This window comes from Oryzias latipes, chromosome 6, assembly GCF_002234675.1.
Source record: "Oryzias latipes chromosome 6, ASM223467v1".
NCBI lineage: Eukaryota > Metazoa > Chordata > Actinopteri > Beloniformes > Adrianichthyidae > Oryzias > Oryzias latipes.
In genome coordinates, this window is record NC_019864.2 from 20,550,770 (window position 1) to 21,127,485 (window position 576,716).

The window sequence follows — 576,716 nt, forward strand, 5'->3', positions numbered from 1 at the left end:
ATATTTTGGTATTTTTGTCAATAAAGTACGGAACCTTTATAGTGCAAATTGCACAATTTAGGTGCCAAATAAAAAAGGATTAGCCAATCATGAATTTTGTCTATTAATAATGGTTGTCATTAAAGAAAGGATATTTTATAAAGTGATGCTATGGAGAGTAAACGACAGCTTTCCTAAAACAGAATGTACATGCATTTGAGTTTTAATTTTTTACTTATAAGCGTATATTCAATATATGAATAAACTTAAAATCTTAAAGCAGAAATAAGTTTGAAAAGCGCTACGTTCAGTAAAAATCTTTAATATTTTCAGAATTTGAAACTGACATCATCTTCACGCGACAGTTCCTGCAAGCGCGTGACTCGTTTGGTGCTTTTGTGGAACCTCGGTATTCAAAAGACGCATTGTCAAATAAATACATTTTCATTCAAATGTAGACAAATTGCGTGATACACATCTGTGTACAAGGTCAAGTCTGTGTTATCGTTCATATTTGTATGCTTATATTAAAGCAATAAGCAGTCAGCAGAGTCCAAACTCATTTTCCCCTCGCCCTTTATCTACACTTTATTAGGGCAATCATCAGTAGGCGCGGCAAGGCTATCTAAAATAATTAATATTAATAGAAATAAGGACCAGGATTGGCCACATTAAATAAGTGGACGCGAAACGCAACCCGCGAGTACAGGGTTCACCTTTTTTTTTAGATTGCGATGTCCTCTTTTCCGATAAACCCTTAAACGCACCATCACAGTTGGTTTGTTTTCACCAACTTTCGTTCTCTTCTCTGTGAAAACTATGAATCTTATTCGCCTTACTTCTTGTCTGTCATCCCTGCTTTGCGTCATCTCAGCTTCCCCGCCGAATTTCGTCCTCCTGTTCGCAGATGATTTGGGTTTCGGTGACCTGGGCTGTTTTGGACATCCAAGTTCCCTCACTCCGAACCTGGACCGGCTGGCAGCAGGTGGACTCCGCTTCACGGATTTTTACTGCACCAGCCCAGTGTGCAGCCCGTCCAGGTAGAACCCCCCAACACATTTTAACGCACCTGTTTACATATCATACATACGTATAATCATACATATAATACCTGCTTGCGTGATTTTGCGGCTCTTCAGGGCGTCGCTGCTGACAGGTCGCTATCAGACACGCTCAGGTGTCTACCCAGGTGTGCTGTACCCAGGCTCCATCGGAGGTCTGCCTCTGAATGAGACCACCATAGCTGAGGTGTTGAAGCCTCTGGGCTATGCTACCGCCGCCATGGGGAAGTGGCATTTGGGACTCGGAGCCAACGGGACATTTCTTCCAACCAGACAGGGATTCGACCAGTACCTGGGGATCCCATACTCTCATGACATGGTCAGTCAGTGTGTAACTAACCTTAACCAATATGTTTTTATATACAACCAGGAAAGGTTAGAAAATGAATGTAGTACTAATTGACTTTAAAACATTCCATTTTCATCATGTTTTATGCGTGTATATATATATTTATAATTGAAAAACAATGAAAATACACTGATTGATGAAGGAATATTGCCTTGATTATTTTTTTTTATTAGAACATTAAGTCCATTACTGATGTTTAGAACAATTGGTACTTCAAAAACAGTAATTACATCAATACAGCTCAAAGATACACGTTGATGAGAGAACATTTAACACGTTCTTGTAACATTTTTCTAATAATGGAGAACATATATAAAGAAAATTAGGCGTATTTCTGACTATTTCTTTGTTCAAATCTTTGTGAATCAGGAGCAAACGAAAGACTGCTCTTTGAAAAAGGCAGAAAATACGCCGGGCGGGCCACAAGCTCCCTGATCCGCTCCATTCTGATGCATCCACTTGCAAACAAATAGATGTTTGTCTTTGTTTTCCTCGTCTGGATCAAAACTGTACAGCTGGATGGCTCCAATATTGCTCACCATTTTTGTTGCAGCAGTATTATCAGATTGGTTGGTGTGTGTGTGAGGGACTGTAAGGTTCAGGAGAGAGCGTACACTCGAGGTTTAAGAAGGTGGGGCCCACAACTCAGAGGCTGATTTCTAATGAACTCCTGCCGCTCTGCAGAAACCTAGGAAACGACACAAATTATTTCTAATTTAGGCTAAAAATAGCACAATCATGTTTAATATACCACTGGGAACTCTTTGAATATAGATCAAAAGTTAGTTAGTTAGTTAGCTTAGTACAGTAACTAAGGAAATGTAACCTCTGTTTGTGACACACTCGCGGTCCTGAGTTTGTTCCTGTCTAAATCTGCTCTCCTCTTCAGGGGCCCTGCCACAACCTGACTTGTTTCCCACCAGACGTCAAGTGTTTTGGATTCTGTGACCTCGGAACAGTGACCGTCCCACTAATGCACAACGAGGTCATTAAACAGCAACCTGTCGATTTCCTGGATCTGGAAAGAGCTTACAGCGACTTTGCTACCAATTTCATAGCCTCATCAGCAAGTAAAAAACAGCCTTTCTTCCTCTACTACCCTTCCCATGTAAGACTCTGCACTTCCAATGGTTTTAAGAAGTAGTCAGTGTATGGGGGCATGTAAAACAGTTATTGCACCCTTTGTTTTTGCAGCACACCCACTACCCACAGTATGCAGGTCCTGGGGCGGCCGGTCACTCTTTAAGGGGACCATTTGGAGATGCTCTGATGGAGATGGACAACACAATAGGAAACCTGATGGCAACCCTGGAACAGACCGGAGTTATCAACAACACGCTTGTCTTCTTTACGTCCGACAACGGGTTGGTTTCCAGTTCTAATTTGATTTGAAAGTGTCTGTGAGTGCAACGGGCTGAAAGGTAGTGTAGTGGTTAGCACTTTTGGCTCACAGTGAGAAGGCCCTGGTTTGAATCCCAGCTGGATCTCTCTGTGTGGAGGTTCCATGTTCTCCCCATGCATTTCTCTGGGCACCTCGGCTTCCCCCCCACAGTCAAGAAATATGCATCGTATGTCAAGTGGTGACTCTAAATTGTCCCTTGGTGTGACTATGAGTGAGTGTGTGTGTCTTTGTGTGGCCCTGCGAATCATCACCCAGGGGGAACCCAGCCTTCGCCACATAGTGTCTGTGAAAGTCTCCTGCATCCTCGGATGCATGTTTGTAAAATGGGTGAATAGATGTGACGGAAACCTTTTAGAAGGAGAAGAACTTACAGAGCAAAGCTGCCTGTACCCAGCATCACAAGAAAAGCCGTAAAATTATGTTGTAACTGTTTCCTTTTGCCCATAGGATTTCCCCACTGCATAAATCCAATAAATAAAGTATGGCAGGGTCATTCATTTTTTTTAATTTACATCCAGGCTTTTCAAGAGTGGTAGCTTTTACATCAAGGACAGAACATGTTTAATTTCATTCCTATTTTTGTTTGGGGCTACCTTGCCTAAAAGGACTTCAGCTTTCAAATTCAAATCATGTTGGAGTATTTTTCCATGTTTTTTTTCTTTTCTTTTTTTCAGGCCTGAACTGATGCGCAGAGCCCGTGGAGGTAGCGCCGGCCTCCTGAAATGTGGTAAAGGTACCACGTATGAAGGGGGCATGAGAGAGCCAGGCATTGCATACTGGCCAGGAACCATCAAACCAGGTGAGAAAAACAGGAATATCAAACATAAAAGAGGGAATATATAGTTTCTTCAAAATTAAATGATATTTTCTTGTTTCTTAAGTGTTCAAAGCTTTGAGACATAGTTTAAATAAAACTTTAAAAGGAATTTAAATTATGGAAATTTTTCTGGAGCATAATTAAAAATAAAAGTCAATTCTAGAAATGCTTTTTCATTTTCAAAATGAAGCTGCATTTGTTGACTCAAAATTTTAAAAAAAAGCAATCCGCCAAACCGCTTTTTCTTTTTCTTCTTCAACATCGCTTATTCTGTCACTTAATTAAAAAGATTAAGAAAATGGTATTTGACATTTCATTTTCAAAACGTTTTCTAGTAAATTTGTAGCAAAATTCAATTAGAAATATATAATTTGATCATTAAAATGGATTAAAAGAAATGCGTTTTCATTTTCACAATGTAACTGCATCAAATGACTCAAAAATAACATTAAATGTCAAGAAAATTTTCATTTTCTTCTTTAACATCACTCATTCTGTGACATAATTAAAGTGAAAATGCATAGAGGGGATTGCATTTTCATTTTTTTTCATATTCACTCTGCAAAAAGTGTAGCAAAATTCAATACTAGTCAGCATTTCCAGGGGGAGGCGAGGCGATAACGTCAATGCTCACTGTTCTGCGCTCTTTGCCCTCCCGGCAGTGTTGCCAGATTGGGCGGTTTTGGTTCTAAATTTGCGGGTAAACACAACTACCCCTGGCTGCAGCCTGCAGAATGGGTCATCATAGTGGAATGCTTTGATTGCAGAGGAATGTGAACACGCTGTGGAATGTTAGCCCCGCCCATGCTGAGGCCGTCTTCTTCTTTGGTGGTTTTACAAGTTTCCATGTGCAATATTGCCACCTACGGGTTTTTAAGGAGTTTTTCCTTAGTGTGAAGGGGGGGTCTAAGGGCAGGAATATCAGTTTAGCTTAGTCTTTTTTGTTAAAGTTTAGTATTATCCTAATGCATTCTTTGTATTCATGATCCCTTTTTCATTGTATGTGCTAAAATAAAATAAAAATATTTAATTGAATTAGGGAATTTCTACCATGATTCCTGCCTTCTTATGCCTTTTACAAGTTTCCATGTGCATGTATTAGGGAATTAATAAATTCTGTCTGGCCTCACAGACTCAAAAAAATAACTCATTGGATGAACTCAATTTAATTGTTTTGTCAGGATTTACATCCAATAAATATGAGTAACCCCACCTCAAAGAAAATTCTTCCATGTAATGAAATATAATCAAGTTAGTCGAACTAAATTTTATCAAGAAAGGCAAAGGAAAAAAAAACAAGCAACAGCGGTCTACTGCTAGATCCGAACTCAGAACCTCTGAGTTGTTAACCCGCTATCTAAGCCACTGAGCTATCACTCCAATGATGAAGCAAGGCTGCCGGTATAAATAAATAGATTCCATATTTCTATAAATGAGGCTCTTCGTGTATCGTCTTATTGGGAGAAGCCGAGTTGAAACGATTTCATGCCACAGTTTCGTTTTTTACGTGGAAAAAACGAACTAAAGTTTTCACTTTTGAAAAGTCGAAGGATTTGAAGGACTAATAGTCATACCAGGCATTACATTAGATGAAGGAGTTGAACATTTTAATAGTTCAATGGTTAAAATAGGTGAAAAATTGTAGCCGTGAGACCGCAAAAAGAATAAAGAGAAACAGGAAAACAGCATTCAACAGCATGCCCCTTACTTGAACTCAATTATTTTGGATTACTGGAGTTATAGGAGAAACTATTTATACATTTTGTGTTAGGTCAATTAAATGTAGATACATTCTTTTAAAATAAATATTTTTAAATAAAACAAACAGAATTTTATTGTGTTACATGAAAGAGGGGCTTGAATCATTTTTTTGAGTGATACATAAAAAACATTGCACCATTCAAATTTTCCTCCCTCTGTTCTCTTTCTTCCTCAAACAATTCACAATGTCACAAAATGTGCTCCACTGATTCTTCCCCTTTCCTGCAATCACAACTGCTGTGACAAAGGTGAATCAAATGCACGGGCTCAGCGTGGGCGGGGTTAACATTCCACAGCAGACGGGCTCAGCATGGGCGGGGTTAACATTCCACAGCGTGTTCACATTCCTCTGCAATCAAAGCATTCCACTATGATGACCCATTCTGCAGGCTGCAGCCAGGGCTTACTCGGTAAACATGGCTTTAGGGGAGTATGTGGCTGTTGGAAAACTGCGAAGCTTCTATGTACTGGAGCTCCGTGAACGCACCAGGCTGAGTGTGGGAGGAGCTACCAGCTAATGTTTTAGCCAGATCGCTACATGGAGCTGTGTCTGTGTCACTCACTGACAATCCATGGAAGACACAGAGATTATTGAGAGGTTAGGTTTATTTATTTTAAAGAGTTCTACATGGTAATGATGTTTCCGTGTTCGAGTTCATCCCAGAGATTCTCCCAGACAGAGTCTCTGCTTCAGCTTCCAGGGATGACGGCCACTGCAGGCTGCGGTTTCCATCTCTCTCTCTGACCGAGTCCGAAAGCTTGCTGTCCGGCATTATTAACCCGAGAGGGAAAAAATAAAACCAGATTTATAATTATTGTGTCGATGAAAATAAAAAAATATATATCATAAGATTCAGGAGAAGGGTTTAGGATCAGGCTAATATGTGTCAACAACAACATTTAGCTTTGGATGCATTTAAACTCCGTACTGCGGGAAATGTGACTTGGCTGTAAATGTGTGGGAAAAACTCCAGCCTTTATTTTGTCTGGACACGATTGGAAACACAAATTCACATGACTGCATGGTCTCTAAGGACTACCCGAAGCAGCACTTCCGCCTTCAAAAGCCGCCTCAAAGCTACTCCTCTGCTCAGAGACTCGGTTCTCCCAGGAGACACAGTCAGACGGACTGAGGTCTGAAGCGTCCTCCGGAGTTTTGTACGTTACGACACAGAGTGAACACTGACGTCACCCCCCCCCGGAAATGACCGGTATTGAGTTTTGCTACACTTTTTGCAGAGTGAATGTGAAAACGAAAATGCAATACCCTGTTTGCATTTTCACTTTAATTATGTCACAGAATGAGTGATGTTAAAGAAGAAAATGAAAAATATTATAAGGGAGTGACATTTAATTTTATTTTTGAGTCATTTGATGCAGTTACATTGTGAAAATGAAAAAGCATTTCTGTTAATCCATTTTAATGATCAAATTAGATATTTCTAATTGAATTTTGCTTCAAATTTACTAGAGAACGTTTTGAAAATGAAATGTCAAATACCATTTTCTTTATCTTTTTAATTAAGTGACAGAATAAGCAATGTTTAAGAAGAAAAAGAAAAAGCGGTTTGGCGGATGGCTTTTTCTTTTTAATTTTGAGTCAACAAATGCAGCTTCATTTTGAAAATGAAAAAGCATTTCTGGTATTGACTTCTTTTTTTAATTATGTTCCAGAAAAACTTCCATATTAAATGAGTCTGTAAACATCTAAATTACAAAAGACATCTTTTCTTAAGGATTATTTTTTAATATTGGTGTCTTGTGATGTTGTTTATTCCTGTTTTCATAAACGCCTCTTTAAAGGTGTGACTCATGAAATGGCCAGCACTCTGGACATTCTTCCCACGTTTGCAGCCCTGGCCGGAGCCAAGCTTCCACCTGTGATGCTGGATGGTGTTGACATGATGGACATCCTGTTCAACCAAGGAAAGGTAGCAGCAATGTGGGTCTTTGTCCTTCAGTACACACTTAAAAAATTGTATTCATCTTTTAATTATTGTTTTTCAGAGTAAAAGGGAGGCAATGATGTTCTACCCTGTGGATCCTACTGAGCAGTATGGACTTTTTGCTATCCGATTTGGAAAGTACAAGGCTCACTTCTACACACAAGGTAGGAGGCTTCACTTATTACTTATAAGGCCCTTTCTTAGTCAGATCTGACTTGTCGCTTTATTTTTAACCAGGTGCTACCCACAGCAGCTCAACCCCAGACCCAGACTGCCCAGCGATTGCCACCTTAAAGCCTCATGACCCTCCTCTTATTTTCGACCTGGAGGACGACCCCTCTGAGAATTACCCGCTCTCGCTGAAGGACCATCCGCATGTCCAAGCCGTGCTGGAGGAGATCATGAAAGTGAAGGCAGACTTTGAAGCCACTATGGTGTTTGGTCAGAGCCAGGTATCGAAGGGAACAGATCCGGCCCTGGAGCCGTGCTGCAACCCTGAGTGCAGCCCCCAACCCAGCTGCTGCCACTGCTAAAGGGACAGTTGGTGAAACTCTGAATGCGCTGCTGAACTCACCTTTTAAATATCTTTATATGGTAATGCAACCTTGAAACCAGTACCGCTTCATTTTTAACAATTAATTCTTCTTTATGCTGAAAGAAAAATAGCAGACAATCATTTTCCTCGGTAAGGATTTTCTCCTAAGAAAAATTTAATGTTGATTGCACTCTGAACTACTTTTTTTTATTACAAATGTACTGTATGTTTTATAACTTTTATGACTTGAAAACAATGATCTAAACTTGTACTGTGACTTGCACTTCAAAAAGGAATAATACATTAATGTGTAAATATGTTTCAACAAGCAGAAAAATAAAGACGACACCAAATGTTTCGGACATCAAGCATATATTTTATTCTTAAGACCAAACCCATGACAAGGCAGAGTGTTTTTTTCTCCTTTTTTTTTCTTTAGATTTTTTTCCCTTGAATTTTACAAGTCCTTGTTTTTAAAGATACAAGAGAGTATATTTTGCTTCTGTCACATACTTTTTTGCTCTAGGTATACAGTGAGTCCTGCTGACCTAACAAAGTGGAAAGTTGCTTTAGCTGTATTCTTCAGTGGCTATATGGAACTAATCTTTGTCAAATGGTTGTTGTTGTTTTTTTTCCGTCGTGGAAACGAGGGAATTTAACCTGGCTGTAGTGAGATAGAAAAAACATGGAAGCAAGTAGATGCTTTTTTGAGACGGGTCTCGCTGCTTTAGCTGGGTGATTGCTATAATCTGCGCAGCAATAATAGTTTTCCAGTGGCAGATGACTCAGTCACTATCAGTTCTAACAGCAGATTGGTTAGTAGCCTGGTAACATACTGTCACACTTCACAAATGAGTCCTGAATGTGCAGCAGAAGTTGTGTGGAGAGTTGGCAGGGACCAAAGTGTCAAACTGAGAGAATACATTGAGTTGAAACACAAGACACTGAAAGAAAATTATTGCAGAGCACATATACTTATGCATTTTTTAAAATTCTTTAGGGGAGTTTGTCTGGTTCTGATCTCTTTTATTTCTTTTAATAAATGTACATATTAATTTCATCAACATACTTAACAGAAATGACACAGCACTATTTTAGATTTTCTATTTTATATACATAATCTAAGTGACAGCGATACACATGTAGATAATACCCTGGCTCCTGTCATATTAGCCTTGAGTGGGCTTTGCACCATGTAGTCCTGCATATGTGTTTGATGTAGAGGAGAACCATTAAAAGCAGAACAAGATGCCAAACTGTTCCTGAAGGAATGACAGGGATTGTTGCAGGGAGGTAAAGCTGACACGTTTCTTCCCAAAATGATTGCAACAAATTCTATTTTAGAATGTGCCAGGCTGTAAGCTGTAGTGTTTATAGTATACGTTTGTGTCATTTGTGGTTGATGTTTTAACCATTAGTGACCTAAACAAGGACTCAAGCTGCCATTTATTATGTCCCGTTTGCTTAAAAAAGACGAGCGCAGATCCAACCGTTTACACAATGAGAAACCCCTTCTTTTTCCCCTGTTAATCCACTAACAAGATTAAGCAGGTGCTGTGCTGTGTCATCGACATGCAGCCACTGGCTGATCTAGTCATTCCTTATTCTCTTATTGAAAAGTCAAAGGAAGACGGAGACTAGCACATCACCAAAACTAAATAAACCCCAAGCTAAACAATCAGAGTTGTGAGAATATGGCTTGTCAGAGGGCCTAAGCCTTCATTGAACTAAAAGTCACATCTCTCCTAGTTAAGCATACAGTGACCAATGAGGGGAAAGTTTATGAATTAAACAGAAGGATAAGATTGCAGTCATGTCGTTCGATAACAGTCACTGGGTCTAATCCAAGCATCTGCAAAGCTAATAACATTCAAAGTTCACCCTAACCCACTAACCTCACACCTTCCTAAGTTAGCCTTTTTTGGCCACATCAAAACCGATTAGCCTCACCTCTTCTAAAACTGCTCTGGATGAATGAGGCTACTATCTATACAAGTATTTACAACACACAAAGCTCGAAGGGACAACAGGGGCTAAGCTTGAATCAAGTCTCTCTAGTTAACATCAATGTCACTGTCAGTAGAAAGCGAATTTGCTGTTCATCAGTACTAAAGAAAACCATATTTACAATAAACTGAAATGCCAACCTCTGGATTCTAGATCTGCTTGCCGTTCATTTGGTGTTTGTTTGTTTTTTTTGTGCGTGTCTGTGTGTGGTAAACCTACTTGCCATGCATTAAAAAGTGATACAGCCATAGTAGGTCTCTTGTTTTCATTTCAAAAGAGAAACTTTTTTTAAATAAACAGGTGCTCAGCATCGTTGTTTTATATAATAGAAAAGGTAAAAGTAACAGACCACCCCTCCTTCAGGAAACAAAAACAAAAAATTCAGTCATGTTACAAGCATACTGTAGAAATGAGGATCCCCGATTCAGTATGATGAGGAAGAGTATTTTACAATACAATGACAAAGAAAATCCGCTAACTATGCCCTCTGATGGCAACTTGATGAAAGTACACAAGCTGTAGAGGAAAAAGGTTGTCATGGCAACTGGTCTTACTCCAGGTAGATGTCCTCTGTGGGGCAGGCATACTCCAGATGTTCTTGGTAGTACTCCTGGAAGGCTCGACTACGGGAAATACAGACATATGGAATCTAATGATTATCCTGAGAGTTGCAATCAGATCAATAACAAATGTTGGATTACAAACAGTTGTGTAGGTCCAAAGAAGTTGGAAAAATGTAGTAATGTAGACCATGAAAAAGAGGCTGGCAGATCCAGCAAACACTTTCTGCATGCTCTCAATCTATCCAGAGAGTCAACCATGTTGAATTATGTAAACCAAGTAAGGCTTAGTATCACATGGTTATAGTGGAGGTTTACATCTCCACATATGAGCTAAGACTAAGAGCTGAATCACAGCAATTTAAATCCAGACTTCAGCCTAAAACAGTAAACTTAGAAGATCCATACAATTTCAAGAGATCATGAAACTCAGGGGAGAAAATACTTTTTGTCTTGTTTGTCTTGTTGACTATGAAACGTTCAAAGGTTAAAGCCATATTTACCCGTATGGGTGCATATGACTAAAGGGAGGGCAAGTGTGTCTTGCAGTTCCCTTGTGGCTTGTGTGACCACCTTTAGGGACGTCATGAAAGAGGAATGTACCATTGCCGTGTGTGTGGTAAGTGTATTGGGAAGTCTTTTGAGTATTTGAGTATTCCGACAAACTGCTGATGCTGTCACACGGCACCCTTACGCCGTACTCTAGTTGTTAGTAAGGTGCGCACACTGGATCCTTACTAACAACATGCAATTGCTGCACGCACGGATGTGCAGGTGATACATAAGTGCCTGTAGGACCCCCGCAAAAAATACGATCTGATTGCCTAATTTTCTCATTTCCAACAGTCAGACTGCAACGCACTTATCCCTTGAACAGCACTAACAGGCCCCTTGTGCAGTGCACAGATTGAAAAAATGGGCCGTTGAAAAAATGAAAAGTTTGCACGCCTGCGTCTCACCCTTACTTATTACCCTTATGTGTTTTTTCATTTTATATTTAAGTGTATGCAGCGTCATGCCCATAAAAAAGAAGGACACAACCATTTTCCCATCATCTTAAAATTTCGTGCCCTGTACTGGTTTGCCCATTTCCCCCCACAGACAGCCGTATTCTACTCGTAAGGGCAGTTATAACTGAGTCGTAAGCAACACTGCTTGCAAAGCCTAAAGCCCAATTTATTCATATTTCGAAAGTTAATTCACATATGACAAGAGTACCAAAAAAAGTATGTTTAGAAACTTTGAAAACATTTGGTAGCTATTTAGCTTGAAGTACGGTAAATCGTGGTTATTTAGACATACCCAACACTCTCAGCTACAGGTCGCATTGATTCCTGGGATACAAACACATGGCAAGCAAATCTGTTCAGCATTGGATGTTTTGTGATGAAACCAAAGTAGCTGCAGAGAGAACAAAACAAGGTAGCAATCAGCATTTTGTCCCAGTGGTAACAGGGGCCTAGACGATGCTTAAGTTAGTTTACCAGTTGTTCCTTGGATGGCATCCGCAGAACGAGATATTCTTCATCTGGAAGAAGTGACTACATCTGTCATACTGAAGATGAAGACAGAAAAAAAAGATTTAATCAGAAACAAATCCACAATTTTTCATCATAAAATAATTCCACTGTTTATACCCCTTCAAGGGTGTCGTAGTCATCCTCCAGACTCATGATTAATTTAACTCCTTGTAAACTGATCTCCAGTTCACACAAAGAGGGGGGTCGCACGTGGACCGTCTGCTTTCTCGACATTGCAATCTGGCAGAAAGAGAAAGCCTTCGTGTCAAATCCAACAACCATGACTAAATTGTGATTTGGGTTAATTATGCTTTGACATTTGTTTTTACTCATTTACTTTTTGCATTGCAGCACAGAGAATGCCATTGCCTTGGTGATGAGGAACCTCGACAGACCCCAAAAATTGAACATTGAAAGTTTCAATCCATGCTGGATTCCTCTTCGTCCCTTCAAGTCATAAAAAAGATTTTTATTTTTTTGTTTTAAAACATTTCATTTAGCATCACTAAATAAAAAGAGTGGATGCATCTCGCCTTACCCAGCAACTCCTTAGACTGGCCTATAACCTCATGGGCATAGAAAGCAGGAAAGATCCCCCTCTCCCCTGTCCGCATGTTATAGCCTCTGTACCAGTAGTCATCCTCCTCTTCCTCCACATACAAAGGATCGTCCACATCCAGCTCAAGCTCATCAGCATGTCTGGGAATGAACCTGCAGAGATCAGAAGGGAGGTTAAAAAAGACAAAGAATGAATAACTTTTTGAGAGCGGATTGATTTTTGTATTTGTGGACTGGATTTTCTTTTTTTCAGCATGTAAGCAACTTTTTCAGGTTTTTATGGAAACTGGAAGGTAAACATGATGGGTGGTGGAGGAGAACAAAGAGGTCTGCAGCTGATGTGCAAAATTGGCATGCAGTGGAGGCTCATTATAGTTTTGTCTCCGTGTGATTGTGTGCACACACACACACAGAAATACAGGGACACAGGTGGTGCCTGATCTGATTATTGTAAGCCACCCTGCAGCTCTGAAGTCCAGCTGTAGCCAAGACATCTGCCTTCCTCCATGACTTAATTAGCTTGGCACCATTGTTGCAAGATCCCATGAGGAAATAGAAAAAAATAATCTTTCTTTGTCCGCACAACAATTGTTTGTCCAGAGTGAATATGGCACTGCTGGAGTGCATGCAAAACTTCCATAAGTAATAAAATAAGTACATTTAACCCAGTTATTCAATTTTTGTTGCAACCGATGCAGTTTTATGGTTGCAAATGACCTTTGAAACATTACCTGTATACTGCCCTGTGTGTCTGGTCCCTTTCTTCTCCATTGATGGTACACGAGAAAAGGCCAAATGATTCTGTGCCTACATAGGATACGGAAAGGATTTAGGTAATCATAACTTATTTTAATTCACATAAATTAGGAAAAAAGAGCTCAGGTTCAAAAAAACATCATCACTTTTGACAAAACAATAAACAGCTGTTTGCAAATGTTCACCTATTTTCTCATCTATTTGTACTTGTGTTTTTTGCCACACGCTTTGACGTGAAACATTAATTATACAAATCTTTGACGGCAAAGTCAAAATAAGAACTGGTGAAAATAACATGTAAATTAAAGTCTCTATAATGAGCTTTTAATCATGCAAATATCTCTTCCTCCTTTAGAGATTTAAATCTTGATGCAAAACATTGATTGATGGTGTACTGGAGGACCACTTCCATTATTCATTAGTGAGGGGGAAGCCCAGCTAAATTTAAATGTTAATGTATCATGAGTGATTTGGGAATTCCTAATGTAGCGTTACTATTATAGTGATACTGAAAATATCTTTCTTGTACAGGTTTTAATGACAAATAAGCAACACATTTCTTTCATTTCTATTTTAAAAATTTCATTTCAAACACGGATAACTTAATGTTTCAACTGCAAATGACTCCATGTGCATCTTACTGGAAGATCGGGAGGTGCTGTTGACAAACACATTCAGAAACTTTTTTGAAAAAGGAAGGTCAGCCTCTGGAGATGAATCTTCAGAAGAGCTGAGAAGTTCTGGCCTCTCAATCTCCTCATCACCCTGATCATAACCCACTTCCACAGGCCTCAAGGGCTCCTCTTCACACAGAGTCGAAAGCTCGCTATCGTCACTCAGAATGGAGGTGCACCTAAAAAGAAAAGACATGAATGTAAATCAACAGAAATCTTGAAAGCATTGCAGTTTTTTTCTAAGATTTTAATCAATTTTTGGGGCATACCTTCTGAGGCTAACCAGTTCCAGTGTGGTGTTCTCATCCACCACTAACGTGTACTTCATGGAGTCATAAGCCAGTCCATCAGCCTCAGTTGGCTGCCTTAAAGCCTGTTCTTTTTCACACAGTGGGAGATCTTGGTCTGGTGAGGGACGGTCTTGTACGCTGGAATCAATGGGTGGTGAGCTATCAAGCTCTAAATCACTGCCATCAAAGGATTTCTTTCGTATGCCTTCCAGGAAAGGGTAAGGGTCCCCATTGTCTTCTTCGTCATCATTGTCCGTGGAGTAGGTGAGGGTGAAGCAGCGGTTAGTCTGGGCAGTGGGTATATCAAGCGTCAGGCTGTTTTTGACCTCCGTAATGCGTTCAAGAGAAGCTGATGAGCGACTCGTTGGCCTGGGCTCTGTTTCCCTTCCTTCATCCTTGTCGCTTACCACACTCTCACTGAGGCTAGGTGAGTCCAAATCCCCTCTTCTCTCTAGGATCATCAGGTCATTGTTGGGCTCTTCATCGTCTTCCTTTCTCGCAGCGTTCTTAGACAGTTTCACTAAAGAGTTCTTGTCAAAGTCTTTAGTGGGATACAAGGAGCAGAAATTGGAAGAACTGTTTGAAGAACTGTCTAAATTCAGGGGAGTTATGGTATCCCCAGTGGGGTTACTGATATACAGATGGGAACTCATAGCTCCTCTTTGCTTTAGTGCAGCTACATTACTACTCTTCTCTGCAGAATCCAGGGTTCCCTCTCCACCTCCTATGTCCTGCTCCTGGTCTTCATCATTGAAACTATCTCTCTCCCCAATATCTGAGGATGGTGAGATGGTGTCTGACACAGATGCCTTCCTCTTGAAGCACTGCTCCGGGCAGCTGATTGGGTAGGAACCTTCTGAGATCATCCTGTTGACTAAGTTGCTGAGAAGCCAGGGAGAATCGGAGTTTTCACTCAGCTCATCTTCGCTTTCTGATTCTGAGTCACCTTCACTTGTATCATATTCGTCTGAGCTTGGCATTAGTCTTGGACCCACTGGTAGGTAGAAGGAGCGTTTAAAACTTTCCAGGCTGTGGTCTGGTTCTATCTCAAGAACCATGGGCTTGGATTGACCGCCTTCACAGCATGAGGTCGGAGGAAGAGTCTCATCTGGGTCAGCCTGGTGCTCAAAAGACACCTCATCATCTACACTCTGCAGGCCCATTAGAGCCTGACCGTCATCGTAGGACTCAGGAGGTAGGATGGGTGAGTCAATAGGGGAGAGTGTAGCAATAGTGGGTGAAGGCAGTGGAGAAGGTGAGGGCAGACATGAGCCTTCTTTGATTGGGTCAGGCTGACCCAAAAGCAGAGTGGCTTTCAGTCCAACAATTCCACTGTCCTGCTCTAACTCTGTATCTGGGTCAAGTTCTTGGTCTGATGTGGGTGAGCTGGCCTCCTCAATGGAGTTGGTGAGATGAGATGAACGTCCACTGCTGCTTTCATCGCTTGTCAGGTCAAGCTCTGTTTCTGAAATGGAGGAAATCATGTTGGAAACCACAGGGCCACCACAAGAAAATGCAGCCTCCAGCTCCCCTTCAAGGTCAGAGTCAGAGCCCGGAGAACTGAGGTCCTTGTCTTGGTCTGAAGTTATGTAACCTCTCTGGTTCATATCTGCAATCCCTGGGTCTGAAGATGGAGAAGTGGAATCGGTAGCTCCTACAGCTACAGTAGAACCAGCTGGAACGTCTGCACTGTTGGACTCACTGTGAGCCTCTGAGTGGTAATCGGAGAAAGAAACTGCCTCGGGGGGCTCAATGGAGGGGAACTCAACATATGATGACTGCTTCTCCATGCACACAAACTCCACTTCAAAGTCCTTCTCTAGTTCTTCATCAGACAAGGGCGTATCAGCACCATCATTAGCTCCCATGGGTGCTGTAGAGGACAAACAGCGACTGGTGCCATCTGGATCCAGATCATTCTCCGGTTCGATGCCTGACTCACTGACGATCGTGTACGTGTCTGTAGTGCGCCGGTTGGAGTGTTTGTGATTGTGGTAGCTGTTCAAGTCGTGGTCCACTTCTGTGTCTGAGCACTGTGAGTGCTCGTCTACAGAGGGAACTCTCCCTGTTTGGTTTAAACAGTCCACCTTTGGTTCGGTGGGATCGGTAGAGCAATGATGGGACTTGTGCTGACCAAAAGAGCCTGTGCAGATGAAGAGCGCAGAGAAGAAAAAAAAAGGGATTAAAAGTCAAAGCACAACCTGAGTTTTAGAAATATCAAAATAGATGATTACTAGAATGCAAATGAATAAAGGAGAGAGACCAAATGACAAGGCAACAACAAAGCAGCAGTTCTTTAATGAATGAATAAAAAAGGAAACAGAATGTAAAAGAAACAAGGTCAGTGGACTTTCTTTAAAGTCATGTGTTTTTGAACCCCAAAGGATCAAATAAAAGCATTCACGTCTGTAATATTCTCAATGAACTTCTCAGTGAAGTCTACTTCACATCATTCACAACATGATTTCAGTGGGATGATCTGTAAGTTTGCTATTCGGCCTTCTTGTTACCGTATTCCAGCCTCTCTCGCCTGTTGCCCTCCATGTCGCAGAGGAGGGGCCTATGTGGTGACTGGGGGTTCCCGCCCTCCCTTGCCTGTGTCGGAGGTGTACCTTTGCTCTGTGACCGGGGAGCTTGGGTGATTGGAGAGGCCGGGCACTGGCCTGTCACATGACTACCATCCTCCAGACACGAGTGGGTTGGAGACAGACGGCCTGAAGACATTTTTTCAATTGTTTAAGTGTTTGAAAATGTGTTAGTTATAAGTATTTTTACTATCAGGCTTCAAGTTTTTAATTGCTTTCTGACAGAGATAAATGAATCCAGAGTTTTTTATGGAAACACTCCTCACCTTGTGAAGTTGGGTTGCATAAAGAGTCCTGCCAGCTTCCTTTCTTTGGAGACAGGCTGCTGTTGTTGTTCAGCGAATCCTAAACAGAGCAGAGAGCAAAACCGTGTAAGGCCTCATTTGGGTCTTTAACAGGGGAAGATGTACACATCTGGATTTGCTGTTGTTATGTACCTGTGACACCGCTGTGGTGAGATTCAGTGTGGTGGGTCTGCTCTTTAGAGTGCCCAGAATAGGAGATGGAGGAGGTGATACAGAGGGAGACGGCGGTGCATCAGGGTCTACCTCTTCATCATCGTCCTCCTCATCTTCCTCTTCATCATCAATCATCTCAAACTCCTGGAAGTCGTCTTGAAAAGAGCAGACTGGGTGGTGGAGGTCATTCTTCTCCAAAATAAGGGAATCCTATCAACAGAAGAGAAAAAATATATAAAAATGTTGAAAAATTGAATTATGAGTCAGATTCAAAACCGGGCCTAACAATTCAGCACACACAAAGAATAATTGTCTTGAAACTTGCATTTAAGTTCAAACCATAATATTCCTATTTATTATTTACAAAAATGAGTCAAATCAGTAAAATAAACAAAATTTACAATGGAGTTCAGAAACTCTTCTTAAAATTAAGAAACGAATGTCTCAATTGGGAATAATGTCAGGTAGAGTTTTTTCAAAGTCATACTCTTAAAACAAAGAAAGAAAATATGTTCCGGTACAATATTGGGATATGTATCGGGATATGTATCGTATCACCAGACTCTTGCCAATACACACCCCTAGTCTAGAGGAACACCAAGGAGGAGGTTAATGGATCCAGTGAACATGAACATGAAGGTAGTTTGTGTTAGAGGAGAAAATGCAGAAGACAGGGTCAGATAAAGAAAGCTGATTCGCTGGGGTGACCCCTAAAGGGAAAAGCCGAAAGGAAAAGAAGAAGAAGAAAATTTTGCTTTTTCATAACAGGAAGTGTTTAAGAAAGATTACAAAGCCTATTCAAACCGAGAGAGGGAAAAATGAGAGAACAGAGAGGTACAAAGCCGGTGGGGGGTACTGAAACAAGAGTGGATCAATCAGACACATCTCAGGTTTCAGTCTGTTTACTGGAAAGAGAGGCACTAAATGGGCCAGATTTTATAGACCACGCCTATTGACCTGCTAAGTTTGAAGCAAGCCTATCAAAAAACCACATGCTTTGATTAAGAAAAATACATTTAAAAAAATTGGATAAAAACTCAGTAGAATACTGGTTCAATATCATCATTAGATACTTTCGTACTAAACAGTCTTCTTCAGCACTGAAGATGAAGTATTTTTATGAAATTTGAAATATTTAGATCAGATATTACATTTGTAAAGTGACTCCAAAGTCTAAAAATAAAAAAACAAAATACCTTGCTTGGAACAATAGAGCACATTTGTATTTTGCAGTTGCATGACAAACCCATTTGAAAGAATTGCTCAGCCATGCTCTTTTTGTCCTTCCCCCAAAACACAGAATGAGCAACCTGAAAGGCTGTAAAACTGTCACACAGTACCAACCAATATGACATCTTTTAGTATAAGTGGAGAAAAAGGAGCACTTGTCAAGTGTTCTGTTAAGTATTCCTTTAAAACTAAGGGGGAATTGTGGTAAGAACTGTTTTAACTGCAGTGTACTTTCTTTCTTGGATGTTTCATCCCTGCTTTGAGTTTGACAAAATAGTTCTAGCCATTGATTTGTCTGCTTCTGTTCTAACAGCACAGCAGTTTCTGTGCCTCTCAGTGCAGTCTGTTTTAATGGAGGAATCCAAGCTCGCCCATCCACCATGCACATTCTGCTGACGCCTGCAGCCCCCACCTAATGCTACAGCAACTGAAATCAACACTCTATCTATTCCTCTGGGACTACACATGAATATGCGCATTTTTGTCTTAGTAGCTTCACTGTTTTTGCTGTTTAGATATGATGTCCTGCATTGCTAAACCAACTTCCAAAGCAGACATGTGTCATTTCTATGCACATCTTCATGAATGCAATAATCCATCATTTGGGGAAAATGAATAAATTGCATTGATCCAAGACTTGGTCATGAAAGGCCTCATCTTTCAAGTGAACATTGTCTGCACTGTCAAGAAATTGTCTTGCAAGGCCACCTGACAGACAGTTGAGCAGGTTTATTGAAGAAAAAATAAACTATAAATAAGAGTCTTGTGTCGGCAAGAATCAATCCCTGTGGTTTACAGTTCCCAAGGACATCCCAGCCACCCCCATTACTGCCCCTTCTGAGGGTCAGACAATTTCCACTCCTGCAGAGAGAGTCTAACCCTTGCATGTGTTCATAAGGAGGAAACAGTTTTTTCTGGAAATCAGATTATATTAACATTAAAAATTCTTGCATGGGTGTTTGGTTAAATTATTTTTCTAAAAAAGTAAACTAGACATTGGTATCTTTAAGCACACATTGACTACAGATTTGTAGCTTTCAAACAAAGCAAGCAAATGGAAAACAGTGGGGTTTTATTCTACATGACATGCATTACTTAGCTACATCATTTCTGGGCAAAAAACTGCAGAGGACTTTTATAAAAAGCTGTAATGACAATGGATTTTTGGGTCAGAATGCTGGGCCATTTAACCAGCTGAGCAGACCATGTGACAAGTAAATAAGAACAACTAAAGCCAGGTACCACAATCAAGCTTAAACCACAATTTGAAAAAAAAATACATTTGAATTTCAGAAAAGGAAAAATGTATTCTGAATTATGTTTTTAGCTTTTGAGTTTTGCGAAAATGTTAAAGCTCAGTAAAAGCTTTCTGACTATAAAAGCCGTACAAAAACTGCAGATATTTTCAACACTGTTGATTTAACTCCTAATTACACATAAGAAACAGGTTCCATTATGAAAATCTGAAAATATAAATGTTATTTTGTTGTATTGATGTATTGATGCATCATGTTACAAATAAAGAGGTGGATCACAGCTGTGATACCGACAGCACTGCTTTATCAACTTCTAAATTATGCATGTATTCGTGGCATTTGGTAAGAGCTATGCAGAGATAGAGAGGCTGTTAGAAACATGGGAAAGAAGCAACATGTCCATAATCAGGCAACAAAGCAGTAGGATGTCTATCTGGGACCATGCAGAAAAAGATAATTGCATATTATGATTTATAGAAGTGTTAGGATAAAAGAAAAACAATTGAAAAGGTTAAAACAAGAGGTAAACATATAATACAAACTATTGCAATTCTAAGATTTATTTTGCAATATTGGAATTTGAAAAGATGACGCCTTTTTTAAACAAGTAAGACTCATGGTTATACATATTCATTTAATTGTATTTATGATAAAATACAGAAAGAGACAGGCTTTCATAGAAATTGGGTGTGTGGTAAAAACATCAATGCTGAAAAATAAAAAAGCCTTTGTCTTATTTATCAATTAACAAGTGGGAAAATGTCTATCATGCCTATCTCAGAAGTTTTTTGTTTGCTGGTCTGGAGCGTTCAGATTTGTGCTGACACAATCCAGAAGTTTCTTCTTTGCATTTCAGTTCTGCCACCTCCAGCTCTGTCTTGTTCTCAGAGCCACTGTTCCTAAACCAAGATGGCTGCTCTCACCACAGTCTTTTAACACTTCTTCCAGTCTTGTTGGCACTCTTGACACACATCACATCTGAAACCTTCCTCCACTTGTTTCAGTCTGCTTGCACTCACTTTTTCACCTATTTACACACTCTCACACTAGGTTTTTGACCTTAAACACTTTGTAAGTCCTCCACCTTCACCTCTGCTCCCTATAACCTTTCCGTTCCACCTGAGTACCTTTTTACACACATTTACACACAGACACTCAGTCTATTGGATGACCTTCATGTTTCTCCTTTCCAGAGCTAACCTCCACCTCTCTAGATTTTCCTCCAACTGATGCCTGCTCTCATGATACATCACAATATCATCTGCAAATATCCTAGTCAAAAGAGGTTCCTAACTAACCTCCTCTGTCAGTCTGGCCATCACCACATGGAAACACAGAGGAGCTGAAAGATTGTCCTTGATGTAATCGCACTTCCACCTAAAACTTCTCTGTAAAGCTACATTCACCCCATCCCCAGCAATGCGCATTCAAGCGACCACTCCCTTCTACACTCTCGTGTTCACACTTCGCTGTGTAGGTTTCTTCGACCATTATTGGGATGTATCTACAAAACACTCGTCCATTGAACCCACGATGAAAGTTAAGCCAGGTTGAACTTTGCCACATCAGGGACTGAGGTTTGGTTGTGACGTATGGATGTGACATCAGTACATCAAGTCAGTCATTTATCGGGATAGAGCTGTGAAAGAAAAAGCCTGAAGCAAGATTCGTGACACTTGTACCGCTTCAAGATTTTGCACCTCTTCCGACCTGGGGTAGCAGACATGCGCTAGTATCTGGTAGTGATAGTCCAATGTGAACACCATACTCTAACCGCGAATTTAAGAATTCTAGAACACCCATTGAATACCAGGTGAGAATGTAGCATTATAGCTATTGCACATCACACCACTTTTTACAGCTCTTATACATGTCTTGCACAACTCCAATGTACTTCTCTACCACTCCAGACTTCCTCATACTCTCTCTGTATCCTGTCACAGACTTTAAATCTACAAAGGCAATACAAAGATAAATTGACCTTCTGGCCTTCTTTGGACTGTTCCAGTAGCATTCTGAAAGCAAATTTTGCATCTGTTCTTCTCTTTCTTTGCATAAAATCTGTTTGTTGCTCATACATGTCTATGATCTCAAACTAGCTCACACTCTTCTTTCCCATAATTCATTGTGTGAACTTCATTCCTGTGTAGTTTCCACAACTCTGCATCTATGCCTTATTTTTAAAAATGGGCACCATTTCACATTCCTATCATCTCCAATGCATCCCCTCACTCTCCAAGATTTTTTTTCTTCCCAATTAGAAAATCTGTTTTGTCATGTCATCTGAGAGAAGCTGCTGATCTCCCAAACTTTTAACTCCTCCCTACAAGCCACTCATCACTCTTCATTTTACAACTTCCAACACTTGGTTCTCTGCTTTAGCCTTGTCTTCTTCATCTTCCTCACTACCAGAGTCATCCTACACAGTGCTGTCTTCGGCTGCTTGTCTACACTGTCCTCAGCCATAACTTTTCAGTTGTAGATCTTTCTCAGATTTCAACATCTTCACAAGATCCATTTCTGTGCTCCGCCCTCTGCTCTTACATGCCTTTTCTGGAAAATTGTGTTTAACACTGACATTTCCATTCCTTTAGCCATTGTTATCTGTTCTTCTGTATTTCTGTCCTGACCACCAAACCTTCTCATAATTTCCTCACAATCTCTGGTTCCCTGCATGTCCATTAAATCTTCTACGATCACCACTTTCTCCTCTCTAGGGATACCCTGCATCCTTTAGCTTATTGGTCAAAAGCAAGGATGTAAAGATTTTGCAAGTGTATAGCTTGACCTATTTTCTTCTAATTTTATTAGAATTCCTTAAATTCTAGGACCTAACAATGATAAGATTTTTTTTTTTTTGTCCTAATATACAAACTCATAAAAAATTAGAAAAGATTTAATAAAACGTTCCACACAAATGTGCTGTCAAACCTAAAAGAAGGACAGACTGGGCAATTAATAAATGTCATTTACCTAATAAAGAATTACCTGCTTCATCACAGGACATGCACATCATACATATGTGAGCAGAACTGATTAAGCCCAAAACCACACTAAAGCATTATGAATTCCTCAGCCGGGGTTGGAGCATAATCTTTCTATTCGGCAAAGCTCTCCCTGAGCATCAAAGACCCATCTGTGTCTGAATTATCCTGACATGATAACGTCCTCATCGTCCTCATCAGCAGAGTGTTGTGGAAGCAGGAAATGCTTCTTCTGCTGATGATGACGAGCTGACAAAGCGTCACATGCTTTGCAGATGCAGTCAACATCAAAGGCCATGTCAAGAGTCCTGTGCACAAATTTCTCCGACTCGCCTTTCTTCTCCTATTATTTAAACACACACACACTTAAAGGGCAACTAGGTGTGTGTCCTTTCCAGCCAGTGTCAGCAAGATTACTTCCTCTGGGCTATGAAGTAACATAACACGGACAGACATGGTCTATTTGGTGCTTTCATATTTGTGATATGAGCGGTCAAAGCTTTTGCTTGTGCGTGTGTTTTTTAAAGAGGGTTGCAAGAATGTAGGTGTAAATGACACGCATGACATAAGAAAAAACACCAGCTTTCTCTGTCACTCCATCACTGTTGAGGTCTTCCTTCACAGTCCTTCTGCCACTTCTTACATAGAAGGATCAGTTACAGACAGGCTTTGCTAGCTCTCCGTAATGCATTTTCTACATAGATTACAGCAGAGGGCACAAAATATTCTGCCCAGATTTAAACCGAGGGCTTAACTCTTCAGACCCAACCACTGCTGGGGTAAATCCTTATTCTCTGTCAGGTGACAGAGACTGAAGAGGGAGTGTGAACTCCGTCTCTAAGCAACACTCTGAATGGGGAGGGTTTGGCAACACACTGGGGAGGGAGAGATGTCTCTGCATAGCAGCAAACTGTGCTGGGTCACCCACCCTCTGCTGCAGCCATGGCTCCACGCCACCAGCAGAAAACATTTACTCCAATGGTAAAGACAGAGAGGGGGATGTGAAATTAAAATGTAGTAATTCTTTGACAAAAAATATCAGTATGTTCTGAACTCAAATACTTCACAGACTCAGACCATCCTGTGGTCAAAGATGCGTGAACAGAAGCTTGAAAGCAGCAGCTTGTAGTTGAAACCTTTCACTGTTCAGAATAGGTTAATTCATTATGCCTCTTTGTAATAATATTAAACTCACAAAGCTACTTTTTTAGACTTTCCCCTAATGTGTTAAACTTCTAATTCATTTTAGTTACAATTATTAACTCTGTTTATGTTGTTTAACTGATTTCTTAGAGTTTTTAGGTTGGTAAATAAATCTCTATGTATGATCTGTGTAGGGCTCAAAGTGAGTCAAATGTGATGGACTAATGTTCAATAACATCATCAGTACAGCTTATGAAGGAATGTATTAATATTTCAAACTTGGAAAAGACTTCCAACTTGACTGCAAAATGAAAATTTGTTAGCTATTTTTCTTTTAGTGCATCAAAATATAAAACTGCTCTCAATTTTCTGAGCTAAAGCAAACTGTATTTCTGTTTTAGTGCAAATATATTCAGGATGCAACGATTCACCTTTCCCATGATTTGGTTGACACCTCTATTTTTGATTCATGCTTTTGTTTGGGGTCAATAAATGATTTTTGTATCACAAAATATCAACAAAAAAGCAAAATAAATATGAGAAAAATCTATTTTTTAAGTGGCTAATAAGCAAGTAACAATGAAGAAAAAAACTTTCAGTTGGCTCATCCTAAACCTGATGTAGTGTAATAAAACTATAAATCATAAATCTTAAATTTAGCCCAACACACGTGTTTGACACTTTCAACCTTCAACAAGACGCGTGGATGCAACGATGAAGTAACATACGGTTCAGTTTTAAACTGAGGATTGTGGAATTCCCAACATATAAGAGAACATTTTTAGGCATGTGAATCTCTCATTTTAAGTCAGAAAATGTATTGAATATTGTTCTGAGCAGTGGTCTATCTTTATTGATAGTTAAATGAAGTGAAATTGTTACTAAAAATCAGCTATATCTGCTTACATGCTAAGTGCTGTTTTCTCTCGTGTATAAATGAAAGCATGAATGTAATGTAATTCTTCTTTTGACCTAAATTCAAATGTTGTTTTTGATATTAAAGATAGCCATATTATATTATTTATTTTGCTGATTGAATGAAACAAAAAAGTTAATGTGAACGAAGATCTTACAAAACAGTTTATGGAAACTATTTAGATTGTCTCACTGTGTGTAATTAGGCTGCGATAATGTCATTTTTAAAACTGTTGATTCAAGCTCTGCTTTGAAAATGTTTGATATCAAACTGATTTCAAACCAATATGGAGTGTCTCCATATCTGTGACACAAAAACAAGCACAATGTGTCTAAAATATCAACAAATGGGATAAAAAAACAAAACAGATTTACCTTTTCATATGGATCCGAGTCATAGTTGAGTCCAATCCCACAATCATCTGTGATTTCAGAGAGATCTTCATCATCAAACTCCTCCAGGCTGATGTCATGAGCTGGCCTGGAAGAAGGAAATAGTGATTACTGCTTTGAAAGCCAACACTGATGTTTGCAAAATGTCTTTATATTTATTGGTTATTGTCACGGAAAGAAATTCCCATTTGATTTATTCCCACACACTCAGCTCTGTGACGGGGAAACCTGCTCTTACTCACACACTGTCAGGCTCTGTCTGAGTCTCATTTTATTAAACTCAAGCAGCCAAACAATATTTTCTTCCTTCATTCAGAAGTTCTGAAAAATTGTGGTGCATGAAATGAGGTAATATGTAAAGCATGAAAACAACGTGTTCGGTTGACTGGATCTTACACCATACTCTATGTATGTTGAAAAATAAATGACTTGAAAGTTTTCAGCAGCTCTTCACATCAGACAGCCACACACATGTCAGGTTGTGTTGATTAGGATCTATTCCATCTTTGCTTTGATATTCATCAGGATCCCAAGTCTGCAGCAGCTGGCTCTGGAACTGCTGTAGGAAATGCTGCATTGCAGCTTTCCCAAAAGTTCAGAATAGGATGCTCCACATTTAAGGTGTGGATTTTTCCTTGCATCACTAAGTCATACAGGCGTTCCTGTTTAAAGAGCAAATGAAGACATGCTGACTCATGTGGGGGTCAATGAAGGTCACAAACGAGATCATCAATGAGGTGGATGATCTTTCTAATGTGAACTGACAGAGACTGAAAAAAAAGATCTACTTCAGATTATAGTTACCAATGGAATCGATAAAACACATAATGAAGATTTTTGAAGAAAACAAAGAAATTCGAGTTAATATGACACATTATACATTTCTTATGAAAATGCATCTGCAAGGATATAATTTTTGTATGGAATTAATGAATAAAAGACATTTGTATAAGTTTTTTTGTAAACCAATAGAAATTAGGGGTCTAATGATTAATCAAATTAATCGATCGATCGATTTATTTTCCTGCAGTCCAACCTGATTGACATCATCACAATATTATAATTGATTATCTTGCAAGAAATACAAAGAATTTGGAAAACTTCACCTGCAGGTGTTTATCTGTGAGTAATACTGGTTGAAGTTTTGGCATCCTGGGTCGATTTTAGGTTAGGGAATCTTACCAAATCGGATTGTTCAAAATGAATCGATATCTACTATGAATCGTATCGGCAACAACAAATTATGATGTGAATCGCATTATCGATAAAAAGAACCGTTCTAATGAAAATAAGGTATTTCTTGCGCATTTATTTAGTGTGTAAAATGGCTATAAAGCTGTGAAAGCTAGAAACAAAAGAGCAGTAGTACAGTATCCCTCCACCAACCACAAGATTAGTCTTTATTGTGACCTGTCATTCTATAGCTGTTTCTTTACGAAGCCCATCGAGACGACTGTTGTTGTCAATTTGGGCTATACAAATAAAATTGAATTGAATTGAAATTTCTACTGTTTTTGTAGATGTTATTAATATATCCTGGATTATCTAATCCACAGGCCAACCATACAGTGAGTACAACCTTTAATCTACCAGGTCATGCATGCAGTGCCAGTTACTTTTTTCTCTCTATTTGCTTATGTGAGATTAGTTGAGGCAAAGTCCACAGAATTTCATTTTGACTGTTACCACGTTCATGTCACAGGGCCGTCTGGATCAGCTTCCAACTTTTATAATCATCTAAACTGTAGTATGCATGTCAGAAAGCTTTAAAAAAAAAAAAAAAAAAGCACAACAAGGGAAAGGCTGCAGAGTTAATCTGACCTTTACAGGCAGCCGTTTAACAATAACTCAACAACAACACTCCACCTCCTCTGCAGACCCTCTGCTTTTCTAATTATCTTGCGGAGCTGAAGAGCAACAAAGAACAAAGAAATTTATCCTTTTCAGTCATGTTTCATAGTGTTTACTCATTGATGTCATCTAAACAAAAGCACATAAAATGCTTGTAATACATCAAATCCTGAACAGGTCAGAATTTATCAATCAGTGTAATATTACATTCATCAAGTTTTGCATAAGATGTTAGTTCATTTTTTCCACAAAAAGCTGAAATCATTTTTATTTTGTAAGTTAACATTTTTTAAATGTGATTAATAATTAAATATGAAGTTATCGTTTTTTTTATACATAATAAATCAAAAACAACTTCAGGTTTTATTTTTTTCTATCTTTGTTTCGGTCTTTCATCTTTCACAAGCAGGAAAGAAGATCAAGAGCCCATTAAATTATTGACATTACTGTCAATAACCTAACTCATACCAGCTTTTTGAGTTTTTATTTACAACTGATGCAGAATTTTGATTATAAATACATTTACTTGACTAATACCACATTAGCAAACTGGATTTCAATGTTATGTTGTGTAAACCTGGGGATCCTTTGACTGGAGTAACTTTGGAATTCTTAAATCTTTGGTAGAAGCATTCATGTGAATAATCAATACTCAAAGAGTACTAGAACTAAATAATAATGTAGCAGTTAATTGTAATTGATTCAAATGTTTCTTTTTCTTCCCATTTTCTAGGGATGTATGTTGCAGCTAATTCGAACAGGGCATGAGTAGGTGCCTTTTTAAGAGCAATTTATGTGATAATTGTGTCAAGTCAGTACGGATGGAGATGCATTCCAGGATTCTGTCTCCAGCTCAAAACATGTAAGCAGTGTAATCCCTGAACTACAACTCCATTTCACCAAGACATAGGCCCAAAGTAATCTAGAATAATTATCCGTACAGATGGGTAATTTTTTTTTTTACAAGGATAAAACCTTAAAAGTAATGTATTTTTACTCTTTCTGCACATGTGCCCCTACTCCCTAAAAATGTACCCCAAAAAAAATCAAAGCTCAAGGTAAAAACATTTGATCAAAGCGACTCATCTATGGGGAAAAGTCTTCCTCCTTAGTAGTTAAAACCAGCTTTTACAGAAAGTGACGTCTGGGATTTTGCTTCATAGTTACAAAAACTTGTCTATTGAATCTGCTCTGTTCTTTCAAGAAATCCCCACATGCAGATAAGTGAGGGGTGGAAGGGGGTTGGATTAGAATCCAAAACAATATGTCTTGTTGACAAAACAAAAATAACTTGGCAACTGTAATGTTCATCATAGAAATAAACATATTTCAGGCTACTGCTTTCAAGTTGTATTTGTCTTTTTATTGTTTTTCCCATTTTACAAAAAAAGTTTGTGTTTTTTTTTCTCGGTTTTTGCCATGAAAACCTGAATGTTTTTATATTCTGCTTACACTTGCATTTAGTGCATTGCTGCAGCAACAACGAATGCAATCATCTCTCTGGGCACATTTTGAAGAACCTTGTTGTGCCAAATAGGGCACTTTTATAAGCACATGACAAACAACAAAAAGTCCTAAGGAAGTGTCTGCTAAAAGACGTGTCTCAAACATACCAGTGGAAAGGAGAATAAATTCATAAGCATATTTGAAAGTAGGATTCACTCAAGCAGCACATTTGGGTTTTTTTCTTTGTGAAAACAGCAGACATGGATATATAAGGGAGAAAATGCAAAACTAAGATCACTATGTTGCAGCTTTAAAATGATACATGATGCATTCAATGCCTATTAATGTAATAAGAAAAAATGCTCATCCTAAAGCAATCTAAGATAAATATAACATCTTTGTAGAAACTATAAAAGGAAAGAAATACATATATTTAGCAGCACTGTCCCCTTTCCAAAACAATATTCAGTTTATTCATGCGGTATATAGATAGTTCTATCATGTCATTTTAACTAGACTGTTTCTTATTGTTTTATTGCTTGTTTTTTTTAAGCAATCTTACTTCTGTTTGGTTTGAATGCAATAAACTCTACCACATAAGACTCCAGATTTATTTTGTTTTCTGTTCATCCATGATGTGATAAAAGATTTTTACATACAATTTAAAACAAAAGTAAGAATCTGAGCAAAGAACAGAAGAGCAACAAACCCAGAAAGTAAGTGGGCACTAACTCAAAAACAGAAAATCCTAAACATAGGAAACAAGTCAGCTTGCATACTTTGAAAGTATAAATTCAGAAAATATTGATTGAATAATATTTTCTTGTTTGCTTTTAAAGCGGGGCTGCTCATTCCTGGTCCTCGATATCCACCACCCTGCCTGTTTTCCAGCTCTCCCTATACTGCTTACTGCTGATTAACTGGACCAGATGTCTCCACATCTGAATATGGAGACATCTGATTGAGCTAATCAGCAGCTAGCAGGACTTGAAGATCTGGAAAACAGTCAGGATGGTGGATATCGAGGTCCAGGAATGAGCAGCCCTGTTTTAAAGCCTCTGCATCTTTTAAGCTACGTAAACATTTCTTTATAGACTTGAAACTGGAGCAATTGAGACGTATATTTGAGTTAAAGAATCATAATAAAGCTTCAAAAATATTGGATGTGGATTGAAGCTGCAATAAAAATGTACTCTTTGCTCTCTAATTCATTGAATCAATTTAGTTACTCTACCCTTTACCCCTTTTGTCTTTTTCCCATCAGGGGTCGCCACGGCGACTCAACCCTGTCTTCTGCCTCCTCTCCCCTAACACCGACTACCTTCATGTTTTTGTTCACTGTATCGAAAGAAAAATAAATACTTGGGTAACATTTTGTAAAAGCTTCAGTAAGTAGACGCATGGTTTTCATAAGGATGCATTTTAGCGATGAGAATCCACTTCACTGTGATATCATCTTTAGAAGACATTTAATGCTTTTTGTACTGACTCATTAACCGGATCATATCCCCAGACTTTTGAAACTCCTTCCATCTCCAGGAAAGCTCAGGCATATACTGTAAACAGATGAGTCATGCTTTCGGGCTCATAGCCCCCCACTCTTGTCTGTGATGATCCTGCCACGTTTGATCTACAGGGGGCTGTGAGGCACGAATCTGTTGCAGATGATTTCATCTAGATTCATCTGGATTTGGATTAATGAAGTCATGAGGTAAAACCCCAGAGCTGCAGTTGAACTGAAACCTCTCGGAGTTGTTGATCAAACCAAATGCGTTGAAATGTTTCTTTCCAATAAGGCCAACATTTGATAGAAAAACATCTACAGCTACAGAGACAAACAACCAGAAAGAGAGAAAAATGACTAAAAACTGGAGAGCTAAGGCAGCAGAAATGAATCTGTATTGACTTAAGCCTCTTACCCCCTACCATACCCACCACCACTCCCATCCCCCTTTCTGCTTTCTCCAACTGACTTCAAAGTGTTGGGAGGCAAAAGTAGAACACTGATGTTTAAGCCTGCAATGATGGGAGGATCAGACAGTCGCATTAAGCAAAATCAGTTTCTTTTAAATGTCCTGTTAAAAGGTTTTAACTATGACACATGTAAAAATGCAGGTGCTTGTTGTGCAGAAAAGGGGTTCAATCCATCTGCAAGTCCACACCAAAGTGTAAGTGAGATATTCAGTTTGTGTGACAGAACAGTGTTGTGTTACTAAGGGTTCGGAACAGGCATGAGTAGTAAATGCAGGGTGTGTTGTTTATGGTTCCGCTGGGGTGGGATCAAATCCAATCACTTTGGAGAGAATCCAACGTGATAGTAATGAAATTTGTATTTTTAGCCCTATTTATCTATGCAGAGTCTATATGGAGTCCAAAATAAGCCAAAAACTTTTCTTCACACAAAAACGTGAACAAATCTAAACGAAGAAAAAATGGTGTCTTGGCACTGGTGACTTTTGACATAATTATAAAAAGAAAAAGACCTCCAAAACAATAGGATTCAAGCACAAATACTGACCTGGCCCTCATAAAATAAGATTCATTCCTTCTGCATTTGGAGTGCACTTATACTTATTACCAAAAGGATTTCAATTTTATTTTGGAAACGGTTGATGTTTTCTGTTTTTTTCCCTAAAAGTTCACTGCCACATTTGCAATGTTCTTGGAGTGGAGTTGGAGTTGGACTGGAGCGAGAATAGCCTTTAAAGAGTTCTTTATATTTTCATATTAAGGAATGGACAGCATGAAATGAAAAGTGACCCAATTTGATGTAAATGTTTTGCAGTAGGGCGAAATTTTCAATATAGATATTTTGGAATGCTTTCATTTCTACCACCTAATGGGTTAACAACAGTTCTGTGTCAACAATAGTCTGATGAAGAAGCCATGACATAATGGATTGATGCTCCTAATCATATTTTCTTCACCCATAATTTGGATTTTGTGGTGTTTCATAGGATGTTGGTGACTGAAAATAAATTAGAAAGACTTGAAGAGCATTAGAAACAACAACAACAAAATTACATTTTGGCCACAAAAAAAGCATGAGACTGATCCACAATGTTTTTAAAACACAAAGAAACTTGGCTTGTGGTTTCTTGTTGGAAATATAATCTGCTGTTGGCGAGTGGAGGGTCTTAGTTATGAGGTCACTGGCTTAAAAAAAATCAAATCAATCCCTAATGAACCATCTATGAGACTGTTGACCTCACATCCAAACTGGGCATAGCAAATCCAGATCAAGCACTGGGATAATGCTACCATGGCTGTTTCTGGACCATGAGCAGCACACATGCCGACATTCAGTCCATTCGTTTGTGAAATGCAAAAGAAAATTACAATTACCTTTTTCCTGATGGCTGTTTACTTTTCTTTGTGCAGCATCCTTTCCATACGTTGAAGTATTTAAAGATGGCACAGCCATAAAACTGCCACTATCATAGTTTAATGTGGCTGGAAACAAAGTTGAAGTTTCTCAACACAGCAAAAGCTGTTTCAAGTCATCTGCTATTTTGCGTCTGGTTACGGACAGATCTAAATGTTTGGCTTAAAAAAGGTCAGAGTTCTTCCTAGGGGCTTCACGAACATCAGTGGGACTTCCTGCATCTTTGTTCGGTACTCTTTCTTGGGTTGGACTCATCAGGGCGTGGGCCTCGCACAGAGAATGCGCAAAGGGGAGAATGTCGCGAGCTTTCAAAATATCTGTCATAGAAAATGGGCTGCTTGTTTTTCCTTGTAACAGTTTACGGAGGAGGTGACTTTAAAAAAAAAGAAGAAAACTAAGAAAAGATCGTGATTGATGCGCTGATCTGCACCCTGATGCGCGCAGTCAGGCACCCACAGGCCTGTGGTGATCCCAAATACCCAGGCTGGGAGCGCGCGTTTGTTTTTCATGTTGCGCATCGCGCCCGTGCGGATTCACTTATATTCTGAGCATCTTTTCCCGCTCTATTAGTGATTTTTTTAAAGGCCAGCTCTTACCTGCATCCCGGAGGAGAGAGGGAATGAAAAGTGGACAGCGAAAACATCTCAGCTCTGTCCGCCATCTTCTACCACCAATGACTCAAAGCGACTGCAGAAAATCAGGATGGAGCGCAGTCCATTAACAATCACAAGGCCAGAGAATGGACGGCGGTTTGTCTGCTCTGCAGCCCCCGCAAATGCCTGCCTGGGCGCAAGCCTTCAATCAGACGCGGCTGCTCAACACCCCAACGCATCTGCAGTCAACCATCCGCACGAACAGGCTGCGGGGATGAAGCAGGGGCTGCAGAGCCGGCGGCGGGAAGATAAAAAAAAAAAGCCGCGTTCCTAATGTAAGTCCACGCGAGGCATGAAGGTTTCCTGCCCACAGTCCGCGCGATTCGCCCGTTGAATGTCCGTGATGCTGGCTGGTGGTAACACAACAGCAGCGGGCCAGCAGTGCGGAGACAGGGAGAGGCGAAGAGGAGGAGGGGGTTGGGGGGAGCGACGTAACGTCAGTGTCGTTGCTGTGTGAGCAATCAGTGCTGAGAGGATGCAGGCAGAAACACTGGCGTAGATCCCCACAACATGCAGCACATGTCCTTGAGAGGAGGACGACCAGCGCAGGGATTGATTGAGCCAGTATAACGATGGCATTCAAATGTGTCTCTTAACGAAAAGAATAAAGATATTTAATTCTAGAAGTCGATGTAATTTTTGATGGTTTACCCTAAACATTGTGGGCTGCTTGGTAGAATGGAAACGAAGCAATGAGGGACGCAGAGTGTCGCTGTTCACCACCTGTGGTACTGAAACTGAGCGAGATCTTGAAATGCTGTTCAACAGCCGTACCACACGGGGTCACTATAAGGAGACAACTATGAATACTTATCTCTGTATAATAGGGGTGTTACGAATAATTTTAAAGATTCAATTCATATCATAATTTCTAGCTCCCGATACAATTCATTGAAAATATTGTTTTATTTTCAACAATCCGATTTGTTCCAATTGACTGGCCTAAAATAAATCCAGGACATCTTTAGACAAAAATGTAACCAGTGTGACTCAGACATAAACACCTGGATACTGAACAGTGCAGGGGAAGTTTTCCAGATTCCTTGTATTTTAATCAAGGAATCTGGGAATCAAGTTTGAATTAAATGTGTACAAACAAACAAGTAAACAAGAATGAATGGCAAATCTATTCACATTTTAGTTTGCTAAAGTTCCACCCACTGTTGTTTTTCCACATCAACACAATAAAAACGAAACATTATAAGAAGATTCTACCACACTGTTTTGTCGCATGTATTTGCTAAATTCAGTGTTTCCACACATTGGACTGCAATGGTTACTTGATCAGTTTTCCTTGCCATCCTGTGTGTTGCCCAGTGATGGTTGTTTTTACATTATAGTGAAATAGGCCTACCATACCTCAACCCAAATGGTATTTTCCTATATTGAATGTAATCGATGTATTCATTTTGAAAGATTTTATAATGATAAAGGTTGATTTGATCAACAACTTGCCTCATAAAGAATGATCTGGTTGGATTGTAGGAATATAAATTGGTTAACTAAATTGAGTAATTTTTATACCCCTACAATATAACCATTCATGTCATACTTGATATTTGCATTTCCGAGATCCCTATCTCTTTAGCGTCATACAAACTTTCCTTAAGAAAACCATTCCGTAGAAAATGATCCATGTTTTCAGCTCTGTGATGGATTCCATTGGAGGCAGTAGAAGGGCTTTTGCTGCCCATTTCAAAACAGTTGCTTCCATGAAATCTCAAAAACACTTTAAGCACAGTTGGTGTTTACTTAACTCACCCTTGTTTTCAATTTTTGCACTGCCATTATCTTTTTTAAAATTGTTTTAACTAAGTTCTAACCAGGCTACATATACACAGGCACTTGAGACAATAGAAATTATTTATTTCAATCTAATGAAAGTAGTTACAGTCTACATTCTGGACAGTTTGGTTTCATATGCAAAAAACATAAAGAGTGGGATGTAAAAATCCCACCTCATTATTAGACATCGTTCTTGCTTCAATGAAGTTTTAGAGACTTTAAATTGTTTGTCAAGTTTAAAGATATAAGGTTGAGGAAAGGCTAGATACAACAGTATGAGCCAATGCAAGTGTTTATTTTGATGATCATTGCAACAGCAGGAGACTATGTTACATTAATGCTTATTAGACCCTCCTTTCTTCAATGGGGATAGGACCCAGAGTGACATCGCCTTCCCATTCCAGAACTGAGAAAGGAAGAATGAAAATATGTCAAAGCAGGCATCACCAGTTGTCGGAAAGACTTTTATGCACATGCGAGCTATGAATAACATAAATTGTTTGTCTGTTCATCAAAAAATATATTTATAAAAATGTCAGCAGAATACCTTCAGTTTTGGCCGCTTCACGTGTTTTCCTTGAAGGATCTGAAGGTTTTCCAGTTCCATGACCGCCTCCACTAAGTGTTGAAGTGCCATGTGAAACTACTGCATTGGTATGAACCTCAAATCCACCAGACTCACAAGAGGCACAAATTGGGTCTGCTCCACTGACCTCCTTCCACCTAGGAAAGGAGTTTTTCAAGATTAATGTGACATGTGGTTTCAGTTCTATTTCGTAATTTTTTTTTTGCAGATGTTCAGGCTCACCCTTGGATGTAAGAACAAGCTCTATGTTCGGCGTCAAGGGGATAAGCAGCAGATGTTGCCTTCAAGTGGCAGGTGATGTAGATCTATTTTTTTTAACAGAAGGGTTTAGTTTATTATCACATACAAACATAGACGCTTGTAATAGTGAAGACTCATTGTCTCCATCTGTGATGCATACCATTCCACTGTCAGCACCCTGGAACCTGAAGGCTTCCAGCTGGAAGTCAAGCTTGTTTTCAGCTGGTCGAGACACGAACTTTGAGTCAGAGCCTGTGATTCTGCCGTCAAGCAGACATCTGGACACAAAAAAGCAAACGAAATGATCACAAAGAAAACAACAAATTCTATAAATTGTGCTTGCTGTCTGGAATAAAGTGCATTAAACTATCAAACCACCTTACCCATAGTTGTCAATGAAGGCATAACTGGGGCTTGAGTTTGCATCAGGTGAAAGAGTAGCAACACATCTGTCCACGTAAACACGCAGAGGCACGTGGAAGTACTGCTTGACGGTAGCCTCTATGTGGATCAAGTCTCCAAGGAAATACTGGTAGCTTGGCCTCTCAAATTGGAAGTCGTCTGTCCAATATAGACAGTTTCAAACATTTTTACATGTTTGTGTTTTGTATATCTTGTATGGAATGATTCTTTTGCATGGCACCTCATTTAAAGACAAAATGCTTGGATGGTTCTTGGGAAAACCTACCTGTCGTGAGTTTCAAAGTGAAATACAAGAATTCTTCTGCCATCTTTGCTGCAGAGAATGGAACCCAGAGAGGATCGAGAGCCAGACTGCTCACATTGTGCTTTCTAAACAGTGAGACATACCACTGAGACACATTTCATTCAAAAACGAAATTCAAAAGTAATGTTAGGAAAAAATTGTTCCAAATTCAAAACAAGCACAATATCGTTACACAAATAACTACTAAATAAATGGAAACAATAACTAGGCATAAATATTGTTGTTTCCACATTGCTATTTGTATTAGCGAGGTAAATTTGTCATGAAACCTTGGGTAGTGACATTCCACGATAACAACAGCTTGGCTCGTCCTCACCACAGGGGCACTGCCCAGGGGTTTGGGGTTATAATTCAGAGTGAAGGTGTAGACCAGGGAGTCCTCTGTCATCTGGAAAACACATTGCGCAGCCATTCAGAGTCAGAGACAGGAATAGTTTACACTATTTCCATTTCCAAATCTGTTGGGTTTTTTTCAGTTACTGGCATTGTGCAACAATGTTCTTACTGTTAACACGCTCCCACAGTTCTGCAGTGGAGATTCAAAAATGAGCACTTGAGCCGCAGGATCCTCAGCTGAAGGAGGACACGTTCCCAGAGTGAGGTCAGCTGGGTCAATGAACTGGCCGATCCCAAACAAATCCTTTTTGGCTTCCACATGAGCTAAATCTTCTCTGCATTCAACAGCAACAGTTGCAGCTGGAACAGGATATCTCTGCTCAAATGGCACTACAGGTTTGGCTTCAGGCTGAGGGTCAGCAGGGTATTTCCAGGTGAGCTCTTTTTCATGCAACTGCTTTTGCTGGGTGGGATCTTGAGGCGTTTTACTCCCTGTTGGAGGGTATGAAGGTTTACCATAGTTATGCTGAGCATCACAAAAGCCGTCAAGCAGGGCCAGCACCACAAGGCAAACCGCAGTGAACTTCATCATTGTGGCTACACAAGCACGAGTGATTCAAAGAGCTCACTAGGTGCTGTAGGAACTCCTGAAATCACTGCAGGCTTTTATAATTCTGTGAACCCATTTTCTTCTGCCACATTCCCACCCCTTCCAGTGGTCACTCCCCTTTCATAGAAATAGACATCCCAAGTGACTATTGCCAAAATACTGAGAATAGTTGTAGCTCATTGGAGTTACTTAATCCTTGTAGTGCAAACTAAAAAAAAAACATTGCTTTTTTCTACTAATTTAAAAGATTATTTTGTTCATGTACATTTTCTCTTACACTAATGTCCACAGATGCACAAATAATTAACAAAGCAGAGGTCATAAAGGGTCATGGTGACCCAAGGTTAAGTTAGGTTGCCCTATAAATGACAGGTCAAACTGTTTTGCTAAAGTACATATTGTGAAGCTCTCTAAATCAATATGGCACCACAAAACAGTGTCGGTGTCATTTTCACCTGGGAAATGTTAAAGTGCCCTGCAAAATTCAATGCACTGGTTTAAGAAAGTTTCCAATCAATATGAGTACTCGCTTATGTCACTAGTGCAGAAATCTTTTGAGAGATAAATCAATAAAGGCAAAAGAAAAAAGCTTTTATTTGTAAGCACAATAGCCTTAAACATTTATGTTATGTTATATGTTAGCGTTGCGTTACGTATGTGCAAGATGCTGAGCCCAACATGCTTCTGGTTGTTGCAGGTTGGCACCATGTACCATAGAGCCATATCTGTGTGCTCAGTGAAGCACAGATTTTGATCAAGGCAAAAAAGCTTTATACAGCCTTACGACATTTACCAGTTATATAGATAAACACACAACTTGTTGTATTAACATCTCATTTGTATGTACAGTACAGACCAAAGGTGTGGACACACCTTCCCATTCATTTGAATGAGTCCTGTATGTGCTTTTCTGTATTTGCCCAGGGTGAGGAACAAAGAGCAGATGTGAGACTACTTGTATCTATTTGTCAAGAATGAAAACCATGTTTACACATATGGTAAATGGAAAATGCCGAATTCTTGTTTAGCGCTTTTCTACCTTCCTCGAAGACCCAAAGCGCACAAACCCATTCAGCCATTCACACACACACATTCAAGTTAGCGTTCAGCCTCTTGCCCAAGATCACTTCGACACATGGGCGGGCAAGGCGGGAATTGAATTGTTCCAATCTGAGGTCGACTGCCCTACCACTGCAACACGGGCACCCCATTAAGACAGAGATGCTGAGAAGTTCAAATCACGTTTTAAACTTTACCTATAATTTCAAGATAAGTCTCAAATCTTAAAACTTAAATTTAAAAATAATGTTTAGTTATAACAAGTTGTTATTACCTTCTTTTAAATATTTTCTGGAGACACAGCAACAGACAGTTGGTGTTTCTGCATTCTCAATGCAGAATTATGGTAAGAGAGCTTTTACTTTTAGATTTCAGAACAATGCCTGGAACTAAAAATTAAATAAGCATAAAACTGTGAAAATTGTTTACAATTTCCAAACCTCAAGTATTAGGTCATAAAGTCAAGTCTCAGTTCTCAGGATGTGAAACTAAGGTGCAACTCAAGTTAGAGTTTCAAGTCCACGTTCCCATCGCAACATAAAGATGCACAGAGATGTCCGTGGTATTTGACACTGTAAATGATCAATGTTGTTGTTGTGTTGTTAGACTAGTGGCTTTATGTTCTGGTTATTTTTGTAAGGTGTTGCTAAACCATTACATGAAAACAAGCTGGTGTTCAATTGGAAATGATAGCAGTGGAAAATGCTTGAAAAAACAGGTATTCTGGAGGAGTTGGCTTGGGAGAAAAGGTCAGGTTTTTGCAACATTATTAAGGCAGATGTCCCTATGACCCAAACTCCGGACATGTGCAAGAAAGTGGAAGTAAGGATAGATAGAATGTTTGACCCATACAAACATGAGAATGAAATTCACCAGATGGATGTGACTGTAACCTGAAGTACTATAGGTCAAAACAGCTGCATTAATTGCGTAGAGGTCAAAGGTTTTTCAGCCCAAAACGGCAGAAGATGTATGTAATCATAAGGAGAAATATACAGATAAACCTTCTGATTTTGATATAACAATATTCAAATTTACTTGCTTTATTTTTGTTGTTGTTGTTGGAAGGAAGTCTTTTTACACATATTTTTCATGCCAAAAAGCAGTATTTACCAGATTTCATTTTGTTCCATATTTTACTGACTGCACTGTTTAAAATGTTGTGTTCTTCTTGTTTCAGTCAAAAAATCTTGAATGGAAATTTTGCGATATTTTATATTAAAAAATATTCCACCAAACCCAAAAAAGAAAAACTCAGTTTTAAAGAAATTTTGAAGTACAACATGAACGTTTACCTTGTGAACTCGCTCATCTAAAGCCAGATGACCAAATTAATTTTCAATGTCTTTTAGTTATTTAATAGCAGATGTGTTTGTTTAATGTGTAACCATAAATCAACACTGGTAGGTTATGTAATCCCTGTGAAGGTTTTTCTTTTGAAACTGTTCAAACATGACACAATGTATTCAGTTGGAATATTAACTAATGGCTTTTACTCTGAGTAGTAAAAAAGAAACAGTATAAGTGATAATTTATTTACATTATAAAATACCTTTGCTATTATTGAACCAGATTATGCCCTGATACATATTTTATGCAACATTAGTTTAAATGGACCTTGTTTGCAGCATGGCATCTATTCTGGATGTTAAAACAAGCCAACCAGGAAGAGGTCTACCTGACTGACAGCTCTGGGCAACAAATTGGATGTGAGCAATCAGGTCACGTTGACCTATGTCTTATAAAGGTCTGCACATTCCCCACACCGTTTTCACAGCATTTTGTGTAATCTAGGACTCACTCTATGCTGTATGGCCATGACGATGAGGCTCATACACTTCTGTCTTTTGGCAGTCACTCTGCATAATCTGGCAGATGGTCAGGGTGACAAGGTAGGTCAGCCGCCTCATTATCCCCAATATCCTCAGCAGCCTCAACATCCTCAACAGCCTCAGCAGCCTCAGTATCCTTCAAAGCCTCAGCAGCCTCAGTATCCTCAGAATCCTCAGCAGCCTCAGTATCCTTCAAAACCTCAGCAGCCTCATCAGCCTCAGAATCCTCAGCAGCCTCAGTACCCTTCAAAACCTCAGAATCCTCAGCAGCCTCAGTATCCTCAGAATCCTCAACAGCCTCAGTATCCTTCAAAACCTCAGCAGCCTCATCAGCCTCAGAATCCTCAGCAGCCTCAGTACCCTTCAAAACCTCAGAATCCTCAGCAGCCTCAGTATCCTTCAAAGCCTCAGCAGCCTCATCAGCCTCAGAATCCTCAGCAGCCTCAGTATCCTTCAAAACCTCAGAATCCTCAGCAGCCTCAGTATCCTCAGCAGCCTCAGTATCCTTCAAAACCTCAGCAGCCTCAGAATCCTCAGCAGCCTCAGTATCCTTCAAAACCTCAGCAGCCTCAGTATCCTCAGAATCCTAAGCAGCCTCAGTATCCTTCAAAACATCAGAATGATCAACAGCCTCAGTATCCTCAGAATCCCAAGCAGCCTCAGCAGCCTCAGAATCCTCAGCAGCCTCAGTATCCGTCAAAATCTCAAAATCCGCAGACTCCACCATCAACATTTCACTCTTGTGAAGTAGACGAGTACTATAAGATACCATGTGGCTCCTCAAACATCACTGCCTCGGAGTGTGATGCAATAAACTGCTGCTATGATGGACACACTTGCTACTATGGCAAATACGGTAAGTGCTCTGCTTTTTTACTTAAGATCAATTTTTGAAATAAGGCAGTGGCACAAAAAAGTAAATGGCCAAAATTGTCATGTGTTGTTCTCAGTGACTCTTCAGTGCACCAAGGATGGCCAGTTTATCATAGTTATTGCCAAAGATGCCACACTGCCGCATATTGACTTGGAGTCAGTCAGTTTCCTTGGATCAGGGGCCGAATGCCATCCTGCTGGGGCTTCTTCAGCTTTTGCCATTTATCAATTTCCAGTCACCTCTTGTGGCACTATCATGAGGGTAAGATTTGGAAAAATGTGTATGTTTTTTTACACACACACACACACACACACATACATGATTTCTATATTTTCTATAGGATGAGCCTGGTGTCCTTGTCTATGAGAACCGGATGTCCTCCTTTTATGAAGTTGCTATTGGACCTCGTGGAGCCATTACCAGGGACAGTCACTTTGAGTATGTGTTTTGATACAACAAAGCTAAATAGTAGCGCCATTTAGTTTTTTGCTACACCTGAATAACCGAAGACATTGTAGGTTTGAAACAAAACAGAACAAAGAACGAACAAACTGCAGATAAAATAAAATAATGAAAAGCAAATCAAAATTATTCTGATTTTAGTTGTTTTGCCCTGTTTTTAGGCTGTCTGTTCAGTGCAGATATATTGGTACTTCCGTTGAGGCCTTGGTCACTGAGGTGGATTTGGTTCCTCCACCGGGCCCAGTTGCAGCTCCTGGAATCTTGCGTGTGGAACTTCGACTTGGCAATGGACAATGTCAAGTCAAGGGTTGTTATGAGGGTAAGTTTGAAGAAGACGTTAATTACTGCTGGTTTTCATTTAAATAATGGTTTTACTAAATTCTCTCTTCTTTTGTTGTTGCTTTTGCAGAGGATGTGGCCTATACCTCATATTATAATGATGCTGACTACCCTGTCACTAAGGTTCTCAGGGACAACGTCTACGTTGAGGTCCGAATGCTGGAGAGGACTGATCCTAACCTTGTCCTAACTCTTGGGAGATGTTGGGCAACAACTAGCTCCTTCAGCAACAGTGTTCCTCAGTGGGATTTGCTAATTAATGGGTAATAACCAATTTTTGGTTATGCTTTTAAGTGGGCATAAGTTATGATTAATACCATTCTAAACACCCTCTACAACTTTCACAGCTGTCCAAACATCGACGATCGGTATCTAACAACGTTAGTTCCAGTGGATCCCTCATCTGGACTTCCGTTCCCAACTCATTACAGACGTTTTATTTTCAAGATGTTCACTTTTGTTGGAAATGGTCCCACTTCTCCATCTGACCCTAGCAAGAAGGCACCCTCAGATGCACCAAACCTACCTTTGAAAGAACATGTATGGAGTCTATTTTTCTGAGACAAAAAACAAACTTTGTTTTTACTATTTTGTTATAAACAGACATCTCTAACAAAATTCTATTTCTCCCAGGTGTACATTCACTGTGATGTTTCTGTGTGTCAGCCTACTCTTTCAAACAACTGTGAGCCTTTGTGCCCTTTAAGAAAGGGTAAGTCGCAAAATGGTCACAGAAATCATCAGTGCCATGATGACTGCTTTATCTTATTTAAATATCTCCAACTGTTAATATGTTTTGTCATGCCTTTGTACTGAGTGTAACTAATAATTGGCTTTTTTTTAACAGCAAGAGATGTCTCTGGATCAACAAGGAAAGCCTATAGAGAAGAGACAGTTGTTGTTAGCAGTGATGAGATTGTCTTCACTGCTGCAAGTCCTTAAAAAAAAGGGAATTGATCATCAGCTTGCTATGGTAAATGAGCTAAAAAACAAATTTAAAATAAATCTTTTAATAGTGAACTTTGTTGTCCTGGGGTTATTTTTTTTATAAATAACTATTATTGTTATCATTGTAATAATAAAACATAGGCCGAGCAGTAACAGATATGACACAAGCATTTTAATTTGGTAAGTCAGAAAAGTGTCAGTTGTTAAACTTCTATAGTGTAAACTCACTCTGCAGTGTTGCAAACAATTGGTTCAATAATTTATTAAAGTTGTGTTCAAATCAACAGACCGAAGTGAAACTTAAGAGTTTAAAAAAAAAACTACTGCCCATCAGTTGATGTCTGTAGATAAGTACAGAAATGCACAAGTATCCACTTGAATCACTGATCCTAAGATCACACAAAGTCCAAATCCAAGAAAACACAATTTGAACCGTGTGTTAAGCACAGCTGTCAGAGCCATGCCATACTGATACCCTCTACACACAAACAGCTCACTGCCCAGATGTAACAAACCTTTAATGCTGATTGATGCTAAACCCAATGAACCTGTGCCCACTGCAGGGGGGTATTCCAGAAAGCATGTTTAAACTACCCTGACTTTAAGCCTGAACTCTGGCTGAAATCCACCTGAACTCTGGGTATGTGGGTTCCAAAAGACCGGATATGAGTTAGCGTAATAACGCTCGAGTTGGTAACCCTAAGTTAATGTGCGTTCACGGCAAGTAAAGACATTCTCAATGGATTGCCGTTTTCCGGAGTCACCATGGAAATGCGTGGAGAGAAAAAAAGAGAGCGCTATACTTTAGTGAGACGGAGTCGGAGATTTTACTGATAACGTATGAAGATTATAAGACCATCAAAAAAGTAACACGGCTCATCAGCCAAAGAAAGTACAAAGAAAAAGAACAAAGTAAACGCACTAGTTTCTGATCTTATTTCCATTTTCCTTGTGACGCATATATAAAACTTATCCAATTTTGTAAACTTAAATGAATTACTTCTATTGGTAACAAGTAATTGTGTTAAGTTTATTCAACATAATTTCGTACATGTATAAAACTCAGTAATTCTTTATACAACTCAAATGTACATGTTTGTCTAAAATTAATTTTACTGATTTATGCTGCTTTTTTCTGCAACAGACAAAAACTTAAAACATAAATTTAAATTTTTATTTAGATAACCAGTATGTCACATTTAACAGTTTTTAAATTATTTCTTTTTTTACACCACATTTTTGGTCTAGGGGTACTTTGAGGAGCATAACATAAAAGTAATGTTTTGGCCACCAATTTTAAATGAACAAAGACACCAAAATGAATGTCTCCATACAAATATAAACACATTTATTTACAAATAAATGAACAATAACTAAAAGTGAAGCAAAAAGGCTTCAGGGTGAACCAAGGCCAAAGTAATAAACAAAACCCCACCTAACTGAAATGTGAAATCTTAACTGTAAATGAAAGAAAAGGGAAATCAATGACAAAACACTAACCTCCCAAGACTAATCATAAACAGGAAAAAAACATATGCAAAAGAAAATGGCAGTTCACCCCAACAGTTTCACTTAAAACATGACTAGCCTGAACAAAACTAGAAATAACTACAAAGTACCACTAAGTGCGACACACAAAACAGTCAGAGAAGAGTGTCACGCTGCAGTGGAGACATGTTGCAGCAAGGCTCCCTTCTTAAAGGCTGGAGGTCCACATGGAGCTTTTGAAGGCTGTCTCCATAGCTGTGTCCGAATTACCGCCCTAACCCCTAACTACTAAAACCCTATATAGTGCGGCACTATATAGTTCTCTATATAGTTCTCTGAATTTTCAAAGCAATTCGGACACCCGTGCTCACTAGTTTTCTCTTTCGGGTGTTTTCAAATGGCGCTTGGCACGAAAACAAAGTGGCGCATTACCGCCATCACCTGGTCTGGAGGGGAACTACTTCTATTTAACGCCGAGAATGACACCCATTTGTCAAAGTAAAAATATAATAAAAATGAACATTTTATGAAGACTATTTATGAATCTGCTGTGTTCTGATCATGGAAAACGTGGCTGATTTGTAAATAATAAGATTACAAACACATTGGTGTAGATTTTATGTATTTGTTGATAAATAAACCCTAAAGTCATTAGTCCATGGCAATATTTATTTTTGTGCCGCTGAACGATTTACGGGCTCTTGCGAGGCATATATAAAGCTATTTTCAGTAAGCTACCTTACTGAAAATAGCTTTATATATGAATCTGTCCGTGTTCCTGGCTGTAATTCAACTGTTTTTCATGGGATCAAACCAAAAACGAGCAGATTTGCAGCATCACAGAGCGGCAAGGAGAAGCAGACGTCTCAGAAGATTTCCTCTGGATGCCCCTGACCAGACATGAACAACCTGTGAGTTACACTTAAAGTTTTTTTATTAGTTCAATTTAAGCATTTGTTACTAATTGTGCTCAAGGTTACACAGTCTGCTGGGTAAGACTTTTTAACATTATTTTTCAACACTGGGCTATGAACTGTATAGTCTAACTACATGAAACACTTGTGAGATCAAAGTTTAGTATTTTTTATTCAGAGTCAAACCATATCACTTGTTTTAAACAAAAATACTTTAATTTTTAAATATTTATATAAAAATCCAAAAACCCAGCCAAGAAAAAACCCACGAGATTTTCCAGCATTTATAAATTCGTCATAAACTAAAATTTAAGACATCAGAATAAAATGAAACATTCAAAAAAATCAGATTTAATTTTCTCAATGAAATAATTATTTTTCTATTTTACAGGGTCTTCCACGTCTCTACTGCTTTGCCAACATAAAGGTGTCTGTCGTGGCCCTTCACGCTGACGGTCAGTCCGACACAAGACCAGACCCGCAGATCGGTTGACCCGCAGGACCATTGAGCAGGTGGAGCAGCTTCGGGTTCCTCACACTCTGGGGGGGGGGGCACAGGAGACTGAGGTCCTGGTGTTTTTTTTTCTGGCTGGCGTGTGGCACATCTTACGGTGTGGTAACCAGGGCCCTTTACATGCCACGGTCCACTGTGAGCGACGTTGTCCACAGGACGGCAGACCGGATCCTCCAGCTGATGAGCAGGGTCACCCAGCATCCAGTGGGAATGAACTGCCATTAGTCACCTCTGGTTTTTTAGCAGCTCGCTTGGTCTTCCACCTTCCAAAAGGTCGTAGGGAGCATTGATGGCTGCCACATAAGAATAAAGGCCCTAAAAGAAAATGCAGCTTGTTATTTTAACAGGAAGCTTTTTTCTCCATTCAACTGCAGGCTGTACGTGACTAATGCCAAATTTAGAGATATTTTTGTTGGGAATCAAGGATCAGTCCACAGTTCACAGGTTCTACGTAAAAGCCCAATTTATGTAAATAAAACATTACCCACCTGAAGGATCCTTTTGGGTGATGGTGGGTATCCCTGCAATGCTCATCCCATCACGCTGCTGACACCCTACAGGGAACCCATGAGGAATGCGGTTCAGGCCCGTTACAACCAGCACCACGCCAAGGCATGCTCTGTGGTGGAGAGAGCATTTGGCATTATGAAGATGAGGAGGAGAGCAATATTTCTGGGGGCACTGGAAGTAAAACCAACCTTTGCAATGAAAATCATTGCCTGCAGTTCAGTTCTGCACAATCTGTGCATCAGCGAAGGGGACTGCTGGGAGCCACAGATGTTGAGCCACACCAGGAACCAGTAGGACGGGTAAAGTGGCGTCCGTCTGCGAGGACAAATCTCTGCTTTCCTTTCAGCTCCAACTGTGACACACATGACTCTAGAAGACCAGGATTATTGTTAAGATGTATAAGAATAAATGTTAACATATAAAACGAAAATGTAAATATGTACATTTTATATTTATATGAAAATTCTTTTGAGATTGTTAAAAATGGCTCAGATTTAAATAATACATGTAAATAATTCATTTTTGTTACTGCATTTATTAAACAAATTGCAAAAACAACGACGACGTTACATTTTGTGAACAATATTTTAAACTCAGGTAAGCTTAACAGACTCTCCTGTCACTCTTTGTCCCTTCGTGCTCTTTCCTCCTCTCCTCTTTCAACAACAACCTTTACCCCAACATGACAACGATTACAGTTTAATGATAAATGAATACAAATCTGATCAAGTGTCTCTTACTCCCATCCGGCACGAGCTTGCCTGATAAACAAACAGGCTATCTTTCTCCATCCACAGATGGATCAGATTTTCCTTATCCTCGTCAGTCCCTACATATATAAACACATTTAAAAAATGTGTTAATAACTTATTACTACGGTTAGAACTCACTCATTTTTTTATGTAATATCAACAGCGTTTGTTTTTAGCATTCGGCGCTAATTTGCGCGAGCGTTAGCTTTAGCATTACCGAAATTGATGAGCTTCCAAACAATGTAGATAGTCGATTGAGGAATATAACATATTAAACACATCATCTTACGTATTTACAAATATATTTTACAACAGATACTTGATAGTTTTAAATATACTTACTAGGCCTGCACAATATACCGCAAATTTATTGTTATCGCAATATCCAGCTCTGCAATATGCATATCGCAAAAGACGGCGAATATCACAATAAATCGCAAACTCAAAATGTGTTAAAACAATCTTCTAGCAGCTTGAAGCATTAAACGAATAAAATAAATCCCTTTATGCTTTGACCAATCAGATGGAGGCCTTTTATGTTAGATGTTTGTCCCCCGTGTCGACGAGGGTCATTTGGAGTATAATTTTTAAACTGTTGCAATGAAATGGGAATGATGTTTTTGTTTATTTTTCTATTTGTTTATTTACTGCAAATTATATCGTTATCGCAATATTGATCACTAATATCGCAAGTTTTCCTCATATCGTGCAGCCCTAGTTCATACTAGGTCACGTTTAAGTTGTGGGCCTCTATCTTTTTTCTTCATTGTTCATTTATGTTTTGGCCACAGCTATAGGTCTTAACTTTTTCTCCTTTTTGAAAAAGACTTGGATTTTAAGTTATGCTGACTTATTTAATAACACTTGCAGTAAAATGGAAATGTAGGAGACACCAACCTATTTTATTCCTGGGCATCTATATACATTTTTTGTAATCATTCATCATAGTTTTGGCAAGTTCTATGGTAAATATATTTTCTTCTTTTTGAATAAAACTTGCACGTTAATTTAAGTTGTGTTGAATTATTTGAATAAAACTCACACTGAAACCAAAATGTATTGGTATTTTTGCTTTTCTATTTTTCCATTTATCGCAAGTCATACCGCAGTTTCAAACACTGATATCGCATATCGCAGATTTTTCTAAAATCGTGCAGGCCTAATACTTACATTTTTAAGTCCTCTTTCTCGCGCAACCGTCCGCCATCTTCGAATAATTCAAGCGCAGTGTATTGTGGGTCACACGCAATGCATTCTGGTATGAACGCAGTGCATTCTGGGCAATATTCGCCGATCGAGTGAGCATCGATCCACACTGGTTTTTCGTAGAGAATTCTGGGAAATTTCTAGTGCACATGATTTTTGAACTGTAGATTCGGACAGCACTACAAAATAGCAACCGCACTATATAGTGCACTATATAGGGGTTAGGGCGGTAATTCGGACACAGCCCATCAGTCCAATTCTCAGCACCACACCTGAAAATAATCAGACACAGACACACACACGCACAAAGATGCACAAAAACACAGAGGTCCCACTCTGATAGAAAATAAAATACACAAAACACAGAACAAACAGAATGAACAAAACCAAATACGGCCACAGCCGTTACACTTTGTTTAAAATAAAGACTCATAAACCAATTCTCACCTGGTTTATTGCAAACTGATCACCATATACCATAAAGTCCCTGATTTAACCTGTCTTGTGTCTTCAATGGGAGTGAGACAGTGGTGACCCTACTTGGGGCAGTCATTACAGATCATAGATCGACGGACGGACGAATAGGTGGATGTTTTTTTCTTCAATTCTGGTGCCTTAACAATCACGTAGTGTGATTCATTGATTCTCAGGGGATGTCCTTTTCAAAAGAAGCCACTTCATGCTTCCAGTTCACCTTAAATTGGTGAAATAAATAAATAAATAAAACAAATCAAGACCAAAAATAGTTGAACTCTTAAAACAATAGTTTTCTGTGCATCTCTCAAAAGACCTTAATTTCTTAAAGCACAACAGATAGTTTTAGCAGTCTATCCTGCAGCTAGGTGTGTAAGTGAATGTGTTTGTGTGGTGACCTGTTCAGGGTGTACCCCACCTTTGCCAAACAGTGGCTGAGCTGGCTCCAGCAGCCCCATGACCTCAAAAGGGATTCAGCAGGTTCTAAGGTGGAGAATTTCTTTAGGGAAATGCATATATTAAGAGAAGTAATTAATTTACTTTTTCTTTGCACAATTTTTATCACTACACATATTAATAGCTTTCAGATATTGAGTTATGTTTTATTTCTCCTTTTTTTTAAATAGTTTGAATATTTTAAATGTGAATATTTTATATACCTCTAAACAGTATGTGCATTTGCATTCAGGAAGGGAATATGATGTTTCATCAAGACCTTCTCCCGTCATATCCACTCACCCCCTTCCTAAGTTTTAACTACCTACACATTGAACAAGTGGGGCCCTCTGGTGGTATGGGCAATTCAGTATACAGTTTACAAACAGGATGTGTCCACACAAACATTATATGTACATCCGTGGTCCACTAACATAGTGGTACACAACATATTCACTAAAATATGCATTCGGCTGAATATGTTTACTAGAGAATTATGCTCACCTCTGAACAAAACAAATCAGCAGAACCCCAATTAATGTAAAAATATCTGTCCAACTAAAAAGCTTCTCAATTTCTCTGCTACCAAACAGGACAAAAATCAAAAAATGTTTTATACAGTTTATATGTAGCACAATAAACATTATGTAAAGAAAAAAACAGAAAAGCAAACACTTTGCCTAGCCTATTTAATATGTAAATTACATAGATAAATAGAACAACAACACAGAATCCCAGGGGATGGCATTCGCATTATAAAACATACATCACAATAAAAAAAAATTCAAGAACAGACAACTTTAATATTTTATTCATACAGGTAAGTTTTTTGTTTACAGTGATTTGTGAATGCCAAATATAATAAGAAAAATAAATTAACATTTCATGTTCAAGTCTGTGTTCTTTTCATAGAAGGCAAAGATGTGTTCATATTATATGCTAAAAGCGGAGCTAATTTAGCAAATTATTAAATCCACATGTCTGTATGTCCATCCCTTTTGCTTTTTATTTCATTTTTAAAGACCCACTTCAATGTGTTTTTGGTGATTTTATATGTCCTAGTAGCAATTTTCTCATGATGGAGGACAGACATTTGCATTTATTCCAAGTCAGGGAGACTACTATTTTTTAATAAATGCATTCTGTTGAAACAGGGTACCGAGTAAAACTGAAACAGGATTTTCTAAATTCCCTTCATATTACAACTGAGTGACGAAACTGCTCGTCAACCTTCACCAACCAATGAGATTGTCATGTCAAACAGCGCCGTGAATTCTGATTGGACCAACCCCTTCGGATTAACCCGAGCTGTTTGCGGCTGCGCGTTAGAGCGAATTGCAGTAATTTCAATATTTTAATCATTGTTGGACGCCCGCCTCCCATGCGTTTCTTATGGACCACCTATGATCGGCTCTTCCGCCTAAGCAGCATTGTCAGCGGTCTGCGTCTGTCAGCGAACTCACCCGGCGACGGCAGACCGACATTTTCCACTGCGGTTCATTTCGCCCGGAAACTCACGATGCATTCAACGCAAAATGCAGCCCACCGCAGCAACGGAAACTCGGACGGAGCAGAGAAGACTGGGCCGGAGCCCCCTGCTGGGAACACCCCCACGCTCCTTGTGGGGAACACTGGTTCCCCAGCGGGAGCGAGGCGGTTTGGAAACGTGCTCGACGTTAATGACAGAAACATTCGGACTCCCAGCCCTCTGTTCGGAGCCAATTGTGATGACGACTCCGAGGCAGAGTCTTTCCGGGATGGGAGAAGCGATGAGGTCGACCGGGAAACTAAGAGCAGGGCTTTCATTTGGTGCCGGGACTTTTTATCTGGATCGTGGAGGACCATCCACGAGACAGACTTTCACATCAGCATCGTCAGGTACTTTAACGCTCGCGACTCAAATGTCTGCCATTTCTGAATAAAGGACATAAAAAATGTTTTCTCTGACAGACAGTATTACTTTTCTTTGACTGTGCTGTTGTTTGTGTCTTCTTGAGCGCACGAGCTCTAAGTTAATTGTCACAGAAACGGTCCACACTTTGTAATACGTTTTATGTCCCACTCCGATTTTCTATTGTAATGCGTTCACACTGGTCTCTTAATTATGAGTATGTAGTTTAAAATGTGTTGTTTTCCAATTATCCATCTGTTGACGTGCTCTCCCGCTAAACGAAAACGGACCAGGGGGTGCAACGGAATTATGGAGCGGAACAGGGAGCTTGTGGCTTGCCGTAGTAACTTCTACGTCACATCTACAAGCTTTTTCTTCTGAGGTGTTTTCGTTAGCCCCTGATTCACAAACAATTTAACACAAATGCTTCTCTTAATCTTATATTTCTTCATTTATGTCCTCTATCATGAAAACTGTCTCAAGGATGTGTTAAAAACAGATTGTCATCAGAGTGGGTCTTTAAAGAACTTTGAAAGTGTGAAATCTTTTATATTTTGTTTGATGCTGGCTTTATATTCATTCATTGGCTGTAAAAAATGAAAATAATGGGGGAAAATGTGTTAAATTCAAACCACTGTTTGTGACTTTAAATATTTTATTGATGATAATTCCATTTGTGTTTAACATTGTCCCTTTGTGTTTGTGAACATTTTCTACCTTTTTTCTCTTCTTTTTTTCAGCGGGGGACTGAGTAATCAGTTGTACCTTTGTAGTTTGCCTGATCACATTCCCTGTGTGGGAGAAGAACCTCGCCAGGTGCTCCTCAGAATCTACGGTGCCATCTTGCAGGTTGGTTTTATCTGGTTTGGGTCGAGAAGTTTTGTAATTGAAAATGAATGATTTACTGTGTAGATGAATAATTAGAAAAAGCTCTTTTTGGCAAAGACTTGTGACACTGTTGTGTGCTCTCCCATTGTGTGTTGTTGGAACACAGGGTGTGGACTCTTTGGTTTTAGAAAGTGTGATGTTTGCCATCCTGGCAGAAAGAACGTTGGGCCCAAAACTGTATGGCATCTTTCCTGAAGGGCGTTTGGAACAATATCTTCCGGTACGACATGAACTTCCTGATCTCATTTTCTGTTCCCCATTAAAACATACTAGTTGTGTCTGAATTCCTTTACACTATATAGTGCGTTTGCCATTTTTGTAGGGCTGTAGGAATCGATGCAAACTGGTTTTTTGAAGCCTCTGTGAAAAGCCAGTTTGCATCGAACTTCATTAGATTGGCGAATATTGACCAAAACGCATTGTTTCAACAATTTTGCATGTGAAAAGAAATTGTATTTTTATTTATTTTTTCTAAACCATCCACATTTTCACCCCCTGAACACTGTGGATTCACAATTACTTTTTATAAAATTTTCATATTTATAGGTTTACTTTGTGAAATCTGTTATGTCTTTTTTTTTTTTTTTTTAAAGGAAGAAGTGGTGAACATGGTGTCCAAATTGTTTTTAGAATCTAGGGGACTAGAAAGTGTCGCACTTTCTGTTTTTTTAGTAATAGGAGAGTAAGGAGGGAATTCGGGCCTAGCCGTTGTGTTTGAATTTAAGAGGATTGATGACACAATGTCTATGCTGGAATCCGGATCTACAGGAAGTAGCTGACATTGAGATTTTTTTGTTTCCTCTCCAGAATACCCGTATGCTCACAGATCAGTTGGCAGATCCAGCCATCTCAGCAGAAATTGCCATCAAAATGGCCCGCTTCCATAAAATGGTCATGCCCTTTAACAAAGAGCCCAAGTGGTTGTTTGGGAGCCTCAATAAGTAAAAACCCAAATATATCTTTTAGTTTGACATGGACTCTTGTAATGTTTTAATTTCAAAATAAAATGTGTTTTCTTTGTTTTTAGATACATGGATCAAGTAATGAACATCAATTTTGTGCGTGAAGCACATTTGAAAAAATATAAGAAGCTGATGAAGTTGGACCTGCCTGCAGAGCTGGAGAACCTCCGGTAGGTTCCAGCTGCAGGACAACATTTCCTACTTTGTGTTGTGTTTTATGTAACACCCTTGCATTTCACGTTGTAGATCTGAGGAAAGAAATTGGATGAGTCAGCTGCATTATTTTTAACCCGTAAAGTAAAGCCTCTCTCTTCCTAAATTCTTGGCTTGGTCTCAAACGTTGACATAAGATTTTTGGATTGTGTAAACTGCGGGTGAACTTGTCTGTTGTTTTTTTAGAAACACCATCACTCGTTGCCAATAAGAGATTTAAGTAGTCATTACATTGTGGAATTGAATTGTAGCTTATGTTTTACTAATTGGATTAGGAACAAAGAAGTGCTGACAAGTCAGACATGCACCTGAGGGCATTTTCACTGGTGTGACACCCAACACTGAAAGTAACTGAAGAACCTATAATGAAACACTTTTTTATTAATTATTACTTTTATTTGAGCTTTATTTAGCTTCTAAACTAACAAGAAAATTGACCTGGAGTTAAAATGTGCTGTATAATACTTTGTCAAGTTACCAAAAAGGTTTATGAAATACCTTTTTGTTTGGCGATAATTTTTACATCTGATTCTAAAGTTTAATGTTTTGGGTTTCAAACAACTTTTGCTCTAGGATTTCAATAAATACCAAGGCAGCAATTTAATTTTTTTCATATTGCAAATAATAATCTTATCACTAATTTTAGTCAGTCCTCTAAAAATGTTGGTATTTTTGTCATTTTTACAACCTCAGCTGCTTTTTTTTATTTTTATTTTTTTGAAAAAATGTTGCTGTTTGTATTTGTATTTTTACGATGCTTCATTTTTGCTGAATATTTTCACAAAAAAGCAGCACTGAACCATTTGGAAAAATAATAGCCCTTTTTGTAGTTATGGGAATGTTCTATAAGGAGTAAAAAAAAAAAACATTTCCTTTTTTTTTACTCGACATTGTAAAAAGCGTTCGATATCCATTCTGATGTTACTCACTAAAAGCTACTCTTTCCCCTTCAAACCTCTACAAAGGTCAAATTTAACACAATTTAAAAACAACTAAAGAAAATTGACGGATTAAGGACGTCAAACCTGTCTTTAGGGAAATCTTTCAGCTTCTGTTATAGTTCCCATACAATCAAATACGCATTTGACATGTAAACAGACTCATCCACAGCTTTCTGAGTTCATTTAAATAATGACTGTAATTGTAAATTCTAATTAGGCTGACTGGACAGCAACATGTGTCCCCTTTGTCATCTTATGTTTCTAGTGTCTTTTATTTCCTTTTTTCTTTTTTGTCTTTCCGGTACATGAGCTGCTAAAGAGGAATCTTGGTCAAAAAGTCTTCCAAAACCACCCCAGCAGCTTAGAACAGACTTCAGAGCTAGGAAATAACCTTTGTCGCAGTTCCTCCGTGACTTTAGTGATGAAGCCTGCCCAAAACATTGACTTTTGAAGCCAATATGTCTTGCACCATTCTTGCACAGCTGGAATCCCCTGTTATCAGACGGTCAAGAGTCCAAACCCGGATCTGAAGAGAACAATGATTTTTAAAACGAAAGTCATTCGTCTTTATCAGCATTTTGGAATCTGACTGAACAACCGTGTGGTTTTTTTTTTCTTTGATTTTGTCTTCCCATCACATTTAGGAATTTCGGCTAAAACTAGTCTTAACATGAGAGAAATGTGAAGCGCTGTTCTTTTGAAATGCTCTTACCCATATTCACTAGATTATTGCACAAAGCAGCTTTTATCCACTTCAACTCAAAGCAAGACATCTATTAGATGAAAGGGTTGATACATGTTTAAGCTTTGAGTTAAGATATCCATAATGACTAATGAATAACTGAACGCATTTGGCTGATGAAGCAATAATGCTGACTATCTGATGTTTGATGAGGGCTCTTATCTTTGTGCTGCTGTTGTTTTTCTTGTAGTAATAAAAATCAAATTGTAGAGCGCAAGGTCTCTAGAGCTCTAATGCCTCAGTCACACGTGTGGGGGAGCGGCTGCCTCTTAACAGGAGTGCAGGCGGGCCTTGAGGCTCATACGGCCACCTCACAGGATGTCATGAAATTAGTGCATGTGGGTAATTGTGTGGCGTGGTATTTGTAAGGACAATGTAAGTCAAAATAGACGTAGAAACACGAGTAACGACGCGTGAACGCAAGAACCCCCAAACGTGCATATCCGCGTGTTTACATAGACTTCTCCGTGTTAGTGGTCACTTGGACGTGTATTGCTGAGGGCGGCGTGAACGTAGCTTCAAAGGAATTTTTAGTGTTTCGATTAGCCAGCCTTATGACAATGCATCAGTGAAGATGTAGATGAAAATATTCTGTAGAATATCTTGTTCTTTGAGTCGTTTATAGGTCAGTTGTACATTTTCTGGTTACATAAGTGAACTCATATTCATGTTTTCTGCACAACAGTAAACTGCTGGCAGCAACTCCGTCACCAGTGGTGTTTTGCCATAATGATGTCCAAGAAGGTAAATATTTTAGCGTTTTTCTTGTTCCTGCTCTGATCTAAACATTCTTTGACTTATTTGACTGATTATCACATGTTTTCTTTTTTTAAAATCACTTATTTGTAGGGAGAACTTTATGTTCAGTCTAACTCATTCAAACACAGCTCGTTGCATGCATGCATCCAGTCACTCTTGCGTACAGGTTTTCCCAGGTTTAGTTACTTTAATGAAAAGGTCATATGTGTTTTGCACAGGACAGAGACTGAAGTGTGGTTGTGGGGATGGATGTAAAAAGTCAATTGTGCATCTGAAAATAAAACGCCTGTGCCGTCTTCTGCTGCTTTGACTGTCTTGTACTTTGAGATGAACAGACTACTTGATGCATTTTAAGCTTTTTGATGTAACAAAACATAAAAGATTATTCAAAGGCAATAAACATGATAATATGTCAAATGGCAAACAAGACTTTGAACTGTTTTCTATATAGGCTTCTTGTCTTTTCACAATAAAAGGTTTTGGTCATTTCTAACATTTCAAGTTAGAAAAGTTTAATGAACCGTCTCTAACTACATTTAAATGCAGTCTAGCAGAAGAACATTGGCATTAATAGTTGTTTCCCTCTATATTTTCAACATAACTTAAATGTGTCTTTCTAGAAAAAAAGTCTTCTTTTTGAGTCATTGTTGTTTTTAGTTGATAAACTTTACTAAAGGTGTTCAAAAAGCTCAAGATGAAGACGAGCTAAGATTTTCATCATGACTTTTTTTGATGTGTCAGGAAACGTCCTTGACCTAAAGGACAAAGACGGCAACTCAACCGACAGACTCATGCTGATAGACTTTGAATACAGCAGTTACAACTACAGGTAACGTGTTAGTTGTTTATTGAAGATTACTGTTAATCGCAAACAGGAAATACGTGTCCTGTAAGTCTTTGCAGGGTTTCACATTTCTTCATCATAACGTCATGTCATTGCAACAATGGCTTTTGTTTTGCAGGGGTTTCGACTTTGGAAACCATTTCTGCGAGTGGATGTATGACTACACATACGACGAGTGGCCCTTTTTCAAAGCGACGCCAAAGAACTATCCATCAAGAGAGCAGCAGGTCGGTTCCAACATTTTTGAATTAAGTACCATGATTTGTCCACAAATCTGAAACAATTGTGTCAAAAACTAAGTGATAATTTTAAAAACATTAACTTCACAATGCTGTTCATCTTTTTGTTTTATCACGTCTATCATTAATAAATGCATGAGGATACTCGTGATGTTTTAATTTATACTTTTTAGGGATATTTTTTATCTTTACTATGTTATTAAATGGAAGGAGAAAGACTTAAAGATTGAGGTAACCCTTGTGCTATCCTAGGCACTTTAACATTGGGAGTTGGGTCATCTAGACCCACTAGACAGTGCTCTGAACCTTTTTTCTTCAATGATTTGTGATCTTCACTGGTGTCCATGGATTACATGAAATCTTTCCACCTTTATCCACCTTTGTCACGGTAGGGAGAACAGGTAAATGTAAGGGTGGGGTCATTAAGATAGCACAAGGGTTAAAAACATTCTACCAAGGTTTACAGGAGGTTTCGTGATATTTACCACCATCTAGTGGTGAGATGTGTTATTAAATGTTTTTGCAAAACCGATGGGACATCAATCTGCACACATTTTTATTAAAATGATCATATCACCAGCAGCTGAAACTTCTGCTACATTTATGATCCAGTTTTCATTTTTATCTCAGCTTCTTTTTATCAGAAGTTATCTGGGCGAATATGAGAACCACTGTGACGTTGGCGTGGACCCAACACAGATTGAAGAAGACATGATCATCGAAGCAAACAGGTACATTGTGTTGACGTTTTACGGGAGCTTTGCTTATTTGATACTGAAATGATTACTGGATTGGTCCGATTGGATTTCATATTATCGTTGTATTTTAGGTATGCATTAGCATCACACTTCCTGTGGGGGCTGTGGTCTATCATTCAGGCGAAGTTATCCAAAATTGAGTTTGGATATATGGTGAGTTTGTATTTTTTTCCAGTAGTGAAATAAAGAAAAACGTTTAATTTCAGTTTATGAGACTTCAATCTTTCATTTCATGTAGAACCCAGTGTTTATTCTTTCAGGTGGGCTTTGTCAAGTGAATTTCTGGTTAAATAAACACTAAATTGTGAATGGTTACAAACCTTTTTTTTTTACTTAACTTTACTTTTACAGAATGTCTCAGTGCAGTATATTTCATGGAAATACTTACATTTGGTGTGGCTTGTATATGACAAATTCCCTTTATTTCTACTGAATCTCCAGTTGAGTTTTGTTACCATGACTTCTCGGTTGGCTAACTCTCTCCTCTTTGCAGGATTACGCCCAGGTCCGCTTCGATGCCTACTTCAAGCAAAAAAAGCTTTTCTCCTGAACGCTGCGGCATTGATCTGCTCCATGTTTGTTTTCAAACTTTTATGGGCCTTTGCAGGAATGTCAACAATTCCCAAAATCCTATGATATTAATAGAAGTGAATCTCCACAAAGAGAGAACTCTCATTTCCATGTGGTTTATGATAAGGAGAGACGTTCTGCTGCTATGGAGAGCAGGAAGACTGTTATCATTTTTTATTTGCTATTTTCTTCTGTTGGTCAGTTTGTTTTTGCAACTTTGAATTTCCTTGGACCAGTTTATGTTTATGTATTTTCTGCTTGTGAATTTGATTTTGATCTGGATCACTGATTTTAATTTAAGGTGACATCACAATTTAAGCACTCTACCTTTTAGTCACTGGCAAAAAAAAAGCTAGGTTATTCCTAGAAATTGACTAGTGTGCACTTCTGCTGCACGAACTGACTGTTCCTTTTTTTGTCTTCAACTGTCTATACTTTATTTAAAAAGCAGTTTATGTTTTAATCCTAAAGTTATTTTTCTTCTTTTTATGTCAGTATTTAGTTTTGTTAGGTTTTCTCTGCTAGCAAAACTAGGATGTATTTTTCAGATATCAGGTTTTGTTCGATGTCTGCGAGCTCATGTTTTTTTAAACTTTAATTAATGAATGTACAAAGTACACACCTGTGCGTATCCACTCCATTTTCTTACATTAGAAACAAGCGATTTTATGTGCAGCTGTTTTTGAATCCGTCCTTTTCCAGTTAAATATGGCTATATTTGCACTTATAAATAAAGCCACTAAACTGACTGTTGTCTTTCAATTTAACTGTTCACCTTTCTGCACATTCCTCCAGGGGTGGCCACAGCTAATCAGCTTTGGCAAAGATTTTTACACTGGATGCCCTTCCTGACACAACCCTATACTTTATCCCGGCTGGGGACCAGCACAGGGAGACCCCCGCTTGTGGCTACATAGTTGAGCAGCAGCGTGAATGGTCTTGCCATTTTATTTTAATACAAAGGAAAACGGGCAACGCAAGACGAAGGAAATATGAAGTGTAGGAAAATACATACGACATGCACATAATGTTTAACAGTTCTAAGATTAATTGAGCAACATGCCAATTAGTTATAATAGGACTGGCTACTGGGGCAGGGGTTATAGGCAGTATAAAAAAGATTTTTTTAAATACTGGACCTGATATTGGAACACAGTCAAGTCACCTTTTATGCCTTATATCTTTAAAATTTGTTCCTGCTTCAATGAAGAGAACAATGCAATATAAAAGTTAATTAAAAGGACAGATTTATGATCATAAATCATTAAACAACTGTTGCATAATGATTTATGATCATAAATCATTATGCAACTGTTGCATAATTTGCAATAATATTCTTTATAGTTTAATGTATTTATGTTTGGAAATTTTCATTATAGATAAATTATATTGAATGATTTCCTTTTATTTTTGAAACGCAAAATAAAATTGAAAGTGATAAAAATGCTTGAAAAAAGGAGTGGGAGGAGGATAAATCTTATTAAGTTACACCCCTAGTCTTGCTATTGTTTATACATACATTTTTACACAATTAACATAATTTGCATAAACTCCAAAAAGAAAAGAAAAAGTTTCAACATTCCAAAAGTCTCTAAGTCATGAATGTCCGTATATTGTCCCATTTTCTAATTATACGAATCTTAAAGTTTTCCATTTGTTTTTTTTTCCCCCTTGCAATGTGTTACATTTTTACCCACTTTGATACTTTCCTCCATGTTATTCCACAACCTCACCCCCCGAATAAAAATGGACAGACTTTCTTGGGTTGTTCTTACACAAGGTTCCGTTCAGAACGCTGGTAGAATATGTAGAAAACCTCTGATAGATTTAGTAAATGAAAGGGTGGAGAATCTTATTACCAAAAATAAGCATCAACATCCACTCTAAAGGTTGGATACCTGAAGCTGTGTTACAGGAAGTACGGGAAAAGCCCTTCCATCACGGCATTGGCAAGTATTGTTACATTTGCTCTATTCCTATGGCCCTACATGACACCCATAGATGATTTCCAGGGGTAATGCTACATCATCACAGTTCTTCAAAAAAGGAATTCTTTCAACTAATTAAGACTGATTCAATTGTTTCCTCATTTGGTCAAGATTCAAAAATTGTAATTATGGTCAAAATAATTCTGAATATCACATGTAGTCTTATGACTTTAACTGACCTTTAAGAATTGTGTATTTTATTGTACTGAGTCAGTAAAATTTTGGGGTATTTTTCACTCATATTTTATTTTGCTAATCAACCAGGGACAGAACTAAGAACCATCAGATTTACTGTATATCGGAGAGGAAATTTCAGCTCAATACTTTTGTATTTGTATCCCATCCCCTTGGGCTTAATTTCAAAGACGAAGAATTTGGAATAAGAGGAAGGGGTGAAATGGTATTCATCCAGAATTTTCTAAATAGTGTTAAGCATAATACATTTGTGAAGGTTAGCAATAAAAAAACACATTTTATTATAGATTTTTAGTTTAATAAAAACTGCAAATTGCATTTTCCATATTGTCCCAACTCTTTTTGATTGGGGTTACATATACTTTGCTTTACTTTGGCTTTCATGCTGCAGGGTAATCTGAGTGCCCTGTGATGACGTCTGTGGAAGAGCGAGGGCCATGTTTGATCCCAGAAGACTAACAGTTGTCCCACCTCCAGGAGCCAAGAATAGAGCAGCCAGAAAGGTCTGCACTGCTCAAAGATCGAAGGGTGATGAAAAGGAGTTTTCGCTAAAGGATTTTGGAGGTTTTTTTTTTTCCAAATTGTTTTTATTTTAGTTTGACTGAGCAGCATGTAGGAGCAAAGGATAAAGTTTATGGACTAAAGTGACATGTCTGGCTGGGTCTGTGTATCCTTAAATGGAAATGTACATTTAAGAGCATTTTTCATGTCTAAGTGTAAAATCTGATCAAATTGTTACCAGATAGCAGTAAAATGGATGTTCTTAGAAAGTATTTGATCATATTTATTGGGTGGATCATGACGTGGTTGAAAGGCCTGTTTAGACAACTTTTGGGTGCTTTACCTGCACTAGACAACAGCCTAGCATCCACAAGTCTCACAGGTAGAGGGCCTCGTCAATGCGCCTCAGTGGAGTGGAAAACCAACGAGGCACTCCGCACATATCACCTGGGAGATGCAAATGAAACAAAGGTTACAGTTCAAACAAGCACACATACTTTCTATGTAAGTATAAAAGAAAATCTCTAAACTGATTAAATAAATTATTAATGGACAGAGAAAAAAAATGTTCAATAATTAATTTTGAAGGTGGACCTTCAAAGACTTTCAGAGTCCAGCGAGTACTTTCGAGCCGTGTCCCAGTCTAGAATGAAGGAGACTACAGAGCGACTCATTCACCTGGAGCATGTGCCCTCCTCTGTTTTTCACAATTTCCTTGAATTTACTTTTAATGGCAACTTCAAAGTTTCTCATGAAGAACTAGGACCAAACATCCAGGTATAAATACTCAAAAAGGAAATCTCTAGACTACCTTTTTCTCCATATATGTCACAGATGCATTTTTTTATACAAACGCCACCCTCAGCTTTTCTGTTTGTTTTGTTTTAATCCCCCTTATCCCAAGGTAAGCTGCTACCTTCTAGCTGAGGCCTTCCTGTCAAAGTGTCTGTCAGTCCTAGCAGAAGAACTCAGCTCGTCTGACTGCTTGTCGTACCTGAGTCTTGCTCAGGAGACTTGTTGTGCTGAGCTGAGGATGACAGTCCTCACGGTCCTAAGTAGAAACTTGCTGGAGGTGCCACATGTTATCAGGTATTGACAGTTTCATTCCAGCTGTTTTCCTAAATATTGAGTTTTTATCACCACACTTGTTTCGTGCTGCAGATTTTTGAATCATGAGGACAAGAGAGATGTCATCAACCTGAGGACTTGCGGAGAGCCACATCTGTGCAACCTCCGGAAAGAGAACCTGACTTCTTGGAGCGACCCAGAGACGGAAAGCGCTCGATGCATCTTTAGCCTGAAAGGGCCAGAGAGCAGGAAGGACTGGCAGAGAGTTACAGAGCTTCCTTTTAAGGCTGATAAGTGGTGTTTTACCACAGTGGTGCTTTTTAACTACCTATTTCTAATAGGAGGCCACAGGCAACAGAAAAAGAGAGACTGGGAGTTCACTAAAGTTTCTTTTAGATACAATCCTTTAAATCATTCATGGATGTTCATATCACCCATGATAAAGGTACAACTGTCATTTAAAAACAACCTGCCTTGCCTTTGTATTTTTGATGCAAAAAATCACTTTCAAAGGTCCTTTTTGTTTAGCACAGAAGACATTTCAGCGCGGTTGACTGTGAAGGCTGTATTTACGCGGTGGGAGGCTGGTACCTGGACTCTCTGGTAACCCCAGACTCAAGCACAGCGCTTTACACAGCTGTAGAGTGCTATGATCCTTGGCAGGACTCCTGGCGGTTTGTGTCTTTGTTGTTAAAGACTCACTCTGATCATTCAAAGCGTTCCCAGTGGTCTTTTAATTATGACAATGCTGTTTTTAACCCAAATTTTTAAAACGGTGTGGTTTTCTGGGACATGGTTTCAGTAGAGCAGCAGGAGTTCATTGGAAATTTGCCTCAGAGTTGTGGGTGGGTACCATCTCTTTGTTACAAACTAAGTTACAAACCCCTCACAACCCTAACATTTTTGGTGCAACAAAAATGGAGAGCAGTATTGGAGCTATCCAGCTGGACAGTTTTGAGCCAGATGCCAGCTCAGACGAGGAAAACAAAGACGTACATGGATCTAGACATCTACAAGCCGTTGCATCACAATAGAGCAGAGAAAGGAGTGTTTGGCTTGGCGTAGTATGGTCCTACATTGCACCTACAAGCTTTTTTCAGTAGCAGTGTTTTTTCTGCTCCTGATTTGAATAAAGAAATACCTCAGAAACACAATTTTAAGCTTAATTTTCTTAATACCAAAAACATGATTCTCATTGGAGTGGGTCTTTAAGACATTACAATACGCTTCATTTGAATATTGCTTTTTGTTTCTTCAGAAAATCATCTCCAATATGATCTCTGCTTTAGGTTTGTTTCTTCATTGCCATTTACGGACTTCCGGTTCACCGTTTCCTTGTCCCACGATGTTCCCCTTGCTACCAGCCTCAAGCATTGCATCTATGTACTGGGCAGCATTCAGAGAACTGGAGAGAAATTGTTCCTTCAGTACAACACCAAGCAAGGTGCAAAAACTCAGAGGAATATTACAGATGAGGAGGATAAATTTTCAGATGTCTGCCTTGCACGGGATGCCATCCTTAACTCCTGTTATTAATTTAAGCATCTTAGAACAGCTTAATTGTTTTTCAAAATCAAATAATTTTCTACATGTTTTGTTTGATTTATTCATATTTTCTCTTTTTATTTCTGTAAACTCTTCTGAATACACTTGACTACATAGGCCTGGTATTTCAAAACTTTGGTTTCAAATCAAAGTTATCTGGATTACCATTATGACACATTTTAAAAGTGATGAGAATTATGTTTTAGTAAGGTTTTCTAAATTCACATATTTCCTATCTTTATCGGAAAAAAAAAAACATCAAAAGGAGAAGCAGACACAGGATCAGCCTCACATCCTGCTCTAAGCTGGGATCAGAAAAACCCTCATTTTCAAGATCAAAACTGATCTTCAATTCAAAATTGTGAAATGTCCAACAGAGGCTGTTGGCTTGGATACGGATTAAAAGCAGGATTGGCACCAAATCGGAATCCAAATCCCCAGGAACAAATTTGGTTTGAAATACCCAACCCAATCCTGGAAGTTTAATCTTATAGGGACATGTTCTAAATACCGGACCATGAAGTTTCTCTCTGTCTTAAAAGGATAACGGAAAAAACGTTTTTTTTTCCTTTACGTTTCCACTTTTAGATTTATGGTGTGAGCTTCTTCCCACCCTTACCAGAGCAGATGCAGAACTATCCACGCTTTACTTTCTTGGTGCTACTGACAAGTTGGTGGTGGTTGGCGGGAATAACTCTGGCAATTTGGTGACATCTTTTTGTGTGGAGTCTAAGAAGTGGGGACAGGTACCACAAACACCAAGGAAACCATTCCAAATGTCTTCGTTTTAAGAGTATTTGTGAGTTTTTACCTTGCTTTTGCTTTTTTCTCCAGATCCGCAGAGCAGACAAAGTGACGTATGCTGGCCAGGGAACACTCATAAACGATCAGCTACTTATGCCGAGTACGGAGCACAACACTGTAATTCAGATGGATCTCCAAACTCTCACCATCACACCTCTTCCACCTCTGCCTGTCTCCACTTGCTATGATGCTTCCTTTCACCTTTACTACCGGTACTGATGATACAGAACCATGTCTTATGCAGCAAAATATGTTTAGAATGAAGTTTCCACTTTGTTTTTCATCTTTTGGTGTGCTGCAAAAACAATTCATTTTAGATCTCAGAACATTTTTATAGGATCTTATACCATGGTCCGGGTGAATACTCGATTCTGATTGGCTCCTGGGTGGGCATTAAAACCTGATAACCACACTGTGAAAAAAGAAGTTCCGGTCACCTAGCTTAAATGTTTTGTATCACTTCGCCAGCTTCTTTAAAACAACCTTTTGCTTCATCACTTGGAAAAAAACAAGCTGTAAGAGATGAACTTTCTCTCTGAACTAATGCTTTATTCAACCCATCGGAAAGATCAGCATATATATATCGCTGAATCTTGGTGCGGCACGACGATGTGCCACATCACGTAACAAATAGTCTGCTTTTTGTGAGAAAAGCGATCCAAACTGGAAAAAAAACAAGAACAAAGGACTAAAAACTGGTTAATATGTATTGCTTTTGTAAGTGACCGTGGTATAAGCGGGTTAATGGCCTTCCAAGTGTGCGTTCTTACTTTTTAGCGCACTTCGCGGAAGCAACCGTCCTAAGCTTCGCGTCCGACGGTTCAGGCTTCCACGGCGTGCGTTAAAAAGTTATTACGCACACTTCGTCGGCCATTAACCCTTACTTAAAGATGTAAATTGGGGGGAAAAAGCAAGTGTAATGTTATGCCAACTAGCATGGTATGCAGACAGAGGACAATATATTCTGCATTTATAATGTAGATTGAAGGGTTTAAATGATGTAGAAGTCTGCAAAGGTGACATAGATCAATTATTAACAAATTACAGAAAAATGTTAGCAATGATTCTTCATATCACTAGTTTAAAAATGATGCTTTTTTCTTTTTTCTATGTGCTTGTGGGCATATATATACTTTAGTTCATATTTGGTTGAATTCTATTGGCTATTACAAGCTGTATTGTGCAAATGTGTTCATAGCAGTCACAGTCGTCTTGTAAAGTTGTGTCTCTGTATCCTCCATGCCCTTCCTGTTACACAGAAGCATGAACAGACTAACAAACATTACCTACAATCAGCACCAATGCAGTCATCAAAAGAAACCAGTCTACCCAGGAAAAATGTACAAGTTAACAATTAAAATTAGTTTCATCATTCAAAACACAATTTTTACATAGTTCAAACTCAGGACACCTTACACCGGACTTTTGAGTAGTTGTTGGCCACTAACGAAGCCCTTTTGTTAATATAATCAAATAAAGTCCTATATCACAACTATATGTACTATTTATTTATTTATTTGTTTGTTTGTTTGTTTATTCCTTTATTTATTGCATTTGATCCAGCTTCTGTTTGTGTCCAAATACCAGTCCTCAGTGCTCTCTGTCCAATCAGATTGGGTCAGCAAAATGTTTGATATGCTTAAGGGAATATGAACACTGATATATTGCTTGAATATTATTATGATATTCGTCACAAAATGCATGTTTGTTGTTTCAATATTTACCCATCTATACATGCTAAATGGCCGGTATGGACTGGGGAGGGTGCCGGTGATTTTAGTGGGTGAAATGTCACACGGCGCTTAGTTTCATCTTGACACAGTGCAGCAACAGACTCTGGAATATGGCAGAGACGTCAGCACCAGAGGACAAGCCATGAGTGTGGTTGTGTGTGTGTGTGTGTGTGTGCGTGTGTGGGTGTGTGTGTGTGGTGTCTGGTTACAAAGCAATGGTACGCTATGAGAGAGCAACAGGGGAGAGTGAGAGCAGTTTTGAGGAAGGGGTGGGGGTTAGAAAACCAAGGCGACTGAGGCCACACTATCTACCTGAGGAAGGCTTCCTGAAGGGCACAGGTGTCAGAACAGAGGAATTTAACTTTTTCTCATACAGACCAAAGTCCCAGCCTTCCTTTAAGTTTGTTACCACAGACAAAAGTTAAGTAAGTACTCTTCTTATTAGTCCTACCTGGATGTATATTTCTGTTATTGATGGTTCCTTTGCCAAAATGTTTAAAGTAACAAACAATTTAGAGTAAAGTTAATATTAAGTTGTGAATATTGAAATGGTTTATTTGTTTCCTGTATTTTTTAAATTCACTGACATTGTGAGGATTTACAGTAAAAGCCAAAAAATTGCCAGAAAACCCTTCAATTCAGCACCTGCTGAACTGCTGTACTCAGTGTTCTGAAACATCAGGAGCTTTTCTCTTCCTGAGTTGCTGCAGGTCTATGTTTATATTTTCATGCCCTTCTGAGATCAGTGCACATGCTCAGCCGGCTACCACTATATCTGGTCGTTGAACTTTGTCCCAGTTGGTGACCGTCGAGTCTTGTGACATGGAAAAATTAAGGCTGTCACTCAACCCCTACACGGAAGTACGCTTATTGAAGATTTTAGGTCATTGGAATTATTGAGACAACTCTTTTCATCTTTTTCTTGTGTCTTTTTTAAATGCTCACCTGTAAATCCTATTTTGTAGTCTTTAGCTTTTTCTAGTGTGAGCAAATAATACACGAGTAGACACTTACAATGGAGCATCCATCTAGGTTAAATAGAGAGACAGCATGTTTTATAAATAAATGACTACGAATGTGACTGATGACCTTTTCTGAACTATGTTTTTATGAAAAGAATTACAATAACATATGTAATGTAATCACTAAACCTTATATATATAATTTATTATGTCTAAACTTGAAATGTATCAAAATTTTAACAGAACATTTTTGAAAATAGTTTTTAAGAATTAGATTTTGCACCAAACTATCAACCGTGTTGATTAAAGAGCTCATGAAATGATGATCTTGAAATGTATTTTATATTCTAACTTTAGTTATCATAAAAGTTGAATGGTGTTTGGCACCAAATTCACTTTTGTTCTATAGTGTTGTATTGACATTTCATGATCATCCAAAAACCTGTTGCGTGCTTGTGTCCATGCCGTGTACTTGCAGAAATGGCGGAGGCTCATCAGGCCGTGGGCTTTCAGTTCACTGTGCGCCCGGATGGCGTGGAGCTTAAACTGAGTCAAGAGGTCATTAAAAACATCTACCTGTCAGGATTGACCGTGTGGAAGAAAAAAGCTATTCAGTTTAAGGTACCAAATCCAATTTACCTCTCTGTGAAAACATGTATTTAGACATTATTTACAGAAGCTCTTAAAATGCTGTGTCATGGTTTAAGCTGTTAGTTCACTGAGAACTCTTGTTTCAAGTTTTAACATGATAGTTTTCGTTCACAGAACAGTGTTCTGACTGGAGTTTACCCTGCCAGTCCATCCAGTTGGCTGATAGTTGTGATCGCCATGATGAGTTCCTTGTACACTAACACTGACCTATCTCTGGGTATGATTGACGCCATCAAGGAGAACCTGCCGCACAGGTTAGTAACTCACAGCTTCCCTGGTCGCTCACGATTCATACTTGTTTCTGAAGAGTTCACTCAATCTTCCAGAGACTACCTACAAACTCAGCAACTCAAAATCAAGCTTATGCATCAATTTATTTTCCCGTTTGAACTAATTCTGTCAGATTGCTGTTGTCTAAACAGAGGCTACATGTCAGCGCAGACCAGAGCAGTGCTGAGCGCCATCCTGTTTGGCACCGGCCTGTGGCTGTTCCTCATCTACCTGCTACGCTACACTCTCAAAGCTCTGCTGTCCTACCACGGATGGATATTTGAGTCCCATGGAAAAATGAGTTCATCAACCAAACTGTGGCTGGTATGTGTTCCTGTCATGTGCTCCAACATGTTTTCCTGAAGTTATTCATCCAATTGAAATTGCTTGGCTGTGATTCTGCTGTATTTATAGATTTCAGGTCCTATATATAAGACATAAAGGAACAATTGCTATTTATTTTTGTGGTTGTTTGTCAACAGTACCTGGTAAAGATGTTTTCTGGACGAAGGCCCCTGCTTTACAGTTTCCAAGCTTCGTTACCGAGGCTTCCTGTGCCCCGCGTGGATGATACCATTCGGAGGGTATGCAAATATTGACCTTTGGTTGAACAAAATGACCGCTTCATGTGTAAAATACAGTGTGTGACATGGACACAGCTTTCATGAATGTAAAAGTCTTAATGCATTGATTAGACCATCAGCAACCTGCAGACAGCTCTGTTAAAGTCTCTATAGCACCAACCTAAACTAGTTTTCCTGGAGTTCATTCTGGATTTGTGTTAGTGTCCTTATTCCTCCTTACAGAGCTCTTTTATCATTAAATCTGAGAACATACTTTTATCCACAGTATCTTGAGTCAGTGCGCCCCCTGCTGGACAAAGAGCAGTACAGCCAAATGGAAACTTTGGCCAATGACTTCAAAGAAAGCAAAGCCAGTCAGCTGCAGCGATACCTGATTCTTAAATCCTGGTGGGCAACAAATTATGTGAGTAACATTTGGAGTTAACTGAATATAGAGAGGATACCCCACAAAGTTAAATGTTGCATACTTGTTGGAAAAACAATTTCATTGGATTTTGTTTACTTGTCAAGGTGAGCGACTGGTGGGAGGAGTTCATATATCTCAGAGGCAGGGGCCCAATCATGGTCAACAGTAATTTTTACATCATGGTGAGTTTGTTTATTTGTTTATTTGTTTATTTATTTGGAGCCCCATTAGCTTCCACAAAGTGGTCGCTAGTCTTCCTGGGGTCCATACACAAAAAATACATACATTTTACCAATTTCACAAAAACCAAAACTGATTTCAGAAAATACAGTGACTAATTCATCATATTTACCTTAAAAGCTTCACATGTTAAAATAAGTTAAAACAATTTCATTTTTATACCAGCATATCAAAACACATAGCAACATAACCTCAACAATAATACATAGCATATCATTCAAATTGTTAGTTATTGTAAGTGGTCCATGTATCTTAGTTTTAAAATCTTTTTGAAATGATATTTGTTACTAATAAGCCTTGTCCTTACAGACACTTGATTCCATGCAACAGAAGATCTAAACAGCACTGTTCTTCTCATATAGTTAGATCTTGAAAAAGGAACAATCAAATCACCAGAGCTGACCTGACGAGTTTGATATTGGTGCCCACTGTATAAAACTTTGTTTACCAAATATTGTGGACATTTTTTAAAAATGACATTGTGCATTAAGCATTGAATACTGAGTTGTACTTTGTCTTTTACCATCAACCAACCTAAAATGGTATGCATCTCGTTCACATTGGTCCAAAAAGAGCAACCAAGAGCCACCCTGGCAGCTCGATTTTGGGCAAGTTGTAATTTTTTTAGATGCCCCTGTGTCGCACTAGACCAAATGACTGGGCAATACTCCAGATGTGACAAAACCAAAGACTGTACAACTGTCCTCATGACTGAAGGTGGACAATATTGCGCACACCTCCGAGCCAGGGCGATTCCTCTGCCCATCTTGGATACTATGTGATTAATCTGATCTGTCCAAGAGAGCTGATCATCTAATTTGATGCCCAGAAGCTTGGTTTTAGTCACTTGTTCAACTAAACTATTGTCAATCCTCAAATTCAGGTAACATGGTGCATTCAATAAATATTTTGTACCGAAAACGATGCATTTTGTTTTAGATGTATTAAGAACCAATTTATTCAACTTAACCCAATTGGTGACTAAATTAAGTTGATTCTGTAGGGCTGTATTGAGCTCTGGCACAGTAGTAGATGCACAGAATAAAGTTGCATCATCTGCATATAATACCACTTCTGCATTTCTAATCTCCTGGGACATATCATTTACAAACACTGAAAATAAAAGTGGACCCAAACAACTACCTTGTGGAACCCCACATGACATAAACTTTGTTTCAGACAAGCTGCCATTGAAGAGGACTTTCTGTGTTCTGCCATTAAGATAATTTCTTATCAGTGAAAGAGCCAATTGTGAAAATCCATAACATTTGAGCTTTGCCAACAGAATATCATGGTCGATTACATCAAAAGCAGCTGTGAAATCTAAAAGTACCGCACCCACATATTTTTTATCATCCAAATGTGTTAACCAGTGGTCTACCATATGTACTAATGCCGTATTGGTTGAATGACCTGGTCTGTAGGCATGCTGTGCACTAGTAAACAGATCATTTGAGATAAAGTAATGTAGCATTTGATTAAATATCAACCTTTCAAAAATTTTACTCAAAACAGGGAGAACATGAACTGGTCTGCAGTTTGAAGCAGTAAACTCTGACTTTTCATCCTTAATTAGAGGTATAATTTTTGATTGTTTCCATTGGTCAGGAAACACACCACTGATCAGTGCTCTATTAAAAATATGACATATTGGTTTGTCCAAAACATTTGCAACTATTTTAAGGATTCTACCATCAATGTAATCAATACCTGGTGTTTTATCGTCAGGTAATGAGAGAAGCAAATCTTGAACATTATTCTCACTAACAGTGTCGAACACCAAGGAACAAGCTTTATTTTCCATTATCAATTGAATATTTTGACAAGGAGAGCTTATATCCTGCGCTACCATAGAGGATCTCAGCTTTTCAACTTTGTTAATAAAAAAGTCATTCAAATGATTGGCAATATCAAATGGTTTACTGACACTAATGCCACCAATTTCCATATTCAAATTAAAAGTCTTTGTTTTTTTGCACATCAGTTCTTGTAACACTTTCCACAATCTTTTACTGTCATTCATGGAACCACAAATTTTTTGTCCAAAATATTCTTTTTTTTTCAAAAAGTTTAATTTTGCAACTTTATTCCTTAATATGCGATAGTTTGTATAATCCTCTACATGTTTAGAGTTGGAAGCCACCTTTTTTGCGTTGTCTCTCCGCTTCATGAGTGATAATAATTCCTCATCTAACCATGGAGCACTATTACTTTTTACCGTTCTTTTACGAAGTGGAGCATGTTTCTCAACAATCTTTCCAAACGTTGCCATAAAAATGTTCAAAGAAGCATTTACATCAATTTCCTGCACAACTGTAGACCAATTCGAACTTTTGATATCATCAATAAATAGATTGGGATTAAAATGTTTATAGGATCTGCGATACATGATTCTTCCACCGGATTTAGGCATTTTTGTTTGCTTTGTAATGGCTATCAAATTATGATCAGAACACCCTACTCCAATAGAAACTGCCTGGGAGCATAAATCAGGAACGTTAGTGTAAATGTGATCTATACAGGTTGATTTAGATGAATTATCCATAGCAATTACATCATGGTGAGTTTAACTACAACTATGTCAACTTATTACCAGAGGAATAAAGGAATATATTTTAACATTTAAGAAATAAAAACATCCTTTTTTATCAATAGATACAAGCTCTCCGTTAAAACCTTACATTTTTACTCTGACTGTGCACAAATAATGAAAGAGTTGTTTATCTTATGGATTGTGTTCCGCTGCCTGTTTCAGGTGATCTGACTGTTATTTTTTATTTTTATGAAGGATCTCCTGTATATAACTCCAACACACCGACAGGCTGCACGAGCTGGGAACATTGTCCATGCTATGCTGCAGTACAGGCGCAAACTGGAGCGGGGAGAGCATGCTCCGGTAATCTAATATCCCTAAAGGCTTCTTTTTAGGAAACTATCCCACCCAGAATTCATCTGTGATCATTCCTTTGCTGTTTTCCTGTAAGCTCAGGGCTTTAGGCACAGTTCCCATGTGTTCCACTCAGATGGAGAGGATGTTTAACACCACCCGCATCCCTGGAATTGAGACAGGTGAGTCCCTCTTTGAGTCAACATGAACTAAAACATGATGCACAGACTTATCTTAACTGTCAGAGACATGCTAAGTAAGCATTTAACAAATATTCCAAAAATTATCAAATAAAAATTAACCAATAATGCACAAAAATTGTTTCTAATAGAAATCCTCTTATTCAAATATATTTTCAAGCTTTAATATAAAACTAATATTACCATTTGAACACAGTGGAAGTCTAACAGTTTTAAGAGCATTAAATGTAAAGAAGGAGCTTTTGTGTTATCCTGATGGTGTTAGGAGCGGCTGGCTGGAAATAGAAAACCCAGGAGAAGGAAGGACTCAAAACAGATCCAGAGAAGTTCAAAAGATTTAATAACAAATGCATCACCTTCTGTACTGAAAACAGAAAAGACGTCGCCTTAAAAAGTGGAGTTCTGGGCAGCTGTGTGTCTCAAGGTGAACGTAGGGGGGCAGGACATCCAAGAGAAGTCACAGCCAACTTGCACAGAAATAAATCAGATGTGAAACACACGCACACACCAATCAAAACCCTCACTTCTGTGTAGTGCCTCAGTGTTGGTGGTTAAATGGGACCTTGATGGTAATGCCTCAACATTTAAGTCATGAAAGCAGGGGTTAGTGCAGAATTGCACTGTGAACATGTGTGTTTTCTGTACAGGTCAAAATGGTTTGATTCTTGAATGACAGGGTCTAGTCAAATATGACCTCATATAAAGTTAATGTTATTAAAAACAACTCGATTGTTGGATAAAGCACCTACATTTATTAAATTAAATGGCTGTGGTTAAGGATTTTTGATTTGGAATTTAAACAACCTGAGATCAGCCAAGCCTTTGTGTTCTGTTGACTGATTTGGTGCTATTGCTAGTCCCATCCGGGATGTTACTCGTCATCTTTGTTGCTATAAACCTTTCTTTTATTTTCCTGTTCATTGTTTGCAGATGTTGTGCAGCACTTGTCGGACCGAAAACATCTGATCGTCTATCACAAAGGGCGCTTCTTTCAAGTGTGGCTGTACACGGGGGGGCGCCATCTCTTACCCAGTGAATTGGAAATGCAGTTTCAAAGAATCCTAAATGACACAACAGAACCCCAACCAGGGGAACTGAAACTAGCTGCTCTGACAGCAGGGAACAGGCACGTTCAAGCACACACAGGTGCAGGACACATGCAAAAAACCAACGATTAAGCCCAGATTCTTTTTTCCCAATCTCTAGAGTTCCATGGGCCCAGGCTAGAATCAAACATTTCAGTCATGGAGTGAACAAAACATCTCTGGATGCCATTGAATCCGCTGCTTTCTTCTTGACACTGGACGATGAGTCACAGGGTTATGATGGTGTGAAGAAAAACTCACTAGATAGTTATGCCAAGTCCCTGCTGCATGGGAAATGCTATGACAGGTGAGAAAAGATGTCAAGGCTCAGCCTAAGGTTACTGCCTTATCAAATATTTTTCTGAGAATCACTGTTCTGTCTTTTGTCTCAGGTGGTTTGACAAGTCCTTCACCCTGATTTCGTATCCGAACGGAAAAATGGGTGTGAATGTGGAGCATTCTTGGGCTGATGCACCAATAGTAGGACACATGTGGGAGGTCTAGACATGTCTTAACATACATTTTTAAAGCATAAATAGAATGTTTGTGAATTTTTCTATTAATGATTTCCTGTCTGTTTTCCAGTATGTTCTTGCAACAGACTGCTTCCACTTGTGCTACTCAGAGGAGGGTCATTGCAAAGGGGATGCAAACCGGGGCCTGCCTTTCCCTACTCGACTGCAATGGCAGATTTCAAAGGAGGTAACCGCAAGATTTCCAACAACTTCTGTTTTATTAGATCTGAGGGATTTACCTTGACTTTGTTATTTCTGTTTGTGCCTCATTTAGTGCCAAGATGTCATTGAAGCATCATACCTTTCAGCCAAAAAGATAGCTGATGATGTGGACTTCCATGGCCATTTGTTCACCGAGTTTGGAAAAGGCTTGATTAAGAAGTGCAGAACAAGCCCTGACGCCTTCATTCAGCTGGCTCTGCAGCTGGCACAGTTCAGGGTTGGTCTGCACTCAGACACTGACATTTTTATTTAGACATTGTTTCTTGTGTTTTTCCAAACCTCACGAAAACGTCATGCATGCAGGATCAAGGTGTGTTCTGCCTGACGTACGAGTCTTCCATGACTCGTATGTTCAGAGACGGACGGACGGAGACGGTCCGTTCCTGCACCTCTGAGGCTGTTGCTTTTGTCAGAGCTATGGAGGATGTCAGTGCAACGGTAAGCAGAACACACAAACCAAAAGCCATGACATACATCAGAGCACAAAACAACAAAATATGACGTCCGTTCTAAGCACATCGTGGTTTCACTCGTGGAGTGAAAAGGTGAGTGCATCCTGCTCTTGATATGGCAACACAGTGACACTGTTAGAGGTCAAACTGAGCTGTGACTTGGTCACTAATGCTGAGATGTGCCATATCTCAGTGCCCTGGACTCCGAACTCTCTAATTTTCTAGTAGTGGTTAGGCTGACAGGTCATGATGCTTTTTTTCATGCCGTTAAACAAAGTTTGTTTGAGAAAGGGGGGGTTGAATAATCCAAACTGTTTGTCTGCTGTGTCCTCAATCAGAACGCCCAAAGACTTTCTTTATTCCAAAAAGCAGCAGAAAAGCATCAAAACATGTATCGCCTGGCAATGACTGGCTCTGGAATCGATCGTCATCTCTTCTGCCTTTACATAGTGTCCAAATACCTCGGTGCTGACTCTCCTTTTCTTAACAAGGTTAGCATAGTAATTCTTTCTCTTTTTTTTCATTCTCTTGATGATAAACGTATGCTGTTTCTACTCATGTCCTCGATTGTCTGCCAGGTCCTGTCAGAGCCGTGGAGGTTGTCCACCAGCCAGACTCCTCAGCAACAGCTCAACTTGGTTGACATCAACAAGTTTCCTAAATATGTGGGTGCTGGTGGTGGATTTGGCCCAGTGAGTTGATTCATCTCTGTGGTGAATATGTCAAAAATAAGACAGCAGTTTCTAACATCTCTCATGCCTTCCTAGGTGGCAGATGACGGCTACGGTGTGTCTTATATCATTGTTGGGGAAAACCTCATCACATTCCACATCTCCAGCAAGTTCTCCAGCCCGAACACTGTGAGAATACAAACATTCTGCAAGTTAAAAGTCAAAACTACTTCTAAGTTTTTTCTTCTCTTTGTGACCTACAGGACTCTTACAGGTTCGGCCAGAACATTCAGAGAGCCATGATCGATATCCAAACGCTTTTTACGCTTGAACACGACAAGAAGACACCAGATTGTTTGCAGCTGCAAAATGGGAAAAAGCACATCTGACACGCTGGGAGGAAAGGTCAAAGCCACCAACAGTTGCCAGTGATGTGTTGCACTTGACATTCTCCTGCTGCTCTGCAGAGTCAGGTGATTTCCAAAACAGCCACGCAAAAGGAAACGTTACTGTAACGCTAATTTATTTGAAATTTGTTGTATTTTAGACACATTTTATCTAATGCTTTGGAAACTTGTTTCAATTTTGTCTTGTATTTTCTTATACTGTATATAAAATGAATGTGGATTCAGCTAAAAGGTCTAAACTGTGAACATTGTTGGTTTTGCATGTGAAACTTCTGAGCTCGCTAAAATTGCATTTTTGTTGAGTAACATAAAAATGGCATTCTTTCTAGGCTGGATTTATTGCTCACAATAAAGAAAATCTTTTGATTGTTTTGTTTTTTTAAATGTTAAGAAATACCTAAATGAAACAGAATGAAAACTCAGATAAGTCATGTCATATAAGAGAAGTTTATTTTAAGAGGTGCAATGGAAATGACATTTCTCATTTACAGATTTTTCAGCTGGAGGATAAAAAAAATCTCTCTAGCCTTTATAAGCTGGGAGCTTCATGGATTTTATTTTCAACAGTTGTGCGGCAACATTAGAAATCAGCAAATAAAACCAGACTGCTTATCCCGAACATTAGCTACATCCTTTAAAGAAGATGAATCTCATCTTCATTCTGTGGCCTCATACATTGGGAATGCGGGTAGTGTAGGATTTGTCTGTTGTGCCTAAAACAGATTTCCATTTCTGTGACCATATTAGAAATGAGAGTTTGCATGTAGACGATCCACTGCAGCTCTAAAACAGGGAAAAGAACCCATCTGTAAATGTAGTATTTATTCGTTTACGCGGGGATGATACAAAATGTCAACATAATATAAAAAGACAAACCAAAAAAAAGCCATTCTGGTCACACTATGTCTTTCAAGGCATCACTTACAGCAATGAACTAAAACTAGGCTTTCAACTGTACAAAGTGTGAGGACGACAAACAAAAACGCGTATACACTGCGTGTTTGTTTGACCAAAGCAACTTTAAGAGACGAACAAGAAAGACCTCCTAAGATTCAAAATGAATCAACAGTATCAGATTTTTGTCTTCATCATGGTTCTCTAAACAGAAGCTGCCTGTCAGTCAAGCACACTTAATTAAACAGAACAGACATAAAAGGCCAAATGGATTCTGGCATAATGTAGTTCCTGCCAATTACTGATGGGGGCGCTGCAGGCCGGGTCCACTGAGGGTGTAGCCTGCGCCAGAGCCACTGTGGGGCGCTGTTTCCACGCTGATTCAGCCCAACCCAGTCTTTGTTGAGTACTGACTATTTTGTAAATATATTTCAACACTAGAAGGATTTTGTAGTTGGGTCTAAAATCCGTCAACCAAGCTTTGGGGTTCGGGTCTGTGATGCAGCCCAGCCGGGATTAGGATGTTGCACCAGGAGTCGGGTTGACATTCTGCGTGGCCGCTTGCGGCGCCACTTCTATGATTCGGGGCTTGTCAATGATGCGAGCGGTGCGGTTTCCTTTCTCTACGATCCCGATGATCCACGCTTGGTGTCCCTCTCCGTATTTGGGGGATTTAATCTCAGCGCAGAAGCGGGCGGCCTGCTCCCGGGGCAGACAGATCAGCAAGCCTCCTGCACGGAAACATTTTTTTAAATAACTTTCCAGTTTTCTCTTTTAGAAAACATTTGTCATTACTTTTTAACCAATCCCAAAACATATTGTGACTCCCTTTACTTTTCAACATAAAAATAAAGATACAGCATGATGTTCTTTAATAGTTCTTTCTGTGTGCTCCTAAAAACTAGACATGGGTCCTCCAGGCCAGATTTATAAAAGGTCAATTGTTTTTTCTATGACAAAATAGTATCAGTTGAGCAGCACTTCTGAGTTCTGCTGCAACAAAAAACTGTTAGGACATTATGAGCCCCTTTTAATGCAGGAAAAATGTCGAGTCTGGTATTCTACAAATTAAACCTACATCCTAAAATGTCAAACTTTCATAAGCAAAATGTTATTAAAAAAAAAGGGGGGGATTTCTTTACATAAAAACAGATAAAAACGTGCTAAAAGGCAAAAAAAAAAACCAGGTCTGTGGTTAAAATCAACATCATTCTCTGCCAACTCTGTGGAGCTTAAACTAAAAGGACATCCGCTTGTGCAAAGATAGAACCAGGTGACCACACACCTGATGTTTCGGGGCAGGTGCCATGCATGAGTCCAAACATGTTCCCGCAGGCCTTGGAGACAGCAGCCATCTTGGCGAGAACTGGGAGGTTGTGGATGACAAAAGAGACCTCGCTGCGCTGTTGTCGTGCCAACGTCTGAGCGTGTCCCAGGATGCCAAAGCCTGTGATGTCGGTGGCTGCATGGGCGTTGAAGGTGTGCATAAGGCCAGCAGCTGCGAAGGGAAAGAAAATGTGTTTGCTTTTTTTTTTCCTACTGTGATCAGAGAACAATAAAATAAACCCTTGAAAAAAATCTCCTAAAGATTGTTTTTTGTGTTTTTAACTTGCACTTGTGGCCTTTTTCTGATGAGAGGTCATCTATAAAGAAAATTAGTCTTAAAATTGCCTTACCGAGTATTTCTTTATCAAAATGTTAGGATTCAGGAGCAGTTAAAAAAAATGCTGTTAGAAAATTGTGACGTAGAAAATACGCTGGGTGTGTCACAAGCCTCCTGCTATACTCTGCAGCAGGTAGGGGAAGGGGGGCGGGGTTGCTCAGCTTCAATAGTCCAATAGTCACTCAGAGGTGAATTTCTAATGAACTATTGTTGCCCTGCAGAAACTATGTCTCAGAAAACAACACAGGTTTTTGGGGATTTTGATGAAAAATGGCACAATAATAATTAAAAGACCACTAGGAGCGCTTTTAAAATAGTTGAAAAGATGATCAGAGTGGGACTTAATAGTTTTTATATTTAGTAAATGTTAAATCAACAGCTAAACCTATAAACAACCAAAAAATGTTGGTTTTCCTTCTTTTAGAAAATGCAAAAAAGTAATAAAAAGTAAGTAGCGATTATAATGGCAAGTAGATATCATCATTTTCTTTTATAACATTTCTGATCAGTTTATAAATCAATATCTCAAATAGATTTGATATATCTATGTATCTGTATTGCCTTTTTTTTCTCTGTTTTTTATCAATTGCTTAAAAGTCAGTCAATCAATCAAAATATGTGGGCCGCAGTGCAGTCCTGTTACTGCAGGGGCTGCTGTGGTTCAAAATGGAACTCCTGAACAATTGATCCAGTAGTGGTTGAAAACCAAATTTATGTAACATCCCTGATTTCTTTTTTTTTTTTACCTGTTCTGTTAAGCCGAGCCATGTTCATCATGGCTTCATGGTAGGCTAACTCCACATCTTCCTGGGTTACCACCAGCTTGATCTTGTTCCATTTTTCAGGCTAGGAGAAAAGAATTCTATCAATCTTTATTGACAACCTCAGAAACAATTATTCTTACCTGAGCATTATAATGGGACACGTACAATGTCTAACCACTGGTGCACCGCGACAGCCACTTGTGTTCCAAGCGGTTTGGTTAACACCAAAACATCTCCTGGCACTGCATTATCTGGCCTAAAAAAAGGACAGGTCTCCATTATGGTTTTACCCTTAACCAGAAAAAACACAACACTAGGAAGCAAAAGCCTTTTTTTACATGATAAACTCGTTGGGCTGACAGACTGTTGTTGCTACTCCTCCCATCACGACCCAGGGATTGAGAACGGTTTGACCTCCTGTTACAGATGTGCCCGCCTCCTCTGACGCGTCCTTAAATCCTTGAATGATCAGTGGGATGACTTTGTCTCTTTCCTAAAAACACAAAGAGTTGTGAACAAAGATCCAGAGAATAATATATGTTATTTGTACTTGAAAGGACTGTATTGCTAAATCTCAATAGATCATGATCCAATCACTTGAATACAGCAGGCTTGGTCCTCTGCCCTGCCCACATCAAACTGCTGTTGCTGCTCTCACTGAAGGCAGGTGAGCAGAACCTGCAGCACCCTTTTAGCCAGAATATGTGCCCAAGCTTTTCAGAAAAATGCGCAAAACCTTTGAGGTACAGACTTAGATTTTAGCCATTCAGCAGGTCAGATGGGTGTAATCGAAGAAAAACTTTAGTGACGCCACACAACCGACAAGTGCAGAGGAAAAAAGTGTATTTAGAGGATTTTTTGATACAAAAAGCATGACGTGATAAAAAAAGTCCAAGTCTTTATACTGAAACGGCCACCAAGGTTTAAAAAAACAACAACATAACAAGCTCATACTTTAGAGGTGCTTACATCAGCTTTGCTTTTTTCCTGAGACAGCACCTCTCAGTGTTCCATAAATCACAAATAATGTTCAATTATGATGAATGAGGGTCACAATTCAGGTTTCATTTTCAAAATGTTGTCAACTTTCTCTATACTAACGTTTTCGTGTGATTATTGCAACTTATTTAGTTTGTTTGTTTTTTGCTTGCATTTCTGACATCACTAGCACAGAAAATTGTTTGTTTTACTGTCTTCAGATTGGACTATGTGTTCCTGAGCATTAAACTGTTTATGAATGGTTTATTTACAAGATATGAACACTTGTTAAAGAGTAAATATTAGTAGCAGATGGTGAACAAACACCATCCCAAAAAGAAAAGTTAACCTCTGTTTCTCAGAAACATGATCTACAGGAAGTCTCTTACTTTCTCCGACATTTTGTTGCTGACTCCCAGAAGCATCAGCATGTTATCACATTCTGTTACTCCCATGGCGTAAAGGTCACTTAGAACATTGGCACAAGCAATTCTTCCCTAAAAAATAAAATAAAAAAGGGACAAATGAAAGTACAAGAGCGTTTTGAGACAACAAAACCAAAGGGTAGCCAGTCAATCATTCCAGATACAGGTGAGGTCCATACCATCATGTAGGGGTCATCTACAATAGGATAGATGTAATCTGTTGTTTGGACAAGGGAAAGACCACCATGTCTGAGAGGAATCACACATGTGTCCATTCCTATGCCTACAACACAGAGAAAGGGGTTGTTGTCAGACAACAAACACAATAGTTGTGCACTTTCTGACTGAATGTCCTTAAAGCATGAATGTCTTTGGATCCGATTTAGCAAGATACTCTTTTACAACTTATTAATAAGTATGAAAAAGTCTTAAATCAAATTTAAGAGTAGAAGATTTTACCTAATCGAGGCATAACTGCCCCCAGGAACTGTTCATCCTCTTGATAATGGTTTTCCTGTAAGCTTTCTAGCAACTTCTGTAACACATCTTGGGGGACCTGTAGTCATTAAAAAAAAACAATGCACCCAAATTACAATATATCTTCTATTTAAATCCTTCTTTTATCCAAAGTAGATTATAATGTAAACATATTACCTTACAGCCTGTGCCTTTGAGCTCGGTGAAGCGTGTAAGCCTGAAGTTTTTGTCCAGCTCATAGCTTTCGGGGTTAAAAGATTCCCTCACGGACATGTCTGAATAAATTCTGGCTCCTCGCCACTAAAACCACATCAGTCACCAGGGTGAACACACGTATGTAGAGACAGGACTGAGGGTCAAAAGACAAGAAACTACAAGCTGATGGATCACACTGTAGTGCCAACACATTCACCCAAAAAAAACCTTCAAACTGCATTCTTCATCGATTTCTGAAAAGATTTAGTATTATGTAAACACATATGTCATAACATATGTTTGTACCAGGAAACAGTCATATTTAGGTTTTAGTCATTTTCCTTCAAAAAAAAAAAAGAAAATTACAAAAACAACAATTATTGTTAATTTGATCTTTGAATATCATTTGAGCAAAAGTCAAAAAATGAAATGTTTACTGTATGCCTTTAAGCTTTGATATAAAGATCTAGTAAGTTATTTCAGATTAAATAAAATAAGTAGAACTTCTATTTATGTCATGTCATTTCAGTTCCTAATCTCCCCCTTATTCCTTTTACAGCAATTAATTTGTGGCCAAATATATTTATATGTTTTAACAATTAGTAGTTAAGTCAGACATCACTTCTTACAAGTCTGAAATTGTATGTAAATTACAAAGAAACCCCCAAAACAATGACATGTAAGGACTGTCATACATGAAAGATCAATTAGTCAAATCACCAACTATTGTGAACATTATAGAAATGCAGACATCATTGCAACATATATCCAGTCCATCTGTCATGTATGACAAGTTGACAGGCCTACTGGCAATATGATAGCTTTCAACGATTTTAGGAAGTGACCTTTGCAACCCAAAATGTAGAATTTAATTCAGTAAATATTTAGTACAGTACAAGAGCAACTAACAGGATTCCATTTTGAGATTATGGAATTAATCTGACTAAATACATTTTTTTTTTAATTCTATCCTAAAACTATTTTAGTTTAGTTTTGGAAAAGTATTTGTTCATTATATAGATTGGACTGAACACTGGTGGGAAGTTATTGTCAAATTATTCATTAGAAAAGGAGCTATTGGCTCTAGAAAAATACAAACAGTTGCTTAAATCATTTCATAGTTTTGATTAATCGATTTTTCAATCCAGCTTTCAACAGTATTTTGGTTATAACATTTTACGACACTTTTTGTTTGCCACTGAAATACTAACCTGTCCTCCTCGTGCGCAAATGTTAACCACTATATGAAAGTCGAAAATCATTATTATTTATTTTTTTGCTTGGGTTTGCCCACCGCTACATGTTTACAACATAGTTGAGTACAGTAAGATGCTTCATGATGTGAGTGAGTTCCAGGTAGTGTTCAAGACACAACATCATGATGATCATCTCATTCATTCAACCCCTTCAGCGGCGGAAAACTAAGCTTCACCCTAAATGTACATGGTCTGCATAATACATAACACGATGTTTGTCAGCTTTTGAGGTCGTGAACCGACAGCGATAGCTGCAGCTTTTTGTTTATGTTTGAGCAGAGGCAGTTAGTGTTTTCGTGAGGCTAATGTAATGCTAGCAAACGCCGACCCATGCATGCAGCGATGACCAAAAGCTGTTCGTTTATTGCAACAACGACCAACTGCCGATCCAGAGAGCGACCTGAATGCATCTGAAGACACAGTGTCCTCACACTGATGCTTAAAACGGGACGCGGCTTTGTAAATCACAGCCCCATCCCCTTCACATGTAAGTTTAAAAAAAGTTGCTATAGTGTTGAGCGCCGAACAAAAATGTCGGCGGCGGAAAAAATTAACCCCTTCCTGTCCCTCGCCATGCGATGAGTGCAAGATCCGAGTTAGTATCAACAGAAAAACGTTCTGTGTGCCATTTGCTTAAAATCTGTATTGATATAGTACAATATGGGTGTTTAGAATTCGCCTGCATGCAATTCTAAGACCAAAGTGTAATCATATTCGTGCAACATTTCCCCTTTAATTGCTATGAGCAGTTTATCCTTACCAGCTTCGGGTTAGCGGTGGATCCCGACACAAGAGCGGGGACGACACCAAATGCATTCGGGCTAAATTTAGATGTCCTCAAAGAAAGCCTGATTTAAATTGATCAGTGTTTTGCGTGTATGTTAATTATGGCCGTTTTAAAATATGTTTGAAATTGTTATTGTAATGACATTTCTTGTTTGTAATCGTTTATGGCCCATTTTCATGATACTAAATTAATATTTGTTTCAGATCTGAAGAGGAAGATAAGCAGGTAGCAAAGGGTCCTGTGCTTTCACAGTGGCGCCTTCCACATCCCCTTTAAGGAGCTAAAAAGTCTGGCAACAAATTTTATACAACGGAGTGTACCTTTAATTGAATGGTTTCCCTCCTTTTTCACTTGTCTGTCTACAAACGATTCAGAGGGTTGTCTTTCTTGTTGGATGTAACATACTTGTATTACATTAAGAAATAATAACCATATAAACTAATTATTAATCTGTTAGTTTTTCATCAATTCTGTGGTCGTATAATTGCACCAATAGGCTTCCCTCACAGAAATACAGCTATAATTGTTCACAGTCTGAATCTTTGTTTCATAAAAATATGTTGTTGTCATTGTGTTGAATTGCTACAAATCTTTTTTATTGTTATTATTATTTATTTATTTTGGATATTTGGAGATAGTTGCCGCCTATTAATAAGCTTTATACACAACTTGCACACAAGCCTTTAGTACATGTGTAGTCCATTTTATCAAATTTATTTAGGTGTAAGTTATACTCAAACAAACAACATATTTGATATACTTAAAGTCTATACACCATGTCCATGTAGCGTAGAATTATATTATTACGCTCCACTGTGCAATTTGTAACATATTTTCTGTGCAATACTCAACAGGAACCACACCGTATCATATTGATATTATATTATTAATTTGTGTCTCACTCTAAAGGGCTGGCCCAGAGAACTTAATTTCGTTTTATCATGTGAAAAAATGACAATAAAGTTTCCTGAGTCCTGAATACTTCTTCAGACTAAAATGGGACATTTTATGTTTAAAGTTTGTAAATAGTATATAAAAAGCAAACTTCTAGTATACTGCCTCACTTAGTATAGACTAAGTATACTTGTACTACACATAAATAGACCACTTTTTACTAAGGGAGACTATAATCAGATACCTCTAAAACCTTCAATCAATGGTACAAACAACACCCCCTTATGCATACCCTGATCAGAATCAGAAATACTTTATTGATCTCACACGTGGGAAATTTGTTCGTTACCATAACAACTGACAGGGGGAAAAAATACTAAGAATAATATAAAATAAAAATAAAAAACAAGAACAAGGAAAATGTGGTATAATTTAAATGATGATTTAAATACTGATAATCCTGTCAACCTGTCATAAAATGAAACAAAAAAAGTTTGCCAAAAATATTTTCAGTGTAAAATGTGGCACTAATTTGGATCTTGCAGTGCACATTACCTAAATCCCCATGGTTCAATTAGTGGGCTATTAAAAGCTTTAAAGACCGCAAATGCTGTACAGTGGATAATATGACAAGAATAGAGACATAACAGGTTTCTTGATTTATTTTTAATTCTGTTTTTTCTGTTGCATTCACTGGACATTGATGTTTACAACTGAAGAAAGAGTCAATATTTTGTTTGCTAGAGGAATAATGGCTGCATTAAAGCGGATGTTAAACAGTTGGTAACTCAACCAGTCACATGGACTGCTGTCTGTTCCACATCTACAGTCTTGTTATGATCAGCCTGTGAAAGAAAGAAAAGTGTCACAGCGTGCTTTTGACAGACAGAACTCATGCAAAGTTGCCTGAGCTCCGGAGCTGCTTTAGAGTCTTACATTTTCATGGGTAAAAGGTGACCGCGAGAGAACCGTGCACGGTTTGAAGATTAGTAGCTGACATTTTGGTAAGCTGCATGAAAAAGTCAAATGTCATCATGACAGCATGACAAATATCTGTGAGCCAAGGAGTGAGCTGGCAACACCATTCGGTGTGTTTAGTGGCCGAGAAGCCAAGAAAGGTGAGGCTATTGAGTGTCCAGACGGCGGCCGATGGAAAGATGGTGCAAGGTGATGCACTGGTGTGAGGTGAAAAGGAAAGGTGAAAAATTTCAAAGCAAACAATCTGGAAAGGGTGAGTCACTTTCATTGCTTTATACATGGGAGTACTTCAAATGAGGTTAATACTTGTGGATGGTCCATTGCAGTTTTCCTCTGTTTCTGCTGCATCTGAAGATAATGAAAATAGCACTTAGGAGAAAAATTAGTCAGTATTTACCAAATAAATTGCACATAGCTCAATAAAGGAATAAATACTAAATTTAAATCGTTAACGAAAGGTATACAAAATAGTAGCAGACCTCTTTTTAGCCTCCTTCTGGCAAGTTTAATCTGGTCTTGAAGAATCTGCACCCAATCCCGAGGTCCAGGCAGCTTCTCTATTTTGTGTTCAGCGCAGTATTTCTCTGTAAAGACTAAAACGTGATAAACGTTTCTTTAGAAACAGAGTGTACTTTGTCATAGAAACCAGTCAAAGAAGAAGACAAACCTCTGAGAGGTTTTGGATCCACCACTTTCTTACCTTTAATGGCACCAACAATGTTCTGGTCCAAGCCTTTTCGGTTATCGTTGAGCCCTCTCTTCCTTTTACCATTTGGCAACGAGTTAGCCAAAGTAACATCATTAAAGAAGGCGCAGACCTACAATAAAACCAAATTTACTGACCATTCTGTTTGACTTCTATTTTGTTAAAGATCCACTCCAAGGAAAATTGTGTTTCTTGTGGGATTTTTCTCCTGACGTCGGACATAAAAGAAAATTAAGCTAAAAATTTGCATTCTCAGCATTTCTTTATTCAAATATGAATAAGGAGTAGAACATATTTGCCATTCTGGGCGGGCCACAAGCTTTTGAGCAGCGGAGATGGGAAGTGGGGCGGGGTTTCTCACAGCCACAACTCAGAAGCACATTTTTAATGAACTACTGCCGCTCTGCAAAAATAATTTCCACGAAAACAACGCAGGTATTTTGCATTAAGGCTAAAAACTGCATAATCATAATTAAAAGACCATTGAGAATGCTTTTAAACAGCTCAAAAGATGATCAAAGTGAGCCTTTCAACAGAAAATTGCCAGATATTTTGGGATCAAAAAATGGAAATAGTCATTTAAAAAATAGAAACTAAAAATAACACAAAAAAAAGAGGGCTCCAAATTAGCTGAATGCATACCAGTTTGCGAAATAGGAGACTGCCAGAGCGGGTGTAGTTGACCAAGATGGAATCTAGCTGAGCTTTAGATATAAACACGTCGTATTCCTCTGCAAGACGGACCTCACTCTGTGATGGAATACAGAACAAAACAATTAGTCGTTCCAAAAATTAAACAGAAATGAACAACTGAAATTCAGAACTGGGTTTAAGAACTGAAGTCAAAAAGGTTGAGACTTCATTGTACAACAATACATTAAGGTCATTTTACATGGCTCAATAAAGATAAAGTTTACACCAGGTGTAACTCAGAAAGAAGCCAGTCTCATGACATTTTGCTTGGAGTCTGTTTAGTCTTTACAGAAATTTTAGATCTTGTGTGTCTTGTAAAAAGTTCTAAAAAAAGCAACTTTCTTATTCTGTTCAACAATTTATATCAATTACTTTACATTTTTGTTTTTTGATAAATTTAGCAAAACATTAAACTTAAATCAACAAACTAAACAAAGTCTAAACTTTCTAAGAAATTTTGCAACAAACTTTACAGAGAAACAAATTAAGGTTTTACCTCTGATGCTTGAGTTTCTTTTGGTTGGCTTAAGGTAGGATTATGAATTTTGCTCACTATTCCTGAATCATTCTGTTGTGACTGTGCCGAAATATCAGGGGAAATGGGATGCATGTTCAGCACTGACGAGTCCAGTTTCTCACATTTTTCCCTCTTTGCAGATTCTGCTGGTGGTGCAGCTTGATGCGCTGAACTTTCCACAGGAGAAAGAACAACTTTTTTACTGCTGGAGACAGTAAGAGGCGCCACCCTGTAGTAAGACTTTCTTTTTCTGTGAAGACTGCGCGGAGTGGAGCCCAGGCTAAAGCGAGGTTGGCATACTGGTGTTGCTTGTTGATGCTTTCCAAAGGATGCTAAATAAATGAAAGACAAAAACCTGTTATGCCTTCTTTATGTTTATCCCAGTGCAATTTGGCCACATTTTCTGACCTTTCTGAGTCTGCATCAGCCTCCTCATGGCACGCAATTCCTGCAATATAGCCTCTAGAGTGCCTGTACAGTTACACATACAGCACGAGCTTTCTTGGACTGCAGGTTGCGCCACATCTGGAAATGCAGAGGTGCTTTAATGAGTGATACGATCCATGCAAACATTGGCAAAGTGGACTTTCTGACTGGAAAAAAATGGTTGAATTGCTGTCTTTGATTTACTAAATGTAAAAAAAACCCTACTTTAATGTCAATTTTAATAGATTTTTCACAGATTGTTTATTGTTTTACCATTTTGTTCATTGGTTTTGCTCACATCCTTGGTTTTGTTGAAAATCCTGAGGGATCTGGAGCGAGTGCTGTACTGGCCATAGTTTGGACCATTGGGGACAGGTATAGATGGGGATGGCACAGAAAGCTCTGAGTGTCCGGTTGACAGCCAGCTGTTGCCTTGATGGTCATCTGGTACCACAGACAGGAATGGAGGCTGGTGAATCCAACTCAGATGCTTATCCTGGGAATCATTTGTTGTGCCGTCACAATCTGCAACAACACGCTGATACACTCGGCCAGTCTTGTCCCTCAGAAGCCTCATCATTCCTGTGATTTGCCTCTTGATCTCAACACCTTCATCTTCCAGCCAAACTGCATTGAGGAAAAATGGGTGTGGGCGCAGGTATAGAAATGGTAAAGTGACAAATCAATGCTCAATCTGACACATACCATCAGACACAACTGCATCTTTAGTTTTGCCATCCTTGCTGCTGGAATTCAGTGAAGAATCATGGTCTGCAAGTAAAACAAAAGGTTGTTGCTGTAAACTTGTGTAAAAAAGCCGCAATGACTGTCAACAAAAGCAGACACCCCCACCCCCCTTCCCATCTCATGCAGAAACCACCACCTGTAGGTTGTATGAAGTAGTTTTCGAGAGAGGCTGCAGCTTTAAAAAAGGTGAACATCCTGCGCTCCTGTTCTGGATGTGCAACAGATCAGAACATCCTTCATTGTCACGATCCACATAGAAGCTGGGGATGACGATTTGAACCCTCCAAACCCAGACATGCCGTGGCCGCCGCTTTTGTTTACGCGCACAGCAGCAGACACACAGCCAGCCAGCCAGACACGCGTCTCCTGCATCCATTCAGCAGCTTACCTTCATCTGCGACCAGTTTGAAGCTTTGCGACTTCCTCCTTCTCCTTCTTTCTCCAAATTCCATCTTTTTCCCGCAGGTCGAGCTGAAATACGCCGTTCAGAACGACCAGCCAGGGACCGAAACCCTGAGTGGAATCACCGTCTGTCCGTTTGCCTTATTAAACAGTTAAATTTCCTCCCAGTCAGCGCGTCCGATCCTTTCACCAGCAGATTCCCAGCCCGAAAAACAGAAGAATATTGTTGAGTGGATCCATTTCCCCCGATATTACTACCCCGACCCTCCCTCTGGTCATGTAAATGAATTGATGATTTTAATATAAGAATTGGTTATATCCCTTTGCGCCACCTGATGGCATGTTTCATTAAAAAGGTCGGCACATATTTGCCAGTCACTTCAGACAAAAGCCAGCGTTTAAATAAAGGCGGTCTAAACCCAAATCGTTGTTTTTCATTTCTCTTCCCCAATTAAATATCCTCTATTTGGTTTAACGGCAATGATAAAAAAAAGACAACTGAAAGCCGGACATTCGACAGCTGGAGCAGAAAACTCAAAAATATAGATAAACGTAATAAATAATGCCAAACAATAAAAGCACTTTGGGTGACCCGAGTTGTAAAGTGCTATAAGTAAAGCTTGATTTGATTAGAAAAATGAAACTTTTGAAAAAGTGAATGAATGAATACACTTACTCTGTTTTAAAGCAGCTGACATACCACAGGATTTCAATTTGACAAAAAAAAAACCTTTTAGAAAAGTAGCTCAAATAATAAAGAGATTTCTTTGGCTTTGGTTCGCAGTATAGTTTTCTGAATTCATCATTTAGAACTTAAAATTATTTGTTTTAATTTGGGCTTTCAGGCTTTTTGAGTTATTGTAAATGGGATGTTCATATCAGCCAACACTTCTTTTTACCTTATGGACAAATGATGGACACAATGAAACAAATAGAAGCAGCAAAAACCCACGTGACTTACTAGCCGATCTAGCAGGGTCTGCAACACAATATCAAAGCAGGAATGGACAAGAACGACCACCATTAAACGAGATAGATTGTGTATAAAGTTTGACAAAAATAAACAGTTTTATTAATTCGGATTGCACGATTTCTAAGTTACTTTCAATCAAGTTACTTCAACACAGATGAAGTAAAATTGCCCCCCCCCGGTCTCCAAAAGATGAACTAAACTGGCTTAACATTTAAATAAATGAGATTGACTAAAAAATAGTTCTAAATAGTTGCCATTATCTTACGGAACCCGTAACGTTTCGCCAATTTTTGTGACAAAGTTTAACACAAACAAGCTGTGGTTTGCTAGGACAAAAACGGAATTTTGTTAAGGAATAATTTAAAAGTTCTCTCTCTCAAAGCTTTCTAGCTTTGTGGTTGTTGTTTTCATATCCTTGCTTCATGTTGCTTTTTTTTCATAATAAATGTGTTTTTTTTAAATGATGGTTTCAAACCTTTCCATTTTTTAGCTGGAATGTTTAAATTAAAACTTTGAAAATAAAACAGATGAAAAAAATAAAACTAACATGATTTCTTGAATTTTTCTGCAATCCTCAATGCAATAGAACAACTTACTGAAAAACAACTTTATCATTCATTTACGTCTGTCAGTCTTTTCAAAGCCGTTTTATTTTGAAAGGTTAACCCGGCAGTAAAACGCACAACTTTTAAAATGAAAGTTCAGTCTTTCAATATTTTCCGGTCCATTCGGCTTCACAACAACTCTGTATCGTGGACACTTTGGATATATTCACCATTAATTTCCTCATATTAGCTTTGTAAAAATGGATATACTTAAAGCTGAAATAGCAAGAAAAAGAAAGCTCCTCGAAGAGAATCAGCTTGTTGATGTAAGTGTCTAAAAATTCCACACTTACTTAACTAAATTAGCACTTCGTTCGTAGCTAGCTAGCTCAGCTGAGCTGGCTTGATCATCGATAGACAGTCTTTTAACAACGTTAAGCTCTTTTTAAAAAACATATAAAGTAGTAATATTACAAATCCCATGCACTTTAGTATGTCTGTAGCCATGCCTTTAAATAAATAAACAGATAATCTAGTTTCGTAACGTTTCTTTTGGTGTAGCTAGTTCTGTTCTGAGTCTGAGAGGACTGGTACCTTTTTTTTAAACCAACATTAGCTCATATTCATTCGGTACTTTACTATGTACTTTACTTGTTTGACCTAAGCGTTATCAACGATCATGAACGGCATCTTGAATGTGTAAAAAGTAGAACAAAATAATAGTAAAATTGAAAAATTTACGTCAACTGTTAGCTTAGCGCCCATGGCGTAAAACAATTGCGCATGCGTACAAAACATTATAGCATTTTTACACTTCCTAAATGTACATAATATCCATAAAATATATCAGAATACATGTGGAAAAATAAACTGCATTTTAACAGAATTTCTAACTTTATATGAATTAAAATATATGGGTAATGTATATGTATATGAACGTATAAAATGTAATTATAATTTTAATTCTTAAACCGTTTTTTTTAAGTTACTGAAGATACAATTCTGCTAGATATAGGCATAAAATAGGCATTATAATACTAAATTTATGTTTATTTTGTTTTTCGATTATCTGTTCTTTTGCATTTTTTTCCTTCAGGTTGCAATTACTAATTGTTTTTTTTTTTTAATTCAGTGTATTTTACGTTATCTTGTGTTTTATTTAAACATTTAATATATATATATATATATATATATATATATATATATATATATATATATATATATATATATATATATATATAATTCCTTTTTTTCTTTTAAAATATTGAGCCAATAGCTAACAACTGTAAGGTTACTAAGATTGCAATGAGTATTCTTAAATCTTTTAGATCTTTTTTTTATTGGGTGATATTCAAACAAATGAATGTATCTTTTGCTAATTAATAAAGTTGCTGAAAAATGCTCTACATAAGTAAAAACAGTCTCCCTCAAAAATGTAGTTTGATCCAAATAACACAACCATCTGTTATTTTATATTATGGGATGTTTCAACGATTTTTAAACGTAGCCATCTTTTCTTGATAATGCAGACAAGGCAGAATTATATATAGTACTACTGCTGTGGTCTTCATGTATTACTACATATATTACTTTTCCAACGTTAAGTATTTGCCTTCATTTAAAATAATTGTTTTTGTCATTGCAGGATTCCAAGAAATTCTTTAAAAGGGCAGAACTTGCACAGAAAGAGCAGGAGGACTACTACAGAAGATGTGGATTGAAGGTTGATGTTCTGTCACTCTTGCTAACACATATACCAACTTTTAACACTCTAAGAGACATTTTAATCACTTTAATTTTATGCATGGTGTGACTGTGATTCAATGAAGTTCGTAAACTTTTGCCAGAAAACAAAATATGGCCTAGTTTTGATATTCGACTTTATGTAAGTGACTGTGTGTATTGTGCTGTTTTTCTGCAACTTGCCTCTGCTGCCTGCATCTGTAGGTGCAGAGAGAGACTCCTGAGAGACAGGTATGGGAATGCAAGGTTGCAAAAAGGATGCATGATAAAAGGATCTAACATGCTGTGTACCTAAAGCTTCCTCTTCCTTGGCCACAATTCTGACATTTATCTTCTGAGTCAAGATGAACATAGAAACACCTCGGTGGAGCCAATTTGATCTTTATTGGTTTATCTATGTAAATGTAAATTCTAAAACCCCTTATGTGTATTTTCCTATTAGAAACTTAAGAAAATCATCAGATGAGGTTGTTCTGACATGTTTTGCATTCTCATAGTGGTGTAGCAATACTAGCAGGTTGAAAAGGCTTATTTTGGGCACTAAAGGAAGCTAAAGAAAAAGTCACTATCAACTTGTTTTTGACCCCTTGTGCATTTTAGGAGGTGAAGACAGCATTGAAGATATATCCCTTTCTACTTTCATGTAACCACAAAAATCACAATGCAGGAGGTGTCAGTGCAGCTGATTTAGAGATCAGTTAAGTTCAAGCACAAATCTCATGGTTTTCCAGGTGTGAACTGCTGAGGCTTGTTACATTTGTCAAACAGTTGCTGTTATCGGAGAACTTAGTTGTTTGGTCAGGCAAACAACTTTTTTATTTCCGTTTGAATTCAGTTTATAAAATGTCTACTAAACAACTGACGTCTCAATTCGAAGGTCTAACGCAAAGAGTCACAAGTCACTGATTACTTATTACAAAGATTCTAGAACCTCATCAATCAATCAATCACTTTATTTAGATAGGACTTTTTACCAACAGGCTGTCGAACACAAGGTGCTTGACATGAAAGACGTATATAAACGTCAGTTAGAACAATAAAAGCCACAACACGCATAAGACTAAAAGCAACAACAATAAAAGAACAGATAAAAGGAGGAATTGATGTGGCTAAAATTTGAGGAGGCACTGTATAGACTAAAAGATAGACGAGGTAAAAACATACAAATGATACACCAGAAAAGCCATAAATACATAAAAGCGCAAATAATATGTTGATTTATATGAGTTATTTAAAAGCTAAGAGAGGTCTTTAATGACATTTAAAAATCTTCACATAAGCAGAAACTCTCAGACACTCGGGTAAGTTATTCTACAAATGAGGACCACGGTACTGAAAGGAGCCCTCGCCGTGAATCCTGCTTCTCATAGTGAGCAGAACCTGAGGATTTGAGAACTCTGGAGGGTTTGTAAGGACTGAGGAGATCTGATATTAAGGACGGTCCCAGTCCACTAAGACATTTAAATACTAGGAGGAGAATCTTAAAATCAATCCTGAGGCTGACAAAGTACAGCCAGTGCAGAGACTATAAAGACAGGAGTGATGTGTGCTCTCATGCTTGTATTGGTTAAAACACGTGCAGCTGAGACGAACTGTAATGTGTTGATAGACTGTGTTGGAAGACAAGATAAAAGAGCATTACAATAGTTCAGTCTAAACATGATAAAAGCATGGATTCAAATCTCTGCGCTGATCCTTTGTAGAAAAGTTCTCACTCAGATAATAATTTTTTAAATGAAAAAAACAATCTTAGTTGTGTTTTGAAGTTAAGATCCACATCAAAGAAAACTCCAAGGTTTTTTGCCATGTTACTTAAAGCTACATTTATAATACAACTCACACCAGATCATTGCAATAAGGCCAGACTGTCTTGACTGTATAAATGAAGCTGTTCGTTCAAATTTTGGCACATCCCGTCAGGGATCGCCACAGCGAATCAGCTTTCACTGATTCACAGAGGTTTGGCAGAAAGTTTTTACAGCGGATACTCTTCCTGACAAAACCCTGTGTTTTCAAGGCCCAGGGAGACTCAGATGGGTAGCAGTGCGATGGCTGTTGCCTAAGGACTCACAAAACCAGCAGATCATTTTATTTAGTGTCATTCTTACTGAGCAAACGATGAGTAAATGTGGAGAGGAAACTCCATCTAAAGGGTTGAATACTAAAAACTGTTTTACTTATATGGATGTGAAAGCTAGGTTCTCTTTCCAAATGAGGCTACTGAAAGAAGTGAATGTAAATGATCAGATGGACATTGGATTTCAGGGCCAGCTGCAGTTGATGTTAAATGGATCACAGAGATGAGAACACTGTTATGAAAGACAAAAAGGTTTTCTTTGCCGTCTTTATTTTGTATAATATATAATATGCAGGACCACAAGGTCAATCAAGCTCCGAATGTCTGGCTGATAACAAGAAATATTTACGACTGTTTCTCATTCAGTTCTCTAACAAACATCACATTTATTGTTGATGCGTTTGTTCGTAAAAAGAAAATGAAAGGAACTTCTTTTTTTATTTTTTAATATGCTCAGTAAATTTACTTTTGTCGAAGGTTGTTTTTGTTTTTTGGAAATTTGTAAAAATGTTGTCTTAATTCAAATAACTACCGTAGTGTTTAGGTATGAGGTGCAAATCAGAAGATCTTCTGACATTTTTCCAATGTTCACAGTGCTCCATGCTTAATTATCCTTTGACATAGCATTGTTCCTTTGGTTTACATTGGAAACTATAAAATGAGGTAATTTTGTGGGAAAATGAAATGTTAAAAGCAGCTCAACAAGGAAAGGAAGTCACACATGCTGTGGATGTCAGCATGACATTGAGCTAAAAAAGAATTATTTTGGACTGTTTATAGTTGTTTTTTTTTAAATAAAGCTTTGCTTTTTGTTTTTGCAAATGATCTGTGACACATTCTTCTATATTTAAATTAAACACAAGTATTTTTGTTTCATTAGATAGCTTTTTTGTAAATAAGATCATTTTTTTTTCTCCAAGTTTGTTCAGCGCTTGAAACGCTTCAGTTCTGAAGCTGTGTGGGTGTCTGTTTGTCATTTCTTTTTCTTCTTTGTTTTTTGTTATCTGTTGTTTGTTTGAAGGCTTTTTGTTTCGGTTGCATATTTGTCTGTGACCGTGCTTCTGAAACAACAGTCTAATTGGTCCCTGTGCATGTTTTCATGAAAGCATGATCTGGTATGATTGTCATTGCAAATTGTCACTCACATGTTTGCTTTTATGAAGCTTTAAAATTTGTTGAAACTATTATAATAACACTTATTTAGAGATGCATAAGTATTAATTCTAACTCCTGTACTGTTAAGTTTTTTTTTTAATTGAAATTTGCTAAAAAGGTTACGATGTGAACACGTGTTATGAAACTTGACTCAAGACTTTATTAAGCTCTGTAAAAGTTAAGGTCTTCTTGTTATTAAACTCTTTTAATTTAAGTATTATTTTACAAAATAATACAAACAGTAAGACTAAATTAAAATTGTTTGGGAAGTGATACCAGTTGGTTAAATTTTCCAGATTTAGTTCATCTTAAGTTAGTTGAAAGCCTGAACATCTTGGATTGATTCATTTAATGGCTTTATCTGCAGTCTCATTTCATTCATATATTTCCTTGAAAACCTCAGTTTTGCTTCATGGCTGTATTTGCAGTGACACTGTTTTGAGCTGATTAACATGTCAGTTTTTTTCCTATGCATCTTTATTAATACCGGTCTGTTCTTTCAACGTTGTTCTGAAGATTGATCATAAGGAGGACGACGAGCCGTCCAGCTCATCGAACCCAGTTTTAGAATTAGAACTAACAGAGGAGAAGCTCCCGATGACGCTGTCACGACAGGAGGTGAGGCCACGCATGACAGCTGCCCCTTTTGTCTTCAAGGATGCTTTCTTTGAGCGTTTTACATGCTGTATGTTCTACTTTCTCATATTTATCCAGGTTATTCGGCGACTTCGAGAACGAGGGGAACCAATCCGATTGTTTGGAGAGTCGGATTATGATGCCTTCCAGAGACTCAGGAAAATTGAAATTCTTACCCCAGAAGTGAACAAGGTGAAGGAGAAGATCTTAAAGAAGCTTGTTGTAATTCTGATGATTTAGAAAGGCTGAAAACAATCGTCTGACTTAGAAGGTCTGACACTTTTCTTTATGTTGACTTCTCTCTTTGGCCATAGGGTCTGCGAAACGACTTAAAAGCAGCCATGGACAAGATCGACCAGCAGTACTTAAATGAGATAGTAGGAGGAACAGAGGCAGGGGAGGTGGACACGCAACACGACCTGAAGGTACACGAAGAGAACACCACTATAGAGGAGCTGGAGGTACAGTGCACAGGCAAATGCACCAGGACACACAAGTCACTAAATACCGTATTATCTGGAGTATAAGTCGCTGTTTATTTATACAGTTTGGCCAGAGGTGTGACTTATGCTCAGGGACTAATATGGGATTCCCCCCCCCCCCAAAAAAAAATTCCCACTAACAACTGGTTGCCCTTTAGCGGTTGTTTCCCAACAACAACTGCTAGAGGGCGCTGTAGGTGAGTGTATCAGTATTTGCCACACACAGCAACACTGAGGAAGTGCCATCCAAAACATACAGAGTCTGATTCTCATTTCCATCAAGGCATTATTATTTTATTAATTGTTCCCTCCTTGGACTAATGCGGGACATCAAGTCATCAAACTGGGTTACAGAGAGACGGAAGTACAGCTGAAAGCGCTGTCATTCAGACGCAGGTCCTGCAGCATAGAAGGCAACGATCAGCCTAACAAAAAAAATGACTGAAAGATGTCAGGAACCCAGACACGGAGACATGGTTACTGATACTTTTGTAGAGCTCTTCAAAATAAATTAACCTGATCTCCCAACGTCATCCGTGTCTTCCATGTGTTGTAAATGAGATATACAGTCAATGTAGCAGATTTGTTTGGTGGTGGATTTGTTCCAAAGCTACAGCTTAGATTCCAGAGCGAATTGTAAATATTTAATTCTTCTTAATTATGCATTTTTTGGCTCTTGCAACTTACACTCCAGAAAATACGGTAGCTTTGTCACTTTTTGTGGTATTTAAATGGAAGTGAAGGTTGCTTCTGTTGTTGACTTGGCCATATCAGAGCATTATTGTGTGATTTCTAATGTCACCAGTCAAATCCAGCAGGAAGCCTCAGTGAGAACTGTGAGGAAACGGTATTTAACTCCTGAAGTGGCTGCAAGTTTTATTGATATTTTTAAGCAAACTCCTGCTCAGATTTTACCTGCACCCTGTGATTTTATTGTTGATCCTTTTTATAACAGACTTCCGTCTTCCATAGATGCAGTGGATTAAGAACCACTCCTAAAATCCCATGGAAGACTGATGACATTAAGGGTTCGAAGCCGAATAGCAGGAGGGCAGAGAGGAGATACAGGAAGACGAAATTAATAATTCATAAAGACATTTTAAAAGAACAACTCAAAATTTACAATAACTCCGTTAAACGAGCCAGAACCTCCTATTTTTCAAAAATCATTTCAGAAATAAAAACAACCCCAAATATCTTTTAAAAACAATTGATATTTTAATAAACAAAGACTTTAACAAGTCCTCCATGCCATCATCTAATGCTGCATGTGAGGACTTTGCAGACCACTTCATGGGTAAAATCAATGCTATAAGATCAAACATTTCATCCATGCAATACACTGATCTTAACAGATCACCAGCATTGTTTTTACCAGAAGAAACACTGGGGAATTTTGTCCTGGTTGATGCAGAGATGCTTGGTCGAGTTGTATCCCAAGTAAACATTACAACCTGCCTTTTAGATCCCATTCCCACTTCACTTTTTAAAACATTTAATGGATTCTTTGAGTCAGAGCTTTTAAACATAGTAAACTGCTCTCTTCAGACGGGGGTCTCTGCCTGTAAGATGGCAGTGGTGAGGCCCCTTCTGAAAAAGAGTCAATTAGACCCGAAAACTCTGGATAACTATAGACCCGTATCCAACTTACCATTTTTAAGTAAAATTATAGAAAAAAGTGTCGCTACTCAACTGTGTGAGTTTTTAATTACCCAAAAACTTTTAGAGACATATCAGTCTGTTTTTAGGATAAACCATAGTACAGAGATGGCTCTTTTAAAGATCGTTAATGATCTTAGAATAACTTAGGATTCTAGTGGGCCTCTCTGGAAATGTTCTTTAGTGGTTTTACTCTTACCTTACAGATCGACACTTTTATGTAAGTATGGATACGTGCTCTTCAGGAATCCATGAAATTAGTTGTGGGGTTCCCCAAGGGTCGATTTTAGGTCCAATACTGTTTAATTTATATATGTTGCCTCTTGGGGAGGTCATCAGGGGACATGGCAGCTATGCTGATGATACACAGCTTTACCTCGCCGTGTCTCCTGATGACCTTGAACCTGTTAACACTCTTTTAAACTGTATTTTAGATATAAAGTCATGGATGGCAGAAAACGTCTTACAGCTCAACCAGGACAAAACTGAAGTTTTAATCATCCTCGGTTCTGAAGACAAGAGAGAGATGATTTTACCACATCTTCATAATTTTAAACCTTCTCAATGTGTGAGAAACCTGGGCGTACTTTTTGACTCTGAGCTAACATTTATCCCACACATTAAAAATGTCGTTAAGACAGAATTTTACCTTCTTAAAAACATTGCCAGAGTCCGCCCGTTCCTCTCTCTAGCCAGCACAGAGTTGCTGAAGCATGCTTTTATTTTCAGTCGGTAAGATTATTGTAATGCCCTGCTCTCTGGTTTACCCAAAAAGTCTATTTCAAATCTACAGCCATTGCAGAACTCAGCGGCACGAGTTCTGACGAGGACCAGAGGGCGGGAACACATTACACCAGTTTTAAAATGGCTGCATTGGCTCCCTGTGCATTTCAGGATTGATTTTAAAATTCTTTTAATGGTTTATAAATGTTTTTATGGTCTTGGGCCTTCTTATTTAAATGATATTATTTTGAAGCATGAGCCCTCGTGGACCCTGAGGTCCTCCTGCTGGCCTCTTAGTTGTTCCTAAGGTGAGGACCAAAACTTATGGTGAGGCTTTGTTCTGCCATTACGGTCCTCGCCTGTGGAACAGCCTTCCGGAGAACCTCAGGGCCGCAGAGACTGTAGAGGTTTTTAAAAAGAGGCTCAAGACTCACCTTTTTAATTTAGCTTTTATTTGATTGTAACTGCTAATTTATTCTATTAGTTTTAGTATAGGTTATTTTATGTATTTAATTTCATTTTATGCATCTTATTCTCAATTTTATTTTTATAAACATCTTATGTCTTTAATTTTAGTATCTTATCATGATTTTAGCCCCAGTGTTTCTTGTGGGGATCTTTTCCTCCAGGGCTTGCTGGCTTGGTCGGTGGTTGTTGCCGCGGTTGTCGCCCTTGCTGGGGCAGCTGGAGTTTAACTTTGCAGCCTCACGGCTGTGAAGTGGACCCCGATGCTGTTCCAGTCTGGGGGGGCGCTGTGGCGATGCTCCCATGGCCAAGCTGGCTCCTGGTATGAAAGGATTCCCAAATACTGTTTCCTCACAGCAGAGCCATGCCTTACTTGTTTATTTCTTTATTTATTGTTTATTTATTTATTTATTTATTTTTACAGTTACAGAGTCATTATTCATTGTACGTGGGGGTCATGGGTCATAAGTTTTAACAGAGGGGAGTGGGAAGGGTGAAGGGTGGGTAGGGTTTTTACTGTAATATTGTGTTTTCTCTTGAGTTTGATTTTTTTTAAGTTTGATATCATAATTACTGTTTAGGTTCTTGGAAAAACCCTGGGAACAGGGGATGACAGTGGAGACCAGGATGTTATCCACAAGGTTTTAAGGGTAAGGCAAAGCAATGCATGTCCACCTTTCTATGTAGAGGGAGCTGTTGGATAAAATGTCTTCAGTATTTCCCCGGCTGATGTTTGTGTTATTGATTTATTAAAGTTTTTATCGAAATGGCTAATTTTCCTATTTAACAGGAATGATAGAGTTTCAAAACCCATATGTTTAAAAGTAGGATGTTTTGTTGTCCACAAATACTTAAGTAAACTATTTTAGCCTGTATTTCCCCTCGCTGCATTGCAGTTTCTTCTTGGCGTTTGGGCTAAAGATCTGAACAGTCGGGAAGATCTGGTCAAGCGCAGCGTTCAGGGCAAGCTGGCCAGTGCCACACACTCACAGACGGAGTCTTATCTCAGGCCTTTGTTCCGGAAGCTCAGAAAGAAGGTAACTGTTTTGACAGCAGAACCGTCTGCAATGCAAGCTCAGAAGTTTGGATTTAATTTTAGGAAAAATCCTTTCATTTCTTTCAGAATTTACCTGCTGACATCAAAGAGTCAATCACAGACATCATAAAATTTATGTTGGAAAGGGAATATGTGAAGGTATGCGAGCTTTTTTTATCCACTTCCTCTTTTAAATGTTTACTACAAATAACTGTTAACAAATCTGTTCCAGGCAAATGATGCATATCTTCAGATGGCTATCGGGAATGCTCCATGGCCCATTGGTGTAACAATGGTTGGTATCCACGCTCGTACTGGACGAGAAAAGATCTTTTCCAAACACGTGGCCCACGTTCTCAACGATGAGACGCAGAGGAAATACATTCAGGTGAGATCCAAGGTTAAAATCTGCAGTCTGACTTTGGAAAACACTGTTTTATTGTCACCGCAACTGTTAGAAGTACTGGATTTTATATTTTGGGTCATTTTGAAGTATGTTTACATTTAACATTCAGGACAAAACAAAACAAAAAACAATTCTGCTAACTCTTTTTGTAGAAATGAAATTATAGATTACACATAATGTTCGTTTAAAGCAAAAATGACTCAGGTGTTTTTGATTTGGGCTAAAAACAGCTTAATCATAATTAGAAGTCCACTGAGAATGCCTTTAAAATGAGCTCCTTGACACTTCGTTTTGGGGAAAATATCTCAAGATCTCAAAGATCCCATGTCGATTTTTTTTTCCTCTTCCTTTGTATTTATTCTGCGGGGTTTCTTTGAGTCAAAATATTAACTAATGAAAATGTTTTCCTCTTTAGTCAGATTCCAATTTTGCTTTTTGTCAGTATTTAATAAAGGAAAGTTATTAATTAATGAGATTTCAGACAGTAGTTTGTCAATTACTGTATGTTTGTCTAAAAATAGATACGTTTTGTCTCTTTTTGTCTGTCTTTTAGCTTAAAGGAAAAAAAAAGTTCTTGTTGTTATTTTTCTTCCTTAACGTTTGATTTTCATAACGTTCCTATGACTGTTCTTTAATCCCTGCTGTAAAGACCTACTTGGGACAAATCTAAAACATGATTTTTGCATGCCTCATGTTTAACCAGACTGTCATGTCCTAAACTGGATTCAACAAAGTCCCTTTTAATGTTGAAATGAAAATGTTATTCCTAACTGGAGGATGTCTTCTTTCTCCACAGGGGCTCAAGAGGCTAATGACCATCTGCCAGAAACACTTTACAACAGATCCATCAAAGTGTGTGGAGTACAACGCTCTGTAGCTTTTGACTTTTCCTTCTGGAAGATAAAGCTGTTGTGTTTATGGTAGTTTTCTATTAGCTGCGCGCTCAACATTTCCAGGAAATACTTTAACTTTTCTGCAGGAACAATGACCATGTACATGTTCTTTTCTTAGTGTAGTGTTGTGGGAAAATACTAGGGTTAAGTATTGGTGAACCTCAGTGTCTCAGGATCAAATCTTTCGCACACAAAGTTTAGAACTCACATTTAATAAACATCCCAAGCTCCTCATTGTATTCATGTTGTTTGATTTTTCAAATATGAAGTGCAGGCAGCATTGTTTTTGATGCCCAAAGGACCTTTTTTTTTAAACCACACTTACTACTTTTTCCTCTTATTTGAATAGATAATAACAGGATTATATCTTATTTGGCTTTTCGATGACTTGTTTTTCTGCTGTAAAGGAGGAAAAAAAGATTTACAACTGAAGTATTTCACAAAATGGCTAACTTCACTTCCCACAGATATATTTCTGTTTTTGTCTTTCACCACATAATTGAACCAGTTAGTGTGTTGCGTCAGCATTGCAGAAAATACTTGTTTTACTGTAGCATCTGTTAGGACTTAAATTGCTTGTATAATTACAAAAGTCAATGTTTCCCTTCTGAGATAATTGTGTTCTATAATTGCCAAGATTTTCACTCGTGTCTTCTGCAAACGGACTGCTGAACGGATCTATTTTTAGTCACCATAGACCGTGCTTTGTCATTTTATGAAGATGGCTGCAGAGACTATGAAGGCCTCTCACCCCTGCATGGTTCAGTAAAGGACTATTTTTGCACTGCTACCTTCATATTCATGAGTAACGCATTAACCAGATGAAATAAATAATTCAAATTCCTTTTTTTAAGCACAGCTAGATGGCAATCCAAAGAATTAATAAAGCCGGAACAACCACTGAATAGGTAGAGAAGGGCTTTAATAGTTTTGTTAAGAGAATAGCATCCCGTCTCATACTCTGACCTTATTACTCTGAGTAACCATGGTGATCTGATCTTCTCCTTGTGGTGATAGTATGTTCTTGTCTGCCTGAGACCACGTCACCACGGTTTCAGTCTGTCGGCTCTGAACACGTCAGTATTCACAGGCTCATCTGTGCAGGTTGGAAGTGCAAACACCATAAACCAGAGCTGGGCTTTTAAACTTGCACTTTCAGAGAGCACATTCCAAACATAGATCATTAATTCCTAATAGTTACAGTGGAAGAATCAGCACTTATTAATATACAAGTGATCTCATACTATGCATTTTGTTGTTTTTTTAAATATTTTTATTCATCCAGAGAGGCTTTCTCCCGTCTGTCCTTGAGTTAGAGCAGGCCAAATAGTTTGGCTTTTATCCAGCCTAATCTGATGCGTCATTGTCAGCAATGATATTTGCCAAGGCCTTGAAATGACGCTCCAGCAGAGTGTTTGCCGTTCCCTTCAAAGGAAGAAGGTAATTCTTGAAGGCAGGGACATTGTACAGCTGAGACATCTGGTGCAAGAAAAACAGGTTGTTGAATTGTGGGTTTCAAAAGTTCAGGCTCACTGATCTCATAATGTTCTCTCATTTTGGGCTGCATCATTAAAATATCTAAAAACAAAAACTGCAGGTGGCCTCATGAAAAGTCTTTGGAGATATGAACTGGACTCCCTGACAACAAAGAGGGTTTGTGTTCATTTTTATTGGGGGGGGGGGGGGGGGGGGGGGGGGGGGGGGGCTCCTCTAACGACCTCAGATCTATGCTGCAGCCCCATTAGTGACCATAAGATCTAGACAAGCTGCTTTGGTTCCCACGCAGCACTGTTGTCAGTCATGAAGGTGTTGGAGACCCTCGTATTGCAATTAGCACATTCAAATCCCCGCCATTCATGGAGTGGTCGTTTCCATAGCTCTTGTGAAAATGCATATATTAGAAGGGCAAGGAGAGAATTAAATTAAAACCTGTGTTCAGCAGCTTATTTGCCCTTTTTCTTTATTGATTTTGGGTCACTGAGGCTTTAACAGCAAGCCCAGTCAGATTTGGATGAATAGTTTTTGCCTCTAAATGTCTGGGTTTTTGTTTTATTATTCAAGATACTCTTTCTGTTCATTCTCTTTAAATGTATCAGTTTAGATAATTGCTAAAGTATCATGTGAGATTACAGATAATCATTTAATTTCTTGCCCACCACTCATTTACTGCAGAAATGACTACCAACTTGCATTTTTATAAAATCTGTAATTGAAGCTCAACTCCTCCTGGCTGGAGAGTTAGATTGTTGCCAAGCGCCTGGGATTGTTGAAACCAATAACTGGTGGAGGTGTAGTGTGTCACACTGTTATGCCAGTCTCTCATTTCTGTCTGTCTTTCTCTTGAATGTATTTATTGATTTTTAAACTGATTCAAATAAAAAAAGATCACTAACAGAAGTAAAACAATGAATTTGGATGCAGATTAAGAACGTATCGAGTCAAATTCAATCTTAAATCTATGCAAACAATATTTTTGTAGAATTGCAAGAAAAAAACATACTAAAAACAATCCGTTATAATCCAAAGTTTTTAGAAGAAAGTACAGTCTTGCTAACTTATCTCTATTTAGGGGTGTAGCGATTCATTTTAATGATCATATAATTTGTGGTTGCAAGTCATAGTCAATTTTGGTTCATTTTGAAAAATCTGACTCACTGACCTGAAATCAATCCAGGACATCTTTAGCCCAAGCTTCAACCAGTGTGACTCAGAGATAAATACCGGGGTACCTGAGGTTTTCCAGATTCCTCTAACTTCTTGCAAGATAATCAAGTGTAAATTAAATATGTGTATAAACAAACAAGAATTGATGGCAAATCCATACACATTTTAGTTTCTTAAAGTTCAGCCCACTGTTGTTTTTCCACAACAAAATAATACAATGGGAACAGTATAAGAGCATTCTACCACACTCAATGGTCACATGTTTTTGCAACATTCAAAGTGTTTCACACACGTGGCTTGATCATTTTTTGCTGCCATCATACGTGTGTTGTCATTTGTGATGCACTTGGTCGTTTATACAGAACAGTCAAATAAACCCACTGTGCCTCAATCCAAATGGCGTTTTGAAATTATTGAAACATTATTATAATTATTCTATACTGGAAGAAAACGATTTTATTGGGGGTTTTTTTAATATAAAATGCAAGCGCTTTTTTTGACAGTGGAGCTGCTGTTGAGGCTGTGGTTCTTACACCGCCTCCAACGGGTAAATTGATCTCATCACCAGCCTCAAGTGTTCATTTTATCCACTGTGCTTGAAAGGTCAGAGAATTAGTTAAAATGCTGTTATGAATGTCAATCACTGGAGTCACTCAGCAGGAGTGGGTGGAGGAGAAGTGATGTGAGATGTTTGCATGTGGAATAAGCTTCATGTCTGTTTTTTTTTTTTTTTTTTTAATGGTCTCTTCCAGGATTTCTGGATTTGCTTTTCTTCTCCCGGCAAGTCACAATGATGAATTAGCAACTGTAACTGTATTAATACATCTTATCTTCTAAATTAGCTTTGGCCTCTGAGGAGAGATCACCACTGAGAAACTATTTTTAGTTGCTGCTTCTTGATATTTCGATGAAAACCAAGGGATCATGCAGCTGAAACATGCAATGTTAGATCCAGACACTGATTAACAGACGGCAAGTGACCAGAGGAAACGGAAAAAAACATGATACAGTGGACACGGGGAGGATATAATCTATCATTTATGATCCCCAAAGTCACACCAGCATTCTTTTGTCAGATTAATCTTGCTATGATTTGGATTCCTTCATTATTTTCACATTATTGCTAGAAAGTATTTGACATCTTTTCAGTTTGCGCGCATCCATGTGCGTAAAGGAGACTAAAGAGAGCCAGATTTGGCATCTCCCCTTTTTCAATAACTATAAATCAATAAGTTCCCACGAAGGAAGCCCCCCCCCCACACACACACACACCCACATTTCTGTTCCAAAGTATGCGCAGCATCCAAACGCATGTGACAATCCAAGCGATTGACAACTTTTTGCGAACAAGACAAAAAGAGTGCGTTGGTTCTCGAGTTTAAAGCGGTTCTTTTTGTGCTGACGCGCTCTGTGCACACCATACTCAGATCGAGGGGGAGAGAAACAGAGCAACCGAGGAGGGGGAGTCAGTCTGCACAGACCCAACTTGCAGCCAGGAGCAGAGAGGACGCATGCAGCGCCGATGGACACGCATGCAGCTCCCGCTTCTCCTAAAGTGAATGCATGGATGATGACAGGGAGACTGGCTGAGTAAGGCGCACGGAGAGACCCCCTGGTATCGCCCTGGCGCACATCTGACGGTGCAATGGACGGCGGGCAGCCAGGAAATGCCGGAGTTGCCGGGATCGGGGGAAGCGCAGAGGGAAAGTACCGCGCTCTCGCCTATGACACGGCGGTCAGCACCCTGCTGGCCGTGGCCCTGTACGTGGTGGTGAAGGTGAGCGTGGACGGCTTCCGGCAGTGGCGGGCCAGGATCTCGGTGCTCATCGTGGGTTCCGGACCCGTGGGGCTGACGGCCGCCCTGGTCGCTGTCCGCTCCGGGAAGGTGCTGAAGCTAACCGTGCTGGATGAGCGGTACCGGAGCGCGCTGCTCTGCCGCCCCCAGCAGATCGCCCTGGACCCCCGCAGTGTGAAGTTTCTGCTGGGACTCGGAGTAGACTTTGATAATATGGAGGGCTGCTGGAATAATGGACACTTCTTCACCAGAATTGGAGTTTTTCAGGAGTACCTGCTGAGCATCCTGGAGCAGAAGAAACAGAGAGTGGAGGTCAAGGTGCAACTGGGAACCAAGGTAGCTTATTTTTGAGGTTACTTTATGAGGTTATAATTACACTTTAAATCTCAAAACAGCTCGATTCTCATGAAGGCCTCTAAAAAAAATATGTAATGAAACCAAACCATTTAACCTGTGGTTTTTATAATCTCCCTGATGAATAGAATTAGCCGGAAAACTGTGAGTCTGCATGTATCCAGTTTTATATAAGTTGTTTTCTTTTTCGGTATGTTGTTAACATGTTGTCCAATTGAGGATGAGAATGTAAATGGCACTGTACTACCTTGCTTTAAGGCTCAAAGTGCTTTACAATCACAGTACCATTCATCCACTCATTCACACACAATATAACCACCAGGAGCAATGTGGGATTCAGTGTCTTGCCCATAGATTGTAAAAACAATGAATCGAGGTATAACGTCACCCATAGAAAACCTCCAGCTCTCATGAAATTAGGCAAATCCCTTACCAATGCTTCCTGATACTGGCACCGCCATGTTGAAACCAGTCGACAGTGATTGGTCCGTGTCGCTCTGAGTCATCGTATCCATGGCAATTGATGCGGTAGTTGTCATAGATTTGATAACTGAGAGCGACTCGGACCAATCACTGTCGACTGGTTTCAACATGGCGGCACCCGTACCAGGAAGCAATGGTACTTCGCATTTGGGAACAGAAGAAAGGAGGGGTTGAGCTGGCCATTGTTTTTACAGTCATTGGTTTTGCCCAAGGACACTTCGACACATGGGCTGGCAGGGTGAGATCCAAACCTGTGATATTCCATTCAGAGGTTGACCACTCTACCCCAGCACCATGCACAGCCACCCACTAAGAAAAGAAGCTGTTTTTCTTGAGCTCTTTGGTGAAGCTAAACAAAGCCCACATTCTTTCTATTGGACCATGAGATACAGGAAACACGATAATCTCTCCAAAGAAAACAGAAAAATCATCTTAAATTCAGTTTTCTATGGAATAGTTTGCTACTTTGAACCCATGCAGTCATCTACTACTTGCCCCCATAATAGAACGTCAAACAGGAAAAACAGCTCATCAGTGGGACTAACTTGTTATATAAACTGACCTCAAAGATCCCTTTTCTACAGTTTTTAGGTCAGCAAAAAAATTTATGACAGAATTAGAGTAAACAAATCCTCACCCAAGCAAATTACAGCATCGAAGCAAAACGGGTTTGACATGTAATCCTATTTGTGTTCAAAAGGATTTATTTATCCTCAGGAGGGCTTTTTAAACGCCTTTTTTTTAGTTTCCTTCATGCCACATACCACAGTTTTGTTCAGGAGCTTGATTTTACAGCACCCAGTTCACTGTAAGTCTGATCAGTTTGAAAGGATGTTCTAAATGCAGCCTGGATTTTGTAGATAAAAAAAAGGACATCCTTCAGTGATTGCTTTACAGCAGCCTCCTCTGCTCCCAGCTTGACCTCAGCTTAGGACAATGGAGTGACCCAATAACACAGAAAGCTCAGAAAGCGAGCAGCGATTTAGTGTTTAGTGAATGTTAGCATCACAGCTGGAAGCAAAAGTACAGACTTAATTGCTGTTCCATTAAAGCTGAGCTTTGTTCCAGTTTTTGTGACAATGCTTTTATTATGTTTTTACATTCCTTCCTCTGAGGAAACTAAAGAAAACAATGTTTATTCTTTTTCTTATTATGGGTCAAAGTGTTCCCAGACCCCCCCGGGATCTATTTCCACATCTTCCCCTCATATCTGCTGCCCTGCCTGGCAATTTCATGATTCATCCACCTTTGTAAGACAGAAGAAAAAGTCTGTTGGGGTCTTTGATCATACCAAATTTTAGCTTCATTTGCAGTTACTGCCAAGCCTGCCATTGGTTCTTGATTAAAGACGACAGTGAGCTTGATGATGGATACCCTCCTGACCTGCTGCTGCTGCTGTTGCTGCTGCTGCTGCTGCTGCTGCTGCTGCAAAGCCCATTCAGTGCATGGAAGATCTTTCATCTCAGCCATTTAATACGGCCTGACTGAATTAGATCTTTTGATTTCGGTGCTTGTACCGTTTCTTCTCCAGTCTTTCCGGCTCTCCCCAACTCGATTTAGTTGCATCTTCCCCTTCTGTGACAAACAAGAAGCTGCTGAGAGGCAGCGCTGCATCCACCAGAGCAAAGCCATTAATCTCCCAGAGAGATGATCTATTTGTTAAAACAAACACAACCAACAGAGCAATTTTAAATGGCTTATACCAACATATTAAATTCCAATCGACCTGCTTCCTGCCAGAGATTAATTGGTAGTGGTGGAAGAAGAAGCCACATCTGTTGGTTAAGCTGCAATAATTGGAAAAACAAAAACCAAGACCCTGGAAGTATTTTTTAAACTTATATTAATAAATGAGTTTGAAAGGGCCCAGAAGTTTAGAGAGTGCTTAATAGATTGTTTGTTTGATAAAAAACAAAGTCATCCTTTATCCTGTTTTTAGTACTTTTTCAAAACTAACTACTGTCTTGTTCTAGTTTCACTTGTGAAGGTTTTTTTTAATTCTCTAGTTGTGATTTATTAAGGAATACAAGCTTTAAAAAGTTTGAAAAATGTATTGCTTTTTTAATAAAATGTATTTATAGTGTAGTGTAGTATATAGGTAGTGTAGTATATACCTTAATCTTCATGCCATATGCTGCTAATTTAAAAAATACAATCCAATCCAGGAATCCACTTAATTTAACATCACCTTAAACAGCTAAAACACTGAAGACATTTTTTTACATTCCAGTATTTTTTAGATTATAAGTCATGGCTTTTTGCATGTGGGTACAACTTGTACTCCAGAGTGATTTATAGTCAGAAAATTTGGTAGTTGAGAACTAATTCCGGCATGAGGGGGTTCAATCAATCAGCTGTCAAGACAACAGACCTAGTAGTCCAGATATTGTCTTAAAATGAGAGGGAAAGTCAATGCCACCTATGCTAAATTAAGTTTTCAAAAGCTAATGTTTCTCGCTGTAAAAATCAATGCAATTCGAAACAGATGCTATTTCCACGTAACCTGAATAGTTTCTCTCCTTTGTATTAGTTTTCAGAAGAATACTTGAGGCGGATCCCGCACAGTGCCTGGCCCCGTGTGATTGTGGTGGCTGACGGGTCGTGTGGCGACTCCTGCTCCGTGCTGGGGATCAGCTCCGACTACTCGGTGGAGTCCTGCCATGCTTACGGAGCGAACGCCACCATAGAGAGATTAGACCAGAGACAGGTCTGAAAGCACTTTTGTCACAGAGTCAATAACCATGCTGTTTGTGTGGCCTTCTCTGAATGTGACTTTTTGGGTGTTTGGATCACATGCAGACCTTCCCTCATGGCAGATGAGCACAATATTTAAGTCATACTGACAACCAGATTTCAACAGACTTGGTTCCATGCGCTATTTACAGCAGTTTATGATATAGTCAGTTAATTGATTCAGCTGAAGTGATGGCATTATTAAAGCTTCAAATTATGATTTAATAGGCAGATGGTTCTTTGGATGTGGGGCTGTTTCTCAGAAAACATCAACTTAATGAATGACACAATAAATCTGGAAGCCCCTGCTTGGCAACCAGCTGCAATCTTTTCTTGAAAATATTATTTTGGCTGCAGAAAAAAATAATGATTTGTATCTGTTGCAGAAATAATAAATAAAAAAGGAACCTCAAAATATAGCTTTCCTGTTGATATACAATGCTTAAGATGACAGCCAGTGTATTTTTTTTTCACAGCAGATTTCTCTTCCAGATCCTTTGCAGGTCATTGGCTAGGCTATTAGCTGTGTGATTCATAAAGGTTTACTCATTTGGATGAAAGTCACGTATTCATTATTAAATTATGTACGCTCACAATACAAATGACTTATTTGGTGGAAGGAATAAGTAGGTGGAGGTTAAAAGCCTGACTAATGGAGGAAAAAAACTTGTTGTTTTATGGAGCCATAACTATTCATCTCAGGTCCTCTGCAGAGCCTCTGTGGCTGGCTTTTATTGGTCGCTCTTCCCTTAGGAGGCTTCCCGTAGTTATCGAATTTTCATCCCAGGATGCAATTTGGTCCTTCCGACTGTCTAGTCTGTTGTTTCCCAGTTGCTGCCCCATCCTTCACTCCCACCCTCTGCGTCCTGTTTGATCCTTTTTGCTGCTTTTATCAGTAGAAAGAAGATCGATCGGTTGTGTCTTGAGAGAAAATTGTCGAGCCCAGGAATAAGAATCAGGCTGCTTTAATCTCCAACTAGGCAGAATCAGCACTTAAGACAGTTGTTATGATTTTCAGTTTACTTCTTCTATGTATAAAGAGTGACACTTTCTCATCATTTAGCTGTTATCATGCACCACATCAATCATTTTCCTTGTAGGTTTGATTTTTTGTGACATCATTTGATCTGGTAGCTTCTCTTTCCCTGCTTTTTTTAATTCCAGGTGCCCACGCCTGAGATCCGTGCACACAGTCTCTACTTTGACTTGTCTGCCTATGGAGTAGAAGCCCTCCGAGAACACAGAAACCCAACAGCCAAGTCTGGCTTCCACTTGAAGATCTATGGTACCTTCAGAAACCGCTACATGGCTCTTGTCTGCCCAAGTTCTGATACCAAGATGGTTCGCTTCCTCAGACACACCTCAAACTCATCTGTAAGAATTTTGTTTTCTTTGCAGAATCTTTTTTTTTAAATGATGTCAGTAAGAAGTCCTGCAAATGTCCTTTTGGATGTATCGACACGAGATTGCCACCGCAAATTAAGGTAGCCTAGAAAGTAAAATGATCTGTCTATGCAGCAAAACATCTTGCAAAAAAATGTAGAAACATGGCCTTCCACACAAGCCTTCAAAAAGGGAAAATGAGCTAAAAGAAGGTAGAGAGAATTACTTCAAATTGAATGCTATACAAATTGGTAGGTATTTTTTGCGAGTTCAGCAAATGTTTTTTTTATTTTTTGAGCTTTTATGAACCTCAATGTGGTTCATTTTGATCACAGTGACAAAAAACTAGTGTAATAAGTGAAAATTACTCCTTTTAGATCAAAATATGAACAAATTGAGAGAACAAAACTATCTAAAACTAGCACGTAATCCTAACATAAATGTTAATTTTTGTTTCCAAAATCATAACAATGAATGTCAGTCTAACTTATATTTTTATAGAAATAACATCTATAAATTTGAACCAAAATTTCCACTGCAATTGGAGTGTTTTGAGACTTAAATCAAGTTTATCTATTGTCAAAGTATGGAGTGAAAGGATTTTGAGTTGTTTTAAAAATGATTTCCCTATTTCTAGATCCCAGCTCTTCATGAGACAAAAAAAATCATTGACTGTGCTGATTTTTTTAGGAAAGCTGAAGAGCAAAAGTAGGTTAAAACAACTCAAAATCTGGTCAACTACTATGAATGTCTAAAAAAAAGGTTTTAAATCTTTGCAAGTATTTAATTGTTAAAATTTTAGACAGAAAACAATGGTTACCAGTAAATCCAAATACAAAAGTTAAGTAGCCAAACAACAAATCTCAACTTTAGTTGTGATGCAGTCAAATCAGTCCCACAGAGACTCGCTTAATAAACTCTCTGTTAGTATCACAGTGGGGTTTCTGGAGTTTGGACAGTCTGTATTTCTTTTGCTCTTTAAGTCTTCAGCCTCTATATTTGGACACTGCTAATAAGTGCAGCCACAGCAGCAGCTTGCCTTGCAGATCTACTTCTTCTTCACATTCTATTGAGCAAATGGACTTTGATGCACTAGTGCGAGTCCATTTGTTGCCTAAGCGTGTGTGAGTGCTTGCATGTTTGTTTTTGCCGCTTGGACATACTGCTGTGTTTGAGCCGAAAAGAAGGATGAGAAAAAAAAAGGAGGAGGGTGCCTTCTTTTTCCAGCTTGTGTGCACTTTGTGTGCACAAAATGGTAACCATTTATCTCTTCCTCGCACATCAGTGACAAATTGAGCAACAACATCTCCTCCTGCTTCCAGCAGCATGCAGGACGCACAGATACTTGGCGGTGCTTTTATTTGTAGTCACCAGCTTTTCGTGTCTGATCACGCAAAAGCCTGCAGCATCAGAACGTCAAGTGGTTGTGGATCATACAGGTAAACCGTAAGACCATTTATGGAGCTCTTGTTGCTATGTGGGTGGCCATTCAAACACACCGTTACTTGGTAACAGTTGACGTACAGATAAGAACAGGTTCTAAAGCAGAGCAGAACAAGGAGGAGGAATAAGAGGAAAAGAAATGGGGACTTTTTATTCAATAGATGTAGACCTTGGGAAGTAAATTTACTTGAGGCCAAGAAAATAACATTTCATAATGCACTTCTTTAGGAAAAACTGAAATGAAAAATGAAGCATATTTTGGTTGAATGTGGTGCTTAAAATCTTTAAAAAGTTAAACTTTGGCCACAAATAATGATTGTTGTGCTTCTAACACACATAATGTAGTTTGTGAAGTAAACTCTTCTTGTACATGGTATGCTAAGATTCATAATAAGATTTTGAAAAACTTAACATACATGCTTGTTGAAGTTCACCTTTCAGCATATATGCCTTTACTGATTTGCACAGGTGGTTTGGCAGAGATTTTTACGCTGGATGCCCTTTCTGACACAACCCTGTATTTATTATGGGCTGGGGTTGTGACTACATAGTTAACGCAGTGGTGCGAAGGGTCTTGCCCAAAGACCCACTCTGGATTAAGCTTAACGCGCCCCCTCACACAGAGAACCTTAATAAAATTAGCACAAAGACTTTCTATTTGTTCACTAAGCCACTCACTGTTGTCCAAAACACCACTGTCATGATTTGCTAATAAGATTACCTGTGATAAAATAATTTAAATCAAATACTATGTAGTACAAGTTCATGTTCAAAATGTCAGACACGCTATTCATTGACTTAAATGATTTATTCTTTTACGTACAACTTAAACTATACCAAAAATACTCCTCAATAGACATCTATTACATCTATCATCCAACACCTATCGGATATACTGTCCATAATTACCTATACAAAATTACAGTCTTTTTGTTAAATTGAGAACATTTTGTTAAATTTGTTTTGTCCTCCATATTCTCTGTTGTAAAAAGTTAATAATGTATTGTAATTATTTGTACAAAGAAAATTGAAGCAGAACAGTCATGAATGAATGATGAAATATTTACAACACAGATGTGTAGTGTAAATGTGTGTGTGTGTCTGTGTGTTGACTCCCAGATCATGAAGAACATTTTTTACCAGTCCTTTAATGCCTACAAGACGGACATCGAACCCCGGCTCAATGACGTGACGCTTCACCACATGCAGTGCAGCCGTCGCCTCTTTGAGATTCAGCTGTCGCACAGACGCATCAGTGCAGCCTATATAGAAGGGGACAATGCTGCGGTCATCGTGGAGGGGGAGGCTGCACGAGTCCTCAATTTTGACACAGGTATATAAAACTCACTCCATGCCAAAAGCAATAAGGGATATTTTACCAAACTGCTGCAGTAAAAAGCACCTGGTATTCTCTGAGCCGTGAAATATACACTGACCAAAAATATAAACGCAACACTTTTGTTATTGCTCCCATTTTTTATGGTATGAACTCAAAGATGTGAAACATTTTCCACATACACAAAATAACCAGTTCTCTGAAATATTGTTCACAAATCTGTCTAAATCTGTGATAGTGAGCACTTCTCCTTTGTCAAGACAATCCATCCCACCTCACAGGTGTGCCATATCAAGATGCTGATTAGACAGCATGATTTTTGCACAGGTGTGCCTTAGACTGGCCACAAGAAAAGGCCACTCTGAAATCTTCAGTTTTGTTTTATTGAGGGGGTCAGTTACTCAGACAACCAGTCAGTATCTGGTGTGACCACCATTTGCCTCATGAAGTGTGACACATCTCCTTTGCATAGAGTTGATGAGGTTGTCTATTGTGGCCTGTGGAATGTTGGTCCACTCTTCTTCAATGGCCGTGCGAAGTTGCTGGATATTGGCAGGAACTGGAACACGCTGTCGCCAGAGCATCCCAAACATGCTCAATGGGTGTCATGTCCGGTGAGTATGCTGGCCATGCAAGAACTCGGATGTTTTCAGCTTCCAAGAATTGTGTAACCTTGCAACATGGGGCCGTGCATTATCATGCTGCAACATGAGGTGATGTTGTTGGATGTATGGCACAACAATGGGCCCCAAATGCACCTGTGTTCTTCACCCATAACATATGCCTGCCCATACCATAACCCCACCACCACCATGGGCTACTCGATCCACAACATTGACATCAGAAAACCGCTCACCCACACGACACCACACACGCTGTCTGCCATCTGCCCTGAACAGTGTAACCCGGGATTCATCCGTGAAGAGAACACCTCTCCAACGTGCCAGACGCCATCGCATGTGAGCATTTGCCCACTCAAGTCGGTTACGACCACGAACTGGAGTGAGATCGAGACCTCGTGAGGATGACAAGCATGCAGCTTCCCTGAGACTGTTTCTGACAGTTTGTGCAGAAATTCTGTGGTTATGCAAACCGATTGTTTCAGCAGCTGTCCGAGTGGCTGGTCTCAGAAGATCTTGGAGGTGGACATGCTGGATGTGGAGGTCTTGGGCTGGTGTGGTTACACGTGGTCTGCGGTTGTGAGGCCGGTTGGATGTGCTGCCAAATTCTCAGAAACGCCTTTGGAGACGGCTTATGGTGGAGAAATGGACATTCAATTCCCTAGCAACAGCTCTGGTGGACATTGCTGCTATCAGCATGCCAATTGCAGGCTCCCTCAAAACTTGCGACATCTGTGGCATTGTGTTGTGTAATACAACTGAAGATTTCAGAGTGCTCTTTTCTTGTGGCCAGTCTAAGGCACACCTGTGCAAAAATCATGCTGTCTAATCAGCATCTTGATATGGCACACCTGCGAGGTGGGATGGATTGTCTTGGCAAAGAAGTGCTCACTATCACAGATTTAGACAGATTTATGAACAATATTTCAGAGAACTGGTTATTTTGTGTATGTGGAATATGTTTCACATCTTTGAGTTCATACCAAAAAAAATGGGAGCAATAACATAAGTGTTGCGTTTATATTTTTTGTCAGTGTATTTATGCAACTTAGAGTTTGGAAGAGATCACAAATCATTGAAAAAAAAGGGTTTAGCACACTGTCTTGTGGGGTCTGGAGGACCCCACTCTGAATGTTAAAGTGCCTAGGATAGCACAAGGGTTAAACAGATGGAGAGGTCTGTAATGTTCATTTTAGTGAGAGACAGCATGTTACAAAAATAATCCAGGAAATCCCATTGTGTAGTTTCTAAAGATTTTATTTGTATGATGGGGCAGAAAACAAGTATCTCATACAAACAAGCAGGAGATCTGTTTGTCACAGACCTGTCATTTTATTCTTTAAGAAGCTCTCCTATCCTCCACTTTTTAACTGTCTTCATGTCACCTGTTTGAACTGGTCATCTGTATAAGACACATTTCCTCACACATAAATGGTCAGACTGCGACTTCTTCTCCATGACTAAGACCACAGAGCTGAGGAACAAGATTGTACGCTAGGATAAACCGATCTAAAATAAGCAAGCAGCTTGATGAGAAGACATCAACTGTTGGAGCAATTACTGGAAAACGGAAAAAATACAAGATCACTGACAATCTCCCTCCACCTGTAGCACCATAGAAGATCTCACATAGTGGGACATAAACTTAACTTTTCTTTTGACTTTTTATAGGCCTTGATAATTTCGGATTTTGCTACTTCTCCGAGTTTGGTTTGGAATTTATGCTGTCTTTTTGTAAAGTACTATGTGATTTTTTCTTTGAAAAGTGCTATAGATATTCTATTCTATTCTATTCCATATTGGAAGAGGGACGAGTGCTGAGATACATTAGATGCATCCCTACATCATACCCACCGTAATGCATGGGGGTAGAAGCATCATGCTTTGGGGCTGCTTTTCTGCCTAGGGGAGCTGTATTAGGGAAAGAATGAATGGGGCTGTATACGTTCAGATTTGGGGCAAAAACTTCCTTGCATCAGCAAGAGCATTGAGGATGAAACCTGGCAGGCGGAAGCACAAGCAGACACAAGCAGGCAACGAATGAGGAAAAATGCTTTTTACAAAAACTGTTTCAGTTTTGGAGTGGCCTAACCGGTCTTCAGACCTCAATCCAGTAGAGAATCTGGGAAGGGGGTTGAAAGTCCCATTGACAACACCAAAATGTCACATCTCTTGAGAAGATCTGCATTAAAGAATGAACCAAAAAAGCAGTTCTATTGTGTTCAAACCAAGTGAAGACATTTAGGAAATGTTTGACCTTTGTCATTACCAACCAGGGTCACATTACAAAGCATTGAAGTGAACGTTTGACCAAATACTTATTTTCTGCGCCATTATACAAACAAATTCTGTCTTATTTTTCCACTCTATTTTGCACAGTTCAAGTTGTATCTATGATAAACATTTCAGATGTTACTTTCCTCTTCAGGGAGGATGGAGAAAACAGGTAACAAAGAAAATATATTAACTGGGCGGGGTTAAAGTTGGCCACACAGCCGTTTATTCGGCTGACACAACATAAAAACCAAAGAAACTAACCAACAAAACACCAAAGGCAGAATAAATGATGAAGTACGGTAACTTAAACTCTCAGGCTGTTTAGCAAGTAAACTTTTACAAATATACAGTCTCCAAAACTTAAAATGCAAACAAAGACTACAAGGTTAAATTTAACAAAAGGACAAAGCCAGAATAAAACTAAGAGGGAAACCAGAGGCTTTCACAGGCTTAGGCCGAGCAGACAGCAGGGACAGGCTGAAGTAGGACACATTCCTCTCAGAAATTCAGCCGCCACTGGAGCAGAGGTTTCTGGGAGCTTTTAAAGGTTCCCTCCCAGCCAGGCGATTGGTGCAGAGTGGCAGCTTCAATCAACTCTGCAGGGGGGCGGAGTCAGCAGCTGAGCAGGAGCTGGACCTCTGCAGGAGCTAAGACTCAAGCACACGTACGCATACACACACAAAACATGCAGGCAAGACCAGGGTCATAACAACAGACCCCTTTCATTTTATAGGTGGGAAAACTGCCAAATCACATTTTTATACTTTATAACTAGAAATAAAGGTGTGTGTATGGTGTAAAAAATATACACATCAATAACCATTCATTCACCAGCGGTTCCCTGCCACAGCAGGAGGGAAATGTTATTTCCCTCAGCCTGCTCCACTTCATTTTTAACTGGCCAATCTCCTGGAGATGGGTAATTTGGTTTTCTATTTCGGCGTTCTGGGGAGAAACTGTGTGGATTGTTGGGCATAAATGAAACCCACATCTAGAAAATCAAATGTTACAATTTCCACTGGTGGATGAGGTCTCCTCCCTGCATTTTTAGATTGGGGACACTGATGTAAGTCTCGCTTTTTCATGAATGCAAACATTGAAAATTCCCTGCAAAGCTCTCCATTGTTCTGCCTAAATACTTTAAACCCTGAAATGGTTGACATCAGTAAAACCTTTCAAAGGTGTAATTATATAGAATGATCTTTTCCATCTACAATTAAATGATTTAATGTTCAGTTTGAAAAGTCAAAGTTTGGCTACAGTGAGCATCATGCTTTTAAGTGCACATAGTCCCAGGCCTCTGCAGGAGCTTGACTTTCTGATGGCATCACCACAACTGGTACCATAATGATTGATTGGTGGTGTTTTACGACTTGATGAAGAAAATGCAAAATGAGGACAGTAGTTGGAGTGACCCGAGAACATTTGGCAGTGCCCTCAGAAAGCAGATTGTGCTTCAGGACCCACTGATGTACATCTAAGGCAAAGAAAGCCATAACGCTGAGAAAGATAAACACCTGTTGCAACTAAGGATTACAGCAGGTCATATCAGAATTCACAGCATGCCAAACGTTTGAGTATGCCCCCATTAGAGCAGAAAACTGGAAGCTACTGCTCACAAAGATGAACCCAACTTTGACAGTAGAAATTTAGAACAGTCCTACAGGGTCTAGGGAGTCTAGAATCCTGCAGTTATTGTTGAAAAGGTAGAACAGAGATTTTGCAAAGTCATAACAGACATTGCATCTTTGGAACAACTGTTATGTCCTTTAAATCATCTTTCTCTAATAGAAATCATGTCAGATTGGTAACCTATTTTCACAATTATAAGCAGTGCAAAAATAAGAAAAATCTAATTTTATATTAATGTCCCCCCCCCCCCCCCCCCCAACCCCTCCTTTATCCAGGTTTTGGGGTTAATCTGGGTATGCGGGGCCTGGAGTCGGTGGGGACTTTCATTTACAGGACTGCCACAGCTGTGGACCAGAACGATATTTTAGAGGCGCTGTCGGCAAAGATGCAGCACTCCAGACAGGTGGCTGAGACATTCAAACACACAGGCCTGAAGGAGTCCATGTATGAATGAAGGTAAAGCCTGGAGGACTTTGTGGATGTGTAACGCCCCCCAGTGGGCAGTGGTGAATCTTTAAGCGGGCGTTTAGTCTGCTGTTCATTCTTATGAGCGGACCAGTGACTTTAAACCTTGAGTAAGCTGAATCTGTCATTTCTGTGTCCTTGTGATGCACAGTTTGGTGCATTTCTGTGAACTTTACAGGAAACTGTGTTATCAGTTGTATTTTTAAACATTTGATATTTTCAGAAAAGGAACCCATCGTGTCATTTTTCACGCAATGAAACAACATTCATACATCAGTATTACTGAGCTGAGCAGCTAGATGTTTAGCTCTGACAAATGTAGAATCAAACAAAATAAATCATTTCCACCTGTGTTTACCTTCCTGGAGCAGAAAAATATTTGTCTTGATGCAGTATTTCTGGAGGATTCAAAAAAACAGCAAAAGATCACACGTGTAGAATTGGAGAGCAGACGGTAACGTTACCCAAGTTTATCTGATGAGGTGGTAATGATTGTCTTTGAGTTTGCTGCCGTGGTCTGTTTTCCTGTGTAATGGAGACATCTGAATACATTAATAAGTGGCCTGCAACATATCTTGCAATTTTTTAAGATGTTTTGGTCATTGTGATGTGAAAAGCTTTAAAAAAAAAAGTGATGTGCCAATAAAGCTGGGGAAACATCAAGACTGATGTGGCTATTGTGTTAGTGGGAATGACATATTTCATTTCATGATGTTGTTGAGAGCAGTTAAAAGTCCCACTTCAATCATCTTTTAATATTTTAAATTTTAATACTGAGGTGTTTTTAGGCAAAATATCAAAAACCGGTGCCGTTTTCTAGGACACAGTTTCTGCATAGCGTCAGTTAATCAGAAATTTTCTCAGTTGTGTCACGGAGTAAGCCTGCCCCGACTTCCCATTATTCTTTTGTTTACACTCTCTCCCACAAGCTTACAGCCCCTCACAACCCCAATCTAAAATTACCAGTGCAACAAAAATGGTGAGAAAGCTTTCCAGCCATACAGTTTCAAGGAGGATGCCAGTTCAGATGAGAAAAATGAAGAAGTACATGGATGTAATTGTCTTCAAGTGGATGGTCCGCCTACTGTAGCATCAACGTCACAGCTACAAGCTTTTTTAAAGTGCATTTTTTGTCTGCTCCTGATTTACAATTTATGTAAATACATACTCTGAAATGCTATTTATGCTTAGTGTTCTTTATATGGGCCTGCCATCTTGAGTAAAAAGCTACAATAAAATGTTAAAAACACAGAAAACTCCATTTTAATTGGAATGGATCTTTAAGATGACCCCTGACTCCAAACCAGAAAGAAGAACCAGGTTTGAAACAATAAAACAAACATTTGTTTAATTGCAAAAAAAGAGAGCAAGATGGGTGCAACTACCAACTATATGAAATAAGAAACATGGTCCAACATTTTTTGAAAAATGAGAAAACAGGGGATATGATGCTGTGTAACATGAAATCAAAAGGAACATAAACTTGAAAAGTATTTTCTCAATACATTTTGTTTAACCTTTTTTTAAGATGACTCACTGCTTTCTTGTTTTAGCTTACTAGCTTGTGTTTATTTTTTGAAATATCTACTTATATTCTACTTTACAGATTTACAGACTGCTGAGTGAAATTTGATAAACAGAAAGATCCCACATGGAGCTGCAGCATTCACCATGTTGTGTAGTGCTGCCCTCTGCTGGTGTTGCAATGTTACTCCGTTTGATTTCTCCCGCTTTTTATTTTAACTTCATCACCACAGAAGGTTGCACCATAAGGATGTTAATAGTTTTTTTTTGTGGATTTCAAGATTTTATCATGGCACATCCTGGGTGAAAATCTGAATTCGATCAGGACAATCTGGGCTATTTTTTAAGAAGGGAACATTTTTGTGTGTGGAGTTTTTCTTTATAGAGGACAATTATAAAGACAATTAGATATACAGACAAAGTTGACTTCTTTGTTATGACAACCTAAATCTAATTTTTATTCATGTTCTAAAATACAAATGGCTTAAAATATTTTTTTTGGATATAACAAAATTTATCAGATTTAGGATACTTTTGTTAAAAAATGTATGATCTAGCAATACCTGTATTGATGTCAAAAACTATTTGTTTACTGAAATTCTGTTAAAAAATAACTCCATATTACTGAAAGCATGTCTTATTTCACCTTTGGAACTTGATAGCAGTGTCACCCATCACATCCAGGTAAAAGGCAGACTTTCCTTGAAGTTTGAAAATTGAAGTGAGAAAATGATACAATATAAAGAAAGGGCTCCTTCAACTGTCACCCTAGAGTGGACAGTTAGAGGAATATAGAGATAGTTTTGGTTGAAAATGTTACTTTTTAGTGGAAAACGACTTCTTGTAAAAACTTACAGCACGTGGACTGATTTACAAAAAGCCCAAAATGAGTTTAGAATTTCGTGCGCACGCAAAAAGCACATTACGGTCTGACTGTGATTTAGTAAGACTGATTGTGCATGTATGAAGATTCAACCTACAGCAGCCTTATGGATTGTAAGGTAAATCGAAGCAACAGAGAATAAGCTAAAGGAATCAGTGTAATTGGAACATATAAAACCATCAGAAGATGGTCAGGTGTTTTACGCACAAGGTGCGTGCTGCTTCAAGTGACGAGTGCATTGGGGCGGGTCTTACAGGCCACAGAAGCAAACATTCGACTTCAGATTAAACTGTTTTTACGCTGACAATGGCCATCACAAGAGGAAGGAAGACGCGGTCCAAACGAGGGTTGAAATGCGCAATAACTGGGGCTTGGAGTGAAAAAGGAGAAGAAGAGTGGACTGTCCTGAAAAGCACCCAAGGTAAATTTACAGTAATATCACTAAATGGACTAAAGGCATTACATGAATTACACACATTGCCCGTATAAAACACGCAATCCAGCCAAGAAATCCGCAAACTTATTTTTCACATGTTCCTATGCACGGAAATTTTAGATAAATCAGCCCATGGGGTTTTGTTAGGTTGGGGTTGTAAGGGGCTGTGAGCTAGCGGGAGAGGGCATCAATAAAGGGATCATGGGAAATGAGTGCTGACAGTCCCGCCCACAACTCAGAGGGGAATTTCTAATGAACTCCTGCCACTCTGCAGAAACTGTCCTAGAAAATGACTTCTTCTTTTTTTGCCTAAAAACGGCATAATAATAATTAAAAGATTACTAGGAACACTTTAAAAATAGTTTAAAAGATGATCGAAGTTGCAGCTTAAGAGCGTGCTGTACTGTATTGGCTCTGAAAATGCTAACACTGGCAGTGCTGTGTTGTGTCAGTATGAAACACTACACAACCAAATTAGTTTAGAAGCAGCTTTCAAAACCAGTATTTTTGAAATGCACTAAACCCTGATAAGTTTTGATCTGTGGTCAATAGAGGTGACAGAGAGTGACATGCTGAGATCTATCAAAGTGCTCTGTGCCAACCTGGTCCACCCATTAAGCAAACACATAATGTAAGAGCCTCTCTCCCGGAACTCTCTGCTCTGTCTAATTAAAAACCCTCCTCTGCCGGCGGTGCCCTCTATGGTCAATAGTCTGGACCTCTGAACTGGCCTTCTGATGTAGCACAAGGCTTTTCATTAGATTAAACACAATAATGAGAAAATCTTTTATCTTTGCATATAATTAAAGTTGGGATGAAGGACAACTCAATCAATAAAGTGGAATGACAGTTTCGTAAATGAATTAGACCTGCCAATGGGGGCTTGGCTGAAATCAATGACAAATGTTAAGCAGAACTGGAAGTGTTGTGGGATGCACCCTCCATCATAGAAAATAAACCTGATGCCATTTTTTTTCTCAGCAAAGAAATAGATCACAAAACCATACAGACATTATACTTTTCCTCAAATTTTACTTACTACGATTTTATTTGACCATAAGTTGAAATTTGCATAATTTCAGAAAGAATTAGCATAAAAGAGTTTAATAGCATCTTTCTGACATGGGAGGGCAGTGTTGCCTTTCAAAAAAAATCTTGCATCATTTTTAAGTGTGGGAGAAAGCAGAACTAAAATAATCAAATTGTTGATTAAATTAATCTAGTTTTACTGTTTTATTTTGTCTGAGATATCTGCCACGAGGAGAAAAAAAAACACTGGCACACAATAAAATGCTCACAATCATCCTTTTTTTACATAAAAAAAGTAGTTTAAAACTTACTCATTTAATCTCAAAGAGAATAGTGAAGGGAGATGGATTCATGTTTCTGTTGTTGGAAAGATGGGAAACGATACAAGAGCGAGCTGGTATCGACAAACCCTCAGTTTCTGTCTGACATGCCGACAGGAAGTCACTGTCACATGACTGAGATATTGGCACCTTGTCCGATTGCACAGGCAGCCTTTTATGTTTGTTGCCAGCACAAACACAGACAAAGTCCTTCAGACGCGCCGAAACACATGCAAACAGTGCAACTGCAGGACAGAGCTAAAGCTGAAGAGGAACTTTTCACAAGGTGTTTTTGTAGTCATGTGCACCAAAAACAAAAGTTGTTATTTTTTTTTAATAACAAGTCTTTGCCCGTGCATTTGAGCACTGAAGTCCTGCAGCTGGATTTCTACCTGCCTAAATCTTCTGCTGAACAATTATCAGTCCCCCCGTCTGTCCTGTTCCTATCTGTCCCATCACACTCACAGGCAATTTCCCTAAAGTGTCACAGCTAATAATTGGCCCTCTCTGTCAGGAAGGAAATCATGCCCACTGTTTTAACTAAAACACACATCCCTCACCCCCTCCCCTAATCCCTCCATCTCTCCCTTTTTTTTCCACTGCCCCCCACTCTTCTACTTCCCCATCATTCTGCTACCATAACACGGGGAAAATCTGCTGTCCAGATAGTACACATCTACCTCTTCTTCCACCTCGCCTTCATCCCCCATCCTGTGTGTGTTTGTGTGTGTGTGCTCGGTGGGATGTGCGTTGTGTGACAGTGGTAGCCTCAGGGCCAGGTTGCTGTTGACAGGGACGAGGGTCTCTGATTTGAGGAGAGCCGTCACAGCAGCGAGTGCAGCTGCCTCCTCGAGTGACACCTCCCTGTTAGTGTGGGAGATGTGGACACGTGTGTCTGTGTGTGTTTTGGCAGCGTTGATGGGAAGGTTGATAGACTGGCTGGATGCCTACAGTGTTCAGGACAAACAGGTGAACTTTCCCTGATGAGCTGACAGGACTTAATGTGTAACACCTAGCTGGGTTCCGGCTGGTGTTTGGGAATGAGGTGCAGAAAATGTGTTCAAACGAAAAAAAAAACTAAAGACAAGTATGGTCTGGTGAGTAAAAACAAGGGCGGAAAAGCAAAATAGGATGCAGTTTTAATGTTTCACGCTTTTGTGCAGCGTGTCTCTTTGGGTTAGCTGTAGTATAGACTGTGTAGATCACCATTCTACCTTATCTAATTTCATTAATGTGATCCCCCGTCCATCTCCTGACGGCTTAATAGCCATTATTTGTGGGTCCCTTCAAATAAAGGCTAAGCAGTAAATTGCAGTCTGTGGAAATCGAGATATAAACGCCACCCTGCATTACTGTATAATATCTTTCCCTTTAATTAACTGAAAGCCATGCTGACATTTATTGAATTGCTAGTTACTTGTTAATGGCAATAAATTGCAAGAAAAAAAAAAGAATCATTGCTTATTTTACATCAATAATTTGTGGACCTTTTGCTAATGATTATTCATTACTCGCCTTTGGGGACTGCTGTGTTTGGTAAGCTAAAGTGAATGAAGAATGTAAAGATTTAAGTGGGCAGCATCTATTTAACGTTACGGCTTTTGGTGCTCCACATTAAATGCCCCACTCTCTTGGTGTCCATTGACTTTGTTCTTCTTTCGGAAAGTTTTTAGGTGAAACTCTTAGCTGGAAAACGACATTTTTGGTATTTAGGTAGCTCGAATTTTTACAAAGTTCATAAAAAAGCAATAATGTGATCACAAAGGTTATTTTACACATCATGTAAACTTGTTTTTGTGCTTTATACTCTATTTTACAAAAGTTATATAAGAACAGAAATTGTATAAATCTAAAAAAGAAGTAATATTTTAACTCTCTTTTTTTCTGCTTCACAATTTGCTCTAATAATTTATCTTTAAAACTGTTTTTGCGATTATGCTTGACATCTATCTTTCTAATACAACCCAAGCTTCTTATTTTACAAATATGTTGTTGATTATATTACACAATTATTTCACAATGAACCCAAAACTGTCCAAAAAAGTCAATTTCAAGTAGTCCATTTTGTCATTTTTTTTCTTAAAAAAATCGCTAAAATTGAGATCAAACATGTTTTATGTTTTATAACAAAAGATCAAATGTAGAGAATAAAAATGTATAAATCCACAAATAAACCAAAGATGGTCTCAAAAAAATGTGAAAACTGTCTAAAAACCAGACAAGGCTTTACTGAACTATAAACTTCCAAGGGTTTATTCCAAATGTTGTCCCAATATCTCATAACTTTTGTCGTTTTTGTGTTAAACTGAAAATGTCCAAGCTAAAAACCTTTTGAAACGATTTTGTTAAATCTTGAATGAAAACAACTGTAATCAGCCGATGTGATTGGAAGACTCACTGGTGAGTTCATAAACCATTGAATGTTAGAAAATTACATTTACTAAGCAATTTGAAAACCTAAAACTCTTTTAAAAATAATTATATCATTGATATATTTGCCATATAACTCACAAAAAAGAAAAGTGTCTTTATGCCGATCCAATCCCTCTAATTGCTGTCCGTTGGTTTGCCGAGCTAAAGACAACAATTTCCCTCTTTTGTGCCGCGCTGTGTGAGCGTCACTCAGCTGCCACCAGCTTGCTGTTTGGAGAAACATATTCCCCGTCATGGAGGGCACCCGTCACAGAAGCTGGTGGCTCTCATCAGGCGCTGCCACTTATTCGGTGCTGGCGTTGATCTGGCGTTGAGGGAAGAGAGATCTGACAGCCCTGCCACAAAAATCAGGCCCTTCAGAGGCCTGGAAAAGAGACCCCCCCCCCCCCGCGCGCCTTTCTTTGCACGTAGATGCACACGCAAATGCACATACAAAGTCAAAAAGAGCAGTCGGTCAGAGTGTGCGCATGCAGCTCGGGCCTGTCAGTGCAAATCTACATGATGCGGCTGCACGGAGGGATTGGAAGGAGGAGAATGGCAGTGGGTTGTGTCTATGTGAGCGGGGGGGGGGGCTAGGCAGACAAAAAGACACAGCCTAAATGATGGGACATGAGCTTAGAGCCAGCTCACGCTCGGCCTAATGACCCCTCTGATTTCGTGTGCTCTTCCTTTACCCCAGCATCTCCACGCTGCTGCCCTGCCTCTGGGTGTTTGCCCTGCTTATCCTTTCCCTCTTCATCATCTGTTGTCTTCTGGTTGTTGATATGACCGGAGACAGGCTCTCAAAGAGACATCACTCTCCACCAATATCACGCTGTGTCTCTAACACACTTGTCTAAAAATGCCTCTTACTCATCCTTTCTGATGCCTCCCATCAACCTGCAAATGAGCAGCAGTGACAGGACAGAGGGAGACACGGGGGGACAGAGAGGAAAGAGGGGAGGGGGCCAAAGAGGGCATTACAGGGGCCTGTTTATTTTGCAAGGCTGACAGAAAACTCTGAAGTGCTGAGGTTGGATCATGTTGAGCAACACCGACTGTGACTTTTTTAGGGGGAAAACAACCGTCTTTGGTAAACTTGGAGTGACTTTGACTTTGGAATCATCTGGACTCCTTTCATATTGTGGACTGACAGAGGAGAAATGCACTTCAGCAGTTCATGGCTGCCCTATGGAGCAATGCAGCACCCATCTGAAATGACAGGTCAATCTGAAAATGTCTGCAGTTCAAAGTGTCATCTTTTGTCTCTTTTTTCTTCTGGAAAACTATGTTTTATGTATGTGTGCATTCTTCTGCAAAAAGGACACACTACACGGTTCTGTCTGCATGATGTTCAACTTTTAAACCTATAAAGAGAGTAATGTGGTTACAATGACTAAGTACACAGAACGTTGAACATAACTTTTTCAAAGAATTTCTGAACAATAAGAAAAATAGCTTTATTTTAATATCAGTTTTAAGGAAAATCAATAATATTATTAAACCCCAATGCTAAGGCATCATAGATAGGACTTTTAAATTGATGTAAAACATTTTAAAATGTTGGTTTTAAATGAAGATTTTTCATGTTATACACTTTTTTTTAATGTTAACCAAAGAAAAACGAGAAGAAAAAAAACAATGGTTCTGAAGTAATGGATTGGATTTATCTGTGCTTTTCAAGACACTCAAAGCGCTTACAGTGTGTCCATTATTCATTCACTCCTCATTCATACTTGGTGATGGTAAGCTACGGTTGTAGCCACAGCTGCCCTGGGGCAGACTGACAGAGACGTGGCTGCCATTTCGCGCCTACGGCCCCTCTGACCATCACCAGGATCATTCATGCACATTCACACACCAGTGGAGCCACACTGGAGGCAAGGAGGGTGAAGTGTCTTGCCCAAGGACACAACGACATTTTTGGCTGGTGGGAGCAGAGGTCGAACCGCCAACTCTTCGGTCATTGGACGACCTGCTCAACCACCTGAGCCACTGTCGCCCCTGAAAGGTGTATTTTATTTGATAAATTCTTGGTTTTAGTTTTATTCTGTGCCCAGCTGAATTACCTGCTTTTTGTATGAATTGTATTCATTTTTTAACAAATAAAATATTGCCTGAAGTAAAACTCAAAGGCCTTTTTGTGCATTAAAACTACATGGTATATGTCTAATTATTCAAATGCAGCAACAACTTGTCTTTACTTTACAAAAACCTACTTAAACCATTATTGATGCTTTTTATATGTTTTTATCTCCCTCTTAGAACATTTTTATGTGCACTCTACATTAACACAGCAGATCTTGAGAATTTCTCTGTGTTTTGAAAGGGTTCTGTTCCTTCAGTTTCCTTTATCAGACAGACTCTTTTTCTGGGCAAAGTTTCAACTAAAACGCTGAAAATAAAAGGAAAGGAAATATTGGCCTCTATGTTTTGTTAAATAATTATGGACTATTTAAATAACTTGTGCCAAATAAGATCTTCCATCCATCCATCTTCTCAAACCACTGAATCTCTTTCAGGGTTATAGGGTTGCTGGTGCCTCCCAGCTACACCCTGAAAATGTCTTCAGTCTGTTGCAGAGCCACACACTCTCACATGCACATATAGGGTCAGTTTAGAGACACCAAATAACCTATGAAGCATGTTTTATGGACTGGGGGGGATGCATGCATGCACAGGGAGAACATGCATACTCCACACAGAAAGGTCCTAGTTGGGATTCAAACTAGGACCCTCTCACTGTAAGGGGAGACCGGTAACCACTACTCTATAATGCAGCACAACCATGCAGCCCCAATTTAGATTTGAAGTTATAAAATCGAATGCATTGGTATTTAATTCACCTCAAATGAATTATTGCAGAAAAATGCTTTTAATTACAACTACCCTAACGATGTCACAGAGGGGTCCAACATTTTTTAAAGATAGGCCGAAGCCTTTAAACTAAGTCTCAAATCCCTTTCACACCTTCCTGATTCACCTTCCTATCAAGGTGGAGGGTTTTGAGTCAGAGAAGCCATGTTGTTAGGCACAGTTGGACTGGTCTCCCGAGGCAAACTGGTCCTTGGAGACAAGCTAGATAAAAGCTGATGCACAGGAAGTCTATGAAAAGTATGCTTTTGGGAACTCAACCCTTGCTCAGACAAGGGTCTCCAAGTCCAAAACATGGAGGAGGGGTTCATCAACAACTGCCTTTAACTTGAGGGTCTGGCTGGCCTAAACAGAGTTTACCATCCTGTGGGGTTACCCTGTTATATGGGGTTTAGGTGGCTTGTGTATCCAAGAGGTATCGAGGACAGAAACCTTAGTGTTCGGATTTTTGGTTTATTTTAGAAATGGAACCTCCAAAAATTCTTTCAGATGAAATCTATTGACTCTCCCAACAACACTATCCACAATTATGGTAAACATCTCCCATCACGTAAAAAGACTCAAACAAAGCACCCTTAGGTATCAGTGGAAGCAGCAGCTTGTGAAAGATAAAGAATTTAATCCAGCTTTCTTCACGTGGATCTATGGTTAATCCAAAGTTATCTTCACTCCCTTTTCAAAATGTTACCTCAACCTCACCCAACTCAAAGGCCATAAATCCCATCAGCCATCTGGACAGTGCATTTACAAAATGATCAGTTTTAATCAAAGGAAATTAGAAGACAGCTTGAGGTATCTGACAAATAGATCATTAGCCTGTATTACCTCTGACCAGGGCTTGACGCTGTGGTGGAGCGTAATCTCTTTAGAATTACTGGAGCATTCACTTAGCCAGATTAAATGACACACCCAAAAACACACAAGTGGTTAAAAATACTAAAATGGATGCACTGGTACAGCCGGTATCAACTACTGTTCTGTTACTCTGCCCATTGTGTAAACACACAGGAACAGAAGCTTCCCTATGACCTTCACTTGCAGTCTGCCTTCTTTTTAAACTCTTATTTGTGTAAATCCTAATAAATGTAATCTCAGACAAGCAATAATACAGAGGTTTTAGAGCACCAACAAATAAAAAAAGTTATAGAAATTGGGAGGGAAAGATAAAGCCTGGTGCTGCAAATCATCACCTTTGCAAGTTTTAAGATTTTGAGTTTTGCATTTTAGATTTTAACTTGTCTGTTAGGTAGGGATGTAAAGGATACAGAGACATGTCAAATAGTTGATGCGTGTCTGAGAGTAACAGTGGATTGAAAACCACAGATGCAAACAAGATTATGTTGGTTAAATGGTATAAAAATTGACCTGTCAGTAAATTATGGGTTTCTAGAGAACTCTGTCTGTTTCTCTTCCTGTTGTGTCGCTGCTATCTTTGTCTTTACATATGTCTTTACAAAAAGACGTCTAATCACCAGCTTGATAGTACCAAGTGGGGTCAGTTACAATTGGCTTAAGGTGAACCACATTGATGGATGTGTTCACTAAACAATAAATAAACCTTTTGTCACAGCACTGCAAACAATACCTGAATAAATTATTAGGACACACTTTTATTAAACCACACAGAACTAAACAGTCCAAAAGACCCAAAATACCAAATTTTAACATTTAAATATGTTCTATCTAGACTGTACCCATTTAAGTGAAAAATTTTGACTGTATAATATAGCCATTAGGTTAATTGAACCTTTAATGCTTCAATTTGTGGACAATGTATTGAGATGCGTATTAAATCATGTGAGCGGGAAAGATACATAACCCTACTGCAAAGCTTTTTCCTCCACAGACACACGCTTAAACACTGTAAACACTTTCGCCAGCTCTTCAGTCAAGTTATAATTCAGTGGGAGGAATTTTTAGGTCTTGGTTTTCCACGTTTGAAACGACAAAACCTTCAGATGAACAGGAAATCTTGAAAACAATTATTTCCTGCCACTCACTGTGTCTTGACTCAGACCATCAGGCTCTTTTATCGACACCTGACTTCTACCGAGTGTCTGTAATGACCTTGGTCTTGCTTTCTCTAAACACTGTTCTGGCCTTTCTACAGGAGCAGCTTCACCTATCTTCTACAAACTGTGAAGAGAGTCCACAGAGAGAAGTATATCAAAACTATCAGGGCTTCAGTAATGCAACTGCAAAAAAGAAAAACTTCAAACCATATCAATCATAATCATATCATCATCAATAAATATGTTTTGCCCACCACTAATATACACATTATGCTACTTGAATTGCTAAATAAAACTTTATTGACGAATGAATAGATGAGAGGTATTTTGCTTGATCCATAATCAAAACTGTCAAATTTCTCTGCAAAAAATGTAAATCAGTTTAAAAGATCTGGATTATGCATGTGTTTAAATAACTATTGTGGTTCTAAAAAGCATCCTTGGGACCCTGTTTTAGTTTCTTGATATATAGATTTTCCATTAGCGTGTGCAAAGTTTATTGAAGTCTTTATTTTTCTTTCTTTGAAAAACATCTGCACTTCGGAAGCTTCCTAAAGTCAAAACAGCCCAGTGGACTTTTTCAACATGTCCATCAGCAATGAGGTAAAACAGAGGCTAAAATTCTCACCTCAAATTAATTATTAGCCTTAACTCCCACACTCACACACTCCCCCCCACACACACACACACCAACGGTTTGAGCTATAGACCCCTTTCTGCCAGTGGCTGATACATAGCACCCTGTTGACACACAGTAATAGTGATATATACCAGTGGATGAATCTCTAATTAAGCTTTGGCGGGGACTCCACAGTTACTTAGTGCCACACTTCATTATGTGAACACACCCTCTGCTCCGGAGCTAGACGATTTTTGATTTAAGGTAACAGAGGAACCCCCTCACTGCATTGCATCTGTTTCCTCTCCTAAAACATGACTGCATGGGACTCTTGAAGGTTTTCCATAAGAAACCATGCATAAATTATGCATTTTGTATGGGAAAAGATAGTCTTTTGTTTAAAAAAAAACATTTTCCAAACACTCCATAATCTCAACACATAACGGTGTTCCCTCATTACGTCACAGCTTACCTTTCACAGTCTCACCGTTGTGCTGATATTTTTACAGTGTAATTTTGCATGCTGTTTTTTTTTACAGCACAGAGTTCTGTGTCCTGATTGGCTGTTAACTTTGTCAATCAATCTCCTCCGTGCTGTGTCACCTGTACATAATGCGTTCAGTTTGCCACATATACATAAATATTTGGTCGCAATCAGATCTTTGCTTTCATTCTAAATACTGGACTTGTTTTTCTATTAAGGTTTGAACTTTGAGAGTTTAAATATGGTAGAGAAGTGTGAAAATGTTGATGTCTGCCTGAGAAAACTGTATAAACTGTGTAGTGAGGAGTTTTGCAGCCTTAAAACAACTGTAATCCTACTTCATGGATTTCAAGCAAGAGAACTCTGTACTAAAATGTATCCATTTAGTTTTCCAAATTGTTTTTTAATTTAGATCAGGGCTCGTGAATATTCATTGGACAAGCATTACAAAACAGTTTCTGCATCTGGGTGCCGCGGCCAATCAGTGAGGTGATCACTACATGCACCATGACAAGGAGAGGTCAGGAATCCTGACCTCTGATGATTGCTAAGGTGACAGATGCCATGTCAAGTTTGTAATGGCTTTGTTTTAATGACGGAGAGAGTCACTGCTTGTAACTACTCAGCGTCACTGGTGAATACATCCTGGATTGCTGTCAGACAGTTTTCCTTCCTTTCTGACGCAATGCACTGTAACAACTTCTGATCTGTCCGTCATTCAAAATAACAATGTCCTGTCACCCTGCTGGAGATGTCATTCCTCATAAGCAAGTAAAAAGAGAAACACAGGGGAAGAAAATGCAAGTTGCTTTACATCTACAAATCATGATCAAAGGAGTTACCAGAGGAAAATTTAGCTGTCATTCCATATTTAGAAAAATAAAAGTTCAGAGTTTTAACTTTTGATAGATGATCTGTGTCAAAATTATTGAGGCTTTCAAGTGTCTAGACCTTAATTTTTTCCAGTTAATAGGTCTGCCCATGCAAGCGCACTGAGTTTTCACTTTTTCTTTCTTGCTTCAGGCCTTTTTCTCCTCCAACCACTGCCTTTTTTTACATCATTGTTTGACCAGAACGGAGGCCCACGCGTCTCTAAAACATTTTTTAAAAATGAAACAAGGACTACAAATGAATCACTGGGGGTGTGGAATTCTTTAAGAAGTGTTAAATGCTGAGTCGTGCTGAATTACTACCAAAGAAAGAGACTCTCCATAGAATTAGAGCTTAATTAGGTCTTAATTAGCATAATTATGCATGCTAACAGTGTCTCGACAGAATCACAGTTGTCAGGAGAGTTGAACCATCTGTAACAGCAGAGGATTAATACATCATTTTTTATATCCAACAATGCTTTACCTCTTCTATCTTAAAGTGCTTTTCATTAATCAATTTCGCTTTTATTGGACAGGAAATTTGGCATTTTTCATTATGTGCCATTATACTTCTCCCTGTGCTGTTGTAACAGTTCTAATTAGGCCTCAAGTGCATCCTCAAACACTAACACTTGAATTAAGCACACGCAGATGTGGTTTCAGACACACGGACACATTTAACACACGTGCCGATATTTATATTTATTTATATTATTCTTAAAGGAGAATAATATTTATTTGTATTATTCTTAAAAGAGAATGATATACATATTTATATTTTATTCGTTGGTCTGACACACTTAACAAAAGGGGCTGGGGACAAGTAGTGGTGCGGCTGAGGAGACGGCATGGTGAAACACATGTTTAAACAGGGACCAGTGACAATGAAAAGAGAAGAGGCAAAAGTGAGCAGAAAGAGAAGGAGGTTCAAATCACTAAAAAGTCTTAAATAGAGAAGATTTTTTTCATGCTTCCTCACCACCCGAGCATACCTGGATCTCCTTTACCGGCTAAACAGACGTAAGGACACGATGGAAAAACAAGCACAAAAAGGAAGAACATGATGAAAGTTGATTGGTCGTAGTTCAGTTTAACCTTTTCCTAATCCCATTTTTTACAATAAAAACTATTTAAACCTTTTACACCAGAGTTTTAACTCCATTGTTTAAATTATTTCGACTTCTGTAGCTCGCTATCAATTACGCAGTTGAAGACCAACTCCAGTGAAACTCGTGTTTTTAACACGATTTTGTGGCATTTTTCTTATGATGGACAAATATAACGAAGATTAAGATTAAAACTGTATTTCTGATTATTTCTTTATTTAAATCGTGGTGAATCAGGAGCAGACGAAAAAAAGCAGTTGGAAGAAGCTTATAGTAGAAACTATAATTAGCGGGCCACAAGCTCCCTGCTCTGCTCCATTCTCATGCATCCACTTGCCATGTACATCTTTGTTTTCCTCGTCGTCTTTGCACCTGTAATGTTAGGTTGGGATGTACAAGGCTGTAGGTCAGCGAGAGATCACATGAACAGATGGATGATGGGAAGAAGGTGGGCTTGCTCTGCGCCTACGTTCTTGCCCACAGCAGAGAGAAATTTCTAATAAACTCGTGCCGCTCTGCAGAAACCGTCATAGAAAACAACACAGTTTTTTTTGTTTTGGCCAAAAATGGTATCATAATGGATCATAATTAAAAGACCACTGGACCACTTTTACAATAGATCAAAAGATGATAAGAGTGGGACTTTAATGTAATTCCAGTGGATTCTGAAGTGAAGAAAAGCAGCCATGTGCTGATAAGCAACACCTTTATTGTGTTGAAGTGCTCACAATCCATGCAAAGCAGCTGATTCTGATGTGGAGAAAAGTGGCAATGCATAATGGTGGAACTCTACTCTTCTCCGAAACTCATATAGTGATGGAGTACAGGGGTCGAAAAGTTACGATATGTCAAAGTGTGTTTGTTATTTAAGTGTCATCGACAGGATCTCTGGAGATAAAGGGTTAAAACGGCACAATAATAAATGACATTTAAATTTTCAATTCTTTTTTTTTTCTACCTGCAGTTCCTTATTATGGTATATTCCAAATTGACTCTGCTAAATTTACTATAATTGTGCTTTTATTAAAATTAAAAAATGTTAAAGAAAAAAATGGAAATCAGTGTAGTTTCAGGATTATTTTTCTGCAAGTGCGAGCCGCAAAATAATTTTTCTCTGTTTTAGCTTAGAGTGGAGAATGGAATTGTAATAATATAGAGTGTATTAAAACCTTTTAATAGTCACATTGTATCATGTTCTATAAGAGTTCATGTCTATTAATGATTAAGAGTAACTGAAATATTTACAAGTGTATGTGGTTGTATGCATACTATGAATATGCATATCCAATCAATTTTATGACTAACAATCTTAAGTTTGATATCTCTGTATATACATATATTTCTGTTGTTTGTTTTGTTTAGTTTTATTTATGTTTTGATTGCTTGAAATAAACCATTTCCAAATCCAAAGGTACTCATATTTTTATGGGGTTACCAAAAATGAATATTCCATTTTTATGTAATTTATTCCAATTTGACTCCACAAACCCCATGTGGTCTTAATGAGAATACACACTGTAGTATGAACATATGACAATTAAAAAGCAGGCAAGGCTGCTACAATTCAAAACTTTATTGCTGTGATAAACTCACTAAAGTGGTTGGTGATTGTGTGTTTTTATTAAAAACAGCAACACTTGTAAAACGTCTGCTGGACTTTTATATATGTAGTTGTAGATTTAGATAAGTTAATTCTTCTCTAAGAGTTCTGGTAAATCGCCTGTCCGTCCTGGGGGAGGATCCCTCCTTCATGTGGGCACCCCTGAGATTTCTTCGTTTTTTCCGGAATCCGTTTTTTTTGGGAGTTTTTCCTTACCGCGAAGGGGGGTCTAAGGGCAGGGATGCCAGTATAGCTTAGTCAGTTTGTTAGTTCATTTTAGTATTTTTCTATTGAACTCTTTGTATTCGTGATCCTTTTGATTTCATGTTTTACTTTGAAGCCAATCGAGACGACTGTTGTTGTGATTTTGGGCTATACAAATAAAATTGAATTGAATTGAATTGAATTAAAACAAGTTCTAATATTGAAAGTTCCAAGCAAAAAGAAACGATTTCAATGTAATTGAGTCTGTGTTCCTACATTTGGTTTCTTATAATAGATTAAAATGGACTTTGGGTGGTGTTTATCTGGGGAAAAATATTATAAAATAACAAATAGAGTAATGCATTTTAAGAATATGTCATGCCACCTTATGTAAATGGCCTTAATTGATGCTTTTTTTGCAAAAACATATGGTGGCAGCTCTTCTGATGTCTTTTCATGTTATATTTCTAACTCTTCTGTTGTCTGGAAAATCAATCTCTTGATGGATAACAAGGATGGCACAGCTCATCATCCTCTTTAGGGGAAGGTGACAGAATCTTTCCCAGTGCTGCCATTTTCATCTACATCCCTCAAAGACACACTGACACACACAGAGGTGTGGTTGGACCACATACGTACACAACATAGCTCTAATCTATAGGGGCCCTGAGCCTCAGGCGACCTTGAGACACCTCACTCACTCTGGCCTTGTCGGTAGTGCACGTGAAAGAGCGCTTGTGTGTATCGGTTAGCATTTCTGTGTGTTAAACATGTCTATTTCAACAACGTCCGGTATGAAACGTGTGAAGTTAATGTACGGGCTGGATCCCTCATATGGTATTTAAAGTGAGAGTCAAACACTTGAACAAGGTCTCCCCCTCACCAGCTCCCACCTCTCCCCCTTCACTTCCTTCTCCCAGGCCCACAGGGACATTAGCATTATCGATGAGCTCACCCCGTCACCTCAGACACAAGCTCTTAAAAGAGAATAATTTCATGCAAATGAGATATTGATGAGCTAATGATTAATTGGCTGCCTGACTGTGTTAATATGCAATAGCTGTCGTGTAATATGCATTTCTAATGACTCTGTCTCAGTGTGTTCAAACAAATGGGCGACTTTGATCATCGGGGTACTCAGAGGCTTTGCAGCATGTTAGCTAGGGGATAAAGCTTAGCCAGAGGGGTTTGTGCAAACTACCATGGGAATGCAACCACAGAGAAAAGGGAAGTTTCTGCTTTAAAAGCATGTGATATTTTTCAAACTGTGAAACAAGCTATGAGGACAGTTATGAGTTGTAGAAACTATTTGAAATCTTTGCAGTACAGCTTTAAAACACCTATTCAGTTAAAGGTTTTACCAGGTCTTACTTGTATGCTCTTTAAAGAGTTTTTTCTTTCAAAGATTTGGAGAAAGTGGTCTACATACAGATAAAATCCTTCATGGACTGGAACTTTGTCTAAAGCTACGTACACACCGGGTATGTGTTGCGTGTTCAAGAACATGCTAAACGCAGATTTTTGAATGTGCTTTTAGCATATGGTGTTCACACAGGTCTGTCGCCACCCAATACTGGCACATGTAGCTATATTTGAAAGAGGTTTGTGGCAAAATGTCAAAGCGGTACAAATCTTGCAAATCTTGCTTAAGGCTTTTTCTTGCACAGCTCTATTCTGATATATGAAAGAGCTAGTGTCATAGAATTCTGGCAGGGCACAAATCGCAATTATTAATTTCTCCTTATTGATTTTCAAACAGTTGGCACTTCTGTGTATTGAGAAGGATGCTACCCATACGTTACTACCAAATCCAAGTCCCTGATTGGTCAAAGTTCAACAGGTTTAGTGTGTTTCAGTGTCCTTTCAATTGCTACGCGTTTTGTGCGTAGATGTTGCAAACAGACCCAAAAACTTGCAATAGCGATGGATGAACGCAAGAGTTTTGAACATGGAAACCCAAAAAACGCATACGTGTTTACATAGACTTTGCATTGGAAGCGGTCTCTCAAATGCGCTTTTCCGAGTCTGGTTTCAATGTAGCATAAGAGATGCTTCAGTCTTGCTTTAAAAATCATAACGGGATCTGTGACAAGGCAGAACACAGGACTGGACTCAGATGCAGAGCTTAAGGTTTTAATTCTTGGACACAAGAGAAGAGCTAGCTTTGACATGTGATAGCACATGACAAACAGGCACAGGACAAAGGGAAACGCATGCTATAAATACATGAGGAGGGGAAGCACAGGTGGGAATGATCAGGGATGATGAGGCAGACTCAGGTGTGGGGAACAGACAAGGCAGGAAGGGGAAGGTCTGGAACGAGAGGTAGGTAAGACTTTCAAAATAAAACAGGAAACCCCACACGAGACAACAGGAAGCTTGACGAGACATGACAATCTGCTTTGTTGTGGGTTTTTAACAGTATTAACACTATTTTAACAGTATCTTCTGGGAAACTGACAGTCATGTCATGCTTATTCTGTTGGATTGAACAAAAAAAGGCTTCTCTGTTTCTCCACTGTTGTCATGTTAACAAACAGCAAAGGCTGGATGGACCTGAGTGTTTAAAGTTTTAAAGACAAAAAACCCAAAAAGTGATCACATTTGGTCCAAGCTGTTCCTGTCACCCCTCCACAGTAGATCTGTGTCATTCTTGCTCCACATCTACAACATTTTGTGTCAAATCTGGGTTTTAAACTGGACAATGATTTTAAACTTGATCGCCAATTAGCTCTGAGGTAAAGTCTAGTTTTTATATTTGAGTATGTTGGCAAAGGTGGATCTGTTTTGATCAAAAACAAATTTTTGTAGCCAGGTTTTTGACACATCATGAGACTCTCCTCTGCTCAAGTGTTTTATTTGTTTTAACTTTTACTGTGCTTCAATGGAATCATCTAACCATTTGATTGTTGTTTGAACAGATAAATAAAATTAAACAAAATGTTGCAATTGAATCAATATCAATAAATAAACAATTCTATTCACGACTGTTATTTGAAACATTGCTCTAGCCACAATATCTATGGGATGCTTTATGTTAACGTTAACATTGTAGCTGTATTTTGTCTTCTATTTTATTCCAAACAGATCACAGTAAAATCTGTTTAGTAGCCATTTGCTGTTTAAAACTGCTGAAGGTTTATCTGTTTGACAGGTTGTTTGAGTTCACTCAATGTCCAAACTTTTCCCTTTCCCATAGTCAGTGACATGGCTGCAAGGCAAAATTATGTCAGGTCAATTCGGGGTAACCCTCCGTGTGTGTTAGTGTGTGCTTCTAAGTGTGGAGCAATAAGCAGGTCTAATCAGACTGACCACAGCTGCCCTTGGGGACTTTTATGAGTCCATGCAGACGTCATTCAGCCTTTTTCCTATTTTGTGTCCATTTGTTTGTTTATTTTTAAACATTTTATTAAAGCAAATTAAAACATGATGTGTCCACAAACTATCAACGAGCAGCGAGGATCCAGGGTTTTGGTGATTTGCTTGATACCCCACCTGAAGATGGATGGACGATGAGGCACAACTGGACAGGCGATGGAGCAGACAGAACTATGGCCAGAGCTGTCAACAGAGGTAGCGGTGCTGACATCTGCAAGTGTGTGTGCATGTGTGGGTGTGTGTGTGTCTGCCAAATGGCAGTTGATGGCTGCCACTCAAACTACTAATCTGCCATCAGCTGAGTGACAGGGGACTGCACTGTTGCCCTGTCCTGCTCATTTAATCCCAAATTGCCCAATGAAGCCTCCCACATTGTTATCGGTAAACAACTCAGTTTCCATCTTGTGTGTGTTTTTGTGAGACTGCTTGCGTAAATTGTGTTGCAACAGTGCAGTTGAAATAATTATGTTCAAAACTTAAAAACGCTTGCGTATATTGTGTTGCAACAATGCTCACATTTTTTGCAAAGCCAGTCAGCAACGTCAACACATTTCTAAATTTCAAATGTTTCCCATATATATATATATATATATATATATATATATATATATATATATATATATATATATATATATATATATATATATAAATAAATATTAAAAAAATACAGTCCAATATCTTGCCTGTGATTAAAGTGAATTCTGGATACACAGCCGAGTGTCCAAATACTGGTCAGGTCTGATCAAGCCACAGATCCATTATGTTAGTATGCAAATCTGTGTATAATAAGGACATCGATCTGGATGACGAGGCCTTTTAGAGGTTTGGTGAGGCTGATAAGGAGGGAAGGGTTAGGGTGACCTGTTTGATTCTAACTCGATGCAGTGTCACATTACAGCACAACTCAATCACTTACAATCCAGAATGAACCAGGAAACAAAGCTGCTCCCACAGAGCATCCATGTTGACTGTGACCTTTGTAAACCTCAGGAGTCAACTTTTACAGCTCAGCAACTCATTGTACACTAAAGCTCCAACTGACAAATGCATGACAGAGAATCATAATACATTTTAACATGTTTGGTCTCAACTCATAACAGAATATGGGAATGAGGGTAAATAGGCCATATGGGAGTGTAGTGGTTAGCACTCTTGTCTCTAAGCAAACAGGCCCCAGTTCAGATCCCTGCTGGGTTCTCTGTGTGGAGCTTGCATGTTCTCCTTGTGTATATGTGGGTTTTCTTCTGGGACTTCAGCTTCCTCCTACAAATCAAAAACATGCTCATTAGGTTAACTGGTGATTCTCAATTGTCCCTTAAGTGTGAGTGGGTGTATGTCCTTGTGATAAACTAACCTACTGTACAGGTTGTCTCACCTTTGCCAAACAGCAGCTGGGGAGACTTCATCTTCCTTTGACCCCACACAAAATACGCAGGTATAGAAAGTAGATGGTAAGTACCACCTTAATTATTTTGGTGAACATTTTTTTCTCTAATTAAATCTCTGACTGAAACGATGTTAGCTATTGAGAAATTTGTAAGGCATCTTCAAAGAAACCATCCTGGTCTGACAACACTAAAGTGAGCATTTAGTAAAGTACTTTAACATTCCAAAAGGTGTCAAATAACCAGAAAAAATAACAGTCCTTTTAAAATATTACTTTATTTTAGGATATACTGTATACACAGATTCACAGTATACTTTTTTCATCAAAGCTTCAGTATTGAAGGAGTGTAAGTGTATTGTTTTGTTAATTCAAACAACCCCAAAGCGGTATTTTGTTCCATTCACGCATCCATGAGTATTCCTCTAAGCCTGCGCTCTGAGCACCAGCCCCTCCCAACCCTCAAAGCGGGTTCTCATGGGCTGATGTATGGAGTGATATTTCTGCCACCACGTTGCACACAAAACTTTTTAAGTTGCAAGTGAAAATATTAAACATTAGCTTTTCAATTATTTTTTATTTTGCTGTCATTTTTTTTTTTTTTTTTTGCTTTCAAAAACTATTTTTGCGTTTGCAAAACACATGTTTTTGCGTGCGTTGTGTCAAATCTCGCTTTTTTCCTATCTTTGATTTTGCTGATTACTCTTAGCGCGACTTAGCGTGATATGTCTGCCACTATTGCCACTGCCAACAAAGTTTTCTCATGCGTTGTGTGCCATCTTACTTTTTTCCTTACTTTCCTTTCCTTACTTTTTAAGTTTCAGTTTGACATGACAAAACTGCCATCAACCTCAATGTATTTAACAGAAGAAGCATTTTTAACTTTTATGTTCATTTTCACAGTGTCTCATGTTTTAGAACTCGTGAGCGTTTGTCCAAAGTTTAAAAAAATTATTCATAAAAAATGCTATTTTCTCTTAATATTTCAAAATTTATTGATTAAATTAAAACGATAGTTCAGATACAAATCTTAAAAAGTTTAACTTCCGGCTGGACGGAGTCGGAACAAATGTTAAACCCTGTATTATTTTAGCTGCTTTGCTGCTCTTTCTGGGTTATACTCTGAGAGAAAGGGCCAGAATGGTTGAAAACGGCAGAACCCCGTTCAAACAGAACCGACGCAAAGTCCATGTTTGGTTCCAAGCACCGTCAATATCAGACAGAGACACCTGATTGGTTAGAATCTAGAGCAATCAGCAGGCTGTTTGATGGCAGTTTTGTCATGTCAAACTGAAAACTTAACTCAGCAACATCAAAGATAGGAAAGAAGTAAGATGGCACACAGCGCATGCGAAAACTTTTTTGGCGGTGGCAATAGTGGCAGACATATCACACTAGGTTGCGCTAAGAGTAGTCAGCAAAATCAAAGATAGGAAAAAAGCGAGATTTGACACAACGCACACGAAAACATGTATTTTGCAAACGCAAAAATAATTTTTGAAAGCAAAAAAAAAGTTTTTTAAAAGCAAAAAAAAAATTGAAAGCATAAAGAAAAAAAATGACAGCAAAATAAAATATAATTGAAAAGCAAATGTTTAATATTTTCACTTGCAAAGTTTTGTGTGCAACGTGGTGGCAGAAATGTCACTCCATAGAGGCAGACTCTAGGTTGACGTCATGAAATGGGCGGCACCCACATGGAGCGAAAACCGGTGCCTCAGAGATCAAGGCATCTTACTTCTATGGTTGGAAAAGAGATCAGGAAAAGAAATAATATTTTATGAAAAAGATAACACATTGTCATATACATGGATATTGTTTACTGTAAAAGTCTAGCATGAAAAAGGCCCTTTACTTCAACCAATTCCAGCAGATTCTGAAGCAAAGAAAAGCAACCTTGTGCTGAAACGCACAACACTAAATACTTCACGGCAGAGAAGCACTTATGAAAGCAACGTAAATGAGCTGACTCTGTTGTGGAGAAAAGTGTCTTTTTCATATCAGCACCAATGTGTTACGAAGTGTTGCATATCGATGCAAAGCCAATGTGAAAAGCCCCTTTTTTTTTCCACGTCAGAATCAGCGGATATACATTGATCGGATAAACGTTCGAGGAGTTATGGAGTGTTTTTTAGAAGTTACTGGCTCAAAAAAGTCTTTTTTTAAATATATATTTACATTGTCTAATGCTATAAAAATTAGTCCAGGTTTATCTTTCTTGTAAAGGGAATTTATCAGCTGCCATTAAATCAGTTTATTTTTTGCTCTAGATTTGAGTAGCTACTTACTTCTGTCTGATGGAGTTTGAGCCCCATCCAGCTTTTGTAAGATGGAGCGTTGATTTTGTGTGTTGTTCTGAGAAACTGGCTTTGTTTCCACATTAACCCCTTTCAAAACTAGAGTTGAGATGGCCTTTGGCTCACCTCCTGCAAACTTTGTTTTTCCATCAGAAGCCCTTTAGATTTCAGGATTTGGTTTTGCCTTAAATCTATCTGCTTTGGTAAATAAAGAAATTAACACCTGTGCAATTTTGATGGAAATACGTTGTCTTGCTAAAATCAGAGTATGCCCAAATGTTCCGAGATATATATGTAAGTGAGATAAGCATTATGAGAAAAAATTGGGGATAGGAGCAAAGAAATCCTAACTGTGGAATGGGACTCTTGAAGTGAGCATATGCACAGTATGTAAACTGTGTCAGAATCCATTCTGGGTGAGGATTCGACGTGTTTGTGCACATGTGTATTTTCACGTGTGAAGCTATAGCAACTGTAACGTAACAAGACATGACAGCTCCCACACCCCTCGGTGCTGTGTGTGTCTATGGGCTCATTCAGAGTGACAGTGTAGATTAGGGGTGTAATCCTTGCGGAGCTACACAGGGATCTATCAGTGCCCATGGCTCCTCACACACACACACACATCCTCACACAAGCACTAAAAATTAATTGAACGGCTAATGTCGACGAAGATTCAAGTCTTAATTGCTCGGTGCTGGATTAGAAAAATCATTGTTTATGAAGAGAAATTTATTCCGAATTTGAGCTTATCTTTTTTCACAAAGGTTCCAGGCATGTGTAGAAAGGTCAGAGATGAGAGCCGATTATCACCCTGACTGACACCCTCTGTTTACGTTAGCCTGCCGTGTTAGCAAATTGAATGTGATAATTAGTTAACAATATGTACTCAAAGAAAGTTCCCTGTATTTGTCTTTTTCTCCCCAAAATGGAATATCTGAGGTGGCAGAAAAATAAAAGCAGTGTGTTAAGTTTTCCCGGATGTGTCGAGGAAAAACACTTAGAGGGAGGCTTTGATCTTAGTTTTAATTAGCTTCTATTCCCCTCAAGTATTCATCTTTTCTATATTTGCAAGAAAGAGTGCGAACAATGCTCACTATGTAGCTGCTTCTGCCTATATCAGCATTTTACTTAACTTTCCCTCTTAACTTGTTTTTTTTTTCTCTTTACTTCTCAAAGTGAACCTTCTTTTCCTTCAAATGCGAGCAAACGGCGTGGAGGGGCTGAAGTGCTGCCTCCTTCATGTGTTGGTCTCACTTCACCTTTTCCCTTCCTGGTATTGAAATGCATCCAAAATACGGTATACACGATGAATTCATCATGGGGATGTTTTTGAATCAATATTAATTCCGGGTCTTTTATGATGGCAAATCAATAATAGCATCACAGAGAGGCCTGTTTGCATGTGGAGCATCATATTTCTGCCAGAGAATGGAGACGTGATGAGAGGTGAAGGAGCGCATCCTTAGTGGTGCCAGCGGGGTGGCCCAAACGCACTCATTATCTCCCCTCAATTAGGCTTTCTTGCTTTGCCACCCTTCGCCCCACAAACTGCATCTATGCGCTAGCACACACGCGTTTGTGCTTCTGAAGGACTTCCCCCGCTGAGTTCATCATGCAAACATCTCAAATGTGTTTTTACTGCAAACCCTCTTGCTAATTGTATTTGGACAGACCTTCTTTTTCTCTGGCATATGTTTTTGAGTGTGTGTAAGCATCTTGCATCAGAGCGCCACTGAGGTTTTGGGGATTTTTATAACAGAGCTGAAGTTATGCAGGAACTCAGAAAGCACATATGCGGCTTTAATATCAAGCATATTTGGATGAAAAAAACATTTTAGTACATTTAGGTTTTCATCTTTATATATTTATAATCTTAAAGTTTTGAAATGTACTTTCAGCATTTCCTGCCCTTTGGATAGAATCTGCAGGACTATTTTTGAGTTAACTAAAACGAAGATCTTAAGATGTAGGAAAGAAGAAAAAAGAAATTCCTGTATTGCGGGTTTTCTCTGCCCTCTGGACATGTTTGTACTGACACAATTAACTAACCTCATACTTGCTGCTTCCGAAGCCTTCATACATCCATTTGGATGTGAAACCACTAAGTTAATGTTTTTGCTGTTTTTTTTTCTTTGACATTCTCTTAAACTGCTTTTTTGTGTCTTTTTAGATGCAAACATTAGCAATGTGACTGAAAAAATGCAAATACACAAATTTTAAACAGAGGGCAAAAAATGGATTTATTTGTGCTCTGACGTTCTAATCATTACTGATTTGTCTCATAATCATTTATCCCCTTAGATACACACATCCAACCACTTTATTAGATACACCTTGTACCAGGTTTGACCCCCTTTTGCTTTTGGAACTGCCTTGATATTTAAGGCCATTTGAGTCCAGTGAACTCATTGTCATGTTCAAGACACCAGTCTAAGTTGATTCCAGCTTAATGACATGGCGCCTTATCCTGCTGGAAGTAGCCATCAGAAGATGGTAAACTGTGGTCATAAAGGGATGGACATGATCAGCAACAATACTCATGTAGGCTTTGACATTTTAACCATGCAGACTTGGTACTAAGGGGCCCAAAGTGAGTCATGGAAAAATCCCCATTTCACCACCACCAGCCTTTCTGTCATGGTTTGGGTGTCTTTGTATTAGTTTTTGCTTCCGTTATGTCACTGTCATGATTTGAGTTCTGTTTCCTGCTTTATTTTGAAGGTTTCCTGCATGTCATGTTTTTGAGATTTACTTCCCTGGTTCCAATCTCTCCAGATCGTTGTCACCCGTGTTTTGTCAGTCCTGTCTGTATATAAGTCTTGTCTCTGCCTTCCTCTTGTGCTGGTCCCCTGACTGTCTTCTGCCATGTTTTCCTGTTTAGCCCACAGTAAGTTTAGTTTTGTTTCCCTGCTCTGCAGCGCTTTTTGTTAGTCAATAAACCCCTTGCTCTGGAACAGTGTGCCTCCTGACTCTGCATTTTGGGTCCTTCATGCTCACCAGCCCTCCCTACGTGACACTTTCATGTTGTTGATGCCAAATTCTGACCCTGCCATCTGATTGTCGCAGCAGACCAGGCAACATTTTTCCAATCTTCTATTGTCCAATTTTGGTGAGTTTGTCTGAATTGTTCCTGTTCTTGATGTGCATTCAGAGACGCTCTTCTGCAGACCTCAGTTGTAACCAGTGGTTATTATGGCCCGCAGCATCAGTCATTTAAGTTACTGTTGCTTTTCCATCAACTGGAACCAGTCTGGCTGTTCTACTCTGACCTCTGGTATAAACAAGGCATTTGCGTCCACAAAACCGCTGATTACTGGATATTTTCTCTTTTTCAGACCATTCTCTGTAAACCCTAGAGATGGTTGTGGATGAAAATCCCAGCAGTTTCTGAAATGCTGAGAGACACCCTGTCTGGCACCAACAACCATGCCACGTTCAAAGTAACTTAATTACTTTTCTTCCCCATTGTGATGCTCAGTTTGAACTGCAGCAGATTGTCTTGACCATACATACCTAAATGCATTGAGCTGCTGGCATTGTGATTGGCTGATTAGAAATTTGCGTGGACAGGAAATGGTCAGTGAGTGCAGAAGCTGCTGCTTCATCGTAATTTGCAGCACTTTACAGAAATGTAATGGACACACAGAATGGTAAAGTAATCTTTGTAATAATTAAAAAACTTGTTGCAAGTTGTTGCAGAACACTTCCTTCACTCGTAGAAACTGTGCACGTGTGATCTGGGATTGTAATGTACCCACCAGCGTTGTGGTTCAATTCTTATACTGAGAGTCTGCAACACAGAGGAAAAGCTCAAATCTAACATTTATGAGGCTGTATGAGTATGGGTGAGGGGGGTTGGTGTTCAGGCTTATTGTAATCCCAAAAAATAGCAGTTACAACAGAAGGGGAGTTACTCACGCTACAGTTTGCAGAATTGACAACACATTACTGGGCCTGCACTCTGGGAAATACCAGAATGTCTTTCATTGTCTTCTTTCGAAAGAGATGAATCAAAAACAAGTAGCAGAAGTGTATAAAATATGTGAACAAAAGGAAGTGAGGCTGCAAAAGTTTTGACTCTCCATCAGTAGTCTAGTTTCCAGTCCCCTACTGGAGCTTCAACCCCCCTGGAGAGCCTGTTTTTGGGGTTGCAGAGCCACCAAGGTCTTGATGAATTTCTTCCTGTCAACAAATTAAGAGTCGTTATTGTTGCTGAGACAACAAAGCATCCTGGTCGCCATGGGGAGCACCATGGATACCACTGACAGAACTCCAGAATTCTCCTAATCATCCCCAGCTGTCAGGAAGCACCTGGCCTGACACCTCTGCTTAAAACCTGTCTCCCAGGCATAAGATAATTACAAGTGCCAGCAGAGAAAGAGGGAGAGAAGGTAGAAAGCAGGTGAGATGATGGAGAGAAGTGATGGAGAGAATTCTTTCTTATAAGGAGCTGTGTGAGAGATGGAGTGCAAGAGTTTTCTAGACAAGTTGCAACTGAAATAGAAGAAGTGTTCAAAGGCAGGAGTGGAGTTGAGAGTGCGGAGGTGTCTGGGGTGTCTCCCCTTTTTTGCTTCATAGAAGGCCTGGGAGGGGGTCCCTAGATAGCGCTGTCGGGGACAGATGAGGGACGTAGCTGTCACCAAATCCACATGCACACACATTTACAAGACACAGTCTCTTTGGCTGGCCCAGTACAAATGCTCCATGGATTGCACCATATTTGGAGGGGTTAACAGTTTTTTGGGGGAATATCTTCTTTCATTAATGTAGAGGAAAAGTTATACTACACTATCAAAAGCTGTGGTCAACTGGATGTACAGTTGCATGAAGTTGCAGGGGTGAACAGAGTAATGGCTTGGAGAAAGTCTTGCAAAACAAAACGTCAGTGCTGACATGTCAAACTGCTTCTCTGTTTCTAACAGAAAGAAAAACACACGGGGCTCATGTCAAAACCAACACTCTATAAGCAGTCTGATTGCTAAGTGAGGAAATACGCGCCGATTCAAAAACACCAAGGTGCTAAAGAGAAGCCACACTCGAGTGTCATCCACACTCACGCACAGACACACACTGGCGCTTCATTACAGCCTCTCATTTCTCTAGCAGCGGGGCCTTTCTTCAGAATAACATTCCTGCCATCCCTGCCACAGGGGGCTAAATTATTCAAATACTCTAATTCTTCTCAACTCCCCCTCTCTTTCCAGCACTCTGCCAGTCATAATTTGTCTTTTCATTGTTGCCAATTTAGAGGCAATCCCTTCCATTAATGATGCCAACAGTTCTAAATGGTGTCAGAGCTGAGTGAAGGAGGAAGAGGAGGAGGAGGGACATGTCAGCAAGAAGGAAGTGGTGCACATGTTGCAGGAACAATGCTCTGGATTTTACAAGCTGTCGTGCAGATATAAACGGATGATATAATGAATTTCCCCCCCATCTCTCTCCACACGGCCCTCCCGCGCACTGATTGTTGAGCAGGTTTTGTTTTATTAACTGTTTCAATGTACATATGTGGCTTTATTTGTCTGTCCCAAGTAAACAGATTTTGGGAGATTGTGAAAAATATTTACATGTGTTTCCTGTGCAAGAACCCGTCAGATGCAAAAAGAAAATCAGAAATTTATCTTCATCGCCAATCAATTAGATCATATATTTTTATGACCAGGCCTTTGTCTGAGCAAGTAATCTAAGGTAATGCTTCCTTTTGTATTGACTGAATGAAAAGTACCGAGAAACTAAAAGCATCAGCAGGGTGTTGGCGATGCAGCAAAATGGTACTTAGAATATTGTTGCTGCCTTTTTAAATCCTTCCCACGAGAGCCGCTACCTACAGATGAATAAAGGAAATCACAGAACCTCACTTCCATCAACTGATTTCCTGAACAGAGAAATGAAGGTCAATATTGGAGCTTTGAGAAGTGAGTTTTATTAAGCTGAATCTGCATGTTTACGCTATGAACTTTTTTCTTAAACCTATGGAAACAATAAAGATGTCTTGGGATTTTGATAACTTTTTCTATTCAGTCTATTTCAGGACTGAGCTAAATACACTAAGGTGGAGTACTGGTAATTATGTTTGCAAACAGACTTAAAATAGATGACCTTCATGGATTAAATCAGAATTTTTGTAAATAAAATATCTGCAGGTTGCTGGATCAATCAAGGATGCCTATTAATTTTGTATGCCATGCCGTCTTCCATTTAAATCTGTAAAAGATTTTGCTTCATTACAGCTGCAACATTGATTCTTTCTTTATGGTGTCTAATAATTAGATTTTTATTTTATATCCATTTTTGCTTATTTTAAATTTTGGTGTAATTTTATGTTATTTTTAGCTGTTTTTAGCTTTTCAGGTCCCATAGACAATTTTGACATCTCTCTGGGATGAAAAATAGCGGCTAGGCTAATTCTGACTCATTGCATTCAATGCTTTTCTTGTGCACTGTCCCTAGAAATTAAATAAAATTGAATTTAGGAATATAATCTTTCCCACCTGGATGACTTGGTTTAATACATATACTTTCTCAGAAATTAACAAGAAAAAAAGTAAAAGGTAAAAAAAATGAGATGAGAATACTCAAAACAAGAAGGTTGTTAAATTAACTGATTCAAGAAAAAATGTGGAGAGACTGCATGTACTCTGTGTGATGAGACTGTGCTGCTATCTTAAATGAAGAATCTTATATGAAGGTCTGGATTAACTAAATTTAATCCCTCATCAAACAGACAATAACAGCGTAGCCTAATCCTCCCCCCTATTCTCAGATTAGCGGCACTACTGCTCTCGTTTCAGCAGCGCAGGAGAGGCCGCTGCTGCCCTGTGCGCTCCCCTCAACAATGACCTCTGGATGCAAGCAGGTTTTTAAGATGCACACCTGGAGCTTCAATGTAACATCCACAAATGATTAGGGTTCAACTGGAACGACATCTGTTAGAAGACATGCACAGATTTCCCCCCCAAATTTTTATTTTTGTTTTATTAAAAAATTGAAAAACTAAATATGTTTGCTGCTAAAGATCCACAACAACTGCAAACCCAAGTTAACCAGAAAAAAAATCCTCCGAAAGGTTTCAGTCAAGTGACTTTGAGAACCTTGATTGTACTACAAAACCCATAATTAGAGGTTGAGATAAGGGGATGTAATTACCTCAAAGTGTGAGGACCCTGGAGTAAACAAATATGTTCATCAAGCAAATAAAGGATTACCGTGTATGTGCCCACATCACTTCTTAGCCCGTCTGATTCATCTGGGAAATGCAAAGCACAACATATGGCAAGAGGCTGAGCGAGACGGAGAGAAACTGTGAAAACGAAAAGAGAGAGCAGCGTTGGGCAAAAAATGCTGACGCTAGCTCTTCTCTGTTGCCTGGATGAGTTGTTTCTTCAGATAAAACATAAATAGGCAAATGCTCATGTGGGAAAATGTGCATTGAAAAATATTTATGTTTGAGTTTATTTTTATTTTTCTGTTTTCTTAATGGTGAGAAAGTCTAGTTTCCTTTTTCTACTAGGACGCTTTTACTGCTCTGATTCTTTTTGCACTCTTTCAGAGGTATTTCTCTGCGGGTATTTGTGACATTTAGAATAAAGATTGTATTTTCTATAAGCAAAGGCTACAGTTAATAGTTCAGCCTAATTCTTAAATTTGCTGAAAAAGAAAAGCACAAAAAGTTGGTTCAGACAGCTTCAAATTTGATTTAAACCTCCGGTGACTTCTCTAGTGCTGTGCAAATGCTGAGCTTTAGTTTCCTTCTTAATTAAGGTAATTGTGATTGAAGTGTGGCCTGTTTTAGTGCAGCCTTGAGGCACAAAAGGTTGTGTTTTTGCACTACTAGGCTGATTGGTGACTCTGTGGAGGTACGTAAACCTGAAGTGCTCCAGGCGAATGAAGACAACAGCTTTTGTGATGTCTGCAGACATGCGGAGATCCAGCATGTGTGCGTGAAGATGCAGAAAGACAATCAGACGCATGTGTTGACAAACCAGTGTACCTGAGAGAAGATGAAATGTGTCAGAGCCCTGACCAGCTTTTTTTGGAGCCCAGAATATAAATCCTGCATATTGAAATATTAAACACGAACGATTGCAGTTATATTACTGTAGTTATTTACAAAGCAAAAAGTTTGGTTGTCTGCCTATTGACATACCTAAATAGAAAATTAAAAAAAAATTGTTTGGGACAAAATGTTATAGATGTTCATAGAAGCACAACAAACCCAGTGATGTAAAACTAACTTTAAACCCTTTCTGCATCGCACTTCAATTGTGTTTACTTTGCTTACTGCTATTATTGAGATATTAAACAAGTTTCAAGGGTTGTTACACTACACTCAAGTTAAGTTAACCTAAGTGAAACAAATTCTCCATAAACTATATTTCAGTGAATGTAATTGTCTGTTTAGATGGAGGGGGGCTCTTTGGAGCAGCACTTGTTATGAAGTTCAGGCCAGCCAATATTGTACTGCAGCCAAAAGCTGTAAAACAGCCCCCACTGATATCAGGTATTAATTTTTAACTGTCCACTGTTAAAGTTTAAGGCAGTGGAGATGGAGCTAGGGGCAAGAGGCTCCACCGTGCCACACAGCACGGTAAAGTCTTACAGTAAAGCCCACAAAGATGTGAATTTCCATAGGAGGCAATAATGCAGAAGACTATTGTTCCGTTTGTGGCAATGGTACTGTGTTGATGAATTTTAGAATGTACAAATTCACTTATTATTAAATCATAAGTGAACACATATTGGCATTTGTCTTTTTTTGAACATTTATACCTTTACTCTTAGCATCCCTTATGTAGTTCAGAATGAATGGGGTGTGTCTGTGCCTCCTAGTTGTCCCATTTACTGATGTCTGTCAGGTTATGGTAAAAAGTTTCTCTTCATTGGGATGCTTTTAGTTTTATACGTAACTAGCACGAGCATACCCAATAAACATCCCTTCAGGTTACATTGTGTTTTATTTTCATAATGTAGTTGTGAATAAACATCTTGATATAGAGACATATGAAAATAAAAAAAAGATTACCTTAGGGGTTGCCCTCATTTTTTTTCAAGCTCAGCAGAAACTCTCTTGGAAATGCTGGTTTTTGTGAGATTCTCAGTAAAATATGACTGCATTCATCATTGTTTCTAATTATATATAGGGTCAAGTTGTTCTGCTGTGGAATAAAATTTCTTTACCTAAACACTGCAAGCTGTTTTCAGTATCCTTGTTTTTTCTTGAAAAGGCCTTGAGCATGACCTCCCTTTGATGCGTTCAGGTAAACAAGTCCAACCAAGGTCAATCCAGTAAAACATTCAGTGTGAGCTTCAGCAGTGAACCAACTCTCTCATGTTGGGGTTGTATAAAAGAATAGGCTGGTTGGGTAACAGTGAGCATGAAAAATACGCCTCCTTCATGTTGACCCATATCATCCATTATGTGAGGTGATTATGAGAATAGAACTGCCTTATGGGTAGCCACAGTTACAGGAAACAATTGCTCACTGTCAGGCTGTGTTTTAACTGTAGAACGACCAGCTTTATTACAGCTTGATTACTGAAGCCTCTCTGAAGTCTCAGCAGCCTTTGTTACTCCAGATGTGTTTCGAAATTGAACTAAATTATTTTCTTCTATTTCAATCTGAGTAAAAGAACCACCAATTGTACAAAAACACTTTCAATGAGGTTGTGACGGCAATGAAACACAACTTACAGGGTTCGAGATAAATATTACCCTTTCCTGTAAGAATACAAAGCTTTAGAGCAAAGGTGCATCTGTTTCCTAACTGCTTTTATGTCACACTGCCTCTCATACATAATGGATTCATGCAAATACCAATTCTTTTCCTTTAGACATAACAAGAGAACCTAAATCTTTGGCAAAATTAGTCTTTTAATAAAATTTCCATGAATGCAAATACAGGCCAGGTTTCAGCGTAATTCTGCCCAGGAATTAAACTAAGTTGGCCTGGTTTATCTTAATAGCTGATCTCAGCCCAGTGGGGCTGGTATTAAGTCTGCCGGTCGCAGCACAGTGCTCAATGCAATCACAGCTTTGCCTCCTCTAGCATAGCTCACTCCAGTGACCAGACTGGAATTAACACGTGCATGGACATGCACACTCCAAGACCCCCCCCCCCACACACACACATGCCTCAGTGGATTCCAATATGATGTTTCTCCATTGATATTAAAAAATGCAATTTTACGCAGCCAAGTTGATTATTAAAGTAAGGAAATTCGTCTGAAATGTCAAAATACGGTCAATTTCTGAATCTGTTTCTTTTTTCAGATAAAGTGTTAAATAATCATTAAGAATTGCAATTTATCTTTTTAAAGAATTATTTGAAAAGCATATAAGAATGTGATAAATTGCACATGAAAGAAATAAAGAGCTGTATTTATTCAGAGTTTTAATGATGTAGTAATGAGGTGTCTGTGAGTATATGAGGAAAGCACTTTCTCCATCACTTGACTTATCACCTGTCATAAAAAGGGAGGGGGGGGGGGTCCTTACTGGCAGACAAAGGCATTTGGCTTTAAAAAGATTTCTGTCGACCTCAAAGTACCAAAGGGAGCTTTCTGTTAAAACAGCCCAGTTTGAGTTAAATGGGGGTATTTCGTGTTTTTAACATGTTCTTGTGATATTTTTGACATGATGGAGGACTTGTATAAAGAAAATTAAGATTAAAATTGCGTTTTGAAGTATTTCTTTATTCAAATTGTTGCGAATCAGGAGCAGATGAAAAAATGCAGATGGAAAATGTTTTCCTCATCTGAGCGGGAATCTGGCTCAAAGCTGTACAGCTGGATAGCTCCAATATTGCTCGTCATTTTTGTAGCACCGGTAATGTTACGTTGGGGTTGTTAGGGACTGAAGCTAAGAGGAGAGAGTGTAAACAAAGTAATGATTGGAAATGAGAGGAGGTTTACTCTGCATCAATGGTCCTGACCAAAACTCAGAGGTGAATTTCTAATGAGTCCCTGCCGCTCTGCAGAAACCCTGGCTAATAACTGAATAATCATGATTACAAGACCACTGGCAACACTTTTAGAATAGATCAAAAGATGATCGGAGTGGGATTTTAAAGAAAAATGCAGAAAAAATCTTGCACCTTTGTTTATTTAAGTCAAAATTCACACTGCACTCTTGAGTGGACAAAAATAAATTAATAAAAACACTAGAAAATTGAAATATTTTCTAAAATGAGAAATTACCAGAAGAAGCTAAATAAGAGGTAATAGAATAAGAAGGTTTGTCCCAGTGTACAACCCCTTTTGATCTGTGCTTCGTTGGTCTATTTTTACTGTCACAGAACCTCACTTCAAGTGAACCCAGATACTAATTTGAAGTGAACCAGCGTTTGCTAATTTGACCTGTGCCAAAGTTCAGATTCTCTCCTGCCCAAGGAGTCTCACTACCAGAAGTGAACACCAAATGGAAGCCCGAGACTATTCTAAAATAATGTTGAATTTATGATGATTGGTTTAAACCACTGAATGCATGTGTGCTATACTGTATTTCCTTGTTCCTTGAAACATTCCTTCATTTCTAATTTACCTTTAGCTATCATGGTTCTGATGAGACAGAGATCTGAGCTGTTAGCTGAATTGCCAGTTATTCTCTTCACACAGACTTTTGGGTTCAGTGTCTAGCTTTAACGTACAAGACAAACTCCTGCTCCTCACTCCTTTTTTAAGCACAAAGTGACTTGGGATAACTGCCAGTGATAACTAGTAATTACATCCATTTAAAATGTGCATTATTTTACCCCAGCACTGAAAAAACTAGTGAGGCAGAAAATTGTCCAGTTTTATCCTCTCGCCTATAAACACAGTTTTCCCCCATAAAAGACGTACTTATTTTTGACAGGTTTTTATCCTTGAGTGAGGCTAAACATTACGGAGGAGTTTTCATGTTAATTGTTCCAAGCACAGACTTGATGGCACAGGCCAGGCAGGCAGCGAGGCAGACATACACTTGCAGGACAGTACACCAAGACAATATTCATTTCTCTGTTCACTACAAGGACTCTTGCTCTTCACTTGGCCATTAAACATGGGTAGAGAATTCATCTATTGAAGCAAAGGCGTTTTGACAAAAAATATATATATATATTTTTTTACCTTTGCACAAAAAGGACATAGTTTCTTGGGAGAAAATATATTTGAATGGACATGTGCTGTCTATTCACAAAGAGAACTTTCTCTTAATACCAGTTTTGCTCCATCCTTATGTGTGGATTCATTGTATGCATGTGGCACAAAGAGTGATAGGAGTCCTTAGAAAAGAGCGAAGCTCTCCACAGATTAGACTCTATTAGCATTTAAGGTACTGTCATAAATTCCTCCCAAAGTGGAAGGGAGAGGCAGGACAAATGAAGTAGGATTAATAGGGACCAGAGCCTGACCGATAGTGGGGATTGGGAGGCTGGGTCACCTTGGAATAGAGGGGCAGGGTGGCAAACTTGCAATGGGAAGACTAGTGGAGCTAAAATAGCAGTAAGATGGTCTTGGACATACAAGACAGACAAATGAAATGTTCATGTGCAACTGAAAGTTGATAAAAGAATGAGCGTAAAAGGCGAGAGGTGAAAGACAAAGATATGAGCTCAGACTGGATGGGAACATGGACACAGTTGGTTAGGTGTCTAACCTTCACTGCAGTTGACCTCCACAAAGGTAATGAGGTGCACACGCAGAGACAGATAGCCAGTGTGTGCGGGGAAGGATAAAGGTTAGGCCAAACCAGCATGTAAGTACATCTCAGTAGTGTTATAGTTTCAAAAAACTTCCAAACGGATATATGTGTATATATATATGTAGTTCCAAAAGCAAGTTGCCTTAAGTTTAATTCTGTATCATTTAATATATTATATTTTCTAAATATTACCAGAAAGAGACTTCCTATTAGTGAAGTTCTTACATTCTCTTTTTTGTAATTTCTGAATATTGTTAAAAGTTCTGGGGTCAGTCTACATATTTTGCTTCATTTCTTGCTCTTTACTGTTGCCTGTGATGCCACAGTTTATGTATAAAATGTTTTACAGCCTAATAATACTTCTGTCATGTCTAAAAATCCTCCTGTCAGCCCCACAAAATTCTTGGATTCCAGATACAACAGTTTTTAATGTGTTTTACCTGCTGAGGGGACTTCAAGACCCACTCCACTGAAAATTGTGTTTTGGTGTTTTTAACTTGTTCTAGTAGCATTTTCTTTCTGATGGAAGACTTGTGTGAATGAAAGTAAGCTTAAAATGCATTTCTGAGTATTTCTTAACCCTTGTGCTATCCTAGGCACTTTAACATTGGGAGTTGGGTCATCTAGACCCACAAGACAGTGCACTGAACCTTTTTTCTTCAATGATTTGTGATCTTCACTGGTGTCCATGGATTACATGAAATCTTTCCACCTTTATCTACCTTTGTCATGGTAGGGAGTCACGTCAAGGTAAGGGTGGGGTCATCTAAGATAGCACAAGGGTTCATTTAAACCACTGTAAATCAGGAGCAGAGGATAAAATGCAGTTAGAAAACGCTTCTAGGTAGGATGTAGAAGCTACTACAGCAAGTCACAAACTCCATTCTCCACTGCATTCTGATGCATCCACTTGCAGACAATAAGATCCTTGTACGTCTTTGTTTTTCTTGCCTTAACTGGCATCTGGCTTTCAAACTGTATGGCTGGATAGCTCCAATATTGCTTGCCATTTTTGTTGCATCGGTATTGTTAGGTTGGTGGTGTTAAGGGCTGTAAGCTAGTGGGAGAAGGTGTAAGCAGATGGGTGTCAGGAAATAGGGTCTGGCTTACTACGTTGCAAGAGTCCAGCCCACAACTCAGAGGTGAATTTCTCATGAACTACCGCCAGTCCTAGAAAATGCCACTGATTTTTTGATAATGGCCGAAAACAGCATAATCATAATTAAAAGACCACTTGGAACACTTTTACAATACAACAAAATATGATCGGAGTGGGACTTTAAGTGAGAAAATCAGAAGCAGACATTAAATGCTGCCCTGCACACAGTTGATCTGGGAAAACTGTGATTGACCTACTCTTAAGGTGCCCCAGTCACTTTTCTGGAGGGAAACTGAAACCACAATTGGATAAGATGCTGAATCACTGACTTGCAGCAGGTCTGTAACAAACTTTCCCCTTCCTTCGATATACAGTTTGAATTGACTTTTAGTCAGCAAGGATGTGAGGGCGAATGTCTGCCTTTATGCAGCTTTACTCCCAACCCTTACAGTAGCAGAGACAAGGTGACTTACAGGTAATCTATAAGAACAAGGAGCCAGGCAGGCGCCCTGGGCTTTTATTAGATCTCCGATACTTCCCAGCCCCAGCCCAAGTCCCGGCCTCGTCCCCAGATTGGCACTTGCTGGCTCCACCTAGAGAAAGGCTATGTCGCAAATTGCTCCAGACAGCCACTATGACATCCACCTGAAAACCACCTTTCCTTTAACAGGGCAGCTAGGGCAGCAGAGGATAGCAGATGTCAGTGTCTCCTCAAATTTATCCATGGAAAAGGTAAGAAAGTAATAGACGCAGGGAAAGAGCAAAATGATCTATCAGTCAGAACTTAAGGAATTTTCTGGCAGTGCATTGACCTTGAGTGCTTGCCATTGATTTCCAGTAACGCCTCCCAAACAGCGATGCGAACCCCACTGAGCACCGCAGGACCCTGATTGGGAACAGATTTCCCAAATTCCAATAGCATGCGACCTGCCCAAGATGATGGATCGTCCTCTTGTATCCCATCAATTCTCACCTGCTGCTGAGTAGGTGACACCTGGGCCAGATTTATCATCATATGCGATATCAGGTTGAGCAGCCAATCAGATAGGAGAATTCTAAACTGTGGCCCCTCCCCTCTGGAGAGCGCCATTACATTTGGAAACAGATTTATTCCTGTAAAGTGACAAGAGGAGGGGAGATGAGGAGGGACTGGAAGGGAAAGAGTAGGACAAAGAGACTCTCAGAGATAAACAGTATAAAGTGAAGGATACTGTGAGGGTTGGCAAAGCACAAAGAGTATTTTTGTTTTTTCCAAATTAGTTGACTGCACCTTTAAAGTCCACTAGTGATGTAAGCCATAACTCATCGGTCAAATCTTAACAACTACAATTGATTGACTTAATTCAAATGAAACTTTATTATCTTAATTTAGAGATTGAACTTTTTTTGTTTTCCATTTCTTTGCATTAATTCACTATTTCAAACAGTCAAACCAATAAAGCATAAATATGGGAAAATTGAAACAACCACAGCTGGTTTTAAAGTAGGAGAATTAAAGATTTGAGACATTTTTTAGGATAAATATTGCATGTAAACTCTACCAGCAGCCAGCTCCACGCCTTTGTGTTACAGTTTTAAAAAACTGGAGTTAACTAAAAGCTGCATTTCTGAGTTTAGTCACAGCTTATGTCGCATCTTGCAGTCAAGCAAAATGTCTTCTGTACGGATGACACATCCTCTGATGAAGAGGCGTCCAGCTTCACCCCCATCCCAACACCACCTCGCAACCCTTAAATTTAAGGCCGAATCCAAATTCATTCCCTACCCCTTCGGCTTCTCCCTACCCCCATATATAACCCTCAAAGCGAAGAGTTATGAAAATATTGTGTCTTCAAATCAGGAAGCTACTACCACTCAATGATCATCTATGTTGGCGCGTGGCTGCCAGCATTAAAAAATTACACAACAGCATCAGTTTTATAACTTTAAAAAGTCATGCAAAAACAAAAGGTCATTACTCACATTTAAATGCAATCTTAAATCCCACTCCAATCATCTTTTGATCTATTGTCAAAGTGTTCCTAGTGGTCTTTTAATTATGATTATGCTATTTTTTGGTAAATCAAAAAACCTGTGTCACTTTCTCGGACATAGTTTCTGCAGAGTCACAGTAGTTCATAAAAAACTCACCTCTGAGTTGTGGATAGGACTTCTGGCGTGGAGTAAGCCTGCCCACACTTTCCCTAACTCCAACCAAACAATACCAGCGCTACAAAAGTGGTGAGCAATATTAAGCTATCCGACAGTTTTGAGCCAGTTCAGACAAGGAAAGGCAAGACGTACATGGATCTATTTGTCTAGAAGTGGATGCATAAGAATGGTGCAGAGCAGTGAGCTTGTGGCTCGCCCAGCATATTTTCTAGGTCACAAATACAATCTTTTGCATCTGCTCCGGATTCACGATTTGAATAAAGAAATACTCAGAAACACAATTTTAAGCTTAATTTTTTTCATATTTGTCCTCCATAAAAAAAAATCTTGCAAGAGCATGTTAAAAACACCAAAAATCAAATCAAAGTGGGTCTTTAAGCAATCACCTTTTGAGGACACACCAGTACAGATGTGTATCATATATCAATACCTCGACTCACCTTCTTAAATATTCAGTGATGTGTCGGGGTGATATTTAAAACACATTCAGCACTTGAATTGTCTAGTAAAGTAGTAGTTTTCAAAGAAAAAAACGTTCACTTAAAAAATTATTGCTGTCAATAAATTATCCAAAGTCCTATACAATATTTGTAACTTGTGGGGGGAAAACTTTGTACATGGATCTCTTTAAAAATTAGTTACATTTTCTTTCTTTAATTTAAATTTTACCAATGTTTTTACTTATTTCACAACAGCTGAAATCCCCTTTACTGCATTTATCACCAGGTCAAGTGTAAAATACCTATAGTGTTTTGTCCTTTTAATAAATGAAATCACACAAAGTCCTGTTAAACTCTATAGATTGCAGGACATTCAACAAGAACTGAGTCCTGTCATAACCTCAGGAGGTCTGACAAATGGAAATGACTGAGAAATATGTTCAGAATGAGACATGACGGTTCTGCTAATGATGTTGAACAGCTGGAAGTTCTCCATCCTACAATTAACCTACCCTCTCAGTACCCCCAAAGCCTTTCTTTGATCCATCTGCTTTAGAAAGCCTCTCATTTTAAAAAATGGAAAAGTCACTCTGTGAAGCTGCAGTGGTTTTTCCAAGGCTCACCAGGCACATTGCTTTAGCCCTGTGTAATCCTGCCAACCCTATTCCATTAGCCACGCGGACTAAAGAGCTTAACGACACAGTCCCAACGCAGGAGAGAGGAGGGAAAAGAGACAACACAAATTTCTCAGAGCGCATGGCTGCTCAGCCAGTATTTACACTTTCCTTCTCCCTGTGCCTCTCCATCTTCATCTTGCTAAGGAGCCCAGAATGGATTAAAGATGGCATGTCTCGTGGATAAGAAGTATTACCATTCGATTTGGAGAGATTGATTCGTGGTCTCGCTGAACAGAAAACTTTGGCCACGGCCAGCGTGCCGGTGCCAAAAGCTACTGATTTGAGATGAAGTTGGATGGAGGAGGAACTTTCATTCACTCACTCTCTGTCTAGCAATGTGCTGTCCCATTTAATCCAGAAAACTACTGCTTGTGTTTAATCAGTCAATTCACTGAAATCTGTTTTGTTGCTCAGCTGTATTGTCTTAGAGAAGCACATTGGGCTTAAGAGGCTGTAAAGTAGCTTTGTACTGATCTGGTAAGTGGAGGAGGATAAACAAGCAGATTGGGAGAAGCTTGATCAATTTTAATAGTAAAGATTTGTATGTTTTCTCTCGCTCAAGCCTTGCACCAGTTAGTTAAACTGATAGACAGTTGACACAAAAAGAGGAGCTGGACATACTGATCCAATCATGGCTTTCTTTTTTGCTCTCAAATAAGATTTTTATTCAATTATAGCAAATGAATCAACTTTAAACCTGAAATAAACTCATTAAATCTTGAATTTGCTCCAAAGTTTGAGACTTGGGCAACAGAAACTTCAAACTAAAAATTTTTGATCAGTTTTTCTGTATTTGCGGCGGAGCGATAGACATGACAATGGCCTTGGATGGAAGACTTTTGTAAATGGGAGGGGGGCAGCCAGGGTCTAGTCAGACTGTCAGCCCGGGGCAGAGGGTGTGGGAGACGGGGGCAAAGGCTGCATCCATATTTCTTCATGAAGGTGACAGTGACAGAGACGCGACAAAACGAATGGCCTGTCAAAGAAAATGAGAACAAATAGTTCTTATGTTTCATGGAAAGAGGATGGTTCAAGCATCAAGAAGCAGTTTGTACGGTGGCAGAACCCAAGGAGCAACTTGTATTTCTTACAGCTGTGAACTGCAAACTGTTGAGAAAATCCCATAATTTAAGATCCTGCATTGAATGAACAAAATAAATTAAATTGTATTTCTATAGGAAGACTGTAGTTCTTGATAATTCCTTTCATAGGATTTTTTTACCAGTAAGTTTATGTAGACTGTACTTCCCCAGAAACTATTTAACTCAGGATGTACCACCAAGAGGGCTGCACGGTGACACAGTGGTTAGTGCTCTCACCACACAACCTGGTTGGGACCTTTCCATGTAGAGTTTGCATGTTCTCCCCGTGCATGTGTGGGTTTTCTCCGAGCACTCTGGCTTCCTCCTAGAGTCCAAAAACAAGCTTAATAGGTAAAATGGTTCCTCTTAAAGTGTCCCTCAGTGTGCAAGTGTAAATGTGTGTAGGAGTGATTGTGTGCCCTGTGAGAGACTGGCAACCTGTCTCTCACAGGGCACACCCCTGTCCACACCCTCACCAAAAATGTTAAGTTAATGTACAGACGCAGCGTGGGGATTAGGTATCGCTTTGGGCACGTGATGTTTTCGGTGACTCGTTCAAAGGGTAGAAAAATATATTTGATATGGCTGCCAGACGGGAGGATTTTTGTCCTGAACTTCCATTTATTTTCTTAACCCCCTCGCAGGGTTGTTGGAAGCTGTTCAGGTTACTTTTGGGCCTATTCAAGATGCATGTCTGCCTGTCTAGGATGCATCTCAGACAGGTCGCCAGTGATGGAGCCCACTAAAACGGCACCCGGGGTCCGGCTGGACCCTTGGTGGCGGCGTTCGCCAGCTCCAACTCCATGGACGCTTGAACATGCTGGCGACCTGGAATAGTGTTCTGGTGTGGTCTTGCCCTTAACTACCATCAGCTTCTAGGGTTTACAGGTTATTCCTCCAATTTATCCAACACAGTCACAATGTCATCGACCAAGAATCTAACCACCTTAGAATATGGACTTATTTCATGCAAATCATTCTGTATCACAAATAATTCTTTACTTTATAGTAAAAGTTTAAAAGGACACAATGTTTTTGACCGTGTTGGAGTATTTTATTGTAGTGCACAAGTATACAAAAACAGCTGCACAGAGGAAAACATTTTCCCATTAGCCTATCGGCAATGCTCTAGTTTAACTTTACGTCATTTTCTCAGGATAACAAACTTCCCTCTCAACATGACAGGACTGTTGAATGATGGCTTCAATTCTGTCTCAATCTCTATCTCTTCTCATAATGTGAGTCTTTTTGCAATACCGCCGCTCTTCCCCGCCTCGATTTTTTTCTTTAATTCCTTCCTCTGTGTGCCTCTCTTCACTTATTTTCTTCCTCATCATTAGTAGCTGTGCCATGTTGAGAGGAGAGTAATCTGAACTACCCGTCCCAGGGGCCCATTCCTTTACTTCTTGCTGTTGGAATAAGCGACCTATTGATTAGTTATCAGCCCCTAATTGGGCTGCGATCTCCGTCACCCTCAGATATCCCCCAGATATATGACACTCCTGACAGAGAGGTGGGTAAGGAGGCAGCAGTGAGCAGCAGCGAGGGTTTCCTCCCGCCTCCCTGCCAACTCTTTACTCAACAAAATGTCTTCCTGACCAAATGCATGCCAACTGCCGCCCACATTTCTCTCCCCGCAAAGGGATTTTCGACATCATGCCAGGGAAAGATTATTCAATCTTCCAAATTATACAGCCAGCGAGACGTCCAGCAGGATTTTCCAAACTGTGTTAACTGTGAGCGCCCATTTTCTGCCATTTTCTCATAGCAATAAACTCTGAAATTGTAATCAGAGTTTTTAAATGAAAATGGTGCGGCTTACTGAGAAAGAAACTTATATAAGCTCGGAGTAAGTACACCATTCGCATATGGATAATTGCCTGTGAGGGATTTCAATACAAATTGAGGCTCAGGAAGCGGATAAGCAACAGGAAGGGTGTCTCTGCTCCTGTGTAAGCATCCAAATCTACTGTGAGTGCGCAAAGAACCATGACTAACTCTTACTAAGTCTGTTTGTGCACTTTTAGGAAAAGCTTAAAGGTACTTTCTTCTCTTCTTCATCGTGTTCCTTTTTTGCTGTCATAACTTCCTTTTCCCTCCCAAATGATATGTTGCTCTCAGGACCTCTCATTTTAAGTCTAAAGTCAAGTTTTCTTAATATTAGCACTTGAGTTTTCCACCCCTGATTTGGTGTTTTGATAGATCTGGAGCTCGGTAAGCATTTGAAGAGAAGAGATGTAGAGGGGGCTTGTCCCTGAGGCTTCCACAGACAGACAGAATATGTCAAACCCTCCATTTAGCAGCCAGATTAAAGTTTATCCAAACCCGCCCCCTGCGCCTCAGCTCCATGTGTGTCTCTCCCTCAAAACCACATTTGATAAAGATCTCATTTCAACACTCAATATTGCCGTAATCAAAACTCCACCAGTTACATGAAGCTTGTTCATCATCCCACTTCACTCAACCCTCAGTCAGTAACAATCAACCTCCTCATGCTCTCTCCTCCTTCTCTTTCCCCTGCTGAAGCCACCAGAGCTGCATTTGTCTCCTGGCATTTATCTAAAGGAGACGTAAAGGATTAAAGTTTGAGGCCGTGGTGTTCTGTGGGCTGCTTTGTTCTTGCATCTCGCTGTGTGACAGATTACAGAACAACGCAGAGAGATGTGACTTTAGTTTGTCTGCTCTCTCAGGCGCTCCACCGCTTACGTGTTAAATGATTCTTCAATTTCTGCAGAACAGATGAGGGGATTATCAGAGGGAGGGTTGAATTAATATTTACATTCATCTGCAATCATCCTAAATCACACTGCACACAGCAGTATTTACATTGTCATCTTTATTTTCTCTTTGGATGAATTGTTTAGTGTCTGTTGAGAAATTAAAGTCTGTGGGTTCTGCATGCTTCATTCTTTACTGTAAAGCAATAAAAGTCTGTTCCCCTACATTTTTCATAGAGATGGCAAAGTATGTAAAAATTTCGACACAAAAAGTAAAAGAATTGTTGTTTGAATTTACTCTTTTCCTTCCGTTTTTGGTCACGGCCAAAGCAATAAACACACAATTTTTTCAACTGTCATAGTGATCATGTAGTGCTCATTCCACCTAACGTGGTTTTTAATTTCTGTCATATTCACAGTCTATCTTTCTTGATATAATATAATTTTTTTTTAAGGTATTTTTATTTACACATTACAGCAATATAACAACTTTAGCCATAAGGACCATCATTAAAGAAAAACTTTTTTTAATGATTGTATTACCTGGTATTTTCAATTTTAAACTTCTATTGTCTCTTAATATGGGAGTGTTTTTATTAGAACATCTTTAGTGAATGAAGTAAATAAAGTTCACATTTATCCATAATGTCATGATTTATTAAATGACGATTTATCGTATTTCGGGCAGATACTCGCTGCAGTGGTTTACAGATAAATAATATAGGGCGGTTCAGTTAATTAACTCACCTGCTCAGCGTCCTATTTAAGCCAGGTGCGCAGTTGTTCATTCTTTCTTACCTTCAGCGCTCATTCTTCGCCCCACCCTCCTCCCCGGCTTCCACCTGTGGGCTCCGTAAAGGGGGGTTTTGTTACCCGAAAAGTTTTATGGAAATTTTATGGAATTTTATGGAAGTTTTATGGAATTGAACGGAGCCTTATGCCAAACGAAAATATGTGAATGCCAACTTAAAGAATGTGGAAAAATGTCAAATAAATATTTCTTACTGCAAGAGTTGTCTGACTGAAATATCATTCAAATTGTTGTTTTCCTTAGAATTTGTAAATCCATATTAGCAATAATATGGTTTTATAAACAATGATTTATCTACATGTACAAAAACCGTTAAACTAACATTAAATTAAATGTCTTCATAAGAAAAATGTGCAGAAAAAAACAGTAAAGATCTAATCCAAATGGACTTTTTCTCCAACAACACAAAACTATAAATAACCCTGCAAAATTAAATATTTGACCTATGGTTGTTGATCTTTTTTTCATTTTGGAGAGGAAAAATCAAGCTCTTTTACTGAAATCCAGAAATAATAATTTTCTTCTTCCTGTTTCTGGAAAACACCTTATATTAAAGTAAATGTTACCATGAATGGGTTTTTAGAGAAGAAATGTCCAGAATGGAAAGTGGTTATATTAACCACAGAGCTTGTGACTGTAGTTTAGCAGGGACTTTTCTGTACAACTGAAGAGGAGGCGGGCTCCATGCAAACCTGACATTCATGAAGAGAAGGAGGCGGTGCAATGCGAGGGGGAAAAAAGGCTACCTGCACCTCCTCTCTGTAAAAGAGTGTAGTTGGACTCTGACTAATGGGGAATCTCTTTATGTATATGAGTCACATTAATAACAGGACAGCGGACACGGTGGACATTAATAATAGCAAACAGTTGCAGAGAGCATATAGCACACTGCTTATACCAGCTACATCAATAACAACTCATAACCTTCAACTGCAACATGAATCATTGTGCCATGTGGACACTTGGAGTCAGATGAGCAAACACTGTGCATAAACCTAGAAATAGAAAATACTTTGAAATGCTTAATATGTCCATATGTGTCTGCCTGTATGGTAAACTATTAGAAACTATTAACTTTAGAGGTACACATATTACTTTTTGTGAACACTGATTTAGTTCCATTTGCCCCTTCACTTGCTGGGAGATGCATGATAGAAACAGGTAATTAGGCCAATAATGAAGCTGTGTGTGTCTAATGAGAGAAGACGAGCCCTGGTAGAACACATTAATGGCTAATTGTTGATGTGTGGATTTTCGATCATTTTATTGAGAACAGAATGTTCACAGGTTAGTTCCTTGAAGACCCACTCCGATGATAATCTTGTTTTGGGTGTTTTTAACATGTTCTGTAGCATTTTCTTGATGATGAGGGGCATATATGAAGTAAATAAATCTAAAATTGCATTTCTGATTATTCTGAGGGAATTAGGTCTAGAGTTGGGGGTTAGGGTTAGGGTTGGGGGTCAGATGCAAAAATGCCATTGGAAAAAGCTTATAACAGTGACATAGAAGTTACTATGGCAAGCCACAAGCCCCTGCTCTGCTCCATTCTTGTGGATCCACTTTTAGACGACTAGATCCATGTATGTCTTCATTTTCCTCGACTGAGCTGCCATCTGGCTCAGAACTGTGCCACTGAATAGCTCCGATATTGCTCACCATTTTTCTTGCACCATTAATGTTAAGTTGGGGGTGTGGGGGCCTTTAAGCTAGCAAAAGAGGGTGTATACAAAGTGATGATGAGAAATAGGAGCAGGCTTACTCAGCGCTAACGGTCTGAATTTCTAATAAACTCCTGCAGCTCTGCAGAAACTATGTCCTAGAAAACGACTGTTTTTTTTGGTTGTCATTTTTTTTTTTTGGGCAAAAACAGCATAATCATAATCAAAAGATTACTGAGAAGACTTTAAAAATATATCAAACGATGATTGAAGTGGGACTTTAAATTGACGTTAACCAGAAGGAAAAAAAAAGCAACTAGTCAGAGCAGCCAGGGAGCAGAGGAGACTACTCGAAAGGTTCTTGTGATACTCCCACGCCGTTAGAGGCGATAACTAGATGTAAAGAGGAGAGTTTGACACATGCAAGTCTGCCCATTGTGGCCAATTAGCAGGTTGAAGGATCCTTCTGGCAGACCACACAGTCAGGGTGATGCAGTATGCTGATCTTACTCATCCAACCATTTGATTGAGAATGTTATGTTTGTATTTGTGTTGCTTATGGCTCTGTAGTTTTAACACTTGTGTTGTCTTGTGGGTGAAAAGTGACCCAAGACAATGTTTAGCTGTAGAAGAAAATACCTTAACCTATCATTCCCAACTTGATACTTCATGACTTTTCTTAAAGGGGCTTCACCATTAGAAATGTTTTTTTGTGTGTGTGTATTCTTACATGTGGGCTGTACACTGGGGTACAAAGATGGTCTTCTGGGTCATTTTGACCCATGAATAAAAAAGTATTTTAACACCAGAAAAAGTTCAAGACCTCAAACACACCCACGCACAAGAAACATATTTTTTTTATAATACACTTCATAAAAAAATATAAAAAAACAAATGTTGACAAAGAAGACCAGATTGTTGACAGTTTTAAGAAGTTAGTACTTCACATTTACGTAACAGCAATAATTAACCTTTGCTGTGAAAAAAAAACTGTTATGACAGCTGGTTTGTGTTAAAAAAAAGTGCATTAATGTTCACTGGTGATCATCCTTTTGTATTGTATGACAAAATAAATTAAACTGAGTTCATAAGTACCATGATGTTTCATCATGCACTACAGATTTTAGATTGAAAATTCTTTGAGGTTACATTATTTTTGGGCTTTGGTAGTGTGGGTCATTTTTGACCCATTGGACAACAGGAGGAGTGTTAGGATCGCACAAAGGTTAAGCTTTAGATGTGGTTTTCCTGATGAGACATACAAAAAAGTAATTCTTCTTTTTAACTATTAGATATATTATTTACTTTTTTTTATAAGCTCAAGGATGTTCATGTTACTTCAAATAATCACAGTAGTACATCAAAAGTATGATCAAATGTGTTCAGCTGTTTAATTATTTCTCATTTTACCTCCATTCATAGAACACTTACAAACAGAAAAATTACAGTAATAGCTTTTAGTGGCTTCACATAATGGAAGATACCACAGTTAGTTAAGGCCCCACGAAACATTTCATTTTCAATCCTCCTAATTAAATGTGTCTCAGATGAGCCCACTGAGCCCACTCGGCTGGTTGTCCTCCATTTGAAGTGCCAGCGGAGTTTAATATATGGCATTTAACAGGGATTGAGGGGGAAAATGAAGCCTACCTCCCATTGGGAATGTAATGGATGATTATAAAGGGTAATCTTGGTAATACAGAAATCCTTTAGTTCCTGTCATTTTATTTTAGTTCTTGTCTGTTAAATGTGCTAATGACTTGGCTATTTCTGGCATGCGTCAGATTTCAAATTGTCTAAACGGAGTTATGAAATTCATATCTTGGCGATTTTTGAAATAATTTTTATTGGATTTTTTTTTTCAATAAGTGAGGTACTTCTGAATAAGATGCCAGTCCAACATTGGTCTACATAGAAACAGAAGACTACCTGTGCGCTTTTTAGACTCAGCAACCCTATTGTTTTTTGTTTTTTGTATCAGTGAGAGGAAGCAAAACAAAAGAAAAACCTCACATCCACGGAGAAAACTTGCAAAGGACACACTGGGTACCACAACCCCCTGTTAGTCCCACCACACGTCCTCATTGGCTCTCCATGGAGCATTGGAAGGAAGCTAAAGGTTAATTTGCTGAAAATAAAAGCATAGTCAATGGCATCATGCACATCAGATTATAATGGGGATATTCCTAAAAGATCTAAGAATTAATTACCTCTAATTAGCTTACAGCACCAGTAAAACCCATGAAAGTCCTGAAGCTCTGGTTATTTTTATTCCCAGGATGCACCAGTTTTCCTCTTGGGGTTAAACTGCGAAAGGTCAGACAGGAGCTCATTTATGTGCACTGTGCTTAGGCACAAACATGAGTGAAGACTCTCAAAATTACACAAGTATAGCTGCTGTCTCGGTAGACAAGTGAAACCTTTAATCTGCCTTTTCAGAAAAGTTTTCTTTATTTGTTTTTTTGTACACCCCTTTATACCTTATGCTCATCATTTGCAACACATTAAATCCAAGAATCCATTTAATTTAACATCCCCTTGAATGGAAAAAAACAATGAAGATAATTTTTGTTAACTGAACAAAAAAATAAACGCAGCGCTGTGCAACAGTGTGTTCTAGTTCCGGCCAATATCCAGCAACTTGATGCTGTCAGAAATAGGAACTCTATGGTCACTGGTGGGAGCATTCCCCAGAATTCTAGCCTCACTACATCTCCCAGCAACCCCACACACTTCCACACCTGACTCATTTCACCAAATCAATCACAACATATCACTGCACTGAGCCTCACTCAGTGCAAAGTCTTGTTTGTGCAACTCTGCCGTCTTTACCAAGCGTTATATCAAGGCCTGATTTTCTGCTCTTTTGAACCTGTTCTGCATTTAACTCTGTTTGCTTGCCGCCTGCCCTGAATCTTGCCTGGATTCTGATTTATCCTGTTTCTCCTTTGATGCTCATATGCTCGTTATTGACCCCTTACCCTGATTTAGCTTTGTGGACTTTTAGCTGACTTAATAAACCTTCTGCATTTGAAACCAGCTGTCTGCCTGTTCTTGTGACAGGTGCAGCGGACCAACATTCTACAGGCCACAATCCACTATCTGATCAGCTCTATGTGAAGGAAATGTGGTGCAATGCAGGAGGCAAATACAGACTGTTATCAATACTGACCAAGTCTCCAGACCCTTGAATAAAACAAAGCAACATGTTTCAGAGTGTCCCTTTATTGTGGCCAGTCTAAGGTACACCTGTGCAATAATGATGCTATCTAATCAGTATCCTAATATGGCTCACCTGTGAGATGGGATGGATTATCTCAAAGGAGAAGTGTTCACGATCAAAGATTTAGACAGATTTATAAACATTATTTGAGAAAATTTGTTATTTTGGTGCGGCATCCGCCATTATGTGTTCGCCAAGCCAGTCCGTTGTGGTGGAGATTGAGCTAAGCCAAAAAGCAAAGCTCTCTATTTTTCAATCTTCGTTCCAGTACTCAACTATATGGTCTCTGGTTCATGACTATTAGAACGAGGTCCCGAATACAAGAGGCCGAAATGAGCTTCCTCCACAGGGTGGCTAAGCACTACAGGCTGAAAGGCTCATTCCTCCGGAGATGGTTAGGGGTAGAGCCGATGCTCCTCCATATCAAGAGGAGCCAGTTGAGTTGGCTTGGGCATCTGGTATGGATACCATCTTGACGCCTTCCTGGGGAGTGTCCCACTGGGTGAAGGCCCCAGGGAAGACCCAGGACACGCTGGAGAGACTATGTCTCTTTGCTGACCTGGAAATGCCTCGGAGTCCCCCCAGAGGCGCGGGAGGAAGTGGCCGGGGACAGGGAAGTCAGATCAACTTTGCTTAGACTACTGCTCCCGCAACCCTGTCCCGGATGAGCGGAAGAAGAGGGGATGGCTGGCTGGTGGGCGGGGCGGCAGGAGGGAGGGAGGGAGGGAGGGAGGGAGGGATGGACAGATGGATGGATTCTTGTGTATGTAGAAAATGTTTCAGATCTTTGAGTTCATCTCGTGACAAATGGGAGCAAGATCAGGAAATGTTTTTTTTTGTTTTAGTTCAGTGTAATTGGAAATAAAGTCATGAAGGGTTAAGCTTTTCTTTTGCATTTATAACCTACTTGTGATTTTAATACAGATGTTTGACATAAACTTTTAGAATCGGAACATCTGCCTCTTCTTTGTCATAGCGGAAGTGGACTTTTTCTTGTGTTTATAATTATTTTTCACACCCCTCTAATAGTAAAAGAGAAAACATCAAACGGGGATGGCAAACTTTGCAGCTTTACTGGTAGATGCACATTTGATAAAACAGCCCCATCCTAAGCCAGGCAATGTTTCATAAACTCTGTTTAAAAACAGAGAAAAAACCTGTATAGACATGCATTGTGCTTATCTTCTTTACATAAATTGTCATTTACTTAACTAAAATGTTCAATTTGGTTAATTAAAAGCTCTAAATTGGATGCAAAACCTACAAGAACGTAAAGATATCTTTGCTTTTATGGGTGTGTTTTCTTCCTTAATCTTTCTTTTGATGGGACAGGAACATTAAAGCATGAGATGCATCAGATGAAACCCCTCACATGACTAATATGAATTCAAAAGCATCAGATGGGCTTCTGTTATATTTTCTAATGAATAAAACACGATGTTTATCCTTCCTGTCTAACATCAGGTTCCCATGAACAGTCACAGGGACCAAGAGACTATTTACTTGTGTTGGGACACCGGGGAGTGGGATTATCTGCTGGCGGCTTTGTAGTTTTCTGAAGTTTCCCCGTGTGACACGCTCCACGGAGAGTCCTGTGTGCATAGCCGGGTTTATTGTTTGTTCTCGTGTGCCACCACTCCTCCTGAGGAGCGCGCGCGCTCCGGGAGGCGCAGGAAAACACTAAAGCTCTGATCAGACATGGGATTGAGACTAAAGAGAGCAAGGCGACAGACGTTTTCACTGGAGGCCAATCCGTGGGAGAGTGGATTCAATGCACTTGCGTTTGAAGCGAGAGCATTATCGCGCGTGAAAACTGGTTTCCACTCACAGCGTGTAGTTTTCAGTCCAACCGAAAGGTGGCGACATTGGGTTTCCAAACAAGTGAAATCAAGCAGGCAGTTGGGGGTCCTTTCAAACATGATCGCCTTCCTCAATCAAACATCAGCTTCATCAGTGGTCTGATTTTGCCATAAACATCAATCCAGTCTTCAATCAGCTCAAAGCTTTACTTTGAAATTACTTTATAGAAAGAAAGCAGGGATTGCAAAAGGAGATTTAAATTAACCAAATTGTTTTTTTTGTTTATTAATTGATAGATGATTGTTTTCTTTTTTCGAATATTTGAATGCCAAATAATAAAAGAACATAGAAAGAATTAGTATTTAAATGTTGTTTCAATCTGCTTTAGAGAAAAAAATAAACATAAAAATGAATTTCATTCATAAGAAAAATCATAAACAATGTTATTATTATAATGACTGACAAAATTAGCTGTTATGGTTAGGCTCTTTAAAAAACAGTTCACTTTATGTATTTTCTACAGCAAATGTTCATATTAAGGCTACAAATGTAGTCGATAAACGTGTTTGATCGTTCCTCAAAACTTTTCCACACTATTATGCTAATTACGCTCTGTGACGAACACTGATTGGCTGGCTCTCGGTCAATTTCATATTTCAGTCCTGACGTCAGGACGCCTATAAAACTAAGCAATGCTTTTTACTCGTCGTCTGACTGATCCGCTGAAAAAAATCTATCAATTCTTGGGTGGAGTTTTTTTTTCCTCCCTTCATTCTCCACAACTGTTTGCCCGGGACACGTGCGTGAACCTCCTCAAATTGGCGCACTAATCCTAAAAGGAGCCATGAAGTGTTAAACGGTAGAAACAGAGAGAGCGTCGCTCAGACACCCGCACGCTGGGAGAGAGGGAGGAAACAGCGCTGCTCCAATGCGTCTGTGCAACACAGACTGAAGAAAAAAAAACTTATCGACTTACAAAAAGCCGCTTTCGCGCTGCGCAATTAGTGCGAGAAAATTCACCTTTTCCTTCGATTTTGAAGAAAATAAATAAAGAAATCAAGCTGGCTCAGTGCGTGTCTCAGCAGCCTACTTTGACAGGTGCTCCTCACCCCCTTTGGAGGACTGTCAACAGCAAGAGGATGGCATCAGAGCTGGCAATGAGCAACTCCGACCTGCCCACCAGTCCCCTGGCCATGGAATATGTTAATGACTTCGATCTGATGAAGTTTGAAGTGAAAAAGGAGCCGGTGGAGCCCGATCGCAGCATCAACCAGTGCAGCCGCCTGGTCGCCGGGGGATCCCTATCTTCCACCCCGATGAGCACACCTTGCAGCTCGGTTCCCCCCTCTCCAAGCTTCTCGGCGCCCAGTCCGGGATCAGGGAGCGAACAGAAGGCGCACTTGGAGGATTTCTACTGGATGACCGGGTACCAACAGCAGTTGAACCCCGAAGCTCTGGGCTTTAGCCCGGAGGACGCCGTAGAGGCTCTGATCAGCAGCAGTCACCAACTCCAGACCTTCGATGGGTATGCCAGAGGGCAGCAGTTCGGCGGCGCAGCCGGGGCAGGGGGCGCCATGGCCGGGGAGGAGATGGGGTCGGCGGCCGCCGTGGTGTCCGCGGTTATCGCAGCAGCTGCAGCCCAGAACGGAGCTCCCCACCACCACCACCACCACCACCATCACCACCACTCAGCGGCACACCATCCCTCCTCCGGATCTCAGTCCGGCGGAGGCGCAGGGGGAAACCATCAGCACCTGCGCTTGGAGGAGCGCTTCTCGGACGAGCAGCTGGTGACCATGTCGGTGCGGGAATTGAACCGGCAGCTGCGGGGGGTCAGCAAAGAAGAAGTCATCCGCCTGAAACAGAAGAGGAGAACACTAAAGAACAGAGGCTATGCCCAGTCCTGTCGATATAAGCGGGTCCAGCAGCGGCACGTCCTGGAGGGAGAGAAGACGCAGCTCATGCAGCAGGTGGACCACCTCAAGCAGGAGATCTCCCGGCTGGCCAGGGAGAGGGACGCCTACAAGGAGAAATACGAGAAGCTAATCAGCACCGGCTTCAGAGAAAACGGAGGTTCCAGCAGCGACAACAACCCATCATCCCCGGAGTTTTTCATGTGAGTTGACGCGACCAAAACTTTCATTGAGCAAACAAGGAAAAGTGAAGTTTACGCACATCTAAGACGTTGCGCGCGCTCTAATCCAGCCGTTTTGAGCATGACTTAAAAGTTAAGAACATTTTAAATGTTTTTTTTTTTAACTTTTATTGTTTGTTTTGTTTGTCTTTCACTTTAAAGATAGTCAGAAACAGCACATTTATGGGAGATTAAATGGAAAACATAATCAGGTTTATGTCGCCTTAAATTTAACATAATCATCTCGGTCTGTTGTGACCAGATTTACGCATCTTCCTCCGCTCTTCCTTAAATCAAAACTATTAAAGTTTACTTTATTAAAATTATCGATTTCAAATCACAATCTTTGTGGTAAAAATTGTCAAACTTTGCTAAATCCAAAGTTTCCCGATTTCTGTAAAGTTATCTGACTTCATGCTGCCCACGTGTGTTACTAATATTTCTCTTTTAATAAACTTGTCCATCTTCTCATTTGTCGGCCTCACCAACATTATAACATTTATTTCATAAAAGATTGAAACTCTACGCAACTCTTATCTTCATTAAAGTTGGAGCCACATGGGGACAAAATGATTCCAACTGCGTCCTCGGTATTGATTTATAGGCTCCTAAAGGCCTTTGAGTGCGTAAAAAGGTGGAGACTTTTGAGAGTATTTTTCCAACTAAACATACGAATAATTAAGATCAACAAGTGAGACTGGAGAAAAAATACAGAAAAGGACGCCGATCAAGTAGTAAAATAATTAAGGAACACGTTTTTTACGCAAAACTTTAGTTATTATTTTCTTTATTTTAACTTTGTATATCTCCTTTTGTGTTTGACATCGTCAATGGACGGAAATAGGATATCTCAGAAACGCAAAGTTCATATTTAGTTCAAAATGTGAATGATTTGTGTGTCAAAGTTTTATTCCTTGAAATTGTTTTAGCAAAAACTGTGTTTTCTGAATGTGAAAAATTATTAAAATATGCAATTTAAAAAAGACATAACATTATTCCATAAATCACCGTACTGATCGTATTTCTTTTCTTGATTTTTTTTCTTATTTTGCCTGTTTTTTTGCCCCTTTCCCTCACATTTCTCCCTTCACTCATGACTGGAAGTTACATTAAGATTATTCCTGCAATAACAGAAACATCTGGTTCTTGTCACTTTTAGTTTCTTCAGAACAATGTGGAGCGCGGAGCGCGCGTAAATCTTTAAGATAATCGAGCTCTGTTTGTGCCAGAGTAAACATTTTATTTAAAAAAATATTTTATTTTATTTATTTTTACTGAAAGTTTCTTTTAAGATGAATAGGTTTGAAATTATGTCTTATTTAAATTTAAAAAGACGGCCTTTACTTGTTGCGTAAAGAGTCCGAATTTCAGCTAAGAATCCTCTCAAAAACTGAGCCACTATTTTCCCACTTTATCGTTTTATTTAAATTTCTTCCTCTTTCCCAGAAACATGCTCATAAGGGATGTGTAAATGATTGCTTGCGTGATTGATTGAGGGTAAACTTGCCCTTTTTCCATCCGGGTCCACTTGTTGAGCGCTCCGTTTAAAACCAAGCTGTTGGATTTAATATTGGAATGTCAACAAACTGATTCTTAATTTTAGAATTTGGCGCAAATACTTGTTTTCACGAAGCTAAATTGAGGGTTGGATGTGAGAACTTTTTAAGATTATTACAAATGTGCGTTTTTTAAAGAAATGCACATTTGTAATAATCTTAAAAAGTTCTCTTTGAGGTCGGATCTCATAAAAGTCCGGCGCAGGGACGTGGTTTTGTCGGGGCTGACAGGTCCTGGAGAATTGAGCGTGGCCTGCATTGTTTCTGCGTTCTTCATCCTAAGGAGGGGAGATGAAACCCGCAGGATTCGGGTTAAGCTGCTGTACAAGGTCGTGGCCGCCACTATACAAGCTGCTGGAAACCTTTTGGGTGGAGTGTGTGTGGAGGAAAATTTCCTTTTCTCAAGTCCTTTTTTTTAGAGCGAAGCTGTGTGTTTTTGGCGCTCATAAGGACCTATTTGTTTTCTTCTGACCCCTCACTTCTGGGTCACAGTCACCTGGCCTGTGTGGCTCCCATGAAAGCCCAACCTCTCCTGCCTGCAGGAAGGATTTTCTCTGTGATTAAACAGAAGTGAGAGACAGCAAGCAGAGAGATGCTGGCTGCCTTCCTGCTCCTTTCAAATGATAAACGATCAGAGATACATCCTAGAGAGAAGAGGGCCTTTTAGTGAGCATGCATCCATTAATTTATGGCCCTCCTATCTGATTAGGTCAATATTGTGTGCAATTTAATTACATTTGTGTTATAACCCCAGAACTGGAGACAGTAGTTCTTTCATGTCACCTCTTTTTTCCTGTGAGGGCGATGGTGGGGTTGGTTTTACCCATTTGTGTTTGTCATGTGGTGTCACGGGTGGTGTTTTCTGTGTAATGGTTCGTAGGTTTGCAGTGTTTGGGCTCTGTCACTGGAGAAGGATAAGGTGGAAAATTGATGAGCATTGTGGGGGCTGTGGAAATGGCGTGGGATGCTTCTTGCTGGCGTGTGTTAAGACTTGCAGACACACCGAAGGGGCAGGAGAAGCCGTGGCACTGATTCACTTCCTGTGTTGAAGGAGGACAGAAGACGCAGGAAGTAACAGTTCAGGGCTTCCTCCTCTTCTGTCTGCAGCGTGACACAGTCGCCACCTCCTTCTCTAGCTTTTCGCTTCCTCCCATATCTTCATGCAGCGTGCACATGAACGCACGCTGCATTGTTAATCTCATCAGTATGAATTGTAATTCTATTCTCCGGCCCAGCATATTGACTTCTGCACTGTGATCATTTGCAGTCTGTCCTATGATTAGGTTATTAAAGATAATGTAGTTGTCTGCCGTCACAATATTGGCCCTCTGTAATTTAGGTCAACTATGGAAAATCACTTTGAAATTTATCAGTATTGACATTTGAATCACGGTCATGTAGGACGATTTAATGTCTCAGAATTAATAGGAAAAATGATGTGAACACTGCTCAGTGTCTGTTTGTGTGGGATTGCTCAATAGGAGTCTTTGTGCTTTAACTAGCCTATTAGATCTGTACTAATGAGCCTTTGGATGTCAAAGTGGCATATTTTTAATCCTGTTATCTACAGAAGATAATAAAGGGACAGTAATCTTTCGAAGAAGACAGTATTTTTCATGTTTTTGCAAGTACTTTTTTTATGAAAATCCTACCAAATTGTAATTTTATTGGAGCTTGGATTATCAGTGCAATTTCATTTCCAGGGGATCCCCTGTAAACTTTTTCATTTCAACATAATAAACCCACCCAAAGAGTTACACACATTGGCCAACAAAGGAGGACACACTTTCAATCTCTTCCCCTCAATCTGAATCTGCATCACCCCGCACCACAAACATTTACATTTAAAGTGATTTAAATCAGCTGCATTTGTTCCTCTGAGGATTGTTCATCATCCAGACTGGCAGTGGCAGAGCCTCGCACTCTTCTCAGTCTTCTGCATGTGTCCTGAGTTGTGTTGTTTATCTGAAACCTGATAATTTCACTTTTCTCTTCTGTTTGTGCTAAGAATGCAGCAGCTGTAAAGAAGGTTTGTCCTTCTGCAGATGCAGCTCATCGGGTAACTCTACCTTAAACAGAACCTGGACCAGCATGAAGGAAATGTCCAAACTGTGCTCAGACAACTTGAATTGTTTAGAATTGCAGTTGCTTTTGAAAAAAAAAAAGCATTGTCACAGCCTTGGGGTTTGATTGTATGAGATCCCAGATTTTTGAGGATTGAGGGTGCAGAAGCAGGCTGCTTACCAGTTTTTTTTTGTTAGTGTGGCTGTGTTCTTTTGTGTTCACCTGTGCCGCGTTGTGTTGTACAGGCAAGAGCTGGAGCCATGCCCGACCCCTGTGTGTTTTACCTGCATCTCAATGAAGCCAGAGGTGATTTACCCTTCTGCTGGAGTCAGCCTCTCGCTCAACCACTCAAACAGACATTGATCTCTTTCCTTGGCAAGGTGACCCACTGCATTGTTAGGCTGCTGCAGCCTCGCCTCTCTTTCATTTGTACCTGGGAAAGGCCTTGACCCCACACACTGTTGTGGCCCTCTGCACATGGACCTCACCACCTTCTCTGATGTGTGCTTGTTTTGGTTAACTAGAGTTTGCAACCTAAGTGTGTCCATGTTCCCGAGTACATCAGAGAAGGTTCAAATGTAGTCATTTCTGTGGCTCGGAAACTTTAGACTCTCTGCAGGCTGAAGATAATGCAGACCTGGAAGTCTTTCATGTCGATGGCTTTTGGTTTTCAGGTGACAACAGCCCTCTCTGTGCTGCAGGTCTGACACTGGCAGCTTTCATGTAGCTGCAGGGGTCAGAGTACAATTGTGCGGGTGTGAATCGGATTACAGTAAAATGAATGGTTTTCATTGTTGCTTCAAGATAGACTGAAGGGCATTAATAAACTCCTTGGGCTCATTTCTTTTTTGGTAACAAAACAACCAAAAAAAAAGAAAAATAACAAGCAGAACCTTTTCCTAAAAGATGGCTCTTAACCATTGTTTTGAATTCTCTTAACGGTACTAATATGCAATTCCAATTTTGTAGAATTGACTGAATTACATCTTAATTTCCAATTAAAAACAAAAATCTGATTATTTGCTTTGTTATTTACACGTCTCTGTGTACGTGTGGGTGTGCGCACAGATATATAGAAATGTGCAAATGTATTTTTATCTACGTCTTGCAAATGCACAGGAAGACATTTTCATCTCCTTTGATAGATACCAAAGGGATGATGACCATTTAAATAATTGCTAATTTTATCCTTTTTGATGCTAACTGTTCTGTTTTTTGCTCTTTTACCTCTCTTTTACCTGCGTTAATTGTCTTAAATAAACCTTTCATTCAATGAGTAGAATTCTTCTGAAGCTTAATTTGAACATGTCTGTTATTCTTTTCAATCAATCAAGTCCCTCCTGCCTCAAACATTGTGTAAAACAGTCATTTTTCTGCTTTTCTTCTTTACAGGACATCAAGAAAATTCCTCCATCTGTGATAGAGAACTTGTGTGTTCCAACCAACCTGGAGTTGAAGGTAACACGTTTTCCTCTGTCTCCTTCTGCACATGCTCATTTGACACAGGTTCATTAACGCATTGAACCATGAAACATAACTGTCATAAACGGTCAACTAACTTTGCGTAGCTTTATTATATAAAATTCGTACAGATATTTTAATTCATATAAACCAACTTATCCAGTAATACATTCAGAATACTTTGAATCATAAAATTCAAACTCCTCTATTTATTTCCAGTTTTTTTTAATCTTTGACACTTTTAATCCTGTTTACCTTTGTGATAATGAAAGAAAGATGGCTGAGAAATGATCAATTTTTGATTGTCATGAGTGAGTTTTTGTTCTTTATTCAAACACAGACCTAGTACTCTCGAATCAAAATATATTCCATAATGTCACGTCTTAACTGCATCTAAAAACACACACGCTGTATCTTTCAAATGTATCTTTCAAAACAGATAAAGAGTGCAACATCCTGTCCAGAGTTTGTATTGTACTGATGTATTTATATGGCCTTTATTCTTACCTCAAATACAGTTTAGTACCAGCACACCTCCTTTGTAAATATCTACTGTGTGTGTCAACAGTCTGTTTGTGACTTTGGCAGTGTGATGAGGGCTGACACACTCAGTCCTCCTGGGATGAGAGCAAAACCCTTCACCCCTGACCTCCTGATTTACTTTCATCCTCCTTTCTTCTCTTGTGCAGAAAAACAGTGAATATTATTACAGTTCATGGCTTGACACACAGATTGACGGTAGGATCTGTCTGACATTTTTGGCTGTGAAGGAGAAGGAGATCAGGAAAGAAATGGACCTGCGTTTGGCTGTGGACATCAGCAGGAAAGTAAAGGGGCTGGATGGCAGGAGGGCTCCTGGCCGGGGATGCAGACAGACAGGCAGGGTAACCAGAGGCAGGCAGTGACCTTCCCTCCTGCTTGAGGATCGAAGGCTTTATTTAAAGGCCTGGTCAATGCTGGGTGCTGCTGAGGTATCAGACTGGCAGCCAGGCGACTCATCACCACTGTAATACAACTCTCCCACGCTAACCCCCATCCCACACACACACACACAGGCGGGACAGGACACTCTCTGGACACCTCGGGTTTTATCCTGTACAGTCAAAAGACTGGACAGAGAAAACAACAGCATCAGCATCAGCTAATTTTACTGTACAGCACAAAGTATACGTTACTTTCATCAGATGCTGAGTACCAGAAATGATGTGGGGATGGTTTTTTCCACCACTTTTGGATGTGTGGGCACAGCATGGGGGTGCTGAAGGAGTTAAAGCCTGAATGAAGGCAGGCTGCTCAGAAAGGACTCTGTGTGTGTGGAGCATGTGCTTTCGTTCACACGTGTGTGTCTGCGGCTCTGGGACACCTGCGTGCTTCAGCATTTTCTGGCTGTCAGGAGCGCCGAGGTCACAGGCAGGGGAGTAGAGAGGGCACATTAGAGGAAGCTCCAGAGCCCCCCATCCACCACGCCTCACTTCAACAACCCCTTCCTTTCAACCGCTTTCGCCGCCGTCATCCCCTCTCATACCTCGCGCGACTCCACTCGCAGTGACGGGGTGAGTCGGCCACTCGTGGCGAGGGGGCAAAGGAAGGCGAGATGGTGCTGTGGCTGACAGAAGGCAGGTCAGGTTTATGTAGATACAACAGAGGAGGAAGGACATGCGCACATGCATGAAGACTCATCAATATGGAGGCCTGCAGGTGCAGTGAGGGTGGAAGAGGATGTATGTTTAAATGCATTTTAAATGAATTTTTTCCAAATAATTTATTTTCCACAGAAAACTTAAAGTCCTCATTAAATTTGGAAATAAACAAATGAAACATTTATTTATTATTAATAATAATAAAAACACTGAATGATGTAAAGGTATAATCAAGATGTCAAGGTTTCTATCTCAACAACACTAAAGTGTAATTTAGAAAACACTCATGTCTTCCACCTCGAGCAGGACAGGCTCCTCTTGCAGAGTGACACACTCAACTTTCCTCTCTACCTGGGATATATATAACTACTACAGCTGAGACTCATTACACTGGTTCAGTTTCAGTGGTGACACAGACATCATCCTCCATCCAGAAAATCCAGCAGACAGGGAGGATACGAGCTGAATGTACGCTCATTATGGGCCGTAGTCTGAGACGAGAGGAAGCAAGCATAAGTATGTTCCAAAATACAAAAAAAGAAATGAGAGGGATGGGGGGGAGTCACTCTCAACGCTTGTAAAGATACACAAGCTGAACAACTGTGTTTAGATGTGGCTTGTTTTCAAAAATGTGCTGTGTTTTTACTTCTAAGCTACAGAATAGATGACACTTGAGGAGGCAGCTTCACCCTGGAGCCAAGCCTCTGTGCATCAACCCGCTCCGCTTTTAACTTATGTTAATACTCCATTTTATCTCAGCAGTTTCAGCTCTTTAAGCCTGAATTGTGTTGTTTTATTCAAACATAATTAGTTGTGAAGCTGTAACAGTGGAGTGTGTGTCTGTGTGTGCCTCCAAGCCACTGCTGTCCCCAGGTTGCGAGTGTGTGTTCACAGCGTGAGTGAAAGAGAAACTTGTAACGAGCCGGAGGTTAGTGTGATATAATGTATTCCCCTGAACCACCGCAGCCAGCAGCCCAGGGCCTTCCTCCAGCCTGCAGCCTCCTCGTCTTCACACACATCCCAGCCTCCCAGCCTCCCCACTTCCCCGCGGTGTCTGCCCAGCGCTAGCTGCTTAGCATTGCACCCACTGTCTAATTGAATTCTAACACTTGGGCGTTAGCTCCTGATGCCATACAGATGTTAACACGGCACAATACTAACAGTCCCCAGGACGTGTTTCAACACGATTCTCCTAAAGAGAAAATCAGTGCTAAGCTCACTCTGGCAGAACATGATTTATTCAGAGCTCCAAACTATGTCTTCTGTTTCCCCTAAAGGACCGTCTTTTATAGCCATCAGCAAATCAGCACTTCTTATACACACATGGAGCACATGCGGAGTGTGTTTTCTCATGCTTCAGCGTGGCTGCATCTATTGTCCCTCATATAAATGTGTCTGCTGCTTTTTCTGCATCCATATTACTGCCGATACCGTCCATCCACTCTGCTTGACACCCTCACTTTTATTCCTTGGCTCTCAAACACTAGCTCTGGGCTTTAATGGCACATATTTCCTGGGCCCGGCTGAAACGGGATGCATCTTCTCCTTGTTAGCTTGATAAATAACTGTGCTGCTGAGAAAGTGCTGAATTTTAGCTTTCAGCCTCTATTTTGTGCTGGATGACATTAATTTTAAGTGCTGAGAGGGAGTTAACTAATACAGACAAATAAATAAGGAGGAGGGAGGGGAAGGTGTGGAGGTTCTGGAATCTTGGATGTTCCGTACCCCACCACACACTTACACACAACTCCTTGTTAGCTGTTTAGGTGGCAGCATTTGCAGATGCAATATGCGAAGCTGCAAAAAGACACAATCAGACACACTCACACTTTCTCCACCGATGCTCCTATTGTTGACCAAACTGTCAAATCCTCTCATCTAATTATAGAATTCAGCTTCTGCAAGGTGTCACTCTGTAACTCTCCGGGTCCTTCTTTATCTTCTTCCCATTCTGCCGCTCTTATCCGCTCTCTCAGTTGTCCTGAAATTTTGCGTTTCATCAGAAACAGAAATTAGTGTGGCAGTAATGCGGTGCAGGGTCGCAGCGTACAACTGCGAGGACGCAGACAATCAACCAGATTACCTTTAAGACGCTCATAAGCTGCAATTTAAATTCTAAGAATAGGGGGAAATAAAATTTAGGTGGTGGAAAAAAGGAAGTTTACTTTTTTCAGTTGCAACTCAGGAATTAAGTTATTAATTATATAATACATTTCCTAAAAGCACACACGAGTGCAGAAAATGCTGTGATGCAACAGCGTCAGCAAATTAAACTGCAGTTTTTCTTATCTTATTTTTAAAAGACATTAACTTCTCCTAAACTACACTTGAATTCCTATTTTTTTTTTCAAAACTAATGTTTTGAAAAGCAGCACTATTAAAACACTTGGGTTATTTCTTCAACCCTATTCTTGGGTTATTTATTGTGGAATATGTTTTTGGGTTACTTTTTAGAGCAATACAAATTTTGGGGGATTGTAATGGTTTTATTTTTACCAAATTTATTTTTTTTAGTAACCCAGAAAATAGTTGGTTCCTTTCATAGTTGGGTTAAAAACAACCTGACTTGGGTTATTTTTAACAAAGGAGTTTTTAGTGTGAGCAACATTTTAGCTTTCATTTTCTAACCAACATAAATTCTTGTTCTGTTTTACAGTTTTTTAGCCACGGAGCCCATGATGAATTTATGTTTAAATGCATCGTTTGTCTCACGACACCAGCAAAAACCACAGCTGTAAAGCTGCTTTACAGCTACCTTATAAAGAAAGAGTAAAAGGATGTAGGCACCATAGTAAAGCAGTACTGATCCCAACTTCTATCAGCCGAAGAAACAAAGTTCTCCTTAAACACCATCATCCACACATCGTAATACAAATGTCTTTTTGCTTTTCATTACTTCTTTTAACGTAAAATCTGCATCTGCATTTGTATGAAGTGTAAAATTTCACATGAGGCACACTTATCTACTAACACGACAAACTGGAACTAGCGACATCCCATACATTATTTTAACAATTTATGGTGTGGGGATAAAAAGGTCAGTGGTTGAGAAGTGGCTTCATGTAACAAAAAGATGCATGAACTCAGCATTGCAGAACCTTCAGTCAGCATCTTAGCTCAGCGCTATGAGGAGAAAACAAGCCGGAGTGATTCCACTGTGTGTTGGAGTGTGTGAGTCTGTGTTTGCGCTCTCTGTTTACGGGGGAACCGTAATGAAACACCTCACAACAATAGATTTACTTGGTCTATCATTATTGATCGTGCATCTTCCTCTTTTGGCCTTTGTCTCATTTTGATAAATGTCTTTTATTACCACATTTTTAAACTGGCGATGGAAGCGTGAGATGAGCTCAGATTTTGATTTTAAAGTGATGCTTTTATTAGACCAAATCTATTTTTGTCAAAACAAGGCCCTGCTCTGCAGATGCCATGCCAGCGGTGCATGTGTCTGTTTGCAGCACTGGGTTTAATTTCCAGGGTGTATTTATCACATGCTGTCATGGTGTGGTCACATGACCGCCTGAACCACTGCCAGCAATTAAGGCTGATAAATCACTCATTTACAGGAAGAGGAGGGACAGAGTCGGAAACAAGGGAGTGATAAGAGAGAGGGAGAATAATAAATGGTCCGTAACTCTTTAAAGGTATTTTACTCTTTTATTTTTAAAACGGGAATGTTGAATGCTATTGTGTTGGAGCAGTGTGGTATGAACTCTTTACCGTAAGGCTCATTGACTTCCACAGCCAGTGACCATGAGACAGATGGTAGTTGTTTGTGGTTTATTGTGATTGTGACCTAACTGCACTACTTTATTTACTGCTGAAGGAGCGTGCTCATGTGTCTTCGCGTGTGCATGCTTTTGCACTCCTGTGCATGCAAATTGGCACAGCAAAAGACAAAAGACGTAGAGGAAAATGTACGTTCAGACCTCGAGAAGACACATTAAAACGCTTTGACAGTTGTTGTTTTTTTTGTTTTTTTAAATAAGGTAGAAGTTAAACAAAAAAAATATCTGATTTTGGTTCTGTTCATCAGATATTTGAAAAGTAAATGTTTTGCTGATGGTAAAACTCTGGCGTCTCGTTGGGATGTAAATGGCTTCTAACCTATGCAGCGTCTCTATACATTTCATCTGCGTGTTTTGCAGCAGTCCAGGTCGGAGCTTTGCAGAGACTCAGCCTGCCCGCTCACTTCAAAAGAGTTGATTAAAGATTTATGATGAGAAAAGAAAAAAAATACCCATTTTAAATAGACTTAAAGAAGAAGAGAAGAGCGTGAAGAAGAAAAAAAGTGTTTTTTAGAGAGTCAGAGTTGTCATTCATTAATGCATGTGGTTATTTATAATAACAAATATAGTTGAGTCAATAACAATCAATAATCAGAACGAGGTTAGAAATCAGCTGCTGTACATGCAGGCAGGTCCAGAGGCTTCAGTTGCTTTAAGAGTTAAGGCCTTTTAAAAACATTTTTAATGGCCTGCTTACTTCGGAGTGCATCTAGAGCTTGCATGTGCAGCAGCTGCGTATGAACACAATGACATCCTCCACAGAGGAAAGCCCTCGCTGTCTGCAGCTTTACCAGCAGAAAAATCCAGAAAGCTGGTGTGAATGACAAAAGCATTCCTCCAGGGGAAAAAAATAATCTGTCTACATACTGACAACTCCAAAACACAAAGTCCACACTGTCTGTTTGGCAATACTTCACACACACTGTCGACCGTGTGAAAATATTTCTATTTTGTGAAGTGCAAATGTTTAGGTTCTCTCAGATCTGTCCGCCTTATTTGCTCTCTTTGTAGGAGAGAATTTTTTTATGTTTTAGCTCCTTTTTCTTGCATTTGCTGTGGTTTTTAAGTCTTCTGTTGATAAAGTGCTGCTCTAGGAAGACTATCAGCTGAGAAAAATCCCATCTGAGTTATTTTGCGCACATGTGTGACGTAAAAGGAGGTGCACCTTCTGCTCACTTCTCTGTATTTCTCCACCTCTGGTTAAAGGCTGACGCATGCATGAGTGCAGGAAGCAGGAGCTGGGAGGGAGGGAAGAGAGGCAATGAGTTTGCTCATTTTTGCCACGTTTGACATATTTTCTGGACAAACTCTGGGTGGAGATGAACCACCACAAAACACTGTCTAATTACCTTTTTTATAAATGTCACTGTAAATCTTTTAAAAATTATATCAGTTTTAAAAAACACCCTGCTCCTGACTGAGTTCTCCACATGTTTTTTTCCATCCATTTGTGCCTGAAAAATCATATATTTAAAATGCATATAAATGGAGTCGACTTCAGTTTATTAATTAAAGGTGACAACCTCTAATTAAACTTCTGTCAAATGGGTCCAAAACACGGGCAAATAAAGCAACATCTCTGTTTATGATGAATCCTCTAACAGGAATGATTGATTAGAAGCAGAAGGAGAAACGGAGTACGTCCCATTTTTAATTAAGACAGCGCACGCTTAAAAGTTCAATCCCTCATGCTCATTGAATCTTGATGGTACAAACAGGAGCAGCAAGGTGTTCTGTGCGGTGTGTTTTATGTGGCTTTATCTTGAGTGAATTTAAGGGCTTGTAAAAAGTGGAATGTTATTAGCGTCAGACCACCTGGGGTGAACATCTGCAGCCTCACACTGCAGACCCAACATACATCACCGCTTCTCTCCTCTGCTACTTACTGTCACACACATACACACTCACACACATCGTCACTGTTCTGCTTTTTTGCATAACTTCTGTTTTTCGTGGCTCCTATTATGGGGTGGTCGTTAAAAATATTTTGGAGCCACAAATTTTGTCATCTCAAAGTTCACAGGTCAGCAGGGCGTCTTTCTTACAGCAGATTGGATAATTTTTAACCGAGGAGGATATATGGATGAGTCTTGTTTGTTTTTGTGCAGCTTTTGCATGAAAGATTCTTATTTGTTTGGTTGTTTTTTTATTTTTCTTTGGAGGAGTGAGGGATTCCACTGTAACTACCCTCAGTTGAATAATTAGATGTTCTTTTCAAGTTCTATTAGAGCTGTTTTTCATTTTCTCAAGCATTATTTTTTCATCTTCAAAGCAAAAGCTAAAACAGGGCGATCATTGCAATTTAATTACTACAAATCCCTTTGTGAATTTCTTCTTGTGTTTGTTTACATGCAGAGATTTGCCGGCTTCTGCACTTTTATTTTTGTGCGTTTACTGATTTCATGGGTTTGTTTCAGAGTCTGCTGCCTTCTTATGTCATTGGCGCGTTTCCTTTTTATTTTTAGCCTTTTCTTGCACACATTTGTGTGCAGATGAAGCTGCACTGGGGTTTATTTAAATAGATAAGATGCTGTTTTATTCCCAATCAGAGGAATCTCCTGTCGCATTTCAGTCTCTTCATAATAACCCCCAGCATTGCTGCACTCTCCCCAGACATGCGCGTACACGGAGTATTGCAGACACTGCAGTTTTCTCCCCCTCTGAGGTAAGAGGCTTTGATAAATGAAAATAAATACTTTTCTTCATATGAGGAAGAGGGGGGAAAGGAGAAAATGGCAGAAGTGACAGGAGGTCTCTGGCAGTTTGATGCCTCGGTACAAGTAAATATACGAGGGGGAAACAGCTCGTGGAACACTGGCTGAGTGTGGTGCAATTTAGCACTAAAACACACGCACATCTTCAATCATTGTGGAGGAATAAAAGTGAGGAAGACGGTGATTCACAGAGGTGGGCTGCGGGAGATACAAGATATAGCAACTGGCCTGTAAGCTGACACATTACTCGAGTAACAGTGAGCAGGAAAAAACATGATTTAGAGGAAACCAGTTTTCCTCCTTTTCTGTCTGCTTCTGGGACTGCAAGGTCACGTAGAGCCCTTCTTTCTCTACCTTTGTCTTCCTCCACTCCTTTGGACCTCATTTCATTCAACACTCCCAAACCTCAGACAGCTCCATAACTATAACTCTCTGCGCTCCGTCCTTTCCTCCTCTCCCGTCTTCATCCAAAGCTAAATGACTCTGTCAGAAATAAAGAACACGTATCTTATCTACTGCCTCCACTCTGCTGTCTCAATCCTTGCTGACGTCACACAAATTTAAGAAAAAAAACAAACTTCCAGATGACGAACTCTCTTAGTTGGAAGCTTTTGTTAAGCGTGTTTGCTTGCAGTGCTGAAAGTCTAACATAACGATATGCAGCCCACAGAGCTGCAGACAGTAGCTTGACAGAAGACAGGTGTCCACTCATTCTGTTTTTTAAGCACACACATGAAGATTCTTCCTTTCCTGTCATCCTTCTCTCCTCCCTGTGGTGTGGAGGAGGAAAAAGGGACCCACAGCTCAGTGCGATACGCATGCTTTTGTCATTGTGTGTGTGTTTAAGCTGCAGCCACTCAGCGGGATGCCACACAGGGATGTGTGAATAAAAACAAAGTAAAATGGAGTTGGAGGGAGTGCGACAGGGATAAAACTCATGGAGTAAACTGACATGAGCTCCAGAAGTCTGCTGGTTCTCCCCAAACACTCCACCGCTAACAGTTACAACACAAAGAGCAGCACAGACTTTGATCAGCATGTATTGTGATGACTTTGCCTTTCCGTTAGCCGAAAGTGCTCACCCCCACAAAGTTGGCCTGCACACACAGTTCGGGGGGATCAGAGGTTATGAGCGAAGCGCATCGACTGATTTACCCGTACATGAAGGTTATGCATATGTTTATTGAACCATGTCCAATTCGCTCGCCTCACCTGAGTAAATTAGTTTGATGTGTTTGCACTCTGTGATGTTCAGGCTTGTTCTTTGTTGTGGAGGCGCATGCAGCCAGGAAAATAAGAGAACGGAGAGAAATGGAGGGCACAAGGCCGCTCTAAGCAGAAAGTGGAAATGTGTGTATGCAAGGATGCGTGAGAGACTGAGAGATGAAAAGAGTGATAATTCTTCTGCTACCCCGAGGGCCCTCGCAGCCTCTTGGGCTCCCCAAAGGTCCCCTGACAAATGCCCGAGCACAAAGCTGAGGTCTGCTAATTGGCCCCAGAGTTTGGAGTGGAGACGAGAGAAATGTCTGTGCGCGGACATGTTTCCACATTAAACCAGTGTTGAAAGCGAACTGTTTCTGCACAACATGTTGGTTTCCATTCTACTTTGAAGGAAGCCGGCAGGACATTTACGATCTCACTGAAATCACAAACTGCTGAAAGAAAATGGAAGCATATGCAGTTCAAAGCGTCAGTCTTTAAACAGCTTGTTTCTCTAATTGTTCCATTATCTCAGTCTGCTTATTAAATGTAGGATAATTGTTAATTACCACAGGAGGATTTGCAAAAGGATTTGTCTTGAGTATAAAAACGAATTAATTAAAATGAGCACATTTAAAGCTACAGCGTTGTTAGCAGCAGGTGCACTTTGTGTGTGCGTGTAGGTGTGTGTGTGTGTACATTCATATTTTCAGTGCTTTTCTTTTGCTTGAATCTGTTTAATTGAGATTCATAGAAGAGATTAAAATGAGATTCAAATGAGATTCAGAGCTACGAGTAGCAGCAAAGGTAATATGCAGATGGATTTAACGATGATTCAGTGCATCTTGCAGTCTAACGAGAGTTTGATTAAACCATTGGAAGCCATTGGCTGAAATCATTACTGTGATAGGAAGGAGAGAATTTGGAAAAAGTAGCAGTTGTTTAGAAAAAAATAGATATGATTTTAATGTAACGACGTAACTTGGATTGTAATTCTGATAAATATTTGCTTTTAAAATTGTGATTAAAATACAAAATCCTGAACCTTTGTGTTAGTCGTCAACTAATAATAAAATAATCAATCGGATTTGGAGCAAAACTTGACCCTTGATGCCCACGGATGCAAAAGTGCATCAAACAATTTCAGCTCCAAATTTAGCATCTATTTGTAAGCAAAAACATAAGTGATTTTCTTTTAAATGATGCCTGAAATAAAATCAGGCTCCAAGCGGTTAAATTGTGGCTCTTTTCAATATGTTGCTTTGATCTTATGAGTTCTTTGAACGGTTCATTTGAAAAAGAAAGACAGCCTCTGTAGAAACACGTGAACAACAGGCAGCTGTTGTGATATTAGAAGTAAATATCACAAAATTGTGGTATGTACACAACACAAATAAATTTGTGTGAAATTAAAAACACCTGTTTTTAATTGTGTGAAACATTTAATATCCATCAATTTTAACAAAAAAAAAATCATAAATAAATGCAAACATCTGAACAGGTGCAAGAAAACGCACCTTTAGAGATTTTGTGCTTACCATTTTAACTTTGCATCGACGCTCACCTCATGAGGGATCGAACAGTAACCCAAATATTCTGAGCGGCTGCTTAAGGCACCGCAGTGGACGCAACGCTTTTCTGACTGTACAGCTGCAGTATTGATAGATGCTGCAGCAACCGAGTCTACCATCCCACTTTATTTCAATTAGCTCACAGGAAGCAGGAAATAACCTGCGAATCAATTGTCATTTCTACGGAGCAGAAGCTGGAGGCTGGGATTTACTTTGTCCACCTATAAAAGATGATGTAGCCATGAAGAAGATTAAAGGGAATTTCCTTCTCAGATACCCGCACATTGTCCAACAGTATATCATTAAATGTTAAGTGCTTTAAGGCTGTTACGGTTATTCTCTGATGGAGAGCGGAAATTTGTTTTCACGCTGCGTGCTGCACTCACTGCCTCATGCATTAGAAAGCGATCGCTTGCATGTGCAGCTCAAAAACCGCAACTTAGGTCAACTCGAATTTCCAATCTCTTACTGCTGAGTTGTGTCTGAACAGAAATTGCTGAAACTGAGGCGCAACTTTTCCTTTGACATCTTAGGTTCGTCTTTTATCAGAGACGGTTGTGTTTTTTCACATGCCTCACATGTTTCGACGGATGTCTTTCGTCTTCATCTGACGAAGCTGTCAGTTATCGATACCGACACTATGAACTTTATTGAAGTTATTGAAATTTATTGAAGTTTTACCTTAGTGCTGCCTTCATTTGCCAGTAAAAACAGGAATAGTTAAAAGTTGCAGATGCCGACTAACCTATGACCTCAAGTCTTTTTTATTATTGAGATGTGGGATTTAACAAAAATTCACAAATAGAACAATGAGTAAGAATATTTACCTAGATTTCCCGTTCAGACTTGTTAGTTTAACATTAAAGTGGTCTTTGAGTCACGACTCTACAATAAAAGTTTGAATGGTTGATTTTATTTTTTTATGCCAAAGAAATGTAATGGTGACTGAAAAAAAGAAGAGCAGGAAGCTGAATTTGTGACAGTGGAAAGCTTTTAGTGAGGTTGAGAGGGGGTGGCCAAAATGGATCACAAATGAGCGAGATGTAGAAAGGTTATGCGGGGCGTGATCGTATCAGAAAATACAGTCATGTATGCGCTCTGCTTTCGCCAAACACACACTTATCCAGAAACACTTGCACACGGCACCGAATGATTTGTTTGTGTTGTTGGTGCAGTGGACTGAAGCCATGGAGGTAGTAACTGTTTGATGGTAGGCTTTATGGAGACACTATATAACGGCTGTGACAGTTTATTCAGTGCATGTCAGGAGGAGGGGATTTGTGACGCTACGATGGCTGGGACACTCCTGCAGATCCATGCACTCCTGCAGCCTTCCCTTTCACAGCTGCAGAAACTAGTGGGGAGAAATGTTTGGTTATTCTATTGACGTACATTTTACTAATTAAAACTGAACTGAGGATTGCTGGTAAACCACTTTTTTAAGTTTTGCCTCTGACACGCTCAGTTAGGAATCCTGCTCCACTTTAGGTGCTTGAACACAAACAGAGACTGTTTGACATCCCAAATCCTTCACAGGAAAAAATATCTTCTGCTTTCATTTTTCCACCAACTTCTTGTCCAGTGAGTTTTTCCCTCCAAGGTCCATTAGCTTGGTTCTCACTGGTTCTCCTCTCAGCTGGATACTATTAGCCCTGTGATTGGTTATTGAATTAGCCTGCTGATTTGGTATTGAAGGAGTGAAGACTGATGAGAGGAATTTGCGAGCTTTCTTCCCCAAACCTCATTACTCACACTCAAAGAGAGCAGGGCTTGGAAACGCACACACGCGCATAAAAGCAGTTCACACGGACATGTTTGCTCACAAACTTCAGCTCGTAGTTCCCCGTGGAAGATTTAAATAACATCCTTCACCTGCATTTTATTCCTCACACACACACACACATCCTCAGCAGATAGAACATAGACGTGTGGGACATGTGCAGGTGCACATCCTGCAGAGGCTGGAGCTCTCTGTACTAAAAAGAAACCAGCCCAGGAGAATGCTGTGTGCAACTGGAGGCTGCTAAAGAGAGGGATGTGTGAACAGCTTTGTGCTGATTTATGCTGTGTTTCATCCTACAATAAAGATTATGGATGATGATATTGATTTAGCCGGCTGTGACCATGACTGGACTCGGGCTCTCAGGTTGGAGAAAAGAGAATTTAGCTGATTATCATTCTCGGACGCAGTTAGGAAGCTGTTTTTATCTGCGAATGTGTGAAGATGTATGTGTATGGGTGTGCCAGACTTAGATCATCCTCTGTATTAGAGGCAGCGCGGCTCTATCCTTTAGTGTTTGTGAAAGGGATGAAGCCTTTCCTGTCCTCCTCTTTCTGGAGCCAGAGAAGGAGCGCTCCCAGAAGTGCAGCACAGCAGACCAGGAGGAAAGGATGAAGTTATTGACTCCACTTTGATTTAACCTCTCTTGCCTGATCCTCAAAGCTGGCAAACACATGCAGATCAGGGAATTCTTGAAAAAACTGCCAGACTGAACAAAACGAACAGACGGAGATCGCATTTATTTTTCTGATGCAGCTATAAAAAGAAGTTTGCTGCTTTGTGCATGTTAGAGTTTAATTGTCTGTGGTGAGAAATACACAATCAACGTCAAATCTTGATGTTTTCTGTTTCACGTAGTCACTTTTACACTGAATGCTGGTCTCTATTTTATTTTATTTTATTCTATTTCACTTATTATACTCACTTATTCATCTCATTTTGTTGTTATTTTTTATTCTTGGATTGTTATTTTATACTATTTTTTATTTTTTGCTGCTTCTTTGCACTGTCATGCTAGTGAGAAACAACATCTCGTCTCACCTGTGTATTTCTCTGCAAATACTGTGTGGAATGACAATAAACAAATTTTGAAATCTTGAATCTTAAAATTTCTGTTTAACCCATTTTGATGTGAATGTGAATTTACCAAGCTCTAAATAATCATTAACTGTATTATATTTTACGTATCTTCAAATAAGAGTTAGGCTTTTAGATTATTTTGGTTTATTATTTTGATTAAGTGTTCTGTTTTTGCTTTGAACATGATTTGCTTTGAACATGAACTAAACTCCAAAAAGTAAGTGAGAGAAGAATTAAATAAATGAAAAACATGTTTGATGGGTTATGGAAGTGGATGCAAGTGATTTACCAAAGAAAATCTCTTAACTTGACTGAAAAGAACTGGTTCAAATATTTTTTATAACTTTAATTAGATTTATGTTTATAATTGGATTTTTTGTTCATGTGCACTCTCTCTTTATATTTGTTATTTTTATGTATCTCTTTATTTATCTCTTCGTATTAAATGTGCCCAATCTTTTGCTTCTGTGGCCGTGCATTTTTAATTAGTATAAGACACATAATAATTCATTACATACTAGTAAACTAACAACAGCTGAGTCAGATTTATGTTCATTTTCTTGTTTTCTTCTTTCATATAGTACTACCCGATTGTCCTCAACAGAAGGCACCCGCGGCCTCACAACAGTGACACAGAATATTGTTATTCATAAAATTTTCTTACATATGTTGTTTGTTGCTAATGTTGTCACTATGACATTCCTGCTCACGACAAAGTAAACTTGTTTAACAACAAAGTTTTGAATTTTACATTGTGTTAAATAAATTGAAATTGTCTCACATTCTATAATTTATAATGCAGAATTTAAAATCTTTTAAATTGATTTGATTTTTTTTACATGGTTCTGATGTTGGAATAGTTTAGTCAATTTGTTTTGTCTTAGATTGGAATGAGTGACAGGTGGCTTCCCTTCTAGCTTCAGAATAATACAATTATTCAGCGTTGTTTCCTAAAAAGAAAAGTCCAAATCTACATCTTTCTTCTTTTAGATAAGGATGATTTTCCTCGGGCATTTCTCTGTTACAAACATATTCAACAGTTTCAAATTTGAGTGTTGCACAGTGTGAACCCCAGATAAATTGTGTTTTTATGTATTTTGTTTTTTTGTTTATTTTTGTTTGTTTCCATTTCCATTAAAAAAGTAACAAATATTAAACAGAATCATATGTCTGGAAAATAAAAGGGAACAGAAGATGATTTATTTTTCTGCCCCTTTTATATACTTAGATGGGGAAAAAAGAGTAAAAACTAACATTACATATGAAAAACTGACTATGTACAAAAATATATGTTGTTAAATGTTTCCTCTCCCCTAAAAATAAAAGAATTAAATCTTGTCTTTCTTCTTTTCATTGTGTTTATTCAACTGAGTCCTTCAAACTACACAGGCCCCCAACCTGTGTTTGGGCTCTCAATCAGATAAGTTAGAAATCTCCAATTTTACATGCAGTTATTTTTCTTTTTTTAGATCTATAAATTCTGTTCTCCTGTTCATCCTGATTTTTTTTTAAAGCCTTGTGATGATTTGAGTTTTTATGAAGTCAAGAGAGAGTACGTATGTGTTTTCATGTCCTTTATTCAGAACAGTACCCCACATTAACAGTAAATATTTGAACATTTTGCAGCAGTCAAATGCGTCAGCACAATCCTAATACATCCATAATTTGCCACTGCAGCTGCTACAATTACAAGTAATATTACTGAATTCTGCTATGCTAAACACTGTTAGAGTTGTTGAACAGGACAATGGTGCCAAAGTGCACTCGTCTTTAATTAATTACCCGCTTTTGTTTCTCAAGGCAACACACAAACTTGCACACCCTTTTAATACACACTCACCAAGAAGCCGACAAGAAATTTGGCTTTTAGAGGAAAAATGAGGAAGTGAGGAAGAGAGGAAGAATGTAATATCAGCAGGCTATCTATCCTTTTCTTCCACTGGTGCATCCCAATCCTCTTTGGAAATAACAAATGCATAAAGGAAGCACAACACAAATATATCTGCCTGGCTCAGATAGATAGTGCTATGCTAGAGTTTAATACCCTTATGTAAACCAGTAACAATCAAGCCCTAACACACACCCCCACATCACCACTAAGGGGACAATAAGAAACAGGCTCTATTCTGTCTCTCTAGATATGAACAGGGAGAAGTGATTTTCTATGTGAGCATGTGTGTGTGTGTGAGTGTGTGTGTGTGTGCAAGAAAGAGGAAGCTGTTTTCCTTTTTTTTTTTTTTTAGCAGATAGTGAACAATGCAAAAGCCAAGATTGGTTGCCTGGTTGATGTTTCTTGTGGTGGCTGTTGTTTCTGAAGGAGAGAGTGATATGGACTCTGGCCTTAGAGACTGCCGCGCAGCCAACGCTCTGTTTCATTCATCCCTCACCATCCACTCTTTTGATATCTCACTTTATCCCTCTGTGCCAATTTGTTTTTACACTTTGCCTCGTCTTCCATCCTCCATCAGCTGTTTTTTTTCTCCCTAAAACTGACAAAGAGAGGAACAACGCTGAACTGAAGGAGACTATTTGTCTGAAAGCTGTTACCACTGACAAGCAATCTAAACCACGGAAAGCATACACATTTATCAAATTAATTTGTGCAACATGCGCTGCACCCATGGCAGCTTTACTTAAAAGCAGAGACATAAAAAATGTTGTGGACTTTTGTAATACATCTTGACTTCATAGACAGTTTTGCATCATTTCCTGAGGAGCTGAAACTGATTTTGACCAAAAGGGAGAAAAATGGTGAAGCTGCGTCCGCACAAATGGATCAATACGATTAGCACTCCATGGGAGTGAGTGTGCAGAGGGGGGTGGAACAGAGGGAGGCGAGAACAGCAAAGGTTAACATCATACATCAGCCGCCTTCTGCATACGTCTCTGCAAAGACAAACCTTTTTGTCCCTATTGATAATGTTGATCACTCTGAGATTTTACACAGCTCTTCGCTCCTATCAAAGGAGGAAAAACTGTCTAAGATGACTGAAGGAATAATTACAATAGTTTATGACATATTTAATGATGTTTTTCTGATGGCACACATGAATTCTGGGATTTTTGATGTGTTTGCATCTTTGCGTCAGTGAAAAGCAACACACTTATTATAGAAAGTAAAGAATTTGTGATTTTCTTTTTGTAAAGTTTCTGAAGTACAATCAACACACGCTCTGATATGATTGAGTGCATCTGCTTTGTTGCCATGCTTGAAACCCTCCTTGATCCTTGAGGTTTAATGTTGCTCTTCCTTTACCATTTAGGTCTGAGCTACTATAGGAGACCATCAAATATTTATGCAGCATTTTCCCTGATCCTATAGCCTGTAGGAAAACGGAAATCTGAATGGTCACAGTTCAAGATCCGACTTTGGTTTGGGGATTTCTTAGAGAAACTTCTGTCCACTAGTTTTTTGACCTTGGCTGATCAATACGTGTATGATGCAGTTAGTTGATGCAAAAACAATCATGTGGTAAAAAAAAAAAATGCACTGTCACAAATATATTGTGTACTTGCTGAATAGAGAAAGACCAAGAAAAAAAAGCTGTACTGAATTACACTTGCAGGCTGTGAATGGCTGCCGCTGTTGTTTTATGGAGCAGGAACAGCCTGATCTTTGTGTTGTTTTTTTCCGAGATTGATTATAGAGGCCCCAGGCTCATCAGAGTGTGCTGCGTTTTGTCTAAGTATTTACTAGAATACAGGGAGGATAAAAATTCACAGCCTGAGCCATGACATTGCAGAGGAAGAGGGCAATATAAACAAACAAGTAGAAAAGCAGAGGAGGCCCTCACGGAGAGGAGGTTACAACATACAGCACAGAAGGACACACAAAGTTAAAAAGCACACATTTGTCCCACTGCTACTTTACTGTGTCATTCAGTTTAAGAAAATACTTTGTTATTCACATATTTGATCAAAATATTAGTGAAACTATATACAATAATAAACAGTTGATTAAAACAAATGGACACACTTGTGTTTTTCCCTCCTATACACAGGTTAGCTACATAAGGTATAACATGAAAAAAAAATCCCCATTTCAGCTTTGATGAAACATACACTTGATTTCCATTGATCTAACAAAATAAAGTCATCGGGTTGGTCACTGAGGATGCTAGAAATTAAAAGCTCTCACTCTGCCCAACGCAGAGGGACCAAATCTACAAAAACAAAATGGTCAAGCATAAGAACACAACCAGCCTTTCTAGCAGCACAGGTATTTATGATTGACATAGTTGGAAAACCTACTGTTGAAGTCCCACTCTGATCATCTTTTGATCTATTGTGAAAGCATTCCCAGTGGTCTTTTCAATATGATGATGCTGTTTTTAGCCCAAATCAAAAGCCTGTCTTGTTTTCTAGGACATGGTTTCTGTAGAGCGGCAGTTGTTCATTAGAAATTCCCCTCTGAGATGTGGGTGGGACCCCACCCCCCTCTTCCTGTCACACATAACTGAAAGCTGTTTACAAGATCTCCCATTATCTTACACCCCCAACCTAACACTAATAAGGCAAAAAAAAAAAGATGAACAGTGTCAGAGTTATCCAGCCATACAGTTTTGAGCCAGCTCAGAGGAAGAAAATGAAAGCTGTACATGGATCTAGTCGTCCACAAGCATGCATTGGAATGGAGTGGAGCAGGGAGCTTGTGGCCCGGCCGTCGTGTTTTCTATGTCATAAAAAAGCTCTTTTTCAAACAGCATTCTTGCATCTGCTCATGTTTTACAATGATTTAAATAAATAAAATACTCAGAAATGCAATTTCGAGTTTATTTTTCCTCCTATATGTCCTCCATCATCAGAAAAATGCCACAAGAACATGTTAAAAACACCAAAAACAAGCATTTTCATCAAAGTGGGTGTCTTGAACTAGTTAATTAATTTTTGTGTGTGATGTGCTCTAACTCTAAAGTCTGCTGTGAAGTCATTGCTGTGACCTAACATTGAAGGAAGCCACAAAAATTCTTAGAATACCTGTTTTTCTTTTCTGTTATTGCATAAGCAACAAACTGCTCAGACTTTTCATTGCACTGTGATTCCCCTTCATCTTCCTCCTCCTCCTGTGGTTTCCAAGATTTCGGAAGTTAAACGCCTCGCAAGCCCTGCAAAGTTTTTTGTCACTTTTCATTAGACTGACACTTTGTCAAATTCTTAATAAAGGTATTAATGGTAATGTTGAATTCCAGAGCAGCTGAATTGATTTGATATATTTTTTTCCAATGAGCAAAGCTTGTACGATTTGTATTCGTGTGTCTTCACGCTTTCCAAAGAAAAAGTCAGGCTAGAGTTGAAAGAAAAAAAAACTTCCACTCATAAAGATGTTTGACACCAAACTGTAACAGAACAATTTGTTGCAGTTTATTGCATTGATTTCACAGTGCACTACTTCTGGGACGTCCATGTTTCAAAAATGAGGAATTGGGAAATTACACACCTGAAAAAGTCTCTTGAGCCAGGTCTTGTGCAGCTGTCAACAAAAATGTATTCTTTGTGATTCCTCAAAACAACTACAAGTCAGATTTTTTTCTTTCCGTCTTTAGGTTTTTTTTCCTGCCCCACTCAGACTCTCATATCCACATTCATTCTACATGAAATTGTTCTTTTTTTTGTCCATATAGGTGTTAAACAATGAAGGGTGGGCTGCTGGAGGGAAGCAGGCGGCCGGGCTGTGATGTGCTGTGGACAGGACAGCCCTTGACTCTGTCCATCAGTGTGTGAAGCCCCTGTGTGCAGCAGTGTGGACTGCCGCTCAGGCAGCCTGTCAGGGTGACAGAGAAAGACTGACGCTCTGTGGCACTGAGACGCCGCACCCTTCAATCTTTCCTTCTTTTTTTTTTCTTACACCACCAGCTTCAACCGTCCATTTAAGGTTCTCAACTTCTCAGATTCAACCTCAGAGCCTCTCTTTTTCTTATCCTTCATCCATGTTTGACAATTTACAAAGTTTCAATATGATAAATATTTTTGAAACTAGCAGTAAGATTCACAAAATCGTATCAAAGTGCATGCAAAAAAGCAGCACAAAGTATTTTGGCGATGAACTAGACTCAGCATTAGGTGCTGGTTTGTGTGTTTCCACTGTGAGTACAGATGTGGGAGGCAAGTTGATTGCGTCACCAAATCTCAAAACAGTGCTTGTCAGACGATAATCTACCCACTCTGCAGATTACAGTTCCGATTAAAATCTATGAACACCAGGAGGGCGGGACAGATAACAGTTTTGTGTGTTTCTAGGTTTCTCGATGCACATTTTTCACCATTTTAGCAGTCTGTGTGTGTGGATTTAAATTCAGTGGTTGCAGCTGTTTGTGGTGTGAAGAAAACACACAAACATGCACTTCCTCCTGCAGCCTGAGGGGCCCAACAGCTTATTATGAGTTCTTAGTGGGAGAGAGGAGAGAACAAGAGGCCGACTGCACTTAAGTGGCAGCAGACAGCCGACATGGGGAGATTTACTTCATTTATTCTTGCTCTCAAAGATTTACAGAAGCTCAGCGTGTGATTAAGAGAAACTCCCTGTATAATTCTATAAAGCTGGAGTCTTTGCTGGCAAATGTAGCCATGACAACTATGTGTGGCAACACTTTGTCTAAGAGTCGGCTCTGGAGAATATTACTAGAGAATGCGCAGGGATGAGAAGCAGTTGAAACTTGCATCTGACAAACAGCTATTTTTTCCCCATTCATCCATCCCCTTTTTCTCCCCATCCTCATTCTGTCAGCGACCATGCTGAGAGAGTGTGTGTGTTCATGTCCTAATGTATGTGTGCTGATGTCCATTCCCATCCTGTCAGGTTTATTTCTGTTGTGTTTCTTAATTAGCTAATAAAGGTCATGGCATCTCTCAGTCAGGGAGAGAGCCGGCGCATGCAAATGAGCCAGAAGGTCAGGTAGATTAGTGACCGGATCACTTTGGCAAAATACACACACACAACCGCGCTGCCATACAGAAACTGTGTCTGCAGCTCCCAAGATGAAAGGTTTTCCCCCTTTAAGTTGTAAACTGCTGATGTTCTGTTTGTTGTTACAGTGAAGCAAGTTTCTTCATTACATTACAAACCCTAATGCACATTTTTGGTTTGCGTTTAGTTTGAACCAACTCTTCTGTGTCTGTTTAGTTTTGGACAGAAAACCTGTAACCCACGCTCATCCTTGAGGAGTGAACCGAAAAAAAAAAAAAACCTTGCTGTGTGGGTGCCTGTTTGACTGAAGGTGCAATTTTCTACAAAAAAAAAGTGAATTGTTAAGTGTCACAAATGAGTGATTGTGTTTTTCCGCTCCACATGAAGTCGGACTGTCAAAAATAAAAAGTTTTTAGGCAGAACATAAAGAGTGAAGACAGTCTGAAGCTGTAAGATCTGGAAAAAATGTCCTATGTATTTATATTAATAATCCTTTTAAACAAGTTACTCAGGGAAAAATGTCATATGAGAAATTATTTTCTGTGGGGTAGAATATATATATATTTTTAAATGAAGCTTAAATAATTAAAATGAGAAAAACTGGCAATTTCTTATCACTGTTTGTTTTTTCGGTACTGGGATATTGTGGCCCTGAAGTGAAAAAAAAACATATAAATTTTATAACAAAAATTAAAACAACAAAACATTCATAAAAGGGGAATTTACAATTTAAAAATCTAAACCAAAGTCCAGAAACCAAAAGTAAATCAAAAAAAGAAAAAAAAAGAAACAAAATAAAAACTAAACATTTTGGAAAACAAAAGTAATTTCCAGATATCAAATTGAAATGTTAAAAAATGAAACAATATAATAAACCTGAAAAAGGCAGGTATTTTGGGATACAATACCTTTTCAACCAGAAGTTTGGTGATTTCTCATTTAACCCTTTACTACAGTTCAGGCAAAACATCTTTCTGCTTTCCCTCTTCTTAAAAAAACTCCACCATCATCATCCAATCAGTGATGTCCTATAATATCTTCCTTTTTCAGTTTCTTATTCTTTTTCATTTAGATTTTTGAAAATTTAGTTTCCAAAGTGTTTTTTTCACATTATGGTTTCTAGAATTTTGTTTAGATTTCTAAAAGGTAATATTGTTATTTATTTATTCATTTATTTTTAGTATTTTGTTTTATTAGTCATTGTCATCTTTAATGTCTTTGCATTGAGTGATTTGTTGACATGATTTGCACTTCAGGGCCACCGTACCTACACCGTATTCTACAAGCAAGCCAAGAGGGTGAAGCTTGTGCACCGTATCATCTCAGAACAATACCTACAATGGCTTTTACAGACTGTGTTCAAATTTGTGGTGTTGGGCATGATTACACAGAATAATATTAGTGATTCAGACAATAACATCTGCAAACTTCAGCTCTGGTCTTTACTGAGTCTCAAACTGAGTCTCAGGACTGAGTTCTTCTGTTGTTTTAAAGTTTTAGTCAAACATTTTCTGGATATTTTTGTATGTAAAAAAAAATGCATCATGTGAGAAGATAAAAAATAATTAGTTAGGATTTTAAAAAGTTTATTCGAAAAGTAAAAGACAACAGACAAGACTTTTATAGACAAGAAATCTGTAAAAGTCCCTTTTGCTTGAAGTGATTTAGAAATTCTAATGCATAGTAGAAAGTAGAAACATTAACAAACAGAAACTGGCATTTCTTTAGCTATAGTTTCTGTTGGATATAATACACCATGCGCTGCTAATGTAGCTGAAGTATTATTGCACAAGATGTGGGGTTTTTCAGACATGTTCTGCAGAACATCTCCTGCAGTGTTACAGCAGTTTCTCTCTAGGTGCCACCTGGCTGCCTCTATGATCTCACAACCACAAAGATTGCAGAGATTCCCACAAAAACACATTGAAGCCACAACTTTGCACCGTGTGTGGGGTCGCAGACAGCAGCCAAAGCAAAGCCACAGCCCTCTGGGTTCCAACAGTGCAACCTTTGTCTCACACCAAGACACTTTTTCACAGCAGAAAAACTTTAGCTGGTTTTGAAATAAATGATAACCTCACTTCTAGCCTTGCTGCAGGTATCCTCTGTATAGCCTAATGTTACACTTTTTTAATCATTTGGATTTTTTTTTGCTAGAAATTCCAAAATCTAAAAACCTGTTGTTTTCTAGGACATAGTTTCTGCAGAGTGACAGGTGTTTATCAGAAATTTGCCTCTGAGTTGTGGGTGGGACTGTTGTTTAGTAAGCCTACCCCCATTTCCCATCATTGCTTTATAACACTCTCTCCTGCTAGCTAATGACCCCTCAAAAGCCACACCTAACCAGTGCAACCAAAATGGCGAGCATTTTGGAGCTATCCAGCTAGACAGTTTTGAGCCAGATTCCAGGTCAGACGAGGAAAACGAAGACAAACGTGAATCTATGTTTGTTTACAGGTGAATGCATCAGTGTAGCAGGTGTAGCAGGGAAAAAACTCCCCATGTTTTTTTACGTCACAAATACAATATTTTTCCAACAACATTTCTTTTGTCTGCTCCTGATAAACATTGATTTTTAAAACGAAAAACTCAGAAATGCAGTTTTAATCCAAATTTTATTTATATATGTCTTCGATCATCCGAAAAATTCTACAAGTAATTTTTTAAAATACCAAAAACATGATTTTTATTGTATTTTAATGGATTTCATTATCTTTAACAAATTGTGATGACGCAAGCGATAAACGCATTCACGTCTCATAGGAAAGGGTTCCAATCTAGCACTGAAATCATGCACTTGTCTGCATAACATGTGCTTGACTCTTCCAACAGACAAGATAAGAGGTTTCCCGGATGCTCCAGAGCTGACAATGTTAACACTGTAGTGTTGCGGTGGATCTGTTATACCTATTTAGGTCTATCACCTTTCGCAGTAGAGCTTGTCTCAGTGTCCTTTCGCTCTAAATCACCAGCTTGTCTCAATGTGTGAAAGATCCCTCTCTCTCAGGGGCTATAACTCATGTTGTCTGTTTCGCTGCTCTCTCGTTCCACATCTCCGTCGCTCCGTTTTTCCAATAACTCACCCGGTTACTCTCCATCTCTAACCTGCTCACTCACCCTTCTCTCATGACCATCCATGATCATATCTTTGGAACTTTTCCCTCATCTTCTGGAGCTTTTGCTCCGCCCTGGCTCAAATCAGCAGTGACATGGCACGGATGCTCTGACTCAGAAATGGCCTCCATTTTTCAATCCACTACAGGGAAAAGTTATGAAAGGACTAGTGAATGCTAAAAGAAAACTTAAGTAGCAAAGTAAAAAACAAAACAAACAAAAAAACACATAACTTGCAGGAACCATTTTTAGCCTTTGAGCTTATTATGCTTCTGAAAGCAGATGAATGCATATCAGAGAGAGTGAAAACTCTAATACCAGTGACTCAAATTCATGCAAAACTTTTCCACACACGATAAAGACACGCCTGTAAACACACCTCTACTATCTAGACTCACAGGCTGTTCGGCCTGCAGCATTAGAGCGCGCCTAAGAGCTATAGTCAGATTGTCAGCATCATATCTTGAGCTGAGCAGACTGTCGTTGGAGATGATAGAAGGGAATAGATTTTCTTTGTTTGGATCCTTTCCTCCTTCAGCAGCTCCTCTTCCTTCTGCTGATCACTCATCCAGCTGTTGTTTCCACCACATTCTCCAAACCTCAGATGTCCTCAAATAGGAAGAAAACCATGTTTTCTGCAAAACCTAATGTTTTTTATTTAAAAAAACATTAGGTTTCTGTCCATCAATCCACCCATCTTCTAAACCTGTCTTGTCCCTTACGGGATTTACAGGGCTGCATCAGACTTTGTCAAATTTTTTTACATAAAAAAATAAATAATAATTTTCCCCCTACCTTTTAATTTTAAGTTGTTTCACTTCCCTGATCCCTGCAGCCTCAAACCGGGAGTCAACACTTCCCCACAGCCCTGTGTGACTTTGTCTCTCCTTTCCTATGCAAACAAGTCTTCTGTCTTCTAAACGTGTCTGCGTGCCCTCAGGGACCTGAGATTTAAAGCCGTTTTCAGAGGAGTTTAAAAAGGTCCAATCCATAATTGCCGAAAGCTCTTCGACCGTCTACAGACTTAGAATAACATGCATTTAAATGACTGAATTCAATATCTGCATCTGCTGTATATCACTGCTAGTCATGACTCACGCTGCAGCAGATTGGCGTTGTTTCAGATTTAGTTTCACGTTAGCATCTCGCTGATTAAGTGGTGGCCGGTGCATCACAGAGGCACTTGTTCATTCTGTTTTTCCAAACAGACACAATGGAATGTAATTAGTCAGTGGCTGCTTCGTGCTCGGGCCTGTGTTTGCTACTAATAAATGCTAATAACAAAAAGTGAGGCCATATGTCATCTGCTGCATTTTCAGGCAGACTAGTAGTCAACATACATTAACTGTGTTTCCAGCCTCTTTCAGTCCTCTGATTACAATAAATGCCTCTTCTCATTGCAACGGTGGGCTTTACAATAATAGACCATAAATTAATACAACATGCAGTTGTAAATTTTATTATGGTTAGTATTTACAGTGTATCTGTGTGCCTGTGGGTACATTAGACGACAGATAATCAGCCTTCACAGATGTGGTGACTCTAGACTAGAATAACAGGAGCTTACTGTGTGTGTTTTTCAACGTAGCGGTTAACATAAATTCAAAATCTTGTGCTCAACCTGTTTTCCACAAGCTGCCTCTCTTAGAATACACCAGCAATGGACTTAATCTTTTTTTCTTTAATCTCCGCAGAACAAGGGTCAGCTGTGAAAAGCTTATTAAGGTATAATTCACTGCCCTGTCTGTGTCATTTGGACTAGCATTATCACAGAGGCTCACGACAGAGAGTAGAAACCCTGTGAGAGGCGAGCATGTTTGTGTGCCGGGCGTGCTTCCATATGAAATGTATACCGGGCTGAATCTCTGCGGTGTTAATGGCTTTTTAAATGTCAGGGAAAGTCAGGGAATGATAAAAGAGAGATCTGTTATCCACTGTCCTCATGATCACCGAGGAGCACACCACTGCTCTGTTGAGGCTTACTGTGTGTGTGTGTGGGTGTGTGCGTGTGGGTGTGTGTGTGTGCGCAGCAAAAGCCCAACTTCCATTTGCGCTGATGTTGGTATGATTTATTCACCAATCAGATTAGCTCTGGGAGAGACAATAAGAGAAAAAGAGTGGAGAGAGTCAGACATTAGGATACATTTTGGCTTTGTTTCATGTTGTTTTTCATTGTGTCTTCATAGAAATCAGCTCAAACAATCCATTATTACTCTAAAGAGGCCTATGCTAACAACACAACTAAATGATACAGAAATATGAAGTACATTGGACCTTATTTTATGTCTAACTTTTAAGGTCCATGACACACATACATGACATACACTTTCAAAGAGTTTTGTTTAAATGCGTGTGGATGTGGTGCGTTCATATGTTCGAAAGAGCTCTGTGGTGTGCTGGTGCAGCACAAGCAAGAAAAACCTGACCCAAGTAACCCTTGTGCTATCTTAGATGACCCCACCCTTACATTGACGTGTTCTCCCTACCATGACAAAGGTGGATAAAGGTGGAAAGATTTCATGTAATCCATGGACACCAGTGAATATCACAAATCATTGAAGAGGAGGAGGTGGCCGAACAATGAACATTGTCCAGACTCCAGGCAATTATGGACAATGTGACACACCCTCTGCATGAGGCCTTCAGTGAGAGGAAGAGCAACTTCAGCAGCAGACTTTTATCCCAAACCGGCGCCGCAGACTTAGAAAGTCTTTTGTCCCACGAGCCATCAGACTGCACAACTCTCTGTGTTGAGAGCTTTTACTTTAGTTTTTGATTAAGCTGAATCTGAGCAACACCCCTTTTTTGTTATTCTGTTTCCTCATGAGCTAAGTGTAATGAGTGTAGTTAAACTAGACTTTTTGGGACAGATGAGGAAGACATCTGGGAAGAGACATGAGGTTAAAGGTGCTACGCCAGCAGCAACAGAACTACATATTTTTGAACATTACAGAACGCAAACATGTTCTGACAACTAAAACCTCCAAAATAAAATCACTACATTTAAGTTCTTTAACTTTATAGATAAAAGCTCTAAAAAGATCATAGTTTCAGTTTCAAAAAGGTGAGGGAGGCAAAAAAAATCTCTTTTATGCCATCTCCCTGAAGATGTTTTTTATTTCTATTTTTACATTTTCAACTCTTTCTTTTTCTTCTTTTCTAGTTCTTCTGTGACTTTAGTGTTTGCAATAAATACATGAGTAAATAAAAATAAAGACCACAAATATGGGGCACTGTAGATTTATTCTGGTCAAATTTGTGATAAACTGAAAGTCACTTTGTCAGCTGTTCCGCATTACTTCAGTCTAAAACCTTTTAACAGCACTGCTTCAAATTCTCCAGAAACATTTTTTTTTACCTTCCTTTATTAATCAGTAAAATTAGATTTAAGATAAAGCTGCAGGTCAGACTTGGAGTTATTTTTTTTGTTTTAATTTGTTTAATGCAAAAAAGTTTTTTTGTTTTTAGCGGCCTAATAGCTGCATTTGAAACATCAATCTTGACTCTCTGTTCGGTCAATTTCTTCCACCTACAGTAAACAAACCAAAAAGTAGAAGAAATGACTGGTGAATGTTGGCTCAGAAGCTCTCTATAGGAGCTTTTAAGCGATTCACTACACATTTAAAGCCTCTGTCAGACCTCCAGTGTTTATATCTATTCAGCACAACTCACATGACTCCCACTTCAAGGAGACAAAGTCACATTTTGTACAGAGTCAAAAATGTTCTGTAAAATCGGTGTGTTGTGAATGAGCGTGTGTACGTGTGTCTGTGTGGGGGTTCGTCCAGTGCGTTGGCCTGCTTCAGCAGAGGGTTGAGTGATGTCACAGCAGACTGCATTTTAATGGAGAGGGAAGCAATTAGACAGAGGACAGGCCGAGAGGTGGGGAGGTGGAGGGGCTGTCTGTGTGACACACGGTTCACTCACACATCCTCACACACACTCTCATTACGGAGGATGAGTTAATTAATTGCACAGTGATTCCCGATACTCATAATTAATCTCATATGTATGCAAGTGTGTTTTTGAGAGGTGACCCACCCTCCCCCACACTTATAATGCACCTGAGGTACAAAAAATTTTCTAGCTGGTTTACAAAACTTAAATTGTCTATATGTTTAAATACCTCGTGTTTAAAATTGGCAGTAAGTGATCATGATAAATTGACTTTTTTCTTTAATGCAATATAAACACAAAGCTGCATTCATACAGCCATTACTCAGTCATTCTATTTGTCTGAATAACCATTCTTGCTCTGATGTCTTTTTTTTTTTAACATCTTTTGAATTCTATTTTTTTCTTCATGCTATTTTTACTTAATTATTAGTTAGTTAGTTAGTTAGTTAGTTAGTTAGTTAGTTAGTTAGTTAGTTAGTTAGTTAGTTAGTTAGTTAGTCAGTCAAGTTATAAACTGACCAATCAGATGTGTCAGTGAACGCATGTGATGGAACGTTTGATTGACAGATTCCCCGAACCCGGTTTCAGTGGTAGAGTTAGAGGTAGAGTTGTGGACTTCAAACAAACCTACTCATGATTGGCATGCCCCGCCGCTGTGTCCATTTCTATTTACAGTCGATGGTAGTGAAATATGTTACACCCCTGTCTAGGGGTTTATAAATGGTGTAACATAAAGGTAAGAAGGAAAAACTAAATTCACCAACGACTCAAAAACTCTCACGAGACCCAGGCTGAAATTAAGCTGGGAATTTATTTAAAATGAAAAACTCAAAACTATACAAAAATCACCAAACCAAATTACAAGGACCAAAGCCTTTAACTCTCTGCTGCTGCCAGCTGGAGAGAGAGGGGGGGGGGGGTGGTGGTTCCAACAGATGATGTAGCAGTTTTTAAAGCTGCTGCTGGAAGTCCACAGCCAATCAGGTGCTCCGGACACTGTGGAATCCAATCTGCACACTATAGGAAGGAAAGAAAAAGGAAAGACAGAACCTCCCACTGCAGCAGAAAACCAAAGAAAACAGATACAGAAAAACACTCCAAATATAAGAATAAAACAATATTACGGCTGCAGCCGTAACAACATATAGATGGAGTTCCTTTTAATTCATGGAAGTGCCAACATTCAAATGAGAGAAAAATTAATAAATGTGGTTTGTGTCCTGATAGAATTCTATGCAACCAAGTCTTCCATAAATCGGAATAAAGCTGTGAAACAAAAAGCCTCAAACAAGATTTGCACCGCTTTGACATTTTACGACAAACCTCATCCAACAGCTTTCATTGAAGAATGGGCATTCTTCAATGCTTTCATTGAAGAATGCCCATTTAGCCCATCCTTTAATGCTAGTCGCATGCCCGGTTTGAGCATAGCTTAAGACATGACCAAGGAAACAATAGAAAAAAAAAACATGTGGTGATAGATAAAAGCATCTATTTATCCTTTAGACAATAAAACAAATGACTAAAATGTAGTTTTTTTATTTTACTCCAAGGCTTTGAAAGCAAAAAAAACAAAACATGCTGAAACATTTAGTTGCACTATAATACTTAATTACATCATGTCCTGGCAAATTGCCTTTTTTCATCAGAGCTCTTAGCACACTGTTTTTCCTTTTCAGAGGGGGGTTTGGGGCAGGGCTGTCCAGTTTAAAAATTACGTGTATTAATCTTGCAGTGCCCTGCCCATGATCCTTTGCATTTATCTACATGAGCTGGAGTGGTGGAGCAATCGCATTTGGAAATTAAACATATAAAAAAGTTAAGGATAGCTCAGTGAGTGATGAAGCCAACCAATCGGCAGTAGCATAAATCTCTGCCTGTCGCCATGCCCACCTGTGCCCAAGCAGATCCGGATGTAGTTATGATTTTTCTGTGTTTGCATATATGAGTCTAATTTATTAGAATCAATATTGGGATTATTTACAAGCTAGTCCTGGTCTGCTGCCAATAAGCCCATTAGGCGCATTGTTGGAGAGTGGTTATATGATCAAATACACAATAGTAATTGGGAGTGGAGAGAGGCCAGAGTGTTTCTCAATGAGGTGATTATCTGCGTGCAGGTTATTGTGCTATTTCAGCATGACATGTAAATCTGCATCGCAGCATCAATCATGGACGCCACTGTCAGCAGAGTGAGGTTTGAAAATGCTCAGTGACAATGCTGAAGAATGATGAGGAGCTAAATCACAAGAAGCCAGAGTGACAACAAGCTGCAAAGAAACTGAAACAACTTTCTTTGGACGTTGATCTATTGTCCAGTTGGTCACACTGAGAGAGAAAGTGAGGCAATCCTTGAGTTATAGTTTAGCAGCATTAATACTTTCGCCACAGGAGCCAAGTGGACACCAACTAGACCAAAACCTTGCAGATGGGACCTGACAGAAATCAATTTAGAACAATGAAAACAGAAAGATTCATAAATGTTAAATGTATATATAAAGAGCCTTGGTTTCTAACAAGCATGCAAACTTTACATATCAGTGACGTTCAACACTTTTAGAGGTTCATGTGAAATTTTCTGACACGCTGTATTCAATGCTGCATAGTTTGCAAGCATTATGGAAATTTAGACAGTTGTTTTTTTTCCAATGTACAAGATACTTATCTGTTATTTGTTCATCACAGAAGATTGCCCTCTATGCCGGAGCAAAAAACAGTTGAAGCACAATAACAAAAGAAACTTTTCTTTACCAAACGTAGTGTGGTATGAATTCACAAAGTTATAGTAGAAATTGAAAAACGGATTATTGAAAACCTATTCATCCATTTTCAGAACCCACAAAATCCTTCTCAGGAGTCACAGGGCTGCTGGAGCCAACCAAAGCTACCGTTGGATAAAGGCGGGGTACACCCTGAACAGGTTGCCAGTCTGTCGCAGGGCCTCACGCATACCCATGCACACTTAGGGAAAATTTCGATATACAAACTAATCTATGAAACTGTTCAAAATAAAACTGAAAAAGAATTAATGAGTATTGTTTGCCCTTAGGATAGACTTGTGCTTGATGAAACTCTGAAAGGACGTAGCTTTTTTGGTAGCCTTTTATGCAGACATTCTGCATTGTTGTCCATTATGTTCTGTAACTTTTTGGTTCCAAACACTTAACATTTTTGGTTCCACATTTAGCATCAGGTCCAAGTCAATAAAGTCAATCTTTTCCATTATTCCTTGAAGTCACTGGCTTTGATGCTGCTTTAGATGACTGCATGAAATATCCATTACCTTCATGAACCTATAAAATGAAAAAGTTTGGTTTATCAAAATATGGCAGAAGTGATGAGCTATACTAACCAAAACTTTGATTACTTTTTTATTTTTAGTTTTACATCTTACATATGTTTATACACTAATTGAATTGTTCTTCTCATGAGTTCTTCCTCGTATTTCTATCAGAATGTAAATATTCTAAAATTATACATCCATGTCTTTTAGGTGTAAACTTTATATTTAATTTTAAATGTTGGCTCAGTCCTTTAAAACACACCTTGAATTATTATGTATTTATCCATGTACACACTTTCTTTGCATCACCCACTTTATCTTTATATTTACTGCAACCACACTCACAGCCCTGGATTCATTTATCACTTACTGCTGAACGTTCAAAAGCTTTCCTAACAATGACACTGGCAGCTCTGAAGCACAAAATACTTTCCCTTACTTTACTGATCAGATAGTGATAAACAGCAGTAAAGTGGCCTATTTGTCTAACATTCTAAACCTTTTTTTATATAATAACAAGGAGGTCTCTTAATATATATGAAAAACTTATTTGGGCAGTTTGACAAGCTGCTGGGCTTCGACAGTAATCCAAAATGTTATCTTAATTTTCAAAACTTAATGCACTTTTCTGATACGAAACATGTCTTGAAAATTGACAAATTTTACTTTCATATGTATTGTAAGACCTAGAGGTAAAAATGCTTTTGTTTTTCACTGATGCATACAATGTCTTGGATTTTTTTACATGCTCATTTTTTGTTAATTTTCCACACCTTTTTATTCAGTTGAGTTGAGTTTAAGTGACTTTCTCTGGGTCTATGGTTTTGTGTTTTATCATTTTAATGTTACAACTATAAGCGCAAATAGAGAACAGTAATAACTGCACATTTTGAACATAAATTAGCATACTGATTGAAAGTTTCTAAAGTCAAAGCAGTTCCAACTTAGAATACGATTTCACGTCCTAATTTCACTTAAACCCTCTAAAGAGATTTGCTTCTTTTGTTTTAAGGTCGATTTAGTTAACTTCAAGACTTCCAGTCTAACACACCTAAACCACACAAAGGAAGCGACAAAGAGACAGAAGGGCTTTGCCGCTAAGTATGTGGTAGTTTCTGCATCATTTACTGAGGCTCAATAACAACCTTTCTCATCGACCGACACACCTGGCCACACAAAATGACACTTACTGTCCTTTGAGAACACATGCAGCATATCTTCTTTCACCTCACTGTGGCCTCAAACAGACACGCTGCATCCCCTTCACACTATCTGCTTCGTGACAGATGTATTTGTGTAATAGTTTGGATAGGTATTGATCCACACAATGGAGCCAGTTAAAAATATAGAGAAAAATGAGATTTCAAAATCAACGTGGCTTTGAGGCAAGGCTGAGTGACACAGAGGCGAGGTGGGAGAAAACATTACGAAAAAAAAAAAAGGTGAAAAGGAAATCAATGGTATGGTGCTTAGGTGAAAAGTTCAAGTCCCAAAAAACCTGAGGAGATCAGATTGTGGAGACAGGCATGAACTCTGTTTGAGTGCATGTTTGGACTGTGATCGCATGTGGGTGTATGTGTGTGACCTTGACTTGGCCCAGTGGTAAAGTGGGGCGTCAGGAGAGTCAGTCTGTGAGCAGTCAAGCGTTTTCCCCACAGATTAGCAGTCGTTATTACTGCCACCAACCACTGGCCTGACAAATCCTCTTATTTCATTTTGCCTTCCTCTACCTCTCTGCCTTGCTCTTTCTCTTTTCCTCACTCTTTTCTTTCACCAAAACCTCCCTCCTCCTCTTCTCTCTGCCCACTATAACTGCTTTGCATACTTAACCGTTCCCCTCTCCTGGTGAGTGATCAGTTTTCTCTATTTTTGAAAATAAATATCTACTCATTGTCTCTGCATCTCCGCTGCTCAACAACTCTTCTGCAAAGTTTCTTCTCTCCACCGCTTTGCCTGCTTCTCCCTGTGCCCCCTCTCCCCCTCACCAGCCCCTCTATAGTGTGATGAATCTGTAGACAGGGGCTAATAATTGTACTTCAGCCCAAGTGCTCATTTTTCTTTGGGTTTGAAAGCTGTGACAGGCAGGGGCTCTCCGCCCACCCCCCAGCTTTACTCTCCTCCTTTTTCTTTTACCTTTTTTTTTCCATCCCCACACAATGGGTGAGTAAAATAACTCAGGGTTTACAAGGTCATGCTGTCGTGGTGAGGACACACGGGGGGATTCAGGATTTCCTCCAGTGAGATGTGCTAAGGCTTCAGTAGAAAGTTACAGACGCCACAAACACACCTGCAAAAGGAAATGTGCACTTTTGATAGAGAATGAATCGATCACAGCCATTCGGACAAGGTGTTGCAGTGTGGGGATGAACGAAGTGTTTATTTGCCCCGACAACAGAGGTTTTACATGATTTTCACATTTTTTCTGTTCAAACTGTAAAGGAGGATGTCTACGCCTCAAAGAGAAATGCAGACATGAAGCTTCTCCAGACCGTCCTCCTCATTTCAAAGAAATAAAACGCTTTTATAGTAATGCAATAACACCCGGAAAATCTGCAAGGAAGACATGAAAAAATATTTGTCAAGCACATTCCTCACATTTAAACACATTTATGGGGTCTGGATGGATCTGCAATTCCCAGCAAATATATTATAATCTCCACAGATACTGTGTCCAGGCGAAGCGCATCATCAGATATTGAAAGAAAATACTATTACCATTGACCCATGTGCAGTGGTACCTTATGAAAATTGATCAGCAATTTGAATCTCCATGTCATCCTCAAAGAGGGGGCGATGAAGAGAATGCAGGAGGTGGGGAAGAGAACAGAGAGTGAGACTTTATTGCCTGCTGTAGTTAGATGGTAAATTTCCTCCCGGCAGATATTTATTGGGTTAGTTGAGTCCAGAGAGAGCTTTAACATTGATTGTGATCATTAAATATATCCGCTTGAAATGGCAACATGGCATTCCTTCAGTCAATGGAGCCAATAGCGGCAGAACAAAGGCATAATCAAATCAATCCTCTCATAATTATTCTTTGAGAGGAGGAATTAATCACAAGAAGAAATAAAAACAATAATGGAAAATGAAATGGTCTGTCGTAAACAATTACTGCCCAAATTGATATAAACTCAGTGAAGGGGGAAAAAAAATCTACAATAAATCTAACTAATTAAAATAACATTCCAGTGTATATTGGTTATTTGGTATACAGTGACTTTGGCTTATTATACTAGTAGGCAGGATGTGTAATTACAAGAAAGAGGTAGAATTGAAAAGTGAAGAGAAGAAAGAAGAAAATGGTGGGATGGGGGACTGCTTCTAGGGTCAAAGGATCAAGGTCCTCCTCTTGTGAGAGCCGTGATTCTTCCTCCTCTCTGCCTGCTGAGAGGAAGTGTAGTTATTGATTAGCTATCAGATGATTCCGATAGTGCCTGATCGATAGGACTTTGTATGAAAGCCAGGCAGGACACTCCTTTTTCACTCAGGCACTCACCCAAGTATTGGCCACTGCAGTGCAGACCACAAAGACATTTCAGTTGTTTGTAGATTATCCTTTGTTAACATGTCCATCGCTCCAATCCAAAGCTTCCATGAAGGCTTTTATATTTATTGATGCAGCTGTTGAACTAAGCTTTTCCTGCACTGTGCTAGTTAAACCAACAAAATGTTTCAGAAGAATACAACATCCTAACCTAATTTTTTGAGACTTTGTTGCCACTTTTTTGCCTTTAGTAGGGAGAAGAACATTAAATAAAGGGTGAAAAAGACAGAGAAGGTCATGCAGCAAAGTTTTCCCTGGCTGGAAGTCAAAGTTGCTGCTCGGGACACATTCAGCCACGTGACGCGTGTGCAAAAACACACAACTATCAGCCCGGGCCAAAAAACACCTGATCAGTCAAAGTGATGAATTTCCAGCAGGTATTATTAATCAGCACCATTGGTTTCCTGATAAATAGTCACAAAGAGTTTACATTATTCTTATGATTAATTTATCTCCAGGTTAGACCACCGAGCCAGAGTTGTGTGTGTATGTGTGTGTGTAGGGGGGGTTCCAGAAGTCACAGGTCTAAAATCAGTCTTTAGATGGGGCGGAAAATCCAATTAATCATTTAAAGACTCCAAAAAAGACAGCAGGGCTGACTATCAGAATAAAAGTAACACATGGGGTCTAAGCACAGTCAGAGGGGTAACTTAACAGCTGATGTGCAGTACACACTGTAAGATCCATCTGTTTCAATATGAACCCAGTAGACTCTGGGGAAGAAGACGGTGTCATTTTTACAGAAGCTCAAAATGAGGCTCGGCAGCCTGCTCGCTTCACACACCAGATTACACTGCATTCTGTAACTGATTGACAAATTTTGTGAAGTGAGCCAGATCCATGAGCTGGATCTCTGAGAAAAGAAATAAAGAAAAAAAAAGGGGAAAAAACAGGATCAAGCTGGACTTTGATCAGCACCACAGACAGCGGCAAGATATAGCTGGTATTGTTCTGAATACTCTAACAGCTGTAAAACTAAATCTTTATTCATCTCACTGAAGTCATTTAGTGTGTCACGCTGCTGTGGGTTTTTATTCAGTCTGTAAAATATTTCAAAAGGAGGATGAAGATTTTGCTAAAAGTTTTGCAATCTGTAATTGATTCTGACATCAAACGCTGAAAGAAAATTGTCTGGACAGTACGAAGTTTCTCACTGTGAACCTGACAGATGCTGAGTGTGTGGATTTGTGCTGTTCGTCTGCTCCACGTGTGTCCCATAGTGGGAAAAGCAAACCATAAGACATCTGTACTGCAGATTACAACACACAAGCATGAGTTTTCTGTGCACTGCACTGCATTATTCACATTCCCTGCCTTTCAATACGTTTTTTTTAACCTTTCTCTACCAGGGAGGACAAAATATTACTGAACACACAAACAAACAAAAAGAGGAGAAATGACTTCAAAGTATAGCTTGGGTTTGGCTTTATGTGGAGAAACACAAGCAGAATGTTATTTGAGTTTTTTTTTTAATAGCATATGTAGGGTCATCAAATGCATCTGTCCTTCTAGAATAAAAACATAAAACAGTCTCTGGGGTGAAAAAAGGTCAAATCAGTTTTTATTAAACCATTTTATATTTTTTGGTTGTTACACGTTTAAAAAAAACTGTCTTTGTCTGCTTCTTACACCAGCATCCCCTTCAATACGCCTGCAAATGAGTAAACAAAGATTTCACTAATGTTTGTACACTAGAGATTTATTCAATGTTCCTTTTTTCTCTGCTCCTATTTACAGATCATGAAGCTGGAATGAGGATTCTTGAACAACCTGCGACACCCAGACTGCCAAAAAGCACAACGTCTCAAACGCAGCCCATCCTCGCTGGGGTTTTCTGGACATCCAACCTCTGACAAACCTGAATTCCGAGCCAAGAGCTGATCGTCATCATAAAAAAGGAAAAACAAAAAAGGAAGAAAAAAGGACATAAAAAAACAAAAATGTACCACCCTGGTGAAACAACAGACAGAGAGAATTTGAAGAACCTGGACTGTAAATAAGACTTGCAACCATCTCTATACAAATGGACAAACACCATTGCATAAATACTTCTGAGACTTGACAAAGTGCAGATCATCAAACCTTTACTTTGCAAAAAGCGAAAGGAAAATTTATGATGTCCCTTCAGCACACCCCTCGAAATCAGGAATTTGTAAATCTTGTACAAAAAACCGAGAAAATGAATTATTGCAAAATAATGTAGATATTCATAAGAATCATACTTCTAGTGTGTTTATATATCCACAGGTGTCACATGCCCACCCATTCATTTTTTTCTTCTTGCCCCAAAGGTTTTAGCAAAGTGATTAACCACCCTTCTCTCTCACTAACCCCAAAGGAAAATCTTGACAACAATAAGGAGGTGAACACTTATTACCCAGAAATTTACAGGGAAAACTAATTATAGTGCACCTATGTCTAAATCTGATCAATTCTATGCTCTCTAGGAAACCCTCTATCATTATCGAAACAAAAAATAAAGCTGAACACGTCCCCACTTTCCATTGTAAAATACCACAAAACTTTTATTCTTTTGGAAATAAAAACCCACTCCTGTACTTTCTGAAGTGTGTTTTAGCCCCGTGATGATGTGACACATCTGGATGGACTTTTGTCGTTTGGCAGCTTTTGTACAGTCCAGTCAGAGTCTTTGATTAACTTCATCTCAAGTCAACTACTTCCTCTTTGATTCCTGTTTTGGCCTGCACCCGTCCTCCTCTCCTTCCTCTTTCTCGTCTGCCAGTTTAGAGGGCTTGTATCCCCGCTGACCTCTCCGCCACCAGGCGCTCGCTGAGCTCCCACAGGCTGGCGGCGCTGCTCGGATCCTGGGCCTGGTTGGAGGGCTGGCAGCGGAAGCAGTTGTTGAAGTACATGCCGCCTAACCCCTCCAGCTCCTGAGCCACTGCGCAGTACACCGTGGTGGCCGCACCTTGTTGCTGTGGAGAACAGAGACACAGTGAGAGGACACGTTGTGGCACTGAGACAACTCAATGGCGTCACCCTGCAGGAGGAAGCAGGAAAAAAAATGTCAAAAAATGGAAACTCACACACAGACACTAGGAGGTGTCCTGTCCAGAGAGGACAAACTGGATGCCAAAAACACCCCCTTTGTCCTTCATGTGACACAAATACAGACACACAAAAAGAGACAGCAGGGCTGAGCGGCCACAGGGGTGGAGAAGATTTAAGCACACGCTGTCTCACTTAAATCCATGCGGCCCATGATGACTGGCTCATATTAACATGGGAAAAGCGTGACCCTCTCCTGTACATATATTTATATACATATATTTATTTATTTATTTATGTATTACTCTGCCTGGTTTGCAAAGGACCTTTGGCTGCCCCGAACTGTGTGAAGGCCCAACTCACTGGAAAAGGTGAAACCACACCAGCTCCTGTCTGGATCACCGAGAAGACACAGCTTTTATGTACATAATAGAGGTTTTATGGCCATGGCAACGAGTATAAAGATTTTCTTTATATGTACAGGGATTCACCGAGGCTTTTATAGCTGTATTTAAGTTTTGGAAAGTGATGCAAGTACAAGTTAGTTAAGTTAGTTACTTCTGTTTTAAAAGAAAACTTTTTGTTTTTACACATGCAGAACCAGCCTGGCTTCTTTTCTGAGTAAAAGCTCAACCTGGAACACAAGTTCATTTTGAGACGCTGTTCAACAGTATTTCCACAAAACCTGCTAAGCTGTTGGTCAGTAATTAGCAGGGGATATTCTTAGAGTGCCATTCCTGTGACATTTGAAAATGAAAGACGAGAAAGCGGCAGAATAAACGCATCAGAGAGAATTAGGCACATAACCCGACTGCTCAAAGAGCCATCTTTCATGTTGCAGCTCTGACGAAAAGCTGCTGTGACAGCTTCCCCGCAAACTCCAGGGGCTTGAGACAACTTCTATACAGCTGTACAAAATGACTTGCCTCTTTATCTCATGATGAGAGTGATGAGAGTTTCACACGGAGCACCGGCACACACTCAGACAAGCCCATATGTGCAATAGGCAACCACACTGAAGGCACACAAATATACTTATGAGTATATAACAGAGGCGTATAGCAAGCCAACTGTTTGAACAGATTCCCAAAGCAGCTGTACAGTGCAAAGATCTACTGAGGTCTAAGACATTTATATTAACAAAATGCATATGCAATGAAAAGATTTTAAAAAAAAAAGCATAGGAGATTTCAAGGAATGCGCTTTTTAGCTTCACACACACAACTTCCAGTAAAGTTCCACCCCGGTTAACCCTGATGTGTTAACGCTGGCACAGCAGACTGAGCGCGTTTGATGTGCAGCCTGATGAGAGGACTGGTAAACAGCAGATGAAACAGCAGCATCTCTCTGTGCACTGCTGCCTGTCTCACCTGCCAGTGAGGCGATAACTTCATCCACGTCACATGTCACCATATCAAAAACAGACAAATGCCAAGCAGTGTCTCTGAGTTGCAGGTTCACACGCGCCGCCACCAAGTCATCTCCCCTCACTTACAACATCTGATTTAGCTCGCCTGAAAGCCAAGGCGCCTTTTAGACCTCACTGAAGATTTCTATGCCCTGACTCACTGAAGCCTTTGAACTTGACTCTCAGAGCAGTTTCTGTACAATTACCTTCCTACAAATTCAAAAACAGGATGATAACTTTCAGGCTTCAAATCTAAACTTGTGTGACTTGAATCTCCCTAAAATGCTTCAGAAAACCCAAGTCCGTGCTGCAGCTTGTTCTCTGGCTGCAGCAGCCCAGCTAGTGGCAGATGAAGTACAACATAGACTGTTTGTACTATCTTGTTGGTGTTTAGCTTATCCTCCCTACCACTTGACCTTGTGACCTGCGTAAAAGATAAAGCTGATGGGATTAGACATTAACATGCTCAGCCACCCACCACAGCCATTTATCATAGTGTGTGCGCTTGCAGATGGAAGGAAAGACGTGTGCAAGGTATTGTGGGACAAAGAAACGGAGAGGGGGAGCAGCAAACTCTTCCTCTTACAGATGCTTAAAATCAAAACTACCACAATAATATGGATAGTAAATGTTCAGAGCCAAACATTTAGTTGTAAATTACGTCTCAGCAATGTGAGAACATTTCTTTCAAAAGATGTGAAAGAAGGAGTATCATCAATGTTCAGAGTGAGGAGATTAAGGGCTTAAAAATTCTGAAGGATGGTTTCAGTAACTTAGAAAATATTTTAGACATTCCCTAACAATTAACCAGCCCCACCACAAGGACAGAGGAGGTAAACTAATTACATCTACAAACCCATAAATGACTCTTTGGTAAATTATGGTAAAAAGATCAAAGCAATATGACAAGCCAAATAGTAGACTTAAAAAGCAAGTTTGTTTTCTTTTGTGTATCTTATCAATAACTAACCAAAATTCTAATATTGATTAAATCTGTTCAGCAATAAACTGATTTTTGGTAAGCCGTCTACGTGGAAATGGGGTTCAACGTTGAAGTCTTGTAACAGCTCTGGGACCAGATCCAAGTCTTCCAATACTGACACATAATCCAAGAGCCTGATGGATTTGCAATAGAAATGTCCTTGTACAGTGTTGCGCAATAACTGGTTGTTACAAATGTATTTAAGAGCAAAAAAAGAAAACCTATTCAGGAAGATGTTTTGTTTTGTTTTTTTCATGAACCAGCTGTAATGTCACTTTTGCCGTGTTTTGTTCTGTGTCTCTTAACATCCAAGTTGCCGTCAGCTGTTAGAGCTTTTTCTGACCCTATGCATGTGATCCTTCAGCCTCACATCTGTAGTTACAGCATCCACCACTTCCTCTGACCTGTGTGTAAATACGTCAGTACTGTAGAGCAGTCTGTTTTTGGCCTGTACATAGAAAAAAAAAAGAATCCTGTATATACTAAAACCTATGCATGCTGAAAACCTAGCAATTCTTTCAGGTACTTTTATATTACCCAAATTCACATATGGCATGTCCTAAAAAAAACAAAAAAGTAGAAAAAAAGAGAAAAAAATATATATAAATAAAAAGGTTAAAATAAATGAGTTCATTATATTGTCTGGCAATATCCTCTCTTGGACGGTGTGTGTAGAGTCTTCCTGTTTTCTTTCTCCTGTGGGTGGTTCTCTTCCTTTGCCTGTCCTGTGTTTCTGCTCACCATCTGTGTCAGTTGTTGTCAGTTGGCAGTTGTACAGCAGCGAGGGTTGAGGCAGAGAAAGGGTGGCATTTACCAGCTGACCTCTGCGATGGCGCTCCAGTTCAGCAGCGGTACGAAAACTGTTATTTTTTTAGGCCTCAGACACAATTTGAGAAGTAGACTCCCACTATTTACCGCTGATCATGACGGCATGCCTACATGCTTTCAAGTGAACTGGTTTTAGCTCTTTTTTTTAGATTTGTTTTTGATTTTTTCTTTTCAACTTTAACTTAGATATTTGTCATTAACAGAGGAGCAGATTCTAGAAGAGACAATTCTATAACTATTTTATCACATTTAAATAACTGCATACTTTTTGTTGTCCTTCCATTAACAGTACAATGCCGTAACTGTAAACACATTTGGTGAAAATTCGTTTTTTTACCATTTGGTGTAATAAAGCTACAGCATGTATTTGGAACAGTATTTTCCGGCTTGTATGCTTGGTAAAGGGGTCAGGAGTAGTGCAGCTTTTGCCTCAGCCCTCTGCCCAGCAACAAGGAGTCACTATCCTCTAAATGGGACTCCAAATCAATTGTGATTTCGTTTAAGGAATGTTTTTTTTCCCTTCAACCTGTGATGTTTAAAATAGATGGAGGTGTCTGATTTTTAATCTGTGCTAAAGATATTTTACATTTAATAAATAATCATTGAAAGCAAATTTGTTCTGTTTTGGTGCTTTATTTGGGGAAATAGAAGAGAAAAAAAAGAAAGTGGGGGTCTTTATTTGACCTCACGAATATCTGACAGCTCAGCTGAGTGTGCTTCACCCCAGCTGGAATTCTGGGTAATCCGGTCCTTTTAGATAAACAAGCTGTCTTCTCTATTTTGTTTGACCATTCAAGCAAAATGCACAAAGATTAACAGCTCAAACACTTCAACATACACTTTAGAGAGCAACCCTACGCTAACCCCCAGGAATATGCATGTTTCTGAAAAATCTAGTTTTATTTTCTCTTTTACAAGAAAAATAATCTCATCAAATTTGTTTAAGCAAAAATAAACATTCCTAGTTTCATTAAAAAACTGTTTCAGGTTTACTTCAAAAGATATTTTTTGCCAACATTTATTGACCTAATTTAATTTAGATAATTCTATTACCTAAAATAAACTATTACTTTAACTGGCATGTGTTTTTTATGTTTTAGTAAAGATAAAGTTTCCTGCATTCTGGAATATTCAAACATTTTTTGGAGGGCCTATGCTTGGGGGGTAGGCCCAGTGGTATAAAGAATCTGAAAATTCATTTTAATAAACATTGCAAGCAGAATTTTCAAAGTCTGTAGCAAATACTTTTCTAATTGAACAAAACAGTTGTTGTACTGGCATCTAAGGATGAATGCACAGAATATCCAAAAAGCTTTTCATAATGAGCTCTTCAATAACAATGCAACTATAAGTGCTTGACAGAAAATGCTATGAAATGCAAAGAAAATGTAGTCATACTATAAAGGGTTTCTTACTATTGCAAAATAATCAACTCATATCTTAAAAGTCACCAGTTTTGAAATATTTGCATTTGGCGTTCATGCAGATGTTTAGCCTTTTCCTCATGAGGTGAAACATATGGACCAAGCAGTTTACTACGTTTTGTGCTAATTTCTCACTGTTTTTCCAAGCCCTCAAATTTATGGTTGACCAATCTGAGTGAGTTACTGCACTTCAGTCATTGTGTGAACGCTGACAAACAGTCACACTCTTGAGGACCTTCACTGAATTTTTCCACACTACAAAAACAGGCCTCTTAGAAGAACATAAAAATATTCCAACCCCATGTGCAGATTTTCTTCCAGTAATCAAACAAATCTGTGAGGGGTAAAGAAAATGGTCTTACAAAGAATTCTTATTTAAGGAAAAAAATTATAGACACTAAGACTTCTTTTTCCAAACTAAGATTGTTTTGCTATTAAAAAAACTTTCTCAATAAAATTATTTTTCTTGCATTATTCTTTTTACTTTGTTATGTTTTTTTTTCCTCCAGTGCAACACATAAAGTCACCCCTGCAAATAAGGGGGGAATAAAGCAAATTACATTGATAGTCCTTATTAATGTTTTATTTTTCCTGTAATTCTAGTGTCTCCCCAGAGATGGTGCACTACATATAAATTCATCTTTATTTAGCTGCTCAAAGTCATTCTGCTTTCATGTAATGTCGGACAATTTGTTGTTTTTCGTACAGTCGGACAGACATTTTCCCGATCATTCCAACACCACACGAACGCAGCATTTCTCTAAATTAGAAGGGGGTTGATGCGCGTAAGGGACAACAACCCATTGCTACGCAATCGGCACTGAAATGAGAACAACAGTCACAGTTTTAAGAATTAAATTCCAAAATGTTCTGCTTTAAAATATAAATAATTGCCTATCAAAATTGAGTTGTGTTATTTTCCAGATTCTATGTTGTTTATTGCTGTAATGTGGTGGATTACCAAAGCACTGCATGCATCTGCTCCCTACAGTCAAATTTTAGAACCCTTTGTGGCCCACGAGTCAAAAAGTTTGCTCTTCCCTGCAGTAGAGCTTTATGGTCTCCTTCTCTCATTTGCAGATCAGGAGTTTAAGTATGAATCCAAAACCCCTTTTTTTCCCTCAGTAATTTAATAATGTGCTGCAAATGTAACCAGAGAAAAGTATTTGCAGATAAGAACCAACACAGCTTCTGCAGCCTTATTTACCCCTGGAACAGTTTGATTTAAATGTTCCTAAAAAAAATAAAAACACCATCATGGGTCTCTAGAGATTTCGCATTTGGTCGTCTGTATGTACGGTAGTAAGTAAAGTATGTTTTGTACCGACCATTAGCCCATGGACTGATGGCTAATACTCACCTACGGGCAGCACACTCCCCCGGGGGGCATTAAAGGCAGGACTGAAGGATCAACCTCCACCCTCCCTGCTTCTCCATCCCTTCCTTCATCATTCCACCTCAATCTCTCTGTCTGTCTGCCTTGCTTTCTGGCTCAGCCCCTTCTTTTCCATCAGCCATCTACAGATCCTTATTCGCCTACAGCCCCATCCCCCTCCGGCCCCATAAATTACTGGACCGGGCATACATGGTTTCTGTAACTGAGGTCTCACGGGTAAACGGTTATAGTATGACATCTTGGAGGTAAATGGATCTTTTTCCCTGGAGTCCTTGATCACAGAGGAGCCCTGTTGTCAGTCTTTTTTTCTCTCAAAAGCAAACACAGTGATGTAGTGGGGGATAAGAAAACGGAGAAAGAAAGAAACAGAGAGTATGCTACGGTACAGTCTATTGCTCTGAATACACAGTACAGGAATGACAGGAAGACAACATAGCGGAACCAAACCTCCATTCCCCTGCACAAGTTCTGTCCCACTCTCTCTGCGGACGACTCTTTACCACATTTGCACCAGATAAGATCAGTGTCAGTCATCAACGGCCTCCTGTCACGCTGTGATTGTTCATCTGTTTGTACGTGCGTGTGCACGTGTGTGGATGTGTAGTTCGACGTGACTTTGCTGCATACATTTACTGCCCCTGCATTCAAGAGAACAATGGAAAAAGATGTGGGGAAAGAAGTGGAAAGGATTCAAAGGACTGGAGGAGGAGGGACAAATTTAAAAAAAGATAGGAGAGACAAAGGAAAAGAATACGAGAAACAAAGCAGAGATGAAGGAGAAGGAGACAGGACACAGGGCATCCAAGGGGAAAACGACAGGGAGTCGGAAGGACTTGCGCAACGACTGTGAAACTATCTCATTTTTATCTTCTGAAAGGACTTCCGAAGTGATGTGCACAGCCTAATTATTTTCCCCTAATAAAAGCAACATATGCTAAGACAATAAAAAGCCTTATTGGAGACCTATTCATTAAAAAGGAACAGTAAAAAGTGTGCGACTCTGGCTCAGGGATTAGCTTTTAAAAGGGCTTTTCTCTGGTTGGAAATGGCCTTAGTCCTCCTTTAGGATGTCCATATGGGTGTACAGCCCACCATAAAAGATCTGAATTATACATGAAGAGGCCCGGCTGATTTATAGGCTGTGATCTTCCTTTTCACTCTCACCTAATTGCATCAGTGCACGATACCTGTGTATGAATGCTACAAGCAGTGCAGTTTAAGCTGAGGGAATGTTGAGTAGTAAAGTACATATAGCTAATGACAACCATTCAGTAGCAGCAAGATAACCTATAAATCACAAAAGTTTGTTAAGTTAGTAACATGTAGTTGAAATAAGGCAGGCTGGTGACTCACGGCTGACAGTTTGACACGGTGAAGTCATTATTCCATATGGTCAACGTACTGTAAGTGTCAGTATATTTCTATTATGAGCATAGAAATGCTGTCTGTGTGTCGCTATATGAGTGTGTGATGAGCTGGTGTAATAGGGCCACACACAGGTGTGTGTATGCTCACCTCCTCACTGATGCACCAGCTAATTGGTCTCCTGCGGCAGCCTGACATATTCACACACTCAAAATCTCTCCCTCACGCAGTCAGGTGTGTGCTTATTGGAAAAACCACACACACACACACACACACACTTATGGTGTAATATGCAATAGTTATTTCCACATGTACACAGTCCGTGTAAATATACGCAGACGTCCAAACATGACTGTGGGTGTGACTACATTTCCTGACAGCCCACAGAGTGCATCTCCAAATCAACTCATTATCGCAGTGCTGAGCCTGAGTGAAGAATGACGCCCCGACAGACTGCTTCTATCGTACACACACTTCCTCTAAAGTGCCGCAAATGGGACCAAAAGAAAGACAATGACCACAGAGGTGCAACGCGCAAAATATGAAAGTCAAAAAACACCAGAGAACCAAACGTATCCCAGCAGCCTCCAAGAAGGTCTCCTCCTCCAACGAGAGAAGGCTGCAGCCTCCAAACACAAGGAACACAAAGCCAGTGCTGTTTGGCTTTTTGTTATGTTAAATTGAGACCATCACTCCGACAGCAAACACGGGCTTAGCAGTGACAATTATTGAGAACAGAATTCAATATCAGAATTCAACACAAGAACTGGGAGGAGTCATTGTCCCACAAAGGAATGCCATATTTTACCTCACAAAGCAAAGAGGAAAGCATATTTTTAGACAAAGGTCTGAAACAGAGAGGAAAATAAACTCTGAATGAAATCTAATCCTATGAATTTTACAAAAGGGAAGATTAAGCTGAAGTAAAAATATTTACAGTTATTACAGTTGAGGTAACCGTTATATTTTTTCTGGCTTAATGTCTCCCTAACTTCATCTTCTTCGTTTCATCCATCCCACTCAATGTGGCTGAAAAAAAATCCCTTTCACATCACTTCTACTGCTCAGTTAGTCATTCTCCCGCCACCCCCTTCTGCGTGGTGGAGGTCGAGAGAGAAGGATGTTCGGTTTTAAATAAGTAGGCAGCACTGGCCCATTAAACTCTGATAGTAATGATATTAATTTGGCAGGAACTTGTCACTTTCACAGGAGAGCAACTAGCTGAACTGTCATTATGCTCACACATACACACAGGGAAAGCATTCTGTCTCATTCACACTGTCAATCTATCTCAGGTGCATGTCATAGGAGAGCGGCTAGCAGTAACATTACGAGTCGAAGAGACCGGCTAATGAGAAAGATTAGAGAGCCTTTGGTCACAACTGCAGCAGTGATGTCAGTTACTTCCACGTCTCTCATCTCCAGCACTAAACTTCCTCCTCTACCTGTTCCTCTGTTACCAACTACTGATGATTGAGGAGAGAAAGTACAGAAAACAAACAAGCTTGTGGTCGGATAGAAAAAACCCCCACAAGATTAAAGAATTCTACAAACAACATTGTGTTCATGATAAATCTCCAATATTTTTGTGATGGACTTTTATATTTTAACACCTCTTTTTTTTCCGGTTTATGCTTTATTCAGTAATGGATCAAACATTTATCCAAACACGTGATTGGCACTTGTTCGTATCAACTTTTAAAAGTATCAGTATTCTTTCCACATTTGTGTTTTAACAGAGAAACAAGAAACTATAAATTACTGGCATAAATGCAAGGTTTTGTTATAAAAAAAAACAAAAACAAACAAACAAAAACAGCTTTTTATCCTTTGGACCAGTGTAAGAAGAATTGGACTTTGAGTTTGGGTATTTATAGCTTACTTAGGTACTCTTTACTTCGTTCTTCTCTGTCTTTCGGCTGCTTTTTTTTAATCCTTTACTTATGTTTTACTTAAATACCAGAGTGTATATTATTGGTTTTACCCAATAATATAAAATAGACATATTTTATATTATTTATTTTATTTTTTCTCTTTTTTTTAACATTGTGAAGTACTTTGTGAGTCGCTCTCTGTAAATAGTGCTATATAAATAAAGATTTACTAACTTGCTTTAGGGGTCATGACGGTGAATCATCAGCTTCCATATCACCCTAACATCTGCATTCTTCTGGTTCACACAAACCACCCTGATATCCTTCATACTGCATCCATGAACCTCCTCTTTGGTCTTCCCCTAGGCCTTATTTGTGGTGGCTCCCACCTCCAAATCCTTTTATCTACATAATCACTGTCCCTCCTCTTAGTGTGTCCAAACCATCTCAATCCATGCATCAATCTCCAAAACATCTAACATGAGCTATTCCTCTGATGCAGGGGTGGCCAACCCTGGTCCTCAAGAGCCTCAACCCTGCCGGTTTTCCAGCTCTCCCTCACCAGCTTGCTGTTGATTAGCTGACTCAAGTGATTCCACATCCTGATTGACTGAACACACCTTATTTAGGTTATCAGCATCAAGCAGTCCAGGGAGAGCTGGAAGACAGGCAGGGTCGAGGCTCTTGAGGACCAGGGTTGGCCACCCCTATGAATCTGATGAATTCATTCCTGATCCTATCCATCCTCGTCAGTCCCAAACAGAACCTCAACATCTTCAGCTCTGCCTCCTGTTTCCTTCTCAGAGCCACTGTCTCGAAAACATCAACATGGGTGCTCTCACTACAGTTTTCTACACTTTTTCTTTTACTACTACTAATATTAGAAAGATATCAACAAGTGATGAAATCTTGATGTATCGTTCTTGTCCCAATAAATCCATTCTAAAGGTTTGACTCAATCTGTATTTTATTAGTTGTAGATTTATGGTAAAAGGTGTATACTTACATAGCACTTTCTACCGTCTTTCGAAGGCCCAAAGCACTTTACAGTCACAGTCCCATGCACACACACATTCACACACTGGTGGTCCACTGCCAAACACTGGCGCCAACCTCCCACCAGAGGCAAGGTGGGGTTCAGTGTCTTGCCCAAGGACACTTCGACACATGGGCGTGCAAGGCGGGAATCGAACCTGCAATTTTACGATCATGGGTCGACAGCCCTACCGCTGCACCACAGCCGCCCTTTACTGGTTGTGTAACTAATGGCTTTGATTTAACCTTACCCTATTTTTAACAAAGAAATCTCAGTCTGTGCTTACTGATCCTGAGACCACAAAAACAAAAACAAAAATTCCAATCTGCATAATTACAGTGAAGAAGTTTTCCAAAACAACTACAAAGAAAAAAAAATATTCAAAAGAAGAACTTAAGACCTGTTGGATATATTTGGTTCTTGATTAATAATTGGATTTCTTCTACTTAACATTTCAAACTTTAAAGTCAATGACCAAATACCTCTCTGCTCGACTTAACAAAAAAAATAAAATAATGACAGGTAGTCCAGGATCTTTGCCTGTGTACATAATACATAAACACAAAAATCCTTCTGAGGGCATCTTTTGCACTGAGAATTCACAGCAATGATTATGACTGACATGATCCATCTTTGAAATGAAAAACAAAGGTTTACCTGTTTCAATGTAACAATGATGTCATCCTTGTCTGTGTGCATGTGCGTGCAAGGTAGTCCATGCATCCTAATATCTTCTGGTGAGAGCGTGAGTGTGTTCCTCTCTGTCCATGCTGACCCCATCTCAGCACTCCTGACCGGCTGAATGCAGGCTGCATAAATTAGTGCTGATGCACTGCGATGTAATTATGCTGCTGTCAGGATGGCCCCTCAACTCAAATTCATTTTAATAAAGTTGGTCTCCAAGGTTACCAGCCAGGGGTCACCTTCAATGTCATCCCCTATGGATCACACCCTCGGAGCACACTGTAAAGTCTGTGGTCACAGTACAGTTACACCTGAACATGACTGAGCGTGGCGTCACAATACCACCCCCCCCTCATGTGCTTACTTAGGATCCGGAGAGAAAAGCAGCAGAAAATAATGAGTAGAAGAAATGCACAGTGTGGAACGCTTGGAAAGATTTGAGAGAAAAAAAAGTTTCTAAAGAAGTAGTGCTGGGTGATAAACGAAAAAACAAAAGAAAAGAACATGTTTTTTTCAGAAAGAGTAAAGAAAGAAAGAAAAGACAAGGGTAAGGGAACAAGGTGAGGGCGAGGGAATGTCTCTGCTGGGCAGATGGTAGGGTGTATTCTCATTTGTCCTGCTACAGTGTGTCTGTGCTAACACCAACCTCCAGGGCAGATCCGCAGTACTGAACACACTCTCAATTAGCTGACAACACAGTGAGAGGGAGAAGCACTGTACTGTCTCCATGCAACACTTAAACACACACCAACAATGTACACTACTGCACCACCAGCTGCTGAAAAACTTGTACATATTAAATGTTTCCGATGGTTCCAATCACTTAACAATAACATTTAGCCACTGATTAATGCCTAAAAATGAATGGCTTTTGGATATGACAGAGGAATTTCTATGGTCTCAGACAGCCCGCATTACAAATTTTATGAAGAACCAAAACTGAATATTTTTAATCGTTTCATTAGAAATATAAACAAACATACTGCTGCAGCTTTACATAACTTTATTCCATCCGTCCATCTTCTTAACCTGCCTAATCCATTTCGGGAGAACGCCCCAGCTATTGTTGGGCGAAGGCGGGTACACCCTGGACCGTTCGCCGGAGCAATGCAGGGTCATATAACCACTCACACACACGCAACTAGGAGCAATTTAGAGACACCAATTAACATATGAAGCATGTTTTTGAACTGTGGGAGGAAGCGGGAGTTCCCGGAGAAAACCCACGCATGCACAAGAACATGAGAACTCCAAACAGAAATGTCCCAGCCCAGATTGAAACCAGCCTTTTTGCTGTTTGGCAAGAGCGCTAACCACTGTGCAGCCCCTCTTATTCAGAGAAGCTTAGAATTTTCTTTCCTTTACATAGTAAATTTGCTGTAAATAGGCATTTCTTATCACCACGTCTATCAGCAAACATATGGGGGAAAACAAATGTGTGAGCATTTGAACATTCAAATATCTTAAAGTGTTTGTGGACTCTCCAAACACTCAAGACCACAAAGAACTGACCTTCTAATCAAAAATCAGTTTTAGTTCAAGACAGAAAAAGTTCAACAATGTCTGGAATCTAACTACTGACCACTCAGCCATGTAGTTGGAACACTACATGCGAATAGTACTTCCAATTTTTTTAAAAAAAAGTGCTTTTAGTGAAATCGGGAAAAGTAAAATCTAAACTGAAGGTTTAAATTTACATAAACAGATAAATCAAATCCTTAAAATGAATAAAATATACAAAAACATTTGCATTCAAAATAAAATAAATACATTTGAACTTAATATAATTCCTAAATCGTGTTTTATACACCATGCAAAGCTGGAATTTGGAGGATTTTGTTTTCTTTAAAATGTAAGATCACGGCTCACAAAGGAAAGGGCAGCCAATAGTAACTGGAGGTTAAACTCTTGATTTAACATGTTTTTAGTGCTACAGGTGATTCTGAAAAACTCGTCTTTGTTCTGTTTTCACCTGAGAGATCAACAAAAACAAATCAGTTTCTCGCTTTCACGTCTTTAACAAAGATCCAAATGACCTACACCAGGATTTGTGTGAAAGAATAGCTAAATCATTTGTCTTTGGACTCCAAAAACAATGTTGGTTTATTCCAAAGTGGGCTGTTGAGAGTTTTTAAGTAAATTTGCAGGGTAACATCAATTGTTGTCATCAATTTGAGTATTTTTGTTAGGAGTAAAAAGCTAAGCTTGCAAAATGAATAATAATAATACAACAAATACTACATCTTTCTTCTTTTTTGTTTCTTACATTTGCTGTATGCACACCATCATAAAAACTATAGCAGTTACTGAAAGAAGTCAAGAGTGATTCAGTTTTACTTTAGTTTTTAGATTTTCTCTAAATCAAATGAAGTCTAATCAAACTTCTCATGACTTGGTAGCCTTTTTCAATCATCTTTCAAACGTACAAATTAAAACCCAAACAAAGGCCGCCAAATTATTTTTTAAATTTTTTTTGAAGAAACAAATAAGTTAGATCATATTTTTGTGTTAATTATAATAAATGCTGCTCTAATCTTCATTATTTTGTATTAAAACCAGCATTCACATGTTTAAGTGTCAGTGGAACAGATTCTACCGTAGCTCTCACTATAGTCTCACAAAGTTGAAGTGAGTGCAGGAAATGGATAAATGGATGAATGAGACCATTTTTCAGGCTTATGGATTCTTTAAAGTCATACATGACATGAAGACACATGAAGGCATCATCTGCCTTCAACCGCAACACCTTCAACCACCTGTTTTTGATGTTGGGCTGTTTTCCGTGACGATTGATAATGACTTATTGAACTCATGCAAGACCTCCCCTGGTATTTTCATTGGTCTGCAGTCATGGAGTGTGTAAGGATTATAACCCGATTCCATGGGTCGGGGTGACTTTGACTGTCTATGAAACAGTTACAGCAGCACGCTTTGTTAGCTGTATGTAATTTATGGTTGAACTGGCCTGATAGTCTGATACGACCGGCTGCCCTGACCGCCTTTACCAGCCAACCCAAAAGACACAGAGATGGGTCGAATCTGACAAGACTCAGACGGCCATGACAGATGAAAACATAAGCAAACCATCGCTGCCGAAAAACGGTTTAGTGAGGAGGGGAAGAACAAAAAAAATGCTTAAGGGGAGAATAGAAAACAGTGAGTAATGGAGCTGAAAGGTGATGACAGGGTGAGAGAAATGAAGGAGTTGCAAAGTAGTTAAGTTCTCAGCATCTCTCTGGAGGTGTGCTGAGAATTGGATTGCATTAAAGACTGACAGTCAATTCATCTGAGTCGTATCAAGAAGGAACATTTAGTTAATTGAATGATTAATAAATTCAGCTCAGTCACACTATTTCACTCTGCTGCTTGCTTTGGATAAAAATGTCTGCCAAATGGGAGACACCATATATCATGAGTTTGAAATCCTTTTCCTGAAATTCAAGCTGTGTGTACAGAGCAGTTGGGCTACACTGGAGAAGTGAGGTGTTTATCCTTGCGCTCTGATGGCCTGTCCGATCCCCTCCGTGTTGCCTCAGCAGGCGATGTCAAGCTGTCTGTCACTGGATCACCATTACAGGGTGACATGTTCAACAAAACTGCAAATAGAAAGCTAACCTGCAACTGTCTTTCAAATACAGTCAAGCATTCTCCACACCCACTTTGCTGCGCCCTCCTTCCCCTAATAAAGAGAGACACAGACACTTGCTCCTCACCCACCTTCTCTCCTCCCCTAATCCAGACAGGCAGGAACATCCTTACGGTTCTCTCCCTTTATTCACACCCTCCTCTCCAGGTTTGGCCACTCTAATTTGGTCTGTCATGCCAAGCACAGCCCTGACTGGTCTTCTCCTTTCATCTACCATCTTCAAACAGAATTAGAATACTTTCATATAACAGTGTGACTGACAGAAAAAGTAGGTAGGTGGAGACAGGGCTGTGATGTGGACAGGCACTTTGTCCTGCTTAAACACACTAATGGCGGATAAAAAAAAACGTCACTGGGCCAGGTGGAAATAGGATGGAACGGCAGACATAGACACGAATCTTTAGTCACGAGGTTTGGAAATCTGTAAAGGTGAATATGCAATGTGTTACATCAGGTGCAAGAGATTAAAATTGGAGGTCAAATACCCTCAATAATTTTAACAGGATCCAGAAAGAACTGGAGGATAAACCTGCTGGACTTACAGCAGCAACAGAAAGCTTCATGAAAGTGTTGAATTGGAGACAGTGGTGTCGTTACACACGGGTGCTACAATGCTAAATTCTGGTAACAAGCTGTTCTGTGCCTCCATGAAGTCACGGACAGGTTTGAAGTCAGACTATATTTTCACGGAGCGGAAATGAAGATGGCGGATAAATGCGAAAAAATTAATTCATAGAACATTTATAAAAAACTGTATTTTATAAATATCATGAGAGGCATACTCGCAGATTTTGTTTGAAAATGTATATTTTGTTAAATATAATGAATTTGAATTTGCGGTAGCCCAGGAATTTTCAAAAGCATACTTTAGCATATTATAACCCAGGTTAAAATACTCTTGAAAAGAAACATTTAAAAATTAAAATAATAAATATATAAAATAGAAAAAGAAAACAGAAAAAATAGATACATATAAAATTGTTAGAAATTGTTAAAAATGTCATTTCATGTTATTGTTGTTTTTGAAGAAAAATGTTGAAGAAGAGAAAACAAACTGGTAAACCACATTTTGTTTGGTTTCCTTTTTTTCTTTTATTTTGAAAAGGTATGCAGTTGACATGATCCATGTGACCGGCAACAGCCAATCGGGTTGTTGCAGATATGAGAGCTCTCGTGTATGGTAGCGGAGCATCAAAATATGCACGTTTCCCAAATGAGGCAGAAAACAAGAGGAGAAATTATCAAAGTCAGGTTGCGCTTTGATTTTCCACCCGTTTTTGCCTGGAAGAAGAAAAAAACAAGACAATTTTCCTTTATCGAACGGGACCTGAGTGTTAAAAAATATATGTACATTTGTATTTGCATTCATTTGATATGTAACAACAATGTTTAATTTGCAAATGAATATTTGTTGTTTTATGTTACATTTGTCAAGTTTGTAAAAGTTTTGGCGCGTTATTGTAGGCTTCGCCCAGACATTCCACCCGCCATGCTGCTGCGTAACTTAAAATAGTTCTTTAAAAAAACAAAACGTATTTTTTTAAAATCAATTTTACGGATTGTCATGTCTTTTGTTTTGATTATTAAAGTGTATTTTATGTTGGAATGATAGGATAATAAGGTTAGGCCGAAGAAAGAAAGGAACGGATTCATTTCCGAGATCCTGTGCGGAATGAAACAAGATGGCGAGCCATCCCTCAACCCTGAACCTGTTCAAGTTATCCGAAGGACCAAGCGCCCCCTGGTGGACATTGGACAACCCCTTTCTAATTAATGTTAGCGTTTTACGACGACTCTTTATGAATCCACTGTGTTCTGAAGATTAAAAAAAATTGGTTGTTTATTTAAAAAATACATTTAAATAAATCTTTTGGCAAAACTTGTTCAGACGCAATGCATTGTGGTCTATATTTGTCAATGTAGTGAGCATTGAAGATACTACTGTTTATTATGTAAATGGTTCATCAAAATGCTAACGTCATTTTGTTTAGTCTATACAGTTTTCAGAAATGGTCTGTTTTCTTTGGTTTCGCTACATAGGAACTGAATTGGCATATTATGTCCTGTGATAAGATCTTCAGTAAGACAAACTTGAACAGTATTAGTTCCTCAGCTTAATATGTCTATTTCACTGCATTTCGATTCTCTGGTAAGTTTATTGATTTGTGTGTAGAACAGGTGTTTTCTGTTTATCACTATAGAGATATTGGATTTTAACAGGACTCTCTTAAATAAAGATACACTATATTTTCTGTTGATTAGATTATGAGTGGCATTTCTCTTTTTCTTCATTTTAAATTAATTCCGGATTAGTCTGATGAGCCAGAGCTTGATGGTGTCGCAGTGGAGCTTCTTACTGTTATCAATGACCATCAGTCCAGTGCACTACGAGCCTGTAAAAATCTCTGTTGTGATGAAGTGGTCAGCTTCCCCAGATTCGGTGATGCCTTCGTGGTAATGTTTGGACTCATCCATGCAATGCACCTCAAATATCCCAAAACACTGACCAACACATTTGAATTTACTCAAAAGATTTAACTTGGTCTAGAAGGTGGTAAACTACCACCCAGGTTGCAGACCCTCAAAAGGACTTGATGATACATATGTAGAACTTAGTTGAAATAAGGAGGCATAAAGCATCAGTTTTCTCCCTTTGTCTTAATGCCTCAAAAATATTACACTACTCTGCAATTGTTCAGGCAGTAGGCTCAAAGTTCACACTGTCTTGATGTTTTTATTAAGCGTAATTTTCTTTAATTTCAACATTGCACAGGAGAGAGTTAGCAAATCATTTTGTTAGGCAGATGTTTATAACATTGCGCTTTATTTAAGTTACCGTTACTCATTGTTTTTTAGGCAATCATTTTCCTAAAAATATTTAAGTTTTGAAATGCATGGTTTTGAGTTCACTGACTCAAATGTTATGACCCCTGTACAAGAAGGTAACTAATAAAGATTAAGTTCTGTTAAGATAAAATTATGAAGTTGTGGATAAATTATGCAAACTTATTCCTGTGGCTTGAAAACTTGAAACTGGTGAGTCATAGTAACTGATGACAATTAAGTTGTCTTAACAGGAAAATGTTAGTCATATTTAATGCCAATATTTGATTTGCACAAATTAACACTTTTAATTTTACTGTTATCAAAAAATACAAGTAGCACAATTAAATCTTTTATAATATGGAAAAATCTGACTTTTAAGTTAATCAACTTAAAATAATTGTGGTAACTTGTTCGGGTTTACAGTGCAGCATCACAGCTACAGGAACACATTTCTTCACTAATGTTGTGGATTCAACACGTGGATTTCAGCCGCGCTACATCTCTCAAAATGGCCGCTGAGATGTTATTTGCCATAGCTAACACCCCGATAGTGACGCCTCTCTGGTCTTCCACAGCTTGCTCTGCTAGAACAGCAAGAGCCGTTTTCCGTGGTTAAAGTGAAAAGACTCGTAAAAACGTGCTCAGAAACTGATCTGAGAGCTGCTGGGCCTAGCGCAGTGCTTCTCAATTATTTTTTGCCAGGCCCCCCCTAGGAAAAGAAAATGTTTCGCGCCCCCCCTGACCCCCCCCCCCATAACCCCCCCCCCCACACACACACACACACACACAGACACACTCACGCGGTGACAATACATCAGGTCAGTATCTATAAAATTTGTATACCTAAAATTGTATCTTTTAACACTAACAAAAGAAAAAAGCAAAATAAATCCACTTTCAACAAATATTAACTTTATTTAGCCACAGAAACCCTGTTCTAGTCTAAAACAGAAAAGAAGCTGAAAGTACCTGAAATAAAAAAAATCTGTCATTCCTTATTTAAACTAGAAACATTTTGACCAACTGAACCATTTGATGCTGAAAAAAATAATTCAATCAATAAATAATATTAAATCTAAATTGATCTGAAACATTAACACAGCAGCACCAATATATTTAACGTTTTTAGTCTGAAGAAATAGGTAAAAACGTGCTGATTTTTTTTTTCTAAATGACGGATTGTTTATTTCTGATCTCATAAAAGTGCAGCTGTTTTCCTGCATTACCTGCTGTCTTTATGTCTGTCTGACACTAACTAAACCACAGGCAGACAAAGAAAACATGGATGGAAAATAAAGACACGTCATCAAAATGTCTACAATAGTTCATAAAGAATGACATTGTTAGCATGAGCTTAGGAATCTAAGGGCAGCGGTGATCTTGGGCAACAGGCAGCGGTAGCAGTGGTCCGCGTGCCCCGATTCCCCTGGCAGACAGGGCCCACACCACCCCTCCCCTTTCGTTCTCACTCGCGCAGCCGCGGACAGACAGAACAGACAATAGGAACCGAATAGTGGACCAGATTATTTTCCAAGCACTGAGCCGCTGTCACCGCTGCCCCCACGTTAAATTTGCGCACCGGACAAACCTGTGCCTAAAACCGCCACCACCGCGCGCCCCCCCTGGGATCGCTTCGTGCCCCCCCCTGGGGGCGCGCCCCACTATTTGAGAAGCACTGGCCTAGCGGGACAGCCACAACCTCTGATTGGCTGTTAAAAGCAGTTCCGATTGTGAGGGGTTTGGTGGACTGGGTGATGCATTCTAGGACATTTGAAACTTTGCAGCTGGAAATAAACTAAAGTATTCAATGGATTCATTTTAATAAAGAAAATATACAGTTAAAAGTCAGTTCACAAGAAAAGCTTCCTATCAACCACTCTGACCAATCCCCTGCCGCTTCGTTCCTCTTGGAATTATGGGTAGTGTAGTCAAATCATGTTCATGACAGTTTTTATGCTTTATGCATAATATAACTTGTTGGAGCTCTGGGTCTGAAAAATACAGTACATATGTACATAGGCTTGTGACTCGGGGAGACAGAGCCTTTTCAGTTGCAGGTCCTAAACTCTGGAATGCTCTCCCTTTTTCTGTGAGGTCTGCCAGAACTGTCAGTAATTTTAAGACTCTTTTAAAAACACATCTTTTTACTCAGGCTTTTAACTCCAGTGAGCATATCTAGTGGGCCAGCTTGTTCATTGTTCATTTTATTAATCTTATTCTTTTATTGTTTTATTGCTTTTATTGTTCAATTGATTTTATTGTTTTATTCCTATTGTTTCTTTATTGCATCGTATTGTTTGTGATTTTAGTTGATTTTATGTTAAGCACTTTGGTTGCCTTGGCTTTTATAAGTGCTATACAAATAATAAATTGATTGATTGATTGATATGTTGTAAAACCACATTTTCACAAATGTTTTAGTATTTTTCAGATTGTATCGATTCATATGTAAACACCAAAAAGTAAACTAATGCTAAAGTCACATGCTGTGTAACTTAGCAACAGACTGTGACATCACTGATATCAGAGAGCCCCATTTTATAAGTTGCTTAGCAACACGGTTAAGCCATAACATTCTTCGAGCTCTAGAGTGAAGCACGTATTGTGAGACTAGGGAAAGATTTTCAGATTTACTCAAGTTTTTGTGTAATAAACAGCGAACGATCACGCACAAAGATTCTGCCATGGACAATCCAAACTATACTGGTAAATGAGAGTCCCGGCAAAACTTTTAGTCACACGTTTGCTTCGTAAAAATGCTAAAGTTTGGTTTTTGTGTTGCTATGATAATATTTTAACTCATCCTGCTTTTCCAAAGAAGTTGAGAGGAAGACCAGTCCTAAAAGGAAGAAAAAAGTGACGTTCCCTGGGCCAGTTGAGTCTCCTGAATCTGAGCCTACAAAACCATCTACCAGCAACCAAGACAACACCCCAGTGAGAAAACTCAAGAAAAAAAGAAAGGAAAACAAAGAAGGAGAAATAATAAAGCCAAAGAAGATGAAAACTTCTCTGAAAGGTAAATGAGCTGACACAGACCCCAAACAACACGACAACCTGTAGCATGAACAGAATAGATCCAATTCTAATTTATTTTTAGAGGACATGTCTATAATAGTTTGACAGTACAGTGCTACAAAAAGAAATTAAAGGCCAGAAAATAAATTAAAAACTGCCATAATGTCACACTCCTCCCAGACCATCTCAAAAGTTGAGTCGCTGGTATTTTTAAGTCTACTTTGTAAGACATAGGAGCAAGTTTGTGGGCCTCAAAGCTCATTACAGCAATCAACTGTCTAAGACTATAACACTGGTTTCCAACTGTCCAAACCTTTAACGTACATTTCACAACAGTACATATGTATAAAATCATATTTTCTAAAAGGTTTTACACTGAAGTGATTTTCAGAATGTGTCAGTTTAAACATAAACACTAAAAAGTAGCCAAAGTCACATGCTGTGTTACTTAGCAACAGACTGTGACATCACTGATATCAGAGAGCCCCATTTTATAAGTTGCTAAGCTAAACGGTTAAGCCATAACATTCTTCGAGCTCTAAAGTGAAGCACATATTTTGAGACTTGGGAAAGGTTTTCTGATTTACTCAAGTTTTTGTGTAATAAACAGTAAACGATCACGGACAAAGATTCTGCCATGGACAATCCAAAATATACTGGGAAATGAGAGTCCCGGCAAAACTTTAAGTCACACGTTTGCTTCGTAAAAATGCTAAAGTTTGGTTTTTGTGTTTTTGTGATAACATCTCAACTCATATAGCTTTTTAAATAAAAGCCCCCAACACATTGACATACTTTATGTGAGCTCGAGCAGTAAACGGCGAAGATATAAAAGAAATATTCTATAGTAATTAAGCTTTATTTTTTTGTTGTTGTTTTTTTTTTCCATTTTCAGAGTCTAGCACTAGCATGGCCCGACTAGATGAGACATCTTCAGATGGTGTACAAACCAAAAATGTTGAGAGGCAGCCTTTCCCCAGAAAGAAGAAACAGAAGAAGAAACATGTAAACCAGGAACCTACTGAATCTGAGCCTTCCCAACCATCTAGCAGCACCCCAGTGAAAACACTAAAGAGAAAAAGACAGGAAGACAAAGAGGAAGAAGAAACAATAGAGTCAAAGAAGATGCAAACTCCTCCAAAAGGTAAAAAATTTGACACAGACCCCATGGTTTTCTCGAGGGACAAGAAGAAAAAAAAATCAAAAATAAAACTTTCATAACAAATTAAGGATGGACTATCTCAAAACGTAAAAACGATTTGTCTTTGTTTTTAAGTCTGCTTTAACTGCAAACACTGCAACCAAATGAATGTCTCTATTTTTCATCAACCTTTTTTACATTTCCTAAGCACTCACACTGATTTAAACTTACTGAACCTTAAAATGTTTTAGTTGTTACAATCAAAGCAACCGTCTGTGGTTCAACTTTCCTAAGATTGCTTCTTAAAATGCTCAGCCCATTTTTTTTAAAAAAATACATATTTAAAAAACACTTGAATACAGTTTTGCCTCTAAGTTTTAGCACAAAGGGGTAGTAGAGGTGTACAAAAAGAAAAGCTCTGCAATAAGAAAACCCTTTTCTTGTCATTTTCAGATTCCAGTGCCAGTGACGCCAAACAAATTCCAACCTCCTCAGAGAAAACTGAGAGGGACGACTTGATTACCGATAAAGGTCTGATGATTTAATACAATTTTCTGTTTGATTATACTGTTACTTTATGTTTAGTAATATAATTTTCACTAATAAATGAACTAACATTGCATTTTTGTTTTTTTGTGTTCAGATAAATTTGAAGCCAAATATGTGGAAGAATATTACTTTGCTTCAGGAGGTTATGGATCCATATATGAGGGCTTTCGCAAATCTGACAACCTACCAGTAAGTGTTTCGTATGCAGCTACAGACTTTTTATAAAAGCATGATGTAGGTGCCATGAATTAAGTGTGGTCTTTCTTATGTTAAATGAATATAGATTTGTTTTTGATTATAGGTTATTGTGTAGGTAATCAGCTGGTGGGTCACATGGTTGTGGGCGGTGACATTAATTGACTATAACTCACCTGTGGTTTTTTCCCTGTGTAAGATGGAAGGGGGGGTGAGCTGGGTTGCCGTATTTTTTGTCGACCGCTTCATACGCTTCATATGCTTTTTGCGCTACATGCGCTTTTGTGCTTTTCCCTTGATTCCTTGTTTTTTCTATTTTTGATAATAATATTACAAGTGGATTTAATTACCTTCATTTTCCATTATTAAAAACTACAAAAATACAAACTTCGTTATGCTCTATGGTTTTTGAGCGCGTCATTCAAAACCCGGACCCACCCAGCGTCAGCCTCTCAGCGACTGTTTGGTTTAGTCGCTACACATGAGAAAAGTACTTGGGTACATTAATTTATAATCAGACTGTTGATGTTTGTGGTCTAAATGGTTTAAATTTAAATAGATTTTGATGGAGGGGAAATCTAAATGATCCCAGTTTGTCTCCTGTCAGTCAACTCACAGTCAGAAATGCTCTTGTTTGTGTCTTGCAGGTCGCCATCAAGCACATTTTCAAACGGAAAATCCCAAATGAAAAAATGGTAAGTTGCTTGAGCCAAATTCTTCTGAGTATCTCTGTTCTAAATGGGTTTCTGTGCTTCTCTTCCTCATGCTCTCTTTGTTTGGATTCTTCAGGATGATGGCAATGGAAAAATGGTTCCTTCTGAAGTGGCCATAATGTTAATGTTAGAAGATGAATCCATTCATTCAGATGGAAAAGCAGCGCCAGTAGCCCTGTTGGACTGGTACGAGATCGGTGGAGAAATCCTCCTGGTCATGGAGAGACCAATCCCTTGTGAGGACCTACTTCATTACCTTGATACCAAAGGAGGCACACTGCAAGAAGAAGAAGCCAAGGTAGGCCCGTGTGCAGTCTGTGTTGGTTTGAGATGTTCTGTCCGTTTCTGCAGAAACTTCCTGAAGCTGAAACGTTTATTCAATGCAACCTTGTTTCATAAAGTGGTTAAGTGTTCGATGCAGAAGCAAAAGTAGCTTTTAGCAGGTTCAGAAAGCTATATATACACTGGGCATGTGATGCGTGGTCAAGAACGTGCTAAACGCGGCTTCTTGAACACGCATTTAGCCCATGGTGTTCACACTGGACAAGCAGGGGCGGGCTTCTTCTCCTTTATCCACTATTTCCCAGCCCATGTCTGCCACCTACCGTTGGAAGGGGCTTGGTGCAAAATGTTGAAGCAGTGCAAATCTCTCGATTTGGGCACAAAATGTAAACTTTTGTGAATTGCAGGGGATCATGCAATGATCAGGCATCATCCATACTTCACAACTAAATCCAAGTTCCCAATTGATCAGAACTCAACCTGGTTTGACTGGCAACACACGTTCAATGGTCGTGCGTTTTGTACATGGAGCTTGAAAACGGCCGTAAAAAAATGCATAGCGAGAGTTTTAAAGGTGACGGCCCAAAACTCACATTCACATAGACTTTTGATTGGAAGTGAACCTGAACGCATCTTGACGAGGCCGGCGTGAGTGCTGTTTTAGAAGGAGGCTTTTCGCTTTGCTGCCTCAGCTTATTACTTCTTTTTTATCTCTTTCAGATCATAATGAAGCAGCTAATTCGCACAGCCATAGACCTTGAGGACAAAAATATCTTCCATCAAGACATCAAAACTAACAACATCCTCATTCAAACCCACACAAATACACCACAAGCTCGTCTGATAGACTTTGGAGTGAGCTGCATGGCAGAAAAGGATTCCATCCTCAGATTTTCAGGTAGAAGATCTGCATCTACAAATAAAAACATGTCAAATGACCATGAATACGACTACTGTTTATTTTTTTCCAGGAACTCCCATAAATGCCCCCCCAGAAGCATTTAGAGGCTTTTGTAGCCCTGGACCAACCACAGTGTGGCAGCTTGGAGTAGTTCTGTATGAAACCCTCCATTACTGCAACGATTTCTCCACAAAACATTTTCTCGAAGGGGATCAGATGATTGACGATGAACTGTCAGAAGGTAAGAAATTATCTGTCTCTGCATGGATGCTTGGCCTCTGACCTTCATCTTTACTTTACTTTACTTTTCTTTACTTTCTCCAGAATGCCAAGACTTTTTCCAAGCATGTTTAAATACCTCTGAAAAACAGCGCCCCAACCTGCAAGACCTCCTCCACCATCCATGGCTCAGATAAACACACACACAAACACACACACACAGGGACAGAGAACTCAAAAGTCTGAATTTTTAAAAAGTTTAGAAATCTTAACAAAAGTCACAAGCCTAAATTGACCTTAGAATATAAATGTAGAGTGTAAAGGAAAATGACAAATACTAAAGTTTAGCTGCAAGTTGGGGCAAATGATGGCAATATTATAAAATGAAAGTTGGTTCAGTTTTTAGTCTTAGTACTACGTAGGAAACTATGCCAGATTTCAAATTGGAATTGGTTTAAAAAGTGGCATTTCCCATGATTACTAGGTCCTGTGTTTACCAACACTTTTGCTAAAGTACCCCAAACTTAAACGATACACTCCTTTTTTCAGTCTCCTTTTGGTTGGATGTTTGGAAACAACGGCACTAGGCAGCGTTAAAAAACAGAATGTTAAAAGAAATGTAGTATAGTATAATTGAAAATTCAGATGGTTAAAGTTAGTTAACTAGTAAAAGGAAAACTGGAGAAAGGCTCCTCACTGGCGTTAAATGCCTTCTGGGTTCTCTGTCTCCACTGATTGTGCTAATGCTGACTCTCCCGGAAAGACCTGCCTCGTTTTCCTTGTTCCAGTGACCGGGACTCGTCTGTGTTGTTGTGACCTTCGTGGATGCCGTGTGCGGATGTCCTCCAGAGAGAGTTGGCAGGACCTTCGGGGTCTCACATTTTGGTGAGTTGTTATCCTAGACAATCACGACAGTATGTAAAAAAAACAAATGTCCCCAAAATAAAGCTGTAGATGTTACAGCAGTGTCATTTCCTGACATGCTGTTCTTCTCTTTTCAACAGGACTCCTTGGCTTGGTGGTGGTGGTGCTGGTGGGGGGGTTGTTACAGTGTGCTGCTAGCACACTTTTTCTGCGGCTCCTTTAACCCCCCTGCCGTCGTCTTCAGAGAGAGCTTGAGCAGAAAGAAAAACCTAAAAACTAGGAGGGGACGTGCAAAAACCAGGCAAGGCTTTTGAATTCATCTGTAAAAACGTAAAATTAGAATCGCAAAAATCATTTTAATTAGAAGCGTACGTCTAACAAGCTTTCATAGTGTTTAGGGAATCTGACTATTTTCCGAAAATAAGCAAATAGAAACCACAGTGTTAGCATTCCGTTTAAATCAGCTAATCAAGAAAACATTTATAAAGTCTTTGTAATTTCCATAACTGATCTCAAACAATAAAAGAATATTAGACATAACTGAGATCAAATGAGGATTCATATTGCTAAAGCATGTGCCAAACGTATAAAGGGAAAAACGCATTAGGAAAGGGCTACCAACCCAAACTGAACACAGGGGGGAAAGAAACTTAGGGACAACCAATAGTCTGTAGTTAAAAAGACAGATCTGGTCCCGTTACACGTATGTGGGTTTTCTCCAGGCCCTTTGGCCTTCACCCACATCTTAAAGACGTGTCTCAAAGTTTATTTGTTGCATACCGAAACCTAGCTTTTCTTGATAAATTGGGATTTAAAATTCTTGAAAAGAATCGGTTAAAATAGGACCGTCCAAACCTCAAACAGCTTTCTACATGAACTTTTGCAACTCTGACGAAGCAAAAATTAAATTAAGAGACCTAGTACACCAAAGCGTACTAGGTCTTCTAAAGCAAAAACAGTCCATTAAAAAGCATTTGCACGTCCCCTAACTGGTTTTTATAAATTTGGCATTACGATTGGTGAAATAAAGAAGGCAAAATTGGAAGACTTGTCATGTTTTTTTTTCATTGTTTCTGGTCTTTTTTGTTTTTGTTGGTCAAACACAGAAACTTAAAAACAATGTGTTTTTTTTCTCCAAATGAAGTTAACAGGATTTTAAAGCTTCCTTAACCATTTTCTTAAATTACCAGCAATTGTGTTTAAAATAAACTTGAATGAGTTTATTGGTAGTGGCAAATGGCAGTAAGAAAATATATTACACTTTGTGTTTAAAAAGAAACATTTATAGATACATGTATTTATATTTCTAACTGAAATTAAATTCTTTATCGGACAGTGAAGAAAAGTGGCGGGACCACATACTGATTGGAAGAAACATTGGCTTTTACGGACTGAACAAAACGAAGCTTAGAGTTTGACAACTCTGTCTATACACCCACCCACCTGTTAATAAAAACAACAAAATAACTTAATCCTGTGAATTTGAGATTTGGAAAAACAAAATCAAATGAGGAAGTACCACAGTAAGTGTCAGTTTTTGAACATTCTCCAATATTTTGTAAAATTCTCTTCTATTAAACTTTTAAATTATTTCTTTAGCAGTAACTAACTAGTGCAACAAAAACTGCACTAGTTCACTAGTTCAGGAACTGCACTAGCACTAGTTATGCAACTCCACTTTCTAGATGAACAGCAGGCTGAGCTGCTGACAGTATAAATGATGTAATCATTAGGTTTTGAAACATTTGAAAAAAATTAATCCTGATTCGGTCCCAACCTTCCTTTGAACTGATGTCCAACATGAAGTAGGTTAAAAGTTTTCAACCACAAAGATCCTCCTGCTTCAAACTGAGGAAATTAGGGCAAAGTTAACCACTTAAATAAAAAATTAGGGAAATGAACTCCTAACTTAATTATGGTTCACTGGAAATAAAAGCGCCTTTCCTATAAGACAAAGTTTAAGTGTGCCAAGAACGAAGGAGACGTGGAACCGAATGCAGAGGACGCGGAACCAGAGGAGACGTGGAACCGAACGCAGAGGACGTGGAACCAGAGGACACGTGGAACCGAATGCAGAGGACGTGGAACCAGAGGAGACGTGGAACCGAATGCAGAGGACGTGGAACCAGAGGAGACGTGGAACCGAATGCAAAGGATGTGGAACCAGAGGAGACGCGGAACCGAATGCAGAGGACCTGGAACCAGAGGAGACGCGGAACCGAATGCAGAGGACGTGAAACCAGAGGAGACGTGGAACCGAACGCAGAGGACGTGGAACCAGAGGAAACGTGGAACCGAACGCAGAGGACGTGGAACCAGAGGAGACGCGGAACCGAATGCAGAGGACCTGGAACCAGAGGAGACGTGGAACCGAACGCAGAAGACGTGGAACCAGAGGAGACGCGGAACCGAATGCAGAGGACGTGAAACCAGAGGAGACGTGGAACCGAATGCAGATGACGTGGAACCAGAGGAGACGTGGAACCGAATGCAGAGGACGTGGAACCAGAAGAGACGCGGAACCGAATGCAGAGGACGTGAAACCAGAGGAGACGTGGAACCGAATGCAGAGGACGTGGAACCAGAGGAGACGCGGAACCGAATGCACAGGACGTGGAACCAGTGGAGACGTGGAACCGAATGCAGAGGACGTGGAACCATAGGAGACGCGGAACCGAATGCAGAGGACGTGGAACCAGAGGAGACGTGGAACCGAATGCAGAGGACGTGGAACCAGAGGAGACGCGGAACCGAATGCACAGGACGTGGAACCAGTGGAGACGTGGAACCGAATGCAGAGGACGTGGAACCAGAGGAGACGCGGAACCGAATGCAGAGGACGTGGAACCAGAGGAGACGTGGAACCGAATGCAGAGGACGTGGAACCAGAGGAGACGCGGAACCGAATGCAGAGGACGTGAAACCAGAGGAGACGTGGAACCGAATGCAGAGGACGTGGAACCAGAGGAGACGCGGAACCGAATGCACAGGACGTGGAACCAGTGGAGACGTGGAACCGAATGCAGAGGACGTGGAACCAGAGGAGACGCGGAACCGAATGCACAGGACGTGGAACCAGTGGAGACGTGGAACCGAATGCAGAGGACGTGGAACCAGAGGAGACGCGGAACCGAATGCAGAGGACGTGGAACCAGAGGAGACGTGGAACCGAATGCAGAGGACGTGGAACCAGAGGAGACGTGGAACCGAATGCACAGGACGTGGAACCAGTGGAGACGTGGAACCGAATGCAGAGGACGTGGAACCAGAGGAGACGCGGAACCGAATGCAGAGGACGTGGAACCAGAGGAGACGTGGAACCGAATGCAGAGGACGTGGAACCAGAGGAGACGCGGAACCGAATGCAGAGGACGTGGAACCAGAGGAGACGTGGAACCGAATGCAGAGGACGTGGAACCAGAGGAGACGCGGAACCGAATGCAGAGGACGTGGAACCAGAGGAGACGCGGAACCGAATGCAGAGGACGTGAAACCAGAGGAGACGCGGAACCGAATGCAGAGGACGTGGAACCAGAGGAGACGCGGAACCGAATGCAGAGGACGTGCCTCATGGATGGGAACATTTTAACAAACACAAGGAAAACTGAAACACAGGAACCTCAGAGATGATAAAATGTTTGAAATTAGAAAAGAAAAAAAAAGGATTAAGCTGCGAGGAGCTCAAAATATTTTAAATATAAATACTAATAAAGTCACCAATACAAATCACAATGTAACTTAACCCAAAAATATATATTATATTTTTAAGAAAATAATTTTAAATTAAGACAATCAAACTCATTTTAATGTATCTACTACCCAAATGTATTGATACCTTTAATGTAACCAAATCAAGTCATGAAGATTTTGTTTTTGAATGACCCACAAGCAGAAAACCAGACAAATATGACAAAACTAAACCGTTTAACTAAAATGATCAACACAAACATACTGAGATTAACTAAGTGAAACAGCAGTGCTGTTTTGGAAATACAAAGCTGGTGTGATGCCGGGAAAAACCCGAACAAGAGAATGACCAAAAGTTAAATAAGGACAAAGCTAAAAAAACAAAACCTTAGGTCCATCTAGTCCTGCTTTGAGAAGATTGGAGCTGCACATCTGCATTAAACAGCCATCAACAAAAAGAAACAACACTCCAGTTACACACAGTTAAAAATAAAATAAAACACAATAAGTATTAAAAATAGAAACTATTCTAAAAGCATGGAAGACAGTCAATATAGAAAAGTTTTTAAAAAAGGCCTAATATAGCAAATAAATTGAGTCATTAGCCTGTCAACTCAAAGCAATAAGTAAAATCAAAGTGCCTTTTCTAATCAAAGAAAAGGTCAAATAAAATGAAAAGAAATGTCCATGTGCTAAATCAGCTAAAAAAAAGAACTCTAACGCCCTCAAATACATTTTATAATGGATAAAAATGTCAGAAAGAATACAGAATGATGTAAATTTGAAGTTTGATTTTATGAATTAATAGAAAATTTCAACCATTGATGACAGTTTGACTCATCTGTTGTGGTGAGTTTGCTGAAGCAGCTATAAAGGGAATAAATATTGTTAATGGCTGCATCAGGAATATATTTTTTACAAATATGCCTCAGCTTTTTCTGTCATTCAGCTAATTTTATTTATTGTTCACAAGTGAAATTACAATGGCTTAACAAGAGGCAGATTTAATCTACTTTCACTGGATCAGATTACGGTCAATTTCTAATTCCTGACCCCCCCCGAGCTGTGTCATACACACAATGAATTTTAAAGACCCACTCATGAAAATTGTGTTTTTACACGTTCTTGTTGCATTTTTCTCATGATGGAGTACATATATAAATACAATTGGGATTAAAATTGAATCTCTGAGTATTATTTTGTTCAAATCATTGTGAAACAGGACCAGATCCAAAAAAGCGTGTAAGTGTGACGTAGAATTTACAAATCACAAGCTTCCAATGCATTCTGCTGGATCCGCTTGCAGACAACTCTATCTATGTACGTCTTTGTTTTTCTTATCTGAGCTGGCATCTGAATCAAAACTGTACGGCTGGTTAGCTTTTATATTGCTCTCCACTTCTGTTGCACTGGTAATGTTAGGTTGGGGTTGTAAGGGGCTGTAAGTTAGTGGGAGAGCTTATAAGTACATGGATGTTGGGAAGTCCCAGCAGCAACAGTCCCGCCCACAGCTCAGAGGCGGATTTCTAATGAACTACTGCTGCTCTGCAGAAACTATGTGCAAGAAAACGATACATGTTTTTAAATTTTGACTAAAAGAGCATGATAATGATTAAAAGACCACTGGAAACGCTTTAACAAGAGCTTAAAAGATGATCAGAGTGGGACTTTAAAAGAACTACTAAGCTGATGAGAACCAGCTTTACAAAAAAGGAAAAAAAACAATGCTTCTCTTTTTTTCTGCATGAAACACCCCAATTCCAAAGATGCATTACCACACAAATCAGCAGCGAGCACACAAATACACGCATTTACTTCTAAGTCAGCACACACACCTAACTCGCAGTCTTTTGGATGGATGACACCTGCATACTGGAGGAGGGGGCACACAAATAGGATTCAGGAGTGGAAAGAGGGCTGTGCTTGGGGGGGGCTGGGAGGGGCTGAGTCCATAAATAAGATTGTGTAGGAAGCAGGGCGCACTAAATAGGATTGTAATGTACAGGAAGGGATGTATAAATAGGATATGAGAGTCAGAGTTGTGTTCTCACAAGTTTTGCGTCCTGTGGTTATAAGACTTCAGTGTGCAGTGTGTGTGTGTGTGTGTGTGTGTGTGTGTGTGTGTGTCTGTAAAGGCAACTAATGCTGAGGCCAATCTTGAGGCACCTGTCTCCTCGGGCAGAGTGTGACCTCCGCTTGCCAAGTTCAACCATATTTGTCCTCCATTCCTTACAAACAACACTCCCTCAATCTCCATTTACTTCGCTTCATTTGATGACTGTTTTCATGTTTTTCCGACAGAAGCCCTGTTTGTTTCTCTCCCATCACTGAACAGGTAGAATGTGCGTCTCTCGCCTCGCCTCCACAAGAGACTGACAGTCAAAGCTCTGGCTTCCTCTCTTTCACTCTTTCTGCTTTTGGGGTCAGTGGGCTTTGGGAGCTGTCAGCTCAGTTCTGGCGTCCGCTGACTGACAGACTAAAGTCAAAGGTGAAGGGTCGGGAGTTAAGAGAGCAGGACGCGACCCTGAAGAAAAACAGCATGGGGAGAGGGTCATCCCCTCGAAACAACTTGTCATTTTCTTTGCAGGGGGTGATGTACTTGAAGCATGCATACAGTCTACATCTCCCATATATAGACAAAGATGCCAGCTCTTTTTCTCATATGCTCCCCCACGCCAGGTCAGTGTGTGTGGCACACGCAATGAGACAAAATGTGAGAAATGTCATGTGTGCGTGTATGCATGGTGAGCCTGTATAAAGGTTCCTGTCAAAGCAGCTCATCTCCTCCACTGATAGTTTCTTTAGAAACCTGTTTACACAGCCAAGGTCACAGTGGACTTCTTTGACTTCTTCTGCCGACAACAAGACAACAAAGCAAACACTACTGACGAAGACACAAGCAACACCCACACAGCTATATCATCATAATTTAAGCACCAAGGTAAGTGCGCATATTTGTTGGTGGTGCACGTGAGAACACGCCGCCTCCTCCAGACGGGTAATGGATGGTCGGACTGAAAGAGACGGAGGGGAATTAAGATAAACACACTCTGATAAAACAAACCTGCTCGGCTGCACTGCTGTCTGTTTACCACGAATTAAAACATATCTTATGTGGGGCATGCGCGTCCGAGCACGTCAACGTGCACGTGTAAACACGGACACTTTCACACACAGCCCCCACAAAGCACTTTATGATGGATTTATATACAAAGGCTACTTAAACAATGGAATAAATGTTTGGACAGTGGTGGCTTTTTGAGTAATTGACCTATGAATCACACACAAGAGATCGTGTAAGTTATGAAGACAAATAAACTCTCCATTTATCTGGCCCCCATTATAAAATCTAAAGCAGATTTATACAGAAATGTATGTGCTCAGCCAGGGAGCTTTATTTGGTGCTAGGAGGTTTCCTGAATACAGATCATACTAATTAATCTGCTGACAATCATGAAGAATGCAAGTTTTAGGAGTTTTAATGTTTCATAAGTAGACAATATAATTTTTTTTCTGATAGTCCCACTACAATCATCTTTTGATCTATTTTTAAAGTGTTCCCGGGGGGTCTTTCAATTATGATTATGCCATTTTAGTGCAAATAAAAAATCTTTGTCATTTTCTTGGACATAGTTTCTGCGGAGCAGCAGGAGAAATTTGCCTCCGACTTGTAGGCGGGACCATTGGCAAAGAGTACGCTTGCGCTCGCTTCCCATCATCCCTTTGTGCACACTCTCTTCCAACCAGTTTACAGCCCGTCACACCCCCAATCTATCATTACCAGTGCAACAAAAATGACAAGAAATTTTGGAGCTATCCAGTCATACAGCTCAGACAAGAAAAACAAAAAAGTATATGGATCTATTTGTCTGCAAGTGGATGCAGCAGAATGGAGCGGAGCAGGGAGCTTGTTGCCTGCTGATTGTAGTTTGTACGTAACAACTAAAGGCTTTTTCAAACAATATGTTTTCATCTGCTCCTGATTCACCATGAATTGAATAAACGAAAACTCAGAAATGCAGTTTTAATCCTAATGTTCTTTATATATGTCCTCCACCATGAGAAAAATGCTACAAGAACAATTTTTAAAACACCAAAAACATAATTTTCATTAGATTGGGTCTTTAATATACATACAACACATGAAAGATATATAAAATAGAGCCATACTACTTGCCAAGGAGGAAATGTTAAAGCAAAAGCTGGTAAAACTACATTCTTTGAAGTTGAAGCATGCTTCTTATGTGCACACAGTCTTTACATCTTTACGCACCAAAGACCTAAGTACATAATGAAGTGTGACATATCAGGCAAAGGCGGTAATGGGGTGTGAAGTGATTAGTGTACTCTGTCCGTGTCTCCCTCACACACACAACTTTCTACATTCACTACATCAGGCCTTTTTCTTGTACCTCTGAGGTGTGAGAGCGACAAGCCTGACTCTGGAATAATATTATCAGGGAACTACATGGCTTAAAGTGCAGCCTCCAGGAAAACTGCATCATGCATGTTTTGCTTTAATCTGAGGTCTATTGTGGGAAGAAATCAAACAAGACCCGCAGCCCTCATTTCTCCTAACAATAGTTAAGAGAAATGAGGGCTGACACAGCTACACTTTTGCTTGCAACTGACCATTGCAGACTTCTGGGAAATGCACCTGTGTGCAAACTGTACATAAGTGATCTAATAATGTCTGACACATTTGCAACTATAATAGAAATGGGAAGGAAAGAAGAAAAAAAGATATGAGAAGTGAAAGAGACTAAAAGCTTGTCAGTCTTTCCTAATTATTCTAATTGCTGAGCTCAGTGCCAGTGTTTATGCAATTCTCTCTGGCACAGCAACACTCAACCCCACCAAACACACACAAACACACACAACGGACTGCTTTGAAACCTCTAATCGCTCTGCATTTTGTCCTCTTCCCACCATCGCCCTACAGAACTTGCCCATCTCTCCCTTTTCCTTCGTTCCCACTATCAGCATGCCTCCACCCCCAGAGCACCCTCTTATTCCTCCACTCCTCCTCTTCTCCTCCCCTCACAACAGACCCTTCTGCTTCGTCTCCCCAGCCACTCCTCTCCTCCACCCCTCCTTTCCTCCAAACTGGATTAAAAGTACTTTTCATTACCCGTGCGGGAGATATGGCACTTAAAAATCACCCCATTATCATTTTTCACCCAGCAAACAGCACACACTCTCACAGAGACATAATTACCACACCCTGTCATACCAGGGAGATGGAGGCTGCTGATTTCTAGCCAGGCCGCATGTGTCACTCTGAGTGTGAGTGTGTGAGTAGGAAACTGCTGCCTCCCCGCCTGCCTGCCTGCTTCTCTTATTGATATTAAAAGCGCTGCATAAACGAGTGTTTAAAATGACTGTCAGAGGGGGAGAGGGAAAGAAGATCCACTCCAATCACAAACTGCAGCACACATCACTGGATCTCTTTCCCAGCTTGGCACATGGTAATGGCCTGGAATAACAGAATAGTGCCGGATGATTCCCACTCCTGCTCTCCAAGTTGCACGAGGCTGTGGAGGAAGCAGCTGAAATGGAAGTGAATGAGTGATAGAGCCGGGTTTAACCAGTCAACACTTAGCACATAATGAATCGGAAAGTCATATGATGAATTGGATTTATGTCAAAAATTGTTCCAAACGGCCAAAGTGCTCGAGATTGTGAAGCTGAAAAGTGAGGATCAAGGACCTGATATTCATTTACCGAGCTGATCCACTTCACAGTCGCAGCGGTTCTGTAGGGGTCACGCCTTCAATGGAAGCACTCACAAAGGGGTGTTAAGTATATACATGTTTAAAACACTCCCTGCACCCTCAAGGCATTTATCACTGTGACAACACTGCATGGCAGCCCCCCCTCCCAATATCACTCTGCAGGGGCCTGCCGTTGGCCTGTCAGAGCAATGGGTGTCTATAATTATGCTTGTAGATAAAACAGGGATAAACGTGGGTCCTGCATGATTAACTGGGTTGCTGTTTGATCACATTTCACTAATTTGAGGCATAAATCTTTAGGCCGGCGCCCCTGCTAGAGACCATTAGCCCTGACACCGATACCCCTGACACACTCAAAACTCATATTTTGTAGATGAAGGAACGAAAAGGAGAAAATTGCTGCTGCCTCCAGTGACTGCCGCTGCTTGGCCGGAAAAGGAAAAATAAAAAGAGATCATCGCGGTTGAGCTCCAAACCTCTGTGCGGATAAGGTCAAGAGAGAGGATGGCGGCGCGCATGAGGGGTATAGAGCAAATCACTGTAGAGGGAGAAACACAAGGTGTACCTGTGTATTCTAATATAATGCAAACATGAGCTCTGAGGTCTAATTATGACACAAGGGAGGTTAGAGAGAGGAAAAGATTCAGTGCTGCGTGGAGTGGATGCTGAAGCTAGCAGAACCAGCCCGGTCATTTGTAAACAGGTAACGATGCCGGCCAGGTGTATGAGCATATGTACCAATGAGCAGGGGAGGAGACGGGGGAAAGCGAGGAAGACTGAGAAAGGAGGGATGATGGAGAAACAGAGTGGGAGGAGTAGAGGGAGGATCTAATTAGGGGGAATTTACAGTGCCCTGTGCCAAACAGCTAAAATGGCCAACTGGGCACAGAGATTTATTACCAGGTTAAATTAGGTTGTCTGGTGAGGGTTGGTAAGACCACCTGCAGCTGCCAATTGTCACACTGATTATTATAACTATAATAAGACCACAGTGATGCAACTATCAGCTGCACAAACAATACAAAGTTTACTCTTTAAGATGATCTCACAAAAAGCTTAGATTTTAAAGACCCAGATCTGAGGAGTATGGTGTTTTTGGTGTTTTTAACATGTTCTTGTGGCATTTTTGTCATGATGGAGAACATACGGTAAGAAAGTTAAGATTAAAACTGCCACAGCAACAGTTCCACTCACAACTCAGAGGCAAAATTCTAACTAATCACTGCAGTTCTTCAGAAACAATGTGCAAGAAAATGACTGTTTTTTGTTTTGTTTTTTGTATTTTGGCTAAAAAACGCATAATAATAATTAAAAGACCACTGGGAACGCTTTTAGAATAGATCAAAACATGATTTAAGGACAATACAAGTTGAGTCAAGTGAAAAATTACTAACAACGCTTGAACCCATTTGGCATGAATCAATAAAGCCCAGACACAAAAAAAAAAGTTTCCAGAGCAAGGAGCTTTTGTCTCCATTTGCATCTGCATCCTTGATCAAATCTGCACAGTAAACAGGTTTAAACCTGACGGGGGATATTACACTTGCAGATTGAGCCTGACTCTTCTCCCCAGGCTTGTCTGGAGCTCTGGGCTGCAATTTGGGCATCTGAATTTGACTCTGGCTTGTGGGAGCAAGGACGTCGCACAACGAGCCAGCCCTGAGCAGCCATACTTTCATGGTCGGTTTCCATTTAAATTTCTGACTGACAGGGAACATGGTGCCATTTAGGTGTCCTGCGGGCCCATCATGAAAGAAGGAAATAGGCAGATAAAACTACCCAGGGGAGAAGAGCAGGTGAGACAGGGGCCATGCTATGAAGCTTTTAACAGAGGGATCTCCTTATAAAACTCAACTTCATCCATTCACTTCCCTCTACATCCCCATTCAAAACAACCTTGTCTTCTTGGAACAAAAGCAGGCTTAATCTAGCGTGACTTATGGCCTGAACCTGACTTTCTTTCCCATAGTCATACGTGAAAGAACACACTTTCTTTCAGCTCTGAGGCTAATAAAGAGAAAAAAATCACCAAACCCCTAAAATGTCTAAGGATTATTTAAATTAAAAGGCAATATAATAAAAAAAAAAATTTACACAGATAATAAACAGCACATAACCAATAGTGTTTTGATTTTTTTAAAGCTGCATGTAAAAACACAAATTAAACCTAAGAATGAAATGTTTCATAAAAGTGAACTTATTAAAGTTATGCTTTAGGACAAGGCTATGAAATAAGCTTCGATTTGGTAATTTCAGATTGTTGGCAGTACTTATCATGATTTTAAACCATATCTATCCAGGTATTCATGCGCATATTCATGTATAACTTCTAGCAGTGTAAGTTACAGATTTTGTAGACCACATTTTTATTTCTGTCATGTTTAAGAAAGTCGCACTAAAACACAGAAGGTGTCCATACGCTCATGAAAGGACTTCCACATATGATCCCAGATAAATCTAATACAATGTGATATTCGTCAGCTCAAAACATTTTGCTAGTCTGGTTTAATTTCGAAGCACAGACAGAGTTGTCTTTGCAGGCTCCTTACTCCCAATATTGCACAATAGGATCATGACCAATGGTCATGTTTAAACTTTCTTTCTTCAGTTGCCTTTGAGTACCAGGACTATTTCCCAAGCGGTTTTCTCATGAGCTCAAGAATCTTTCTCTTCACTTAAAATTTTATCTTGTGTACACCATGTTCCATGAGAAATGGGGAATTAACTCCTTGATCTTTTCTTCTGTTTCTTTTTGATTACTCTAAATGTTGGCACAACTGTTATGGAGGAACTGCAGCAGTGATCAGGCCAACTATTGAAGGAAAAAAACTAACTTGAAATGTCAAATATGATTTTATATTCAACTTTATGCTGCAACAACTTTATACTCAAATGCATCAGGTCTACTTGCTGTATGACTGAAGGAGGTTACACAATTATGGCTTGATTTATTTGAGTCTTGCTTTCTCTTGGTTTTAGACCACCCTCAAGTAACAGTCCTAGTTACATGCTCCCATCACATACAGGTGCTGCTGGTTATTGGGTTGTCCGAGCCTGTGGAGTGTCGTAGAGAAGAGAGGCTGCATCTTAAGGGGAGCGCAGGTTTGCCTCTCACACCTTCCTTAATGCTCCCTTGAAGGTACGATTGTGAATATCAAGTGTATCATGAAGAATTTTCAAGGCTGATGGAAGTTGCACGCACTTACTATGTACCGGTGATACTGTCGTTTGGTGCCTTTACACCAGTTGTTAGTAAGGTGCACATAGTGGCCCCTTAAAAACCGTGTGGAAATGCCGCATACATAAGTGCCCATAGGACGCCAGCAGGATGCACGCGTATCACCTGTTTTATCCTCACTTAATCTTGCGTGTTGTACAAGTCTTCGCTACGACCTGTCGCTCGCAGTTTGCTTATGCAAAAAAATGTGCATGAACATTTTCACTCTACAGGCTCACTAAGCGGTCCACGACTTTGATATTTTTTTGTGGGCCCCATTTTTCGCCCTTTAGCCATAAGGGTAGTTGTGACTAGGGCTTTATTCAGGGACTTCCATGCTGAGGGGGTTAAGTTGATGTCAGAAAGGGTTAAATATAGATGTGAATGGCTCTGACACACAGTGACAAACTACAAAAGCCAGGAGGCAGTCTGGACAGACACTGGAACCATGAAAGCTCTTATCCAGACCAACGGAAAAAAGAATGAGATTGAGAAAGATTCTTTCAAAGATATTTACTTTCACCTCTTTACTTTCCGGTATCCTCTTCCACCACATTGCCTTTCCGTCCTCTCTGCGTGCCACTGTCCATTCTGCCAAGCCTAATAAGGGTCAAGGCCCTACCTTCCTCTTAAGGACCTCATTTACATCCCCCGGCAAACAGCCAGTCAGGCCCTGTTCAAAGAGCCTGCTAATCCAATCAGATTGCTCAACTGTGAGGCCTTATCGCCACAGACACCGGCCTCTGCAGGAACCACATCAGAGAGCATCACAGAGCTGCTGGTTGTGACTGGTGGAGACAGAGAGTCAGAGGGAAGTAAGGATCACAAGGCTTCAACACGGCTCAAAGTTAGCCAGGAGTGACAGTCAGAGAGCAGGGGAGGCTTAAGCAACACTTCCCATGTTATGGCTGCTGCCTCAGAAAAGGCACTGATACATATTGGGGATGAAACACAAATTAGGCTGGGTGGATTTCATCTTTATCTACTGCTGAGCACATAGTGAAGAAATATATATGCTGCATGACTGGTACATAAATACTAATATTTCATATGAAAAGTAAATGCTACTCCTTAAAATAAATATGACAACATTTTATTTAAACAAAAAATTAAGGTCAAGTTAAGCATTTTGAAAAATTATATTGGAAAGAAATGGGAAGTTAAATTTTGTAGACGTGTCAAATATGAAAAGAATGGCAATAATGGGTATAATGCTTGTGTTTAATGCTGCTCAGGTAGAGTGGGAGGCAAAAATCCCTGCCTGTATAAGTTTAAGTCCAACTTTGAAGAGGCCAAATCACAGAGAGCCAAATCACAAACCACAGGAACAGAAACACTGTTTGGTCATTCAGGTTTTTAACCAAAGAAACGATACAACTGCCAGCATCTTTTTTTTCTTGGACACAGTTTGCCATAAAGGAACTTGCAGATACAAGGGGATGGAAACACCACGTTGGCTGGCCTTGTAAAACCATCCCGCAGGGACCACAGTCTCATCTGTCTCTCCTTCTGCATCTTTACCCTAGTTATTTTTTTTATTCCCCTGCATATCCTTTGCTTTATCCTTTTTTGCTTCCGCTACTTCATCTCTGCCTCTCGCCCCCCCCCCCCCACCCCCCATCCCCATTGTCTCACATGCACGCTTGCTCTTGACCTGCACTGGTGTCGCTATTAGCAGCATCACATCGGGATCACATGCCTGCTGGGGTACGGAGGCTGAGTCAATGGAGCGTGACACACAAAGACATCAATAAACCCCCATTGCCACAGCATCCTTCCTACTTCCTGCTCAGAGTGGATTTCTCTCCCAACTTTCCTATTGCTTCTTGAACATTACCCTTGAAGATAACCACACTGAAGTTAACAAGCAAGCCTGTTTCCACCCCACCCCCCTAGAAATCCTCTGGTTTCTTATGCTGCAAATTAAAAAAAAAGCAATATAAATGAAAAAAAAAACTTTTCTTTTGATTGTTTAAATAGTCTTACAGGTCACATTTAATACCCACTATGTAGAAGAATCACAGTTTGCCATGTTTTGACCTGCTCTTTGTCCCACTCTTGGCAGACTATTAGGCCTGGAGCAAGGAGTAAGAGAGGTGAGACAGGTGAGAGGAGGCAGCAGAGGTGGATCTATAACAGCTCTCCAAACACAGCGCCGCTCCAGGAGAAGCAGCCAATCCATCGCTCTCTTTACTCTTAGTCTCTCCTTTTGTCTCCATGTGTGTAATGCTCCATGTGTGCAGCGTGAGATGCAGGGCTGTGTGTGCGAGAGTGTGTAACCACAGCCTGTGCATGTGATAAGCCTGTGGTAGTAGTGGTCCTGTGAGGGACCCGAGGCCCTGTTCTCCTGATTAGTCATTTATCAGGCCTGGCAGCCCAGACCCACCATAATCACTCTTCTCTTACCCCTCCTCCTTTCGCTTTGCTGATCCCCCTCTATCCCTCTAGATCTCCTATGTACCCACCTACACTACAATGTTTCCAAACACCAAAGACCGTATGGTGGTACATATACAACATCTACCTGCCTCAACTGTTCTCCATCAAGACCAGCGGACTCCTCTTTCCGTCTTTCTCTTATGGCCTTCTGCCTTAAAGCTGCAGACACATTTCCAATTTGTCTGTTGGAATTTTGAAAGTTTGAACTGTGTAATATGGAGGAAAGAAAAGAGGGCCGCATGATGAGAGCATGGTGGGAGGGCAAGTGTCTTCCTGAGCGGCAGGATGACCTCCCTATCAACCAGTGCCACACTCCCCTCGCCCTGACATGTCAACAGAGAGGGATTAGGGTACCAGACACATTGAGGAAGCCAAAATGAGTTAATGCAGTTAATCAGTGACGTCTTCTCAACCTGTCTTCCCTTGGCTGGGAGAAATTGGAAAAGCTGTCTGGCCAGAAAGAGGGAATGTAATCTGGACTATGCAGACTGGATGATATGACCACATGAAAGACTTCCCCTCCTGCTTCCCAGGCCTCTTTTCTCTTTCCTTCATCCTTCCTTGCCATCATTCCTTGCTTTAATATTTGTAGCACCCCAAAAAAATGTTGCAAAGAGGAATGTGGGCGGAAAAACATAAAACATGTCCACCGACACTGCACTGGTTTAAAAGAAACAACAGCAGCAACAGGGAAACAAGTGCAGCAATGCAAGGAAATAAAAAAAGGAAGTGCATGTTATTACAGCGTGGGACAGATGTTTGAACCCTTAGGGAAGTAACAGCTGGAGCTCTACCTCAAACACACTTAACACATCCCTCCCTTCATTTCTCCTTAACTATCTCATTGTTTCTCCATCCTTTCCTTCACCTTCTCTTCTAATTCATCGATCATTCTGTCGTTCTTCCTGCCAAAGGATAGGTTGTTCTGTGATTTTCTCTTTTTATAAATCATTTCTGTCCTCACCTTCCTTTTTACAAGACTCCCTGCATCGTCTGTTGAACAGATGGTAATGGAATAAATCTAGTTAAATGCTAAGTTAAAGTTAATGGATAATTTTTGAAATCATGTCTTTTGTGATGTCATTTATTTCATAATATCCTTCTCTCACTGTCCACTTTCAGGTTCTTGATTACGTCGGCTCTTTCCCGGAAAAAAAAATCTAATGTTAAGTGTTTCCATATATCTTGTACAGTAAACAAAGTTGGCAGTAGATTAGAAGTTTAAACAGAAGCTGTCACACTCCAATTACAAAACTGAGCCTGTAACCCCCCCTTCTCCCCCGCTGCCGGGGTCCCTTTATAGAGCAGTCTGCATAATAGCAGCTCTCTTATAAAACACAGCACTGTGTCACGCACACATTACTCAGCCCACCACCCCTTTAAATGATCCAGAGATGTATGGGGCCATCTGCGGGCCGCAATTAAATGCCAACCCCTTTAATTCATCTGCATGCTACATTACCACCTACTGTCCAAGGCCCTGTTGGTGAGTTACAGAATGTGGAAGAAACACACAAAAGTTAGCTACACAGAGATAAACAAAAAAAAAACCTAGTGTTTCAGTGATGCCCAGGAGCATCTTTGTGTTTGAGTCTTCTCCCCACTCTTTTACAAGCTTTCAGTAAAAGACGTTCCTGAAATTGGACTGCTGTTCAACAAATTCTCCATCTCCCTCTGATATCACATCCGATTGTATCAATCTGACAGATGTATAAAATAAAGGGCTTTACGTCTGGTTAATAGTGCATTATTGTTCAAGGCTTTGAGGGCTCATTAATGCTTTCTGCTATGGAACATTAGGAGTTAAAAACATGCATTCATTTATACCACCAGAAAAAACAGTGATTATTTAATTTGTCAGATAATAACATGAAGTTTAGTTTCTTTGAGTTGGATCTAAATTACTGACATTTCAATAATTTGCAGTTTATGAGTGAAATTCTGCTTTAAGACCTATTCCAATAAAAATCATGGTTTTGGCATGTTCTTGTGGTAATTTCCTGATGATGGAGGGCATATATAAAGACAATTACGATTAAAATAGCATTTCTGAGTATTTCTTTATTCAAATCTTTGTAAATCAAGAGCAGACAAAAAAAATACAGTTGGAAAAAGCTTGTAGGTGTGACGTAGTTAGTTAAGCCACAAGCTCCCTGCTCCGCTGCATTCTGATTCTGCATTCACTTAAAGACAAATAGATCCACGTACGTCCTCATTTTCCTCGCCTGAGCTGACATCTGGTTCAAAAATGTACAGCTGGATAGTTCCAATATTGCTCGCCATTTTTGTTGCAGCTGTACTGTTACGTTGGGGATTTGAGGGGCTGTAAGCAAGCGGGGAGAGAGTGTAAACAGATGGATGTCGGAAAGTCAAGACAGGCTAACTCTGTGTCAACATTCCCGCCCACAACTCAGAGGCTTATTTCTAATGAACTCCTACGGCTCTGCAGAAACTATGTCCTTGAAAACGACACACATTTAGTGATAATTAAAAACGGCATAATCCTAATTAAAGGACAACTGGAAATGCTTTTAAAATAGATCAAAAGATGATCGGAGGGGGACTAAGTAAGCAAAGCTAATTCTAAGGAATTCATAAGTCAGTACCAATAGCGTGTCATTACTGGGAACACGGATTCATTTGTCATTGATTGTGTGACTTTGAAGAAGAACAATAAAAGGATCAGATCAGGGCTCTTATCTGGAATTGCCCTGGCTTCTCGACACATGCCTCTGAGCTTCAGTTCACGTGTCCCATCACTATTAAAAAGAGATTTAATCACCTATCTGTCTGCCTCTCTTCCCTCTCTGCCTTTTTTCTCGTCTCAGTGCGTCCCTCAGTTAAGAGTGTCTCCTTCCACATTGCCATTCCTCCTCCATTGACTGAACTGGCCTTGTCTCTGAGCGCTAATTGTCTCATTCTAAGGACTTAAGGATGCTAGATGAGCATTAGATGTGTTAAAGAGACAGAGTATGAAACCAGTGTGTGAATGGCAAATTACATCCTTGGCCTTTCTATAGCAGGAAAAGACACTTAATAAGCTCTCAATGTGTTCAAGAGCTAGGTGAATAGTTCACTGGCTCCACTGTTGCATCTGAATAGCCGTGAGAGATGCTGCAAAGAGTGTGCACTCAAGAATGTATGTTTGTGCGCACGTACATGTGTGAGCGTGCATGTTCAGTAAGGGGCTGTTTGTATTCTCAGTGCAGTCGACCTGGCATTCTTCTCAGTGACAGGATCGGGGCAGATCAGTGCTCACTTACAGAACAACTCACCTGAGGAAAAACTCTCCTCTCAACACGTCGCCTTCTCTCCTTCTACCGTCTCCTTTCTTCTCCCTCCTTCTTTCTTGCTCTGTCTTTCCTGACTCTGACCCAGACAGAGATCCCCGGGAGCCACAATGCACCGCTCTCCCTCCCCCCCCTTTCCTTTTTGGTTTTTCGTTCTTTAACCCAATCTGTCTCTTTTTATATCACACCCTCAGTAAAAATACCCTGTGGGAGGGCAGCATGTAAAACCCACACCCACACAACCTGACAGTATACAATTTATGCTTACACTGTCAGCGACATGCACATGTGCGCGCATGCACACGCCAGTTCCTCGATACTAACTTGCAACGTGAAGTTTCACAGCACTTTTACCCTAAAATGAGTGACAGAAAATAAAAAAATAAAAAAATGGAGCACTCGTTTTTTCTTTCTCACTCTTACTTATACACAAACATGAACAAACATAGTCGAGAACTCCTCCAAATGCTCTATTTTCTGCCACTATGTGGTGATTTATGAAAGGTGTTCCTCACAGCAGGCAGATAGCGCTGTTTGGAGAGCTTCATTTCATAAATCTATTCTCCAAGTCCCCTCCTTCTCCTCCACGGTTGTATTTCCTCTTTTTTCCACCTGTGCAGGACTCCCTCAGCCTCTGTTGACACATACAGTAAGTCTGCTTGTGCGCTCCAGTGAGCGTTCGCTTTGAGAAGGAGACATAAGCGGGCTTCATCTGCAGCTTGGGTAATGATGCAGGAACAACCAAAGACCCTGAATCAACTCTGTTCACATAGGATCTCTGGCGCTCTATGCGACCTTCATCCCTCTCTGCTGACCAACCATCAAACATACACTTTTTCATTCACAAATGAGGCCTCAACTGAGACGCAATTCCCCAAATAAGCTGACACATAAACACACAAATTAGGAATACAGTTTCACGCCAAACCCTGCTTTCCCCGTGAAATCACTTAAATTCTAATCTGTTAACGGATGTTAGATTATGGTATCTACTAAAAGAGGATCATTTAAAGGAACAGCAAACATTTACACCCTTGCCCTTAAACATTGTTGACGGTATACAGAGATCAACTACAGTTTATTATAAAAAAAAAAAAAAAACGTCAAACGAACATAAGCAAGATGTTGGGAACTCTTTAGAAACTAAGGAACCACAGCTCACCAATTTATGAAATAACGTGTGATGGTATAAATAGTATAAAGTTTACCATCCCCGAAATGTACTGAGTTTATTTACTTATTTAACCTTTGCCACGTTTAGGAACTGGTATCTAATTTGTAATTTTGTAGCCATAATTCAATTGACTAAAAATAACAATGTCCTCACCAAAAAGAACAATAGAAAAAAATTAATTCTAAAGTCAATAAATCAATACATATTATAACAAAAACCACAAAAGCAGCTTTAGGAGAGATTTCTATACTAATTAACATAGAGATTAGAAAAGTATAGCACAATTACTGAATATTCAATGCAGGACCTTCAAAAGCCGAAATATTAGGCTGCAAATATGTCTGAATAAGTTGTGCGTAGTGAATTTCAGTGACTGAATTGTGTTCATGCGAGTTGTGGCGTGGCGGCAACAGGGAAAATGTTGCTCAAAGACTTTTTATAAGCACCATACCACATCTGCAGAACCACAAATGTGCACTTGAGAAAATGAACGAGGACAGAGACAGAGAGAAAGGGAAGGGGGCCACAGAGTAGATAAGGCAGTCTTGTTCCTTATTTATGTCTTATTATAGCTACAGCAGGACCAGGCCACAGACACAGTCACCGGGGACACAATGATGAAGTACTCGACAAGACAGCCTGCTCACTCTTGGGAAGACGCACTCCCTGTATTTCCTTCTCCCTCCTCTGCCTTTTTTCTTTAACACTTCCATGTCCTCCCCGTCCCCGGCATGATTTGAACCGTTTTCCTGCGTTCCTTCTACAACCTCATTCTGTCTCTGTCCTTCCTCCACTTCGGCTTTTCCCATCACCCTTTCCCCAAAGAAAACACAGCAGAGTAGATGGTGCAGCAGTGTAAACAGAGTTACCCAAAGGTGCTGCAGTCGAGTGGAACAGCAGGCAGGTGATATAATTAAGACATCCCCTTTCTCCCTTATGCACAGACAGTAACGCTTTCCTGCTGCACTCCCTCTGTTGTTTCTAATCCTCTCTCCCAGTCTCTCTGCCTCTCGTGGGGTGACCTGCAGAGGTGGATGTGACTGAGCTCATTACCTGCCTTAATGAGAAGAGAGCACCACAGAGACAGCAGCTGCAAAGTACCTGAACGCTGCAGACACACACGCACAGGGAAATGCATGCAGATACTTCCTACTAACTACTGAGACAAGCAAATACACCTCATAATACCTCGGAGAGGCAAAGACTCAAAGTAAGAACTCAAGTGAAACAGACATGAAGTGTGTAAATAAAGTCTCCAAGGATACTGTTCACAACGCCTAACTCTGTTGTATCTGAAAGTGTTGGTTGGTGGAATTACCCTTGTACTAACACGCTCTTCCTGTGAGTAAAGCTTTTTTCTTTTTTCTTTTTTTTTTTTTGCCTGGTTCAGGAAAATTAATGTCTATGTGCACAATACAATCCATCATAGGCTGAAAGCAGAGGTCATTCAGGAAATGATAGCAGGCAAGATAGGCTTTACCACCATGTACACATACACACTTAAAAAAGAGAATGTGGACAGGGGATATAGAAGCACATGGGGCCTGGATCCTTCAATGGCTGCACATTTTGACTCTTTTTACCCTCTTTGACTTATGTTAGGTTCAAAAATATCGAAAAAAATATATATAAGGTACCTGGTTGATTTTTTGTCAATATCTTGTATTGTTACACAAGCATGTTTTAGGAATTATTGGTTTGAGTATAAGCCTGGAAGTAAGATTATGTTATAGGGAGGTTGCATTCGTTTCCTAAAAAAAAAAACCCTCCAGAAGTGGGTCATTCTTGAATTGTAATGCACGGACGATTGTGTCTGAACTACAGGTGTCAGCTGTCATGTAAAATAGGATGTAAACATCTGCAATATCTGGAGATGGAGGGCTTCTGACCACCAATGCTATTAAGAACAAACTAAATAATTGGTTCTTCGGCAGACAGAGAACCAAATGGTGCATTGGACGAATAGGTTTAAATCCTCAGCAAACAGATCATTTATAATCTTTACAAACATTGTTCAAAAATATTTCCTACAAACTCATTTGAATGTGAAATCCTATGAACTTAGCCTCATTTCTGTATTTGAGGTTTAAGTAGGCTGTGAACGTCCAACCACCGATTGAAAAACAACAACCCTTAATTCTTACATTTTATTAAAATAAAGACTTTAAAGTTTGTTTGTTTTTTCTCATTTGAATCTTAAATCAAATCTTTTTTACTTGCAAAGCCAAAGATTTCTTTGAAACATTTTAGACTGTATTTAGAGAAAATCAAATAAAATCGACTATTCACTAAAGTCATAATGACCTCCATGTCTCTGATTATGTGGTTTTAATGACAGACTTGAAAATGTTTAATGGAGCTGGTTTATGTCATGTTTGTCTGACAACTCCTTACATAAGTTTATGATCTGCCTACTACAGATAATGAAGAACTCCACAGGAAACGTTACTGAGTTTCATTCTGTTTATTTCTGGATGCTTTCTTTAAACAACATAAAGAGAATGCATAACTTTAACTTTTATTGTTATATATTTTCAGTAACAAAAAAAAAAACCTGAACCTGATCTTCTTTTGATCTATTTTCAAAGTGTTCCTCTGTGGTCTTTCACTTATGATTATGCCGTTTTTAGCCAAAATTGAAAAAAAACGTTGTTTTCTAGGACTTAGTTTCTGCAGAGCAGCAGGAGTTCATTAGAAATTCACCACTGAGTTGTGGGCAGGACTGTTGGTGTGTAGTAACTCTGCCCCCTCTTCCCCATTTTGTAGTCGAGCACAGCAGGAAATGTGTGGCATATTTTCTACATTACACATATGATCTTTTTACAAACTGCGTTTTTTTATCGGGTCCTGATTCACAAAGATTTGAACAAAGAAATACTTATAAATGCAAATCTGAGCTTAATCTTTTTAATGCATGTCCTCATCATAAGAAAAATGTCACTAGAATATGTTCAAAATACCAGCAACATTATTGTCATTGGAGTAAATCTTTAAAAGTTGTAGAAACAGACTTGTATTAATTTTTAAACATATTCTGATTGGAAAAAAAAATCTTTTAATGCACATAAGATACTATGGAAGCAAATGACATATTGGTAATACACCTGTCATTCATGGCCTTTTAAACCATTTTAACTTGAAAGAATCCTCACACCACCATTGCATCCTTTACACAAATGCGACCAAAATCACAAGTTCAACAGAAAAAAGTATTACAGGATTACAGGTGTCAGAAATTAAATGATGTTAGAAATGTTATAAGACTCAAAAAAGTTTGCAAGTAGCTCGACAGAAACTGCTGAATATTTTTTTAGATAAATGTCACATAGATCTCAGACACTGGAGGTCAGTGATTAAATGCAAATACAGAACAGTTTTTTAGGTTGAACACAACTCCTGATATAAGGTGGTATTTTTAAAGTAAAATAAACATGTGAAACTCTTTTGTTTTTCAGAATTCTTTGTTTATTATGAAAATTATTGAATGAATAACTCCAATGCAAATCTAAAGGTGAAAATTGCTTAACAGGAACACTGTTATAAATGCAAAGTTATGTATTCAATTCAAAAGAAAAGAGGTCAAGGTCACAGTCAGGCACAGATACACGCCATTGCAACCCTCATGTCACGTTTTCTCCCTTTACTGACAGATTAATCACATGCATTAATTATTGACAATAACTTCCGTGTGAAAAGCAAACATCCATCACCTTTGCCATGTTCTAAATCATTAATACCTTCCACTGATAATCATACTGCTATTGATCACGATACAAGGGCGTATTGGTAACATTCACACAAGCTGTCCATTTCAGATGAGCTCCACAACTGAGGAAAAAGGCAGGATTCTAAATCTGCCAGAGCCTCTTTCATGCAGACAAATGTGTTCACAGTGTATGACTTTAGGAGGCACTCAAACATGAAGCTGAAGTCACATGATGACATGGTAATGAGGACATGTTGACATGAGGTGAAGACTGACCAAGACAGCTAAGTCTTGTCTTTTAAAAATGGACAGATGACGGCCACACGCTGTCTATAGCGCTCTCTCTTTCAGAGATGAAGTGTGGAGGTTTTATCCGTCTGACAGTATGAAGGATGTGTGGTCTGGTTCTGCTCTGATGCCCCTGTCCCTTTAGTAAATCAGTATTCACTGGTGTCACCTGGTCGACCCACGGTCACACATGACAAGTGTCACCATTACATCATGTCAACTCTATCCCTTACAGCCGCATCCGCATTCCCAAACAGCAGCTCCTGCTGCAACAGTGGCTTGATAAAAAGCTTTGTTCAGCTTTTGCATGAGCTTTCAGTGTAACATATTCAGCATGTGGAGGATCAAATGTTTTCTGTGAGCCCTTAATTGTACAAAGATAATTTCTTCTTATTTTTTGTTCATTACAGTCATTTTCAAAGTAAAGGTGACTTAGTATGTTTATTGAAGACTATTTGACATAAAAAAAACCTTGAAAGAAATTCCGACTTAAGCGCAATGACAAATTAGGCTGAGACAAAGTTGTGCTATAAAATGAACTGCATCTGTGCTTTCACACTGAATCTATGCTCCTAATCAAGGAGAAATGATTTCATTCACGTGAGCTCTCCAGCTTTAAATATTTTTGGTACAGGTACTTCAGAGGCAATATCTTTCTAAGTGTCCCCAAGACATCAGTAATCTATCTTTGCCACAGATAATCACAAAGATGGGAGGAGGGACAGTGATCAATACACTGCCTCCACACAAGATCTACAGCTTTTTGATCGATTTTTCAGTCTGATCAACCTCTCTGAGATCAGCCTAAAAGAGGTGAGATGAGGAAGAGGCAATAATGGATCCAGTTCCCTCTCACCACTTCACAAGATTATTATGCCACAACAAGCACTCTGAGTGATTTTTGATCTTTAATTTTCACGCACTAGAGGGCCAGTGGTGGAATGTGTTGACTAGTAAAAAAAAAAAAAAGAAAGAAATTCTGAGATAATTTTTACTAAAATATTTCAAATGATCTTGAGTGAACATCTATAACGAAGTTTCACATCACTTGACATTTTAACAATTATTAATAAAATGTATCTACAGTTCTACCTGGCGTAACTCAGGAGTTTGTAGAATTTATAGTTTTATCTATCTATTTTGACATCAATTCAACCTCTTGACGGCTATTGATGCAAATATGCATCAAACTCCCTTTACCTTAATTTAGCATTTACTTAAAACCCAGAACATAACTGATTTTTTTCATAGATGGAAATAAATTTAGGTGTCAATGGACTCACTGTGAGGAAAATTGCATATTAGTGGCATTTTCCTGATGATGGACTACATATATTAACAAAATTAAACTCTAAGTATTTCTTTATTTACATAGTTGTGAATCAGGAGCAAAACGGCAAAATATGCAGTTGGAAAAGCTCGTAGGTGTGACATAGAAGCTACTATGGCAAGCCACAAGCTTTCTGCTCTGATCCATCCACTTGCAGACAAATAGATCCATGTACGTCTTTGTTTTCCTCATCTCAGCTGGCATCTGGATCAAAACTGTACAGCTGGATAGCTCCAATATTGCTAGCCATTTTTGTTGAACTGCTTATGTTAGGTTGGGTGTGCCACAGCAGAACTCTTCATTTAGTTTAAGTGCTGACGCAATTTATTCTCCTGCTTAGCTAAAACAGTAATAGTAATTTGATTTGGGGTAACGATAAATTGTTTGTTTTTATTCTTATTGGCTTTAGCACAGTGACTTGGAGAAATGTTTGCTTGAGAAGCTCACACAAACAAGTAGTTTCTTTTTTCAGCTTTATGGAATGTTACAATGTTTTCCAGCATTAAAACTGTAAATGCCTAAAGGGTCTACAAGTTAAATTAGTACTTACAAAGGAAAATCTGAGATAAGAAATCAAAAAATTGTCAGGCCAGAACTGTGGATAATAAATCCACAGTTAACTAAGGTTTAACTGTTAAATTTTAGGCCTTGATGCACGTTTTGACACAAGCACATCTTTGATGGAACTAAAAACGTGTTTCAGATTAATTCAAGCAGCTCAGACCTTTAGAAAATAAAGGACCAATGTCTAACCAGCCAATTTAAACACATAATGTAAAGTGCACAGAAACTCTCTGCATAACAGTTGTACCAAAAATTATTCCCAATCAAAAGTAAATGATTTGTTTTAATTAATAAAAATCAAAGATGTAAAACAAAAGGTCCTTAATGTCATTTTAGAGCCCCCCGCTCTCCATTAAAACAACCAGTCACCTGTGATTCTGTTCTCTTATGCATCTAGCAGGACAGTGTAATGTGAACCCCTCTTCCTCCCCTGAGAGCTCCTCTGTGACTGGAATGAAAGGTAATGGTCCCGAAAGAGAAGGAGAGGAGACGGCACTCCACGCCTATCTCCTAACCCCGACAGTCTGCAGAGCCTTTCACACACAGCGAGCGCTGAGCGGCATCCTCATGGAGGCACACAAACTCTGTGTGGGACGATGGCACAACACAACATTTGTTTAATCACAGAAGATCAAAGGCAAACACATCCCGCATGAGGCATCTCAGAGGATGAAAGACTGTAGTAAAAGAAACAGTTTTGTCTCTTTGAGAGAATATATAGAAGAAGAAAAAATCCAGAAAGATGTAAAACTAAACAGATACAAAGTAATTAAATGGGGATTTTTAAATATTCATAAATATTGAATTAATCATTTATAATAGATCTTAAATTAACTCCCATCCTTGAAGTTTTAGATGTGAGGAGAGAAGCAGGGAGGATCTGTGATGCAGAAAGAGAACGATAAAGAACAAGCCCTCCAGACATTTTTCCTTCCCTGGGCTAACATTTCCTCAGACTGAATATTCATGTTTGATCCAGACACTACTGCAACAAAGACAGGGAACCCCTAAAACAGATATCACTTTACTTTTGATGTAGCAGCACATTCCCACTGTTGAGTGGAAAGCAGATTAATATTTACTCTGCTGTGCTGTGTGTGGGATGATATCGCCGAAGATGGATGAATAAAGTGACGGAAACAATGAAATACGCAGGAACATCTGGATAAAGCATTGCCCTGCCTGCTTTTAAAGTATGTGTGAATGAGTGTGTGGACACTTTGCAGAGTTAAGGACAGTGAAGGCAGCTCTGATAACATCCTCCCAGCCGTTCCTGCTGACACAGCATCCTGATACTGGAATCTAGCTGGGTGACCTGAAACTATTCACTCACTTCCCCTGAAATCCCGCCGCATTAGTGGAACGTGTAGACGAGTGTGTGTTTGTGCGCATGAAAAATAAAGGCTGAGTTGGCGTTCTGCAAGTCTCTCAGAGATGGCACTGTCTTACAGCAGATTACGCTGGATCCAGTCCACGCCAGCCAGGCTCAACTTGACCAGCTCTCCCACAGCCCGGGAAGGATAATCACGGGGAACACACACGCGCACAAAAGCGTACCTCAATCACCTGCAGACATGCACCTTCACAAAAGTGAGGACGACTAAATAGAGTGAAGTCAACAACAACTAAAGGAAGAGTTCTGCTGTGGCAGTGTGCACCAGCAAGATGAATATTTGATCAGTTTTCAGTGTTGTGGCTGTCAGTCTGTCACTCTGAATGTGTGCTGCATTCATCATGGTTCACACAGTTATGTGCAGAGGTGGAATCCTTCATCTCACATACATAGGAATGCTACCCTTCCTCCTCCTCCCAGACTAAAGGAGGAGAGCATGAATGACATTTTTCTGGAGGATTCATTTGCCAAAATCAGAGAACTAAGGGTGTTGGTCCTAATAAAAAAATAACTTACTTAGTGTATATGAATGGCAAAAAAACAGATGCTTCAAAATGATAAACCCAATTAAAATTGTGACAAACACCGTAGACTGTAATCACCTTCCTGCTTTAAGGTTCTGATGCTAACTAGAATCAGATCTGCATCAATCTCTACCAACTACTTATTGTTGTCCCTCAATGTTATAAGATCCTTTACAAATAATTTGGAGTATAAAACAAGTGGAAAACGTTCAGGTTTGTAAGAACAAATGATCCAGCAGGTTCAGAGTAAGGTCAGATGGTGCAATATATCCAAATGCTGAATTTCAGAATGATTTCACATTAGGACAGTCCAGCAGACTTGGTTCCAGTAAGAAGGGAATGTGGAAAATGTTCACACCTCTATTTGGTCTGGCTGTTTTCTCACTTAAGGGGATCAAACGGTAAAAAAAAAAAAATGCATCCAGTTTGTTTAGCTGCACAATTTAGGACATTTGAAAAAAGTAAAATCTGCTGTTCCTGTCACTATTATAAACTAATACAACAACTTTTCCAGGAATTTCACTTGAATAGTTAAGTCTGCTGGGCTGTTTTCTTATTATTTGAAGGACACAGGATTTAAACAATTTACACTACTCTGTTCAGTTTTGATCTTTGTTCATCTGGATGCTACATCTTCTTTCACACCGCCACTGATCCGCACCGTTATTTATCTACAAATAGCTTTTTATAAGAAATAAAACACCTATTTTAAATGTCATCAGACTCAATGCAATGTGACATTAAGACTGACAAATTATTGCTCGATTTACTGGGTTGCCAAAAGAAACTGTACGTGCTCTAAAACAAAATTAAACTTAATGCAACTCAATGCATCTAAAAAAAATCATAATACTTGTCAAACTATATCAAATAGGTATTTGTCTATCATGTAAAGCATCAACATTGTAACATTGTATAAAACAAAATGTATACCCTAATCAAAAACACAGCAAACCAGCTATTAAGCACAGAGTTGGAGGGATGCTGGTTTGGTTTTACCTTAAAGAACCTTTACTTTAAAAAAGACTTTAAAAGCCTCCATCATTGTGTGAAAGAATGTGCGAATAGGTGTTTTTGGACTGTGACTGTAAAGCGCTTTGGGCCTCGTTTCCGGTGACTTTTTTATTTTTATATTTCATTTTTTTCTCAGGTGTGTAAACCCAGACCTGGACTCCTGATATCAATGCTGACAAATGTTCAGTAGGCGCTGCTGAGACAAAAAGCAGTTCCTTCAGTTCTGTTCATCTGAACATTTTGGAAAGAAAAAAAAGAAGCATAGAGAGAGGCATTAGGGCAGAAGGGGGTTAATAAGGCCGATGGAATAATACAAGCACTGGCAGCTCGGTGTGTCACTGCCTCCTTACCCCTTTGAAAGAGCAGGACTCAAATGTTCACGTGCACACACACACACACACACACACACACACACACACACACACACACACACACACACACAGCAGGAGAGAAGGACACAGACTGCTCAGTATGCAGCCCTGACATTGTCCACATCTGATACGGGACATTAGCCCCTAACTCCCTCCATACACCACTGCCCTTCACTTTATATTACTTTATGTTAATAGAAAAATATTACATACAACATCATTTGTCTTTGTTACCACAGCACCCCACAACTGATTTGAATGCATGTGTTTACCTCTACAGACAGGTGAAGACAGGGGGAAGGGTGGGTGACTGACTGTGTGTGTGTCGGCATGCGTGTCAGTGTGTGCGGTGATGTGTGTGTTTGTAAGAGGGAAGGTACGAATGCATGCAACTCGTTCTGATTTATTGATCCAACCCATCTCTCACAGGGGCTGAGCTGTAACCCATACACAGACTCTAACAAATGTGCTGTGCAGTGAGGACAGGCAGAGAGGGCAGAATTCTGACTTGTGTGCACACTGACCACTTGTAAACAATACAACTCAGTTATAAAGTTAGGAGGTCGACGTATATGCATAAGGTTCGCAGTGTTCTCAAGTAAAGAATAGTGCTTTTTTTCTATGCATTGACTGTTCTAATAGTAAACAGTCACCTGTAAATCAACAGAAAAAGGCAAACAGTATTAAACAACATTTCATAAATGCTCAAAGTTTGCAAAAAGTTGTTATAAAATCATTAGAGCTATACAGTAAAACTAGAATACCTGAGAAAACAAACTCCAACTGAAATGTTACAGCAGACAGCTCAGCTCTCAGTGCTAAAAAATACTAAAGAAAAATATACAATAAAATCTTAAAATTTTAAACCTTTCTATAGGTTATATGAAGATAAAATCACAAACTTAAAATCACTGCTCTCACATTATCAAGATAACCCCCCCAAAAAGAAGCAGAAACAAGAAACACCGAGTTACCAAAGCATCCTTCATTCCTTCATTTAGGACAAAAATATCCCACTTGGTCTGAGGCTGTTCCAGCAGGACAATAAAACAAAACACATCAAACTGGATATATTGCTGAAATGCAGCCTCAGATCATGTGATTACTTCATAAAGAGTTGGACCACAGACTGAAGGTAACCGAATAATCAGAGCAGAACATGGATACTCCTTTCCTGCTTTTGGAAAATCTCCAAGTGATCCAACTTGCAAGCCAAAAGGATGCAGTGTTTCCAAAAAGTACAGGTTCTGGCACATTTTTATGGTTCACAATGTTTTATGAATCCAATGATCATTAGACATGTTTTTGTGTTCATTTGATTTAACACTGGTAAAAACAAAAATAAAAAGATTAAATATGTCTGGTAGTCAGAAAATTGAACCTACACTTAAAAACACAGACCTCTACATTTTTCTATTTATGAAAAGCAGACACCTGCTTTGGATTGTTTTAATGTTGGGATTTTAAACATAAACCTGGCTTAAAAGACACCCAACGAAGGACATGCAGACAAGCCTTCTGATAGACAGGTCGATGTCAGACTGCCTCGTAGTCCATGGTCTCATCCCTGACGTCCACTCTGACTGCTAACCTTAGAAGCTTAGAGGTCAACTAAACACGGTTGACTGTGGTTGTGTATTAATGTGTGTTTGGACTGTTTGTCATTACTAGATTCTCTGTGGGCTATCATGAGTGTTTCCATTAATCCATAAACCAATGAATCAATGTGGGGCTGTAACTGAGGCTGAAAGCTCTCAGCCTTATCGACCTGTCATTTAAAACCAAGACGATCACTGGACTTTGATGTAAATTCCACCTTAACATGAGTCAAACTTACAATTTACATTTATGTTGTCTATCTACATGGCTTATAAAGGTGAAAGATCCTGCTGCGGATGGAGATGATGATTATTATTTTGACCTATGTTTCAGTGGCTGCTGAGTCTAAAGTGCAGGGACTTGTGCTTCACATCAGAGCGACATGTACATCGCATCCTGTTGCAAAGCTATCGATCTTGCCAGCGAATAACTGTGAGTACATTGTCATGCATGTAAATGGTGCAATATTAGCAGAGTGCAAGGACTTTCTCCTATAAGGGATCCTGCACTTTGTCATCTCTGGACATCCCATAACTCTACTCAGCCAAAGCTCATACTTCAACACACTAATATGCCTGGAATGTGTGTGCGCATGTGCTGTTCTTGCATACCACAAATGTGTTTATGCTATATGGTGTCCAATCCCCTTAGTGCTGTTTACGAAGGTATAGATTGATAGTTGGCCTCGACATGCTGTTTAATCATATTGACATAGCAAAGCTAAGAAAAATGGCAGTTGTTGTGAATTAGCACTGTGGCATCATGTAGGGCCATTCATTAGCATTTACTCAGAAACCAAGAGGACGTGCAGCAGGGAAGTGTTGCAAAAATGAAATAAATCATCTAATAATTGAATAGAGCCTTCTTCTCCTTGAGAAATTCTCCCAAAAAGACAAATAATTAACCATTGTTTTAGCTTTTCATTGAAAGTTCTGGTATGTAGAGGTTTTTACAGCTACTCAGTGCACACATAAAAGAGATCTGTATTTTCCACCGAGTTACACACACTTATAAACACACAGGAATTAGATAGAAGATGGGATCCTTGGAGAAGGGTATACAAGCTTGTACTCATTACAATCAATTAGGGTCAAGATGAGCACAGAGTATTGGTGGGGGTTGGAAAGGAGAACGGGGAGCATAGGCGAAGGACAAGAGTGTAGGGGTGGCATCCTGGCAAATATGCAAAGAGGACCAATTAAAGTGAAGGCGAGGAGAATGATTCCAACACACATGGGGAGACACATATCCAATATAAGATACTCAAGGCAAAGGCGCCGGTTTTGTGTCAAAAATGGGGGGGTTAAAAAAATTGTATACGTCAGGCTTCACTTGAAAAACACTAATTTGCTTTCTAGAAAGGACAACAGCGGGGATTGAGACAAGACTGAGCCAAAGCTGACAGAGCACTACAGCCAGCAGTCTTTATATTTAAAACCTCCCCACATTGAGACTTAAGGACAGGAAATGAGATGAAAGGCTTAAATGGAGTGAATTATGAAGTGTCTTTACAAGAGGCAGACTTGAATATTTAAATTGTCTTTCTTGATGGTTAATGACAATGTGTAACATTTTCAACTGAACTAAGAAGACTTTAGACTACGGTAGTTCTTTTGGTTTTCCCTCATGAAAAAGTTGTCAGACTCAAGCACATACTTAGCTGGGTCTTGAAAAACTAACTTTTTTTGAAAAATGTAAGTTATTTGAAAATGTTTGACATATTACAGCTGTTAAGCATAAAGACTTAGATTAGTTGGAAAAGGAAGACACGAAGACGATGACAGCAATTGCCATGGTAAAAAAAAAACAAGGAATTAAACATCAAGACAATTTGTTTGATTAAAAAAATAATATAACAGTCAGAATAAATTTCTTAAATTTCAGGTAAAAAAGAACAAAACTTGAATCTATTTCCGATGTTTCAACTTCACCTTCTGAGCTGGGAGTCTATCTTATCTTTATGTCCAAGTCTAAAGACATTGTTCCCTCAACCCAGAGACACTGCAGTCCCTCTGGTGTATAGGCTGCAAACCATTTCAACCTAAGTTAACTCTTACTGGTCTAAACAATTAGCTGCATGCATAGGATCAAACAGCATATTGTTATAAGTTCACTGAAATTTTCTTATAATGGATCAAAACTCATACATTTCTGCAAATATAGGTTTTGTTTTGTTTTTGTTTTTTTTAATCTAAAAAGACTGAATGTGATTCCATCCACTTTCCCTTAAAGAAGTTTGCTCAAAAGAGTCTGAAGTTGAGACAGCAGCAAGGAATAAACTGAAACAAAACCTCAAAAATCTAACTTCAAAATCACAGATGCTGCACTGTCTACCATTGTTCCCCGTGTGTCCATAAAGTTTCAGACCTGTAACTTCAGTTTGAATTTAATTGGTTATTCTTCTTTGCAGAGTCACAGATGCCCTTGATCTGCATCTGTCGTATTGGCAGTTCTTGTGAAAACAAACAAGCTTAGATGGTTGGCCCTTTCAATTCACATGGGGGCATTTAAGTCGCTCTGTGAATAACTTTCCCCTTTTATGTCACATTTATCGACAAACTCTTTTTCCAATCAGTATATGGTTTCAGTTTAAGTTTAAGTCTTGTTTTGATCACATATAAGATTCAGTTTAGTCCAGGATTCAGGAAGTTATTACGACTTTCTGTTTTTTTTTCATCTCTGAAAGCCTGTGTCCATGAAAGGTGCTATCCAAATAAAGCTTCTTTGTCTGTTCTAACACCTACAACATTTAAAGGAAAGAGAAAACCTTTTCAGCACTGGCCATCACCCAGCATTTTCCTCTGCCTCGCTCCTATTTACAACAAGCACACCCACGCACAGTGCAGGAAAATGTGTGTTCGACTCAAGTAAGTGAGATAATCCAGTTTTCCGGATGAATCGCCTTTGTGTCCCGAGGGCAGAGATTAAGATAAAGATATTAAACAAACAAGAAGCCCAACTCCCCTCTTCCCTCAGCTACCGTTTGTGTCTCAGTATCATCCTGTGCCGCCCTCCATCACATCCTCCTTCTGTGGCTGAGCCAGGCTTGTTGCTTCTTCTTTCCACTATACTCAGGCTCAACAAGGACAGCAGGTCTCCCTCTGTTTGCTTTGGAGCAGTGCAGGTCGTGAGCAGTCAGCTGTATAGTTAGTCCATTAGGTCGGGTAATGCACAGAGAGAGGGATGAGCTCTCTTCTCCCTCTGCTTGCTCCAGTGACAAGGTTCACTTACTCCAGATCAAAAAAGAAGAAGGAAAAACATATAAAAGGCATTTTCAACAGTAAAACAGACGTGACTAAAATATATTTAAAAGCACTAAAGGTGCAGGGACACCAAAAACAGCTGTATTGTGAATAAGCAACCAAATACCTATATTCCTGTAACTCTAAACAGGAAAAGAATAAGGCATATACTAATCGAAAGTTGAGAGTAAGGCACTACAGTTTGACCATGTATCCTAAATAAATTTGACAGAAAAACGATGGAATAAAACAACAACTGTGCCAAATATATGAGCTACATCATTTAATTTGTGATCTATTTTCACAAATCTATTATTTTTCTCATCAACTTCGGTCAAGTTAAGTCTGTTTGTTCATTCAAATGTATTAAAACAATAAATTGACTCATAAAAACAGTACAATAATCAATAATGAGCAAGCGACAATTGTTATAGAAAACATAATTAAATGCAAAACTCAACAAACCAGAGTGTTGTACTAAATGTTAAAGCACCATCCAGCAATGTAAATGACACAAAAACCAGGTTAAATTATTGGAGCATGTTTAAAAAAGAAAATTCAAAGATGAGATATAAGTGGCAGAAGTAATAAGCTAAATTAACCACAAGTGGAATTTGTTAAGAGCCTGAGCAGGATCCAAAAAATCTTCACAGGAAACATAAAAACCAATTGGTCTGCATTTAGTTAAAATTGATTTTTATTGTTAATGCTTTTGTACAAAGGAGAAGTCTAGTACGCTAAGGAAGACATTTATTTTTGGGGCATAACGGACTGGAAAATGAGAAGCTGCAGCATAATGTGGCAGACACGATTGCTGCGTCCGACAGGAAGAAAGTGTTAAAGGTTCCAGAGTGGGGTGTTGGTTATAATAAGTGCAATTCCATTAAAAGAAATAATGAAAAGTTGACAGCAGTGATATTGCTGCAATAATCGACATAAAAAACCTATCCAAACATCGACATGGAGAGGACTCCACCAGATAACGAAAGTTAGGAGTAGGCATTTGACTACTTTTCTGAAACAATTGCTGTGAAGGCTACATGCCTACGAAATGGAGGCTTAAGTTGAATTTATGATCATATTTTATGTTTTGTTTTATTATCTTAAGCTTTAATGTACAGCACTTTGTTCAATTCTTTATTGTGTTTATAAATAAAAAAGGAAGTTGATGATATTTTAGAGGGATGATGGTGCACATATGACTATGAATGAGACTTTAACAACTGTGATTAGAGTCATTTTACTGTTGAAATTCTTGCTCGACTTACCCTTCTCTTTACAGTTTTGTTTGTTGTAGGTTTGCTTGTGCAATTTGTCAAAATGTGACAAACCGTTCAATATTTGAGCACAGAATTCCAAAACCTAAATGCCCCACAGGGTGGAGGACGCACATCATTCTTGAAGAAAGTCACCTGACTTTCTTCAAGAAATTCACAATGAGCTAAGCTGCATGCTATGTCTACAGTAACAAAAAAAACACTACCATTAAGGATATTGCAAAGGAGAATGAAATCCACTTCAGCTGTGGAATTTAAGTCTCACTATTCATAAAAAAAACTGCTGGTTAACTTTCAACTTTTTTAAGGGATTTGGGAATTTTGGACTGAATAATGAATATTCTGCATAGTTCATTAAGAATTTGTGTTTTACAATAAAGAAATTGAAGAATTGAAAGACATTGGGTATCTATGAGAAAATGTATAATTAGCAAATTAATAATATTGATATTTTTTATTGTGTTTTTCTATTTTATCTACATTTCTGATAGTTTTCTTTTCATTGTCAGCATTATATTTACATAGTTTGAACTCTGACAAGCAAATGTGATGTAAAACTTGGTTGGCTTTGGATGAAAGAGAGAAAAAAAAGTTGTCTTTTATTTTAAGTAAGGTGAAAAAGAGAAAAAAAAGGATGAGGTTTAAGGGGAGAAAAGTGTTTGCTGAAAATCCCCCCTTCTCTCTGTGGGAGGACATCAGACAAACACACCTGCTTCCCACACCAATCCTCTCAGCGTTGCCTCAACTTTCTCTGCTTTCACCACCGACTCACTTACTCCTATTCCCTATTACACAATACACAAGTACACACACAAGACGCACACGGTCACACTGCTCATTACACACTCTGAGAGTGGAGCAGTGAGAGATCGCGGAGAAGGAACAGGAGCGCTGCTTTGGTGTAATGGGAGGAAATGTTGGTGTTTCATCTGGAATTGATGAAGTCGTTTCAGCGGCTCTGCTCCGGGGAGAGCCGCTGTGCGCTGGCTGGGTAAATGAAAGTAGCAGCCAGGACTGGACCAGAGGAGGAGGGAGCTGGTCAATACTGCTCCTGGAAAATCATACAGAGACTGTACTTTGAGAAATCTGCGAGAGCTCTTTCACAAAACAAAGCTTGGTTGGAGAGGTTTAGTTTTAAAACAAATAGGAATGGAAAATATTTTATAAGCTCTGGTGATAAAGGGGGTAGCTGCTATTTACAAGATGATTGTATCATTCTTGTATTTGAAAAGGAAATCATTAAAACTGCTGATTGAGTGTCTTAGAGCTTTTGTGGTCTATATTTATTTTCTCTGTTTAAAAAAAAACAAACTCATCATGTGGTCCTAGTATGTGGCAATGCGTGAGCCGTCCCACTAAGCATGTTAGTAAGTACAGTGGGTCTCCATACATTTTTTTAGTTTATACCATGGTCCGGGTGAATACTCGATTCTGATTGGGTGCTGGGTGTGCATTAAAAAAGTGATATACCACAGGATAACCGCACAGTGAAAAAAGAAGTTCCGGTCACCTAGCTTAAATGTTTTGTATCACTGGGACGGCTTCTTTAAAACAACCTTTTGCTTCATCATTTGGACAAAAACAAGCAGTAGGAGGTGAACTTTCTCTCTGAACTGATGCTTTATAAAACCCATCGGAAAGATCAGCATATATATATCGCAGAGTCTTGACTGCAGCGGTGGTGCGGTGAGACGTGGACTATTTGTTTGTAACAAATAGTTCGCTTTTTAAGTGACCATGGTATCTGCGGGTTAATGGCCTTCGAAGTATGCATTATTACTTTTTGTTGGTAAAGTACCTTTTTCTCGTATCATGATGGAAGTTAGTTGGCCTAAGCAACTTTTTTCTTTCTTTTTCCATTTCTTAATGCTATGAAAATGATGACATCACCAAGGGGAGTAACGGGAATGCTGGAGCCTATCCCAGCTACTGCTGGCTGAGATCAAGGCACACCCAGAATGGTTTGCCAGTCCATCGCAGGGCCACACATTCACACCTAAGAGACAGTTTAGAGTCACCAATTGAGGCATGGAAAAAAACCACAAATGCTTGTTAAAAACTTGCAAACTCTACACAGAAAGGACCCGGCCAGGATTTGAACAAGGGCCTTCCAATGTGCGGATAGAGTGCTAACCAGTACACCATCGTGACGACTACAAAACTTAAAAATTAAATAATGCTAATGAACAGCCACATAAAGATATCATTTATTTCATCACCATATTTGATTTTGATTTGCATAAAGCAAATAATCAGAAGCTTTTTTTTCTGGATCAGAATTTTCAGTTTTAGCTCAAAATTTCTCTTTAAGCTTTGATAAGTACCAGTAAGAAAAAAGAAATGAGCTTTCTGCACTCATCCTGAATGATGTAAGAAGTCTAAGGTCTAATAAAGCTGCTGAAAAAAGCTGATGTAAATGCTTGTTCTAATAAAACCCTGTTGTAAAGGGGTGGGGGTGGGTTTCAAGAGTAGATTTAGGTGCTTGTTACAATCAGGATCAACTTGGTGCGTCTGCCCTCTCCAGTCAGAAAGCACAGTCTCAGGTTAAGTAGACTGAGATGAAAGGAGGTGGTGAAGAAGGTCACCTCTACAGACAATAATCTTTGATAATAAATGGCCAAAAACACAGACATTGCAAAAATGTTGCTTTTCAATTAAATCTTTGAAATCAGTAGCAGAAATGTTGGAGGGGGGCACTGATAAACTCTGTTAAGACTTTCTAGATGAGTCAAAACAAAATCAATCAAAACTATCAATAAAACCAAAAATTCTTGAACTGTCTGTTTATTATATTGCTGTAGTTTGCATTTTTACGTCACTAAGGTAATTTTAGCCCAATCGAAGTAATAACCTGCAGAATAAAAATAAAGAAATTTAAAATAAATGTGTTCATTGGTTGTTGTTTTTTTGCTCGTATACGAACCCTAAAAAAATGCATTTTTTTTTTTAGATTGGATTAGGGAAAAAGAACTCTAAAGCAATCATTCACATCATTGTTTCACATGATTAGATACAAAATATAAAAATGCAAGACAAACATTTACTTTACTCAAGTTGTGGTAAACCTTTAACTCTTTACTCAGAACTGCCCTCTTCACAGAAAGGATTCAGCGTTCCCACACAGATCGCACAGCAGATAGACCGTACTGAACGTGGGGCCATTTCAGCCTGACTGGGCTGCAGAGAGAAGAGATTAATTAACATTTTTATGTAAATGAGGCGTTTGTGTCTAATTATTTCTGTTATTCCAGTAGCAGCAGGCTTTGATGTGCCAGCGGTGGATTTAAATAGGAGGAAGATTTCCATCACATCCTCCCAGTGCGTAACAGCCAGGCAGGAGACAGACACAGCTGAGATTCCACATTCCGCCGGGACACACTCACACACACGCACACACACACACATTTGACTCAGTTATTTTACCTCAGAGGAAAAGTCCTTGTTGCCAGTGTTAACACTCAAGGATTCCTGTGTTTATAAACTCACAATCACCCCCAGCCCCATAGCCAAGGCAGAAAAGTGTGGAGATGGGAGACCCTTAACTGGGAGGGTGTTTTTCTAAAGGAGAGGGCGCCTCTATGGCCTCTTTGGCGTTTCTTTATGAGCTGATATTAGAGGATGTTAAAGTACATTCAGGGGATAAACTTTTACAAGCTGAACTTATAGCCAGAAACACTAGCAGAGTCATAAAGAGCCCATGTAAACTCAGTGTGTCCAGCCGGGTTGGAATGACCAGACATGATAACATTTTCACAGCTAACAAAAAAGAAAGAGTTTGCTCATATTTCCACCACTCCATGGCCTGATGAGGAGAACATGCAGAAGAGTGATATAGGACCTTGAGGTAAATGTGTGCAAAACAAAGGGAAAGAAGATAAAATGAGAACACATCTAAACCTGAAGAGATCAGACAAATGAGGGTTATTGCAGCAGGAGCTTTTTATGTGCAGCACTATAGTGCTCCAGACACCTGCAACGATAACAAAGTGCTTCAAAGCCAACAAGACGATGCTGCGTCACTGTGTGCTGCTGCTATGCAATGCTGAGCCATTGGGAGAAGAACATGCCAGGTGTGTCTTTGACACAACTCAGTCCTTTTCTTTGTTTAGCTAAATCCTTATACTACACTCCAAACACAAACCCTTCATCATCTTGACAGATATCAGTTCTCGTGCATTTCTTAGTTAGTTTTCCAGGACGTACCGCTGTGTTGGGAAAGCTGTATTCCCTGTTTAGTCCTCCGATAAGTGCCTCATTTCAATTTCATCGGAAGAACTCAGCAGGGCTCTAATCTACATGTAGGTATGACGATAACTGGCTGTCTTCCTCTGTCCAACCCCCTCCAAAGCCTTTTTTTTTCTGTCTCACACTTCATGTACCGCTGATAGGGATCACTGATTGTATTATCACTGAGAGTATGGGCTGCTATCAAAGTGTGAAGTATTACTGCCTGTCTGTGGATGAGTGCACACATGTCATGTAGGTTTATGTCTGTTGAATGAATAAAACCACTATTGAGCTCTTGTAAACTACCTAAAAGGCCTTGATCTGATGACCCTAGTTACAGACTGTGACACACAAAAATGTTTACGGGGATTTTGAATGCTTTATGGTTTCTTGTTGTCATTTGCCATTTTAGGGAGAATCCGTCTTCTTAAAGGTCTTGGCTATACCTGCAGACAATATGCTTTGATATGATGCAGAGATTACAGATGGAGCAGAGCAATACAACATGGTGTCCCACGAGAAAACATATAATGCAAATAGGAATTCAGATGTGCGGCGCATTCTTCTATCTGGAGTGACAGCCAAACTGCTCATTACGTTATATATGAGAAGCTTCTCTGAATGGACCATTTTCCATTTCCAGTGTTGAAGTCTCCTCATAGAGGCCATTGATCCAAAGACGAGCTGCCTTGACTGATTGCTGGGAGGAAATGCTGGCATTACGGGCATTTGTGTGTGTGAACGCAAGTGTGACTGTGAGAGTTTAGAAGGAGGCAAAGAGGGTATTAGTCTGATGAAGTCATACAGGAAATCAATGTCGTATTGAAAGAAGAAAAATGCCCTGCCCAGGGGTGGTTGCACATGAGCCCACACACAAAAGAAAAAGAAAAAGAAAAAAACATACACACTTAACAGTGAGACAAAGTGTAATGTCATGTGTGTGAAAAAGACAAAAGCTTTTTATGAAAAGGTAAAACAGGCTATCAGATGCATGTATCAACAAAAATAGAGTTCTTTTTTTCCCAAATAATCAGTGATAAGCTCCTTTAAAAGAATTTATACAAACTCTAAACCACATTCTGTGGTGCACGAGAAAGCAAGGCAGGTATACCAAGAGAGCAAGTGTTTAATAATTTATGGGGCCCTGAGACAGAGCCTATAGATTGAGATGGACTGGTCGACTGAATTATCAAGGCGCACACAGATTTGCACATGCAGAAATAAAAGCATGCTCACATAAACCGCACTACATCTTGTTCGCAGCACCAAGCACACACAAACATCCACTGCTGCTATTGTCTTGATCCCCACTCCAGTCACATCAATTGTTAATAAAGCTTGGGCCCCGGTTGATTACTAAAGATTATTCCACTGTTTATTCTGATCAATAGAGCATTTCTATTCCTGCAGGCTCTCATGGAAATGTTTGAAGGGAGGACGGCAAAGAAAGGGAGATGGTGAGAGAAAGAGATGGGTCTATATCTTAATGACTTCAGTCGCAACAGAGTCTCCAGTGCCTGCTGGAGCTCTGAGCTCAAAGGGGAAGTTAGGTAGATCTTAGCCGCGGGCTACAGCTCACAATTCCAAGCGGCAACTTCAGACTCACAGCCCGGCAGAGTTGGAGTGGATATTAATTTCACTGACCAAGTGGCAGACAGAGGTGCTCCTTAAAACCATCAGTCACCAGCCCTAAGCTACTCAGCAGCTATTACTATGGTAATCTATACCCCAAGCCTGTGTTTGTGTGAGACGAGAGGATGCACAAGTTTACGTGCAAGAAGGAGGGAGAGACTACAGAGAGGTATTGAACAACCACTGTAAGCATGTATCAACACTCATTAACAGAGACACACAATTACGCCTTCCCACACTTATGTTTCTGTTCAACCGGCGTATGATGTTCACGGAGTAATTAATCATAAAAGGCGGAGAGGAGGAGGAAAGGGGGAATGAGGGAGGGAAGGAGGAGGGGAATTGGAGGGTGGAACAACATTATGAGTCTGGGTAATTGTCTAATTTTCCTTCAGAGAGCTTTCACCAGGAACTGAGAGAGAAAAAAAAACAAACTGCTAGAGCAGCATTCGGAGCTAGGAAGAAGAAGATCTTCAAATTTTTCTGCGTTCAATTGGGAAAAATTGTAACTGGTAGCACGTTGTCTTCTTGTGTTTGTGTAAATGACTATATAATCAGCTGGAAAGCCACTGACCCAAAAGGGACCAATTGATGACAAAACGATGACTTAAAGTCAGCTCCGATCATCTTCCCTCAGAGTTGTGGGTGGGACGACTTGCACAGAGTAAGCTCGCCCCCATTTACCATCATCCATCTGTTTACATTTTCTCCCACTAGTTTACAGCCTCCCACACCCCCAATCTAACATCACCGGTGCTACCAAAAAAAGGTAAGTAATATTGGAGCAACCCAGCCGTCCAGTTTGGAGCCAGTTGTAGCCCCTCCATCACAGCTACAAGCTTTTTCAAACTGCCTTTTATTTGTCTGCTCCTCATCACAATTTGAATAAAGAAAAACTCAGAAATGTCATTTTAAGATTAATTTTCTTTAAATATGTTCTCTATCATAAAAAAAATGCCACAAGAACATATGAAAGAAAACAAAAACACTATTTTCATTACAGCGCGTCTTTAATGCTTTCTTTTGTAAGAGGAATTTTCCCTGTAGTAGGATTACCAAAAGTAAAAGTCATATTTCGTTTTTAGAAGGCTATATTGGTACATTATAATTTTAATTCTTTATTTGTGACAATGGTAGATTTCATGGTACATCACACACTCATTAGCAGAACTAAATTCTACAGCTACTTGCCACAAACATGAGTCAGTAAGTGTATAAAAAGGTTTTCTCTCTTTGGTTTTGTTTTTTTTAGTTGAAAGAATTGGTGTGAGGGTTAAGATAAATCAAAGGCGGTAAAAAAGAACCATCTGACTTAGTTTAACTTTGGCTACATGAACATAAAACAGCCCTTATGAATATTTCGCTCCCCCCCCCAATTTACCTGTGAAATCAAAACTATCCTCTGGTCATACTTAAGGGACATCTGCAAAAGGGTTTCAAGACAGAAAAACCTCATTGGCATTCACACAAGCGACACACATCATAATAGAAATACACTCCTTGGCAGACACCCAAGGAGGGCGCACACATACCTGCACACATCAGTGGACATTTTTGCATATACAGATGTGCAAGCATGTAGACAGCAGCTGTCATATGGCTGTTTGCTTACAATTACTCTTTAACAACACAACAATCTGCATTTTTTTTGGCATTGTGACACAAAATGAAATAGATATCATCGCCAAGTCTCCGATGTAGTATCACTGATCAATTCTGACAGCGAGGATAGAGAAAAGACCAAACAGAATGGGCTTGGAAATGACACACACACACACACACACACATAGAGACAGACCTGCACTAACTTGTTAGCCTTCCGGTCACCCCAGTTCTGCTAACGGTTGCACTTTACTTTTAAAGCTCTTTTCAGCAGGATAAAATAACAAGGTATAAAGTGTGAAAACAACTTAAAGTTACCTGTACTTCAGTACAAGCTATTTCTCCCCCAAAATTAATTGCTTCTTACTGGGGACACTGAATGCACATGACAGTAAAAGTCAAAGAGGTAAGAAGGCATCGCCTCAGTCCTCCTTTGTTCAGTAAATGACTAAATATTTAATGTTCCAGGGCTCTTAAGATTAAAGGTAACATGTTGTCAGTAATAGTGCAGCTACTTCAAAGGACGTAAATTATGCATTTCTTCCTTTAGCAGAGAAATCAAAGCAGGTAATGAAGATTAAAGTTTGTGGCCCTCCACACTCTATTTGGTTTGAGGAGAAAGACGAAGACGAGACGTAGAGAGCACAAGAGGACCCATGTTAAGGAGGGTTAATCTATCTGGAGTATGAGTTATCTTATTAAAGACAACTTGTGTTCACTGAATCTGTGAAGCTGGGAGACGGGGTTGTAAAATGAATCTAACCGCCAACAATAAAAGGAGCTGAAGCCAGCTAAAGTGACCGTACGGAACTGCAGGAACTTTGGGAGAAGCTCAAAGAACAACTGCAATGCAAGTCAGACATTTGAAGTAAACAAGTGGGATCCACCGCACTGTTGATCTTTGGGTTTTTTCAGAAGTTCTGTTGAAGTCTTAATATATTTTACTTTATCCTGCCTTTGATGTCTCTCTGTCTGGTTTCCTTTTGGTTTGGCATCGGACTGAAGGGCTACCAGGAAGACTTGACATTTACCAAGAAAGTCTGAGTTCTTCCCCAAGAAATTACTAAAATGACAGAAGGACAGAGATGCTCAGTCCTTTCCTCACTCAGCAGAGCAGATACCATTTAGGGTATCCCACTATGCAGCTCCCACAGCAGTCGGGCCCATTAGCCTAGTGAGTAGACCGCTAATCGTCACATTTCATCACAGTCAATGGACACATGGTGGCTTCAACGAGCATTTGAAAGAAGTCAGGTAAAGGCCACAGCTGCCTCTCTGGTTTAAACGAGAGATACAAACTGCAGAGGAAATTGGGAGTGGCCAAAAATTATACAATATTTTAGATATTTAGCATAAAGAACATATTTTTTTATAGATTTTGCATAAATTAAAATAAAATACCTCCCCCATCACCAATCAAAACTGGCACAACTGTATATCTGCAACTACAGGGTGTTCCCAGACACACAACACTTGTGAAGCTGAGACAGTGTCAGGAGAGGAGCAAATGCAAAGTGAACAAAGCTCCGTGTTATTCTATTGGAATCAGATTCCTCTTTAACTGAACATAGACTTATTGATCACTGTAAAACTACACAAGAGCAGCTTTGAAATGAAGGAACGTGTGTGTGTGTACAGTGTGTGACTGTGTGTATGAGAGAGAAAGAACAGCGTAAATAAGATCTCCACTTGTGTCTGAAGCCAGTCAGTCAGGCATCATTAATCCAGTGAGGAGCCTCATCCGCTGTGTATTGGTTCATTTTACAACACTACACTACTGTCTCAATATTGACAAAGGTTTACTGTCTGGACTATTGACTGTGATCAAAATGTACCGGTACCTCTTTCAGAGAACAGCATGAAAAGGAAATGAGGGTTTGATATGTGTTTGATGCAAAGTAAGAAAACTTTTGTCTACAGAAGACTGGGCTAAACTCAAAGGGGAGGGAAAAGTTGTGAAAAAAGACACTTTAGGCATTTATTGTAAACAAATGTACACACCCAGACCAGACTACAAAGAAGGTTTTGAGGCCCTCTCGGCTCTGCTCCTGTCAAATGATTTCTATGCAAATATCAGCAGAGAAAATACAGTGGCAGAATTAAATCCAAAAAACATTTGGACAAAATCCATTCCCCCTGGCCCCCCCTCATCCCTGTAGACAACCCACTATCCCTGTCCCAGAGCACACAGCCCTGGGCGGCTCATAAATATTCACTTCTCATATTTATGTTATAGAACAGAAGCTGTGATGGGCCAAATAGGAAAGCCTCTCAAGATAGCCCTCTGAAACATGCAAAAAAACAGTGTAAGTTAGGTATTGCAGCCACAAGTGGAGTGGATGTAGTGTGTAAAAGCGGCTCCCTGACCTCCATGTTTGCACAAGTCCTTCTACAGCTCTCCAATCCGTGTGCCAGAACAAGCACAACTTCTCTAACTGCACTTGAACATCCTCTCTTTTCAAAAAAGAGCTGGTAATTACTTGACAAATCAGTGCCTCTTTTAAGTGCCAGATGAAAAAGTGTAAATGGGTGAAAATACGCAGGAAATAAAATAAAATCCTTTTTTTTCTTCTTCCCCATTCCCCGGCTAAGTGGCCAGCGAGGGAGAACTGGGGATGTTTAATGTTGCTTAAATATGCAGTGTGATTCTGCCCGCTGATTAAATTATAGCAGATGAGATCTTCTGTTGGCTGGAAACTTGGAGAGAAAAAAATCCTCCATGGCTGTTTAAAAATGCATCAAACATGCTGTTGGATTAACTCTCTGTCTATGTCTTTCACAGTCTCATCAGGGGGGAGGGAGGAGGGAATAAAGTGAAGAGGGCTCTTTCACAATGAGACTAAAATTGGTCCGTTTGACATAAAACAAAAGTGATAATGGAACCAAAGCGTGTTTATAAAGAAACGAGTGAAAAAGGAATTATTTGAATTAAGTCGTGGACTGAAAAATGTGACAGTGTCTCGCACTGGCTTGTGTGTAAGAGCTTATTAATTAGCGTGTTTTCCAAATGGTTGAAGTGAGAGCCCACTGGGTCCTGTGGTCTGCACTTTTTGCCCTCTTCCTCCACTTCTCCTGCTCTGTGATTCTCCTCCTCTCCAGAGCCAGGATGTGCATATGTTTTGGGCTGCTTTAATTTCTCTGCTCATAATTGGGATGAACCGCAGGGAGCCCTCATCCACTGGGACAACACAGTAAACATGAGTTTACTCCCTCCATCTCTTTCTCCTTGGGTGGGAGAGCTGCTCTTTCTATCTCTGCCCCTCGCACACACACATACACATACACACAGAAGCACAATATAACGCGCTGATCAAACAAATAAACTACAAACCGAGACGACCGGTAGAGAAGCCTCGCTCTGACCCTCTATTTCAACGATCAACAAAGAAACACAAACCACTCAGAGTGCCGCCCAACTCAGCCAGTGACAGAGAAATAGAAATAAATAATTGAGCTTAAGAGAAACTGTTTGAAGAGTCAGAGGTTTCAGAGCACGCATTGCATCAGAGGGCCAGTAGACATAGAGCGCTTTCCTGCAGAGATGGGTAATGAAGGCGGGTGGGAAGTTATTCATAAAAATCTTACCATGTAAGCACTTGTGTAGCGACAAGATGTTTAATTTGTTGTACGAGCAATAGAAGTTTTCAAGTCTGTCTGCAAATACGGCACAATAATGTCACACTTGAGTGGGCAAACAGGTCAAACCGAGGCCATTGTGGAGCAGCAGAACTGCTCCGCGGATCTCGGGCACACTGAGGGTTAACAGGCTGAAAGAGCTCCGAGGCAGTAATAGGTTGTCCAAAAATGCACTGCTTATCTTATACAACATGCTTCCATGATTTAGATTTATTCTGCATGTTAGTGTGTTTCTTTTTGTTTGTGTGCTGTACTTCCCCAAAACCTAGACTGCTACAAGCTGAGCATGCTCCAGCCTGGGTATGTGCTTCTGTGCAAACACGTGCATGTGTGTTACCATGCTCCACAGTTCAAAGGTAGTGACAGCTTTGACAGCTATACCTGCCAGTGGTCAGATGTCAGCGATAAATTCTCCTGTCTTCTCAAAGCCATCAGAAAAGGTTCAATTTACCACCCAGATGCAGGGACACAGGAGTAGTCTGCGGAGGCAACCCCCAGCCATTCTCCACCATTTACACACCTCATTCTGGCACACTAACACGCGAATGAGGATCCAATTGATTCTTTTTCACCCTAGCCCATTTTCCCACCCGCCCAGACATAGAGAGAGGATTTTGTGCTCATCTGCCCTTCCTTGTGTACTTCATATCGGGGAGAAGACTTATAGAAAGGGAAGGTAAAAAGAGGGGGATCTTTATCAGAAAGCGAATTAACGCTCAAAGTGCTCCATTTGGAAGGTATATCAGGCCAATCCATTAAAAAGGCCTTCAGAAAAGAACCGGTGTGGAGGACACCTTGAGAATGAACAGAAGACCTTGCTGAAGCAGCATTCTTCACAGAGAGTGAGAGGAAGTGAGGGGAGAGAACAAGACAGTGTGAGAGTTTGTGCCACGTGGGGCTGCATAATCACCTGCTAAACAATGCTGCTCAGGCTGGAAAAGACGGAAAATAAAGACATACGATTGAAAATGCACCGATAAAGGCAGTGCAATCATAATAACTAGAACAAAGGCCTGATATTTCAACAGTTCCAATCTTCATTTTTATGTGACTCTTCAAAACTGTTTATACATATAAACTACTTGTTTTACTGAAAATTTAGCCTTTTTCACTGTGGAATCTACACGTGTACATTGGGGTAAAAAAAAAGGCTTTGTTCGTCACCGAATCCCAAATTGTTCCACTTAAAAATATGAGATAGGTCTGTGATCTTCATCATAGGTACACTTTAACTGTGAGAGATCAAATGTAAATAAATGAATCCAGGAAATCCCATCGTATTTTTTTTAAATAATGTATTTGCATAATGGAGCAGAAAATAAAAAATTGGACGATAACAAAAGTTCTCCTCAATACTTTGTAATGTATCGCTGGTTGGTAATGAATTGGTAATCAAACATTTCTTGGTGGTCTTCTCCAGGTTTGACCACTCTACAGTAGAGCTGCCATGTTGGTCCATTCTTCCATGCAGATCTTCTCAAGAGCTGTGATGTTTTGGGGCTGTCAATGGGTAACACAGACCTTCAACTCCCTTCACAGATTCTCTGTTGGTTTGAGGTCAATAGGTTGGCAAAACTTCTCCAGAACCTTGAAATACTTTGCTCTCACTAATAGAGGGGAATTTTAGCCCAAATTCTCACCATACATGGCCCCATTTATCTTTTCCTTAAAACGGATCAGTTGTCCTGTTCCCTATGAAGAAAAGCATTCCCAAAGCATGATGTTTCCACCCCAATGCTTCACATAGTGGTCTTGCATCTTATCCTTTTTTTTATCTTATCCTTTTTCCACCTCCAAACACAGTGAGTGACGTTTATCCCAAAGAATTCAACTTTGGTCTCATCTGACAACATGACTTTCTCCCACTCCTCTACTGGATCATCCAGATGGTCTCTGGAGAACTTTAGCCTGAATATTTACTGGCTTTAGATAGGGGATTTTTCCAACAGAACAGGATTTTAATCCAGGATTACATAATGTGTTACCAATAGTAACCTTTGCTTGTGTGGTCCCTGCTCTCTACAGCTCATTGGCCAGTTAGTTCTGAACTGTTTCCTCACCATTTTTGAGATCTTTGGTACCCCACCAGGTGAGATTTTACATGGAGTCCCAGGTGGCCGGAGATCATCAGTTATCTTGTATTTCTCTAATAATTGCTCCAACAGCTGCTTGCTTATTGTAGATTGGTTCATCCCAGTCTTGTTTAGGGTCACAAACGTGTCCCTGGTGTCCTTAGACAGCTCGTTGGTCTTGGTCATGGTGGATAGGTTGTAGTCTGACTGTTTAAGGGGTCTGAACAGCTATTTTTCATTTAGATAACCAGTTCAAACAGGTGACATGAACCCAAGTAAAAGTTGGATGATAGAAGAGCTTCTTAAATAAATAACAAGGCTATCAGGGAGAGAATTTTTGCTCATTTGTGGGTGCTAAAAGTGTTAGCATAGGTTCTGATTCATCGAAAACGCATCCAACTGGACCTGGGTTATATTTTACTATAGAATATGCAGATGACGTTTCTCTGAGAGGCTTGAGAACTGAGAAAGCCTCTTAGTGAAGAGGTGAAACTTCGTCTGAAGTGCAAAAAAGGGTAAACAGGGTGCAGTTGACTCCTTTTTCAACTACTACTTTGATAGGTGCTAAATAATTGTCTCTGCACCATTATTCAAATAAATTCTTTAAGAAAATCACAATGTTTTTTATTTTTTATTTTAACCTATCTTTTACAGTTGAAGTGTATCTATGTAAACATTATAGATCTCTATCATATTTTCAAGTGCAGAGTCGTGGACTACCAAATGTTTTTTTTCGCCCAACTGTTTCTTTTACTTTACACACACAAATTTCTCTCAAACACTCACATCTGCTTCAGCAGTGAGTTCCATTAATCTTTTCCTTAAGCTCTGTCCTTTGTGAGCTGACCCAGGTAGGGTGGGGGATGTTTGGGTCAAAGGTTAGAGGACAGCCCCTGTCTGGATGGTGGCCTTGCCAAGATTAACCCTGGGCAGTGGGGTGGGGGACCCCTTAACAACTGGTAAGTTGTAAGTAAAAAGAAAAGATGTATGAAAGCATCTAAAAGCAATAATATTAGTGAACAAATTAAATTAAGATTTATAAACCGTTATTTGTACAAAATAAAAAAAGAATTATGTTTTTGATGCAAAAATAAAAAAACATCTTGGAGTGTGGCACAAAATCTTACAAAAAAAATCTAAGCTTCAATATTGAATAAAAGCTTTTAGAGGAACATTTTGGTTTTTTTTTCATTTAAGCAGACAAGTTTGCTGTGGGTGTAGTTATTTCAAGGTGGATAATGGTATCGTAATTGATAACTGGCTGGAAGATGGATCATCAAACGCAACCTTGCCATAACTTATTATTTTAAAAATATATTGATTCACTTAAAGTTACATTATACAAACCAGTTTGGGACTCTCCTTCTAATCTGTTTACAGTAATTGAGCAGAAAGACTCACCAAGTACAAAAAGTCTGGGTACAGAGACGCAATCAATCATTGTAAAGGTCATAAACTAAAAAGACAGAGAGGCAACACTCCAGATACAGAAAGAGGGGAAGATGTGGTTATGGCTTTACAGGTCCAGAATGTGTCAGTGTGCAGATCCCCTCAGAGCTGATATCATCCGAGCTGGCTGACTACAGAATAGAGATGCACCCCCAGGGGTGAGTCCCTTTGTGCTTGCTCCCCTCCTGTCCTATAGGGGAGAACCATGAACAAGGAGGTTTTCTGTCTCAAGCATCTACCAGGAACAAGGCCTCAATTCTTTGTCTGGAACTATCAATCAGCTCTATTAAAATGGAGCCTATAGAGAAGTTAAACAGTTTTATTGAGAAAAAACAGAAGTATTATATCCTCTATCTCCCATATTTTAACCATAGACTGTATAAAGAACTGGACTGAGTGAGTGTGACAACACACACAGAAAATGACTTGCATCCAGTTCCAATGAAATAAAGTCAATTCAGTCACCATTTGTGATGATACGGACGGCGCCATGTTGGAATCAGAAATCGTCAGTAAGCAGCAATTGGTCCGAGTCGGTCTGAGTCTACATTTCTATGGCAATCACTTTCTCCAATCAGAAGTAAGCACATCACCACACCCCTTTTACTGAAAGCGGGTCGGGAGAATCTGTCATCAAACGCTTTGAACGTTCAACCAGTGTTGAGTTTTAGCTGTTCATTTTTCAGTTGAAGTCTATGGAATTTCCGGTTTTTGGGACCAGCAGGTACTTCCTATTTGAAACGCCGGGGTGTATCTCTCAGTCTAACTCTCTTATATAGTCAATGATTTTACCACAAAACACTGTTGTCATAATTCAGGATCAAAGCTAAGAGTTTAGAGTCAACTTGATAAAACATCAGTTAAAACTTTGCAAACACACTCATCTATTCCATCATGATGCCCTATCTACCACCACCCTCCTCATACACACCCACTCTGCCTTAAAAGTGTCTGATACTGGAAGCGTGTTGATCCTTTTATAATGGTGAGTTTCCTGGTGTTAGTTGTTGGTCTCCCCTGACGTTGGCTTCCCTCGTCTCTCCAGCCCCTCATCTCTAATGCATGAGTCAGCCAGAGAGACAGCGGAGGCCAAAGAACCAGTGAAAGCGAGGGAGCGGACGGCGGGAGAGGCTAACGCTGGCACTGCAGCGCAACACTTTCATATTCTAATAAACCCAACATGAATACACGCATACACAGAAGGGGAGGAAATTGCATTTCTAAAACTCTGTCTGTATCAAAGGGTATTCCGCCGAACATCTCCCACACGCAGACACACACAAACATGTAGTCCGGCATTTTCCAAACCAGGGGGAAAAAATGGACCAACACGAGCACACACACAAACACACAGACAGGGAAGGCTCAGAGGGATTATAGTCTGCTGACGACAGCAACTGAACACACACATAGGCAAAAAAAAAAAAAAAAGAAAACTTCCAAGGAGAAGTTCTGTTTGAGGAAGTTCTAACTAGATCTCCGGAACACTAAGAACTGATCTGACTAATTATATAACACGTCACTGTGGAAAACAAGTGATGTCTGACAGAAAGAAAGGGCGTACAAGTTTGAAGCAAAATAGCCAATTTGGAGCTAAACACGTACGCTAAGCTCCAGCTAAAACAGCCACCTCATTTCTGGACTCATCTGCTTTAGAGCAAGCCATTTAATTTCAGGCCACTGATACCCATCCCTCCTTTCACAAGAGTTAATATCCCATTCTCCCTCCTCCTTTTTGCCGGTGTGTGATGGAGTCTCTGTGACAGCCTGTAATGCATGCCTGTATGCATTGATTATATGACACCCTCCATTCAGGTGTGCCATTAAAGTTCCCCTCCTCTCTTCCTTTCTGCTCTGCCAGTGGAATAATGTTCAATAATAAGAGGAGCAGGCGACTGGCCTGGAGACAGGAGCCGGGCTCACAGACAGAAACACAGGTTCTCTGGCAGAGGTAGATGAAGATACGCCCCTGTTATTCACCTCAGCACTGAGAGCCATGGAGGAGCAGGGTGGGGGAATGCATGATTGCATTTAAATTACACAAAGGATGCTTTGACTACCCCCCCTACGTCCGGCTGCCACTCCCCCTCCTGATTTACACACATTTGAAAATCAACCCACTCAACCTTTTTAGTTCCCTTTGCCCTGCACCCAGTAAATATGCTCTAATGTCTGTTTGCTGAAAATGCCTGATGATAAACTGTGAATTATTACACCATGCATCAAGAAACAATATTATAAAAAACGAATTACAATGAAAACTAATATAGACTTTGCAATCTAAAAGTTAAAAGTACAAACAAATCTGGAAAATATGAATTTAGCCAAATGACAAAAATCCACAATTGAATAAATGAACTAGACCCAGAAACAAGCTGAAAATAGGAAAGGCAACATCTGAAGATGCAGACGAAGGCATCTAAGCACACCTGAAGACATGACACCTGAACATTTGATAAATATGAAAAACCTGACTCCTTAAACTATTTTGTTTTAGAATAAAGCCATTTAACTTTAAGGGTTCAAATAAAATCCTTTTACTCCCCAGCTATTAATCTGATAGTGACAGAAAACACGCTTTGTTGAGCATTTTAACATTTTTACAATTTTGAAAGACCCTCCAACATAAAAACTAACTTTAAAATCAGTCTGTCTTAAAATGAAACAAAATAAAAGATGCAAGTCCATCCTAATGGCTGAAATAACTCCCCTAGCCCAAACTAAGTCTCTAAAAAACCCCTTCATGTTATTTGTATGCTATTCGAGAATAATTAAATTCTACTTGTTCATTTTTTGGAGGGGAAAATGTCTCTGTATGACTGAACTAGCTGGAAAATGTCCCTTAAGAGGTTTAGTGACTCCAGTTGGACACATTTTTAATGTCTAATAACAGAAGTCTCTATTTTATTAACACAATTTGTCTTACCCAATTACCACCATGGAGTTAATTAAATATTTTAGATGAAAGCTACAAATTTGGAAAAAATTGTAAAGATTTAGCAGTTGTTGAATTACACAAACACATCATAAAGGTGTAGGTGTAGCAACCCTTCAATATTTAAGCCCTGTGCTGTCACCCACACAGCATTCCCACTATAAGGCAGTCTTCCTCTAACATTTCTGTCTTCTACTTCTGTGTCTCTGAGAAGCTCCAGGCCCAGAATAGAGCTCACAGCTCTTTGCTTTGTGTAAACCACAATACCTCCTTGGCTTGGAGGGGGGAAGAAAGACACAAGCATCTGTTTTTGTTTGCATTTTATTCCAAAACATAAAATTGAATCAATCTTTTAATACTCTGGATTGTATAAACATGGAGAAGAACTGCTTGAATAAATATCAAGAATGAAAATGGATTTCTCGTCGCTGACTATTATCTATGTGGTTTATTTATGAATACCACAGCTGGCGCCAAAATAGGCAACACATAAAAATACAGAGATAATGTGTTTAGCCTTTTTTCATTTTCTTTCTTTTTAAGTGAGAGAATAAATATTGGGATTTACATCGCATTTACATTTTTATCAAAATCAAGTTGGCTTTCCACAAACCTGCGTGCACCGTTCTCATCTGCAGTTGCCAGGACAACTGCGAAAACAACAAAAAGCAACGCAACACTGACATGTTTAACAGGAAAATCATTAAAAGCAACATGAGGGGCCAAATGATGCTGTCTGTGTCTGAGTCAGTGTGTGACTGATAAACACCAAGCCGGATCCATAAATAAACTAATAGCTTTTTCAAAGCATCCAATACAATGGTCTCAGTCTGGATGGTTAGTGGGTGTTTTTGTAAATAGGATAGATAAAATCCACTCCTGGACTCATAACCGTGGCATGTAAAAATCACACACAAGGTGAGATGCCAGTGTGACACTAAAACATTCCTCTCTAATGTCAGATTCACAGCTGCAACTAGTGTTTAACTACTTGCCATGTAAATGTACATTTAAATGATATAACGCAGAAAAAACGTCTTTATAGATTTCCGTCCATTTAGGAACACTGTGGCCCTCCACCATGAGGAAGGGCTATTTCATCCCGGCTTAAATCAGATCCGTCTTCTGCTGTGGGATGCAGAGGGAGGTCCGGGGTGTTAGAGAAGCCGACTCTGTTTTCATCCACTGATTAAACAGCAGGCCAGGGTGAGAGAATAGAAAATGATCGCGTCAATTGGGACTGATGTGCAGATGCATAATGGAAGCAGGTCTGCTCCGAACACCATCCCTCCATTAATATTTTGAGAGGGTTAGGATTCCGGATAACAAGAAACATTTTCCGTCCATATTTCTCACCTCAGATTTTTTTTTACGACCGGTGCTCTGGTTATTACCGCGCACCTCACACAGTCAAACAAACTTCACACCGAGGACCGTCCTGCACATCCAGGAAGATGACTTTCTATAGTCTGTGCACACTCCAGTGTGTATGTATGTGTGTGACAGGTTTATAGGAGTCATTTATCCTGCTCAGCGGGCTAGTGTAGTGCAGAATGGTGGCCTGAGTGCCAGGCGTAGCTTATTGTTGTGTAGCCTTTATGGGCTACATTAAGTACAGCTGAGTGAGAGGGAAACATACAGTACAATACCCTGAGCTCACACATGTCATACACACAAAGATTAAGTAGCTCCCTGGGCCCAGGGCAGGCCTTCGTCTACTCAGAACAAGACCTGGCACCCCGCTACTCCAGGTGTGTAAAAAGGGTTTGCAGGGGTATGATAGCAGTGGAACAAGGTGCAAAAGTTCAAGAAAATATTCAGTCAGAGACACTACCTAACATGCTTAGAATTCGTTGCTAAACAGCACCAAAAATGGGTTTTTGGAGATAAGCACTTAAAGCTACAATAGGAAAAAGATTTGTACTTTTAAAAACAACAAAAAGTAATCCAACAGAAATTCCAACACTAACACCCGGAAAAATACAAGCTTTTTAGCACCCAGACTCACAAACAGGACCAGGAGTCGGGCAATTTGAAAAAGCAGCTTCATTCCCTTCCTTCCCATTTATAACAACCCCCACTTGTGTGTCCGCCTTTTTGAAAGCTTCATAAGCGTCACTTTTTCAACGGAGTTTCACGGTGTAAAAATAGAGGCCATTATATTGCCTAATGCCTACCTGCCAGCCCTCTGTGCTCCCTCCTGTACACGAAGGCTTTTACATGATGAGGTGGCTGACATGTTCCACACACACCATCCATTACCATATGTACACTGGATGAGACTCAGCCTGCGCAACTTATACTAATGCATGTTTGGTATGCCCTGTGGGGGTGGGACACACACACACATATATAACCATAACGCGTTCGAATAAAAAGACGTGCAAACTCCCTCCCATACAAATGTAATGGCAGCTTTGTGATAGGCCACTTGTATTAACAGCAGGATGCTTTTAAAGTAAATAAAAACATTACAGCTCTGGATGAGGATGGACCCCGCTTCTCAGACTCTGTGTTTGACTAGAGAAGGGGGGCAATCCTCTGTGCTGGGGTGGCGGTTCCTCTCTAATTGCCCCTCTAGGTGCTGGTGTGCCAGAGAGCTGATCTGAGGGTAAACACAGATATAGAGATGATTAATAGCCGGGGGTCAGGGTGGAGCGAAATAAATGGGCAGAGGCGCTGAGACCTCACTACCTTGGCAGACCAAACCTGCACAGAAGTCTTGATTTTCTCACAGTAGATTGAGACAGTTTACTGTAAAAGATTCATCTGAGTGGTTTTTTCTCAAAGCAATGGGGACGAATGAAGAAGTAGCTCGGCAGGTCATGTAGTGTTAAGGGTGAAAGGTAAAGATGAAAGGTCAAGGTGAAGGGGTGAGGGGTCAGAGCCGGCAGAAGTCCTTAACAAGCCATGATCAATACTTGACCAAAAAAAGCCTGAGATGCAGTTCCTGCTTCAGCCTGGAGCAGCTGTAGGTGGTCTTCCAAAGATTTTACAGAGAAGCAGAGGGGAGCCTCCTGCGTCTGCGAGCAGGCCACTTTGTCTTCTGGGCTTGGAAAAGAAAAACAGCAACGTTTCTATCTGTCGCACCAATCTACTGACACACAAATGCACGCGGAGCACATCCACAGCTGAATGGAGTCAGGTTGGGCGGCCCTTCATTTTTCATGCAAACGGTAATTTAGTGAGACTGCCTATTGATTGAGCGCCGCTTGTCTACCAAACAATGCCACTTCAATCAGCGGCATGTTGGGGAGGAGGGGTCTAGGGGAGGTGTGGAGGTGGGGGTGGAGGGCTGCCGATAGCTGCAGTGACTGATTTAAGAGATGGATAAAAAGCAGATACGTCCCCCCCCACCCCTGTACTGATTAATGACAGTGGCCAGAGCAGCCCTGGACTATGCATCATGATTTAACCACCAGCCCTTCATCTAAAGATTAGCATGTACCCCCAAACACACGGCAGAAGCGCCCAAACGCACAACGCAACTGTACCACAGAACAGCAGACACAAGAGGTGAGGATTTAAAAAGCAAAACTGACACATAAGTGAAAGGATGCTCATGAGGAGAGGCTTTGCCATGTTGCAATTGGTAAACCCAGAGTCTTTCTGAAGGCATGTTCATCACACGGAGGCCAAACAAATAGTTTTAACATCTAAGTTATTCTTATACACCAAGCTTGTGTGGTATTACCGTACACCGTGGGTGTCTACAACAGACACAGTATCCTTTGTCAATACTGTCATGAAAAAAAATTAACTTATTAAAGAGATTATTTAAAAAAAATAATCTAATTAAATGAATTTACTACCTAAAGCTGATTGTATGTTCAGTGACACTTATTGTGGTTTACATTTTCGCTTCAAAAAAAAAATTTTAATATGAAATATCATTTTTGTGCGTCTGCGTTACAAACTGTTCATCTGAGCGCATTTTCAGCAGCAAATTTTCGTGTTGGGTTAAAGCCAGACAAAATATTCATCTTCCAATTTTCTCAAGCCACCTTTTTCCCCCCCTTTCTTTTGTCCTCCACCCCCACCCCCTCCGTCTCTAACATCCCTCTCTCTTTTTCGTTTCCATCCGGTAGGGGTGGGCGATAATGGGAATTTGGGTATCGATCCGATACAAAGTGATTACTGGGCCAGTATTAATGATGCCAATATCGATACTTTTCTTAAAATGTTTGGATATAGAACATTTTTGGAAATACACAATTTTTTTCATTAAGTGTATAATAAAACACAGGAAAGAGACATCCGGCAAATAAAAATGTTGGTTAACTCATTACAACATTAACTCATCTGAACTGAACATGCATGTTATAATAAAAAACATGTATATTAGTAATGGCATGATACAATAAGAAGAAGGAAACAGTAACTAGTGCAAAAAACTATTACAATGTGACAAAAATAAGATTAAAATACAAAAACACAAACGTATATTTTTTAAATAAAGACAGTAAGAAAATGACAAAGTCGTTCGTAATAAAACAACGCATACAAAGCAACACTAACAAAGTTAAGTTAAGTCCCATAAGTTGTCACACACTAAAGTGTGTGAAATGTGTTCTCTGCATTTGACCCCTCCCCTGGAACCACTCAGAAACGATTTGGTGGTATAAAGACCGGTAAATATAAAAATGTGAAGAACACAAAAACCAATCCTGCCATTAGTGCAGATATGTGGCTCCTTAATAAATCTGGCCGATGAAGCGGGGAGGGGGGGCCAAGGTGTGAGCACCAGCGGGGGAGAGGAAGGGGTGCACTGTTTACACAGAGAGGCAATGTTGCCAGATTGGACAGTTTTCTGCTCAAATTGCACATGTTTTTGCCCTAATCTGGCAACAATGCACACAGATAGACACCACACTCGCATGAACTCTATCAGTAAATTCAAGCTTGTTACTGTACATATTAAAAAAAAGCTGCAGCAAAAGTATCGATACTTCACTTGTTATCGATACCATCGATACTCAAATCAGTCCGCCCACCCCTACTGTCCAATCCAACAAAAAAACAATCCAAATGTAATCAATATAAATAAAGTTTAGCCTAATTTACAAAAGGGGTTTACACAACACACACCTTGCATGTCAGAAAATCCATAACCCCTATTGTAACAGCAAAATATGTCCAACACAAGAGGCCTTCAGCTCTTATCTGTTTGCTCAGCTGTTGGACAGGACAAGTGGAGAAAAAAAAGCCAGACAAAGTAAATATTCTGTTTTTTTCCGGAAAAAATCTTTAGATTTGGTGCTGTTTAAAAAACATTTCCTGTTCAAAGTTTATGGGCCTTTATTTGCACTTTATATCAACATGCTGCTATTTCAAGTTAAGTCTGTTGTTTAATTTATTTAATCCGTGTTCTTGCAGTTCTTTATAAATTCGGATTGGTTGTTAAAAATGACTGAGACTGTGAATGCTTTGTTAATTTGATGCCATTTACTTTTCCAATAGATTTGTTGCACTTCTTCAAAATATAAATGGCTAATCCAACCATTTCATGTAATTATTGTTTTAATAATTGTGTTTGTAATTCTGTTTTGTACAGTGAAGGCTAACCCAGCAGTTTGATAAAGCCACTTAAGTGGTGCTTAAAAAGTTCTTAATTAGTCATGATAATACCGTATACAGCGGTAAAATGTGGAGGAAAATTGATGGCATTAAAATTTGATTAACGCTTAAGCCTATTATACACCACCAGTAAGAAGGGTACGGAAGGACAAGTCAATCTTAAAATTACCACTGACTAGGTGAGGAAACGAACAAAAATGAGACCCAGCAAAAGCTGCTCGGAACAATCTCAAATACAAAAGTATGACATCATTGATCGACAGTTTGAGGAAAAAGGGTCACATTGAAATTAATTTGTTTAATTTTGTTTATGTAATTAAAATAGAATCTCTGTGACAACCTTTTAACGTGCTTTATCTCAGAAATGACTCAATCTTCTCACATTCTTCTTGCTGTGCACAATTGTACTACAAACAATTGTCTAATATTGAATCCAGTAAATAACTTAGATCACCTTTAAAGATGAAAAAATGTAATTGGAAAAAGCTTGTGGCACTGACGTAGAAGCTACTACGACAAGTCCCAATCTTCCTGCTCTGCTCCATTCTGATGCATGCACTTGCACAAATAGATCCATGTACGTCCTCGTTTTCCTCATCTGCGGAAAAGTGTACGGCTGGATAGCTCTAATATTAGTCACCATTTTTGTTGCACTGCAGAAACTATGTCCTACAAAATGACAGTTTTTTTGCTTTGGCTAAAAAACATAATAATAATTAAAGGATTAAACTGTTTTGAAAATAGATCAGAGTGGAACCTTAGTGTTTAAAGAGCCATTTGGTCTACTTACCGTACTTACTGAGCAAAACCAAGCAGGATCGGCTAAGTCCCACTACACAAATTATAGTAATAAAAACATACTTTATGGTTTTGTGGCCGTAAGAGCATTCATTTACAAAAAGTAACTTTTAACTGTTTTTATTAATTTAATTATAACAGTTTTTTATCTAATAAGTGCAAGTGTCTTAATCTTTGAGAGCAGCGCATACAAGTTCATTTAAAAAATAAAATAAAGCCCAAGTAAAAACAAGATAGTCCTGCTGAACAAAAAATATAAGAAAGCTACATCAAACATGGCATTTCAAATAAGGAAAATTATAAACTTAATACAAAAATAATGTAAACCACTCTTAAAATATTTGTAACCTTTTACCATAATATTTCTCTGTTATCTGATGTGTCAAAAATGTAAACATAGAGTGACAAAACTAAATTAACTAAAACAAATTAACCCAAACTACAGACCCACTAATTATTCAAATCATTTCTTTTCAATGCCAAAGAGCCACAATGGAGGGATAAAAGAGCTGCATGTGGCTCTGGAGCCTCAGGTTGCAGAACCCTGACTTGGACTGACCAGTAGGTTTGTAACATCACAGCATGCTTCAGTGCAATGCAAAGGTATTCAAAAGAAAACACTCTGGTCCGTTAGCAACGTTGGAGGCAAAGGAGGAGGAGGCCTGGAGACCCTCCCTTTGACTGCTAAAATATTCATCAAACTCCCTGAGAGCTTGTCTGCTAATAGTTACACATGGAGAAGGAGAAATAAGTGAGAGGGAGAAGAATGAGGACCGGGGAGGGCGCAAGGCAAGGGGAGGAGAAATTGGGGAGATGAGCGATGCTCCCTGTGTGCATGTCAGCTAATAGTCAAACATGAAGAGCCGGCGAAAAGGGGGAAAACAGGAGAAAGACGAGAAGTTTAAGTAATCTGCAATCGCAGGGGGATGGAGGATGTAAAGTAGCAAAAGTGAGTGAAAAGAGCGACAGAGAGACAAATGAAGAGAAGGAAAAGCAGCACAGGAGATAAAGATTAAAAGGGAGTAATCACTCTGATTTTTTTGTTGTTGTTTTTTTTTTCTCCCCTGCCATCACTTCTCCCGGGTGAAGATCGGAGCTGCACTCCAGATTGCTTAAAAGCTCCTCTTGTAATTGTCAGATCTTGTAGGAACCATCTCTCTGCTGGGGGGGGGGGACTCTCTATGAGCAGGGGTAGAAGAAAAACCCAATTTCATTCATGTCGAGCCATGTAACAGTCACCTCTATAGCCACCAGTCGCCACAACATCAATCAGAACTCCCACTCAAGTTAAAAAACTATATATTATTGATGTTGTTTTGTCTGTAGAAACAACAGTCAAGGTACCCGAGCCTCATCTCTATCTGAACGGGAGAAAAATGTGCACAAACACGCACGCATGCAGTCATTTCTACGGTCATTAAAATGAGAAACAGCCAATGGTGTAGGAGCTGTTGAAATACCATTAAGAAATGGAGATAAATGCAGTGGATCCCGGCCGACTATGGCAACCCCGCTACCGTAAATCAGACAGTGACGAATATTACAAAGACCAAGCTGCATGCATATGAGCACACAAAATAACACACAACCTGTGCATGTCTGGGCTGACACACAGCGTCTGCACACAGACAACCTGTGAGGCACCTTCCAAACTAGCTCCTTTGGCGGATTACCTAATAATCCTAATGAACCTGATCGTTTGTTATGAGATATGGATGATAATTGTTTTCAGCGATGATTAAATGGTATCGTAGCAGGCAGCCTGTTATCAATTGGAAGAACTAATAAGCATTTGTATAGAAATATGGAGAAAATTCAGTGATAAATTCACCTGAAGTTCATTATGGACTCCTTGTGTATTTTGGGAAACTATACCACGCTTTTTGCAATTACTAGTGGAATTTTTCTGTTGTTTTCTTTCTTAGAGGGCTACATGGACAGATATAAGTTTGAAAAAATAGTTTTTTTTGTATTGTCAAATACAATTATCAGGCAATGACATAGCTAAAAAATCTAATTTAATATGCCAGAAAATGTCATCCTCAGCAGACTATTGTTTCTTTTTAAACATAATATTAGTTACATTTGTAATCCTGAAGAAATTTTACTCTTTAGGAAAATTGAGCTATAATCCATTGAATATGCTACTTTATCTAGTGTTTACGGATGAAGCGGGATCAATGCCTATTTTAAAGCTAATTGATTAACAGTTGTGATTATTGATCGTGTCACATGGTTCAGACTGAATAGATGCATCTGATAGATCAGAGCCATGGACAAACAGTACTTTTTTCTACCTCTTCTTCTAAGTAAAGGTCATTATTTGGAGTCTAAGTACTTTAAACGTCATGGAAAAATTTCGTCTCGACTCCTTTCTCCTCGTCGTTCCCCTTCTGGATTCCCGTCGACGTGCAGCTCACAGTGCAGAGCGGAGCGATTGTGAAGAGATGGCGAGCAGTAATATTCAATTATTGTATGCACGGCATCCACGTCCCGCCCTAAATTGATTTCTTTCAGAACCCGAGGTATCGCTCAGCACTGACAGACAGCCATGTTTCCCCCCATCTACCACATCCCACGCAAATTACTCCCCCATCTGCTCTCCCTCACGAAGCCGCACATTTTCCCCCTCACTTCCATTCTTCCCTCCACTCCTCTGACTCTGTCTCATCATCTGATCATTTCCTCCTGTCTCTGTCAGGCTAACAGAGAGCATTTTGGTGCAGGGCCTGGGTGCCCAGACAATCCCTTTAATCTGTTTGCATTGCAAAGCGAAAAGGTTTTGTGTTTTACTGTTTGATTAAAGCTGTGAGGCCGCCCCACCACAACCACCCAGGGACTCCAGTCTTAAAGGTAGAAAAGAGTTTTCAATTAAACATTATTTTTATTAAAAAAAAATTCATATCAGTAATAAGATTGTGCACATTGGCCGAGCTAGTGTTATCTAGAAGGAAAGTGATGAGGGCATGAAAGAAAAAGGAAAGAAAACAACATAGAACCCAGTCAGAAAATGACAAAATAAATTTAATTTAAACTGAATTTAACGCAAACTGGAATATAAACCCATTATATTCAGAGAAGCATTAAAAAAGGCTGATTTGATGGAGCACGACTTAAAAAAAAATGATGTTCTCTTCTGCAGGTGAATCACACTTGCGCAACTTTTCTCCTGTCAGATTGTACCATCACCAATAAAGACTTTTACAATTGTACCTTTAATAAAGTCACAGAGTGGGAGCAGGCCTAATCAATACTTCATATAGCAGGAATTATTGTTTGTTCAGAGTCAACACAGATTCACAACATGGAGGCTCAATAGTTATGTAAAGTTGAAATTGATTCGTTCATAAAAGCAGGGAAAGTTGTGGTGCTGTTGTCAGATTTATGATTCTTTTATCAGCAACACATTTCTTTCTTAATACACACAAAGTGACTTTTATAAAGAGCAGGCTTTTTCTGGAGCAGCCATTTATGATGCTTACACTAAATAAAAAATAAATCCAAAAATACACATAAACTCCAACACAAAGATAATTATACTATATGTATTCATGGACACACACACACACACACACATACAAACTTACACACAGCCCCATGTCTCCCTGTCTCTCTTTTTCTAATTAAAGGGACCTCTTTGCCCTGGGTATGTGTGTGATATTGACACTTAGCTGCGTACAATAAACTTTATTGGCAAGCCCTGCTTGATTACAGCACTAAACTAGAATAACAAGGAATATGGGAGGAGGAGACGTGGATTATATACTAAACAGACATTAACAGGCTTTATTCAAATATCTGGAGCAAATTTAAAAAGCAGCATTGAAGGCCTGCGTCTGCACCAATAATGAGTGGGATTTGTTTTTTAAAAAAAGGGCTCAAGTGAGAAAAATTATGGCAAAAAAAAACATAAGACAGGAGAGAGAAAGAGATATATTTTCTGAAGGGTGGAGGGAACGAAAGCAATGGATTTTCCGTCATTAATGATCTATGGAAAATACTCTGTCTATTTTCAGATATACTGTTAATGGCTGTTTGCTGCCATTAAAATCGTTGCCGTCCTGAACTCAGTTATTCACATATTGGCTGCTGCTTCATCTAATATTCATCTGCTGGAGGTCAATGGCAGAGGTGGCGCGCTTCATTTGTATTCAACAAATTACAGGGGGGGGGTTCAAAAGAGTGCAAAGCTGGGATTAAGCAAAAACACAAAACCATGCACCTTTGTTTTTAATTATCACCAGAAAGCCAAGCTGCATTGAAAAAGTTCGTATTTTTCATGTCAGAAAGAATTAAAGAATGTGTCACCTCTCGGCTCCTGAAACAGCTGTGGCCGAAAAACGCGGTCCCTTCAAGAGAAAAGGCGCAGCAATTATTTCTTTACAGAGGTGCTTTAAACAAAACCAGAGGGCAGACTACCGGTACTCTTCAGCCTATTCATCCTGGACATTAATTTACCAACTCAAGTGCTAAATCAATTAGACTCAAGTGGCGAGTGAAGTAAAAGCAGGAGTCTGTCAGAGCAAACCATTATTTTCTGACTTCAGGCATTTTGTAATTATTATGAGACAAAAACATTTAGATTAAAGCACTTGTTAATCCAATTAAGCTTCTAAACTGCTGTATAACCTTTTTTTCTGATTTTATTTTCCCAACATAAGGCAAAAATGTTTCTCAAATTCATGTGTGACAGAAAAACTTTGTGGGATTTAAAACAGCAGCTGCTCATATAGTTTCCTCACTGATAAGGTGTTTGCTCGGTCAGCTGAACTATAATGCCCCCTACTGGCTCAAAATGAAATGAGTTGGTGCGCTCCTCACACAAAAGAGCCTTTACCTCATTGTGAACTTCTGGCTGTGTGACAAATTTGGATTAATCTCACAAAATAGAAAAGAATTAGGAAGTGTATTTAATGTTCTGCTTGTACATGTTAATTTTTGTAAAGAAATTAATCTAATTTTCCTGTTTATTTCCATCAAGACAGGGCAAGGATTACTCTCTTTATTCCCCCCTTTCCTCCTGAGGCCTTGGCACCCTCGGCAGGGTCTGTCCTGCTGGGCATGTTGGCAGAGCCGAGCCTCTGATTCACCCACAGCGTGCCCTCTGGCTGAACAGGCTGGCACAAGGACACTGAGCAGAGTTAAGAGAAGCAAGCAGTTAATGTGGAGCTTCATCTGGAAGAAAGTTATCACACTTTAGGCGAGCAGAATGGGTTAAGGTTTTTGAGTTGAAAACGACTGTTTCAGGTCGGCTCTTTCTGTGAAAATTGAGGGGTAAAAAGTGAGATTGGGAATTACTCTGTCTGTTGCATTTGTGTCACGAGTAAAGGAGCAGAGAGAGGCACGCCGTCTGACCTTGAGGAGCCACTGACCCCACACACCTTTATGGCATCTCCAATTAGAGAAGAGGGAGGGAGGATGGGAGAGTTACAAAGAGGGAGAGACGGAAAGAAGAAAAGAAAGAGTGGGAGAGATGTATTTCATAAATGTAGTTCCATAAAGAGCAGTGACCCAAATGGCATTCAGTAATTCTTCCCTGTGCCATAGGATCTTGGATAATCAGAAACTTCATCAAGCTCACCTCTTGCTTCTCTTCTGCCCTGTCTCTGCAACGCCTCCCACTGTCCCACCCACGGTAGGAACGTTTTAAACAGAAATTGTGTGTACTGGCTGCAAACGCTGCATCCGGGGCACGCATCAAAGAACAGCCCGCTATCCCCACTTCAGCGCCTCATTTTAATTAAACAACTTTCCTCTACTTCCCACCGCTCATCACTTTGATCTCCTCCAATCTGACTTGCATTAAAAGAAACGGTCTATCTTCACTTTATGAAACGTATATGTTTGATATAAAGAGCACTGGCGGCTTCGCTGGATTCCTCAAAGAGTAGAAGCAAAGAAGGTTACAAAAAACAACAAAAACGCCCCTCTGTCTTTTACCAAAATAAGTTAAAGAAATGTTTTTTTAAACCATTCAATAAACTTAAATCTGCCTCCATGTCAAATCTCTGGCTGCTGCGATGACATGGACAGAAATCTGAGTGAAAATAATACAATTAAAGTCCAACTGGAGCAGCAAGTTTTCATCGATCTCTTTTCTCTCTTCAAGCACTCCATGGACTTAACATAGACTTATTCTTTCTTAAGCGCAAGTGGGAGCACTCCACCTCCCCGGAGAGCAACAGTCACACAATGCTTCAAAAGAACATTTTGTTTGTATGCTCAATACCAGAAACATCAATAAAATTATCCATTCATTAATTTCCTCTTCAATACAAATTTAATGCAAAGCCACGGAGTAGCCAGCTCACATCCAATAAAGACATCTATCCCCGATCACTCAGAATGGTGCTTCACGTTGCACACACACGCACATCAATAGGACTGTCCGTAAAACAGCTATTACTCACTGACTGATTCAATACTGTAGAGATGAGGGGGTGAAAAGAAAAAGAGAAAATAAGGAGCATGGGAGAGGAGGGTGACTTATTATTTCTTAAGTGCAACTGTCAAGGTGAGTCCTGACATTGGTCAGACGGAGCCAACTGGGAAAACTGAAACACAAGAACAAACAGTGAGTGTGTCAACAAGTGAATATGGTAGGACACTGAGGGAGGGCGAGAGCTAGAGTCAGGAAAGAAGCGGTCATCAATTGTTTAGAAAAGATTTGAAAAAAAAAGGTCAGCCACAGACAAGCCAATGTTCTGAGCATGACTTTTTGTGCTTTGATTTTCAGATGGAAAGTGATAAGATTTAAATTATATCGAAGTTCTTGTCCATTAGAAATCCATGTCATGAGTTTCAATTTTACTTCTTCACTTTTTCTTTAGAGCCTGAATCTTTTCACAAAAAGCATCCAGCTTGGAATATAATTTTTAGACATTTTGTGAAGTTTGTCCTTCACAAATTTGCTGTTACTCGTTCTAGGACCCAACTAGCATGCATCAGTGAACGCCGTTAACTTTCTTAAGCTATTTAAAGACCCACTCTATTGAAAATCCTGTTTTTGGGTTTTGAGCATGTTCGTGTGGCATTTTCTCATGTGTAAGGACATGCATAAAGACAATTAAGCCTAAAATTTTATTCCCCAGTATTTCTTTATTCAAATCATTGTGAATCAGGAGCAGACGACAAAATGCCGTTGGATAAAGCTTATGGATGTGACGTAGAAGCTAGAAGCTACAGTCGGTGGCCACCAGCTCCCTACTCTGCTCCATTCAGATTAATCCACTTGCAGACAAATAGATCCAACTTTGTTTTCCTAATTTGAACTGGAGTGCTTCCACTTGTGTCTTAAGGAAGAAATAGCACCCTGACACTATTAGCCGGAAATTGAAGTCCGGAATCAGAAGTTCACGTCTCGTGCCCCCTCTCCCATTTCGGTCAGAAAACTCTCTTTTCTTTTGGGCCAAAAACACTCATCTAACTGGCAACCCTAAGATTTACAGGTTTTTTCAGCTTTAAGCATTAAAACTGTTACACCAGAGATGTCTGTCAAAGCCTACTATGATCTCACTGTAACTCTTAATGCAATCAACATGAATCAGCTGATCGGTATAGAAGCCGCAATTGTTAAAAAAACTTGTAGCCTTTCCGTTTCCGGCTAAGGATCTCTTCTTGTCTCCAACCAGATCCCCCTCCAGGAATCTGGCTCAAAACTCTATGACTAGATAGCTCCAGCATTGATCTCCATTTTTGTTGCACCTGTAATTTTATGTTAGGGTTGTAAGCTAGCGGGAGAGCATGTAAACAGATGGATGATGTGTGCCAACAATTCCGCCCACAACTTAGAGGCGAATTTTTGACCAACCCCTGCCGTTCTGCAGAAAAGTCGACATAGGTTGTTGTTGTTTTTTGGACAACTTGGAACAATTTTACAATAGATTAAAAGATGATTGGAGTGGGATGTCAAAGAGTTGCTCCAATGTTTTTTTGTGACTCTTTTCAAATACTTTTTTTTTTGTCAATAACTCCACTGCACTGTCTTTGCAGTTTGGTTGTTTCTAAGAGTCCACTTTTAAACACTTTAAGTACTAAATATCAAAATGACAGAAGTGATTTGAAATTTTATTTTACAATTACAGTAAAGTTAAGCATCTTTAAAATGTGAACTTTTAGATTAATGAGATAACTTAAATGTAAGTTAAATATGGTTAAGAAGCTATGGTTCTGCATGAAGTACCTTTATCTATTTAGAAATTTGCACTACTACACAATTGCTGTAGTGCTTCTGCAATTGTGCAGCTCAGTAAGCATTGGGTTCTGCCTTTGCCTTTGAGTCAGCCGGTCGTCGGGAAGAGGGGATCCTTGAAGGTGGAAAACTAAGGCGTGCTTGTTTTTTGACACAAGCTGATCTGCTAAGCTACAAAGACAATGTGTTTCAAATACACCAAGGGTATATTCAGATTGGAAAAATCATTTGTTCCGGATCGAGTGCCGAACCGTGTGTTTGGTCTGTGAGGTCTCAGACTGGCATCAAGTGGACAATTCTGTTACAGACCAAAGTTTATAAACACAACCAAGTGACTAAAAATCTCTTCAGTCATTGGCCAGGAATTACGAGGGCGGGTTAAAACAACAAGAGAAAGACGGAGGTGCTGCACTTTACAATTCTTATCGGGGCAGTTAATTTGTTAAAATGTTATATTTCGATTATCAGTTTTGAACGGCGCGAACAACCCTTTATTGGTACAGCAGAGGCATGCCCAGGGCTCGACATAGCCATTTGTCCGCTGGCCCGGTCCTGTTTTTCGAGCAGTGCGGACCACAAGACTTTACTTTTCACTTGTCCGCTCGGGCCACTAAAATATCTAACGGTTTATATATTCTTCACCTTTTTCAATAAAGTAAATTTTGCGAAAACGTGTAGATTTACCTCGTCTTCATAATTTAGTTTTTCTGCTAGTCCTGTGTTCAGACTTCAAGGGTTTCTATGGGAAACCTTTGATCACTTCTCCTTCTCTCCCGCCTGCGCGCGCTCGGCTTTCACTGCCGAGCACCACGCGGCACGCGCTCACTACTTTTTTTTTTCAAACTTTATTGAATGTAACAATTCAATACAAAACAATGTTAAACAGCAACAACGAAGGCACAAGCCAGTGGGTTATTATTACATTTGATTATAAATCCGACACTGAAGAGAGACTGAAGCATGTCAGAGATGTGGAAGACATGGCAGGAATAGATAGGAATATGTTGGATGGAGTAGTGGGTATAATTAGTAGTATGGACAGCAAGATATTTAATGAATGCATTGAAGATGAAACTGTATCCACTAAGCTTTAAGCTGAATGTCAAAGAATCAAAGGCAACTCCAAATACCTGAATCCCAGACTCAAATGCAGTAGAATGTTAAACTACTTAATTTTGTTTTTCTTTACAACACTGTAAGCAGTAAGTATTTCTAGTTAGCTGAATGATCTCAGTTAGACCTGCACAATATGAGGAAAACTCGCGATATGCGATATCAGAGATTAAAATTGCGATAACGATATAATTTGCGGTATATAAACAAACAGCAAAATAACCAAATAACCATTCCCAGTTTAAAAATTATACTCCAAATGACCCACGTTGACATAGGTTACAAACATCTAACATAACAGGGCTCCATCTGATTGGTCAACAATGTGAAGGCGTCCATCCGATTGGTCAAATGCATTAAGGGATTTATTTGATTCGTTAAATGGTTCAAGCTGCCATTAGATTGTTTTAACACATTTAAGGTTTATGATTTATTGCGATATTTGCCGTTAGAAGCACCATGAAAACTTCTGAACTAGTGTTACCTACTACACTGCAGTGCTCTCTTCAAAACATCTGAAACAGACTAGAGCAGATTTAAGTTTGATATGGTCTATTTTCAGTCATTGAAAAGTGTAGAAATAAGTGATGTCACCAGAATGCACCAAATTGTACCATATTAAAAGTTTCCGGGGGGGCATGCCCCCAGACCCCCCTAAAGTTGCAAGCACCTGCGGAGCGGCGGGTCCCGCTATGCGCGGTGTCGGGCCAGTAACTTTCAGGCAGGGCCAGTAAGTTTCAAAAACTACTGGCCCTGTGGGCCAGTGCAAATTTCTGGGCTATGTCAACCCCTGCATGCCACAAGGCAGTTACTGGAAAGAAGGATGTTAGCAACTGCAGTGCTGAGGAGACGTCCAGTATGAAGGTAGGCTGCTAAGTGTTTATGACATATAAATTGTCTGGTAAACCATGAGAAGCAATGGATATCACGTTAAAAGTTGTTTTAATGAGCCTGCATTCATCTGACCACATTTCAATGAGTTGCTGTGTCCCATTGTTGTGGTGTTATGGCATTATTTTAAGAGAATTATGTTAAGAAACCTAAAGAATCTAAGGGGGGAACCGAAGCTCAGTACGATTGGAAACGAATCACTTCCAAAGATGGTCCGGGTCCCGGACTAGGGTCCGCTTTGCTGTATTCAGACTGAATTTTTGTTCCAGAATATCGGGGAAAAAGAACTCTGGTTCACTTTAAGCGGACCAAATGGGTTCAGTCTGAATACACCCTAAGATATTCACATTTTTTGTGTCAAAAGGTAAAATACTTTATATTTATAAATACAGGCTACTGGATTTACTACGTGCCATACTAAAGGAATTGCTGTTATTTGATGCAACCTATAGTTTTATCTTTGAAAGGCTGTTGTTTTTTATGACGTGAAATCCCCCAAAGAAAAAACAACAACAAAAAAACTGCTATTTTAGGCTTTCATGTTTTTTCTATAATGGCATATGTTGTAAAGTAAAACTATGGAACGTATAGAAAAAAAAGTTTTGCTGAGTTCATAGAGTTCATAAAGTGAAAGAGTAATAGTCTGCATGGTAGATCATTTTTCCAAGACTTCAGCAAGGAGAAAGTTTGGGATCAATAGCAGGTACAACAGTGCCATGCACTGCGATGCAATCCATAGCTCCGTGTTGCATGTGATTAGGGCTTGCATGGCGCTGCTATCAGTATTGAATATCATATATGCGCTGAACCTAGCAGAACTGTATACTTCCAGCCGCCTCTGTGTGATCCATATGAGATAGAGCTGTAACTGCATGTGTGTTTAACACGTTAAAAGTGGCGAGATGACACTAGATCCAAGGTTCACAGGGTCAAGTAGAGTCAAACCGGGTAGATGATTGGCTGATCAGGTCTGAGCATAATGACTAATCAATGTTTGAATGCATTAGCCTAATCTAATGGGCCAGGTGGGATAGGACAACGCTAGATGCATGGAACACATGATTGAGCACAACATGCAACAGCAAAGCGATCAATAGCACATGGAGTGGTCTAACCCCCACGAGGAGTTGGGGGGGGGGGGGTCCCCCATTTCTGGAACAACCTGCTTCATAGGAATTTAGGACACACACTGAGGCTTTGTGTGTCTGTGTGTGAACCTGTTTTATTCGGTCAAATGGAGAAAAAAAGAAAGGAACCAAGATGTTTTGTCTGATCATCAAGAATAAGAAGAAATCAAACCTTTTCTTTCTTTCATTTATGTTTCACCTCAAACAAACAGATGGATGTTTTTTTTTTTAAAGACAAATGAAAACTGAAAAACTGAAAGAAAATTCATGACAGAGAAGATAATAATGAATCAATAAGTTTGTATGATTAAAAAAGGAAGATTTGAACGATTATTTAATGTTTTAAAGCGTTACTTAAACACAGTTCAGCTCAGAAGGAGAGCAGACATGGGGTAAAGTGCCAGAAGAAAAGGAAAGATGCCAAGTTAAGGGACAAGAGTCAGTCAGAGCAGAGGACAGGCTTGGGTCAATACTGAAACAAATACTTGCTGACACAGCACCACACACACACACACACGCAAACACACATACACAAATACACTAAAAACATTTATGAGGCGCTTAAAGAATGTTGAAATTCAAAAGTAAATAAAAATGTAAAGGTTTAAAATTCTTTTAAAGCCACATATTTATTCAGACATTGGGAAATTGTTTGACATAATTGTTTGAGATCATTGAAAGTTTCAAATAAAGACACAAAATATGTAGACATCAGTGAGGCTGGTTTAGATTACTTAAGAGATTGAAGGATTATCTGGATCCGACCAAAAAAACAAACAAGAGACACCAAGAACACAAATTAATGCACACAACAAAGCAAAAAAAAAGCAGTGTGGTAGAAATTCAAAAAGTTCAAAATAACATGAACCGACTCCTTATTTTAGAATATATTGTAGCAATGTAAGCATCATGCAGCATATGTATTTTAATGGTATACAGTGGGGTAAAAAATATTTAGTCAGCCTCCAATTGTGAAAGTTCGAGAGAGACCTTTAAAGACAGCAGTCATTATAGGACAACATTTTCTGTAAGTCTTCACAGGGTTTTCCCAAATTGTTGCTGGTATTTCGGCCCATTCCTTCATGCAGATCTCCTCTACATCAGGGATGTTTTGGGGCTGTTACTGGGCAACACAGACTTTAAAATCCCTCCAAAGATGTTCTATGGGATTGAGATCTGGAGACTGGCTAGGCCACTCCAGGACCTTGAAATGCTTCTTAGGAAGCCACTTTTTCGTCACTCGGGCAGTGTGTTTGGGATTGTTGTCATGCTAAAAGACCCAGCTGCATTTTATCTTCAATGTCCTTGCTGATGGAAGGAGGTTTTACTCAAAGTCCGACGATATATGACCCTATTCATTCTTTCCTCTATACAGGAAGGAAAGAATGAACTAAACCAAACGCTAAACCATAGCCTTTTTATATGTTTATTTATTAAGATAAATTTCTTTTAGTTAGGAGGAAAACAGAATATTTGATTGATTTTGTTTTGATAAACTTATTTGGATTGGCAGCAGAATAGACTGCCTAGACTCTAGTCAACTCTGGACAAACATTCCACTTTAGTAAAAGAAATTCGACCAACAGATTGAAAAATCTCACTGTAACCAAGAGTTTTGTTTAGATTCACATTTGTTGAACACTGATTACACATTCAGCTTAATTTAACTTTTAATTTTAAATTAATCAAAGCAATTTAATTCATTTTGATGTTATTCTTTAAAGAGATTGCCTCCAAAACATGTTGTTTATCACTTTAAAAGTCAATTAATGTAGTTTCACGAAAAAAAAATATTTTCCTAAATTTAACCTTATATCTGGTGCATTACAGAATTATTTACTTTTCCAATTGTTAAAGCAATTACAACTTTATCTTTAGAATCGTATATCCACACTAAGAGTTAGAATATATGTATGGGAGAGGTTCATAATGAAATCTGTCTTGTACGGCCCCTTCTAACTAAGGCCAGAATTGGAGCCAGTCATGGTTTATTTCATGTTTATTTGAAATCAAACCCCTGTCTTCCAGATGTTTGTGTAGTTGTTAAGCTGTCCAAACAACATTAACTTCAGAGCATTCATAAAAATAATATCTGTTGTTTGAAAAATCCGGATGAAATCAAATACAGCAAAAGTCTGTACAATGCAAGTTTTAAAATAACTAAAAATACATTTTTAAATAACAGCTTTGTCTCTTAACAGTTTTTTTCTAGGAGTTGTAATGTCTTTTAAGGGCTTGCTCAAAGATTTTTTACGTATTGTGTGCTGTTGATTATTTTGCTGTGTGTTTAAGTTGCACACATGCCCTTATTTTATGTGTGTGTGTGCAAACTGGTGGTAAAAAGAGAGGTCTGTGATAGAAGCCTCTCCATCTTTGAAATGAATTAGCAAGCGCTGCCTTATTGAGTGAGGCTCAGCGTTTAAGTGAAACTGATGAGAGATGTGTGCGCGGCGACGACTGGCCTATAAGTATGTGGCTGAGGTCACAGGTTAATCCCTATTGATTCACTCCGTTGGTATATTGCCGCATGAAAAGACAAGAGAGGAGAAGCCTGAAAACAAATCCCACTTGGGGAAAAAAAAACCTTCATATTCATGAAATGATGAATAAATGAGAACAGGAATAGAAAAAGAAAACATTGTTTCATCTCTGAATGAGAATTTAGGCCATTTCCTTAGACTGCAGATTATGACACTATAAGCATCAAAGTCAAATATGATTATTGGCCTCATTTACCAATGTTCGGGTTGTAAAAAGTGGCAATTTTAGGAACATCTGTTACTTATGGTGACAAATCTTAAAGCCACCAACCTCTAAATGCTTTTTGCAACAACCTCAACTGCCCCCCCCCCATCCCCAGACCAGCATGTTTGAGGAAAGAAGCCAAATAATACCTGAGCCAAGCTGTATTTATAAACAACCTCCTCACAATCTCATCCCACAGGAGGACAGGTGAAATATTACATTAATATGAATAACTATTAATAATACCTCCCCTCTCCCCCCCAACTCTTGCCCCATCACTCCTTCTCTCTCCATCTCTATCCCTCTCCCTGGCTCTGTCTCTCCGCCTCTAATCCTATCATGCGGGCAATAAGTGTATGCACCATGAGCACATTTAATTTCTGCGGTTGGTTTTCAGCGAGCCCAGAGGTGAGCCTTAATAAGGATCAATGGCACTTTATCTGGGACAGCACCCACTTCACAGCATGCAAATTACACAGCAACCCTTAAAAAAAGAAATGGATTTAATTAAAAAATGTAGAACCACGGGCTCTGGAAATTCAATTAAAGGATTTATGCAAAGGTTGGCTAGCTTTTTGTGTTGCAGTTCCTGCTTATATAATGAGCTTTTCATATTAAAAATCAATAGGTAATCTGGGCTGGGGGATCGGCTGCTTATGTACATTTTTTAAATCAATTTGAAAAATAGTCCATCAGCTCTGTGTCACAACAAAGAGGGGAGGGAGTGTTGTGTGTGCATATGTGTGTGTCAATTTGTAAGGGTCAGTGGTAAAAAAAAAAAAAACAAAAAAGGAAAATTGAAATAACAGTGCTTATGGACTGGTGAGAGCGGGGCAATAGGTTATACATTTCTTTTCTCTGAGGGTTACAGTAGAAAAGCTCCAAAGCTCTAAAGGTAAGAAGGACAGAGGCTGAAGGAGGCGATGTGGAAAAGTAAAGGGTAAGTGGGTACGGATGTCTCCCTGGCCAAGTCAGTTTCTAGCTCTTTGGCCTGTTCTGATCTCTTCTATTAGAGTGGGAGTCCCCTGGCAATGAGGGGCTAGCTGGTTCTGACCTGTGGCTCAGGGGTAATTTACCCCAACCCCGATTCAGACTCTGCTCAGAATCAGAGAAAACCGAGCTCGAGAACATCCTAATGGCCTCCCTGAGGTGTCTGCAGCTGAAGGAGCAGATGGGTTCAGCCTTTAAGTGATGTTTCTTCCTGACAAATCTTGGGCTGTGACAGAGAGGCACTTTTTTAAGGATTCACAGAGACTACATTCCAAGAACAAGTGGCTGCTTCCAATGAACATTTCTAGTTTTTCCTCCCCAACATCAAACTCCTCCACGCCCACATCACACTTACATCATGTAACTGAGCGCCAGCTCAACGGGTGAATGACTGACTGCATACAGTAGCAGACTGTCAGCTTTTGATTGGTTCTGTATTGATCCAGACATGCTTTCCATCACATCAACTCATCCACAATAAACCATTTACACAGTTTCCCTGTGCAATGGACCACATAAGCAGGCCTCGGGCCATCTTTGCTCACCCACTCCTTAAGCGTGTGAGCCTAAACCTGTGTGCTTTCTTAATGAAATGGTATCTCCGTGGACAATAATTTCAGTAACAGGATTGGGCAGGAACACACAAGTCAATATGGCCAAATGGGATTGTATGATTTTATCCATCCCCACACTGGAACATCTTTTTTCCCCCACTACATCTTTATCTTGTGCTGCTGCACAGCAGGAAATGCCTGTGGGGAACGTTCTACACCATTTATCTTGTTCTGGAAAAATAATCTAGAACATGGACTCTGAAGGAAAATCTGCAAGACATCAGAGAAGTTCCCATTAAGCATGCACATTTCATATCATGATTTGTAATAATATGTTTCTATACAACTAAAGAGGGATTTGTTCTATGCCATTCCATTCAGGCTGGACCTGACCCCTCTCCTGTAACTCCTAATCATCAAAAAGGACTCTATTACAGCGACCTGGCAGCTCATCTAACCCTACAGAGGAAAGGGGGGGGGAATTGGGACCTCTGCTCCCCTGTCTTTCCACATGGCTGAGCAACACTCACACATGCACACAGGTGTGAAGCAGAGCCTCTGGATTACACCAGACAGAAGATAGAGCGACTGACCTTATGTCTGTCTGGAAGAGAGAAACTGATCCTGAAGTTGGAGCGACTGCTGTGCCTCACTGTACGTCTGTTAAACAGCATGGTAATGCTGATGTCTTTTTTGCAGAAGCTGTCTCGGGGTTTAACCCCTCAGGTGCAGAGCTGAGCTCCTGATAACAGCAGGAAAGCCTGAGCAGAGGAGGCTCTGGTGGTCCCCCATCTCCTGCGTGAACCCTCTGTTTTTCTAAAGCAGGCATGTCTGCTGGTGCCTGGTCAAAAGTTCAGCCTGTGCATATGTAAAAAGGTGGCTGGGTGCCCGGGGCAGGATCCTGGGTGCAATAATCACGCTAAAACACAAGGAAGCATGGGACGAGGCGAGAGCGCGGATGAAACCTGCCCTTCGGGAAGCAAAGGTGTCTTGATTGGGCAAGCGGAGCTTCTCAGGCATGTGCCTGCAGCACGTCACTGCTCTCTGTCTCTGCACAAATGCAGCACTGGAGCCAGTGCCTGGACCGATCTCCAATCCACTCGGCACTGTCTGTGCCTATAGTTAAGGTATAGATCTGATGAGTATAGGCTGGGGCCAGCTGCTCGGAGCCTGAGGGTACGCTGATCTTGAGGGAGCAATCAGTCAGTCAACAAAATGTCAGAGGGTCAGCAATCCGCCATAACAGTATGGTGACGACTTGACAAAGGTTATTGCTAAACTAATAACAGCAACAGTCAGAAATGTATTAATGTGCTACGTAAAGTTCACACTTTTGGTTCAAAGTGTTCAGAATATGTGAGATCGGAAAAAATCTCACAAGGCACAATTAAATAAACTATCACGGATCAGAAGAAATAAAAAGATGACAGTTAAAATAACACTCTGATCATATTTTTCTGTATTGTAAAAGCGTTCCAGGTGGTTTAATTACCATTATGCAGTTTTTAGCCAAAAAAACTAAAGAAAAATGTCTCTTTTTCTACGACATAGTTTCTGCAGAGCAGCAGTAGTTCATCAGAAATTCACCTCTGAGTTGTGGGCGGGACCATTGGCACGGGGTAAGCCCACCCCTACTTCCCATCATCCATCTAATTACCAAGCTCCTGCTAACTTACAGCCTTTCACACCCCCAACCTAACCACAATGTCGTGCAATATTTAAGCAATACAGTTTGGAGACGGATGCCAGCTAGGACGAGTAAAAGGAAGATGTACATGGATCTATTCATCTACAAGTTGATGCATCAGAACGGAGCAGAGCAGGGATCCTGTGGCTTACAGTTGTAGCTTCTACATCACACCTACAAGCTTTTCCCAACAGCATTTTTTTGTCTGCTCCTGATTTACAATGATTTGAATATAAAAATATTCAGAAATGCATTGAGTTTATCCATTCATCTTCATCCGTTTGTCCCTTTCGGGGTCATGGGGCCATGGGCGAAGGCAGGGGACACCCTGGACAGGTCGCCAGTCTGTCGCAGGGTCACACATATCACACACCCATTCACATCTATGGACAATTTAAACTGACCTATTAACCTATGAAGCATGTTTTTAGACGGTGGAAGGAAGCTGGAGTCCCCGGAGAAAACCCATGGATACACGGGGAGAACATGCAAACTCCACACAGAAAGGTCCTCCATTGTTGTTGTTTTGGTTCAGGTCCCCCAGCCGGGACTTGAACCAGGGGCCTTCGTGCTGTGAGGCAGCCAGCGTTGAGTTTAATTTTCTTTATGTACTGTATCCATCACAAGAAAAATGGCACAAGAACATGTATAAAAATCTTTTTTTTTAAATTAATTTTCATTGGAGTTTGTCTTTGACTTGTTTTTCAAAACTGTAAAAACTGCTCTTTTTCTTCCTCTTAGGGATAGATGCAAGTCAGATTATTTAAAGCTGATTATTATGGCAAAGGACACAGGGAAAACTCCCACTCTAAACATGCTGGTTTAAATAAAAATATCTATATATCAGGAGTTAAAGGCCTGCATGAACAATCTCTGATAAGTAGATCAAGGCACAGGGAGGGGAACAGGATGGTAGTGAGAGATAGTTTGGTTGATTAAAATGTCATGGCTCTTTATAGATGTCTCTCTCAACTCAGCAAAATGCAATCAGCTCTGCACATCGGAAGCAGTGCTCCCCACAAATGGAGAAGTTTCTTTCTCTTAAAAATCCACACTAAAGACATAAGCAAAACTGAGTTGCTGGTAATAAAATATGGCTGCATTATAAAAGATAGAATGAAGATCTGATTAAAAACAGGAGCGTGAAATCTGATTAATGAAGGAGGGAAGCAGCGACTGGCCAACATGACCTGACACCATGTTTTATCAACTTTAACGCAATCATCAGATTAAAGATTTAAGACCACTCTAACTGTTTCTCCAGTTAATCTTTGCATGTCGGTTTCTTCATGTGCCTGCCTGTGCAGAGAAACTGTATATCACCTCACCTTTGCTCCTATAAATCAAACCTGTGTTTTAAATGAGAGGCTGGTTATTTGTGAAAGAACACACATGGGGGCTTTGTGATTGTTTTTTGGAGTCGACATTCTGCTTATGTTTGCATCCCAGAACAATCTCTATGGATCCTGCCAGCGTGCGCAGGCAATTAAAGCGATAGCATCTTCATATCCCTGCAACCAATAACTGAAATAATATCACTGTTTTATTAAACCCTTAATGTGGGGGCAGAAGGAGAGGGATTTTAAGGAGGATACACTTCCAGGGGTCTTATCAAGCTCCGATTTAAACGAGAGCAAATGTTCAGCTTAAGGGTGTGTCTGTGTATCTGTGCATGTGAGGCTGTGTGTGGCCTTTATCAGACATGAGTTTTAGCTAATCGCTGTGTCAGCACTCCAAAATTTAATTACTAGCACTACCTTTGTCCTTTAATATTTACTAACATCCACACTTCGTTTAATTAAGGACATGGAGAGAACATGTTTCCCCACTCGAATTAGAAAAGACTTATGCTAATTGCACTCATGTGCGAAGACCTAAAATATTAGCACTCCTCATTTTAGAGACAAAGAGAGCTCAAAACTTCCCGTCCAATCCTGGTGACCTAAAAAGAACACAGAGAAGACTGAGAAAAATGTCAAACTAAAAGGGGGAAGTACAGAACACATAAAGAAATGACTGGTGGGGCTTTTTGCTCTGAGGTGAAGCTCTTCTCATCTCTTATTCCCACATCTTCACTTAAGCCGCACCACGCTGCCTTCCAACACGCAACTTTTCCAGTGCAATCACAAATACAATGAGAATACCAAATGGAAAGGAGCAATAAGTAAACGAAAGCATGCATTAGATAATACAAGAATCCTGTTTATATCATTGACGAAATGCACACAGCACAGAGCAAACTGAGATAAATCACAGAGCTGGACCTTATCAATCATATCTAAAGAGAGTCAAGGTTTGACCGCGGAGACCTTGCATCCTATTCCATCTTGTCCAGTGACGTTCAGCGAAAGCTTCAGTAGTTTTAGCAGAAGAGCATCAACATCCTCTAAATCAGAGGTTATACCAGACTAGACGGGCTTTCCAATGATTTCATGCAAGGTTTGAGGTCCCACTCCAATCATCTTTTGATCTATTCTAAAAGTGTTCCTTGTGGTCTTTTAATTATGATTATGCTGTTTTAAGGCAGAATAAAAAAACCTGTGTTGTTTTCTAGGACATAGTTTCTGCAGAGCGGCAGTAGTTCATTAGAAATACACCTCTCAGTTGTGGACGGGACTGTTGCTGCAGAGTAAGCCTGCCCCCACGTCCCATCATCCATCTGTTTACACGCTTTGCTGCTAGCTTAGAGACCCTCACAACCCCAAACTAACATTACTGGTGCAACAAAAATAGTGACCAATATTGTAGCAATTTTCCGCTTAAATTTCATTAAATATTGTCCTCTGTCATGAGAAAAATGCCACAAGAACATGTTAAAAAATATCTTTCATTGGAGTGGGTCTTTAAAGAAGTAAGTGTTTACATGTGCATGCTTAGTGTTCGAAATACTTCACTGCATTATTCAGAGGGGTCTGTTCAAAGCGGTTGACCTAACACTGACCCTGCTGGAAAGACATAGAAAATGTAGCTAATACACACACGTTGTTTATTCGTTGCAGGTCATGCGATTAACAGAGGAAAGGAGCAACTGCTTTGCACTTCACACATTTTCTCACACCATGCAGCTGCATGGCTCTAAGCTCCGCCAGCTCTAATCAGTTTGGGGCCAAGAAGAAAGTAAAGCTAATATGATGTAATTTCATGTCCAAAACGATGCAGTGCGTTGTCATCGCCCACAATATGAAGCTACTTTATCTCCTGCAACACTTCCAACTCCTCCTTCTACAGGGAATGACCCCACCAGGAGCTTTTGACCAAAAAAAAAAGAAAACCCACAGCACCTTGGAACATGAAGGCACAGCGAGTCCAATAACCATCATGGTTGAAGGTCAATTTTCTGAGAGGATCTAGTTTTATTGCTGCTTCTAAATTAAACTTACAACAGGTCCCTTGGGCCTGAAAACTGCCATCCTCCCTTTGTTTGGCTCAAAAACAGCATCTGAGGACATAAACTGTTTAATGTATCATCTCCGACTTTTAAAAATAAGACTCTGTAAACTACCAGTAAATATAAAGTTCAATGTTTCTTAGACAAGCATGTTCTAAAAAATATCCTTGACAAAAGAATTACTTTGTGCAGAACCTCGATTGTTTTCACAGTAACCTTTTAGTTTTGGTTTTCAAAAAAAACCATCTGAGGGGAGCAGAAAGATCAAACAAACAGCGACAAAAGGAAGAGGGAAACGAACCACGAAATATCTCCATCTATGAGAGCCAGACTCTCTATACACACACTCCAGATCTCCCTATCTTAATCCTTTTCCTGTATTTTCTCGTAAGAATGTGCCAAGACAAACACCAGCTGAGTTAGAGATGTGCTACAGAACTTAATGCACTGACATTGTGAAAAAAGATTTATGTATTTTGTTGAGACTTTGTCACCAAATGCTGTTTGTGAGGTGTGTTGTTCATCCTTACCATAGATTTGGTGAATGGTCTGGCCAGCGTGAAGAGGAAGGTCATGAGCCACCAGCTCCTGTGAATGGAGGTGTACATCATGTTCCCAGGATGCACTGCATTGGAGGTCACACCCCGTGGCGAAAGGCGTCGGTGGAGCTCGTTGCTGAAGAGGATGTTGCAGAGTTTGGCACGGTTGTAAGCCAGCATGGACCAGTATTCTTTCCTGGGGGGGGACAGCAGGGCCAAGTCCACCTTGCCACTTGAGTCTAAGAGGTCTGTGAACCTGGAAGAAAGTCCACCGCTGCGATGGTGAGAAAGCAGGAAGGATTGCAGACAGCAGATTGTGTTGCATTCTGCATGCAAATCAAAGGCATGACATGATGTTCTTAAATTGCCTGCGACAAAGCCGTTAAACTCCAGATGTTGGACAAGGCCTCTCAAACACTGTGCTAGTTGCTGAACTATTATGTATACAGACAACAGACCCAGAAAACCCAACATGTGAGTGTGTGTGTATATGTGTGTTGCATAAAGGAAGAAAAAAAAAAGATTGGCTCCAAACCAGCGGGAAAACATTCTACATATTAATCCACTCATTAGAAAACAACCAATCAAAATGTCACCTGCTTTCCTTGTTGTGATTTTACAAGCTCGCCGCCTCTGCTTTACTGTCGCCTCCTGCAACATCCTTGCTTGGCTATATTACAACATCTGCAGGCTTTTCATTTCATGTGCTGTAACTTCATAAGTACTTTAAGCAAGCAGAGGTTGATAAATCAAATGCATGAACACCCAAAGTATTTGTTAGTTATTTACACCATGGAAGTTGTATCTAGTTAAAAGTTAATGAGATTCAGCAGCGCAACTGCAGATGCATGAAAAAATTATAGAGATTAAGCCAACAAGCAAACATATAGTGTGTTCATAAAATGAGTTCCAGTTTAAAGGAATTAGGTGTAATTTCATTTAGGGTATCATCTTCTCTTTTTGAGCCCGATCTGATTCACTACAAGGTAAAGTCAATGTGCATTAAGCCCCTATGGTGGGAGCTGATAAAGTGTCCAGTTATTACTCGCATGTCCATCCTTCCCATCCTTTGCAGGTCAGTGCTTCACCAGCCGACAGGCAGCTTAAAGGATACAATATGCCACCAGTTCAGGGGTCACACGCCACTTGCAAGTGGCAACTAAGTGAATAACTGGAAAATCAGTGGTAAATAACACAAACAAAAAAAGGGGAGGAAACTTCAGAAGATGCAATATAGGTGTGGAATGAGGTGCAGAAAACGGAAGATGTAATACAAGATATCCTATTTGCTCCTTGGCCCTTTAGTTGGTCGGTTCCTGGTGCTCTTTGGTACTATTTTAGCTATTTTTGATGCAGGTTAAGCCACTGCTAAATCTGAAGCAGAGGAGGATTTGTGATATGGTGGCAGGAGAAGATAGACAGCAGGTCAGGGGTGCAACTGAGCATTCTCAGCTTTCGAAGGATACCCCATTTTTCTTGCATTAGACAGTTTTGCACTATCAAAACCTGCCTTGCACAAGTCAATACTCAGGGCCTGATGTCAACGCTGCCTTTATGACAGCTTTTCCTGCAATCCCAAGCTTTTATTTTACTCTATGGTGCCAAGTTTACCAGTGGAAATATATATGCAACTCATACAACAGTTGATCTGCTAGGACAACTGTGAAGGCTCTCCAAGTCTCAGGACTCTCTTGAAAGCTCCAATCAATCACAGCAAGGCCATCTGACTGACTGAAGCCAGGATCAATGTTGCACATAGACAGGATGTGAAACTCATGGCTCAGGCTGAGGTTCACAGATCATTCCAAGACATCCTGCTTGTCGACCACATGGTTAAAAAAAACACAGCATCCGGAAAATAGCTTAGTAAAAAGACAGATTTTAAGAACAATAGATGAAGGGGGGAAAGGGTTGAGTCAGGAGGTCAAACAAGAAAGAAGCGGATACTTGATCAAAGTAAATTTTAGCTGATAAGTCCATCCATCAAGCTGATGATACGTTTGATTCATAGTGATAGCATGGCGAAGGAAATGAGTTTCAGTGAGTGAGGCTGTCATGTTTGGCAATACACAGCAAGTCTTCTATCTGTCAATTCATCCTGAAAACCAGCCAGTGTAGCGACTGGAACAGCAAGTGTTGAAGTTGAAAGGCTGGAGAATTGACAGGGTAGTTTTGGGAGATTACTGCTAGTGGTGCCTCCAGAACAGTTTATAGCAGGGGGAGGAAGGGGAGGCAAGAGAGTCTGGTACACCAAACTGTCCTTTCTTTGGTAACTCTGATTAATTTTAGTTTGATGACTGTGCAAACAATGCAAAAAACTGAACCCAAAGAAAGTACAAAGACCTTTATTTCAAGAAAAAAACGTTTGGTTTTCTGTCGAAGCAAGAAAGTTGAAGAAAGTTTCTCATTAGTAAAAAAAAAAAACACGTCTTAGTGACAAAAATGTTTTCCTTAAAATAAGAATTCTTGGTAAGACCATTCTTCTCACGCCATTGGCGCTTTTTTTTTTTTTTTTTTTTGCTTATTTAAAGAAAATCTGACAATGAGGTAAGAATTTTTGACTTTTCTTTTACAGGGAGCACAACCTTTTACAGAAAAAATCTTTACCCAAAATCCGAAAAACTCGATCAGTAATGTAAACACAGCTCAGATGACTTATTTTATTTAAGGTGTTTCTTCTATTTCCTAACAATCCGTTCAGAAAAGCCAAATTAAAAAAATTATAGAAATTAAGATAATAAACTATTACAATTATTAAGCCCAGTCCTTCCAAATGAACATTCTAAAGTCAGAAATTAAAATCACTCTAAATTCAACAATTTAATTCTTCTGTTGCTTAAATGCTTTAGGATATATTTAAACAAAAATGGAATCTAAAGACCTAAAATAAAAGATTATAGTCAGACAAAGCCAGTTGAGATATGCGTTGAGATTTTCTTATTGATTAAAATTTACAAAATCAAATCTGTTTTTAATTAATTCCTCATAAGGTTTTTAAGACGTATGCTTATTTTTTCTCTCCATAAATGAATAACTCTTTCTCGTTCTTCTACAGTTTCTGGATACACTAAATAGATTTTTTATCCCCTACAGGTGAAAATCAAAATAGTCATTTCCAATTAATCCAGACTTATACTCAGATAAAAGTAGTGGGGGGCATTTAAAAGTTATTTTTTGTAATTTGGCCTATTGATTAAATCCTATAACAATAACTTATCTATTGGGCTTTGTTAAATGTATTGTATAAAAACGATGTTTATTGATCACTTAAACAAATTGATCATGATCCATTAAAGGACGGAGGAGTTCTCTGGAGGGAGAACTGATGTTTTAGGGGTGGTGCTACGGTTCCCTACATAAGGTCTGGGAACTTTATTATGTCTTTATTCAAGCAAATTCTGAAAGAGGAACAATTCCTATTATGGAAATATGTTTACAGTTCGAGGATTCAAAATAATCAAATTTCGCTGGTCTTAACATAATAATGACTCACCTGTTGTGTCGTTACAAGTGGTTTCATATAATAATGAATAGTGAATTTTTTTTTTTTAAAGGTAAGCTGTTATGCGCTTAAAAAGTAACAGGGGCAGAATTCTTGCTTTTTTGTGGGAGCTACATTTTGATTTTCTGCACCATTATATTAAACAACATCCTTTAAAGGTCCAACAACACTTGAACTGTCTCTAACAGTTCAAGTGCACCTATGATGAACATTACGGACTCTCTTATTGACTACAACATAGTTTTTTGTCCAACAAACTAGTATGTACATACAAGTTTAGTTTTATCTGCTGAATCTAACATTTTTGAGTCATTTTTACATTTTTATTGGATTTTTTGTTATCAAGTTTAAATAGGCTCATTTTTTTTTTTTTTTTTAACTTGTCCTGTCCAACAGCTAGGCAGACAGATGAGAGCTGAGGGCCTCTTGGGTTGGACATATTTTACTTTAACAAGAGGGGTTATTAATCTTCAGACAAACCAAAGGTATGTCTGAATAAACCCCTTTTATAATTGGGGCCAAACTTTATTAATTTCAAACATGTCTGAAAATCTTTGGTGTTGGACCGGACGGAAAAGGAAAGAGGGGAAGAAGAGAGAGGGACGTTAGAGAGAGGGGGGGTAGGGGGTGATAATAGGAGGGGAAGGGGGATAAGACCATGAAGCAGCATAAAGCAACAAGTTTACTGGTTGTTAATCATTATGGTAAGGTTTAAATGTAAAAAAAAAACAAAACAAAAAAAAAAAAAAAAGGGCGGAGCCTGTCCACACACACACTCAAATGTTATAAACACACCTGTTAGTTGCAAAAATGTCCACCTGTCGACATGTACACAAAACAGATAATGTTCACACGCATACTTATGCCTTAAAACCAACTAGTGTGAAATATTTCAGTCATTCAGTCTGTTGAGCTAACACCTGTGCTCAGGTGAGTGTTTATGTTCTTCTAAAATGGATGGTGGAACGTGAAAAGAAGGAGGGAGAGTGCCCAGCCATCCCCACCCCAAGACCCCCACCGCACCAGCAGCGGTAGCCGGAATCCCCCCAACGCCACACGGGAACCGGCAGGGAACAACCGCCGCCCGGGCGACCAAGCCCGCCACCCAGGCCAGGGCCAGCAGGGCCGCCGCAAGGCCCCCAGAGCCAGAGAGCAGGGAGGCACGGAGGGAAAGAGGGCGCCGCCCCAGCCCAACCAGGAGAGCAGCCCCCCCGCCGCGCCGGGAGAACCCAGCGCAGGGCCCCACCGGAGAAGGACGCCCACAGCCCCAGACGAGCACCCCACCACCACCAAGGAGTTCCGGGCATCCCCCCGCCCCAACCCCAGGTACGAGCCAGGACCCCCCAAGGGAGACCCACTCCGCACTCCAGGCAGCCATCCGCCCGGCCCACGGTTGGTCCAGGGAGGAGCGAGGCAGGGGCCCGCCGCCCCCGCCCAGGAGGGGGGAACCCCGGGGAAAAAAGAGGGCCCACAAGGGGTGTTGTAAATATGGCCCGACCAGGCTCGGCCACAGTTGGAAATTTGGCGGGGCCCAGCACTCAGGAGCAAGGACCAGAACCCACCCCCCAGGGACACGAACACCCCCGGCTCAGATGTAATGTGAACCCCCCCACCGCGCGGAGAGAGCACCGCCGGGCCCAGGAAGCCGGCACCCCGGGGACACAGCCGCCGTTGCAAAGGGGCCCGTACCCCCCACCAGGGAAGAGGCAGGGGACAGATGGTCCTAGGTCCCACCTTCCTTGCAAAATGTGTGTGCGTGTATGTGTGTTTGAGAGAGTGTGTGTGTGCATGTGTGTGTGTTTATGTTTGAATGTATATATTGAGGGGGGAGGGGTGTGTGTACTAAGGGGGGTGCGGTTAAAATTGGCGGGTAAATAAGCTCATTGTTTAAGATTAAAATGCTTTGTCATCTTTTCCATCAAATTTTCATTTACCTCCAGCTGGGTTTTTTGTCAAATAAATGATAAGGATAAGTCAAATATACATTTTTGTTTATAAAAAATCTTGGGGGCATCATTGAGAGAACAAATCCAACGTTAGGGCTTTAGATGGCGAACGGGGCTTTACATACGATGAACCGTCCTGCCCGGTGCAAGTGTCCTCACCTGTGAGACTCTGAAGAAACCACCACCACCCGGGCCGGGGCGGAGCGACGAAGGACCTCCTGCAAGCACTGCACCAGGAGGAAGTGACCCAGATGGCAGATCTGAAAAGTGGACTCCAGGCCGTCTTCTGTTAGGGTCCATGGCTGAGTGCAGACTGCTGCATTACACACAAGAATGTGCAGGGGCCTGTGCAGAGATCGTGGAGGACAAAAGAATTTTATTTTGAAATTTAAATATATATACATATATAAAAACAACAGGAACAAGTAAAAGCAACACAACGTTGTTTCAGAGTGGGTAGACCATAGAGCTCTTCATAGACAGAGCAACAGTAACCCTGGCATGATGCAGTTTTCTGGTGAGGCCTTTGCAAAGGTAGAGTAGATGCTGAATGCAGCTGGCTGGAGTCCAAGAGCAGAGCCACAATAAAAGCTAATCTCAAAACGTTTCACAGGTGGGTGGGCAGTGGAAACGGTGTCAATGCAGGCTCCAGCAGTTCAACCAAACCCACTGACTGAGAAATGCATAAGCATATCAAAGAAAACTCACACAGGGAATGATCAAACACCAAATAAGAGGCTTCTGTTTTCATAGAAACAGACATACATTGAATTTTCAATCGTTTAAATATTAAGTAGCTCTTCTTGCTCATAGAACAGAGAAAGGAGATCGCAGGATTGGTCAGGGCAGGAGATCCTTGTCGGTGACAGCAACGCTCCGGCGAGTTCAGAACCACAGTAACACAATCCAAACACACCCCACCAATTTTTAATTTCTTCCATTAGAATTAATTATGAGGCCGAAGGCAATTTGTGTACCCTGTGTTTAAGACTGCCTACTGGATTAATTAAAAACTGGATGCTGGAAAATTAATGTGTGAATTGTTATGCCTCTCTATAATGAGCCATCCCATACTATTACATAGCAGTGTACTGTATGATCACCTTCAGGCCTCTGAACACACAAGGTTCATTAAAGTGCACAAACCTAGGCTGGAGTCAACTTAAAGAGTGCCAACCTCAGCACATTTGCAGCACTCCAGCACTAAGATATTTAAATTGTCTTCCAAAATACTAGAAAGGTGAGGGAACTGGAAAAATGAAAAACACATATTTAAGTAGATGACCTCTCTAACCTGATAAAATAAAGATTCAAAAAATAGAAAAGTTGTGGGACTTAAAGTCCCACTCCAATCATCTTTTGATCTATTTTAGAAGCATTCCCAGTGGTCTTTTACCGGTAATTATGATTATGCCGGTTTTAGCCAAAATCAAAAGAACCTGTGATGTTTTCTAGAACATAGTTTCTGCAGGGCAGCGGTACCCCTTGAGAAATTTGAGTGGAACTGTCCATCATCCATCTTTTCACACTCTCTCGCTAGCTTACAGCCCCTCACAATCCCAAATCTAACCTAGATAACCTAAATATCTAGGCGAGATATCAGAGATAATATCAGATATAATATCAGAGCTATCAACTCGTACAGTTTTGAGCTTAATGCCAGCTTGGACGACAAACATGAAGATGGAGCAGGGAGCTTATTGCCTGCTGATCATACCACCTACATCACACCTAAAAGCTTTGTTCAACAGCATCTTTTCTGTCTGTTCCTCATTCACAACAATTGTTTTAAAGAGACACTCAGAAACACAATTTTAAGCTTAAATGTATTTAGATATATCCTCCTTGGGAGAAGAACTACACAAGAACATGTTAAAATCACAAAACAATTTTTATGGGAGTGGGTCTTTAAAAGTTTTGCTTTTTGTTGGCTCTGTATGTGCATGTGTTATGGAATGTGAGGTACACAATGAGACAAACTCAGCTCCTCACTGGGGGCCACACAGTCATAGTGAGCCCCTGATCTGAACTTTTTAACCTCTCACTGATGCTGTTATTTTACCCCAATTTTCATGTTAAATTATGTAAAAGCCAGAGGGGAGAGAAAACATGTCACTAAAATTATATCTCATAATATAAAATCAAAAAAATTCACACAATCAACTTTTTTTTTCTTCTTCAGCCCGGCAGAGAATTTTCCCCTCGCAGCTCGGACAGCCCTCTGGTGAGTCTGCTAGTAATGTAAAAGGCCTGTTAATTCAACTGCCCACCAGTTAATCCCCCTCTCATAAGCGCAGGTCTAATGAATGTCTTTAATAGGCCTATTGCAGCACACCACGGTCCCTCTCTCCACATTAAGACCTCACACAACACAGTTGCACTCTGCAATCTCAGCGCTGGTCAAACGAGGGTGTTAACTACCAAACGGGGAGACATCCGTTTATATATTTACTTTAAATAACCCCCGTGGGTATGACCCCTGACCTCTATGATAATGTGGGCCAGCAGGAAGAGATTGCCTGTGTGAGCTGGGCTCAGGCTGGTGGTCATTAACGCTGCACTTTATTGGAAAGCTGGAAACTGGCAGCACATGCGCTGCATAAATGTGGGAACACACCTGATTCATGATTTGGCCCAAAAGAGCAGACGGAAACAGTGTGTGGAAATATCCGAGTGAAAGTGAACGTCCAGTGACCGTCTTCTGCAGCTATTTGTTGAAGTCGCCAAAGATAAAAGCAGAGAGCCAATCGCACATGTTCATCATAGAAATTGTTTTTGGGCGTTCTGTCAGCGCTGTCCTCCATCAATTACATCCCAACAAAACTGCACTGCATTCAACAATATCAATATCCAGGTAATTTCATTTCGAAGGACAGGCAATTAAAGCAGAATCGGGGTCAATGGAACACAAAGCACCGTGAAAGCCACTGACTAAAGCACTTAAAAGCAGGGGAGTGAGAAACGAGAGAACGAAAAGAAAAAGACTCTGATTACATTTCACCTGTCAATGACACGATGCAGAAGCATTGCAGTGCACGTGCGTGCAAGCACGCTGGAATTGTCTGGGTGCGCCTCTGCGTGTGTGTTGTGTTTTTCTCCGTGTGTGTGTTATGCCTGAAGATATACATGCAGGAATAGAGTGGTGGTAGACTCAGACAGCTGCCCAGTGCCATTCACAGCTCAGAGCTCCCTGCCTCCACTCTGCTCTGTTCGCTTTCTGATGAGAATTAATGTACTCTGACATCCCCTGGGAGTCCCCCACTCCCCCCAAAAGCACGCCTAATGAAGAAATACAACCTTGCCAAAATCCTGAAGTACAGAGAGTGACACAAACTGGGACTGAGACAACATGAGAGCATGGGAAAGCCAGACCCACTGACACAAACAGTGAGAAAAGAAGACATGGGGAAGGAAGAGTCATACGTTAGGAGGCAACATCCTAACTTTAGCTCCTCTACGTATACGTTAGAGGAGAACTCTAGCACAACAAGTGAAGGAAACTGCCGTGAAGCTTGTCTGTGAAGACAAACACGTGTCCTGGACAGCCAAACCCAGCCCCAGGGCAGCTATGGGCAGCAAGTGCCCTGCCTCTCCCTAAGGGGGTCTGCTGACATCAACATTCACGCTGTGTACACAAGCCCCTGTGCTGAGAGACCTACGAAGCGGATGAGCAGCAGGGACCACAGAACGCATGACCCCAAAATAGCAAATGAGCGGCGGGAAAAGCTGACCACCACAAAATAAGTGATACCAAGTGTCTTCCACCAATGTCAAGCAAATCAACACAAACACACTCCTGAGAGCTCACCCATACGGTGTCCATCAATAATCATTAAGATGTGCTTTAAGTGAAGGAATTTGGAGGCAGGTAAATTACAATGTGCTGCTTTTCCCTGTTTTATTACATGTAGACAATATTTTCTAGATATAAAAAAAAACATTCAAAAATTGTGAGGAAATTCACATCAACTATTAACTTTTAGACTTACAAATTCTTGGCCTTGAAAGACTCAGCAAACTCTCTGACACTGCGGAGGGAAGCCAGGTTGCACATCATGGCCTCCACTCTGGCTTTATGCTGTTAAAACACAAAGAAGGGAAAAATGAAACATTTCCTGTGAAGACCGAAAATTGAGTTTTCTCTTAATTATTGTCTCTCTGTGAAAACTATAGTTTATAAGTTAACACATTTTTTATCAAATAGTACATATAATTCTTTTTCTTTCTTTTTTTTACCTCTGTCTTTTTTAAATCAACAAAATAAACAATAAATTAGGGAAAAGGGGTTTATTGATGTAGATGTTTAAATAAAATGTAGGAAATGGAAAAACATCACTTCTATTCTCTGAAAATGTTTTGCCGCTGTAGTTGTTGCGATAGCTTGAATAGTTGGTGAGTACATTGACTCCGATAGCGGCAAGACAGGCAAAGAGAGAATGTTGCATTTGACTTTATTCATCAGAATGTTGTGCATTATTAGATGGCATGAAAATAGATCAGCTGTCCATACAATTAGCTTCAAGGGAAACTTGTTCAGCGCAACAATATGTAATTTACATACATGTTAGAAGGTCCTGCTATATGCTTAGAAAAATCCACCTTGAAATGTCCTCTTTTTCCTCCACAAGAGTTACTGGAGACGTGGATATGTGCAGCGTGCAAAGCAGTTTTTTGAAAGTGTAACGAAGACTCCAAAGGTATAGGTTGTGTATGTGTTCTGAACGCATATGTGTGTGTGGCTCATTTTGCACCATATGTTAGAAGACAAGGTGCAGATAGGACAGAAGTAGAGAAAGATAAATGACTTATGCAGTGAATGCATAGCTGCATTTACACAATGCAGGAGACAAGCTAAATATTCATCATCCTCTTCATCCTACTGTAGCATTTAGCTGCAGGCCACAGACCTCAGCAGAGGTGCATCAAGGCCTGAAGGGGGCATTCCTTTTTAATAATAGTATATACCCATGTTTGTCAAGTGTGTAAACCCAGCCTTTTTTTTCTTTCACCTCTCTTCCTCTTTATCAGCACAAGCCCTCAAAAGATACAAGCGAGGTTCAACCTTCTAACAATGCATCAGCCCACATGGGACCACGGCATATGTTAGAACAGTAGCGTACAGCACGAAGCGAGACGGAGCAAGCTGAACCCAGGGGGCAGCGCATCCCTCACGCTCCAGTCTCCAGGTTCTGCTCTGTGCTTCGTCCTGTCCAGAATCCCTGAGGAACGCTGTCAGCTCACATTACACCTGGAGGAGCGTTCAGCTCTGCATCCGCCACCACGGCCGCCGCATCTGCTGCTGCTCCGCTGTCAGACTTCCCCTCTCAAATGATCTCCTGTCCGCACGCGTCACATGGGAGCGCACTTACCCTGTCTTTGCAGAGCTAAGTACACATGACACTCGCAGCAGGGTCGCTCCACGCTCCCCTGAGCACAAAAAGGGTTAAGAGCACCTTCAGATGGAGGCGCAAGTCTTTAGGTACTTTGCATACACTATAACTGCTCCAGTGTGGGTTCCCACATGCTCACGCACACAACAAATTTAGTGTTGTGACTCAAGAGTAAAACATAGCTACCACACCATAATCCATGGCTGAATTATCCTCTTGATGCCACTCTATGCCATTATATGGATGCTATTACAGATCATTAAAGAGCTGCTTATGACTGTTATAGATACGATTATAGGATACCAGCTTATATGATCTGAACACGGCAGTAATCACAGGTCAGGGGAGACAACCTATTTTAACCACTTATGTATGCAATAGGAATATTTTGGACTCGCATGCATGAATCAAAAAAGAAAAAGCCAGTAGTGAGCAACCATTTTGTGCTTCTTTTAAAGGTGATTCAGCTGCTAGTTTTACTGTGCGATAAAAAAAAAAAAAGGAGGCATCTAAACAAGGTCAGAGTCGGCGACGACCTGGGTGAGGCCTCCTCGACAGTACTGCTGCTTATGAGAGAGAGACCAGCAGAGAAGATGACAGCAGGTGTTGGCCTGATGGACACATATTACTCTCCCTGGAGACGTGGAGGAAAGGGGAAGGAGACATGGAGTAATGTGAGACCAGAGGAGGGGGGGGTAGGAAGTGGGGTTGGGGGGGGGGGGGGTCACTGGAGCAAATCCAGCAGGGAGAAGGTGAGCAGCCTGCTTGCCCGCCTGCCTACCCTCCCCCTGTAGATTGAAGTCTTGCGAAGAAAATAAAGTTTATTGCCTGGAAAGAGAGTGGGGGGGAGCATGTAAAAAGCATTAAAGCGATGGAGGTGAACAATTAGACAGATGGCCAGGTTTTGGAAGGAGAAGAAGGGGGGGAAAAAAAGAAGAGGGCAGGAAAAGACAGGGAGAACATACAGACGCAATTGTTCAGGGTTTTTACGAGGACCTGACAACTCTTGGTCTCTTCAAGGGCGAAGAAAAAGTGAAAAGCAGCGAAGCCTTTCCGGTTAACTCTGGAGCAATCGCTGAGTTCGCAACACCACTGAGATCGGCTTACGGTGGCAGGGCTCACTGCCTCCAACGCCCCCAGCTGATTGAAACATGTGGAATTTTGCAGCTGGACAACCAAAAAAACCATGGCATTGATGCCACCATGCCCCACCCTTCAAATCTATCAAATACCTATCAAAACAGCTGGCCAGAACATCATCGACTTTCTGTTAAAGCAGCTTCTACAATACTCAACACTTCAAGGACCATTTGAGTCAAATTCTCCCTGACCTCAACCCAGCAAGAGCCGAAAGTCTAACTTTAACCCTTTAGAAAAAACTGTTTTATATTTATGTTATTGTTGCCATAAAAATCATAAATTTGGCACAAATTAAAAATGAATATAAAAAGGAAATATGGAATATTTTTTGTCCTTTGACAAAGGTTCACATGACTTCCTTTCAAAATAAAAGACACATTGTTTCATGAAGAATCATCTCAATGCAAAAAATGTAGTAGTAAGTAGTGTAATGTCAGCAGAGATTTAAAAAAAAACTGTTTTACTGTTTGTGTTCCATCTCAGTCAGAAATTTGCTAAACTAAATAACCAAAAGTAAATAAGAGCTAATAGAGTGAACCTTAGAGGATTTTTTTGAAACATAAACTCCACTTCAAATTATTGATTTTATTTTTTTAAATATAGAAAGTCCTCCTTAAGTAAGAATTCTGGTTATGCTAACTAACCAAAAATTGATTTTCTGTGGTACACGGTACACAAAACCAGCCTAAGTGTTTTAGTGCGCCTTTAGTAGACTAAGAAGCCCCACTGCTTGATGTATTTGTTGGAACATTGTGGGTGCTGTAGTCAGGAGCTTCAACTGTGCTTCAACTGTTAGTGAGAAAGTGGAATAAAGTTTGACGGTTTATATTTTCTTGATGCACCTTATAGTCCAAGAATACCGTACTTCTTCCTTTCTCTTAAACCCACCATGGAGGGGTCAAAGAGCCACATGTGGTTCCGGAGCCATAGGTTGCAGACCCCTGCTTTAGAGAATACAGATGAACATATTTAGCTTTTGTTTGAGCCCCATAGTTTTCCATATGTGATTGAAATTGGTGGTGTAGAAAAAGATCATGAAGAAGTGGAGGACAGAGATGGAAGCTCTCTAATGCAATTATAACTGGAGCGATCCAATCCAATAAAATGAAGAGGTAGTAGACCAGGGGAGCCCCCATCCTGTTCAATAAGACACCGAACCACTCTACCAACTTAAAAACACACACATGTTGGTGTACTCACACTCCAGGTACACACCCTTCGCTGACCCCTTTAATAGCACGGCAGCCACTCCTAATGGACGCAAGCAAGTGGAACCGCCAAATAATACACTGTCTTAATGCACTAGGCTCCATCTCATCTCCCGCTCCCCTTATCCTCCGCAGCCTTCACTCTTACGCTTTAACCCCTGTTTCCATCTTCCCTCACCTTGCTCTGCTCAGCCCTCCTTGCAGATCCCTTGATGCAGAGCCAACACTTAAGGCATCAAAAGTAACCCTCCCACACACAAAACCCTTGCCTCAACAGTTAACACCTCAACCACCAAAAATGCCTCCCTTTGGCGTGAATATTCAATTGTTAATACCAAAACGAAATGAGAGCCATATTGCTTTAATGTATGGTTACCAGCAGGTGCAGAGGTAAGGTGTTGTAATGGCGATGAAAGTGAATGAGCAGTGAAGACACCGTGTGAAAAGGGCACCTTATAAAAGCAATTAGAGAAATGACTTTGAGCCCCTCTTCCTGCACCGTAGATTAGCCCAGGCCTCGGAGGGAGCAGAGCAGAGAAACGCGGATCTCTGTGACCTTGTCTGCAACACGCCGCGCTAAATTGGTCATCAGCTTTTAAGACTCATATCATAGATGTATGTATATTTTTAGCAAAATGAAAAAGAGAATAGGAAGGAGGGGAGAAACTGTGGAATGTGCAGGTCGTATATCATCCTGTCACAATTATGACGTATGTTCATAAATACCAACCAGTCTCCTCTCCACCTGGCTAAGTCACATGCGCTTGTGCTTTTACACGCACCACACACCGACAAAGATATATGGACACACACCACGTGCAGCGGCTCCACATGCACACACCGCAAATAAAGAAACAGGCAAATCTGGCTGGGTGCCCTACCACAGACCTGACAACTGACCTCAGCACACAGCTATGCAACACACAACCCATGAAGTGGAGGCGCACGCTCTGCACGTCACAAACACATACAAACAAACAAATGCACGCACACATGCATCCTCCTGCGCTCTCCGATCTGCACACACTCTGCAATTAATAGGGAGGCAGGTCTCTGGTGAGGAAGAGAAAGTGCCTGTTCAGCACATACAGGCAGAATATGTAATTTCCTCCAGTTAAGTCTGTATTAAATTGATTTCTTCTTTCTCTGACACGGAGTGGGTTTTTCCCCCCTAATGAAAGCGGGATAATCTACAGGTTTTCCCTTTCCTGAAATCAAGTTACAAATCAAGCAATTGCTGGGGCAGATATGGGAAAGGTGAAGGAAGGACACGGGATGATTTTCCAGATGAGAAACAGGAAGATTAAGGCACAGGCATGCCGACGCTCTCAACACAGACACGGAGAGAGCATCTGAAGCACGGACATTGAGAAAATGCCACGTCACCGTTTAGCGCTCGCTGACATCTTTTGTGCAGTGGCCTGCAGGAAAAGGTGTCCAAAACATTAAAATAATTAGAACACTGTTAACTTTACACTGTTGTCTGTCACTTAGTCAAACCGGCAAAAGAATCTGAAGCTGCAAAGAAACCCCAAAACCTGCATTCCTTAGAAAGAACAGAGGCTTTATCCAGATTCCCTCCCTTTTCCCTAACTAAAAAACACAGTGTGGGACTATCTAGTGCCCTGGAATAGTAAATATGACATAATTAATTTTCCAATGTAAATATGCACATTTTATTTATAAATCCTCTGTGTTTTGATGACAAAAAATTAGATTGTTTATTAAAAAAAAAACATTAAAATACTAAAAAAAGGTTAAATCGCAATGCATTGTGGTCCGTAATTGCCAATCTAGTGAGCATTGATCCACACTGGTTTTTGGCATAGACGTCTGGCGAGGTCTAGGGCACTGGATTTTGGAATTGTAGATTTGGACAGTGCACTAAATAGTGAGTAGCGAATGAATTCGGACACAAATACAGAGAAAAGAGCAGAACGCAGAAACAAAGATCCTTAATAAATCCTGAGACATTTTTATTGAGTTTTATTAAGTTTTTTATTAAGTTCCGGCACAGCAGTAATCTATACTCTAGTTTATTCATTGCATATTTAAAATCAAAATGAGCTATTTGTACTTTTAAATAAAAAAAGTTCTCATGATGCAGAAAAATTACTATGTATCCTCTGAAACTATATGATTGGTAAATATGGGCAAGCAGATTCTTTTTTTTTATATAAAGTACTAAAATAATGAAAAGTCACATGATCTTTAAGGAAGTGTGTGTCCTAGAGCAATTGCATATCTTTGCTCATTTAAGATTAAAATAAAAGAATTACTTCTCAACATATAGTGTCTTCCTATGTTCTATTCTTTCATTACAGCCACGTTAGCTCTGCACATAAGACAAACGGGTCTGTCCTTTTTTGTGAACAGATAATCTGATAATCTGCCTCCCACCTGTCATGAAAGCTCCTGTTGTCCATCTTTTGTTTGGCCATTTTTGTGGAGGGTGAAATTCATTTGTCGGAAGTGACTAGAGCATTGCTGTCAACAGAAAAAAGGAACACTTGCCCGTTTTGACTGCATGCCAACATACAAGAATGCATTGTGGGATTTGTAGTTTTAGCGTTACAGTATATACCACGGCCCAGCTCTAATGCACATTTGATATGATCTCGCGGGCCAATTATAATTACACTGCGGGCCAAATTTGGCCTGAGTTTGACACGTGTGTTAAAGGGTTAAAGTAAGCAAGTTTTAAAAATATTTTTGGATAAAAAATGAAGTCTGTTACAGCACTGGAAATACACCACGCAACATGCAATTAAGACCGGTAAATGTTACGTTTATAATTTATTAAAACTAAGGTAGAAAAAGAGTTGTGCAAAAACAATTATGTTAAATCTCAGGATATTAAATGGCTATTAAAAAGTAAAATATATTTTGGTTTGGTAACATTTAGCTTTATACACACAATATTTTTATATTATGATGCATACTGATGCATGTAATTTTATGAAAACCATGCAATCAAATAAAAAATAAAGTGAGAGACACAATAATGAACTTTAAAAAGTTCATTTTCCTTTTATTGCCAGTAATCAAACTTAAGGCGCCTTTAGAGACCTGAAATGCCTTAACTATTTTTTTTCCCTTTTCTTCACAAAAGCGAAAGAAAAACAAAGACAGGAAGAGGAAAAGAAAAGGGCAGAGCTCAAGACAGGCACACAGACAGGGAGAAGAAGAGACAGAGATGGGAAATGAAAAGGACAGGCCGGTCATCATAATTGCAGAGTTTGCTTTTCGCATGCAGACAGACCAGGGCCATGGGGCCGGAGGCAGATATCGGATTCCCCACAAGCACACACGCACATAAACACGTACACATCTATGAAGTCAACTAACACAAAATAGCTTGTTAGGTGTTTTTCGGTGCAAAATACAAACAGCTAATTCTATTTTGCTGCCTTTTAGGGAATGTTTGATAAAGTGTTTGGCCATTTGTAACTGGACAGTTTTATTCAGCTTTTACTCTTTCTATGACTTAAAGTGTGTGAGCGTGTGTGTGTTTCTGCTTCTTCTCTCCTTCATCTAGGGCACATCCAGATCACATTTACATTAAAAAGTGATGGTGATTTAAATAATGTGTCTATGTTCTCAAAGAGACATCAAGAGATTTTCATCTTCCTCTCCTCTCCGTCTCTTCTTCTCCATTTCCTCAGTCCCTTCTGTTCCTATCTCCCCCCTCATCGCACCCATTCTATCTCCTCCAGATACGCAGACAGTGCACATTTTCCTGCATGTCTTCAGTGTAACCGATACCCCTAACAACTAGGATTTTAATATGATCCATATTGCTCCCTAATATTTCAGATCTTCGAATAAGCACCGGCAATTACATATTTACACCCAACTTATTTTGCAATTCTGCACAGGGACTTTAGTGTCTGGCTGAACGACACAAGCAAGCTTAGATGCTGATTGCATTGTGGTTAGATTACAATAAAGAAGGAGAAAAACTCCTAGACCCCGTGCACTTTGAGTTTATATAAACAACTTTCTCTTCGGGAGCGTCAGCAATAAAGCTCCGTTCTCACAAGAACAAAATAATGTCTTTCTTTCAAGTGCAGCAGTAATGTGATTGCTTTATCCAAACCTGCTACTTTTTTTTTAACACCGTTTAATTTCTCCTGAAATGCTTGTGACTTGTATCATCTCTACATCCCGAGGCCTGGCGAGGCACTAACACACTGACGGAGAAGCGAGCATTTACTCAAGCGCAAACTGTTGTCATGAACACACATCAGCAGGCACAGATAATAAATTAAGTCTCTTTGATTTGGTTACCAAGCCCCTGCTGCAGAGCTTTATGAAAACATAAGCGTCGCATAATTGAAATAGAAAAGAATCTTGCATTTAAGAAACGGGGAAGCGTTTGATGTGTATTAAAGGGTAATAGTGCTTTTGATGCGCGAGTTCATTGGAATCCGCAGGGTTTTGGTGTTTCCTTTGAGTGAAAACTCCTGCTGTGATTCATAAAATGCTTCTCTGTGGAAATAAAAGTCATGCAACCTCTTCTCTCAGGGAAATTTAAAAAAAAAAATTCATTTTATTAAATAATTTTTTTAATAAAGTCACGGAAAACAAAAAAAATTAAAACATGGAACATTAAAAGCGGAGCGCAATCACTATAAACAAGTGCACTCATTCAAGCACAATTTACATGATCTATCCTGTCCTCTGATAAGGTCAGGCAGTTACGCATTCTCTTTAAACGTTACACGAGCCTTAATAATAAGATTCACATCATGCATCTTTATCCCCTTCTCACTCGGTAATAGCCTGAAAGACTCGCCGAAGAATGTAATAAATGCGTCATGTGACCCCAACAAAGGTCAGGGGGCAGCGTGCTGCAGATTGTCAACGGAGCACCCACATGACAGAGAATAAATGATACCTTGTAAACAAATTGAATTATTACTTTAATTCATGCGGTCTGATTCAATTTGCTAGAAGAAGAGTCCTTCACAAGGGAGCGGAGACGTAAAGGAGTGACAGGAGGGAGGAAGGACAGAAGAAGACGGGATCTTTTACCTTCATCCTACCTCAGTGTACAAAAGGAACATGCACTAATGATCATCTCGAAGACCCACTCTGGTTAAAATTATGTTTTTGGTGTTTCTATCATGGTCTTATGGCATTTTTTCTGAAAATAAACATAAAATTGAATTTCTAAGTATTTGTTTATTCAAATTGTTGTGAATCAGGAGCGGACGAATAAATGCCATTTGAAAAAAAGCTTATTTGTGACAGAAAATACATCTAGCAGGCCACAAGCTCCCGGTCCCGAGCTCTCAGGGGAAAGGGGGCGGGGTTGCTCCATGCCAACAGTCCAGTCCTGCCTCTTACTAGCTGAGGCGAATTTCTAATGAGTTCCTGCTGCCTTGCAGAAACTGTGTCCTAAAAATGACATAATCATAATTAAAAGACCACTGGGCACGCTTTTAAAATAGATCAGAAAATGATCAGTCGATCTGCTATGTCTAGATGGTTACATTAATTTTTGCCTAAATCAGTGTTTTTCAACCAGTGTGCCGCGGCACACTAGTGTGCCATGGGAGATGGTCAAGTGTGCCGTGGAAAATTGCCCTCATTAACTGATCTAAAAACATTTCCCATCTCCAGGATTTCAGCTCTGTGTTCATCCAAACAGGCCCTGATAAAACACTGAGGAGTTAGGAATATAAAAGATCGTAAAATACTTTTTCTTTGCGTTTATTTTATTTTATTAAAGACATTTTGATAAGAATGACCGTACCGCGATTCAGCTGCAGCTCCGGCTGTATTTGGGAAAAGTCCCGTCCCTTTGACTGTCTCCACCAATCATTCTTGAGGGGCTTAATCACATGTCATCAGTCTGACCAATCAGAAGTGGTTAAAGTCTTCACTTCCTTGTCCCGATTTAGCTCGTAAAGTCGCTCAGTTCTAACAAAAATAGCAGCTAAAGCTCGTCTTTTGCGCTGTAGCTTTCCACAGAATCCGGTATCAGACCGTGGAACAAGTGAACAAAACAATGAAGCTCCGAAAACCGATCTCCGGCCGTTTTATGCACTACATCTCCCATGATGCATTGGGTTGTGAGAGTGACAGGGCACAAGGAGATCTGTCGTTAGACGTCTTGAAACCAACGAACACACATCAAACTATTTTTAAATCTTCTAACTTAACTTTTATTGAATCTTTTAGAAAAAAAACAGCTGCAGTTTCCAGCTTTTTCTGACACAATTATCTCAAAAATGCATGTGAGATTGTGGAGGGGCTGTAGATCAATACAGACTATGAGTTATTCTTCTTTTTTTAAATTTTTGGATGCTGGTGTGCCGCAGGATTTTTTTTAAGGTTAAAGTGTGCCGTGGCTCAGAAAAGGTTGAAAAACACTGGCCTAAATGACCTAAATCTTTATTTAATCTTTAACGAAATCAGTTTAAGAACAAATGTAAAAGCGCACTTTCTGTAATCTTAAGAATCTGAAATAAACACCTGGATTAAGCATTAAAGTCACTCTTTGCTTTTGCTCCTTAATTCCATCAGAATTATCCCACATTATTGCCCTCTAACAGTACCCTAAACGGAAAATAAAAAGTTTGCTTCCCTCTAGTAGTGTATTACCAGGAAACAACAGGCCCTCTCCTCATTAAGTTATAGATATAAATGCTCCAAAGCATGAAATTACCCCCGAGCCTCCCTCTCCAAATAACCTGGTTTGCAAACAAATGATCCGAGCTCAAGCAGTAAAAGGCAGATTATTAAAATAATAGTGGGGAATTTAAATTTGCAGCCACAGAACAATTCAGCAAAGGACTGTGCAATAACTCCTCCCCTCCTCCTCCTCCTCCTCCCCCGCTTTTTCCACCTTTTGGCTAGTGGGTCCACAGCCCCTCACGTTTTTATGATGTCCACCTGTTCTTTCTAAAAGGTATGAGCGGTTGCTGTTATATTCAGGTGTGCATGCATGTGTGGCAAAGACAAAAATGTGTTTATTCTGTCTGGTGTTTTCTGATACTTACCTGTTCTACTTGTTCAGGCCTCTCTCCAGCAAAGTATTCCTCTATTGCTATGATAAATGTCTAACTTTATCCTAAGACAATAACAGCCCTTCCTTCTGCACTGGGGTAAATGTGATGATATAGGGAGGTGAGCAGGAACGGACGAGGCAGAGGGTGCTCAGGTCTGAATTACCCCTGAGTTATGGCCCCCATTTGCATCTCAATCAGTCTTTTTAGAGAGCCTACCATCTTCTAACACCCCCATCTCACCAGAGTCGCCCCAGGTAATCAGGGAGATTTAGGGGGACTGGCAGCCTACCATGGGCACCTGCATGGCTGGGGTTTGCAGCTCATTTCCTGCCCCTGGTCTCGCTACAGGCCCTCTGGGCCACATCCAAACACAGGAGAATGGCAGCACTTAACAAGGCAGAGGAAGACCAAAATACACTAACAGCACGAACGACCATAAAGCAGAGGGAAAACAAAGCTGACGTCTGACTGCAATGGATCTTCCCGTGTAGATGTCTGCATGGAGTTCAAGAGAGCTGCTTCATTATAGCAGCAGAACAAAAAGAAAAGCTTGAACTTGTGACCCCCAGGTGAGGACATTTTATCTCGAGAGCTGAAGATGACATCGAACCCCTCCTTTTAAACTACACCCCTGCATCAGAACGGGCTCTCTAATGTGTGATGGGTGGGTGTGCACCCGCAAACAACCGCGCTCGCACCCGCATGGTGTGATTTGCAGAAAGCAAACGCTACACTTGAGAGTCACCTCTCTAGTTAGCACACTCCTGGCTGAACCCTGCTAAAGTATTATTACCTACAGTGAGACCTATCGATATTGTGACTCCGCCATCTGTTCACCTCCTTGTTACTGCCGGGACCCCAGCACAGCATCCTCCCTGGCTGTGCGCATGGTTTGTGTGTGAGCGCATCTAAGACCTCTGGGCTAAAGAGTAGTCATACAGAAGAAGGCAAGAGGCTGAGGAGGCTAATAGAGAGACACTCAACACACCAGGGGCCTAATCAACTGCAAAGGGTACATACCTATAGAGCTGAATGTCTTCCTTACACAAACACGTACGTATTAATGCTTCACATGGTCTACCCTGACGCCACGTAACGGACTCTTTCTGAAGAAATCTTGTGAAAATAAATGAACGGGGGGGGGGGAATTAGGGCTGAGGAAAAAAATCCAGAGTGAGGAGCTGAGTTTCAGTTATCAGAATCAAATATTAGTAGAAAAAAAAGAGGGAGTGAGCAACATTAATCAAAGTGTTCACCTAGTGAGCAGCCATATGGCAGATCAGCACGCCAACAGAGCAAACTTGCTGATCTTCAGTAAGGGAGTGCAATTAATTCCACTGGCTGCATTCATCTCTCGCTCACACGCTGAAGGAAGGGAGCTACAAAAGAAGGAGAGGGATCAGAGGAGGGTTTGTTACTCCTCTGCCTCAACTCTCTTCCTTTCTCCCTTTCGAAGCAGAGGAATCAAGACCAAGTGATGAATGAGGTGGACACAAGGGCCTCAGGTAAGTCCTGTGGCGACGTTGTGAAGTTCAGAAAGAAAAAATGAGAAATTAGAAAGTGAAGAAGATCCTTGAGGGGAGAATAAGCCTCTTTTAGATTTATCCAAGGTTTTAAAATCCGTTTTTTTTCTCTGCTTTTTACAATTTTTGAACATTTCCAGATGAATTCACCTGACCACATTCTTATTAGAAACCCACTCCAATGAAAATCTTGTTTTTACCATGTTCTTGTGGTATTTTTCTCATAATCTAGGACATGCTAGAATCGGAGGGCCACAAACTCCCAGCTCCGCTCCATTTCAATGCATCCTCTTGCAGACAAATAGATCCATGTACGTCTTGGTTTTCCTCGCGTGAGCTGGCTCAAAACTGTACGGCTGGACAGCTCCAACACCTGTTGTTGCATTCATATTATGTTGGGGTTGTGAAGGGCTATAAGATAGTGGGAAAGCATATAAAAAGATGGATGATGGAAAAGGGAGGCAGGCTTACTCCCCGCCGACTGTCCCACCCAAAACTCAGAGCATTGAGGCAAATTTCTAATGAAATCTGCCGCTCTGCAGAAACTATATCCTAGAAAACAACCGTTTTTTTAATTTTGTCTTTAAATGACATAATCATAACTAAAAGGCCACTGGCAACGCTTTTACAATAGATCAAAGGATGATCGGAGTGGAACTTTCACAATTTACTATTATGAAGGTATGTTGGATGTATTACTACGACAGATAAAGCCCCACTGTTCTAATAAAATTCCTAACATAGGACCCTCCTTGTGGCATTCTGAATAGAATATTTAAAAATATAAATCAGTATTGCACTTAAAGATATCTGTTTGGCAGAGTAGTGGCAAATAAATATTTCAAAAAATAAGAAAATGCAGATTACACTCAAAGCACAATATCTAAAAATCTAGATGGAAGTTTTCTCTGGAAGAATAAACCAACATTTTTTTCTTTTAATTATACTTCAATTAAAATGTAAATTGGGGGTAAACACAATAACGATAAGTGACTTTTTTTTTATCATTTTCCATGAATAAAAAAAGGGTGAATAATGATAAAATACCATCGTAAAGTTAACAAAACCTGACCACACACACACACACACACACGCGCATGGGCGCTCTCTGTCTTCTTTTGGTTCTTTGCTAAATTAGCATCTCCCCTGGCTCTTAGCACATGCTCATCTCCATTAGACCCAACCCAGTAAAACTGACTCCCCCAAATGAGTTATGGATGTGCATTCCCCTATCCTCCCCAACTATCCCATCCACACAAATATACTGCAAGTGCAATCTCAGGTCCATTTGTAAGCCGGCCCATCCCATAGGCCTAGTCACCATACCACCAATACCAATATCATAAATGCCTGCAATGGAGGCTTTCATTAGGGCAGCAATTCCCCCTAATCAGGGCATTTTGCTGGTGCACATTGGGAAGGCGCTTTATGGTCCAAACGGGGTTTTGTTAATGAGGAAGTGTACACCTCTCCATTTCCTGTCCAGCATTTTCTGCTGTTTCTGTAGTTAGGACTGTTTTAATATTATGACTTTTTTTTTAATTAACTCTATTTATCATGCCTTACCCTAAAAATTCAAAGTAATACAACAGCAACATAATTACAAGAGTTAGTTCGATTATTAGAGCAAAAGGAAGCATATTTAGATTTCTTTGTCTCCTACAAGACTCATTGCTACACTTTGAGCAACAAGGGTTTTAAAACAGTGTAATGATGGCTGAATTACTGCAAATGTCACAGCAAAATCTGCTTTAAAGTTCCCACAAACGCTCAGCTTTTTCACATTATGCTCCCAGCCCATTCAGTCTTTTTTTTCTCTCTCTCTACAACTCTGATGCCTCACCGTCGCTGACGTTCTTTCACTCCATCATCCCCTCTTCACTCCCAGGCCTCATTGACATTAACCTGGAGCACTCACATTTTCCCATGTTTCTCCATGTTGCTCTCCACATGTCAGAGCAGGAGGCTTTATGGCCCACATCCATCAGCGTCACAGGGCAGGATTTATGGGAGATGGAGTCCAAATTCAATAGCTCTGAATCAGTCCTGATGAAGCCGACCCCTGGGCCGTTGTGCAGTGTAATGAATGAGCATCTTATCCCCCCCAACCCTGCATAACCCAATCCGACCCTTGCTTCTTTCTCATTCTCACCAAGGCTCTGCTGCTCCCTCATTTTTTTTTCTTTTGCCAGTGAGGTTCTCCACCTCACCCAGGTAAGCTCTCCCCTGTCATTTGATGAAACTGTTCAGTTTCTACGCACTGCAAACAGGTAAACAGACACAGAGTAAGTTCTTTTATTTCACAACTTGCCTTTTATTTTATATTATGTTATTTTTTGCTTGTTTTTTTTTCTTTTTCTCCTTCACATGTTCTACTTGTCTCATTATGTTTTACCGTTATTGTTTTTTTTTTTTCAAAAACAAAGTACTTACAATACGGAACAATATAAATGAATCCATTAAAGAAACCAAATCAGAAATTACCTTCAACAAACTTGTAAGAAGAGATTTGCCTCAAAAACACAATCGATGAACATTACTGCTTAAAGGTACCCACATTTAGCAACAATTTACAAACTTGGCAGTGACTGTGTTATTCTAAACTGAATGTATCGATGTAGACTACAAGCATACCTATATGATATATAGTAGATAAATATGTTAAAAGACTGTTTTTTTACTCTTTTTTTCCTTTTCTAAGATGTAAAAATGGCAGAAAAAGTATGTTTTCTTCTCTCTGTTCCCTCTCATTTCCCAGGCATCAGAGCTTTTGTAAGACCTCTTGTTTTTATTGCTTTATAGAAAAGAAATTAGAGGAATATTTTTCATTAATTTTTCATGTTTCATCTTTAATGCTAAACTTTTAGGTGAATCTATTTTTTAAAGTGCAACATAAATAAAATTCAGTTAAGACCTGTTGTTTAACCAATAGAAAACAATCAATAGAAATTTAAATACACTTTTCACCACCCAACTATCTGCATTACCGGACCCTATCATAGTGATCAAAGGATAATAAATGCATCAGAATATAGAATATATACGGTTTAATCGGATACTGAATTACTGAAGACACTTGTGCAACACTAAACTATGAGCAGGACAGAAAAACCTAAAGTAGGCTTAACAATTGAGCTGAAGCAGATAATATATTGTTTCAGAACAATGGTGAGCAATACTGGAGCTATCCAGCCAGATGCCAACTCAGAAAAGGAAATTTAAGATGTACATGGATCTAGTTGTCTACAGGCATCAGAATTGAGCAGAGCAGGGACCTTGTGGCTTGGAGTAGTTACTTGTACGTCACAGCTACAAGCTTTTTTTAAATGCATCTTTGCTTCTGCTTCTGATTCACAATGATTTAAATAAAGACATACTCAGAAACGCAATTTTCAGCCTAATTTTCTTTATATAAGTCTCCCATGAAAAACATTTTAAAAGCACCAGAAAACACAATTTGTGGGTGTGGGTCTTTAAAAGGTTTAAAGAAATCTTCCCATTATATGCGATGATTTTTAAAAAAAACTACCAGGAAATCTTAAAAACTCTGACAAATAAAAGTATTTCAGCCATCATGGTGGACCTCTAGGAGTAACTGAAGGTTTAAGGTGCCAGGCTTTGGTCTCACAGTCTACAGCAGAATTAATCAGTAGGGCCACTGTGGTCTACATATAGCACTGTGACTGAGGGACTTGGAGGTCAAGGGTTTAAACTGTGTTCATTGGTTTACAGCACGTTTTATTACAGTTATTTGATACAGTTACCAATCCTGTCCTCAAGCTGGTTATCCGAACGCAGCACAGTGACACACACACTGCTCAAAAAAGAGGACATGAAATGATGTAGCTCCGCACTCCCCTCACTACAGACACGACCCCAATAAATGCTTTTCATTGAAGGAAACAGCCAGGTATACCTCTAAGCCTCCCCCAACTTGAGTACACAGCCACTCGTGCACACAGAGCTGAGTCTGGTCACAGGTCAAGAGAGCTTGTCGTTCTCTGCGGTAAAGGGGAGCATAGCTGTTTGAACCTGTAATATGCTCCTCTTTCCCCAGGTACCACTTGTTGGAGTTTTCACGCTGAAGAAAATGATACCTTTCTCACTGTGTGTCAATGCCATTCCTCAGACTGAAAATACACCTATAAACACGGGACACTTGAGTGCTCTAGTGCCTTAGAGTGGCGCAGACAATAGCATGAAGACAGATAAAAATAAGGGTTATGTCTACAGTATTAGTCCTTGTGCAGTGTTGCATTTACTCCATATGATCACTGGTCAACAAAACATTTTACAGTTATGTGCTTCACACATCATTAAAATGAATGTGCTGTTTAGAAAATATATGCAGTCCAGCAGACTGAGAGTAAAGAACGAGCGGATTAAAGAGTGCAACCTTGTTTTTCCATCCAAACAGCAGCCACAGTAAAATAAACGTATACAGCACTCTTCCTATACTGCATAAGATCAATGTGGCTGTTAAAGATACATTGCTTCTGTTCTTCAGACCTAATCACTTGCAGGTGTGTAGGCTAAATCAAGGTTAAAGTGGGGTTGGTCTTTTCATCTTCCAAATGCTCGCCATAAATGAAGATAACATCTAACCTAATCTGCAAGTCAACTATGAGCTGGGAGATAATCACTGATGGGGAGCAAGAGAGAATCAAACTAATAAAAAGGCAGTGTATCAAGGTATCACCGTTTAGAATTAGTCACGTGAGGGCCACTACGCCACAACTCCGCAGTTCTCCAAATGAATCCTTCTCATGCCGCGTTTGATTTATGGACCTGTAAAAACACACGTTGTTTTTAATCTACTGCTGCCTGAATCTGCCCCACTAATGAAATGTGGATATGAGTGTGTGCACATCTGTGTGCGTGTTGAAAGATGTGCATGTGTGAGTTTGATAAAGATGTATGAGCTGGGGTCTAATTTTGTGAGCATGAATTTGCTCTCTGATAAATATGCATTCAGTTACACCGACTGATTAAGCTGTACAGCAGTGTTAGCTCTGTGGAAAAAGGAAATGCAGGCTCACACATAGACAGGCAACTCTGTAATGATGGCAGTGCCTGGGGCAGGGCTATTTGGATGCCTGCAGCAGTTCAGTTCACTTGTATTAAGATCAAAAGATCTTATTTCAAGTTATATAATTTCACCTCAAGATGAGTGTTGTATATTTGTTTTTTTTTTACTAAACAACACATATTTGCCCAGCTCTAAACTTAAGGTCTATATTTTACCACGGCCCCTCAGAATATGTGAACTTCTCCAAATCTTCTTATCCAAAATATGAAACAATTTATTTCTTCTTTGTCTTTTGGCTGCTTTCTTTTTGAGTCATCAGATCATGCATATAGCCTGCTCCTCTGCACCCTCCTCTATTACACCAACCACCCTCATGTCCTGCTTGACTGCATCCACGAACCTCCTCTTTGGTCTTTTTCAATCTTACAATCCTTTTTACTTTTCCTCCTCTAAATGTGTCCAAACCATCTCAATGTCAGCATCCAGTTCTACCTCCTGTCTTTTTCTCAGAGCCATGTTTCTAAAACAAAAACGTGGCTGCTCTCACCTTTCCTTTCATTCTTGCCGACACTCTTTTGTCTCTCATCCTACCCAAAACCTTCCCCTCCCCACCTGCTTCAACCTGCTTGCACACGCTTCTTCCCCTCTTCCGCACACTCTCACGCTGGAATGTTGACCTTAAATACTTAAATACTTTCTTCACCTCTGCTCCATGTGACCTCACTGTTCCACTTGAATCCCTTTCATTTACACACAGATACTCTATCTTACTGCTGATGACCTTCAGTCCTCTTCTTTTTCAAAGCAAACCTCCACCTCTCTAGATCACAGATGTCAAACTTCAGACCTTGGTGGCTACTGTTATTCATGTTTTCCCACTATCATGTCATTGTAGCATCTTATTGGCAAAACACACCTGAACCAGGTAATCAGTAGCAGATAAGGCTGGGTTTCTGACAAACCAGTAGGATGCTAGGCCTTGACGACTTGAGTTTGACACCTCTGGCATACCTGCTCCCTGCTCTCACTACAGACTACAATGTCATCTGCAAACATCATGGACCATCAATGATCTTATATACCGTACAGGAATACTGTGGGTTCAAACAACAGAGATGCATAAACGCCGTGGTCACATGGCCCATTTGTTTATGTTGGGCTCTTTTGAAGCCAGTTTTTTCAAAATACCTCGTAGTTGTAATCTTGACTGGATACAACATCATCCAAAAAAAAAAGAATAATCTGCTGAAAGATGTGACCAACCTTCCTGACAGATGTTGGAACATATCTAGTCCGGCTGTTCTAGAGTTAACAACCCATATTCTGATAACCATAAACCGCCTATTTGAGGCCCCAAAATGAAGTTCATGAATATTAACTCCCTGCACAACTGTCTTGAATAATAATTACAAGGCTGAAATCAAGTTTTAGAGCCAAATTAAAAAGTTACTTTTGTTTTCAAATGAGCTTGAAGGAGAAAGCAAAAGTTTAGCACTTAGATTCAAACCCACAATCCGCTAGTCTCAGTGCGGACACTCTTCCATTGGCCATTAAGATGCTGTGGATGGATGGATAAGGCTTTGCTTGGAAATTAGGAAAGATTGCATTTAAGACAGGGAACATTATCCCATTCTGGGAACTGTAGCTATATAAAGTTAAGGCCTTCTTTGCTACATATAGGTCGCAATGGTTCATGAGGGAACAATGAACTGTGCATGACACCGATAAACTACAAAAAGGTGTCAGAGCATCGATCTACCAGCTTGTTCTCATTAAAAAGAGTTTCTTTTGCAATGTTTTTATCCGAAATACAGAAGTTGTTCTTTCCAAGAAGGGTAAACTAATAAGTAAGTGTTTTGAAAAAAAACAAGTTAAAACTTTGACCTATAATATTTAGTTTGAATGTTTGTGTCTTGCCTATGTATTGTTTTTACTTGTAAAGCACTGAGTTGCTCAAAATACGGGAAGCACTTTTAATAAATAACATGATATAGAACAGAACATAATAGAATAGAATATCTGAGCAGCAGTAAACTACAAACATGTCAGCTGTCCTGCATATTGAAATTCCCCAGCAAAAACAAAAGTTATCAACTCATTACTGATTATTTAGAATTACATCTGCACAGAAGCTGAAAAAATAACAGCATTATGTTTCTTGTATTAGATATTAAATCATTTTAAGATTGTTTTAAAAAGATCCGTTAAAAAAAGATAAGCATTTAAACTGACTAAAGTTAAAATTGTTTGTTATATGTATTTAATCTCATCTTAAAAAGGTTTCTTCAAACAAGATGGAAACTTCTGAGTTACTTTCTTTCTGCCAAATTCAAATTTCCTTTAAACTGGACTTCATTATAGGACACTGACTTTGAACAAATAACAACAAAATTCATTTTAATATTAATTCATATGTATCTTCTGCTTGTGTCCTTCAGCCTAGCGCCAGTTTAGCTCAGGCGGTACAGCAAGTCGTCTAACAGCCGAAGGGTTGGTGGTCCGATCCTCGCCCTCCTCAGCCAGCTGTCGTCTCCCGAGCGTGGCTAGTCTGCAGCTCACCGCTCCCCCAGGGGATGGGTCAAATGTGGAGAACAATTTCCCCCATTGTGGGATAAATAAAGTAAAATTTATTATTTATTTATTTATATGTACTTCATCTCTGCCATTTGATATTAAGAAATACTTGTGAAATGTATTAAAATGATTACCATTTGTGTTGGTAAAGTATAAATATCTGATCAGAAGCTAAGAACCGGATAATGAGAGTGTGTGTAAAGGAAATAAAAAATAAAAAGTTAACTTTAATAGTGATGGGATTATAAGTTTGCTTGCCCCCATGCCCTTTCAAGCAATTTACAAGACCCCTTTTTAGCAAACTTAGTTTATGGTTTAAATGAGTCACATACTGTATGAGCTAATCTATTTATGATTACGAGTAAATATATTGAATTGGTTCACATCTGTATGTGGATGTAAATGTATGTATAAATATATTCCAATTAATTCATGAATAATTATCCTAACTTTGACATATCCATGTATAAATATATATTTCTGTTGTTTGTCTTTTTTAGTTTTATTTATGTTTTAATTGCTTAACATTAACCATTTCCAAAGCCAATTCTAATTAACTGATCAACTAAAGTAAGATAAAGACTTTTTATACCAAGACAAATACATGAATTACTGTACTTGGTTAGTCAATTGTATTTATATTTTCTCAGTACCATTGTCTTTTCCAGTGAGTCATCTTGAGAGCCAGACAGTATGCACAGTTTCACTTATTTTTCCTTTTTCTCATGTGGGAAATGTAATAAACCCAAAGCACCAAACATGAATTCTGGCACACAAACTCATCAAGTTTCCATCTCATGTCTGAATATGCTCTTGATGGGTAACACAGATAACAAGAGACAGTATAATTTCCCAAAAAACTACTTTTAATTAACATTTTGCATCTCTTCTGAACTTTTATCACAGGATCTTAAAGCTTTTTCTCATTCCAGACTGAGCTAAAGATGCTAAAAAGAGCTTAGGATAATAGCAGATAAATGTTATAGCCTTGCTGCCAGATGGTTCTGCGTTTAAAACATTGCTGCGTTTGCTTGTTTGGCAGGCATCCGCTAAGGCTGGTGTCTGTTTGGCTGCGTAAAATAACAAGTGGCTCCTTTCTTGGGCTAAAACATTAGGCTACGTGCTGGACTTGCCTCTCTGTGGTCAGCACTTCTCAGACTTCAATAAGAAACATTCTCTGTTGGCAGAGAGAAGAAGACAGAAAGAGGGAAAGAGATCCAAGCAACCTCTCACCTCTCGCTTCATAAGAAGCCCTCATCCCTGGGCTATGAGCCCTCCTTCACAGAGAAAAGACGGCAAAAAAGGAGAGAGGGATGAGAATGTGTCAAGTTCAAACAACATAGAGGCGCTACCTTACGCATTATTCCTCAACCTGTCCCCCTTTAGTGGCAGTGACATCATTTAAATCATTTAAATCCTCCCCAACATGACCTATGGCAAGTGACCCATCATTCTAACGCTTACACCTCCTTGTGAGGGGGCTGGCGAACTGCTTATTTAGCAGAAAATATCAACTGGCTAACAATGTGATTTATTCAAAATTATTCCTCCATGGTGCTCCTTCACACGAAGCCTTTGCCAGTAGTTCACTGTGGTCCAGGCAATTAGGAGCAGGCCACGCCTCTTCAGGAGACGGAGCACCTGGCTGGAGTAGACAGACATAAGGAGGAACAGAGCTGAGCGGCACGCAGCCTTCAACGACAGGCCGGCATAACTAAGCAGAACAGTGAGAGGGAGGGAAGTGAGGGAGGAATGCAAGCAAGGCATTTTAGGATTCATTTAGGTTCCCCATCTCCCTGGTCACTTTATTAGCAGTCTGGGAAGACTGATGCACGTCCCAGAGCTATGCAAAATGCATAATCAAACATTTAAATACACACCATGAGGATGGGGGTGTGCAGCACGCACATGTGTGCACCTAAATGCGCCTATGTACAGAATTTTTGGGAGTGCATTAAATTGAGGTGGAATCACACACACGTGCACACACAAAATGCTTACCACTGTAAAACTTTAAGCTATTCCAGTCCTACACTCTTACGCTAACAGTCTCTACTTTCCCCGGTCTTCCGGAGTATTCCCACAAGTTACATCGGAGGAGTCACCGGTGTAATGTAAAGAAAAGCTCAGCTGTGTGTTACAGAAAGCCCTATTACAGTCACACATTCTCAGCTTGTTGCATTTTGTGCCATCAGAAAACAAGAGGAGGGGTATTTTAGCCCCCTTCTTTCAATAAATCCTTTCTTCTCTGGTTAGCCTCAAGTAAAAACAGGGAACAGTCGAGGTTGTGGGTACTTTTATTCCCAGTTCAACAACCCACCGCAAGTGGAAAAACAAACAAGCAAATAAAGAGAGATGGAAAAGCCTCCCCGGAGAGACAGACGCATGATACTCATATAAAAATGAGGAAAGAGACCTATTTGCGCTGTGCCTTACCCTGGAAATAATGGAGAACTCCCTACTCTTTCTGTGATTTAGTGGATCCACCAGAGGAGAGGACTGGGGATGTTGTGTAGCAGCTGCAGCTGACAGCTTGGCCTTGTTTTGATGTCAGGAGTAAAGAAACTTGCATAAAAAAATCTTCAATGTAGATAAGAAAATTGCACAACGAAAAGAAATAAGCTTAAATCATTCAAGGCCAAAAAATGATTAACTATGATTTACAGAGGCGGTGGAAGCAAAGAAGAGGGCTGCAGGCCTGTTCAATGACCTGGGAAATGGGTTGTAATTTCCTTAATCATCTTGGGAGAGAAAAGAGGAAAAAAGTGGCAGAGAACCACGAGGTTAGCAGGGAGAGCAGAAGTCGCTTTTTTGAAGGATGTTTAAGGAACGGTGACCAAAAGAGCAGCATCCTGAGGCCCCAGAGGGGCTGCAGCCAACCAGGTCAGCATTTCACGTGTGTCACCTCCTGTTGGCCTCATGAGAGGAGCGTGCCGGCAGCGTGGGGTGGCACTGCGGCCAGAGGGGCAAGAGGCCTGTCAGGCTGACACGCGGCGTTATGTAGCCGGAAAATGGACAAAGCTAGACCTGCCAACACACACAGTGCACACTGCTTTTCTCTCCAAAGTACAGTTATGGAGAGTGAAGGAGAACATCCACAGGGATGGTGAAGAAGACATGCATTCTCACGTATTTGTCATCATTTTCAACATTATACATCTTAAAGTCCCACTCCAATCTTGTTTTGAGCAATTTTAAATTGTTCCCAGTGGTCTTTTAATTATGATTATGGAGTTTTTAGCCCTTGGGCTCTTTTTTAGGACACATTTTCTGCAGTAGTTCATCAGAAATTCACCTCTGAGTTGTGGGCAGGACTGTAGTAAGCCCACCCACATTTCCCCTCACCCATTTGTTTACCCACTCTCCCGTTAAATAATACAGCCCCAACCCTAACATTACCAGTACAATGAAAATGGCGAACAATACTGGAGCTACCAAACTCACAGTTTTGAGCCAGTCGTCAGCTCAGACGAGGAAAACAAAAACCTACATGGACCTTTTTGTCTTCAAGTGGATGCATCAGAATGGAGCAGAGCAGGGAGCTAGTGGCTTATCTAAGTAGCTTCTATGTCACACCTACAAGCTTTTCCTCTTGATTAAATTTAATTTTTGAAATACTCAGAAATGCTATATTAAGCTTAATTTTCTTTATACGTGTCCTCCATCATGAGAAAAATGCCGCAAGAACATGTTAAGAACATGACTTTCATCTAAATGGGTCTTTAAAGTAAAGCTGCTACAAATTAGTAAGATGAATCTGAACAAAATGAAGCAGAACGAGCCCCGTCTCTCAATATTCTTCTTCTATCCTAACCTCTGTCATTGCTCCTTTGTGGGGAAAAATGTATCTATTAAAGCAGACAAAGAAAATAACTGAATCTTTCATCTTAAACTAGTAAACACACTCATTATATTCCATTTAAACACTACTATAGTCATATTCTGCACAGGAAGTGTCTTTGTGTATGAACGCTTGCTGCTTGCCCTGCTTTGCTCCTCAGGCCTGTACTAATGTTGCTGTTTGACATTGCAAGCAGCAGTCTTTTCTTTTCTCTTTTTTTTTTTCTTTCAGCAGCCTCAGTGGACACTGAGCTTTAGCCTAATTGGTTTCAGAGCAGACCCTGACAGAGCCCTCCTCAGCAGCATGCAGCCACATTAATACCCCCCGTACCACACACACACATGCAAACACACACACAACAAAAACAAGCACAGCAATCAGTGAATAACCCGCTAATTAACGCCCTTACAAAGCATCTCATTAGCATGTGTTGCAGAAAGGAGAAGAGAGGGAAAATACTGTTTTGGAGTAAAACAAGGCAAATCATTTAAAAAAAATAAGGCCACAAAGCATGTGTGCATGTATGTGTTGTCTTCTACTCAGGGGCCAAAGGCCTTGGCTGGCCCACCATGCTGTGCATTGTCTCACATGGGAGTCCATTACAGCTCCCTGAGGGGAAGACTAGAGTAAAAGATGAGCATAATTTTAAAAGTAATCAAGAAAAATAAATCTGGCACGCACACTCGCAACGCTTATTGTTAACCAGCGAGTTAACCTGGCAGTCTGCTGAGTGGAATGGGAGATGGGGAGGTCAGAGGCCCGTTAAAGCAGCATGTAGCTACAGCGCCGGGTCAAGAGGAAGAGTTTAGAGGTGTTTAGAGGTGTCTGAATCCAGAATGACGGCAAAAGAATGAAGAAGAAGAAGAAAAAAGAAGTAGAAGTAAGCAGATTCGTTTCTTGGACTCTTTGTTCATCCCAAAACCTCCTTCATCTTTTCCAGCTGTTTTTGTTACTGCTTTCATCAGTCAGTTAAATCAGTCTCTTTTAAAACCAGTGAAAGCTGCCAGCATTAGATTTATTGTAAAACAAGATCACAAGGTGTCTGTACATCCCCACTGCGCCCCTCTCAACTCCACTAATGAGCCTGCCCAAGAGGTTTTATCTCACAGCTCCAGCGGAGGCAGAGAGAACTGTGTGTTTAGAGGATACAGCAAAAGATCCTGCATGAATACAAGACCTTCACTTCATGTTGGAAAAAAGTGACAGTGCAAACTCTTCTACAGAGTCCTTTCTTCCAGGAATATACCATCAAGCATACTGTACTGTTTGGAATTTTCTAGAAGGAAGGCATTCAATTGGCTGGGAAGCAAAAACCCTCTGACCCTGAACTTCCTACCCATTCCAGCCTGCCCATGATCCAACGGCAACGCCACTATTATATCCCTCTGTCAGTACACAGTGCAGCGCTGAACCACACCGCCAGCCGTCACCTCTGAACAGCAACAGCAGGCCACACAGCGAGACATGAGCGTTACAGAGAAAGAGAGTAAAGAATAATGGCGAGCAGGTAGTTAAAAGTCAGAGGTCTTCTGCAATCGGGACAGCTTTTCCACTCCTGGCAGCCATAGCGGAACTCCGAGAGGGACCTGGAAGTAGATATGGTGACCTTTTGTACGGAGGACCCCAAAATATACCCTCTTATCAAAATGACCTTAACTTAGGAGCATGGGAAGGTAAGCAGGGTCCATCCATCATTTTAAAGATTAATTTTCCCCTCTATTCTTCTCCTGAATCTATTAATAATGTCACCAGAGGTAAGAATTTGCAGTGAGATTTATACTGATATTGTGACTTTTATTCATTAGCCTATAACAGGGGAATTCCTGAAAAGGAAATGTATGGGAGGCTTCAGAAAGACTAATTCACTACCCTAGCTCTATCAAAACTATGGCACTATGTGGCATTTTTCTGACAATGAAGGGCATACATAATGGAAATTAAGCTTAAAATTGTAAATCCAAGTATTTCTTTATTGTTCAAATTGTTGTAAATCAGGAGCAGATGAAAAAAAACCATTTGAAAATGTCTACAGGAGTGACGTAGGCGCTACAGTCGCCCGGCTACAAGCTCCCTGCTCCGCTCCATTCCAATGCATCCACTTGCAGACAAACACGTCTTTGTTTTCCTCGTCCGAGCTGGTATCCTGCTCAAAACTGTATGGCTGTAATAGCTACAACATTGCTCGCCATTTTTGCTGCACCGTTAATGTTAGATTGGGGGAGAGAGGGGCTGTAAGTTAGCGGGAGAGAGTGTAAAAAAAACTGATGATTGGATGTGCGAGCAGGCTTACTCCTGCTGGTCTGCAGAAATTCTGTCAAAGAAAATGACACAGGATCATGATAATTAAAATACCACTGGGAATATTTTACAATAGACTGCAGTGGGACCATGAGTGGGACTTTAAATCAGTTTTTTTCTATCTACGCACAAAATCTGCATATAAAAAACCATTTCTGACAGTTGTTCTTTTTTCAATGCTATTCGAACCAACTGTATTTGTTAATTTACAAACATTTGTCACATGCAGATAAATTCGTGACGCTTGAAAATCAATTGTTCTACAAAAATCTGGAACCGGAATGAGAGGCTTTCCTCAGTCACTTAAACAAAGCAATGGATTTCACATTGCGGAGCAGCACTGACAGTCCCTGGGGCATACTTCAATTAGAGACTTTGGCAAGTTTAAACACTGCAGATCTACTAGCGCTCAAAGGCGTTTGTCTCCCTCCCTTTCCTCTCCCTGCCTCCCTCCTCATATCTGCACTAAGCACTCACTCTCCTCCATCTTCAAGTCCTGCTCTCTGTAATCAACCCCGTGCTAATGGCTTATTCTTTCTGCTCCAGCACCCACATTTCGCTTGTTTATTTTCCCATACTCGTAAATCTGGGGATATGTCAGGAGTGCAGTGATATTAGAGCAATAATCTCGGCTAATTATCAGATGCCCTCTCACTCTCTGTCCCTCCCTAGTTCCTTTTAACTCTTTCTTTATAGAGAAGTATTTTTTTTCCTGTGAGCTACGAGGTAAGCAGGCAGTCAAGGTAGAAACTTTTATTTACAATTTAATTTCCCACTAAAGTCCAACTCCAATCATCTTTTGATCTATTTTCAAAGCGTTCCCAGTGGTCTTTTAATTATATAAGATATAGATTATAAGAGATAGATTATATCATATATAAGATTTTATTATGTCGTTTTTGCCTAAATTAAAGTACAGTCTCATTTTCTAGGACATAGTTTCTGCAGAACGGCAGTAGATTATAAGAAATTCGCCTTTGAGTTGTGGGCGGGACTTGTTGTACAGCCCCTAACCACCTTCAACCTAACATTACCGGTGCGATAAAAACGGCAAACAACATAGAAACTATTAAGCCGTACAATTTTTATCCAGATGTCAGCTCAGACGAGGAAAATGAAGACGTAAATGGATATATTTGTCTGCAAGTGGATCCATCGTAATGGAGCTGAGCAGGGAGGTCGTGGCCAAGCTTTTCCCAACATTTTTTTGGATTTAAATAAAGAAGAGGGAAAGAAAGTATTTCTTTATTCAATGCATTTTCAGCTTCTCATTCAAATGAATGAGAAGCTGTGTACTGTACTGTATGTCCTCCATCATGAGGAACCATTTTCATTGGAGTGAGTCTTTGATGGGACTTATGGATGGTAAAACTTACCCACTCCTGTTGTATGAGGCTGATGGCTTTGCTGGCCCGGGTCAGGTTCCGGCACGCCAGGATCACACGGGCGCCATGTAGAGCAAAGGACCTGGCTGTCTCAAAGCCTTAGACATGCAGCGAGACAATGGAATAAAAAGAAGAGGGAAATACGAGTTTAAAAAGAAAAAAGCTTGAAAGATAAGTTTATTTCTGAAGATAACTTTGAATCTGCAGGGTTGAATATATTAAGGTGCTGGTGGGGAAGTAAAGTTAAAATCCCCATCAATTTTCCATATAATTTCTTTCATTGGGTAACCCCGTGGTCTGGTGGAGGGAGTTAATCATTTCTCTCTGAAGTGATGAAACTGATTGAATCATTGTGGTTCTCTTTCGTCTCATCTCAGATAAAGTTGTGGATCTTGGCTGACAACTCCTCTCAAATGTGTCGTTGCTCATAGTGGGTTGGAGGTGGGGGGGTGGGGGGCAGGTCAATTGTTAATTATGTTGATAATGCATTGATGGCAGCAATAATGAAAACATGTTTCGTAATTAAAGCAGTCAAATGAGCAATCAAGCAGACACGGCATTCAAACTGAACCTCGGTGTGATATTTGAGCACATCAAACGGGCCTCTGATAATGCCACCCCTCCCATGAAAACCCCCGTCCGCAGATACGCGCAGAATTTATCAGGCCAGCACTCCTTCATGGCTCCATCCGAATCATGCAGTCACGATAAAACTGACAAAAAACTGAAGATAGACGGAGAGAAGTTCATTTCTAAATTACAAGTCTAAATGGGTCATTTCATCCCGTAGGTTGAATAAATTTATGAGATTAACTTTTTCCTCCCCAGTATTTTTATTTCATTTGACATTTAGTATTCTTCATAAAGTCTTATGGGGAAAAAAAAATACTTTATGGGGTTTGTTTTTATCTACCGGTAAATACAAACTAAGGCATATAGAGAGGATGGACTGTCTGACAGACAAACTGATGCGTTTCATAACTGATTATTGCAAAAAGAGTCTGAGAGGCAGAGCAGTAGGCAGAGTGTATCAGAGGGTGGATTAATATGGGCTGTAATTAGATTATACGTCTTAATCTGATTTTCATTAAGAGCAAAACTGGGAGGCCTAATTGTGAGGAGAGTGTTAAGGACTAATATCTATTAAAACTCAAAATTGGAGTGGGATTGGAAGCACTTTCTGACAAGTGAAGCATGGAATGAAACTATATGACACCTTATTAGGTGTAATGGAGGGGACTGTGGCTGAGAGCGGAGATTATTTCACTCACAGGAAATGGAAATGAAAATAAAAACAACATGACAGAAAAAACAGGCTCCCAGGATGAGAGTTCACTTTGAATTTGAAGGTTTATCTGCAAGTCTGAAAGGAGGAATGTTAAGGAAAAGTCTTCTTAGTGTCAAAATGTCTCCATTTTCTTTATGACCCCATCAACACCATTAAAAATAATATTGTGACGTTCTGTGCCAATACCAAGTTTCTCTCCCAACACACATTTTTTTAAATTTCAATGAATAAATATATATAGATATTGCCATGATGAAAGGCTTACTTGGATTTGTGGAAAAAGTTAAGTAAAATCCATAGAAGAGGTCGTCCAAACTCATGAAAGCAGTAATATTTCTTTATGTTTAACACTCTTTAGATCAGTTGATGCTCACTTTGCACAAAAAACTCAAATTTAACTCAATTATTCATCAATATGCAACACTGCTGAGATACTTTTTATATTTTGCAGTGTATCTATTATTTTATAAATCCTCTGAAAGCTGCTTTTTTTTTCGTTTTATAGATTTGTTTTTTACTGAATTCAGTTCAAAAACGAGGGGAAATTATTATTAAAAAAAACAAGAGACTTTTAGACTCCTACAAAAGCTGAAAAAGTAACATTTTTAGTGTAAACATGAATCCCAAACCATGCCTTATCATCATTAAATAAAAATATTATTTTTTTATATCTTGATGTGAACACAGACTTCTATGCAGTGACGAAACAAAAAAGTTCCTTGTTTGAAGATTTTCTCTCTAAAGAGTGCAGCTCTAAACCAAACCTAGAAATGCTATCACCATTCCTGGTGGGTTATAATTCAGTTTTTATTTTTTTTGCATGAAAAAAACCAATATATTTCATATGACTTAAATACCTTTTGAAAGATTGCTTTCTAGAACAATCAGAGAAAAATATATACAACTTGTATATTTTACATAATCTCAATGTATTTTTTTTAGATATTAACCAGTGGCATCAAATTGATTCTGATATTATATGACTTTTTTTAACTAAATTTAAAAAAAGATGGAATTATAAAACAACTTCAAGAGAAAAATCAATGCACGATGTTGCAAAATATTACCCCCCATGTAAAAATGTAAAATAAAAATAAAATATATGCATAAAGAAATCAAGTACAAACAAATGAGAATGCTTTCAAACTGAACCACCCTCGTGGAATGAGAAAGAGCATAAAGCACCTACATGGAAAAGAAAAGAAAAAATGTTATGAGCACAAAAAAATGGGGAACCTGAATAAATTTGAGAAAAATGAGCAAAACGTTAGAGTTCGCTGTGACCAAGACGTAGGAAATTTTCTAAAAGGAATGGGATTTATATACAGAGAAGCCAAAAAAAGTCATTAGTAACACAGAAAAAGTCTACATTTACGTTGAGATTTTGAAACCTTTCTTGATTTTCCAGCTTGTGGTGACAAAACTCTCAACATACTGATAAAATCTACATTGGCGAAAAGGACAAAAACTGTTTCACTGCTTGTAAATAAAACAAGCGAAACAAAAAAATCTAGATATCAATCCAATTACTGGTAACTAAGTTTAACTTAGTGGTGAAAAGTTGTGATCAAACAGTTAAACACTGTTTTTAAATAGTTTTGTGTCTTCCTCAGAGAGTACAGACTGTTAAAAAAAGTGAAACTTCATATTTTAAGCCATGATCTTTTCATTACTATATATTTTTTCCTTAAATTTGGTGATTACACACTACAGTAATAGTTGTTTTTAAGGTTTTTGAAACCAGAAGGCTGGATTTTTACATAAAATTGTTGCATTTGGAGAACTTTTCTTACAAAATAAAAAAATAAAATAAATGAACATCCTCGAAGAATGATTATGTCTAACTAACCCAGGGTTAGGCAGATTCCCTCTGTCTGAAGACAGCCTTTCTTATGTCATGCGAGTCTCCCCTCTGTATTGTGCACATGGAGCACCTCCCAAACATGGCATCATTTAGAAGCGTTTTTTTTAGCCTGTGTGAACTGAACACGAGCGGTGCCTCCCAGTAAACAACAACAGCTCGCACTCACTTGTTGTGGGAACAAACCATGAAAGTGAAATTAATCGACGCCAGTGTTTTCCATAATGGAGAACAAATTAGAATATGGCAGCGACAACAGCGGCTGCACTGAAGCCATGTATTTGCAATGACAAATAACAAGGGCTTGACATTAATTGTGAAATAACGAGAGCGGCGTTGCTGTTACAGAGACTCTCCGCCCCCTCAGCCGTGTTACCCGGGGAAGGGGCCGCGGTGAAATTAGTTCCTGGTCAGGTGTAGCACTCACGGAGCCTGTTTGAGGATTGTACACTCGTGGTGGTACATGACATGAGGTCAGACAGGGGGTTCTTGGGCTCTGCTGGATCGACAGACGCCACAAGCTGCTTTACAGCTACAATACCCATTTTTTGTTTGTTTGTTTGTTTGTTTAATCAGGAATCAACATGTTAAACACATAGACACGCGAGGACGAGCTGACAGCATCGGAGCATGAGGAAGAGGAGCCTTTGATTATGTGCTTGTACAGTCAGTGGTAACAGAAGTACAGTGAATGGCTCCCCCGTTGTTGAGACTTGTGTTTTACTGTAATGTATAAAAAGCATAAAAAAAATGTGTAAAATGTCCATTAAGCAGTGAATGCTCTTCATGGTACATTAGGATCCTGGCCCCACTGATATCCCACAATAATGAGTGTGATTTAGTGATTTCACGCTTTGTTTGTCCTCCCCAGCCCGCCACCCCCCTCCGGATCCCCCACCACCACCGCCACCATACGCAGGTGTATTGGCTCAATGTAATGAGATCATTACCAACGTCGTCAGGAAACGTGTTTATTTGGAAAACGCGGCCGCCTGCTTCTCTTCCTGCTCTCGCTAGATCTGCATCCAAAGAGGCACTTAACAAAAATGAGCTCTGCAGTACAATTGGGCAAACAGAAGTCAATTCAGATCATTACAGGGCCTGTGTGCAAGCATGTCAAATTCTCACCATCCCCTATCCCCAGAGCTGGATTTCTGCTTTGAGGAACGCACAAATAACACAGCTCATGAGCAGACTGCACAACACACCACCTCTGTGAATTTAAAGAGAAAAAAAAAACACTTTCTGCTGCAAAACACTACTCAAAATTAATTATTTTCATCATTTGTTACCTGTGACCTCATTTACTGCCCAAAAGTACGGTGGCCCTACAGTGCAAATCACATGAAACATGAAAAACATAAAAAGACAATGGCAATTAATAAAGACAAATGTTTCAAAATCCCATTACATTTTAGAAATCACAACAAAATTCCAGAAACCAAAACACAATTACAAAGAAATTAAACAAAATAAAAAGGGCACATTAAGGAAAACAAAAGTCATTTCCACTCAAAATTAAATGTTAAAAATTTGAATAAGAAAGTGGGAAAGGTAGGGGGGTATCACTGATTGGATCATGACATTTGATTTTTTTTTTCTTTCAAATGCGCTTTAATGTCCGCATACCAATAAAATATTTACGATTAGTATGGAGCATATCCCGTATCATTTTAATGCCAAATACTGTTTAGTTGAAATGGTGGTTCTTAAAACCTCATCATCCAATCAGTGATGTAGTACCCCCCTTTTCTAGTGTCTTCTGTTTGATTTCTGGAAACTGCTTTAGTTTTCCTTTTTTTTTTCAGAAGAAAAAGGTAGATACTATGGGACATCGCTGATTGGATGATGATGTCCTATAGTACCTACCTTTTGCGGTCACTTTTTTTGTTTTGTTTTTAACATTTCATTTTAATTACTAGAAATTAACATTTGTTTTCCAAATGTTTAGTTTTATTTAATTTTACTTTATTTTTTCAGTTTTGGAAAGTTTTTTTTTTTGGTTTCAGGAAAATTTATTGATTTCCAAAATGTAAACCTTTTTGTATTATTTGTTTTGCTTTTTTTAATTTTCGTTGAGATCTTTTGCATTGAGTGATTTGTTGGTGTGATATGGACTTCAGGGCCACCGTACAAAAGAGATTTACTATTTTCTTTTTGATTTTTTATTTATTTTTATTTTTTTTAGCAAGTAATAGCACAAATACATCAGAAATTATGAAGCAATAGAAAATATCTATCTTCTGCTTTATTTGATAAAGCACTTTTATTTAAAGAAAAAAACATCCCAAGTCCACAGCACCTGTTCCTACAGCCGCTGTGGATTTCTTGTCCAAGAAGAGAGCAAAGGCAAAAACTCTGCAACTCTTTTCAACTTTTAAGATCCCCTCTAATTCCCCTCCATTAGTCCAAGAGGAGGGAGATGTCACCCCAAAAGTGGAATGTATGGTTAGTAATTACAGCCCAAGGTTGAGCTGTTCCAGGCGAGAGCACTGGAGTGGTTCTATTACCCCTCCTCGTCCCCCAGTGCCTCCTTCCTACCCCCTCCTGTGCCGCCTCACCATCCACCAAGTCCTATCTGGGGACACCCCCCCCCCCCCTTCTCTGTCTCTGACCCTCTGTGTCAACCTCTAATTCCCTGCGCAATCTCTCATCATGGCCTCTCGCCACGCTGGACAGCGCTGGCGCTCTCACAGAGAGAAAAGTAAGGACAGTGGAGCCAAGACGAACCTCACCGCGATCAACAAAACCTCCAGGAGGCCCATGGATCTGCTGGGCCGTTTTCACCGCTGTCATCAAAAATCCCTCCATCATGTAACTCTCATCCCCTCATCATGTGCAGACTGCAAACTCGATAGGTCCATAATCTACTTGACTACACACGATAACTCCATTGCTCTTCATTTTTATTTTACTTTAACCACATATATGTATCCCTTCCTCCCCCTCTAACCTCTTCACTTCTATTATATTAGGGCTGTAATCATTATTGAACCCCTCTAGCCTCCAGCATAATACACTTTGCATGTTACATCAGTTTGGGTCTGCATAGCAAATTTCATCCAAGGTTAATAAAGTTGAATAATTCGACTAACCATCCATAACTGGTTCTCATTACGTAGCCAATAAACACATTCATCAGAGAGGACGTGAAATGCCTGATGGGAAAATAAATAAATAAATAAAGCCGTCTTCGATTTCCTCGGCAGTTCGGTTCACGGGCTGACACGGAGCAGGACAGGGGGGACGGGGCGCTGCCCCACTGCGCGGCCACACAGACACGCGTGGGCTGCTGAACCCAGATGCGCTCTGGGCGTCACAAAAGCCACACGGATGCTCGGCGGCACACACGTGGAAGCGCAGACTCCACATGCCATTCTCACCAGGAACATCTTTTTATCCATCTAAATCCTCCCGCTATGAATAATGCATCTCCCTCCTTACTCCAGCTCGGTTTTAACGCGTCGCTGCGCGGCTCTTTAAGGGGGTCCTTATTCATAAACAGTAGTGCAGTAAATACCAGAGCTTTGGAGCCAATTTAATAGCAGTTATGCTTAACAAATCTGCCTCAATCTAATGATCAGCAACAAAGCTAGGCTACGGGTTTAATCTGCACACAGAGGCTCTGCGACTCACTGAATATGCTTAGGGATCTCTCCATCCAGAGAGAGGAGAGCAGCGGCCTGACACCTAATCCACCCAACACAACACAGGGATCAACGCAAATATAGAACAACGTTGGTGTTTCATGAATAAAAATAGCATAAAAGTCCTGAGACACTGCGGAGATGATGCAGAAAAGATAGAGAGGCATCATGATGCACACTTTTTCCAAATCCTTGCTGTGAGTCTTTTCTGCCTCTGATTGCAACACTGACCACACGCCTCGGCGGCGACGGCGAGTGGATTTCTGCGCCTGACGTTAGACTGAAGAGAGCTTTGCCCGCGCAGGTTTCTACTTAAAAGATCTTCATGGAAGAGCCAAAAAAAAAAAGTTCTAAGAAAATCTCTTATTACTTCTACACACACATAAAAAGAGCAGGCGCTGCAAAACAAGTGAGAAAATAACCTTTTTTTTGTCAAAACCAGTTTATGCAATTAAAAACTGAATGATTTGAACAATAAACTGAGCAGAAGTAAATGCACATTTACAGACCAGTTTTATTGTTGGTTTTTCTGTGTAAAATCTGCTGAATTGAGAGTAAAATATCTGCAAATAGAGGTCACTTATGCCTGCAGAGACAAGGGGTCAATATGCTATTTCTGACCACTATCAAACATTTGTTATGTTGACAACATGGCACCAGGGAGACTGATGATTCACCCCAGGTAGCCAAACTCATAAACGTACATACATTTCCCAACAGAGCTGTGACGGGGCAAATATGACAGCACGTGTTAAGAGATGACATTACAAATCCAGTTTGGCTATAAGAAACAGTTATATTGCAAGAGCAGGCTAGTGCCAAGTTTAGAAAAGATATTTTTTATTATTATTCTATGTGTTTTGTCTTTCCAATTGGAAGAGGCCGCAGACCATTCGGGGATAACTGCTCCATGGACTCTCAGGCCAGTAAATAACCTGAGAGTTAGTTGCTAGAAGGGAATTAAAGCCAGAGCCAAAGCAAGTAATGTGGATGGATAGGAGGCTCAGGCCTGGGTCACAGCCGCTTAAGAATCAATGCAGAGGCACAGGTGGGCCACTACAGGTCCACAAGAGTGAGAAAACCCAAAGGGGAGCGTGGGAGAGGAGCACAGCTTTGGGGAAAACAAACGAACATCATCTATTTCCATTATCACAATTAAAAATCGCCACTCAGGTTGGTACTGGGCTTTAATTTGCAAAGGAAGTCTGAGAGAGTAAGACTAATGCTACAAACGGAGCTGAGAGAACTCGCCGGCGAGACAAACCACATTACCCTGTCGCCTCCCAGCACCGGTGCAATGAAGCTTCAAGGCTGCTCGCCAAACCAGAGACCATGATATTTCATGCATAAATAAATCCCTATATGTGCTTTTCATGTTCGCATGCATTAGGAACAAAATTAAAGAGCATTAATGCACATTTTCTAATTAAATAATATCCCACCATTACTAATAAAAATGTCACATTTGCCGTGAATGAAATAAGCAGTGAGGAAAATGAAAATAGCTTCGACACTCGGAATAAAACACTATTGATGCCATTAAAATGCTAAGTGGGTCCACCCAATCGGCATAACCACATTTCACTTTGGAAATGTCAAAGGGAGAAGACGACAAGTAGCAATTACTATTAAAATACTGTTAATTATGGCTGCTGAATATTTAATAGGTGGAAGAGTAAAACAAGAGGTTATGTTAATATGGGTTTATTGAGTATTCACACACTGTGAAAAAAAAAAAAGTCTGTTAGAGCTGTCTGAGGAAGTTTTGTTATTTTTGTTTATTTTTTTCAGATGAACACATGTCAATATCCTAACTAAATCAATAAATAGGTAACTTGTTTCTTTTAGTTATACTTCAAAGTCAAAGCAAAATTTAGAATGTTAAGATGTGTGTAGCAGAATCTGAATAGGAGAAATTATGGACGTACTGCGCCCTCTTGTGGAGAAAATTTACATTTTATCAGGACAAAAACACAAAATTAAATCAAATTAATACGATTTATGATTTACCTTTAATTAAATTGTTTTTCCGCTTTTAAAACCGTTGACAAAATCTTCTTGCGAAACAAAATTTCTTTTCTAAAGTTGGTAATTTTAACATAGATTGCACTTCCTAAGCTCGTAAATGTCCTTGCAGAAGGCAAAGCTATTACTCTATCAGCAAACTCTTTGGTCAGACAGTTAATTTCTTTTAAGTTTAAGCTGCACATAAATAAGAATACAAAATTAGAAGTTTTACGCAAAGAAGTTATTAAAAAAAAACCTTGTGAGCAAAACAAATCTATTTAGAAAAAACCCCATAAAAAAGCCAAATCAAGTCAGTTTCCTGACCATCTAATTTGAAAAGCATCACTGTTTTAGCTGAACATTACATGTCTAAAAACCCATGTTTATATATGTCTGTTTTTCCCTTCAGTCTCCCTTTGATTACATTTTCATTTTGGATTTGTTCATATTCCTGCAAATTCCGTCTGCAAATGTCCCCAGTGATGAAGAAACGAAGGTTTGTCTTTATCTTATGGATCACCTCTTCATGGTGACACTGAGTTATTCTGACAGCATCTGGTCTAACATTTCTTTAGAAAGTTTAGAAACAATTACAGAAAATATACTTATTAAAAGTAGAGCCTCATGCAGCTCTACTCCTTCATTTTTTTCTGTCATTATTGGAGGAATGTACTTGGATTTATAAGATTACATTACAATTTTTCCAGTTATTTATACTCGAATGTTTTTGAAAAAATGAAAAAGTCCCTTTTGAAAATCATTTTATATATTCTTCACTAAAAATGATTATTTTATCATTATCATTTATTTCTGTCACCTGACCTTGGAGGCACCTGATCTTGAACTGTGCCTTTAAAATTGCTCACTTTTTTTTTTTTGCTAAGATTAGTTGGTTAGATTCTATTAAATAAAATTGTTCCGTTTCTTTACAAGGATGAGCGCGTCTTCTTTTAGTTTGTCACCATCACCGCTGCTCTTTAGTTACTTTGTGTCTTCAACTTTCTGAGCTGTCTTGTCATTTTACGTCACACTTTTTTTCATTAACAAGTTACATTTTTCTTCATCCGGTCTTTGCTACCCGCCTTTTAGAACCTTCAAAATCTCCTTTCATGACAAAGGACTCAACAAACTGTTTGACCCTTCCTATAATTAGCTCACTAAGGCCGATTATGAATAAAAATTATAATTGGTCGGCATAAACTACCAACTGAGAAGAATGGAAGATCCACTTCAGTCTGACTGTTAAAGAATGTCAGTCCTAACATGGTATGTTGGTTTAAAATAGTTCATTCAGTGAGACTCAGAGACATATGGATAACTGAACATCTGCTGCTATGGATACATTTCCAAACAAATCTTTCTTTAAACTTTGACCACAATTACAGAAGTTTTCACATGTGAAACAAGAACTTTAAATTCAGAAAAATGTAACATAAATTCATTTTTTTTCTCTTTTAGCTCCTGAACTTCAATCAAAACTCCCCTGAACTGCATATTCAGTGCTTTCAGTGAGAAGCTGGAAACTAAGAAAAAACTATTGGGTGAACATCATGCTTCATACTAACATAATTATGTTATGGGGTATTTTTCCTTCCTTCAGAGTCCGCCTGAGCATCAGATTGTAGCTGAAATTACCCAGAATGCTGTGCTTTATGAGACAAAAGTCTGTTCCCAACAACACACTAAATTTCACATGTTCAATCTAAAACTAAAACATTTTAATAATGTTTTTATTGTAGTAATGTTCCAGGTGTATTCAAAGATAAAGACAGGTGCAAATCTGTGGCTCTGGTTCTGCCGTTTGCAACCACCTTTGTTTGAAAAAATGAAAAGAAAAAAATCCCCAGGCTCCTGTAAATCCCTGCATCCTCATTCTGCCGTGCAGCGTCGCTTTTTACACGCAGTATTTACACTGTTGTGATTTTCCTCGGGACAAAGAATTTGAATATAAAAACAATTAACGATTTTATGTTTATTTGATTTTGCACACACTGTCATTATCTATCTCCAACAAAGCAGCAACTGTTAATAAATGGCCGCCGCCGCTGCTAAATTAAACTAAAGCTAAACTGGAAATGCATTTGTTTCCGAACCATTATATGGGGAGCCATGCATTTGCCGGCCACAAATGGTCGTCATTCATTACAGTTAACAATGACATCCAATTCAGCCCTGCTAATGAACTTCAATACAGTCATGTTGGGTATTAAGGAGTGATTTGTTGAGTCTAAGTGTATCATTTTAGAGGCTAATGTTGATGAATGCTTGGTAGTGAACGGAGAGGGAGGAATGATGGGAATGATACACGTGTGAGATACTTCTCCACCGAGGAGCAACATCACCACCTAGTGGCTTCCTTACAAAAGCACACGTTGATCACAGTGAACTCACCGATTCCGGAGTTTCCTCCAGTGATCACAACAACCTTGTCGGACAGGTCACGACCCTGCAGGATCTCTAAAGCCGCAGTGTTTCCATCATAACGCTTTGGCTTCACAACTACATCCTCCACTGTGAAGGCCTGGCGCGGGTCAAAATACGTCCTCCTTTTGTTGATGTGACTAAAAGCAGAAAAAGCAAACATGAATTCTGTTGGTATTGCACCAGATATGTTAAGTTATTACATGCTAGGAAGGAAAAAAATAGAAAGCATTAGAGAATCCACATACTCAACGTAAACGGTCTGTCCCTTTTCATCGGTCTCCTGTTCCCACCCGTATGGTAAATCTGTGCAAAAATACTCTCAGTGTTTGCAAAGCAGAAATTCATAAAAGCCTCGTATTTGCATCTAGAATGAGTGAAAGTTATAAATACATAAATAGGTTGATATTCAAATGAAATCTCTGAAGTTCTAGATCCTAAACTAAAAATAAATCTCTGACTTGATTTAGAAGAACTTGACAAGAGACTTTGGATAAAAGCATCTGCAGTGTGACCAACTATTGCTGTAAAGCAGACCTCCAGCACAGCGCTTTTTCTTTCCCGTCTTGGGGTGTTCCCACTGTGTCTTCATCTCCTCGTGACTGTACGGGGAAAAAAGAGACAGATGACTCAAAATGTAAAAATTCAATCATGTCCTTTTATTCATTTATTCAATATATGTTTTGTTTTTTTGAAAAGGTTGATAACATTGCCAGCTTCTTTGTTAGTTTCTTAATCCTTAAAACAATTAAAATAAATTGCAGAAACATTTTTAACAGTGGCTAAATTAAAATAAATTTTTAAAAAGGCCTATATCCTATTAACAAATCCATTCCCTAAAAAATACCTTCCAGGAATAAGCTTTATTTCCCTGATCTTAAAATTAATGCTTTATTAAAGTTAAAAATTGTGTTTTGGGTGTTCTAACGTGTCCTTCTGGCATTTTTCTGATGATGGAGGACATAAAGAAATAAACTTGAATTCAAAATTGCATTTCTGGGTATTTGAGAAACAGAGGCAGACGTAAAATGCCATCTGAAAAGCTCTTATTTGGGATGTAGAAACGGATCGGAGTGAGACTTGAAAATGTTTTATCATATCTATCAGTCTCAATAATAGGTCTGTTTTATTACCGAGACAAGTGGATTGCAGGGCTGTGCTTGCCAATGATATGAAGGATGGGGGAAAATTTGAACTACCTTTTCTGTCTTTGAGACTAAGCAATGCATTTTTGATGCATTTGTTACTTATTGTGTAACTTCTAAACTACACTTTAGACCATTTATTAGGGATTTTTTTTTGTATGAAGGACGATAGACAGTCTACCAATTTGTTCATTTGTTTCATTACTCTGTGGTACAATGTGAACATGTGCATTGTTTCTTTTTCCATGTATTGTAATGTGCTGCTCCTGTGGAATATTTATGTAAATTATTCCATCTCATGTTAATGTGAAGATGACTTATTTTAACCTCCCTGTTGCTCAAAACTGATTTCTGTATTTGGGGGAGATCAAGGCTCACCTACTACTGCTACTATTATAAAACTAAACACAACCTTAATATTTAACAATTTATATTATAACTCATGGTCTCCAATTTCAAGTACTTATAATAATCTTTACTGAAAACTTACAGTTTGCTTTTTCTTCTGAACTAAAGTGGTTTTTATTTTAAGATCTGTATTTCTTCTTTCACTTACGGCTTCTCCCATCAGGGGTCGCCACAGCAACAACCCTCCCTCGAGGATGAGTCGCATGGTTAACTTGGCAATGTTTTTACGCCGGATGCCCTTCCTACGGTGGCCCAGAAGGGTCACAACACAACACATTAACTTTACCTTCCTGACGCAACCCTCTCAATCCAACCGGGCTTGGAACCAGCACAGCAGCAGAGAAGGGAATATTTTAAGATCTGTATTTAATGTTCCTTAAAGACTCAGTCCAATAAAAAAAAATTGTTGCTGTTTTTAGCATGCTCTTCTGGCATTTTTCTCATGATGGGGGATCTAGATATAGAAAATTAAGCATAAACGCCCGTACACACCGGGACGAATATTCGCCAACCGTTATTCGCCAGCGTCTTTCAACACGTTTTTTGTGTTCACACCCAGGCAATTTTCGCTGACGATGAGCCGAGTGAACATGCAATTTCATTCCCTGACATTAGATGGCGCTTAATGTAAATCAGAAATACCCCTGTACACAAGGTGGCGCTGCGCAACTTTACGCTTCTTAAAGTCGCTTTTCACTCAGAAGAAGAGAGCAAGTATTTACGCGCTTGTCAGAATCAAACAAAGAAAACATGAATATTTCCAGCAACAGTAGCTCCAACTCCAGTTCCAGCGATGAAGAAATTATTGTTCTCTTGAATGATGAAAGACGCCGGAAAAGACGCAGATTTTGGGTACATCCCATAGTTACGAGAGGAGAAGAACATGGGGAGTTTTATCGACTGGTACAAGAGCTGAAAATGTATCATGAGCGTTTTCGGGGATATTTAGGAATGTCCGTCATTATTTCTTCGCGGCAGTGTAGACGCTACTTGGCGTCTATCTTCCTCGCTGGTATGAGTGCTCAGAAAGACAGTTTTGTGTTTGAGCGCACCCAAGTTGTGTTTTACTGTAACTTGAGAAGCTCCAGACACGTGTGCAAAAGCACCATTCTCATTGGTCGTATAGTTTTTGACGCAGCGCGTCAAACCAAAAAAACCAACCCGAGGCGTTTTTTAAAAAGTGACGCTTTGACGCGTGGCGTTTTTTCGCGTCGGTGTGCACACTCTCATTGGTGCCCTTTGTTTAGTCACGAGGCTTTAAACGTCGGCGAAAATCGCGTGTCAAATTCGTCCCGGTGTGTACAGGCCTTAAGATTGCTCTTCTAAATATTTCTTTTTTCAAATTGTTGTGAATCAAGAGGAAAAACCTTGTAGGTGTGACATAGAAGTTACTAAAGTAAGCTGCAAGCTCCCTGCTCTGCTCCATTCTGATGCATCCACTTGCAGACAAATACAGGGCTCCAGACTGCGAGCAATTGGCCGCATTTTGCGACCAAAATTTGAGAGTGTGCGACTGAATTTTACATCCAGTCGCACATGCGCGACCAGTAAATTTGCTTCCCCCACCCTTCGTATTTTTTATACATTAAACGTGGAAGGGGCACGTCAATGATCAATGAAATAATTAATGAGACGCAAGCGCACACGGACGCAGGCAGACACACACACTCGCGCACATACTCATGAAACGCGAGCACGTACACTCTCGCGTGATGCCTGTTTGTGAGGCGGCCACTGCGTGTGAGAAGAATAGGGACAGCCACTGTGAGTGGCTAAAATGCGTGGAGGGGGAGGGGCCTAGAGATAATCGAGTGCGCGTAAACATCTGTGGGAAGGAAACTGAGACAAATATCAAAACCTGATATGTGCGTCTGAGCTATGAGCAAGCGAACTATTGATTCGTTCTTCCCACCTGCGGCTAGTGTACCAGTGCCAGAGTGTACAGCATGATGTTGGAGCAAAAACAAAAATATATGTCACACACCAGGTGATCTGTGCAGCGTTGAGTTCACCTGGGTGATCTCAAACACGCTTATTGTGCATCTTGGCTGCACCTATTTGGTGTCACAAAGACAAATTTGTACTGTCATGACAGTGATGGTTTTGTTTTGTTGCATCTTCAAAAGTGCAGAATAAAATGTGACACTGAATTTGAAACAGCACATTGTAATTTCTGCATCTATTATTAAAGTATTTATTAGTAATACAGTGGAAATTAGTAGATTTGATTAGAATGTTGATTTACGGTATGCGCCCCTAAATTTTCTGGTTGCGCCCCTAAAATTTTCAGTTAGGGGCCACTGTGCTCCTAGTGAAAAAAGTTAGTCTGGAGCCCTGAAATAGATCCATGAACGTCTTTGTTTTCCTCGTCTGAACTGGAATCTGGATCAAAACTGTACGGCTTAATAGTTCCAAAATTTCTCAACGTTTTTGTTGCAGCGGTAATGATATGTTGGGGTTGTAAATGGCTGTAAGCTAAGTCAGAGAAGGCTTACTCCGAGTCAATAGTCCCTAATGAACTGCTGCCGCTCTGCAGAAACTATGTCCTAGAAAACAACACAGGTTATTTTGATTTTGCTTATAAACTGCATAATCACAACAAAACGACCACTGGGAACGCTTTTTCAATAGATCAAAGATGATCAGAGTGGGACTTTACGCCATTTTTACAGAAAAAAATGAAGCTTTTATTTTTAGATTTAGTGATTTATGTCAATTAATCCATCCTTTCTTTATGCTGTAAATAATGTCTCCTTAGTGTCTTCATGTACTGTAAAAGGAAAACAGGGACATAACCATGTTGCCTAATGGGATTATAAATTAAAAAAGATAATCATAATATTTTCATTAATTTCTGTACTCAATTTTCTCTAAATGCACCTTTGCTCACTGTTTCAAATGAGCTACCCACAAGTATATTTTTTGGGTTGTTGCACAAATACATTGTAATAAAGCTCTATTATGAAGTGGATATGCATTTTTTTAACAGTTTCTGAATGAGATATGTTATAGTTCTGAACCACAAAACTAAACTAAAATCAATCGCTGTCATCTTTTTCTACAGAATTACAATCTGTCTTCAGTTAAATTTCTTCCAAACAGCAAATTAAGCACATTTCCTGTTTGAACTGTAATCACGTCCCAATTAGATGGCAGCATTTGTCAACTCCATTCCTAAACTGCATAAAATGTAAGATCTTATTTGGGGAACATTTTTTTGTTGATTTAAATAAAAAGGAAAAAGGTACCCAGTAATTTTGATTCAAAGTTTTTTTAATGAGCTTGGTTTCTCTTCTGCTTGGTGTCTTCCTCAGGGATACTTCCAGTCAGCTACAACAACCCTACAGAGTTACAGGTCAATAAAGTGATCGCAAAACCTGCTCAAACACAACATGTTGACGAACTGCATAAAACTAGGCAGTTTGCCCTTATATATCCTGAAAAATTGTGCAGGTATTATGCAACCAAACGACCACTAAAGGTGTTCTGGAGTGTCTGTTACCCACATGTGTTCAATCATCTCCTATGGGTTGTAGAGTCAGTTTATAAGAACAAAAATCATTTTGTTCTCTTACACATGGAAAGTGTTTGTATGCTTGTTTGCATGCATGTACAGTGGTGGACAAAATTGTTGGTACCCCTCAGTTAAAGAAAGAAAGTCCACAATGCACACTGAAATGACTTGAAACGTTCAAAAGTAACAATAATTTTTTTAAAAAAATTGAAAACTAAATTATCAAAATCAGCCATTACTTTTGAGTTGTTGAGTAACAGAATTATTTCAAAAAACAAATTAATTAAATAGGGCTGGACAAAAATGATGGTACCTCCATAAAAGGCTGAGAACTAATTGCCCAGAGGGTCATGATGAACCCAGGTATGTCCTTTAATTGACATCACAGTTGTTTCTTCTGGGAAAATGTCCTTAGGACAGATGAGACTAAACTCGAGCTTTTTGGTAAGGCACATCAGCTCTATGTTGGTAGACTCAAAAATGAAGCATACAATGAAAAGAACACTGTCCCTGCTGTAAAACATGGAGGAGAATCAGTTCTGTTTTGGGGCTGCTCTGCTGCATCTGGCACAGGGTGTCTTGAAGTTGTGCAAGGTCAAATGAAATCTCAAGATTATCAAGGCATTCTGGGTAGAAATGTGCTGCCTAGTGTCAGAAAGCTTGGTCTCAGTCGCAGGTCATGGGTCTTCCAACAGGACAACGATCCAAAACACACAGCCAAAAACACCCAAGAATGGCTAAGAGAAAAGCATTAGACTATTCTGAAGTGGCCTTCTATGAGCCCAGATCTGAATCCCATTAAACATCTGTGGAAGGAGCTAAAACATCCATTTGGAGAAGACACCCGTCAAACCTGAGACAACTGGGGCAGTTTGCTCATGAGGAGTGGGACAAAATACTTGTCGACAGGTGCAGAAGGCTCATTGACAAATACAGAAACCGTTTAATTGCACTGATTGCCTCTAAAGGATGTGCAACAAAATATTAAGTTATGGGTACCATCATTTTTGTCCAGCTCTATTTCATTAGTTTGTTTTTGGAAATAATTCTGTTAATCAACAACTCAAAAATAATGGCTGAATATGATTCTTTAATTTTCAATGCATTTTAATTTATGCTACTTTTTAACATTTTAAGTCATTTCAGTGAGCATTGGGGACTTTCTTTCTTTAACTGAGGGGTACCAACAGTTTTGTCCACCACTGTACATGCATTGTATTTTGCATGATCCATAGAACTACAACCCTGACACTGTAGACATGGTTGTTTCAACTTGACCAAATCTTTATGTGCACACATCTCTCAAAGAAATCCATAATGAAGCGAAACCTGTAAATCAGGGTTTATCAATTATCGTATCTTTTAAATGCATATCAATGCATCACATCACCATTATCGGATTACTAACAGTTATTTAATTTAAACAGTTTGCTTTTGTGGACTGGATTTGCTTCAAAGGGTCGCATCATCAGACTAAGGTTTAGGGGGGTGAAGTTCATTCTAGCCCATGATCTGAAGTCGTCAGAGGTTTTTGAACTTTAACAAGAAAAATATTGGCTAAAGCGTCTACATGTCCAGAGAAATTACGTTTATATGTTACTGCTATAAATAACACATTGTTATTTACAGATATGTCCTAAAATGCATTCATAGTAGTAGCAATAAGCAGCAGGAGTTCTAAATGTAATAGACAAGAAATTTTATCAACATTTTTTTTAATCTGTGAAGCTGGATGCGTTTACGAAACAATATCAACATCAAGGAGGCGCTTTTTTCCTTAATTGAAAACTGAGGACTAGTGCGGAGAAGCGCTGGTCGCAGCTGAGCTGTCTGTCTGACTTACTTTGCATAGTAAACCCATCCGTCTTTCGTAGATCTCTCTTCCCATCCGGGAGGCAGCTCGTCGTCGCTGTCTGTATCGTCCATACCAGCGTACTTTAGAGCAGCCATGACTCTGGGTCTTCACCAAAACGATAAACCGATGAGAAATAGTTGCAGAAATGAATGCAGACCCCAACAGCGTTTCGCGATACTTCCGCAACAATACTGTGACGGCTGCCGAACTGCCACATGGGAAACTGAGTACAAAACTGACGCTGTTGGAGCAATTGTTTTTTTTTTAATGAAATCATATTAGGCAGCGATTAGAAGTTGGAATAGAAGCGGATTTTCCTGACTTCATTTTAAAAACTTGATTCACCTAATTGGTGAATAATAATCACAATAATAATAATCATAATAATAATCATGATAATAAAATAAAATAAAAAGATGTAGTCTAAGTTTAACTGAGATCAAAATCACATTATGAATGTCTAATCAAAATCCATGTAAAAAATCTAAATACGTGAATACTTGTGGCTATCAGTGTACATAAATATTTAAAAATAGTGAATTAAGGATTTTATTAGTTATTAGTAGTAGTAGTAGTAGTAGTAGTAGTAGTAGTAGTAGTAGTAGTAATAGTAGTAGTAGTAGTAGTAGTGGTGGTAGTAGTAGTAGTAGTAGTAGTAGTAGTAGTAGTAGTAGTAGTAGTAGTTTAGTGCATATTTATACAACAGCCAGCTTGGACTATTTTGAAAGTTGTCTCCAAACACTAGAAATTGCAAATAGAGAATACTAACTAAGAACCATTGATTCAAAACTCTAAACATTGACACATTAGCATTAATGAACAGTCTGTACAGTCTTATGTATTATTGTTTTTCATATAGTATTTTCCATATTGTTGGAAAACAGCTGCTGGAAAAATTCTCAGTGTGCACTGCATAATGACAATAAAAGATTCTGATTCTGAACAGAAAATATATAATAATTTGTTGTTTTCTGTTTACCTCAACAATGGTACACAGCTCGTTTATGTAATTGAAATTACGAATTTAATTGTACTTTGAATTGTGGGTGAAAGACTCACACAACACCACAATGGCAGTCAAAGTGCATTGGTTTATTAATCACTTTAATGCGATACGCTTCCATGAGATTCCAACTGAAGTGTTAATTCTAAATAAAAGAATCGCGATTTGACTTTAGGATTAAATTACTGCGATAGATCTCACATCTATCGATGTGTTATTTGCAGGTTTAAACGCCAGATGGCAGTAATAATTCTTACGGTAGACACCTTTCAACCAATCAAACGGAGATGAAGAACGGCAGTAAACTGTGTGTGTGTGTGTGTGTGTGTGTGTGTGTGTGTGTGTGTGTGTTCGCGCGTCTGTTTGTATGTATGTGTGTGTGTCTAATCGCAGCATTGAACGTGTCTGCTCAGTCAAGACACAACCCGTTGACGTGCTAGATAACGGTTTATGTTTCTGATAATTATAGGTTTCTTTTTGTTGCAGGGAGGTTATTTTCATGTTATACTATGCATATTAAAGCATTTTTCTTGTAAAACGCAGTATTCATTGGCTAAGAACAGCCGACTTCGTTTCTGGTGGAGTGTCCGCTCCTCCTCCCCTCGATGAAGATCTGCGATGCCCTCTGATTTTACATCCATCCTTAGCACGGATATCGACCTCAATTCCCCCAAATCGCTATACTCTAAAGGTAAGTTTTTACTTCATAAATGTTACTGTAGCGCCAAATCGGCGTAGCTGTCGTTTGTTTTGTATAAATCTCTATGCCTTTGAAGCCAATGTTAAGGTGCTAGCTAAGCTAGCCAGTTAGCCTCTTTCGGCTCTTAGCAAGACTAGCTCTGATAGTTAGATTCCGTTTGGCTTACGCACAGGCGGCATACACTATTTGGCGGATTAGAGTGCCGTGTCACATGTTTGGAAGACTATCTATACCTTAGAGTGTATACCGTCCATATTACCTAAAATAATATTATGAGTGAATGATTCATTTGTAATTCAAAATGAGATAACTGACTGAAACACACACAGGCTAACAAGGCTACGTCAGGTTGCCTACTAGCCACCACATTGTTTAGCGGTTTAGTGTGCTTCATTTCTGAAGAGGATCTGCTGTGTGCGAGTGTGTTGCCGCGCGTGCGCGTGTGTAGGCGTGCGCCAGGGACTGCCATTCAGACCGAAAGTAGAGCATAGATAGAGTTGTGCACATTGTGCTTGTTTCAGTTTTTTTTATAGCAACTATCTTGCTTTGTTGCTTTATTTGCTCAACTTTTTAGGGTTTACCTAAGGCGTGGGGCTAAATCCAGAAATAAAAATGTGGTGCAGGAATCCGGTGCATCTCTGTAGCACACAATCGGCTAAAACTGATGCTATAAAGGGGGCGTTGCTGCAAGAATAGGAGTTCATTATGTGTTGCTAGAGTCAATTCACGTGTGTAAGCAATGCATTAACCGCAACTTTCTGCATTGAATGATTTTCTAATTAACTTATCAACCATCTTCAGTTTTGGCTTATTGTACCCTTACTGGATCAGGTTTCTCATTTATTCCTATAGGAATCCCATGTAAAGCATTTCATTTAGGATAAAATATTGGACCAGCTGATTGGTCACTAAAGCCTGTCTCAGATTTGGTCATGCAGTTGAACAATGAACGAGTTTATCAGATCTAGTGAGGCAAAATGTTCTGAAAGTTGTCCTACAAAGATGAGAGATCTGTAATGTTCATCATAGATGCACTTCAACTGTGAGAGACAGAATGAATAAAAACACTCCTTCAATTCCCCTCCATATATTCTCTTTTGGATTGAACTCTGGAGACTAGCTAGGCCACGCCAGAACCTTTAGATGCTTTTACGTACCGTAGCCACTCATTTGTTGCCAGAGCAGACTTTTTGGGATCATTGTCATGCTGGAAGAAGCCATGTTTTATTCTCAATAATGGAATGAGATTTTTGGTCAAAATTTCACCATACAAGGTCCCATTCATATTTTCCTTAATTCGAATCAGTCGTCCTGTTCCCTTTGAAGAAAAACAGCTCCTAAGCATGATGTTTCCACCCCCATGCTTCACAGTGGGAACGGTGTTCTTCGGACGCAACTCAACATTTTTCCCCCTCCAAACACGCCTAGTGGCATCAATACCTTGCATCAATAAGAGCTCAATTTTGGTCGCATCTGACCACATGACCTTTTCCCCACTTCTCCTCTGGGTCATTCGGACAGATTCTGGGAACTTTAGATGGTCCTGGATATGTGTTGGCTTAAACAGGGGGGACTTTGGAGCTCTGCAGGGTTTTAATCCATGATTACATAGTGTGTTACTAATGATAACCTTTGTTACTGTGGTCCCAGCTCTCTCCAGGTCATTGACCAGTTTCCCCGTGTAGTTCTGGATTGTTTCCTCACTGTTCTGAAGATCATTTTTATCCCTCCGGATAAAATCTTCCATGGAGCTCCAAGTGGAGGGAAATTGTCTTGTTTTTCTTCCATTTTCTAATAATTGCTCCAACAGTTGATCTCTTCTCAACAAGCTGCTTGCTTGTTGTAGATTAGTTCATCCAAGTCTTGTTCAGGTGTACAATCTTCTCCCTGTGTTCAGCTTTTTGGATTGGATCATGGGGCACAGGTTGCAGTCTGACTGTTTAAGGGTATGGACATGTCTTTTATGCAGATAACCAGTTCAAACAGGTATCATTGATACAAGTAGCAAGCAGAGGATGGAAAAGCTTCTTAAAGAAGAGGTGACAGGTCTGTAAGGGACAGAATATTTGTAAAAGCAAAAATGTTTACATTTGTTTTCTCACAGTTGAAGTGGAACAACTAGCAGAATTGCAGACTATTTGCTCCACTGTATTTACAAATTGACTATGGAAATATGATCATCATAAAACCCTAGACTACGTGGGAGTCAATTATCTGCTTTGTTTTACGTACACAATGACATAACTTTTGAACTTTTCTTTCTAAAACTCCACCAGTCTGTCTTTTATAAATGTAGCAGCACCGATAGACATAGTGCTAGCTTTGCTAATGTGGGATCTAAAATAGTTGCAAAATAAAGAGACAATATCTAGCTTCTATTCTCTATTTGTACTTTGTGCGGAAGTAACAGCGGTTGGCTTGGTCATGCAAGACTACTCTGTGGTTACATGTTGCTTCCATCTGTGCTTTTAGTTCACACATGCACAGATAAAAGTGGACAGGAAGAGTCAGCTTTTCGGAGAGAAGTCGAAAATGTAATAGTCCGATATCAGATAACTGCAGAACATCCTTTCTACATCTATCTTAAAAATCTGATGACTTGAGAAATCAGTTGATGACCAAATGCTTGTTGTGTATGTAAATGATGAGCCAATGCACACAAACAAGTCTACAGCAGAATAGCTGGAAAAGAAAAGTCAACAAATTCACATCAGTTAGACCACAGGTCTAGAGAGATGTTTTGGCTGAAAGTTCAGATTTTTGTGTAAATGTTCAATTTACACATTCAGTGTAATTTTATTTATATAGCCCAATATCACAACGCGGTTGTCTCATCAGGCTTCACAACAATAATTGTATAAAAGCATAGAATCAGTAATCAAATATGATAACCGGTAGCTAATATCTATACTGCAACAGACTGGCGACCTGTCCAGGATGTCCCCTGCCTTTGCCCGCAAGTGGCAGGGATCTGGACATCCCTGCCCTTAAACCCTGCTTCTTGATCATGTATGAATCCTCTTTAAAAAAGAAAAGAGTGCGGGACAGTCAAACTCTGTTCCTCTGAGAACTGAGTGGCAACAACTGTCGATTGTGGCTCTTCTGACAGGCCAGTTACAGTTCAGTTAGTAGATAGTTCAGCTTGAATACAAAAACACTTTGTGCAAACATTTTTAGACTTGTGCATTTTATGACATTACGCTGATCTCAAAAGGGTTTGATTTAGAAAAAAAGGTGTTTGTTCTTATTTAGCTCTCCGTCCCATGTCCTCATCAGAACATTTATTCTGCGTTTTCACAGACAAGACCTGAGCTGTGACCTCATGGAAGCTGAACTGACAAAACATTTTAAATTCTCTGTAAGCAGGGCTGTAAGTGATTTTTTTTTTAACAAGTTCAAGTTTAAAATAATAGTGATTTTTTTGTTTGTTTTTTTAAGGCTGATCTTGGAAATTATTTGAATGACTTCTTTTGACTTTAACGTTTTGGAATAATGTTGTTTTTACTTGAGTCCAATTTTACATTTTCTTCCTACCTTTATTATAGCTCAGCTAATGGAAAGGAAGACAATTAATAGCTTTTAGGCAGATTGGGTTGATGGTACCTTTTTCTGGTCCATACCAGAGTTCTCATGAGCTTTCCAACCTGCCAAAACTGTGACTATAAAAAAAGGCTCTGTTCCAGACCTAACAGCCCTGATGTCAATGCTCTCTTTATTACGCCTCCCACCCTTAGTCTGGACTGTGTGATGTGAAATTCCCTGTGGTTCCCACCACTTGTTGATGCCTCCAACTTGTAAAAGCACAGGTGAAGACCCCACTCATTCTTTGGTGTTGACAAATCAAAGACACATTGGTGCAAGAAAAATATCTGTTTGGCACTGTATGCATTAACACTGCCACAGAGTGAGAAGTGGTACTCGTATTACTCATTTTTACCATCAAGTAACTGCAACACATACGCTTTACAAACACAAGCTGCTTTAAGTGCTCGGCCACAACTTAACAGCGATGTAAGCTGCAGATGGAATAAGATACTTGGCCTTTTGCTTTGGGCTGTTCTGCTTTTTGTTAAAACATGACAATAAAATGGGTAGTGCCGTGACAATAGTCAATAAACATGTTCTCTTTGTCCCAACTGCATATAAATTATAAAAGTGACTCATATAAATGGGCAGTTAAATTATAAATAAAATGTTTTGTTAATGAAAAACTACAAAGTACCTTTCTAGGACTTGTATAAGTTAAGTGCTCACTATATCATGTGTACTTCTTGCTTCAATAGGGCAGACTTGCTGGAGTTATATCAGTATAATGCGATGCTTTTGTGCTTTATGGAGGATTTTATTTTTGTGAATTTTGTGGTTTTAGTTCTTCGTTTTTCTTTTTTTGTAATTCTTTAACTTGGACTGCACAAAGTCAACAAAACTAGCACAGCAAATGTGTACTTTCTTTTTTCTTTCATGTTTTTTATAATATTTGCCACATGATCTGGATGGGAGGTGGGGTGTGTGAATGAACACATATGAAAAAGTGAGATAAATATAGAAAACAGCAGGAAGGAAGTTCTAAAAATCCAATGATTAAAGGTTTATTTTAATGTAGGCCAAATATCCATGCATGTTTACAAAATATTTTTATTTTTAACTACTTGTTACTAGAGACTTTAATAGTGAATCTAAATGTGGAGTTGGATTGATTTCAGTATCACTATTCATTAGAATCCAAATTTGTGTTGGCTATAATGTTTAGGGAGGCTGGGTGTCTCATTCCAAGAAATCTGCCAGAGATCACGAGGGGCCATTTGGAGACTCCAAATAGCCTTCTTTGACGGGTGCCTCAACATACCTTTTGAGGAAGCTCTGTGAAACATATACATGTTAGTATAGATATCTTTATAAACGGAACAGGTAATCTCTCAAGTCAATTGCCCTACCTCTACAATGTGTTAAAAATGGCGGATAGACCGCAACAAAGTAAATGAAGGGTTCTGTTGAGTCCATTCACCGACCAATCAATAAAAAAGAAATGCCCCCAAGTGTAAATTTAAACACTAATCAAATCAAAATGACCAATTAAAAATGTATATTACCCCCCCTATAATTTGCCATGAGTAATAAATAAACCAATAAACATGGGGGGAAAACAGATTGTAAAATATATTTACTTTGGATGTGAAATTTGAGGTTTTACATTGAGTCGATAAGAAATGGCTTCTTTCTGTAATCTGCCCACAGTTGTCTTTTGTGGAACTGCAACAATTCGTACGATCCGATTTGGTTCCAATTTGTTTATGGAAGTTGGGGGTTTTCTAGGATAGCACTTAAAATGTTAATTTTTGCACTATTTTGCATATGTAGAAAAGTGAAGTAAAAAAAGAAATGCAGAATTTTCAGCTCTCAGATGGCGTTTGATTCAAAGAGGCTACACAACACTGTGGTTTGACTGCACTGAATAGCCCTTTTGTTTGGGCTCTGGTCTGAGCGTATTATTGTAGGTTCAGAAATGTTATTAAAGCGGCTTTTGTTTGACACAATGATACAATCTTGGACCACATTTCTTCTTTTTTATTTGCAACTAAAATGAAGCCCCTTATGAATTGTCTTTTCATTTACAATTCCTCATCTGAGCGACAAGCCAGCTGCAAAGAATAGAAATGGATAGATGCCCTTGCCATTGCAGATCCTCTAAGGCATGTGTAATGTGAGTGGTGCATAACTATCAAATGATGTAATATAATTGTTCTCAGCGCAGGTTAAAGTCAGACTGGAAAGTCTTCTCGGCCCTGTGAGCACATGTATAATAGTACATAAAGTATAGTGCTCATTTAAATTCTTCAAAGCCTTTGTGCACCATATTGAATTCGTTAAAGTAAATTATTGTTGAGTCATCAAAGGAATGGAAAGAAGGCAAACATTTTAACCCCTTTAAAAGTTATTTTTCTTTTTACTTGGCGCAATCAAATTTTCATAGTCTCCTCACAGAAAAGATGTGTATCAAGGTGAAACACTTCTGCTTATCTTGGTGTGTGACCTTCAAAATGAAATTTAACAAGACCTTTTTTTCTAATCTCTGATTGTTTTGCTGCAAGACCTGAAAACAGCTTTCTGTTTTGTATATTAAAAGAATAATCTGTAGAATGGGTTTTAGTTATCAAATATTGGTTAATAAGCTGGTCACATTAAATCTGTGCACTCTGTGGCTAGATCACTTTGAAAAAGATGAGGTTGCTGTTGTCACACCTCACAGCAAGAAGACCCTGGTTCAAATCCCAGCTGGTTCCTTTCTGTGTGGAGTTTGCATGTTCTAGTATGTTTGCTGGCTGTATCCAGGCACTTCAACTTCCTTCCACAGTCCACAGACATCCTTCATACATTGAATGATAAATCTGGGTGTGTGGGTGTGTCTGTTTGTCTCTTTGTTGCTCTATAATAGACTGGTAAACCGTCCAGGGTGTAGCACGGCTTCACCCTTCAGCAGCTGAGTTGGACTCCTGCATCCCCTTGACCCTAAACTAGAACAAATTGGGTTTAGAATATGCATGGATGAATGGCTGGGTGTTGCTGTGGTTTGTTGAAAAAAGTCTTTAAAAATGTCAAAATGAAGGACATCAAATGTTGAGTTTGATTCCCCTTCAATTTTGTAAAAGTATTCATCAAGCGTGTTTTAAATCAATACAAACTTAGTGTGCAAAGACTGCTTTGCATACTGCTCAGTATGAATAATTAACTATAGATGTAATCCCACCACTTCTATTCTATACACATACTATGAACATTTTCCCTAAGAGAGAATACATATCAAGGTACACTATAAATTGGTGCACGGTTACCTAATGACTACCATATTTCTGAATAATTTGGATAAATAACTGAATGAGTTTCTAAACATTTATCTCTTCTATGTCTGTAGAAAAAAAATCCTCTTATTTCTATTTAGTTTTGGTTGTGCACTGCTTGATGCTTGCTGTTGTAGATACCTAAGACTGTAAATTTGTCAAGCTGTAGGACTTGGATGAACTTGGTTTAGTTCATAAAAGTGGTGCTATGGAATACAAACCTCGGTCTTGTTTGGAGATTCACATAAGACTGAGGTCATCTTGAGTTCCAGTCAATGTCTGTATCACTCACCAACAAAAGCTAACTGTGTTCACACTATGACCAGTTACCAGTGATGGTAATGATGGTTGTGTACAGCAATAACTTGTGCTGTTTTGCCTTTGGTTTCACTCAAAAGGTTCAGATTTTAATTGCAGTATGTAGCACAAGTTATGTGTTCATGTGACTGTGATGGAGTTTAGCGGGCTAAGTTGTCCCAGCTTAGCCCGCACTGATGATGTCATGAAAGTGCACGATCATTATTTCCTTTCGGCTTCATCGTTTCTGCTGATGACCGGTATCAGATGACATCTACATATACTGCCAGTGCTCAGCTGGAGAACGTGTCAGGGTGTTGAACCCTGCTTGTTTCTAAGCAACAACATTACCTACTGCTATGCGTTTCTGCCATCAGGTGTGGTTTCTTTTTGTTGCAGTAGCTGGATATGACCGTGTCATCCAGAAAATAACATCATGTCCCCGAGGAGCTTATCATAACTATCATGTGACCACTTGAGGTCTTTGTAATAGGACCTTAGGCTGTATTAAAGTTGGCTTTCTAACTGTATTTTTCATGAACGTGTTTTACCAACAAGATTTTAATGAGATTCAAAATGATTTACATGCAGGAGCTCATGTTTAGTATGTGATGAAAGCTGCTTTATATATCATTTGAATGTCTCTTCTCAGAATGCTAAGTTGCTGTCTGCTTGGGGAGTTTAATTATGGCCCCAGCACTTTGTGTTAACTGAGCAAAGGCAGATGTTGTTTTGATCTATTTATAAAATATACTTACTGCCTTAAAGGAGCTTTGCATGACCCAATCAGAATATTTACAAAAATAACTTCCAGAGAAAGAAACAGTTATAGTCCTGTAGCAGTAGGATTTTGTTTTATTTTTTTCTCTCAAGTGCTAATATATTTTACTTGTTCCTCTTCATGCCAGAGTCGGTATATGACCTCCTCCCCAAAGAGCTCCAGCTCCAGCCATCGTCCACCAAGCCCGACCCACCCACCATGAGCCAGAAGAGCGGGGGAGAGGCGGGACCTCCCCCCTCTGCAGCCTTGGCTTCAGGTGAGCTACCTGCTCAGCCTAGGAGACCATGATCTGGGATCAGCTTCCCTGCTGCAAACTATTCCCTACGTTAGCAGGGACAAATGTGTCCTTGAGTGTCTCGGGGCAACTTCACTCTTTCATCAGTCCCTTAAAATGCCTTTAGTTTAAAAAAAAAACAAAAAACATTACTATACTTGATGTTTGTCAATATGAGAATGTACTAACGCTGAGCTGCAGTAGGCTTGGGTGAAAGCTGGTGGTTAAGAACTATAGCTATTTTTTTAAGTGGGAATTAAGCTAAAGGTAAATATGTTTCTGAACTTGTAAGGGATTTAGATATGAACAGCTTTGCGAAATCTCTGATCTGTTGCTATAAAATTGGAGAAATATAATTATTTTTTTGTTCCCATTTTAGTCTGTAAAATAAGGTATATTGGTTTAACAATGTCTGTTGTATAAACTTTAGGTAACGGACTATTGTCATAACTCACCAAAAAAAGGAAGTCTTTGGTTTTACAGAGATTTAGTTTCACTGGTTTAAAATGTCCAAACATTTCCCTAATAATCAGTGATGGGGAAAGCTAAGAAGGACTAATCCTCTTCATAGAGCATTCATAATAAATAGTCAAAGCTGCACCAGCTGAGAGCCGAGAGCTGAGAGCCAATCAGTAAAGAGATGGGTGCCATTTTTTTAAAGCAATTCTCATGCAAATAAAGTATTTTCTTTGCTGTGATATATATTGGAATTTATCCAGCAGCACAGCAAAGACGAGACCTACATTTACATGTTTCCTTTAAAGCAACAAAGGGGCTTAAGACTTCAGATTAATGCTATTGATTCCATGTGATTCACGATGGACAAATGGATACTTTAAGTGCCTGGTTGTTTCAGAGTTCCGGTTATAGGAAGTGTGGTTGTTTACTTTTACCACATGCGACTGAACTTTAATATTCATCAAACAGTGTTACCTGATCCACTACATATCCAGTAAAGGTAGATTAAGCACAGAGATTGATTAAAACAGCAGTTTTCTTTTAACTGTACTTCTAAATGTAGAGAATCAACATTTACTGTGGAAATGAAAGTTTCCCCTCCTGGACCTCTTCTGCCAAAACACTTTTGTTTTCTCTTTAGTTAAATTAAATATTCAGATGAAGGTATAGTTTCTAAAAAGCATGCTAACATCTTTTTTTCCCTTATGTCACTAACTTTTCAGCTGCACTTCTTACCACTTGTGCCCACATTTAGCTTTAGCTGTCACATATGATTTCCCCTATTTACTAGAGGCCTAGATTCTGCCTGCTGCATTTTGCTCTTTTAGATTTGCTAATATTGGCCTTTATATTTCTATAAAGCTGTCAACAACTGATTTGCAGCATCTTTCATGACAGTGTCAGGATAGTTTAATGGTGTATATATGCGTTTCACCTACTTCACCTTTACTTAACGTTGCGTGTTGTTTAAGTGTTTGTTACAAGCTGTCGCTTGCAGCATGCCCGTAGAACAAAGTGTGCATGAAAATTTTCGCTCTGCACACTCATTAAGCGGTCTGCAACCATGTTATTTTTTTCTGGGTCACCTGACCCTTTTTCGCCCTCAGGCAGCCTGTATCCACCTGGAAGGGCCGTTGTGACTAAGGCTTTGAGCAAAAACAGCCAACGTACATTCTTATTTCTGCTTGGGCCAGATTGTGTTTCTCGGTTCTCTTTTCTGTTCTCATTAGCTTTCATTTTATCTAAGGAGTTGACATTTTTAGGAGTCATAGCAAATGTTAAGTCTTTAATGAAACCGTGAAGTTGCCCCCAGCAATCATGAGACTGTCTTTTAAATACAACGAAATAAAGAAATGGTCTGATCTTGGATCATGGTTTAGGGCAGCCAACAACAATGATGACAAAGAGGTTCTCCTTGAGAATCTTAAGAGCAAACTAACAGGTCAGCAGTCATGTAGAAGGAAGCGCTTCTTTTAACGCTACCTTTTGCTGTCCTGTCTGACCCAGCTGGCGCTCCGCAGTGCTGATCAAGAGCATGACTAGTATATTGTCATTCAGATCATCATTAACTACATAAAACCTGCTTTGAAGTGTTTATAAATGATAAACTTCCAAAGTGACCTAATTATTTTCTTCACATCCAATTTACTGATTGACAGAAGTTGAGTCTTGAATGATCAGCTCTCTTGTTGCTCATTGGCTGTCTCGTTTTTATTGCAGGAAGTTCCCTCTGAGGCAGGGAGTGTCTGCATATAAAATGGTCTGCAGTTCACTGCTCCATAGGTCAGAGGCTTGTTTATTCTGTCTCCATGGCTACGCTCAGTCCCAACCAAATTTTTCCAATTGGCATGCGCAAACTACTGTTTTCTACTGAATGCACATTGCACCAATTGTAATTTAACAACCTTGGCAAATTTGTTTTGGCGCAGCACTGTCAGCTTGCAAATTTGGCTGTACAAAAAGTTCAACCAGATTTGTATTTTTTTTATATATACATTTCTTTCTGGCAATGTGTATGTAATAATTTTTAGCTTGCTTTTGTTTTTAAACAAAGCATGTCAGTTTTGTCACGTTAATTTTAATTGAAAGGTTCTATAGGAATCAAAACATTGTGGGACCTTTAGTACCCTTCTCAGCTTTAAATTCAGCTTTTTTTGGATCAGTGCTTGATCGCTCTCGCATGCACCGTGAGAGCATAATACCTACAACAACATGTTGAAATTAGAGTTGGGAAGAGGGGGAAAAAAAATCAATCGAATCATTCACAAATTCAGCTGCTTGAATGGGACTGCTAGCCTGCTCTGTGCTGAACATCTCTCCTAACTTCGTCTGTGTATACTACTACAGATGCCACCTCTTCCACCTCCAGCCCTTCTGCTTCTTCTTCTCTGGCCATGGGAGTTCTGTCCAGTGGTATCTCTACCTCATCTTCAGACCATGTCACAGTCGCCAAGCATCTCCATTCTGCAGCAGGAGATGGAGCTGAAGCTGCAGAGATGCAAAGCATGGAGGCTGCCAGATCTGCCCCCAGCAGAGGCAACAATGGAGTAAACGCTACAGCGGGAGACATGGGATCAGCAGTCTTGTCAGGGTTAGGTGTCCAGCAACTTCAGAACACCCCGTCCAAAAGAAGGCCCGTGTTGAGCATATCCCCACCACCTGAGGATCTGTTTGACGACAGTCAGATGTCTTGCCAAGAAGAACCTGCTTTATCAGGTGGACCAGGCCCTGACTCAGAGCACAGCAACAGCATTTGGGCTGATGATTCCGTCTCCAACTTCAGCTTGATCAGCACCGTCTCCTACAACGACAACACAGAGGTGCCCCGCAAATCAAGAAAGCGCACTCCTCGCCAGCGGCCTGGTCCCAAGCCTGCTCCTCCAGAGGACAGCATGGATGTGTTTGATGCCGACAGCGCCAAGGGTCCTCACTTTGTCCTATCTCAACTGGGCACAGACAAGACCAGTTCCATAACCAGGTGGGGTGACCATTGTTTTGTCAATGAACTGAAAACCTCTGCTTATTTTTGGAGCTAATTCAGCTTGTCTGGAGAGGTTCATTTCTGAAAGTTGATCCGTTTTATCAGCATCAATTATAATATTTTTATCATGACTCTTATCGTCTACAGTTCTCTGGAGTCAGGAGCCACAGTGAAAGGTGGGTCACTGTCTGCTCAGTACCCCCAGAGAAGTGATGGAAAGGAGCTGAAGATCCTGGTGCAGCCGGAGACGCAGCATAGAGCTCGCTACCTGACTGAGGGCAGCAGAGGTTCTGTTAAAGACCGCACACAGCAAGGATTTCCCACCGTCAAGGTTTGACCACAAGCTTCTGGAACCTTTCAAATATATCAATTCTGAACAAGCATTCTCACAAAGCATCACACAGAATCTTTTTTTGTTGTAACTATTTGAAAAATGTGATTTCTGCTTTTGCAGTGAAATCTTTAATTTATTTGGATTCATTAACATTTAGCTTTGGTTAAATACACAACATATACAATGCGGCTATCTGCTGCTCATAAGTCAGTGTTGTGAGTAGGAGTTGTTGCATGGCCTCTTCCTATTTACACTATGGAGCTTCTTCTTTTGACTGCAGTTGGAAGGTGTCAACGAACCGGTCCTGCTTCAGGTGTTCGTAGCAAATGATGCAGGAAGAGTGAAGCCTCACGGTTTCTACCAGGCCTGCAGGGTGACAGGACGCAACACCACTGCCTGCAAAGAAGTGGACATAGAGGGGACCACAGTAATCGAAATCCCTCTGGAACCCAGCAGCGACATGACGCTTGCGTAAGAGTGGATTCTATTTATGCTTTTGTTTTAAGACTGTTTCATTCGTTTGAGTTGATTGTCAAGAACCACGGTGTTTTCCCTTTTGCCCAGTGTGGACTGTGTAGGAATTTTGAAGCTCCGCAATGCAGATGTTGAAGCTCGCATTGGTGTGGCAGGATCCAAGAAAAAAAGCACACGAGCAAGGCTGGCCTTCCGAGTTAACATCCCCCAACCAGACGGATCAGTACTTACCTTACAGGTCCCCTCATCCCCCATCCTCTGCAGTGAGTAACTCTAACTCTGAAGATAATCGAATCCAAAAAAAGGCTGTTGTTAACCATCCCATCCCTGAGAGATGGTAGCTGCTCTTGTGAAGCAAATGGTTCAGACTGAAGGCCACAGATGTGGATTTTGGTGCAGTCAAAAAGTTTGTATCTGGTGAGTTTGCATTCTTAACATTCTCTCACCTTCCAGCTCAGCCAGCAGGAGTGCCAGAGATCCTGAAAAAGAGTCTTCACAGCTGCTCAGTTAGAGGAGGAGAGGAGGTTTTTATTATCGGAAAGAACTTCCTCAAAGGAACCAAAGTTATTTTTCAAGAGAACGTTGCAGGTATGTTTTTATCTTTTTGTCTGTGTGTACATTTCTTATTAGCAGTGGAATAAAACATCTTCCAACGTCTTTGAATGTTTCAGATGATAATTCTTGGCAGGCCGAAGCAAAAATCGACATGGACCTCTTTCATCAGGTAAATTCAATCAAATAATGTGCCCATCTCCAGAGTACTGTACATACAGGATATTATACTTCATGAAACCTTTGATGTTTTCCAGAATCATCTGATAGTAACAGTCCCTCCATACCACAACCAGTCAATCTCTTCTCCTGTGTCTGTGGGGATATTTGTGATGACTAATGCTGGTAAATCACATGAGGCCCAGCCGTTCACCTACACTCCTGACCAAGGTACGGCAACCAGAAAAGCCTATAGCTTTATACTGAATGTATACAGATGTTGGTGCTTAATAACAGTTTGAAAACGTGTTGTTTTTTAAGTCATTCTTTCTAAAATTGTTAGATGTCTTGGCAAATATGTCAAACACCACAAAAAGAATCATTACACGTGCTTTACATTTAATGGGTGATTTTGTACTACGACTGAAATACAGTATGTTGTTGGAAAGTGGGTTTATTTATGGAGTGGCCTATGAGTCACAGGGCTCTAGTGTGGGCTTCAAAGAAAATATAAAATACAGATAGGTCTAGGTATGCAAAAATTAAAAAAATCTTTGCATTTGTGTTTATTCTGGTTACAGATTCTATAAATTCCACAAACTAGGATGGTAATAGCTTGTTTTAGAACAAAAGTGCCAGACCTTACATGACAGTTGGATTTAATGGCACTCTAAAAATGCATATATAAGCAAAAACAAAAACAAACCTCATATGTAACGTTCTAAATGCCATCCTACTGCATCTTGGGTAGAGTTTTCTTAGAACCAACATTACCAAAAAGTCCTCTTAAATTAATTATTTTTTGTCGGCATTTCAGTTTTTACAGAGCAAAACAGTTCAGACCTTAGATTAGTTGTTTAAAAAGTCAAACTGACCCTGAATCAAAAGTTTAGCAGCTTTTCCATCTAGTTGGATGAAATAGCCGCTCTGTACCTGGCCGTGTACCTCGTCTCTGCTCCTGCTCCAACACCTGGCTTTGGATCCTGTTCTCGACTCGCGCCCCCGACTGTCCCCCCAACTCCGGCTGGATGAAGCTCGTCTGCTGGACTTTAAATATGTAGTTGTAAAGTTAGTTAATTCTTCTCAAAGAGTTCTGGTAAATCGCCTTTCAGTACTGGGGTCCTGAGGTTTCTTCGTTTTTTCCGGAATCCAGTTTTTTAAGGAGTTTTTCCTTACTGCGAAGGGGGGTCTAAGGGCAGGGATGTCCAGTTGAGCTTAGTCAGTTTGATAGTTCAATTTAGTATTTCCGTTTTGAATTCTATGTATTCATGATCCTTTTGATTTTGTGTTTAACTTTTTCAATTACCTATACGAAGCCCATCGAGACGACTGTTGTTGTGAATTTGGGCTATACAAAAAAACTTGAATTGAATTGAAAAATTGAATAGACTTGACCAACCATAAAGAAGAGCAAGATTTTCTGTATGAGTGGCCACTGAGTCATTTCAATTTAAGGTGTCCGTGACCTCAAGCCTTTGTGTGTCTCTCTACAGTCGCAGAGTGTACAGATTTAGTCGTCAGGCTTTAGGCACAGACATCTTCTTAAAGACATAAAAAAAATTTGTGTTTACACTCTTTCCCCAGCTGACAACTCAAATGCCCCCACAGTAAAAACAGAGGGCACCTCCATGGCCAACACGTGTATTTTTGAGGGCCAGATCAAATCCATATCTGCGGAGCAAACTGACTGCTCTGGTCAGCCTACAAAACGCCAAGAGGACACACCTATGGAGGTGTCCAGCAACCCACAAGCTTCAGACGTCTTCAAAGTAAGATGTTTGGTTTCAAGAGAGAAATGTGAATGACCAGAAGTGTGGTTGCTAACCCTTTTGTTGCTCTCTTCTCTTAGCAATCTCCTGACCCCCTCATCTCAGTGCAGCAAACTCTGGAGCTCAACTCTAGTCCTCATTCTAGTGCGGAGTCTTTTCAGAGCTCGATACCCCTACAACCAGAAGATGTGGAACTTCCACCAGCCCCCCCAGTCTTTCCTAGTCTGGAGTCTCTCAGTACTATGCAGAAGCAAGACATTTCATCCACGACCTCATTCCCAGTGTCAGGAGATACCACAATCCCCCCTGTAACACCGGAAGTTCCTCAACAGTTTCTCCGAGACCCTCAGGAGAGCTTATCTCCGGAGAGTTCCGATAACAGTGGAAGGATCGTGGTTGTCGCCATGCCCCAAATGGCCGCTCCCGCTCAGGCACAGCCACAACAGTCCCAGGTTACCCTGTTCCCTCAAGAAGGAGTTGCACAACTTGAGCGGGCAGTAAGAGAACTGCAGGCTGGAGGTAACACCACATTCCAGGAGGTGCTGGAGGCGGCTGTCGCCCAGCAGCAGCTGAATTCTGTGCTTTACAGCCCAACACCTTCTGCAGATTCCCTTCAGCAGCATGTTCAGGAGAATATGAACAGCCTTAGGTTGGGAACCACGGATAATTCACTATCAGCACAGCAGCAGCTCCAAATACAACAGCAGCAGCAGTTTCAACAGCAGCAGCTGCAGCAACAACAAATTCTTGAAAACCTTCAGCAACAACAACAGCAGGTTCTAAATAACATTCAAATTCAGCAGCAGCTCATCTTACAGCCCCAAGACCAGCAGCAAATGATGGAGAATATTCAGCAGCAGCAGCAAACTCAGCAACAACAAGCGCTTAACAACATCCAGCTGCAGGATCAGCAACAGCAAAACCAAATTCTCTCCAATTTACAACAACAGCAACTGCATCAGCAGCAAAATCAAGCTTTGAGCAACTTGCAACAGCAACAACAATTACAAGAGCAGGTTCTGGAGAACCTGCAGCAGCGCCTCCAGGCTGAGTTGCTCCAGCCTCAGATACACTCCTCTGCTCAAGCTCAGCAGCCTGTCACCCTGCTGCAGCAGGCTGGAGAGCTTCTTACCATCCAGACGAGCTTCCCAACACAGCCTCCAACCCACACGTCTCCACCACAGCAGCTCTTTCAGTCCCCGAGGCCCCTCTCTGAGACCCAGGGTCATGCTGCTCTGCTTCAAAACACACTGTCCGTTCTAACCGGTGGCAGCCTCAACTCGGAGCAGCAATCCACAGGGTCAACCCTGTACCTATCCCCAAACCCTCAGCCCCAACAGCAGCAACAACAGCAATTGGCATTCATCTCCTCCATGGAGACCTCAAGCAGTGCCCCTCAGACCGTTTCAATGTTTCAGAACCAACCCCAAACCCAACTCTCCCAGCTGCAACAGCAGAGCACCCCGATGGAGCAGCAGCAGTCTTCACAGCAGAATCAACAAGCCCCACAGCAGCTTTCATTGGGCCAGCAAGGCTCTCTGTTCCAGACTATCCCAAACCACTCCCAGACAAATCCAGTCCCCCAGAGCCAACTCACACAGCCCCAACAAGCAGGTCTGCTTCTGTGTGCCACAGATCTTAACCCACAAGCTATCCTCTTCGGCACCCAGACTCCAGGTTCCCCCACTCTAGGAAGCATCAGTGTTGGAATCTCCCAGACAGACTCTGCGGAGCCCATGTCCTTCCAAGATCAGAGCTCTTCTGGAAACAGCGTGACATCTACCGACAGCCAACAGCAGAGCTTATTTCAAGAACAGCAGCCAATGCAAGTGACCCCAAGCTCCGGGCAAGTCCCAGGCAGTCAACCGGTGAAGCTGTTCATACCCCAGACATCTCTCTCCAACCTGCAGAGCGCAATTGGCCCACAGGAGCTAACCAATCAGGCTCCAGCTTCTGCAGCAACCATTTTTGTGGTGCAAGGTGGTGTCGGCATGGTCGCCAGCCCTGTTCAGCAATCTCAAGAGCAGCTTTTCCAGGCCACAGTGAGTGGCAGCGTGGCTCCACAAGGACAAACCAACCTGTTTGTTTTCGGCATCCAGAATGGTAAGATGACTTTGGTCTCATTCGTCTCTTTTTTTTTTTTTTTTTTTGCATGGCTTTGCATTATTTGTGCTAATTCCTTCTTAACTGCTCTAAATCAGTTGTATAGTTAACCAAATATCCAGCTTTACTAATAATACCACATTATTTTTGCAAGTCTTCTTCCCTACTGTGCATTTGAGCGAGAACCTTGCCCCCATCATACACTTAAAATGTCCCCCAAATATGCACACACTTAGTACCTGGTGAAAATGATGACTATTCACAAACCAAAACACAGGTCAGGGATATATTCAAAGGAAGTTATAAATTATTATGCAATGGCCACAGGACCAATGGCTTTGCAGCCATTTTGTGGCAAGATGTGAAATTTGGCGATTTTCACATTTTCCCCACAATATGGGGGGAAAAAACTTTTTTTCCCACCAATCTAAGGTCAACGAAACTTTGGTTCATTGACCTTTGACCTCAAAAGAGGCTGCCATCTTGAATTAAAAAAGAAAATAACTTCTAGTACCTTCTACAAATGTATACCCTTCCTTGGGATTTCATTCTATCACCTCCTCACTCGTCCAGCATCAATAGGAAGCTAGTCTGGTTAAAAATTAGACGTAGAATTGTAGATTATAAATGGTGTTTGCATCAAATCAGAAAATCAACAGAAAAGGCATCATTTTGAAAAACAAAGTGTCATATTTGTCATGTACAGCTTTGACAAGGGTGGAAGGGGCAGAGGGGGAAGTGAGGTGGATGTAGCAGCCGCTCAGCAGGAGAGGGCGAGTCAAGAGGACGCCGCGGGGCACCTGCGAGTCTTACAGCGCCCCTCAGCTTTAACTTTGTCTCTTTTCATTTCAACCCAGACTCATCGCAGCTCCTCAGTTCTTCTGGAACCACTCTGCCAGTCCAGAACCAGGGTCAGAACTCCAGTCTCATGCAGCCGCTGCTGGACCAGCCCATGGGCCAGGCTCCCTCCGCCATGCACAGTGACCTGCAGAACACCCTGCATGCACAAATGCAGAGCAGCCTGGAAAACGCAATGCAGTCTAACGCACAGTCCAGCTTACAGGTATCTATAGAAGCAAACCTGCCAACTCCAATGCAGACACAGATGGAGAGCAGCTTGCAGAATCAAATGCAGGCGTCTATATCGGCAACATCTAGCATGGATAAAATTGAAGACATACTGGAAAGCCTACAGAAGCAGTGAGAATTGGTTAGACTATTGGGCAACTGAGCAGGGTGACTGAAATGTAGCTAGAAGTGATACTTTTTAAAATAAAATGAAGAAAAAAAACAACAATAAAGGGGATGCGTTTCCGTGGGGTGATGTTGGTGGTTGCATTAGAAAAATCAAGAAAATCTTTAAGAAAATTAGGAACTCCCTTTTAAAAGAAGCTCAAATCCCAAGTTGGCTTTTTATAATATACTCATTTTATGGCCTTCATCCATTCCTCCCTAATCAGTTCATCCAACTTTGTTATTACCCCCTTTTGCAGGATCAGAGGCCTGTAATTACAGTTTTACTTAGTAGTCCCAACAATCCAGTGTTTGATCATAGGTGTTTTTGTAACGTGAGCCTAAGAGATGACTGCAATCAGACGCCTACCATGTTAGGAAGTCAGCATCCTGAATGAATGTCGGCAGCAGTGGAGTCTGGAGGAGCAGTAGGAGACGATGGGGCAGTTCTTTACGGAGCGACTGCCTGGTTGCACAGTAGCGTGAAAAACATAGACAGAATCTCATTTTGTGCGTCTGTAAACGTATGCCTAATATTTGGAATCAAGGGGGTAAATGTTGCATTACTTCTTTTTCCATTGTAGTAAACATTCAATTTAAGCTTCTTTTGGAAGGACGGGGTTTCTTTTTTTTGTTGTCCATGACATTGCACATGTCTACAGCTTCTGTAAAATCTACTCTAAGAGTACAGATCGCCAAAATATAGAATTCTATTAAAAATTCATAGCTTATGTCCTAATGTGGCGGAATTCTGCTTTTAAAGTCTCCCACAGGAAGTGAAAGACTCAGCTCCGCTTTGCAAAATAACAGCAAGAAAAGCATAGCTAAATGTAAAATCAAATCACTGCAGGAGGCTGTCCTAAATGCAAAACGGGGGGTATTACACCCTCAAAAAATGAGGTTCAATCTGGTAAATAATGCGACATGGCTGGTAAGTGTTTGCGTCCCAACATTTTCATGCTTTAGGCCTCATCAATGGGCGAGCAGAAGCTTTTTTTTTAAAGATTACGGTAAATCCGCATTTAGTTGTTGTCATGTCTGCCTCCTTTGTCATTTTAAGACGTTGGTCATGTTTACCAACTGAAGTGGATAGAAGGAAGCCTTCCACTGGTAAAAACGGTGTGTTGTGTGTGTGTGTTTTTTTTAAGGCATTTTATCTAAAGCACTTTATATTCTCTTTTATGTAACCCACTACTCCTTATATCCGTCCACAGCTCTGTAATGAACTGGCTGAATTTGTACTTTGAGACGTCCAGTAAAAAAACAGAGGGGGAAACAAAAGAAACAGAGTAGAATCATTTGTCCTTGTTATGCTAAATGCAACTTAACCAAACAGTTTTACATCAAATCACACCAGAGTAGTTGGTATAAAAACCGCTCACTGTTGTATCCCTCCTTATGATGAGCCCCAGTTGTCCAGTGGCATCTGTCCAGAAATCAGCCATTCCCACTAAAGCATTGTTGTCTCTCTGTGTTCTTTAGTTTTTGTACCAGTTCCTGTTCTGCCCGACACTGGGACTGTTTTGTATCGCGTAGAGTTTATGTCTTAAGTGTTGGCGGTGCATTGGGGTTGGTGTCAGAGGAAGTCGGTATCCAGTACTCGTCCTTTATCTGTTGTGAATCACGGGCTCACCAGTACAAGAACTGTTACAAAGGGGCTGTCATTTTGATTCTATCTATGGTGCTACATGCAGGGCACTTCAGCCGCGACGCTGGAACAAGATTTATTCTTCAAATAGCACTAGCATTGCTTGTTCACAGAAAGTTAGTCAGCTGAGTTTTCAACCGCGATGGGGTCAAACTGGAGTGCATTTTAGGCGTACCAAAGCTCCTGATCGTCGCCACTTCATCTCCTTTTTATCTTTGCAAATACCCTCATGATGTTTACTCATTTGTACCAAATTACGCAGCTCTGACAAACTAAAATTCAGTATTTTATTTTAAAAGATTTACAAAAGACGTGTTCAGGTACGTTGGTTTCACAGATCCGTTAACCACCGACATTTCCACCCATTCAATACTATATATTTTGATGCTTTACTTTCCATATCCAACAACAGCCTATTTGGCGTTATCAAAAATTTGATTTTTTTTTTTTTTTTTTGAGAATTCAAGTGATAGAAATTGTTCATGAATGCACGTTTACATTTTCATAGTCTTTGTCCTGCAGCTTTCAGTGATCCATTTTAAAGTAACTTATCTTTTTTAGAATTTTGTATCCATGTATCAAAGTGTAGAGTATTTTTGTAAAGCAAAGCTTTTTGGTTTATTCTCAGCACAGAAGATATCATTGCTGGTGTGTTGTTGTTTTTTTTTTTTTCCATTTCTTCTCCCCCAAAGTGAAGTACAGGTTTACTGTTAGAATTAATTCTAAAATTGGAAACGTTTCACTTTAAATTGATCCAAAATTGACTCCAAAAAAAACAGTTTGGCTCTGTGATCCTGTATTTGTTGCTTTATTTTTTTAAAAGGCGTGCATCTGAAAAGACGCTTTGACTCATTCATCAACTGTTCATCAGGTCAGCCATGAAGTTTCCAAGCATTCCGTTCCTCTACTTTTGGAGATTTTGAGCACATGTTTTAGTTGCGAAAGTGCTGAACAGCTTTGCCTCTTGAGAAGCCATACCAACACAGAATGCCAACGCGTGACTTCACTTTCATGAATGTAATGTTACCTCACGGTGTGGACATGGAGGTTGATCGAAATCTGGCATCGGACCAATCCTTTTTAGAGGTCATAAGCAATGGAACCAGCTTGTGTACATGTTTCAACCTTTATTTTATTTTCTGTTTTTTTTTTTTTTTTTAAAGACTACATCTTTTATTTTGAAGAGCCACTTCAACCCGGGGAAACAAGCCCAGTTAAATATGAGTTTACTGGTGGCAAAGAGAGCACACAAATCTTTGCATAATATCTTTCTGTTCCCTTCAGTCCTGTAAATGGTTATCCACGTGTATTTAAATGTGAAATTTACTGCAGGGGTATCTTGAATTTCAATTGTGATGCTTTCAACAGAACTTTGTGTGCCTTGATAACAAATTAATTGTTGCTCTGTTGTGTTAACTGGTGTCCCTTTTTTTTTTTTTTTCTTTGGCCATTGCTCCTCGTCCTATTTACGCTTTAGGACAGTGTAACATCGAGATGCTTTTCAACAGCTAGATTGCTCAATAGAGGCATAAGCAGAACTCATGCTGATATATATATATATATATTTATATATTTTGCGAAAACGTTTCTTAACATTTCTCCTCCCATGCTGTGCAGCTTCACCCGTGAAATGTCACCTTGTTTGTCGTGTTTTGCTGAAAAATGTGTGTCATGCCTCATGAGATTTGTCCGCGTGAGGTAAAAAGGACGGAGACGGTGACGATTGTTTTCCTGGGGAACTTTGTGTTGATGTGCTTGTCACGATACAGTTGCTGTGAAATGCTTGATCATAAAGGGGCAACCGTGGACTTGTTATATTTGCCAATAGTGAGCTTTATCTTCTTTAATCAGTTTGCTCACTTTTCCTAGTTCGCTTTCTATTTCACATCTTCCAACAGTTCTGTTCTATCAGTTTGTGTGTAGCTTCAGCTTAGTATCTAGCCTTAAGACCCTGCAGTAGGGATCAAGGTCAACCCCAACGTGTTATACATCTGAAATATTAAAATGTACTTTGCCTTGGTCTGGACATTTGTATACTCTTCTGTTTATATCTGTAATCCTGCTGCTACATTAAAAGAATTAATAAAAATGTAGGCATCTGAATGGTTTTTTTTTTTCAACCTTCGAGTTTTTCATTTGTTGCTATGATGACATCCTTTTCAATTCCTGACACAAAAATGAGATAAAGTGCAAACCTGCTCAAAGTTTACTAAGTTTAATATGCAAAAGATGCTGGAAGAAGGACTGTGGATCTTCCAAGTCAAAACCAACATCAAACTCTGGTTTCTTCTGAAGTGCAAGGGTGGCGACTAAAATCGCCAGCATGGCTGTCAGTCCCCATATGTGATGGAGGCATCCTGAAGCAGGGTCCCAAAAATGAAAGGAATGCAAAGGGCCCATCATTCCAGGAGCACTGTGAGCCACAAAGTGGTCCTTCTCTCGAGTGAAGAAGCCCAGTGGGACGCTGAACACAGCACTGACCTCTGCTGGGTTTGGGGAGGGGCTAAAAGTTTCATCTATGAAGCCAACAACGGGGGTCACCAACAGACCGCTCTGCAAAAGATAAAGCAGGTTTGTTTTTTAAGCGTATACTAGCAAAAATTCACATTTTTTTACATTGAAAAATGCTTACACGGTCATTTTAACATCTGAGTGCTTAAAAACCAGCAACCTGGTCATGATCACACTAGTTTAAGGTTATAAAAATCACTTCCCTCAATTTAAAAACTAGTAAAATACTTAAAAGAAAACGGAAACCACTGTCAAACTGAAGGAGACACTGGGTTTATAAGGAAAATTCAATTTAAATTTAATAAAGTAGTATGGTATAAATGACTAAATTAATACAATTATTCTGAGATCCAATTTAAAAAATAAATAATGAATATTTGAAGCTGTTTAAAAAGTTAACGAATAAAACCTAAAAAATTATAAGATTTTATTTAAATGTTACATTTTAAAGGTGGGTCTTAAGCCTCCATTTAAAAAAAAAAAAAAAAGTCCACTGTTGGTGAATTCCTCCCATCCTTCAGATCCACAGCGCTGAAACGAGACCTGGTGGAATTTTGTTCGGACTCTTGTACCTGAAGGTCTGAGGACTCTGGAGGGTTTGTGTGGTAAAAGCAATTTAGTTTAAAAGAAAAGCCCCAAGACTGTTAAAAAAAAATTATAAGCTGATAAAAGTATCCTACAATTGATCAGACAGATGCTCTGTCTGATCAGATCGTCTCCTTGGATGGCCTAAGGAAAGCCTCCAATTCCATGGTTAGAAACCTAGAGGTTTTATTTGACCAGGATTTATCATTTATCATCTTGAACCTTCTGTCTGGTCCTGGTGTAAAGGCATGCTGCTGCATTTTACACAAGCTAATGTTTGATTCCTGACTTTTTCATTAAATCCAGAAAGGTGTAGAAAGAACCAATCCTGGACGTTGTAAATATCTGAATAATCTTTCTACCATGGCCCTGGAGAGAAACGGTCAGGATACTAGTATGCCGTCTTTATGTTGTTGTTGTTGCCCTCCTCAAAAATGAGAGTTACACCCTTATAAGGTGTCTGATTTTGTCATAATTATGTAGTCACAGAGCAGCTTTTATCTCAGCTTCAGGACCAACAATTAAAACCTCAGTGCTGACCTAATTTAGCTGCGGAAAGCTCCATCATCCACATCCTTCTGTCTAAAATGCACTTACATAGGTCATATCCAAAATATATTGGTCAATGTCAAAATGTAAGTGTTTGGGACCCAGAACAGAACCTTGAAGTACTCCGCTTATAAATATGTGCCTTTAGGATTAAAAAAAGAGAATCTCAACCCATGACCTCAGATTTAAACCAAGTGAGATCTCTACAAGTAATACCCACCCACCATGTCATGGAGTCTCTTTAAAGGCTGCACTCAGGACTGATGGGTTTCCAATATCAGTATTGATTCTGAGATCATTAACAATCCTGCACCATCTTCACGCACTGATTGGATCTGAAACCTGACAGACACTTACCTTGTTGACGATGGGAAACAAAGTGCAGACCACTAGAACATCATCGGGAAGCAGCCCTATCTCCTCCTCTGCCTCTCTCAGGGCGGTGTCCACGTCACTGCGGTCACCGGGGTCTCTCTTCCCACCCGGGAAGCACACCTCCCCAGCGCTGGTCCTCAGCTGGATGGACATAATTCAGTGAAAATCTGCACCATTTACTCTCCACCTGTGTGCAGCACCCATTCATCCTCCACCTGTATACAGCACCCATTCATCCTCCACCTGTATACAGCACCGATTCATCCTCCACCTGTGTGCAGCACCCATTCATCCTCCACCTGTATACAGCACCCATTCATCCTCCACCTGTGTGCAGCACCCATTCATCCCCCACCTGTGTGCAGCACCCATTCATCCTCCACCTGTATACAGCACCCATTCATCCTCCACCTGTGTGCTGCACCCATTCATCCTCCACCTCTGTGCAGCACCCATTCATCCTCCACCTGTGTGCAGCACCCATTCATCCCCCACCTGTGTGCAGCACCCATTCATCCTCCACCTGTGTTTAGGACCGTTTATCTCTCTGTAGTATAATTCATTCTCCACCCTTCAAAGGCAACACCCATCAGCATTTAGCCTCCACCCTTTGTTGAACACAAATTATTCTCGCCCTATGTATAACACCAACCATCATCCACCTGTTTGCGTCACCATTTACCCTCCACCATTCTGCAGCACCACCCATCCTCCACCTTTCTATAACCTGTCTGCAGCTCCATTCCTCCCCCACACTCCCCCTCCACCTGTGTGCAGCTACCTCTTCTGAGCGCAGAGTCATCAGGGTGTGCAGCTCATCGCCTCTCACAAATAAAGGAATGAGAACGGAGGCTTTGGGCAACACCGGCAGGTCTGAGAACTTTGCTCCAATGTCAAACTGCTTCAAAGTAGCAATCGTCTTCTCTTTCAGCTGCATAATTGTCGCCAGAAATCAAAGCAGGCAATAGTAGTACAGATTTTGTATGTAATTTAAAGGAAAATTGAAAGCCGGAAGCTCCAGATTTTACAGTCAAATCTGTCTGACAGGCAGCATTAGGACGTATATCGAACATAAACAGGAACAAATCGACAGCCTGCGTTTTAAGCTGAACGTTAGCAGTTAGTAAAAGATCGACTTTAATGCGTCCTATACGTCATGTCTAATTTTCGTACGTTTAAAATTAATCACGCAATTCCTTATCTACTAATGTGGAAGCTAAGAGCACAAGGAAATGACCCAAACTATCGCGGCACGAGCCGAAACTGTCAGGACACAAAGTGCGCATGCGCAATGGAAAGGAACCAGCTTACCAAAATAAAACAGACCTGTGTTTCCTGATGTGGCTGTTCAAAAAGTAAAGTAAAATCCGAATGAAATCAAACTATATTATTTCAGTAGATGGGGGGGGGGGGGTCTCATGCTTTGCACAATTTAAAGCAATTTACAACAAAAACAAAGACACGGAGAATCAAGAAAGACAGACTAATGCAGATGCCATGCTTCTTTTTTAATTGTACCATAAAACAATATGTAAAATTATAATGAACAGATGTACAAGTAATAGAGAATTAGGATAAACTAAACACAGACAGGCACACAGAGGACACTGAAAGTGCTCATAAACTTTATAGGTCATAAAACCATTTCCTCAATGAGACAAGACGCAAAACGTAAAAAAAATAAAAAGATTAGCACACAAAATGAGACATATGAGAATCGCAAGTAAACAAAATATTTCAGTATGATGATGTTTTAAACCTGTGCTGTGATTCAGAAGCAGCTTCACTCATTCTAAATCATAAAGTTAATTCTATCAGGGACTGGCACCCTTTTCTGGGGAGCCTACAGAAGTGCAACAAAATATGGTTTCCACTGTTTCAACTGAGTTGTGTTGCTGAAAATAGTTTAAACTTATGAAATAAAACAGTACATCTCACTTTTTTTTTCATGGTCAAGTGAGATATAATATATCTTCATTTTTACAGAAAAAACACAAAAATAAAGGCTACCAACAGTTTGGACATTAACATTTCTCAGACACAGGTAATCAACCAAAACATTCATAGTCATCTTTCACAGAATAAGTTAAAGCCTATAAACCTAAATTTGGAAATTCAAACAAATTTAGCAACCAACATTTTATATCAGCTTTTATCCCACTCAGTCAAAGGGGGAAACAAAACTCTCTTCCTGAACTCCATTACATCTCAAAGGTCTCTCCTTGTTTATCCTATAATGTAGAAAAATACATAATATTTAAAATAAAACAAACACAGGTCATCACAGTGGTCCTAGTCTTCTGCAAGTCAGGCATCATTTCCAATCCTCACACTTTGTACTTTTCCTTGGCTCGATCATTCAGTATGCAGATGTGCTGTGGAGAACACAGAATTATGATGTGATGCACCAAAAAAAAAAAAAAAAACAACTTTGTCATTAGATCATTTTAAGAATTAACATGCATTCTTACAATAATAAAAGCTGCCAATACAGGACAAGGGTTCTGTCCTCTTTCCTTTTTTACTTCTACCCTTCCTCTCCTCTATTCTTGATCATAATTTATCATTTAGTTCTCCATGCCTCTGTCTGGTACAGTGCGATTCATGTATTGTCCCTCTTTTCCTCTCCCCTCCTGGGGAGTGGGAGTGCTTCCAGATTCCAGTTGGTTCATCCGTGCTCCAGTTCCTGACCGTTTACCTCGCCTTTGCTCGCGCTCCTACACCTGGCTGTGGATCCTGTCTCAGGCTCATCTCTGGCTCGTCACTGCTCTGTACCTGACCGAGTACCTCGCCTCTGCTCCTGCTCCTACACCTGGCTGTGGTTCCTGTCTCCGGCTCGACTCGCGCCTTTGACTGTCCCCACAACCACGGCTGGATGAAGCTCGTCTGCTGGACTTTTATATATGTAGTTGTAGATTTAGATAAGTTAATTCTTCTCTAAGAGTTCTGGTAAATCGCCTGTCCGTCCTGGGGGAGGATCCCTCCTTCATGTGGGCACCCCTGAGGTTTCTTCGTTTTTTCCGGAATCCAGTTTTTTTGGGAGTTTTTCCTTACCGCGAAGGGGGGTCTAAGGGCAGGGATGCCAGTATAGCTTAGTCAGTTTGTTAGTTCATTTTAGTATTTTCCTATTGAACTCTTTGTATTCGTGATCCTTTTGAATTCATGTTTTACTTCGAAGCCCATCGAGACGACTGTTGTTGTGATTTTGGGCTATACAAATAAAATTGAATTGAAATTGAATTGAATTGACAAAAAGTGATGCCATTAATGACAAAGAATGTACATACATGTTGTTCAAGTGCATGAAGCTCCTGTAACTATAATCTAATCACACTTACACTGAGATCTCTGAAGTATTCATTATAGTCCAAAGCGTAGCCCACCAGAAAAGCATCTGGAACCTCAAAGCCAATGTCTAAAATTCACACATAAATACAACTTATGTCAGTCATTTCAATTTAACGGTTTAATCATTTTACTGCTGCGTTTGTTTGTACGGAAACCTTGGGTTCCAAGAAAGGCATCAAGCAAATAAAATTGATTATTATTACAACATAGAAGCTGCAGAAATAGGTTCTAATGTATCTGTGAGAATATGCTTAAGTCTTCAAGTAAAAAATAAAAAGTTTCCATCAGTAGCTGCCCCTAAGTGAGAGAGATTTGCCAACCTAAAAGCGTCATATGCTCAGTCTTCATGAGCCAGAGATTATCAGGCATCCATTAGTACAAAAATGGCTAGGTCATAACACTTAGTGCTGATTTTATCAAAGTGAATGTTAATCGCCTTGCCAGATCTACGAAGCTCCAGAAACGCATGAGAGGGAAAGGCATTGTGGGGTTTACAGCTGTTAGAAATGAGCAAAAATGCACTCACAGTCTGGTCTATAGCCAGAGCTCCTCGGGGTCCTCTTCACTAGAAGGCTGAAAAATAATATTCAAAACAATGGTTGAGACACCAAACTAAAAGGAGCAGATTGGAGACACAACTACATAACTGCAGTCGAAAAGGTTTTTAGGGAGCTTTTTTTATTCTGTTGGTTAATGCAGTTAACCTAATGCCCTAATGCCTTAATGCATGCCGCTTTAAAGTTTAAAATCAGTTGCTGTAGAAATGATTTAGAGGTGACCATTTAAAAACAAAGCTTTAAAGACCCACTTCAATCTTCGTTTGATCTGTTGTAAAAGTTTCATACTTAAATGTCTTTTCATTATAATTAAGCCATTTTTAGCAACAAAAAAAAGCTGTCATTTTCTTAAAAAAACAGTTTCTGCGGAGCAGCAGGACTTCATCAGAAATTTGCCTCAGAGTTGTGGGCAGGACCACTGACATGGAGCAACCTTCCCCTTCTTGTTGCTGAGAGCTCTTTGTTTGCACTACACCCTCTCCCACTAGCTCACAGCCCCTCCCAACCCAACATTCCCGGTGCATCAAAAATGGCGAGTAATATTAGAGCTTTCCAGCCGTACAGTTTTGAGCCAGGACGAGGACAATAAAGATGCACGTGGATCTAGTCGTCTACAAGCGGATGCATCAGAATAGAGCAGAGCAGGAAGCTTACGGCCCGCCAATTGTTGCTTCTTTGTCACAACGAAAGCTTTTTCAAACGGCGTTTTTTTTTTTGCTTCTGATTCAAGATGTAACCCTTGTGCTATCTTAGATGACCCCAACCTTACATTGACGTGTTCTTCCTACCATGACAAAGGTGGATAAAGGTGGGAAGATTTCATGTCATCCATGGACACCAGTGAAGATCACAAATCATTGAAGAAAAAAGGTTCAGCGCACTGTCTAGTGGGTCTAGATGACCCAACTAGCTTAAAATGCAATTTTAAGCTAATTTTCTTTATACACGTCTTCTATCATCAGAAAAAAGCCACAAGAACATGTTAAAAACACCAACAACACAATTTTCATTGGAATGGGTCTTTAAAGGTCAAAACCACAAGAATTTGTTTGAGAAAATGTGAAGATTTAAGACTTTTTAAAGCAGAAACTATAGCAGTATCTTGCAAAACCTCTGTAAGAACATGAACTTCTGAATGCTTTAGCAGCTAAACATTTTACAGTGTACAGGATTTTCTTTTTCTACAAAGTTAAGACATTTAGTTTTAAAAAGCAGAGGATTATGCAGCAAACTACTTGTCAAAGGGAGCCTGCACTCACCGGGTGTGCGTCCCGTTTTAGCTAGCTATCAGGAATACATCAGAGAAATAGCCTCTACCTCCGCAGTGCAGTTTTTAGTGCAGCAGATTAACTCTTAAGCTGCTCCAGCCCTCTGTCACATTACATCTCTAATTCAGTCCCTAAGAACAGTGTCCATTAGCTAAGAGCACTTTCTGATGCATTGTCCCTGAAAACCTATCAGCCAGTTAAAGTTCGGGGGTCGCAGCCTACCTCACAACTTTTACCATTTTGGGATGACATTCACCCAGCAGGGACAGCAGCGTCTGCATCGTCCTCCCTGTCTCCACGATATCCTGCAAACCGAACAGGAAGTGCTTACATGAACACCCTTGGAAACAGAGAGACAGTTCACTAACCTGGCATAGTATTTCATGAATTTTTGACAGTAAGATAAAGTTCCCTTACCTCTACAATCAAAACATTCTATGGAAAAAATATCATAGTTAGTGAAGAAGGTTATACTTGACATTTAGAGTATTTTTAGCTCATTAGCAGACTGACCTTGCCCCGGAGGTTTGACAGCTCATCCCCTCCTATGACTTTGACACTGTTGGTTGACTCATCATTCTATGAAGAACAAACCAGATCAGTCACCGTTGGAACTGCATTTCTAAACTAGAGAAGCACAATAGACTCAAACACTGCAGAATCAGTGTGTAGTTGAAGACCCACTCCGATGAAAATGGTGTTTTTGCTGTTTTTAACGTGTTACGTATATTGAGAAAATTAAGCATAAAATTGCATTTTTGAGTATTTCCCCTCATTAAAAATCGCTGTAAACCTGGCTCAAAACTGTACGGCTGGATAGCTCCGATATTGTTCGATATTTTTGTTGCACAGGTAATGTTGGGGTTGTAAGGGGCTGTAAGCTAACAGCAGAGCGTGTGAAAGGAGAGCTCTCAGTAACAGGGAGGGGTAGGGGTGTGTGTTTGCTCTGCACCAAGGGCCCTGCCCAAAACTCACAGGCAAATTTCTAATGTACTAATGCCGCTCTGGAGAAAATATGTACTAGAGAAGAAGTTTTCATCTCACTATTTTCTTACTTGCTGATTTTTTTGGTTCCACTAAAATAACCAAATAAGGAAACTTTTGGTTTTGTCATTTATGTGGTTTCCTTCAACATATAATAGAGTGATGCAAGATGAATGATGAAGTAAGGAACGTCAAAGCTTCTTAAGCACGGCAACATTATGGCTTGCAGTGGGCAGAGCAATTATTCCTTCTGCAAAAGATTTGCATATAAATGCAACATTTAAAAAGATTCCCAAATGAAATCACTAAGCAAATGAGTTTGAAGAGTTTGGCACAAGTGGTGTGTGTTTTGTTTTAACTCAGCACACGTTGGCTTTTTAGAGAAATAAATAGGAAAAGGCAGCTTACGCAGTAGCTCTTCACTCTAATGAAATCCACCGTGAGCGGGACTGATTTATCACTATTTTGGTTGAGTGCTTTGATGTAGTCCAGAAGGTCTGCGAAGAACTTGTAGCCCCCTTTCAGCACACACAGAGCAACGATGTGGTGGCCCCCCATGTCTTGAATTATGTCCCGGGCCAAACGCTCTGTCCTGCAGAAGAAAGCCACACATGAATCATGACAGGGAAACTTTAAAAACAAACAAATAGTTGTCAAAGTCTCACTCTGATCATCCTTTGATCTATTGTAAAAGGTTGAACTGGTGGTCTTTTAATTATGATTATGCTGTTTTTAGCCAAATGTAAAAAACAAAAACAAAAACTGTTGTTTTACGTAAACATGGTTTCTGCAGCGGTTCATTTGAAATTTGCCTCTGAGTTGTGGGTGCAACTTTTAAGTTGTAAGTAAGCCTGCCCTCATTTTCCATCATCCCCTTGTTCACATGCTCTCCCACTACTTTACAGTCCCTCACCACCCTGACTAAACATCAATGGTGCAACTAAAATGTCGAGGAATATCAAAGCTACAGGCTTGAGCCAGATGCCAGCTCAGGCAAGGAAAACGAAGACATACATAGATCTATTTATCTGCAAGTGGATGCATCAGAATGGAGCGCAGCAGGTAGTTTGTGGCTTGCACCCCCCCCATGTGCTCTAGATTCACAACTATAAAAAATTGCTCAGAAATGCAGCTTAAGCTTAATTCTTCATATATGTCTTCCATGATGAGAAGAAAAAATGCTACAAGAACATGTTAAAAACACCAAAAAGGCTTTTTGATTGGAGTTTTGCCGTAACAAAACTGCTTATCTTGCTTTTTTTCTTAAACATCAACATCTACAACATCATCATCATCATCATCACATGCACTTGCAGACTAAACTGTCATATCGCTCAACTGTTCCTTCACCCACGTATTTGCTGGGGGGAACATTTGGTGGATAGTGTGCAGTATGACCTGGTTAGAAGGAGACAGGTGTGGAACGTCTCACCTGTCCATGATGAGCCCATGAGGGATGATCACCTTGTCCAAGTCGTTTTCATAATGTCTGGGGATGCAGAACAGATCCAGCTCGTGCCCTTTCTCGTCGTCGGCTATCTGAAACAACAACGGTACATATTTATGTCTGAGGCATGCACGTGACACCCCGGTAAACGCGCGTTTCAGCGCCTCTTCACCCCGCGTTCACTGAAGGCCTGCAGAGAACCACACCCTGACAAGTGGGGAAGTTCTCCAAACGTGGCTCGCGCGCGGCGGTTCGGCTGAGCGCCTCACCTGCAGATAGGAAGCCATGTTCGCGCGCGCGCGGCGGTCCTCCGTTGCGTTCAGCTGCGGGGACTTTTCTGAAGAGTCATGCTCCTCCAGCCTCGAGGCGGGGGTTCGCGCTGCACGCCAAACTCCGCCGGGGTTTTAAGCCCTTTACGTCAGAATCCAGTTTACCTTGGCAGTAATCTCATTTGTCCGACACATCAAATCTTAAACGTGCAGCGATGGTTCCTTACGCCACCCGCCCGCCTCTCCCTCTCTCGTCTATTTTTTTAGGACAGGCTGGATGACGCAGTTTTTAATCTGACATTTATGAAGCTTCGTGCCGTAATCTGACGTTGAGAAACCGGAAAAAAACAAAGAAATTATACTCTTTCATTTAAAGTTTGACTCGAACTTGAAGCGAAATGTGTTTGGGTAATTGGGATTAAAATACAAAAGTCCGAAAAAAACCTAAACCTGATGCATGCCAAATGTTTGTCTATGCGCTGGGTCTGCGCAGTTAAATTTAACCGGCACATTCTGGTGGGAATCGAATGCAAAGCTAACAAATATTTTAAAAATGGTTTTAATCGCTTTTTTGTTTGTTTTTTTTGTTAAAAAACAGGACAGAATAAAACATTAGTTTCTAAAATAAAGCAGAAAAAATCACAACAAACCTATTTCAATGTATGAAATATTTTTTGGTAGTAGTATCATGGTATGGGATTGATTTAAATCATCTGATCATTTCTTTATTTAAAGTGTAGTGAATCAAGCTTTTTCAGAGGCTGTTTTAAATAGCTTGTACATGTGATGTGGAACCTACTACAGCAAACAAGCTCCCTGCTCCGCTCCATTCTGATGGATCCACTAGTAGCTGACTATATCCCTGAACGTCTTCAATTTCTTCACATGAGGTGTGCAGCTGGATGGCTCCAATATTGCTCATTTTACCATATTTGGTGAACCGGTAATGTTGAGGATGTGAGGTACTGTAAACTAGGGGACCATATGTAAACAAAGGGATGATGGGAAATGAGGGCAGGCTTACTCTGCGCCAACATTTCCACCTGCAATTCAAGGTGAATTTCTGATGAACTGCCGCCCTATGCAGAAACTGTCCTAGAAAATACTGAATTTTTATTTTGGCCAAAAACAGCATAATCATTAAGAAAAGACCAGTGGGAATGCTTTAAAATAGATCAAAACAAAACAATACATTGTCAACAAAAAAAGCAAATTGAGTAAGAATGTCCCCTAAATAAATATTATGGTAAAACCAGACCAATTATAAAAACACTTTGGTTTTCTCCTAAGATTAAAGAGACAGCATTGCTAATCAACAGCTCTGGGACATACTCAAATACTTAAGTAAAAGTTAAAACAGCTAATTTTCAAGATTTAGTACCTTTTCCAGTGTAACTTTATTTATTCACACTGGTTATTTTAAAATGCAAGAGTATTTCTGAATAGAATTTAGAAATTGCACAAAAAGCTAAATGTTTTAAATATATGCATAAATGTTATTTATTCAGGGCTGCACGGTGGCGCAGTGTTTACCACGCTCTTGCCTCACAGCAAGAAGGCCTCCGGTTCAAGTCCCGGCTGGGGGACATGAAAAACACATCAATGGGGACTTTTCTGTGTGGAGTTTGCATGTTGTCCCCGTGTATGCGTGGGTTCTCCGGCTTCTTCCCACTGTCCAAAAACATGCTTCATGTTTAGCATTTAGAGTGACCAACATTAATTGGTCACTCCAAATTGTCCATAGGTGTGAGAGTGAATGGGTGTGTGTTTGTGGACATTCTACCCTGCGACAGACAGGCGAACTGTCTATCCCTGCCTTCGCCCACAAGTGGCCGGGATAGGCTCCGGCAGCCCCGTGACCCCGAAAGGGAAAAAACGGTTAATAAAATGAATGAATGTTATTTATTCATGGGGTTCCAAGTTTCCTCATTGATTCTCACATCATAATACATAACCTTCATTCTCCAACTGTTCACCTAAGACGTCAACCACCTTTCATTGATAAAATAAATAACAATAAAACACTACGTTCACCTATGAATGTCTTTAGATCTCCCATCCAGGCATGTTTATTTGTGAAGATAAAATAAGAACAATGGAAACTGCAAAAACAAACCAGCGTTTAATGTGATCATAGTTTAATGAGTAATACGGAAACATTTGTCCTCCCATTTTACAAAAAGAGCATCACGGCGTCTGGAAACACCAAGAGCATGGCAATTATGAAAAACAGCAAAAACATGTTCCCACAGTCCAGAATACTCGAGAACAACCATCATTCTCTCCAGGAGAGAACAGTCCATGAGGGCCATCAGTTACCATGTGGTCAAATCTCAAATATCAGCTCCCTGAATGCAGGTCTACTTATAGACAGAGACCCACATACTGAGGACAGAAAGTGGAGCACCATCCAGAGGAAGATGGTGCAGTATGAGAAAGGACCACAGAGGAGGAGCACTCATTTCTTCTTCTTCTCATCTTTTTTGGCGCCATCTGGTTTGTCTTTCTCGTCTTTCTTTTCCTTCTCATCCTTCTTCTCTTTTTTGCCGTCGTCCTTCTCCTGCCCTTCTTTCTTTTCTGCGTCTCGGTTGGAAATCTTGTTGTTGATCAGATTGTGCAGAGCCACCACGGAGCGGATGAGCGAGGCCAGGTACACCACCAGCATTTGGTCATTCGTCTTCAAGTAGAAGGCTTTTGTGAACTCCTGCAACAAACATAGGTGGTTTTCAGGAAACAGCAGCAGTTACAAGACTATTGTCAACATCTATTACTTTTTAGACCATCAAACAACTTTTTTTGATTCAAATAATGTCAGCTGACCAGGAAGTTGCAATATCGTATACTTTAAATCCCTTTTTTTTCTTATTTTTAGAAGAAAACAAAGTATACTGGTAAATATGTCTGATAAACAACCTTTTTCTAAAGTTTCACTTTAGATTTGTTTTTACAGGTTTGGAAAATAGGGCTCCTCCGAAAAAACAGGATATGCGTCTACAAAATAGACAAAGACAAGTTTTAAATAAACTATGTTTCTTTCATCCAGCTCCCCCCTTCTCCCAGAAGTCCAGTGGTTGAGTGTCTGTGGCCTTTGACATGCAAATCAACTGACAGATAATAGTTTTATACATTTACATTCAAAGGAAAAAACAATACTGCTTTAGTGAATCGATTACCTTTTCATGTCATTTATGAAACCAAATGTGAGCCTGATAAATATGTTCTGTTGCTTTTTATGCAATGTGTAAGGTAGAAAAAGAAAAAACAGATAAACACAATTTGCACATTTGCAAATATAAACAAATGCACACAAAACCATCAGTCAGGTGGAGGTGGAACCCTTTTTCCTAAAAATGTAATTAACACACAAATGTGAATACGATCCATGACGGAAACGTATTATTTTCACAACTTTGACTTTCAAGAGCAACTGAAATTCATTTTGGAGACATTTCCACATAAATCTCATCTTTAAGTAAGATTTGGCTCGACTGCAGTCAGAGACAAATCCCCATCCGACAAGAAGAAGCATAAATGGACGTCGGTCAGTAAACCACAAATGACTTACCAGCAGATTTACATCTGGCAGCAGGTTGAACACGTCCTGCAGCTGATAGATGATCTGATGGTTGATGGGGAGTTTGCCTGCAGCCACCCTCTCGAGGTAAGAGCGAATATCCAGCAACTTGGAGTTCAGCCCCTTTAGGCCATGAACCTGGTTTGTGATGCGCTGCGACAGCGTCCCGACAGTTGTGTCCTTAATGTCTCTGCAGTCAAGATGAGAAATCAATGAGGATAGGATTTACATCTATGGGTTTAACACAGCAGGCACAAAGTTCTCTCAGTTCTTTACATCAGTGGCCCCCAGCCTTTTTCAGGCCACAGATTGGTTTAATGTCGGAATATTTTCACGGACTAGCCTGTAGAGGCTGAAGAGAGTGCCTTAACCTTTTGAGGGTAAAGTTGATCTTCATCCTATGCAAAATATTTGCAGCATTTTTAATCCTGCAGGAACCATTAAAGTGTGATTCATTAAAGTTTCCCTTAACCCATAATTTTCAAAGTGGGACCTAGAAAAATCCAACACCAACTTTGGCCTCTTGTGACTTTTAAAGGTGTGATGAATAAATACAAAAAAATAAGTCACTAAAACTGGCATTTCATAAAATTTAATTTAAAAAACATGAATCCACCATTTGATTGACTTAGGAGAATCCTCATAACATTACACAGCCAGTTTCTGAATATTATGCTTCATTATTATGGTGTGTAACAAGTGTTGCAATAAATCCATGTTTAGAGTAAACACTACTAATATTTATCTGTTAAATTGGATTTCCTTTAATGTTTGAAGTCAAAAGCTGTGCTTTTATTTCCTCGGCGACTCTTTTCTGGGGGAAAAAGTCCAGGTAGTTTGGTTTTTGTTAACTTTGCTGTATTAAGGGTTTTAATTTAGCATCAGCAAAGCCATTTTGAGTGACTTGACGTGTCAAAAATGAGTCAGATGTGGTGGACAGAATCCAGTAGTTTTTCAAAATAAATCTTCCTTCAGAATCAGATTATAAATAAAAACTGAAAAATGTAGATCATGTACCAACTGTAACTACAGATCAGTACCAGTTTGCAGCCTGGAGGGGGTTGTGGACCACTTTTTTTACATCAAGTGTGTATAAAAAGCAGATTTCTTATTCTTCCAATCAATAAACTGGTTTAGATTCATATTAATGTAGTGTGCAAAACAAGTTTTTGGTACCTGAGCAAGTGCTCTACTCCAACCTCTTCCGCTTCTTCAGCTCCAATCTCACTGGTGACGTGTTCAAAGGTCTTTGATGTTGGTGTGCCATCCTAAAAGCAAACAATTAAACCTCATATCTGACATGAAATTTATTTTAAACTCAGGATTTCCTTTCAAATCCTCAAAGTTTTCCCTTACATCGTGTATTTCCTCCACAGAGATGTACGCCTCAGTAGGCAAACCAAGATCTTTGGGCTTCACATCTATAATGACCAACACCTATGGGACAAAGACAAGCAAAGTCATGAAAATTCGAAACTTTTTTTTTAGTCAGTGATGTTCGAATGCACACGCTCCAGAAACAAAGAATTACATACCGAGTTGTTACAGTAGCGCTTGATGAGCTCATTGATAGCTATGTCATTCTTATGAAGTTTGGGTCCTGTGTGGTACCATCCCACTATTCTTTCTCGAGCTGGAAAAAAAAAAGACGAAAAAAAGCAGTGAGTCCCACACAGACTTAAATCCAGAATTGCAATTTTAAGACCAATCAATCAAGTGTTCTAAAAAGAGCCAGAGCCTTACCATTAACCTTCTTAAACATGCCATACATGTTCTCCAAATAGTCATGATCCAGGAACCACACAGAGTCATCTTTGTCATCCTCATCAAATGGCACTGAAAAGAATCGACAACAATAAGCCACACATCGTTTGAAACGGCAGAGTACCTCTCCAATGATGGTGTTTAAATGTAGTTACAGTCCATCATTCTCATGATAGTTTGAAAATGCAAACAAAACTAGAATGAATTCAACTAAAATGAAACTGTTTTTCTAAGGAGAAAAAAGATAGAAGTTGTGTATTCTCATTTCACCACATCCATATCAATGTTTACTAACAGTTTCCAACATTCATAATTAAATATCTGGCACTACTAAGTGTTACAGTAGCAGTAATGCTACATTGGGATGGTTACTTTTCCTTAAAAAAAATAAAAAATCTTCATGACATCCATACTGTTATGGTGTAGTATTTATATGCTTAAAAGTGCAGCAGAACTTTAACAGTAAAATCCCATCATTTTTCAAAATATTAACAGACTTATGTTTGAAAAATAAAAACAAACACATTTCCTTCATTTTGTATAGGGACACAGCCTCAAAGGGCTAATAATTATAAAGCATTTGATAGATTCATGCATAAAATACAGGACATCAATTATGATGTAATTGAGTATACAAGGAGCATGTATTTCTTCTGAACTACATGTTCAGCGTATACTTTAGTATTCAGTTACTTTTTTAGAAAAAAGATAAACCTACACAGGATTTACTCACCTGCAAAGCTGTTGGAGACGTCAAGAACTTTTTTATGCCAAGACCCGAGAAGAACACCAACCACTCGTTTCTGATTTCCAACTTTTCCTATCCTGGATGTCAAATCAACCAAATCAATCAATCAAAACTTATTTTTTGTGCGTTGAAACACTCAATAACAAATGCAAATCATTGTCAATAAAAGTCCCCCCAGCCCTACTAATTAAACAAAAGAATGTTACCAGACTGATAGGTAATACTCAATATTTATGTTAATATTTATTTTAGACACAATTTAACCTCACTGCTTTCAAAAAGCTAACTAGCACATACATCAATGCATTCATTTTCAATGGGGCTCTGACTCAGCAGGGCTAACGTTAGCATAGCTTCATTGCAACACTATTTTACTGTCCTTCTTGCCTTCGAGTTCTAAAAGAGAATGAACCAAACCAATCAGATTACATACCTGTTAAAATGATCAACCACGCTGAGAAGCACAAGCGGGTGTACAACCACATTTTCCACCGCTAACTCTGGCATTTTCACCACGTAATTTAACAGAACACCGCCAGTACACAAACGAGAGCTGCGCTTCACTTCCGGTTGTGTCTGACGTATTTCCGTTTCACTCAACGACAAAAAGGAAATGCAACCAGCTCGTCCTGGTTGAAATATTAAAAGGATAAATTACCGTGTCTACATCTGTTATGCAGTTTGTGTATTTTCTTTACATTAATCTAAAAAAATAATCTCTTGATTTGGAGAAAACGCAATATTAATTCTTAAAATTCATGTAATAATTTACATTCAGAGCGGTTTGCTTTTAGGCCATTGGCTTCCGTTAAATTATTATATATAAAAAATAAAAAATATATAAAAATTTCTCAGTAAAAGTTTGATTTTTTTGCAATTAAAACCACAAATCACGTTGGAATCAACTTAATTCTACATAATCTGCATTTTGGGGGTGAGACTCAGGCCTCAGGTGAATTATTTCTTTTCTGGTTATAATAATGAAAATAAATTGTGTAAACATTTTTTACATTTTTGCCCAACAGAATTATTGCACATTATGGTCTCAATAATAAGTTTTATTAAGGTTTTGTTTGTAAATATAAGGGCAAAAGAACATGTACACATTTAAATTTCTTCTCCTTGTTTGAATTGTTTGGACTCCAATTAGAATTAAAGTTACGCAAGAGATTTACAGTGACTTCAAACTGATATTATTCAAGGTATTCTGATTTAACTCATTGTTTCCAAAAGTGAGCTATATTTAGGACTTCTTCACAAGCTATGATGCCGAAGAACTTGATACCAGTTGGACCCACAGAATGACTTTGTCTTTTGCATGTTCTTGAATAAAACTGAAGTTTATGGTTTCAAAAGGTTAACTTGACCCTGTTGAGTAAATCATAAACACAAACAATTTCTGTCACCAGCAACTTCACACTTCTGTCTGTTATGTTTTCACTGGTGTTCAAGATGTATCTTAACCTTTTGTGTCCTTAAAAACATCACCTCTGTCATTTTCATCATCATAAACTTGTGTAAATAACTTTAATAATAATAATAAATACTTTTTTCCATGCTGCCACTATGTCACGAGAAAAACATTTGTTCTTTGTAAAATGGATGCACAGGTTTAAATGTATGTCTTACTGTACAGAACTACATCCAAATAGCATAAGTGTGAAATAATGTCACTTCAGTTTTCAGTACCTTTGTCAGGTTTCCCATTAAACTGATGTGTCTGATAAATATGGACTCCATAAATAAAATGTGTGAAGCCTTTTTAAGATTGTATTCATCATAAAATTGAGCAGAAATTGTTACATGAGAAAAGTTTTGGTGGTTTTTAATATAGTTAAATATAATATTATTAAAAAGTTCAAATGAAAATAGATGGCTAAAGTTGGTTTGTTTTCACATTTTTTTAGTCTCTTCAAAATAAAGTGCAACAATTTTTTTTATTTAATGGCTAAATGCAAGTAGTGTTTTGTAGCAAATAAAGTAGCGTAATTACATCTTTTTATTTGTTTAATGTTTCTTCATTTTATTTCTGAGAAAAAAAATCATTGTAGTTTTCTGTTTTTTTAATTGATATTTCTTTTTTTTTTAAAGCCTATTCAGTAAATCAATAGATACTCCATGCTGCATTGTCTGTTTGGTTTTTGTACAAAGTAGTTTCTAGAGATTTAGTTGCTTTTTCTACTTGGCATAAAAAGTAAACAAACAAAAAAAACATGGATAGATTGCAAAAAAAAAGTTAAAATATAAAATCATAACCTTACAGAAAATAATCAGACTTGAACAACTAATATTATGCTAAAAGTAATTGTCCCACAGCTTTTCCTTATAATTCTAGTCAAATTTGTGCAGTGGAAACAGTTAATTATTGTCAAATAGTTATTAGATGACGCACAATGTTCTATATAAAAGATTTGTTTCCTGTACTCAAAGCTAATTTAAAAAAGTGCAGTCCTTTATTTTTGGTTGATAAGGTTCATGGGAGTTTACTGTAACTTCAGGACACTGATGTGAGTAAGTTCTGAGATGTTTATTATTATATTCTTTTAATATTATTATCTATTATTCTATAGTCTAATACAACGACATGTACATGACCCCAACTTTTCAAGAACCATGTGTCTGTTAATTCTGTGAGAAGTGGTCCGATGCACAACAAAAGCAGTAGAGACATGTTGCAAATATTTTAATGTAAATTTTCATTGGAATGTACAGCAATATGTTAATAAATAATTCATTGCAATTATACAGCCCAAATAATACATTACATATCAACCAATTAAGCAAATATTCAAGAGTTCACATAAGTTTGAAAAGGGGATTGAGCAGGACGGCCAGGAGATCAGGGGAAACTGCAGTGGTAGCTTGTGCTTCAAAAAGTTAGATAGGAAAAAACAATGTTTGTGACAATAATGTATCTGCATTAAACATAAAATATGTTTAGAAAAACACATCAATTTGGTTGTCATCCACAGTGAAAAAAACTGCTTAAAATAAACAGTAGGAAAATGATGTCACTTCCTTTGTAATAGTTTTATTTTTCAAACATCAAAACCCTAAAAGCACTTCAGATATGAGTGTGGATCTACAAAACAGGGTTCAGAAACCTGTTTCATGATAATTAAAAAAGAAAAAAAAAGGCTTTGGAGTAATCATTCAAATTAGTCACCATGGATGTTTGGAATCTTCCGTCGTCCATTATTTTCCAAGCGTTTTGCTGTTGTAATTTTTCTAAATAAAACCACCGTTCTTGTTTTCCTAGACATATTTATCCTGACCAGCAGCAATTCTCCAACAAAGCATATGGCTTCCCACAAGAAAAGGTTAAAGCAATTAACCTTCATCTATCACAAAACTCTTCATCTATCACAAGTGACAATACTAACGAAAACTCAAAGCCTGAACAAAGCAGTTGGACAATAAATACGTTCAGGTGCTTCGTATTCTCTGAAGTTCCTTCATGAGCGCACAATGTTCTGGCCAATGCAGAACGTAGTAAAAACAAAAGCATAAGCAGGACTGTCAAGTATTTCCTATAATAATATTTCAAGTGCTTCCCGTCTCGTTTTAAGGCCTGAGGTGTGCTTTGATTTCTTCACTGAAGCCTCGCTGCACAGAAGGACTCTGATGCTGTGATGGGAGGCTGAAGATGTGTGCTCAGAGATGGAGCTCAGTGGTGTGGACTGAACAGATCCTCTGGTTTATTATGAGTTAAATGGTGGACAGTCCTTAAAGTCAACTAAGGCAGGGTTTGTAACTGACAGAGAGCTATCATAATCTGCCACACATCGAAGCGACTAACATGGCAGAAAATGTAATAAACTGTACTTGGGAACAATCAGGGGAAATAAATGGCTCTTCAGAAAGGTACTACGAAGATGCCTGCCCCCCAAGTGCTTCAAGTGTTCTCACTACTGTTCTTTTGCTGTCAGAGGCCTAACTCTTGGAGTTTGGGTCAATGGTCACCTTGACAGGTGAACGTTGACTTGGCCTCTGCCCCAGTGAATGTTGGGTAGTGTTAAACACCTCCTGAAGTGCTCGAGCTGGGCCTGCAGTCTGTCTCTCTCCTCCCTCACTTTCTGCCTTTGAGTCACCAGCTCCTGGTAAATAGAGGACACAAAGATCTCGTATTGATTGCACAGTCACAACTATTTGTTGCATTATTAAAGCAAGAAATTACAAAGAAAATGCACACGCATCCGATTCTCACCCCCATCGTCACAGAGAGCTGCTCCGCAGTTCTGGTCAGGTTGCAGTTCTGAGCTTCAAGTTTTTTACACTGACTGTACAGAATCTGACGCTCTATGCTTGCATCTGTGAAGACAGAAAAACAACTTACGTTTGGCTGCAGAGAAAAAAAATGGAGAAAAGAGGAGAACCTCTGACAAACATGCCAGCAAAGGGTTGATGTTTGATCTCTCCGCAAAAGAGATCATCTACGTTTCTATTTTTGCAAACGTGGTTAAAGCATTTTTAGTAATTTAACAAAATGATATAAATAAAAAGTGGAGAATAGATAAAAGAATAAAGGGCTGTATTCTGGAGCAAAGCTGATTAACTATTTCCTTCTGTCAACAAAACATCAGATCAAAAATGTTAAATTTAGAGAACCCTCGACAGCTTGTGTTCAGGTCACAGACCGGTTTAATGTCCAAGAATATTTTATGGCCTGTACAAGGCTTTGGTCAGATATTTTATTATTTAGCTTCCACTTTCTCTTAACTTGTAAAGGTAAGGTTTATCTTCATCCTCTGTAAAATATCTACAGCTGCTTTAAACTTTATTTGTAAATGAGATTTTGTGTGGGAATCATTAAATTGTGATATAGATTTTTTCTTCACCCATGACTGTCAAAGTGGAAACCAAGAAAATTGACGCCAACTTCAGCCTCGTCTGACTTTTAAGGATAAATAAATTAAAAAATCAAGTGGTAATTTCTGAATTTAATAAAAAACATGAATCAACTTTATGAGTAGCAACATTAGACAGTTGCTAAATATAATGGATTAATATTATGATTATGATGTGTGGGAACAACCGTCACAATAAAGCCATATTTGGAGTAGAGACTCCTGGTTTTTGTCTGTTAAATGCAGCTTTCTTTTTTCTTTGAAGTCAAGGCCCTACTTGTGTTTTCTTTCTGGCTCTTTTCTGCAAATACGTTTTTTTGTTATCTTTGCTAGCTTGGGGGTTTTAATTTAGCAGCGGGGAGAGCCGCTTCAAGAATGGAGCAGATGTATTTTTTGACAAGTGACCAAGCGACTTGACATTCGTCAAGAAAGAGTCGGATGCGGCAGTGAGAATTTCCAAAATAAAACTTTTATCAGGATCAGATTTTAAATTAAACAAAAAAAATGTAGGTTGTGTTTTTTTTTCTCTGTGGCCCAGTACCAACTGTCTTATCGACCCGTGCCGGTCTGCAGTATGGAGGATTGGGGACCACGGGTTTAAAGGACTGAGTGAAAGTCTGACCTGGACTCACCTTCCATGTATTCCTTGTAGGCTTCAAAAATAGCTTCAATGCCCTGCCACTTTCTTGGAATTTCTTCTGCTTCGTCATCCTCCTGATCTGAGTCCTCCTCCTCCCCCTCAGACACATGGTCTAGTGGAGCTGGAGGATCCTGAGAAGCTGCGGGGGAATGATGGCCGTTGATAGGTGTATGCTCAGCAATTAGGTTTGCAGCTTTTTTCTGAGAGATGTTTTGAGGAAAACAACGATCGGATCTCCCACCAGCCTCTAGGAAACTATTTGGTCCTCCTTAAGAGAAAACGGTGGGGGAAAAATACACAGTCACTCATTAAAGCCATTTTTAGGTCACAAGTAGCTCACAATTTATGCTCATGCAAATTATAACCACTAGATGGCAGAGCAGTTTCATTTGTTCCCAGTGAATGCTGAGACCAACCTTTGCTCTTCAGGGTGTTGTGTGAGGAGTGCAGCACAGTCTGATGGAAGCGCTGAGCAAAAGACTCAGGTGTGAACCTCTCCCACGGTCGATTCCGTCCGTTCTGTAAGGAATCGGACTCTGCTTTGGAAAGAGGACCTGAAACACCGTTCTGATGAGTTTGGAGTTTTCTTGAACTCTCCATAGATTCTGGCTTTTCCTGATAGGGAGCTACGGGAGGAGAATTGCAGGCCAGCTGGGAATCCTTGGATGGTTTTAGTGTGTTATTATGGAGGTGCATAGGTTTGTGTAAATAGGGAGGTGAAGGGCTCGGAGAGTCGGGGTACAGGTGTCCATTTGACGGAGATGGAACAGCTGCCGTGGAGGAATCCCCTGAAGATGACAGGAGGAAAGTCAGAGGAAACTTTTGCAACCTTATGTGTGTCTTGATGTGTGACTTATGGCTCACCAGCTGAGCGAAGACTGGGGCTTCTACACAGTGGAGAAGGGTTATATCTGAGGGTGTCTAAAGTCACAGTCTTCCTCTGAATAGCCATCAGCAGTTCCTCTGTCCTTTCCTTTTCTATAGAGGGAGGACAAAATGGCAACAGATGTGAACTGATACAAAGTTAACAAAAAGCTAGAATATTTATGTCAGTGCCAGACATTATGCATGGCCACAAAAACTTTCAATCTAAAGCATTTCATTTTCCACATTTCAAATGATTTAGTTTAATTCTGTTTTCAAACCGTTTTTTCCTTCCAGCCATTAAACAAAACTATTTGTAGATCAGATTAATAGAAAAAGTTCATGGTAACCATTGACTGTATATGAGAACTGGACTGAGTGCCCCCGCCCCCCTTCCGTTCCAAATAGAAAGGACCCGCTGGTTCTAAGAAGCCAAAATTCCATAGACTTCCATAGAGAAATAAACAGCTATTACTCTGTCATTCTATTTGTCAGAGTAAACATTCTTGCTACATTTTTTTAAACATGTTCTTGCAAATCCAAATTTTCTCCCATTATAGTTTTTCTTTATTCCAAGTTATTGTCATCTAAATAGGCATTCAATTATCAGGGGGCACAATGAGCTTCATCCAATCTGGGTCCTGGGCAAGAACCTTCACACTGCTGCCCAACTATGTGGTCACAAGCGGGCCCAAGTCTGGGTCTCCCTGTGCCAGTCCCTAGCCTGGATTAAGACACAGGGTTGTGTCAGTAAGGCCATCTGGTTCAAGCTGGTTCACTGCGGCGACCCCTGAAGGGATGTGCCAAAAGGTGAACAACAAGAAATTATTGCCATCTGGCTCCAACACGGCGGCATCCATATCGCAAAAAAATGGCGAATGAAATGTCTACATTTTGTTGGAGCCCGAGGAAAGCTATTTTCTATGGGTGACATCACACTCGCTCGGTCCGGTTCTCATACACAGTCAGCGATGTTAACCAACGACTACAGAGACTTCTGCTTTGTTTTTTTGTTTAAATGTTATATAAAGCCGGTGTTCACAGAGGCGGTAACATAAAAGTGCAACGTTTAGAGAAATTGTAAAAGCACTAAAGTACTCATAGACAAAATCTACACCTACAAAAAGAGCCACAACCTCCTCTTTTTTGTTCTCAGCTTCTACATCCTCCATGAAAAGACTGAGGAAATAAAAACGGTGTTTTCTCAGGGGGGAATCAACCCTGTAAAATACCACCAACGCTGTGTAATTAATAAAAAGGTGTCTACCTCTCCTCTGCTGTGGGTTAACATGGGTGAGGTTCAACATATGGAGAAAGTCTTTTTTCTCCTTCAGCTCAGGGGTTTTATCCATCTGTTCAGCAGAATATGAGGTGGAAAGAGGGGTTGAAGGTGTTGAAAGTGAGGAAATCGTCCTTTTGCCCTGCACTGCGGGCGGAGAAACACTGCGCTCTCTCATCCTCCTCCTCCTCTTCCTCCTCTTCTGAGATAGAAGCTCATCTCGATGAGCCAGAGTGGTGAGACCGCACGAATGGAGAAAATCTACTTTCTTTGGAGAGACAATTTGAAACAGATGGGTGTCAGTCAAGCAGAAATGTTCAAGCTTCAAGTCTGCGATGTGAGTCAGCCAGCTAACACACCTCAGAGGATGTGTCCAGTTTGAGAGGGGGCTGCTCTGTCACTCTCCTCAGATGGGCCTTCACTTCCTCTTCGTCACTCTCATCATATGAGTCATCAAGGTCATAATAAAAACCTGTAAAAGGGAGACCAGGAGGGAGATTATCATAAAAAAACTGCAGGCTGATGAACTAAATTTAATGAAGCAATCAAGATGCAGTCATCTTCGTCTCATGAGGGCTGGTCCCTGCTCCTCTTACCTCCCTCCCTGGCCTCTTTCCTCCTCTTCTCCTCCAGGTCAAGTTTACTGAGCAGTCGGCGGTGCTGCTGCAGAACCTCGTCGTAAACCAAAACGCTGTCTGGAGCCTGCCGCTGGCGTTCCCTCTGCAGTGGCGGAGAAGCTGCCTGGCTGCGACCCCCCAGGTCACTCGGAGGCACACGAAGCCTGGGGTGGAGGGTCTTGATGTGATGTCGGGAATACAGGTTCTGACCCACACAAGCTTCCTCAGCCTTGTTCCAACGATCCTGGAGGTTCCCTCCTCTTAGCGAAGGGTACCTCTCTGGGCTGTTTGCAGTCCTCCTGCCTGCATCCTCCATTCTCTCCCCCCAGCTCATTAAGGGTCTGTCAGCTCTGGTTAGTCCCGGGGGAGGTCGAATGGGGGGTGTGGAGGGGTTGAGTTTTCTGCGAGAGTCTGTCGGTGTGTCAACAAGAGAAGCTGGATTCCACAGGGTGGTAGGAGGGACGTGAGGGTGATAAGGACCTTTAGGGGAGATCAGAGGAGGCGGGGCACCGAGGCAGGCGGGCACATCTTTGTTGCTCGTGTTATGATAGAGCGAATGGGTTCTGTTAAAAAAGAAACAACAACATTTATTTATATTTATGCAGAAAAAGGCATAAAATTAAATTTTCATTGATTTGACTTCCTAACCTGTCTCTTCTTGGCTCCACCCCTTTACCAGGAGATCGAAGACTAACTTCCAGAGCAGCCTCTCTCTGCTGCTGCTGTGTTAACCACGCCTCATCACTGGTCCTCTGATTCATTGTTGTGGATACCAAAGCTGCAGGAATCCCCCCAGGGGCTGCAGTTCGATGCTTCCCCAAGTGAGAGGGCAACAGGTTGGGTATTGGGTGAGGGGCAGAGGCCCTGGAGGAGTGAAGGCCAGGCTGCAGAACCAGTGGCTTTTGCCCTGGAAAACTCTGATGATCCGAGTCCCTCGTTTTATCTGCAGTAAGACAGCTTTTCTTATTATGTTGATACTGTTTAATACATTAGATGTGCACAGTGCATCAGAATGGAGAAGGTGTTTCAAACTATCAGTGTTTGAAGCTGATATTTCTCCATAAAAAGCTCATCCAGACAATTAAATGAATTGAGTTTTCAGCAGGGATTTACCCACTTGGGACCTGCCTGTTATAATCTGTTTTGATACATCTAATCTCAAGATACTCTGATACAAAAAGAGGAGGTCAAGAGAGGTCAGAAAAATCATTAGAGATTGTGTTCTGATGCTATAAACGCTCCTGATAAATTTCAGTGGTGGACTGATGGGAGCTGTGGAGATATGTTGTCCAAGGTGTTGGTTGGATTGATTATTTTCCACAGCGCCTGTTACTGTTAAATTGTCTCTATTTTTGTGTCTGCAGTGCACAGTCTGGTGCTGGTTGTAGGTCTTATATTTCTGTCTATCCGCTGACCTAAAGGTTTTACAGTTTTGTTATTTGTTCCATATATCTGGAGCCAACTGAGAAGTTCATATATTTTAAATGATCTCATGTTAGTTGGGGATTTTAAGCAGTTAGGCTTAATTCCAAACCCTCTAGTTGGACATCAATGCAATTCTTGAGTTGGTTTGAGATCTTTTAGTCACCTGCTGATGCTATGTTGCTAAGTATTTGTTATTCAGTTTATACGAAGCCTTAGTCACAACTGCCCTTATGGGTGGATGCGGGCGAAAATTGGGCAAACCTGTACTGGGAAAGCAGGTGACCCATACTTGTAGCCAAAATGGTTGCACATACTGAGGCAACAGGTTAGTGAACACTTGAAAAACACATATGGGTAAGTAAGGGTGATGTAGGTGAGACACAGGCACTTTTTTATTCTGCACACTGCGCAAGGGGCCTGTTAGTGCTGTTCAAGTGATGATTGCGCACTCCTTGCGCAAAGCCTGACTGTTAGAAATAAGAGACAATCAGAGAGTAGTTTGTGTGGTTTTCCTGCAGGCATCTTGCATATCACCTGCACACCTCATGCGAGCAGCATTCGCGCACGGTTGGGAAAGGGGCCAGTGTGTGCACCTTTCTAGTACGTCATACGTGCGTGCAACTTACATTAGGCTTACAAATACTTCACCACACTTTTACCACAAACACCACAATCACATGTTGTAGTTTCTTCAGGTGGCCGCCCGAGCCTCAAGGAAACTCCAAGAAACACCTACGTTCCTCTTAAGATGCAGCCTCTCCTCTCTATGACCTTCTTTGGGCCCAGACGATCTAAAATCACCCATGTATGTGACTAATGCTACATACACACCAGGCATGTGATGCTTGTTCAAGGAGGCGCTGAACGCGGGCTATTGAACGTGGTTTTAGCATACGGTGTTACCATTGAACTGTCGCTACCCGATACTAGTACATGCACTCACAGTTGGAAGAAGCTTGGCGCTAAATGTCAGAGTGGGGTGAATCTCAGGATCATCTTGTTTCAGGTTTTTTCTTTTGCAGCTCTATTATTATATATGAAAGACTTGGTGTCCTAAATTCTGTCTGGGCACCAATCACAATTATTTATTTCTCCTACATGATCAATTTTCAAACTGCACTTTCATGAATTCAAAGGGACGCTACCCGTACTTCACTACCAAATCCAAGTCTATTATTGAGCAAAGTTTAGCCGGTCTAACTTTCAACGTGCGTTCAATGGCCGGGTGTTTGTTATGTAGAGCACGAAAACTGATTCAAAAGCCTGCGACGCCAGTTTAAATGGACTTTTTATTAGAGGCGGTCGCTCGAACGTGTGTTCCCGAGGCTGGTATGAACATATCATGAGGCTGTGGGATTGTGGGAGAGGTCTTTGGTATATGTTCGCTAATTTGACATCCTCAAGTTCTACATCTGCTTTACTCAGAGTTTGAAGGAAAAAAAAACATTTTTCTCTTTTTATGAGATGTCTTTCTGCAAAATTCTCACAGCAGGTGGAGTGTTTCCTCTTTCCAAATGAATTTAATTTGTGAATTAATCTACTTGTAAGTAACCTAACATAATTGGTTATTTGGTAGTCCATGTGTGTGCGCGTGCTTGTGTGTGTTGGTGTGTCAGTACCCAGTCTGTTCGGGGTCAGCCTCTCTGAAGGCCTGGACCTGTCCTCTGGCGGTGGCCTCCGAGCCTGCAGCTCAGCCAGGTAGTGGCTCTCTGCGGCTCTGACCATCTGCTGGTGTCTGTCCCTCTGTCTCTCCTTCTGTCTGTCCACCTCCCTCTCACGTTCCCTCTCAAGTTCCTCCTCTCGCTCTCGCTCCAGCCCGGCCTCGCGCTCCCTTTCTTTTTCTCGTTCACGCTCCTGCTCTCTCTCACGCTGGCGGAGCTCATTCTCCATCTGTAGCCTGTGAGGAAGGTTGGCAAGTCCACACACACACACACACACACACACACACACAAACACAACACAACAAACACACAAAGACAGAAGGTGAGAGATGCAACACCCAATATGAGGCTGATATTACCCGCACACTGGTGAAACCTGCACAAACATATCTGACGGAAAACGCACACAGACTCACACAGACACACACTCTCCACTTACAACAAGGAGAATAATCCGCACACAGCATGACTGAGCGAGAGCAGATGAACGCTTAATAGGTATCCACAGGATAATGACAAAGATACCCACACACACGACACATACACCAGCAATCAATAGCACAAAACACAACTACAAGAAATGCAGGAGCTGGTACAGAACCTGATGATAAATACCATCCATTTCAAACACAAACACCCCCCCTGTGCATTATCCAGCGGGGAAACAATGTGCTTTGTCAAACTGAGAAAGAAACTCAAAGAAATACCAATGAGACAAAGCGGAACAGAGGGAGGAGATTAGACTTCTATATGTGTAAATGTGGGAAAGTATATGCATGCACTCACTGCGCTTGTGTGTGTTTCTTTTGTGTGTGTGAAGGGCAGTGTGCGTGATGAGTGTACAGGAGCCACTATGGGGTGTGTGCTAAAAATAACACACATACTCAGCAACCTGTGCTCGCCCTGCTGAGAGCGAGTGAGCTCCGAAGACAGAGAAACACAAAGAAAAACGGAAGGAAAGTAAGAGCCGTCACCTCTCAGACAAAGCTGTGTGATTTAATTCTCTGGTGTAGCGTCCTCCAGGCAGGTGCAAGTGCAGGGCAGAGGGGTGAAGAGGAGGGAAGGCGCCCCCTGCAGGCACAGAGTAGAACTGCGAGCGCAGCGCAGAAAGACACAGGGACTCATCCATCCTGTAGAAAAGAAAAATTGAGTGATTATATTATTCCGGTTGTGTGTGTTAATGTTTTTGTGACCTGTTCCTTAGGCCATGCAGGGATTTCCTTAACAGAATCATATAATGCATTGCTGTGTGAGGTTCCAGGGATTTTTCTGTTTCTTTAAGTCTTCTTGTTTCTGCAGTGGGCTTTTCCACATTTTATGTTCAAAACTTGTCATGAAATAATCAATTTCATTGTTTGATATTCCACATTTTCTCTTGAACATAGCACATTTTTTGTTTGTTTATAATAAATGAAAAACGCAACACTTTTCCTCATGTTTTCGATTACGTTAATTCACTTCAATTTTCCTTCATTTAGGTTTTAAGCCTCAAACATGCTTGTAATAATTGTTCCATATCTTTTGTTTGTTTCTACATTCCTACAATGAAAAATAAAAGTTTGAACTATTTGTTAAATCTTACAAACCTTTGGTTGATTTCAAACCCAGCAGAACAAGAAGCATTGGTTGGTAGTACATTCATTTGCAGCATTTTCCTGAAAGTAGGAATGACATTGTTCGGGTCCGAATTCCTTCACTACTCACTACATAGTGAGTAATAATAATAATATATAGTCTGCTCACCGTTTTGTAGAGCTGGTTAAATCTACAATTCCAAAATTGAGTGCCCTAGAAATATCCCTAAAGTATTTGCAAAAAACCAGTGTTCATTGATGCTGACTATAACAATGCATAGCATTTGACCAATTTTTGTGGGGAAATAAAAGTATTTTAATTCATTTTTTCATAGACCATCCAAGTTCTCATCATCAGAACACAGTTGATTCATGTAGTAGTCTTTGTAAAATGTTCATATATATTCTGTTTTTACTTCTGGAAATCTTTGATGTCATATTTGCTGTTTAAAAGAATAAGTAGTAAGCATGGTGTCCCAATTCCTTTTAAAATCCGGGGCATCCTCTAGACCCGCACTATATAGTTCTTTAGTAGGTAGAGAGTAGAGAGGGAATTCAGACATAGTCTTGTTTTGGAGAAAAAAGGTTTCTGCCAGAAGAGGGAAATATTGTCACCTTGGTAAGGACAGTGGGTGGTGCAGGTAGGCCGGATGGTAGTAGGCAGCAGCGCTGGCAGCGTGGGCAGCGACAGCAGGGTCGAGGCTCAGGGACAGAGAAGTCAGGCGGAGGTCTTCTGAATTGGCGAAGGGCCGGAGAGCCCTCAGGTATTCCTCAGGAATGGCACCCGAAGGAACCATAGAGTGCATCTGCCCAGGTAAACTGTAGAACGAGAGATTTTTAGAAACTGCAGTTGGCTGCTACATGAAGACACAGACTTAGCAGTATCTTCCTCCAACCTTATGCTTTGAATTCTGGGGTCCTGCATGATGTTACTGGGAGTGTGACCAAAGGCCAGTGGGTGAGGTGAGATGATGGGCGGTGTCCTCTTATCCTGCTGTGGCTGACTGCTCTCAGCTGCTACTCGCTCCCTGCTGAGCCCCTGAATGCTCAACTCCGCCTGCCAAGACGTCAGAAAGACACACAGTTAGCGTGAGAGTGGTGAGATTACTGTGTGTTTGTGTGTGTGCCAGATCCAATGATCCAAATTGAGGAAAGAAAAAAAAAGAGGGGTGAGAAATGAGATTGAGTAAAAACCTCCAAGCAGCAAAGAGAGGCTCAGCAGAGTGGATAAGTGGGTCTGATGTGTCACAACGGGTCACAATCAAAGTGGAAAGATGATCCTATTATTTGGACAACTGTTCTCTCCTTTGTTGCTCTCCCTCACCAAGGTTGTAGCTCGGAGACCGAATCATCCTTTAAGGTCAAACTGAAGCTTTGGTATCAACACAGTGACAGAGGACGCTTTCAAAAGTTAGAATCAAACACACGGATGGAGAGGCATGCATGCAAACCATAAAACTGTATGTAGAGTTTGACATTTTCTTGTCTGTTTTAAAATCCATTAATCTACTTTATCTACAAACTAAATTAAAACATCAAAAACGAGGCAACAGAAAGAAAATGAAGCAACATCAAATCATAAGACCAACCCAGTGGCTGTGAGATAAAGTGTCCACTCTGAGATTGGAAAGTTGTGAGTTAAATCTATGGTGAAGTCATTCCAAAAATGGGCCTCAGTGCCTCCCTGATTGACACTCCGCATTAAGGGGTTGGATTAGAGAGTTAAACCACCAAATGGTTCCCAAGCACGGCTATATTTGCAGCTCACCGCTCCCCCAGGGGATGGGTCAAACGCGGAGAACAGATGTCACACTCTCAGGTTCGTGACATCTAATGGGACTTTAACTTTAACTTTAAAAGAGAAGACACTATCAAGAAAAGTTGATGGAAGCTGAGATTTAATTTTCCAATCCCTTTTGGGGTCATGGAGTTGCTGGAGCCAATCCCAGCTACTGTTGGGCAGAGGCACTTAGGGACAGTTTAGAATAATCAATTAACCTATGCAGCATGTTTTTGGACAGTGAAAAGCCAGAGTGCCTGGAGAAAACTCACGCATGCGTGAGGAGAACATGAAAACTCCACACAGAAAGGAACCAACCGGGATTCGAACCAGAACCTTCTCGCTGTGATGCGAGAGTGCCAACCACCAGTTCCAACGTGCAGCCCTGCGATAGTTTACTCAAAGAAACTTGCACTAAAGTGTTGTGCGTGTTGCTATGGCAACAGCCTATACAACAGGCTGGGCTGACAGTGGTCAAACCACAAACAAATGAGCTTCCTCTGAAACACATGATCTGCTACCTCTGTTTGATGACATGTAGTGAAACCCTTGTTTATTTAATAATGCTTGAACGGATTTGTATCCATCGTTTATGCCAGCCGGATAAATCAACTTTACTGGTCTGAGATGAGAAAATGGGCGCATGATGAGTCTGGTCGGTAGCATTCCCACCCCCTGACATCTGACCTCACACACACCAGGAATGGCCTTCATAGAGGAGAGCACAAACACACACAGTCTGCCTTTTCTACTCAAGCTGATAAAGCTGAACATAATTCACACAAAGATTTAAAGGACTGTCTCTGCTGCTTTCCCTCTTACCATCCTATTGGGTGTTTCCCTGCCTTCCTCTCTTCTTCAGTCTCTCTGAATGAATGAATGGTGCCCCAAAGCGGGCAGGGCCACAGAGTGCTCTTTGTGAAGCGGGAGAAAGACAGCTCTGATCCAGGGGGAAGTGGCTTCTGTGGGGGCTAGCTCCGGCATTGTGCGAGGGGCCTGGTTCTTTGCCCCGGCTTAAACTCACCCACACCACCACAAGTAAACACATCCACTTGCACACAGTTCCCTCTTCATAACCTAAGTCTTTTGTGGTGAAGGGTCAAGTACACACACACAGACAGACACACACACACACACACAGTGCAGGAAGCTGAGCACAATAAGTGCCAGTCACTGCAGCCTCCAGTGTTTCTTTACAAACCTGTCATGTGTTGCTGAAAAAGACACGGACTGATTAGCAAGAGGAAGGGGGTGCAGGGCAAAAGAATGAAGACGGGAGACAAGATGGAGAGAGACAGAAAGAGGTGAACGATGAAGGAAATGGTGGGATGCCTGGTTTTGACAGTTAGATGTTGACAAGCACTGGGAATATTTATTTAATAGAGGAAGCAGCAGCTCGGAGATAAAAGGGGGCAGAGAAACGGCACTCTCATCTGTGCTGAGAGGAAGAGGAAGACAGAGAGAGCGCCAAGACAGGGGGAACAAAAACACAACTGCGCCGAGAGATAAGAGCAGATGTCTCAAGACTCGTCTGCAACACCAGCAGGTGTTTGGAAAAGCAACACCTCTTACCTGTCGTCCTTCTGTCCTCCACAGGCCGTTGCTGGTTTTGGTGGGGGCAATGGTGACAACAGGAGGGGTGCTGGGGACACCGCGGCCCCTATTCTGCCCCAAGAAGGGCCCTAATGAAGCCCGCTTGGGCGTGGTTGCTGGGGAGCTGTGGCTGGTGGCCGGGGAAGACACTGGAGAGGATTCACCGCTGACAGCAGAACCTGAAGTGGTATACGACAAGAGAAAAAGACTGAAAAGATGAGATAACTGTCTTCTGGGACATCATGAAGGGGGGCTCCCTCAAGAGACGGAGCACATGGAAGAGCTGAAGTGGTTTAGGGAAGCTCTGGAAAAATGTGACTGTGATGGAAAAGGGAAAGATAGAAGAAAATCAAAACCAAAAAAGGAGGGGACATAAGTTAGCTGCAGTGAAAAAGCTCAAGCAAAAGGGTGGTGTGACATAACAAAGAGGGAGCTGTTAGATGTGATGGATATTTACTGACCAAAATAGAAGTTGGAGAAAAAACAGGTTTTAATGTTAGAGAAGAGAAAGAAGACATAACGGGTGATGCTGAACGGGGTGGGGGGCAAACAAAGAGCTTGTTAAAATGGCCTGTAATCAGATTCTCATTATAAGGTGATGAATGGAAACAAATGAGCGGAGAGGCAGAGGTAAGGGTCGGAGTAGGTCGGCCCTTTTCCAGAACCTTCATTAGGACACCAGTGAGATGAGCAAAAACTCATATACAGAGAGAGTGTGTTTGTTGCACTTGTGTGTTTGCTACCAAAAATGCAACAAACACAACCCTGCTTTGTGATCAAGGCAGCAGAGGCTTGTTCAAACCTTAGAAAGGTGCTTAGAAATTGTTCCTATGTAAGAGGATTAAAATCATCCTCATATCCTCACGCTAAAGCCGCCTATGTGTAAAGTCCATCTATTAGCATGTCTTTAGTTTTGTCTTAAAACCCTTTTTTTCAGGTTTTTGTGTCCAGGTGAGACTATAGAAAAGACCCCGCACAATAAATCTCAAATTTATCGCAATATCAACCTGTGCAATGCGCACAAGACAGCATGAACTGCGATAAATGGTTACATTAAATGTTGACACATATGATAATATAATCTCATGGCAGTTTGAAGTGTTTATCGAATCAAACAGACCCCTTTATGCATTAGGCCAATTTGATGGAACCCTTGACCTCATTGACCAATCGAATGGAGCCCTTTTATGTTAGATATCTGCCTCCAACGTAGACATTGGTCATTTGGAGTTTAATTTAAGTTGTATTGACTTTATTTACATAAAAATGTTGCAGTAAAATGGAAATGATTTTTGTTTTGGTATTTGTTCATGTATCGTAAGTTATATCATCATCGCAATATTGATAACTAATATCGCAAATTGCAAGTTTTCGTCATATCGTGCAGCCCGAGAGCTCACTGCTCACCTCTTGGATCTTCTGCCTGCTTGGCAAGTTTACGAAGGGCTGCGGCAAATCCTGAGTTTGCAGACTGGGCAACTGCGCTCCCATTGGTTAGTGGGCTGAGGGGACTGACTGTAGCCGTGGTTCGAGTCGCTGTGGAGATCATTCCTAATGATGCCGATTTGTTGGATTCATGGTTCATACCTGGAGAAACACAGGAGAACACAGAAGAAACCAAAAGAAGTTAGGTGCCTTAACATAAAACTAGTTTGTTTTCACGAGTTTGTGATGCAGCTGGTAACCAAGACCTCAATAACTGGATTTCTAGGGAAAATGCATCCATTTGTAACCCAGCTGGTATCTTATTTACACGCCGTGACTGGAACTGAACCGACAAGTACGAGTTTTTTCATGTGCGTGTGTATGTCTTTGTGTCTGGGTGTGATGGTGTGTGCATTTGAGTGTGTCAGCATCATGACAGACAGAGTAGGAGAAGCGCTGTGTCAAATAGAGTGCTGACCCTAATAGCAAATCACACACATGAGTGCACAGATGTCCATTTCCATCAAGGGAGCCCGCTGCCATGTCTTGAGACCTTGGTAGCATTTCCCAATAAGTCTTATTAAGTATTGCTGCATTTCTCCATCTTCGCAGTTGATATACAACTACATCTGTACAGAGGTGGAAAATAACTAGAACTAACAGCAACATCAATCCATCTGCTGGACAGTGAGTCCAAACATGACCAGATTAACCTTAGTCTTCACCCTCTACCCTTGTGCTGACCCACTAATGTTAATTACAACCACAATTAGCCGGTAGACCCCCCCCTCCTCCTGCTACAGCCATGACCTCATTACCGCCGCAAAACTCTGTCACACAAACACCTTTAGAGCACACGATCAGTAAAAGACATTCCCACGTGCACTTTGAAGACGACTATCGCGGCGCCGCGATGAGCATAGCGGACACTCGGAGCCTGTCAGCTGAGATTATCGGATATCTCAGATGTGCAAATGTCAGGTTAGATTTCACCCTCTACCTGTCACGCATGTGAGAAACCAACACATTCATGCTGCAGGGGGGGGGGGGGGGGGGGGGGGCAGATGCATTAAGAGAACAAACTTGAACTAAAGTGGAGAAGAAAAAAAATCTAAGCAACTACAAAGTCCAGCTATCAGAAGTTTAGGAAAAGAGGCAGTATTGATGAAAATATTCATGCAACTCCTGATGGACTGATCCCTTTTTCTTTTCTTTACATCAGGAAATAGAAGGATAAGAGCTCAGATTGTGGTGTGCTGTGTGTGTCTGTGTGTGTGTGAGTGCGCGTGTTGTGAGTCTCTGCTGAGCCCAGCAGTCAGAGGAGAGATGATAAGACAGTTTCTATCGACTCCTTCTCTTCCTCCCTCCTCTCTCCTCTCTCACTCCTTCCTCCCTGTCTCTCCTCTTCATCTTTTCCGCGTTTATCTCTGCATACTGGAGCTTAATTAACTAAAGCCAACACACGTAATCTCTTTGTGTCTCATGTTTTCTAGCTTTCTTTTTTCTAAAGTCTTCCTTTTTTTTTTTTTTTACAAGCAATTCCTCTGATATTGAGCCACATCAGTCACAAGAGGACCGGCGCCAACGCACTAAAGAGTGCATATGCGCGCATTTCCACCATGCAAACACTTACCCTCCTGCTCACTGTTGTCCTCCTGCTCGTCGTCTTTCTGTTCCTGTGTGAGACTCTTTCACTCTCCCCCTCTCAGCCTTGCAGCTGCTACATGGTCATGTGACCTTTTTTTTTATGCACTCCCCCCTCCTCCACTCTGTCTCCCACCACCTCCTCCCCCCTAATGTCCTCCATCTACTCCAACCTATCTCCTAATCTTCTCTTTACTGTCACTCCTCCTGCCTTCCCATTTTCTCTCCTCTGCCAACCACTGTCTGCTTCTGAAACTGACGTTTGTCCTCTCTCCTTTCTTCTCACTCCAACCTTCTTCCCTCTGGGTTGCTCTCCAGGGAAAGCGGCGGCGGTGTTGGTAGTGGCTTGGGGGTTGAGTAGAGGGAGGAGGGTGATGACGGGGAGGAAGAGCGTGTGATTTGAGCCGTGTGTGTGTGTGTGCGTGTAGATGTGTGTGAGTGTTGGAGGGTAGAGCGAACCCTCCATCCATCACTCTGTCTCCCTGTTGTAGTCAGCTCTGTCTGCTTTGGGAATGGGGAGGGGGTGTCTCAAAGGTTTACAGTGACCTTTCACCTAAGGCCACTGACCACAATTGCTCAGGTTGTGTGTGTGTGTGTGGGGGGGGGGGGGGTGGCAACAAATTAAGATATCAATCTACTCCCTTGAGGACTACTTTAAAAGCATGTGATTACATGAAAATGAAAGTCCACCCCTTTACAGCTCCAAATTTTTTACACATAAAGATAAAACAAAAACAGCTGTATGGCTTTCAACAGTACAGTGGTCCTTAAGTGCAAATCACATCAACAAATCACTTAATGCAAAAACATCGTAAAGACCCACTCCAATAAAAATTGTGTTTTCAACATGTTCTTGTAGCATTTTTCTCATGATAGAGGAAATATATAAAGAAGATTAAGCTTAGAATTGCTTTTATGAGTATTTCATTATTTTAATTGTTGTGAGTCGGTAGCTGTGACGTATAAGCGACAGACGGCAGGCTACAGACTTTCTGCTCCGCTCCATTCTGATGCATCCACTTGCAGACAAATGTATGTACGTCTTCATTTTCCTTGTCCAAGCTGGCATCTGAATCAAAACTTTACGGCTGGATAGCTCCAATATTGCTTGCCACTTTTTTTTACCGCTAATGTTAGGTTGTGAGAGGCTGTAAGCCAGTGGGAGACAGTGTAAACAGATGGATGATGGGAAATGAGGGAAGGATTACTCTGCTCTCTATTACGGTACTCTCCATTCTTGATTATTAATTTATCATTTAGTTCTCTGTGCCTCTGTTTAGGGCAGTGGATGAATCACTCCCCTCCGGGGGAGCAGGAGTGGTTCCAGATTTATATTTAAATCTATATTTAATATTGGGGTTTATAAATTGATCTGAATTGAATTGAATTGAAATGGATTGGGCCAACAGTACTGAACGATCGATCAAGCCCACGTCAACCATTGCGACATCGTGCAGCCCCTAATATAAAACCACTTTTCAATATAGAATTAGGCCATAAACACTAACAAACAAACGCACACACACAACAACAAAGGTAGTACATGTAAAGTTGAACTTTTTTATCATGGGAGTCCTTTGAAAGCATTTTCTTCTGAAACCAGCCTCTAGTGGTCATTTGAGGGACAGCAAAATGCAATTTTTAGGTTTTCTTTAAATCTAGGGATGAAATGTGGGTTATAAGCAGCCAAGATATAGGTTAAGTTCTTTTAATCCAAAAATGGTGCTTTCTAAACCAAGTTTATTTCTGAAACAAGTTTGATAAACCACACCAAAGGTTTTGACTTGCTCATGTGCTATTAGCCAGTGCTCCATGCTTATATCACCTACGCGGCTGAAACACAACACCTGCATTTATTGGGAAATTTTGAGATTAAAACCCTTTTTATAACCATTTTACCTTTTTACACACTTATCTTTTAAATGTGCTTATTCTTGAATTAGCTATAGAGAATTAGGCTAATTAGGTTTGCTATGGAAAAGTTTATTCTAAACATATATAATTCTGGTAACTTCTCCACTCTTTTCAAAACTGCACTGTCATGTGTTTTATCATTTGACACACAAACAACCTTGAGGCGTTCAGAGTTGGAGGATTGTCTTACAATATATTTCGATTCACCAACAGATCAGTCAGGTAATGACCACTAACATATACATCATAATGCATTCACCTCAGAAGTGACAAGTTGAAACTCATATCTTTTTTGCTTCAAAGGGGAGAACTAAATCTCATCAGCAGTTACAATATAGGTCACCTATGAAAGAAATGAGCTGCAAATGCTTTCCCAGCACTTTGTCTAATGTTGTATTTTTCCTCACATGAAAATCTGACTTCTTGCTGTTTTTTTTTTATTTATTTATTTTTTTTTTTTTTTTTTTGCACCGGTGAGAAGTTTGACATTCTAAGAACCCATTAATTATTAAACGCAGAGACTTTCTACCCAACCAGACTTTACACGAAAAATCTCCAACACTCTGCCCATATAGTTAAAATCTTTAAATATTAGGCAAAACTCTTAGATATTGGTGGGTATTTTATTTACTGATTTCTTTACTTTAAATGCATTTTCATCACTTCTGATTTCACTTTGCAAATATTTTCTTTTTTTTCCCTTTTCTTAAATAATTCTTATTTTCACCTCCCCTAGCTCTCTCTTTTGTAATAAACAAACAAATGAATAGTTTAATTACTAATGATTAAGAAAGGAAAACCTGGAAAGTCATAGAGTAAAACGCAACAAATCACTTCTAAATTTGTCCAAACTACAAAATGTATTACCTTCATTTTTGCTACTGCTTTTGTTAATTTACATGCGGTTTTAAGTTATGGCTTCATTTTTGTGGCTTTCACCCCTGTTACAAATATTCCTTTATATAAAAACAATACATTTAGACTTATGACCACTTAAAACAAGTTAATTAAAATACAATGAAGCTGACAAGCTAAAAATGCTAAAAAGAAACAATAAAAAAACAGCATTTTGATGGTAGCAGACTTCATTAGTCTACTATGTGCACGATGGCTCTGCTTTTTTCCAAGTTAAATATTCTAGATGCTATCCTTCAGGCTATCTCCAGTGCACTTATGGTTGCTGGTCAATGCAGAGTAGGAAGCAAACGATTCCAACCCCTTTTAAGATAATAGACTAATCATAAAAGTCCGATCAATAAAATAAATATAAATTTCTGAGGGATTGTATATGATGGAATAGCAACATTTAAATTGATTGAATTTGCAACAACAGAAAGGTAGGCCTGATTGGATAAATTACAGCAACATAATCACTAAAAAATAACAAAATGTTAGCCACATTTTTAACGTTTTGTTCATCCAGATTTCTCTCCATTTTCCTCTGTTTTGAAACAAAACTAAGAAAATAATTAGCCAATTAATCACTGGCATGTAGTCCGATATGTTGCACTCAACCTCCATTGATTTCAATGGTAAAATCATTAAGCTACAGCATCTTAATTATAAAATTATCCATATAGTGATCAAATGGGGTACTGTTAAAATTAAAGAGGAAAATGGAAATAATTATATTTTGTGTTGGTCCATTACTGACTAATTAAGATTGAGGAATGGTGTCTCTGTGAAAATTGCAGCTACAATAGACTCTATGTGCAGTTCATGGGCTCTGCCCGAAAAACAGAACAAAGGCGTGTGTTCTAGTTCACACAACATTACAAGGATCCTATTGTTCAGTTCAATGTTCGCACAATCAGAACCTGTCGGTTTTGATGCAGTATTTCCTGCTCAGATTTGTAAAGCAAATCCAGACAAAAACAAGCTATAAAAAAAGAAGCAAAACAGTTTGAGTGGCCAGAAAATGTGTGCACTAAAAGTTAATTTTATAGACTCATTGCGATTCACATTAGTGATTCTCAGCAGGGACATCAAGTACACAAACCCCCTCCCCAGATGGATTTTTATGTAAATTATAAAGATGTGCTTTCCTGATTAGAATTTATTAGTTTGGTCGGCTTGAGTACATCTATAGAGAATTTTGGGGGAAAAATCTCTGGAACTATTTTAGCTTATACCAGTAATGTGTTAAAGTAAACTATAACCAAGGCCATTTCATTTTTTGACTTTTTTCTGGACTGGGTTAAGGTAGTTATTTCCCCTTCGGGTATTTGTCACACAACAGGGGTTGGAAAGACTAGCAATATGTTGTGAGTAAAGCACTGGTCCTATCAAGCCAAAAGCTAGACTGAAGATGGACACATAACTTAAAACACCTGTAACCATTGACTCAGGTGTAGGTGAAGCAGAGATTACAAAGCAGAAGACGGGGCATGAAAATGTACCATTGAAGACCATGGTGTATACTTATGTAGCGTTTTACCACGTCAACTAAAGTCCCATTCCGGTCAACTTTTGATCTATTTTTTTAAGCGTTTCTAGTTGTCTTTTAATTATTATTATGCAGGTTGTTTCTGCTGGTCGACCACTATACCTCTGCACCACAGCCGCCCCAACTCTACGATGCTAGTTTATGGTCTCTATAAATCAGTAGACCCTGTTTTGCTTCAAGATTTCCTGAAACAGTTCGGTATAACGAAGCAGCAGAAGTAAAGCTTGAAAAATATAAAGCAAATGAATACATCAATACTACAAATACTTATTAATACACAATGAATGTATGTTTGATTGAAGGTCATTGGGGGTTAGAATGGCATGACAAATGAGGTTCATGGGGTACACCAAATATTTGTGAAACACAGTTTGTGGGTACGGTCGGCCATGTTTTCCAGTATTTCCACAACAAACTCACCTTTGATCCATTAACTAAGTTAAATTCACTGGCGTGGCTAAAATAAACTCAGCACCGAATGCTAGTAGACTCCCTCAAGCTTTGCCAAAATGTAAATTATCCCCGGGTGTGCCTTCATTCATCCGTACACAAACACACCCACACTCACACACACACACACCGTCACATTTCCCTCAGCGTGATGTAAGTGATGGAGGAGGGCATGTCGATGCCTGCACCTTTAACTCCACTCTGAGCGCCTGGCTGTACGCTCTTTTACCCTCACTCCTTTACACAAAAAAGGTAACGCACTCGACTCAGGGGGACTGAGAGGACAGCAGGGGGAGGCCCCGCTCTGCCCCGTCAGCTCATTAAAAAGCACAGTGTGAGAGTGTGTGTGTGTGTGCAGGGATGGGTCATTAGAGTGGAAGAAGAGGTTGTTACACACTACCTACCCATTAACCCTCATCACACTGGCATGTCTGAGTGTGTGAGCTTCTTCTGCACAACTACTATGTCAACACCTCGACATTAAACCGACTGTCTTTACTAGCGTCCATGACCAGCTGTGTGACAGCACGGCAAAGGAAAGAATAAAACTGAACATGTGTGTTTGTATCGACACAAAAACACAAAAAAGCCTGATTTCAGCTTTAAAAACCTATTTGTGCTCCTGCAGTTGATACTAATCACAACAATAGCTACTGTTGCTGGTAAAATAGCTGGCAGGCTTATTCAAATTCCTCGGTAGAGAGCGCAAACACACACACACGCAAGAGGGAGAGTGAGGAAAAGTAGCCAAATGTTTTACAGCCTCTTAAACTTGTCTGTAATAGCAGTCAGAGTGGCGTCAACACAGCAGTCTCCGGGGTTACTCCAGGGGCCGCTAAATGGCTTTAGTAGCTCCAGTCGCTCTGCTACAGAAATACTTAACACATCCTTACATCCCATAAACAACAAACCCCCTCTCTGCCTTCTAGAATCTCGCGCACTCACAGGAGACACGACATAACAAGAAAGAATAAGGGGGGGGGGGGGGGGGGGCAGCAAGCAAGTCCGACATATGCACGGCATCTGCACAAATAAATGCAAAGAAAGGCACATGCACAATTAGCTGACTCAGTAATAATGCGTGCATCACAAAACGTAAGCACGTGACCTCCGGGGGACCAAACAGCCAGCATGCATTTATAGCTTTGGGATAAATGGAGCAGAAAATACACATACCATAATAACCAACAGCAAAAAAAAAAAATAATAAAAACAAAAAAGCCAGAAGGCTAAAAAAAAAAATAGAGTGGTAGCACATTTGTAACAATGGTGGAGGTCTGGATGTCATTGTTCCAGTATGGTGTCATGGCAGACAACAATCACATGTCAGTGAAAGTCTATAAACGGTCTCTATACTTTTTGCTCTTTTCATGGTTTCTACCCCTCTTCTTTTCTCATCTAAACACTTAAACACACGTTTTCTAGAAAGAGGATATTGACCGGCGTGAGACGGTTTTCTCTAGTGGTCTGTGTCATCATTGCTTTGCCTTGTCATTTCCTCCCCACTGTCTCCTTTTCAGCCTCTTAACACTCGTTTACCAGCTTCTTCCATCACATCAGCTTCCTTCTGGGTTTCCCCCTTAGTGTCATCAATCCCCTCTGCAGTGCGAGGTGCAGTCTCACCTCTGTGAGACAGATGTGGCTTTAAAGATTCAACAATCTTAAAGACAAACAATCTAACACTGTGGTGCGTTTGACTATTCACACAGATTTGTATTAGGTTGGCGTGTCTGTGCGGGCTAAGTGTAGGACCAAGAAGTTTACACAGAGGGTCACGTCAGACAGTTAACAGCCTCAGTCTGCCAGGTGCCAACACCGCTGTGGCTTCACCTCAACCATCTGAACAAACACAAAGTATGCTAACACACAAGACCAGCAGACACACACACACCTTCCTCTCAGGCAGGTGATGGCCATAGATCATAAAAAATTGAAGGGAATATAATTTAGCTCCACCTTGGATCAGCGAATCAAAGTAAAAATCCTGTACTGTATAGAAAGAAGATTAAGATGGTATAAACTGACCAGTCAAATGTCTCAGTAATTCGAAACGTTTGATTGACAGATTCTCCCAGAGCCCACATGTACAAACTACAGTTGGTGAGGCACAGGCTCCCTGCTTTGCTCCATTCCAATGCAAACACTTGCAGAAGAATAGATCCGTGTACATCTTTGTTTTCCTCATCCGAGCTGACATCGGACTCAAAACTGTACGACTGAATGGCTCCAATAATGTTCGCCGTTTTTTGTTGCACCATTAATGTTAAGTTGGGGTTTTGAGAAGGCTGTAAGCTAGTGGGAGAGCGTCGAAACAAATTGCTGATGGGAAAGGAGCGCAGGCTTACCAAATCCTGCCAATGGTCTTGCCCACAACTCAGAGTCGAGTTTTTGACACACTGCTGTCGCTCTGCAGAAATGATGTTCTAGAAAACTAGAATTACCACTTTGCTATCTATTTTTAAATAGTTCATTTCCTATCTTTGTTAGTGTCGTATCCAACACATCACCCACGAGTCAAGGAAGTAAAAACACTGAGATGAATCTGAAGCCGTGAGGCGTTTGTGTGCAGTGAAGCCTGAGTTTACAGCGTCAATACTAGAAGGAGGTAATTAAAGAGATTGGAGGTTTACTCAGTAACCCCTACTGAGCAGCTGGTCTATGGCAGGTCAGGAGCAGCACATGGCGCATGGGGGGGGTATTTGCATGTGTGTGTGTTCGCGCGTGCGTTGAACTCCACCTGCGGGCTGTGTACACACACAAAAGCGACGGGATCCTCTCGACTGCTGCTAATGCGCTCGGCTGCATCTATCTCAGCCAAACAATACACAGTCGCGGTTGAAGGTCCCGGATTAAAGAGCGTCTCCCCTGGCTGCCGCGTGACAAACTACCACGAGGAAAACTGGCTGACGCCAGCTCAAGAAGTTTACTGAGGCAACTAGGCGCAGCATTCGATCAATAACAAGTTTGACAAGAACAAGACACTCAATGAGGAACCACAAACACCCCCCTCATCCTTTAGAAGCTGCATCAAATCTACGATGATGAGCTACTACAAACCGGAAATGGTCACTTTACCTTCACAATAAAAGCAAAAATAATTGTGTTTTGCATAGATGTAGTTGATATAAGAACCCTTTTATTTATTAAAATGTGGTGTAATCCAAACATGCTCATTATCCACCATATATATTTTTTACTAATTTAGTAACAATAGGTGTCATATTGGAATAAAGCTTTATTTTTAAGGGCGGAAGTGACGTGACCACATTCCTTCTACCTTCACAATGTCAAACTGAATTGCTTTGATCAGCAAATCAGACCTTATACTTTAACAATTACACAGTTCTGCAAAGCGTCTATAAATTACTGCATTATTGCTGTTTTAAAGGTACACACCAAAAAGCGCACAAACATCAAGAGAAACTACCAAAACGAGCTATAATGCAAAACAATGGCTGTTTTTAACCGTTCTAACTATTGAAAGAATAAACAAGGAGAAAACTTGAGCCTACTGGGCGCAGGGCAAACAAAGACATTTGAGGTTAAATGTCAGAGAAGGCAAAACTCACCGCTTCACGAGAGCACTTCCGCGCATCCCTCACCAAAACTGATGACGACTCTGTGTGCGCGCAGCTGCAAATGGACTTTTTCCTTCTGCTGGCAACGCGACACAAGCGCGCGCACGAGTAAGAACGCACGGTTTCAGGATGCGAGAATGAATGAGAAGGAGAACTCATTAACTATCATCTGAGAGGGAGAAATGGGGAGGGGAGCAAACGGGAGGAGGAGGGGGGGGGAGCACCTGCTTCACTGATGCTCCCTGGAGAGATGGAGGGATGGTGGGGAGGAAAACGTGGCCCCAGACTCCAGATACCTCCTCACAGCCTGGACATGTTTACTGTCCACCGGAGACAATCAGATCTGCTGAAAGCCCCCCCCCCCCGCTGTTCCTCTGTTACACACAACCACCAACATGCATGTTTCCCTCATTAGCAATAATATTAAGCTGCTGCCACTGCTAATGTGCGTCTACTGTCACCATTACCAACATCAGAAGTAATTTATACTTCGGCTTTGTTTTACTTCCACAAAATAACTAGCCGTGCAACAAGTCAAGGTGTTGAGTAACGTCTTTTCTGTTTTACATCAATAAAAATGGAAATTGATCATGGATACTGTTTAAACGTTTTTAGATTTAACAAGAAAAACAATCATATTACTCAAACCCAAAATAAACACGTGACTGAACAAATGGAACAACTTTTATTGGACTAAAATAAGCTGAGATGTTTTTAAATATGTTACAACTCAAAGTATCTGGATACATCTATAAACATTCCATTTGTGACAAAAGTATGTTTTTTTGTCCACTGTCTATGAATTTGGTTCATTGCTTGTCACCATCTATGATCCACATCGGAAACAAAAACATGTTTTTGGCACAAACGCAACCCCATAATAAATAAGGTTTTGGCCATTTGATAGCATGCACATAGAATTAACCAGACTCAGAAACTATTCAGAAAATGTTCGGATGAGTATTAATAAATAATTCTAGAAACTGAAAAATTCCAGCTTTAATGTAAAGTGAATCGACTCAGTCATGGTGGGAGGTTCTCTAGGTTAGAGCAGGGGTTTGCAACCTTCAACACTTAAAGAGCCATTTTCGATTTGTCTCTGACCACAACCCAACAGGAGCCACAAAGTCTTACTTCAGCCTTTAGAAAAATAACACACTGATTTAGAATTATGTCATTCTAACTATTATGATAAAGTAACTTTTGTTTTTTTTTCTGAGGGGGGGCATAAAGAATTTTTTCAAAATAAAATATACTGTAGTTTATAACGTTGATAGAGGTTCACAAAATAAAAGACACCCTTAAGGCAACAGATAGGTAGTGTAATGCCAGCAGTCATTTAAAACACAAACACACATATACTGTAATTCACTATATGTGGTGCATCTCAGCAAGAAATTTGTAAATCTAACTAACTAAAATTAAATCATAGCTAATTAAACAACCGTTACCCTTATTTTGTGAACCACAGAGTGCACTTAAGATCCCTGAATTTAATCAAAAATGAGCCAGTGCACCTTAATTCTGGTTGTGCTTTCTGACTTCCACTTGATTTTCAATGGTGCACGGCTCTCTAAAATCTGTCAAAATATTTTGGTCTGATTTGGTCAAATTATAAAGCCAAACCGCTTGATTGTTGGAGCAATATGGGTATTGTAGTCAGGAGCCTCCCTTAATTACTTACTTTGTACTCTGCAGTTACTTGTTGAAATAAAATCTTTGATTTTTTTGTTTTTGTTTTTAGAAGCCAAAGAGCCACATGTTGCTCTGGAGCCTCAGGTTGTAGACCCCTGGGTTAAAGGGTTTGTGCTAAAGCCTCACCACCTTCATGATAAAAGAAACAAGGCTAAATGTGATTACTTGAGGTCAAAGAATAAAAATAAACCTCTTTCTAATTAAACGCTGAAGGAGCCTAGAAAAAAAAAAGTTAAATTCAGTATTCATTACTGTTCATTAATGTTCTCAGATGAGCATGGGAACTGGTATTTTACTTAATGCCAGACAAATAACAGTTCCTAAAGGCCCTTTATTAACAAGACTCAAATTCCCAAAAATGATCAGTGGGATGACAGCGCTCAGTACGGTTATTAAAATCCCTTTCAATTAAACTGTCAACATTGTTTTCAATCAATGATGTGTAAATAATTGAGATGATTTCAAAAAAAGTAAATTACTTGATCTGAACCTTTAAAAACACAAGTCTTGTCAAAAAAAATAACCGTTTTTGTCATAAGTATCATTCAGTCAATCACAACTAGAAGATCTAACATTTTAAAAACAGCGCAGAAGCATTTTAACTGCAGAAAAGACTCATGTCAGATTGAGTTAATTACATTTTCAATGATTCCTCCCTTTTAGTTTCACACTGACTTTATGAGGAATCAAGCCATAGCTGTGTTCAACACTTTTCATCTGTCATCATGCACTAAAAACTCCCCCAGCCTGCTTCATTTAGTCCAATATTTCAACATCTCCCATGGGTCTCCCCGTCTGTGTCTTTCTTGAACGTTCATGCTTTCATCTCCCCATCCCTCTCTCCCAGTCTCGGGAGCAGCTGCTCCTCTTTGCAGGTATTTACCAGCTGTTTTGCATCAATTTGCGCTTCAGAGTACGGATTTTACCTTGTCCATCTCACTGCCCCCAGGCCCCTCCCACCATGTCTCATTGTCTTCCATTTTCCTTTCTAAGATGCCAGACTCTCAGTAGCACCAAATAGCCTTGATGTTTTCCTCAATGAAAAGACTGTCTCTAGAGTTGTTCCTAGTGATCCATTCAGTCAAAAAAAAAGAAAATACAGAAACATACGAGTTAGTTCAAAACACAAACACGCATGTGCCCACAGACTAAAAGCCTGCTTTTTTGAGGGGGGTGTCTTTCTATGAAAAACAACAAGTACTTAAGGAGGAAAAGGAAAAGAAAAGAAAGAAGTGGGGCTCCATTATAATCCCCAAATCCCTCCTCTCTTGTTGTCAGACCCACACGAGAGAAAGAAGAAGCCAGCATGTGCGTGTGTCCATGCAGTAGATGTGTGCGTCTGCAGAGACTAGTGTGGACTGACATGATTTATGGTTTGGCTGTGCACTGCAGGCAGACACTTTCAGTTTTCTCTGAGGTGGGTGTCTCACCCCCATCCTTTGTGACCTATGCAGGGTGTGTACCTGTGTGTGTGCAGCAGGAAAGAGCGAGATAAAGTGCAAAATGTGCACATGCTTATGTTGTGAATTGCAGGTGCATGAAAGAGAAACCTCTTGATCGAAAATGTGCTGCCTGCTTGTGTTTGTGTGAGTGCAGGAGGCGAGGTCAGAGCTCGCGTGTGGTTTGTTTTCTCCGGGTGGGATGCACTTGGCGAGGTGAGTGTAGGATCCCCCATTAAACAGCGTGTAAAAGAGGCCAAGCACAGAGGCCATTATGAACTCCAGCCTTAATAGCTTCAGGAATCTTATTGCCTCTGGAGACCCGGTCATTAGCCTATTCCTCTCTTATAAACCCCTCTATCCATCACAAACATACGCACATTTGTATGCAGGCGCACACAAGCGCATGCACTGCTAATTCATCTCCTGTGAAAGCGGGGAACAATGCTGGGGATGCTGCTGCAGGAACAAACCACCAAGACGTCTACAGATGTCTTTGAAAGAAGATGCATATAAACACATGCCCACAGATACAAACACACAGATGCTCATTTACAAAAGCGGCGAAGCATCGGCCATGAGCCCAAACCACTGATTATTTAAATGTATTCCTCCTTCCTCATCCTGCTAAAGTGACATGCAGCAGCAGCCGGTTAGCTGTGGTCAGGTAGGAGATTACACACAGAAACACTGTCACACATAATGGTAATACATGACTGGACAAGCAAAAGAAGAACGACTAATTCCACCCTTTGAGCTTTCAGTTTGGCCCTGGCGGACTAAAACACTGAAAAACATCCACTTTTATCAACTTCATAGTCATTTTGCACTTTTAAGAGAGCATAGAGATGAGAATAGTCTTTATCTAAAGCCAGCTGCACAGACATGCATATAAAAAAGCCGTTGCCATGCAAAACAGTGTGCATGTCCATGCAAAACGATCATTGCAATGTGCTGACAAATCCCACTCCTTTAAGTACATTTTCTGAGGGTTAAAGATCGAAACTGAGGAATTGTGGCTTTAATGAAAACAGGTGTACACACAAACATGTTTAGAGTATTTAAAAATGCTGCATACATGAAGTACAGTGTGTACTGGGTGCACACAAAGCAAAGGGAGTCCTCAGAGAAGAGATACCTGGGGATGGAGACACACTGGCAGAGGTAATGTTGTAGTCAGTCACTCTGTCCTCAGGTTAAACGCACACAAACTCACACTTAAAGCACTCACGCACACACACAGACACGCACGCGCACTGTGCAGTAAAGATAAGCACTAATCCTGTTTATTACCTCCTCCCTTCCTGCTCTCTCCCTGTGTTTTTCATTTTGTCTCTCCATCGTTTGCCCCCCCCCCTCCCATCTTCTCTCATGTACCCCATCTTTTCTCCTCAAGCTTGTTTTAGTAGTGTGCACACCCTCACACACATTGTCAGTTTACCCCTGTGATGTTTGTTGGCCTAAGGCTGCGACAGGGAAGCAGGAAAGGGAGTGTTGATGTGTGCTGCTCTTTTCCAGCTCCAGCTCTGTTTATGTCCCGCAGAGAGAATTACCTTCCCTTTGTCTGCGTGAAGGCGCTGCTGCCTTTACCATCTGTGCAACGGATACAGTAGCAGGCGTGTGCGCGCCCTTGTGGGCATGTGTGTGTCACCACGCAGCTGCATTTCTATAATCTCTGAAAATAAAGACATCTTGCTGGATCTGATGTATCACAGGGGGACAGATTGTTGTCAGATTAATTCCTTCACACTTGAAGTAATGGAGAAATTAGTGCCGACAAAATAGTATCAACACATTTTCTATTTACCCGCTTTTCTGAAGTTTTCAATCAGGGATGATGATGCTGAGCATCTTTTTAACCATCTCTTCCTTCCTGTTCTACTCCAATTCTTCCTTTATTTTTTTGATTAAAAAAAAGTTTTTTTCCTTTCCTCTCATGCAGTCTCCTACCCCTCTTTTCTTCCTCCTTTTCTCTCTCCAGATGGGTGGCAGGGAGCAGCAGCTTGCCATGGTCAGGCCAATTATTTACATAATTATGATCTCCCACTTAACCACATGATCCCTTACCTGGGCATGAGCAATTAAAGTTGCCATCATTATGCAGATTATGTAAATACAGTCAAAGGTGGGGAGATATGGCAAATGAACAAACACAGCCCTGTAACCATGCCTGTGATGAGTTGTTGATTTTGTGAGTGCATGAGGTGAGAGGCTGAATGTGTGCGCCAGAATGTGAAAGCATATATGACAGATTACAGGTTTTTGTTTTCATGCACAAAATTTAAAATATAATGACCACAGTTGAGAGGGAGGCAGTAACGGGAGGAGATGGAGAGTCCATAACCTGAAGCATCATACAGTAAAACTGTGTTTATCTCAGCATTTCATAAATGTCATTTTAAACATAAATATTTGGGGCAAAAGTCATTGATAGGGGGCAATATTGCATACATTGGTTAGACAGTGAGTGACATCACCACAGATTTTAATATGGGTAACTTAAAAAAAAGTTATTTTTTTAAGCTTTTCGGTTTTGGGACAGGACGTTTTTTTTAAACCCAAAACAGGCAAATAGTTGGGGCACATATGTTGTGGAGCATGGACTCTAGGCTGTTGTATAGCTGCTGATTCAATTCTCAGCTTACATGAAAAGGTCACTGCCACATTTCTTTGCAATTTGGATCCTAAATGTATATACAGTGGTGGACAAAATTGTTGGTACCCCTCAGTTAAAGAAAGGAAGTCCACAATGCTCACTGAAATGACTTGAAACGTTCAGAAGTAGCAATAAATTAAAATTTATTGAAAATTAAATAATTAAAAGCAGCCATTACTTTTGAGTTGTTGATTAACAGAAGTATTAAAAAAATGAATGAAATAGGGCTGGACAAAAATGATGGTACCTCCATAAAAGACTGAGAACTAATTGCCCAGAGGGCCATGTTGAACCCAGGTATGTCCTATATTTGACATCCCAGTTGTTTTTAAACCCATAATCAGTCAGTCTGACTATTTAAAGGGAGTCAAATAGTCACGTTGCTGTTTGGTGAAAAGGTGTGTACCACACTGAACATGGAACAACAGAAAGCGAAGGAGAGAATTGTTTACAGGACATTAGAAACAAAATTATAGACAAACATCGTAAAGGTAAAGGCCATAAAACCATCTCTAAGCAGCTTGACGTTCCTGTGACGACAGTGACACATATTATTCAGAAGTTTAAGACCCACGGGACAGTAGCCAACCTCCCTGGACGTGGGCGGAAGAGGAAAACTGATGACAAATTGAGGAGACGGATAGTTAGAACTGTATCCAAAGAGTCTAGAACAACCTCCAAAGACATTAAAGGTGAACTCTTAGATTAAGGTTAATCAGTGTCAGATCGCACCATTCCTCGTTGTTTGAGCCAGAGTGGACTTCATGGGAGACGACCAAGAAGGACACCACTGTTGAAAGGAAATCAGAAAAAAGCCAGACTGGAATTTGCAAAAATGCATGTTGACAAGCCACAAAGCTTCTGGGACACACGGAAGACGCTCAGTTCTGTTTTGGGGCTGCTTTGCTGCATCTGGCACAGGGTGTCTTGAAGTTGTACAAGGTAAAATGAAATCTCAAGATTATCAAGGCGTTCTGGATAGAAAAGTGCTGCCTAGTGTCAGAAAGCTTGGTCTCAGTCGCAGGTCATGGGTCTTCCAACAGGACAACGATCCAAAACACACAGCCAAAAACACCCAAGAATGGCTAAGAGAAAAGCGTTGTACTATTCTGAAGTGGCCTTCTATGAGCCCAGATCTGAATCCCATTGAACATCTGTGGAAGGAGCTGAAACATCCATTTGGAGAAGACACCCGTCAAACCTGAGACAACTGGAGCAGTTTGCTCACGAGGAATGGGACAAAATACCTGATTTATAGTTGATATTGGTTCATTTTCAACCCGATTCACTGATATTAATTCAATCCAAGACTTCTTTAGCTAAAAATTCAACCAGTGTGACTCAGAGATAAACACCTGAGTACTGAACAGATAATCAAGTGTAAATTAAATATGTATACAAATAAGAATGAATGGCAATCCATTCACATTTTAGTTTCCTAAAGTTCAGCCTACGGTTGTTTTTCCCCTTTAAAATTATACAAACAGATCATTATCAAATTTGCTAAATTCAAAGTGTTCCACACACTTGACCGTAATGAAGGCGTGATCATTTTTTGCTGCCATCACATGTGTGTTGTCTGGTGTGATGGTACTCGGTCCTTTCTATGTTGTAGTCAATTCAAATGGTTTTCAATATTGATTATGATAGATTTATTTATAAATAAATTTTGAGGACATTTTTTATTTAGATTTTAACTCTTACTTATGTAAGGTACACCACTTTTAGACACCAGCCCCCTATTTGGAGATTTTTGTATGATCGCCTTTTTTAAACTTTTAAACTTTGTAGTCAACGATAGTTTTAGTTTTTTTAAGTTTATTGTACTTGGTAATTTAATGTGATTGTTTTTTATATTTGTGCTATCATAAATGCTTTTATCTTTATTTTTATTCTTAAGTATTTCATTTGTTTTGTGTTTATTGTGGCAAATGGACCTTGAGTCTGTTATAATAGAAATAAGCTATTTGCTTTTATAAAATTTACAATGGTATAGATGAATTTGATTCAATTAACAACTTGACACAGACAGATTGATCTGGTTGGATTGTAGAAATATTAATTGATTTATTAATTAAGTTGAATAATCGTTTAACCCCTAAATAAATCAAACTACAAAGAATAATTTCATTAGAAGCCTAGCAGGCACTTGAAATGACAGTCTGACCCTTTGGTTGACCTCAAAGAAGGACATCAGGCTGAGCATGCCTTTGGTGGTGTGTGCATGACTGAAATGATGATGTCCCAAAAGGCCCCTCATAAATTAGGGCTAGCCTCTAAACAAAAGCGTTTTCCTTCTCCCATGTCTTCTGACTTGGACGGTGTTAAATTGCCAGGCTGTATCAGTGTATTTTTGAACAAGTAACAGCTGAGTAGATACATTTTTTTTTGTCAGAAATCTACATAATATGTGATCTTGCTTCTCTATTTGCTAACATGGTGCGGCCTGGTAGCAACTAAAACCATGCCCAAGGGTAATCAACAAGCTCTTTGGTGAGGTGACATCACAAATCACACACTTGTGTGCGACTGGAGCAGACTGGTGTTGGTTTTCATGTTAAAACCCACAGAAGTGGGCATGTTTAGAGGGTATCATGCAGCACCCATGCCTGAATATAAGGGCTTAAAAACTGTTACTAACCCGCTATAAACTGTATTTAATCTCAAATGCACACAAACACTGGCTACACACAGACACATTTGTCATGACACATTCAATCAATTATGTTTTGGCATGGTTCATGAACATGCAGATGGTGCATGACCAGCAAAAGCAGAAGACTATTCCACTCTCACTTGCATGTTTGCTTTAGTGCACTACTTTGTCAGTTACCAACATGGGAAATTAATGAAGGCAAGTTTTTGCTTCCATATTCCCATTCTACTAATCCCTGCACCATCTGTTCTTTATCATATACCAAGCTGCCTTTAACAATTCTACTCTGTTTGTGTGAGCATGCACACACATAACACTGTGCGTGTGTGGCAAAGCTACCAGGAGTTGTTGTTATCACCTCAGGTCAAAATCTGCTGGCATTTATCCCAATCTCCCCAGCTCACTGAGCAGATAGGCCTCACATATGTGTGTGTGTCTGTGCGTATGAGGTCTGACGTTTTGATGCTTGTTCCTACGTAGACATCACAGGGTGGACAGTGAGAGCATGTGTGTCGCTGGCTCACGCGTGCTTAGAGAGAATCTTCTGTTAATTAAGAGCTCATTAGTGACACCAGCTCTTTTACCAATTAGCTTACTTTCTTGCTCGCCTGTTTGTTTTTATGTTACAAAACACAGTTTTATTTCTTTCATTTTGTCTTCATTCCTTGGGTTGTTTTTTTTTACTGCAGTCTCTGGCGGTTAGAGCACATCAATAAGAGATTATTGAGGTTTTCACTTCCGTTTCGTTCCATCTACTTTTGCTTTGGCAAGAGAAAGTCATCCGGCTCCCACATGATGTTTGTGTGTGGTTGCTATCTACTGCGTGTTATCAAGCTGTTGTCATGGTCTTTTATTCATCTCATTAATAACAGTGCCCTTGGGGTGGAGCATCTCAACCCTGTCTTCATTGCCACACACTCATGAGCAACAAAAAGAAGAAAAAAAACGTCCGCACAGACACACAATTAACAACACAAGAGCAGCTTCTTTGGAGCCAGCACCCATTTCACCCTCCAGCGTCAGAACACATATGCATGCAGGAAAGAATTGTGGCCAAACGCACAGACGGGGGTGCTCACCAGCAGCTTCTCCACCCACTGATCCTCACACTGAGCGCACGCAACAAATCGTGTCCTATTTAAATATTATTCACTAAAAAAAAGAGATTATGGATTCTGGACCCACAACAGCACACACAGGGCTAATGGCATCTGCAAAACACACAGTTGAAATGAGAGAGAAGCCGACAAAAAAGGAAAACTGGGAGGCAAGAAGGAAGACAGGTTAAGTTGGTCTCCTACCATCATCACAGTCTATGTTTACGGAAGTATAACATTTTACAGCAAAGAACTAACTACACTCTTTTAATGTTGCTAAAATCTTTTTTCATTCTTAAGCTACGTTCACACCGTCCTCTGCAACGTGCGTTCAAGTGGTCACTTTCAAGGAAAAATCTGTGTAAACGCACGTAAATTTGCGTTTTGGGCTTCTGTGTTCATTGAACGCGCTTTGAAAGTCAAACCAGGTCGAACATTGACCAATCGGGACTTGGATTTGTAAGTAAACGAATGGATGGCGTCACTTTTAATTCATTTAAAAATTGATCATGTAATATAAATTAATAATAGTGGTTTGTGCTCGGCCGGAATTATGTGACTCTAAGTCTTTCATATGTCGGAATAGATTTGTGAAAGAAAAGCCCTGGAGAAAAATATGCGGTTTGCAAGACTTCATCATTTCGGACCAAGACTCTTTACAACTGTAGGTGGCAGACATGCGCTACCAAACAGTGGAAAAAGAAAAAAAAAGAAGAAGCCCTGGCCTGTTTGTCTGTGGGCTAAATGCGCATTCAAGAACCTACCTGCGCTTAGCAGGTTCTTGAATGCTCGTCACATGCCTGGGGTGTCTGTAGCTTACAGTTTTTCTCAGTCGCTTTAGTACAATTCTCAGATCAGAATTGAAGTTTGCAAATACGTGTGTGCATTTCTCAAAATTCTTTGTACAAACAGCAAAACACTATGGATTTCTTGCAAAAGCCTGTAACTTGCTCAAAATCTTTAGTTTAGTAAAAACTAAGTCTTTATGTCATTGAACATGTCAGTGCCATCAGAATGTCAAGTCCTTGTGTCATTGCCTACGAACAAGACAGTCAAATTACTTAGTCATGTTGTCAATATAACTGTGTACTTTAGAGGGAAGTTCTAATGTAAACTATGGCTAAAGTTTTGATGACAATTATTGTAAAATGTAAGTTACACCTTTTTTGTTTGATTGCAAGAGACTGGACAAGATTCACATTTACACTTTAATTGTTCATATTGTAATTTGTTGACAGACCATGTCATACCAACATAGAAAAAAAGGGAAAAAAAGATAGGACAATATTCTGTACAACAGCACAGGCAGTGCAGTAGGAATTGGTGTGGTCTTCCTACACCTCTTGTCGTTCCTGTATGTTAGGCCACAAATTCTCATCCACATCACAGCAAATATCCTCTCTTGCAATGCAGGGAAATATGTTTGTCACATTATGACAACTTGGTCAACCATTTTGCAGTTAATGACTTGTGATGAACTAATGACTAGGTGTTTTGAGGAGTAAGACTATTGCACACTGAACTATATAATACATTTTGATCAATATGACATAAACAATTGATAATGTAGCAAAGAGCAGAGAATTGTACATGGTTGCATGGATGTACCAAAGCAATTGCAACTTGTTCAAAGAAGTGAGAAACTGCTTACATGATGTGCACAAGTGACATCATGATGTGAAGATTGAACAAATAGTTTTGGGAATTTCATTCTGATCTGAGAATTGTACTAAAGCAACTGAGAAAAACTGTAACACTCAGAGTGAAGCGTGGTGCTCAGCCCCATTTTGATCATCATCAGTATGAATCTTTCTTCATAATGTCCCACACTTTCTGAGCCTTGGAGTCAGTCTATCCTGCAGTCTAAGCAGTTGGTGTTTATATGCCACTGATGTGCAAAATATCCACCAGACTCGCAGAACAATGAGCCCAGAGGCCTGGTGAGAAGGATGTGAGCAACACTTTGTGTGCGTTCAAGTGACATCTGCCATAAATCAACAGTTGGGGTGTCCTTGTAGTCCAAACACATATCATGGAAATCGATGCCGAGGTCAAGTTGAACAGAGCTGCCCTGCCCCCTGAAAACACCACAGCGGCCAATAAATATGGCAGGTTAATGCGCACCTCAACAATCTGGGTTTCTCACCCTGTTGACATGCAATGATAATATATGAACACACAAAAGACAGAGCTGAAGAGATGGCGCAAATGTAAATGTCAAAGAGTGTGTGTGTGTTTATTAGGTTGATGACTCTGTGAGATTGTCCTGGGTGTCTGCAAACTATATCAAAGCATTATGGGAAATCTGTAATTCTTTTACAGGGGGAAAAAAGAAAAAGAAAGAAAAATGTGTTGATTATAAAAAGCAATAGATAGATGTTGACTCCCATGGTAAAATAGTTCAACTTTACACCACAAATATATTTATATACAACCTTTCTTGTGTGTGTGTGTGTGTGTGTGTGTGTGTGTGTGTGTGTGTGTGTGTGTGTGTGTGGGTGTGTGTGTGTGTGTGTGTGGGTGTGTGTGTGTGTGTGTGGGTGTGTGTGTGCGCTTGTTTGTTAGTGTTTATGGCCCAATTCTATATTGAAAAGTTATTTTATATTAGGGGCTGCACGAGTGCGCAATGGTTAACGTGGGTTTTTGATTGGCTCTCTGGCTTCCTTCCACAGTCCAAAAAATGCTTCATAGGTTGATTGGTGACGCTAAATTGTCTCTAAGTGTGACTATGAGTGTGATAGATAGATAGATAGATATAGAGAGAGAGAGAGAGAGAGAGAGAGATAGAGAGATAGAAATCCAATATTGCTGAAGCTCATTCGTGTCATCTGGGATACAAACTGAACAATTTTGTGGTCCAATATGAAGCCTATTTTTTCTTTAAGAATCCAAATTCATTAAAAACAGACAATGTGACTAAAGTGAAGGGAAATTAGTCTTTAAAGACCCACTCTAAAGAAAATGTTTTTTTTAACATGTTCTTTTGGCATTTTCTGATGATAGAGAACATATATAAAGCTAAAATTGCATTTTTGAGTATTTCTTTATTAAAGTCATTGTGAATTGGGAGCAGACGAAAAAAAAGTTGCTTCAAAAAGAGTTTATTTGTAAATTAAAAAAACACGCTGGGTGGGCTAAATGCTCTCTGGTCTGAGCTTTCAGCAACTGGGAGGGGAAGAGGGGAATAGGGTTTACGCAGTGCCAACGGTCCCACCCACAACTCAGACGTAAATTTCTAATGATCTACTGCCGCTCTGCAGAAACTGTGACCTTGAATACGACACACGTTTTTTGATTTTTACTAAAAACGACATAATCATGACTAAAAGACCACTGGGAACGCTTGTACATATGATGATTGGAGTAGTGCGTTGTGTGACGAATCAGTGCGGAAAAAGCAGTAAAATGCTTTTTCAAGCCTGTCTCATAACATCATTCCATTAAGACCGTGGGGTTCTGTAGTTAGCAATGCTTTAATGTGGCAGACACACACTAACACTACTTTAATGTTGTTCAGATTCGATGTAACATTAGCTTGATTTTTTTTCATTGTTCCTTTCTGTCTCCATTTCTCACTCATATTCAATTTGCTTCACTTCTTTCACTTTCTTGACTAATCACACAGCAACCACTTCACAGTGCTCACACACATACACACACACACGCACACACACACACACATCTGTCCTCCTCACCCCTGAACGCTGTCAAATGATCATTGAGGAGCGAGTGTGTGGCTGACACAGTCACCACAGCAACAGCAGTTAGGACCAGGAGGGGGGCTGGGGCATCTTCAAATGTGTGAGTGATGAGGGGCACACACACTAACACTGAACACACACACCTGAAACAGGTGCACACACACACCACACAAAGGTGTCAGCTACATAAAAAAGGGTATTTACACACATGCATTGGCTCTCCCACACACTAATCTGACAAACTGAAAAAGAGGGATAAAAGCAGGGGGGTGGAAGAGAAGAAGAAGGGGTGTCATTTCCTGAAGATTTTTTTTCTCTTTCAGTGAGACACAAACACACACAGACAGAAAAATATACAACAAAGCATTACATTTTATTAAAAAAGAAAAAAATACATCAATGAATGAGCAGAGAAACTGAAGACCTCCCCCTCAGTGTAGCCTGGGCTGACCCCCCCCCGCAAGTTTGTTTAGTGATTGACTCCTGTCCAAAAAAAAGGCAGCAAAGAGGTCAGAACCCAGTCGCTTCAGGAGGAAGACCCTCCTGAAATCTCCTTTTTAAAATTAAAAATTCTAAGTTTGCACGTTTTTCCTCCCTTCTCTCAGTTCATCATCTGACCCTTACAACTGGATTTGTTCGACTCTTCATCTTTTAAACCAGGGGTCGGGAACCTATGGCTCGCGAGCCATATATGGCTCTTTTGATGGTCACATGTGGCTCGCAGACAAATCTTTAATTATAGTTTTTTTTTTTTCATTAGACCAGTCCTTCTCGGGTGCGATGCGATGCCAGAGGCGCGCAGTAGTAGCAGTGCTTAGAGAGAGAAATCTGCGCCAGCGCTATCAGTTACTATTATCTATTATTTCACAGAGTTTGTACCAGCCGGAAACCTGTGAATTGACGTGCCTAAAACTACGCGCTCCCGTCTCTGAGAAAGAGCGCGCAGATGCGGGGACGGGATGTGTGAGGGAGAAAGCAGAGGGTGGGGGTGAGGGGTTGTGGGGACAGGCAGCAGGTGAATCGCGCAGGGATTGTAAAAACGTAAAACCCGCTTCCCGTCACTCACTGCAGGCGTGTGAGTGTGTGTGTTTGGCTCCCCGTCTGCATGTGAGCAGTCTGTCTCACATCTACAGAACATTCAGACTATGATCACGTTTAAAGTCTCAACGCCTGAACGAAGTAGAAACTCACCACGTATCATCAACCAAACTAGACCATCAGCAGAACTACCACGAGAAATACTCATCATTTATTAGCAACAGAATAACAATGTTATTAAAAAGAATCCACAGACTTATTGTACTTTAATAATGTTGAAATTATATCAAATGCACACATTCATTTGTATATTTAGTTTTAAACAAATTGTCGCGGACTGAGTTGGATGGCTGTTGGGCCGCGTTAAAAGTTCTGGAGTTCATTGAACGCGTCAAGCAGAGATCTGATTGGCCCTCAGTTCTGTCGCTCAGGCTGTTGTTAGGTAGTTTGGACCAATGGGGTTCAGCTGTGGGCCGAATAAGGGAAATGGGAGGGCTGCAGCGGGAGCAGGGGAATATAAAGTTGGGAGAAGCGCTCTCGTGTCGGCGGGAGAGATTCAGGAGTTGCTGAATGAATTGAACGGCGTTTGTTGCGGTCTGCAGTAATCGGAATAAAGAACTTTAAAAGAGGTTAAGTCTCCGTGCCTCAGTGTGGGGAAGGGATACTACATTATTGTATGGCTCTTTCGAAATTACATTTCAAAATATGTGGCATTTATGGCTCTCTTGGCCAAAAAGGTTCCCGACCCCTGTTTTAAACCCTTGTGCTATCCTAGGCACTGTAACGTTGGGAGTTGGGTCATCTAGACCCACTAGACAGTGCTCTGAACCTTTTTTCTTCAATGATTTGTGATCTTCACTGGTGTCCATGGATTTCGTGAAATCTTTCCACCTTTATCCACCTTTGTCATGGTAGGGAGAACACGTCAATGTAAGGGTGGGGTCATCTAAGATAGCACAAGGGTTACGGTGATCTGACATCAGATCCACAGTGACTGTGAGGCTGCACTCACACCTCCCTCAGCAAGGCGCGTTCAAACGGCCACTTCCAATGAAAAGTCCATGTTTAAAACTCTGGCCTTCATGCATAGTTACGCAAGTTTTTATGATTCCTTTCGAGCTTTATGTACAAAACACCCGGCTATTGAATGTGCGTTTAAAGCTAAACCAGGTCGGACTTTGTCCAATCAGGGACTTGGATTTGGTGGTGACGTGTGGATAGATTTGGTTCACAGAAATGCCAAACGTTTGAAGACCCATGGAGGAAAGATTTATCATTGCGATTTGTGCCCAGCCGGACTTATATGACACCAATTCTTTCAAATATTAGAATAGATCTGTGAAAGAACAAGCCTGACGTAAGATTTGCAAGATTTGTATCACTTTGACATTTCCTATCAAGCCTCTTTCAACTGTAGGTGGTGCAAATGCACTAGTAAAACTGTAGAAAAATAAAAAGAGGAAGAAGGCCCTCGCCGTTTTTCCAGTGTGAACATTATGGGCTGTACTCGCTTTCAAGAACCTGTGTGACAATCCAGGTGTGTCTGTAGCTTCAGATGTCACACAGCTGCATGAAAGTAACCATTCAAGAGCTAAAAACCTTTTAAAGAACAAACCTTGACCCCACAAAACATTTTAGACTTTAAGCACGTGACAAACTTTAATCTACCTTTAGCTTCCTGGTACAAAGCGTTTTTCATGTGTTTTAACTGTTTTAAAGGAGTGCAAACAACTGCATGTGTGTGTGCACGTGTGTTTTTCCTCTTTTTAATTGATCAACAAGAGATGTGTTACCAACATTATGAAGCATGACACGTTCAGAAGCACGGGCTAACTCCTTAAAGTGACAACACTCAACTCAGTAATAAGCTGAAAGGAGGATTTAATTGAAAGCGATATCAGTTTAACGGAGCACAAACAGACACTAAGCTGCTCCTAGAAATGTGAAATTAGGAGGGAAATAAAATCTTACCTGGGATGTAGAAGTGTGGAGTCTTTAATCCAAACATGCTTTCGAGTCACTTTTCCACTAAACTGAGCAGTTGGGCTGCAGGGAGGGGGCCGCCAGGGGAGAGTCAGGCTTTGCTTGGCTGGGTCAAAGAGTAGGTGTAAGTCATCAGACTGCCTCCCACTCTCCTACCGGGTCTCCGGGTCCTGCTTCAGTGCAAGAAGGGTCAGTCTCCTTTTCAGCTCTTGTGTCGTGTGGAGAGCAAAGACTAGCAGAGAAAGGAAAAATGAACAGAGAGACAAAAAGAGGAGCAGAGAAAAGGGAGAAAAAAATCCATTCGAGGAGGATGGGTGACAGCGTGCTCATGCCATCTTTCACAGAGATCGTCTGGGAGCCTCAGAGAGAGCTGGGAGGGTGACAGGAAGGGTAGAGAGTGTGGAGGGAGGGAGAGAGAGAGAAAGACTCATCAGTTGGTGTCCTCTCCTCTTTTAGTCCTGTGCTTTGTAATCCCTTCCTTGCTATTCATTCAGTGGCCTTTGCTCATTTGCTGTATAATGATCTGTTTTTGTCTCTATTGCTGCTCTATCCACCCTCCTCTGCCTCAGTCCCACCACTGACTGCTTAGCTAAGAGGAGGAGGAGGGAGAGAAAAGAGGGATAAAGGGAGGGAGAAAGGAAAAAAGAGGGGAGGAGAATCATAAGACAGATGACAGAGGGAAAGATGAGAGTGACTTATAGCGTGCACACACGGCTGTGTGTGTTTGTGTGACTAGGAGGCACAAGGGCGGATGATGAAGCTGGTGTGAGGAGGAAGACACTGAGAGGAAAGGAAAGAAAGAGGAAGAGCGGGTGTTGATGCAGTTCTCATTATCAGTAGATTGGACTGGTGCCTGAGTGACAGCTGATTCATCATGGGAGGAGAAAAGGAGGTAGAGTGCAGGGGAGGAAAGAGTAAGTGTTTGGAGGGAGGGGGTTAAAACCTGCCCTTAAGCATCTGCTTCATTTCCGTCTCTTCTTCCCCCCTCTGGTCCTGAAAATCCCCTGCTCTGGATCTGAGGCAGGATCTTACCCTGATGTGACCTGCACCATTGCTTCATTCATCCAGTTCTATTCCTCAAACTGGTCCCACATTCTTGTTAATGCTAGAAAGAATGCTGTCAATTTGACAGCAGAAGAAGGAATAACAACCTTAGAACAGCCATGGACAATTTACACAATGTGGACCTTTTATTTCCCATCAAAACCATATCTGTAACCTGATTAATGACAATAGTGTTAATAATGATAGTACTGTTGGACAGCTCTAATATTGATTGCCATGTTTGTTGCACTCCTATTATTAGCTTGAGGGTGTAAAGGGAGTATAAACTAGCAGGAGAGTATGTAAACAGATGCATGATGGGAAGTAGGGGCGGGCTTGCGCCATGCCAAAAGTACTGCCCACAGCTCAAGGGCTTTTCATGAACTCCTGCTGCTTTGCAGAAATTGTCCCAAAAACGACACAGGTTTTTTGATTTTGGCTAAAAATGGCATAAGCATAATTAAAGGACCTCTGGGAGCGCTTTGAAAATAGATCGAAAGATGATCAGAGTGGGTCTTTTTAGCACCTGCTTCAGAACATCACCAGCTCTGGATCAGAAGCAGGATCTTACCTCGATGTGACCTGCATCATTGCTTCATTCATTCAGTTCTAGTCCCTAAACTGGTCACACATACTTATTAGTTGCCCCGCTCCACACACACAAACACACACACACACACACACACACCCACACACACTCTATCTGCTGTCGCACACTGAGCTTCATCACAGAGCAGAGCCAGGAGCAATTATACGTGGCTGCCCTGCAGTGTTCTGCTCATCGGTGGTGTAATGTCAGCTTTGGTTTTGCTGCTTGTGGTTTCCGTCTGTGTGTCCATGGCAGCCTGGGGAACCTGGCTGCTCTATCACTGTCTCCATCTCCACAGAGTCGCCTTCATTTCTCTCTGTCACTTCCTCCTCTCGCGCATATGGTGCGAGCAGTCATGTAGTCACACACTCTTCGCCTGTGTGCACGAGCGTTTAGTTTCACTGCACTGCCACAAATGTACAAATTTAATGCCTTTTCCTCCTCTTCTCTCACCCCCTCCCTCCATTTCCCTTTCTATCCTCCGCCTTGTTCTTCCTTTATCTCTCTGCCCGGTCCCTGTGAGTTGTGAGGAGGAAGCGTGCTTGTGATAAGATTGATCGCGAGAGTCCCCAAGAGCTATCTATAACCCCGGCTGTCACTGCCGAATCAATGAAGAGAGACTGCTGTGGGACACACAAACATTCGTAGACACATGTGCGCATACAGACACAAACACACAACCCGTGATGTACAGTTGAGAGAGCAGTTGTGAAACATCAGCCAACCACTAACTGACAGAAAAGAAAGACTGGGGAGAGGAGATAAAGGATACTTAGAACCAGAAGAGGACAGAGAGGTGGTGTGAGAGGAGAGTGGAAGTGTGTTTTTTTCAGTTGGCTCTAAATCAAATTCCATTTTGATTTGTATTAACCCCCTCCTCCCCCTAAAAAAAAACACCCAGACTAACATCACCAACCTTCACGTAAACACTTGTGACCTCACGGTCGAAACAGTCAAGAACCTTTGGCCCCTGGGGGGTCACGCTCCACTGCAAAGAGCAGGGTTGGTGAGGTCAAAAGAAGAGGAGGAGGGGGAGCCAATAAACACACAGGCAGTCTATGATGATTACACAAAAAGCCAATAACGAGTGTCCACCTCTGACCCCAGCACTGTGGAAACGTGAGGGAATGCCTGTCACCCAGGGAGCCGTATAACTCGATAAATCACCAAAAGATGAAGAAGGGAGGGTGACGTTGAAAGGATGCTGAGAGATGTGGTCCAGCTACCCGTCTAACAGCCCTTCGCTTCTCACCGCAGCTCTTGTTCTGTCTTCAAAGGACACACATACATACACACCAAGAAGCTCCCCCACCTCTTTTTCTTTCTGGCTCTTTCTCTATCATTTGCCTGTCAGACCCATGCTGGGCTGAATAAGAGCTGACACCACGTTCCCAGCAGCAACCAGGGCCTGCCATCAGCGCTTAAACATTTTTCCCCCTCTTGTTTTCCCCTTTTTTTCCTCCCTTGTGCCCGTGCAGCACCATAATGCCTCACAAGGAGCTCAGAGAATGTGATAAACCCAAGGAGACAATTTATTTTAAAAGAAACGTTACTTTTACCTTTATTCCGGCTTTCTTTATCCGTTTGTTTGTGCTCAACACCAGCCCCCAACACGCTTCATCTGGGCCCCAGTGAGGCCACCAACCTCAAGTGTGGAAGCCTCATTACCGAGTCACTCTGTATCACTCACGTAGCAAATGAGGGAGGAGTTTCTTTGTGCACGGACTGGAGGAACTGTAATCTATTTATCATTCCTGAAGTCACAGAGCCAGTCTCATTTAAATGATGTAAAGAGATGCTGTCGCAAAGGGGGCAAGAATCTTAAAAGACAGAGCACAGCAGAGGGAAAAGCATTGGGGAAGGATGGAAGGGGGGAGATAAGGGTTGGGGGGGGAGGCGCTTCACTTCGGATCAAAGATAATTGTCAGTGGAAGTCATTATGCACATTTTGCTCAGTGAAACTTGCCTGTTTCAAACAATCGTCCTCATCCCCTAGCCTCCCAATCAGCCTCTCGGTGTCTTCTAAAGCATAAGGGATTTTAATTGGACACTGATTGTTCTATTGTGACCTCGAGGGAATTAAAATTAAGTTCAGCTTGCTGCTGTTGGAACATGAAACTGTAACCGTGCAGCCATTAGTCTACTTTTAAAGGTGATTCAGGAGGCTGCTAGGACAAAGAACTGCATCCTCTCTTCTCCCCTGCTTCAGTAATAAACCCGTAACTGCTTTCTCATTTAGGTTTGGTCTGAGTGTTATTGTCTTGTGGAAAATGTTCAGGAAGGAGTTGAAGGGAAATCTTTTAGTGTTTCTCTGCCATTGGCTGGAGTTAAACCTCAGATCTGAGGCTGTCTGGTGCCTGTCTGGCCACGTGTAAAGATCCTGCGCACGCCATCCGTGTGTGCCCACATGGACATCAGAGTGTGGCCTGCTGAAACCCTGAATCAGCTCTCACACACTGATGACGCTGACCACAGAGTGCAGAGCAGCATAAATGGAGGATGTTGGAGGGCCTGGGACACATGACTTTCCCCAGGCTCTTTGTTGTCCATCTGTCCAATTTGCAACAGCTCCCACAGCAAATGAAAAAAGGTGTCTTCTGCTGTGACATTTGGCCATTAAAAAATCCCCATGCATGGATTCTGCCATGTGTGCACCCTTTGATTGAGTTTGTCAAACACTCACTGGCCATTTTATTAGGCACACCTGTCCAACTGCTCAGTAACACAAACCTCTAATCAGCCAGTCACATGACATCAACTTGGCATAGACATGGTCAGGACGATTTGCTGCAGTTCAAACTGAGCATCAGAATGGGGATCAAAGGTGACAAAGTGACTTTGAATGGGGCATGGCTGTTGGTCCCAGATGGGCTGGTCTGAGTATTTCAGAAACTCCTGATCTACTTGGATTTTCACCCACAACCATCCCTAAGGTTTACAGAGAATCGTCCAAAAAAGAGAAAATATCCAGTGAGCGGCAGTTCTGTGGGCGGAAATGCCTTGTTGACACTAGATGTCAGAGGAGAGTGACCAGACTGGTTCAAGTTGATAGAAAGCCAACAGTAACTTAAGTAACTACTGGTTACAACCGAGGTCTGCAAAAGAACATCTCTGAACGCACAACACAACCAAACTTGAGGCAGATGGGCTACAGCAGCAGAAGACCACACCAGGTGCCACTTCTGACAGCTAAGAACAGGAAACTGAGGCTACAACTCACACAGGCTCACAAAAATTGACTCTCCTTTTCTGCTGCAACATTTGGATGAAAGAGTCAGAATTTGGCATCAACAACATGAAAACACGGAACCATCCTGCTTTGTATCAACGATTCAGACTGGTGGTGGCGGTGTAATGGTGTGGGGATAGTTTCTTGGCACACTCTGGGCCCCTTAGTACCAACTGAGCATGGTTACAACACCACAGCCTACCTGAGCATTGTTGCTGACCATGTCCATCCATTTATGAGCACGGTGTACCAGGGGGTCCAACCCAGTACCAGCAAGGTGTACCTAATAAAGTGGCCAGTGAGTATAAATGAATCGGTCAGTTCAAAGGGGGCCCAAGTCCAAGAGGTTTGTTTTTTCCAGAAAATGTTTTTATTGCATAGCTTAAAGGGAGGTTACACCAAATGATTAATACTTTACCCAGATTTAGCACCAGTTTCTATCTTACAAATGCTATAATATGAAGCACCTCACTTTTATAATTTCAGAGGACTAGGAAATTAAAATGTCTGGACTTGGGCCCTTCTTAAATTAAACATGGGTGCTGCCATATTGGATAACTAGTGCTGCCATCTATGGGATAAAGCAAAACCCATTCAAGAGAGGCCCAAGTCCAGGAATTTTGCATTTAATTCATTTTAAATGTCAAGCATAGTCAATACATACAATGGACTCTGGACTTTTTTGCACATAATCAGATAGCTTTAACCTTGAAGACCATGACACACACACATATATATATATATATATATATATATATATATATATATATATATATATATATATATATATATATATATATATATATATATATATATATATATATGTTTTTTTCTTTTGGCTTTTCCCATCAGGGGTCGCCACAGTGAAACAACCTCTCCTGCGAGGATGAGTTGCATGGTTAACTTGGCAATGTTGTACGCTGGATGCCCTTCCTGACACAACCCTCTCAATTTATCCGGGCTTGGAACCGGCACAGAGGCAGAGAAGGGAATAGGGAGCAGGCCAGATTCGAACCCTGGTTTCACAGACGGAAGGTGCTGCAAACCAGCACGAGCTAAACCGGCTCCCATGAAACATATAATATCTCTATTTTTAAAAATTGGGCCCCTTTTGAACTAACCAATTCAAATGTTTCAGAATTTGCATTTTTGTCTCTGATATTTCATACCAGATGGCTGCATCTCAGTATCTCTTTTGCAGAAACTCATTTTTTTATATTTTTGCACAGTCCCAACATCACCAAAGCGTCATCCTCATCTGCGTCAATTACTCCCCCCAGTGAAAAGATCTGACAGTCCTCACTCCTCTCAGTACATTTCATTTGCCTGCTGAAAGCCGACTTCTGACTTCTGACCCGTTTCTCTGAACTCAAAATGTGTCTAAACCTCAGGTGACTCTGAAACCTTCTTCTCTGATCTATCACACCCAGAAAGTTCATGGACCGCCTGAGGAGGTGAGGCAGAAGAAAACAGATATGACCTGTGGCACAGTCTTCAAGAGGGAGGAACATGCTCTTGTTGCTAAATATGTATTATTTATTTTAAATGTATCCGATATATTTTGCAGAAATGTTCCTCCTAAAAAAGCAAAACAAAGAAATATAAGCTCAAAACTTGACTGTTGGCTAAGATTATATTTCAGTTCTTCCATACCTTGATGTGCAACAGTTTGTGGGCAGCTTTGCACCGAAACTTTCCCAAATCAACAGACAACTCAATATTTAGCAGTTCGGGTCATCCACTACAAGCAACATCTATCAGTTCTCTAGACTCTCGGTTCAGAGCTGCAGGAGCCTGTCCTGTGCGTTCTCTTAGTTCAACTTTAAGACAAACAGATGTGTATTTTCACCATCACATCTGAGAGTTTTTAGGAATCAGTTTTCCTCTCTGAGACACCACGAGTTACGCTAACTGTGAGATGACAGCAATGACCAGATCCCCTCTGTGCTGACCTCCACATGAGAGGTCATTTCTGGACAAAATGGTAAAATTTCAGGAACTGGTGGTGTAGGACCATTTAATAAATAAACTAGAACATTAAAAAAAACATGAGAAGCAAAAAGGTGGAAAAGCAGATGACCTGATTATTAGAACTAAAATCCAGACACTTGTCTTAGACACAAATCAAGACAGCTGTGAATGATTTATAACTTAAACCAAAAACAGAACATGACAAAAATGAAGAAACATCACAAAAATCTAAGTATATACTTCTCACAGTAAAGTCTGTTTTTACCCATATGAGAATTTGGTGTTTCAAAGGATCAAATAAATTACATATTTATTGTTTGAATAGTGTTAATTTAAAGTATTTGGGTCCAAATAAAGCATTTAGCTGATGTCTTGAGGGATCACATGAATTAGACACCTTTTTTTGAGAAAGATCTCTCATTATTGGATAATGTTGACTACTCAGAAGTCCATCTACTGATCCATTTTTAGAACCTGGTGAATCCCTTTCAGAGTCACATGGTTGCTGGAGCCTATCCCACACTACAAAAAGAGACACCTTGGAAATACGTCCCAAATTCATACTCCATTCTGAAATTTTCTTTAAATATGCATAAAAAGGAAAGAAGCCAATGGAGTAAGAAAAATGGTCTTACCAAGAATTCTTATTTTAAGAAAAAAATTCTAGTCATTAAGACATGTTTTCTCAAATTGAGATTCTTTTTCTATTGAAAACTCTTCTTAATAAGATTATTTTTCTTGCAAGACAGAAAATAAGGCACATTATTTTAAAATGAAGGGTCTTTTTACTTAAACTAAATTCTGTTTTTGCAGTGCAGCCGCTGTTGGGGAAAGGTGGATACTGGATGGGTTGCCAGTCAATTGCAGGGCCACTCAATACACATACTCACATCTGGGTACCATTCAGAGTTATCAATTGACCTATGATGCGTATTCCTTGACTTTGAAAAGAAGCTGGAGTGCAAACACCAACCTAAATGCACAAGGACAATATGCAAACTCCACACAGAAAAGTCCCCACTAGGATTTGAACCTGGGCCTTCTTGTTGGGAGGTGAAAGTGCTAGCCACCACATCTCCATGTGGCCCTGTTCACTCAGAAGCTTTCTTGGAAGAAATATGCCCACGGATCATGAGTGGGCTGCTGCACACCTTCAGCTGAGTAAATTCCTCCCTTGGTTAAATTTCAGACAGATGTATTCTCTGTGACAAAATGTGTCACTTCTGCAGATTTCATGAAAAAGTACCGCTGTCTTCTGGAGTTTCTCGCCTGCCAGGTAGCAGAAGGTTCTGTCACTTGTCAGTCAGCTGTATTTTGAACTCAAACACTGCAAAAACTGCAGATTTCCTGATATTGGATGGAACATACTTGATTTTTTATTTTGTTTTGTTTTTTGTCAATGATGAATTCTTTTATGCTATTTCCTGAAGGTAGATCTACTGTGGCCCTGAAGTACAAATAACATTGACAAATAACTAAATGCAAAAACATATTAAAGATCACAACGACAATTGAAAAAGCAAAATAAATACTAAAAAACAACAATACATTTTAAAAATAAAAAACTTTCAGAAACCAAAATGTAAAAAAAAAGGATCATTCAGAAAACAAAATTCATTTCCAGAAATCAAAATAAAATGCTAAAACAAAACAAAAACTATAGATAGGTACTATGGAACATCACTGATCCGATGATGATGTTTTCGAGAAGAGGCATAGCAGGCAGATGTTTTGCCTGAAGTGTAGTAAAGAGGTGATTGAGCAACAATCCTTACTCTGGCCAGAAGCTTGAAGATGTATTGTCTGTCAGAAGATATGCCAAGTAACGGGACCAAACGTCATCATCCTATCAGGGATGTCCCTTGACATCCTATAATACTTTCCCTTTTCCAGTTTCTTATTTTGTTTTTGTTTTTTTACCTTTTCATTTTGATTTCTGGAAATGATCTTTGTTTTCTGAGATGTTAACTTTTTATTTTTGTTTTATTTTTTTTGGAACCACATTTTGGTTTCTAGAAATTTGCTTTGATTTCTAAAATGTTACGTTGCTTTTTTTAATTAATTGTTCTGTTTTTTTTAATAGTCATAAATGGGTTTTTCCTTTGAGTGATGAGTTGATGTGATTTGCACTTCAGGGCAAAATGCTCTAACTAACCATATCCTGGATCATTTTTGCTGGATTGCAGACATACACACACAGTCACACACTTCCATAATAATATTCACGCACACACACATTACCTGGGGGGTCTGAACCCCCCTCTAAGGGCCTTCACCCCACATGCTCATCTCAATTAATCACCAACAAAACAGATGTCAGGAACAAAGGAAAGATCTTGAGGCCTGTGGGGGTTGGGGTGGGGGCAGACACTGAAAGGATGGCAGGATAAACCAGAAGCAGGCAGAGCAAATGTGGCTTCTCCCGACTCAGGCGAGTGATCAGAGAGCCAGAGTTTGCTGTTTGTGCGCCTCCAGCCCAGGGATGCTTCTGCAGGACGAGATGATGGCGGCAAAAAGAAAGGAAGAAAAGAAGGACAAGTCGCTGCGTTAAAATAAAAAAAAAAAAGGAAGAGGGAGCGGGAAAACAACAAAGCCACTGAGATGAAAGACGGACTGGAAAAACAATGGATGAAAAATAATTCTCTGCAGTGTGCAGAAATAGAGCAAAGATTGAAAACCTGCCAAGATAAAGACAAACCCCCGCTTTTGAACTGTCACTTCACTGCGATACTGTCAGAAAACAAATGGCAGTCTTGACAGGTTTCAGCTGCTTTGAAAGAGACAGAAGCATATTTTATTCACACGCGCATATTTTATGGCTTTTATAGCAAAGATCGTAACCTGTTGTTAAGTGCTGAATTCTTAAGTCTCATGCTAAATTATTGACATCTGCATCATGTAGTGGGAGAGAGGGAGAGAGGGGGCGAGGGAGAGGGGCTGTACGCAAAGAAAAGAGGTGTGGAAAGCACAGGGGGAAAGCGGCAGGGGAGAGAAAACGTTAACAAAACAGAAGCCTCCACCTTTTTATGCTATTAATGGAGGAAATCTCCATTTCTCAGAAAAGCATCCATCCATCATTTGTTATGGGAGTTTGTCCTGTGAGCAGAGTGAAGATGACCTTTGAACACATATCCCAGTTCTTCAGTTCTGGTAGTTGATTAGAACAGGTTCCAATAAACATAAAACCCTCATGTACAGACCCTTTCCAAAAAACTAGGATATCATGAAAAAGCCCATTTAGTTCCAAAAAAAATAAATGTAGCAGCTTTACTGTTTGACCAGATGCTGGAGATGCTGAGGCAGGTTCATCCTTGGTAACACACAGTAAACAACATACACCTTGTCTGACAAAGTTCTTGAAATTATTCTTGAGCATGAAAAATATATAACAAGAAAAAAGGGCTATTTTTCCAGGTTTTCGAAATCTTTCAATGTAATCTGAACAGGATGTGGCCAACAAAAAATTCCAAGACTGCCCACTCTTTGCACACACAAACCACCACAAAAGCACCAACCTGCAGATGAACAGGTGAAATAAATCAAAATTCCCCCCCTGACCACTTGACAAAGTGACAACAATGGCAGCTGCAATAAACTTTCTTTGATTTCAAATATTTATCTATTGGTTTTGACATACATTGGTAGAGCTCTAACAATTAATCGACTTAATCAATAAAACTATTTAGAGTCCTACGATCCAACCAGATCCTGGAATTGTTTTTTGAGGGGGGTTGGTTCCTTACCAAGAAGGAGGGTCTAAGGGCAGTTTAGCTCAGTCTATTTATTTTAGTTTAGCAATCAGCTATTGTAAAAAATTATATTTTGTTGTAATATTGGGCTACATAAATAAAATTAAACTGAATTGAACCAGATCAATCTGTCTCAAGCAAGTTGTTAATTGAATCAACCCATACCATTATAAAAATCCTTTCAAAATTCAATAAAATAATTATTAATCAATATTGGAAAATACCATTTGAATTCATGTAGGTTTATTTAACAATAACGTAAAAACGACCAAGTGCATCACAGTGGACAACACACACGTGATGACAGCAAAAAATGATCGAGCCATTATTACAGTCCAATGTGTGAAAACACTTTGAATTTGGCAAAGACATGTGACCATACAGTGTGTTATGTTAGACTGTTCTAATAATGTTCTCATTGTTAAAAAGACTCATAAAACCCACAAAAAGAGGGATGGAGAAAATTTGAATATTCTGATGAAATCACCATTCACTTCTTAGGATCACATCAAATCAAGAAGAATCAAGAATCAAGAATTTTTATTTGTCACATACAAAGTTATATTTAGTAAATACAACCAGATCTGCAACACTCAACCAGAACCAAATCAATCAAAGTTAAGAAAAATGAATCAATGATTGTCTTCTGGTTAGTCATCAAGTCTGAAATCTTCCTCATATTAAACCAAAGTGAGATAATTGAACCAAACTGAAGCAATTTGATAACATTTGGGAACCTGTGCTGGTGCTTTGAGTTTAGTAGCTGATTAGGTGGTGGAGCTCAGTATTACACATTCATGTCCTGCAATACCTGGACAGATTTCTCTAAAGTATTCTAATTTTATTTTAATTTCTGTAAAAATGAATGTAAAAATAAACAAATAAATAAATACTTGAAACTAATTAAACAGTGGGCCCTAAATCTATGTTCTATAAAAGCTTATTTTTTTAATGGAATCATGGAAATGAATTCACTTTTCCATAATATTTTATTTTTTTGGAAAAAGGCTGTCTACATATTTTATGTATTATTTATCTATCTATCATTTCATCCATCATTACATCCATCGATCTACACATTCATCAAGCACATTCCCAATCCTGAGAGAAAAAAGTCTTGATACACAACTGCAACACTCAAAAGTTGCCAAATACACACAGAAGTATAAGAACATGACAACCGACTCAGTTTCAAACCAAGATTCAGTGTTTCAAGTGAGAGTATTCACACTGAGCAACATGCCTGGGGAGAACAGAGAAGACGGCATGCCCAGTGAGAACATCTGTATTAGCGCATGTGTCGCCGCTCCGTCTCCATGCTCTTCTTTGTTGTTTGTTTGCATGACAGCAGAACATTACCAAGATGCGGTGCTCAACATGAAAAGGCTCTTAATGATACGCTCAACCCCACCGGCACCATGTCCATGATTCAGAGAGCGCTGTGAAAAGAGAGCTGAACAAACAGATGCATTGAGGAAGGAACCATTGTGCTTCAGACAGAAATAATCAAACTACAAATCAATGAGGAAATAAGACTATAGCTGGAGAGGGTTTATTAGCTAGACTAAATGTGCTTCAGTGTTTTAGGGACAAGTGGTTTTACACTTCAATTACTAAAAACAGAAAAAGCTTTCCAGACCCAATCACCACATGTTTATAGAAATGTCCGACATTAAAACAGATTAGACATGAAACAAGTGCTTGTCTTTGGATCCTGTGACTGAGGTGTTTACTAGAAAATGTCCAGTTAGAAAAACAGTTCTGAAAACTAAAACTGCTTGGGGTTCTTGTATTTCCTGCAAGGCTGCGTGTGAAATTTGGTTCTTTTAGAAAAAAAACATATAAAGTAATGCAACCCAAACTAGGTTTAATAAAAAGCCAAAACTTGAATTGCAGGACAAAAAATAGAAAACGCAGAAAAATTTATAAAATGCACAAAAGTATGGAAAACATGCTTTCTGCACAATGTCATCAGTCAGAGGGTTGAAATCTGCCTTAATAGACGGAAACTAAAGCTGTATCATTCCATGGTGAGCCTTCAAGGGATTAAATGACACACAATTATTCCCTTCATTTACTTTTGAGTAACAAGGAAAACATTTAGAAATTAAACTGATTTATTTTGGTGGATTTTAAAAACAGGGCAACCACAAAAGAACCAAAAAACACAAAGACGAGAATTTACTAAACAAGAAAACAAGACTGGGGCGTGTATATTCTTTATATGCACCGTGCAAAGACACGCCCCCTAGAAACAAGTCAAAGATTCTTACCTCATTGGCTTTGGTTTGTTGAATGAGCAAAAAACTCTTACCAAATTTTACCAAGAATTCTGATTTTAAGAAATTAAGTCCAGTGTCTCAGACATGTTTTTTTAAAGATTATTTTGCTATTGAAAAACTTGATAAGATTATTTTTCTTGCAAGACAGAAAATTTGAATTTTATTTCTTGTAACAAGGGTCTTTTTTTTACCTTCTTTGGGTTCAGTTTTTGCAGTGTGCGGAGCAATCTGGGAGAGACTTTTGAACAATTCAGAGTCATTCATTTAGCATTGAGAACGATTCATCTCATGACTGAGGAGGCAGCTGCAGCTCTTCAACCAAGCAAAAATAAATAAATACAAAGAAAGAATAAGTCCAGGAATTTACGGTACTTCACTTAACGAAACTCCACTGATGTAATCAGTCAGAAAACATCAGCAGAGAGACTTTAGGAGCACAAGAACCACGACGAACAAAGGCAGATAAGATTGTGTGGGAGGATTCAACAGAACCTGCAGCTCCTTGTTCTTCTAACTTCTAACAGTTGATCACTTTAATGTTAAGTCAGTTTTGTTGCATTTGCTTTTTCCAAAGGAGAGCTGTGCTTGCAGCACAACATTCAACCTGGTTTTGGGGTTTAAAGGATTGAGCTGGGCAAATGAGTGAAGCTACTTAACTTTTATCAATTATACAACAAGATTTTGAATGTGGGTTGTCTCCAATTTCCTATTTATTAGCAATAAAACTGTCCACATCCAAGTTTTCAAACAAATCTTACCCTTCAGTAAAAGGCTCACATGTCTATGGTCTCAGAGGATTCCAGGAGAAAAACAGAAAAACTCAGGTCAAGGCACCAGACAAGGTGAACAATCAAAAAACTTAGAAAATGTCTCTTTAGCAGCAGGTCTCAATGGGAAAGGAGGTCAGACTCATGAACCTGAGGCTAGTCCATGTGACGAGACTCACAATATACCAGAAAATCTGTAGAGGGCGCCTGGAAAATAATTGAGGCAGAGGTCAAGAAAGATTCAGTTAGCAGGATGGAGCAAATAATAAGACGAAAAAATTAAAAAAACTCCATCCATCTATCTTGCCAAAACAGGGAACACCCAGAACAGTTCACTTGTCAAACACAAAATAAGGAACTCCAACTCACTGAAAGTTTTACAAAGTTGCATTCAAACCAACTTTAAGATTTCTCAAAGTCATTTGAACAAATATTAGGAAACGTTTAGCTGGACAGACAGTTGATTAATAAAGAAAACCTATAATCCAAGCACAGCATAGATGAGCCTCATGCAGCCCATCATAAACACATGAAAGATAGCAGTTTAGATATCTTTTGTTGCCGCAGAAACAGGAGATTATCAAAAAAGCATAATAGAAAAGTGCTGATACAATGACAAAGTCCAGACTTTACTCTAACTTGAAGACGGATTTACAGAGCAGTGTCTGCAAAAAAAACAACCCCGGCACACCCAAAGAAAAGGAATGCAGTGTCTAAAACAATAAAGGGTTAACAATCCTTTGTAAGCTACACTCACACCGCTCTCTGCAATGCATGTTCAATTGGCCAATTCAAATGAAAGGCTATATAAGCATAAATCCCAAACCTGTCTGTGTTCTCCTTGTTCATGAGTGAGTTTTCTTCAGACATCCCAACTTCCTCCCACATGCTTCATAAGTTAATACAACATTCTAAAGTGCCTCCAGGTGTGATTGCGTTGCCTTGTGACAGACCTGTGCAGTGTGCACTCCACCTTTGCCCCACAGTAGCTGGGTTGGCTCCAGCAACCTCATGACCCCAAAAGGGATTCAGCAAAGTGGCCTCAAAGTACAGCTCCTTTGGTAGCTGTGATGGCTCTGGTGCCGTTGCCATGCCACGGTGGCATCGGATGCAGGCTCACCTCACAGTATGGGCCCACGACTTTAAAACGGGTTTGGTGCTGTAAGCGTGAGCTGAGGCAGATCTTCTGGCCAAAAGAAGAGGTAAACACGCTGTGTTGTTGTGCTTGTTAGCTGTGCCTGGACATCGACGGTAAAAAGAGATTATGAATACAGCCAGCAATCAACCACCCGTGGTGCTGTGAGCTTTGCATGGCTCAACTAGCATGTTATGAGTAGGCTGTTAGTCTGCTTTGGTAGGCTTTTACGCACGGCACTCTCAATACCAAATCAAAGACAGTATGAACTGCCTGGAATAATTGTGCAGTTCCAAATGCTGCTCACTCGGGGGCGATGTTGCCCGATCAAGATGGTCAAACGGTATTTGGCATTTTATTTACCTTAGTGTAACATGCAGTAATTGTGTAATTTACACCCTTCAAATCTGCACAGGTCGTTATTGTAAATAAGAACATGTTCTTAATAGCTTACCTGGTTAAATATAGGTTCAATGAATAAATATAAACGTGGGTTCATCTAACAGTGAACTGAGTTCTTCACTCTTGAGGACCCTATCTATCTATCTATATACCCAGGCTGTGTCTGATTATGGAGGACATAGATAAAGAAAAAATAAGCTTAAAATTACATTTCTGATTATTTCTTTAGTTAAATTGAATCAAAAGCAGATAAAAAAAATGCTGTTTGAAAAAGCGTATTGGGATGTAGAAAACACGCTGAGCAGGCCACAAGCTCCCTGCTCCGCTCCATTCTGATACATCCACTTGTAGACGACTAGATCCATGTACGTCTTCGTTCTCCTTGTCTGAGCTGGCATTTGGATCAGAACTGTACGGTTGGATTGCTACAATATTGCTACAATATTACCATGAATGTTAGGCTGGGGTTGTAAGGGACTTTAAGCTAGTAGGACAGCATGTGAGCAAAGACATGATGGGAGTGAGCGCAGGTTTACTGCGTGCCAATGTCCCAAGAAATTCCTGAGGTAGATTTCTAATGAAAAACTGCTGCTCTGCAGAAACTATGTCCTAGAAAATGACCGTTTTTAAAATTTGCGTTGAAATCATAAATAAAAGACCACTGGGAATTTATTTTTTTTAAGTGAATCCAACCTGCGGGTGTGAAAGCGCCCTTCGGTTCTCCCTTCCTGACTCCCTGTTTTTTTCGCTCACTCATAAACACAAACATCCTCCCCTTGAGACATCTCACTACCTATTTATCGCAGTGTGTGAGCCAGCCATCTCCTCCCCCGATCTTTCTCTCAACATAGTGATTTAGTGCCACTCGTCTTTTCACTCAAGTGTCATGACAGCAAGAGCACAGATGAGAACAGGGGAGATTTACAGACTATGGGAGGTCTTCCTTAATCCGTGCTCTGCCAACACTGTGTGACATTAAATGTGCCGGGGTCAGAGGTCAGCTGGTGCTACAATGCTTTTGTGTTGCCGGGGTCTGCAGCCCTTGCAGACAGCTGCTGTCCATTCTGACTCCATGCTCTGATGTCTGGATCAAAGCATCTGAATAGACAAACACACATGCAGATGCTGCGTATAGCTGTACAATGCAGAGGTGTGCAGGTTCATCAACCGGCCTGCTAATAGCATAACGGAACTGTTTATTTTTGCAGCTCAGCTATGTTCGATACTGTCATTGTTATCAGCCCACAAGCTGAACTTCTGACCTCCGCCGAACACATGCCGACTCTGTTTACAGGAGAGTTCAGAGGTCACTGCCTGGTCAGGCTCCCAGATGGAGTCCTTTTAGAACACCTGTTAAGCACACACACACACTGACCTGTGAGAGCACATGACTGAGCAGCATCACATACTTTGTGAGCATCAATTACACACACACAAACATGCGCACAAAACCTTGTCTGATATGAGCTCAGTCCCTCAGAGAAAGTGCACGGCATGAATGATGAGCAGTCACAGAAGCAAGAGGTCAAACCATCTCAAATTAAAGTCTCACAATCCCAACCTAACATTGGCGGTGCAAATAGCGACCAAAATTGGAATCATCCAGCCGTGCAGTTTTGAGCCAGATGCCAGCTGAAGAGGAAACTGAAGGCGTACATGGATCTATTTGTCCGCTCTCAGAGCAGCAGCTTGCCGTAGTAACTTCTACGGCAAGCCACTAGCTTTTTCCAACAACATCTTTTCATCTGCTCCTAGTTCACAACAATTTGAATAAAGATTTTTTTAAGATAAAATTTTAAGCTTAATTTTCTTATGTATGTCCTCCATCAAGAGAAAATGTCACAAGAACATGTTAAAAACACAAAAAGCATTATTTTCATTTTAAACACGTGCATATACTTCTTCATTTGATCAACAGAATGTAAAATTGCACTGATGATAGAAAACAGTAAGGCTCCTTTATTTCTACTTTTTTTTATTTTTCTGATTTAAAAAAAAATCTTCACAGCTTTAAAACAAATTCACTGCAGATCTTTTTCAACTGCATTCAAAGACTACCTAATTATTTTATACTAGTTTTTTATCATTGTACTGAGATTCGTAAAATATTCAAGAATGTGACAATTTTGACATACAGACATAAATTAATTTACACTACCACAGTGCAGTGACTCACATTTCTTATCAGGAAAACAAATACTACACATTTTTCTAACAGTAAATGGGTTTATATTAACCTTTTTAGGCCTTCACAACCAGTTATGAATAGAATGTCCTCTAGAAATGAATGAAATGTCCTCTGAAGTGTGTGCGTGTGCATGGTGAGCTGTCAGAGAAGATCTGGTGAGAGTGGGCTAATTGGAGTTAATTCACCATCTGCTTCCGTGAGCCAGCAGACAGGGTCATTAGCAGAGACAAGCCCGGCCACAGGGGAGGCCGAGAGGGGGATCACCATCCTCGCTATCTTTCTTCCTGCCTTTAGTTTTCATTCCCTTTCCGTCACCCAGAACCTCCTCTTTAGCCTATAATAGCTTGCCTCACTGACCTGTTCTAAGCAGACAAACTAACTTTTTCCTTGTCAACTTGGAGATTTTTTTAAGGAGTTGAAGCGACAGCTTGAACAGATAATGATTGATAAGGAGAGGAGCTTCTTTTTCTTCTTTTGACAAACAGTACTGCCCTCTGCTGGACTCTGAATGTCTCATTCAAAGTTGAGAGCAGGTGGAGTGTGAGAAACCAACACCAAAACAGGTTGTCCAGCAATCTAATAATCTCAAAAAATTAGCATTAAATCAAACAATGCCATCAGGTGTTGCCCTTTTAAAAGCAGTGTGTAAAATTGCATTTTATTTATGCCCAATTTTATGCATGTTTGGAGACATTTTTTTCTCTCCCTTTTTTAGAAATTGTCATTTTCCTTCTCATTATAATTGTTTTATGTTTATTTTCAGAATATGTCGCAAGTAAAACCTTAAACAGAAGCCTCACGCCATGAAGGTACACAAAATGAGTCAAGCTTATGAGCTTTTGGTAACTTGAGTAAATGAGTCACGATCACCAAAGGAAGAATGATGACTGAGGCCGGCCTCCAACCAACCAACACCCGGGTTGGACTTTTTCTCATCCAGTCTGAAGAGAAACATCAATGTGGGATCTGCACATGCTTTTTAAAGACTGTTAAGGGGTTTTATTTTCTTTGACAGAAGTGACTTTGGAGTGGAGGTCATCCGTGAACAGAGGGCACCAGAAAAAACCAACAGTGTGCAGAATCCTTTAGAATGTGCTTTGTTACCTCAGTGAATCTCATCATCTGCGTCTGGAGTAAAATTGATCCCACTTACCTGATTTCTAAGCAGAAGTTGGGATGCATTATTTGCTGCCTTACATTGAGAACTTGTTCTTAAGTTGTAGAGTGAAAAGCCACAGACTTGTGTGCTTTTCCATGTCATGAAGGTTCGGGGTGGGGGGTGGAGATTGTGAGTGGCTCAAAGGCCCAGAGCCAGACAGGAGCCATGAAATATTCCAGGAATTGTAGATATTTATTTGTTCAGGGTGTGCTGCTGCAAAGGGTGGGTTAGCTGACTCCAAGTGTTGAAGTGGAGGTTCAAACTACAATGAATTTCTCCCTGTCACTGGTCAGACTGAGAAAATAAAAGGACACACACTGAGGGGGTGGACCACCAAGGAGCTGCTTTCATGGGTCCCCCAGTTAAATAACAGCTGAGGTGTTTCAGTGGGGATTTTTTCAAGTCCTTAGTTGTAAAGACTGTATGTTAAGTTGAAGATTTTTCATACAGCAACAGCAACCCCTCTATAGTGTGCTTTTTCAAAATCATACACTCAGCAAAAGATGTGTTGTATTAGTTTCAGTGTAAAAACTAGTCATGGATTTTATGTTTCTGATACTTCTGACCTCACTTGTCCATTAAATTCTGAAAAACCTCCTGCTGTGAGTCATCCAAGCTCCCAGAGGCGAGCCGGTCAGTGAACGCCTCGTTTCAGCTGCCGTGTCAAAGACGTTCATGCATAGTGGGCTCATAAAGGAAGAGACAGGGGAGTCGTCTCTCTGTGTGCATGATGATGGACTCTGTTGACAGACTCCTCTTTGTTTCTGCTTCATCTCAAGTGACTGTTTTGCCTGGTAATGCTTGGGAAAACATAAATGTGGCACCATGAGTCACAGTGTCAAACATTCCCAAAGGGCAGAGTTTCAATCTCAGATTATTATTTTTTCCTTTTTACTGGCAATATTTTCAACATGTAATCAATATTGTTCTGTTTTCATTTAGTGTTAATTTGATTGAAGAGAATTGATTTAATATAAAAAATTTGCCTTTTTGACTATTTATTTCTGGACAGCTCCTATTGATGGAGGACCTACTTGTAGCTAAATGACAACAGTTTTATGACATTCTTGAACAATCTGAAATTGAGAATTACACTGGTGCATCCTTGTCCAGGAAATTTCATTATTATTATTATTTTTGTGCATGGATGCATGAGGGATGATATAATTCTCAGTCGAAAATTGGTTATTATTTATTGTTTTATTACATGACACCAGGCTTTGCATCAGACAACAGAAAAGAATTTCTTCATCACTACATACGCAAATTTAAAAAAAAAAAAATCCAAAATCAAGGTTTGAACTTTATCGAGGGGACAATGCATCAATGCATACCTAGTATACACTAAAACTGCAGGTGGAAAAATGTGAAACTATTGATTCAGAAATTCGCAAAACCTCTTCCAGGAACAAATGAGGGAAAACTTTTAGTTATGTCTGGAATATGAGTTGTTTAATTAATTGTTTTACTTAACAAAAAAGCTCTTCCTTACCTTTTGTATCATAGTAGGTCAAATGGAAATTAGATGATTAGTTGGCCAGTGATAAATGTTGCTTTTGTTTTACAGTTTGTTGTCAAATTAATTCAGTGCATTCCATCAATTTCTTGTTTAAACATAGTTGGTAAAACCAATATTTATTGCTGAATCAATTTTTGACATATAGTACATTAAGGAAAATAGATCCCTCCATGGCATAAGGCAGGGGTGTCAAACTCATTTTCACTGAGGGCCACATCAGCATAGTGGCTGTCCTCAAAGGGCCAGATAGAACTTATACTTGTAACTAAATGTAATGTAAAAGAAACTAAACTACTCCTTAATGTTAAATTACTCATTATTTCTGTATTGTAACTTTTTAAAGTTACAATAACAGTTGTACAGAAAACATGTTTGTTTGTTACTTTAGCATAAATCCTTTTAAATTTTGTCCGCTTAATAAAACCCACATAACTCCATTAATGAAGGATCAGACTGTAAACTGAGCTAGAAAGAACATGTGTTACACGTGTAACATTTTACAAAAAAAGGCTGCACACAGCCTTGCATCCAACTGATTGTTTGATGACAACAATTTGTCTGCATACACACATAAGACCTGCAAACATTGAATAATTACAACAGCAGCTACACATAAACAATATGTAATCAACAAAAAACAATCTTATTTTAAGAAATTAAAAACTTTTGTGCTCTCACGGGCCACGTATAATGCCGTGGCGGGTCACATTTTATTTATTCATTCCTTCATTTATTTATTTGAACTAGGACAGTGTATATTAAACAATGTTTCAGCAGCTGCTTCGACATAAATGTGCCAGAGTTATTAGCACAGGAGCTAAATTTCATCTGTTGTCCTTAGGCAAGATAAAAGGTTCAACGGTTACACAAAAAAGTCCAAGAAAAACAACAATAACTAATGCCTGCAGGACTGTTTTTTTTTTTCAGCCATTGTTTAAGAGCTGTTTGGAAGGTAGGGTAGTTTTCACAGTTTCTAATATGCTGTGGCAGCGTATTCCATAACTGTGTGCCACTGATTGACACCACAGTTTGGCTGAATGTAGTCCTGCGCCTTTGAACATTACGGTCCCCTTTGGGAGAAAACCCTGGTGCCTATTCCAACATTTGTTTTTTTACTTATAAAATCGTGAGTTTGATACATGTGGTATAAGGTTATACAAAAGAAGAAGAGCTTTCTAAATCCATAAGCCGGAAGAGTTGGCTCAAAATTTAACCTGAACTGAAGAGATAACAGATGCAAACACGTGCTAATTTGAATGTTTTACTTTCAGGGAGAGAACATTTCGATGTCTGACTAAAACTGTCACCCTTACAGTAGAGCTGTGCATCCAGACTTTAAGTCAAACTTCCATTACATTTTCTTATGACATTTTCCTGCTTTTGCATCTCTGTAATAGTTATTATTAGTTGGTTTCTGTGGAAGTTGTTTGAGTACTATACCAGACATATTTAACCCCTTACTGTTTATTGATGCAAAAATGCATAAACTGCTTTAAGTTAGCATAGTAGAAGCAACAATTTAAGTGACGTATTTTTTCATACTTGAAAATAAATTCAGGCATCAAGGTTTTAACTGCAGGAGGTCCTATCGTGCAGTGGGGCAAAAAAGTATTTAGTCAGCCACCAATTGTGCAAGTTCTCCCACTTCAAAATATGTAATTTTCATCATAGGTGTCCCTCAACTACGAGAGACAAAACTAGAAAAAGAAATCCACAAAACACATTGTTTGATTTTTAAAGAATTTTTTGTAAATTATGGTGGAAAATAAGTATTTGGTCAGTAACAAAAATTCAACTAAACCTTTTGTTACATGCCCTTTGTTGGCAATGACAGCAGTCAAACATTTTCTGTAAGTCTTCTCGAGGTTTTCAAAAACTGTTGCTGGTTTGGCCCATTCCTCCATGCAGATCTCCTCTAAAGGAGTGATGTTTTGGGGCTGTTGCTGGGCAACACGGACTTTCAACTCCCTCCAAAAAAATGTTATGGGGTTGACATCTGGAGACTGGCAAGGCCACTCCAGGACCTTGAAATGCTTCTTACTAAGCCACTCCTTCGTTACCAGGGTAGTGTGTTTGGGATCGTTGTCGTGCTGAAAGACCCAGCCACGTTTCATCTTCAATGCCCTTGCTGAAGGAGGTTTTCACTCAAAATCTGACAATAAATGGCCCCATTTATTCTTTCCTGTACACGAATAAATCGTCCCGGTTCCTTTGCTGAAAAACAGCCCCAGAGCATGATGTTCCCACCCCCATGCTTTACAGTAGGTATGGTGCTCTTTGTATGCAACTCAGCATTCTTTCTCCTCCAAACACGACGAGTAGAGTTCTTACCAAATGTTCTATTTTGGTTTCATCTGACCATAGGACATTCTCCCAATCCTCTTCTGGATCATCCAAGTGCTTTGTAGAAAACTTCAGACGGGCCTGCACATGTACTGGCTTTAGCAGGGGGACACGTCTGGCACTCCAGGGTTTGAGCCCCTGACACCGTAGAGTGTTACTGATGGTAGCCTTTGGTCCCAGCTCTCTGCAGGTCATTCCCTAGGTTCCCTTGTGTGATTCTGGGATTTTTGCTCACCATTCTAATGATCAATTTGACCCCACAGGGTGAGATCTTGCGGGGAGCCCCAGATGGGGGGAGATTATGAGTGGTCTTGTATGTCTTCCATTTCCTAATAATTGCTCCCACAGCTGATTTCTTCACACCAAGCTGCTTACCTATTTCAGATACAGTCTTCCCAGCCTGGTGCAGGTCAAAAATGTTGTTTCTGGACTCCTTAGACAGATCTTTGGTTTTTGCCCATAGTGGAGTCTGGAGTGTGACTGATTGAGGTTTCTGATTCTTCTTCTTCTTTTGGTTTAAATGGCGGTACACACCCGTGACAAGGTACAATACCGCCACTTATTGTGTTGGAGTGTCAATAAATGTGAATGTGTGGAGTTGTCGGTGCATTGCTGAAAACTCCACATTAAAGCTTTTCCCCATAAACATGTGAATACTTTTGACCTTTTTTGTTGTTTAAATTACTTTCATTTTTTAAAGCTGTTTATTCATTTGTTTGTTTATTTATAAGACCACAGAAACATTCGACTATTTGAAATGCATGAAACAAAACAATTAATGTAATGATTTTTCACAGAAATAAAATAAAGCTTAAACCACAAATAATTTTTCACAGAACTAACATAAAGCTTAAACCACAAATGATCCAACAATTAATTTGCGCCAAATCATTTTTAGTTTCAATAGTCGGAATCACCACTAGGAGGCGCTAAAAAGCCGGGCGCTACTGTACAGACTGCGTATCAGTGGCAGGGAGACCGGGATGGCCCGACGCTGCTGGAAATACACGTTAAGAAAAAATAATTCCGTTTAAAAGATTTTTTTATTTTTATTTCTGACCAGCTTGTTTGCTTGGCATTTATTCGAGATGACTGGGATCAAAGGAAAAAGTTCTGCAGCTCTGTCGCTTTCAACTTCGAACAGCTAACGAAGCTACCTGATGTGGTTAGCCTAGCTATCTACTACGTATTTCTTTTTACGAACTAAGTTTTTCGGTCTGCGCATTTTTCGTATTTTATGTTTTCCTTATTTTTTGTTTGTTTTAACGGCGTACTTAGTTGCGTAAAGATGAGTGCTTCTTTTGAGAGGCTACGATTAAAGCTAATTAGCTAAAGTTAGCTTGTTGTGGCTAGGTGGAAGCTAACGTTGCCGGGCCGGACAGCAACTTCAAAGGCGAAGTTTTGCGAAGCCAAAAGAACCGTGCGGTGGCTCGAAGGCAGTTCCCCTTGCTGAAAGGCCTCAACTCGCAGCCATGTTTGAAGTTGAGACCCATATATCGTGCCTTTTCCCGGAAATTCTGGCCATTATTTTCAGTTATATGGACGTTAAAGACAAAGGGAGAGTAGCACAAGTGTGCACGGCCTGGAGGGACGCGTCCTACCACAAGTCTGTGTGGAGGGGGGTGGAAGCCAAGCTCCACCTGCGACGAGCAAACCCGTCTCTGTTCCCTAGCTTGCAGACCAGGGGGATAAAAAAAGTTCAGATCCTCAGTCTGAGGCGAAGTCTGAGTTATGTCATCCAAGGAATGCCGCACATCGAAAGCCTTAACCTCTGTGGATGCTTCAACCTCACAGACAATGGTCTCGGACATGCCTTTGTGCAGGACATCCCGTCCCTGCGGCTCCTCAACCTCAGCCTGTGCAAACAGATCACTGACTCCAGCTTGGGCAGAATTGCGCAATACCTCAAAAACCTGGAGGCGCTTGACCTGGGAGGATGCAGCAACATCACAAACACGGGCCTGCTGCTGATTGCCTGGGGGCTGCACAAACTCAAGAGCCTCAACCTGCGCAGCTGCAGGCATGTGTCCGACGTGGGCATCGGACACATATCCGGGATGACTCGCAGCGCTGCGGAAGGGTGCCTGTCCCTGGAGAAGTTAACCCTGCAGGACTGCCAAAAGCTCACGGATCTGTCTCTCAAACACGTCTCCAAGGGCCTCAACAAGCTCAAAGTGCTCAACCTCAGCTTCTGTGGAGGCATATCAGATGCAGGCATGATCCACCTGTCCCACATGGCCCACCTGTGCAGCCTGAACCTGAGGTCATGTGATAACATCAGCGACACCGGGATCATGCATCTGGCCATGGGCTCTCTCCAGCTGTCTGGGCTTGATGTCTCCTTCTGTGATAAGATCGGAGACCAAAGCCTGGCCTACGTTGCCCAGGGGCTGTATCAGCTCAAGTCCCTGTCGCTGTGCTCCTGTCACATCAGTGACGACGGCATCAACAGGATGGTGCGGCAGATGCACGAACTCAAGACTCTGAACATTGGGCAGTGTGTGCGAATCACTGACAAAGGGTTGGAGCTGATCGCAGACCACTTGACCCAGCTGACAGGGATCGATCTGTATGGTTGTACCAAGATCACCAAGAGGGGCCTGGAGAGGATAACACAGCTCCCATGCCTTAAAGTGTTGAACCTGGGACTGTGGCAGATGACTGACAGCGAGAGAGTGAGATGACATTTCCTGTATTTTGTTCAGAGAGAGTCTGCTTTAATCCATCCATTATTTGACTTCTTAAACTGTGACTTCATTAGAAGAGGGACTCACTGGAACAATTCTACTCCATTTAATCTGCCTTTGGTTTGGTCATGTTCTCTTGTTTTTTTTTTGGTTAAATCACCATCTGTGCACATTTCTGTCTTGCTACCTCACCTGTTCAACAGGAGTGCCTATAGTCACTGAACACAAGGTAAGACTGTGTACTCTAACATTCAAAGGAAGTTTTATTTCAAAAGGCCAGAGATTTTCTTAAAATGTTAGTTTTAATCTTTTTTTTTCTACTCGAGTGTGTATAAATAATTTTTACGTTAAATGACTAAATTGTACTTCAAATTGAAGTGAGTAGTTGGCACCTGTCTCCTTGTTTACCTGTGTACAGTGGGTTGTTTTATATTCCCGAGGAAGTAATATATGTATTGTTTTGTACTCTTGTCTACAGTAAGGTGTAGTGATGAACAGCTTCTGAGACTTATATGCAATACTGAAAAACTTCATCTTTTTTTTTTAATCTGAAGAGCTTCCATTAATAATAAGAGTATATGTTTAAGAAAACAGTAATTAAAGACATTTTATATTCATACTGTAGTGATATTTATGAATAAAGATTCTAAATATATATTTGTTTCCTCTTTAATGGTCGTCAATATGTTGCACATGAAGAATTTAGGAAAAGGCTAACATTAGAATTCCCATATATTAACTAAAGCTCAACTTAAAAGTATTTTGTTCCTTTAAAAATGATGAAAATTGACAGGGAAAAAAGTAAAATGTCACTGTTGCCTGGTTATAAATGTAGCTTTGGTACCGTGAACGTGTTTCACAAATGAACAGGGTTTAGAAAAATTCTGCATAAAGTAAAAAGGTTTTCTGCTTCCATAGAAATTTTTAGAAACACGTTTTTGGATTAGATCAGGGGTGGGCAAACGTTTTGACTTGTGGGTCACAAAGCGTTCTAAAATGTCACAAAAGGCCTGGACCCAGGATCTGATGTGGCGTGTTTTGGTAATCCACCTCATTAGAGATAGAAATAACAGAATCTGGACACAAACAGGCTTTAATCTGGATTAAGAACAGAACATTTTTGGAGTTTTGATTTCAAAACTGTGACTTTTGTTCTCATTTTAGTGTCAGTTGCAGCAATGCGTTAAATGTCCCTCAGGGGAAAAATGCTGCGTTCGTGTGGTGTTGGAATAATCTGAAAAATGACTGTTCAACAGAGAAAAACAACAAAATGCAACATCAATGGGGATTTCTCCGCCTAAACAAAGGTCAATGTATTGGCAATGCACCATCTCTGGGGAGACGCCAGAATGAACAGTTTAACGGGCCACATATAGCCCCCGGGCTGTAGTCTGCCCACCCCCCTAGATTACAGCTCTCAGCATATGTAAATTTGATGTTCAAGATGGTTGACTAGAAAAGAAAAAAAAACCTAAACTCAAACTGTTCTGGACTAATAAAATCCCACAAGACATAAATCCACAGGCTTATAATTTCTTTATTTACATACATACAAAATCTGAAGAAGTCACACGTCTGTTTCACTTTTTTTTTTTACAGTTTGATTTAGTAACAGACACAAGGCAGTACGAGTCTTACGCAAACACACACAGAAGTAGACTGAAGCCTCTCACGCAGCAGCTCTGTGACCCGCGCAGGAAAGAGCTGAGGTAAAGCAGAGACGGCCTTAAGGCACAGGCCACAGAGGGGGGAGACACTCTGAAACCTGCAGTTTAGCAGAAAATCCACCTTAATCTGACACCTTTTTACTTTATTTTTGCTGATTGTGTGCTTTTTTATTCCTTAATCTCAGCAAGATTAAATCATCCACAAAAGAAAATGAAGGATCCAGGAGTTCTAAGATGTCACCTTTCAGGGAATATATGTTTATGAAAAAAGTATTTTAAAATAAATGCAAGGAAAGTGCTTTCCTATCCCACAGTCTTTGTTTTAAAAACATTCGGAATGGAATTCTTTTGACATTGGACGCTCCTCAGTTCCTGCTTTTTTTTTTTTTTTTAGAGCAACAAACTTGGAGAATCTGTACAAACATTCAATGCATATCCATACAATAAGCAGTATTTATTTCTTCCATATAAAGAACATGACTTTCTGCAGCACTGTCACACACACACACACACACACACACCCTGACAACTGCACTGCTTTTATCTTTTAATAAGTATTTCTGTAGAGAATGCACAACACCTTTCACTTGACTTTATTCAGTGACGGTACGTGTTAAATATCACTTTATTTACAAACTGATTTCAAATGTTGAACTCTATTGAAAAGTGTTTCCGTAAAAGTAGATGCACTTAATTAAACCTCATCCCTAAAGATAAAAAAAAAGTAAATTAGAAAAAAAGGAGGAAACGTTTTTTTTTTTTTTTTGGTAAATTAAAGAGGTGAGGTTTAAGTGACACCTATAGAAACTTTATCTGAAACTGAATAAGTGTTATTTGAAAACCTTTTACTTCATGCCTTAGCACCATTGTTACAGAGGAATAAAGATCCCTGCTTTAGGTCCAGTTCTGGTCTTTGTGCATGCTCCAAGGCCACGAGAACGTTCTCAAAAGAAACATTGCATACCTCATAAACAAGTGGGTGCCGTGTGCAAAACCATCCAGAGATGAACACATAACCACAAACAAGTAGGGTTGTTTTTTTTTTTCCATCCCCTCTCTCACGGAGAACATGATAACTAAAATCGGATCTTTGATTAAAAAGACACGCCTTGACCCCCCCTCTAATGCCAATGATCCAGCCACTGACCACGCAGCAGCGTACCGACGTTTGTGCTCATTTGGTTCAACGGTGGTGCTTAAAAACCACTCCACCCTGCACCACCTTCCTGACTGAAAGTGCTTTCCTGTACCTCTTTTTAGTTTTGAGGGATGAATGGGAGCAGTGGAGACAGGTGAAAGTGCGCGAGCAGGCGATTCTTGCTCTGAGTGAGGCTCTCCAGAGGAAAGAGGAGGTTTGGTGGTACACCCCAAGACCTCCAGAGGGAGGGTTTATCCTCTAACCTGTAAACGTCTCGACCAAATTTAGAAACTGACATCTGACATTGACTTTTTTTAAGCTAGAGAGGAAAATCCCATTTGTTTTGTTCGCAGCAATTTTAGTCATCTGCCTGACGTGATGCGTTCAGGTTTGTGCTTGAAATCCAATGTTTCTTCAATGGGATGTTAATTTGGTTGTACCGTCTCTCCTCAGAGCAACAACGAGGCAAAAAAAGCACTTCCGGCTTCAAAGTCCAGTGGGACGAAGAATAACCCCCCGGTGTGTCAGTCATTGTTTTGGGGAAGGGAAGAAACTCCTGCGGTCATCAGGATTCCTCCAGGGCTTTGACCACCTGCTCCAGGATGTCGGGGCAGCAGTCTGCGATCTGCTGGAGAACGGCGTTGGCAAATTCCTGCAGCTCTCCGCTCTCTTTCTCACACACCTCCAGCTCCTGCTTCAGCTGGAAGAAAAAACGTTTTTTTTTTTTTTTTAAATAAACTATCAACGTTTTTATCTTCAGAAGACATTGGATTCAAAAATGATCATCACAAAATGCAGATTTCAATAAGATTTGAACTTTGTAAAATCGATGACGTCATATTTGCCGTTTAAAAAAAAGAAAAAAGAAGCGAGCATGGTGTCCGAATTGTTTTTAAAATCCAGGGCACTACATCATCCTACACTAAATGTTCTTTTAGTAGTTGGGGGTCAGGGTGGGAATTCGGAGACAGCCAGGTCAGACTGGCTCCCATCATCCTTTGATCTGTTTTGCCAAAGCATTCTAAGTGGTCTTTTAATGATGATTATGCTGTTTTCTGGCAAAAAACAAGACAAAACAAAAAAACCTGCTGTTTTCTAGGACAGAGTTTCTGCAGAGCGGCAGGACTTCATTAGAAATTCACCTCTAAGTTGTGGGCGGGACCGCTTACACAGGGCAACCCCCCCCTTCCATTCCTGTCACCCATAACTAATCTGTTTACATGTTCTTTCGCTAGCTTACAGCCCCTCGCAACCCCAATCTAACATTACCAGTGTAACAAAAACAGCCAGCAACATTGGAGCTGGGCTGCACGGTGGCGCAATGGTTAGCGCTCTTTCCTCACAGCAAGAAGGCCCCTGGTTCAAGTCCTGGCTGGGGGACATGAACCAGAACATCAATGGGGGACCTTTCTGTGTGGAGTTTGCATGTTCTCCCCGTGCATGCGTGGGTTTTCTCCGGGGTCTACGGCTTCCTCCCACCATCCAAAAACATGCTTCATAGGTTAATAGGTCACTCTAAATTGTCCCTAGGTGTGAGTGTGCATGAGTGTGTGATTGTGGCCCTGCAAAAAAACAGGCGACCTTTCCAGGGTGTCCCCTGCCTTCGCCCGCATGTGGCCAGGATAGGCTCCTGGAGCCCCGTGACCCCGAAAGGGAATAAACGGATTAGAAGATGAATGAATATTGGAGCTATTCAGATGTATAGCTTTGAGCCAGATGAGGAAAATAAAGACACACACGGATCTATTTATAAGTGGATGCATCGGAATGGGGAGCTTTGGTAACAAATACAATATTTTCAAAACGTCAAATGTCATTTTTGTCCATCTGCTCCTGATTTACAATGATTTGAATAAAGAAATACTCAGAAATGCAGTTTTAAGCTTAATTTTTTCAAATATTTGTCCTCCATCATCTGAAACACAGTTTCCATTGGAGTGGGTCTTTAAAACAGCGATGCTACACGGCTTTAAAAGGATTCAGCTTCTGAGCGTCCCTGCTCACCTGTTCGAGGCTCATCTTCTGAAGCTCCTCCTCCCAACCTGCCGGGTCGCCGTGGTGATAGTGAGGGGGCGGGGTCAGCTGGCTGAGGATGCTGGGATCTCGGTCGTGGCAGAGGTCGGTCAAGTGTGCAATGTAGAGTTTGAGCTTACTGCGGTTCTGGCATAAGGCTAAAAGAGGGGGAATCATCTACAGGGGTGGGAAGCAAAAGAGGAAGAACACATCGAGAAAAAGATAAGAAAATACTTCAGCTCAGAAAAAGACTTTCATTATCCGCATGCAAGCTTATCAACCCACCACCAGGACACAATAGAGCCAGATGTGACGGGAAAATCAACACTGATTTGTGCAGCCGAACCAAAATTCCTGATCATTCAACGACCGTTCCTCAGCTCAGCGTCAGTGCACTGACATGCAAAGCCCAGAGGGTTTACACATGCAAACATTTAAACAGCGACCCCCACCTCTCCCAGTCAACACAACACAAGGCCAAACCACAGGATGAGGCGTGTAAACCAAGCCACGATGACCATGGTTGTCCCAGATTTGAGAAGAAAGATGAAGCGGAACCACAAACACGTGAGGTAAACATGCCAGTGACGGATGTGACAGGTTTGACTTTTCATACAAAGCTCACCCTTCGGAACAAAACAGATGTGAGAGAGAGGAGGAGGGCAAAAGACCAGCTATGCCCAAATACCCTCCTCATCATCCTATTAGGTAAGCCAGCCGCAGCATTGGAAAAGGATTTTTAGTTAGTTAATACAGATGAAAATCCTGCTGTGTCCTTTAAATAGCTGGTTTCAGATCAATGGCAGATGTCAGAACGGGCCTTTGTGATCGTTTAGAGGCCCTTTTATAGCAGTCAGGTGATCTACCTGGTCTGGAGAAGGTTTGTGGTTTGTGTGGTCAGCTGCAGTCTTTAGGTGATCGTCCTCATAGTTGTCTGCCATGAGCTTCATCCTGTTCTGAGTCTGTAATTCGAAAACAGAACAATCCTAGTTTTACACACAAATGAATGAGAAATAAATAATCAAAAGCACAATTTACCAAAATAAATCAGAAAATTGTGTCTCTAGGATTTAAAAATATATCCCACTCCAATCACCTTTTGATCTACTGTAAAAGCATCCCCAGAGGTCTTTTAATGATGACTGTCCTGTTTTTAGCCCAAATCAAAAAACTTGTGTCGTGAAGGGACCCCACCGCCCTTCCCCACCCTTTTGCGAAGCAGAGATGTGCAAGAAGCTTGTGGCCTACCGAGGGTATTTTCTACGTCATAAGAAGCCCCATTTTTTCATCTGCTCCCGATTCACAACTATTTGAATATAGAAATATATATATTTTGCAATTTTAAGACAAGTTTTCTTACTATATGTCAATTTTAAATCCAATTTTCTTAATTTATTTACGAAGAATGGGGTTCTGCGTCTGTAATTGTATGCTTGGATCATACCAGAATCAATCAACTCTAGTCATTCCCAGATTTATATTTAATCCATTTGTATAAAATTCCTCATGCTGAAGCTTTTCTTCAAAGCCCACATCTATGATTTGATGAGGAAGAACTGACAGCATAACTTACCATTGCCACCTTTATATTATACACCATCATCTACATGTGAACAGTAATGAATGAAGCTGTGGAAAAGTCTTTAATATAGTTTATAATACTTTCTTCTGACCTGCTGCTTGAGCTGCTGCACCAGTCGGTCCTTCTCCCGCTTCAGCATGGCCACCTCATCCTGGGTTTTCTTCTTCTTAGAGGATGATAACTCCAGCAATGCGATGTTGGCATCCTTCTCACTGATAGCAGCTAACAACGCCTCCTGCCTGTTGGGTGGAGATGAAGCAGTGTGGCGTTTACAAAAACTCAATGATGAGCAGCACGCCAAAAACAGGACGACATTTTACAAGATTAAGGCAGCGATCGATAATCCAGACTCTGCGCCACCCTGCAGTGAGCCAGTGTGCGTCTTACTTCATCTCCAGCACCTCCTCCAGATGTTTCCTGCGCTCGGCTCGCAGGGTTGTGAGATGTGCCTCCTTCTCACACAGAGACTGTTGGGTGGAGCCCAGCTTGGCCCTCATCGACTCCAGCTCCTGTTTCACCTTCTCCATGGCGCCCAGCAACTCCTCCATCTGGGAACACAGACACACTAAGCAGTCAGTGGTGAGCAGAAAAAGGTGCCTGACTGAAGATCCACCACCGTCATGCTTCTTTGAAGATGTGACATTTGGAATAACTTGGAAGTGTGGGGAACTACTGACGAGGGAAGGGTAGCAGAGTTTGTGGGAACATCTGGGAAGAACAAGAGGTTCTGTATAAAATAGATAAGGCCACACTTTGTAAATAGATTTATTTTACCTGCTATTTTTTCAACCAGATAAACCAGGAAACCATTTGAAGTAACTAAACGTGCGTCAATAAAAAAAAATGTAATGATACAGTGTCATCTAATGTCAATAAGATACAGCCATTCTGCATTGACTGCTAAACACTCCCTGTTATATATTAATGATATCCCAGCCAGAGGGAGCTCAGATCTTGAATTTTCATTGATATCTGTATAGTCCTGCTGCCAAATGTCTGTTTTCTGTAGTCATGTATTTTTGCGTCACGGCGGCGACTGAGAATTCACAAGCTTTTGCTTCACATCAGTGTGTGTTTTAACCACAACAGAAAAAAAGGTAAAGGTAAGGAAAGAAACAGCAGGTAAAAAAAATCCCAGAGTGGGCTGGAGACAACCATTCACTGTATATGGGAACTGGACTGAGTGACTCCTCCCCCTTTACGCTCCACACAGGAAGTACCCCATGGCTCCAAGAAACCAAAACCCCACAGACTTCTATAGAGAAAAAAACAGTTATTACTCATTCATTCTATTTTTAGAATAATTCTTGCTAATCCTCTTTTTTTGTAGTGCAAGTTATATAAGCGGCTAATTGGATAATAAAAGTATGTGGTCTTACGTCGAATGTTCAAAATATTTGATTGACTGATTTTCTTGAGCCAGTAGGGGTGATGCCTTTCAAAAATCTCACTTCTAATTGGCTAGAGTGGTTGCCATAGAGATTTTGACTCCTGCTATGTTCCCACCGGGCGTGTGACGCATGTACTTGAACATGCTGAACCTGCATTCTTAAATTCACATTAAGCCCACAGGGAGGGGCTTATTTCTCTACAGTTGGAAGAGGCGTGATGTCAAATGTCAAGTGCAAATCTTGCTCCAGGTTTTTTTTTTTTTCCACAGCTCTAGTACGATGTGTGAAAGACTTAGAGTTCATACAATTCCCATTGGGCACAAACCGCAGTTATTAATTTCTCCTTCATGATCAACGATCAGGCAATTAGCACTTCTGTGAATTAAAAAGGGCACTATCCAACAAATCCCTGATTGGTCGAGGTTCCACCTGGTTTAACTCTGAACCCGCGTTCAAATGGCCGTGCGTTTTGTATGCAAACAGTTGAAGAAACTTGCATAGTGACATGAACGGTAAAGTCTTGATTACAGAAGCCTGAAACGAGTGTTTCCGTGTTTTTCCATGGACTTTTTATCTAAAGTGGTCACTTGAGCGTGTGTTGCCGAGGGCGGTGTGCACATAGCCTCAGACCGACTCGGACTGATCACTACTGACGATTTCTGGTTCCAACATGGTGGCGTTCCTAACTCGGAAAAATGGTGGTTGAATGGAGTTCATGTGATTGGAAGCCATTTTCTATGGGTGATGTTACGTCTAATCGGTCCAGTTCTCATATCCAGTCAATAGAGACAACGCAAACACTTCACAAAAACATGCAGTCTGAGCAACCGCAGCGTCAAAGTGTCCACATGCAGAGCAAATGTGTCCAAATGTAGCGTTGTAGGAGAAAGAAGGGGGGTTGCTGCTGCATCAGACCACATGGCTAGAAGACGTGTTGCTCACATTGTGTCCACCCTCTCTAAGTGTCGCTGCTCACTCATGGACGTCACATACATTGGGCTCATACCTTAGACCACTTAAAGTGGGCGAGGTTGGACTCATGCATTGGTTTGAGTGAGTGCTTCTGACAGGCGGTTGTGTAGCAGAAAGAAAACAAGAGAAAATGACAAGCAAAGGTAAAAGAACTGAGAGAGGAAGAAGAGGCCAGAGAAGAGGCAGGAAAAGAGAGAATGAGCGACACCACTATGGCAGTTAAATGTGATTCACAAAGGAGTGTCGATTTTTTAATCCATATGCAGAGATGTTAAGAAACAGATGCACTGTAGCTTTGGGCCGGTTAATCGTTAACGCAGATGTGTGCTGTGTGCGAGTGCGGTCCACCTGTTTCTCCTGCAGCGAGCGGGCAGCCTCCTCCTGTGCCAGCACCATTTCTCTCTCAGCAGTTATTTGAACGCTCTCCCTCAGCGCTTCCTCCAGCTCCTCAATGCGCTCCGTCTTCTGACGCAGAGTGTCCTTCATGAAAACACAAACATGTGCTTCCTTTATCTGTATTTTGACCCAACATTTCCTTCTGAGGATACCAGCATGCGGCCTCATAAGCCTCACCTTTACCTGCAGGGAGGATTCGGACATGTTGTCCTCCCTCTTCCTGGCCTCGTCCATCAGACGAGCGTTCTTGCTCTTCTCCACCTGTTCCTTGTGCTTCAGCGATGCCACCTTTTTCGTCTGGTCCTTCATCTGCCTGTAGAACCACCACAAATAACCCTTTTAGGGTCTGCTACTATTTATTACAGCGTTGCCTCACTATATCGCCGTTCATCTTTCATGGTCTTACTGTTTTGCGATTTTTATTCTGTGCCATTTTGCAAGCTTTTTAAATCTATATGTTTTTAGCCCATTGTTTTCTGCATCCTGATCTGCCTTAGATTTTGTCAATCAATCTCCTTTGTGTCTTGTCTCTTGTATGGAATGTGTTCGAATGTTGTAGAAAACAGACTGTGTGGAAACCGATGAAGGTGAAAAGGAATTTTTTAAGGATAATCAAAGGATCATGTGGGAAAAAAGATGAACACTAACCTGGAAGCCAAACTGGAGGGATGAGAAATTTCCAGAGAAAAAGACAGGAAAGCAGCAAAGAGAAAAGGAGATTAATGTGAAGAGGAGGAGGAGGGTCGGACTCCTCGGTTCATAAAGCCTTTTCAGACAAGATAAGGTTCAGATTAATGACTGCGTCGCTCCATTAGAGCGCTGGCATTCAGACATTTGTCATTTCTCCATGAATGTTCCAAATGCGTCAGTTAGTGAAACGCAGCGTCTGAGAAATGTTTTCCTTTATGTGAAACTGGTGATTAAAGTAGGTACATCAATATACATCCAGAGTTTACTCACGTCAGATTATATCATATAATGAAATTAGAATGCAGATTGAGCAACATTTGTGTAAAACGTAGTGGAAGCAGCTTAAACAATGAAACCACCACCATCTTTACAGCAGCAAAACTAGGGAAGCTCCTGAACACATTTTTCATGTCAACTGTCAAAAGACTCCTAACAAATAACCCGTGCATGTGGTAGAATAAAAAAAAACAATCAGACATAAAACAGAATAGAAGCATAAAATACAAAAATTGTTTCCTGTTCTTCATTTACCTTTGGCAGGAAAAAAAACAGTGCTATTTTCAAATCCGTTTAACCGAAAATGGGGTTTTCTTTGGACTTCATAATAAATAATCGTAGTGTTGAGTTTACTTGTTTCTGGAGCTCCAACTTCATTTAACCAAGCCACCAGCACGCTCAGTATAAAGCTGATCAATGAAAAAGTGGATTTATTAACCTTCTCCATCAACTAACAAACTAATAACCAATCATTTGAGGCTTCCTTGTTTTATTAAAAGATGTATATCTTAACTATTTGCTGCCCTGGTAAGATTTTAGAAGCACAAAAATATCGGTGGATTTAGTAAGTGAATAACTGATGATAGAATACATCCTCAAATGGCTAAATAACCACTAAAACAAAACTGTGAGTAAGCCGCTCTGGTTATTTCTGATCATGCTCCACCCGCACTCCAAATGATGAGAGAAAGTGTCTGAGTTTGAACCCACCTCTCCAGTTCACTGATCTTCTTGTCTTTATCGTTCTTCTCGTTCTCCATTTCTCGCAGGATTTCCAGCAGGCGGTCCACCTCTGCCTGAGCCTTCACAGAATCTTCTTTGTAGCGATTCACTTCTCGCTCCAGATTCTTGATGCGCTCGGCCAGCTCCGTGTTGGCTTGTGCTTCCAGCGTCGCATTCTGAGCCTTAAGATTTCGATCAAAAAAAATGTTTATCAACAGGTGGAAAACCCTTTCATGGGTGTTATTTTTGAAGCAAATCATCTTACTCTCTTTAGCTGGTTCTCCAGTTTTAGACACTCCTCCCTTTTCTGCTCCAAATTGATCTCCATACTTTTCAGTTTTGAGTCTTTCTTAAGTCCTGAGGAGGCCAGGGAAGATGCATGTTCCTTCAGGTCCAGTAGAGACGTCTGCAAACAGCCCCCCAAAAATAAAGGTTATGGTGTTTAATATTGAAATATTGTCAAACCATTTTCTGTTTTGTAGATCCAAAAGGTCAGACTAACAGATTCACACATAACTCAGGAATTCTTCTAATATATAATTATTCTAATGTGTTCTGTTTTCTTTATTTCACAGAACAGTTTGTTTCTCACCTCTCGGTCTGACAGGTCTCCCTGCAGCAAACTTAACTTCTCCTTCAACTCCTTCAGTTCCTTTTTGGTGCATTCAAGTTCCTCCGTCTTCTCCCGGTCGTCTCGGTCTCGCTGCTCCTTCAGACGCTCTATGATGCGCTCCTAGAAAGATGCAGGAAGTCGTTCCAAAGGATTTTCTGGTAACTGACAAACCGTTATTGGAGTCATTCAGATGTAAAGGTACTTTTTCTGAAAGCGACTCCTCCAGGGTTGTGAGAGCAGTGTCGGTATTGGAAGTGTCCGCCTGCAAAGACTTCACTCTTTCCTTCAGGCTGCTCATCTGCTTCTCTTTGTCTCTAAGTTGCTCCTGCAGGTTCTCAATCTGGCAACCAAGAGCAAATGGAGATTGTTGAAACACGGGCACAACCCACAGAACTGACTGTGAAACAATAAGTTAACCCCATTTACCAAACGTTCCATCAAAATGATCACACAGTTCTTTGGAAATGTCACCTTTTTCTGTAGGACATTAATCTTGCGCTCCTTAACCTCCAACATGTCCTTCAGGTCGTGGATTTCTCCGTTGAGGGTTCCCTTCTCCTCTGACATTTCTTGGATCTGCTTGCTCTTTTTGTTTAGAGTTGCCTCCTTCTCCTCCAAGCGCAGACGTAAAGCATCAACCTGAACAGGCCAGAGAAGTGGACACCATCCACTGCATTTAGTAGAAAATCATTACAAGACCCAATCCGATGAGAACTGTGTTTTGAGCGTTTTTAACATGTTCTTGTGGCATTTTTCTCATGATGGAGGGACATTTATAAAAGAAAATTTAGCTTAAAACTCAATTTCATAACTCAAATTTTCAAATGGCTGTGAATCGGACAACAGACAAAAAAGATGTTACTGGAAAAAGCTCATAGCTGTGACATAGAAACTACTACAGCAGGCCACAAGCTTCCTTCTGCGCTCTATTCAGACAAATCCACTTTCAGACAAATACATCCAATAACATCTTTCTTTTCCTCATCTGAGCTGGAATCTGGCTCAAAACTGTACGGCCGGATGGCTCCAATATTGCTCGCCATTTTTGTTGCACCGCTAATGCCAGGTTGGTGCTTTTAGAGGCTGTAAGCTAGCGGGAGAGCCTGCATGTCTTTGAAAATGACTGTTTCTTTTGTGTGGCTAAAATGCATGTAAAATAGATAAAGAGGATCAGAGTGGGGCTTTAACCAAATTAACTGAAACTTTGGGGGCTTTGGTTTGCCCTACCTCTGTTTGTAGGATGGCAGCTCGCTGCTCCTTCGCAGTGAGGGATTCCTTGAGAACTTCAATATGTTGTTTGCTGTCAGAGAACTGATTGGTCAGGGTCTCCAGCTTCGTTTGCAAACCAAGCATCTCGGTGTCCTTCCTGGAAAGGTCCTGCTTCACCTGCTCCATCTGAAAAACGTTTGACTCCTGACATTCTGCACCTCACACATGATTAAAAGCAGAGAGGAGGTGAGACTTTTCAAGGAAGTTCAAACCAAACGCCCTTGTTTCTGACCTTGTTCTTCATGAACTTCGTGTGACTGCGGTACACTTCCATCTGCTTCATTTCCTCCTGCCGCTCCTCACAGCTCAGAAGTCCGTTTGATTTCAGCATCAGCAGCTCCTCCTCCATGTCCCGCAGACCCCGCTCCATGGAGTTGATTTTTGCATCCTGAAAGTTCAGGGTCACAGCGTCAGCAGTCCTATTATGATCTGAGAGAATCCATGCACCAAAGTCAGATTGGCACCTTCATATCGATAACAGTCTGTAGAGCCTTTGTTTTGGTAGATTCTGGGGTTCCCTCGTAACGACGATGAAGTTCCTGTTAAATAAGATTTTGAACATTATTATTTAAATCAAGTATTTAGTTTTATATCCACAAATCAATGATAACAACAAAAATCTGAGGACTAACCTCTCTAAGTGCTGTAACTTCTCTTTCCCTCTGCTCCAACAAACTCTCCAGATGATGCCTGTGCATCTCTGCATCAGCCAGCCTCCTGGTCCTCTCCTGGTCCTCCTCAGATGCTTTGGCAGACGGTCCTTAAACAGTAACCATGTCAGCGTACAAAGAAAGACTTCTGAAGCGAGGAAGTCTGAAAACAGCCAGCTAAACCAGCATAAACCACTGGCTTTAAAAACTAGCAGAGACCAAAACGTATTGACCTGTTTGGCTCATAAACGCTTACATTTTCATCTTAAAACAAAACACATGGTTTCAATTCAACATAAAAGAAATACTCGGATTATGGAGATGAGTCAGATTTAGAATCAGTGATCTGGATGCATTTAAGGCAAATCGAAGGACATAAATGATGACTAACTGAGCATTTCAATCATCAGGGATCCACAAAAGAATTAGTATAGGATATCTTAAAAAAAAAAAAACTTAAAGTATAGTATTTTATAAATTGTTATTAAATGACCAAATTCAGCTTCTTGATACCTGAGGAAACTAAAACATTGGAGTCGGTTACTCTCATTCACAAAACTTTATTTCAATTCAAGGATAGTTTAAGAAAATAGAAGTTAAATCAAAGAAAAAACAGACGTTTTTTATTCTGTACCTTCTAAGATAAAACTGTCTTTGATGCTTGTTGATGCAAATTTGTACAAAACCACTCCAGCTCCTAAATTACTTGATATTAGCATCTACTTCAAAATGAAAAATAATTGAATTTTTTTTATAGCTGGAGATAAATGCAGCCATCAAGGGGATTAATAAATTAATGATAAATCATCACCCAAATCTTGGTTGATGATTTACATGGCAGGAAGTTGTTGATCTGCAAGATGTAAGAGTGAAATATTGCAAGGAAGAACTGAGATAAAAAGGAGGTATTTGTCCTCTGCTTTCTGACTCAGTCCCTGAAGAAGCGGTGAGGAGCGTCACAGCCACGGCTGGAATCTCCAAACCAGGAATGTGGATTAAAAACCACTGACGAAATATCAAAGCTGCTGTGGTGGTGATAAATATAGATAGAACTCATGGGAAAAATGATCCTTCCACAATTCAAGAATTTATAAAAAAATATAGTGTTTGGAGTTTTGGAGGTTGCTGATTTTTTTAAATCTTAAAAATGTTAAAGTAGTTGTAGTTGTATGAAGGCATCAATTTGCTGCAGTATGACCTAAATGCTAAAAGTTTTTTCCTGAGAGCTAGTTTGGTCATACTTCTCCTATGGGTTTCTTTTAGTTACATGATTTTAGGTTAATTCAAACTATTTGTTTGCATTTATTTAAGAACTGTTTGTCAAGGTAAATTGGTTAAATACAGTCTTGATTACTTTCTTGTTCATTTATGTGTGCATTTTCAAAAAGAAATTTCACTAATACCCTCATGATTATGTTTAAATTATGATCAAACTTCTAACCCCCCCCCCAAATCTCTGATTTCACTAAGAGTATCAGTTTACCCGCCGCGTACCTTTACTCTGCAGCATCTCTAAAAGTTTCTTAATGGACTCGTCTCTGGCCACCAGGGTTTGCTTTTGCGTGTCAATCCTCAGCTCCATTTCCTCTAGCGTCTTCCGAAGCAGGAACAGCTCTTTGGCCTGTCGCTCGTGCTCCCCGTGCAGCCGGCGGTAGTTCTCCTCAGTGGGTTCAGAGGTCAGGGCCAGGTCCCTCCCCTGGCTAGCTGGATCCTGCTGCAGCAGCTGGTTCAGGTCCCGCTGGATCCTCAGCTCATCCTGAAGAGCCTGAACCGTCATCTGGAGATGCTGCACACAGAAAGAATGGATTTTTATGCTTTGCTATGCAACTTTTACTTCTTTTAAAAGTGAAAAACATATTTCTTTGAAGATGTTTTTAAAGACCTACTCCGATGAAAATTGGGTTTTTGTTGTTTTTAACATGCTTTTGTGTCATTTTTCTGATCAGATATGCAAATTAAGCTTAACGTTGCATTTCTGAGTACTTCTTTATTCAAATCATGTGACTTAGGGGCAGACGCTAAAATGTTGCTGGTAAAATCTTGTAGGTGCCGCTCTGCAGAAACTATGTCCTAGAAAACGACACAAGTTTTTTGATCTAGGCTAAAAACGGTATGATCATAACTAAACTACCTCATGGAACAAAGATGATCAGAGTAGGTCTCTAATATCTTTATTTGCTGTTTCAGTTATGGAAAAATGGATGTCCTGAGCGATTTTGTAATAGCCGTGCTTTGATACCACCGTGTTACATTTCATGCTCAAAGGAATACGAAGAGTGAAACCCAATCATCCGGGTGTAGTGTTGCACTGTTTGTGGCATCTGACGCCACAGACACTTGGCAGAGCCGCTGAGGGACGCTAACACAGGCCTGTGTCATATTCTAGTCACTACCAGCTGTGAGCGTTTTCAAACAGAACAAAGAGAGAAGTCACTGCCTGCCTTTATTTCTCTGTCCTCCATACCCCCCCCCCCCCCCGCCCTCCTTCCTTTCTCTTTTGTCTCTTCTAACAGACACCATTCTCCTTCTGACTCATGATTCATTTACCTTCCCTGCTCCTGCTCCATCTCCTCATAATACTCTCACTTCTCCTCGTCACCCTCGCCACCTCTCTTCCACCGCACTCCACGCCCCCTGACTAAGGCTGACTCACTGCTGTGACTGCGCTGATCCCCCCCCCCCCTCACCTCAACACAGCCACGAGCAGACACAAGCACAGACAAGCACACACTCACAGCATCTCATGCTCTCACCCTTTACTGCCTAAAGGGATATGACAAGTCAGGTGCTTCACCTCTACAATGAAGCATTTTTGATGCAAACGTACATGGATCAACTCTAGTAATAATAATGCAATTTAACAGAGTCATAAACACCTAATGACCGACTATTATTCTCCTAGTCTGTTTTTTTCCTTCACTGAAAAAGGAAAAAAGAACAGTCAGTTCACATCAGAGGCGACGGTATGCAGGGAAAGCTGCAGTCAAAGTCAAACAACAGAGATCAACAGTCGTGTGGCAGCCATAAGGAGAGACTGGCCAAAATCTAAATTATACACATGCAAGCATGCAATTGCAGTCATGCACATTCGGTTGGGCGTCCGTCCAAAGAGGGCATGCAGTTTAACTGAGGCCATAATCAGCCAAATGCCTTTGAGAGCTTCTGTGTGTGTGTGTGTGTGTGTGTGCGTGTGTATGTGCTTTCTGTTTTTAGTGGTGCCAGCATGGGAGGTGGAAGCAGACATCTTTAAATTAAAGCACCCCCTGATTAGCCCTGCACCAGTCAGCCATTACTGGGAATTAGTCCAGAGCAGGATTTCTGTGAGTCAGCAGGGGTTAAGGCAGCAAATTATACAGGAGGTTGATCCGTTAAGAATCAATGCTAAACAAAGACTTCCTCTTCATTAATGTAACCTAATTACCAGGCTGGGCCTTTTAAAATGCCTTTAACTATTTTTTAAGGTATAATTGCTAAATGTGTACTAAATTCCCATAATGCACCCTGGCACAGAGGCATATTCTGACTGTCAATAAAGGGACTGCTTTTCAGTTTAGCTCACTATTAGTTTAACAGCATCACAAAAAGCAATAAAAGAATCCTGTACATTAGAATTAACAATGAAAGATTAATAACGCTGCTTTTCAACACACGAACTGCTTAATGAAATCTTTATATGCTGTCGGAATATTTTATTTTTTGAACCCTACAACAGAGGGAGGCAACCCTTGTCAATTCTGCAGTAATAACAAAAGTTTTCTATAATAAAATCAGATTTTTGCTAAATTCGACTTTTTCATTGAGCGCTTTTCCTGCTACAGAACACGTCAAAGAGCTTTATATAAAATAAATAAATGGCTATAAAATAACAAACAGGGATAAGGCCATGCCATAACATCAAATTCAAACAACAGGAAACGTAAAAACGACTTAAAAGCTAAGCTAGAAAGATGAAGTAGACCTTTTTTCTTTAAAACCGTCACAGGCGAGCCTCTCAGTGCTGGAATGTGGCCTCGCCGTGGGTTTTTCTTCTGACCTTTTGCTAAGGATTTGGTTATGTAGCAAGATGTGCTTTGATCAGCAGTAACATTTTTAACTTACTCTGATTTTGTCAGCATGTTAGTCCCATTTCTGAATCTTTAAAAAAAGATTTCTTTATCTTTTTGGCACACATCTAAATGTAACAATCCAGTAAATGAATCGGCTCCTTCAGGTTGGTGTTTTTCAACATTTATGATCATTCCTTTCTCAGAAAAGAGCTCAGCACACCATGCATTAGAGAATAAACTGTATATTAAATAAACTATACTACAACCCTCATTACTTTGTTAATGTCACATGTGACAAATACCATTGATGCTCTTTTATCCCTTCTAAAATTTTACTGCTATATTTACCCAAAATGTATGCCCCTTCTGGCAATTTCTAAAACATTTATGGAGATTAATGCAGCTATTTCATCTACAAAGCATGAGCATATAGCTAAGTATAAGAGGATTACCACAATGTTAAAAAAAATGCTTCTAACCTATGCTACAAGAGGGGGGAAAAAAGGATTGGAGAAGACTTTTATTAAGGTTAGAACACGGTGTTCTTCTACTGCGAGACGTGAAGCTAAAGGGGTTTATTAAAAAAGAAAACAAAGAATTGATGAGTAAAGAGATGGGAAATTTTTGGAAGAAATAATGCGACTTGTATGGGTTCAAAGAAATAAAATACTAACCTGTGCTTCATCTTGAATCACACGATATTGCTCCTTCCAAACTGTGATCTTAGAAGCTTCATCTTTCCTGAGAGCTCGCTCCTTTTTCAGCTCAGGGCTCCAGAAAGTCTTGATAGAATTCATGGAGGAACTGAGTTTGCTTTCCTTGACTTCCACGTCCCGCCGTAACAACTCATTCTCGCGAAGAACCTGAAATACGCAAACAGCACATTTGAGTATTGTAGATTAAATCAGCTAGATCTTTAGAATCTCCACAGAAATAAGCAAACTGGCCAGACTCTCATGAAAATACCTCTTTAAGTTGGGCCTGCAGATCAAGTATGGTGTTGTCTCTTGCCTGCCTCAGAGAATGGGGGACTGTGGAGGCCATGTGGTGGTCCCCAAAGGCTAGAGCATCACCCGCCATCATCCCTGCTGGCAGCACAGCGCTAGCAGGCATTGATGTGGAAATATTAGGAGTGCTGGCAGCTACCACTCCACCGCTGCTGCCTCTGGACGCATATGTCACCCTTTGTCTCCCTATGGTGGTCCCTGTCCCTCCACTTCTGCCTACATGATCACCTGCCATGGCGACCTCATTTTCACTTAGATACATTGGTCCTGATGTGGCATATGCAGCATTGAGGGACTGGATGTTTTCCATAGAAAGGGTTTTGCCCCCTGCTCCTCCAGGTCCTCCTCCACTGCCGCCTGTACTGTTGGTGCGCCGATGTCCCATCCTGGGAGAGCGGGGAAGGCGGGGGGAGCGTCCAGACCCCTGACTGCTAGAACCACCCGCATCTCTTCCTCCCCCATGGTTGGCATCCCCTCTGCCGACAGAGCGAGCACTTCCGTACATTTTTGAGCTAGCTAAAAAAAAAAAACGGATGCACACCCAAAACTATCTGTAGGTGTATGACTTCTACTGCCTTTTTCCAGCTGGATGGATTTAGGCTGGGGATCGCTCAGTTGGACACAGGAAGCAGAACATTCATGATCTGTGGAGCTTCACTTTAAAGACCAATTATCCTGTCTTGAAACAATCACGCTGGCCTGCGAAAAAATACAAAAACAACCACATGGTAACACATCAACACCACATTTAAGTGAAAAGAGAAAATAAAGCACAGAATACATTCCGAATGTAAATTTGAGCAGAACATCAATTCACTTTTAAGTTGTGTAACGACTTATTTTAACAACGATTCGATTTTGTGGTTGCTGATACGATTCATAGTCGTACAAGTTCATGTTGAATGATCCTATAGACTGACCTAAAATCAATTCAGGACATCTTTAGCCAAACCTCCACCAGTGTGCCTCAGAGATAAATACCGGGGTACTGAACAGTCCAAGGGAAGTTTTACAGATGGCTTATATTTCTTGGCAGATAATCAAGTCTAAATTAGATATCTGTACAAACAAACAAGTAAACAAGAATAAATAGCAAATCCATTCACATTTTATTTTCTTAAAGTTCCTAAGTTCCCCCCACTGTTGTTTTTCCACATGAAATAATACAAACAGACTATTAGAGCATTCTAGCACACTGTATGGTCATACGTCTCTGCTAAATTCAAAGTGTTTCCACACATTGGACTTTAATAATGGCATGATGTTTTTTTGTTGTTGTTGACATCACATATGTGTTGTTCGCTGTAATGGTAAAAAAAAAAAAAAAAAACACCATTATATTAATATTGGTGAATTCCTTCTCCAATTTCAATATAATTGATTTACTTTATTTTCAACTGATTTTTTAATGTTATCGGACGATTCCATTAGTAACTTCCCTCAAACAGATCGATCTGGTTGGATTGTAGGAAAATAAACCGGCCGATCGATTAAGTTGAATAATTGTCACAACCTTATTTTAGGTTTATAATCAATAATTTCCTTTATCTCTACAAAATAAATAGGACAGTTACATTTCTCAACATAACAATAAAAAGTCATAAGCAGTATCACGTGTTTATTGTTTATATTTGTACATGTTGCAAATCAAGTGGATGCAGCCACACTTAAGTCAAAGAAAACACTCAACTACAAGAACAACATTTGTGCATTTTAGTATATAGTAAAAGTATTTTTTATTTATCACTAAATGATTGGATTCATAATTTGCACGTCATAATCATAATAAGATACTAACTTTGAAATTGGAAAAGTAATGGAAAAAGTCACACATTAAATATCGTCATTTAATTTAAAAATAAATAAATAACAATATTAGGATTTTAAAAGAAATGTTTACATCTTACTGTCATTTGATCTTGAGGCCTTGCTAGCATAAAGTCACGGTAACACATTATGGGGTCCGGCTAAAGTCTGGCATCCTCACCTGCAGATTTACCCTGTAACCCTTCGTGTTTAAACAGTCTCCCGTTTTTAAATGTCTTCTCCCCAGAGGTATTTCTCAAAAAGCACACGCTACAATAAAACTACTAGCTGGCAAAGGGGGGATTGTCCACGGAACGGTGGGCATTCCGGGGAAGGGAGTGTGTGTGTGTGTGTGTGTGTGGGGGGGGGGGGTCTGTTCTCGTTTGTAATTTTCCCTCCCATAAATATGAACAATTCAGCAGCTAATTCGATTTTTCCTTAAATGCATTTACAGTACATCGTGTCAAAATGCGACTCTGAAACGATTCCCAGCGACTCCGTAACGTCTTCCATGGAGACACCCAAACCATTTTTCTTCACCTCTGGCTCTGCTAAACTCCTGTTTCTCGATTTTTTTTTGCTAGGGTATTTTTTCCGCTAAAAAGCTTCACCCACTAGCCGTTGGCTGGTCCAACAAATACAAGATAAAGAAAAAATATATGTTTTTACATGGTTAACGTAACCGTTAGCTTTCTGTACCATATGGAAGCTAGTCCATCCCAGTTATAGATTCAGGCAGAATCACTATTTTCCTTCCTCGCGCTAACACAATAGCTAGTGGCCAAAACCTCTTCAAACAAACTACCTTTCTCTGGTTGCCTGGTGGAGCTCGGATCAGTTCCAGGTCGCTGTCCTTTTGTCAGATGGACACGGGTGTCAGAAGTGGCAATTTCGCGTTAAATGTTGGATAAATGTCAATCAGATTTTTCCATCTTTTGCCAGCAGTACAAGCGGCTCAGGAGAAGCAGGGCGCTTCAGTGACGTCAAGCCTCCTGTGCGCGTTCACGACAGTCCACTCGCCACGCTCAAAACGCCCGGTCACGAGTCCTATCATGACTTCTTTAGGATTAAGAAGAACACATTTTAAAAGACACTCTCAAATGAAAATCGTGTTATTAACATGTTCTTGTGGCATTTTTCTTACGATGGAGATAATGTATACAGAAAATTCAGCTTAAAATAGCATTTCTGAGTATTTCTTTACCAAAATCACTGTGAATCAGGGGCAGACGAAAAAAATTCTGTTGGAAAGAGCTTGTTGTTAACTTTTATTTAACCAGGTAAAAAACGACAACATTGAAATTAACATCTCTTTTGCTAGGGTAACCTGGCCGAGATGCAGTAGCACACATCAAAAAATATCAAATAAAACAATAAGAGTAGAATTATTACTATTTAAAATCACGGTGCAGCAAATTAACTTAGTGTTATAAAATGCAATAAATGTGAAACAGTCGGACATAGGGTGCAAACGATGTAAAGGGTATGGGAATGTTATAGTGCAAGAGATGCAATATGCATTATACAAAATAAAAACACAAGCAATTACGGATAGACTTTCTCTGCTACACACAATACAAAGAAAAAAATCGAAATGAAAATTTTTGGTTCAGTTTGAAAAGAATTCTAAGCATAGGCAGCAGAAAACCTGAAGACTGAAGCTTGTAGCTGTGACATAGTAGCAACAGCCGCAGACCATAAGTCTGACCATCCAGTTTCAGACAAATAGATCCATTAACACAGGCATGTCCAAAGTCCGGCCCGTGGGCCAGATGCATCCCGCGTTCAAATTTCCTTTGATTAAGTCATTCACATGTGGTTCTTCCAGCAATTTTCTACAATCTCTGTACAATTTCTTGATTGTGGTTGGCTAAATCGTGTTTTAAAATGTTGTAAAACCTGCGGCAACACAATTGTCCGATACTTCTGTGACACTTTCTAGCTCATTTCTAAAATGTCAACAGTAAACACAAAAAAAGTTGAAGGTAAGGGCCACTGCTTCTCAATTAAATGAAAAAGAGATTTTAAAAAGTCAAAATTCTGAAGCTTGTTTTAGATGAAATCCGTTTATTTTTATGGTGCTTTTAATTGCTTTCGTAGTCTGATGATTGCTTGCAACTTACAGTACAAATACAAATCGATGACACAATAATGGAAAACATGTTTTTGACAATCGCTTATTGGGCCAAACCCAGCTTTGCTTCTAACAAATAATAAACATGTGGCACCATCTCCTTTCTGGTCGGTTTTATAAAGATCTTCTGGGAGCTCTCAGACTCTACAGACCAGAGGTCTGCAACCTGAGGCACATGCAGCTCTTTCATCCCTTCATTGTGGCTCTTTGACTAAATAAATAAATGCCACCAATTTAAATAAATAACGGGTTCGCAACTTTAGTTCAAAATTTTCAGTCATGAAGTGTGGTTGTTTATGATTTGATTTTTAACTTATCAAAAACAAATTCAGGGTAAAAGGTTCAATCACCCGCAGATTTCGAGAAGACACTTTTTGGATATGTAAAAATGATCAATAAAACGTGTGCAATGAAAAAAGCTGACGTGAAGTAGCTTGACGTGTTTCCCATTACAGACCACCAGGGGGCGATGTTCACTATCCAAACGGTTTTTAAAATGTGTTAAGAGCATTCAGGAATCAATAAACCACACCAATAAAATATTTGATCACATATGTCACAGGTAATTTCACAACAAAAGTGACTGTGCAAAAATCAAAGCTATTCTTTCTTAATTTGAAAAGCATAGGGGGGGGGGGGATTTAATGTTAATCCCACAATATCCTTTTCAGTCAAAACAAGCCTTATACATAAAATGCTATTCTAGTAAAATAAAACGGCATATTTTATCTGGATGTGATTCTTTTTCATTTTTAAAAATTCATCATTAGGGATAGAAAATTAACAAAAAGGGATTTTATGATAGACTAAAAGAGCATTAGCAGAAAAACAAGTCAAAGTAATGATAATAGCTTTCTTTTACCGTTTTAAACATTAAATTATATTAAGTGAGGGCATACAAACTATTAAATAGAAAAATATTTCTTTCTTATACAAATTCTCACAGGAACTATCAAAAATGTGAAATATAATACAAAGTATTTCAATGGTTCTTAGACGTTTAACATACTTATAAAAAAGAATAAAATAACTTCACCAAATCCAGTTTGACAACATTCAGGACTTTCACAAGCGCCATGCGTCGTTACGTGCTCGGCGCATGCGCTGACAATCCATGCTAGCCGTTATTCCCTCATCTGTAGCAACAGCGTCGCTTGTTTGAAAACGAGCCCCAGAAATTGCTCTTCCAGTATTGAATAGCTAGAATACTACGTGTACATGTCTGACATTTGTATATGTGGGATATAATAATTTCAATTTCAAGAATGTGAAGAGGACGTTATGGTATGAAAATAATTTCAACGACGCTGAGTGGCTTGTGTTGTGGAAACTGGATACGAGGTAGGTCCATCTGCCACCCGGCGCCGCCAACAGATAGCTGTTTTTGAAAAGCTAATTGCTAATCGCTATAACAAATAACTTGACAAGTAGTAATTTGAAATGTCTGCCATATCATTTAAACACAATTGGGCAAATTTAATAATAACATAAATGGTTGTCTTGAAACTATCCCTGAAGATTAAAAAAGGTAAACTGCGCAACCTCAGCTAAGCTAGTTTTGGCCTCATTAAAAGCCTCTTAGCGTTAAATTGAATGGAGCTACAAGGAGTTTGGCCCCTTTTTAGGTCAATAGCAACATTTGTCTAGCTAACAACATTACCACAGTAGGCTGCAGTGGCGCTGTTTGTTTGTCTTCCAATGAAAACCGTCCTCACAAGAGCAGCGTTTTGTTAATCATCCCAGAAAATGTAAAATTGACTTTTTTTGTCGTATTATGATTTTATAATTTATATTGATGGGTTTTAAACATTTTATTTAGGTTTAAAATCAGAGCAATGCCGAACTGTTACTGGAATTGCTGCTGGGCGGAAAACTCAAAGAGAAGACGCGGAAATTAGTCATTCTTGTCTCTCGTCTCTGTCTTAAGATTAGCCGACGACAGCTAACTAGCTAGCTAGCTGTGTGCTATTTAGCTTGCTAACAAAGAGCCGTCGCTCCCACTTGCTTCGTGACGCTAAAGTCGATGCTGCCATTTCAATTGGATGTGGTGTCATGTATACAAAGAAAAATGGGTACGTAATTAGAGGTCAAGAATTACTTTCGTCCCAATTGTTGAAAAAGGGCTGCTGGGTTTGTTTATTACGTGTGAAGATGTTGCTGCTATGTTGACGTTATCCGGTTTAGTTCTGACATGGTTGCCTTCGGTGGTCATGGCTGCTACCATTTCAAGAAAAAACGGACTAATCAAAATAAACAGCTTTGATTCCACAGGTTATAAAAGGAAACTGATTTACTTTTACTACGTAATAATATAAATGACGGGTTGCAGATACAATTCGTGCTTTGCCACGTTCAACGGAATTTCAGTTCCTGATTGATAAATAGTATGTTATATTTTAGTGTCATTTTATTTCCGTCTGATTGTGTGATCAGCAACTCATACTCCATACTAATTGTTTTTAGATTTGAGATCTTTACTTTGACTTGAAATAGTTAGGAAATGCCTGACAATTTTATATGCATATATTCTTTCTACATGATGCAAAATAGAAATATGATTTTTATGTAAATAAGATCTGATCAATAGTGTTTTAAAATCAAATGCACAAAGAGGCTGGTTTTAACATAATGAAAGAATCTTAGTTACCATCAAAAATATATTTCTTCAGTGAGGGACCACCTCATCTTAGTAATGATAAAATGACTCATGAGTTTTTGTGTATTTAGGAGTATCATAATGGAAATTTACTCAACTTGTGCAACATTTATACTTATATTTGCTATGTGCTTCTTACTTTAGGTGTGTTTAAAAGCTAGGTTTACTGTAAAGCTTGTCTGTTATGATTACTTTTACACATGTTGATACTTGACATAATGTTTGCTACTTTTCTAACATGTTGGGTGTCTGTTTTTATGTTTCAGGGGGAAAACAGATTGTAGTCTATTCAAAGTATCCATCCATCCTGTCTCTGCTTCTGTCATAAGCCATGCATGGATGTTCCTGACTAGTAATTCCTTATGCTTGAAAGAAGCCTTTTCCAGTTCTGTGCACTATGGATAGTGTGGACCTAAAGAGATTGGTGTATAAAAATCCAGCCTCCATTCTCTGCTGTGGTGTTCAGTCTCTTTCCAGTTACAAGAGGACACCTCCCATTTTACTCTTCCAGTCCTTACTCAATATATCTAAAGACTCTCTTTAGTGAGTATAAAGGACTGTTGTTTTTTTTTGTATCATTTGTTTCTTGAGTGCAGTTTAAATTGCTTTTGCAAGCTCATATGGAGACATGGAAGAAGTTTTAATTTAGGTCTTGAGTCATTGCACCCCATTGATTTTAGTGTGGGTGGTGGGATGTCGGAAAGGCCAAATGACAAAATGGTGAAGTTCCTGGCACCCCCTCCTAAAAGTGGAAATGGGCCTTCTTCTGGTTCAGATTCAATGGTGAGCGAGTCCAGACCAGCAGACGTGAGACGCCGGCATCACACTATGGAGCGTGACAAGTGTAACCCTGAACATCGTTTTTTGCGTCGAAGTGTCATCAGCGATTCCAATGCCACAGCACTGGCCCTTCCTTTACCCAGCAAGGTCTCTGCGTCTCAGTGGATTAAGCCACAGGAACCTCTTGGTCAGCTGCAAAGATCTGACACTGCTACTCAGTTGCCCAAAGCTGAAACTAACATAGCTCAAAATGAAAAATCTGCTGATGGGGAAGGAGAACCAAGAAAAGATGTCGAAGTTTCTAGAGTAGATAACGTGCCTTCATCTCAAGAGCCTACTATTGTTCAAGATGTATGTGATGGAGAGCTGGAGGGAAACGCCCGTCCTGCAATATTGCCAAACCAAGCAGAACCCGAAAGCTTGAATGAGGTAAAAGCTCATTCTGAGGATGTAGGAGATGAAGAAGATAAAGATTCAGCCAAGGCACGAGCAGAAGCCGAGCAAAGGGAAGCTGAGAAAAGAGTCCAAGATGATATTGAAGAGGCAGAAACCAAAGCAGTTGGAACATCACCTGATGGGAGATTCCTGAAGTTTGACATAGAGATTGGACGTGGCTCCTTCAAGACTGTCTACAAGGGATTAGACACAGAGACTACAGTGGAGGTTGCTTGGTGTGAGCTACAGGTATGAACATTTTTTTTTGCTCCTGCGTTTCTCATTTCTATAGATATAATTCCACATGCTTTATTGTTGTGAATTGAGTTTTCATCAAAAGGAATGAGGAATGTCTAAAGTGGCCCCAAAACTACTTTTAGCTCATTTGAAATATGAGCATTGCTCAGCTAAACAGTGGACATTCGTTTTTCTTTTTTTACTTCCTGAGTGAAGCACTTGTTTTTGCACCGTTTCAAAGGGTGTCCTCTCCTTGGGGAGGATTTAGGACCAAAAAAGCATTTATTGTATAAGGTTTACTGCGCAGTAGCATCTGTTATTTCCTTTCTGGCAGATGTGACCTGCACTTCCTCTTTGATTGCTTTATATTCTATAAGAAGTAGTTACATAACATTGAACCCAACTAACTTATTTGGTATTTTTCTTAATCCAATTTTGAGGAAACAAGTTTGTTTGATTGGCATGATGGAATTTCTGTAGATTTTATTCAAAAGTATTAACATCTGTCTGAAATAAATATTGTAATAACAGGCTTTAGTTTAGACACTTGCTACTGAAAACAGTCTTTTTAATTTGAGAGCAGATTGATAGAGAAAACACTAGCATTTTAGAAACATTTCCTGCTTTGCATTTTATTAGTTCGAAGAGTCAGTCTTAATGATTAGATAAACATTTGTGTATGTGTACTAAGGCTGTGGGAGGGAATTCTTATTCGTTATAGCGGCAATGATAATGTTATTTATTCTTATGAAGTTTTCAAAATAAACCAAAAGGAACGTGTTGGATTGAAGAGAAAATTAATGCAAGAAAGAAACTGGTAGTTTGACATTGTGAGTCATACAAAAGCAGAAATCATGAGGAAGGAAAAAAAATTGGAAGTTAGTATGTAATAATAATCTTATAATAGTTTTATTTTGACTAAAGCCACAAATGATGGCGTAATTTCTGGTTCTAATATTACATTAAATTAAAAGTATATTGATTTCAGATTAACAATGTTAATGTAATTGGATTTTATTTTGATATTGAGTTAATTACTTAGCCTCTTTAAAAGATTGTATTGGATCCTTGTATAAACTGCATTTAAAACGATAAATGGATTATTTCAATAGTATTTAACTAGAGCTTGATTTTGACAGTGAGGAAAAGCAGGTTAGCTTTTCTGTAGAGTCATGTGAGGGATTTCAAAGAACATTTAACTTGATGGTCATAAACTAAATACACTAAACTAATAAAATGCGTCATGCTTGGCAACAACGGTAACGAGTGAAGAAATACTTGTCTTTTATTTAAAGTAATTGCTGTTGATGATGTCATTTTCAGCTCCACGTTTTTCTGGATACGTGTAACAGTGACAAAATCCTGTATTCTAAATTACTTACCTACATTTTTATTTTTATTATGAAAAAAATGAAAGGTGAACACAGACTGCCAAGTCACACACATAAAAAATGCTATTACAAGATATTACATACTCAGTTTATATTTTTAACCTGTATTTGTATTTTTTTTGTTTTTAATGTGTTGTCTTTTGTTGCAAATTATTATGAAACCGTATTAGGAGGATCATTCTAATAAATATGGCTGATAATGAAAAACTTTTCATTTCTGCAAGAAATGAAATCTAAGATCCAATTATTTGGTGTTAGACTTGGCAGTCGGCTGATCTTCCTGGGTCTTTTTGAGAAAACGCCTTCATTTTTAATCATTTCTACCCTCTAGGCTTTTTTTTTATTGTTAATATACTTAAATGTGTAGTCAATCTAATCTAAGTATCTTTCAAGGTTGCAGACTCATTTACCACATCAATATTTGTTTTTTTCTTTCAACCTGTGAGTAGAGCACTTGGTCTCACATGGCAACAGATACAGCCTCATAAGCAAGCTGATTTCAGAACAATGTGGAGATTACAGGCGTACCCTCCCCCTTCCTTCTCACAGGCCAAATCACACGCATGCTCAGTGTGTTCCTGCTGAGAATGCTGGTGTGAATGTAAAATGGGTCACATTCCTCGCAGAGAAATCTCCCATGTGAAGCAGTCGGCTGCCTTGCCAAGGCCTGCTTTAGAACATTCATTCCACCACCCAGATCGTTTTCTCTTTTTTACTCAAGTTAGGGCAAATCCCAGAGTATATAATGTCTCGAATCCTGAATTTGAGAAAATATACCACAATTTTTCACAATTTACTGTTTTTTACGTTGGAAAGAAATCTGTAGTGACATTTAAAGTGACGCGAAGGAGAGTCTAGGGCAGGGATGCTCGGTTTAGTTTAATCTGTTTAGTTAGTTTAGAATTTTCCTATTGAATTCTATGTATTCACGATCCTCATGATTTTATCTTTACTTTACAATTACCGGTACGAAGCCCATTGAGACGACTGTTGCTGTGATCTTGGGCTATATAAATAAAATTGAATTGAATGGAATTTACAGGCTTTAAAATGATTTAAAATAATTAGTGTAAATCTTGAAATTTTCAACTATAGTATAAAGGTTATTGATTATTTTTTTTGTTGCATATTTAAATATTAATGTGATCTAATAATTACAGAGAACCAGTATAGAAGAGCATAAAAAACTAGTGGTGTGTAAAACAATGGTTCATAATTTATTTATGTGGGGTTTAATATACATGGATTAGCTGACTTGGCTTTTCATTTGGGCACTGCCTATTTCCCATCCAACACGTCTGACAAGGTTGAGTAAATTTACTGGTAAAGATGAAAGGGGACAAGTTAAATCCTTCATCAACAGTTTGACCTAAAATATCACTTCTCAATACCAGATTGTTTAAATAATGTGGTGATTGACAGACGTTTTTGAATTTACTATTATGGCTACTATTTTAGACAGCTTACTCTTGATCAGCTTTTGGTACTAAAAAATAAAAAGTTGTTTTACACAGTAGTGTTTAGGAATAAAATAGCTACATGTGAAAAACATCATGGTTCTTTCTTTATTGAGTGAAGAGATGTTAGAATCAGTTATGTTCATTCACCCAATGTCTGGATTGGAAAATGCACCAACCTCTGTTTCATTTATTATTATTATTTATTTATTTTCTTGTGCAGTTCTACAGCTGATGGGGAAATTATTTATTTTGACCTTTTTATTAAAATGAAGGTTTTTATAATAGATTACCTATTAAAAATAGCAACTCACAAAGCTCCCGATATTAATAATTACTTCCATGACATCTTTGTAGAAAGATTTATTGGCTAAGACACAAAACACATTAATAAGTGTATGAATGCATATATATAGATATAGATATATATCTATATCTATAGATATATAGAGATATCTATATCTATATATATATATATATAGAGAGAGAGAGAGATATAGATATATATATAGATGTATCTATATATCTATGTCTATAAATGGGCAACATATAGCCAAGGCAAGTTCCTTTTGCCCGCCAACAACAGTTGTACAACAACACAAAACTCAAGTACTGGCATCCCTAACTGGAAAAATTAAGTATTTGACTGCAGATGTTAAAAAAAAAAATAGTATAATTCTGTTTAAAGATGCGTTTTTCTTATGGTAATTTTGAATTACTCTTTTTGTTATTAAATAAAGTTTAGTCTTCCAAACTTGAGTGTTTCTTTGTTGCTTCATATTTGGGAATTGGTGCATAAGCGGAAGTTACTCCACAAAATTCAGAACAGGTTAAATGGGTTGGGTGTGGAGGTGCTGCATAAGATGAACAAACCAATAAACAGGCAGTTTGAAAAGTGCTAAAGGCTTATAACCTTTTCTCAGGTAATCCAAGAGATTTGCTTTAAGCCTTCGTTTTGAAATTGTCTATGCATATTAAACCTTAAATGCCACGTTTCAACCATCTAAAGAGTCCTAACCGCTCTAAAGGAAGCTTTCTGACCAAAGCCAGCAATGAGGCATAAACCAACTGTGTCACAGTTTGCATTTATCTAATATGAAAGAAATACTAGTGTACCAGTGTATAAATATGCTTAATACTTAAAAATAAGATGTATTAGTCTTTTGATTACCTGTTTAACCAAGTAGTAAAGGATATTTTGAAAGAATATTTTTAAAAACATTTATTCCGATAAGATAAAAAGCTACTTTTTTTTTGGTTGGATTTTTAAAGAGTTAAAGGTTTGTTTTACTACCATTCAGCACAAACATGTTAACAGTATTTTAAACCATATCTGTTATTCTTTGGAGTTAATTTCTTGTAAGTAAACAGTCTGGACAAATAAAACGTGGATGGTGGGTAAATGCATTATTCACTGCATATACTCATTTAGCTGATTGTGTTGTTATGAATGGTCTCTTTCTTCTTAGTAACACATGAGATGGAAGTCATCCGAGAGGAGTTTGTTCTTAGTTATTTTACTGATAAAATTCCATTCACTAAAAACAAATGATGATGCAAACTGTCCAACTGCTAAAGTTTCGATGACTTTATTACCTTTTTAAACTCTAATTGTCAAAATTAAAACAAGTAAAACATGCAATATAGCAGTATTTGCGTAAACAAATGTTAAAATTTTAGTTTTTTTCCTTTGTTTTAATTTAACAGGAGGAAAATCTACTTTTTGACAATATTCTAATAATTTCTGCCCCATTGTTGTACTGCTACAGAACTTTGAGACTGACTGGAACTGAGGTATTTTCATGCTTGTTTTGGAGAAAAAAAGGGGAACCATGGCCTCACAAAGTAGATAAAATACTAAGTAGGTCAGCTTGTCTTGTTTCTAGGTGGAGCCTCTTAAGCTCATCCATCTAACTGGTTTAAAGCTGACATTTAATTCAGGGCCTCCACCCATCATATTTCCCAAAGAAATCCAAACTTTAAGATTTGTCCTTTGCAAAAAATGTGGAATTTGTATGTTTATTTAAATAATGTCAATCACTGACAAAAAAATCCCAAAATAATAAACCATAGTATTTGGCATATTATTTTTTAGGTTTTGATGAATCTCAACATTTTCTGTCCCTTGCAGGATCGTAAGCTGTCCAAGACGGAGCGACAACGCTTTAAGGAGGAAGCAGGGATGTTAAAGGGACTGCAGCATCCCAACATTGTTCGCTTTTATGACTCCTGGGAGGGACCTTCCAAAGGAAGGAAGTGCATTGTTTTAGTCACAGAGCTCATGACCTCTGGTACCCTGAAGACGTGAGTCGCAAATGTGGCAGATTTTCTTGTCTGTTTTTATCATGGTAGCCTATGGTTAAAGTATAATTAGTTATCCTCATTTTTATATTTACTATGGGAGTTCATTTGTTTTGACCTTTGACATGGTAATAATTGGTGACATTTAGATTATACTTTAAGAAAAATATATATATATATTTTTAATGCTATGTGAAAATGATTTATCTTCTAGGTACCTGAAACGGTTCAAGGTGATGAAAATTAAAGTGCTCCGCAGTTGGTGTAGGCAAATCCTCAAAGGCCTCCACTTCCTTCATACCCGGGCTCCTCCAATCATCCACAGAGATCTCAAATGTGACAACATATTCATCACAGGCCCTACAGGATCTGTCAAAATTGGAGACCTCGGACTGGCCACACTCAAGCGAGCATCATTTGCCAAGAGTGTTATAGGTAGGGATCTCAAGCGTCTTCTCTCCTGATCCTTATGGGACAGTACATTTTTCTCTGGCTTTGAATAATGGTGAATAATCAATGTGTGCAGAATTTGTTTTTGAAAAAATGTGTTGTTGTTTTTTTGTCTATGCATTTCAAAAACAGACCACCATGTTTCAACTGTCTGTCAAACCACAGCTTAAGTGGAGGCCACACACAGTGGTGATCTTAGTTGGATAACCACAAGGACTTTTCCCTTTACACTTTATGTATTCATTCCTTTTTAAAGCTAGTCTTGGCCCATGTACACAGCATTTCGATTGTATGATCCTCCTAAAAGGAGATATTTTTTCCAGACATCTACTGACTGTAAGTAGCGTCTAATGTCTTTTCTTCTTTAAATCACCGTTAACATTATGATAGCTAATATGCCTTCAGCCAGGCTAACAATGGCTATAGGTATGGCCCTTGTTTCTGTGTTCTGTGGTTTGAAAATATGTGGTCTGTTTACTACTTCCACAAACAATGTTTAACAATCTTTTTCTATGGCTTTGCTTTAACAGGATTTTTCTAGTGTTTGTCTCTTGGCTTCTTTTAAAATATTGCAGGACCCAGAATCTTTTTGCTCCATGTTTGTGTCCAGGGGGGCGCTCTCCACTTTCTCTCTGTCAGCATTTTACCCTTTTCTTTCCTTTTTGTTCTCCTATATTTTTTATTTATTTATTTATTTTTAATTTTCTTTTACATTCATGGGTATGTTTTTAAAATAGGCTCTAGCCTCAGCTGTGCCCCATTCTGCTGTATGGAATGAATAGGGTACTGCTGGTCATTGAGTAAGTATCTTTAATGGGCCTGGTAAGTCTGACAGTGTGCTGTAATATACACCAATATCAACCATGATTACTGTCCAACAACCAAATATGTTTTTCTGTGTAAGACCTGATCGATTGAAAGTAACCCATCAGTATGACTGGGATTATGTGCAGCAACATGCTGTTCATCCTTTTAACTAGCTATGGGATCTACTTTTCTCAGCCTTAATTACAACACTTTCCTCCTTCAGGTCAGGAGACGGTAAGTCAGACTTTAATAAGGTAAGTGCTCTAAAAAAAAAAGGGTAAGAAGTTTAAGATGAGGTCTGAAAAAAAATTATTTCCATAGCTAGTTTTATTGTCCTTTTTTGCTAATTGGCTCAAAAAGAATTCATTGTTGAGGATTAAACTTCAATCTCTGTTATTAGAGCTAAATGTTTAGTACAATAATTCTGCTAACAGGTGTTCTGCACATCTTCCATCAACCTGTAGAAGTCAACACTACAAGGTCTTACACAGACAAACACGTGCCTTTCCTCTCAACAGTCTAACTGAGCCCATCTTCCCCCTTTTTTGTTTCTGTCTCTTTGCTTTCTTTCCCTTTTTTTTCTTTTTTTTCCCCCTCTCTTCCAACTTTCACATCACAGGTCCTCCAGAAGACGGCATCTACCTGGTCACTCCTCTCATCCTCCTCTTCCTCAGCCCCCATGGGTTAGAGGAGCAGAAGGACAATGGGTTGTGAGAAGCCCACTCACTCAGTAAGGGAGGTCCAGAGTTCTGAATAGTTGTTTTGATTTAAGGTACCCCTGAGTTCATGGCGCCTGAGATGTATGAGGAGAAGTACGACGAGTCAGTGGATGTATATGCCTTTGGAATGTGCATGCTGGAGATGGCCACTTCAGAGTACCCTTACTCAGAGTGCCAGAATGCTGCACAGATCTACCGCAGAGTTACCAGCGTAAGTCTCCTCTGTCACCCCTTCATGTCACGGCTCTGCCACGCCTTCACTTCCCGTGTGCTAAGAAGGCTAGCATCACAGATCTGTTTAGTTCTCAACACTTCTATACTGTTATTGCAGTTTGATTCTCTTACTTCCCCATCGGAAAAGAAAACTCGCCCTTTTTCCATACGGTAATTTTTTTATGGAAAAAAAACTAGCGTATTCTGACTATTTGGATTTGATGCATAGATGATTTGTAGCCTTAGGAAGAAAAACTGGAACTGCTTTCCTAACAGCCATTGGATAAGTACTGCAATCCTGTCTCAGCGGAAATGACTGTGTTAGATAATCTCATACCTTCTTATTCATCCGTACATAGTGGCCTATTGTTACTCTGAGTCATCCGTGATTCATTTTCTTGCAAATCCGAGTTTGGCAGATAAAGTCGCTAAACTTGTTTCTAGAATGTCTCTTCATACCTAAATCTGTGATTCACTATCATTCATCATCATCTCAGTGAAATTATGGAACCTTTTGCCACAAAGTGTCACAGCATAAAACCCACAAAAACCAGCATGTAAGTGTGGTTCTTGAGCTCACTGAGGTAGTGTCCCCGTTGTTTTATTGCAGTATTTTTAGGGTGACAGGATTTTATTTCCATTTCCAGGAAGTGCAAATGATTGTTCTGTCTTCCTTGGATTTTCTGTAGAAACAGATGTTTTCCTTTGGTCATTTCCCACATTTTTCATCTCATTACCTGCTCTTCACCATCCAGTGGTCTCCCTTTTTATGTGTCTTTATTTAGTCATGTGTTTTGAATATTGTTACATGTTAATTTGCAACTGAATATAATATTTACTGCAAAAACCACTTGATAAGCAGAAGTATTCTTGAGAGGTTTCCGTCTGATAGAAGAGATTTTTAATTATGGTTTATTGTAATCTGCCAGTAGCTATCACAGGCTGAGCTTTTTCCTACTGGCAATTACAAATCCTCCTCTTATTATTACTATACTGTTATCCTGGATGATCATTTCCATTGTATTTTGGAAAACTTTGACATGTCTGTGCAGCTGGAAAGCTCTTCACCCCACTGGTCAAACTGTTCTGAAGTCCCATCCGAAGCCATCTGCTTTAGGAACAGGGCTTCCTCCATACTATGGAGAATTAGGGCCAAATAATAAGAAAATCAATTCATTCACAAAAGTTGTAACGAAACCTGTGTAAAGAAAAGTCAAAAATGTACAAGAGTAGACTCGTAGAATTATGGATAAAAGAGTAAATATTTTACTATAATACAGTTACAATTTCACAATTCAGCCCGGTTTGAGAAGGTTGCGTCAGGAAGGGCATCCGGCGTAAAACATTGCCAAGTTTACCATGCTACTTGTTCGCTGTGGCGACCCCTGATGGGAGAAGCCGAAAGAGGAAGAAGAAAAATGGAGAATTCACGAGATTAAAGTTGTACATTTAAGGCAAAAAGTCAGTTTACTAAAACAAACATAAACCACGACAGAAAGTAACCACAATCATGTTTGAGAATGACAAATGTAGAGTAATTAGCAATTAGTCCAGCACTGTTTTCATGACTGTCAAGTCTTTTAGCGAATAAACATTGTTTAATTAAAAGTATAAGTCATTACAAAGAATTTTGCAGGACACAAACCCTTTTCAGAAGAAGATTCTTGACCCACAGCGGGAACACCGCTGTTTCTGAAAAAGTGTGGCTTTTTCCTTGGAAAATTACATCTTTTTCTTATAATTTTACGACTTTATTCTCAAACATTTATTATTTATGGTGGCCCTAATACTCCGTCGTTCTTGCTTAACTGTAAACAAAATGTCAGATTATAGGAAAAATGTTCAGTTTTCTCCCCATTACATTTCTAATCAACTGTCCTCACAATAAAAAGGTTTTTTAATAAGTTTTAGTTTACTTTTGCCCTAATTTTACTTTCTAAGTGTCTTTTTTGCATTAATAGGTGAACCCAGGATTTACAGGAACATCTATTATATAAATGCTTTCTTCCTTATATTACTAATGTCAGTTGGTGGAACAGATGCTGTAAGGTCAAAAGTCTTAGTTGGAGTAAATGCAGGTTTAAAGCGTAGCATTGCAGTCCCACTCGATTCCAGTCACCACTATGTAAAACTGTTTTATTTGGAAAAAAAACATCACATTTGCCATTTTGTATATTATAAGTGGACAAATAGATCAATGTTTTCAAAAACAGATTTTCTCATTTATTAGATTTTATTCAAACATGTTTTACTTACATTTTAGCACAGAGTTGATTTGATTTGACATCCAGTCTTGTGAAATAGAAACAAATGATCCAGACTCCCCAGGAGAGGAGTCATTCTCATTTAGAGTTATGTGTTTCCTTTAGGGGGTGAAGCCAGGCAGTTTCGACAAGGTGGCCATTCCTGAGGTGAAGGAGATCATTGAGGGGTGCATTCGCCAAAACAAGGATGAGAGGTTTTGTCATTTCAAATATTACAAATTTAAGTTTTGAGTTCAACATTTCCCTGGCAAGCATTTGTTTGACAACAGAGCGTTTCTGTCCTTTTAGGTACTCGATCAAAGACCTGCTGAACCACGCCTTCTTCCAGGAGGATACAGGTGTGCGTGTGGAGCTGGCAGAAGAGGACGATGGAGAGATGGAGGCAATCAAGTTGTGGCTCAGAATTGAAGACATCAAAAAGCTGAAGGGGAAGTACAAAGACAATGAAGCCATCGAGTTTTCCTTTGACCTCAACAAAGACGTCCCAGAGGATGTGGCACAAGAAATGGTGATTTGAATTGATTTACGCAGTCTCTGGTTAGCAAAGGACTGTTTTAACTTTGTCGCTGAATCGATCATTTCCTACATTTTTAGGTTGAGTCCGGCTATGTGTGTGAAGGGGACCACAAGACCATTGCAAAGGCCATAAAAGACAGGGTATCTCTAATCAGGCGCAAAAGAGCTCAGCGACAGCAGGTGAGCCTTTGGTAGTCATGATTTGTTTGGTTTCCCTGTCTGTTACAGAAAGGGACCTAAGCACATTTTTAAACTAACTTGCAGGTCAGAGAAGATCAAGAGAAGAGGAGGCTCGAGGAAGAGGTGCAGGTTCAGGTACCACAAACACAGCAGACAAGCCAACAGTCTGGCATGGAGATACCCCAATCACAGCCTGGACCGCCGTCTTCTTATGTTGCTCCACAACCAAACCAGCATAGCCCACATATGAGTGCCCAGCTTACATCTCAGCAGAGCCTTCAGAGCTCCAACTACAGTGCTCCTCAATCCACCCAACTGCCTGGCATGTCACAGGGAGTCCTCTTGATCCCTCAGACAACTGGGCAGGTTCCTGCTCAGAGTCAGAATGTAGCTGCTGTCCCGGTGGACGGTGATCAACCAGAGACTGACCAACAGCTACAGCATGCCAGTGCAGGTCTGTACGGCCTCCAAGGCTTCCAAAGACTTTCTCGTTACAGTTCTTAATTTATACTTTTGTCCCCAACTACAGCACGGGATATGGGAGACAGAATACCCGGCTCCTCTGTCGTTCCTGAGTCCCAGCCTTCTCTGTCTGGACTATCCTACACCTTAGCCCTGAGTCCACACCTACAGCCTCAAGTATCAAGTCCTTTGATCCAAAATGATCCAAAACAGCAGTCAGTGGTAAGAAAATAATTCACATGTCGCTGGATCTTTTTCTACACTCTTTTTCTTGCTATAAAACAGGGTTTAGTGATGTGTATGACATGAAGTGCCCATTCAGAATTTTCTCCTTAACAACTGTGCCATCACCAGCTATACTGCCAATTCTAATACAAAGACATTTTTAATATATCAGAAACTGTATTTAATTCACAAACAGCAGGTCAAATAACTTTTAGAAAACATAGTTTGGCATTAACTCGTAAAAGTGCTTTCATAATAATAGTGCACCAAGAAAATAGATCCATGTTGAAATAGAATTGCAGTTATGTTTGTTTAAAACGAAAAGTACTGCATTTGTGGTATGTCTTACTTACTGCAATAGGATTGGATATGTCAGAACACAATACCATCAAAGTAACTTAATGCAAGTTAATTAGTTCAATTCAGTTTGATTTATAAAGCCCAATATGGCAACAATAGTCGTCTCAATGGGCTCAATGCGTTGATGACTTAATTGCATGTAAAATTAAAGGTTTTTACTTTTTGGTTAGTTTACTAATTATGGTAATATAGATTTTCTGTAATTAGACAGCATCATTGTTCATTTTTTTTCACCCCCAGCAAATGGAGTGGCAATCAGCTGTAATATTAAATTTAAAACTTGTTCTCATTTCATATTGACATTTGGCAGAACAGAAAGAAAGTATGTGTTTAATCTGACCATGATTGGTTATCATTCAACAAACAAAACTTAGAACTCCATAATTGTCAGCCGCTGCATCCACAAAAACATGACCAAAAAAAAGCTTCTGCGCTGTCATAAACATGTTCACCAGCTAGCAGATGAGCTTTGCGCTTTTCCCACTCACATACGCTCACGTTTGCTCAGACAGGCGTTTATGACACACTGCCAATCATCTCACCTGCAACAGTTTCTAAACACAGGATCATTATTACAACGTTTTCATTTAACTGTAGCAAACTTTTTTTTCCCCCTACGGAGGACATTCATTTAAACTGTCCGTTCAGAAAGGGCAAAACAGTGTCAATATTTATATAGGTGGGCGGGGACACAGTACCAGTGCTGAGTGATTGGACCATTTCCTTATGATCCCATAGGGAGAAAAGCTCATTGTGAGAAGATTTTGTTACTCGAACCTGATTTTTATTTTTTTTACTATATCCGAAAGATACAGGCGACAGATCACGTGCTTATTGTTGTCACACCCCGTGTTCCACTGTCTTTCCCTCCACGTGGCACGCGTGCCCAGGTTGCCCACTCCTGCTCTGCAACAATGATATAACTGTAGAGCAAGAAAAGCATAATTTTACATGTTTTTTTCCTGTCTTTTTTTTCTTTGTCTGACTTTAGTATTTGCTTCAATTGTCTTTGTCCTACATACAATAGGTTCAGCAGATTCAAAATGTCCCACCAGAGGCCGTTTCTGTGAGACCCACAAACCAGCCAGTTTCAGTGACACCTTCACAGGTACATCCTGTTTTACGGTCTCCCGCTATGTAAACATTTCTACTTAGATCCCCTGTTTGCTAAAATATTCACCCAGAATCATTTTTTCACCGCTGTAGGGAAATGATTATTCACTGCAACTTATTTTCACGTGTTTTGGCAGTTGTGTAAGAATCCTAGTTTCTCTGGCCTTTTTGGATGCACAGCTACTGTTCTATGTTTTCTAATAGTATAGAGTTTACCACCGTTCACCCCCTCCTCTTCCAGTAGATTAAAATATCCCTCTATAATGTTAAAACATTTTCCACCTTTCACAGTTTTTTCTTTAAATATAACGTATACATAATGCTAAAAAGTATTTTGTAAGATTTTAAAAAGTTAATGTATCAATCTTTCTGTTTTGACCACATCAGAAGTGTTTACATTAGTTAAGGAGGCTAATAGGAGGTTTATGTTTGTGTTGATGATTATACGATTGTCACCAACTTGTGCTTTAACCTCTTGAGACATGCGTGGACATCACATTTTTGGTTATATTTTCCTTAACTGGGGCCCTGTGACTATGTGCTTAGAGGGCTGGCTCAAATATTAGCTAAGGTCTCAGGACATTAACATTGTCATCAGGTGCTCTTTTAGCAATTTATTGACATTATAGATAAAACATTTGTTAGTTATCCTGTTTAACTGGTGGGTTTGTACTGTCAATCCAGTGAACTTGCAAAGTCCCAGCATGATGCCAGTTACAGTTGCTATTTTCCAAGAGTTTTTGTTTCCTGATGTATCTTTTTTTCTCCGTCTCCCATGTTGTCGATCATGCAGATTTCCTCTCTGCAAGTCTCATCGTCTTCTTCATCTTCTCAGTCATCACAGCCTCACTCAGACAGCAGCAGTTCTTTGGTACAGGCTTCAGCCTCACAGCTACAGGTGATGCTTTACATCCAAACTTTTGTCTCACTTCGAAAATGTTGACAAACAATTTCTTTTCCTCTTTTTCACAAGTCTCTTGTCTAAAATATTGTACGAGGTTTTCCAAAGCTTCCCTTCATTAAACCAACAGTTCTTTAGAAGTCGTTCTTAAGATATTTCGTTGGTTCATTACCCTGGAATAGCTGTTAAAACCAATTGGAGAAGTAGCACAAAAACCACATGTAACTTCTACAGCATAGCTCTAACTGAAAACAACATGACCTTTATAAGTGAGCGTCTCTACAGACTATATACTATGTGTATGAGTGTGTGTCTTGTCTTATGTCCACTTGGGTTTGTCTTGTCTTCTTGTTTCCCCTGGATGTTCAGAAACTTTCATTGCTGTATTTGTTTCCTTTGTTCTTCCACTTCTTCCTGTCTGCATGCTGCGTATTTTTGCATGACTTAGTCTTGGGCCAATGATCCAAGTCCTCCTATCATGTCTCCACCAATCAACGCAGAGCATCTATTCTTCCTCTATCAGGCATCATGCCTCTCTGTTCTTCAGGTATTTTCCAGACCACAATATGAACTTGTGTGGGTGGTAGGATGTTTATTTTGTGATAAATAATTAGTTATTTTTCTATGTAATCTCTGTAGAAAAAAAAGGTCTTGTTTTATATTTTATTTTCTTAATGTTTATTCTTTAATTAAAACATACTAAGGAACAAAATGTAAACAGGAAACTGTGTTCAGAAGCCCCATCTTGTGGAGGGTATTGCAGAAATCAGTTTACAGATGTTAATGTTGTGTTATTATCCTATAGATAATACATTTACCTTTACTAGCACAAATGCGTGCTTATTGTATGAACCCTGTCTTATCTTACAGTAATTGAATTTAAATCTCTGTTTAATTGTCAGATCTGGTTTAGAGATGAAGTTCCAGACAGCTCAAAGTTTTCCATCTTTCAGGGTCCTGGAACTGTTCTTCAGGGAACAGCAGTGGAGCAGCCAGCAGGGCCTTCTGCCCTCGTCCCACAGCAGCCAGATAGGTAAAGTGAATGGGAGCTTCGTATGTTTTCATGAATTTTTTACAGTACTCTAAACATACTTTGTTTTTAGCTGTTTGTCAGATGCTGCTTCAGGTCTTAGTGATGGCAACGATGGGAGTTCCACATCAGGGGGTCGTCACGAAGGGCGCTCTATGAAGCGCAACCAGCGGCGATCGGTCCGCAGCCGCTCTCGCCACGAGAAGAGCGGAAAGGCCAAGCTCAACGTTCTCAGTGTACGTGTCTGTAAGCATTTCTGTTTGGCCGTGTTGTTGCTCAGTCGTCTGTAATATTTCAATCTTTTTTAGATCTCTAACGTCGGAGACAGAGTCGCAGAGTGCCAGCTTGAAACTCATAACAGGAAGATGGTGACTTTCAGATTCGATCTTGACGGTGATAACCCAGAGGAAATAGCAGAGATTATGGTAATGTGACTTTTTTTTTTTTATTATTATATACCCTACAAGCCACTTTTACTTAACATGGTCTCCTACATCATGCATTTTTACCACCATAGTATTTACATTAGTGGAATGAGAGAGCTACAAAATTCTGATTTACTTTTCCGCCTAAATGAGGCCATCCCAATGTGGAATTTGTCCTGTTTTAAAAGTATAAACTGTGGCGTATCTTATAAACTTGACCTAATCTCCGTTTCAGGTTCAGAGTGAGTTCATTTTGGAGAATGAGCGGGAGTCTTTCATTGAGCAGGTCCGGGAAGTCATAGAAATGGCTGATGAAAAGGGAAAGGGCATGAAGGACGGCTTCTCCCAGGTAAATCTTAATGCCCTAAACACCAGATATAGACGCCATATAACACACACTCTTTGACAGATTCTAAAGCGTCCACTGATTATGCGATCAACGTGAATCAGCTGATTCTGACGCAGAGAAAATCGAGTCTGTGTTGCATACTGGTGTAAAGCTACTCATCTCTGTGACGGAATCCGCTGATTTATGTTGTTTACATTAACACTTCACTCCTAAAAGGCGTTGCATATCAGCATATGGCTGTATTTCGCTGCGCTTCTGAATCTGCTGGAATTGTTAAAAAAGTTGAAGACTAGTCAAAAGAATGTGAAGACAGGAGCTAAAGCTTTGATGTGAAAGGGTTAAATCCATTTTCATTTTTCAGCTCATTAACTTTATGAAAAGTTTTTACCAGAATTTGAAAATGATCCAACTCTGACATGTGGTCTCCTTTCAGATTGGTGACCAGCAGCAGTCTGAGCTGACTGTTCCTATGATACCAGGTCAGCAACCTTTGCTTTTTTGGTTGCTGTGCTCTGCATTTTCATCTTCCCGTTGATGTTTTTTGGGGTATAATATTTCTCTTCTCTTCAGGTATTTCTCCCAGCACCACGGCGCAGGTGGTTCATTCAGCAGGACGGAGGTTTATAGTCAGTCCAGTTCCAGAGGCTCGTCTGAAAGACAAGTTCTTCGGAGCCCCTTCTACTAACACATCATTTGGAGATGATGCCGGGCCTGGTGAGAAGAAAGTCACTATATCTCTACAGATTTTTATTTCTTGCATCTCAGGTTTCTTATTTTCCCTTTTCCACAGCTCCCTCTGGCCTCTCTCTTTCTGCCCCATCTGGGGTTCTCCAGGAGGCTTTCAGTAAAGTGAAGCAGGCCCGTATTGACAGGAGCAACACTCTTGATCCCCCTGTTCCTGTTTCCGACCAAGAACCAGTCACTTTCCCATCCTCTGAGACCGGCCCCGTCTCTAACATTCTGTCTCCTTCAGAGGCTGCAGCGCCCACCCCCGGCACTGCTTTTCCAGCTGAGTCTGTCACCTCCACTGCAATGCCTTTGCCTTCTCAATCAGCTGGCAGGGTATCTTCTCCACCAGCATCCGTTCCGTCACAACCTGCAATCACTGATTCCATTCCACCTTTGCAGCCTTTGCATGAAACCGCTGCTCCACAGCCTCCAACAGTGTCTACTAGCATCCCTCCTCCGTCCTCCATCTCCCCTTCTTCAACACAGACGTCCATCTCTGCCGTACCTGGGCCTCAGTCGAGCAGTACCTCTGCTTCCACTGGCACACCCAGTGTTGGATCTGCCCCCATATTAGAGCAGCAGCAACTAAATGGCCAGCCTTCTCAGCCTGTAAACTCAGCCATCCATGCTCAGCACCCCCAGACCCAGATCCCGTCACAGCCTGTGGAGTCGGAGGGGACTGAGCTCCATTCCAAAACGGCTGGTAGAGATGATATTCAAACCCTAGACATGAAGCTGCGCTCCCTCTTTAAAGACCAAAGTTCTGCCTCTTCAGCATCCGTCGACCCCAGTCAAAGCACAGGAACCTCCACCCCTCCTGCCACATCCTCCCCACCACCTGGAACCACCATGGTGCCCCCATCAAATCTTTCCCTCTCTTGTGGAGTACAGCTTCAAGGCTCAATGACGACGCAGGCCGGACATGCTCAGACCCCCCCATCCAAGCCCATGGGCCAGGTCCGAACAGAATCCAACTCCTAAAGTTCTGCATGTTTGACAGGATTTCGACTTTATAATTCGTGTCTTTGTCTTTAGACCAGCTTTGATCAACCAACCACACCTCCCTCAGAGCATCCACCTCCATTTCCTGAACCAAACCAGGTGAGATTTGTTCTTTTATTTGTTCTATTTCACTCTGATTTCTTCATTTGGTTCCAAACCTTCCCTGGCAGAATTACCGATCAGAATTAGAAGGCAAAGCACAGAAAATACTTGTCATTGAATTTCATGCTTCTAGTATGCAGATGAGAAAAGTGTTTTTTTTAATAGCTGTAAGCAAAATTTGCAGAGGAAACGGGAAAGGTTATTTAAAGCATCTTCAACCTTTACATTTCTTCAATATACTTTTGCAATTACTTAAGCGGACAGTATTACAAGGACAAAAACTGAGAGGTTGTTCTAACTTATAACCAGTGAGTCATATAAACGGGGTTTAGCACAATTATTCTTCCCATCCCTACCTGACTGAATTCAATTCATTTTCAAGATTCAGAATGGAAATTTTACACATTGAATTTACATTTATTTGACTTGTATGAAATCATAAATTAAATCTAGTGATTTTAATGTAGATTTGATCAGTTCAGGAAGTTAATAGTGATTCTCAGCTCTTAATAAGTATCCAGTATATTAGTTACAACATAGTATATTATGCCAGTTGAAACTGTCTTTCAAAGTCTCATTTTGTTGGTAATTAACCTCCATCTCAGTGGGTTTATCTGCCCCTTTCTTGTCGTCATTAATATTAAAATGAGCAGCTTCAAACCAAAGCAATAGTTGCAGTAACTGTTAAAAATATAAGAATGTTCATTTTCTTTTAAAAAGTCCCTCTCTACCTTCAGAAAGATGTGAACTGTAGACAAATAGGTATGTTTGATGCCCATCGCTAGTATTTTATTATTTCAGAAAAATCCCCACAACACAAAGTGTTCAGACCCCTGGGGGGGGGGGGGGGGGGGGTCATTTCTTTCTTATTAAGTCTTTATTAGTGAGTGTAATTCCTTAGAATTGTTTATGTCTCTGTAACCACACAGGCTCAGCAACAGCAAGGGGATTCAGACAGTCAGCTGAGGAGATCTGCAAGCCCAGAATCTCTTCAGGCTGATGATGGAGTTCTGCCTCCAGGCCCAGGTTTCACTTTAGGACGCTTCACAGTGAGTTTCTGTCGTCAGTTCAAATAAATTCTATTATCGTGGGTTCAAAATCAAACATTAACACATTAATAAAACCATGATTTTATCTCCTACAGATCTCTGTTCCACCTGATGAGGCACCCACTCGAGCTCCAGGTCCATCCAGTGTGGTTTCCTCTGCTTCCTCTACATCGTCCTCTACCTCCTCTTCATCCTCCTCACCTTCAAGTCCAGAAAATACTCTTCACCGCTCATCCCTCCTGTCCAAAGATGTCTCTGAAACTGACAGACCCAGTCAGCCCACAACCATTGGACGCTTCCAAGTGTCTAAAAGCAGCGCCTCACCTGAGCCAGCTGTTGGTTCAGTGGTGGGACGATTCTCAGTCACAGGTGGGAAAACTTCAGTGGATTACTTGTGCACTTCCTTTTACTGTGATACTTTGCTTAGTACTTAGGACATTAGAAATATTCCTGCTGATGTTTTAAGTACATTTGTTACTGTTTTATTTCCTCAGTCACTCCAGCTCCAAGCTCAGGTCCAACACACAGCTGCAGCCTGCAGAACGGACCTTCATCTTCCCTCTTTGATCCTCTGAACACTCCCGCCCACTACAGCAGCGACAATGACGAGTCGGAGACAGACGATGAAGTCTTGCAGAAAGAAATTAGTCGTCTGAGAGAAAAGTAGGACACATATTATCACTGTTACACCACACTTATTTCCTCCATACTTTCAGAGAAGGTTAATGACCCCTCTCCTGGCTTTCCTCCTACAGACACATGAAGGAGATTCAGGCCTTGCACACCCGTCAGAAGGAGGAGATAGCAGCCCTGTACAAACAGATGGGAAAGTCTCCTCCTCAGTGCATCGCGTCTCCTGCTCTGGTGATGGCTGGAGGCAGACGCAGGCGCAAAAGCAAGAACCACAAGTCTCGCAGTGGCCATCCCAGTCCCATACACTCAGGTTGGATTTCTTTAGCTTTTATGACAATTTGGACTTTAATAAAATAATCTTTGGGTGTTGTTGTTCCTCTAAAAGTCAAAGCATTGTTTTGTTCAAATGTTATTCCATGATGTAACCTGTTGACTTGATCCTCAGCTCAAAGTCATGGATCAGAGTCCCCTCCAAAGCAAACAACCGCTGCTGCAACAGAGGCTAAGGGAAGTGCAGTTGACACGCAGCAGCTGACATGCTCTCAGTCTATGCCGAGCCTCGGTGGCTGCACAGGTGTGTGCCAGCTACTCTCCATACTTCATATCTGTGACTGCTCTTGTTCAAGGCTGACTTGTTGATCCTGCATTTCCAGGATTAAGTGGGTCAGGCTCCACAAACGGTTCAGGCCACGAGCAGGCCGCCATGCCTCCTCTGCCTCAGGCCACAGGACCTTCATCCGTCCCTCACACCCAGAAGGGAAAAGGCACCTTTACTGACGACCTACACCAACTAGTAGATAATTGGGCCAGAGATGCCATCAGTCTGTCTCAGTGCAAAAAAGGACCTAAAGCTGGAGCAACTCTTGGACATGATGTGGGCTTTCACTTTACTGCAAACATGTAACTTTATTGAAACGTCATGGTGGTTCTTATTTCTTGATTTCTTCTCATTTTTGCAGATTATTCCTCCAGCCAACATGGCTCGTAAATTTTCCGCCCCAGGCTACCTCTGCCCAGGACCTGGAGGGGCAAACAACAACACATCCACGACCAACGCTCACCTCCCCAACCCAACCAACCCCTCTGCCTCTCTGGGGCCTCGCAAAGGCTCCCTCTGTCCAGTGGCCCAGGGCTTTGGATTCACGCCAGTCTCTTACAGTGCCCCCCAGTGGGCAGGACCCACAGGCGCATGTCAGGTCAGCGTGCACAACCCCTCACAACTAAAGCAGTACCAGCCCCCTACAACAGCCCCTGTCTCCATGCAGCAAGGCTTTCACTTAGGAACAACCCCAGCCCTCCAGAAGTCAGTCAGCCCTGGGGGGTCTAACCCCAGGCCTACATAGCCTCATTGGGGGGCCTTGCTTTAGACTGGGATGAAGGACCAAATAGAACAGAGATGTTCCACAGTCCTTGATGGAGAACCACGACCCGCCTTTGCAGTTTCCCGCTGTTGTTGCGTTGCATCATCACTTTTTATTTCCACCTTTATCGTTGCGTGTTCCTGTGAATAGTTGACCAGCAGGGTTGATGTCCTCTCTGGCTAAACCATGACTGTGGGGCGGGGGCGGGGGGAGTGCAATACACACTCGCAGCACAGAAATGTCCTGCTTAACCTGCCATGAGCTGTGAAAATGAGCTGTGATGAGTCAGCCGGCTGGGTCAGACATTACCAACAGCAGCCAAATAGGAGGGCAGATGTTATCCTTCCTTTGAAGAGGATTTGGGGAAGAAGGATTGTAGTTCTTATCCTTACAGGCCAGACTTGAAGCCTTTCATGCCACAGACATGTTCATACACACCTGAGTGAACATGAATTTAGTTCTATGACTTGGGATGGGAAGGGATGTTTACGTTGGTGAGGGCGGGACGGTGTATAGAGGGTCTGATGGGAGAGTGGAGCAGAGAGACTTGTAGAGTTGGTAGAAGAAAGATTTGAGAAGTTAGTCTGGAAAATGATTGCAGTATAAATACATCCCATTATTATTAATATTATTAGGTACAAGGCAATAACAAGTAGATCAACTTGTAATTGTGGCCTTAATTCCCAAAACGCACATGACCACCGGCTCTGTACATAGATTTTTCCATTGGGCTCTGTGTACACGTTAAACATATTGCTGTCTCTGTCGTCATGTGACTTGAGTTTTTATGTCATAAAGATTTAATATGGTGATCTATTCTTTACAACTGACTTATGGACCAGTGGATCTGCGGTCTGTAAAAGCTTTGTCCTGGTGTTGACCACCGCTGACTGTTGGATGCCGACTCCGATCAGTCCCAACATGGCCGCTTTGCCGGCTTTTCCCACCAAACGGATTCACACAAACCACTTTTTACTTTGTGCTCAGAAATGAGATGCTCCGATAGAACTTATATCAAACTTTATAAATATATATAGCTTTTCAAAAAACGGATTCACCCACACCACTCCCAACATCACAGATATAAACAAGTTCTGAGCAAAGTCCCAAAATCCTTCTACCCATCACATTTAAGTGTGACCTTTCACATCACAAGTGTCTGAGGTTCTCTGTCTGTGGTCTGTTTTTGTCTGCTTATATTTAATACAACAGACGATGTTCGTTATGGACCTGTATTCAGCCATCAGATTTTGATGTTGTTTCACTGTAATTATTAAAGGTTGTTAAACAACATGTAGTTAATGAAATATAAAAAAAAGTGCAATTGCAGGGTTGTTGTAATTGGTATCCCACTCACCGTGCAGGAAGACTCCTGCGGTCTGTTAAGCTCTTCTATGACTGCCCTGTCACCCTTTTCTATTTTATTGTACATATGCTAATGTGAGGTGAAAGCTTTCACAGTTCTCAGTCACTAGAGTTTGCTTGTGATGACTCTTTCTGAATGCACATGCACTCTAATCCGTAGACACCAGGAAGACTTTAGTGCCTTGCATCCTCATTAACAACCACCCACATTAATCCAGTATTGCAGCCTCGACCGTGCATCAGAGAACCAGTAACTAAAGCAGTGCATGACGACACCCAACACGGCCACTTCCCAGCATGCAACACTGAAACTTTGGCCACATGCTGGACTTGCAGAACAAATGGCACACGAAGTGGTAAACTTATTTTAGCTTTTTTTTTCCCCCTCTACAGTTACATTTGTGTCGAGTAATCTCTGTATTTATACTCAGCTCATGTGAACATAGTTTTCTGGCTGACCTGTGTTTTTGGTGGGTTTATTATTAAACAATTTTCATACTTGTTCTGGAAGCAAGTGACCTGTACAAAGGTTTAAAAGTTGTCATGCTGACTCAACTGTTGTCTTATAGGAGTGCCATGCTGATGTTGTGACTCTTCCACCTGCTTGTAGATTAAATTAACTTCTCTAGAGAAAAAAAATAGTTACTGCAATGCAGAATATGCAATGTTGAAAGTTTTTAATGGGGTCGAAAAGGGGTATTTGACATATTTGCATGCTGATGAGGGTATTTACTAGTATTAGTAAATACATTCTTGGTGTTGACCCTTTTTTTTGTTGTTTGGCTGTTCTCAGTATATCAAAGGCGCAACCTCAACGTCACATGATCAGTCTGGGTTCAGTTGTGCATGCCAGCTTCACTGGTGTTTACCTTTCCGTATGATTACCAAGCCACCACTGTACAGCACAAACTCCACAGGGTCAGGTCCGCGCGCTGCCCCTTTCCATCAGTAATTATCAGGCATCTTCGTACTGTGTAAGGCCACTGACAGATTTCTGATCCCTCCTTTTTTGACTTTCTGTGATCCTGTATCTGTTTTGTGTATGTTTTTTCACGTTGTACAAAATGTAAAAACAAATAAAAATATCAGAAGTCATGGTGCTTTTGACATTGATTTAAATTCTTTTTTCGAGCATCTTTTCATTAAGTTTTTCATTTTCTTAAAACATGAAATTTAATCTGAGGACTTCTGTTTCTATATACAAATTGTTTTTATTTTTTCAGGGGAGAAATAAAACGAGTAACGTCTTCACCAAAAACACATTGCAGCACCCATTAACAGTGAAAACATGAATGTATTATTGAAAAAACAAGATCCGATCAGCGACTGAAGCTCTCACGTGTCGAGTCTGCGTTTCTTCATGTGCTGCCCGTTTCTGTGTGGACTGTATTCACCTGATTTAAGAAAGAAAAGTGAGTGAGGAACCTTCTTACTGAGTAATGGAGACTGTTACACCTCACCTGGTCTTCCCTGATGATGCTGGGGTCTGTACAGAGCCTGGTTGTGTGCCATGTTGTCCACCAAAGATCCGGAAGGTCTGCCTGGAGCTCTCTGAGGCGTCTTACTGCGAGTCTGCATCTGGTGATTACTGGGAGTGCTGGGCGTGAGACCTTTGGGAGACGAGCCGCACGCTGGAATGTTCTGCTCATCAATCCCATCCAGAGTGAAATCCCAGAGCTCGGGATCGTCTTCAGAGAGGAACAAAAACAAAAGGCGTAAGAAGCACAAGTCGCCATGCGGTCCTCCTGTGGGGATTTATTCTGCTTCACAGAACCTGCTAAACATGGGTCCTTGCTGCTGGGATGGTTTTCAGTAGAGATGCTCTCGCTGGACCTCAACTCTCCGCTGTGACCTGCAGAACAGAAACAACGGAGTGAAAAAGCTCCCTATGAGACATCTGAATAACAGAACAGCTTCATTTAAATGCATTTCTGACATAAGTTAACTTTATGGATAAGCCAAGTCATTGAGCTGCACAACCATCTTCTCAGTTTGTGTTTTAAATAAAAATCTTAAAGACCTACTCAGATAAAAATGTTGTGTTTAACGACTTCTTGTGGCATTTTTCTCATAATTATGCTTAAATTAGCATTTCTGAGTATTTCTTTAACCCTTCTGCTATCCTATGACCCCACCCTTACATTGACGTGTTATTCCTAGCATGACAAAGGTGGAAAAAGGTGGAAAGATTTCATGTAGTCCATGGACACCAGTGAAGATCACAAATCATTGAAGAAAAAAGGTTCAGAGCACTGTCTAGTGGGTCTAGATGACCCAACTCCCAATGGTAAAGTGCCTAGGATAGCACAAGGGTTAAACAAATTGTGGTAAATCTGTAACAGATGAGGAAATGCCGTTGGAAAGAGCTTGTACAGCCACAAGCTCTGCTTCATTCTAATGCAGGGGTGGGCACTGAGGGCCGCATTCCTGCATGTTTTCCAGCATACCCTGCTCTGGCATGTTCTGATTGGCTGGACACACCTGAACCAGGTAATCAGCCATGAGTAGAGCAAGACTATCTAGAAATCATGCAGACACACCAGCCCTCGAGGCCTGGAATTGCCCACCCCTGTTCTAATGCATCCACTTGTAGACGACTAGATGTCCGAGCGGGCACCTGGCACAAATGTACGGCTTGATAGATAATGAGCATGAAAACAGGTGGATGATGGGAAAGGGGCCGGGGTTACCCCATGCCAACAGTCCATCCACAACTCAGTGAACTACTGCTGATCTGTCTCATTAAAAATGACATGTTTTTTTTTTCTAAGGCTAAAAACAGCATAATCAAAATCACTGGGAACACTTTGATATAGATCAAGAGATAATCGGAGTGGGAATTTTTCTACTGTAATTGAATGGAATAGAAATTTCAGGTTGCCTCCATACTTGTTCCTCTCCAAACCTTTACCTCCAGAGGATCGCCGTTCACCAGGTGCCGGAGACTCCTCTGTCTTGACTTGATCCAGGTTCTGCTGGAGCTTCTTGGCCTCCATCTCCTTCTTGAACTTCTGCTGAAGTTCCTGCTGTCTGAGTTTTCGTAAGTGTTTAGGGTCTGTGTGCACCTCTGACCCAAAAGATCTTCAAAGAAGGACAGTGAGAGAAGGTGATGTGAATTTGTATGGGAAGCTAGGGTCTCAAAGCAGCTTTTACTTTTTACCTGGAGCTGACATCCTCACTCTTTACGTTGGGAACAGAGCTGGCAGCACTCGGTGTGTGAAGTTCAGACTGATTCTGGTTCAATACTCTGGGTTCTAGTGGCATCCTGGAAGAACCCGCTGCACATAGTAGTTTCTCCTCTCGGCCAAGACTGCTGAACCGGGCCTTCTCGATTGACGGTTCGCCTTCAGAACGCTTAGTCTTTGCTGGGTCCAAAGGTGCTGGAGGCTTTGTACAGAAAATGAAAATCTTAGAACCATAAATGGAAGACAATAATCCAGACTAAAGGAGAATTTACTTCATATGTTGAGTCTGACCTGTCTGGGGATCTTATTAATGGCAAGAAGATATTCTTTATCGAGGATGCAGTTTCCGAGGGCATTACCAAAACATCTGAACAAAAAAAAAGCAGATATTTATGTCAAATAGTGGATTAATCTAATTGATTTATGAAGTAATAAATACTGCTGTGTGAATTATTGACTTCAGTGCTCTCTTCATGCCGTCAGTGACCGCCTCTTTCCTGGCTTTTTCCAGAGACAGAGCTTTAGATTTCAGGCCCTCACTAACTCCATATCCCACGTCCTCATGAAACGACCCATCCTAGAGGCAGGAGATTTGTTAGACAGTACTTTAAATCATTCACTGTGGGATTATAGGTGCAGATTCAAACAAATGACAACGCCAAACCTTCAGCTGCACTTTGACAAAGGCGCTGACTCCCACGTAAAACCTCCCATTGACAAGGTCTACAAAGTCTGGAAGCAAAACCTCTGACTGTTAATCTGCTTTGCGGAATTGAACTGAACGCTTTGGAGTTGAGCTTCTCGTACCGACATTCTGCTGGGAAATGGAGTGAGACCATCCATTGTACCCAAACATCTCGTTGGCCAGGCCAATGACACGGTGTCCTTCAATGTAACACACCTGGTGAAAAAAAACCAAAAACAATTAGGAATAAGTGTTTAGATAGAGAATAATTTGGGCAAAAAATGAACATATGTTTGCTATAATTGCCTTCTGGCCTCCTCCTGCCATTCTGGTACTGATGTACTCTGGTCCCAGTTTCTGTCGCAAGGCATTGTGGACAGCCTGGTACTCCTCTGCTGTGTAGGTGCACTGGGTGGGTGCAGAACAGTATAACACGCCACAGAAGAAAAGGTAAACAAACAAGTTACACGTTATTTATTACAGCCTTGAGGATTTTATTTTGCACTTAATGAATCTATATAAACACATTAAAGGAGATGGTGGTTCCACTTATCTTGCATGCATCCTTACAGTGATGGGGATGATGTGAGAATAGGAGCATCCAATTTTCTAGCTAAGTGAGTGGAGCATGCGCACATCTACTCAATCGTATCATGGCGTTGTAGTTGTACGTTTGTAAATCGACTAACCTGTCCGAACTTTGTGGGTGCAGGGAAGCCCCTTTCCTCAGCCGACATTATGGCTAGCCTGAAACACAAACTTGCATGCAGCTAGTACTTCAAATGTCATCTCAATTCACCCAATCATGCAAAAAGTGACGCAGAAAGCTAGCCAAAAAACACAAGGAGATCAAGCTAGCTTTAGCACGCTCGCTAATATTCCATTATTAGGAGATAAAATTCTACAATAAATGCTCTTAGACACAACTCACCTTATTTAAAATGTGTTTTCCGTGTTAAAAACGAACCTGAATAGTTAGCATTTACACTACGAGGATTTGAACCTCCCGCTTAGAGAACCGGAAGAGGATGAAATGATGCCATCAGGGTAAACGGAAATTCAACTATTGGCATCAGTTTAACATGTATTCTTCAAAGTGATCTTTAGTCACTTCAACTGATATAAGCACACATGGAACGCATTCAATATTACTTATGTTTAAACTACCCATGTTAGATAGTGAAAAGAATGCATTTAACTTCATCGCAACTATCTGTTTTCAGTCTTTTTTTGGGTAGATACTTGCATTAACGAGATATACCTGAAATAGCCTAAAACGTAACAACATTACAGTCTATTATTAGTATTTTTTACATATGATTTTTAAAAAGTGAAGCAAAAATTGCTCACAAACTGTTCTAATCTTAAACCATAGTAAATGTTTAACCTTTTGTACTTTTTGTGCCTTTTGTACTTATAAGGTTTGTGAAAACAAACAAACATAAAAACAAAAAAACAGCCCACCCCACCACCCCCCGATGATGATGATGATAATAATAATAATAATAGTAGTAATAATAATAGTAATAATAATAGTAATAACATACATTTTGATTCGTTTTATTTGTCTAATTTCATTTCGGAAATCTTCCTAAGATCTCCAACAGACCATCAGAAAAACAGAATGCTGATATTGAAGTCTACATTATTTACGGGAAAAACCGTCATCTCCCTTTCTATTTTTTTTCCTTGAAAAATCTTTCGGATTTTTGTTCCTATTTTTTTTATTTCGGTATCATATTTGTTTTGATTTTCTCGTTTGGCCTTTTTTCATCTTTGGAGATAAATGACTAAACTTACACAAATTGTATAAACATTTTACGATTTTATGCCCTTTTTTCTTGTTTTTTGTGGGTTTTGGTGTTTTTTCATCATTTTGCAGAATTGTTCCTGCTTTGATATTTTTTCTTTTGTCCTACATTTATACATCTTTTTTTTTAATCAGGTCATATTCTAGTTTATGTCTCAATTTGCCGTTTAAACACGTTTATTTGTTTTTCGTTCAGTTAAAATACAAACATCTTGCGCCAATTTTCGCATCTGGTCAATGAGTTTATACTAAATTATCTGATGGTTTAATATTTATGCCGTTTTGGGGGAAACTATAGTGTAATCCCGGGCAACGTGGCGCATTTTACGCATTTTTGCGCTCAGGTCATCAGTGAGACTCGCTTTCCTCGTCACACACGCTCCGTGTGATGCGATGCCTTAAAAAGTTGTGTTTGTTCCTCTTCCAAACATTTTATAATTTCCCTTTCATGCACGCAGCTGTAACCACAAAGCGCGTCCACGCGTCCAGATTATCTTTTGCATCACGTCAAAACAAAGCGGGGACGAGCCAAAGCCAGAGAACGAGGGAGGAGCGACGGAGCGAGCTGCCACTCCACCACCAGCCTCCTGAATGAGCCTGCGGCGTCCCAGGTAGGATCCTTCTTCCACCCGCGACCCGATGCCTGCAAGGCTGCTCCGACCACGTGGGATCTGTGGTGGATGAGCTAATGAGCCAACAACAGGCGCTTTCCTCTCCGCTCTTCAGGATCGTTTCATGTTACAGGGAGCAGCACCGGGATCAGGAACGGTGAGTTCGGGTTCTGTGGGCGGGCAGAGGCGCAGGACACACCGCAACTTGGCGACACACTTTCCTATCCATACAAGCCCCCCCTCCCTGGCCCTCTGCGCCAGCTTCTCCGGGTGCCTTCAGACGACGAGCGGCTTTGTTTACACTGCGCTCCATTCCGGCCGCACAGATCAATGGAGCAGCTCCACGTATACGCACGACTGCTCGCGCATTCTCCCCCGCGCGATCAACGTGGACTGTTTGAAGTCTTGTTTGCTTTTATTGACAGGTCACGTAGCTTCAACCAGAAAAAGGCGATTCCATATGTGCAGGCCAGAAAAGGAGCAATTACGAGAAATGGCATCTGACTGTAACCGACACACAGGAGGAGGAGGGGTGGGGGTACAAAAGCAGAAATACCCAGACTAACCTGGTGTGGCGTTTCCTGGTTAATCTAAACCAGCTGGATTTTTAACGTTGAATAAAAGCGGGACTGCTGAACACAAACAATAAAACCTCTTTGTTTTGTGTGACTGAAGATGCTCGCAGAGCTTTTATGTTGTCTTTGTCTGAGAAGCCAGACTGCATTTCTCCCCTCTGACCACTGGGGGGCGCTTCATCGTGTGTGCAGTTTTGTTTCAATGGGGGAGACACCCAAATACACTGACTGGGAAAACGAACTTGTCGTTACCGTGAATTCGCCCACGCACAGATACGTGTACAAACAGGCGTTTGTCCCCCGGGTGTTTGTGCGGGAAGTCCGCCCGCAAAAACGGGCTTTTGTTCAAATAACTGTGACAGTAGGAAGGAAATCTGCACTTCTGCATTGCGTGATTTGATTTTCTCCACGGATCTGACCGCAGGTTTCGCCACATTCCGCCTTTCAGTTTCTTTCATCTGCATCCCCAAGCTTTTGCAATGAAATAAAAATGCTCAACCCATTTTTCAAAATTTCCAACAAAAAATGACTTTTTTTAAAAAACCATATGTGCTCAGATGCTTGATGGACTCCGGCGGAGGCACGCCTCCAGGTCCTCCCCCAGACCCCTTTCCCTCAACTTCAGCACCTTCTCGGCTCCTCCCCCGAGCCCAGACATGGACAGCAGCAGCGAGCATCCAATCAGGAGGTAAGGGCCCAGCATTTCACAGCATGCAGCACTCTGAAGAATGCATTAAATATTCATAAGCACTCAAAAAAAATCTCACCATCTTCTGTCCCAGTGGATTTCAATAACCAGACCAGCTGAGCATCTCCAGCAAACACGCAAGCCCTCCTGATAACGATCTCCTGTTGTGATTTTTCATGCATAGCATCTGTGTTAATGTGAAGTTCCCCTTTGAAATAAATAGTTTCTCTATTTTAAGTGATCAAAAAAGCTCAAATTGTTAATTTAGGTCCAAACGTGCACTAAAAATTAAAATTAGGCTGCATCTGAGCTGCTGAAACACTCACCAATATGGAGACACTCCTAAAGGAGATGCCCTAGATTTAAAGAGAGCAGCAAACCAGGCAGACACACGGTTTCAGCTTCACAGCCCTGTCCACCCTTTCATCAACTAATAATGAAAAAGGAAAGCATCATCCTTTAACTGCTTCATGTTGGAAAACTCACATATTTAATCAGGTTGAGAAATTAAAAATTTACATTTTTGTTCCAGAGTTCAGATGTGAATTTTCATCAAACCATTTCAACAAATAATTAACGTAATCTTCTTGAAAGCCAAAACCTAACACGATTTTCCATAATTGGAACAAAATTCAAGCATCATGGGGTTTTAAGTTGGGATGCAAAGGATACAGATACAGAGAGTAACAACAGTATTGGTCCAAAGCCACAGATAAGATTCTGTTGGTAAAAAGATATAAAACTCTGTACTGCCCGACCGGGAAGTAAATAATCCGTTTCAGGCGAACTTTAGCAGTTTCTCTTCCTGTTGTGTCTCTACTCTCTTTGTCTTTTTATGTACATGTGATGCAAACAAAAAGACGTCCAATCACAAGCTTGCTCCTATCGGGTTAATTACAATTGGCAGGAGGTGAACCACAGTCAGGGATTTGTGTTGTGTGCATTAAACATATTATAACCTCTTTCTTTTCACAGGACTGCAAACAATAAAGTCTATCATTTTTAAACATTTAAGACTATTTAGGATTTGCTGAATATTTAAGACTTTTTGCTTATGATAAAAAGTACCAGTAAGAAAAAAAAGAAGACTGTCCCTGTCAAAATGCATTTTTATTCATAGTTTTTAAATGTCAAATGCATAATAAATAATATTCATCGTTAGTTAGTCAGTTTTTAATCTTTTAAATATCAATTTGTGGACCATGTATGGAGATGTGTGTCAAATCATGTTAGAGGGAAGATACACAGCCCTAGTTTTAAGGCATAAAGTATGTTGTGAAGTATAAGGGATCTGTCTAAAATTAAGATAAAAATCCCTCCTATAACTTCAGGACATTTGAATTTCCAAACGACAACGTTATAGTTCTGAGAAATACTTCCAACCCTGATATTAATCCAATCTCTGGCTAATTTTAATTTGGTTGCTTTTATTCAACCAGTAAGTTTCTACTAGAGGCGAGAAAGTGTGTGCTAAAAGTAATAAGAGGATGTACAAGAACAGTCTTTAACTTTTATCAATCTTAAAAAAAGTGACATGTAGGAATGATTCCTGGCTCAACTGTGTCTGCCATGTTTGCACGCTGCAGTGTTCCTGTCTCCTTCCTTCCTGTTGTGGAGGGACAGGAAAGCCTTCTTTTCTGTCACTGCTTCCTATCGCCATTTCAGAGGTGGTCAATAAACCAAACCACTTCCTCCTCCTCCTCCTCCTTTCAGTCAGTACAGTCACAAGCACAACTGCTTACCCTGCAGTTCCTCTGGCATCTGGGCTCTGCATAAATATTTGTTTGCTTCAATGCCCGTATTGTACTGTCGGAGGCAGAGAGGGAAGAAGAGCTCGTCCCCAGCAGGGTGAGCGCTATTGTTTTCTGCCGCTCTGAAACCGCAGGCCTTGCAGTGACACTGATCCTCCTCAAAGCTGGGCTCCGCCCATCCTGTTCATACCGGCCCGGCCATGTCTCACCATGCACCACTCTGTCCCACTTCTCTTCTCCTGTGTCACCGGCTGCTTATGCTCTCTTCCCCTCTGGCATTTTATTTCTCTTCTTTCCTCTCTGTGTACACCAGTCTGACCTTCTTGTCTTTTCTGCTCATTTTTCCTCCCTTCATGTTTACCTCATGAGGACTTTGCATCGACTCAAGTTGATGAGCTCTCCAAGCCTCAGTGAGCTTGCAAAAAGTGAGAAAGGTTCCCCAGAGGACCGAGGGGAAAAGCAGAAGAGGGCAGGAGCCAATGCCACCTGGAACAGGTAAACCTCACACTTAGGAGCCAATCAACTGTTTTTTTAGTCACTTGGATGCAAAGTTACTTTGCTTTTTTGTGTTCCAGCATCCACAACGCTGTTATAGCAGTTTTCCAAAAGAAAGGCCTGGCTGACAATGAACTCTACACCCTCAACGAAGGCGTGCGGTATGTTCAGTCGGATGAGGACCCCCCACACACACACTTTGTGAACAGCAAAGCCCCCCCTGCACTTTGTGGATGTCATTCCATGCTATAATCAGGCTCTGTGTCTGCTGCTAACTTAGTGTTTTTTTGTTACTGGTCCTGTTTGTGTGTGAAGTGTTTGTGGGCCTGAAGAGTCGTGTGCTCAGACCTGATATCTCATTATCTTTCTAAGCCATCCTCTTTATTTCCATCTGCTGTCAGTTTGCATATTTCCATAAGATAGAAAACACTCAGAGAGGCTGACAGACATTTTTTTCTTACTGTACAGACAGATCTGAAAACGGCGTGTGAACACTGGGTGTCTGGCTGATTTGTTTGCGTCCTGTTCTTCATAATGAAACAGCACAATCATGTTATCATGTCTTTACGTAAAGTGACGCAGGATACTTAAAGATTACTTTTTTTATCTACTATCTATATATTTTTTATTTAAAATGTTCCAATTTAGTCTGTAGACATTCAGTTCCTACACTATACAGCACTATACTTTAATTACACTCAAGTGTACTTGATAAAATAAACTACTTTTGTGCTGCGGGTGTTTATGTCATGGTGGTTATGAAGTGTATTTATTTTTATTCTTTGGGGGTAAAAGAGATGTCAATTTTGTTTTTCCTCAGGCATCTTCTGAAGACAGAGCTGGGGTCCTTCTTCACTGAATATCTTCAGGTAACTGCTGGTAAAACAGTTTTGATAAGAGGTTTCTACATTTTTGTGCTGAGCAGATGTGAATGAGCATTACCCCCTATAATTAATGCTAAAATCTCCACAGAACCAGCTGCTGACTAAAGGCATGGTTATCCTACGGGACAAAATCAGGTTCTATGAAGGTATGGCTGAACCCGTTCCTCCTAAAGGTGGGTTAGGAATCATCTTCTCACTTCACTTTCTGACTCTTGCAGGTCAGAAGCTGCTCGACTCGCTGGCTGAGACCTGGGACTTCTTTTTCTGCGATGTTCTCTCCATGCTGCAGGCCATCTTTCACCCCGTTCAGGTAGACGGGCAGCAGAGAAGTCCACTCATTAGGAGTTTGAGCATCACCCTGAGTTCTGCTCACTCCTGATGCTCTTTTTTAATCTGTCCTTCAGGGTAAGGATCCTTCTGTCAGACAGCTGGCCCTGCTTCATTTTAGGAACACCATAGTCCTGAGCGTGAAGCTGGAAGATGCTCTGTCTCGGCCACGGGCCCGCGTGCCCCCCTCTGTTACACAGATGCTGCTTATTCTGCAGGTTAGCGTGCAGTCAGGGGTCACCTTTTGTTCCACATCAGTTATCATCAAACATGCAAGACAATTTTTTTTCTGAAAGCAATTCACAACTGAATTAAGATAAAGTGTTAAAAATATATTAAACAAACTCATGAAGACTGTTAAGTACCCACTATAACCATCTTTTGATCTATTGTAAAAGTGTTTCCAGTGGTCTTTTAATTATGATCATTCTGTTTTTAGCCAGAATAGTTTCTAGGACATAGTTTCTGTGGGCAGGACTGTTGGTGCAGAGTAAGCCCACGCCCACTTCCCATAACTCGTTTGTTTACAATGTCCCGTGGTAGCTTATAGCCATTCACACCCCCAACATAACAGTGCAACAAAAACGGTGAGCAAAATTGGAGCTATCCAGCCGTGTAGTTTGAGCCAGATTCCAGCTCAGATGATGAAAATTAAGACGTATATGGATCTATTTGTCTGCGAGTGGATGCATCGGAATGGAGCGGAGCAGGGAGCTTGTGGCCCGCCCAGCGTATTTCCTGCGTCACAAATAAACTCTTTTTCAACCCCTTTTTTTTCCTCTGCCCCCGATTCTCAACGATTTGAATAAAGAAATACTCAGAAATATATTTTCTTTATTTATATTTTCCTTATGATGACAAAATGCTACAAGGACATGTTAAAACACCAAAAACACAGTATTCATCAGAGTGGGTCTTTAAACAGTCAAAAACTTTATTGTATCAATCAAAAACTTATCTTTAAAAAATCTTTAAAGTTAAAGCCTACATATTAATTCTTTACATAAAAATTCTCAAGAATCCAAATAAGGAAGTCAAACCTGTGGGCATAAACACGAATAAACCTTTAATTGGTTGCTGGTCTCTGGTTTTAGGGGGTTCATGACCTGCATGGTGTAAATGAGGAATACTTGAGATTGGAGTCTCTGGTTCAGAAAGTGGTCTCCCCATACCTGGGCACCCATGGTCTATATTCTGGTGATGATGATGACGAGGATCATTGCTCTGTTATGGGTGAGTCAGAGGAAGCCCGATGACTTTTTGATCTTGGAGGAAAGAGGGTTTGACAAAAGCCGTCTGCTTTTTCTCGTTTCACTGCAGACAAGCGTTTACCGTGGGGCTGGCCCAAGGATCAGCAATCTAAAAACCCTGTGGTACGATCAAAAAGCTACAACATCCCTCTGCTGCTCACTCCGGTGGCTGAGTACGACCCCGATGCCAGCTCGATTGGTAGCGGAGGAATCCGCCGCCACTCAGCCTGTGAGATCATATCATGTCTGGAGGAACCGGGACTGTCCTTCTCTGACCTGACTGCACGGTCTGAAACAGCTGGAACTTCTTCCAACAGGCTGTGTGTCGGCTCTCAATCTCAATTCAATGGTATGGCTGGTTTGAAGACGTCTGTGTTCGTCATAACAGAAGTTAAAGAGAAAAAAACGAAGAAAGAATAATCCAACTGTTTTGTTCACAGGTATTCTACAAGCGGGGGCTGCAGTGATGGACTTGCCACTGTCTTCTCCCTCCATCCTTCATTCCTCTGGAGCTCTTCACGGCACTGAGGCCACAACGACAGTGACTGATCTGAGTAAGGGGGCCTCCTCCACACCGCCCAGTGAGTGCTCCAGTCCAGAGACCATAATAGGACAAAGGCTGGAGTCGACCGACTCGGACTCGGACGGCATATTCCTCGATTTCCCACCTCACTCCTCAGAGGCTGTGGGACGTATCTGCGACAGCAGGCAGAGCACTGTGTAAATGCGTTTGCCTTAAGGGATGCACCCTCCAAAGTGTATTTCAGAAGGGAATCCTCTCACGTTAAGTCAAAAACATTGGTACAATCTTCCTTACTTTAAACAAGGTAACTATGAAAAATCTCTTCCAAGTTATTTCAATGGTGGATTCATCCTTTTTCATTTCCCAACACGATTAGCAGCTGATAAAAGTGAAACACGACTGGTACTTAGAACGCTGAAAAGGTGTTGCTCAGGATGGTCTTACATTTTCACAACAGAAAATAATTCAATCTGCCATCAACTCAAATGTACAAGCCAAAGCCTAAGTAATCCTGCTGATTTGTTAATGAACTCCAGTTGCACTGTCTTGATCAAATGAGTTTTTATTCACAGCTAACAATGTGCCATGGTGCATATGTGTGTAGTGAGCAGCATTGTTTGCACAAACTTAAAGATAAGGAATTTGTTTTTTAATTTAATAATAAGACTTTTGCATGTGGAAGCCAAATGTAAGGAGGAGGTGTTCAAAAAATGAATGAGCTAAAACAGCTGAAGAGGGAAAGTATTTCTTGGGCATATTATTCAGCTTCTTTCCATCTTTAATTGTATAATTTTAAACTAAAAACATTTCATATTCCCTGTTTTTATGCTTTTTCATGCCAGCTGTGCTCTGAATGTCTGTTACATGGCTTCTTTCCTTAAAAAATAACATTTTATTCCTGCATTGACTTGGGAGTAGGAGGAATTCGGTGATGTTTATTGTTTACATTTGACAAAAACATGAACATTTCAATGAAATGTCTGATACACTGTATTTTGCACCACCACTACCATGTGCATAAAAGTGCTTCTTTTCTCTTTTAGGACAGTGAGATATTGTACAGCAAGCATTTAACGCAGAAGAAATTTCAATAAGGGCTTTGTTATGGAATCTTTTTTAATGATGTTTTACCTCAAGTGTTTTGTACTTTGCTTTTTTGACAATCTTTGATGTTCATGGAGTTGTACTTTGTATAATTTGATATACTAGCCCTGTAAAAAATACAATTTAGCAATATTGACAGAAATTGGAGATGTCCTACTTAAAACAACTTAATAAAAACAGAATGTTATTAATGGAATGTGTGAATGCTAAAAGGACAGGAAGATCAATGGTTCCAACTGAATGTATACATTGATTTAAAAGTAAGATGAACTTAATTGTCAAAGTTCAAAATTACAACATAGTTTCCTATTTTTTTAAATAATATATTATAATTTCAATGCTTTCTTTTGGTCATAGGGTTTGATAGATTTCTTTTAACATTTTTTTTGGTAACTTTTTTATTTTAAGTTTAATGTACAAAATAAACCAAGAATCTTAAACAAAGCCTATAAACTACTTAACAAACACAATGATGTTACAACATCCCATTAACAAAGATGACGTGCATCGATACATATCTAACAATAGATGATCTACATGAAAGGGACAAAGAGACAAAAACAGAAAAGAAAAGAACAAAACGAGTCAGATCTTAACTGATTTTCCATCTTCTATTCATTTGTTTACTCATTTATCTATAGTCATATTTGGGTATTTGTCCACAGTCACATATTTATATTAAGTTATTGATTTAGTTCTTCATTAAACAACCTCAAACTTAAATTTTAGGTATTCTATTACTCTACTCCATCTCCCGTTAAAAGCATCTACCTCCATGTGAAGGGAGGCAGTCAGCATTTCTAGTAACCCTTGTGCTATCCTAGGCACTTTAACATTGGGAGTTGGGTCATCTAGACCCACTAGACAGTGCTCTGAACCTTTTTTCTTCAATGATTTGTGATCTTCACTGGTGTCCATGGATTACATGAAATCTTTCCACCTTTATCCACCTTTGTCATGGTAGGAATAACACGGCAAAGTAAGGGTGGGGTCATCTAAGATAGCACGAGGGTCTAAGATAGCATAAACTTGTTTTAGTTCATTTATTATTTTATTGCTGGTGCTTTGATATTTTTTACTGCAATTACCAATAATATACAGAGTAGATTTATTTGTTGTCTCTTGCAAATGACATTAGGCATTACACCTAGCAGATATAAAAGCATATTTGAAGGTGTTTCTTTTAAAATTATTTTTTTATTTCTTCTTTAACCATCATCCAATAATCATTATTATAGGAAGTCCCAAACTATGTGTTTGATCTATTTTTTCACATTTTTTTCCCAACAGCAGTACTGATAATTGCTTAATGAATTTAGAAATGTCCGTGTCTAAAAGTATCTTATTTTTAGTTTCCAATCAAATTCTTTGAATTGTTGACTTTTTAAAACATAGTTTTGTTACATAAAAATATGATACTTTTTAAGATTTACTTTTAGAGATTTGTTATTCATTTTTTGAAGCATATGTATGCCAAAAATTTAGAAAACATTTAATGGTATGTCAAATTGAGGATCCAACAAGGTCACTTTGCATTTTTGTACAATTCAAGAAAAATGCAAAAACAGCTGCAACAGGGATATTTAAAATAGAAAGGAAAAAAAACTCAAAATACAAAGGGTATTGGGAAAAAATAAAAATATAGACATGTGTTCACATTTTAAATAACTGATTTTAATTTATTTTAAACTGTGATTTTGTGTCAGTGTGTTTTTAATTCCTGTTTGAGAAATGTTTTGTTTTGTTTTTTGTTTTTTTACCGGAAGTTACAAAGTAAACACAGGATGCGCTTTATTTTGAAAATCTTTGACAGAAGACCGGATGTTTTCTTTGAGGAACATGACGTTTTCTAAAATATTTTACGTCTTTTAAAACATATTGAAATGCGTTAAAGCCTGTTTTTTTCCATGGATATCTGCTTTTTATTCTCAAACGGTCATACTAAGCCAAGGGTGAACTTGGTAAGACGTCTTTAAAGCAATGTTGTCACGTTAGCTGCGTCTCACTACACTTTAGCTTTTAGCTTGTGATAATGTTGTCCTGAATTTGGTATTTGAGGACATACATGGCAGTTAATGAAGCCTTACAACCACTGGAAGTGTGTCGCTGTACTTTCAGGTTACCTGGTGATCGCTGTGGTCGCGTGCTTCTTCTTTGGGAGACTCTGGCTCCAGACCGTCGTCCTTCCATAGATGAAGATGTCCCTGGCTCAACGTGTCCTCCTCTCCTGGATATTTACCTTGATCTTTCTCATCATGTTGGTCCTCAAGCTGGACTCCAAAATCCACTGGAACTGGTTTCTCATCTTCCTTCCTGTTTGGACTTTTGACGCCATCCTCATCCTCATGCTGATAGTGAAGATGGCAGGTCGCTGCAAGCCGGATTTTGACCCAAGGGACGGCGACGAGAGCGTGAAGAGGAGGCTGTGGTACCTGGCAGCCCTGCTGCTGAAGCTGGCCTTCTGTCTGACTCTGTGCTCCCGCCTGGAGAAGCACACCGACGTGCTGGTCAGTGTTGTGTGCGTCCCTCTGTGGCTGATGCTCGGTGGAGCATTGCTGGAGTTGGGACACAGTGTTTTCTGCTACAGGAGGGACTGAACTTCCAACATTTAGGACTTTATTCCATGTATGTGGCAATAACACCATTCAGAAGCAGCTCCAAAGGAAGATAAAGTTAGCTTACTTCTGATTAAATGTCACAAAGTCATAAATGAATTTATGGAAGGTTCCTTTGAGGTTTTCTAAAAGGTAAAAAAACGGCAACTATGTGTGGTATAAACGACAGCTCGCAGTACTAAACTTACAGTCCACAGGGTTAAAATAAATGAACTTTTCACTTAGATTTTTACAATTTGTTGCGTTTTTTTTCCATCTCCCCATCAATGCGAATAGAGTACAGAGCAGAATTTTGGACTTGATTGGGGATAAAAATGGTTCTATAATTAATTTTAGAGTTTACTGTATCTACTTCTATATGTATTAAAGATATATTTGCAAAAAATGGTTTTTGTTTGACTGTGAGAGATCACAAACAAGCTTTACTACAACCCATTTAAAAAATGAAGTAATCTAAATCGGATTTTTGATGAGATATTTTGGACCTTATTCTATATCGGAGTCTATTCATGTCTCAAATGGGATTTAAATACAAAATGAGTTTTGAAAGAATCTCAACATCTATCCTGGAGGATTAATGTCCTATTATTGGTTATTTAAAATTCTAAATAAAGGTAGAGGAAATAAACAAATTACGACTAAGTGTTCACTAAGACTAAGTGAACACTTTAGCAATTATTCAATTTCATTGACATCAGTTATGTGGGGGAATTTTCTTATTTTTTGGTCACATGTTGCATTTTGCAAAACATGCAGTTTGGAGTAAACGGCATCTTCCATCACACCACTAAACCAAAGGTGAAGCCATAAAACCGTCCAGATCAGCTCTTCTTTCATTTTTCTGCTTTATATTGCTGATTATTATTGAAATGACAATAGACGGTTGGGCGGTTTTGTGCACTTTGACTCAACGTGGAGGGAAAAATCTTCAGCCTTTATCTTGATCTTTCATTAGCTGCAGTAATAGTTTTGTTTTAACATACAAACTAAAATGTATATGCAGTGATCCAGTTTACCAACATTCATTAGATTTGCTGTACTAATATTTTAACTTGTCACATGGTAGGATTTCAGCAATACTGGTTAAACGTAAATAACTTTGGACTTCTTCAACATGTGGAACCATTTATTGAGAGGTTCTGATCAGAGTATAAATCACACTACCAAGTCTTAATCTTAGGAAATAAAATGTATTTACAACAAAAGTTTCACATACATCAGTTTCCAAATAAAAACAGACAATAAATGATATAAATAAGTTCTATGGAAAATAAAACTTGTCTTACAAAAAATATATGCAATTTCTGTATACATTTTCTCACATTGGTGCTAATAACATCTATACTGTACAGTTTTGGTACATACAGTATCATTTACAGCCCTGTGTGAGTCAAACAGTCCAGTCTGAAAACATGTACTTCGCTCTGATTTGGGCGTCTTCCACACAGCACATCCCATCAGCTAAAACCGGGAACATCCGGATTTCAGCTCTGAAGAGCATCAAGTTGTTTTGAAAGTGGTTCATTTTTATGCTAAAGAGCCAGGATGGTTGGTTTTCAGATTGGTTAGTTCAGTACCTAAATTAGGTGCTTTAGAAGCAAAGCTAAGTAGTGCACAGGCACTGACACACAGGTCACATGACAATTCATATAAAGCCTACATACATCTGCTAACAAACGTGAAGTGAGCTACTCGCCTTACATTCTTCGGCCCCATTAAAATACTCTGGAGAACATCCTTGTTTCTCTGCGTCACAAACATGTGGCTGATGATGTCTAAAAGAAGGATGAACCTTCAGTGTTTTAACAAAGCCCTGGAGTAAGTTATACAGTAAAAAAACAAACAAACATTCATATCAAGAAGTCTTTCTGCGTCTGCTGTGTGTGAGTTTTCTGGGGCGGTTTTATTGAGTGCTGTGGCCCAGTGTCCTGTAGAGCTGTCGAAGGTTTCCCCGGCACAGAGTCCTTTGTTTTTGGTCCTTTAGAGGTCAAAAGGGATCCAGGTTTGGAGGAACTGTGATGGTGAGGTTTAGGTCTACTGTCCGTTAGGGACAGGGCCAAAGTTTGATGAGCGTCCATTGGTTCAAAGAGGTCAAAAGTGACAAAAGTCCGTGGGGGTTTCTGTTCACCGGCTTTCTTCTTTTCCTCTTTGCTGTTAAAGTCCTTCTCCTTCTTAACTTCTTTTTTAACCTGAAGGTTTGTGGGTTTGTGCGTCTTCCCGTCTTCTCTTGCTGGCTTGGCCTGCATACCCACGCTGCTGTCCTTTCCCTCCCTATGGCCGCTCTTCTCCGTCTTCCCTTGAAATGACTTGTGCTTGTGTGTGCAGGCGTCTAGCGCCTCCTCTTTTTCGAGTCGGGAATGAGGCGGCAGGCCTCCCCGGTCGTGGTCCTTCTCTTTCTTGGTGTGGTGCTGCGATTTCAAGTCCCACTTGTCCTCTTTATGGACTGGTGGGACGGTCTGAGAGGTTTTCTCTCTCGTCCTCTCTTCGTCCTCCTTTTTCTTTGTCTGCTGGGGCATCGGCGTGCCGTCTTCCTTTCCTCCCTCTGCTTTGACCTTTTCTCGTACTCTGTCCTTTTCCCTGTCTTTGCCCCGGTCTCTTTTGTCCCTGTCCTTACACCTATCTTTGTCCTTTTTTTCTTTCATTCTGATTTTTTCATCTTTTTCTCTTTTGCCCTTTTCCTTTTTGATATGCGGCGTGTTGGAAGGGCTTGTTGAACTATCTTTAGCTTTCTCTTTTAGACTGGGACCTGACAGAGGTGTCTTCTGCTGCCTCTCTTCCTCCACGTCATTCTCCTTCCTAACATACTGCAAAGACTTGAATGCAGGGCCGTCCTCTGTGCTGCCTTCAGGGACCTTCTGCAGCCTTTGATATGCGTCTACACCCCGCTCACTGCCTTCTTTCTCATTTTCCTCAACTTTGGAAACTGTCAGTGTGGAATAGTGTACTTCACATCTTTCATTGTTAGCGGAAAGTGGGGGATTTCCTGCTGACACCTCCTCACTTTCAATTCTGTCCTCCAGCTCTTCCTCCTTAAAAGTCTGTGTCCGATTTTTTAAGGGCAGCTCCTGCTTTTCCTCCAGGTCTTCCTCCTTAAGCTTTATACCTGTCTGTACAGCTAGGTCAATCTTTACCCTCTCTTCATGCTCATCTTCCTCGTCTTTGATATTGTGCGTTAAAACTCCAGGTGAAGACTTGTCCTCCTCCCTCCTTGCTTCCTCCTCCTCCTCCTCCTTGTTCTCGTGCTGGTGGTAGAGTTTGAGTCGGATATGCCAGGCCAGGCTGCAGACGGCAGACACCGTCTTGAACTGGTGGACGACTCCTCTGGGGATGAAGTAGATGTCGTCGTGGTACAGCTGGATGCGGGCATATCTGATGCCTTCTCTCCTCAGCTGGTTAAGCTTGGCATCGTCTATCCACTGCACACACTGTGGGGGAAAAGATGATGGTGAAAAGATGGACCAATGAGTGTTCAAAGAGCAGGGTGAGGTGCCAAGTTCACACCAAACAAGATGAGCGCGTCAAATCTGTGTCCACTGCCTCTCCTTTTCAACTGATCAAATTCTCTGCTGGACACTTGTCCACCACCAGGAGCTACAATCAAAGGTTTGTCCTCCTCATCACTACACGGGAAATCAGGTTTTTTTTATTTTGAGGAGCTCTACACAGGCGTTAGCAAGCGCACTGCCGGTGCAGGTACCAAAACTGTTCGGCCTGCAATAAGTGTTCGGGGGGCCTGTGACTGATGATGATGTCACTCTGTTTGATTGGATGTACGTTGGTCTGATGACATGTAAAATAGTGATTGGTCTGGATAAATTACAGTACAGCAGTAGTTGTAAACAAACAGTTGCAGTGTAGAGCAAGAGGATCTTCTAAACAAGCTTTTCTTGTTACGATTATTATTTAGTGCATGTTCGCTGATTGTTTTTTTTAAATCTGTGCGGCCAGTGGTTTATTCTTGGCGGAAGGAGCCGGAAGAAGGGTTAGGATAAGGCTAATACGTGGTAACAACATTTAGCCGTGGATGAACTTTAACTGGACTAACATCAGCCTTTATTTTGTCTGAACCCGACTGGTAACACAAATTCATATGATTGTTTGACAAATCTTCAAGGTTTTCACAAAATCACTTAACAAATCTGTTGAATAAAAAAAAAAAAAACAGGACCTGTCCATCCTCTCCATACACAAACCACCACAAACCTGCAGGCCAACAGGTGCACTAAATCAAATTCAGCCCTGATCACGTGACATAAATACCATGGCAGCTTCAGGACTCCACAGACTGGAGACTTTCATTGTAAACGTTGCACCCCTCTGTGATGCAGTGGAGTCAGTGGTCCAGTCCACAAACAACTTTTTCTTCTTCAAGCATTTGTGTTTAGCATGTAAATATTTCAAATATTGCAAACCAAAACTGTGCCTCTTAGAGGAATGAGAGAATGTTTGGGACTTTTCTCTCTATCAGGCGCAGCAGTTTGTGTACAACAGTTGGGTTTCTTTTGCTCTGGTTATTTCTGCAGCTTAGAAGGAAGTTGGTTCTAATTTAAACTGTGCTGTGGCTTTCTTTAAATACACATGCCTCTCTAACCATAGTTAAGCCGTTACTTAAAAATATGTGTTTTAGCCACTCATCTGTCTGCATGCGGCTTGGTCCAGATCAGGTGACATCAGAGAACGAAGACGATAGGCTACAAGCCCCAGTGACTCATTGATTTGAGAGTATCTGACTGTGATGATCAACACCTTTTTAAAAATGGGCATTATTTACTAATTATTTGTGCCTATTTTAAACATTTTACTTAATGCTGGCTTTAAAATAAGCACGCTTTTTTTCTTCTTTTAGAAACAGGACATAACTTGTGCCTATACCAAGCAGATCTTGCTACAATCAGAGAAGTGAGGCTACCTGAGACAGTGGGGGTTCGTGGAGGTCCAGCTGCAGCCTCATGACCACATCTGGGAAATCTCCAGCGTGAAAACACACCACATCTTTGGTGATCCGGGCGGGGGTGTCACTGCTGGGAGCAAAAAACAAACCAACTTTTAGTGATCTCAGTTGAAGAGGAGGTGAAAGAAAATAACCACCATGCAGACGTCTGGCTCTGTGGTGGCGTTCTTATGAGTTTTCAAAGTATGTAATGCTCTGCTTAAAGAGTAAAAAGATGTCTCTTGGTACTCACTCCTCTCCACAGCGCACTGCCTTCAGCACACCCACAGCAGCAGTAGTTTGTCTTTCGAAGCCTTGACCGATGTGGTCGGCGTGAGCTCTGGTGCGGTCCTCAAACAGCATTTCTCTGGGCTCACTGGCGCGGGGGAGATACTGCAGATTCTTGATCTCATTGGTAGACCTGAAATGAATGTGTTAATCACCGTTTAGCTTTCTGTAAGTCATTTAATTGAATGACAGTTTTAAGCAATCCACCTGAAACAAACTTGTCAAACCATCTAAAATCCTCCGAAGTATAATTTCTGTCCAAAATCCTTCAAAATAGTACATTTTTGTGAATGAAGAAATGCTGGCAGATTCCACTGATCACAGGACAAAAAGCAGCCAAAATGTGATGATGCAGACGGAGCTTAGTCAAAGCTGCTTCCACTAAAAGCAAAGCTTGTTGCAGAGAAGAGCCCTTCTTGAGTTTGTTGTGCACTGACCCCGGGGTCAACATCAACCACGCACCTTTTCCTTTTGAAGGGGGATTTTGGCATGTCCGCCATGGGAATCATCTGCTCCCCGGGTCTAACCCACATGATGGGCCCATCGTCACTCTCTGTAGGACTCTGCAGCCTCAGGCTGGAAAATGTTCCCCAGGGCAGAGTCCGCTGCACACGTGCAGAGAAACGTTAGCTTACATAATGACACACAGCAGCGGTTGTGTGCATGTACACAGACGGCTGCTCTTACCTCAAGGAACGGAGATTCCTCCAGCATCCTGATGAACTCTGGGAAGTAATCTCCAACTTCTTCATCCACAGCTCCAACCAGGCTGACCTGCCGCATAGCACCTGCACGGTACGTTCCCTGGGAGTATGTCCTCTTGACCTGCAGGAAGCAACACGGATGCCGTCAGGGTCGTTTTTACAGACCCACTCTGATGACAGGACTCTGCCCTGCTCTGTTCCATTCTGATGCATCCACTTATATCACTAGACCCATGAACGTCTTTGCTTTCCTCGTCTGAGCTTACATCTGGCTCAAAACCGTTTGGCTGGATAGCTCCAATATTGCTTGCCGTTTTTGTTACACAGAAAATTTCAGGTTAAGGTTGTGAGGGGCTGTAAGCTAGTGGGAGAGCAAGTAAACAGATGGGTGACGGGAAGTGGGGGTGGGGTTAGCTCTTATATGCCGACAGTCCCGCCCACAACTCAGAGGCAAATATCTAATAACTCCTGCCGCTCTGCAGAAACGATGTCGTAGAAAAGGTGTTTTAATTTAGGCTAAAAATGTCTAAAATTCTAAAAACAACAACACATTTTTCAAGCTGGGATCAATAAAGTATATTTGTCTATATCTTGTCTTATGTCAAAATCATAAATAAAAGACCACTAGAAACGCTGTTACAATAGATCAAAAGATGATCGGAGTGGGACTTTAAACATCATGTGCATCTTTTCGTTTTCTTTTTTTTCTTTTTTAAGCAAACTGGTCTAAAATGTGGGCTTTACAAAAAGAAAGCACACAATTTTGGCGAGCCCTGAACATTTTTCTTGGCCGCACGGACCCAGAAGGTTAGGATTGCGGTTTTGGCCAGGGTTAAACCACCAAATAGCTCCCGTTTCTGCAGCTCCCCACTCCTCCAGGATCAGTGATGGATGGATCAAACGTGGGGAACACAGGTCACCCACCTCGGTGCGTGACAGCTAATGGGACTGTGAGTTTAATTTTAAATATGTGCGGCCAACAACAAAATGCAACCTTGGACGCACTTCAAACACACGTGGGTAGCAGCAATGCGCATCGTGGCTGCATGTAGTACGTGTGGCCAACATGAATTTCCATCATTTTTGTGCTGGTAACACACGTAACATCAGCCTCACAAAAATCTGACCATTTTCAGAGGCACTATTAAAAATTCAAAGCAGAAACAAACCAAACATTTTTAAATTGATAAAACAGCATCTTCTATTAAACACGAGGCTACAACAAAACCTGAGGTGAGATTTTGCCCTTTGCTCATTATTTCTCTCTCAACCAGACAGACAGAAGTTCATCTGAATGTTTCACTGCACACAACAAACGGTGTATTCTGTACAACCAAAAATGTGTTTCATGACAGCAGACCAAAATGTGTCATTAGCATTTTGACCCTAAATTCAGCATTAAAACTCAGGCACAGACATAATAATTCAAGTCTCAATCAATCTGCATTATATTGACATTTTTTAGAGTTTATTTGGTGTCTGAAGATGTATCTCCATAAACAGGAACATACCGTAGTTAAGTTTATTTTAGTGATTCTGTTGAAAAAGAGACTATTAGAACACAGAGTGATACCATTGACAGTGTTTTTTAAACTTCTGATGATTATATTGGAAGAAAATGCTGCACATTAGACCAGTGTTTTTCAACCAGTGCGCCTCGGCACACTAGTGTGCCGTGGGAGATGGTCAAGTGTGCCGTGGAAAATTGCCCTCATTAATTGATCTAAAAACATTTCCCATCTCCAGGAAATCAGCTCTTTGTTCATCCAAACAGGTCCTGATAAAACACTGAGTAGTTAGGAATATGAAAGATCATGAAATACTTTTTTCTTTGTGTTTATTTGATTCTATTAAAGACATTTTTATAAGAATGACGGTAACGCGATTTAGCTGCAGCTATAACTGTTATCTGAAAAGTCCCGCAGCTTCTTGAAGGCTTAATCACATGTCATCAGTCTGACCAATCAGAAGTGTTTAAAGTATTCACTTCCTTGTTCCAATTTAGCTCATAACTCACTCAGTTCCAACAAAAATACCAGCTAAAGCTCGTCTTTAGCGGTGTAGCTTTCCACAGAATCCGGTATCAGACTGGAACAAGTGAACAAAACCATGAAGCTCAGAGACGCGAGTCTTTCTGCCTTTTTCTGGCAGTTTTAACACTACATCTCCCATGATGCATTGGCTTAAAGGGACGGGACAGCGCCTCAGCGTACAATGAGTCGTCCTTGTTACACGTCTTGAAACCACAACCAACATACAGTTTGTATGCAGGGCTCCAGACTGCGACCATTTGCTCGCATTTTGCGACCAAAATTTGAGACTGTGCGACTGAATTTTACATCCAGTCGCACATGCGCGACCAGTAAATTTGCCTCCCCCACCCTCCGTATTTTTTTATTCATTAAACGTGGAAGCGGCCCGTCAATGATCAATGAAATGAGCAATGAAATCATCAATGAGACGCGAGCCCACACGCACGCAGACAGACACACACACACTCGTGAGACTGGAGCACACGCGAGCGCACACTCGCATGTCATTGAGTGATGCCTGAGGCGGCCAATGCGTGTGAGAAGAATAGGGAAAGTCACTGCAAGTGGCTAAAATATGTGGAGGGGCGGGGCCTAGAGATAATCGAGTGCGCGTTAACGTCTGTGGGAAGGAAACGGAGACAAATCATCACAACCTGATATGTGCGTCTGAGCTATGAACAGCTAGCGAACTATTGATTCGTTCTTCCGACCTGCGGCTAGTATACCAGTGCCAGAGTGTACAGCAGGGGTCTCAAACTCGCGAAGCAAACCACGGCTCTCATGCACGGCTGTAACGACAGCACACCGCTCCCGCGGGAGATGGTCAGCTGAGGAGCATAAATGTCCCACACCTACATGCGTGACAGTTAACGGGGCTCGAACATAAACACGTGTGAGCGACATTATTCTAACGATTTAGTCTTAGACGCACTTAAAACACGTGTGGAAAATGCAACGATAGACGTGTTTGAGATGAACCAGCGCCCGGGAGGGGGGGGGGGGGGGGGGGGGGGGGGGGGGGGCATGAAGGCGAAGCTGCAACAGGAAGTTGGAGTTGTCCTTAACATTCAATTTAATAATTATGCCTCTCCCCCTAAGTATGATCTGTGATATTACATCTTTTATAATTATTTCAATGTTTTGTGATGTATGTAGCCTTTTTTAAATCAGTTGGTATTTTAAATTATTTTAATTGATCTGTGAACTACAAAAACCCATCAGGACGCATGTCCCATAATGCATTGTTTTGTAGTCTGTAGGGCAGCTTTCAGTCAGTTCAGTACTAAATTTCCAGCTGTGTTTGGTCAGGTTGGGGTCTTGCTTCCGCCCCTTTCTGGTGATATTTTGGTTTTGATTGACAGGTGATGTTAGAGCAAAAACAAAAATATGTCTCACACCAGGTGATCTGTGCAGCGTTACGTCCATCTGGGTGATCTCAAATTATTGTGCATCTTGGCTGCACGTATTTGGTGTCGCAAACATGAATTTCCATCCCCTAATGTTTACATACATTTAAGTATTGTTCTTAACTGTGAAATGACCGAAAGGTTATTACGGTAATCACTTGTTACTAAAAACTTTTTTTATTCTAAATTTATGGTATTTTGTTTACTATTTTTTCTGTCATGACAGCGATGCTGCCGTCAGTTTACCTTCTTGTTGCATCTTCAAAAGTGCAGAATAAAATCTGACACTGAATTTGAAAAAGCAGATTGTAATTTTTGCATCTATAATTAAAGTATTTATTTCCTTTATTTATTTTATTTAGTGTATTTATAATACAGTGGAAATTAGAAGATCTGGTTTGCATGTTGATTTACGGTATGCGCCCCTAAATTTTCAGGTTGTGCCCCTAAAATTTTCATTTAGGGGCCACAGTGCTCCTAGTGAAAAAAGTTAGTCTGGAGCCCTGGTATGTAACTTAAGTTTTATTACATCTTTTAGAAAAAACATCTGCAACTTTCTGCTTTTTCTGCCACAATTATCACAAAAATGCACGTCAGATTGCCCGGGGGGGGGGGGGGGGGGGGGCTGTAGATCAAAACAGACTATGAGTTTCTGCTTTTTTTTTTTTTTTGGGATGCTGGTGTGCCGCGACATTTTTGTCAAGGTTAAAGTGTGCCGTGGCTCAAAAAAGGTTGAAAAACACTGCATTAGACAATTAAAATAGTACTTCAGACATTTTTAAGGAAATGTTGGACTACTGACAGGAATGAACCTGTGAAGTGCTCAATCCTTTTTACATGAATGACCCCGGTGTTGCAGTGTGGCACGCAGGTGATCGTAGTGTGGATCTGCTGAGATGTTATGGAAGCCGTTTGTCCCGACAGTCTCCAGGTATTTCCTGATCGACTTCTGACAGGTGACTTCCTTTGCCAATTTTTCACAAGAATGCCACGACCTTCAAACCAGTCCTGCACTAGAAGTGACATAAACGTCCTGCATTCATAAACACAGCAGAACAACGCCAGGAAATGAAACAGCTCCTCAACCAAAGTGGAAATAAAATTAGATTCTGTGGCTCTGCTCTTTCTTTAGATCGTGAAGAAAGTGTCTATGGGAGCTCGGACAGGCACCCATAAATTAAAAGAATTATTATTATTAAAAGACACAGACTGCTGAGCAAAATTAATATTTTCCATGTACTTTCAGTTTGTACTCAAAAATGCTACGTACACACCAAGCATTTGACGCCTGTTCTTAAATGCACGTTTAATTCCTTTCTTCAACAAAAACTTCACCAACGTATGCAAATAAATCTAGAGGTACTTAAGACTTACTTTGAAATAGGGCTGCACGATATGTGGGGGAAAAAAATTCGCAATTTGCAATATTAGTGATCGATATTTGGATGGCGATATAACTTGCGATACATGAACAAAAAGCAAAAAAAACGAAATACATTATTTCAATTTCACTGCTGCAGTTTAATTTAAATAAGAGTCAACATAACTTAAATTACACTCTAAATGACCCTCATCTAGGAGGCAAACATTAACATAAAAGGAGTCCATCAGACTGGTCAAATAAATGGATTTATTTGATTTGTTGAATACTTCAAGCTGCCATTAGGTTGTTTTAGCACATTTAACATCACAATTTATCGCAATTTTCGCCATCTTTTACGCTATGCGTATTGCACAGCTTAAAATCGCGATAACAATTAATTTGCTATTTATTGTGCAGTCCTGCTTTGAAATATGAAGTTTATACTTGTTTATTTGTCAAACATATTTTCCTGTTCTCAAACATCAGTTTAAAACGTGAATTCTTTTTTTTGCCTAAATCTCAATTGAATATTCTTATAATCTTTTATGAAGATAAACTTTGAAGGGAAACAGATGCCCAAACAATGGCCTCCTCCAATGACTATAGGTAGTAGAATCTGTTTCTGTTTTAACCATGATTTATGGTTTATGGAGTTTATATCTCAGACGCAAAAATATGCACAAGTCGCACTTTGGGGAGAAATGTATCTAAAAACATATGGGAACAAGAATGGACATAATAGTTATAGAATTTTTTTTTTAAATCAAAGGACTTCAAACTTTTCATCTAAGTTGGTTCAACTGGCCAGAAAGAAAAAAAATAAGTGAGCCAAAATTCTTTGATTTTAAAGAAATTTTGGTGCCAGAGGTTAAAGAAAAACAATTAGGATGGTTCGAGACGACAAACTAGCAATGGTCTATGACAGTGTTTCCCAACCCTGGTCCTCGGGGCATGTTTTCCATGTTGCCCTGGTCTGCACACCTGATTCAGCTCATCATCAGGCTCTGCAGAAGCCTGACGATGACGGCCATGAAAGGCAGGTGTGTTTGAGCAAGGCTGGATGGAAAAAATGCAGTACAGTGTGCCTCCAGGACCAAGGTTGGGAAACACTGGTCCACATTACATATTTCTATCAGAATCTCTACTGTTTCTACATCAACATGGGTGGGTTTATATTCAGAGCAACCAACATGGTACCATGTATCAGCAACCATTAAAGCCGCCTTTCTTCCTGCTTTGAACTTTAGCAGGTCACTCTGACCGTGTGGTCATGCTTAAATGCTTTGCTTATTTGGACTGATATTTACACAACCAGCAGTTTGAATCTGTGGTTATTATGAAACCGAGCTAACTTTGTTTTAGGTGCAAACAAGGAGTCAAAATAAAGCAACAAATATAAGAAACTGCTGTGAAGTTAACTACAAAAAAATAATGCTCCAGTCTTCCGCAAACAGTTTTTTGGACTGAAATAATTTAATACATAAAAAAAAAACTGAGTTAAAACTGATGTAATTTTGTCTCACAAAGGCTTATTCTTATAAACAATATGTTTTAAATTATATATTTTTATTTCCTTTTTAAAACAGAAAAATGCATTTTTTTATTTCATTTCAATGTGATCTCACTGATGTATGAATGGTTGTTTCTTATAAAATGTCCACATCTTTAAATTTCCCCATAAAGAATTAAAGCCACACGTTAAAAAACAAAGTATTTGAGACTGCAAGTAGAAAGTCAAAGAAAATCCGTTTTACTGTCACTGCACGGTAGAAAGAAAGCAACTTCAGCTTCTCTACGTACCAGTGTGGATTTCTACGTCTAAAAACAAACACTGTCACTCCAACTTTCACCTGGGTGTCCCATGAGGATTATTTTCAACCACAAACATCACAGCTTGAAGTTATAGAAGACAATCTCAAGATGCTTTGAAACTGGAGGAAATGTTGACACCCGAATGTGGTCAGAATAGCTCACGACAGCTGTGTGTGTGTGTGTGATGGTTACAAAAGCTCCTCTTTCTCCAACACTTCAATAAAGATTCTTTTCAAAAAGGTCTTACCTGAGAGTGAAAATTGGCCATGGTCGTCGTCTCAATGTCCTTCTTTCCAAGCACCTCCATCTTCACTGGGGCGTTGGGGAAGTTGTATGAAAAGTAATCCAGGAAGTCTGGAAGGTAGGATGCTGCTCCGTGGATGATTCCCATCACAAAGCACGCAGCCTGGGACTCGTCCTCGCTGAACGACAAGCTCACAAACTCCTCCGCGAAGCGCTCCAGCTCAGACGGAGACAAACAGGCGAGCTGGTCGTAGTAGGCGTGCACCACAGACGCCCCTCCGTTAGCCTGCTGCTCAACGTGGATTAGACGGCCGAACTCCAGCTCAGGCAGGACCGCCGTCGGGGTGCAGTGGAGCGGAGAGCTGTACTCCAGCTGATCTCTAACCATGGAGTGGATGGAACTGGAGGTAGAGGCAGTAACAGCAGGATCCTGCAGGTGTTGATGCGACACGCTGCTGCTGCCGATTAGACTGCCGCTGTTGTTCCCGTTGATTCGGCTAAACAGCTCCGGCAGGCCCAGTGACACCCCTGAACACACAGTCTGGCACGAGCGGTGGTACATTTTGGGCCGGCTGTGGCGCTCTCTGAATCGCTCCCCGTCTTTGTGCTTCTTTTTCTTCTTCTTCTTGAGTTTTTTCAGTAGCAGGTCTTCCTCTGAAACAGCTTTGAGCTTCTCCTTATCTGTCACACAGAAAAAGAGTTGTTTACAGCAAAACACAGCGTTGATTACCTTTTGATGGCTTCCTGAAAACCTTTTGATTTCACAAGAATTCATCTGCAACATTACAATTTTTGTTATTACCCAAAAAATTGTCTGCTTGAAGTCCCACTTCAATCATGTTTTGATCTATTGTAAAATCCTTCCCAGTGATCTTTTAATCATGATTCTGCCATTTTTAGCTAAAATAACATAAATAAATAATAAAAAGACACTTTCTAGGCCATAGATTGTGTCTGAATTCCTCACTACACAGTTCACTTTATAGTGCGTTCGCCTTTGTTGTTTTGTGTGCTGATCGATTTCACAATTCCAATTCAAGTGCCTTAGAAATCTCCCAGACGTCTGTGCAAAAAACCAGTGTGCATCGATGCTCACTAGATGGGGGACTATAGACCACAATGCACTGCGTTTGGACAATTGTAAAAAACAATCTGTAACTTTGTACATAACAACTACAAGCTTTTTCTAACGGCATTTTGTCATCTGATTTAATACGATTTGAATAAAGAAAATACTCAGGAACATAATTTTAAGCTTAATTTTCTTTTCATATCCCTTATCATGAATATAACGCCACAAGAACATGTTAAAAAACAATTTCATTGTAGTGGGTCTTTAAAAGCAATTACCACAAAGTTACATAAATTATTTCTTACATAAGTTATTTCTGTTTGTTTTGTGATATTTAAAAAAAAGTTATATAAAAACATTTCTAGCTTTTTTATTTTTTAAATAAATTAGTCTATAATCCTTTTTCTTACCTTTCTGAGGGAAAAGCACTTCTCCGTTTTCTCTGGTAATGTCGTGCACAGGTGGTAATAAGCTGTTGTTTTTCCATTCGTTCTTCTTTTCCTTCTTCCTCTGTCTGTCTTTCTCCTTCACGTGAGGATCTGAAAGGAGCAGCATGCAGAGCAGAGTGAGCTTCATTTCATCCATAACTGATGAACAAACATTTCCACGTGTGTATTTCCCACCATATGGGCCCATTAAAACACTGAGGCCTGTCAAAGCGTACCCCCCCCCCCCCCCCCCCGACACACACACAAAAACTCAAATATGTTGAAATAAATCCTTTAAATGGCAGCGTTGTTGTTTTAACAGCCCACATTAGTGTAGAACGGTGAAGTGAGCGGGAAGCAGGCTGTCCTACCTCTGGGTGGCATTTTAACGTCGCCGTTCTCCGTCTTTGTATGGCAGCTAGCGGGGCTGACTTTCTCTACGGCGGCTGTGGAGCTCCGCCGAGCGTCGCCGCTTTTCTCTTTCTCTTTCGGTCGTTTCTCTTTAGCCTTTTTCACTTTGGGAGGCGAGGCGAGAAAGTTGCTGATTTTGAAGATATTCCGCACCGGGGTAACTGGCATCCCAGCCGCGGTGGAGTGGCTGGTCTTGGCCGGGCCGAAACTCCATTTCGCTGGGCTTCCACAACTCTGCTTCCCGTTGCCGTTGTGTTTTTCCCCTGCGCAGACGTCTCCGTTGAGTTTCTTGTGCTTCAGGCCTTTCTCCTCCACGCGGATCTTCTTAGGGGGCGGCGGGAAAATGTCGCTGGAAGACTGAGGACGGCTTTCGGGCGGCCGTTTGGCTGTCAGGGGTTTAGGGGAATTTGTTTTGCTGTTCGCTGCGAAATGCATGGAGTCTACGGACTCGGCCATCTTGGAAGTTTCTATTTTTTACGGTCAGACGTAGCTGCGCGAGAGACAGGCCGGGGGCGGGGCTTCGGGGCTTACGTCAGACGCAGAGGCGGGGGGAAGGGGCAATAAACAAGACACTGCGGCGCTGTGATGATCATATAGCCGAGGAATGGAAAGACTTCTGCAGATGTGTTATTGATCATCTCCATAACGACTTTTCTCTAAAATGGAAAAGCATTTTATCTTTGCTTCTTTAATATGTCATAATGAATTTGTTGATCATATTTGCAAAATATTAACAAATGTAAATATAGTAAACGATTACCTGCTTTTGGACACCTTTATAAAAACGTTGTTTTCTATACATTTGAAACACCTAACAAAAAGGTGTTAAAAATGACGAATATTTATCAATTTAATGAGGCAAGATGTTTATAAAATAGACCCAAACCATTATAATATTTTTTTAAAGTGAAATAAATGAAATTATAATCGATATAGGAAAATCCCATTTGGATTGAGGCACATAGGTTTATTCTTCTATAGCGTAAAAACAACCAAGTACATCACAGTGGACAACACACATGTGAAGGCAGCAGAAAATGATCACACAGGCATAACTGGTTATTGAAAATACATAAACAGCGCTAAAAAGTACAGGAATTTGGATTTGATGGATTATATTTTGCTTTAAAGAATTTTTTTTGCCATAAAAGCTCCTATTTTTGGAGGAATTCTTTTCTCAAGGCATTGAATTTTGCTCCAGCTGCAAAGAAAAGTAGTTTGTGGTATGGGTTTTACAGAAGAAAAAAAATATATATATATATATTCTCTGCCATTGTGAAAACAGCTTTTGAGGCCACACTGGCAGGCCATTCCACCCTCTCCACTCTCAAACTATGGAGGTAGTTTGATCAAGCTGCTCTGTGAAGCCAATTTAGTCATCTCAGGGGATGTGGTTTGGTCTCAGACTGTGTAGAAATGGGATTGACACTGATTATAAAACTCAATTTGATGTTTTTCTGTCCTGAGATTGCCTAAAATGATGACAAGCCTCATTTCCCAATCAAGGCGATGGGGTCTCACACTGCCTCCACCAAATGATGAACAATCAGCATAAAATTCTCTGCAACTTCTACATATTTTGATCCCAACATCCAGCTGCTATGGAGATTCGTGCATGTTTGAGATTGTTTTTTGTTCATTTATTCCAAGCATAAAAAATAATTGACTACTGCAATAAAAAATAAAAAAGCACTCAATTCAGATATCCAGTCATACATCGCTGTTCTTTACATAGGTGACTAAGGTAAAAGGTAGATGAACTTGCTTTCCAGCAGTGTAAAAAATTTGGCCCAGATTAGAAAATAATCTACCAAACATTGTGATAAAAATATCATCTATCAAAGACAGATATTCGTAGTTTTTCTACCCATTTAAAAAGACTAGATTTAGATCTTCATAATTTATTACTAAAACATTTTCTACAGAAATAGATGTCTGAATTCTCATAACTGAACATACTAAAGTTTGCCACAAGCTTGATGGAAGTTTAAAAAACGGAAAAATTGGCTAAAACTTTCAGGTTAGGCTACTACTTCAATGCACCTATTAAAAAATATAAAAAACACAGATGAAAAAAAAATAGTTTTTGACTAACAACCTAAATAAACACATTTAAGAAATCTACATGTCTAATCCGAAGATTTTGGGGAAGAATTAAAAAACTCTTTAGTGTAGCCACCTTTTTTTTTTATTGCACAAAGCCATTTTGATATTTGTTTTGCTGTCTTAATTTAATAACATGTAATTTAAAAAAACATTAAGTTTGTTTCATAAGGTATTAGATCACATCATTTTTCTTAACATGGTTAACCCTTGTGCTATCTTAGATGACCCCACCCTTACATTGACGTGTTCTTCCTACCATGACAAAGGTGGATAAAGGTGGAAAGATTTCATGTAATCCATGGACACCAGTGAAGATCACAAATCATTGAAGAAAAAAGGTTCAGAGCACTGTCTAGTGGGTCTAGATGACCCAACTCCCAATTTTAAAGTGCCTAGGATAGCACAAGGGTTAAACACATTTTTTTTTACACATTTTTCTTTATTTTGTAAAGTTATTTTGTCATTTTTGTTACCACATAGATACAATATGGTGTGTACTGTATAAATTGACTTTATCACCATGACATTTTTATTACAATTATTTTCAAGCACCACTGTAACAACAGCATTTATTAAAAAGATTCTGTGCCATTTTTTAAATCCCTTCCTAGGATATCTTTATTTACGCCAATAGATGGCAGTAAAACGGTGAAAATAACTTAAATTCTCTTAAAAATTACTCAGTCATCTTTAATATGGGGGGGTTTTCATCCAACGAGATGTTATATAACAAGTGTAGTACACTTGTTATGAACTGTTCACTTTTTCTTTTTAATGTTTGAATTTATACATGGATATGTTGACAGTTAGAACATTCTACTTTCATTAGACGACTCTAACCCTATCAAATTAAGGCCTTTATGAGTCACAAAACTTGTAGTGAGCAGTTGTTTTTTTCTTTATGCTTATGTTCAACAAATAACTTTTAGCTTTTTAAAGGTGTTTGTATCAGGTGAAAGCGATGCCCCTCAGCATAATAAGTAAAATAAGCACCACTCTGACTTTTGAATCCATGTGAGTCAATGTGTAAAGCTGAAACACATATATATTCAGACCCTAAGACCTAGTTTGACTGAGAAATAAAACCTCCTTAAAGAAGCAAAACATCAGTTTAGTTCATTTAAATTCAGGATTTTTGGATGAAAATGATCAATTCCTATTAATTTCTACGCCATCAAACACTTCGATGTCTGTTGCACATTTGCAACAAGAAAAAGCTTAAACTTTTAAACAATCCTTTCTGTGACATATTGCATATTTCTCAAGCTTGCCAAGACATCATAAAAATCCCCTCTGTCCCCTTGGAGTCCCCTCCCGTAAGAACAGCAGAAGATAATCTGTCCCGTGGTTCTCTCACTTTCTCTATCACTCATCGGTGCGTGGACTCCAAAATTCCAAACAACTCTTTAATGAATCCCATGCTTTCAAATTAGAAACAAATTATAAATTTATCTAGTGTTAAAAATCAAACAGAGACAGTGGACTTCTTCACTTTTAAGACTCACTATCAGTGGTTTGACAAATGGAAAGCACTCACACATGCAAAACGAATGTAGACTTAATGACCTGGCCACGGATAATTCCCCAAAATATGAATCAGCAAGACATGACAGAGAGGAAATGATTTTGAGATGACAGTGACTTGAATTATTAGAACAGGCTTTGTTTTCAGTAACGCTTCTGCTACACAAATGTGTAATTATTATTATTGTGAGTCTTTCTTTGACACGCCAATATTGACGCTGTGGAATAGATCATTGTTTTTCAACCAGCGTGCCACTGTTGTTGTGAGAGATGGTCAGATGTGCTGTGGAAAATTATTCAATTTCACGTAATTGGTCCAAAAACATTGACCATTTCCAGGATATCAGCTCTGTGTTTATCCAAACAGGCCAGGTTTCACAACTAAGCAGATAGAAATATGACAAATCATGAAAGAATTTTCTTTGCATTTATTTGATTCTCATTCAAAACATTTTTACAAGAATAACAGTATGTTGTTTATACAGACTATAGTTTCCTTTGTAGTCATTTATTGCTTCATTATGCATTAAACACCCACTCCAATTAAAGTCATGTTTTGGTGTTTTTAACATGTTCTTGTGTCATGTTTTCATGATGGAGGACATGTATAAAGAAAATTAAGGTTAAACCTTTATTTCTGAATATTTCTTTTTTCAAATAATTATAAATCAGGGGCAGATAAAAAAAATGCAGTTGGAAAAAGCTTGTAGCTGTGACGTAGAACATACAATGCCAAGCTACAAGCTCCCTGCTCTTCCTTTATTCAAGGTATCCACTTGTAGATGACTAGATCCATGCTGGTCTTCGTTTTACTTGTCTGAGCTGGAATCTGGCTTAAAAAGTTACGCCTGGATGGCTCCAATATTGTTCTCCATTTCTGTTGCACCCCGGTTAGGCTGGGATGTGAGGGGCTGTAAGCTAGTGGGAGAGAATGTTGATAAATGGATGGTGGGAATTGGGGGCATAATCGTAATTAAAAGACCACTTAGAACTATTTTAAAATAGATCAGAAGATGATCGGAGTTGGTCTTTAACTGACATTAACAATTGGACTGTTATTGTAAAGTGTTAGACATGCTTTTTTACATTTTTGGTTGGTGGTGCGCCTCGCGATTTCATAATTGAAAATGTGTACAGTGGGACAAAAAAGGTTAAAAAACACTGAACGGATAACAAGTTTTACCTTCACAGAGAGTGTTTTGACTATGTTAGATTCTGGCTCTGCTCTCACAGTTGCCAAGTTCACTCCAGTTCATTTGGAAAAGGGACGTTAAAGTCTGAGTGCTTTTTGTCGGCTTACTTGGTCATAACAAACAAGGATGAGGACAGGGTCTCCTCTGCCCAGTTTGGAAGGAGATGAAGTGTCCTGCCATGAAGTCCTGGCATCCGAGCTGGACTGATGGTCACAAGTTTGTTTTAGCCTGTATGGAAATAACCACAATGTTTACACGATTCACGACAGAGCCTCAGGGGAATAAAGTTGTTGTTTAGAAACAGGCAAAAAGGGGAGAGCAGTACGTTAGAAGGAATGACAGAATTTAGCAGGAATTAAAAAGAATTATCAAACACACCATAATTTCTGTTCTTTCTTTAAATGGATTGTTTTGATGTGACTACGCAACAACAGAGACATTTTCTTTTTTTTATTTCTGCAAAAGATACACATCATAAATCAAAACGTGTTCAGCCCTAAATTCCTCAGAAGTATAAACACATCGTTCTGACCATTTCCAAGTGTAAAGTTGGAACACTGACAGAGGAAGGCAAAAAGACATTTAATCTGGCCTTTATCTTGCCAATGACTGTAAAATGTCAAATGAGTTCATAGCTTCATTAGCTCTGGAGGAGGAGGAAGAAGACGTCAACTTATGATGTACAGACAGTCACAGCAGAAGGGGGTAAACTTACGTGTGTGCAAACCATTACGACATTTTATCTGGTGTGAAAACATTTGTGGGAAACGTCGATTTATATCTGAAAGTTAGAAAACAACAGATTTTTTTCACTTCTTTCAGCAAAGTAAACTTATCAAATTAGTAATGAAGGGGATAAAAGCCCAAAGTCTGTAAAAATAAAAGCTTGTTAAAGATACCAAGGAACATAGACAGGCCTTTAATTAGAACATTCAGCTCATTTACATGGCCTGTTTTTTAGTCTCGAGATGGAGCTGCTGATTAATTTTGAGGATTGGGGCAAAAATCTCTGAAGCTACGGTCAAACCGCCCTTGGCAACATGCATTCAAGCAGCCACTTCCAATGAAGTCGGCATAAATGTGAGTAAACACGCTGCGACTGCTTTTGGGAACTCCGTACTAAAACCGTGCTGCAATCAGGGACTGGGATTTGAATTTATGGAAGGGCCAAACGTTTGAAAATCGATCATGGAGGAGAAAATTGCAGTTTGTGCCAAACTGGGATTATATGACACCAAGTCTTTTATACATCGGAATAGAGCTGTGAAAGAAAAAGCCTGGAGGAAGATTGGCAAGATTTGCACTCCTTCTAAATTTCGCACCAAGCCTCCTCCAATTAAAAATGGTGGGCATGCGTTAGTAAAAGAAGAAGCCCCTTCCTGTTTGTGCTGTGTGAAGGCCATGGGCTAAACGTGCGTTCAAGAACTTGCATTCAGCGCCTTCTTGATCAAGTAAGAGGTGAGGCTGATCGCTTAGCTAACCCCACATGACTACTTATTGCAAAAAAGTAATTAATCAGTCTTTTTTAGAAATAAAGCGGCAGCATCCTGTTTAAAGTAATACTGTTTAACCACTAGAACATTTTAAATTAATTCTTGGAAAGATGTTTTCTTTTCTATTTTGCTATCTGTTTTAACTTTAATCACACAAGACTTTGTTCAAATATTCACTAGAACTATTTTGACATTTGTTTAAAAAATGTCGACATCTTTCCTGGGGTTTCAGACCTCAGTTTGACCTCCAGTGTTCGTGCCATTTCCCAACAGTAACATGAACTAAGATAACAAAAAAATAGCTGTATATAAACTTTTCTCCCAGGCATTTAATATTTTTATATTTCAAAGTGCAAGACAGTTATCCGAAAATCCTCTTGAGCCTAATGTTCTGCTCCTTAAAGTTTACAGAAAATTAAGCCTGGGGTCAAATCGTTTGCATACCCCATGGACATATGGAGAATTTCACGGCCTCAGCCTGGTAGCACTTTAGTCAAAACCTTTTGATCTTTTTCTCTGAATCAAAATGTCAAACTGAAGCATTTATACTTGTGATGTGCTTATACAGTGCAGATGCCTGCAAAAGGTCTACAGAGGGCCTTTTTCTTCCATGTTTAGCTTTGTTTTCCAGCTGCTCTACAAAACAAATGGTTTCTTTTGTCATTTTAAAGAGAACAGCTGAGAAATCTCTCAGCCCTCAAAAGACCAAAACACTTAGGTCAAGTTTCAGTTAAAAAACAATAATATAGCTAAAGTGATCTTTAAAAGCAAATGGAAAAACATCAGAAAAAAAAAACGAACTCTGGCACTGCTCGTTTGTTCCATCCATATGTTCGAGCTGGAAACAACCCAGGAGACTGGTTGGCTCAGGTGTTTTGTCTTAGCCAAAAATCAAGTTCTCAGGAAGAGGGTGTTCATGGTTAGAAGTGCTACTCCACCCTGATTACCTCACCAGTTCCAGAAACTTGTAGGGGATCAGTGCTGTCTAAATAAAGCCAATTTTACATGAAATATTTATCTATCTCTGGCACCACAAGTGAATTCAACTTGGATAAATCTGACTTTCCTGGCTTTGTCAACACAGAAGCGGAACCCCCTTATCTGGTTTACCATAAAAACTAATGATGTACCTGTGAATTTGACTAACAGCCTCTTGGTTCTGGCCCAGCAGCCAGTATTTTTGCTCAATGTGCATTTTTTGACCTGTAACATCTGTCGCTCACGTGTTTGTGGACGCACCAACAGGAAACTTGGGATGCGCCTGCCAGAGCAACTGTGTGTGTTCCACATGCAAGGCAGTGACATTTATCATTACAGCATGGAGTGAGAATGTCAGACAAATGGTCTTCATTAAGTAATGTGATTCAAATGGAGTTAAATGTAAGAACAGGATTAGAAGAAGGTGCGTGTTTTCCAAAATGTGTATTTTAGGACTTTTTCTATCCACTGATGTTAATCCTGTTCATAATGTGAAATAAAAACACGTGTCCACTTCCTTACACTGCTTTATCTCCAAGATGACTTCTGTAGGAGGCTGTGCACTGCCAAAACAAGTCCCTACAAATAAGTCAAAAGTTCTTAAATAAAAATAAAAATCTTCAATTAAGCAAATTCTTACCAAGAATTAAGAAAATTCTATACTAGGACATATTTTCTTAGACTTTCTTGCTATTGAGAAACCCTATTGTTAATATTATTTTTCTTGCAAGACAAGTCACATTTTATTTAAACAAGTGTCTTTTTACGTAAGACATAGTTGTTGCAGTGATCTAGTAACACAGTAGTCCTCTTTATGTTGTGCTCTCTTTTTCACCTGCTTCCCTCTAACATAGTCTCAGAAATTTTGTTTTCACTTCTCAGTTTCTTCAGGTCCTCCTCCTTCCTTCTCACCCTCCCACCTCAACTCCTCTCACTGTCACTGGGCTTTACAACTGAGTTGGGTGTATATACAGTCCCTCCTTTCTCTTGCCTCATTCTTTCCTCTGAAGACAATGAAGTTAACAGCACCATGTGTGTTTGGGAGCCTACTGGCCTTTTTGAGTCTATCTTGGATCAAAGCAGATGAGGAGGTCGTCCTGAAGGGTCAAGGATTTGGGCCCTGTGTCGCAACTTTACGACCTGAGAGAGCGTGCTCGCCTGGACAGCATGACGCCACGTGCCCTTACCTGCTCCATCTGCCACCACTGACGGTTCATTTGCCACAACAGTTCCAAGAGCTGGAGAAGATCATGCAGGACCTGCAGAAACTAAAGGAGAGCGTGGACGAACTGAGAGAGATGTGTGCGAACTGTACAGTAAGCCAAACTGGGGGAGAGTGTGGGAGACAAAGTGGTGAACATGAGAAGATGACTGCAGGTAAGGGAACACGTGAGGATGAGAGGACCTGGGTGCGTGTGATACTTGAGAAAAATGATGGAGATTTCAGAGAAGACTGTGAAAAAGACAAGAAAACAAAAAAGACATATGAGGATAACACAGACGACTGGTTGGTTCAGGAAGGGATGGAAGATAAAAAATTAGAAGCAGACAAAACTAAAAACAAAAAAGAAATAGCAGAAAAGGAAACAAAAGAAATTATGTTAAAAAACAACAAAAAAACAAAGACAGGAAAAGCTAAACCTTTTGATGAGACACAAATGTCCACTGCAGACCCAAATGGGAGTGCAGCTGATTTGACGACAGAAAAAGTAGCTGAGAAAAATCACTCAGAGCCAGAAAGAAATAAGGAAGATTCAACCAAAGAGGATACAAGAATATATCCTACAGAATCAAGGCAGAGTGAAGAAGAGAAATACATACAGAAATACACAAAAACTAAGGAAACTGATGGAATATTTGTATCTGCGAACCAGGAATATGGGGAAGAGACAAAGAAGACCTTGGGGGATGGAGTGAAAGTGAACAGAAATAATGAGAAACCAGAACAGACTGAGCTCACAGAAAACGAGAGGACTATAAAAGAAATGGGCTCGGATGAAAAAAGCAGGGCAATTGGGAAAGAAATCAAAACAGAGAGAGTGAACGGCGACGGGGATGGAGAATTGTCCTCCAGCAAAACAACTAAAAGAGCAGACTTTGTTTCTATTAGTCCAACTCCCCAATTCAAAATGAGAACAGCTTCAAGGGTGGACTCGATAGACTCAAGGAAAGTAAGAACTTTTACATCATCTCTTCCATTGCCTTCTTTTCCCATTTCCCCATTAAGCTCAATCACAGATGTCAGTCAAAGCACAGCAGCTGGTCGTGGACCAACCCAAAGTACAGGCCCTTACACAGCTGGTGTTCCAGGGCCCCGAAGCTTTGATGCAGATTTGAGTACAGATACCTTAGCAACAACCACAGTGGGTGGTCCAGGACTGCAGACCGTACCTAACTCAGCATCCACAAGGAAACTTGAGGGACAACTCCAGGGCACCTCTACTACAACTCCAACAACAATCCATCAGACACCATACATGACTACATCACCAAGAGTTGAAGATGACAGCCACTGGAAATCTAAGACTACTGGCAGGCGACCTCAGCCTGAACAAGATATGCACGCAGATAAAAAGCCTCCACTTGGAACTAAGCCTGAAGCAAAGAAAAAACTAAAAAATCCCCTAAATAAACCTGGCCAAACTCTATTTCCTGTCAAAAAGAGTCCACCCCATCAAAAGGAAAAACCTTCACAACAAAAACCCAAAGCAAACAAAGCTAAACCTGACAGAGACTCAATACAGCCCAAAAATGTCAAACCTGTTCAAAAACGTTTTCCTGGTATTTCAAAACCAAATACCAAACCAAACCAAAAGAAAAATTCATTAGATACACACAAACAGGGTCAAACCCCTGACCAAGATGAAATCACTTCTCAGTCAATAACATTTCCTTTAAAATCACCACCTGCTGTCCTGAAACCTACAACTCACAGGCCTCAGATTGTAAACACAACTTTGTCTGATGAGCTTTCTTCAAAAACTGGTGGTTTAACGCCAAAACAAGAGGAAAATCATCCAATTAAATCAAATATATTATCTAATGAAAATCCTCTGCCTGGGTCTAATTCCAATTCTGAATCAAAATATAAAGAAAATGTATCTGAACAAGATCATATAACACCTGAACAGGATGTTGAATCAGACCTGAAGATCCCAACAGGTCATCTAAACCAAGAACCTAAACATGAGCTGGAATCTAATTCCAATCAAAAGGCTACAGTAAGACCTGATGAAAAGCATAACATTGAGATAATTAAAGAATTTAAGGAAAACAAATTTTTAGAGACAAATCCAGGACCCAACCAAAATAACACGTGGCCCACTAAAAAGCCTACACTCAGCAGAAACTTCTCGAAAATGAACCAGACTTCTAAACTTGATCAAGCACCAAAGCAAAATCCAAAATTTAAAAAAACAGGGACAGGCTTGAATATAAACCCAAATAAAAAACCCAAACCAGGACAACCACCACAAAATAACCTAAAACCTAAAGCTCCCAGACCTGGACTAAAGCCTCATCCAGGATTTACACCTGTCCAGGACAAATTCCACAAAGCACAGTCCAACAGAACCACAAAACCAAGGCCCCCTTATCGATTTAGACCTCCAACCAGACCTTCATTGGAACCACCAGCAGAAACAATTCAAAAGCCAAATCCAGAAGTTCAACCACAGCCAGAGTTAACAATGAAATCAGGTGCAAATCCAACTCAATCCAGCAGGAATTATGAAACAATGCAACCTACTTTTGGTTTTGTAAAAAGGATAACAGAAGATACTCATACTCCACTGGACAAAAGTTCCAATGTCAGTTTCAAGAAAACCACCACTGAACAACCAAATAATCCAATATATTCAAGAGAAAGATTTGATGACAAGCTTTTGCTTGAGCCTAAATCCAACCTATACTCAACATCTGAAGAAGAGAAAAGACATCAACTGGTTACATCAACAGCTGATTGGGACATGAAACCAACACAGAAGACCTCAACAGTTCATCAAAACCCTAAGAAAATCAAAGAGCTGGAATCTGCAGATGCTCCAACACCCACACCAAAACATTTGGAAGAAATAAAGGACGTTTCTGGTGATAATCCTCTTCATGAACCAAAGTCCAAAGAAGAATCAAAAACCAAACTGACTACAACCTCTGTTCAAACTACTGCATGGCCCACTAAAAGGCCTACAATCAGCAGAAACTTCTCGAAAATGAACCAGACTTCTAAACTTGATCAAGCACCAAAGCAAAATCCAAAATTTAAAAAACCAGGGACAGGCTTGAATATAAACCCAAATAAAAAACCCAAACTGGGACAACCATCACAAACTAATCCAAAACTTAAAGCTCCCAGACCTGGACTAAAGCCTCATCCAGGATATACTCCTTTTTGGGACAAAATCAACAAAGCACAGTCCAACAGAACCACAAAACCAAGGCCCCCTTATCGATTTAGACCTCCAACCAGACTTACATTGGAACCACCAGCAGAAACAATTCATAAACCAAATCCAGAAGTTCAACCACAGCCAAAGTTAACAATGAAATCAGTTCCAAATCCAACTCAATCCAGCAGGAATTATGGAACTATGCAACCTACTTTTGGTTTTGTAAAAGAGATAACAGAAGATACTCATACTCCAATGGACAAAAGTTCCAATGTCAGTTTCAAGAAAACCACCACTGAACAACCAAATAATCCAATATATTCAAGAGAAAGATTTGATGACAAGCTTTTGCTTGAGCCTAAATCCAACCTATTCTCAACATCTGAAGAAGAGAAAAGACATCAACTGGTGACATCAACAGCTGATTGGGACATGAAACCAACACAGAAGACCTCAACAGTTCATCAAAACCCTAAGAAAATCAAAGAGTTGGAATCTGCAGATGCTCCAACACCCACACCAAAACATTTGGAAGAAATAAAGGACGTTTCTGGTGATAATCCTCTTCATGAACCAAAGTCCAAAGAAGAATCAAAAACCAAACTGACTACAACCTCTGTTCCAACTACTGCATGGCCCACTAAAAGGCCTACACTCAGCAGAAACTTCTCGAAAATGAACCAGACTTCTAAACTTGATCAAGCACCAAAGCAAAATCCAAAATTTAAAAAACCTGGGACAGGCTTGAATATAAACCCAAATAAAAAACCCAAACCAGGACAACCATCACAAACTAATCCAAAACTTAAAGCTCCCAGACCTGGACTAAAGCCTCATCCAGGATTTACACCTGTCCAGGACAAATTCCACAAAGCACAGTCCAACAGAACCACAAAACCAAGGCCCCCTTATCGATTTAGACCTCCAACCAGACCTACATTGGAACCACCAGCAGAAACAATTCAAAAGCCAAATCCAGAAGTTCAACCACAGCCAGAGTTAACAATGAAATCAGTTCCAAATCCAACTCAATCCAGCAGGAATTATGAAACAATGCAACCTACTTTTGGTTTTGTAAAAAGGATAACAGAAGATACTCATACTCCAATGGACAAAAGTTCCAATGTCAGTTTCAAGAAAACCACCACTGAACAACCAAATAATCCAATATATTCAGGAGAAAGATTTGATGACAAGCTTTTGCTTGAGCCTAAATCCAACCTATACTCAACATCTGAAGAAGAGAAAAGACATCAACTGGTGACATCAACAGCTGATTGGGACATGAAACCAACACAGAAGACCTCAACAGTTCATCAAAACCCTAAGAAAATCAAAGAGTTGGAATCTGCAGATGCTCCAACACCCACACCAAAACATTTGGAAGAAATAAAGGACGTTTCTGGTGATAATCCTCTACATGAAACAAAGTCCAAAGACGAATCAAAAACCAAACTGACTACAACCTCTGTTCAAACTACTGCATGGCCCACTAAAAGGCCTACACTTAGCAGAAACTTCTCTAAAATGAACCAGACTTCTAAACTTGATCAAGCACCAAAGCAAAATCCAAAATTTAAAAAACCAGGGACAGGCTTGAATATAAACCCAAATAAAAAACCCAAACCAGGACAACCATCACAAACTAATCCAAAACTTAAAGCTCCCAGACCTGGCCTAAAGCCTCTTCCAGGATTTACTGCTTTTTGGGACAAAATCAACAAAGCACAGTCCAACAGAACATCACAACAAAGGCCTCTATATCGATTCAGACCTTCAACCAGACCAACATTGGAACCGCCAGCGGAAACCAACAAAAGGGTAAACCCAGAAGTTCAACCAAAGCCAAATGAGGCAAACAAAACAACTCCAACTCATATTAGCTGGACCTCTTCTGATGCCTTGCAAAATACCAATACCAATATTATCTCAAGCACTATTTCAGGATCCACACCACCTAGTGGAGTACCTAAATTTGACTCCACCTCAAAAATAGCTGTCAGTGTGGAGAAAAGCACACTTGCAACCACAGTCCCTTACTCCAGTTCCAAAACTACCTTAACGATCAGCCCTGACTTCAGGTCAGTGACCACTGCCACCTCTGGCTTTGACCCCCAGACCTCTGCTGACAGCACACTAGAGTTGCGTGTGAAGATAAACCAGGTGGCGGCTTTTCCTTTTAACAGCCAGAGTCCAAACAGGAGGCCAGCAGACGAGCATCCAAGGCAGATCCCCAGAGGCACAGACAGAGACAAGACCTACAGACAACCAGATAGATTTCCGTTTCCAGGCAAGTGATCATTTTTACTTCATCTGTGCGATTGAACACTGCAATATCCTTTCACAAATCAAATCCTCCTTTTATTAACCACATCCTATAGCAAACTCACTGTAACATCTTTTTGTATGATCCCCTTAAAACTGAAAACTTTTTCTCACACCACAATTGATTGAAGAAAAATATGTTTACATGGGTTTTTGACTCAATTCTAGAAAAATAATATAAAATAATTGCATCAAAAAGATGTGGATTAACCTGACCACATGTTATTTTCTTTAGACACCCACACATAAATAATTACAGTCTGTGGTCTGAGAACATCTTTGCATAAGACACTGTGACTGTTATTTGTCAGAGAAGGAATCTGCATGTGTGTGAAATGTGTGGCGCTGTGTGATTATTATTAGAGATGTTGAAACCACATCAGTTCAGGGACCAGCAGCTCCAGTACATCCCTCTGTTGAGGAATTTAAATCAAACAGTGAAAACATCTGAGTGGAATAAATGAATTGGAACTATCAGATGTCAAACGACAACTTTTAATTTGGCAGTAGCAGGAAGAAAGGTTTATCACAAGCGAAT

General features: G+C 40.0%; 26 protein-coding genes across 58 annotated transcripts in view; 14 read left to right on the forward strand and 12 right to left on the reverse strand.

Annotated features, from left to right (window-relative positions):
- The first annotated feature begins 718 nt into the window (after nt 1-718).
- Nucleotides 719-8,210, forward strand: arsa (arylsulfatase A). Its single transcript, XM_004069687.4, has 8 exons — nt 719-1,019; nt 1,119-1,359; nt 2,279-2,497; nt 2,584-2,753; nt 3,466-3,590; nt 7,173-7,300; nt 7,377-7,479; nt 7,553-8,210. The coding sequence occupies exons 1-8, from the start codon at nt 799-801 to the stop codon at nt 7,846-7,848; spliced, it is 1,503 nt and encodes a 500-aa protein (XP_004069735.1). The 5' UTR covers nt 719-798; the 3' UTR covers nt 7,849-8,210.
- Nucleotides 8,206-32,637, reverse strand: mapk8ip2 (mitogen-activated protein kinase 8 interacting protein 2). 2 transcript variants are annotated; one of them, XM_011476234.2, is made up of 14 exons: nt 32,458-32,637; nt 25,162-25,267; nt 17,238-17,468; nt 17,067-17,145; nt 16,828-16,929; nt 14,195-16,358; nt 13,893-14,104; nt 13,227-13,302; nt 12,476-12,648; nt 12,275-12,384; nt 12,055-12,177; nt 11,902-11,972; nt 11,720-11,818; nt 8,206-10,480 (listed from the first exon to the last, which is right to left on the reverse strand). In XM_011476234.2, exons 1-14 carry the CDS (start codon nt 32,520-32,522, stop codon nt 10,408-10,410), a joined length of 3,684 nt encoding a protein of 1,227 aa, XP_011474536.1. In that variant the 5' UTR covers nt 32,523-32,637; the 3' UTR covers nt 8,206-10,407. The 2 variants fall into 2 exon arrangements, with proteins under 2 accessions (XP_011474536.1, XP_004070111.1); XM_004070063.3 differs by having other exon boundaries at nt 16,726-16,929.
- A 1,847-nt stretch (nt 32,638-34,484) lies between these two features.
- 1-sf (L-SF precursor) lies at nt 34,485-36,785 on the reverse strand. Its single transcript, NM_001104803.2, is given in 8 exon segments — nt 34,485-34,705; nt 34,847-35,022; nt 35,108-35,190; nt 35,286-35,403; nt 35,509-35,686; nt 35,814-35,917; nt 36,122-36,240; nt 36,358-36,785. Coding segments are annotated over 8 exon segments (1,263 nt in total). The 5' UTR covers nt 36,781-36,785; the 3' UTR covers nt 34,485-34,643.
- A 2,864-nt stretch (nt 36,786-39,649) lies between these two features.
- LOC100049191 (choriogenin Hminor) lies at nt 39,650-42,384 on the forward strand. The gene is given in 8 exon segments (NM_001104664.1): nt 39,650-40,545; nt 40,640-40,824; nt 40,904-41,001; nt 41,187-41,344; nt 41,435-41,627; nt 41,712-41,904; nt 41,998-42,076; nt 42,212-42,384. Coding segments are annotated over 8 exon segments (1,878 nt in total). The 5' UTR covers nt 39,650-39,668; the 3' UTR covers nt 42,307-42,384.
- A 7,550-nt stretch (nt 42,385-49,934) lies between these two features.
- LOC101159912 (choline/ethanolamine kinase) lies at nt 49,935-58,161 on the forward strand. The gene is made up of 11 exons (XM_004069688.4): nt 49,935-50,483; nt 51,237-51,345; nt 51,491-51,604; nt 52,192-52,325; nt 52,412-52,516; nt 54,928-54,986; nt 55,743-55,830; nt 55,964-56,072; nt 56,715-56,815; nt 56,914-56,995; nt 57,336-58,161. Exons 1-11 carry the CDS (start codon nt 49,987-49,989, stop codon nt 57,390-57,392), a joined length of 1,455 nt encoding a protein of 484 aa, XP_004069736.1. The 5' UTR covers nt 49,935-49,986; the 3' UTR covers nt 57,393-58,161.
- Nucleotides 58,162-60,072: 1,911 nt separating this feature from the next.
- On the forward strand, nt 60,073-63,885 carry LOC105354237 (kelch-like ECH-associated protein 1). Its single transcript, XM_011476236.2, has 8 exons — nt 60,073-60,600; nt 60,685-60,873; nt 61,001-61,185; nt 61,258-61,609; nt 61,693-61,838; nt 62,454-62,608; nt 63,298-63,455; nt 63,544-63,885. The coding sequence occupies exons 1-8, from the start codon at nt 60,349-60,351 to the stop codon at nt 63,730-63,732; spliced, it is 1,626 nt and encodes a 541-aa protein (XP_011474538.1). The 5' UTR covers nt 60,073-60,348; the 3' UTR covers nt 63,733-63,885.
- A 1,621-nt stretch (nt 63,886-65,506) lies between these two features.
- On the forward strand, nt 65,507-75,164 carry LOC101160160 (carnitine O-palmitoyltransferase 1, liver isoform). Of its 2 annotated transcripts, XM_004069689.4 has the most exons (19): nt 65,510-65,671; nt 66,687-66,829; nt 66,974-67,113; nt 67,282-67,453; nt 67,612-67,713; nt 67,979-68,116; nt 68,224-68,301; nt 71,148-71,255; nt 71,344-71,428; nt 72,377-72,572; nt 72,653-72,838; nt 72,924-73,029; nt 73,117-73,233; nt 73,321-73,485; nt 73,572-73,706; nt 74,059-74,211; nt 74,299-74,412; nt 74,488-74,580; nt 74,655-75,164. In XM_004069689.4, the coding sequence occupies exons 2-19, from the start codon at nt 66,689-66,691 to the stop codon at nt 74,778-74,780; spliced, it is 2,355 nt and encodes a 784-aa protein (XP_004069737.1). In that variant the 5' UTR covers nt 65,510-65,671; nt 66,687-66,688; the 3' UTR covers nt 74,781-75,164. The 2 variants fall into 2 exon arrangements, 1 of the variants encoding a protein (XP_004069737.1); XR_002290322.2 differs by lacking the exons at nt 74,488-74,580; nt 74,655-75,164 and having other exon boundaries at nt 65,507-65,671; nt 74,093-74,211.
- A 62-nt stretch (nt 75,165-75,226) lies between these two features.
- sephs1 (selenophosphate synthetase 1) lies at nt 75,227-82,306 on the reverse strand. Of its 2 annotated transcripts, none has more exons than XM_004069690.4 (10): nt 82,211-82,306; nt 80,177-80,299; nt 79,982-80,078; nt 79,702-79,805; nt 79,487-79,594; nt 78,458-78,612; nt 78,285-78,375; nt 78,102-78,201; nt 76,978-77,190; nt 75,227-76,423 (listed from the first exon to the last, which is right to left on the reverse strand). In XM_004069690.4, exons 2-10 carry the CDS (start codon nt 80,270-80,272, stop codon nt 76,209-76,211), a joined length of 1,179 nt encoding a protein of 392 aa, XP_004069738.1. In that variant the 5' UTR covers nt 80,273-80,299; nt 82,211-82,306; the 3' UTR covers nt 75,227-76,208. The 2 variants fall into 2 exon arrangements, with proteins under 2 accessions (XP_004069738.1, XP_011474539.1); XM_011476237.3 differs by having other exon boundaries at nt 80,177-80,348; nt 82,211-82,279.
- A 1,476-nt stretch (nt 82,307-83,782) lies between these two features.
- bend7 (BEN domain containing 7) lies at nt 83,783-87,925 on the reverse strand. 3 transcript variants are annotated; one of them, XR_002290327.2, is made up of 10 exons: nt 87,587-87,923; nt 87,157-87,222; nt 86,725-87,078; nt 86,434-86,550; nt 86,005-86,357; nt 85,458-85,565; nt 84,810-84,927; nt 84,589-84,702; nt 84,068-84,457; nt 83,783-83,976 (listed from the first exon to the last, which is right to left on the reverse strand). XR_002290327.2 is itself a non-coding variant. In XM_020703687.2 (10 exons), the coding sequence occupies exons 1-10, from the start codon at nt 87,648-87,650 to the stop codon at nt 83,972-83,974; spliced, it is 1,341 nt and encodes a 446-aa protein (XP_020559346.1). In that variant the 5' UTR covers nt 87,651-87,925; the 3' UTR covers nt 83,783-83,971. The 3 variants fall into 3 exon arrangements, 2 of the variants coding, with proteins under 2 accessions (XP_020559346.1, XP_011474541.1); XM_020703687.2 differs by having other exon boundaries at nt 84,416-84,457; nt 87,587-87,925; XM_011476239.3 differs by having other exon boundaries at nt 83,783-84,457.
- A 1,348-nt stretch (nt 87,926-89,273) lies between these two features.
- On the forward strand, nt 89,274-103,454 carry prpf18 (pre-mRNA processing factor 18). 4 transcript variants are annotated; one of them, XM_023955393.1, is made up of 12 exons: nt 89,275-89,444; nt 90,764-90,841; nt 91,066-91,092; nt 94,610-94,711; nt 94,808-94,921; nt 95,044-95,190; nt 98,640-98,708; nt 98,955-99,095; nt 99,182-99,253; nt 99,327-99,482; nt 100,297-100,377; nt 102,101-103,454. In XM_023955393.1, the coding sequence occupies exons 1-11, from the start codon at nt 89,379-89,381 to the stop codon at nt 100,375-100,377; spliced, it is 1,053 nt and encodes a 350-aa protein (XP_023811161.1). In that variant the 5' UTR covers nt 89,275-89,378; the 3' UTR covers nt 102,101-103,454. The 4 variants fall into 4 exon arrangements, with proteins under 4 accessions (XP_011474546.1, XP_023811161.1, XP_011474545.1 ...); XM_011476243.3 differs by lacking the exon at nt 102,101-103,454 and having other exon boundaries at nt 95,044-95,154; nt 100,297-101,183; XM_011476244.3 differs by lacking the exons at nt 91,066-91,092; nt 102,101-103,454 and having other exon boundaries at nt 89,274-89,444; nt 95,044-95,154; nt 100,297-101,183.
- An 899-nt stretch (nt 103,455-104,353) lies between these two features.
- LOC105354238 lies at nt 104,354-118,243 on the forward strand. Its single transcript, XM_011476245.3, has 5 exons — nt 104,354-105,188; nt 108,220-108,396; nt 109,587-109,796; nt 112,368-112,581; nt 117,389-118,243. Exons 1-5 carry the CDS (start codon nt 104,703-104,705, stop codon nt 117,565-117,567), a joined length of 1,266 nt encoding a protein of 421 aa, XP_011474547.1. The 5' UTR covers nt 104,354-104,702; the 3' UTR covers nt 117,568-118,243.
- A 51,574-nt stretch (nt 118,244-169,817) lies between these two features.
- Nucleotides 169,818-240,487, forward strand: LOC105354240 (transcription factor Maf). 5 transcript variants are annotated; one of them, XR_002290325.2, is made up of 11 exons: nt 233,981-234,269; nt 234,382-234,579; nt 235,474-235,722; nt 236,173-236,250; nt 236,363-236,457; nt 237,111-237,158; nt 237,253-237,474; nt 238,179-238,356; nt 238,430-238,600; nt 238,684-239,463; nt 239,583-240,487. XR_002290325.2 is itself a non-coding variant. In XM_020703686.2 (3 exons), the coding sequence occupies exons 1-2, from the start codon at nt 170,495-170,497 to the stop codon at nt 176,527-176,529; spliced, it is 1,005 nt and encodes a 334-aa protein (XP_020559345.1). In that variant the 5' UTR covers nt 169,818-170,494; the 3' UTR covers nt 176,530-176,567; nt 234,382-234,488. The 5 variants fall into 5 exon arrangements, 3 of the variants coding, with proteins under 3 accessions (XP_020559345.1, XP_020559344.1, XP_004069741.1); XR_002290326.2 differs by having other exon boundaries at nt 234,385-234,579; XM_020703686.2 differs by lacking the exons at nt 233,981-234,269; nt 235,474-235,722; nt 236,173-236,250; ... (5 more) ...; nt 238,684-239,463; nt 239,583-240,487 and adding exons at nt 169,818-171,471; nt 176,502-176,567 and having other exon boundaries at nt 234,382-234,488.
- On the reverse strand, nt 212,651-374,639 carry wwox (WW domain containing oxidoreductase). Its single transcript, XM_004070065.4, has 9 exons — nt 374,435-374,639; nt 368,062-368,126; nt 367,773-367,830; nt 367,495-367,664; nt 356,292-356,398; nt 328,883-328,971; nt 325,053-325,238; nt 319,437-319,701; nt 212,651-214,021 (listed from the first exon to the last, which is right to left on the reverse strand). The coding sequence occupies exons 1-9, from the start codon at nt 374,539-374,541 to the stop codon at nt 213,830-213,832; spliced, it is 1,239 nt and encodes a 412-aa protein (XP_004070113.1). The 5' UTR covers nt 374,542-374,639; the 3' UTR covers nt 212,651-213,829.
- Nucleotides 374,640-375,793: 1,154 nt separating this feature from the next.
- LOC101170511 (nuclear factor of activated T-cells 5) lies at nt 375,794-398,141 on the forward strand. Of its 3 annotated transcripts, none has more exons than XM_023955381.1 (12): nt 375,794-376,140; nt 384,191-384,319; nt 387,143-387,773; nt 387,924-388,107; nt 388,391-388,581; nt 388,675-388,847; nt 389,038-389,172; nt 389,256-389,308; nt 389,394-389,526; nt 390,880-391,064; nt 391,145-393,167; nt 394,025-398,141. In XM_023955381.1, exons 1-12 carry the CDS (start codon nt 376,068-376,070, stop codon nt 394,369-394,371), a joined length of 4,257 nt encoding a protein of 1,418 aa, XP_023811149.1. In that variant the 5' UTR covers nt 375,794-376,067; the 3' UTR covers nt 394,372-398,141. The 3 variants fall into 3 exon arrangements, with proteins under 3 accessions (XP_023811149.1, XP_023811150.1, XP_023811151.1); XM_023955382.1 differs by having other exon boundaries at nt 390,904-391,064; XM_023955383.1 differs by lacking the exon at nt 375,794-376,140 and adding an exon at nt 386,516-386,578 and having other exon boundaries at nt 384,207-384,319.
- On the reverse strand, nt 397,475-401,441 carry nudt7 (nudix hydrolase 7). Its single transcript, XM_004069694.4, has 3 exons — nt 400,850-401,441; nt 400,051-400,209; nt 397,475-398,601 (listed from the first exon to the last, which is right to left on the reverse strand). The coding sequence occupies exons 1-3, from the start codon at nt 401,003-401,005 to the stop codon at nt 398,248-398,250; spliced, it is 669 nt and encodes a 222-aa protein (XP_004069742.1). The 5' UTR covers nt 401,006-401,441; the 3' UTR covers nt 397,475-398,247.
- A 120-nt stretch (nt 401,442-401,561) lies between these two features.
- LOC101161553 (hypoxanthine-guanine phosphoribosyltransferase) lies at nt 401,562-408,335 on the reverse strand. 2 transcript variants are annotated; one of them, XM_020703689.2, is made up of 9 exons: nt 407,942-408,284; nt 407,658-407,764; nt 406,634-406,817; nt 405,755-405,820; nt 405,659-405,676; nt 405,464-405,546; nt 403,943-403,989; nt 403,407-403,483; nt 401,562-402,443 (listed from the first exon to the last, which is right to left on the reverse strand). In XM_020703689.2, the coding sequence occupies exons 1-9, from the start codon at nt 407,957-407,959 to the stop codon at nt 402,396-402,398; spliced, it is 648 nt and encodes a 215-aa protein (XP_020559348.1). In that variant the 5' UTR covers nt 407,960-408,284; the 3' UTR covers nt 401,562-402,395. The 2 variants fall into 2 exon arrangements, with proteins under 2 accessions (XP_020559348.1, XP_020559349.1); XM_020703690.2 differs by lacking the exon at nt 403,407-403,483 and having other exon boundaries at nt 407,942-408,335.
- Nucleotides 408,336-409,982: 1,647 nt separating this feature from the next.
- psmd7 (proteasome 26S subunit, non-ATPase 7) lies at nt 409,983-414,614 on the reverse strand. Its single transcript, XM_004069696.3, has 8 exons — nt 414,461-414,614; nt 414,013-414,104; nt 413,259-413,351; nt 413,051-413,148; nt 412,872-412,952; nt 412,692-412,783; nt 411,507-411,705; nt 409,983-410,645 (listed from the first exon to the last, which is right to left on the reverse strand). The coding sequence occupies exons 1-8, from the start codon at nt 414,532-414,534 to the stop codon at nt 410,400-410,402; spliced, it is 975 nt and encodes a 324-aa protein (XP_004069744.1). The 5' UTR covers nt 414,535-414,614; the 3' UTR covers nt 409,983-410,399.
- A 2,081-nt stretch (nt 414,615-416,695) lies between these two features.
- LOC101170756 (genetic suppressor element 1) lies at nt 416,696-458,610 on the reverse strand. Of its 3 annotated transcripts, none has more exons than XM_023955384.1 (16): nt 458,018-458,610; nt 431,715-431,894; nt 430,287-430,486; nt 427,831-427,991; nt 427,550-427,753; nt 426,335-426,490; nt 425,319-425,596; nt 422,923-423,217; nt 422,254-422,837; nt 422,017-422,129; nt 421,646-421,925; nt 420,379-420,492; nt 419,931-420,302; nt 419,507-419,782; nt 418,235-418,338; nt 416,696-418,124 (listed from the first exon to the last, which is right to left on the reverse strand). In XM_023955384.1, exons 1-16 carry the CDS (start codon nt 458,052-458,054, stop codon nt 417,987-417,989), a joined length of 3,492 nt encoding a protein of 1,163 aa, XP_023811152.1. In that variant the 5' UTR covers nt 458,055-458,610; the 3' UTR covers nt 416,696-417,986. The 3 variants fall into 3 exon arrangements, with proteins under 3 accessions (XP_023811152.1, XP_023811154.1, XP_023811153.1); XM_023955386.1 differs by lacking the exon at nt 458,018-458,610 and adding an exon at nt 441,756-441,867; XM_023955385.1 differs by lacking the exon at nt 458,018-458,610 and adding an exon at nt 433,366-433,921.
- A 22,733-nt stretch (nt 458,611-481,343) lies between these two features.
- LOC101162045 (F-box/LRR-repeat protein 14) lies at nt 481,344-483,748 on the forward strand. The gene has a single exon (XM_004069697.4). The coding sequence runs from the start codon at nt 481,879-481,881 to the stop codon at nt 483,088-483,090; it is 1,212 nt and encodes a 403-aa protein (XP_004069745.1). The 5' UTR covers nt 481,344-481,878; the 3' UTR covers nt 483,091-483,748.
- An 862-nt stretch (nt 483,749-484,610) lies between these two features.
- On the reverse strand, nt 484,611-504,331 carry erc1 (ELKS/RAB6-interacting/CAST family member 1). Of its 9 annotated transcripts, XR_002290319.2 has the most exons (23): nt 504,138-504,331; nt 501,486-502,225; nt 501,194-501,382; nt 497,968-498,259; nt 496,456-496,583; nt 496,288-496,362; nt 496,056-496,211; nt 495,782-495,949; nt 495,026-495,193; nt 494,757-494,894; nt 494,534-494,674; nt 494,207-494,347; nt 493,930-494,123; nt 492,901-492,912; nt 492,430-492,565; nt 492,205-492,336; nt 491,891-491,947; nt 489,881-490,041; nt 489,585-489,732; nt 488,778-488,873; nt 488,537-488,612; nt 487,903-488,088; nt 484,611-486,598 (listed from the first exon to the last, which is right to left on the reverse strand). XR_002290319.2 is itself a non-coding variant. In XM_020703677.2 (22 exons), the coding sequence occupies exons 2-22, from the start codon at nt 502,029-502,031 to the stop codon at nt 486,464-486,466; spliced, it is 3,393 nt and encodes a 1,130-aa protein (XP_020559336.1). In that variant the 5' UTR covers nt 502,032-502,225; nt 504,138-504,330; the 3' UTR covers nt 484,611-486,463. The 9 variants fall into 9 exon arrangements, 6 of the variants coding, with proteins under 6 accessions (XP_020559336.1, XP_020559335.1, XP_020559338.1 ...); XR_002290320.2 differs by lacking the exon at nt 491,891-491,947 and having other exon boundaries at nt 504,138-504,330; XM_020703677.2 differs by lacking the exon at nt 488,537-488,612 and having other exon boundaries at nt 492,436-492,565; nt 504,138-504,330.
- Nucleotides 504,332-506,563: 2,232 nt separating this feature from the next.
- On the forward strand, nt 506,564-532,073 carry LOC101171000 (serine/threonine-protein kinase WNK1). Of its 3 annotated transcripts, none has more exons than XM_020703666.2 (28): nt 506,564-506,807; nt 508,389-509,586; nt 514,554-514,726; nt 514,938-515,158; nt 516,753-516,910; nt 519,282-519,370; nt 519,465-519,684; nt 519,771-519,872; nt 519,957-520,326; nt 520,402-520,556; nt 521,947-522,027; nt 522,826-522,930; nt 523,382-523,480; nt 523,887-523,966; nt 524,037-524,199; nt 524,272-524,388; nt 524,624-524,737; nt 525,171-525,216; nt 525,308-525,451; nt 525,528-526,423; nt 526,502-526,567; nt 527,500-527,619; nt 527,715-527,988; nt 528,114-528,282; nt 528,375-528,562; nt 528,698-528,826; nt 528,906-529,126; nt 529,212-532,073. In XM_020703666.2, exons 2-28 carry the CDS (start codon nt 508,816-508,818, stop codon nt 529,593-529,595), a joined length of 5,655 nt encoding a protein of 1,884 aa, XP_020559325.1. In that variant the 5' UTR covers nt 506,564-506,807; nt 508,389-508,815; the 3' UTR covers nt 529,596-532,073. The 3 variants fall into 3 exon arrangements, with proteins under 3 accessions (XP_020559325.1, XP_011474563.1, XP_020559326.1); XM_020703667.2 differs by lacking the exon at nt 506,564-506,807 and adding an exon at nt 507,434-507,538; XM_011476261.3 differs by lacking the exon at nt 523,382-523,480.
- A 91-nt stretch (nt 532,074-532,164) lies between these two features.
- Nucleotides 532,165-536,145, reverse strand: rad52 (RAD52 homolog, DNA repair protein). Of its 3 annotated transcripts, none has more exons than XM_004069699.4 (12): nt 535,780-536,145; nt 535,538-535,607; nt 535,155-535,256; nt 534,971-535,064; nt 534,828-534,895; nt 534,622-534,740; nt 534,455-534,530; nt 534,139-534,365; nt 533,890-534,059; nt 532,753-532,830; nt 532,439-532,666; nt 532,165-532,372 (listed from the first exon to the last, which is right to left on the reverse strand). In XM_004069699.4, the coding sequence occupies exons 2-12, from the start codon at nt 535,583-535,585 to the stop codon at nt 532,314-532,316; spliced, it is 1,269 nt and encodes a 422-aa protein (XP_004069747.1). In that variant the 5' UTR covers nt 535,586-535,607; nt 535,780-536,145; the 3' UTR covers nt 532,165-532,313. The 3 variants fall into 3 exon arrangements, with proteins under 3 accessions (XP_004069747.1, XP_011474559.1, XP_023811159.1); XM_011476257.3 differs by having other exon boundaries at nt 535,538-535,595; nt 535,780-536,144; XM_023955391.1 differs by lacking the exon at nt 535,780-536,145 and having other exon boundaries at nt 535,538-535,766.
- Nucleotides 536,146-536,743: 598 nt separating this feature from the next.
- On the forward strand, nt 536,744-545,057 carry LOC101171242 (proline-rich protein 5). 2 transcript variants are annotated; one of them, XM_011476254.3, is made up of 11 exons: nt 536,744-537,426; nt 538,402-538,532; nt 540,653-540,778; nt 540,859-540,939; nt 541,599-541,647; nt 541,751-541,808; nt 541,881-541,972; nt 542,067-542,207; nt 543,084-543,222; nt 543,310-543,588; nt 543,680-545,057. In XM_011476254.3, the coding sequence occupies exons 1-11, from the start codon at nt 537,394-537,396 to the stop codon at nt 543,961-543,963; spliced, it is 1,413 nt and encodes a 470-aa protein (XP_011474556.1). In that variant the 5' UTR covers nt 536,744-537,393; the 3' UTR covers nt 543,964-545,057. The 2 variants fall into 2 exon arrangements, with proteins under 2 accessions (XP_011474556.1, XP_011474557.1); XM_011476255.1 differs by having other exon boundaries at nt 537,385-537,426; nt 538,627-540,778.
- A 1,592-nt stretch (nt 545,058-546,649) lies between these two features.
- On the forward strand, nt 546,650-547,866 carry LOC101162754 (transmembrane protein 60). The gene is made up of 2 exons (XM_004069700.4): nt 546,650-546,827; nt 546,985-547,866. The coding sequence occupies exon 2, from the start codon at nt 547,059-547,061 to the stop codon at nt 547,461-547,463; it is 405 nt and encodes a 134-aa protein (XP_004069748.1). The 5' UTR covers nt 546,650-546,827; nt 546,985-547,058; the 3' UTR covers nt 547,464-547,866.
- Nucleotides 547,867-548,589: 723 nt separating this feature from the next.
- LOC101171487 (round spermatid basic protein 1-like) lies at nt 548,590-562,660 on the reverse strand. Of its 2 annotated transcripts, none has more exons than XM_023955388.1 (8): nt 562,132-562,660; nt 561,743-561,871; nt 560,265-560,941; nt 553,387-553,524; nt 553,162-553,304; nt 552,665-552,832; nt 552,391-552,499; nt 548,590-550,906 (listed from the first exon to the last, which is right to left on the reverse strand). In XM_023955388.1, exons 1-8 carry the CDS (start codon nt 562,625-562,627, stop codon nt 549,332-549,334), a joined length of 3,435 nt encoding a protein of 1,144 aa, XP_023811156.1. In that variant the 5' UTR covers nt 562,628-562,660; the 3' UTR covers nt 548,590-549,331. The 2 variants fall into 2 exon arrangements, with proteins under 2 accessions (XP_023811156.1, XP_023811155.1); XM_023955387.1 differs by having other exon boundaries at nt 552,391-552,502.
- Nucleotides 562,661-570,397: 7,737 nt separating this feature from the next.
- The window catches only part of LOC101171742 (protein piccolo-like), an 8,217-nt gene continuing 1,898 nt past the window's right edge, over nt 570,398-576,716 (forward strand). Inside the window, exons 1-2 of one of the 2 annotated variants that reach the window (XM_023955380.1) lie at nt 570,398-575,934; nt 576,040-576,143. In XM_023955380.1, the coding sequence (XP_023811148.1) occupies nt 570,479-575,934; nt 576,040-576,143 (5,560 nt within the window). In that variant the 5' untranslated portion in view covers nt 570,398-570,478. Of the gene's footprint in view, nt 576,144-576,716 lie in introns of both variants that reach the window. The other variant, XM_023955379.1, reaches the window with a different exon arrangement.

Coding starts and splice junctions, on each gene's coding strand:
- arsa (XM_004069687.4), top strand. CDS start 799: ATGAATCTTATTCGCCTTACTTCTTGTCTGTCATCCCTGCTTTGCGTC. Junction 2,498..2,583: donor TCCTCTACTACCCTTCCCAT/GTAAGACTCTGC, acceptor TTGTTTTTGCAG/CACACCCACTACCCACAGTA. Junction 7,480..7,552: donor GGCTCACTTCTACACACAAG/GTAGGAGGCTTC, acceptor ATTTTTAACCAG/GTGCTACCCACAGCAGCTCA.
- mapk8ip2 (XM_004070063.3), bottom strand. CDS start 32,522: ATGGCGGACAGAGCTGAGATGTTTTCGCTGTCCACTTTTCATTCCCTC. Junction 14,105..14,194: donor GAACTGGTTAGCCTCAGAAG/GTATGCCCCAAA, acceptor TTTTCTTTTTAG/GTGCACCTCCATTCTGAGTG. Junction 12,178..12,274: donor TCTGTGCTGCAATGCAAAAA/GTAAATGAGTAA, acceptor TCTTTCTGCCAG/ATTGCAATGTCGAGAAAGCA.
- LOC101159912 (XM_004069688.4), top strand. CDS start 49,987: ATGCGTTTCTTATGGACCACCTATGATCGGCTCTTCCGCCTAAGCAGC. Junction 51,605..52,191: donor GTTTGGAACAATATCTTCCG/GTACGACATGAA, acceptor TTTCCTCTCCAG/AATACCCGTATGCTCACAGA. Junction 52,517..54,927: donor GCAGAGCTGGAGAACCTCCG/GTAGGTTCCAGC, acceptor TCTGCACAACAG/TAAACTGCTGGCAGCAACTC.
- LOC105354237 (XM_011476236.2), top strand. CDS start 60,349: ATGGATGTTCTTAGAAAGTATTTGATCATATTTATTGGGTGGATCATG. Junction 62,609..63,297: donor TCAGTACAACACCAAGCAAG/GTGCAAAAACTC, acceptor TTCCACTTTTAG/ATTTATGGTGTGAGCTTCTT. Junction 63,456..63,543: donor AGTCTAAGAAGTGGGGACAG/GTACCACAAACA, acceptor TTTTTTCTCCAG/ATCCGCAGAGCAGACAAAGT.
- LOC101160160 (XM_004069689.4), top strand. CDS start 66,689: ATGGCGGAGGCTCATCAGGCCGTGGGCTTTCAGTTCACTGTGCGCCCG. Junction 72,839..72,923: donor CATGGGAAATGCTATGACAG/GTGAGAAAAGAT, acceptor CTTTTGTCTCAG/GTGGTTTGACAAGTCCTTCA. Junction 73,707..74,058: donor TGGAGGATGTCAGTGCAACG/GTAAGCAGAACA, acceptor GTCCTCAATCAG/AACGCCCAAAGACTTTCTTT.
- sephs1 (XM_004069690.4), bottom strand. CDS start 80,272: ATGTCCGTGAGGGAATCTTTTAACCCCGAAAGCTATGAGCTGGACAAA. Junction 79,806..79,981: donor GGCAGTTATGCCTCGATTAG/GTAAAATCTTCT, acceptor TCTGTGTTGTAG/GCATAGGAATGGACACATGT. Junction 78,613..79,486: donor GCAACAAAATGTCGGAGAAA/GTAAGAGACTTC, acceptor TTGTGTTTTTAG/GAAAGAGACAAAGTCATCCC.
- bend7 (XM_011476239.3), bottom strand. CDS start 87,650: ATGGAATTTGGAGAAAGAAGGAGAAGGAGGAAGTCGCAAAGCTTCAAA. Junction 87,079..87,156: donor AGATGCAGTTGTGTCTGATG/GTATGTGTCAGA, acceptor TCCTCAATGCAG/TTTGGCTGGAAGATGAAGGT. Junction 84,703..84,809: donor CATTGTTGGTGCCATTAAAG/GTAAGAAAGTGG, acceptor ATCACGTTTTAG/TCTTTACAGAGAAATACTGC.
- prpf18 (XM_023955393.1), top strand. CDS start 89,379: ATGGATATACTTAAAGCTGAAATAGCAAGAAAAAGAAAGCTCCTCGAA. Junction 90,842..91,065: donor ACAGAAGATGTGGATTGAAG/GTTGATGTTCTG, acceptor CTGCATCTGTAG/GTGCAGAGAGAGACTCCTGA. Junction 91,093..94,609: donor GAGAGACTCCTGAGAGACAG/GTATGGGAATGC, acceptor GTTGTTCTGAAG/ATTGATCATAAGGAGGACGA.
- LOC105354238 (XM_011476245.3), top strand. CDS start 104,703: ATGGACGGCGGGCAGCCAGGAAATGCCGGAGTTGCCGGGATCGGGGGA. Junction 105,189..108,219: donor AGGTGCAACTGGGAACCAAG/GTAGCTTATTTT, acceptor CCTTTGTATTAG/TTTTCAGAAGAATACTTGAG. Junction 112,582..117,388: donor AGTCCTCAATTTTGACACAG/GTATATAAAACT, acceptor TCCTTTATCCAG/GTTTTGGGGTTAATCTGGGT.
- LOC105354240 (XM_020703686.2), top strand. CDS start 170,495: ATGGCATCAGAGCTGGCAATGAGCAACTCCGACCTGCCCACCAGTCCC. Junction 171,472..176,501: donor TCATCCCCGGAGTTTTTCAT/GTGAGTTGACGC, acceptor TCTTCTTTACAG/GACATCAAGAAAATTCCTCC.
- wwox (XM_004070065.4), bottom strand. CDS start 374,541: ATGGCTGCTCTAAAGTACGCTGGTATGGACGATACAGACAGCGACGAC. Junction 368,127..374,434: donor GGATGGGTTTACTATGCAAA/GTAAGTCAGACA, acceptor TTCCCCGTACAG/TCACGAGGAGATGAAGACAC. Junction 356,399..367,494: donor TGGAGGAAACTCCGGAATCG/GTGAGTTCACTG, acceptor TGCATGTCTAAG/GCTTTGAGACAGCCAGGTCC.
- LOC101170511 (XM_023955381.1), top strand. CDS start 376,068: ATGCCCTCTGATTTTACATCCATCCTTAGCACGGATATCGACCTCAAT. Junction 389,527..390,879: donor CACCTACACTCCTGACCAAG/GTACGGCAACCA, acceptor CTCTTTCCCCAG/CTGACAACTCAAATGCCCCC. Junction 393,168..394,024: donor TGTTTTCGGCATCCAGAATG/GTAAGATGACTT, acceptor ATTTCAACCCAG/ACTCATCGCAGCTCCTCAGT.
- nudt7 (XM_004069694.4), bottom strand. CDS start 401,005: ATGCAGCTGAAAGAGAAGACGATTGCTACTTTGAAGCAGTTTGACATT. Junction 400,210..400,849: donor TGACTCTGCGCTCAGAAGAG/GTAGCTGCACAC, acceptor ATGTCCATCCAG/CTGAGGACCAGCGCTGGGGA. Junction 398,602..400,050: donor TGTTTCCCATCGTCAACAAG/GTAAGTGTCTGT, acceptor TATCTTTTGCAG/AGCGGTCTGTTGGTGACCCC.
- LOC101161553 (XM_020703689.2), bottom strand. Junction 405,821..406,633: donor TTAGAGTGAAGAGCTACTGC/GTAAGCTGCCTT, acceptor TGTTCTTCATAG/AATGATGAGTCAACCAACAG. Junction 403,484..403,942: donor CTCTGGCTATAGACCAGACT/GTGAGTGCATTT, acceptor TGTGAATTTTAG/ACATTGGCTTTGAGGTTCCA.
- psmd7 (XM_004069696.3), bottom strand. CDS start 414,534: ATGCCAGAGTTAGCGGTGGAAAATGTGGTTGTACACCCGCTTGTGCTT. Junction 414,105..414,460: donor GTGGTTGATCATTTTAACAG/GTATGTAATCTG, acceptor TTTGACATCCAG/GATAGGAAAAGTTGGAAATC. Junction 410,646..411,506: donor TGCCAGATGTAAATCTGCTG/GTAAGTCATTTG, acceptor TGTTTGTTGCAG/GAGTTCACAAAAGCCTTCTA.
- LOC101170756 (XM_023955384.1), bottom strand. CDS start 458,054: ATGTTTGGATTAAAGACTCCACACTTCTACATCCCAG. Junction 421,926..422,016: donor AACTGGACACATCCTCTGAG/GTGTGTTAGCTG, acceptor GTCTCTCCAAAG/AAAGTAGATTTTCTCCATTC. Junction 418,125..418,234: donor AGCTCTCTGTGACGATGGGG/GTGAGAATCGGA, acceptor TCTATTTACCAG/GAGCTGGTGACTCAAAGGCA.
- LOC101162045 (XM_004069697.4), top strand. CDS start 481,879: ATGTTTGAAGTTGAGACCCATATATCGTGCCTTTTCCCGGAAATTCTG.
- erc1 (XM_020703676.2), bottom strand. CDS start 502,031: ATGTACGGAAGTGCTCGCTCTGTCGGCAGAGGGGATGCCAACCATGGG. Junction 496,584..497,967: donor AGAGATGCTGCAGAGTAAAG/GTACGCGGCGGG, acceptor TTACTGTTTAAG/GACCGTCTGCCAAAGCATCT. Junction 496,212..496,287: donor AGACTGTTATCGATATGAAG/GTGCCAATCTGA, acceptor CTGAACTTTCAG/GATGCAAAAATCAACTCCAT.
- LOC101171000 (XM_020703666.2), top strand. CDS start 508,816: ATGTCGGAAAGGCCAAATGACAAAATGGTGAAGTTCCTGGCACCCCCT. Junction 519,371..519,464: donor CGCCAAAACAAGGATGAGAG/GTTTTGTCATTT, acceptor CTGTCCTTTTAG/GTACTCGATCAAAGACCTGC. Junction 528,563..528,697: donor TCCCAGTCCCATACACTCAG/GTTGGATTTCTT, acceptor CTTGATCCTCAG/CTCAAAGTCATGGATCAGAG.
- rad52 (XM_004069699.4), bottom strand. CDS start 535,585: ATGTCGGCTGAGGAAAGGGGCTTCCCTGCACCCACAAAGTTCGGACAG. Junction 534,366..534,454: donor TTAATAAGATCCCCAGACAG/GTCAGACTCAAC, acceptor TTCTGTACAAAG/CCTCCAGCACCTTTGGACCC. Junction 532,667..532,752: donor CAAGGACCCATGTTTAGCAG/GTTCTGTGAAGC, acceptor TCCTCTCTGAAG/ACGATCCCGAGCTCTGGGAT.
- LOC101171242 (XM_011476254.3), top strand. CDS start 537,394: ATGTTACAGGGAGCAGCACCGGGATCAGGAACG. Junction 540,940..541,598: donor ACCCTCAACGAAGGCGTGCG/GTATGTTCAGTC, acceptor GTTTTTCCTCAG/GCATCTTCTGAAGACAGAGC. Junction 541,973..542,066: donor CCATCTTTCACCCCGTTCAG/GTAGACGGGCAG, acceptor TCTGTCCTTCAG/GGTAAGGATCCTTCTGTCAG.
- LOC101162754 (XM_004069700.4), top strand. CDS start 547,059: ATGAAGATGTCCCTGGCTCAACGTGTCCTCCTCTCCTGGATATTTACC.
- LOC101171487 (XM_023955387.1), bottom strand. CDS start 562,627: ATGGCCGAGTCCGTAGACTCCATGCATTTCGCAGCGAACAGCAAAACA. Junction 560,942..561,742: donor AGTGCTTTTCCCTCAGAAAG/GTAAGAAAAAGG, acceptor TCTGTGTGACAG/ATAAGGAGAAGCTCAAAGCT. Junction 552,833..553,161: donor TCCCCCTTCAAAAGGAAAAG/GTGCGTGGTTGA, acceptor CATTCATTTCAG/GTCTACCAATGAGATCAAGA.